This window comes from Mercenaria mercenaria, chromosome 6 (assembly GCF_021730395.1).
Source record: "Mercenaria mercenaria strain notata chromosome 6, MADL_Memer_1, whole genome shotgun sequence".
Taxonomy (NCBI): Eukaryota; Metazoa; Mollusca; class Bivalvia; order Venerida; family Veneridae; genus Mercenaria; species Mercenaria mercenaria.
In genome coordinates, this window is record NC_069366.1 from 5,142,934 (window position 1) to 5,629,744 (window position 486,811).

The 486,811-nt window shown below is 35.5% G+C and overlaps 9 protein-coding genes, 1 long non-coding RNA gene and 1 other non-coding gene across 29 annotated transcripts; 7 read left to right on the forward strand and 4 right to left on the reverse strand.

Moving 5' to 3' along the window:
* Positions 1 to 53,561: 53,561 nt before the first annotated feature.
* On the forward strand, positions 53,562 to 98,204 carry LOC123549768 (centrosomal protein of 89 kDa-like). 5 transcript variants are annotated; one of them, XM_053544983.1, is made up of 22 exons: positions 53,562 to 53,635; positions 55,179 to 55,399; positions 55,798 to 55,910; positions 56,273 to 56,460; positions 58,173 to 58,199; positions 61,380 to 61,455; positions 62,859 to 63,005; positions 64,544 to 64,711; positions 65,347 to 65,492; positions 65,821 to 65,868; positions 67,204 to 67,248; positions 72,373 to 72,456; positions 73,664 to 73,773; positions 75,918 to 76,033; positions 85,263 to 85,443; positions 86,136 to 86,303; positions 87,002 to 87,101; positions 87,804 to 87,845; positions 89,122 to 89,211; positions 89,876 to 89,922; positions 90,322 to 90,444; positions 93,567 to 98,204. In XM_053544983.1, exons 1-22 carry the CDS (start codon positions 53,612 to 53,614, stop codon positions 93,760 to 93,762), a joined length of 2,460 nt encoding a protein of 819 aa, XP_053400958.1. In that variant the 5' UTR covers positions 53,562 to 53,611; the 3' UTR covers positions 93,763 to 98,204. The 5 variants fall into 5 exon arrangements, with proteins under 5 accessions (XP_053400958.1, XP_053400960.1, XP_053400961.1 ...); XM_053544985.1 differs by lacking the exon at positions 67,204 to 67,248; XM_053544986.1 differs by lacking the exon at positions 62,859 to 63,005.
* A 6,793-nt stretch (positions 98,205 to 104,997) lies between these two features.
* On the reverse strand, positions 104,998 to 108,270 carry LOC123550337 (uncharacterized). The gene is made up of 3 exons (XR_006686235.2): positions 108,182 to 108,270; positions 105,761 to 105,912; positions 104,998 to 105,328 (listed from the first exon to the last, which is right to left on the reverse strand). It is a non-coding gene; the product is annotated as an uncharacterized LOC123550337 (long non-coding RNA).
* Positions 108,271 to 111,487: 3,217 nt separating this feature from the next.
* LOC123549769 (mitochondrial calcium uniporter regulator 1-like) lies at positions 111,488 to 136,236 on the reverse strand. Its single transcript, XM_045338125.2, has 8 exons — positions 135,966 to 136,236; positions 134,278 to 134,415; positions 132,945 to 133,048; positions 131,188 to 131,289; positions 126,386 to 126,499; positions 118,984 to 119,037; positions 115,768 to 115,882; positions 111,488 to 113,894 (listed from the first exon to the last, which is right to left on the reverse strand). Exons 1-8 carry the CDS (start codon positions 136,060 to 136,062, stop codon positions 113,839 to 113,841), a joined length of 780 nt encoding a protein of 259 aa, XP_045194060.1. The 5' UTR covers positions 136,063 to 136,236; the 3' UTR covers positions 111,488 to 113,838.
* Positions 136,237 to 137,930: 1,694 nt separating this feature from the next.
* On the forward strand, positions 137,931 to 152,603 carry LOC123549770 (zinc finger TRAF-type-containing protein 1-like). The gene is made up of 4 exons (XM_045338127.2): positions 137,931 to 138,182; positions 141,811 to 142,049; positions 144,653 to 144,864; positions 145,091 to 152,603. Exons 1-4 carry the CDS (start codon positions 137,970 to 137,972, stop codon positions 145,480 to 145,482), a joined length of 1,056 nt encoding a protein of 351 aa, XP_045194062.1. The 5' UTR covers positions 137,931 to 137,969; the 3' UTR covers positions 145,483 to 152,603.
* A 14,146-nt stretch (positions 152,604 to 166,749) lies between these two features.
* LOC123550338 (uncharacterized) lies at positions 166,750 to 177,292 on the reverse strand. The gene is made up of 2 exons (XM_045338768.2): positions 177,145 to 177,292; positions 166,750 to 174,027 (listed from the first exon to the last, which is right to left on the reverse strand). Exon 2 carries the CDS (start codon positions 174,016 to 174,018, stop codon positions 173,452 to 173,454), a length of 567 nt encoding a protein of 188 aa, XP_045194703.2. The 5' UTR covers positions 174,019 to 174,027; positions 177,145 to 177,292; the 3' UTR covers positions 166,750 to 173,451.
* A 574-nt stretch (positions 177,293 to 177,866) lies between these two features.
* Positions 177,867 to 178,029, forward strand: LOC123550725 (U1 spliceosomal RNA). The gene has a single exon (XR_006686252.1). It is a non-coding gene; the product is annotated as a U1 spliceosomal RNA (small nuclear RNA).
* Positions 178,030 to 184,446: 6,417 nt separating this feature from the next.
* On the forward strand, positions 184,447 to 343,243 carry LOC123549771 (piezo-type mechanosensitive ion channel component 2-like). 14 transcript variants are annotated; one of them, XM_053544995.1, is made up of 51 exons: positions 184,447 to 184,599; positions 196,620 to 196,749; positions 203,950 to 204,045; positions 213,838 to 213,969; positions 225,427 to 225,469; positions 226,762 to 227,199; positions 232,708 to 232,867; positions 234,862 to 234,978; positions 241,496 to 241,714; positions 242,113 to 242,376; positions 249,574 to 249,727; positions 251,036 to 251,086; positions 254,300 to 254,353; positions 259,526 to 259,665; positions 264,720 to 264,868; positions 265,489 to 265,635; positions 266,298 to 266,392; positions 266,764 to 266,915; positions 268,644 to 268,817; positions 271,519 to 271,614; positions 271,767 to 271,967; positions 276,501 to 276,702; positions 278,464 to 278,740; positions 281,202 to 281,225; positions 284,459 to 284,644; positions 284,885 to 284,942; positions 287,285 to 287,381; positions 287,706 to 287,859; positions 289,680 to 289,840; positions 291,271 to 291,398; positions 291,685 to 291,732; positions 292,410 to 292,524; positions 295,198 to 295,361; positions 297,308 to 297,390; positions 298,232 to 298,315; positions 299,128 to 299,238; positions 303,308 to 303,464; positions 304,545 to 304,721; positions 306,256 to 306,327; positions 307,290 to 307,562; positions 307,959 to 308,006; positions 308,820 to 308,986; positions 314,253 to 314,411; positions 314,770 to 314,917; positions 317,765 to 317,950; positions 318,817 to 318,909; positions 322,571 to 322,743; positions 323,436 to 323,549; positions 324,944 to 325,023; positions 327,451 to 327,628; positions 340,269 to 343,243. In XM_053544995.1, the coding sequence occupies exons 2-51, from the start codon at positions 196,677 to 196,679 to the stop codon at positions 340,519 to 340,521; spliced, it is 7,125 nt and encodes a 2,374-aa protein (XP_053400970.1). In that variant the 5' UTR covers positions 184,447 to 184,599; positions 196,620 to 196,676; the 3' UTR covers positions 340,522 to 343,243. The 14 variants fall into 14 exon arrangements, with proteins under 14 accessions (XP_053400970.1, XP_053400964.1, XP_053400971.1 ...); XM_053544989.1 differs by lacking the exon at positions 340,269 to 343,243 and adding an exon at positions 336,431 to 340,208; XM_053544996.1 differs by lacking the exon at positions 340,269 to 343,243 and adding an exon at positions 336,431 to 340,208 and having other exon boundaries at positions 234,862 to 234,945.
* Positions 343,244 to 346,852: 3,609 nt separating this feature from the next.
* LOC123549773 (mitochondrial ribosome-associated GTPase 2-like) lies at positions 346,853 to 366,059 on the reverse strand. Of its 2 annotated transcripts, XM_053545003.1 has the most exons (8): positions 365,983 to 366,059; positions 363,734 to 363,758; positions 361,192 to 361,351; positions 357,969 to 358,116; positions 354,583 to 354,698; positions 350,225 to 350,446; positions 349,809 to 349,947; positions 346,853 to 347,267 (listed from the first exon to the last, which is right to left on the reverse strand). In XM_053545003.1, exons 3-8 carry the CDS (start codon positions 361,303 to 361,305, stop codon positions 346,894 to 346,896), a joined length of 1,113 nt encoding a protein of 370 aa, XP_053400978.1. In that variant the 5' UTR covers positions 361,306 to 361,351; positions 363,734 to 363,758; positions 365,983 to 366,059; the 3' UTR covers positions 346,853 to 346,893. The 2 variants fall into 2 exon arrangements, with proteins under 2 accessions (XP_053400978.1, XP_045194088.2); XM_045338153.2 differs by lacking the exons at positions 363,734 to 363,758; positions 365,983 to 366,059 and adding an exon at positions 362,773 to 363,476.
* A 141-nt stretch (positions 366,060 to 366,200) lies between these two features.
* LOC123549774 (plasmanylethanolamine desaturase-like) lies at positions 366,201 to 376,744 on the forward strand. The gene is made up of 5 exons (XM_045338154.2): positions 366,201 to 366,417; positions 372,355 to 372,474; positions 373,493 to 373,581; positions 375,196 to 375,414; positions 375,972 to 376,744. Exons 1-5 carry the CDS (start codon positions 366,231 to 366,233, stop codon positions 376,227 to 376,229), a joined length of 873 nt encoding a protein of 290 aa, XP_045194089.2. The 5' UTR covers positions 366,201 to 366,230; the 3' UTR covers positions 376,230 to 376,744.
* A 13,423-nt stretch (positions 376,745 to 390,167) lies between these two features.
* On the forward strand, positions 390,168 to 414,245 carry LOC123549775 (N6-adenosine-methyltransferase catalytic subunit-like). The gene is made up of 15 exons (XM_045338155.2): positions 390,168 to 390,649; positions 395,603 to 395,864; positions 396,912 to 396,981; positions 397,641 to 397,687; positions 398,385 to 398,475; positions 400,744 to 400,870; positions 401,523 to 401,642; positions 402,994 to 403,049; positions 406,882 to 407,007; positions 407,511 to 407,698; positions 409,842 to 409,880; positions 410,428 to 410,536; positions 411,654 to 411,719; positions 412,410 to 412,522; positions 413,545 to 414,245. Exons 1-15 carry the CDS (start codon positions 390,481 to 390,483, stop codon positions 413,711 to 413,713), a joined length of 1,752 nt encoding a protein of 583 aa, XP_045194090.1. The 5' UTR covers positions 390,168 to 390,480; the 3' UTR covers positions 413,714 to 414,245.
* Positions 414,246 to 437,410: 23,165 nt separating this feature from the next.
* On the forward strand, positions 437,411 to 484,765 carry LOC123549776 (beta-hexosaminidase subunit alpha-like). The gene is made up of 14 exons (XM_045338156.2): positions 437,411 to 437,568; positions 461,756 to 462,244; positions 462,695 to 462,810; positions 466,153 to 466,263; positions 466,762 to 466,863; positions 467,599 to 467,704; positions 468,954 to 469,155; positions 469,996 to 470,112; positions 470,481 to 470,571; positions 472,919 to 473,090; positions 473,542 to 473,629; positions 478,829 to 478,933; positions 479,907 to 480,087; positions 482,835 to 484,765. Exons 1-14 carry the CDS (start codon positions 437,493 to 437,495, stop codon positions 482,949 to 482,951), a joined length of 2,073 nt encoding a protein of 690 aa, XP_045194091.2. The 5' UTR covers positions 437,411 to 437,492; the 3' UTR covers positions 482,952 to 484,765.
* Positions 484,766 to 486,811: the final 2,046 nt, after the last annotated feature.

The window sequence follows — 486,811 nt, forward strand, 5'->3', positions numbered from 1 at the left end:
TTGGAGGATGACCATAATCTCAGGTTCTGTACATGAAGTTGTGCGACCAGTGGTTTTCTAGTTTTCTGTTTTATTTTAAATGTAAAATCCGTCTTAGGTTCAAGAGATATAATTATAAAAGAACGTTGACGTGTCCTTTTGGCTTTCAGCAGACGATTTGACGCATTCTTAAAAGACTTGTTAACTTAAACTCGTTGAGATTATTTTCCACATTAATCTGATCATCAGACTTTGGTGAAAATAATTTGCAGAGCATATTTTGATGGCAGGTCATTTAAAAAAAATCTTATATAATTTTGAATTGAAATTGATGTCAGAAAACTTTTACACTAAATTAGACATGGTAAACTTTAGTCTATTTATGCCGGAAAACATTTTCTATGACATAAATAGACTAAAGTTTACCATGTCTAATTTAGTGTAAAAATTTTCTGAAAGACACCTCGTCGAATACGACACTTTGCCGAACTTGACACTTTGTCGAATCCGACACTTCGCCGAATACGACACATAGTCGAAATTACATACTCGTCGAATTTGGTCGAAAGTTGGTCGAAAAAGATCGGAAAAGGAGTACTTACAACATTGGAAATAATCTGAAAAGGAGTACTTACAATATTGAACGAGAAAAGAAAGCGGAAACACGTTTATTAAACTGTACTTGATTTATAACAAAATCGATCTGTAACAGGACTGTCAACACTTTAACAGATCAGTCAGTACTCAATTAAATCCTGTTATCTCCCAGGTTCTCTGTTATATATTACTGCATACTTAGGTAAAAGTACAAGAAAGGATCAACTGGGTTCAATCAGCTTTTATTCATTACAGTACCAAATCACTGCATTTTATCAAAAGTATAGACCTGATGTAACTAACAATACATGTATATGGCTAGCAAAATTTATAGTGTAAAAAACCCCAAGAGTAACATGGCCAAAAATAGTGTGGAAAGTTTTAGCTTTTTGAATTTAGAACACCAAGATCGAAAAATAAAATATCCCTTATTTATTTCTAGAAGTGGCTAAGCTCTTACAAAAGGTAGAAGTATTGAATGCGAACAGATGACAGATGACTTAGCTAAGCACATTCTGTTGTTCTGTCCATCTAACGACAATGCTAGAAACAATCTATGGGTGAAACTTTCAAAATCGCTTGGTGCTGATAATTTTAAAAGCCTTTGCATGCTGCCGACAGACTTGCAAGTCATTGAAATGTTTCGGGGTTTTGTTTCATTTCAACTGAACGACGAAGCAAGAGTGTCGGGCTTTAAGGCTTTTATATACAGTGTGCATGTAATGAGCTGGTTATAAGTACTGTAAAGGCAGAAATTTTCACGAGGGTTTAATTTTCGCTTTATTCGCGAGGCACTACATCTCGCGACGGTAAATCCTCGCGTAAATATTCATCATTAGTATATTTCTAATTCAAACAGAATATCATTTTTGCAGTTTCGTGAAAATTAAACCTCGCAATTATATTCAGGATTTCCAATTCGTGTGATTTTGACCCCGTGAGGATGTGTGCGTTTACAGTAGCAAATAGAAAATAATCCATCTTATGTATTGTAATTATATAGGAAGATTTCTCTCTCTGATACAGTTCGTATATAGATCGATATTCTACAGTCATACATATATTTTTGAATATCATATGTATATGGCTTCCCAAATATTTTTGCAATTTGATATTTGGAAAAGCTAGTTGATATTCTACAGTAATATATTATTGAACATGTGACATTCTATATTTCCTTAGCTTTTGTAAATGAGTTAAAAGTTAATACATTGCATGCATATTTGAATTGTTACTTTCGTACGGGTTATAGGCCTACTATTATAATTGTGTAAATACATGTATAGTATTTTATTTCATTTGTATGTTTATGAACATGTATGTAAAATGTGCTCTTCAGTTTGGAGGAAATAAAGATATATATACCTTGCGAGTGTCTGTGAACTAGCACAGAGACTGCCAAAATCAGGGCTTATATATGGAGTGTTCAATAAATTCATAAAAGTGAAATTATTACCTGTAGCATTAACAATACATAAAGAATGGTCAAGCTTATGTAAACTTTGTATCAACCCTTACATGACTGTATGCTAAAGTTACACCTGAGTGATTTCAATATCATAAGTATAGCAAGTACATGATAGTGTAGACCTATTACCAAAAATAAGGTTGTATACATATAAGTAGAACGAATACTGTAATTAGCAAAATGCACTTATATCTATAATAAAGCTATAAGCAAATAAACATTTGAAAGTGCACAAGTTTATTTAACTTAACAGTGTTTCAATAATATTAAGACTGTGACAAGGTTCAGAATACCGACTGGTAGCTATACAACAAACTTTAATTGTTATTTTAAACATTATATATTAGGATGCATTTATCAAATAAGGCTAGAAAAAGTCATTCCTGCCACACTCCACCTTCCCTAAAAGAACAAAATTACAAATTTTGAAACCAAATTTAAAATATCACTGGCAGGAATATAAATATTCAAATTTGGCATTAACAGATAAAAGTCAAGTACTGCTGAAAAAACAAAGTACAGTTCATAAACAAATATATATATCAACAGGAATTAAATCCCGTATTCAGCATTTCAAATGTATATGGTACTTAAATGAGACGTTCATTCTATGAAACATATATTCATCATATTATATGATTTAATACTAAGACATATATTAAACACATCTTTCAACACTAATAGGGTTCAAATACATGTATACGCTAACTGACAATTTGTATATGGCTGCAATATTGTAGAAAGCTTTCTAAATCTACCGTGTAATGCCAAGGCAGATATCACAAGAAAATTCAACATTTTGAAATAGAAATACCGCTTTATCACCTGGCAGACTGGCATAATCAAAATTTTCCAATTAAAATTCACTGAAATCCAAACAAAAATTAAATTGAATTACTATTGTCACTAATTTCTTAAATAAATTTCACTTTTGTTTTTCAAGAGAATTACACACTTCATAAATTGATTCACGTTTGTCTCTGCACGATTTCAAAATTAATTTTCACTGGATTGGTTGTCCATTTGAATGATTTGGGATGAAATCACTTATATCAAATTTTAATGTTTCTTTGACGGTTTGAATGTCTTTCCAACTGTGTTTCCATCTGCATCGAATTGGATTTCCTCATCACGGCAGTCGGCAGCAAGGGTGACCAGTGCTTCTCCGGGTTTTTCGATATTACATCGTTTGGCGGCGAGCCTCTCCCTGTGATTAGCCCGGTACGGCAGTTCTCCACCAGAATTTATGTAGTGGGTGTTTGTTTCTTCCTGGGTACTAAAGTGGTGTGGGGGACCCAATTTGTGTTTCTTGCTACAGTGTCTTGCTGCGTAATCCTTGCGCCAAAGTTTACGTGCGCAAACAGGACAAGTAAATGACGTCTTGGTGGGTTGATATCTGGTTCCAGTGGCGACAGAACCCAGAGAAGTTGGCATACTGATGTGGTCCACAGTCTGCGATCAAACATGGCGTTGGCTTATTAGGCCACAAAGGCCTTTCTTGCACCAGGAAGTCCCTGACTTCGTCGTCATCGGCGTTAATTTCAGTAAAATCAGACATACTTTACTTGACTGAAAGTAAGCTGTTAAATGGTTTAACAGAGAGATTGATTGATTGATTGATTGCTTGATTGATTGATTGAATGATTGATAGAAGGATAAAACATTAATTCAAACTGTCATTGTCAAATATCCTAGCCTGGACAATTTTAGTTTCCAGGATAACCCCCATCGCTTATGAACAGGAAAAATTGAATGAATAGCATGCTGATAAGTACATTTAGTCCTTTTCCAACACTACTTTCATTATTTTAAAAATTGTCCGTATTTTACAATGACATCAAGAAATAACATGTGTCTTCACTCTTTACAGTAAGTAAGGTTAAACAAAATGAATAAAAGAATGGCCTATATCAAGAAAACAGTTCAGTTATAACCAAACAATACATCCTGGCCCGGACAATACAAATTTTCCAGGATAAACCCCATCACAGAAATAAAATTTCTAGGAACTGAAATAAACATCACAAGTGCGAAACCGTAGAAACACGTCTGTTCCTTTGTGTAAGCACTGTATAAATGTTATCAATAATATTGTCCTTGTAAAGTTTACTTATAAAGAACGAAATTCAACGATATAAACATCCTTGTAAACTTATTTAACAGTTGCTACTGGAAGTATTTGCTTAATGCAATAAACTGTTGAAACAAAATTAAAATAGAGGGTTTATGCAAAGTTTTAAAATTATAATGTTCAGCTAGCCATTTCCACCAACTAAATTTTGGACAAATATTTATAAAAGTAAATATGCACAAAGCATAATACAACAGGTCTATTATGACCTTTTATGGCCAGATAAAGTAATTTTAGATGTTTAACTACATCTTGAACCCTTTTCGAGGGAAAATTTAATATTCATTTATTTTACAAATCAAAATAATATTCATTAGACTCGGGACATTTTTATGTAAATATATATTTATATATTACAAAATATTAATGAGTCAAATGCTTAGTTACATTACTCTTGTAATCATCTATTTTCAAATACATATCAATATAATTAACTTTTCATTGTCCAAGAAAGAAATACACTATATATGGTCTCCCTTTAAACAACATTATACTAGTAAGTTTAGCAGGAGAAACAATCTCCTTTCAATGTACGATTATAAGGACAAAATTGCATTCAGATTATTTACAAGATAATAAAGATTCAGTATGAATAACTCACTATACTAGGTCTAAGTTACTACACTGAACCCCTATAAACTCACTATACCTGGTATGAGTTTTAAGAAAGATTTACAACTGTTACTTAGCGCCTCAGTCTAATCAGTAACCAACTACAGACTGTCTAGGTTAATGAAAAGCATTAACTAGGTGAAAATATCACCTTTGGTTTCACTGTACGCCCCGGTCCTTGTTTTGTAAGACGGTATGTTAATGGTTTGCTCTGAAGTTGCAGTAATGCACTGATCATTTCCTTAATCCTCTACCCTTTCCGAAAAAGGAGTTTCAGTAACGGACTGGTCAGGACTCACTTCAGAGATTGATTCTTCTGAAAATAGGTCTTGTAATTAAGGAGCTGTATTGTCAGCCACAGAATTGTGATCTTGCCCTTCAGGTGAATATTGGGTATGACACACTTTCAAGTGATCTACATGGACTACTTGGTGTTCTGTTTGATAGGTTACACTTGTGACCTTTGAAGAACCTTGTATGGACCAACCCAACCTAAACCTAATTTGGTATTAGCTGTAGGAGGATATCATCTCCTAACTAAATCGTTCTGTAAAAATGATTGTGATTTTAAGCCCTTTGTATAGGCTAGAGACTGTAACATTTAGTTGAGTTGCCACCTCTCGATAAGATAATGGCATTGAATGCCTTAGTCATTCTACATATAATAAACTGGGTATTTCCATTTTGAATAAAAAAATATGCAAGAACAGAACATTAGAATAGCGCAACACCAAAACTTTGAAACAATTCAACAAAACATCCCAGCCCGGTTAAATAAAGTTTTCTGGGATAAACTCCATCGAAGGGATATACCCTAGGTTCATAATTGAAGAGTCAGGCCATATAATTGATATAAAATAAAGGTTTGCCAAAACCTAAAATTATCAAACAAGTGGTCTTCTTCAAATTGATTTAATTAACCGTATTTAGTCAAATTAATAACCAGTTAGGGTAAAACACCAAACATGCACTGTAAATTGCATAAAAATAAACCACCTTATTACAAGATAACTCTAAGATATTCATCAAGGCAATATGAAGTTATTAAAGAAGAGAAAAAAAATACAAGTTTTTGATGGTACTATTACAAAAAAATTCTTTCATAAAACATTATCATCTGCTTAATAATATACTCTAGCAAGATGTGCATTACATCTTTTGCTAGTTATGTTTTACAGGTATTGTGTAATAGATTTATTTTATATACAACATATTAAAACTTAATCAAGTTATTTACATTTATGCACGATTTCCCAAAATATTAGCAACTAATAGCTGGCTATATTATATACTAAGTACTATGTAGACTATACATAGTATATACATATATTCATAAAGGGGAGTACATTAATATACCTTAAATGCGTCAAGCATTTTGGTCAATAATGACTCACAAAAAGAAAAGGATAGACAAAAGAGAAATTAAAATGTGTATTTTTAGAACATTAATCTATTGTAAGACACCAATCGACAAGAAATTAATTAACACTATAGATAATTATTTTCATTAGGTACTGTGCTGGAATGAGGTGAACCTTTTTGCACTGCCCTGTACCTTGTAGAAATCTCTAAAAGTAAATGGCTGTCCTAGAGTTTTCGGGACACCCTGTAGTGTGTAATTGTTACATGTATTATCATTTATAGACATATAAATGTAATCACTCTGTGTAAGATCATAATTGTCAATATTTAGTTCAGATTAAAGGCATCCATTTTCTTTGTAATCTCAATAGAAAAACACCATGACTGTGGTGGGATAGCCATTCTCTTTTTTTTATGCAGCAGAATAATTTAACATCCCGGACGAGCCACTAAAATGTAACAGGACTGTCAACACTTTAACAGATCAGTCAGTATTCAATTAAATCCTGTTATCTCCCAGGTTCTCTGTTATATATTACTGCATACTTAGGTAAAAGTACAAGAAAGGATCAACTGGGTTCAATCAGCTTTTATTCATTACAGTACCAAATCACTGCATTTTATCAAAAGTATAGACCTGATGTAACTAACAATACATGTATATGGCTAGCAAAATTTATAGTGTAAAAAAACCTAAGAGTAACATGGCCAAAAATAGTGGGGAAAGTTTTAGCTTTTTGAATTTAGAACACCCAGATCGAAAAATAAAATATCCCTTATTTATTTCTAGAAGTGGCTAAGCTCTGACAAAAGGTAGAAGTTACCTTGCGAGTGTCTGTGAACTAGCACAGAGACTGCCAAAATCAGGGCTTATATACCCTCGCATTGGTAAAACGCATGAAAAACCCATGCAGAAAAATTGAACCGCTACAAAATGTAGCAGTTTTTACTACTATGCCCAGGTTACTCTGTTAGATTTTAAAATTCACTAAACTACAAGGAACACAAAAGCGATTTACCGGGTTCAAGATTCACATGGCTCGTTTTACATCATAGACAAAATACATCAGTAACAGTTTATACATTTTTAGTTCACAATGTTCAAAACAACTAAGCCATAATTACAACCTACAGAAATTAAAGTCCTATACCTAACGAAGCTAACGTAATTTTAAATAATTTTGTCTTTAAATTTAGATCCCGGTCCAAAAGGAAAAAATATACCTAAAGATAGTAAGGGGGAAATGGCTAGGCTCTGACTAAAGGTAGAAGTTACCTGTCGAGAGTCTGTGAACACTAGCACAGATACTGCCAAAATCAGGGCTTATATACCCTCGCATTGATAAAACGCATGAAAAACCCATGCAGCAAAATTGCAGTACACATGGAGTGTTCAATAAATTCATAAAAGTGAAATTATTACCTGTAGCATTAACAATACAAAAAGAATGGTCAAGCTTATGTAAACATTTGTATCAACCCTTACATGACTGTATGCTAAAGTTACACCTGAGTGATTTCAATATCATAAGTATAGCAAGTACATGATAGTGTTAACCTATTACCAAAAATAAGGTTGTATACATATAAGTAGAACGAATACTGTAATTAGCAAAATGCACTTATATCTATAATAAAGCTATAAGCAAATAAACATTTGAAAGTGTACACGTTTATTTAACTTAACAGTGTTTCAATAATATTAAGACTGTGACAAGGTTCAGAATACCGACTGGTAGCTATACAACAAACTTTAATTGTTATTTTAAACAGTATATATTAGGATGCATTTATCAAATAAGGCTAGAAAAAGTCATTCCTGCCACAGATCAGGTAGGTTAATCGAGTTACAGTCTCTTGATTCAGTATCTTATGTTATATGCGATTCCTCTCAGAAATTCTTCAGACGATCGTATTTTTTGCACCACGTAAACTAAGAAAATATTCAGGCTTTTCCTCCATTACTTGTTTGCTTTTACACTTTACAATAATATACCATAACAAATATACTGAAACTAAAATTATAATTATACTTACCCGTAGGCTTCTCCGGTCGAATTCAAAAGAACTTTGTTCACCAAATAACACGTTTCTAATCAATTATGGCTGTTTACGCATTGAGTAAACGGTAAAACAGTCAATTTTCATCATAAAGGCCTTTGTCAAAGGTAACAATTTCGACCAAGTGTCGTACTTTATATGAAAATTAGACCAAGTGTCGTATTCGGCTAAGTGTCGGATTCGACCATGTTTCATGTTCGGCGAAGTGTCATATTCGACCAAGTGTCTTTCGACGAAGTGTCGTGCACCGGTTTTCGACAGTTATAGTTTAAATACAGGGATTAACAATTCAAACTCCAGTAGATGTTAAAATTGCTGACGAATTAGCACAGCTTGTCTTGGAGGGTTTCTCAGAGTGACGGCTACTAAAAGATTAACATGCGATGTATCGTTTTAAACAAGTATATAATTATTTGAATTTTTGGTTGCAATATTTTCATTGTTAAAAAGGTACGAACTACATTATCATTGATTCGAAGAGCATCAATATAAGATGACGGCATTGTTTCTTTCTAAACTGCTACATTACTACCATATCCTTAAGACGTAGCTGAATTCGTAACAAGGGTTGGCTGATTTAGAATTTGCCACCAAATCATGTAGTCCATGTCAGAGGGTCATAAATGTTATTGATATGTACAGATAATTGGTTATTTCCTGCATTTTGCATTTTATATTGATTGAAATGCAGCTTTTTTTTAGAATATACACAAAATTATTTTAGTTGATATTGTACTAATTGTAATTGCTCAGTCATGTTGAGTAATGTCCTGACCAATTAAATTATAACTCTTACAGCAAAGCAATTCTCACCATTTTAGAAAACTCTCACCTTTATTTAATAAAAAAATGAAATTATTATTTAAAACTGAATAAGAGAAATGACAAGTATTTGTTTATTCAATTGGCTCTTACCGCCAATATGCAGACTGTATCATCCCCATAGGACACATACCACGCATACCAGAATCAGTGTCTTTAAGGGACATGTCAGAGTTATTACTGCGATAAAAGTAAAAAGTTTGCAAATTGAATGATTAGTCTAGCACTTGAGGCAATATGTTTCCCACTTAAGACAGCATGTTGCCACTATCAAGACATTTAATATTTTTCAAGAAGACAAGCTCAGGCCTACGCGTCTTATTATAATATCCCAAAGTGCATGTTGTTGACAACTTGAAGAGAAAATACAACATCCAAATTTTTTACGACAAAATAGAAACTTAAAGTCCTTATTTCGTCTGATTCTGACCTAAGTTATTAAGTCTAGGTGTCAGATGAAATTAGGTCTATGCTAAAAGCATAAAACTTTCCACAATACTTGACATATCAGAGGAAGTCTTTTAAATATTAAAAAGGTTAGGATACATAGATGCATATGTAAAAAACCTGAACTAGTTAACTGTCTTTCAATTAAGACTTTCTCGGCCTTAACGTCGTATTTGCAGAATCCGATTTCTAATAACAGATCGAGATCGAATTGTTCGAGAATTTGTACTAAGTATTAGAGATCCTACAAAACAAGTTATTTCTGTCAGTTTATGGATAATCATTTTGCTTATGAGAATAATGCATGTTGTCTGTGTTTTGGAAATTGAATACGAAAATTCTCTTTTCTTCAATGTCTACGTATATTCATAATCATCTTGGCATAAAGTTTTCTGTGAATCATAAACCTTTGAAATAAGGTTTTGCAACAGTTTCTTTGTATTAGAACTACGGTATTATATTTCTGAAAGATTTGATTTCATAAATGTATATCCTGTTGAAATTCATTAGAAATACAAGTCTGTAAAATTGTTGTTACCAAAAAAACTTTTACCAAAACTGATTGCTTTGAAGTGAATGAATTCGAAAACTACACAATGTTTAAAAACTTGTCTGTTGCTCTATCCCAATATCCATCATATTCAAATGTTAATCTAGAAATTTAATGAAATCAAAAGATTTTTGTTTTAGATTCGTGCAATATCCCAATATAATGCAAATGTAAATCTAGATATTCAATTGAAACCAAAAGAAATAGTTAAAATTTTTTACTACTTTCATATTAAAACGGAACAATAACAACATGTCATAAAAGTAATAATCATAATTTTTTTGTGTCTATTTCTTTTTTTCTTTTTTTCTTTTTTTTTTTGAGTCCCCTTTCGGGTAACCCCGTTTATTTTCTATATCCATTGTACATACATGTACATACAGGTACACATTTAACATTTCGCACATATAGTGTCATAACATTGACATTTACATTGTCTACATTTAAAATATATTGCATTCTTGTATTTCACAAAATATGATTATGCAAAGTAGATAAATGTTAAACAAAAGGGCAAAGCGCAACAGTGGCGGTCTAATTATTTTCTATAAAGAGAAATTCTCAGGATATATAGAGTTGGCTAGTCTAAACGATAAAGGTGTAATTTGGTTAAAACTTAAAAAAACGTTTTTTGGTACTTCAAATGACATATATCTTTGTAGCTGTTATATCCCACCTGAAGATTCTAGTGTTTACAAGAACAGAGATTCTCCGTTGTTTGAATTTGACTTTTATGAATTAATAGCCGATGACATACGACATTATAGTCAGTACGGCAATATTATATTAACAGGTGACCTGAACTCAAGAGTAGGTCAAAGGTCAGATATAGTTGAAGATATAAACCTTGATCGCTATATTGACATGCCTTACGATGATTACTTTTTTGAAAATTTACCGATACGATCATCATTTGATCAACACTTAAACAGTTATGGGAATAAACTTCTAACGCTGTGTAAACAGAATAGCTTGTGTATTTTGAATGGTCGATTAGAACCAGGTCATTTTACCTGTTATAATATGACACGAAATACTATGGCCGCGAGCGTGGTCGATTATGTTATTACAGATACTGATGTATTTTCTTTGATTGATTGTATGAATGTACATGAATTATCCGAATTTTCGGATCATTGTCCTGTCTCGTTTAATTTAAATTTTGTAAATATGAAAAATTGTGGTAAAGGATGTCAGTCATATGACAAAATAGTATGGGAAAATTGTGATATAAATCAATTGAATACAGTATTAAATGATAAAAAGTCATTGTTTGATGAAATTACAAATAAATTACTTTCGGATGAATCAAATATAAATGCATGTATTAATGATTTTTCCAATCTAGTTTATGATATCTCTTACCAACTGCAAGGCAAAACATGTTCATTGAAGCGTAAGAACAGACCAAATATTAAGCGATCACCATGGTTTGATGAATTGTGTAAATCAAGTAAAGCTGAGTTTTATAGGTGTAAAAGATTACTGAATGAAAACCCTACAGATGAAAATAAGGTGCTATTTTTAAATGCACGAAAAGATTATTGTAATACGAAGAGAAATTCTAAAAGAAAGTATATGATGAAAGAGAAACAAACATTGTCTAATCTCAGTAAAAGCAATTCTAGAAAATTTTGGAAATATATCAAAAAGTATAAGTGTAAATCTAATAGGACTAGTAGTGATGTTGATTTAAATGATTTTGTAGATTATTTTTGCAATGTGTCTAATATACAACATGAGAACACTTTCAATCAAAATGATTTTGTTAACAGGGACGAATCACTATTTATTGATAGCCTTGATCGTCCTTTCTCTGTAGAGGAAATACGCAAGACAATTTCAAATTTAAATAGACATAAGAGCTGTGATGTTGACAAAAATGTGGCGGATTTCTTTATTGACTCGAAAGAATTTATATCACCTTATCTTGTTCAGATTTTCAATATTATCTATGATAAAGGGGAATATCCGGAAGCATGGAGTAAGGGAGCAATAGTTCCTATTTATAAAAAAGGTGACCATAAAGATCCTTCTAATTATAGAGGATAACTCTTGTAAATGTTGTTGCTAAGATTTTTTCTCTTGCTCTACGTAATCGTATCAATATTTTTTGTGAAAATGAGAATGTGTTAAATGATGTACAATACGGGTTTAGAGATAAACGTAGTACCACAGATTGTATTTTTCTTCTACATGCAATTATTCAAAAGGTATTGTTAAACAAGGCCAAACTCTACTGTGTCTTCGTTGACTACGAAAAGGCCTTCGATACAATTATACATGACGCTCTATGGATAAAACTAGTGCAGTCTGGAATAAGTTGTAAAATGATCAAAATGATTAAAGCCATTTATCAAAATGTTAAATCCTGTATAAAAGACTTGCATACAATGTCATATTCACATTATTTTGACATATCACTCGGTTTGAAACAAGGGGAGCCACTCTCTCCTCTGCTCTTTATCCTCTTTGTGAATGATATAAATAGTATAGTTGATTTTTCACAACTTACAAATGACGACATAAACTTGTTATCTATGTATATGTTACTATTTGCCGATGATATTGCATTATTTACTACCAATCCTGATACTCTTCAACTCCAACTCAATAATGTTTTTGAATATTCACGCAAATGGGGATTGAAAATAAATGTTAATAAAACTAAAATTTGTATATTTGAAAAGAGAAAATCTAGAAATAATTATAGATGGTTTATAATGGAGAACATGTCGAAATTGTAGATTCTTTTTGCTATCTTGGAGTGAAATTTAATTACACAGGTACTATGTTAAATGCTGTTAAAACGCTAAATGACCAGGCTCTTAAAGCATATAATAACCTGTTGTCAGTATTTAATCGAATTAAGATGGACATTAAAACAAAATTGTCTTTGTTCGATTCTCTTGTAACTCCAATAATTCTGTATGGTTCAGAAGTATGGGGAATATATAACTACAAAGAAATCGACAAAATTCATCTCAGGTTCTGTAAAATCATTCTAGGAGTTCGTCCTCAGACTTCCAATGCGGCTGTTCTTGGTGAGCTTGGTCGTTTCCCTCTTTCTGTTATATGTAAAGAGCGATCTCTAAAGTATTGGTTAAATATAATGAAAACTCCCCAGTCACTTGTACACAAAATTTTTATAGAACAGTGTGATTTGTTAAATAACAATATTGAATCTACTTGGGCTTCAGCTGTTAAAAGACAACTGGATATCTTAGGATATAGTTATTTGTGGAATAATCAGAACTATGATATTAATTATATGCCAATGTTAAAACAAAGATTACGTGACCAGTATGTACAAGACTGGAATGATGTGATAAGTAACCAGTCCAAATTGTTTTATTATAGAAAGTTTAAAACGGTGTACAAATTTGAAAAATATTTAGATGTAGTAGGTAACGATTTACATAGAAAAGAAATGTCTCGTTTTAGGCTTTGTTCTCATAATCTTGAAATTGAAAGTGGAAGATTTTCTGGAGTTGAAAGAAACTTACGTGTTTGTAAACTTTGTACACAAAATGTAGAATCTGAATATCATTTTCTGTTATGCTGTCCAATTTATAGAAATCTTCGTCAAAAGTATGGTATTGTTCAGTCATTTCCATGTATAAATACATTTGCAAGGACATTATCTTCCAGTAATAATAAAAATATAAGAAATACAGCCAAATATGTATATTATGCTATGCAATTAAGAAAGGAAAAACTTACAGATATTGCTGCTTCTTAATGATTAATATATATATTTAGAACCTATAGTTGTTTTTTACTGTAATTTTGTGATATCTTGGCCATCCTTTTTTTTTTCTGTAAATGGCCAAAGGTATATTGTATATGCCGATATGCCAATAAATCTGAAACTGAAACTGAAACTGTTAAATGTATTGTGCACCTTTTAGTAAAACGGCTTCTTTTTCGTCTGAACCACGCATAAAAAGGAGGCAACAGTAACATACTGAGGAAATAATATCACTAAAATTGTGACTATTTCTATGGAATTGGTGTGATCGTTTACATTTCCAATTAAATGATTCTTACTATGTATTAATGTTTGTATTGTAACACTACATAATTTAATAATGCCAGAAAAAATAGAACTGTAAAAATGCGATTCATTTTAACCTTCGCTAAAATAACTGAGAAAATGTCACAGCTCAGTTTTATTCATGTAAAACCTAAATTTACTTATATAAGTATCAACTCAGTTGCAGCCAAAATGTATAGTAAATTATATATAGTACATTTTATATTTCTTTCAGTATATCTAAACAAGGAATACCCTTAAGTTCTGTTTAGTAGTTTGAGCCATTATAAACAGATTAGACCATACATTTCACATTTCCTTTTTACTTTTTGCTAAAGCAGCAATGTTTTTATCCAAAATTTGTGAAAAATATACAAATGAAAAAAAATACACACTTGTTGTATATCAGACCTTGTGAATATTTTGCAACTTCTTAAATTTATAATTAACCATGACATATGAAAAGAGTCATTATCTCATTAACATGAGATTAAAGATTAAATGGTAACAGAAATAACATTTGGACGATGGCATATTAGTACATTCAATTCGTCTAGAAAATGTTATAAAATGTTGCAAAATATGATTGGCCGCCTTTAAACAAAGAGTGGTAATTATCTGAGAGTTAAATCTTTTAAAAAAAGAAATAAGCTCACAGAATCACCTTATATATATTTTACATGATATTGGTATATCATTTATATGGTCTATTTTAAAGGTGGATAATCAGATTTTGGCCATGTAACGGATTTGTTCGAAACTTTAGCATCTGATCATTTACACTCATTTATGTTCACTTAACACTTAATACAAATTAGATTTTCACTGGAGGTATTTTTTAAAATTTCATTTTCCTATCCTGGTTGCCCAACCAAGATAGAGTTATTTTATCATAAGTATATTAAATTTGATAAACATACTTTGCCTAAGGAAATGTATAAATATTAGACATATTGTAATATATTTGTAAAATATTTGCATTAAAATTATGTATTTAGATGGAATTCATTAGAAACGCAAGTTTGAAAAATTATTATTACCTCCCTTTGCCTATCTTGGTTGCGCAACCAAGATAGATTGGAAATAAATGAATTCAGAAGCTACACACAGCTTTAAAACTTGCATTTTGGTTCTGATTGTTCAATAGTTGATATGTCTATCAAATGCAAATGTAAAACTAGACATTGTATCGAAATAAAAAGAAATACCCAGCTTTTAATATACTTTCATATTAAAGGGGAGTAATTACAAAATTTTATAAAAATAATAAAATATACATTTCAAATAGGAATCTAACTCTATGTAATCGGTCTTTTTGTTCCTTAAATAATTCTCTACCAGAATATACAAAAAGTAAAAAATGTCATTAAATGTTGATTAAATGTGATTGACCACCTTTAATATTACCTAGAATAGATAAATGCCCTTCTATTACATTTACTTTGCCATGCATTTCGCCCGTACTAATATTGCATTGCCAAGACATAAATGACAACATAGATATCAAACAGACAGCAATTATTTTTTGTATTTTATTAGACATAATTAAGTAAAAATAAACCTCATCGATAAAATTTATCAACAATATATATGTTATAATTTAAGAACACATCAATTTGCCATTATATTGACACATTTTTAACAAGGAAAATCATTAACCAATACTTTCTTTTATGAGTGACATTTAAATCTTTTTTGCTGAAAAGTCTAACAAGTGGACTAGGATAACATTAGATAACATTAGATATCTAAATATCATAATTGGTCTGTCTTGGTTTTATGTCTAAACTCATTATTACTTAAGTAACCTTGCAGTTGTCTTGCAGTTTTTAGATTTGAAACCCTTGTATTGTTATCAACGTCTGTACTGTAAATATGTATATTGATTCAAAAGTTTTCAGAACAGACATTAGAAATAATACAAGAGTTTCAAATCTAAAAACTGCAAGTCAACACTGCTATCTAAAAAGAATGGTACAATAATAAAAGGTATATTCCTGTTAAATAGATATTGTAAGACTTGGCTCTTACTGTAGAACTGAATAGAATAACACTTTGCACAAAAGCAAATATTGCACAAGTTTTTGACATTTTAGTTAATCGTGCACTGAAACAGTTTCAGTAAAATTCTCATTATATAGTACAACATAAAAATATTCACGTCTAGACTTGAATTTAAATTGATTAGATGTTTGATGCTTAGCCAAGAGGCTCTGGTGTCACATTCTATGTAGGTCAAGGATGCTGATTCAGTAGTAATTCGAAAGACAACAATTCCAGATACAAATGGGACACAAATAGGTCAACAATGAATAACTATAAACAGAATAGATGCAACAATAACACAAAACATCATGTAGTTATATTTATCGTGACTATTACAATGACCAGACAAACATAGCAAATGTAATACAGTCCATCTTCTGTTAGCGATCTCCTTTCATAAGCGGTCACCTGCCAGTAACGGTCACAAAAAATCCCCCGACAAATTTCTTCTTTTGAATGACTTTATAAAAAGTTCACCTGCTTTATGCGGTCAGTGGCAACCGTTTAGCATTCCCAAATGCGTCTTATGACCCCACTTAACAGTCAGGTTATATCTATTTTCTGTTAAGTTCTTGACTTGAGGTTAAGATTACGAACACATTCATGCATTTTTATTTTCGTTACTCTTTGCCAAGAGTATCTTCCATTCAGTAATGACAGAGACTTATTCATACTTTGACCACATTTTAGGATATGAATTTTTACTCTTCATAGACAAATGGCTGTACTTAACAGCTAAATTTGTATTTTCCTTTGACTGGCTGCTGAACACAGGTTTGACTGCATACAAATTGTAATAAAACCAGTTAAGTAAAGCTGTTCATCGGAAGAAAACTAAAAAAAAAAGAACTACGAGCCCAATTTTAAACGAATGCGTAAAATATTGAGACATTTGGCATGACCACCTGCTGTTTAAAAACTAATTTAGTGTCGCTGTCATTTTTGTTTGATTTACTTTTATGGGTCCTACAAGACTTATTACGTGTGTTAGAGATTCACCTGGCGGGGATTACTTTTATTTACACTGTCCCGTATCTTTGGAACATGGTGGAGGGGGGTATGAGTGAGGTTGGGTGCGCACCATAAACCGGTTTAAGCTCCACAGCGGTGTTTTTGCCACTGACCGTTCCAAGGCGGTGCCCCACTGTGTTCCTTTATTTGTTCGTTTCGTCCTCGTGTGGTTGCTTTGTATGCGAGTGCGTGTGTGTGTTTGTAGTGTGCACGTCTGCGTGCTGTGGGTTTCGTTTTGGGGAGGCTGCGTTTTTGGATCATGGCATTCCCTGTTTGATATTTTCTTTGTTTTCTATATAACTGAAAATCATTTTTTGTAAATCTTCCACAACATTTAAATTTTCTAGTTTGTATAAGACATATGTATTATGCCTTCATTAACAAAAACAGGAACAAAAATTATATCTTGAACATGATATTACAATAAAACAAGTATCTACGTCTTTCTTATATTTTTTAATGAAACTGCAGCGTGTAAGAAGCGAAACCTGTAAAAAAGGTTAATTACCGAAGATTACTTACAATGAAGTAAGAACTATAAATAGAACAGCATTTTTAAAATTATAATATTACTGCACAGTATAGGTCTATTAAAGAAATATGAATGAAAAAAATACAAAGGCAACTTTACGAAACTGAAAAACAAAAGTATCAAAGAGTATGGCTTACAATAGCTTTCAAGTTACATAGGAGGAGGTGGAAATTAAAAAGACTATATAATGGAAAGATGTAAATATAAAGACATAGATCATAAAATGAGCTTTTTATTTCCATGAATATAGTATTATTTATGTAAGCAATACATTAAGTTACCGATTACTGAAACAAAACGTTGTTCATATTTCCCTTGAAATAAACTTGGACACCGACATTTTAATGGGCGTCATTTGACCATTGCTACTTAGTAATAAAGAACACAGTATCACCACACACTACCTGAAAACTTCTTCTTGATAGAATCATAATGTTAAACAAAACTGAGAATCTTCTGCAATCTACAGTTTACATTTCAATACAGGCATTCAATGCTGCCATGAAGATGGTCTGAATGCGATCCTCTCCCGGCGGCTTGGCACCTCTGCATATGGTGGTACATACGGTTCGTTTTACATTTTACATTTTACTCAATTCATATGTTAATTATGCATTTCGACCAATATTGTTATTTATGTTTGATTCATCCTTAGTGCAACTGACTTTACTGGTTACTCTTAATGCATGTATAAGATATTTGTAAAAAGTTTGTCAGGGTGTCATATTGTACTGTATAACTTGTAAAATATGTACAACGTATGATATCGTGTCGTGCAGTTATAATATAACAATATCTGTTAAATGTGAACGTCTATTCTCCATTCACAAAATGTGATTACTATTTGCTATATGTTTCTTTTCTTTTTTCCTTTACTTGTTGTATTATACATATTTAATATTGTATGAGTTTATCACGTGACCATGAAATAATTATATAAAATTGTATGTATGTAACGAGATACTATATATGTATAAGTTACTGAAATAAAATTATGTTCTGTTCTGTTCTGTCATTCAATAAAACATGCATTATGCATTTCACCTAACATCAAGTGATGAAACTTGCAAGCATTTCAATTAATGTCTCGATATATATTTCTGCTTAAAATGTTGCAACTGTGCGGATATATGATTAGCCGTGGCTTGACCCAAATACCTCCTAAATACCTTTATGAAGACAATACTTCATTAACGAAGAAAGAAGTTATGACAGATTCTGATTCTGCTTGCAGGAAAACAAAAATAATTCAAAATAGATATACATTCATTTTGCAAAACTAATCTAAACTGTAGAACTCTTTTTCCTTTTCGGTACTTTATTGAGGAAACTTGCAGTGTTGGTAAAGAAAGAAGTGCTTCCTATGCATGTTTTTATTGTGAATACGTTCTAGGAAGACTAAAATGTATCACAAAAATACTATTTTGATTTTTGTCTTAATGCTAATTAAAACATATACAATTTTCATACGCGGTTCGGTTACTTTTACGTATTCAAAAAAATGTATATATACTAATTGTATTACCAATTCCAAAAAGATCATTGTGGTACTCATACTGGCTTTCAAGATAAATTCCTTGCACCTTATTGTCCATCACAGTGTCTGCAGTGGCGTAATGGGGTATATTTTCATTAGTATGTCTGCCCAGAGGAGCAATTTTCACAGTTCCATATTTTGCAGATATTTTTACAAGTCTGTTTAAACCAGGTAATAAATGAGTAATTATTATCTAGAGATTCTTAACATTTTCCGAAATCTGCTAGGCATCAATTTATTATTATTAATGTATTACTTTTTCTTTATTTTTTATTTAGCAGTCAACACATCTTAACATATCATATGATAATTTAGTCATTTGCATGACATAAATGCAACAGTTCAAGACTTTAATGGTAGAAATGTTTACGTCAAATGAATAAATAAAACAAGAAAACGAATGCAAAGGACGAAATGTGTTAAATATCCATTCACTGTTTCATTAGCAGAGATACTTTTGCTTTTGTTGAAAGAATGTAGTACATTTCACTATAATGAACTTGTTTTCAGAAAGGCAGTCTCAAGACAAAGATAAAAGTGTAATTCTTTTGATAAACCCATCTTATTGTCTTCTTCAATGTATATAATGTAGTTGATACAGTGTAAATTTTACACAAGAGACACGTTTATATTCGGTGATTATTGGGCTCTACAGAGATAAATGTGTTAAACCAGATTATATTCTTTAGGAAAAACAAAACGTTGGCACACATAATACACTAGATTGAAATGTACTGTTAACAGGAAAGGGTCATAAAGTATCTGCCAATTCAAGGTGAAATTTTAACAAAATCTAAATTTAAGATCTTTGCAAAAGTCGTTGCCATTCTTCGGTCATTGTCCCTTCAAACTGTAAATATCTGAATTATAAATAGAGTATAAATAAGAACATGCTATACAGTTACACATACAGTATGCAAAAGACACTTGTTTAAAAGTCATAAAATACACAAATATACAAAGGGCTATACTCATTTCATTTTTTAAAACTAAATCCTTAACATAAAAACTATTTTACTAGACGTATTCTTTATTGCATATTTACTTTTTATTCCTAAATTAAGGCATTTACACCCTTGATTCAAAATGAAGTTCGCAAGCGATTGATGTTTATTTTCCTAATTAGGAAATTTAACAGGACATTTCCATTCTAGAACATAATAGAAAAATGTCCCTAGAAATAAAAATAATTGACTAAATTTTGTTTAGAGGTAGGGAAATTTTCAAGCAATCAAATGCCTTGTTAAAAGGTATTCAATATATATATATATATATTTGTGAGAGATATTTGATAATTGTCTACACGGGCCATGCATTTCTTCAGTGTCAGGCTGTCTAGGCATATTGTACAATCTTTGTTTGAAAATAGCTTGGTCCTTATCATCTGGAATAAAAAGAAAAGCTGCTGTGAAACAACAGATATTCATCACTGATTGCAATTTGTTACATTTATATGACACTTCAATACAAATTCAGACATAGGTCACGCTGTCTGGAGATACAGGCTTAATATTTGTTTCGTTGTGTTTCATATCACATTGACATAATTTTAATTCATATTTCAATGTTTTAACAAACGATTTTTTGCACAAGTATCTAGGAAAAACCGCTGCCCTTCTTTAAAGATATCCGATGGTCATCTTTCACTAAAGTATTTAATCTTTAGATATTTACTTCAAATGTATAAAATTCTCATCAATGATTTTAACTTAACCAAATATATAAATTAAGTTTGTATCAAAAACTACATTCATAATTAAATGTCATGCAGTAACAGGTGATTGTTAGAACATTGTTAGAAAAAACAGCCAGTTTTTTTTTATTGGCAGTATGCATTTATACTGCGTTCATCTACACATGTTATTTTACTATTTTAAACCTAATTTATATTGCTGTTAATACACATACACATGTTAATTTTATGTTTACATAAAGTATATGAAGTGATTGTTTATGATTTTAAATATGAAAGTTGGATTTGATATACCTTTAGGTCAGCTGAAAAGCGTTCGCACATGAAAGAATTCTACACCGCAAGGACCAAACTCTGCTAAAATCAGTCAACCGGACCAGGGTAAATACTTGATCAGTACACCTTTCAATGCACATACGTACTTCAACTTGTTGGTGATATACAAAAGATCTGGTATTGATCCTTCGTATGACTTCATTAGGAAAAACATGTCCTGGTAAGAATCTGATTTTGCCATTAGAAATTGACGTCATTTTCTGATGTATTTCACAAATGGATTATGTGTTTGAACATAGGGAACCTCTGGAGATTTGGTGTGACAATCTACTGATGCTGTGCAATCATTGAGTATGACAGCCAAAGAAGCCGTGAGAAAATATAGCACAACCATAATTAGAAAACATTACACGCACTGGGTTAGGCTTTGAAAACAGAACGTGCTTTTTAATTTGAATGGACTGTAACGTATCTTTTCCTTTCAAAATGGCCAGGTTGATTTTTGACGCTGAGCTCTTTGCAAAATGAATGACTATAGTCTCAGAAACAACTTCCTTGCACATTTAACAAGATGGCAATAAAACAAATTGCAAAACCTGAGATTCGCCGATGACTATACACGAACTCTGTACTAGCGGGTTTTTTTCTGTAAGTGACGCCATACGATAACTTCCGCATCAGTTTGGTATTATACGCTGTCAGTTTGATTTTTTTTCTCAAAAGAATGTTTAATCCGTTGTTGCTGTTTTTATATTTAAAACTTGTACATAGATCAAAGAAGTTGCATAGACATGGTTGACTGCCTAAAGACTTCAACAGACTACAATCCAGAGATGAAGGGTCAGATATCTAATCTTGCCATAAAAAGATATTAAACAAGTAAATTGATACATTTTATTTAAAATGACAATTGTCCACATATCTAATTCATTGTTTTTAGAGATTACAAGCGAAATTTGAAAAAAAAGGCGAAAGTATTGTCCAACAAATAATTACAAGGGACAGTGGTTATGATCACAATTAAGAACTGTCGGAACCAAAAGTACTCTTATAGTCGTTTATGTACGCCTATGAATATATAAATCAATGATCTATTCAATTAATATGTAAGACATAACATTCTGGGCCTTTGGACATTATTTTAACTCTGTCAGAAAATACGTGAAATGATCAGTCCCTCCGTACTGGACTGATCGCATAGACTACTCATAGAACTGTTATTTTTGATGCTAAAAGCAGATTAATGTAATCAGAAGAGTGTATTTCATTGAAAACATTATTTATGCCAAGAAATGAATGGTTTATTTTAAAATATAGTCAGCTCCCAGCACTGGTACTGGTAGCTTTTCTGCTATTCACCATCATATTTTCAATTCTTGGGGTTTATCATTGCTGTCGAAACTATAAATTTGTAACAACAATATTGAAAATGTTGGCAACTATCGGACATGCACCAGTTAATAAAGAAAGCAAGCTGACAAATAGTCTGTCTTTAAAAGCTATTTAGTTTTGAATCTTAACTTGAATCTTATTAATACGAACTTGAAGAAAAATAATGAAACGAAGTATGAACAAAATTCACTCACAGCAACTAACTTTATGTATAATGATATTGTGGGCTCACGAACAGCAGATGAGGAAGAGACGACAGATAAATATAAAATATTGGCAATCTCATCCAAAGAATGCGAAAACAATCATAAGATTTGAAGAATAGACAACAGGTAATGTATTGCCATTTCTGCTTTCTCATACGCACTACTATAATTGATAACAAATTCGAGATTTTCATAAAGAATTTCTTCGGGATGCTCAATTTCACATTACAATGAACAAGGAGCTCGGATTAAGTCACAACGCAACACTGCTACGCCAGTGACTAACACTAAGATACTTGCCTCTAATATTGTAGCACCTATTGTTCTGCGAAAGCGTATTTTTGGCTGTAAGGAGTAATTAAACTATCACAAAAACTATGTCATAAACTAATCATATTGACTTCTGCTAGAATTTTCCCCCATTTTGTTAAAAGTTAGCTTGTCACTAAGTTCTTGCGACAGAACCGATTGTACGAAAAGATTTTAACTCTAGCTAAGAATGTTATCAACATAAGGAAATCTTCATAATAATAATACAGCAAGAACTGTAGTCATCAGCGGCCAAAGATTACCAGGGCTTAGTCATCCTGTGCAATCACTCAGTCATAATTAAGTCAGTCACTACGTTTTAATGGCTGAACCGATTGTGTAAAACGAAACGTTTAATTCTAGCTAAGACCAAGAAATTTTCATTACAACAGTATGGCAAGACTTTTGTCAACAATGACCAATCTTTAATTACTTACTAGGGCTTAGTAATCCAGTGCGGTATTCGAGAGGTGTATAGGCATTTCTTCTTTTTCGTACATACCACCACAACTGATTACATTTTGTCAAGATTTAGCCAGTCACTACGTTCTAACGGCTGAACAGGTGCTGTAAGAAAAAAAAGTTAAATTCTAGCTAATACATTTTCGTACATAGGGTAATCTTCAATACAATAGTACAGCCAAAAAAGTTCACAGCGACACAATATTACTAGGGCTTAGTGATCCTGTGGTGTATGCAATGGGTAATGTATAGGCGTTTCTACTTTCGCATATTTACTACTATAACTGAGAACATTTTGTAAAAAATTAGCAAGTCGATGTGTTCTAACGGCTGAACCGACTGAGTAAAAACAAACCTTAATTTCTATCTAAGACGGTTATATATATATATATATACATTACAACATTTCTATTTTCTCGCACATACCGGTACTACTATGATTGAGAATACTGTCTAAACTTTGCCAACGGCTGAAACAAATCGTTAATGCCTAGCTATGATGGTTACATACATGGTGATATTGTCTGTACTACTTGAAGCATGAAAATCATTGTGATGCTCCGGCCTATTGGTCAGATGTTTTTATTGAAATGTGGCTTTCGTTTGGTTAAAAAAATGTAGGGAAACCTGTAAAAGTCAATGAGATATAAGCTAATCGGATAAAAAGGTTATGTTTAAAATCATAAAATTTGTGTCAAAATCAAGCAACACAATGTTCTCTGTGGAATTTGAAATATTTTACAAGTGTCTGACTAAATGGAGGACGTTTTAATTGTCACTTTAGAGTAGTAGGTGTCAGTGGGCATTTGACCTCTATATACCATTCAAAGAAGGGGTTAGTTGTGTCTGAAGAGTATATTTTTAAAAATCGATTGGTTAATCCTATATGAAATTACTATTTTTGGTGTCTGGCATGTTACCATATTAAAAGAATCACATTAAATTGTCATCTCTCAATTTTTGGGTATGCGGCAGAGCCATTTCTCATAAGGAAGCCTTTGAAAAAATCGATAGCAATGCCTGATCTAATCAGGTATGTTTAATATGTACATCCAGATAACTGGTTGTCGATGACGAATATCAGTTATCAGCAAATTCATGCAAGAGTTAAGTGATAAAATAAAGTTCAGGCGATTTTCGTATTTCAAAACGCTTAGATATAAAACTTTTTCATAAATATAAACATTAAGGTAGTTCTGCACGTTTGATAAACCGGAAGTGATGGCGTAACGTCATTTATCCGGAAAACGTAGTATAAAGCCTGGATTCGGCGTACGGATATGAAAATAATTTTATGATTTAATCGAAACCTGTGAGTAAATTTATTACAACAGCACTGTTGCTATATTTCTAAAGTCAAAATATTATATTAAAACATATGACACGTTAAAAATTAAAAAAATATGTCCTAAAATTAGCGTGAAATATCCAGTTTACTTTAATCTTTGTCATATATCTCAAAAATAAGCACACGGACCTATACATTTTATTTCACCAAATTATAGGCCATATGTTTATTTACAACTGTGAGAAGTTTCATCAAAATCTACATTGTAGAAAAATTTCTATTTGCGAAAATGTTATGAAAGTTATAATTTTCCCATAGACTCCCATTATGAAATATTGTTTGAGGTCCAAATTTTTCAAATAAGTCTAGCAAAAAATCAAGCACACGACCCTATCTTTTTTATTTGCTGAATTTTCTTAGTATATATGGAAGATTTGAAAAATCAGTGCTTAATCAAATCCTACATTGTAGAAAAACTTTCGATCCAAACGTGCAGAACTACCTTAACATGGTGTTGTCGCATGACGATCAAAGCCAGAATACGTTTCTTTGAATTTTGAATTCCAAAATATATAGAGGGCATTTTTTTAGTCAGAGCACTTCATCAAAAGATTTGAGTGGCGAGATAAAATCTTGATAATATTTTTATAAACAAAAGCTAAATACTAGAAATGTCGGGCAATGTTGAAGAAAATGGCTGATGGTCAGTAATTTTGGACCTCAACAAATCATAGCAGTCACTCGCTGATGGTTTTGTATGCAATAAATGATAGCAAAAGGTCTACGTTCAAAGGCGACAAAGGCAATGCATTAAGCAGCACAAAAAAAGCTACTGTACTTACAAGAAAATATTGTCATACATGTTACAAGCATGAAAAATTTGCAACATATGAAAAAGTCATTTTAACAAACCCCAATCAAGACTGTTGATCCGGAGAGGTTCACTTTGAATATATGTCGTGAAATATGAAGAAAATTGCTGCCAATGTAACAGGTGTTTGCTGTTTAGAGGCATTGTGAACAGGATAATACAATGTACTTTACTAAAGCTTTCTATTTACAATGTACAAATCTCCCCGTACTTGAACTCAGGGATGTTATATTTTATCTTTTGGGAATAAGTATCTCCATTCTGTGCTCACGTATAAAGGAGATCCGTTCAAACCGGGGCTTGGGCGCGAGTGTTACGTTGCCAGTCAGGAACATACTCAATAAAACAAAGTCTGTATTATTTAGTTTGGTTGTATTCTATGCTTCCAAACGTTTTTCGTTTTGATTTATGACTGCAACTCAAACATAGATATTTGAAAATGTATTTTGCAAACGCTTTCAGTTTGTCATTGTACCTTTAAGTCTGAAGCTTGACAAGAATTTGCATAACTATAAAGTTAAGAATGACATACATGACAGTAATATGTTGATGCGACATAAAACTCTTTAGTAATAAAATAATGTGACAATAATATTGGCATCTGACGGTTGATTATAGTTAAGTACTTCATTAAGCAATACTTACAACTTTCCGAGAGACATTTATGTGCATTTTGTGGGAGAACTGAAAAGTGCGGTATCAACAACCTCAAATTAGAAAAGATTATTTCAGTAGAAATTGCAACATAATATTTCATTTACCCTTTAAGTGTCTAGTTCTTCATCAGCTTCACATATTAAAAGGAAATCAAACTAACATTTTCTCATAAACAGTGAGGGATCATCTGGTATCAAAACTTTAATTAATGTCTCTCTCAAGATTTGAGTGTACATTAAATATGTACCCGAGGTGTAAGGAAAAATTTGATCAGTGACAATTATCTTTAGTCGGAAATCTTTGAAATTTATCGAGTCGTTGCAGTCTGAAGTTAGAGTTTATTAAACATTAACATGACATTCTAACTGTAATTGAGAATAATTAAAGTATTTTGATGAGATAGTTATGGATGGATTTTCTATGCAAAATGCTGCTAATGATGCCATTTTAAGTCTTACGACAGCCCACTGCGTATTTCAAAGTAAGAGAAATAATACACAAACTATTTCACATAGAATCCTAAGTAAAAAGGGGCATAACTCATGACATATTGGTGACAGAGTTATAGATCAGGTCACATAAGATGCGAGTGATGAATTAATTGAAGTCTGATGGAACTCCTTTGGATAATTTCAAAGTTCTTTTTTTCATGTGTTTCTATTATTGTATTTAACCTGTTTCTGATGTACTTTATCTTATCATGAAAATACATCATAATGACATAACACAGTCTGGCATTGGACTATGATAACATATGTGCACTTGGCGTTGTGAAAAAAAAAATCTTCAAAAAGTACTTTACTCTTCATATTCTGTCACATCATTTTATGTTTTGACAGTATGACCGTTACTTATATAAATTTCAGATATCTCGGGATACTGCTTGTTATTGGTAAAGACATTTTTATACATCTTTTAACTGATTTCGTCACTATTATTAACGCGTATAGAATGAAACGTTACTATTTCTGGTACACTAAAATTTTAAATAATCAAATGCACGCTTTTAAAAATTATATTTGCATATGAAAGACTCGCCCATGTTTGCACTCTAATAATTGTTTATTTTGGGAGAACATACATCTCGCCCAGTGACCGAACTCACGACCCTGCGATCCGTAGATTTGCGCCTTCCTTACAGTGATGTAAGCGGGCGGACAAAAACAACACTGTTAATTTTCGTTAATTTGAAATTCCTCACAATTTATATTAGATGCCATTATATTGGCACGAGTTGGAAAAATGCATTAATCAATAATATTCAATTCTGAGTGTCATTCATATAGTTTTTGTAGGAAAATCAGACAAATATCTTATTAATGACCATAGATATCATTAGTTTTCCATGACAAACTGCCAGTCCAATTTTAATATACCTTGTAAGGCGATTGTTTCCTACACTGGCACTTAAAACCTCATGTGCCCATTATTTTCAGTGTAGGCGGACGGGACCAACCACTTTAGGCAAGCCAAATGACTGGCGTCCTTACATGGCAAAGATAAGTATCCATCAGGGAAAGTCACGTTCCAAAATAGCAGTCTCTCCAAACCGCAAGGTGAAACCAGAGGTACGAAAAGCGACCATTACCAACCAGCCAGGTGACCACAAACACCTCCACGGTAAAAACTCGCAATATTTGCAAAATATCGTTCTGACCAGAATCTTCATCCTTGGCAAAAAGTATGGAAAACGTAAAATAATATATGAGTAAGACCCTACTAAAACAACATGGCCAGAGTCGAACGATATGTTGACCCATCTACAGCTGCGTTTATTCATTCATATACTAGTACCTCAGTACTTGTTTCAAAATAAACTGCAGGCTACGACTATTTTTTTTAAACAAATAACATCACAATGAGATAAAGTAAACATTTTTAGATGACTTATTTCCAAACGAATGTATTTACCATCGCTTTGCTAATGAATAACATTCACCATTACATCCTTGGTGAAATGAATCAAGTTTTAAATTTATTACGAGAATTATAAATTCATATTTACATTTATGAATACAATAAACCAAACAAGTCTGTATTTTCCTCTTAAATAGGGAAATAGCACACAGTGCAAATAGGTGACTTGCAGGTAATGTACTTTCTTATTGTCTTACAAAAAAATTTCAATATGGATTGATTTCTCTATTGAAAGGAAAGGAAGATATTAAATTTAATAGCAAGAAATATTCGTGCCGTAAATATCAATAAAAAGTCTAGCCAGTAGAGCACAAAAAGTACATTGCTCTTAATGTTCAAGGGATTAATAAATTGTCTAAACTGTATGTAAAATAGTCTCTCACAAAAACCTCTGGAGACGACTTTGAGTTATGCTCATGACACTAATAGCTTTTATCCTTCAACATTGACATACAATGTCTTATATTAGCGCCTTGTTGCAAAGGTTTGTGCAATGTAATCTTAAAGTGCTTTAAGTAGTTTCTGGTTAAGTCATGTATTCTAAACAAATATTTAATTTTTTTTTCAAACCAGTAGAATTACACTCTGCACTTGACGGTGCTATAGAAGTAAAAAATAGAATTGAAACATATGGGACTAAAAAGGAGACAGATAAGGTGGGGTTGGGCAAACAATAATAATCATTTTTGAATTGTGTTATTGGAAATGACAAGTCAAGAAAGGACTGAGAAACAATATTAGCATATATAGATATGCATCACAATAGTTTGTCTATGAATATTGTTTTCTTAATATAAGTAATACATTAAATGTTTGAAAACATTTACCAGTTCTGCACGAATATCCTGTGAAAAGGCTTTTAGCACAACAGTGTTGATGAATGTCGTATGACATTTTTAAGTAACCCGAGAAGAATCTCATAACTGAGCACAGCGTGACAACAGGCAGTTTGCATCTCTCTATAGAACTGCAATTTATCCAGTTCACATTTCAGTACAGGTTCTCCGCGACACAAATAATATGCATCAAGTGTTGTATCTGGTAAGTAAGACGAATTTCTCTATTATAAGTTATACAATACGTTAGTGTGCTTAACATATTACAAGGACATTAGGGAATATTCACAGTACATATAGCCAGATAAAGCATTGCCTCAATGGTTATATAAGGACAGAAGTTACGACTCTCCCAGAATTGTTTAGCTGGTCATCACGAAGAACAAAATAGAGAAATATGACTAAAAATTGTAAGAGATAACGATTAAGTTAATCTAAACAGTATAATTCTTGTTACGGTAAAGTTTAGAAGTGTTGGAAAATAAAAAACACCTCTCCAATACACTTTAACAACTTGCCAGACGAAAATCCTATTATCTTTTATAAAACCTCACAATTCGTTCTATAAGCGCCCAACTGAAATATAATTGCATACATTTACATTCAAGCAGGCCGCCATTTTTCATGCGTCGGCTGAACTTGATTAAAAACCTCTACCTTACAGTTAAACTTTTATTTTTGGCAGCAGCAATTATGGACGGTCGGCGGGTAAAATGAAAATAAAAGTACTGAAAATGACTTTTATTTTAATTTTGTTTTGTCAAAAAATAGGTGCTCCCGTAAACCAGAAAATTAAAAAATGCTGGCCTAATGTTTTTCCATTTTGTCGTGCTGCAATGCTATACAGCTTTCGATTTGAAGTCTACTCCAAAGATATTTTAGAAAGAAATTGAAGCTTGGTGTACACTTTCTTACTTTTATATTTTTCAGACTTACTCTGCATGTTTTTCTATGATTGCCAGTCATCGAACTTTGGTAATCACTATATAAATGTATAGACAAAATTGAACATGTAATGCAGAAATTAAGTCCTGTCATTGAAAAATTTAAATTGAGAACACAGTTGTCAAGCTAAGACACGTTCAATTCTAAAATAAAAGTTTTAATGCCAAAATTGTTAACATCGGCTTGAAAGATAACACATGTCTAATGAAAGGGGTACAGAACAGAATGCAGTGGTGTGGGGTAGGGCGGGGAAAATGTATTAAATCTATTCACTATTTCATGAGGACAACCATATAATTACTACAGAAGAATTTAAATATAATACAGTCTTGTCTACAATTGTTTTGCAATACTTAAGTTTTGTTAACTTAAGTTGTTGTTCTTACTATGGTATTAAAAGAAATATTTGTCTCCAAGAACATACCATTCACTATCTTGAGATCCCTATTAATAATTGTGTAGTTGAATTTTAAGTCACGCCGACTATATGTATTGCAATTTTCAGTAGAAAAAAACGTTGTTTTTTGTACAGGCGGTACTTTGGGGTAGATCCACAGATACACTGATCCTTTTGTAGGCCAGCTAGATAGTTTTCTTACATGAAAGAATTCTACCTCTCAAACCCACGACAGTGAAGGGCAGATGATTCGAAATCAGCGACATTAACCACTTGGTGAAGACTTACTGTTTAAGGTTCAGCAGTATATCACTAAACAACGGAAATTATTAGTAAACGAACAACATCTTGACAAACAACTTATCTGTCCAAAACATGTTTTACTGTTCTGTCCCATAGAATTGGATACTTAAAATATACTAAAGGAGTTGTCCCCATTTAAAAAAGAATGCCATTTGTAAAGAAATAAATGTCAATTGTAAACAATTGTCAAAAACGATGTTTTACCTAGTTATAATAAGTTAAAACACTGGTACATTGTTGCAAATGCATCAAAACGAAGACATGTAACAGCTTTTTTGAAAATGGTGAGTTTTTAAAGGCACTGAACTGTCCAGAAGTGTGGCCCCTTCATGCAGTCCCTTTCCAGAATTCAATAATATATGAGTAAATTGACATTGGTTTTGTAGAATAATATACATATTTTATATGCTGTTTAATTTCCATGTAAAACAAAGCTTTCTTTCTCCGAAACATGGACCTAACTCTTAATGTACTTTCTTTTTGAACTTAGTGAAAAGTTTAGAATACCGTAAAATAAGGTAATTAAAGAAATATGCATCATAATAAAAGTGAAATCACATTTCCAATCAACCCTCAATAAAAGTAAAATAGATTCAGTCCAAAACCATAGGAGTTCATAACAACATAAAGCGTGAATGTATTTTTTTTTCATCAGCAACTGACAGAAGACATAGGACAACAAGACCAATGATAACAAACATAGCAACAGGAGTTCATGATAACTACACATTTGTTTCTGCAAATACTGTTCAGACTTGAAAATATACACCTTATTCGCTGCATCTGTAAATTTTAATACAGAATATCGAAATGCAAAATCAGAGAAAGAAAAAGAGTTTTTCATATCTGAGTTTCAGTGTATGTCCATTTGGACATAAACCTAAATGATAAATAGACCAAAATTAAAAATTGTAAGGGAAAATAAATTCCGCTGACCATAGAAGTTGCTCATTATACGTTACCTAAATATCAGTTCAATATCTGCATCCATAGCGGAAGTAAGTGCAAAAAAAGGAAAATTAACTAAATTAGCAAAAGAGCAAATGATCAACATAACACTGGGTACCATACGAGTTCAATTACAAATGTACATGTATTGTTAAACTGGCGTTAAACGATCAAGGCTATACCAAGGAACTGTTTGCTTGTAGGTCAACCAGACTGTCATTTTAACGCCTGTAAATTTACTTTCTAGCATTTTATCCTCTACGGTATTAGAACTTTGCATAATTACTAAGATTAACCAACCGCCTCGGTAGCCTAGTGGTAGAGCGCCCACTTCGAGTGCGGGAGGTCGTTGGTTCGATCCCTGGCCGCGTCATAACAAAGACGTAAAAATGGTACAAGAGCTTCCTCGCTTGGCGCTTAGTGCTAGCACTGGTCAACCCGGTATCATTATAATGCGACTGGGTGGGGTATAATGCCTCGTGTCTACGGCGCGATATTTCAGTGAGGCAGCACTAGGACGTTAGGCATTGTACTCACTGCTACAAGAAGACACCGTCGTTTATATGAAAATTATTTAAAAAGCTGCTAAACCCGAACCACATACACACAATCGAAAATTAATGATATGTGTGCGATATTTCATACAACCACCATGTCTTGCACGAAACTTTCGAGTAAATTCGTTTCATTGCACAAGACAATTTCTCAGTCTATATTATAATACATGTATACATCTTTTAACTACCAATTTTAAAATCTGTTTTAAAGCAATATTACTAGCTTACTGTGCGTGTTTCACTCAGAACACATACCAAAAAGAAACCATAGAAATGCTTCATAAATAACTCAAGACAATTAAGCATAAGCTCAATGTTTTTGACAAGAAATGCTTTAAAGATTGTAGCATATATTTTTTTTTTTGATATGCTTTATTACACTTTCTACGCATGTCACTAATAGAAGTGATATTTATTTATCTATTTATTTATTTATTTATTTATTCGACTTCCACTTCCACTTCCACTTCACTTCACTTCACTTCACTTACAAAAATCACAAATAAAATCTAAATCAGATTATTTTCTGTTTTTAATCAAAATTTGTTCAGATAAGTCTGTTGTATGTTATCATAACTCAGACAATTAATGCAACCATGTTGTACAAGAATTAAAGATTTAGCATCCTATTTTATTATTTGTAAGCTTTTCACTTTACGAGTCAAATAGATGATTTTATTATCATTTATTATTTATAATTATTCGACTTCATTCATTCACTTCATCATACTCACTACAAATCAAAAAAATCTAATCAGATTATTCTGTTTAATCAAAATTGTTCAGTATTTTGTTGTTATCTAACAGATCAATTTACTGCAACATGGTAATGATTGAGATTGATATTTGTTCCAAATGATTAGGTAAAGCTTTCCTGTCAAACAGAATTCAATTTGATAAAATTGCTTTAAATTCTAAACAACACAAGAAATTCAGGCACTTAGCAAGAAATTGCTTCATTACTGTTTTGAACTCATAAACACGAGAAAAAGGTTACCCGTTAAGAAAGGAAACAGAAGAGTGAAATTCAATCACCATAAAGGCCCTACTAATTGTCATGTTACCGTCTTATTGTAACACAGTAGAGTGGTTTCCTGAATAATAAAGGAAAAGTGTGTACTCTTAAAAGATATCGACAGCAGTTTGTTACTGGACCTCGTATTCACACATGTCTGCTGTTAAACAAAGACTTTTAGAACTAGAATCTGTGAAAATGTGTTAAAAATGTCATGTATTATTTTGACTATGGTGGTTGAGCCATTTCATTATTTCTTTCTGTCGCAGCGACACACGACAAACGTTTTGCGGGGTTGACGTTTGATGGGGCGACATTCGGCGGTGCAACGTTTGGTGGGGCGCCATTCGACAGGGCGCTGTTTGTTTGGGCGTCGATCAGTGGGGCGACGTTTGGCGGGGCACTATATCGGCGTTCGGCGGTTCAACAATGTTCGTTGGTGGGGGTGGGGGTGCAGAAGTACATAATGAAATGGTACCGAGTGTAAGAAGTTTTGACTATTGATTGCCAAACTATTTAAAAGAGTACATTAAACGAGGCAAAAATTTTCTTAGCAACTATCTATATTTCTGTTTGTGACTGAACCAGTGTGTCTTGATACTAAGCTTAAGTTCATATATATAAGAAGGCAGTCAACGAAGATATACTAGGGACAGCAAGAGACTTTTTAAGAACAATAATGACACGATTATTTCTTATGAAATTGTATATTATGATGGTAATTGAAGCTTTCCTTCAAATGTGTTTTAATCCGACAAAATACTTCCTTACTATAGACGAAAGAAACATTAGAAATTTTAATTACAGCAGTAACTTACTGTACAGAAGTATATTGAAAGGTCTCGCTAAGTTATAGTTTAAAAGCTATGGATTAACCCATTTCATGGCTGATTAGAACAGTACTGGTACACGAGGCAATACAATTACAAACTGGTCACGATGACATTCACAATTGATTTTTGCGACCTTCACAATGAATTATATGCACATTTTTGTCAATATGTCTGTTGTGAGATTTTGTCTTACAGTTAAACAAATCTATTGTATTTCCATATTTTTCCATAAATTTCATGTACTGTCTGTGAGAATTGCAAATGTTGGGTTATAAGGTAAAAATCGGTTTGCCAATGAATATCATCTTTTGTCCGAATTTTCATCTTTTGTCCGAAAATAATTTGACACCACAGTAACATGATAAATAAATTAAGATTTTCAAATTGAAGTACGTAGGTTATAAACGTTGTCACTATAGACTACAGTCTGTCCGGTTACTGTTTTGGCTATTACCTACCTAACGGAAATAACTAGATTGAGTTTGATCCGGTACACCTTTTGTTTGAAATATGAGAAAATATCGATAATGATACAAATTAACAAAGCTAAATGTTTGAAAAGTCTTGCAATTTTGAAGTAAATGAATGATGGTAATTTGTTATTGACTTCAACAAGTAATAGCAGCTGGATTATGTAAATGCATGCTGTTAAGTTTGCATGACATTGATTAACGAACTTAATGAGCACAATGTTACCAATGTCATGCTTTGCATAGCAAAATGTTACTTAAATGAATCAACAAAATATTGTCATAAAAGTTGCAAGAAAGACATATTTGCCATATATAAGCTAGGCGTTTGTAATAAATTCACACCCGTGAATAGAGGTGTTTGCTCTTGTGTGGTTGACTTCTTTTATAAGAAGAAAATATCTGTCTTTGCCAAAAGATGTTTGCCCCTGGGAGTTAAACTGTACCTCAAATTTAGAGATGTTATGATGCTCTTTACAAAAGCTTTAATTTTTGTTTAAATTCCATTGTACTTTCATGATTGTGGTTGCGAACGTTTACTCTAATGTTTTAAACAGATAGACGTTTACATGGACTTACATAAATATGAAAGAAGATTTTATATGTTCTAAAAATAACCTAAATTTCATTGGCCGAAGTCGCTCATCATCTTTCAAAATATATTTCATGTTTAATGGTTAGTGGGTTTTCCCCATTAAACATAACTTTCTAAAAATAGAATGGAAGTTGAACTGACATGTAGCTCTAGTTTACAATATGAACAGTGGGAAAAATCAGCTACAGGTGTTACTCCAGCTAATGATAACTGGCCAAAATGCTCGCGATAAGAAACTGCATACACAATGATTCCAGGAATTTTAAGTGTCTTCATTTAAACTTTAAAAAGTTTTCACACAGTTATTGTTATTTTCAAATATTAAATATGTTGCAACAAATATCTGTTACTTATTCATAAACCTGAACCCATATAATAAAACAGTTATTGACTCTTGAGCCATTGGATATGATGTGATATTCACCGGAAGAGGGCAATATTGACCTCGGCTACCGAGGCTATCGCCGAGGTCAATATTGCCCTCTTCCGGCTATCGCCAAGGTCAATATTGCCCTCTTCCGGCTATCGCCGAGGTCAATATTGCCCTCTTTCGGTGAATATCACATCATATCCAATGGCTCAAGAGTCAACAATTGTATAAAATACTGGGACCAAAACATAGGTAAATCATTAGGTAAATCAGTGTGATTTGCTTTGCTTTAGTATAGGTTAGTGTTTATAAGTAAGCATTGACCAATTTAATTTGATAAATGCTTACTAATAAACACTAATCTGTTTAGTGTTTGAAATTATTTTTTGTTTACAAATTTAAGCTCCGCCTGCAGTATGTGACTTACCGGATTAATAAACGACTGGAAGTAAATGTTGATTTACCAAAATAAATTCCCCGATAATTTGAAAAATACTGCAATGCCATTGGACAAAAAATAATTTCAAACACTAATTTAGATTAGAACCTTGTTGCGTGGCGGCTTGTCACATTGACGGCTGGGGTTCTATACTCCGACGACTCTGTTGTTTTTGTTTTTTTCAGCGAAACATTTTGAGACGTATTTATATTCATTTCACTATTTCAATGTTATTTTGTAATTATATTTTTCATTATTGTTGTCATGTACAATTACATTTCATTTTGATGCAAACTAACTTTCATACAGCTTATTTAGCGGTAAATATCGCTATCTGTGTCAATGAATTCCTAGAGTTAGAGACCACAGCACTTTTTTTCTAGCTAAGCACTAAAAAAATTATATAACTTATTTTATCACATGTTTGACGTCGCGGGAGTGTAATAAAGCCATTACATAAAAATGATAATACAATGTACTAGTGTTATAAAGCTTTGACGTTGACGTCGTTTATAGTATAGGAGACGTTGGTCAAACTGACTTGTTTATATAGTAAAAGAAAGTAGAATTTTTGATGTTTCGACAGGAAAAGTTAACATGTGATAAAAAGAATATTACATTTGTGGCTTTCCACATTGAATTTCTTAAACTCGTTGAATAAAACTAATAAAATACTTGGCAGAGCCTCGCATTTTATTATTTTATTTAACTCGTTTAATAAATTCAGTATGAAAAGACACTCATGTAATATCCTCTATTTATTTGCACATGTACACAACATATTGATTGGTTATTGTATCTGAAGGTCTAATAAGTATAATCGTTCCAGATTGTATAAAATTTTCTAAATTTATTGCAAAACAAAATATAACAATTCACAATACATTTCAATATTACTTCATCTGTATCTCTCATGAGGATAATTATACGGAGTCACATCATAACGCTGTATTAAAGTAGCGTGAAAATTTTAAATGCAAAAAATAAAAAAAGACAAATATTAGAGACGCTATCGGATATAGAACCCATAACACAATCTTTAATCACGGTTATGAAAGTAGTTCATTTTTGTGCTACTGAAATAAATCAGTATCTCACATATATATTGTATGGAATCATCACTGATTTACCTAAAATCAGACTGTTTCATTAGTAAAAGTACAAAGACATCGCTGACCTGAAAACCGAACTATAATAAAATAAGGCGACAAACATATTGGCATTTGACTGACGGTTGGTTCGTTAAACAATACTTATAGCTTTCTAAGAGGTATTTAAATACATTTTATGGGAAACTCCTGACAAATATGCGCTATTATGGACCACAAATAACACAAGTTTATATCAGTAAATAGCAAACTGTTCTTTCATTTACCCTTTTAGTGTCTTATTTTCTATAAGCGTTACAATTAAAAGGAAATTAAAGTAACGTTATCTCAGAATAAACAATGAGATTTTGTATCATTTAATAACGTTTGTGATATAAAAGCCCCGAAAGACAACTATATCCCACTAAAAGTTTTTACTCTACTCTGTTATTGGCATCAATCTTTAGTCTTCACACAGTTCCGTGTTTAGTCAATGTGTTGAAACAGTAACCGATATCCTAATTCACACCGTTCAACCAAGTCAGTGAAAACCGTTGATCTGCCGACGACAGTACAGTATATACATGTACCTGTTTTGGTAAAAGTAAGTATTGGCCTGATTTTTACATTTTCCCGCAATATCTTAACAGAAAGAATTATACAGATTGATTCCCTGTTTGAAAAGGACTCTACCGATGAAATCATGGCGTAAATATGATATTATTCAGCGAGAAATAGCAGAAAAAGTGTGCAAATTTTCGACAAAATGAGTCATTTGATGAATCGGCCGCAAATATTCTTTTTTATCGCAAACCTGAAATTTTGAAATATTCCTTGATAAAGTTCAATTGTTTCTCTGTAATTTTTCGAAACCACAACGATTCGCTTTATCTGCAAAGATATTTACTTCATAAGTTGGTACGCCTTGATGATTTAGGTAAAGACAACGGCCGTTAATATTGAAATATTGGTACAGATGAATGTAGTTCGATCAGTAGATTGGATAATGTGAACGGCAGTCAAGTGAAAAACTTATTTGTCTACTGAACATGCGCGGATCCAGAGTGGGGTCCGGGGGTCAGTACCCCCCTGGAAAATACAAGAGAAGAAGGAAAGAAAATGGTTTTTCGAAAAGGCAACATTAGGACCGCATTCAAAGTGTATGTGGCTACTGCTACATACGACCCCGACGTAATTCATATTTATGTTAATTATCTCAAAGAAACAAAGAATTTACCTTTAAGAAAACTTAATTTTATTATTTTTTCCCAAATTTAACAGGTGAACTCATAAAAAGGTGAAAGTAAGGGGTATATTGTGTATAAAATTGCAGTGGAAAAGGTGTTCTTAAATGCTCCTAAAATGCCCCAGAATGCAGGAAATGAAGCGCTGACTTTCAAAATTTTCCGGTTGGGTATGCCCCCGAATCCCCCTAGCCGATCGGCTACTTTTCTATTTCAGCCTTTTCAATAAAAACTTATTGACAACCCTCACTTGTAAACGGCCAACATCCACAAAAAAAACGATGTACGAATGAAAAGTCCTCCAAAGCACGACGTTTTCGTGGCCGAGAGGCAAAGTCCTAAATTAAACCAGACATTATCGGCAAACAATGACGGCAAAATCTAGTTTAAGTTGTTTCATGCCTTATTTAGATAAGGACTCATTTATAAGAATACACCGTCTAGATGCGCTAATTCGCAGTTCTATAAGGCCTAACTAAAGTAAAGGAACCAGCATGGGAGCCATCTGGTCTATCGCGTAATGGCTGCCAGGTATATGAACACTAATTTTTCACTTGGCATGGCAACAGAGGTCTAAATTTAAGCCAGTTTCTGTTTAAGGTCAGAGACCACCAATTCAAAAAAGTACAGGAAACTTACTGGGAATGAGGTAAGTGTATACCTGGTAATAAGGTAACGTCTGTGCGTTCTGATTGGTCAGTCATGTAAACACACCCAGGAAGTGATTATTTTTTCAAAATTGATATTTTTTCACTGCATTTACAGTATTTTATTATACATTTTGACAAAATTTTCTACATTTTATGTGTATTGAAAAAAAAGTTTTATCAAACGAATTTCTCCCGCCATGTCAATGATGTAAACAGGGGGTCATCTCATTCACACGAAAATTACTTAAAGAAAATATCCCTATTCATATGTTTTTCGTCCGGTATTTTGGTAGAACTAAGATAGTTCTTGAAAAGCTTGTAATTAGATATACATGTTTCGATGTATGGAAGGCCGTACACGCCATAATGTTACAATGTAAGTCTATGGGAAAACAATTGGTGGTCTCTAACCTTAAATTTCATTGTGGATGTATTTTTGACATTTTGGTAGGAAAAATTGGAGGGCAGGTTGTATTTGGTGAAGTGAAACTCAATTTTAGTATGAGTAGTACTTCCAGGTCACAGCAGTGTGATTTTGTTGTGATTTTACAGTAAGCAAATGTGACCAGAAAAATCTCTTTTAGAAGTTACATGACCCCTATTGTTCTCTTCATTTTATATCAGCTTTATCATAACTCTTTAAAATGAGGTAACTATTTACCTGTTTGTGACCTATAATTCATGCATGTCTCGTGTATTTAAAGCACTGACACAAGCGCCCCCTATAGCAAGCAACATTGTGGTGCCGTCTATAATTTCAGAGTACTGAGTACGAAGCATTCATACTTATACTATTAGATTCTTTCACTGGTTGTAGGTGCAGATGGGAATTTCCGGTCTCGAGGGTAACTGTTTAGGCGGTTACGAGGCTCCAGCCGAGTGACCGCGTAAACAGTTACCCGAGAGCCAGATATTCCCATCTGCACCTAAAGCCAGTGATACAAATTTTTTTTGCATACCATATTCAACAAAGAAGAGTAAAAAATAAATTCAAACAAATGATTTTCTTATAGCACTTTTTTCTTATAGTAGCGTATTAACAAAGCGCGGGAACTTTACGTCCGTAAACAGGAAGTACGTCATAAGGTTACAGAGACGAAAACAACATAAGAGTTCCGGTTTTGTTTTATCATCTACAATGAAACGTTATGTTATTTCCTTAAAATAACGTTTGTTGAATCGAGAAATATGTTATAAGGAACAAAGAGGAACTATCAAGATATTTAATTTTTATCCCGTTTTACGAAAAGCATTATTATTACTACACACATCTTCTGTACATGTGTAGTTCGTTATACGTCATTTACAGCACGAGAGTCATCTTACACCCCGGGGTGTAAGATGGAGTTTTCCAGCACCGGTGAAATCACCAGAAATCCCCGTCTGGTATGCAAAAATATGTACGATTACTCGAAGCGCCGGGACATCAACTACTGGTCTTGGTTGACTGCTGATTTAAACAACAAAACAATCTGACTAAAGTACATCTCCTATTACGCTACGCTTAGGATCTGAGAACGAGCTATTGATAGCCTCGTTCTGACGACCCTTTCGCTAGCCAATCAGAGCTTAACTTGCAACATTTTGCAAATCTATATTTAGCCTTGGTTTTTTTTATATTTACAAATCTTATATCGTAATGTGTCAGATAGCCGGTTAGCTCAGTCGGTAGGCCACTTGCTCTGTAAGCGAGGGGTCCCGGGTTCGAGCCCTGGAATGACTGCACATTTGTCTTACTCTTTGACATTCGAACAAGTCGTCTGATTGGTTCAAATTTTTCTTACACTTTGACATTCGAACAAGTCGTCTGATTGGTTCAAATAAAAATAGATTTGCGAAAATAAAAATAGCAATATTGGAAATCCAAAAAATACAGAAGACGAATGTGAATGGGTCATTCAGTAGATCAAGTACTTTAGTCAGATTGACAACAAAGGTAAGTAAGTATTAACTGAGAATGAAGTAATTGACGTTCATTTTCTTCACATTTGTAGCAAACGGAAAAAACATTTCATAGACGACTAAGTAAAAAATCATTGTCGTCACACCTGTATTAAAATAAACTATCGCTGGAGATGCGGCTAAGAAGTCAGAGTCGTATCTCTAGAACATGGGTCTGGAGATAAGGAGTCATATCCCTAGCCTTTAAAAAACATATAGGCCTAGATCTACTTGATTTTGAAACACAGTAAAGATCTTCCGTTGGCATTGCGTTTTCAATGCCACTGAATGTCAATAATAGCGAGCTCGAAGAGCAGGCCCGAAGGGCCTGCTCGAGAATCGAGCTTTACGGTAACGCAAGTATACTTCCACACTTGGTGATGGATTTGAAAAGTTTCGTCGGAAGTTCTTAAAAAGCGCACCCTAACGGATAGGTGCTCACAGGAAGTACTTCTTTCCGGAGTGAATACAGAACTTCATTCAATTGCTAAAAAATATTCAGCACTTAACAATAATGAAAGAATGCTTTCCAGTTGTTTGAAAAAAATATTATTTTCATTTAAAAGATCAAGCATCGGCCAGAAAATGGTAAAAATGTCATTAATAAGCAGAAAGAGGGAACGCGGTAATGACGTCACCGTGACATCGGCTTCCCATAATTTTTGCAACGTATGATATTCACTGTTACAGGTATGGTGACACTAAATGTAGACTTTTTCAAGTGAATGGGTTCTCCTGAATTATTGTGAGTAGGGAATAGTTTCTGTGTGACAAATAAATGATGCATAATATTTTTAGCTAAATCCGATTTCTTTGAGCTCGCTTTGAGGCTTTGCCTTATTTCATATTAGTTTTATGATTGCTATTTTAGATTAGACAAAATATACAACAAAATGTGCAAAGTGCACATTACTTGTAAATGACGTCACAATGGTACCAGTACTATGTGACGTCACCTTAGTGCACGCTATTTTAGACAAGGTTTTTCCCTAGGGAAATACAGGAATATCTATCCCCAGCGCGTGCTCGGATAAATGTTTACTTTCCCCGATAGGTAGGCAAGAATATAAGGATCTTACATGCCTGCCTGTGTAAGACGGGGTTTTCCCTACCCGAGGGACAGTGTGGAATGGAAAACCGAGCGTTAGCGAGGTTTTTTATCCATGCTGTCCCGAGGGTAGGGAAAACAGCTGTCTTACACAGGCAGGCATGTTAGATCATTTTTCTTGCCTATCATGTTCAAAATAGATCTGAAGACAAATAAGTTTGGGTATTTCCTGACATTATTTATAAAGTTTATGACGTCACAATGGTACCAGTACTATGTGACGTCACCGTGGTGCACGCTATATTAGACAAGGTTTTTCCCTAGGGAAAGACAGGAATATCTATCCTCGGCGCGTGCTCGGATAAATGTATACTTTCCCCGATAGGTAGGCAAGAATATAAGGATCTTACATGCCTGCCTGTGTAAGACGGGGTTTTCCCTACCCGAGGGACAGTGTGGAATGGAAAACCGAGCGTTAGCGAGGTTTTTTATCCATGCTGTCCCGAGGGTAGGGAAAACAGCTGTCTTACACAGGCAGACATGTTAGATCATTTTTCTTGCCTATCATGTTCAAAATAGATCGTTGAGAAAATTGGTTTTTGGTATTTCCTGATATATTATTTATAAAGTTTATGACGTCACAATGGTACCAGTACTATGTGACGTCACCTTAGTGCACGCTATTTTAGACAAGGTTTTCCCTAGGGAAAGACAGGAATATCTATCCCCGGCGCGTGCTTGGATAAATGTATACTTTCCCCGATAGGTAGGCAAGAAATAAATATCCTTCACTTGACTGCCGTTCACATTATCCATCCACTGATCGAACTGCATTCATTTATATCAACGGCCGTTGTCTTTACCTAAATCATCAAGGCGTACTAACTTATAAAGTAAATATCTTTGCAGATAAAGCGAATTGGAAGCTGTGGTTTCGAATAATTACAGAGAAATAACTTAACTTTATCATGGAATATTTCAAATATTTCAGGTTTGCGAATAAAATGAATATTTGCGGCCGATTCATCAAATGACTCATTTTGTCGAAAATTTGCACACTTTTTCTGCAATTTCTCGCTGAATAATATCCTGTTTTACGCCATGATTTTGTCATTCTAATATGACCAGGTATACATCTAGAAATAGCGCTTTCAAATTTGATCAAATATTTTACTTAATAGGATGTTTAAAACGAAATGTCACATTGAACAACTGTCTTAATTAATTTACACATACATTAAGTTGGTTATTCGCTTTGCAGAATAATTCGCCATCTTTTGCGCCCATCGTGTATAAATAGCGTTAAAGCATCGTTTTGCTATAACTTATTTCTTAAGTAGAGTCCTTTTCAAACAGGGAATCAATCTGTATAATTTTTTCTGCTAAGATATTGCGAGAAAATGTAAAAATCAGGCCAATACTTACTTTTACCAAAATAGGTGCATGTATATACTGTACTGTCGTCGGCAGATCAACGGCATTCACTAGACACGGTTGAACGGTGTGTAATTGTAAGGATAAATAGTTCATGTATTTTTGGTGTTGGTGTTGTAGACTTTGTTAAGTTCATAGTGCTAAGTAGTACATGTAATTGTAAGCTCGAGAGATTTTAAAGTGAAAAAAAAACCACAATTCTAAGTAAATGTGGGCATGATTCATGATATAGTGGTGTCAGAGACATATACAAGCTCACGTATGATGTGGGTAATGATGAGCAAAACATATTTTAAATATGAAGAAAATCGTGTGATTAATTTCAAAATAAGAAGGAATTGCGTTTAAATTTCAGTCTAAAATTCTACGTTATTTAAACTGGAATTTTTTTTAAAACTTCAGGGACAAAAAGACGTTATACGTATGAACTAAACAGAATTGTTTATAACAGATGGATCCACACAGGAAATGAATGAAAAGACTGATGATGTATATACAATATACAAAATGCAAATGTTGGAAACATGAATTTCAATTTTCTAGGCCTGGGACCATTAATGACAACAATGCAGGCTTTTTACCAAATTACAGAAGTTACTCAAAACTAAACTAGACACTGTCCAATAGTACTAGGACAAAATAATTGATTAATATTGAGTAGATGCACAAAAACAATTAGTAAAATGGACGAAATTACCCACCAAAGATACCTGCTGAAGGCTAAATATTAAATTAATTAAATAAATTCATCTGTCACTGTCAAGATTTAGTTTGACAGTATTACAGTGTTTTAACAAAAAATGGAAAACGGTAACTTGCAGATAATTTACCAGCTAATACTCTTACAAAATATTTCAGTACAAACAAATTTCTCATGGAAAAAGAAGACAGTCCATTTAATAGTAGGAATTACTCCTTCCCATAAATAAAAATCGAAGCAGCGTATACCACACGTAAATCGTTTTGTATGTGCAAGAAATTTACAAATTGTCCAAAAACTTTCACATCATATGTAATATTCTCAGAAAGACACTCCTGCAGACGAATTTAATGTACGGCTTTGACGCAAATATCTTTTATCCTTCAAGACTGACATGTCTTGTCTTAAATTAGTGTCTCAGTGAAAAGGATTGGTCCAAGTGATATTCAAGTACGTTAAATGGCAAGAAATGAAACTGTGCATACATATATATTTAAACTGCACCACAAGTGTGTGTCTGTTAATGTAAGTAATATATTAGTTCATCGATTATATCAAAATACTTCTTTGCAAATATCCTGCAAAAATGCTGCGATACCAATAGTGTTAATGAATGTCATAAGACGATTGTAGGCGATGCTGAAAGAACATACCAACAGAGCTTAGAATCACCACATCACAGAAAGTCTGCAGTCTTCTTTGTGGAAAGATATATTAATGTCTTGTTAAGTCCTAATTTCGATGATTGTTTTCTCTACTATTTGGTAAATGTTTGGATATTCATCAGATTATTAAAAGGTTTTTATTGAATCAAATGTTTTGATTACCTCCCTTTATGGCTCTATCTGTATAAGTTCGCGTTTAGTAATGAAAGTAGAGCTTTTCAACCCGTGTAATTAAACACAACATCTATTTGGACAGCTGTTTCATCTCCCTTATATCATAAGAATTAAAGCCCTGTGGAACTTTAACATGGAAGATCATAAAGTCTTTCTTTTAGATGACATTTTATCAAAACAGAAATATTTTATTTGTTTAACATTAATTAGAAACCTTAACTGAAACTGTCAATGTATGAATTATGATTATTACTGTATCAGCAAAATGCTATAAATGTGCAAGGGAGATATTCAAACATATTTTTTCTAAAATTAATGGTGTCGTCGCCTTTATTTCATTTTCATCAATAGCCGTTAAGATACACAGAATATCCATACTCAAATCTATTTTCTACAACTTAGAATGTAGTATTGCAAGACATGCTCTATTGCATGTTTAAGCTATTTTCATACAATTTTGCAAGGAACGGTTGTTTACTGCCTTATTTAGTAGAATTTATAGGATCATTTCAATATACCGAAAGATAGTTAGTTGACAAACATCTTAACAAGGCCCTTTACACCGGTTTATGGCCATAAAATGTTTAAAATGACATGGGTTTCAGATGGATTACGTAAATCATTAAAGTTGTTTACCACCGAAGATTGGTTTTATGATAGTGTTTGAAAATTCTAGGAATGGCTGCAATATATGCAATTCGTCTACTTTTGCTGTTGTTCATAGTTTAGCAAAACAAGAAATATTTACAAGTTTCTAGGAACCTGTTTTCTCTATGGAAAATGGTCTTATCATATTGCGCCTAAAATAAAATGAAAAAGGTTTAGTTTGTATTTATAGATAATGCCCCATTCTACTGTAAAAAAAAAACAAAAACAAAAAAAAAAAAAAAAAACAAATCCGTCACAACAGAAAATTAAGAACTTGACGAATATCTTTATACCTAAATTAATTATTGATTTTTACAGATTGTTCTTATTAAGAAAACAAAAGTTTTCTCAACCTTAGGGACAGTGGAGAATGGGGGACCGTGGTTTCTTATCTGCGTTGCCCCGATGGTCGAGAAAAATACCTGACATGTAAGATCATTTTTGCATTTGTTTTAAAGATACCGTAAATTATAAAATAGCGTATATAGTTTAGGACGTCAAAATGTGTGCTTGTAGCCTGCTCAGTATGCATTGTACTCATTTATCGAACTGCACGTTTTAGGTGAAAAATGCGCGATTGAAATGGGTCAGTGCATTTTCCCGTTCATGACCATGGTTCTTATAGTACACCTAGGGGTAGGGTATAACATGTACAATGGCATTTTCTTTCTGAACTGATTTCAGTGCGTTGCATTTAAACTTCGCAGAACTAAAACGTTTTCAAAGACACATTTAAAAACTGCCAAGGGAAAGGCGTTACTGTAGAATAACCCTATGTACAACATCGAGCTTCTAAAAAATTACACTTTGTAAAAAATACAGAAAATTAACAGTACAATCATGCTTGAATTTAAAAGTGAAAAATGGGTGTTCCAACGCCGAAAACATTGGAATTTTTTACATGATTTTATATTCTTACTACCATTTAAATCATTCTTTCACAATATTAAGCAGTTAAGACAGCTAAGAATAACATCATGTATCTCTTTATATATAAAATTAATACATGTATTGTCAAACGTCTAAAATGCGAAAAGTACCAACATGTGACATATTTTGTACAAAACAAATTGAGAAGAAATGTGTAATATTGACGATTTGTATTGATTATGTCGGAATTTTATCAGACCGACAATGTTTGGAAAACCGTGTAATATTCGAATATGTCACACATGTGTAAGTATTTTTATTCTTTTTTTTTTTTTTTTTTTTAATACTGTCATATAAATTGAATCTGTGACAATACTTTTTAACTTCTAGCATGTACGCTGTCGCCCTTTTTGTCATTAGCAATATGCAGCAACTATATGTTATTTTGTGTATCTCTGAACCATTTGCTACATTCACGACAAAAGCTCCCATTGCAAATAATGCAGTTCGTGTGTGACATTCGTGTTCTTTAAATATAGTAAATTTCAGCAAATCGGCAAAAGGTTGAAAATTTAAATCTAAGCTTTTCTCATAAGACAGAATATTAAAACACTTGGTTTTCTCTAATGTAAATATAGTTAAGCAGGCCGGGCACATCTTCCAGTCGAGGTGTATTACCTCGATCGAAGATGTGTTACAGGGGTATCTTATCCGAACCCTCGATCGGGGTAATATAAGAACAATAGAAAAGCATATACCAGCTTACATACAAAAACTCGACTAAAAACTGCTAAGACAAAAAAGGGCATAACTTTGTGAGAAAAAAAAAGCAAAATAGAGTTATGGAACCTGTGCAGTGTATGTCAGATCATCACAGTGAACATGTGTGTGAAGTTTCAATACATTCCCATTAGTATGTACTGTGATACCAGCTTCCAAATCGGGGCTCCGACACCAATGCCGACGCCGATGCATCACATCCAATCTTCTTTAACCCTTTATCTACTGTTCAAAGACGTAAAAAATGGTACTAGTAGCTTCCTCGCTTGGCGCTCAGCATTAAGAGGGTAGTGCTAGGACTGGTCAGCCCGGTGTCAGTATAATGTGACTGGGTGGGGTATCATGTCACGCGTCTACAGCGTGATAGTCCAGTGAGCCAGCACTATAAAGTTGGGCATTGTGCTCACTGCTACAAGTAGACACCGTCGTTTATATGACTGAAAAATTGTTGAAAAAGACGTGAAACCCGAACACACACACTGTTATTTGTTATTTCTATGAAAATTTAGTTGTTGCTGGGGTTTTTTTTGTCAAAAAGTTGTGTGTTGGGGGGGGGGGGGCAAAGGATATGTGTCATGTAGGTAACGGAATTCAATTAACTTTACTTTTATCTAACACTTTCATATAATATCAGTGTGACTATTTTGCTGTTAATGTTTGGAATTATATATTTTACACTGAATAAAAGTAGGGTTTATACCCAAGAATAATTCAAATTCGCACCTGAAAAAGTACAAATAAAATATTGTGCAAATTCAGCTCATCACCTCAAATGTTTTGAATAGTCGTATAAAAATATCAGACATTAAAATTATATTGCATGTGAAAAGCTTGTTATAACACTGAGATCATTTTTTCTTTTCAAATAAGAAAGTATTATGTCCAAGTGAAGATGAGATTATCCCGAATCATTAAGCTCAATTTGCTCTCTTCTGTTGCAATTAGTGAATAAATAATTACTTATATAACTTTATAAATGTGCCTTTGCGTAAAAAATATAAATTTAATATGGAAACCCACGTGAATATAAATACATGTACTTGCATAACATGTTAAATATACATGTGACTAGTCAAACTGCACGTGTAATTACTTGTATAACGTTGTGATATTCCGTGTTGTTAAAAAAACTCAGTAAATGCAGGAGACCGCCTAATAAAATTAATGTATACTTGCCTCAAGTCTATTATCCTACGGCGGCAGTTGAAGAATTGTGTAACTAGTATTGTCCCTGCTACATGATGTCTGGCCATAGAAGTGTGAGTCCTATGGGTAATTGAATGTAAAGTAGTATATGGTATATAGGTGTTTTTCTTAAAATGGTGTTACTTATGCCTTGTTCTCCTCTCCATCCCCATTTTAATGGTAGGGGCATAAAAATATAGCTTGTTCACGAAAGTACATAATCATCAATAGCCATGTCAGACAAAAAATTAACAAGTGACTGAGTATTGAGTGGCAATACAGAGTCACCTACCGGTGGAAAACTTAGTTCGTCCCTTGTGGTTGTTGGCAACAGTGTTAGTCTACCGCACGGGAATCGTATGCAGAGAAACTGGAGCATTTGTGGACGGACCTACAAAAATCTGCACTAAATGTGTACGACTTTCAAAGTCCACCACTGAGTCAAGTAGAGCAATAAACTAGATCAGTAGGTCATGTTTTAGAAAGGTATTGTTTGTGATGGAGGTTTAAAACTAGGATATGACAATAAAGTTGGACTCTGAGAATGCATGGCTAAACGGACGCGATTCAATATGGTCTAGGCCTTAAGCAACCAGAACTGCATGATGTGGTTGGCTACTTAGGACCTGCATTGTTTGTTGGTGGGTCTTGCATGATCATGCACAAAGAGCCTGTCAAATCCAAAGGCCAAACAGTGCATGTGCCGAGTAGGTCAGCATGTCAGCTTTAGGAGCTATAAGGCTGATTGGAAATATCCAAATGGTGTGATGCTTTTAAGGATCTAGATTTGCGGACGGACAGGTGGACGGATGAAAAGACGGATGAACGGAGGGCATTCCTATAGTCCCCTCCGGTGTTCCATCGGTAGGGGACTAAAAATGCTTCAAGGCATTTTACTTTAATTTCAATAGTGACCTTGACCTGCAAGCATAAAAGTTATGGAGCGGAAACAGTTTTACTTGACCTTTAACCGACAAACCATGGGTCATGTGCGCGACACATAGTCTAATCACGGAGAACATTTCAGTGTAGTAATAAAAAATCCTTCAATGCAATTAAAAGTTATGGAGCAGAAAGCAATATACTTGACCTTCAGTGGTAACTTTGACCTCTGATTGACAGGCATGGGTCATGCACACATCAGCTGGTTATAGGGAACATGTGTGTGAGTGTTTATAAAACTTCTCCAAGGAATTTAGAAGCTAAGGAATAAAAACTATTTTTTACCTTAATTTCAATACTGACCTTGACCTTTGACCACCGAGCATGGGTAATGTATGCGATATATTGTCAGGTCGCGTGGAACATTTGCTTATAGCGGTAAGAAAATCCTTAAATGCATATAAAAGTGGAAACAATTTTTTACTTGACCTTTAACAGACCTTCTAAAACCTTTAACCGACAAGCATAGATCATGTGTTGACACATTGTCTTTTCATGGAGAATATGTATGCGTCGCACTAATTTAAAGTAATCAATGCATATAAAAGTTATGGAGCGGAAACAATTTTTACTTGACCTTCATTAGTGGCCTTCACCTATGACCTCCACGCATAAGCCATGTACATGCATTATCTCCATACTGCCCTCTATTCACAAATCAAGTTTTATGAACCTAGCTTGAAATACTTTTTGAGTAATTGCAGGATCCATTTGCGGGAGGACAGACAGACAGACAGACGGACGGACAGGCGGAAGGAGGGCATTCCTACAGTCCCCTCCGGTGTTCCACCGGTAGGAAACAAGAAAGGTCAGATGAAACACACTGCATTTCATTTAAATGTCCTCTATGATTGAATGAAATGTCAGCTCAATCCTTTGAATACTGACAGCAACAATAAACCTCAAAAATTATATATTTTAACAATGGTAGAGAAAACTACTTTGTGGCTGATATTATTTAGTTGCCAAAAAATTGTTGTTTTTGTTGTTGTTGTTTTTGCTGTGTAAGTATAAAAACTTGATGCCAATGATAACATCATTCCCGCGCAAACATCATATCCTTACGAATCCGTATTATGAAAGAATGTGTTTGGACAAACAGTGCTAACAAAGGAGTAACGTTTTTTTGTGTGTGTTATCTATATATTTTACACACTAAATGTGTTTATTAACAATTACTAGTTATTGACTGTACTTTCAATATTCCGAAACGTTTGACATTTATATCGAGACATGTTCCTTTAATACAATTAAGACTTGATTCAAAAAGAGTTAATTTTGTGTGTAGCTTCTACCTTGCTTTCATAATATTTTCAGTTCTGTCAAAGCTTTTTGTGGTACGATATGGGCTTTTGAACTGTGTGTTTAGTCAAAATCACAGTCTAACAATGGCATATTTTAGTTTATTCAATCACTCAGAAATTATAGTATTGAAATATTTGAATTTAACGTATTTATAAGTTCTGATTGGCGTTAAACGTACTATAATTTAACTAAAACAAAGGAGAACTTTAAAACGAAAGCACGCTGGCAAAAACATGTTTCATATCTCTGTAAGGTCCCTGAAAACAAACGCATGTTTACATATTTATTTCACTATTCACATTTAGCGGGACACTTGTTCTTCATTTTTGAAGACCTGGACCTACCCTACAAGGCTTAGAATAGTTATAGTGTAATTTCTATTTATCTGCCTTCCTCACACCCACCCCCGTTCCCCTTTAGGAAATATAAGACAAACAAAATTCCCAAGGAAACCTACCTTAGTTTCAAACATCAATGTAGGAAAGAAACCAAATTAGCATATGAAGAGTACCTTGAAGACATCCTTAATGTGAACGTCGAAACTGATCAAATGCAAGCACAACATAACAGACCAAACACCAAGAAATTATACAGCCTTCTCAAGCACTCAAAACAAGATTCCACTGGCATCGACACACTCAAACATGACAACAAACTTCACACACAGGACCCTGACAAAGCCACAGTACTCAATAAGCAATTTCAGTCAGTTTTTACTTCAAAATCTCCTCTCCCTGAAATCTTTGGCTGATATGAAGGTCCAGGATATCGCAGATACAGGTAAAGATATCCCAGGAAAAGAAACGTACAGCCCACACAAACCTATGCCTGATATTGAAATTTCAACTCAAGGTATCGAAAAACTTCTTAGCAACCTTAATCCCCATAAAGCTGCAGGGCCCGACCGTACTTACGGTCGTACTTAAGAATATTAGCCAATTGATTTCCCCTATCCTTACAAAACTCTTCCAAAAATCCCTGCAGTCCAGTTCTCTGCCAGATATATGGAAAATGGCGAATGTCTCTCCCATCTTTAAGAAAGGCTCTAGGTCAGACCAAGCCAACTATCGCCCAATATCTCTTACCTGTATCTTGTGTAAAACCCTGGAACACATTGTATCCTCTAGCATAACAAAACACTTCACAAAGAGCAATATGTTCTATGAATTGCAGCATGGTTTCCGAGAAAAGAGGTCTTATCAAACACAGTTACTAATGTTAGTAGAAAATATCCTTCAATTCTTGAACCTGAAAAGTCAAGTTGACCTCATACTCCTTGACTTTTCAAAGGCGTTCGATATGGTCAACCATGAAAAACTACTCTACAAGCTGCATTTCTATGGTGTAAGGGGTCGTACTCTTAAATGGATTAAAGCTTTCCTTGATAACAGGTCACAGTCAGTGGTAGTTAACGGGTCCACATCAGGCACCATACCAGTCTCCTCAGGTGTTCCCCAGGGTTCGGTCCTCGGGCCTCTCTTATTTCTTATCTATATCAACGATCTACCTGACTTTGTTAAACACTCTAAAGTTCGACTCTTTGCCGATGACACGGCCATCTACCTTTCTCTGACTGTCTCTTCCCATTCAAGCCTACTACAGCAAGACTTACAGTAACTGGAATTCTGGGAAACAAAATGGGACATGAAATTCAATCCGTCTAAATGCCAAGTATTACAGATCACTAAGCGTAAAACACCTATACCAACACAGTACCTTTTACACAAAACCATCTTACAAACAATACCATCTGCAAAATACCTTGGCATAACTATATCACACAACCTTACATGGAATGACCACATTGACAACATCACCAAAAAAGCAAATCAAACATTGGGTTTCCTAAGACGTAACATCAAAGTGCACTTAGAAGGGTTAAAATCACAAGCATACAAAACACTTGTACGGCCCCAGCTGGAGTACAGTTCCAATGTGTGGTCCCCCCACTCTGAAACTCTTATTGATCAGCTTGAGTCTGTGCAGCGCAGGCCTGCACGCTGGGCCAAGCGCGATTACGGCCGTACATCCAGTGTAGACAACATGCTGACTTCCCTAAATTGGCGACGCCTTGCTCTCCGTCGCATTGACCAGCGCCTGGTTATGTTTTATAACATCTTGCATAACCAGGTCGCCATCCCACTACCGGACTACCTAACACCCAACACTAGATCTTCCAGAACCAGAACCACTCATTCCCAGGCATTCGTTCAAGTTTCACCCTCATCCAACTATCATAAATTTTCATTCTTCCCTAGAACAGTATATCGTTGGAATGCCTTGCCCTCAGATGTTGTCAACTCGTCTGGGCCAGTGTTCAGTCAGGCTGTAAGCCAGATTGAGCACATCTCACCTTAAATACACCTGCCCTATTTTTAACCTGTTTTTAACCATTCTCCTTCTTTCTTTTTACTACTACTTTTTTTACTCATTTTAACATTCTTGCTAGTTGACGCGCAAAGTCTAGGTCCCCAGCAGGGGTTTGACTATATGGAAGATAGATAGATAGATAGATAGATAGATACCTGCTCCAACACCTATGTAATGTCAGTAAATATATATAGCTAATATTCTCTGTTTATAAGTGGTAGATGTCAGTTTCTTATTGTGACCCGGGTATGTTTTTAAACAAAAAAGGCAGGTGTATTTTATACAGGAAAACCGAAAGTTTTCCGTCTATAGGTAATGTAAAAGGATATGTACTAAAAAAAAAAAAAAGTTTGCTATTATGCATGAAAACTGTCACGTCTTGATGTTGCGCCGACGTCACTGAAATTACATAAAAAGAAACTTTGCAGGCTCAGTTAGATCCCCCATCCCCGACAGTATATTGTTTTGTATTTATTATCATCTTACCTGCAAAGGAGATCAATTATTACAAACAAAAGGTTTTACGACCACCGCTGAAGTTTACGCATGCGCAGTGACTTTGTTGACAGTGGATGCAAGATTTGAACTGCCACTAAGATGGGAAAGAAAAGGAATGATTTAGTATGTTTAATGGAAATTTGCAAGAAAATGCAAATCGCCTTCATATACATTAACATTTTTCTTTTCATATGTCAATTTTTTTGTGAAAAAATATATCCTTAAAGTAAAGAAATAACTCCTATAAATATTGCCGGATTTGTAGCCCGTCAAGCTCTAGCATGTTCAATGAATGATGTTTATAAAATATTAATAGTATCCTGTATTGATTTTTGTAAGAAATCTACATGTCTTATGGTTATCAAATATTCAGAACTACCAGATGTTTGTTACTTCTTGCATGCTTGTATTTGTTTGTCAAACTCTCAGAAATTATTTTAATACAAGAAAATGTGAAATTGAATGTGTATATAGATTATATATAACTTATAAGCTTGACAGTTGTGGACACAAAGAATGTTTTGTTTAAGACGTAAATCTAAAGTTGGGGTAAGATGGATTTTACTTGACGTTACTGCACATCTAGAAGGTCAAGGTTATGCATTAGTCAAACTAATTTGACGTTAGATTGTTTTAAATTTGTGACTGGCAGTCTAACTCTAAATGTCAAAACTTTGAAGGACCAAAATAATGGAGGATGAATCACAGTTCACAGTCATGTAAAGTTATTGGTTTTATTGCTTGCGCATATTGGCATGTATACACGGTAAACGTTAACCGTGTACAGTACATACATAGGTTTAAATCACCAGAAAATTCATAATATTGAATATTATTTGATAATTTATAAATAAATCAATGAGGAATTGAATCCCCTTTTGATACATGCAAGTTTTATTTGAATTTATGGCCAATTCGTAAAATAATCGGCATTTAAACCTGTAGCATGTAAAGCATCGACAGCGATGAAAATTTCATCGGAAATTGTTTCAACCATTTTGGTGTTTCTAGTGTTTGACGCGAGTGGGGATATTGCCCATATGAAAAAATTATCTCAATATTTCCTAGGATTGCGTCAAATTAGTTGGACTAGGTTATGCATAATCTAGATTCAGCTTTGGAGTTAATTAAATAGCTACATGTACGTAACACCAATAAACACACACTGTTCGTTGTGTACGCAGTACTTTATCCTCTATGCACTGTTACATATATGTTATTTTCTATTTGTATGTATGTATCTATATAATGTCTCTCATTTTATTAAGTATTGCTAACAGAAGTGTGAATGTTGTTGATTTTGATATGGACTATTTGGGTTCTCACATCCATAAATTTGTCAAAATCAACTGTCAGTGGTTCAGTATTTATAATGTTAAGTTGCTATAAATAAATTCTTATAACTTCCTGATTCTGTCCGAGTTTGATATGAAGGTCAGATGGTGTGTCATTGGTTAGAATCTCAAGTGAGTTTGTGCTAGAGCTTCTTATAATTACAATTTTATACATCCAGATGTTTCTGTGGATCTTTTCTATATTACTGCTGAATTTGACTAAGGCTGCAACTCCATAGCCAATCACTAGTAACACGGAAGCCTAAACAGTGTATAACAGATCAGTTGTTCTGAGTGTTAAAAGTGAAAATAAATATTGTGTTTTCTTTTAGACAAACATAAATCCTGCTCTTGTCCCATCAGCGGCTTTCACTGTTGTCCCAAGAACACCAGCTCCGGAGCATGTACACACCACAGTACTTGGCGGTTCAGCAGAGGTCCTCAATTCATCGCTGCTGGGAAGACCAGCAGTACCACCCCCGGCACATGATGATGAGCCATTCAGTGACCCAGAAAGTAGTCTCTATGACTACCAGGTTATGGAGGATGCAGGGTACGTGTACATGAAACAGGCATTTATAACTGGTCATGTTTATTACACCATAGACCATGATGATGAAACTGGAATGTTGGCCTATTGATTATATTTTAACCTTTAAAAATATATTAAAAGAGTTTTTTTTTACAGTATATATGTTTTCATTGGTATGTCAATAAAGTTCTTGTTTCAAATTCTGTAATTTTCAGTGTTTGTGTAACCTGGGTTTATTGTTTTGATTTGTATAATGTTTTAGTATCAGTAATAAGTCTGTTTCTTTACCATGAATACTTTCGATTTTCTTAAACCTTTGTTTTATGTTGTTGTTTTTTATTCCATCTTACAGTATTTCTAATCTATTAACTGTTTGTATGGAGTGTGGTAGTTGTAGAATTTTGTTTTATTTGTGACAGGTATTCCTCAGTGGAGATGTTGGCAGTTTCAAGACAGAGGCGGAGCATAGGAGATCGGGAACCGGCCGGAATACCACCAGGACGGGAACATGACATAGACGAACACCAACAAGGTACTGTTGATGATTCATAATTCATTAACCAAGCATAGTGATACAGATTAAAGGTGAAATATTATTTTACGGAGTTATGTTGCAGAAATCTGAGAAATTAATAGATTTTTTTATCTATGACGTTTTTTTCTCAAATTCTTTGTTTGGAGGGAATGTCTTTGTCATTGTGTTGTATTAATTACCTTGTGTTGACTAAATTAAATTAAACATTTTGTTACTGAATTTTTACAAAAGAGACGTTTCATGGGGGAAAATGTGTTGAAAAGTGTGGATTGTTCCATCAAACATTTCTACTCCTGTGTTCATTAAAAAAAAAATTGGTTAACAAAAATAAAATTGAATACCATTATTTTATAATGTAGCCCATTTAGCCCAGGCCCTGGATTCACCCACTATACACCAGAACCCAGAGGCTCTGTATTCTATGCCACTGAAGCGGGGTCAGAGAGCGTCCTCATCAAACACGATGCAAACTACGCAGGATGTGCGAGAGGCCATGCAGCAGGTTCATGATCTGTCTTCAGATGAAGATGCAGGAGCATCAAACATGGTAGGTGAAAGGTCACTGTTGGCAAAAAAATTGTTTAATCCATTTGGAACTAAGGGATAATGCATTTTTTTTTTTTTTTTTTTCATAACATCTGTTGAATCCCAAAGGGTTGTAACAGTCTCCACACCAACATATTTTGAGGATATAAATAATTACATATGACTATTGAATAAACAAATTTTACTAAAACGCTTCTTGAAAATGACAGGAACAACAGTTTTATGCTAGAATGAATTTAACATTTTATATACGCCCATCTCTGAAAGAGCGGGGCATATTATGTGAACACCCTTGGCGGGCGGCGTTCGGCATCCAAAAGCATGTCGCTCATTAAGTCAAATAGTTTTCATCCAATCTTCACCAAACTTGGTGACGATGTTTTTGGGCATAATATCTTGGCCAAGCTCAATAACCACCCAAATCACCCCTGGCACTCGTGGATTATGGCCCTTGAAATACTTGAAAAATCTGCAAATTTAGCCTTGTCCGTCCTCTGTCGAACAGTTTTCATCGGATCTTCACCAAATTTGGTGACAATGTTTTTTAGCATAATATCTGATTCTCGGCCAAGTTCGATAACCACCCAAATCGCCCCAGGCACTCTTGGATTATGGCCCTTGAATTTACGTAACTGAATATTTAGACGGGCGTATTTTGTGACAGTCTGGCACTCTTGTTTATTTCATTATATACTCTTGTAATGTTTCTTTGTGAAAATTAGAGTTTTTAATAACTGGAGTATATATAAAAACTTTTATATCAGTGTTCAACAAGCATAAAAGAAAATCATAAAATGATTTAAGAAGTAAATTTCTGTATGGGGTTGGGTATATATAGCTGATAAAATGTTTCAAGAAAACTATAAAGTGCAGGCCAAAGAATTTGATGTAAGAGTAAAACACTTTAAACAAATTGTTTTCCAAACAAACCTGTTTTAAGGAACAAACAAGATACTTCTAAAAGTTCTCATTTTGTAAGGAAAACTATTTTTGGTTTTGAACACTTATAACACCTTTAAGAATTTTTTTTAAGTTTAAGAATTAGTGTATTTAAAAGTTTGGTACCAATATAACATAAAGTATCTAGTATGGAGTAAATCAAAACACAGATTCTGTATTGAAGTTTGTAAATTAACTGAGGAATGTATAATGCATTTGATCATGCCTTACAGACATCAATATAGGTTTCAGTCTATGCTTATTTATAATTCACTTTCAAGAGTGGCTGATAAGTGGGCTTCAAAACCTTTACGATGTGACAAGTGTCATTCTATAAACCCATGTTACCATTTAGTATTTAGCCAGATATCATTGTTCAAAATAACACCCAGTTTCAAATTTATGATAGATTAAGTTTCATGTACTCCATGTCCGATAGATTAAGTTTCATGTATTCCATGTCCGATAGATTTCTTTATTGCTGAATGTACATCAGCAGATTTGTGGGAGGGAGGGATTGTTAAAGCTTGTTAAAACTGCTAATAAAATTTTAGGAAGTCACATTGAGTTCTAGTGCACTTTTCTCATTTGGTTTTGGGGGACATGACAATTTGCAATATTTTAAAAATCCGTTCCTGGTGGTTTAGAAGTTAAGGATTGAGAGGGTACCTACATATAATGGATCTGTCCATGTTTATCTTGATAACATATAGTTCCTTACAGTTATATCACGCAAATCTATGTTATAAATGTTGTATTCACCTTCACTTATAGAGAAGACCATATCGACAAAGGAAAAGGGTAATCACCCCTGTGGCATGCACTTAATTTATGAAGTTTTCCATTACACTGTCAGTAACTTCACTGGTATTTGAAGCAATTAACACTTAAGCAGTGTGACTAATTAACTTTTTGTAGATGGGGTAATTTTTGCATCAATTTCATAATTTATGATTTGTATGCAGTTTACACTATAGGAGAAAAATTATAAGAGCTGTGAATCTGAATGTTGCTTAAGACTTTTTTCACAAGAGCTGTAAATTTGCAAATTGCTAAAGAATGTTCGTTCACAAGAGCTGTGTATCTGTGTGTTGCTTGAGACTGTTGTTCAAGACTGATCATTCCCAGGAGCTGCAAATCTGCATGTTGTAGAGCTGTGAATTTGCATGTTGCTGAAGACAGTTCATTCACCCAATCTGTGTTGCATGAGCCTGTTCATTGACAAGAGCTGTGAATCTGTGTGTTAAGTGAGACTGTTCACAAGAGCTGTTAATTTCTTTACAAGTTGCTTGAGACTGTTCATCCACAAGACCTGTGTATATGCTTGTTGTTTGAGACTGTTCATTCGCAAGACCTGTGAATATGCTTGTTGCTTGAGACTGTTCTTTCGCAAGACCTGTGAATATGCTTGTTGCTTGCGACTGTTCGTTCGCAAGACCTGTGAATATGCTTGTTGCTTGAGACTGTTCGTTCGCAAGACCTGTGTATATGCGTGTTGCTTGAGACTGTTCATTCACAAGACCTGTGAATATGCTTGTTGTTTGAGACTGTTCATTCACAAGACCTGTGAATATGCTTGTTGTTTGAGACTGTTCATTCACAAGACCTGTGAATATGCTTGTTGTTTGAGACTGTTCATTCACAAGACCTGTGAATATGCTTGTTGCTTGAGACTGTTCATTCACAAGACCTGTGAATATGCTTGTTGTTTGAGACTGTTCATTCACAAGACCTGTGAATATGCTTGTTGCTTGAGACTGTTCATTCACAAGACCTGTGAATATGCTTGTTGTTTGAGACTGTTCATTCACAAGACCTGTGAATATGCTTGTTGCTTGAGACTGTTCTTTCACAAGACCTGAGAATATGCTTGTTGCCTGAGACTGTTCATACACAAGACCTGAGTATATGCTTGTTGTTTGAGACTGTTCATTCACAAGACCTGAGAATATGCTTGTTGCCTGAGACTGTTCATTCACAAGACCTGTGAATATGCTTGTTGCCTGAGACGGTTCTTTCCCAGGAGCCATGAATGAGCATGTTGCTCGGGACTGTTCCTTCACAAGTCAATGTGTCAGTTTGTGTGTTGCTTGGCTGTTTATTCACAAGAACTGTGAATCTGTATATTTCTTGAGGCTGTTCATTCACAGGAGCCATGAATCTGCACTTTGCTCGGGACTGTTTGTTCACAAGAACTGTGGATCTGCATGTTGCTCAGGACTTTTAGTTAACAAGAGCTATTAATATGTGTGTTGCATGAAATTTGTTTGTTCACAAAAGCTGTGAATTTGCATGTTGCTCGGGACTGTTCCTTCACAAAAACTGTGAATGTGTGTGTTGTGTGAGACTGTTCATTCACAAGTACGGTGCATGAGACATGTTGCTTGAGACTATCCATGAATATTACAGAAAATGAAAACATTGTGAATATTAACCAGTCTGCAGTGAATTAGAAAGATATTTCAAGTAAATTCTAAAGTAATGTTGTATTTGATTTAGTAACAGCTCAACACTTCCTAGATACACTGTCTATTTTTTTACAGCAATAGAGTTTCAAGTCTAGGTAAAAAGAAACAGGACAGATTGCATTTTCTTCAATAAGGTTTAGCTTTAAACAGATACCACATTGATATTAATGTTCCAATGAAATCCAGTATTTTAACCCATTTCTTTCTTCCCATTGTATTTATTAGAATAAATACGGTATATCAAATCAGGTTGAGAAATTGAAAAGTGTACTTCTTACACAGCTGTGACAGTGAATTCAAGCAGCACTTGAGCTGTAATATTTTTATATTATATATGTTAAATAATGGTTACATATCTAGATATAAGTTTCATACTTACAATTGTTTAGCATTTAAGGAGTAACTTTTGACAATTTAAAAGAACTTCATGTCATGTTTGATTTAATGAAAGTATGGTTTTTTTTTGTGTTGATGTGAAGTACTGACAAACTTGTATTGTCCCTTAAATGCATGCTAACCATATATTTCCTTTCTTATGTTATGATAGACTCAACTATATTTTGTTAGTCAGTCTCTTTAAAGGTTTCTGTAGTCCTTTATGCTATATTATTTTACACCTTATTTTAAGATTTTTTTCCGCAATAACTTGAGCTTGCTTCAGCCATTACAAAAAACAAATAGGTAGTCATTTAACTTGCCTCTGTTTGAAATTCTGTATTTTTGCTATAATGGTGTTAAAAATTTAGTACTATAAATTGTATATATACATACATATATATATCATATCTGAACATAGGTGGGCTTGATTGTGTATCCTGTTTTCGCCTGATACACCAATTTTGTCCGATTTGTACTTCTTTCATTCGGGTTAGTTGTGCGCGCATCAATTTAGTACACATGCGGAATAGCCTGATAGGGATAGCCCATGTTGTATGTATCGAGCCCACCTATGGAGTGAGCTGTACACTAATCACATGTGTTTGCTATATCATTTATGTGCACCAGTTTTTGTAAAGGCTTTGAACAAGGTGTTTTTTATCACTTTGGAGTGTAGAATGACTTTAATACAGTTTAATATGTTAATAAAAAATTATTTGGGGAAAGTTGAGAGGTTTTTTTTCTTGGTTGCAGCTTACTGGTTTTATATCTTGATGATCCTTGCATCATTGAGGCTTGTTTTATTTGACGTTTAAATTTTGTTGAAATTAAATCATTAGATATTATATCAAGAAAGAGGTGGAAGCACAAGGTAGATCATACTGTCCGTCTGTATCCTTATGGCAAGACCTACAAACTGGTCTATATATAAATGACAAAGAAACCGGAAGGTTCTATGTTGATTTTATAGAAACAGTAAGATGCTATGTTCATAATTCTTTCATATCAGAAGAAATGTCTGGATATCAAGTGTTGACTCAATGAAACTATATTGCAAGGTAACTCAGAATATGTATTTACATAATTTAAAATTTTCATATTTATTTTGGTAAAATAATATTTGAATATTTTACAGTCGTCCAGAAAGCCAGAGAAGCAGCACAGTGCAAGAAGTTTACATTTCCCTGTGGAACATGAAACTCCAATAAAAGGTAGTTGTTCTTAAACCATTACCCTGCTGAATTTCTAAAATGAACTGGTCCATCATTCAGTTTGGGCAATACCACTTCAAAGGGGTGTTCACTGAAAATTTATTGACTGAATAGCAAACAGTTCAGACTAAGAACAGCTTGCACATGTGCAGGCTGATCTTGGTCTGCACTGGTCGCAAAGGCAGAATCACTTGCCGGCAGCAGGCTATAGGTTAATTCACTTGTCTTTGTTTTACGGTGGTGTCAGTATCTCATTAGTGGTGGTGAAAAAACAGAGTGATGAGAAATTTTATGGCAATATCAGATTGTTATTTTGTCTGTGTGGGTAATTATGAATTACTTTTATGACTGCACTTTAAAACAGGTGAAACTGAATAGGGAATTGTAATAATCTTGTTTGTCAACCTTTTCTAAAGTACATACTGTTGAGGTTTATTTTCTTTTGCTTGAAGGAGTGCAGTTCCTGAGCGCAAATTGTCTTCAGTCGCAACAAAATGGCTATTTTCTTTCGGACATGATTTCTTGGATTTGAAATTTTAAAGATAGGATTGCTTGGAACTATATTGCCGCTTTAGATTCTATAGGATAGTCTTTAACCATTGAATTTCCTCTTTCACTTACAATTAATATAGGGTTTTATGTGAATATATAAATGCAGAAAACGTTCATGCATTTTTATCATACACTTGTATCATTTGAGCTGGTACTGTATTAATCAGTTAAGTAAAAATATTATGAAACTTGACTTTGAAATGACAAAATGTATATAGGTGTCAGTTTGTATCACTTTATTTTACTACCGCTAATTAGCCAGCCTGCTTAGCTCAGTACAGAGAGTGTAGATCTATGGATAGATCCTCAGAGCTGGGCGTGTGTTCTCCATGATGATTTGATAAAAGACATTAATGTCTGAAATCATTTGTCATCCACCTCTGATTCATGTGGGGAAGTTGGCAGTTACTTGCAGAGAACAGGTTTGTACTGGTACAGAATCCAGGAACACTGGTTATATTAACTACTCACTGTTACATAACTGAATTACTGTTGAAAAATGGTGTTAAACCCAAAACAAAGAAACAAAACTACCTCTGTCATTAGATTCTGATGACACTTTAACTGAAGTTGTAAGAATAAAGATGTAACAGTTGTCAGATTTACTGCAAAGTTTCAGCAGGATCAGAAATTAGAACTAAAAATAAACAGAAAATGCAGTTTTTTGGAAACTTAGGTTCAAATCTATCGATGACATGGAATGTTGATAAGGATATACCCTTAATGTATTGCACTTACACATTATATTGCTTGCTGTTTTATCTAGTGCACATCATCCATTATCCATCAGAACTACTTTCATCATTCATTGTATAACATCATCATGGGCTCTTGATTTGTGTTTGCTCCAGAAAATATAGTGCACGCTTCTGTCAGCACACCAGTTCAGACACCAAAAACACCAAAAATCCATGCACATATGGTGGAAGATAGAATGGTTCAGGAAACTATAGAACCAGTCAGGGCAGGTAGCCATAGGAATCTCCATAGTAGTCCAGGTAAAGTTACTTCCCTTGAATCATCTTCTATCTGCTTTAAATCAGTCTGTTATATGCTTGCTTTTACCTGCAAACAGGGATTAAAATTATATAGTAGGCCTTTTATATATCTCTAATATATTTGTAGTAATATTTCATATATTTGCCCCTCTTTCAGAAAAGAGGGGGTCCGTTGTTTTCCTTACTGTTGTTCAGACAATTGACCATTTGGTCTTCTATCAGTAACTGGTGATAGCTTGGGGCAGGCATGCAGTGGTTGTACTACACAATGTGGTGGCCTATGTTAAGAAGATGATCCCTATTGTTTTTGGAATCAATAGGTCAAAGGTCTAGGCCAGAATGACATTGAGACTAGAAAAGGTTTCCACTCAGTAACTAAAGAACATTTTTCCAACAGTTACCACAGTTCATAGTGGTATTATCTTCTGTCTGTAGATGACTCCATATATTTAAGAGGTCAGTAGGTGAAAGGTCAAAGTGACAGTAACATTGAGACAGAAAATAGTTTCCAAAACTAAAGAACTCTTTAGCCCACAGGTTAGAGAACACAAATTGTTTTCCCATAGACTTCCATTGTAACATTTTGGCATGTATGGCCTTCTAAAAATTGAAACATGTATATCAAATCACATTTTTTTCAAGAACTATCTTAGTACCACCAAAATACTGGACTAAAAATATATGACTATTGATACTTCAAGTAATTTTCATGTGAATGAGATGGCCCCCCTGTATACATCGTGGTGATAAGTATGTGACCCATATTGTTTAGGGGTAAGTAGGACAAAGTCACAGTGACCTTGAGATTGAAATTGCTTTCACTTGATAACTCAGAAACTGACATTGAAATTTGATATTTGCCAGTGGTCAGTATATGACCCCTAGACTGAAAACAATTCCCACATAATAAAGTGCTTGTGTCTGCTGGTTTTTATCTGCATAGAATTATTTTACCTGCAGTTAGCAGATGACCTCCAATGTTTTGGGTCCATTAGGTCAAAGGTTAACATTGACCTTGTAACTGTCAAACTGAAAACAATGTCTGGAGGATTTTTGAGCTTATGACAATCCAAAATTTCATAGAATTATTGTCTGCGGCCAGATGTTCCTTGGGGTCAGTATCTCAAGGTCACAGTGACCTTGAGACAGAAAACAGTTTAAGGTCAATTACTGGAGAATGCTTACGCAGTACACCGAAGGTGAAGGTTACAGCATGCAAATTACATACCAAGTTGCCTCCACCAGGCCATCATCAGGAGCATATGTGTTTACAAACAGCTCATGATAATCTTGCACTTGTTCAGCTATTTGATGGCTGCTTTAGGAAGTTGGAACAAAAACATTGAAAGCCGTCCATTCATAGTACAAAAATTCAGTCAAGTTATTTTACAATATGCTGTTTCCATTTTGTTTGTCTGGTTTTCAGTATTGTTCATTGAAATGAGTTTACATGTAATTGTTTGTTCCATATTCTTTTCCTGGATCTTTTGAGGCTTTTTAACAACTGGTAAAATACACTGCAATACATTTTATTATAGACCCACTAAGTGCACGATCAAGACCACAGTCTGCACGCAGTGTTAGTATGGCAGAGGATCGTGTTCGAAAACTGGAGGCTGAAAGGGAGCACCTGTCAACACTGACACATCAGCTGGAGAATGAGGTACAGACTTACCGAGAAGTTGTGTCCACATACGAAAGTGGAGGTAGGTTTTATAACATTAAATTATTCCGGAAGTTGTTGATATGCTGCTAAATTAATTCGGAGGAAGGTTTTAAACCACTTAATTATTTTGGAGGTAGGCATTATAACACTATGTTATTTTGGAGGTAGGTGTTATACTACTAAATTATTGTGAAGATAGTTGTTATACCTCTAAATTATTGCAGAAGTAGGTGTAATTCTGCTAAATTATTTTAGAAGTAGGTGATATTCTATAATTTCATTTTTGGTGTTAAACCACTGTGATAAACTAGAGGATTATGATACAGCTTGGTATGAAATTAGAGGAATGAGTGACACTACATGTACTAGATTTAGATTAAAGTAGCTGTTGTAAAACTAGAAATGAAAATGAAGCTTGGAATAATAACACTTGATATGAAAATGTGTTATACTAGATTAGAAAAATCGGATTGTTTATGTCAGTACAAATTAAAATTCTAATCTTGTATATTTAGAGTTAACAACACTGAAAAGATAACTTGGAACCTACTTACATGAAATTAATTATAATTCATTATTTTTCAAGATTTATATGTAATAAGCCTTCAATTTTCTGGCTGCATGTTGAAATAAAACTTCCTGTAGTCTTTATGTTGGGCTATTTGCTATTTTCAGACAGTGAAACGGCACAGTCACTGCTAACAAAGAAACAGATAAATGACTTGAAGTTAGAGAATGAGTCATTGAAGAGCTCCATCCAGCGACTCCATGTTGAACTCAGTGCCTACCAGGCTAAATATAGACCTGTCAATGATGAACAGGTATGTTTTTTATTGCCTTTCATTTCTTTATAGCTAATATTTCCAAAACCTTAAGTTACAGAGTTAGTAACTGAGACCATTTTATAATATTTGTGGTGAGTTGAATTAGTTGTATTTCAGCGGTAGATCTGTTGTATCCGTCATGATAAGCAAGTGTTAAAATGGCTCTATGTCTGTCAGAATGGGGTCTTGCCCATCCTGCCGTTTTAACTACAATTGATTGTTGTTGTTTTCATTAGGTTTTCTTGTCAAAGATAGAAAAACACACAATACATAAAAAACAGTGTGTACAAACAATGCAAACTGTGTAAAAAAATCTTTCTTTCAGGGCAACATGATGGGATTGCCGTCTAAGGGACCTCCACCTTCTTGGCTGGTAGGTGTTACATATTTAGCTTTACAATTTTAAGAATAATGACAGATGTTGTACTGAGCCAGCCTTTGCTATCGCTGTTGCATTCACTTTAAAGTTTTATGACAAGCTTCTCAATTTTGCGATATCTTCTTAACAACTGCCCCCATGTCAAAAATCACATAATAGTTTGTCTTGGTAAGAGAGACATTTAATAGTGCAGGGTCAGGTATCCTATAAGTCCAGATCACATGGGTCAAATATGTAATAATGCTGGTTAAAGTGTATTGCAAGTTTCTCAGTTTTCACTTCTCAACTACAGCCCCAATAGTCATCAGACCTCACATAAGGATTGATCCTAGTTAGGGGCAGACTCTGTTTAGGTTCAGATGCCTCAAAGGTCTAGGTCACTGGGATTAGATTGTAGTAGTGTTGGTTAAAGTGTTTTGGCTTGCTTATCAATTTCATTTATATCACATAATGTTTCATAATACCTGTATCCAGCATACCCTTACTTATAATCCCCTAACCCCACTCCTGTTCACCGTCCTCACCCATTACATATTACACCCGCTTTCCACCCCCCACCCCCACCCCCCAAACACACACAAAAAAACAAAAGCCATAGTTTTCATCCAGTTCAAATGAAATGTGGTGTACATCATCAACATTAAGCAGACATGCACATATTTCAGACTTTCATGTCAGATTACTTTTTGCCTGATAGCCCTGTTCTTTTACTTAACTATATTAAAACTGCATCTGTACCTTGTGTACGCAGTGCCTCGTACATGTTCCATCCAGTTTAAATCGACATACAGGTAATATAGACATGCACCTATCAGTGGGAATTTCATGTTAGATTTATTTTTGGAATTAACTCCTTTTTTGACATCATATTTTTTTATTCTATCTAGCTGGGGGAGCGGGGTGCATATGTCATATAATTTTGACTTTATTCATGTTTTTACATTCCTTACACAAACTTATATCTCATATTGTTCCCTAGATTCCCTCATACCCCACCCCAAACCATGCTGTAGCCAGCTTAAAAAAAAAGATCTTTGGACTTGTAACATGAATTATGAACTGAAATTTTTTTTTATTTTAAAATGTTATGTTTCAACACTTAATGATAATGAGAATGAAAGCATTGAAATATTAATTAAAATTATTTATTAAAAATGTAGTTCAAAGTACTTTGGTGTAGCATAAACAGTTGAGGGACCAGACCCAAAAATAAAGGCAAATACAGGGGATTTTTATGTGTAATTAAAAAATATTTAAGTGATTAAAGAGTTCTTGTTATATTTTAAATATCAAATTGTATTAACTTGCACTGTAAATACAATATAACAGAGTGTGGACAAGGACCCACACCGGGATCACCCTATTATAAGTGAAGTAAGTATGTGTGGATGGTACAAAGCTATCTCTCAGTGTGGATAAGGTTTATTTTGGTGTGTGGAAGTTTGTATTTATTTTTGGACTTTCTAAATTAGTGTCTGGCATTTTCAGTATTTTGTTTGCTATTGAAGCATGGCTTTATGAGTTTGTTTCTAATCAATCAAGTTATTTTTAGAATACTTGCTGCTAGAGCTTAAGATTGTATGTCACTGCTAGGCCTAAAACCATCAAATTTCTCACTCAGTAAAACCAAATAATGCTGTGTTTTTTTCTTGCCATCTTTTTGAACAGCTGTAAAGGATTGTGTATATTTTTATCTATATATATATATGTAGACTTTACAACTGTCAGCATTCCTATACAGCATTGGAGAAGAATTTTTGTGTTATCAAAATGTGATAATGCAACATGTTTTGTTCTATTTTTCTATCTAAGCGCAATGTTTTTTCCATAGAATTTAGGATAATTCTGAAGCTAAGCTTTATTTGTTCTCTAGGCTTTCAAAGTAAGATTGCTAAATGTATATTTGTTATGTGATTGTATGTTTTTATCTGCCAAGCAAGTTCAAAGTGAATTGTTTTTTCTTGTTTTCTGTTTAGCCCGATTACTATCACAACAGAGAGGGAAAAGTAATTTTTGTAGATTTTTGCAATGGACTTGTTAACATGTACTGGTTTTTACTTACATGCACAGAATATCACTATGCTGTGTTGCCTTGGAAACATACAACTTTTTTTATTGGCTTTTGCCGATTTAGGCAATTTGTAATGGACAGTTTGATATAAAACAAACCTTTATTACTTATTTAGTTATTTAACATAATATTTTCATATACCAGAGAAAAAATACTGCCCATGTAGAATTTCTAGGAATATCTGAGAAATCCTTGGTAAATAGTCCTGGTATTTTCCCAGAAAATGCACGCTACTGCCAACCTGGCTGCTTCCAGGTCATTCTTAAAATAGAAAACAGGATGTGCTCTGTTATAAGTTAAATTCCAGTTCTTCCTGGTATTTTTATTGTAACACTAAATTCCTGGTATTTTCTTGGTAGAATCCTGGTCAGAATTTGCTTAAAAATCAGGATATCCTATCTTTTCTTGAATACCAGGATGTTCACTCAGGCAAGCAAGATTTTCCAGGAAATTCCTCTACCTTGGAATAATTTCTGAATGGGTTATTTTCTGTCATTATATATCTTAAAGCCATTTGGCCTCTCAATGCATTTTATTCCTAGAACAAGTAAAATGTTAAGGACATACATTTTCAAATTTTTCATTGCAAGTATGAGTGGTCAGTGTATTACCATTTATAAACTACGATCAGTGTTTTGCTATTTATAGACAAGTAAATTATAGTTAGACATTGAATTAAGTTTTCCTGTTTCATTTCAAAATTGTAATATAATTATATTCTTTCTGTCTGCTGATATTTTTCTCTTGCATTGAATTAGTTCCATTGAATCTTACACTAAAGTTTTGTTGGAAAAATTGTAAACATTTTGTAGATATTCGAAAAAAAAATTTTGCTAAAGAAATGATTGCTCGGTGCGTGTTCTAGATATCAACTTTTTGTAATTTATAGAAGTGAAGATTGGATACATCACAGCTTACCTACACATACCTGAAAATACTCTGATATAATGAACATACTTACTGCCTCAGAGATAAAATGTCTGTTATTATGGTTAAGCCCTTAAAGCTGCTTGCCCATATCTTGGATGAAATTTTTATACATGTTCATTCCCATCAAGTTTGGCATAGAATGTATATATGACACTGAAAAAATGATAAAGTGAGTTAAAATAAGTGTAACATTTTGGTAAAAAGGCATACAGAACATTGATTTTCTCCATTATTTCAAAAGTGTTGCAATGGCTTGCTTCCTTCTGCACAATATATTTTGTAAATATTAGGATATTTTGCAAAAGTTTCTTATAAGTAAGTTTGTACTACTGGTCACTTTAACACAACCCACAATTTATTAATTTTTGAGAAAGAAAAAAATTACACCTAAAATATATTTGATGTCTAGCATGGTATTAAACACATAACTGAAACATTGTGGTGTCTTACTTCTTCAGTCCGATGTTTATATGACTGAAAAACTTTTGAAAAAGACGTTAAACCCGAACACACACACACACATACTTCTTCAGTAAGGCTGAAAAGTAGCCTTATATAATTATGTGACCTAAACTGTTCTGGTTTAAAACATTTCTTTTAGGTCAGCAATTGGTATGAAATGTTAGCTATAGAAAACATTTATGAAAAGAAAACTGTTTTTAAAATTGTACCTTGTATGTCATGGTCATATATTTATCACTATTGCTGGTTAAGGTTTTTTTATGATACTTTATAATTTACACATATTTTTTGCAGTATCTCCACAGGATTACTGTTTTACTAATGTTTAATTGTTAATTATGTGTAATAATATGGAATTTAAATGCTTTTAAAAAATTTTGTTTGAAGGAATTGTCCTTTCTTTTTTATGTCTCCCATGCCACTGTGTTGTGGGAGACATATTGATTTACTCCTGTCTGTCTTTGTGTCCGTCTGTCACAAATCTTGTCCGCACTCTAAGTCGAACATTTCTCATCCGATCTTCACCAAACTTGAACAAAATGTGTTTGCCAATAAGTCCTCGGCCAAGTTTGATAACTAGCCAAATCGGCCCAGGCACTTCGGAATTATGGCCCTTGAAACATTGTTTTTGATAATCAAAGCACTGAAAGTGTGATTGGGTTGTATCAAAGCACTGAAAGTCTGATTGGGTTGTATCAAAGCACTGAAAGTCTGATTGGTTTGTTTTTGATAATCAAAGCACTGAAAGTCTGATTGGGAATTAAGAATATATAGGGAGTAGGGTTTACACTCGAACATTTCTCATCTGATCTTTTACTACTTTTCAGATGATTAGGCAGTTGAGGGAGACATGCGCTTTCCTCAAAAGTAGCTCTAGTATTACATGACATTAGAAATATTCATACCTTTTGTCTTTCAAGTTTTGATTTTAGCCTTACAAAATTTAGTGTTGAACTAAACACTAGCCCATACTACAAATTATGGACCGGTGTTTTACATAAGGACTCATGTAATAATATGCAATTATCGACTTTTTCATAGGTTGATATCAGGATTTATCAACCTGAAAAGATTTATATTCGGCTTGGTGAATATAACTTTTTGAGGGTTGATAAATCCTGATATCAACCTATGAAAAAGTCAATAATTGTTTTATTACATGAATAAATGTATAGTCAGTTTTGTTATTACAACTGTATCTTTAATAAAGAAATAAGGAAATAGATATAAATTTAGACCAAATCAGGTTGATATTGGTTTTCCAAGTACCTACTTCGATCTATTTTTATTAGCTCACCTGTCACAAAGTGACAAGGTGAGCTTTTGTGATCGTGCGGTGTCCGTCGTCCGTCCGTGCGTCCGTCCGTGCGTGCGTCCGTAAACTTTTGCTTGTGACCACTCTAGAGGTCACATTTTTCATGGGATCTTTATGAAAGTTGGTCAGAATGTTCATCTTGATGATATCTAGGTCAAGTTCGAAACTGGGTCATGTGCCATCAAAAACTAGGTCAGTAGGTCTAAAAATAGAAAAACCTTGTGACCTCTCTAGAGGCCATATATTTCACAAGATCTTCATGAAAATTGGTCAGAATGTTCACCTTGATGATATCTAGGTCAAGTTCGAAACTGGGTCACGTGCCATCAAAAACTAGGTCAGTAGGTCAAATAATAGAAAAACCTTGTGACCTCTCTATAGGCCATATTTTTCATTGGATCTGTATGAAAGTTGGTCTGAATGTTCATCTTGATAATATCTAGATCAAGTTCGAAACTGGGTCACGTGCGGTCAAAAACTAGGTCAGTAGGTCTAAAAATAGAAAAACCTTGTGACCTCTCTAGAGGCCATATTTTTCATGGGATCTGTATGAAAATTGGTCTGAATGTTCATCTTGATGATATCTAGGTCAAGTTTATAAGTGGGTCACGTGCCATCAAAAACTAGGTAAGTAGGTCAAATAATAGAAAAACCTTGTGACCTCTCTAGAGGCCATATTTTTCATGGGATCTATATGAAAATTGGTCTGAATGTTCATCTTGATGATATCTAGGTCAAGTTCGAAACAGGGTCATGTGCGGTCAAAAACTAGGTCAGTAGGTCTAAAAATAGAAAAACCTTGTGACCTCTCTAGAGGCCATACTTGTGAATGGATCTCCATAAAAATTGGTCCGAATGTTCACCTTGATGATATCTAGGTCAAGTTTGAAACTGGGTCACGTGCCATAAAAAACTAGGTCAGTAGGTCAAATAATAAAAAAACCTTGTGACCTCTCTAGAGGACATACTTTTCATGGGATCTGTATGAAAGTTGGTCTGAATGTTCATCTTGATGATATCTAGGTCAAGTTTGAAACTGGGTCAACTGCGGTCAAAAACTAGGTCAGTATGTCTAAAATTATTAAAATCTTTTGACCTCTCTAGAGGCCATATTTTTCAATGGATCTTCATGAAAATTGATCTGAATATTCACCTTGATGATATCTAGGTCAGTTTCGATACTGGGTCACGTGCGGTCAAAAACTAGGCCAGTAGGTATAAAAATAGAAAAACCTTGTGACCTCTCTAGAGGCCATGTTTTTCATGAGATCTTCATGAAAATTAGTGAGAATGTTCACCTTGATGATTTCTAGGTAAAGATCAAAACAGGGTCACGTACCTTCGAAAACTAGGTCAATAGGTCAAGTAATAGAAAAACCTTGTGACCTCTCTAGAGACCATATTTTTCAATGGATCTTCATGAAAATTGGTCAGAATTTTTATCTTGATAATATCTAGGTCAAGTTCAAAACTGGGTCACATGAGCTCAAAAATTAGGTCACTATGTCAAATAATAGAAAAAACGACGTCATACTCAAAACTGGGTCATGTGGGAAGAGGTGAGCGATTCAGGACCATCATGGTCCTCTTGTTTTCATACTATTCATAACCCAAGATAAGTTGATATGATATGTACTCATTAATTTTCGAACCGTTTTTAGCCAATCAGAGAAACAATAGAATACAGTCATGTAATAACAGTAATTATTATATATTTCAGTTTAATATACGCTACCTCAATCCACTATTTCTGGCATATGATGACAGGATAAAAGAAAGAGAAGATGTCATAAGGAAGTGTCAGGTATTGTCTCTCAGTACATACCGGTAGCTATGTAATTATTTGACAACACCATTGTTGGTACATTGTCTCACCTCAGATATGTTTTTTTTTCTTAACCTTTAGCCTGCTGGTGGCAAGTGATTCTGCCTTTGCAGACAGTGCAGACCAAGATCAGCCTGTACGTCCATGCAGGCTGATCATGGTCTGCACTGTTCACAGTTCAGTCAATAAATTTTCAGTGAAAACCCCTTTGAATAATAAGTGGTACTGCCCAAATTGAATGATGGACCAGTCCATTTTAGAAATTCAGCAGGGTAAAGGTTAAAGGCAGTTTTGGTTAATACTATATTTAAGAAATAATAAGTTCCCAAGTGTGGTTTATCGTAGAATAACCGGTGTTTTGAGTTCTTATGCATAAGAATATATCACGAAGGCCGTAGGCCTGAGTGATATATTGTTTCACATAAGAATGAAAAACTCTGGTTATTCTACGATAAATCACACTTTGGAACTTGTTATTTTGATTCTAACACGACATACTTGAAACAAGTGTCAGAAAAAATGGTCACTACTTTTTACCATAATACTGCGCACCTAGATTTGGCTGTTGAAATTTCCTCCATTTATTCTCCCCATTGCTTTAGGATTGCAGCAAATATTGTGTAACATGGCCATCAAACCTTTCATCAGTTATTACCCTCCAGTCCTCAAAACCACGGCGAATCTTGCAGATTGTTCTTGTACGCAACAGATTAGTTGTTTGTGCCATTTTGCAGCCGAACTTTGTTGTTGTTGTATGCGGATACCACGATTTTTATGCTAGTATTTACAAATGTCACGTGACTTTCATTCATAAAAAGAATTGCATGCTGGGGTTTGGTGGTATGCGGAACAGCCAAAACAATCCTTTGCACGCGCATGGGTTATCGCAAAATAACCGTGGATTGATTTTCTTCTATGTGTATGTAGGTTATTTGCTGGTCGTGCTAGAAAAGCAATGTATTTTGGTTCCTGGCTTGCTCAGTCCTTGTCAAGTTCCAAAACCAGCATTTCAAACACCAGTGCCGGTTTGGTTCCTGGCTTGCTTAGTCCCTGTTAAGTGTGAAAACCAGAATTTTCAAAAGAGTGTCTGAGAGATTTCTGAAATACCAGTTAATTATTTTGTGTCCTCTTTCTTCATCCTTTGTCATGGATTTGTACTTTCACAAAGAAATGTTCTGTTCTACAGTCAGAGTTAGAGTCATTACGTGCTAGAACAGAAACCATAGTAAAAGAGAATGAGAGATTACATGCAAGGCTTGAACAAGGAGGGACTGGTCCCATAGACCATTTAGAATGGTGAGTATATTGGTCTGTGATAACCCAGAAGGATGCTTTATTCTTAAGGCAAATTTTGAACTTAGGTTTGAGCAAACTTTTATTCAGTATAAATAACAAAAAAAAAACGTTGATTTAATTAGCTCCTCTGATTTTTGAAAAAAATCTACAAGGTATTGTTGTCACTTGATCGTCGGCATAGGCGTTTATCATCATTGGGGGACTATGTAGGCCAAGAATGATAACTTTGATTTGCATTTTGTCAGAATTATGGCCCTTTTTAGCTCACCTGTCACATAGTGACAAGGTGAGCTTTTGTGATCACCCTTCGTCCGTCGTCCGTGCGTCAACAATTTCTTGTCTGCACGATAGTGGTTTCATTTATGATTTTATTTTAACCAAACTTGCACACAACTTGTATCACCATAAGATCTCGGTTCCTTTCTTGAACTGGCCAGATCCCATTATGGGTTTCAGAGTTATGGCCCCTGAAAGGGCCAAAATTAGCTATTTTGACCTTGTCTGCACAATAACAGCTTTATTTATGATTTAATTTTTACCAAACTGGCACACAGCTTGTATCATCATAAGATCTTGGTTCCTTTCTTGAACTGGCCAGATTCCATTATGGGTTCCAGAGTTATGGCCCCTGAAAGGGCCAGAATTAGATTTTTTGTCCTTGTCTGCACAATAACAGCTTCATTTATGATTTGAATTTAATCAAACTTGCACAAAACTTGTGTCACCATAAGATCTCAGTTCCTTTCTTGAACCGGCTAGATCCCATAATGGGTTCCAGAGTTATGGCCCCTGAAAGGGCCAAAATTAGCTATTTTGACCTTGTCTGCACAATAGCAGCTTCATTTATGATTTGATTTTAACCAAACTTGCACACAACTTGTATCACCACAAGGTCTTGGTTCCTTTCTTGAACTGGCCGAATTCCATCATGGGTTCCAGAGTTATGGCCCCTTAAAGGTCCAAAATTGGCTATTTTGGCTTTTGCAGCCATATAGAGACTTCATTTATGGTTTTATTTGATACAAACTTCCAAAATATCTTCAACAACAATAAATCTTAGATTCCATGATAAATCAGATCCAATCTTAGGTTCCAGAGTTATTTTATATCTGATTACCTCCCCTGATTGTAATCAAAATGGATTTATATCAGTAAGTACTTATAGGACTTATTTGAAATTTCATTATTGTCATTAGTTGGACTGAGACAATCAGGGTAGATAACTATGGACTGATTTTATGTCAAATTACCTCCCTTTATTTCAAATTAAAATGGGTATATCTCCGTAACTAATGAAGATACTGATCTGAAATTTCATTTATGCCATCAGATTGACTTGGACAATCAATGAAGATACATATTTACTGAATTTATGACAAATTACCTTCCTTTATTTTGTATGTAAATGAATATATCTAGCAGCTTCTGAGATTGGTTTGAAACGTTATATTTCGATATATTAACGTTAAAATTGGCATATATGCAGGTGGCGATGAGACAATATTAAGAGTACATGAATTGCCTCCCTTTATTTCAAATTAAAATGGGTATATCTCCATAACTAATGAAGATACTGATCTGAAATTTCATTTATGTCAACAGATTTATTTGGCAGAGCCTTCTTTTGTTCACTTACAATATTTTTTTTTTTTTTTTATTACTTCCCTTTTATGTTACTATAAATAGCTTATTTTTAGTAACTTTTTTATTATTGGCCGTAGGGAAAAACCGAGACCACTTTTCTGTGGTACAACATGGATGGTACCTCCAATTTTTAGGTGCATTTTGACATATCTGTACCTTGTAAGAATTGTTTTTTCTTTTTGGTTAAATTTCTTCCCTTTGTTGTTCCTGTCCTTTGGACTTAAATATTTTTACTGAGGACCTTCTTGTCCTCAAATGCAATGATAACAGGTGAGCGATATAGGGCCATCATGGCCCTCTTGTTTAAAAAGTACTAAGAAAATCTGAACTATAACTGTTTTCTTACATATTGTCCAGCACTTGCAGACGAGCGATAGCACCTGTAGGCGGTGCTCTTGTTTCTAAAAGTCTTGCTGTTTTTGTTTCTTCTGTCTGAGTTTTTCCTGTCCTGTTTGAATGGGGTTTACCTCCTGTTTGTGAATGTTCTTTCTGGTTTCCAGGGAACAGATGAGAGAAAATGCTAGATTAGTGTTAGAAGAGAACCAGAATTTATTGGAACAGATCAGTGTAAAGGACCAAAAGACACATGATCTTCATCAGGCCCATCTAAGAGAAGGTAACTTAACTACTTCAGATGACACCATTTACTTTAATTTTGGTATTTTTGCAAACTTCCAGAAATGTTTCAGTATCTTCAATCAATTCTTTTGAGAAGTCGAGCATGCTGTCAACAGACAGCTCTTGTATTGACATATACCTTGGCGCCCAGAAAATGATTCCTGGAACAGGTCACACTTCTGGATAGTTCAGAGTTTCTGATATGAAATTACAGTTTTTGAACTATGTCAGGGGTTCCATTTGACCCGGGACCCCGGGGTCGGACCCGGGAGATTTTCAAAAGACGCTCAAAGGACCCGGCAGAATACTTGCCTGTGCGTCCTTCGGGACCCGGGGGCATTTTCCTTTGATAATCCTTTCTCTTATCATTAATTTCCTGCAGTAAAACTATTTCCACGATAGACACGTGTATTCAAAATAAACATGCACTCGCGGTCATGCCCTCCTGCCTTTGATCTCTGCTAAATCCCGCCCTTTCTCCTGTAGACATGCCTCGCTGATTTTTTTATCAGCAAGTTACGTCACGGCGAGTGCACATAGGTAACAAGAATCAATGAAGTGTTGAAATTATTTGATAAAGCGAATCCTGTGTACTGTCAAAAAAGGCGCCAATTATTAAATTATCGTAAGCAGCTGATTACCGAGCATGTGAAAAGTGCCCTGCAAGGTTTTTTCATGCCAACTTTAAATTAGACCATTGTTTAGTGATCATATCGTAATTTCAACAAGAAACTTCACAAATTTTGATGAATTTTGAAAGCAAAAATAAGTTTAGAATGTCCGTTCACGGGTCTAATTACCCCCGATGTCATATGCATATTTTCAAAATTCCTTTAAAAAACTGACTTTCAATGCAGTTTTTAATGATAAGTAGCATCATTATTTGAGGAACTATCGCTGATTTAGCTTAGTTTGCCAAGTAAACTGAGCAAAAACTACTTTCCGATGACATTCTGAAAGTGTACCAGTATCCGGATAGTACATTTTGGATACATTTTTATAGAGTGTAGTAGCACTGTTCTGTTATTAAAAATGAAATGAAATATTGAAGAAAAACCTAATCAAAATAACATGAATTTTGATGAATATTACTTTAGTTTACAATATGAGACTATATGACCTGAAACTGACATTTTTATTATGCTGTAACATGATCTTGGGTTTATTGTTTTCTTAGGTAAAGATCTATGTATTACTGAATAAAAAAATATAGTCAATTATATGGACGTGTTGGGACAGGACTCCTGTATTTTGGAAAAGGACCCTTCAAAATTTGGGCCCAAGGGTCCTGGGACTCCTGGGTTTTCGGGTCTAGTGGAACCCCTGTATGTACATTTTGTATGTATTTCTTGGGCTCAGCGCGAAAGTATTGTATCTTGTCCTTTCTCTGTATACAGTAACGATAGTTTCCTGCTCAGCCCTCAATGTTCAAACCCTAAATAGGTTTTCAAGCAAGTTTTTGGTTGATTTAACCATTCTTAGCTTGATTATTTAAAGAATAGATAGAGCTGCTGCACTCACCCATGCGTCTTGTCAGTGTCCAAATTTGATTAAGTTTTGTATGTTAGCTGGTAGTGTGCAGGTTCGATAAAATTTTTGCATTTTTACAAAGTTATACTCTAGTGTTATTTCTATAGTGACGCAGCAGGCGCCCCACCCTGCCCTTTTTAACTTCCACCATGCTGCCTTTGATCTTCTGCTAAATCCCTCCCTTTATCCTGTAGACATGCCTCACTGCTTTTTTGATCAGCAAATTACGTCACAGCGAGGGCACACAGGCAACGAGAACCAATGAAGTGTTAAATTAATTGATAAAGAATATTGATCCTGTTTACTGTCAAAATGGTGCCAATTGATAAATTATCCATAAGCGGCCGGCTGATTACCGAGCACATGAAAAGTGCCTTGTAAGATTTCTTCATGCAAGCCTTAAATTAGACCATTATTTGGTTAAATAATAAGTATATATCAATGCAGACTGATCCTACCATAATTATACCCCCACAAAACGAAGTTTGGGGTGTATGTAGGAGTGAGCTTGTCGGTCGGTCTGTCGGTCCGTTGGTTTTCAGTGTTTCCGGACGATAACTCATGAAAGGCTTGACCGATTAAAATAATTTTTGGTACAAGGATGTAACATCAGAAAATACAGGTCAGTTTTGACGTTGGGGTCAGTAGGTCAAAGGTCAAGGTCACAGTGACTCGGAACAGTTAAACGGTTTCCGGATGATAACTTGAGAACGCTTGGGTCTAGGATCATCATTTTTTGTACACCGGTGTAACCTGATAAAATACAGGTCAAGTTCGACTTTGGGGTCAGTAGGTCAAAGGTCAAGGTCACAGTGACCCTGAACAGTAAAACAGTTTCCGGATGATAACTTGAGAACGCTTGGGCCTAGGATCATAAAATTTTGTACACAGGTGTAACATCATGAAATACAGGTCAAGTTCGACTTTGAGGTCAGTAGGTCAAAGGTCAAGGTCACAGTGACTCGGAACAGTTATATGGTTTCTGGTTGATAACTTGAGAACTCTTGGGTCTAGGATCATAGTTTTTTGTACACAGATGTAACATGATAAAATACAAGTCAAGTTTGACTTTGAAGTTAGTAGGTCAAAGGTGAAGGTCACAATGACACGGAACAGTCAAACAGTTTCCGGATGATAACTTGAGAATGCTTGGGCCTAGCATCATGAAAATTGATAGGGAGTTTGGTTATGACCAGCTGATGACCCCTAATTATTTTGAGGTCAGTAGGTCACAGGTCAAGGTCACAGTGACCTGGAACATTTAACATGGTTTTCGGACAATAACTTCAGAATACTTCGACTAGGATCACAAAACTTCATAGTGAGGTTGGTCATGACCAGCAGATGATCCTTATTAATTTTGAGTTCCAAAGGTCAAAGGTCAGAGTGACCCAGAACATTTAAACCTTTTCCGGACAATAACTTGAGAACGCTTGGGCCGAGGATCATGAAACTTCATAGGGAGGTTGGTCATGACCAGCAGATGACTTGTATTGATTTTGAGATCAGTAGGTCAAAGGTCAAGCAGGTTCGGCTTTAAAATTGGCTTAGTTGTGTGACAAGGCTGTATTGTGGGGATATAATTTGTCACTCATGTGACAACTCTAGTTTCAACTGGAAAATGCACAAATTTTAAGGAATTTCGAAAGCAAAAATAAGTTTAGAATGTCTGTTCACAATTCTAATGACGTCTGATGTCATATGCAATTTTTCCATAATTCCTTACGACTATCAGCATAATTTTTTATGATTTTAAGTAACATCAAAATTTGAGGAACTATCTCTGGTTTACCCTAATGGATAAGGAAACTGAGTAAAAAACACTTCAGAGGACATTCTGAAGGTGTACATGTATCCGGATAGTACATTTTGGATATATTTTTTACAGACTTTTAAAGGACTTCTATTAATGAAATATTGACGAAAGACCTAATCAATATAACATGATTTTTGATAAATATTAATTTACAATGTGACTTGAAACAGACCTTTATATGCCCCCAAAGGTGGGCATATTAAAATTGCACTGTCCATCTGTCTGTGCATCTGTCTGTGCATGAGTCTGTGCGTCCGGTATATTCTTGTCCGGGCTGTAACTCTTCCATCCATAAAGGGATTTTGAAATAACTTGGCATAACTGTTCACCATAATGAGACAACGTGTCATGCGCAAGATCCAGACCGCCAGCTCCAAGGTCAAGGTCACACTTAGAGGTCAAAGGTTAACATGGTCTGTTTCGTGTCTGGTCCATAACTCTGCCATGCATGAAGGGATTTTGAAACAACTTGGCATAAATGTTTATTATAATGAGACGACTTGTCATGCGCAAGACCCAGACCCTAGCTCCAAGGTCAAGGTCACACTTACAAGTCAAAGGTTAACAGGGTATGTTTAGTGTCCGGTACATAACTCTGCTATTCATGAAGGAATTTTGAAATTACTTGGCATAAATGTTCCTCATAATGAGATGACATGCCATGAGCAAGACCCAGACCCTAGCTCCAAGGTCAAGGTCACACTTATAGATCAAAGGTTAACATGGTCTGTTTCTTGTCCGGTCCATAACTCTGCCGTTGATGAAGGGATTTTGAAATTACTTGGCATAGATGTTCCCTATAATGAGATGAGGTGTCTTGTGCAAGACCCAGACCCCTAGCTCCAAGGTCAAGGTCACACTTAGAAGTCAAAGGTATTTTTTGTCTGGTCCATAACTCTGCCATTTATCAAGGGATTTGAAAATAATTTGACACAAATGTTAACCATATTGAGATGTGTCACACTTATGACCTAGGCCTCTTAGGTCAAGGTCGCAAAATGATATGTGATTTTTTGCGCATACAACTGTGGCATTCTTGGGCCTACTCGGGGGCATTTGTCACCAATAGTGACAGCTCTTGTTATTATGTTGTAACATGATCTTGGTTCCAAGCTTAAACATTATACAGGCCCTCCACAATTTCATATTCATATGAATAAGTTAACATCTCGGTGACATTCTTTAAGAAAAAGGCTTGAATGTTTTGACCAGACATACAAAGCAATGTAAATACTCTTTGTAAACTCTGGTACTGGTTTTGGGAAGATATCATTTACCACTTTATTCTTTGATTAGTGCGCAATAAACATAAATGCAATGAATACATAGCTATAAACATCTAGAAACACAACTACGGTAACTTTCCCATTAAAAACAGCACTCTGCCCCCTTTGTGGCAGCAACCTGCCCCGTTTTGAGCTCTAGATATAACACTATACCCCTCTTCAAATTAGCAATTGTTTTGGTTAAGTTTGGTATGTAAGCTGATATCTCAGTACCCACTAATGGGAATTGAATGAAACTTCACACACTTGTTCATTGTGATAATCAGATTTAGACTGCTTAGGTTGATAACTCTGTTTTGCATTTCTACAAAGTTATGCCCCATTTTCAATTTAGGAAATAATTTGGTTAAATTTTTGGACACAGTTTTTTTCCTACTGCGTAAGACTAAGTTCCAGAGAAAAATATTTTTAGAAAAAAAATGTCTTCTCGTTGCAGTGTGAATTTGATGAAAGTTGCCATGCAAGTTCAAGTGTTACAGAAAAAAAATCACAACATGATTTCCCCTTATTGTGTTGTAATTGCATGATTTTCTTGTCCTAATAGGCCCTGTTACCATTGTCCTAGAAATACACAGTATGTAAGTCTTTCTTGACTGTAAAGGAAAGTTGTGACCCTTGATTGATTTAGAAACCGCAGTATGGACAACGCTGGTTCAATTTTATTGCCTTGGCATTATTATTAATAAGGGTTTTCCCTAGGAAATTTATTTTGAGGGACATCATGTCCCCCCAAATGTATTTTTCTGGAAAAAAGAGACTATTTTTAGGGACATGTTTGGATTTGCTTGAATACTTTGATACTCTTTTGGGCTTTTAATAGTTTAAATTGATTGAAATTAACTTTTAATTAATTTTAAAAATTGTTTTTTGGGGAAAACTCATGCCCCTCTTTGCTAAGAAAAGTGGGACATGGACCTCAAAAAGTGGTAAATTTACCACCTTTTTGGGGGCTAGGGAAAACCCTGATTAATGCAGTATTGACCAGAATGTTACAGTAACACTGAGTATGAGCTTGATGTTAGAAATAAATCACTGATTTGTTTTATTTTAACAGTCCAGTTTAGCATGACGTCAATTAGTTAGGCAGCTTGTATAATGTTGGCTGAATTCAAATTGTTTAAGCCCAGACATTAACGTCATTAAATAGGTGTTACTGCTTGTACTTGAGGGGCCTCTGTGGCCAAGTGGTTAAGGTCACTTAATTGGAATCACTTGCCCTTCACTGCTGTGGTTGGGGTGAAGACTTTTTTCATGTGAGTAAGCCATCCAGCTGGCTTACAGAATGTGGGTGACTCTATCCAGGACTACCTGGGATCTTCCTACACCATAAAAGACCTATAATTGTATTGGTGTGACATTAGAGCCAAGAAAAAAATCCCAAGCGCTAGAGACTGGAGCAGATTCTTCAGAAATCTGGCTGCAGTTGCTCCAACCTGGGGATGATGTTTGTAATGAAAATAAAACAAAATCTTTGCAGGTCACAATAAGTATCAAGAAGAACAGGTGTTATATGATAACAAAAATATGTTCTATACATATATGAGTCACTATCTATACAGAACAGTTTCTTATCAAAAATTTCACAAACTGAAAACATCTCCAATCAAGACTAACATTCCAGTTCCAAGCTCGCCCTGTATAAGGAATTTCTACTTGAATATTTATACACATTGTAACACCTATTTTTGAACATTTAGATTCACAAAGGATAAGCTTTGCATTAAGAAACTTAAGCCTAACACAAGGGCTTTAGTTAAATTTCGCACATGTAATAGTACTCATTTGAACATGGATCATCGTACCATACCCATGTTCCATCTTTCGGGTAGATATTAATACAGTTTGGAATAGCACTATTATCTGGGTTATTGCCATACCAATTTCTATAGGTGAACTTATTCAAGAATTCCCAATCTCCATTACTTGACTTCTTTATTCCATCAATCCAGACATCATCTACATTCATACATTCAAAAATTGCTCCTACAGTCTTAGATTTACTGTCAGAATGTATAGTAATCAGATGTCCACCATCTTCTGAACATGTTTTCTGTGCATCTTGCCAAGTTTTCTTCTGGTCAGCATACAGTTTGACACAGTAGCCATCCTCTGTCACTTTGTAGTCAGATGGACACTCAGGAGAGTATTCGCATAGTCTGATATCTTTTTCTATCCGGCTGGTCTCGCTGTTGCTTGTACACAGAGTGGAATTATATCCACATTTTCTTGTTCGAGCTTGAGAACCAAATGTTCCTTTTTTTTTGGCATCACAGAATGACCAATCACTCCATTCACTGCATGGATGTAAGAGGCATATTTCCTCAATTAGATTGTCTAATTTCTCTGCAAACTGGTCAGTCACATTTTTCTTCATTGTTTCAATTTTTTCGTCCACAACTGCAGTATCTTGTTTCGTTTCATCATCAACCATGGATAATTTTTCTTCCATATTTACAAATGTTTTTCCGAGAAGTTTAAGCAGAGGGCTTTCTAATTTTCTTCCCATTTTCATTAAATATTTGCCATCCATAAGAGTGTCCGTTGTACTGTTGTTATCCTTGGCTGGCAGGCACTGTCCATAATGACTTGTCATCAACACAACTAGACATGTCTTTAAAAGAATTTCTAAAACATCCATTGCTTCCCTGCCTATTCTCTGGTTAATAGATATTAAATAAAATATTTGTGGTAAATATACACTTTTTCTATGACTATGCAGTCTGAATGCCTGTCTAGGTTTGAGAGAGAAAGTATAAAGTGCCTGCCATCCAGAAAACATTATTTAGCCAAACCCACAGTGTGTTTAAATGTTGCCAGCTGGTACAGATTCAATTTGGAAACAGGATGTAGGAACATATGATGTATGTCAGTTAGTTAGTGTAGAAATGTAGACCTTCATAGTTTGTTTACCTGAATGTAGTAATATGTACCATACATGAAAAAGCTTTTCAGTACAGACTGACCAGATATTAAAAGTTTAGTTCAGTGCAAATTGTTTTTCCTGTACAGAAGCAATTTTTCAATAGAAGTTTCCAGTTTCTCATTCATATATCAGACTGAGCTTTTCATATTTTTGAAAAGTCTATGAGAGTTATAACTTTGAAACTTTGCACACTTGTTTATCATCATAGGTTGAGACAGTAAGCCAAGAAACATACGGTAATTCTCAATTGAAGTTTGTTTGAATTATGGCCTTTCCTGTACATAGAAAATTTTCTTGGATAAAATTTCTGTTTGGGTTCATTTTACTTCAGTACTGTAAGAGTTATTGGTTTGTAATTTTGTACACTTGTTTATTCTTATTATTAGAAGAGAATGTAAGCCAAGAACCATAAATTTGACATACTTTATGTCCCTTTATGTAATTGAAATGTTTTGGATTGTTTCCTTCGAAATTGGATGATGAAAACATTTTCATACACACTCATATTTTTTTTAACAACACAGAAAATGACATCAGACAGTACTGAATACAAAACAACAAAGACTAAACCTAAAAATGAGAGACACATTTTTATTGGTCAACATCCAGGGTTCATATGAAGGTGTCACCCTGTCTAAAAGTATGCGCACAGATTTTTATGCCCCCGGCATCTACTGATGCGGGAGGCATATAGTGATTGTCCTGTCCTTCCGTTCGTCCGTCCGTACGAGGTTAACCAAATGGGACCGTTTCATCTAGCATCAATACCCCTTACTAGAATGACTTGATACTACTGCAGATGTAACCTGTTACCATTCCTCATCTTCAAACATCACCTGACCACAGTTTGACCTTGACCTTGACCTCGTTTTGGACTTAGGTTGCTTTGTATCGTCAAGGATGCCACCGGGGGCATCAAGCGTTTATTGAACGCAGCTCCTTGTTGTTTTTTTTGTTGTGCTAATGAGATGTGTATTTTTAGCCTTTTCTAATGATTTAAAATGTCTAGAGTTTAGGCTTTTTATGTATGCAAATATTTCAACATGGAAAAAGCACAAATATCACACGGGTCCATAACTGAACAAGGGTATATGGAGAATTTTTTAACCTCCTTAAATTGTTCTTAAGGCCTTTTTATATGCCCATTTTGGATAAAGGCAGGTATTATATGATGGCAGGTTTGTCTGTCCATCTGTCTGTCTGTCCTTGTCCTTTAAGCATGACTTAATAACTATTCAGTATATTGCGATAAAATTGGCATATATGTAGGTGGCGATGAGACAATATTAAGAGCACATGAATTGGGTTGGTAGGTCAAAGGTCAAGGTCACAACAAGGTCAAATCTGTCTGTCTCATTTCCTGTACAGCGCATATCTTAATAATGATTCAAGATATTGACTTCAAACTTGGCATATAGGTGGTTGGAGATGTGAAGGTCACAAATTGAGTTAAATTGTTAAATCTGTCCTTTGTATTTTGTGTCAAGAGCAGAACTTCAAAACTATTCAAGGTATGGCCTGTGAACTTGGATTTTGAGACAATTTGCAGATTGCAAGAAGCCATATTAATAATTACTGCCCCTCCCACCCTCTCCCCATGGAATCTGCTGTATAACTGGTAGAGCTGACATGTTTATTTATTAATTTTCTTACTTTTCAATGTGTTTTTCAGTTTCAAAGTTATCTAAACAATTGGTGCTAGTCAAAGCTCAGAAGTCAGACATGGAGACAGAAGTTGAAGAATTGCGGCAATCTCATCGGGACCTTAAACAAAAATATGATAAAATGGTGCTAGATAGCCAAGGACTTGTCACACAAGAACAACATATCAAAGAAATAACAGATTTAAAACAGTATGAACACCCTTTTTTATGTAATCTGTGTTTGTGTGACGGGGCAGGGGCAGGAGCTACTTTTTCCTAATGATGATACAGATTTCTGTTTTCTGTTATCGTTTGATTTTGAAGGCTCTTGAATCATGAATGAATGAGGGTTTTGGCTGAAACCAAGAAATTTTGTGTTAGCATTATTAAATGGTCTTGAAGCAAACACAGTTTTGCTGAACAATGAATATTTTGAACACTGTATTTTGACCTTTTAATTTGAAGTTTTCAGTGTTGTTTAATGAACTGCTTTACAGAATTTATTTAAATACTGCTCTGATAGCCTAGGGGTCATGGGTTCAATCTCCTGCGGCATCATACCAAAGACGTAAAAAATGGTACCAGTAGCTCCCTTGCTTGGTGCTCAGCATTAAAAGGGAAACTGGCCTCTCTTTCATACCGTCATGGGGATAGATTCCATCAGGAATGAGATGTTTAGAGTGGTTAATATAAGTTGTAGATTTGCTTCACAATCGACCTAAAATAAATTAGTATAAACTAAAACAGAATTTATGTCTTCAGTATAATAATCAGAGCCTTTTTTTTTTTTTTCATTTATAAAATTTCCTTAAGGTTCTTCTTTAAAAGAAATGGCTTCAGTTTAAAAAGAATAAAGCATAAGAGTAAACTTATGAAATTATTGCATGTTTTATTTCCTGTAGGAAAATGTCCGACTTGGAGGAGCAGCAGAGACAGGAAGTAGATACTTTAAACAATAAGTTACACGCCTCTCAGGTGGAGAGAAAAACTCTTGGTGCTCAGGTCATAGAATTAACATCAGAAAGCAGACGGCATCAGATGGAGGCAAAACTTATGCATAAATCTGTCAGGTAAAGTCCATTCACAGTGTATGATCATTATATTCCCATAAAGGAAACTTAGGAGCGGGTATACTGGAGTCACCATGTTGATATGTCCATTCTTGTGTGTGTCCATCCATGCACCTGTGATAACTCTGGAAAGGATGAGTTTTGGCCCTTATGGATTTTCAGCAAAATGTCAATGTCCATTTGATAACTCTTGAAAGGATGAATGGATTGAATATTATTTCAGGTACACAGGTACATTATCATAAAATCTAGGCTTAGTTCTGGCTACAGTCCACCAATGTTTGGCAGAGTTATGGCCCCTTTTCAACATAAAATTTTGCAAAATACCTATGTCTGCTAGATAATTTGCAAGGATGAATGGAATGAATTCGTTTTCGACACAGATATATAGATGCAAGTTGAACACCCCTCGTAGGTGCATGCATATAAATATTAATATCTAGTACAGAGTTGCTTATTTTTTATCTGCATTTTTGTGATCTAAGAATGGTCAGTTGAGTGTTTCTGTAGGATTTTCCAGCAGTATTGACCAGTTAGGACAAGGACAGCCCCAACAGTCCCGCTAGTAATTGAGAACAATGGTACAAACCATAGTAATGAATGATTGAAAAGATACTCTTTAAAATAAAAACAGTTAATCTTGTTTGCAATGATCCTTTGGTAATACATATTAGAAGTGGAAAATATTTTATTTTCAGAAAAGCGCAGCAACGAATGTTATTCCTACAGCGAGCAATAGAACAGTCCGAGAATAAAGAAATGTCTGTACAAGAATACATGTCATCACTTATTAAAGTTGTAAGTATAACAGTAGTTCAAAAATGTATTTTTCTGCTCTCAAACTGTATAAAAAGACCTTAAGTATAAACTAATTGACACGATCATCACAAAGTGTTCAGTGAGTCCCTGTTGAAATGTTGAAACAAATTAATATTCTGCTAGGTTTCAGAAACTCTTGATACTAGTTTTCACTTCATTTGTTATTTCTTAATGCCTGATAAGCATTTTATATCAAATCTTGTGTAAATAAGAGATGTACAATTTTTTTCAGTCCATCTGTTAATGAGTATGTTTAACCTTTACCCTGCTAAATTTCTAAAATGGACTGGTCCATCATTCAATTGGGCAGTACCATTTATTATTTGAAGGGGTGTTTGCTGAAATTTTACTGACTGAATAGCAAACAGTGCAGACCATGATTAGCCTGCACGGATGTACAGGTTGATCTTGGTCTGCACTGGTCGCAAAGGCAGAAATATTCGCCACCAGCAGGCTTAAAGTTAATAAATTTGAATGTAGTTGCAAGAATTTTAAATGCATTGCTAAAATGCTTGAATAGTGGAACTCGATAATGAATTTGAACAGTTTAAACATACCTGTCAGAGGTTTTTGATTATATCTTTGACACATTATATGGTGGTCAGTTGGTATGCAGATGAAGGTTTTGTTTTGCATAGAAAATGTTGCATAAATCTATGTATCTATTTCCTGTATTTGTAGGCTGAGAAAAGTGCATTTGAAAGAGATACATATGAAAAAGTTGTAAGTATATTTCCAATTACAAAAATGTAGTATAAATCTTTTGGTGCAAAAATCTCTACATAGTAAAGGTAGTTCAGTCTGAGTTCAGGTGAAATATTTTGGTGATTAACTGCATTTCTACCCCTCCTGCATGTGCAAACTTAGACTTTGAAACAGAAAGTCTTCAGTTTACCATAACTTTGTTGGAGGCAAATTTATATTGATGAAATTTTGCTGAACTTTCTACATCTGCAGAATGTGGACTGCATAGTTTCATTATGTCTCCCACCACACAGTGGTGTGGGAGACATATTGATTTACTCCTGTCTGTGTGTCCGTCCATCTGTGTGTCTGACCGCCTCGGTAGCCTAGTGTAGAGCGTCCGCTTCGAGTGTGGGAGGTCGTGGGTTCGATCCCCAGCCGCGTCATACCAAAGATGTAAAAAATGGTACTAGCAGCTTCCTCGCTTGATGCTCAGCATTAAGGGGATAGTGCTAGGACTGGTCAGCCCGGTGTCAGTATAATGTGACTGGGTGGGGTATCATGTTACGTGTCTACGGCGTGATATTCCAGTGAGGCAGCACTATAAAGTTGGGCATTGTGCTCACTGCTACAAGTAGACACTGTCGTTTATATGACTGAAAAATTGTTGAAAAAGACGTTAAACCCGAACACACACACACACACACACATCTGTGTGTCTGTCACAAATCTTGTCCGCGCTTTAAGTCGAACACTTCTCATCTGATCTTCACCAAACTTGGACAAAATGTGTTTGACCATAAGTCCTCGGCCAAATTCGATAACTAGTCAAATAGGCTCAGGCACTTCGGAATTATGGCCCTTGAAACATTGTTTTTGATAATCAAAGCACTGAAAGTCTGATTGGGAATTGCAGTTGTGGGAGACATGCGCCTTTCTCAAAAGCAGTTCTATGCTAATTTAACCTTCACCCTACTAAATTTCTTAAATGGACTGGTCTGTCTTTCAGTTTGGGCAATGCCAGTCAGATTGGTGTTCACTGAAAATTTGCTGATTGAATAGCTGAATAATGGATGTGCAGGCTGATCTTGGTCTGCACTGGATGCAAAGGCACAATCACTTACCATCAGCAGGCTTAAGGTTAAGAATAACAGAGAAAAAAATGGAATTTAGTCTTAACTTTCAGACATAAAGTAGGTATTGATGAATACCGGCCATTGACTCCTTGTGTACACATTCACATTAGCATTATCAATGTGATTATGTAAGACACAGCTCGTATATTTATAAATGATTGTTTTGTTTTCATTTACAGGCCAAAGAACATGAAATAGAATCTAAGAAAGCAATGAAAAAGTTGTTACATGGCAATATAACTGTTGGTAAAATGGAGGAAAAATTGAAGGTATGTTTTGATGTTTTTTTTTCAATGTTATTGGCATGACCTTGTTTCATGTTTTCAAATGGAGCTGTCTAACTTCAGGGAAAGTTGTCAGTTACATGATTAAAATAGAGTAAGCAGTTCTAAGGCGGTGGTCTAGTGGTTAAGGTGTTGGCCGCTCAACCCAGGGGTCATGGGTTCGAGCCCCACTAGGGTCACGAGCGTGACCTCTCATATGACACCAGTACTGGTTTTTCCAGGAAGCGGGCTCAAGAGTGGTTCAAATAAGCTTCAGCTTTCATCACAATTGAGCTAGAATAAATTAGTATAAACTAAACTAAGGCCCTGAAAATATACTTTTAAATCGTTTGATTTTGTGGAAATTGTGGTTTTTGTGAAAATGCTATTTCGTGAGGATATGAATTGGTGGGTTTAAATTTCAAACAAAAATAGGAAGAGGAATTTTACTTCTTTGTTGGGATTTAATTTTGTGGATTGACTCGACCAAAACATTAGTCCCCCAACATAAATTAATGATTTCGCAGCAAAGCGAATAACAAAACATGCCATTATGTAATCTAGCATACTGTTACAACCTCAAAATTAAAAAGTCAGTAGCCAATTATTTTAACAGATCAGCAGTTATCAATTTTGTTTACTAAATATTATGGTTTAACTTTTTCTTTAGTTATACAAAATGAAGGCTGCAGCTAGAATAAGTACAGTAGCAGAAAGGTATGTAATGAATTACCTCCCCTCCCTGTGTGACTGTTTTGAATATGTAAAGAATGATAACCACACTGTTTGATATACAGACAAAGATCTTAAGAGTGTTATAAAGTTTAAAGTACAATTTTTTTACATTTATTATCTACTTCTACTTTAGTTCTGTTTTCTTTCACAACTTATGTGGGGTTTTTTTATTTATAAATGCATAAAATTATTTTCAGAAGCTGTTCACAATCACAGAAGCTGAATTCTTGTCTTGTTTAGTTTATGAAATTGGAGGATATGAGTGCACGATAATTTCTACTTTTTCTCGTTTTTTATTGAAAAAAGTAAAATTGGAACAAGTTCAAGAACATCTGGTAAAGAAAAATGTGTTTTACATAACTGTGCTCTTTGATTTTGAAGGTTGAAAGAGCAAGAGGAGATGTTTAACTCACAGAAGAAAGAGTATGAAAGGGAGATAAATCATCTTAGAATGTTGATTAAAGAAAAGGAAGAGTTTATCCAAGAAGTTGCGATTGAAAAAAGGTATTCATAAATATATATATAGATGGTATTTTGATATAGAGTAACACGCTTGTTAGGAGGTATTTAATGTATATATTGGTCACACGCTTATAAAATTTGTTACTTCATTGACATGTGAATTAAAATTGTTCATTTGTCATCACTGCTTCCTTCTGATCAGGTGCTTTCTCTATGCACATCTGTTCATGCAACATATATATTTACTTATTTCATAGTAGCGGATGTGTACACCATATCTTTGTGTGTTCCAGTGTGTCTGCTTTCTGAATCTACCCCACTTGGACATATTGGGAAGTTGTCATTTATTTCCTTTAGACACTTCCGTTGTCTTAGCAACACCAAACAGTTTTAGTTTCCTTCCTGCCTTCACAAAACCACATAAACAAAAATATTTTACCATAAAGTAAAGTTTTGATTAAATGCTGAAATCTGGTTAATAGCACTCTGGAGGAAACTTATTTACAATAGGGCGATTTCTGTACCTACATGCAGATGCCAGACAAGATTTTTTATTAACTTTTTCTTTTGATAGATATGAATCACAACTCTCACATTGACAAATGTAAGAAGCATAAGTTTGTTTCCTGTATATTTTTTACAAAAGTATTATTTCTTCTGTTAATTTTAAAGGTACCGCTGGTAAGATCACTGAGCTCTTGTTTCTCTTTCTGCACGCTGAGTTTCTTTCTGTCTTGATTTACTGTGAAAATGTGTGTTGATTATATCTTTTTCTCTTTCATCATTCCATCAAAGGAATCTTAAATTTGGTTTTTAGGAACCTAACATATAAAACATCACAAAAAAAACTGTCTTACTTTGATAAATTTCTAATGTAAGGAAGTCAATCAGCAATGCTAAATTCATTGAAAACTGTATAGTCCATTTGGTAAATGTTTTGATTTTGTGCAAATAAAATAGTTCTCTTTCCTAGCTTTCACAGAATCAAATTTAACAGTGTTATATAAGTAGAATAAAGTTCATGCGTTCACAGACTCGCTCAACTTTGTATGGTTTTCAGTTCAAAGATCACCAATAAATAATTATATTGATCTTTAAGCTGAAGTCGTCAAAGGCACCTCATTTCTATCAATATAGCCCTTCTGCTTAACTGAATAGGGAGAGCACAGGTTTACTGCTCACCGGGTTGCTAGTTCGATTCCGGAGCAAGGCATATGTTCTCCATGATGGTTTGAAAAAAGACATTGTGTCTGAAATCATTTCATCTTTCACCTCTGATTCGTGTGGAAGGGTTGGAGAACAGATTGGTACTGGTACAAAATCCAGGAACACTAGTTAGGTTAACTGCACGCAGTCAAGTAACTGAAATACTGTTGAAAATGGTGCTAAATGCATAACAAAACAAACTTCTCTATCTATATATTATGTATATATGTATTTCTTCTACGCATATTGTCCATTGAGTTTGCTGTGAAAAGATATACTGTAATATACACTTTTGCATTATCTTTTCACTATGGCAATGGTTTTAACTTGACTATATGAAATACTCTAAGCTTATTGGACATTGGTCTGCATTGCATTTGAATAGAATATACTGCGTGCAACAACTGTTATCGACACCTCTGATAGATATATACTTACCTGCAAAAATAAATCTGACTATAGAAAATTCTTAGTAGTTGACAACCAAATACATTTTAGCCTTTCTCATTGGTGTTTGCAGTAACTAGGTTGTGCCATGTAGTTAAGGAAGCTGCGACAGGTTGTATAGTGAACCATAAAATTGCTTGTACTTGTCCTCAAATGTTGTAAAGTTGTTGGATATCATATAAAGATGTAATAATCAGTAAACTTCACTTGATGTAGTTTTTATACGCCCAAAGGGACATATTATGTCATGACGCTGGTGTCCGTCTGTCCGTTAGCAATTTCGTGTCCGCTCTGTAACTCTTGAACCCCTTGAAGGATTTCAAGGAAACTTGGCACAAATGTTCACCACACAAAGACGACGTGCAGAGCGCATGTTTTGGATGTCTCGCTTCTAGGTCAGGGTCACACTTAGAAGTCAAAGGTCATATCAGTTTGTTTTGTGTCCACTCTGTAACTCTTAAACTGCTTGAAGGATTTCAAAGCAACTTGACATAAATGTTCACCACACTGAGACGACGTGCAAAGCGCATGTTCCAGATGACTTGCTTCAAGGTCAAGGTCACACTTAGGTGTCAAAGGTCATATATGACTTTGCTTTGTTTTTATTGCTCTGCATTGCAGTGCTCTTGTTTTTATTTGGCAGATCCCTCTTTTGTTCACATACAATAAATGTTTTTTGAATTACTTCCCTTTTACATTACTATAAATAGCTTATTTTGAAACTTTTTTATTATTGGCTATAGAGAAAAAGTGGGACCACTTTTCTGTGGTACAATATGGATGGTACATCCAATTTTTAGGTGTATTTTGACATACCTTTACCTTGTAAGGATTTTTTTTTTGTGGACTTAAAATTTTTTTGGAATTTCTTCCCTTTGTTGTTCCTGTCCTTTGGGCTTCACGCTTCTAGTCCTTTAAATTTTGCTCCCATCCTCTGATGTAACCCTTCGGGCGTATATTGCCCTGCTTGGCAGAGCTCTTGGTATTACAAAATTTAGTCTTAATATTATAATATAGCAACACCTGTACAAATCAAGTTTCTTTCCAAAAGATACACATATTTTACAACTTACAATTCTGAATGATATTTTTACCATGATGGAATACAGCATTAACGTTACTATGATTATATTAGGAAATGTTTTTTTACCATTAAAGCAACAGTATAAATTGGATTGCTGCTGTTGACAGCCTCATTAAAAGAAGTGATTGCTATGTTAGCTTATATTTTGATTAACAGGTTGCACTGTGTTGCAGACATAGGGTCAGAACCTGTGACATAGATTTCACAGATATGAATCCTGATTTCACAGATATAAATCCTGTTTCCACAAATCTGAATCCTAATTTCATGTATATGAATCCTGATTCCATGCATATGAATCCAGATTCCACAAATCTGAATCCTGATTTCAGTATAGTTTAGTTGTGAGAACAGTTGAAAAAATAAGAAAATTTAACAGACACATATTAATTACAATGTCTTATTTAAATTCTTGATTATCTTTCAGAGACCTTGAGGATCAGATGGAAGCTGTTTGGCAATCTGCCAATTCTGAAAATGTTAGAATTAAAGACGAACTCAAAAAGAATGTAACCCAGTTAAGAAAGCATACAGGACTGTCAGAAGCATTAGATGCCCAGGATAGATTAGAAACTGTTGATGTATTGTCTGATGATGAATGCATAAAAAGAGATATTTCGTGAACACATTTTCTCAGTCACTAATAGAATATTTATAAAAGAATATTTATTATATATTTTATGGTGCTTTTTGATCTGTTTTGGAATGGTGTATACAAAGTAAGCAGGATTTCAAAATATGAGATGGATTGCTCTCCTTTTGTTTTCATATTTCGTTATCTAAAGGGAGCTAACTATGAAGTAGTAGTTAATTTAGCCCTTACCCTGCTAAATTTCTATAATGAACTTGTCCATCTTTCAATTTGTACAGTACCATTAACTGTTGAAAGGGGAACATACTAAAAAGTTACTGACTGAATGGCGAACAGTGCAGATCTTGATCAGAGTGCACAGATGTGCAGGCTGATCATGATCTGCACTGGTCGCAAAGGCAGAATCAATTGTGTCCAGCAAGACATATTGTAACCTATAACTGCTAATTTCTTGCAGAAATTAAATGAGTCTAGAAACTCCTGCACACTTCTTATTTCTGGTAAAAACTGATAAAGTTACATTGGGAATTTTGTCTTTAATAGTGTCTAGGTTTTACAAGTTGTCTTGCAAGTTTTTTCCTTGAGTTGAGGTTGCTCTTGTTGAAGGCACTGTTATTACAGGAGATGTAAAGATGTCATCTTTTTAGGTTTGACATTGGGGGGAGTTTTTTTCAGACCAGTATAAAGAAAATGTTGCTCATTCAAGTTTTGCGGTATGTAGTGTATGTGCCATATGTCCATCAAAACAGAATACTGCCTTCCATCTTAAAAATGGAATAGGCTCATCTATACATACACATCAGATTGAATACATTAAGTTCTTTTTGGTTTTCATGTTCCATCTTGAACCATTTTACAAAACATTGTTTAAAGAGATCTCTTCACATATAAGTTAAAGACCAATAATTGAAACTGGAAATAAAACAAGGTGAAGTTATGAAATGCTTTGAACTGAAAAGTATTTCTGTAAATAAAATAACTTTGTATGCTACTTCCTATTGAAAAATACCTTTATTTTTAGCAGTTATAATTCCACATTGTTTATTCTTTTAATTAAAAATTAGAAGATTTCTTTTCCCTGTATATCTTGGGGACATAATCATAATGACATCTCTGTAGTTCTCTTGGTACTTAAAGCTTGCTTAGTTACATAGCTTCTTCTATATGCATCTCTGAGATTTCTGTGTAGTAATTTGTACATTTTCCAGTTTTTAGATTTAAAAAGATGTTTAGAAAAATTGTATGTAGGTGACTTCATAGTTTGTAGTTATGAAGAGAATTTAGAGGTATTAGATCAATTTAGCTACAGTTACTTTCCAAAGTCAAGTTCACACAACAATTTTTCTGATAGACTTGCATGTGTTTCCAATAATTCTGTAAACACTACTGAAAATTCTGTATCTGACATGCATTCATAAGTTTTACACATTATGAGGATACTAGTAATATATTAAAGAAATAATATATCTCATTTTGTGATTTGTCGCTGAATAAAATCATTGTTCAGATGCAAAAGAATCATATCCAGAGAGCGAAGCCCGAGTGATATAATAATATGCATCTGAACAACAAACAGTTATTTTATTCAAGAGAAATCACTAAATAAGATATATTATTTCGATTATAATGTGTTACCAAGGATTTTAAAGTACATCCTTGACAACATCCTTTAGATATTTGCCTGTTTTCTGCTGGTTTCTTTTCAAGTGGGCCACTATGCCATTTGATGCAATGACGTGATAATTGTTATGTCAGAAAAATGAATTGTTGTATAATTACACACAATTTTCAGCCTTCTTTGTTTAATAGGAAAATGAATACGGTTGTTAGAATTTCCTACAAATCTATATATTTTAGTTTCAATATTTGCTCAGAATAAAAGGCACAGTAGTAATTGTATTTTTGTAAAGAAGAAACAAATTCTGAAATATATGATATTCCATTTATGTCAGTTGCAAAGTGAAGGGAAAAAAGATGAAATAGATTTATTAAGTTTGTAAACTTATAGTGCTTTATTGCATAGTTGTATATATTTCAAGCTTATATTAGTTTGTAGCTCTATGTACTAGTAATAAACAGTATATAATTCCTGAAGTAGACTTTACAATGGTTTTAGTGATGACGGCTTTGTAAAATTTGAAAATGCATACAAGTCTATGGGAAAAAACTGTTGTTAACTTTGATTTGGTCCTTTTTATAGATTTTGCAATTGCCATTGATACTGAGTGTATATTTATGACAGCTATATACATTCTACAGTCAAATACATGTATATAAATGTAGTGACACAAACACATGTTTATGAACATTCTATATAAGAATTATTAGATATTTATATACATATTTCAGTAAAAATGTTATTGTTGGCATAGCGACAAGTATTTATATGACATATACAAAGAAAAGATGCTAATTTGTAGTTAGATGCTAGTTAGAACAAAATCTGTTCAAAGTATTGAGTTGAAAAAAGCATTAAAGTGCATTTAAGAATAATTTATTATCCCCCGCCGATGAAATCGGGAGGGGGGTATTGAAATGGCGTTGTCCGTCCGTCAGTCCGTCCGTCAGTCCGTCCGTCCGTCCGTCCGTCCGCAGCCATTTCTCAGTAACTACTTGGTAGAATTTCATGAAACTTGAAATAAACATGAACCAACATACTGCGATGATGCCCGTCAAGTTTTTTTTTTGATTGGTCAATTTCCCTCAGAGTTATTGCCCTTGATTTAATAAAAAATGTCCGTCTGCAGCCATTTCTCAGTAACTAACAAGTAGAATTTCATCAAATTTGAAATAGACATGAACCAAGATACTGTGCTGATGCCCGTCAAGTTTTTTTTTTGATAGGTCAATTTCCCTCGGAGTTATTGCCCTTGATTTAATGAAAAATGTCCGTCTGCAGCCATTTCTCAGTAACTAGCAGGTAGAATTTCATCAAACTTGAAATAGACATGAACCAAGATACTGCGATGATGCCCTTCAAGTTTTTTTTCGATTGGTCAATTTTCCATATGGTTATTGCCCTTTAATTGTTTAAAAATCCACAGATATGTACATAACAAAGCAACCAATTGGAAGAATTTCATTAAACTTCTTTCATTTTTTTCCATGAACGTTTATTATAAACATGTGATGTTATGTACCTACACCTGGTCACCATCTTACCTTGATCACCCCTCGCCCCCCCCCCCCCCCCCCCCCCCCAATTTTTTTTTTTTTTTTTTTTTTTTTTTCAGTTTTCGTTTTCTATCAATATTTATAATCAACATGTAAACTGTTGTATCCTCACCCCACCCCCCACCCAAACAAACCATTCATTTTCTTTTAATTTGATTTTGACTAATGAAATTATTTGCTTCTTGGTAACATTCTTAACTTTTTGCTGGATATATTTTTTTGCTGTTCCTCAACTCTGACCCTTTCGGCGGGGGATTCCAATTCATCGAATTTGCTTGTTATTATTTATTTTTCTAAAATGAAACCCTGCATTGATGCTGGTTTTGTAGGGCATTGATGCTGGTATTGTAGGACATATAATGACTGTTAGTGAAATCTTTGTTCACAGTATCCTCCGAAATAGTTAAGCCATCAACTTGCAATCATGCAATTATTTTCACCTCAGCAGTGCTTAAATATACAACTTTTGATCATTTGAAACATTGCCAGTGTTAGCAGCACTTATTATCTTACTTGATGTAAGTTTTATTTTATGTGCTTTCTTGATTTATTCGGGGTATGTACGATTTATCGCAAACATTTTAGGGCATTTAAGAATTGTCAGATTACAATATTGTAAGTAAACACTGCCATATCTATTCAATGCATGAATTGAAATATTGTGCCTAATTTTGAAAAAAAATTATCGCATGCTTTCATTTTAAGAATCTACATCAGGCAATTTGCATTTTCAGTTGCCTGATTTGGTTAAATTATAAAATGAATTGTAATTTTAAGTTTTTATTTAATATTTGCATCCACTGTATTTTGCTTTGTGGGTATTTTTCACCAAGCAACCACAAAAGGGTATAAGTTTCATGGTAATTTTTCTGTTATTTTTATCCAACTTCCCAGCTTCATTATGTTGATGAAAATAGCTGTCATTGTATTATATACTGGGATGCAGTCAGTAAATTTCCAGGCTTATTCAAAGTGGGAAACTGTTAGTTTGATGTTAGCTAGCAAAGTAAATGTTGTGGAAAGGCTAGTAAAACAAATCTCTTGAAATATGTCTATTCATGTTTTTTTCACAAGCTTGCTTAACGGCGCTAATTGTTCTGTTGCTTTTGTAAATATGTTACTAAACATTTATCTAAATTTCTATTTTTTTGTTCTGTTGCTGTTGATGATACCGTGCAATCATTTTGACGTACATTCAGCAAATTTCTAACCTGCCATGGAGGTTTTGAAAATGTTAAGTTTTCCGTTAAGAAGTTTGCTACATTGGTTGACTACTTTTCTCCATTTTTAGCTCGACTTTTCAAAGAATAGGTAGAGCTTTTAGACTCACCCCTGCATCAGCGTTGGCATCCCGATTTGGTTAAGTTTTTATATGTAAGCTGGTATCTCAGTAACCACTGGTGGGAATGGATTGAAACTTCACACACTTACTCACTGTGATAACTGACTTACATTGGATAGGTCCCATAACTCTATTTTGCATTTTTTTTTATTATGCACCTTTTTCGACTTTAATATTTATTCAATTTACAAGGCTGTTTAATAGTCAAGCGTTGCTGTTCTATGACAGCTCTTGTATTTATTTTTTTTTTATTTATTCTTGCTTCCATGACATTCTTATTGTATATTTATCTAGGCAGGGAGTATCAGCGTGACCATACATTCTCAATTATATTATTTATTAAATAATCACTGCATTTTTTTCTGTTGTAGCTGAAATGAAAAATATTTTCAAATTTTAATAGAATGTTTGGAAGTAGCAGGTTGTTTTAAAGGAATACAAATGTAGAATAGTGGATGAAATATTAAAATCCTTGTAATTATTGCAGAGTAGGTGTTTCTTGTATTTCACTGGCATGCTTTATTAATATAGATTGATTATTTATCCCCCCGCCAAAGGCGAAGGGGATATTAGAAATGCTCTCCGTCCGTGCGTGCGTGCGTGCGTGCGTCCGTCCGCAACGATCTTTGTCCGGAGCATAACTCCAAAAGTACTGGAGGGATTTTCTTCAAACTTCATACACTGATAGAACATATTGGGAGGAAGTGCAGTGTGCAAGAACAATAACTCTACCTTGCCTATTTTTTGAGTTATTCCCCTTTATCTTATTTTCTTAAAAAAATTTGTCCGGAGCATAACTCCAAAAGTACTGGAGGGATTTTCTTCAAACTTTATACACTGATAGAACACATTGGGAGGAAGTGCAATGTGCAAGAACAATAACTCTACCTTGCCTATTTTTTGAGTTATTCCCCTTTATCTTATTTTCTTAAAATTTTTTGTCCGGAGCATAACTCCAAAAGTACTGGAGGGATTTTCTTCAAACTTCATACACTGATAGAACATATTGGGAGGAAGTGCAGTGTGCAAGAACAATAACTCTACCTTGCCTATTTTTTGAGTTATTCCCCTTTATCTTATTTTCTTAAAAAATTTTGTCCGGAGCATAACTCCAAAAGTACTGGAGGGATTTTCTTCAAACTTTATACACTGATAGAACACATTGGGAGGAAGTGCAATTTGCAAGAACAATAACTCTACCTTGCCTATTTTTTGAGTTATTCCCCTTTATCTTATTTTCTTAAAAAATTTTGTCCGGAGCATAACTCCAAAAGTACTGGAGGGATTTTCTTCAAACTTCATACACTGATAGAACACATTGGGAGGAAGTGCAGTGTGCAAGAACAATAACTCTAACTTGCCTATTTTTTGAGTTATTCCCCTTTATCATATTTTCTTAAAAAAAAATTGTCCGGAGCATTTCTTCTTCATGCATAGAGGGATTTTGATATATCTTGGCACAAATGTTCACCACCACGAGACAGAATGTCATGCGCAAGATCCAGGTCCCTAGGTCTAAGGTCAAGGTCACACTTAGAGGCCAAAGGTCAGATACAAGAATGACGTTGTCCGAAGCATTTCTTCTTCATGCATGGAGGGATTTTGATGTAACTTGGCACAATTATACACCATCATGAGACGAAGTGTCAAGCACAGTTCCCTTCTTTAGAATTACCTCCCTTTGTTGTTACTTTAAATAGCTTTTATTGTAACTTTTTCATTACTAGTCGTAGGGGAAAATCGAGACCACTTTTCTGTAGTACATTATGCATGCTACATCTGATTTTGAGGTGTATTTTGACCAATCTCTACCTGGTAAAGATTTTTTTGTGGACTTACAATTTTTATTTTTTTTTTTTTTTTTTTTTTTTAAAGATTAACTTCCCTTAGTTGTTACTATAAATAACTTATATTGTAACATTTTATAATTGACCGTAGGGAAAAAACAAGACCACTTTTTGTGGTACAACATGGATGTTACTTTCCAATTTTAGGTGTATTTTAAGACATCTCTAACTGGTAAGGAGTTTTTGTGGACTTAGAAAAACAAAAGACTTACAATGATTACTAAACAACCACAAAATTAAAATTCCATTTGCAAATACAGCTGCTAGAGTAAAGAAATTTGCTGTGACGGGCATATATTGTGACATTTTGGCACTCGTGTTCCCTGTTACCTTTCCATTCCTTCTTTTTACAGTAGCCATATAGAAAAACATCATAGCTATACTGTTCATGAAAATTAATAAAATTTAGCAGTAAACCACCTCACCACTGACTTATTCTTTCTTCCACATCTTTAAAACCCCTGATGCGGACCACAACTAAATGGTTCTTCAAAGCTTTCCCCAAAATTAATACTTTCAGACACTAACTTGCCAGGAACTTTAGCCTTCAATTATAATATGCCCAGCGGGGGGATTGGCCATGTCTAACATGGCTCTTGTTTCTTATTTTGACGACAGAAGAGCAAAATTATTTTGCAAACCTGACCTACATATGCCAGGTTAGGAAAACGCATAAAAATTCCTATGCAATGTCATTTTACTTTTTTTTAAAGTGTGATTCATTTTTACTCCACAAAAGATAAAGAGTTTCATGTTCAGAATATTGATCTTACAATTTGTCACGTTGTCACAACTTCACATATAGTCATATAGCGACTATCATAGCAAGATTTACTTTTACAAAACAGCCTCTTTCTGCTTCCTTTCCTGGACTGAGTAATTTAGTATAGATAAATTGTAGATACACAACTTGAAGAAATACCCAACTATCCCTTTAACCACTTTCAAGGTTGTTTTTTGCTTTACTCATTTGTCTTTTCCCTACAGTTTCTTTAAATCTTCAGTAGAAAAATTATTCTAGAAAAATATGTAATATATTTCTGTTGCAGTTTAATTTCATTTTGCTTATATTTACTCAAGAATGTAGAATTTTTCTGTGATTAAGAATTTTTTAAAGATTTGTTTAATATATATATTAGCAACACATGCTGTGAGCTGAGCTCAGTTTTTAAGGATATAAAAAGTAAATTAGTTTAAAGATTAATATGTGATTCAGGATACTCGGTACACTTTCAAATGTTCTGAAAATTTGTGTATTCTGGTATTAATCTGTACGCCTATATGTTTAAGAATAGCCTATTTTAGTACTTATAATTTATAAGAATACCTGTAGCTTGACAATTAACTGTTCAGAAACAATGAACTGTTTATTGGCTTTCAGGCTAATAACATACACTTGCATTTTCCATTCATATTTTATTTATGACGAATAAATACATATCAATTTTGTTACTACTGTTAATGATATATAACAATAAAAGAATTAAGAAACAAATTACTTGGTTTTTAGTTGTTTATTATTTCTATGTGCAAAACCAAAATCTGATTTTCTTGTAGCCTCTAGAAAACTTAATTGCTCGTTACCCTGCTAAATTTCTATAATGGACTTGTCCGTCTTTTTTTCACTTTGGACAGTACCATTAACTGTTAAAAGGGGTGCTTACCAAAAACATACTGACTGAATGGCGAACAGTGCAGACCATGATCAGACTGCGCGGATGTGCAGGCTGATCTTTGTCTGCACTGGTCGCAAAGGCTGAATCACTTGCCGGCAGCAGGCTAAAGGTTAAAGTTCCATTAGGCTGTAATTTTATGTTAAAAACAGATGAAACAGCTGTCCAAATAGATGTTATGCATAATTAGATGGTTAGAGCATCTTTTACAAACTGCACACAAACTCTTGCAGTTAGAGTCACAAAGGGAGATAATAAAAAAACAATGGATTCAGTAAAACTTTGTACTGTGTAAATCACTATTCAAACCTTTGACAAAAAATAGAGAAACATTTACAGGAAATGGGAATTAACAAGAAATTAAAATAATTATTATATAACAAAAAATATGCAACAACTGTATAATTCAAGACGTTATAAGTTTTAATAAGAAACCAAGTGGCCTCCATGGCCGAGTGGTTAAGGTCGCTGACTTCAAATCACTTGCCCCTCATCGATGTGGGTTCGAGTCTCACTCAGGGCGTTGAATTCTTCATGCGAGGAAGCCATCCAGCTGGTTTACAGAAGGCCGGTGGTTCTACCCAGGAGTGCGCTCGTGATGAAATAATGCACGGAGGGGCACCTGGGGTCTTCCTGGAAAGTCGCCATATGACCAAAAATTGTCGGTGAGACGTCAAACCCCACAAAATAAATAAATAAGAAACAAATTATGAAGAACGCTGTTAGTAAATATCTGAATGAAATGTAGGATTGTACTTTGAAGTAGTTTCAGCTATCCTTGGTTTACAGCTGAGCTCCTATTTATTGTTTTGTAAAATTTAAATTGAATGAAGGAGAAATAGATCTAAAGAAAAAAGATTTTGATATAATTACTATTTCGTTTATCATCACCACTCTGTTTAATTTCTGTATATACAGCAGAGTGATTCAGTATTTTCAGTTCAGAGAGTCGACCGCTGATCAAATATTTCATGTATTCATACAGGAAACATTTGCAGTGATATATATCTCGTCTATATTATTAGGTCATACACACCATGGTGGAAATGCCAGAGCTTTAATGTTCTAACACTCATTATGACCCCCTTCAAAGAGTTTTGCTCGTTGTCGGTCTTTAAACCAGTCAGTCAACAGACCATTTGGCACCCGATCAATAACTAGAAAATGCTTGGTCTCACAAAGGTCAACCTTCATATGATAATTGTCGGTGGTCAGTAGATGACCGCTGCTAATTTGGGGGTCAGTATGTCAAAGGTCAAGGCCACAGTGACCTTAAGACTGAAAACGGTTTCCACTCGGTCATGAGGAATGCTTTGTTCTACAGCGTCAAATTTTATAGGGTGAGTGTCTGTAATTAGCAGATGACCCTTATTGTGTTAGGGGTCAGTAGGTCAAAAGTCAAGGTTACAGTGCCCTTGATACTGAAAACCGTTTCTGCTCAATAACTAAAGGATGCTTTGGCTAACAGTCGTCAAGCTTCATACGATGATTGCTTGTGGTCAGTACATGTCCTCTATTATCTTGGGGATCAGTAGGTCCAAAGGTCAAGGTCACAGTGACCTCTAGACTAAAAATGGTCCGCTAAATATGTAAAGAACGCTTTGGCCTGCAGCAGTCAAATTTCATAGGATAATTGCCTCTGGAAAGAAGATGGCCTCTATTGTTTTGGGGGTAAGTAGGTCAAAGGTCGTGGTCACATTGACATCAACAATAAATTAATTTTCCACTGAACAACTAAAGAACATTTGTGTCTAATGTTTTACGTCACAAAGTTACTGCCTGTGGTCAACAGATGTTGGAAACGTTGATGCATTTGATTTCTAACAGGAAACGTAGATACATTTGATGTCAGATTCTAACAGGAAACTTTGATACATTCAATGCTACAGGAAACTTTAATACTGTTGATGTTAGATTCTAACAGGAGCATTTGATACATTTTATGCCTGATTCTAACAGGAAAAAAATATATATTCCATGCCTGATTCTAATAGGAAACTTTAACACGTTCCATGCCAGATGCTAATAGAACATTTTCATTCATCCCATGCCAGATTCTTAATGGAAATTAGAAGCATTCCATGCCATTATCTAACAAGAAACTTTGATACATGTCATGCTAGACTGTAACAGGAATACGTGATACATTCCGGGCCAACTTGAGAAATTTATGTATTCAATGTCTGATTCTTACAGGAAACTTTACTACAGTCGAACGATCATTGATTTGATCATATTTCATGCTAGATTCGATCGGGGAACTTTGACAGATTTGATGCCAGATTCTAACTTCGAAAGTTGATACATTCTACGCATGGCTCTGGCAAAAAAAAAAAAAATCAATAACAGATTCTAATATGTGTTTTGATACATTTCGTGAACTATGATATATTCTATGCCAGATGCATACAGAACACTTGGATACTTTCCATGCCATATTCTAACGGAAAACTTTGATATAAAAAATATATGACATGCTAGATGCTAACAGGAAACTTTGATACATTATATGCGAGATTTAACCAAGAAACATCGATACATTCGATACCAAATTCTAACAGGAAACTAATGCCATCCATGCCAAATATCAAGTTCCATGTTAGATTCTAACAAGAAATTTTAATACATTGTACAGCAAAGGGTGACAAGAATGTCTAATTTTTAGTTCAAATTTTCACTTGCTGGAAAAAAAATTAACGTCAACTTTAGGCATCCCAAACCACTTAAAGAAAATTTTCATAAAATTTCTCGCGAAAATAAAGGTGGTTTGCTTGCTAGCTAAAATATCATGAAACCATTTAAAAGTTTTCATGAAAATTTTCGCGAAACCACACACATTTTCATGAAAAGTAAAAGATATGAAAAGTTTCTACTTCAATGAAAACTTAGTGACACCATGAAAACTTTCAGTGGTAAAGTGTAACAGTTTAAAGCACTAACTAGCAAATTTTTATGTTAAGATATTTAGGGTCTATCTTACATTTATTTTTAAAAATATCTGTTTTCATGATCATCCTTTTTTATTTTAGTTTTCATAAAAACCTTTATCATTTGCGCAAAAGTTTTCAAGAAACTAATACTAGTAGCTGATTGTTGACAATTTCATGCTACCATAGTAAAGCAATGGAATATATAAGAAAAATCAAAATATAAAAAGTAAACATCATTTGTATTTTAATGTTTGTAGTTAATAAATGACACACAAAAAGTTTCAGAAAATACGGTACACGTGTGTATATAAAACTCGTTTATTTTGTTTTACATCTTGATACATATATAGTAGTAATATCGAAATATAACGCGAACAGGAACTGTCTTTTTATTCAAACTGTTTCTTAATTTTAGATCTTCAACATTTGACCTTTGTTTGAATCAGTTGAGATAAGTTTCAAATGTATTTTGTCAGTGTCGCCAGCATTTATTTTTAATTTTACTTTATAAGCAATGTTCACATAAAACGATAATTCTAATTAAGTTTTATTTTCGCGCTCTTTTTATGTCGTCTGCTTCTCTAATCCCAGTATCCGCCGTTGAAGTCGTCATTTCCGCCGTCGTAAAAGTCTGAAAGATAGAAAGTGACATTGAACAAATCCTCCAAGTTATACATGCGCAAAGCCTACATATAGGCCTTTTTACGGCCTTACATTTGAAAAATTCTCTAAATCCCCCTCCCCTCGCTTCTCCCGGTGCTCTTACAAACTTACAGTTGCCGCCTTACGCACTGTATCTTACAAACTTACAATTGCCGCTTTACACACTGTATCTTACAAACTTACAGTTGCCGCCGTACGCACTATATCTTACAAACTTACAATTGCCGCCGTACACACTGTATCTTACAAACTTAGATAATTGCCGCCATACACACTGTATCGTACAAAAGTACAGTTTCCGTCACAGACATTGCATCATTCTGGCAAAATTACAGTTGCTTAAAACTGCACCATAAAATTAGAGTTGCCATAGATATTATATCGTACAAATTAAACTTACAGTTGCCGCCGCCATAGCCATGGTATCGTACATAAGGTCTGTAATGGTATCGTCTGTAGAAGTAGGGCGTGGCCTGTGTCAGTACCAGCAGGCATACAAGAGCGAACAGCAGGAGTAACAGTTTACCGAGCATTGTGAAGACAGGCTGTTCACTGAAAAAATAGATATCATAAAACTTGAAGACTTTCAGACCAAAATACAGCTAAATTAAATATGTAACTGAATAAATATTACGGACACCACAGTGCTTTCAAAGATAAGTGAAAACGGCTATAATCAAAACCTAAATTGGTCAACCGAATCGGAACCAACATACTGTTGAATGAACAATCAGACAAGGCAAACTATATTTATATATGTATACAATACATATAAATAGCCAAAAAGTAACCTTTGTTTATCTTTTTTTTGTACGCATGCACATATTTCAGCGTTGCATCAGATCGCAATAAAGGTATTCGAAAAATGGCGATAACGAACGAAACAAAAGTGTGCATGAATACTTATTTTCTTAGTTAGGTAATTTCGTATCATGATTTCATCAAAATTTTTGATGAAATGTTTTTGTTTTTGTTTATTTCGGACAGGAAACCCATTTAAACAACGAAAACTCGGCAAGGAGTTATCGAGGAATTAAAGTTAAAAATCATTAAATGATTGTTTCAACTGGCCAAATCTAGAAAGTTCTCTGTTGAAAGTCATATGTATAATTTGTCTTTCGGTCCGTATTATACCAAATCTGGACATCAAAGAGGATATTATCTGTCATGCCAGGATAATATCGGACGATATATTAGTCCATGTCTAATGTCACAGCTTAATTTACACGTGTTCAGAGAGTAATTATGTTCTGTGAAAGCGCATTTTCAGATGTCTTTCTAACATATCCTCATGTCAGATAAAGAAACGAGACTTTTTAAACAACTTGTCCGATATCCATCGTAAAAATGTTTCTTATATGTTTCCTATCCAAACTCTTTGAAAACCAAGCCAATTTACACTGTAAACGAATTTGCCAGAAATCTAGCATCTGTGGTTCCAAATCTAGTCTTCAACCGAGATTAAGGGTACAGGATCTGTAACAGGATGATGTTTTGTATCCGATAATATCCCATTTTGAGCATCTTTCGGTTATCAATACATACACCCAACACTGTTTAACAGATTTTCAAAACAAAATATAAACATATCCGAGAATTTACTTCTCAAATTCATCATCGTATTTGTCTATATCTTGCATTTATGTTTTGTTTAGTGTGACTTTCGTAACAATTTTGTTGTACTTTGTAAATAGGCGGGGGAAACTTTTGAAAGCACATAACTGGTGTATTTTACAGCTGCCATAAGACGATGTTTATTAGTTTGTCCGGTAATACCCGGATCGAATATTTATGCATGAACACCAGAAAAATAATTTATTTGGAAAGTAGTAATCCTTTTTTTCCTGTTTTCATTCCTTTTGCATAAATACAATTCAAATATCTAACAACACTTTGATTACTTTAGCCGAAACGTCGACAAACTGAAGCCCTTGATAATCATTTTTGCATTCGTACGTGTGTGTTCGTTACGAATGTCAGCGTTGCGTCAATGCTGAATCAGAGCAGTTATTTATTTATTTATTTATTTATTTATATTCGAAAAATGCCGATAACTTTCTTATTTCTGAATGAGCACTTAATTTCTTAGCTATATCTTACATGATGATCAGGGTTTCGCTTAAAGTTTTTGATCAAAACTTGTTTTCGAAATTTTGTTGCGGACAGAAAAATCATTATAAATTCTAATATGACTGGCAATGCTTAAATAAAATGATAAATTGGTGCGAAAACACGCTAACACGAAATTATAAGAATTAAATTTTCTTCTGGTGTCCATGCATGTCTTAACCCGTGAATTTAATATAATTATTGCTTTAAACACAGTTGTAATGTGTACTGCCACTAAAAAATGGAAGTTTTTTTTAACAAAAACCTGTAACTGTGTGCCGTTTAATTATATTATGAATTATGAATTTTGAATTGTGAACATAATGCAGAATTAGTGTTAACGTGCGGTGACGTCAAAGTTTTTGTTGCGACCAAGAAAGAGCGCTACTATATTTTATCTACTGTTTAAGATTAAAGGCATATTAGAATTGCGCCCTCGTGAAATTATTACGCCCGACGCCCATCGTGCATAAATAGTGTTAAAGCACTCTTCTGCTATAAATTATTTCTTAAATATAAAATATTTTAGTGAATGATGGACATTGGATATCTTTAAACACGTATATACCATGTAAAGTGATTTAAATACAAAATAAACCTAAACACGTATATACCATGTAAAGTGATTTAAATACAAAATAAACCAAACAAAACAGAAATACATAATAAATAATTAATAATTAATTCAGATATAATATTTGAAAGTACTTACAATTTAGAAGAAAGTGAAATGTCCAAGTCTTTTACAAATCAGTAACTAATATAGTTCATTGAAGTGATTCCTTATATATGGGTTCAAATGACAAGCGATTGTTAAATACATTTATTAGAAATCATTGTCTTGCGCAACCTGTCATCATTAACAGGTCATAAAAAGTCAAATAGTACAACATTTTTGACAAATTATTAATTAGGACATTTTTTGTCTGAATGTTGTTACATCGTAGTTGAGTTGTAGGCGCCGTGTATTTCAACGCGGAAAAAATCGAAATGTCTTCTTTGTAAGCAACGATATCCAATGCGGTTGGTCGAAAATAAACGATGAATATATGTTACTTTTGTATGGGCAGTAATATTTAGATTTTAGAGCACTTATTTTTATATTACTAAAATTAATACCAAACGTTACCTCACCCCGCACTATTTTGAACCGTTATTAAGTCAATACTGGATTAAATGCCGAAAGTTTGTTTCTTATTTTTACTTCTATTTTCACAATACAGTCGAACCTGGGCTAAACACCACCTTCGAATCAAGACCGCTACTATAAAACCTGCTTGTAAGGCCACATTTACTTTCTTTAAAGGGCTTCGTAAAAGTAAAGTAAAAGCAAAGTGTTTGTTTATTATAGTGTCACCCCTACTGAAAGTGCCAGCCAAGTTGGCTTATGAGACACCTACATACATTGAACAGCATTACTTCCCGATTCCTATTTTTTAATGTCAGGCTCCAGGCAGGTAGGCAATCGGTAACTATTATTTAACTAGCTGGCGGCTCACCAACCGGTCTCTCTTCAGTAACAAGACTCGCCTCTGACAGGGCTCGAACCTTCGACCTCCCGATTGCGGGGCAGGTGCCTCATCCACCCGTAGCTTCGTTATTCGATTACAGAATACCAGACAAGACTGCGACACTCTGTTTCAAACTTTCTTACCTCTTGGTACTGGGTAGCGTTTAAGTTTCTTTGGTTTATTTTTTATTCCTTATACTAGCTCTATGCATTACGTACCTTCAACCATGCTCTGTGCTTGGGAGCAGACAGTAGGGACGTAGCTAGGGCGTCTAGAAAGTGTACGAAAAACTTCTGAAGGGAGGTCAAAGGATATGCTCGCCGATGAATATTTTGTTAATGAGAACATTTGTGGTGCAATTCGCAATAAAATTAGAGTCAGTACTTAGTACCCACCATGACCTTGACGGTTACAATAACGTCATAAAAGTACTGCACACCCGTTTATTCCAGTTTTGTGGGGGTCATGTGTACGCAATTGTATTAAATGTGTTTAGGTGTTATGCATTTAGAATGTTGATGAAACGTTTTGCCAGTTTATACTTATTTACCATTATCATTCATATATATTATTTCTGCTAGGGAAACGACATAACTGCTTCATGAAAGATACCAGGCAATAGAAATACTTGTAAGATCAGGCACGTGGTATGAAAAAGTCACTAGACACGTTATAGTTTGGGCGACCCCTGTAAATGATTTTTTAGTTGCAAGATACAGAAAACAGTCCAATTCCAGAAACTTCATTGGTTTTTAGTTGCTAGTTGTAAAGCACACATAAAAGGAACTCTTTTTATCCGGCGAATAATAGTTATATTTTATTTGGAGAGGCGGGCTCTGTCTCACAAACCCTGTACTCGTAGTCAGTCGTAAAGAAGTAAATGGGCCTCCATAAACAGTTCACCATTTAGAAACCTTGTTAATTGCAATTTACAATAGTTATTGTTTACGTGCTTCAGCACATCAGTCAGTTCCCGGTCAATAAAATGTCAGGCTCGTGTAATGTGCGGTCATTTACACTCAAAATCGTGATAGTTCTCCATTTTCATAGCGCTAGATCAAACAACTTCATGTTTCTTTTTCAGTTTTTTCTCCGTATTTTTACATTTGCAGTGTACTTTACATTTTTATTGTACTTACTAGCACCAGCTGCAAAAAATGGACGGTTAAAAAAAAGATTCGAAGGACATTAATCTGGTTTATTGATATATTCAAGCACAAGTCATCTAAATCACATCTTTCGTCCGTTAATGTTCTGTCCAATACAGGAGGCTATGTTGTCGTTAGTTTTAAATATTACCCAAATTGCAGGACGTTTACTTCTGCTTAATTGCATCAATACATGATCACTGACACCAGTTTATTAATAATACATAGATAAACTATGTTTTAATATATCGAAACAATACAAAGAGGTTATATGTATATGTGGTATGATTTCACGAGGCCGTAGGCCAGAGTGAATTATACATGTAACGTACAATCGATTTGTTATCGAGTTGTTCTACTATATATCATTTCGATCATAAGTATTTTGTGTAACAATTTATTTATTTATTTGGGTTTTACGGCGCACCAACACAGTATAGGTTATATGGCGCCAAACAGGACTACAAATTTTGGTTTCACATCTCATTTACATCGAAATAAAAACATGAGGTATGGAATCAAGAAGATGAAATTGTGAAACACTATTTCATGGACCTTTGGTGCATGTATGCCGTCAAACATATATAGGAGACTGACGTGATGTAGACCACTAGATTCTGTGTGCCTAATAATAGATACAGTGTGTGCGAGTTAAAGGTATCCAATGGCTAACTTTCACTAAAAATACACTTAGATATTAACATCCTCAACAAATATATTTAACTCTCTATATATAAATTAAATTGGTTAATGCATAAAACTGTTAATACACAAAAACTTGTTAATTTCATGTTTACATAAACTATTTGTAGTATTTGTTCGTTTTCTGATTCAAATATGAAATCTGGGTGTAATAAATCTTTAAGTGTAATGCTGTTCTATTTTATCATTTCGATTGTAAAGTGTCTTTTCTTATATAAAATTTTATTTCAAATGTGGTAGCACTCTTTTTTGGTAGCTGTATGGTGATGTAAATATTGCCATGAAACTTGCATAGATTTTTAAAGGGACTAACCAACACATTTTAGGCGAAAAATAATTTTTAAAAAGTGAGTACTTTAAAGTGCAGAAAAATGACTTTCTTCTTGCATTTTTACCAATATCTAACTTTTATTTTCATCCACTTTATCATTTTTCAGTGTCATATATACATAAAGAATATATATACACACTACGGAAAACTTCATGAAAATAAACATGTTGAAAAAGTTCACTCAAACAGTGGGCAAGTAGCTTTAAATATGACTACAAGACAACATCAATGAAATACATCCAAATAGCATATTGTTCAACAAGGTTTCTTGGGAGAAATTATCTAACATATGATAACGGTTTTCTCTGAATTAAATACTAACAAACTTTTCTTTGAATTTTTTAATACATACATACGTTGGTGTAAACTACAATCACAACTGAACCAGATATTAAATACCTTGACAAAAAGCTCAGTTCACAACATTTCAAATGATAGTAATAATAATAATAATAATAATGAAAATAATAATATCATCTTGATACAGTATATCTGAACTTAATTAACCCTTAGCCTGCTAAATTTCTAAAATGAACTGGTCTTTCATTCAATTTGGGCAATACCATTTATCATTTGAAGGGGTGTTCACTGAAAATTTACTGACTGAATAGCGAACAGTGCAGACCATGATCAGACTGCACGGATGTGCAGGCTGATCTTGGTCTGCACTGGTCGCAAAGGCAGAATCACTTGCCGCCAGCAGGTTAAGGGTTAAGACAAGTGTATATAGTTTTCAAATATTTTTTAGTAACAACATTTCAAAAATGAGGTAATACACTTATGTATAAATAATGGCTGCATCTCTTTTGATTATCACGGAATTCAAAATGGTGCGCGTTTGTGTGATGCATGCATGCATGCTTGTCGGACGGGGCCTTTGCAAGCATACTAGTTCTATCATGAACCAAAACCAGTTCCATTACACAGTGTTTCTTTCTTATTGAGTAAGTACCAGTATAAATTATGTTTCATTCTAAAGGTCCCTATAGGTGGCAGTAATAACTTTTGGCTTATATTTTATGGCAAACTCCACTCTTGTGTATTTCTTTACCCATGAAATAAAAAGTATTTCAAATTAATATCAAAGTTTTCCTGAGATCTCTAGAAGAAAAACACAACCAATGGAGTGCTAATGCAGTGAGCAGAATGTTAGAATAAAAACAATATTGCATGCACAGTGAGTAATTATACATACATGTACCAATGATTGACAGGTCAGATAATTAGGCAGTGGTTTAACAATTATAGTATCTCCATTAGACTGACATTTACATATGTAACCTTGGTGACACTCTATGTGCGTGCCTGTCATATATGCCCACTGAAAACGGTGATTCATTTATCAACAAATTAAAAACATATTTTAACACTTAATATCATCACAATATATAACACAAAAAACAACATAAAAAATTGCATAATTATAAGCATTTCGCTTGCATTTGCCATAAATACAGATTTAGATATTGAAACTTGTGTCTTTATTCATGTCTTATATCTCAGACTGAAGAACTTACTCAAACAATTCTTCCTTTTATTTGCAAAAATCATTAATTATTTGTCTGCATCTGCACAGTAATGAAATATCTGTGTAAAAAGATTGAAGGAGAATACTGCATGTAGGACGAAAAACCTGCCAAAACGATCAATAATAACCCATGATTTTAAGCAGATAAATGTGATATATGTATGGACCCAAAGTGTTTGATGGATTGTGTATATATATGGGATGTTCCATGAGAAAACCAGTATTAGTGACATAATATAAATATTGCATGACAGTTTAAAATACTGAAAAATTGTAGTTTTTCTTATATGTTCATGCAAAAACTAGAAACAAGTATATTGTAATTACAGTTATCTAAGGAAAATTAAATTATATCATATTTTACAAACAAATGTCATTTGTGTTGTCATGGCAATGGAAATTCCGAAGCACCCATGTATTATGAAAATATAGAGGTGTGTACATAAAAGGCTGGTGATGAAACTAAAAATATTCGGTTAAGTTATTTCTTAGTAAAATCATTTTAAACTTTTCCTAAATATTCAAACGTATAATGTTTAGTAAGTGATGTGCAAAAGTTGTTGCTTTAATAACTTGAAAAAGGCATGCCATGCCTGGCGACGTGATACTGCTTTCATGACATTCTTAATGTCACGTCTCAAAATGTCTTCGGTGACTTACTTCAAATCATTGTAACTCTTGAAATAGTTCAGATTTGAAAGATAAAAGAATGTTCTTCATGAATATTTTGTTATCTCCATTTTGATTTTTTGTCACTAACACCGGTTTTGTCATCATGGAACAGCCTAAATAAATATACATACAGCAACTAGTTTGCAGCTGAAACAATACAACATCTATGTTTTTGCCATCTTTAAGATCCGGTACATGGTAATTAATACTACAAGTGTATTAATTATTGATTTATGTAAAAACAAGGCTACATACGTTATTTATTATTTTTTACCTCCGCTCTTGACCTTTTTCACTCTCAAGCCTCACAGTTGCTTTCTTTGTATATAAACACAATTGGACATACTCATTTACAATGTATATGAAAAATAACACAGAAACCAAACTTGTCAGAGACGTGGTTTATCTTGCAAAGATTCTTCAGTCATAAAAAGTCTACAATTTGGCACTGTAAGTACTGGAGAAAATGAGCAATCATCATGCAATCAGTCGAAGATATGCCAAGAATACTGTGGCCCCTGATAGAACTAACCCTGAAAAACAACAACAACAAGTAAATTAGCAATCATGACACAAGGTAACAGCATGAGTTTATTTCTGTCTTTTGCTATGGAACATGTGGCATTGTTATCATGAAGAAAAAGGTGCACTACCTAAATTAAGTCATATCCAATGCAACTGACTTTACATCTTTACATCACTCCCTTTCCATGCCCTCCACCCCAATCAGTTAGACAGAGATTTCATTTTTTGACTTTTCCTTAAGATAATTAAAATTAAAAAGATTAACTAGCTGCAAAATTTTGCATCTAATATTTTACATGAAAATGTACTACTATTAATGAAAACCAAAAGGAGGGATTTGGCAGTTTAAGCCATTTTGCCGGGGGAGATTTTATCCTACACTCTTCTGCACAATATGTCTTGAAAAGGCAGATCAATTCCCATTTTGCAAGCTAACAAGATGGCCTCTTCTGATTAAGTATTCAACATTACAAGGCTTGAACCACTGTGATACAAGGCTTTCCAGTATCCCGACTTACCCTAAATTTTTGGCCTGACAATGTTTGCCTTGGAGAAGTTTTTTAAAACTTTTTAATAAAAAGTTGCAAAACTGCACTTTTTATGCTTTATACATGGTCAGTGATGTTAGAAATCAACTTACTGATGCTCTAAAGGCATAACTCCCTTATTTGTATTCTTTTTTTGACACAAAAATAATTTCCGAAAAGTCCCACTTAATAAAAAAAATAAAAAATTTACTGACCTACCTACCCTAATTTTTATGAGCATGTTACCGGAAAAAAAAACAATTTTTAGCTCATCTGATTTTTTGAGAAAAAAAATGAGTTACTGTCATCACTTGATCAGTGTAGGCGTCGGCATTGCCTGGTTAAGTTTTATGTTTAGGTCAGCTTTTCTCCTAAACTATCAAAGCTATTGCTTTGAACTTGCAACACTTGTTTACCATCAATAGCTGACTCTGTACAGCCAGAAACATAACTCCATCCTGCTTTTTGCAAGAATTATGGCCCCTTTTGGACTTAGAAAATATCAGATTTCTTGGTTAAAACTTGTGTTTAGGTCAGCTTTTCTCCTAAACTATCAAAGCTAATGCTTTAAAACTTGTAACACTTGTTCATCATCACAAGCTGACCCCATACAGCAAGAAACATTACTCCATCCTGCTTTTTGTAAGAATTATGGCCCCTTTTGGACTTAGAAAATATCAGATTTCTTGGTTAAGTTTTATGTTTAGGTCAGCTTTTCTCCTAAACTATCAAAGCTAATGCTTTAAAACTTGCAACACTTGTTCATCATCACAAGCTGACCCCATACAGCAAGAAACATTACTCCATCCTGCTTTTTGTAAGAATTATGGCCCCTTTTGGACTTAGAAATTCAGTTTTCTTGGTTAAGTTTTATGTTTAGGTCAGCTTTTATCCTAAACTATCAAAGCTATTGCTTTAAAACTTGCAACACTTGTTCACCATCATAAGTTGACCCTGTACAGCAAGAAACATAACTCCATCCTGCTTTTTGTAAGAATTATGGCCCCTTTTGGACTTAGAAAATATCAGATTTCTTGGTTAAGTTTTATGTTTAGGTAAACTTTTCTTCTAAACTATCAAAGCTATTGCTTTGAAACTTGCATCAGTTGTTAACCATGATAAGCTGACTCTGTATATCAAGAAACAGAACTCCATCCTGCTTTTTGTAAGAATTATGGCCCTTTTTGGACTTAGAAAAGCATGGGTAGGTCAATATTTCTACTATACAGAGACAAAAATATCAGATGAGCGTCTGCACACGCAAGGCGGTGCTCTTGTTTTTATGCCCAATCACTTACTCCAATCAGGTTCATGTACTAAAAGATGACTTCAGAATTTTATACCTGCAACTTACCCATTAGATATTTTTGTACGTCATTTCTATTTTTCTCATTCTGTGTTCTAATGTTGGAGACTGATACTTCTATTTTGTTTTCTAATGCCTGTAAATTCTTTTCAGTTTTGGCATGCTGCAAATACATAGAGTACATTAGGTTACTCTTGTAAACAGTTTTATTTCATGCGACCCATCGCTGGAAAAGAACAAAAAAAAGATTTTCCTTAACTCCTATAAAATTTGAGATAGTAAACATAAATAAAACAGTTGAGGATGAAGACGAATATGACACGAGTATTTTCAACCTGAGCAAATGAATATCAAACAAGGTCAAGCTGAGGGTGATATTCAGCTTTGAGGGTTGACAATATTCATGCAATTCTCACATACATGTAATATTTATTTTATTACACTAACAAAAATATCTTACAGTAGAAAGTTAAAAACTGACATTTGTAACAAAACCAATACAATGATTAATAAGGTCATCATCTTCTCAAACTATTCAAGTTTTTTTTACACTGAAATCAACCTTTAGCCTGCTGGCGGCAAGTGATTTTGCCTTTGCAACCAGTTCAGACTATGATGAGATTGCACATCCATGCAGGTTCATCTTGGTCTGCACTGTTCGCTATTTGGTCAGTCAATTTTCAGTGAAGACCCCTTCAAACAAACAAGTGACACTGCCCAAAATGAATGATGGACCAATCCATTTTAGAAATTTAGCAGGGTAAAGGTTAACAAACTTAACAATTATTCTGTTATCTGATTTAATTATAACAATGACCAGCAGATGCTTGAAGAAATGGGGATTGCTGGATGGTTAAATGGGTAACACTGAAAATATTAGGGGCTGTCATAAGATATGTAACATTGGATTGTGTGGTCAATGACTAAAGTATGCATGAATGATGTTATGAAGGAATACCATATAGCATGTGATATACCAGTATAGTACCCACCACCAAACAAGAGGACCATGATGGTCCTGAATCGCTCACCTCTTCCCACATGACCCAGTTTTGGGTATGACGTTTTTTCTATTATTTGACATAGTGACCTAGTTTTTGAGCTCATGTGACCCAGTTTTGAACTTGACCTAGATGTTATCAAGATAAAAATTCTGACCAATTTTCATGAAGATCCATTGAAAAATATGGTCTCTACAGAGGTCACAAGGTTTTTCTATTATTTGACCTATTGACCTAGTTTTCGAAGGTACGTGACCCTGTTTTGAACATTACCTAGATATCATCAAGGTGAACATTCTCACTAATTTTCATGAAGATCTCATGAAAAATATGGCCTCTAGAGAGGTCACAAGGTTTTTCTATTTTTATATCTACTGGCTTAGTTTTTGACCGCACGTGACCCAGTTTCGAAACTGATCTAGATATCATCAAGGTGAACATTCAGATCAATTTTCATGAAGATCCATTGAAAAATATGGCCTCTAGAGAGGTCAAAAGATTTTAATCATTTTAGACCTACTGACCTAGTTTTTGACCGCAGTTGACCCAGTTTCAGACTTGACCTAGATATCATCAAGATGAACATTCAGACCAACTTTCATACAGATCCCATGAAAAGTATGGCCTCTAGAGAGGTCACAAGGTTTTTTAGTATTTGACCTACTCACCTAGTTTTTTAAGGCATGTGACCCAGTTTCAAACTTGACCTAGATATCATCAAGGAGAACATTCTGACCAATTTTTATGGAGATCCATTCACAAGTATGGACTCTAGAGAGGTCACAAGGTTTTTCTATTTTTAGACCTACTGACCTAGTTTTTGACCGCACATGACCCATTTTTGAACTTGACCTAGATATCATCAAGATGAACATTCAGACCAACTTTCATACAGATCCCATGAAAAATATGGCCTCTAGAGAGGTCACAAGGTTTTTCTATTTTTAGACCTACTGACCTAGTTTTTGACCCCACATGACCCATTTTCGAACTTGACCTAGATATCATCAAGATGAACATTCAGACCAACTTTCATACAGATCCCATGAAAAATATGGCCTTTAGAGAGGTCACAAGGTTTTTCTATTATTTGACCTACTGACCTAGTTTTTGATAGCACGTGACCCAGTTTCGAACTTGACCTACACATCATCAAGGTGAACGTTCTGACCAATTTTCATGAAGATCTTGTGAAATATATGGCCTCTAGAGAGGTCACAAGGTTTTTCTATTTTTAGACCTACTGACCTAGATTTTAAAGGCACGTGACCCAGTTTCGAACTTGATCTAGATATCATCAAGATAAACATTCTGACCAAATTTCATAAAGATCCCATGAAAAATGTGACCTCTGGAGTGGTCACAAGCAAAAGTTTACGGACGCACGCACGCACGGACGGACGGACGGACGACGGACACCGCGCGATCACAAAAGCTCACCTTGTCACTTTGTGACAGGTGAGCTAAAAATGAACAAAACACAAACAACTTGTTTTGCTGGGGTATAACAATGACTTTGCAATTTACAGCTAAATTTCCTGTGGGCCTAAGTAAGTCTCTCATTTGACCTTGACTATCTGACCTTGAATATACGTATGAGACACTGAATCTTGAATGGTTACAACTGTGTTTAGAATGAAAAACGTAAAATAGGTCAAGTGCCTCCATCTATATTAGAGAACCTTACAAGGATGTTTCAGACCAAGTTCAATACAGATCTGCCAAGTGGTTCAAGAGAGAAATCATTTAAAGACTTTTCCATTTTTAGCTCTAGTGGCCCCCTAGAGGTGAAAAATGCCCATAGTTAAAGACATTTGACAGAGGACTTAATAAAAATGCTACAGACCAGGATAGATGAAGATCCATCAAGCACTTCATGAGAAGAATTTTTTTAAAGGTATTTCTGTTTTAGCTTTAATGGCCCCTAAAAGGGGTCAAGTGCCCCCATTGGAACTAAACTGAGCGAGGACCTTATAATGATACTCAGACCAACTTTGATAAGGATGAAGCAGTTCACCAGAAGAAGTCAATGACAAGTTTTTTATATTTTTATTTCTAGTGGACCTTTTTTATATTTTTATCTCTAGTGGACCCTAAAAGGGGTCAAGAACATTTTCTAAAAATCATCCCTGCAGAGGTTTAACTTGGAATAATTAGGGGCACGTGACTCAGTTAGCAAATTTTTGAACCACACAGCCTGGAGACACTCCCATGTTAGAGAATAGTTATACAAATTTAGTGTAAACTCAAGTAAAATACATACATCTACATCCATTCTGTTTATCAAAGCCTGGAGCTGTTTCTCATTCAAAGCATGCTGAAACATAAAACAAGACAGCCAAGATGGCCCTAGGTCGCTCACCTGAGGAACACACCATAAAACAACATATTAAACAGTGTAAACATGTTTGACCTAGTGATTTTATGGAAAAATATATTCTGACCAATTATCATTAAAATTGGAGCAAAAATATTCAGTATAAATAAGTATTTTCTTTGATTTTATCTAGTGACCTAGTTTTTGACCCCAGATGACCCATATTCGAACTTGACCTAGATTTCATCAAGGCTATCAATCTGACCAAATTTCATGAAGATCAGTTGAAAAATATAGCCTCTATCGCATACACAAAGTTTTTCTTTGATTTGACCTAGTGACCTGCTTTTTGATCTTAGATGATCCATATTCGAAACTGACCTAGATTTCATCAAGATAATCATTCTGGCTTAATTTCAACAAGATCAGTTGGAAAATATAGCCTCTATCGCATATACAAGCTTTTCCTTTGATTTGACCTAGTGACCTACTCTTTGATCCCAGAAGCCCCATATTCAAAACTGACCTAGATTTTATCAAGACAATCATTCTGACCAAATTTCATGAAGACCAACTGAAAAATACAGCCTCTATCACATACACAAGGTTTTCTTTGATTTGACCTAGTGACCTAGTTTTTGACCCAAGACTACCCATATTGGAACGTGACCTAGATTTCATCAAGGCAACCACTCAGACAAAATTTCATGAAGATCAGTTGAAAATTTTTTGCCTTTATCGCATACACGAGGTTTTTCTTTGATTTGACCTAGTGACCTAGTTTTTGATCAGAGATGACCCATTTTCGAACTCGGCCTAGATTTCATCAAGGTTATCATTCTCACCAATATCCATGAAGATCAATTGAAAAATACAGCCTCTATCGCATACACAAGGTTTTTCACTGATTTTACCTAGTGACCTAGTTTTTGACCCGAGATGACCCATTTTCAAAACTGGCCTAGATTTCATCAAGGCAATCATTCTGACCAATATTCATGAAGATAAATTAAAAAATACAGCCTCTATCGCATACACAAGGTTTTTCTTTGATTTGACCTAGTGACCTACTTTTTGACCAGAGATGACCCATTTTCAAACTCGGCCTAGATTTGATCAAGGCAATCATTCTGACCAATAATCATGAAGATCAATTGAAAAATACAGCCTCTATCGCATACACAAGGTTTTTCATTGATTTGACCTAGTGACCTAGTTTTTGACCCGAGATGACCCATTTTCGAACTCAGCCTAGATTTCATCAAGGCAATCATTCTGACCAATATTCATCAAGATCAATTGAAAAATACAGCCTCTATCGCATACACAAGGTTTTTCTTTGATTTGACCTAGTGACCTAGTTTTTGACTCAAGATGACCCATTTTCAAACTTGGCCTAGATTCCATCAAGGCAATCATTCTGACCAATATTCATGAAGATCAATTGAAAAATACAGCCTCTATCACATACACAAGGTTTTTCTTTGATTTGACCTAGTGACCTAGTTTTTGACCCGAGATGACCCATTTTTGAACTCGTCCTAGATTTCATTAAGGCAATCATTCTGACCAATATTCATGACAATCAATTGAAAAATACAGCTTCTATCGCATACACAAGGTTTTTCTTTGATTTGACCTAGTGACCTAGTTTTTGACCCGAGATGACCCATTTTCAAACTCGGCCTAGATTTCATCAAGGCAATCATTCTGACCAATATTCATGAAGATCAATTGAAAAATACAGCCTCTATCGCATACACAAGGTTTTTCTTTGATTTGACCTAGTGACCTAGTTTTTGATCAGAGATGACCCATTTTCGAATTCGGCCTAGATTTCATCAAGGCAATCATTCTGACCAATATTCATCAAGATCAATTGAAAAATACAGCCTCTATCGCATACACAAGGTTTTTCTTTGATTTGACCTAGTGACCTAGTTTTTGACTCAAGATGACCCATTTTCGAACTCAGCCTAGATTCCATCAAGGCAATCATTCTGACCAATATTCATGAAGATCGATTGAAAAATACAACCTCTATCACATACACAAGGTTTTTCTTTGATTTGACCTAGTGATCTAGTTTTTGACCCGAGATGACCCATTTTTGAACTCGTCCTAGATTTCATTAAGGCAATCATTCTGACCAATATTCATGACAATCAATTGAAAAATACAGCCTCTATCGCATACACAAGGTTTTTCTTTGATTTGACCTAGTGACCTAGTTTTTGACCCGAGATGACCCATTTTCAAACTCGGCCTAGATTTCATCAAGGCAATCATTCTGACCAATATTCATGAAGATCAATTGAAAAATACAGCCTCTATCGCATACACAAGGTTTTTCTTTGATTTGACCTAGTGACCTAGTTTTTGATCCGAGATGACCCATTTTCGAATTCGGCCTAGATTTCATCAAGGCAATCATTCTGACCAATATTCATGAAGATCAATTGAAAAATACAGCCTCTATCGCATACACAAGGTTTTTCTTTGATTTGACCTAGTGACCTAGTTTTTGACCCCAGATGACCCATTTTCGAACTCGGCCTAGATTCATCAAGGTTATCATTCTGACCAAAATTCATGAAGATCAATTGAAAAATACAGCCTCTATCGCATACACAAGCTAAATGTTGACAGACGACAGACGACGGACGACAGATGCCGGACATTGAGCGATCAGAAAAACTCACCTAAGCATTGCTCAGGTGAGCTAACAAACAATAGAATATTGTTAAACACAATCCATCAAACACTTTGGGTCCATACAAATATCACATTTATGTGTTACATTCGTGGATTTATATATAAGATAATTCATATAGTTATGGTAAGTACAACTCTAGTCATTATAATTATAAAACATATTATGTGAAAATTGCACTTTTGATGATAATGTCGCAAACACAAAAAGTTCTGCGATACAGATTTTAATGAAACTTTTCATATGTTTAGATTAATCTATGTCTAATCCCTTTGGCAAAATACTGTAAGGCACATGCCCCATGAATATGCCTGACAGAATAAAATAAATAGTCAGAAAGGGGGCAAACTAAAATAAACAAGAGGGTCATGATGACCCTGGATCGCTCACCTGAGTAATATGAGCTACATGTTCCAAATGTCAAACTGATGCTAAAATATTAAGAACGTCAGTAGGTCACATTCATGGTCAATGAAATTCGGTTTTATGATCGGTGTGCAAAACTGTGTATGTCGTCCAAATTTAAAGGCTGTATCTTAAAAAACAAGAAAGAAGGTCAGCAGGTCAAGCTCACAGTCAAGTGACATCATATTACTTGGGATCATCAGGTAATTATAATTAAACAGTCTTGGAAATGGGATCAGATAATTATTTAAGTATTTTTTCCTATATAACTCATATAATAACTAAATGGCCCCAGGGCAGGGCCTCTTTCAATTCCAGGGGAATAATTTGAACAATTTTGGTAGAGGACTACTAGGCAATGCATTATACTAAATATCAAAAGCCTAGGTCATGTGGTTTTAGACAAGAAGATTTTTAAAGTTTTTTTTCCTATATAACCTATATAAGTCTCTATAATACTTGGGACCCCCAGGGCAGGGCCTCTTTTCACCCAAGGGGGTACATTTTGAACAATTTTGGTTGAGAACCATAAGACAATGCTACAAACCAAATATCAAAGGCTTAAGTCTTATGGTTTCAGACAAGAAGATTTTAAATTTTTTTTCCCCAATATAAATCTATGTAAAACTTGGGACCCCCGGGGCGGGGCCATATTTGACCCTAGGGGGATAATTTGAACAATCTTAGTAGAGGACCACTAGATGATGCTACATACTAAATATCAAAGCCCTAGGCTGTGTGGTTTTGTACATGAAGATTTTAAAAGTTTTCCCTTTATAAGTCTATATAAACCATGTGACCCCCGGGGCGGGGCCATTTTTGACCCTAGGGGGATAATTTGAACAATCTTGGTAGAGTACAACTAGATGATGCTACACACCAGATATCAAAGCCCTAGGCCCTGTGGTTTTGGACAAGAAGATTTTTAAAGTTTTTCCTTTCGGTTGCCATGGCAACCAGAGTTCTGCATGGAATTCAATTCTTTGAACAAGTTTGAAAGGGGGCCACCCAAGGATCATTCTTATGAAGTTTGGTGTAATTCTGCCCAGTGGTTTTCAAGAAGGATTTTTTTAGAAAATGTTGACGGACACACGACGGATGACACACGACGGATGACGGACACTGAGCAGTCACAAAAGCTCACCATGAGCCTTTGGCTCAGGTGAGCTAAAAAAGACATCTGACATGAAAGTCCAGACAATATGTGCATGTCTACTTCATGCTGATGGATGGAAACTGTAGGAGTACATATGCAACTGTAATATGGTTTTGTCCAAGAAAGGGGCATAACTCAAAACATAATAATCAGACATGGAAGTTCAAGTTATATGAGCATGTCCACTTAATGCTGATGAAGTGCACCACATTTTATTTAACCTGTTAAGTTGAGTACACAAGGTACAGACATAGCTGTGGTATGGCCATGTCTAAACAAGAGGGTCATGATGACCCTGAATCGCTCACCTGAGTATACTGAACCACATGTTTCAAATGGCAAACTGATGCTAAAATATTAGATCAGTAGGTCACATTTATGATCACTGAAAGACAGTTTAAAGATTGGAGTACAAAACTGTACATGTCATCCAAATTTCAAGGCTGGATCTTAAACTAGAGTGGTCACAAGCGAAACTTTACGCATGGACACGGACAACGTAGACCTACTGACCTAGTTTTTGTTCGCAGTTGACCCAGTTTCAAACTTGACCTAGATATCATCAAGATGAATATTCAGACCAACTTTCATACAGATCCCATGAAAAATATCGCCTCTAGAGAGGTCACAAGGTTTTTCTATTATATGACCTACTGACCTAGTTTTTGAGGGCACTTGACCCAGTTTCGAACTTGAACTAGATATCATCAGAGTGAACATTCTGATCAATTTTCATGAAGATCCATTGAAAAGTATGGACTCTAGAGGGGTCACAAGGTTTTTCTATTTTTAGACCTATTGACCTAGCTTTTGACCGCATGTGACCCAGTTTCGAACTTGATATAGATATCATCAAGGTGAACATTCTGACCAATTTTCATGAAGATCCATTGAAAAATATGGCCTCTAGGGAGGTCACAAGGTTTTTCTATTTTTAGACCTACTGACCTAGTTTTTGACTGCAGTTGACCCAGTTTCGAACTTAACCTAGATATCATCAAGATGAATATTCAGACCAACTTTCATACAGATCCCATGATAAATATCGCCTCTAGAGAGGTCACAAGGTTTTCCTATTATTTGACCTAATGACCTAGTTTTTGATGGCACGTAACCCAGTTTCGAACTTGACCTGGATATCATCAAGGTGAACATTCTGATCAATTTTCATGAAGATCCATTGAAAAATATGGCCTCTAGGGAGGTCACAAGGATTTTTTAGAGCTACTGACCTAGTTTTGGACCACACATGACCCAGTTTCGAACTTGACCTAGATATCATCAAGATGAACATTCTGACCAACTTTCATAAAGATCCCATGAAAAATGTGACCTCTAGAGTGGTCACAAGCAAAAGTTTATGCACGCACGCACAGACGACGGACGCTGCCCGATCACAAAAGCTCACCTTGTCACTTTGTGACAGGTGAGCTAAAAAGGGGAATAACTAAAATAAATAATATCTGGATATGAATATTGATGATATGTACCAAGTTCCATTCCAAATGATAGAAATTTCCTAAATATCAGGCATAAAATGTGGCCTTTGGAAAATAAACAGGATTTTAGTAAATTAACCTAGTGACCTAAATTAGGATTTTTAGTGAACTAACCTGGTGACCTAATTTTTGACCTTCAGGTAATCCAGTTTCAGGACAATCTTAGATTTCACTGAAACAAATATTCTAAGAAATATTTATGATGCTCGGATAGAACATGAGGCCTCTAGGATGTTAGCAAGGTTTTCCTATGATTCAACTTAGTGACCTAGTTTTTTACCTCAGATAACCAATTTTTGAAGTTAACCTGGATTATAAAGACAAACAACCTGATAAACTTTTATGAAGATCAAACAGAAAATATGGCCTCTAGAGTGTAAACAAATTCTTTTTTGTTATTTGACCTAGTGATCTAGTTTTTAACCCTTGACAACCCAGTTTCAAAAGCGTTCTAGATTTCACTGAAACAAATAATCTATCAAATATGGTAGAAAGTGTGGCCTCTAGAAATTTAACAAGGTTTTTCTATAATCTGACCTAGTAACCTAGTTTTTAACCTAAAAAAAATCCAGTTTTGAACCTGACCTATATATCATAGACACGAAATTCATGTTCGGACATTGAAGTCTATGTAATGTGTGCATGTCCACTTTATGCTGATGATGTATACAAAGTTTCATTTGAATTTGAAGAAAACTATAGCAGGAGTTGAGTACAAAAGGAAGTGTGATGAACAGAATTATGGATGGACAGACAATTGAAACAATATTTGCCACCCTGGTTTTCGGCACCAAAGGCATGAAATGAGTAACAAGAGCTGTCTCCATAGGATGACACATGCCCCCGATGGCACTTTGAATGAATAGTTATGGCCAATGTTAGAGTTTAGGACCTTTGACCTACGGACCTGGGTCTTGCGCGCGACACGTCGTCTTACTGTGGTACACATTCATGCCCAATAATTTTAAAATCCATGCATGAATGACAAAGATATGGACCGGACACGCCCATCAATGCACTATCATGAAAAATGACCTTTAACGTCTAAGTGTGACCTTGACCTTTGAGCTATGGACCTAGGTCTTGGCGCGACACATCGTCTTACTGTGGTACACATTCATGCCAAGTTATTTGAAAATCCATCCATGGATGACAAAGATATGGACCAGACACGAATGCACTATCATGAAAAATGACCTTTAACGTCTAAGTGTGACCTTGACCTTTGAGCTACGGACCTGGGTCTTGCGCGCGACACGTCGTCTTACTGTGGTACATATTCATGCCAAGTTATTTTAAAAATTAGCATTTCCAGACAAAACCCTGCATATATAGAACATTAATATTTTGAAATGTTGAACAAACAAAAGAGACTATCTTCTATCTCAGAACTTCATTATCTCCAGCTGCTAAGAATAATGTGACAATTCAATGTGGTTTTATAACTGAATCAGAATGCCAATGCTGAAACACAGAGAAAAAACCCATTTCATATCAAAAACCAGAAATTTCTCCAATCAGTTTTGTTCATAAACTAGATAAATGTATTCATAATTTTTACACATTATTACTTACAGCTTCAACAGCTCTGGATTTTTCTAAGTTGATGTCCAGTTTAACCTGACCTTCTAATTTCTTTATGCCGTCTTCTAACTGACCCTCTAAATGTTTAATCAGAATTCCTTGTTTCTGAAAAATATCCAGTAATTTTGTTACATATCATGAACATTCAAAAGAATTTTAAACCGAATTTAACCTTAATAAAGTAGGTCAGCACAACCCGAAAGTAATGACCTACAGTCATTTATCCAGAAAACATAGAATAAAGCCTGTACCCAGCACACAAACAAAATCATTCAAATAAGTACAACTAAGTTAAAGAAGACACTAGCCTGTAAAATGTTTTGAAAAAGCCCTTTACTCCATCAATGCTACCAGGCATCAATTGTAGTTGTGAGCTGATTTTTCCTCAAATATAGTCTAACCTGTTTATAACAGTCATTGAATGGACTGACTGAAAGTGACTGCTGTAGACAGGTGACCACTATATCCAGGTTTTCTATTCAGGGCATCAATATTTGTTTACAACGTAACAATGTTTATTATGTACATATGGTGTAATGTTTATTACAATGAACACTTCTTTGTATTATATAACATATGAAATCTTTTTTAATAACTGATATACTGTGATCTAATAGTACAATATAACAACACAAAATTAACACCAGTTTCTCTTTCCACAAATATGTGATTATTTACTCTTCTCTTTCTTCAAGAAAATACTGTCTTGTAAATGAAGGTAATGAAAGTCAGATTTAATTTTGACATCCTTTGATTACAGCTATAATATTAAATTGATTTTGCTTTGGAAATGTTATAACAATTGTCTTTATCCACAGTAACTTACGCATAAGATTTACTTAAACAAACAAAATTTGAGCCGCGCCATAAGAAAACCAACATTGTGGGTTTGCGACCAGCATGGATCCAGACCAGCCTGCGCATCCACACAGTCTGGTCAGGATCCATGCTATTCGCTAACGGTTTCTCTAATTGCAATAGGCTTTGAAGGCGAACAACATGGATCCTGACCAGACTGTGCGGATGTGCAGGCTGGTCTGGATCCATGCTGGTCGCAAACCCACTATGTTGGTTTTCCCATGGCACGGCTCAAATAAATTAAACAGTTATCTTGCAACTTTTACAATGTTTAGACTACCAAACTGCCTAGAACTTTGTTTACAATAGTACTGTGGGATAGACAGCACCTTTTTATCTTCCCAAATAAGAGATTTAATGACCATTCTAGTGCATCTTGCTGACTTGTACTGTCTGTCACCGCCTTGGACAGGGGCACACTATATAAAGGGTCACTGTATAGGGAATTCCAATGGTTGAACCAGATGAATGTTATATGCAGAGTCATGCTATATGCAGGTGACTGCTAATACAATAGACTGTATAATTAAAAGGCCTCGACACTAACAGTGTTCCGGGATCCCGAGGACCCCAAATTCTAGCGAGGGACACCCATTATTCAAATTAAATTAGGGACATAAAATACCGAGTTACATTCAAAGATTTCTTAATTCTAACAGAATACTTGACCAAAACAAGAGGACCATAATAGTCCTGAATCGCTCACCTGTTCCCACATGACCCAGTTTTGAACTGAGTATGACGTCGTTTTTTCTATTATTTGACAGTGACCTAGTTTTTGGGCTCATGTGACCCAGTTTTGAACCTGACCTAGATATCATCAAGATAAAAATTCTGACCAATTTTCATGAAGATCCATTGAAAAATATGGCCTTTAGAGAGGTCACAAGGTTTTTTTATTATTTGACCTACTGACCTAGTTATTGAAGGCACGTGACCCAGTTTCAAATCTGACCTAGATATCATCAAGGTGAACATTCTGACCAATTTTCATGAAAATCCATTCAAAAGTATGGCCTCTAGAGAGGTCACAAGGTTTTTCTATTTTTAGACCTACTGACCTAGTTTTTGACGGCAGTTGACCCAGTTTCAAACCAGACCTAAATATCGTCAAGATTCAGACCAACTTTCATACAGATCCCATGAAAAATATGGCCTCTAGAGAGGTCGCAAGTTTTTTTTTTATTATTTGACCTACTGACCTAGTTATTGAAGGCACGTAACCCAGTTTCGAACTTGCCCTAGATATCATCAAGCTGAACATTCTGACCAATTTTCATGAAGATCCATTCGAAAGTATGGCCTCTAGAGAGGTCACAAGGTTTTTCTATTTTTAGACCTACTGACCTAGTTTTTGACTGCAGTTGACCCAGTTTCAAATTTAACCTAGATATCATCAAGATAAATATTCAGACCAACTTTCATACAGATCCCATGAAAAATATGGCCTCTAGAGAGGTCACAAGGTTTTTTTATTATTTGACCTACGGACCTAGTTATTGATGGCACGTGACCCAGTTTCGAAATTGACCTACATATCATCAAGGTGAACATTCTGACTAAATTTCATGAAGATCCATTCAAAAGTATGGCCTCTAGAGAGGTCACAAGGTTTTTCTATTTTTAGACCTACTGACCTAGTTTTTTACCACAGTTGACCCAGTTTCGAACCTGACCTAGATATCATCAAGATAAACATTCAGACCAACTTTCATATAGATCCCATGAAAAATATGGCCTCTAGAGAGGTCACAAGGTTTTTCTTTTATTTGACCTACTGACCTAGTTTTTGATGGCACGTGATCCAGTTTCAAACTTGACCTAGATATCATCAAGGTGAACATTCTGACCAATTTTCATGAAGATCTTTTAAAAAATATGGCCTCTAGAGAGGTCACAAGGCTTTTCTATTTTTAGACCTACTGACCTAGTTTTTGACAGCAAGTGACCCAGTTTCAAACTTGACCTAGATATCATTAAGTTGAACATTCTGACCAATTTTCATAAATACCCCGTGAAAAAAGTGACCTCTAGAGTGGTCACAAGCAAAAGTTTACGCACGGACGGACGGACGGACGACGGACGCTGTGCGATCACAAAAGCTCACCTTGTCACTTTGTGACAGGTGAGCTAAAAATATGAAACCAGTGTTGCTTTCATCTCACGATAACTGCTAAATCTTAAATCGTATTTATTTTTTTCTTGCTTCAATTTAAATTCTGTAACTACATATATCAATTGTTACAAAATAAAGCATACAGACTGTTGCTGAATTTAATTCGAAACAAGAAAAGAAATAAATATGATGTAAGATTTAGCAGTTTTGATTGAGTACATTTTCATCCTTTCAAACTGGAGGGATCCCATGTATTGGTGAGAGACACCAAAGTCTACAGGTAGGGGGCCTTCTGGGACACCACTGAAAAAGGTTTGTGTCAAGGCCTGATTTTAATTTAACAGTTAAATGCATATTGTATTTTCAAGTATAATGTTTTACCTCTGTATTATTTCTTATAATTTATGCAGTATTTAAAGTGTATTATTTAACCTTTGTATCATTTCTTAAATACTGTATTTTCAAGTGTAATGTTTACCTCAGTATCATTTCTTATATACTGTATTTTCAAGTGCAGTGTTTACTTCTGTATCATTTCTTATATACTGTATTTTCAAGCATAGTGTTTTACCTCTGTTTCATTTCTTATATACTGTATTTTCAAATGTAGTGTTTTACCTCTGTATCATTTCTTATATACTGTATTTTCAAGTGTAGTGTTTACCTCTGTATCATTTCTTATATACTGTATTTTCAAGTGCAATGTTTACCTCTGTATCATTTCTAACATACTGTATTTTCAAGTGTAATGTTTTACCGCAGTATCATTTCTTACATACTGTATTTCTAGTGTAATATTTTACCTCTGTATCATTTCTTATATACTGTATTTTCAAGTGTAATGATTACCTCTGTATCATTTCTATATACTGTATTTTCCAGTGTAATGATTTACCTCTGTATCATTTCTTATATACTGTATTTTCAAGTGCATATCATTTCTTATATACTGTATTTTCAAGTGTAATGCTTTACCTCTGTATCATTTCTGATATACCGGTACTGTATTTTCAAGTGCATATGATTTCTTATATACTGTATTTTCAAATGTTGTGCTTTACCTCAGTATCATTTCTTATATACTGTATTTTCAAGTGTAATGTTGACCTCTGTATCATTTCTTACATACTGTATTTCAAGTGCAATGTTTTACCTCTGTATCAATTGTTTATACAGTATTTCAAGTGCAATGTTTACCTCTGTATCATTTCTTATATACAGTATTTCAAGTGCAATGTTTTGACTCAATATCATTTCTTATACACTGTTTTTTTCAAGTGTAATGTTTCACCTCTGTATCATTTCTTATCTACTGTATTTTCAAGTGTAATGTTTTACCTCAGTATCATTTCTTATATACACTATTTCATGTGCCATGTTTTACCTCTGTATCATTGCTTATATACTGTATTTTCAAGTGCAATGTTTACCTCAGTATCATTTCTTATATACAGTATTTTCAAGTGTAGTGTTTACCTCTGTATTATTTCTTATATACAGTATTTTCAAGTGCAATGTTTACCTTTGTATCATTTCTTATATACTGTATTTTCAAGTGCAATGTTTACCTCTGTATCATTTCTTATATACAGTATTTCAAGTGCAATGTTTTACCTCTGTATCATTTCTTATATACTGTTTTTTCAAGCGAAATGTTTACCTCTGTATCAATTGTTATATACACTATTTTATGTGCAATGTTTTTCCTCTGTATCATTTCTTATATACTGTATTTTCAAGTGCAATGTTTACCTCTGTATCAATTGTTATATACAGTTTTTCAAGTGTTATATACAGTATTTCAAGTGCAATGTTTTACCTCAGTATCATTTCTTATCATTGTGAATTCACTCTTCTCTAGTATAACCATGTCTTTCTTCACAGAAGCAATCTGCGCAAGTAACTGCTGGACCATTATCTCCTGGAAATCAAAACCAAAACAGAAATCGCATGAGTGATTCATGCACTACAGTACAAAAAGTATGTATTAATAAATTTTATAAAGTCACAGGTAAATTGTGTAGAAAAAGTAAACTGTTCCCTATTTTGAAAGGGCCAACCATGTTGTCTTGAAAAGGCTAGCCATGTTGATATGAAAGGGCCAGCCATTTTGTCTTGATAGGGGAAACCATTTTTTCTCGATAGGGCCAGCCATTTTCTCTTGATAGGGCCAGCCATTTTGCCTTGATAGGGCCAGCCATTTGTCTAAATAGGGCCAGCCATTTTGTCTTGGTAAGGCCAGCCATTTTGTCTTGTAAAGGCTAGCCATGTTGATTTGAAAGGGCCATCCATTTTGTCTTGATAGGGCAAGCCATTTGTCTTGATAGGGCCAGCAGTTTTGTCTTTATAAGGCCAGCCATTTTGTCTTGTGAGTGCCAGCCATTTTGCCTTGATAGGGACAGCCATTTGTCTTTATAGGGCCAGGAGTTTTGTCTTTATAAGGCCAGCCATTTTGTCTTGATAGGGCCAGCCATTTTGCCTTGATAGGGCCAGCCATTTGTCTTAATAGGGCCAGCCATTTTGTCTTGGTAAGGCCAGCCATTTTGTTTTAATAGCGCGACACCTTCGCAGTGTAAACACAATCCTTTCCTTTAATGCCAAGCACTAAATGAGGCTGCCTAAACCAATATGCCACAGTGTACAGTGCATAACAGTTACTAGCTTCAATTTAGTCAATTGTGTAATAAATGTAATAGTATAAAAATGATACTAATCACTGAACTGCGGAGAGATCTACTCTCAAATATTCTATTCTGTTAACAACACCTTTGTAAGGCAAAACCTCAGTTTTAAAGCTGATATTTTCTTTTTAAATAGATCAGTCCTCAGTAAATCAACTATCTCAGAACAACAAACAAATTTTATATTTTCAGTTGTGTTGTTCTACAGGACTTGCCATTTCTGAATTACTGAAATTCTTATACGGATCATTTCAAAAGCTGATAATATTCTATTGATTATTTCTATAGTCGGCATTCTTATTTTAACTATTTCAATAGCAGACATTCTTATATCAATTATTTCAAAAGTTTTAATTCTTATATTTATTATTTCAATAGTTGACATTCTTATTAGCTGACAAATATTTCTTATTTCAACAGTGGATATTCTTACATTAATTTTTTCAATAGCTGTATTCTTACATTAATTATTTCAATAGCTGACATTCTTATATTAATTATTCCAATAGCTAGCCTTCTGATATTAATTATTTCAAAGCCAACATTCTTACATTAATTATTTCAACAGCAGACACTCTAACATTAATTATTTCAATAGCCAACATTCTAATATTAACCATTTAAATAGCCAACATTCTGATAATCATGGAACAATTCAATAGCTGACAATCTGATATCAAACATCTCAATAGCTGACAATCTGATATTAAACATTTCAATAGCTGACATTCTGATGTGTAACATTTCAATAGCCAACATTCTTATATTACACATTACAATAGCTGACATTCTGATATTACACATTACAATAGCTGACATTCTGATATTATACACTTCAATAGCCAACATTCTTATATTAAACATTTTAAACATTTTTTTTTGTGTGCAAGTTTACCTGTTGTAGTTTTGTGACCATTATTTTTGTTTGATGATCTATCACAGTCCCAACAACATCCGATAAAACTTCTGTCATGGCTTCAGCCTCCTCTCTATTAAACCCTAAAGACATAGACAAAGCAATTCTTAGACTGATCAGATATCTGTCTTGCTGATAGTTAAACAGGTTTCAATTATGCTTACATAACAGAAATAGCAACAAACTTTTCCACTGTGTATTAGTAACAGCACAAAATCACCGAGTAAATCTTTGCATATAAGCTGGCATAAAATTAGTGTTCTAATTTTTTCTAATTTTTTTGGTGATTTTAAACTTCATGTCCATTTCAAACATGTTTTTAAAGCAGAAAACAGTCAACATTCTAATATTAAAATTTCAATTGCCAAAATTCTGGTACTACCAGTAAATATTTCAACAGCCGACATTCTGATATTAAACATTTCAATTACCAACATTCTGATACTACCAGTAAATATTTCAACAGCCAACATTCTGATATTAACATTTCAATTGCCAACATTCTGATACTACCAGTAAATATTTCAACAGCCAACATTTTGATATTAACATTTCAATTGCCAACATTCTGATACTACCAGTAAATATTTCAACAGCCAACATTCTGATATTTAACATTTCAATTGCCAACATTCTGATACTTTCAGTAAATATTTCAACAGCCAACATTCTGATATTAAACATTTCAATCGCCAACATTCTGATACTACATGTAAACATTTCAACAGCCGACATTCTGATATTAAACATTTCAATCGGCAACATTCTGATAGTACTAGCAAAGTATTTCAACAGGTGACATTCCGATATTAAACATTTCAATAACAAATTTCCATTAAGCTTTCACAATAGAAATAGTAACTAATTTTTCCTTTGTGGACTTAGTAATAGCAAGAAATCACTGACCAGATCTTTGCATATTGGCTGGCATAAAATTAATGTGTTCCAATAATTTTCTAAGTGTTATTTTCTTGGTGATTTTAAACTTATAAAACAGCATTTGCCTGATAACTTCAATTACCACACATGTATGTTTTGACTATTTATTATGTAAACTAACATATATACAGTTCCTGTAAAATAAATGTAAATAAAAATCAATCTATGCAAAAACTGTGAACTTCAAAAACTGCTTCTTTGTAAAAATTGTGTCAGACAGGATAAAGTTGTAATAATGTCATGCAACTTGATACTTCTGGAGGAATCAAAGCTAATCTTTTGCATGATTAAGTTAAAAACACTACCCTACATCAAGTTAAAGCCATTCTCACATATTTCTGCAGATGTATTATAATATTAATGATAAAGTTACCTCTTTCTAGCAATTTTTTTGAAACTGCAAGTGTATCTAGATAATATGTGACTCCACTTTGTCTGGTGGCTGCTGGATCTATACTTCTAGCCTCTCCGGATTTCTCCACAGATTGGCACATGTAGCGGCATCTCAAACCTGCAAGGGAGATAATCATGGTTGGTCATGTCACAGAGACATACAGTTAAACTTCATTCGCTTGAACTCAACCTGACTGTCAAAATTTGTTCGAGTTATCGGTAGTTCCAGCCATTAAAAATTATACATTATATAGGGATTTTGTCGGGACCTGACGATGACTTCAAGCAAAGTGTGGCGTTCGAATTATCAGAATTCGAGTGAACAAAGTTAGACTGTATTTCCACATTTAATTATGAGCTACATTTTTAAGCAGGGATGTGTCATACTGAAAGTTGTTTGGAACAAATGAGCCGCGCCATGAGAAAACCAACATTGTGGCTTTGCGACCTGCATGGATCCAGACAAGCCTGCGCATGTGCGCAGTCTGGTCAGGATCCATGCTGTTCGCTAATGGTTTCTCTAATTGCAATAGGCTTTAAAAGCAAACAGCATGGATCCTGACCAGACTGAGCAGGCTGGTCTGGATCCATGCTGGTCACAAACGCACTATGTTGGTTTTCTCATGGCACGGCTCAAATAACTGTCTATTCAGAGTGAAATGGCTTACCTTTTCAGGTATAAAATTGTCACATAATGATGCTGACACCCTGTCACTGTAAATAATTCATTTCTACATAGTTAAATTCCCTGTAATTGTCGGTTTAACAATCAGTAAACATTTGAGCCCCTGTGATGAATTTATTCATTAGGAACACTTTTGGAAGATGTCATACAGGAAGTTACATAATAAACCTACTTTTAAAGAGTAGAAAAGGTATTACCAGAAAGAAACACAAACAAAGAAAACAACATTTTACAAATTAGAGACCCTGACAGTCTTATAAAATGAATACAAGGAAACTGTTGAAAAGGCAAAAATAACAGGGTGAATGAAGTTTGCACCAAAATTGATGATTGTAGAAACACTATGGAAATTTGGCATCAATTAAAAAGATTACCATATCTTATAAACCAGAGTGGCGTACTTAGCCTGCTGGATAAAAAAGGCATGACTGCTTGATAAAGGAATATAAATATGCAATTCTAAGGATTTCTTTCCAGCAGAGATCATTTACCGGGTGCGCAGATTTAAAAATGGATCAAACCTGAACACAATTTGGATTCGACTTAAATTGGTTTGCTGTTTAAGAATGCCAAAGGAACTTGGACCCTAAAATTGCTAAATTGCTATTGATGAAGTGCAGATAAAACCATGTTTAGCCATACTCGGTCCACTAATAGGAATGGTGTATTTTATCAGCTGATATTTTATAGTTAAATGGCCATTCCACTAAGCCTTTGGGCCAGTCAAGTTACCATGCTGTCCCTAAACGTCATATTATTTGGACTATAAGCCTACCTCAGTCCATAACCTGGTAGTCTTATTCAAAATTCTAAACAATTATTATTATTTCACACGTTAGTAGGAAGAAAGCCTTCATTTTACAAATATCTTGCAGATTTGGTCGAATGAAAGAGTTACAAAAAAGTATTTTACTTCTTTGGTCGAATACTATCAATTCCGGATACTATTCTACTTCAGTGTATTAAATGTAGTTGATATTTACCAATAGTTTTACTTTCGCGAATTTCTTTGACTAGTTTTGACGGTTGACCGACGAACTGTTGTAAAAGATGCCTGTTTCCACAAAATAAACGTCTCATCTTGATATTTTCTCTGATGCAATTATGATGTCTACTTTCACTTTGACAAACTGCGAGCAGCGATTGTCTCCCCTAGCTTACTGCATCTGTAAAGGGAGGCCACTGCGTAGAAATGCTCATTTAATAAATACGGAATTTCGTTAGGGCCATCGCCTTTGAATGTGTTTATCTGAAACGCGAAACTCGATAGTGCGCATGATAATGAAAACGCTAAATCACGAAACTACGACAACGAAAACGCGACAACGCGATATTACGTTAACGAAAACACGAAAATACAGTAGTACGATGATGATAATGCGATACACTATCGCGTTTTCACCACCGTACTGTCGCGTTTTCACCGTACAATCGTATTATCGCGTTTTCGTTAACGTAGTATCGTGATTTCGAAATTTCATTATCGTACTATCGATCCCGTTATCACCAACGTACTGTCGCGTTATCACCATCGTACTGTCGCGTGCCCCATGTGGTTCTGGGACGATCTGTGTATGAAAAGAATTGGAACCACTGCCTTACCCTTACATGATCGTAAGAGGCTGTAATAGGGTCTTAACACTTGGTTATCATACATGCATTCCGACCTGCCTCATGGCAATAGCCTGCCTCATGGCATTAGCCATGGCATATACTTGGCGAATCTTCTAACATTTAACCAAACTGATAGTAAAGTGAACATTCTCAGAATTTCATAACATGATAAATATATGTAATGATAAATATGTGTACCCTCCACTAACATTTGCTTAATGTCTTCTTACTATTTTCATACATTTAAATATAGAATTCGAAGTGATTAAAAAAAAAAAGAATAGAAGTCGTCGATCCTTTATAACTGCGGTATTTAAGGTTTTTGTCATTGCATTATTGTATATTACCGTGTCTAACCTAAACCAGTATTGCTTTTAGGAGCGCATTTACATGCAAATTACAATTTCCTTGAATGAATATCACTTTTTTTTTTCAGTAAATCAAGAATTAACTTTAATAGACTTGTCGCTGATCCAAAATTACATGTTGCCACAATATGTTCATGTCATCGAAAAATGGGTGCTAAAACGAAACCATTAGAAAGCCTGAAAGTCGGAAATGATACTGAGGGAATATGGGGTTGAAAAACTATTGATTCAAAATTTCCGATAATTACGCCTTTTACAATAAAAATCCTTTAACCATGGAAAAGTATGTCAATTTTCACTCATTAGATATCTTAAACGCATTGTTCGTTATTTACGGGCTTTGGGATTTGGAACGGCAATAGTGTGTCCAATCCTCTTATCAATCCACAAGTTATAAATCGCTAAAATACAAGGACTTTTTTACCCATTCTAGGTGACGAAAACAAATGTTAGATGTCAGCACCAACGTGCCGGTATCAGGGTCCGCAGACCTTTCTCGAGTTTATTCAAATGGCCATGCATTAAGCGTTAAATAACATTTAATGAACTGCTAAATGTATGTTCACTAGACTTGGTCAGAACCATGGTCAAATGCTTAGGGTCTTCCTTTGAGTAGCGGCATTAAGAAAAGAAGATATTTTCCATTTTGATTTATGGCAATTAATTTCATTCAGAATTTGAATTTTGTACGAACTGTTATATCTTTTCATCGGGTAAATCAGACAGAAACAATTTTATCATTTAGTGATGTTGATATTGGGATCTGTCACCTCGACCTCGCATCACTGAAACCTCAGTTAACCTTAGTTAAGTTGTGGCACATTATGCTAAGTATACTGTAATCATTTTGACAGTTGTCACGTGGTATTGTTTACCTCCATCGGCGGAAAACCCCGAACATGGAGCACGTGATAAAACGAAGTAAATTGATTGGTCACCATTGACGTCATGCAAGATTTCAGCAGTTCGTAAATATTGCCCTGCCACGGTTTATTTACAAACAAGATGGCCGAGAGTGCAGAATCCGCCCTTCAACAAATTTTCACAGATAATATTAGTGAAAACAAAGAAAACGAAGATTGCTCCAGTTTTGAACCAGAGAAGAAAAAATCGAAATTGGACATTCCATCAACTGCTCCCGATTTCAAACTGGAGGAACGGTTGAGCGGAATTCTCTGCTGCGCAGTTTGTTTGGACTTGCCAAGAACATGTTTCCAGGTAAAATACAATCAATTCAAGTTCAATCTTTGATTAATTACATTAAATTAAAGTATATTCTTATATTTGCGATATGAACAATGCGTTAATTCAAGATATTTCTTTAACTGTGTGTATTTTTTTTGTTATTTTTGACCTTGCCGGGATGTGGTCGTTTTTGATTTTCAAAATGAGACGAGTTGATGCAAGATCGTGCATTTGTAGATTGTTTGCAAAAAGATGGACGTTACATATTCACTTATAATTGCGTGAATTTGCGGGGAAAAAAATGTTGACAGCTGGAATCTCTTCCGTGACCTCAAGCACCATATTTGTACCACGTGATAGACATTCTCATAATCAGCTGTTGGCTCATTGCTATATTTGGCAATGAGCCAACAACATGTATAGGCAGTGATGCAGTTAGGAATGTGTATCATCTGATGATCATCTTGTTATGCTTTATGGCCTGCTAATTAGATATTGTGCAAAAAAAAGAAGAAAAAAGAAATGTAATAGGAGCGGAAAAACGTGCAGCCCGATACAGGACTCGAACCTGCGACCTTCTGCTTGCAAGTCAGATGCTCTACCAACTGTGCTAATCGGACAATCGATATCATAGACTAATTATATACATTATATACACACTGCTACAGAAACATGAGACGCCCCACACCCAAACTCAAATTGACCAAATTGAAAGCATCCAAAGGAGAGCCGCCTGCTGGATCAAGACCGACTACGGCCGTACTTCCTGTGTAACAGACATGCTTCACTCCCTAAACCTTTGTCGACTGGATTTAAGGCATATATATTCTAGGTTATCACTCTTCTATAAGATTCATCATGAACTGGTTGCTATCCCAATCGTAAATTAACTGACCCCAATGACCCAATGTGTCCGCTATGGCCATTCCCTAAGTTATAGGTTACTTACTGCAACCACTGACTATTACAAGTTCTCTTATTTTCCGAGAACAGTGTACCATCGGAACCAACTTCGCCCCAGTGTCGCCCACCTCCCTACCCTAGAGCAGATCAGTGCTGCAGTTTGCAGTCTTGAACATGCCTCGCTCTAGTTATCCTGCAAACTCAAGTTTTAACCTTTTTATATCACCAAAGTTATTAGTTTCTTCCACTCAAAATCACTATATTCTTTCTCCTTTCGATTTTGACACGCATAACGTCTATGTTCCCGCAAGGAGTTTGACGTCAACGGAAGATAGATAGATAGAAGTTATTTTTGTAGTGTAGATAATCAGGCTGAACTGCACAAATATGCAGAATAAAGTTGATACAAGTGTAAGTAAAGATATTGTTAAATGTGCAGAGCTAAACAAATCCACTTATATCATAATAAATACCAGTTTGGCAAGTGAAAGTGTCCTAATCATCCTGCATGACAATGCTGTGATTTTGACGCAAAATATAATAAATTCAGTGTGTGGAAACTAGGGCATCTCAGCAGTTGAAATGTTATGCTACCCAATTATATTTAGTATAATTTACATTCGCCCTATTCTTTTCCATTGAAAATTATGGTGTTTATTTTGTATGAACAGCAAAATGAAAGATGTGAAAGTTGTGTCAACACTGCTTAGTCAAGTTAGTGATAACAGGCCACTGCTTTGACATCGTCCACTTATAGTCAGGTAGAACGTTCCTTAGATGATGTCGCAGTTGTTCCGTCTACCTGGAAGCAGATTTTTAATGTTAAATGCAACAAAATCTATGCGATTTATAATCATTATAATGTAATCTTGTTTACAAATCGAAAGGAAATATAATTAACCCTTAGCCTGCTGCAGGCGAATTTAACAGCCTTTGCAAACAGCTTGGAACCAGATCAGACGCCGATTAAATCGGCGTCTGATCAGGTTCCAAGCTGTTTGCTACTCTGACAATATTTCTTCCAATTTTGGAGCAAATTGAATGAACTTTACAATTTTAGCAGACGACATTTCCAGCAGACGACAATTTATCTAGCATGCTAAAGGTTAATCTATATATAAGAAATGAAACTTTTTTTGGTGTTCATGCAAATGAATGACAGAAACAGATCAGCAATATAAACATGAATTGCTAGCACGATTCATGGATTTGTTGATCCTATTCTGTTGTTCATTTCGCATGAACACCAAAAAAAAAATTCATTTCTTAAATAATCACATTAGTTTGATGCTTGACAGTCTGTGACAAGATTTCCGTACATGTATTATAGTGTAAAAAAAATTTCTGGTGTTCATGCATGTGTAAAATAGAAACCGCTGTCAGGTCGTCCAACATGATATACATGAAAGTGTTTGCAGGTTTAGTTCATGGATGGTAGACTTAGTGGAAATGCAAGTTACCATCCAAGTTGTAGCCCCAGTTGAGCAGAAGTCAACATTTACACATGCTAGAAATTACCAAGATAAAATTGCAGACATCCTTGGATGCGCATGTATTCTTATGGCGCTTTATATAGAACTTTCAACGATATGCAGGTGTGATTGCATGAAAAGCAGCGTATTGTTCCCAGCTGAAATAATGGAGTTGCCCGTAACAAGAAATCAATGGGCAGAGCTAAACAAAATGGTGAGGGGGTTTGAGGTTAAGGAGCAGAAACTGCCAAAAGACAAAACTAAAAAGCAGGGGTGACTATAAACACTACACAAAGCTATTAAAGGAATACTGAAGCCACTCGAGCTGAAATATTAAACAGAAGCTGACAACATAAATATCGTGCTGAATGGTTGGAACTGATCAAAATATAACTGCTTTGATCGCAAGTATGGGGAGCCTTTTTATGGCCACTGCAGCACATAAACAACACTGCTGTGAAAAACAAACCCTGTCTTTAATGCTCACATAGTCATTTAACATTAAGCCTGAATATAAAACAAAACAAAGTGTCTTAAATATTTTATTGATAAATGTTTGCATTCAAGGCAGGATATGCACATGCATAATACCAGAAAAAATAATTCCATCGAAATGTTAAGAAGGAAAATAGTTTTTACAATGTAAGTACTTTATTTAATCCAACTTGCATTTGGGTTATATATACATATCAAACTTCTATAAATGTTATACATGTATGATAGAAAAAAAGCAGGAAACGAAAATATAGCAGGAAAGAACAGCAATACTTACACTTTGTTTATAATCACAAAAAATAATGTACCAAAACAAAAAACATAAATTTATTACAACGGTTACATATGAATTAAATTAAAAACTGCCTTGGTAGCCTAGTTGTATGTGCGTTATATGAGAAACAGATGCTGAATATATACACACTCGCATACATATATATTAATAACTTCACCACGCTCTGTGCCTTCTGGGAATAGCACTGCTTATATTGCTTACTTTTAAGTTATGGAAAGGAACAATTTCAACAAACAGACCAAAAAAATTTAATTTCCTATTGATGCAACTTTCATTATAATAAATAGTGCCTTAAGCCAAAAAAAACCAGTCTCCTTGCTCAATTTCCCTTTTGATAGTGTTTCCAGCTGTTGGGGGTGAAAAGTCCGTCTTGAAAACCAGTTTTGTTTGTGAAGTCTGGTGCACTGCAGCTCTAACTGACATGACTATTCAGATAAGCTTATCCTGTAAATTCATCAAACCACTAAATTCACACTGAAGTTGTTTTCCTTTGCAGTGTACCAATGGACATCTGATGTGTTGCGGATGTTTCAACCATTTGTTAGCCGATGCGAGATTAAAGGATGAGACGGCAACATGTCCAAATTGCCGATGTGAGATTAGCAAGAACTCATGCACACGTAATCTTGCTGTGGAGAAAGCTGTGTCAGAGTTGCCATCACAGTGTGAGTTCTGCTCCCTACAGCTCCCTAGAAACGCCCTGGAGCATCACGAGAGGGAGATATGTCAAGAGAGGTGAGAGCATCTTGTTCCGGGTAAGTGACCTTATTATGTTAAGGTTAGCTGCCCTATTTTGTTGTTGAAGTGGCAGGTGAAGGAAGGATGCAGGTGTGTTGTGGGCTTAGACACACCTGCAATCTACCTGATACCCTATATGTCCACTGTTTGTTGATGATTGAAGAAATGCCATGTCTTTCTTCCATTTTTCTACCAGAGCAGGATGGATAGGTTTTAAGGGGTCGTGTGACATTGACTTTGAGGAAGAATAGCTACGATTGGTCAGTCGTTGTCATGGAGACTGATCATGTGACTGCCAGCAAAGGACGAATTGTGTGGCGAGATGTCAACTTCTTTATAAACAATCACTAAACCTGGCAAGTATTTTATGTTTTTGAGTCGTCCCATATAGCATGCTTTGTGCCTGTCTCGACCTTTTGCAAATAAAGCCTAGTTTTCTAGAAAATAATCAGGGGCTATTTGCAGAAGGAAAAATATGTGCTCACTCTTTTGAGTTATCACAAACCAGTTGCTTTCTTTTATTAAGTAACAGAAAGTAAGATCAATATAACGTTTTTTTCTCTTTTTAAATAGAAAATTAATCAGTCACACAAAACATAATTTTTCCTTTCCAGATTGTACATTACTATTTTTATTCCATATTTTGACAAAATTCCTTTGATTTAGAATAATTAAGGTGCTAAAGATGAGATGAAGTTTTGTGAATTCAACTTAAGGTTTTTTTTAGACATTATCTTGAAAGTGTGAGCACAAATGCATACCAGTTATTCATTTTCAAAGTGAGACAAGTGTGAATGATGTTTTCAGGGTGTATGCATTTCACTGTCCATCGCTGGTCACTCAGTCTGTAGAAGGAATTCGTGTAGGTTCTTCAAAGTTTTACATCTAGATATTGCAAAGGAATTTTATCCATGTAGAGTTGTCTAGTTTTTGATGGCATAGTTGCTTTTTGAGGTACATATACCTGATTATCATTTGGTCCGAGTCGGCACGAACATAAAATCTTAGACCAGGAACCTGACCAATACAATGGGTAAAGCACATGTCAAAAGAACTAGTTTTGGATACAAGCTAGGTATTTTTGTCTAATTAGGTAGCTGAGTTCTCTAGATGGTTGATAATGTAATTAGGTAATGATGGTAGTAGTATATGGTATATTTTTCTCGGGATAGAGTGGTAGTCATTGTTGTTTAGGTGGTTTTATCAAGGAAATCTTGTTGCCGTGTGTCGGTAGTCAAACTTCTCCAATGCTTTGTATTATTGACTTCGGGTGATGTATCTAAGCTTTTGTGAAGGCCTGGAGGGACAGTGAGTGGAAAAGGCAGCTACTGATAAAGAATAAAAAAAACAGACACTTCTATTTGGCAAACGTTTATGTATAATGATTTGAAAATTTGCTGATTTTGGTTATTTCATACATTTTTTATTTTTGACCAGACAGATTGTAAAAATAAAGGCCAAGGAAGCTTTTTATAGAATTTACTTAAAGGAGATTCCTGACAGCTTTTGGAAGACTTTCAAAAGAACTATTTTAACAATGTTTACTAAATGATAAATGTCTAAGGTTTCGATTGAAAACATGAATTTTATTGAATAAATGAAATGAAAATTGAAAATTACCACAACTGAATGCCAAAATCCATTGTATGTTTGTATTTAAGAGGAATGAATGTTGCATACATGTTTTTTTTATAAATCAGATTATGTTACAGAATTGTCTTAGAATATGAATTGTAGAATTATATTTTATGTTCTTCTTTAAAATCAACTTTGCTTTTCAGCATATGGACACACACTAGCTCCCTACATGGACACAAACTGCAGCAGTCTTTTTATTTTTCAGCAGGTGCCTAGTAGAAATGTGGCCATTGCAGTTCTACCAGATATCATTAAAACGTTTGTTTGTGGAAATGAATGAAAAAGAGTTTTCCTTTTTGTCTATTTTTTTTTTTAATCGTAGGTCATATTCTTATTTCAGGTCGCGTAGCGTTTGATGTTTTTGGTTATGTAAGCTGATAAAGAATTCATTTACAGTTTGGCAGAGTGCAAAATTTCACTTGATCCAAGATTATGTTCATATTAAGTTTTCCTGATATAAAATGTCAATATTATTACTACTACTGTTAATCCATGCATCAGTGGAAAAGTTTTTTCTTCAAATTTCTGTGGTATGGTTTTTGTGAAGCTTTGCTAAAGCATTGAAAGCTAAGCCTTTTCTTTGATGGGAGCTTTTTGATATTTCAATAGAAGATTACACAAGATATCTTTAATCAGTTATTTTAATGTCAGCAAGTTACAACATGATTAAGTCAATTAACCTATGTGGTAAGTATCATCAAATAGGAATCAATTCTGGTAAGTAGATTACTAAATCACAGTCAATAGGTCAGTAATGAGGAGAGGATATTGGGAGGAATTTCCTGTACGGTCTTGAATATGACGGGATTGTTTCGTGATTAAGACAACATTTGTCAAGTAAAGCTTCACAGCGATTAAGTAATACAATGTCTGCATTAACGGCTTACATGGCTAAATTCAGAGAACGATTTAGCTGTTTGTTTCTCTAAATTAACAATATCCTTTTTGTTTTCCCTATTTAGGCCGACTAAGTGCAAATATGCACGGATTGGTTGCCCCTGGCATGGGCCATTCCACGAGTCAGTAGGACATGAGGGATCATGTACGCACCCACAGAAGTCTGGCCTGGAAATAATGGAGTCTCTACACAAGATTGACGATGAGGAGGCAGAAGAACATAGACTCTACAAGGATATATTTGGTCTACTCTCCTTTGAAAAAGTTACATTTAGTGGTAATATACATAAATTTATCTTTTCAAACAGTATTGTTTTTAAATTAAGTTGATATGTATATTATAAGAGATGCAAGAAATGGTACTGATAATGTTGGTATATACACTTTAATTACTCAGCTTTTTTTATGGAAAATTTAATAATTGTGTTTAGGTAAAACTGTACACTATGATTTTTGAAAGATGATTTTCAGAATAGCTCTCATTGAATTTTGTACTGTTTCAGATCTCCAGTTGAAGCCCTACCGTACAGATGACTTTATCACAAAACTTTTCTATGAAACAAGTCGATTTTCCGCATTTAACAACCAGTGGGTAATAAGGGCAAAAGTCGTGCACGACCAAAAAGACCCCGCCCACTCTTCGCAAAGGTCATTGACCTACCAGCTTGTTCTAAAAAGTAAAATCAACCAGCCACTAAATCTTCACTACATGGTTCTCAAGGGTCCATACGGAGAGACGAAGGTTAAACCTGCCATATATAGACATGACTTCTCGAACGACAGCCAGGAAACAAGCCACCAGTTATTGCCAGTGATTGACTCTATCGAGTGTAACAAACTACTGGCATCAAAAACAATCAACATGAGAGTGTTAATGTTTCAAGTTCCATCATAGAATTTGTGGTGTAGGCATACCGGGTATATTTTGTGCATTTGTATAAATCGCCATTATAAATCGAGATGCATTTTTTACCTTAATATAAATATACCAAGAAGTCATTACTGTCCAAGAATAGAGAATTTCCTTCCATTGTTCCAAATAATTTGGCAGTTATAAAGTCAATGGGAAAAACAGATTTTATATACAAGTATTTTTAAGGTGTTTTCTAATAATTTTCTATACAGTACATTTTTTAGTCTTTCAGCATTTAGTTCTTCTGTCAGAATTTGTAGAAATTTCATATATTGATGGAAATTTCCACATTTAGACAGTTGCATCAACATTTGTGTCCATAATGTTTACATTTATTTACTAAATATTCATCCACAAGGGTTACTTAAAGATTATCTCATTCATCTAGAAAATACTGTTTTTCCCCCATAAAACTCATACCAAGGGCATTATTTTTTATCTTTCAAAGTAACTTTGTATTTATGTGTAGTAAAGACACTTTTACAAATTCTTAGATAGATTTAAAATTAACTTGTCAAATTAATGTTCCATATTGGAATTGAATTGATTATTTTGATGATGAAATTTGTGAAGTTACTGTAAAAGAAAACCGTCACCTTCAGTTTCTGTAACAACTGTCATGGTAGAAAAGTGATACTTATTTAAACAGTATGAACGGCATGGCAGTTATTAAGATTTCTTCAGTTTCAATCATTACAAAAGTCGTGATAGAAAACAATCCTAGCTTAACTAACTAAGTAATAGTCTTATACATTTTATTTTTTTTAATTTAGGATATCAAAATAGTTCCAAATGTTTCTTTATTAAAAATTATAACAGATTGATAACACAGATTACCACAAGTTTTTATCTCTTTTCGAGTACAGGTATGTGATTTTTAGCTTGACTTTTCGAAGAAAAAGTAGAGCTATTGCACTCGCCCTGGTGTCGGCATTGGTTAAGGGGACGCATACTTTGAAATTAGAAAAAAGTGGGTGGGGTATTATAAAATTTACCTGCAAAAAAGTACAAGGTTTTGGTAAATGAAATGAATACTGTTTCAACTGTTATAAGTACACAAAGGATTGCTCACTAAAATAAAAATGAGGAAAACTGAAATAAGAAAGTTATTGTTGAATTACATAAGACTTCTTGTGTACATTCAAAGTCAACAATTACGACTTTTTGGTGCGAAAATAATAGTGCTTCACTTTGTCCAAACATTTATCAATGTCCTACAGATTCTAATTTAAAGAAAGAATGTGAAATAAGTTCACTGTCTTGCTTTTCATTTCGCATATGTGAGCTAAAACTCATTATTTAGTTTGTTTACAAAGTAGTGCATAAGAAAAGATACGGTGGTCAAGGAATGCCACATTCTAAAACTATAAGAGTATATTCCCCTTAATACATTAAACATTTATCGTTACAGAAGTCTAGTGGCTTACAATAAAGGCCTAGAAATGTTGCCATTATTAATTTTTAACTTGGTATTCATGAACTACAATGCACTTAAATATCAAAACACATTCAACAAACTTTTGAAAATGTATTCTCTTAAAAATCCCTAAAATAAGGTATGAAATTTGGTTGAGAGGTCCAATCAATGTGTATATGTGGAAAAGCAACATTCTAATCTTGTTCACAAAAGTTACTAATACACAGCTGGAATGTCAATGATCAAAACTGGACGAATATACAGTTATCCTCACTTTAATGTCATTTATAATTTGTCCTTGAATTCTCCACCATACTTTTCATAACTCTGTTTGCACGAGTTGCACGAGAATGCTGTCATTCACGTAAAAAACGGGGTCAAATAAGTTGTAAATGCAATATCATCTAAACGTAATTAATGGATTATGCAGTTCAAGACAAACTTTATCTCATAACGTAACGAACATGTACAATGTTGTAACAACAACTTTACTTACACTGATTTAAGTAGCAGTCGGTTTATAAGTGACTTTATTGATTCATTTTGTGTTTTGTTATTGTTGTCAAAAGTATAACGGAAGTGCCTCACAACTGAAGCGGAAACCAGTTTGATGCGCAAAGTAGTCCACTGTAAGTAATATTTTTTGACAAATGTCCACAGAAATTAATAATTTTCTCATATTAAAGACGAATATCTGAATAGGATTCATTATTTGATAAGAAATTATAATCATCGACATGTTTTTTTAAAAATCGTACACGTGCTGACACCTAAGTTGTCTCCCGTTGTTTATTAGAGTTACCTTTCGTCAGGCGCAGTAATACATTTGCAGTGAATCGCCGAGAAGTCGTGGGAAAATTAAAAACCATGTAAACAAAGTAAAATTAATCACCTTTTCAAGATGAATTTCAAGTGATCGACATTATGCATTTAACCCGCCTGACCTGTGTAGCATCTTAGATATCTTTTCTAAGGTATTCATTGTGTAGAATGTCATGTTATGCCCTTGCAATGCTAATCCCACTCTGACTTTTTTGTTTACATTTTTTATCAATGAGAAATATGGCGTCCATCCCGAGATTAACAGACGTGGCGTTAAATTTTTACATGTTTAAGCAAACCTGGTGTGTTAGAAAGAAAATCTCATCCCTTCAACATTATTTGGAACACTGTTATTGTAAAAAACCTGTATTTTCCTTATACAAAAGCTTAATATTTTGTGTTGAATGTACTTTCACAAAGACCTCTGTTTTCCTATTACATTCATAGTACCACATCCTTATCCACAAAATACTGAATATTACAGGTGTCCATCAGTATTATATCAGTTTAGGAATATGTTTTTTATTTTCCCACCATCGATTTCTTGAATATGCACCCCTTCCGCATTGCTGTATGAACTGTGAATGTAGCAATATGCGTCCCCTTAAAGTTTTTGATAAAGTCAAATATCTCAGTTACTGTCATAGCTGTTGACTTGAAACTTAAAATAGGTATTTACTATCAAAGTCTACATCAGGAGAAACAATCCTCATAACTCTGGTTTGAATTTTGAAAGAGTTTTGCCCCTTTCTGACTTAGAATTTTTTGGTTAAAGTTTTTTCTTAAGTCAAATATCTCTGTTACTATCAAAGCTTTTGAATTGAAACTTAAAATAGTTATTTACTATCAAAGTCTACAATAGGAAAAACAATCCTCACAACTCTGGTTTGAATTTTGACAGAGTTATGCCCCTTTTTAACTTAGAATATTTTGGTTAAAGTTATATGAGGTTTTTACTGGCAAAACGCTAATTCAGAGTCAAGCACTGAGAAAAGTCGAGCACGCTGTCATCAGACAGCTCTTGTTTGTGTTAGATTTAAAATCAGACCTGGCTTAATTTTTATATTTATTAAAGTATAGGATGTATGTCTACCTCACAGTCAAAAGTAATTTTCTAGGTGAAAGAGATTAACTTTGAACAATTATTTTATTAACACTTAGAATATTTACTTTGAATTTCTAGATAACTTGTGAAAAATGAGTTCCAGTTGAATACTATTATGCACAGTTGGCCTCTTAGATATATTACTTGAAATAATTTTTGTCAGGACATTAATATTTCAGTCTGAATTTAACACACTTGACAGAAGTTATGTTGCCCATATTGTTGGTATTTTCTTGTTGCATGATTTTTTGTTTTGGTATATTTTGATAATCAATAAAAAATTTCCCAACTTATTACTGGTTAGGAATTGAAATGAGATGTTTTTGGTCTTAAAAAACAGCTTTTGCTATTTAAAATGCAGTCTTGGTATAATTAACAAAACTATCTTTGATAAAAAAAAAAACAAAAAAAAAACATTCAAGATGGGATAAAATGCAGTGTCAATAATATAAATTTTTGTAGAATGATATGACTTGGCATGCTTTTAAACAACCACCAAGTCAATTCTAAATGCATTCAAGAATGTGCTGTAGTATTTCACAGCTTCATCACTGCTGTACATTAAACATACGGATAACTTGATGCCAATTTTGAAAGTTACCTCCGTACACATAAAACAGGGAAATGTCATAAAAGCATTCAACCAATTTTCTAAACAGGTCACATTTTTATACACATCTGCAGTCTATTTATTGAAATATAATTTATTTCTGTTCATATGATTTAAAATTTTATTTGCATTATGATTCTTTTATTATAATTTAAGTGTTTTGTTTCACCATCTCTTATATAATTTTCTAGTGTTTGTCATTTAGTTTGCCGTTCATTGCATTTTACAGGATTTTTGTTTTATCTGTTGTTATATGATTATGTATATTTTAATATGTACCATAATTGATGGGGAACATTGTATTTATGTCAGAACTGATTAAAGAAGAATTAATTATTACAGAGAAAATGAATGTACTTGTTTTGTTTTCATTGTGTTAAACTTGTAAAAATTATTTAAGTGATTCTGCCTTTGTGACTAGTGCAGACCAAGATCAGCCTGCACATCTGTTCATAAAACATGTAGGAACATAGAAATTATTTTAAGCTCTAATGTAAATAGCTGTTTTAAATGAGTCTTTTGCTTATAGACTAAATATTTATAAATATAACATGCTTTCAAGAATGGTTGAAAAGTTTTTTAAGAATACCGGTAGTATGCTAAATTCACAAGTACCGTATCCGTACTGAATTATATAAGGTGTTCTACCATTTGCTTGCCTTAGCTGACTGATTGGCCGGTCTGTTTCTTGTTCTCAAACAGTATTTTGATGAGTTTATTTCAAATTTAACAATAGTGTTCTTCTTTGACCCTTTACCAGTGTATATGTAAATTTAAATGAAAGCTTGCAGAAAAAAACAAAAGAACATCCCCCTTATAAACTTGTTAGAAACAACAAGACAGGGTTTATAGAGTTGCCCATGTTTGGCCTTCTGTAAACCATTTTGGTTTCTGATAAATAACTGCATAATGCTAGAACCTTTAGCTGTCCATATTGATCGGATTTGTTCCATGTTCAGAAGCTGACCCAATGACTTCGATACTGCAATGCTCTCCAGTCTGAGGAAGGCTTTGACCTATAAGCTACATAGGATGGTTGTCAGTAGATGACCCTTATTGTATTTGGGGTTAGTATGTCAAAGGTCACAGTGAAAATTTGTTCTTATCAATACTTCGGTGAAATAGCCTTCAAACTTTGTACGATAGTTGCTTGTGTTTCCATACCCGTATTGTTTTGATGGGTCACCATTGTTCATTGTGACTGAAAATGGTCTTGGATCAATAACTAGAGAAGCTTTGGTCTATGGCCCTTCAAACTTAATAGAATGGTTGCCTATGTGTGTAGATGATCTCTGTTCATATTGATGTGGAGGTTAATGTCAAAGGTCAAGGTTACTGACTGAGACAAAAACAATTTCCAGTCAGAAACTTGTGAATGCTAGGGCCTACCACCATTACACTTAAGAATATGATTGCCCGAGGTCATATATGAACCCTAATTTTTAGTAGTCTGGGTCAGATCTCAAGAAAAAGTTACTGCAAGACTGAAAAACAGTTTCTTCTCAATAACTGGAGAAATCTTGGGCATACATGTAGCCAAACTTAATTGGATGGTTGCCTGAAGTCAATAGATGACTTGCAAGTTTTTGTGGTATTTAGGTTTAAGGTCAAGGTCACAGTATCTTCAGTTTGTTGTCACTATGGTCAGCAGATGACTCCTACTGTTTTTAAGGGACTGTACACCAAAGGTCAAGGTCAAAGTGGGCTAGAGACTTAAGAAAATTCAGTAACTTGAAATTGCTTGTATAAACAGCATTTGAACATCATAGAATGGTTTCCTGTTGTCAATAGATGACTGCCATTGTTTCTGCAGTATGTCAAAGGTCAAGTTCACTGAAATACTGAGACTAAAATAGACATCTACTGAATAGTTTGTTTCAAATCAGTTATTTCATTGGATGATTGCCTGTGTGGAAAAGATGACCTATGTTGTTTTCAGACTTATTAGTTCAAAGGTCAATGTCACTTCGTTCAATAATATCCAGGTCAATGTCATTTGATATTATCTTATGATAAGTAGATGACCACTAATGTTTTTGGGTCATTTTGCCAAAGGTCAAGGTGAGAGTATTCTTAAGACTGACAACAATAAGGAGAAGCAGTTTACATTTAAATTTTAAAATACAGCTTTGTAGAATAATCCAGAACAATATGGTATCAGTCAAAACACTGATGAGTTAGGTAGAACTACCCAGGTCCTCTTTCTGCATCTTTATTTTAGACAAAACTAAGAGAAATGCATGTGTAACATAATCGATATAATTTTGAATTAAATATGAAAAAATGCCAGTGAAAGTACTAATTACTTATTGTTTATTTTTTGTTCATTTTAGAAAAAAAAAATTGTTACTGCCATAGAATTGCCTATTGTATAACAAGTATGGGTTAATTGGTATAAATTAAGATTTTTTTCGGGCTTTCAGTGATCTCTATGATAAAATGTATGTATATATTATTGCTGCATTTTTATTGTGTTTGTTTATTATAGATTATTTAAAGGGGCATGCTTCAAAATTTGTCTTTTTTCAAAATAAAAGTTACATTAACATTGTTAGATAGTTAATAAATAATTCCAAGCAGTATTATTTAGAACAAAAGCTGTCGGAGGACAGCAACGCTCGAGTATTGAACAGCCTTGTCAATTGAATAAATGTAAGTCCAAAAATGGGGCATAATATTGTAAAAATGCAAAACAGAGTTATGGAACCTGTGCAGTGTAAGTCAGTTCTTCACAGTGAGTAAGTGTGTGAAGTTTCAGTTCATTCCCACAAGTGGTTACTGAGATACCGGCTTACATACAAATTGGGACGCTGACGCGTGTGTGAGTTCAATAGCTCTACCTATTCTTTAAATAGTTGAGCTAAAAATGTAGTCTATAGAATGAATAGAAAAGTTGATTATTTAGCTGTTCTTTAGATCACCCATAGAAGAACAACTTAAATAATTTTTAAAAAAATATGAAAGTCTGATGTAGATCTGAAGCCATGCCCCTTTATTGGTTAATCTTTTATCACTTCGAGCAGGTGAGTTGAAAACCAATTAAACTATGATATACATTTTTTAAGTATTTATTCAAAAGTAAAATGACTAAAAAAAAAGTTCCAGGAAATCTGTTGGGTCATTTTATTGTTTTTTTTTTTTTTTGGTTACTTCCATCATGAATTTCTGAGTGTTTGAAACAAGCTGAAGAATGGATTATTATGCTTTCCTGCTTGAAGCAAAAAAAGATCAATCATTTATGAATAATCCTTTTTAGCTCACCTGTCACAAAGTGACAAGGTGAGCTTTTGTGATCGCGCGGTGTCCGTCCGTGCGTCCGTAAACTTTTGCTTGTGACCACTCTAGAGGTCACATTTTTCATGGGATCTTTATGAAAGTTGGTCAGAATGTTCATCTTGATGATATCTAGGTCAGGTTCGAAACTGGGTCACGTGCCGTCAAAAACTAGGTCAGTAGGTCTAAAAATAGAAAAACCTTGTGACCTCTCTAGAGGCCATATATTTCATAAGATCTTCATGAAAATTGGTCAGAATGTTCACCTTGATGATATCTAGGTCAAGTTCGAAACTGGGTCACGTGCCGTCAAAAACTAGGTCAGTAGGTCTAAAAATAGAAAAACCTTGTGACCTCTCTAGAGACCATATTTTTCATGAGATCTTCATGAATATTGGTCAGAATGTTTACCTTGATGATATCTAGGTCAAGTTCGAAACTGGGTCACGTAGGGTCAAAAACTAGGTCATTAGCTCTAAAAATAGAAAAACCTTGTGACCTGTCTAGAGGCCATATTTCTCAATGGATCTTCATGAAAATTGGTCAGAATGTTCACCTTGATCATATCTAGGTCAAGTTCGAAACTGGGTCACGTGGGGTTAAAAACTAGGTCAGTAGATCTAAAAATAGAAAAACCTTGTGACCTCTCTAGAGGCCATATTTTTCATGAGATCTTCATGAATATTGGTCAGAATGTTCACCTTGATGATATCTAGGTCAAGTTCGAAACTGGGTCATGTGGGGTCAAAAACTAGGTCAGTAGATCTAAAAATAGAAAAACCTTGTGACCTCTCTAGAGGCCATATTTCTCAATGGATCTTCATGAAAATTGGTCAGAATGTTCACCTTGATGATATCTAGGTCAAGTTCGAAAATGGGTCATGTGCGGTCAAAAACTAGGTCAGTAGGTCTAAAAATAGGAAAACCTTGTGACCTCTCTAGAGGCCATATTTTTCAATGGATCTTCATGAAAATTGGTCAGAGTATTTACCTTGAAGATATCTAGGTCAAGTTCGAAACTGGGTCACGTGGGGTTTAAAACTAGGTCAGTAGATCTAAAAATAGAAGAACCTTGTGACCTCTCTAGAGGCCCCTTTTTTTTTTTTTATGAGATCTTCATGAATATTGGTCAGAATGTTCACCTTGATGATATCTAAGTCAAGTTCGAAATTGGGTCACGTGGGATCAAAAACTAGGTCAGTAGGTCTAAAAATAGAAAAAACCTTGTGACCTCTCTAGAGGCCATATTTCTCAACGGATCTTCATGAAAATTGGTGAGAATGTTCAGCTTGATGATATCTAGGTCAGATTCGTAACTGGGTCATGTGCGGTCAAAAACTAGGTCAGTAGGTTGAAAAATAGAAAAATCTTGTGACCTCTCTAGAGGCCATATTTTTCATGAGATCTTCATGAAAATTGGTGAGAATGTTCACCTTGATGATATCTAGATCAAGTTTAAAAGTGGGTCACGTGCCTTCAAAAACTAGGTCATTAGGTCAAATAATAGAAAAACCTTGTGACCTCTCTAGAGGCCATATTTTTCAATGGATCTTCATGAAAATTGGTCAGAATTTTTTATCTTGATGATATCTAGGTCACATGTGCTCAAAAACTAGGTCACTATGTCAAATAATAGAAATAACGACGTCATACTCAGTTCAACACTGGGTCATGTGGGGATAGGTGAGCGATTCAGGACCATTATGGTCCTCTTGTTTATGTGTGTATTCAAGCATATTTATATTCGCCACTGGTTACTCATATGGGCTAGTCCCTGAGAATACCGTTAGTAATTAAGAGCTTTTTAATTGATAGAGGAAATGTACCACTTGTTCCATTTCATTGTATAAAAGAGAACATGTGCTTCATCACATTAACGTTTTCTTCAGTTGTTACGCCCACATTGCTAAATACACTATGAATTTACAGTGACATTCAGGGAGTTTCTAATGTGAGAGAGAATTGTTTTAAATTTTTCTCACTTGTTACATGTTAAAGTTTAAACTATATTTATCTCGTATTAATGTTACATATTTCTTTGATTGATAAACGTCACCATATTGGGACTTGAAAATTGTTATAGACAGCAGTTGTTTCATTTTAGGAAATCTGTTAAAAACAAGTTTTTAAATGCCTTCATATCATTAAAAAAAATAGTTTTTTTTATGTCTTCAGAAAGAATATTTTACTTTTTATATATTCACCTTTTTCTGTCCCTTGCGAACACTGTGGTTGTGTATATTTTGAACAGCAAGATAGATGTAAGCTAGCTTTACACTTCGTTCCACTGTTAATAAACTTTATCAGCTTTTCTGTCAATTTCAGCATAATTTAGGAATATGTTTGGCTGTATTTACGAGTAACCATTTAGATATTGCTTTGCAAACGAATAGGCTTGTATGCTGATAGCTTTATGCCTACCCTGTAAGTGTTGATGTGCATGTTTGATACAGTGCTTTATTACATAACAAATCTGTATAGTATTTTGACATAGAACTGACAAAAACTGGTACCAAGAAATGTCATTTACAGACTTGTATATCTTGTTGTGGTTCCAGGTGTTTACAATTGTTACTGAATACTCACTCTCTCTAGGATAATGTAGAAGATAAAGTGCTGCACAGTACTTGTTGATGCACAAGATATAGTTCCATACAGTACTATAGGAAGTGGAAGATTTAGTACCATATGGTACTAGTACTTGACTGAAGCTAAACTGCATTCAGCATAAATGCATTTGATTTTCAGCATTATTTTTTGTTGAATTTATCCAATTTGATGAGATTGACATAAACACACAGTGAAATGCATAAGTGATCTCAGTGACATGTAACTGTTTCTTAAATGTTTGTAAAGATGTAAGAACTCATTAAAATCAAATATTTATATAGCTAATATATTCTCTTCTGTATACAGTTCAGGTATATTATATTTTACGAGTTTAATGGCAGTTTTGAATTTTCTGATATTCCACTGACTTAAGTGATAACACAAAGGGAAGACTGTTCTGTACTGATTTTGTAAGCTTACAGCATCTGAATGCAAAGGAGTGAAAATCTGTTTGTGTTATCTTGTTGCACCATTTTAGATATTAACAATATATATAATTTTGAGAAATACATACGGTATTTACAATTTTTAGCTCACCTGTCACAAAGTGACAAGGTGAGCTTTTGTGATCGCGCGGTGTCCGTCGTCCGTCCGTGCGTCCGTCCGTAAACTTTTGCTTGTGACCACTCTAGAGGTCACATTTTTCATGGGATCTTTATGAAAGTTGGTCAGAATGTTCATCTTGATGATATCTAGGTCAAGTTCGAAACTGGGTCACGTGCCATCAAAAACTAGGTCAGTAGGTCTAAAAATAGAAAAACCTTGTGACCTCTCTAGAGGCCATATATTTCACAAGATCTTCATGAAAATTGGTCAGAATGTTCACCTTGATGATATCTAAGTCAAGTTCGAAACTGGGTCACGTGGGGTCAAAAACTAGGTCAGTAGGTCTAAAAATAGAAAAACCTTGTGACCTCTCTAGAGGCCATATTTTTCATGAGATCTTCATGAATATTGGTCAGAATGTTTACCTTGATGATATCTAGGTCAAGTTCGAAACTGGGTCATGTAGGGTCAAAAACTAGGTCATTAGGTCTAAAAATAGAAAAACCTTGTGACCTCTCTAGAGGCCATATTTCTCAATGCATCTTCATGAAAATTGGTCAGAATGTTCATCTTGATGATATCTAGGTCAAGTTCGAAACTGGGTCACGTGGGTTTAAAAACTAGGTCAGTAGATCTAAAAATAGAAAAACCTTGTTACCTCTCTAGTGGCCATATTTCTCAATGGATCTTCATGAAAATTGGTCAGAATGTTCACCTTGATGATATCTAGGTCAAGTTCGAAACTGGGTCATGTGCGGTCAAAAACTAGGTCAGTAGGTCTAAAAATAGGAAAACCTTGTGACCTCTCTAGAGGCAATATTTTTCAATGGATCTTCATGAAAATTGGTCAGAATGTTTACCTTGATGATATCTAGGTCAAGTTCGAAACTGGGTCACATGGGGTTAAAAACTAGGTCAGTAGATCTAAAAATAGAAAAACCTTGTGACCTCTCTAGAGGCCATATTTTTCATGAGATCTTCATGAATATTGGTCAGAATGTTCATCTTGATGATATCTAAGTCAGATTCGAAACTGGGTCACGTGGGATCAAAAACTAGGTCAGTAGGTCTAAAAATAGAAAAAACCTTGTGACCTCTCTAGAGGCCATATTTCTCAATGGATCTTCATGAAAATTGGTGAGAATGTTCAGCTTGATGATATCTAGGTCAGGTTCGTAACTGGGTCATGTGCGATCAAAAACTAGGTCAGTAGGTCGAAAAATAGAAAAACCTTGTGACCTCTCTAGAGGCCATATTTTTCACGAGATCTTCATGAAAATTGGTCAGAATGTGCACCTTGATGATATCTAGGTCAAGTTTAAAAGCGGGTCACGTGGGATCAAAAACTAGGCCATTAGGTCAAATAATAGAAAAACCTTGTGACCTCTCTAGAGGCCATATTTTTCAATGGATCTTCATGAAAATTGGTCAGAATTTTTTATCTTGATGATATCTAGGTCACATGTGCTCAAAAACTAGGTCACTGTGTCAAATAATAGAAATAACGATGTCATACTCAGTTGAACACTGGGTCATGTGGAGATAGGTCAGCGATTCAGGACCATCATGGTCCTCTTGTTTAGAACTTTAATTTGGCATTTATCTATATAATAGATAACTTTTTTCACGAGTTGTTAGAACAAAATTCACAGTGCCTAGTTTTGCCTTTTCCTAATTGTAAGAAAGACATAATGTTAGTAATACTGTAATAATGCATTATTGAAATTAATTAACATGTTCTAAATTGTATTGGTAAATCCTTTACTTTATCATACATTATTTACCTAGGGCATTATGGAAGTCAAAATGAAACATTTTGGCATAATGAAAGACAAAATGAAGGATAGCTATATTTTTTTTAGAATTTTGCTAAATTTGTTTCACATTAGTAATAATTGTCACTTCGTAAGACACAGGCAAACAGTTACATAGTATGCTTAATTTTCATACCCAGTTCCTATCACATTATATCACAAGTCTTGTAAAAAAAAAAACATAAAAAGTACCAGGTTTTAATTTACATGGAAAATCTTCAGATACATAGTCCACTGGAACAAATTATTACATAAATGATGAGGGAACACTTTTCAGATCCAGAATGTGGTTTGCATTTTAACTTCAGTTTTCTTTCAGTTTCGTTTTCCTTCAATAGAATGTACTGCTGTGATTATTTCTAAATTGTTGCATTTCGGTAGTTTTTAAAGTTGTCAATTACAAGTCCGAATACATTGCAAATTTTTCCAGCATTTTAGTTTCTGTTTTCCAGTCTCTAACTGATCCCTTTCATGTGATATTGGTTCAGTAGTTACCTTCGACAGTTGCTTTTGATAGTAATTAAATACCTCAGCAGAATCCTGAATCCACTCTTTTAAAATCTATAAGTGGGCACATTCCATTTCTTTCAGTGTCATCTCCATCTTGGACCAACAAGGACAGTCACTGTCGAAACAGTTATTATTTCATAAGTATCATTATTTCTCCACATGCTTTGACCCTTTGTTCAAGAGAAGCCATTGGGGGGAAAAAACAAAACATAAAATATTAATTTGAAACTTATAAAAAATATGAAGAGCGCAATATAATATCTAAACCACTTGGATTTTAGATTAATTGAGATATTCACATACCGACGCTGGTGGGGTCATTTTATTTGAACCTTATGTTGCACAATATTGTACAAAAACACGATAAAATACAGCATAGAATACAAAAACCTTGGAAAAGAAAAACTTTGAAGACAAAAGAAAATGGCTGCATATTGCTACTGTAGCAGAATGTCATGGCCAGCTCTCTTTTCCCATGGAGCAGTCTGTGGGATGGAGCTAGGCTTTGATATGCCCTAGTACTTTTGTGAAGATAAAAATATAGACCACAGAAGTCATGGCAGAGTGCATATACACATGCTTAAAGGCAGTGTAAGGCATTTACGTATACTTAAAATATTCCTTGTCATATGTAACATGCAACTGATGTTACTGGAGAAGCGAAGAGAATATGTCATTAGTTTCCAGTTTGCGGGAGAGTAACATCTGATCCCTGGACATTGTTTTCACGTTTAAGAACAAACTTTTGCACTATTTCTTGAAACAAATTTTAAAAGATCCATTCCCATTTATATAACTCAGATTTGGGTCAAGACATGTGGACTCTTATATTTCAATTTTTAGTGTTTCACTAAGTAGTGCAAAACAAGAGCTGTCACGTCACTATTGGTGACAAATGCCCCCGAAGCATGCCTAAGAATGCTACAGTTGTCTGTGCAAAAAAAACACACATCATTTCTTGACCTTGACCCGGGTCATAAGCGTGACACACCTCAATATGGTTAATATTTGTGTCAAATTATTTTCAAATCCCTTGATAAATGGCAGTTATTGACCAGACAAGAAACACCTTTGACTTCTAAGTGTGACTTTGACGTTGGAGCTAGGGGTCTGGGTCTTGCGCTGACATGTCATCTCAATATAGGGAACATTTATGCCAAGTTATTTCAAAATCCCTTCATGGATGGCAGAGTTATGGACCGGACATGAAACAGACCCTGTTAACCTTTGACCTCTGTGACCTTGACCTTGGAGCTAGGGGTCTGGGTCTTGCGCATGACACGTCTTCTCATTATGGTAAACATTTATGCCAAGTTATTTCAAAATCCCTTCGTGGATGGCAGAATTATGGACCGGACACGAAACAGACCCTGTTTACCTTTGACCTCTAAGTGTGACCTTGACCTTGGAGCTAGGGGTCTGGGTCTTGCGCATGACACATCGTCTCATTATGATGAACATTTATGCCAAGTATGGATGGCAGAGTTACAGCCCGGACAAGAATTTACACGGATGCACAAAGACACACGCACGGAAGGATTGACGGACAGTGTGATTTTAATATGCCCACCTTCGGGGGCATAAAAAAGAAAATAACTTAATTTCAAAATTTATATAAATGTCACTCTGAAATAACATTATTACATTATAGAAAAATGAAGGTCATCATGTATTTTGAATTAAGATATATATTGTAAACTTTAGAAAAGATCGATTTCTTTCCATTGTGGATTCAGGATCCCTGTTTTGGGTATAGCATCATTTTTTCTACTTCATACAATTGGCCTTGAATTTGTGGCTTCCTACTGAAGAGAGCCTTATCAACCAATAACACGGAATATGCATACCGTATAAGCATTGATTTATTGAAACTGTAAATATTTCCAAAATTGATACGCAAATTATCATAACAGTACGTGACGTCTTTTGTGATGTCTGAATAAATACATTTTTGAATAATGTGTGTAGATAGCAATCTTTTTGTATGATATTAATTAAAAACCTTGTTAAGCTGAACTTAAACTGAATTTTTCAGTATTTTCCATATTGATATGCAATGGTTTAAGACAGGTATGTGACGTCATTTGTGATATCAGTGTTATGCTAGTCAAGTCAAAAGATAGCAATCTTTTTTTATGATATTAATTAAAAACCTTGTTAAGCTGTAAGTTTTATAATAGAGCTTAAAAAGGCTTTTTGATACAGTACTTGTAATATCGCGTACATTTGTATGTATTTAAGTGCTGTACTGTGCTATACACAAATGTTGAGGTAAAATCATGTATATATAATATCATACAATTTAAAAATGCCTGCCATATAGTACTGTCATAAGTAAGTGTTATAATAGAACTTAAAAAAAGTTTTTTTTATATAGTACTAGTAATATCACGTACATTTGTATGTAATTCAGTGCTGTAACATTATGCACAAGTTTTCAGGTAAATTCATATATAATATTATACAATTTAAAAAAAAAATGCCTGTCACATAGTAAATGTCATAATATTATGTAAGTTTTTAATAGAGCTTAAAAAGGTTTTTTTTTAAATAGTACTTGTAATATCGAATACTTTTGTATGTGTTTCAGTACTGTGACATTATACACAAATTTTCATGGTAAAATCATGTATATATAATAGTATATAATTTAAAAAATGCCTGTCATATATGATATAGTACTGTCATATGCAAGTTTTTTAATAGAACTTAAAAAGGTGTTTTTGATATAGTACTTGTAAAATCATGTATATATAATAGTATATAATTTAAAAAATGCCTGTCATATATGATATAGTACTGTCATATGCAAGTTTTTTAATAGAACTTAAAAAGGTGTTTTTGATATAGTACTTGTGATATCATGTGCATTTGTGGGTATTTCAGTGTTGTAACATTATGCACAAATTTTCAGCTCAACTTGTTGAAGAAAAAGCAGAGCTATTTGCACTCATTGTGGCATTGCCATTGTTAAAGTTTAGGATACAGTCAAATACATTTTTATCACTGCTGCTATCAAAGCTATTGACTGGAAATTAAGAATGGTTATCTGCAACCAAGTATACATCATAATAACTCTAATTGGATCTCTTACAGAGTTATACCCCTTTTTAATTGAGAATCTTTTGGAGTATGACAGAGATATGTCCCTTAAATCTCGGGAAGTTTTAATTTAAGCCTTTAACAAAGTCAAATATCTCTGTTACTATCGTAATTTGTTACTTGAAACTCAATATAGTGTTAAGCAACTATAGTCAAGGTCAAATAATTGAAACATATTTTGTTTTAATTTTAATTTTACATGCCTGATATGTTACCTAAATCTTTTTCAGTCATAAAAACGGATGTATTATAAAATTAGTAATATATATTACTTGAAAAAAGTTGTTTCTTAAGTATGCATGTAGTAATATTATGTAAACCGTTTTCAAATCTTAAAAACGAAGTCCTATCAAAACCTTTAGTTAAAACATATATACTTGTTCTCGTCATAAAATGAAAAATATCTTCGAATATGATATAATAAATTTTCTCTCTAAAAAAAATTATGTAATTTATAGGATATGTTACAGAAACAAAAGAAACAATTTTATTATATTCTTAAATGGTTTAAATGCTCAACTCACTTAGATAGTAGATATGGCATTGGCTCAACAGTGAACCTAATTTAAACCATGAAAAAACATTGTGGATGTATGATCGTTTCCAAACGTCTAATTATCAAAAAAAAAAAACCTACTAAGTTTCGAGACGGTTAGGATTTGCTCAATCAATGTAAGAGGATTAGGAAATTTTAGGAAAAGGCAACAAGTGTTTCAATATTTAGAATCTAAAAAATATTCTATCTGCTTATTACAAGAAACACATTCATCTACACTTATAGCTGAAAAATGGAAAAGGGAATGGAAGGGAAAATCTTTTTTTAGTGGGGACAAAAGCAATAGTGAAGGGGTAGCAATCCTTTTTAATCGTAACTTTACAGGAGATATTTTAACATATCATGAATTACTTGAAGGGCGATTGATTATTGTTAGCATGATTATAAACGAAAAACAAATTAATATTATGAATGTATATGGGCCGAATGAGGATAAAGCTGATATTTTTACGATTATTGAGAAAGAAATTAGTCAAAACTTAGAGGAAGATTTTATAATTGGTGGTGATTTTAACACCATATTGAATACAAATACTGACAAAAGAAATGGAAAGATTGATAGCCATAAAAACTGCAGACAGAAAATAAATGATATCATTAACATCGGAAACTTAATAGATATTTGGAGATTATGTAATCCATCAAAATTACAATATACATGGCATTCAAATACAATTCCAATCATCTCCAGTAGACTTGACTATTTTTATTATCTGAGTGTTTAACGCACTATGTCAAAAATTGCACTATACAACCAGGCTACCAAACAGACCATTCATTGGTTGAACTAGAATTGGATTTTATTAACACAAAAAAAGGCCCTGGTTATTTTAAATTAAACAACAGCATTTTACTGGAAAAAGAATATCAATCAATAATAAGAAATGCCATTCGAGAAACCGTAACAATTAATAAGGATGCAAACCCAAACATTCTATGGGAAGTCATTAAAGGCACTATAAGAAATCAAACAATAAAATATTCCACCCATAGAAAACGAGAAGAAAATAAAATTGAAAAAGAAATAAACAAAAATATAGAAGTATTGGAAGAAAAGATTTTAAGCGAAAATAATAATAGCATTAATATAAAAACTTTAAAGGAAGAACTTGACAAAAAACAGCAGGAATTAAATCAAATCATTGATAACAGAATTAATGGAATGTTGATCAGAGCAAAAGCAATAAGTATTGAAGGAAATGAAAAAAATACAAAATATTTTGCAGCCTTAGAAAAAAGAAACGCAGAAAAAAAAACAATATACAAATTGAAAATCAACGATAAAGAAATAACTTCTCAAAATGAAATTTTAAAGGCAGAAGCAGAATTCTATAAACAGCTATATAACAAAAAAGAATCCAAAACTTGTGATTATGATTTCTTTAGACCCAATTCGCGAACTTTAAATGAAAACGAAAAACAAAAATGTGAAGGGATATTAAACGAAAATGAATGTTTCGAAGCTCTTAAGGAGATGAAGAATCAAAAAAGTCCAGGTTCAGATGGCATGTCTGTTGAATTTTATAAGATATTTTGGACAGAGATTAAAACGTACTTTATTCAATCTATTAACTACTCTTACAACACCGGACATCTGACTAGTTTGCAGAAACAAGGTATTATTTCGCTTATGCCGAAACCAAATAAAGACACACAAATTTTGAGTAACTGGCGCCCTATAAGTCTATTAAATGTAGATTACAAAATTGCCGCCAAAACCATAGCAAACAGGATAAAAAAGATTATCAATTCTATCATAAGCAGTGCACAGACAGGATTCATAAAAGGCAGATATATAGGGGAAAATGTTAGGTTAATATATGAAATAATAGATTTCGCACAACAAAATAAAATACCAGGACTTTTACTGTTCGCAGATTTCGAAAAAGCTTTCGATACACTAGATCATAACTTTATGATAAGGTGTTTAAAACACTTCAATTTTGGTGATTCTCTTATACAGTGGGTAAAATTATTTTATAATGATATAACCAGTATGGTAATAAATAATGGCTATCTATCAAAACCCTTTTCAATACTACGTGGAGTGAGACAAGGCTGTCCTCTTTCCACTTCCTTATTTATTATTTGCATTGAAATCCTCTCAAATTATATCGAGACTGATGAGATCATAAAAGGCATAACAGTTAATAATGTTGAAATAAAACAATCCCTGTTTGCAGATGATGCAACCTTTATCAATAATGGTGCAAAACATTCATTTGAACAACTAATAGATGTTATATCGAACTTCGAGTGTATATCTGGATTGAAACTTAATATCAACAAAACTAACATACTAAGGATAGGATCATTAAAAGATACAAACCTCCAGTACTGTAAAGATAAAATGTTTAATTGGACATCCGAGTCAGCTCAAACATTAGGAATGATATTTACAAATGATAAAAAAGACAGCATAACGTTAAACCTGATACCCAAGATTCAAAATTTTACTAACTGTTTAAAACAATGGGAACATAGAAAACTAACACTACTTGGAAAAGTAACTGTTATAAAATCATTAGCTTTACCAAAACTAATTTACCCTCTTACAGTGTTACCAAACCCATCAAATGAAGTAATGAAAGAGATTAAAACACAATTGTTTAAATTCTTGTGGGATAATAAACCAGATAAAATTAATAGGGAGATTATTATACTGGACTACAAAATGGGCGGTATAAAAATGATAAATCTAGATTACTTCATAAATGCTATAAAAGCTTGTTGGATCAGAAGGATAATAGATAAAAGTAACCAAGGACAATGGAAGATCTTTTATAGTACATTATTATCTAATGTTGGAGGAGAACTTTTATTTGAATGTAATTATTCTCAGAAAGAAATTGAAACTATATGTAAATCCAACATTTTTATGAAAGATTTATTGACAGCTTGGGTAAATATAATACACAGGACAACAATAAGAGCATAAGTAAACAGGTAATATGGAATAACACAAGCATAAAACTTGAAAATAAAACATTTTTCTATAAAGACTGGTACGAAAAGGGAATAAAGCATTTGGAACATTTATTTGATTACAGAACAAAAGCTTTCTATACTTTTGACGAATTTAAATTTTTATATAATATAGAAAACAATCAATTCTTGAAGTACTACAATCTTATAGCAAGCACTCCACAAACTGTTAAACAGGTGCTTAAGCAAGAGAATATATCTTATGCACGAAATGAATTACTTATAGATAAATTAAGAAAGACAAAAGAACCAAATAAACTACTTTACGACACGCAAAGAAGAAACAGACCAAAACCAATAATTAAGTCGGAAATGAAATGGTCAGCGATTATATCAGAGAACCCCTCTTGTTGGTCAAACATATACATGCAAACACAGAAAGCAACAATAGATACAAAAATACGAAGTTTTCAATACAAACATCTGATGAGAATTCTCCCAACAAACAAATCATTATTTAAATACAAATTAACAGAATCAAATTTATGTTATTTCTGCAATATGCATGTCGAAACATTAGAACATATGTTTTGGGAATGTAACTGTGTACAACAACTATGGAACAAATTACATATGTACCTTGACAAGAAAAATCTCAAAACACAATTTAGCTTAGAGGTAGTCAGTTTTGGTATCGCTGAAAGGAACGTAAAACGAAAAAATGTGATAAACTTTATAATATTTCTAATGAAATCTTACATTTTTCAAATCAAAAATAGAAAACAAACACTCAGTTTTGACAGTTTCATATCATATCTTAAAATCAGGATAAAACTTGAAAAGAAATTGCATTATCAAATGACAAAATAAACCAACATAATATCAAATGGTCTGGTTTTGAGGTATGAATGTAGATGCTGTTGGCTATAATAATAATAAAAAAAAAAAGAAAATATCTTACATATTTTATTCTTCATCTATATAATAAAATGATACTTTCTAGACAGTGTGCCTACAAATTGATTTTTACATGATTGTAGCATAAATAACCATTACAATTTTTAGACAATTATATGAGTTTGGAGACGATCTAAACATCCAATAATATCTACTCTTTTTAACTTTTTTCTCTCTTAGATGTTTTGTTCTCTAATTTTTTTCATCTAAAAATATATATATAGAAAAAGTCTTCTTGTGACATCCATTACTACAAATGTTTGTTTAATTAGATGACCATAAAATACATGTTTTGTATCTATTGTTAAAAACATTTGTCCAAGTCATCATATTTTGTAAATGTATGAAGATTGAAAAATAAATTATAAAAAAAAAAAAAAGATTTCTGTCTCTACTTTGGTTCAGTATAAACACTGCAGTTTGCCTAACTGATCTTTTCTTCAAACCAGTTGCATTCTCTGCTGTAAACGGAAAACATTTTCAGATGCATTTTTTTTTACATTTAAAAGAACAAAGTATTAAACTGAGGACCCGGTGACACAGTAGTAGCAACACCCATTGTTTCAGGTGTCAGTAAAATCTGTGAGAAGATCCTTTGGAAGTATAGATTGCAACAAAGCCATATCTATATCTACGAAAACTGATAAAATTCAGGCCAAATGTAAATTTAACCTAGTTTAGAAAGCGAAATTTGACTGCTTTAGGCAACAAATCTACATTTTTATATATGCAGGATATGCAAATGGTAGTTTTGCTTCAGTCATGTACAATATAGATTATAGTAATCATCTTAACCTAGTCCCCTATGTATAGGTCAGATATGTGTACTCCACACTTTTATTGGTTATAAATGAATACCAGTTTGTAATCTTGCATTGAATATTTATCTAAATATAGTATTTATATACTTCATCCTTATTATGTATACACTACATTCTGTATTTACATTGAGTGATATATGGTGTATATATTTATGTTTATTAGTAATAGCCACAAAATAAATCTAACAACAATCCTGGTGTTATGTTATTCATTCTGTTGTATAATGTGTTAATAAAAACAACTGGTAAAGTGAACAAAATAATGGTCTGAAAGTAGTCATAGCCTCTACTCCGTCTAAACAGCTGACTGCATGTATTGACATGCTGCTGTTATAACTGAGGCCCGATAGGGGTAGCCGAATTCAGAGCTCTATGTATGAAAGGCACTCTTTGGCTAGTCATTAACGAGTTTTTTCAGGGAAGATCAGTGTTGATAGGTTGGTGTTAGCAGCTCATCACAGACGCCAAAGTTTTTTATTCCAATTTAGTGTAACAATACCTATGATATATCAGTGTCGGGCAATCTTTTTGTACAAGTGTTAACTAAGCACTCAACATGATAATAATTTCAACACCAGGTTAAAGTGATGTTTAAGTAGGACTAGGAATAGTGGAGGTAGTATCTGCTGAATCGTGAAAGGATTGAAACCAAAACTTTTACATGATTGTTAAAATTTAATAGTGAAATACATCTGGTACTCACATCAGTAAAATTTGGTTAAAACCACTGAAGGTGATAAAATGCTTATGATATTAAATAACACCCTTGAGAGATTAAGTAGTATAAAGTAAATAATTGTCTATCTGACCACTTTGTATCACAGTTTTTGACCTTTGACTAAAATCCTCATAGTTAAGAATACATGGTGAATGGGCTTTTTGGGCTTTTTGTATAAATGGTCAGTTACCATGATCTCTTACTTACTGACCTGGAACTTGATAGGGACAATGTCCAACTGGGGATCACAGGTCAAGCATTTTCAAGATAGTGAGCAGAAACATTTGTTTACTGTCACTGTGACATTGACCTTTAAACTATCTATACTGAAATCAATACGGTTTATCCACTGCCCATGAGCAATGTACCTACAAAGTCTGAGGATTGTAGGTAAAAGTATTTTAAGATATGCAGTGGAAATGGTTTTTGTACGAACAGTCACTGTGACCACGACCATTGACACACTGACATCAAAATCAGTATGGGTCATCCATGTACCTTCCAAACTGAGGAAAAAGATCAAGGATACTGAGTGGACTCAAAAGTTACTGAGACTGACCTTTGACCCAATCATCATAAAATCTCTAGGGTCACCAAATGTCTTTGAGCAATGCACCTGACAGGTTTGTAGAGTGTAGGTCAAGGGGGTTCTCAAAATATTTAGTGGAAACTAAACTGCTAACAAACAAACTAGATACCCACAGGCAACATGTCGAGCCCACCAGCTGTCTTAAATGACCTTTGACCCCCCAAGTGTGACCTTGACCTTTGAGAAAGGGACCCGAGGTTTGCACACGACACTGTCTCATAGAGGTGAACATTAACGCCAAGGAAAAAAAGAGATTGCTCCATACTTCTGAAAGTTATGGCCTTTAACCACTAACTGTGACCTTGACCTTTGAGATAGGAACCCAATGCTTGCACAGGACACTCTGTCTCATTGAGTTAAACATTCATGCCAAATATAAACAAGATTCCTCAATGCATGTCAATGTTATGGGCCAGACAAGATCTGACCTGACCTTTGAACTCCAACTGTGACCTTGACCTTGGAGACAGGAACCTGGGGTTAGCACAAGACACTCCGTCTCACTGAGGTTAACATTCATGCCAAATATAAGCAAGATTGCTCTATGCATGTCGAACTTATGGTCCGGACAAACAAGTCCAGACGAATGCAAGCACACACACTGAACAGCCATTTGGACAACGGTGTCTTCGCTTCCGCAAGCAGGCTCTACAACAAAAGCTGTCTGAGGACAGCAATGCTCGACTATTCAACAGCCCTGTCAAGCAAATGAATATTAAGGTCCAAATAGGGGCATAATTTTGTAAATTTGCAACACAGGGTTAAGGAACCTGTACAATCCATATCAGCTCATGACAATGGACAATTGTGTGAAGTTTCAATCCATTCCCATTAGTGGGTACTGAGATACCAGCTTACATACAAATCCTTAAACAAATATTCCTAAGTCGAAAAAGGGCCATAATTTTGTAAAAAAGCAAAAAAGTTATGGACCTGTGCACTGTAAGTCAGTTTATCACAGTGAATAAGTGTGTGAAGTTTCAATCCATTCCCACAAGTGGTTACTGAAATACCAGCTTACATACAAAAACTTAACCAAATCGGGACACCGACTCGGACGTGGACGCCAACACATGGGTGAGTCCAATAGCTCTACCTATTCTATGAATAGTCTAGCTAAAAAGGGACATAATTTTGTAACAAGAGCTGTCGGAGGACAGCAATGCTCGACTATTCAACAGCCTTGTCAATTGAATTAATACAATAGTCGAAAAAGGGGCATAATTTTGTAAAAATGGGAAACAGGGTTTTGGAATATGAACAGTGTTTATCAGCTCATGACAGTGGACAAGTGTGTGAAGTTTGAATCCATTCCCCTTAGTGGGTACTGAGAAACCAGCTTACATACAAAAATTTAACCAAAAACTGCCAAATTGAAAAGGGGGCATAATTTTGAAAAAAATGCAAAGTAGAGTTATGGGACCTGCACAGTGCATGTCAGATCATGACAGTGACCAAGTGTGTGAAGTTTCAACCCATTCCCATTAGTGGATACTGAGATACCAGCTTACATACAAAACCTTAACCAAAAACTGCTAAGTCGAAAAAGGGGCATAATTTTGAAAAAAAGCAAAGTAGACTTATGGGACCTGCACAGTACATGTCAGATCATGATAGTGAACAAATGTGTGAAGTTTCAATCCATTCCCATTGTGGGTACCGAGATACCAGCTTACATACAAAAACTTAACCAAAAACTGTTAAGTCGAAAAGGGGGCATGATTTTTAAACAAGAGGGCCATGATGGCCCTATATCGCTCACCTGTTATCATTGCACTTGAGGACAAAAAGGTCCTCAGAAAAAATGTCTAAATCCAAAGGACAGGAACAACAAAGGGAAGAAATTTAACCAAAAAAAAGAAAAAAAATTCTTACAAGGTATAGATATGTCAAAAAACACCTAAAAATTGGAGGTACCATCCATGTTGTATCACAGAAAAGTGGTCTCGGTTTTTCCCTATGGCCAATAATAAAAAAGTTACTAAAAATAAGCTATTTATAGTAATGTAAAAGGAAAGTAATTAAAAAAAAAAAAATCTAAGTGAACAAAAGAAGGATCTGCCAAATAAATATGTTGGCATAAATGAAATTTCAGATCAGTATCTTCATTAGTTACGGAGATATACCCATTTTAATTTGAAATAAAGGGGGGTAATTTGACATAAAATCAGTCCATAGTTATCTATCCTGATTGTCTCAGTACAACTAATAACAATAATGAAATTTCAAATTAGTACTTACTGATATAAATCCATTTTGATTACAATCAGGGGAGGTAATAAGATATAAAATAACTCTGGAACCTACGACTGGATCTGATTTGTCATGGAATCCAAGATTTATTGTTGTTGAAGATATCTTGGAAGTTTGTATCAAATAAAACCATAAATGAAGTCTCTATATGGCTGCAAAAGCCAAAATAGCCGCTTTTGGACCTTAAGGGGCCATAACTCTTGAACCCAAGATGGAATCTGGCCAGTTCAACAAAGGAAGCAAGATCTTGTGGTGATACAAGTTGTGTGCAAGTTTGGTTAAAATCAAATCATAAATGAAGCTGCTACTGTACAGACAAAGTCAAAATAGCTAATTTTGGCCCATGCAGGTGCCATAACTCTGGACCCCATTATGGGATCTGGCCGGTTCAAGAAAGGAACTGAGATCTTATGGTGACACAGGTTTTGTACAAGTTTGATTAAATTCAAATCATAAATGAAGCTGCTATTGTGCAGACAAGGTCAAAACAGCTAATTCTGGCCCTTTCAGGGCCCGTAACTCTGGAACCCATAATGGAATCTCGCCAGTTCAAGAAAGGAACCAAGATCTTATGGTGATACAAGTTGTGTGCAAGTTTGGTTAAAATAAAATCATAAATGAAGCTGCTATTGTGCAGACAAGGTCAAAATAGCTAATTCTGGCCCTTTCAGGGGCCATAACTCTGAAATCCATAATGGGATCTGGCTAGTTCAAGAAAGGAATCAAGATCTTATGGTGACACAAGTTGTGTGCAAGTTTGGTTAAAATCAAATCATAAATGAAGCTGCTATTGTGCAGACAAGGTCAAAATAGCTATTTTTGGCCCTTTCAGGGGCCATAACTCCGGAACCCATAATGGGATCTGGCCAGTTCAAGAAAGGAACCGACATCTTATGGTGATACAAGTTGTGTGCAAGTTTGGTTAAAATAAAATCAATAATGAAACCACTATCGTGCAGACAAGAAATAGTTGACGGATGCATGCACGCATGCATGCACAGACGACGGACGGAGGGTGATCACAAAAGCTCACCTTGTCACTATGTGACAGGTGAGCTAAAAATGCAAAGTAGAGTTATGGGACCTGCTTAGTGCATGTCAGATGATGGCAGTGAACAAGTGTGTGAAGTTTCAATACATTCCCATTAGTGGGTACTGAGATACCAGCTTACATACAAAACCTTAACCAAAAATTTCTATGTTGAAAAAGGGGCATAATTTTGTAAAAAAGCAAAAAAGTTATGGTACCTGGGCAACGTAAGTCAGTTTATCACAGTGAATAAGTGTGTGAAGTTTCAATCCATTTCCACAAGTGGTTACTGAGATACCAGCTTACATACAAAAACTTAACCAAATCCGGTCACCGACACGGACACAGACGCAGACCTGAGTCCAATAGCTCTCTTATTCTTTGAATAGTCAAGCTAACAAGAGCTGTCCGTAAGACAGCCAAGCTCGACTATTCGAAATATTGTCACAGAAGCAGGAAATTATTACCCAAAATGTTAAATATCAAAAGAGTTTTAAGTTCGAAAGGGGACATAATTTGACCAAAATACATATCAGAGTTATGGGACTTGATGTTATCAACTAGTTTTATAACCCCGAAGAAACATGTTAAGTTTCAATTCAATATCTGCATTAGTTTTGGGGATAGTAACTTGCATGTTAAACTTTAACCAGAATTTTCTAAGTCCAAAAGGGGGCATAATTTGCCCAAAATACATGTTAAGAGTTATGGAACTTGACCCAGTAAGGTTGGTAATTGACCTTGAAAAAGAATAAATAAGTTTCAAAGCTATATGCCTTTTGGTCATAGCTGTATGTACTTGCACGCAAAACTTTAACCAGGATTTTCTAAGTCCAAAAGGGGGCATAATTTGCCCATAATACATGTCAGAGTTATGGGACTTGGTGCTATCAACTAGTTTTATAACCCCGAAGACACATGTGAAGTTTCAATTTAATATCTGTAGTAGTTTTGGAGATAGTTACTTGCATATAAAACTTTAACCAGAATTTTCTAAGTCCAAAAGGGGGTCTAATTTGCCGAAAATACGTGTCAGAGTTATGGGACTTGACCCAGTGAGGTAGGTAATTGACCTAGAAAAAGAAAAAATAAGTTTAAAATCTATATGCCTTTTAGTAATAGCTGTATGTACTTGCACGCAAAACTTTAACCAGAATTTTCTAAGTCCAAAAGGGGGCATAATTTGGCCAAAATACATGTCAGAGTTATGGGGCTTGAACCAGTGAGGTAGGTAATTGATCTAGAAAAAGAAAAAATAAGTTTCAAATCTATATGCCTTTTAGTAATAGCTGTATGTACTTGCACGCAAAACTTTAACCAGAATTTTCTAAGTCCAAAAGGGGGCATAATTTTGCCAAAATGAAGGTCAGAGTTATGGGACTTGGTGCTATCAACTAGTTTTATAACCCCAAAGACACATGTGAAGTTTCAATTCAATATCTGCATTAGTTTTGGAGATAGTAACTTGCATGTAAAACTTTAACCAAAATTTTCTAAGTCCAAAAGGGGGCATAATTTGCTCAAAATACATGTCAGAGTTACGGGACTTGACCAAGAGAGGTTGGTAATTGGCCTAGAAAAAGAATAAATAAGTTTCAAAGCTATATGCCTTTAAATGATAGCTGTATGTACTTGCATGCAAAAACTTAACCAAGGTGTGACGCCGACGCCGACGCCGATGCCAGGGTGAGTAGAATAGCTAGACTATTCTTCGAATAGTCGAGCTAAAAAGTAACTCTATTACATAATACATCCTTTTGGGCACGCATTTAAGGTTAAAATATCTTTCACTGGTAAACAACATTTTCACTCCTGCGCAAAAAATCCTATTTCTACAATAATTATCCTTCTATTTATTCATCTTCCTATGGCACACTATATATTATGGCTGCTGTGATGACACATTGCAGATCTTTCTGTCAGATGGATTGTATGGTGATGGTCCCAACTGAACTTACATTATACACTATATGTCTAAAGGCATAAAGATTGTTTTCCTGTTATGATTACTATTTAAGTGGTCCCTATATTAAGTTCTCAACAGTGTGTTTTAAGTGATTTAGAAAGAAGATCGATACATTCTGATTTACATTGAAGATGATCGTTAGCATATTATATTTAACTGTATTTTCATTGTCCTGATCTTCCTTCCCTAACAGTTTTACAAGTAATCATTTTAGAGTACCTATACAAAATGCAAGTAACAAGTTAGCCGCAATTATTACACAATAAGATTAATCAAAATGTTTCATGTCTGATGGATAGATGTGTACTGTTTCACCTGGTAAAGATTTTAACTTAATGAAAACAGGAAGAAAATATTCCCTGCCACTAGACCATAATGCAACAAATCGACTCTCTGAAAGCCAAGCATAACTCCTTCACTACCGAATATAGCTCCAGACAGTATGTACGTCAGTGCTGCTGATATTCCATAAATATTCATTTGTAGCAGCGACAAAATCAAAACTGTTAACAATGCCAGTCCGCTACTGGCCTGAACAAACAACTGTTTGTTCTTGGCATCCATAAATTGTGAAGATATTGTAACCAGCCCAGAAAATGATATTATGACATAGCTCATCGTTAGCGCTCCATAATTTGTGCAGTACTGGTAAGCAATGAGTCCCATTCCAGCCGTGGCAGCTAGCCATGATAAAAGTTTGTGAGCACGGAACACTGGGGTAGATTCAGGACGTCTCATGGCAAACCTCGCCACACCAACGCTAGCTGCTGCTCCTTGGATAAGTAATCCTGTAGCAGCATATCTGTTGTTACCAATGAATAAATAGGAAGCAACATAAAAGACTGAGCACGCTAGAACAAAGTCCGAGACTGATGTACTGATCTGACGCGCCATTCCAAACACCTGAAACGAGGTAAAATATAACATTTAAGTATACAGCTATTCAACTGGTATTAAATACTAGAATCCCACGGGCAACATGTCGAGCCCGCCCTATGACCCCTAACTGTGACCTTGACCTTTGAGATAGAGTCTGTCTCATTAAGTTAAACATTCATGCCAAATATAAACAAGATTCCTCAATGCATGTCAGTTATGGGCCGGACAGAATCTGACATGACCTTTAACCTCCAACTGTGACCTTGACCTTTGAGATAGCAACCTGGGGTTTGTGCAAGACACTCATTTTCACTGAGGTTAACAATCGTGCCATAAAAAAAACAAGATTGCTCCATTCATGTCAAAGTTATGGCACGCACATACACTGAACAGCCATTTGGACAACTATGTCTTCACTTCAGCAAGCGGGCTCGACAAAAATTAGGAAAAGTCAAATTTACTGGTAAATACTAAATAGATAGGGTCAATAGTTCTAAATACTGTTCCTAATATCAACTGGTATAATTGAAGGGTACTAACTTGGACTGTTTCCAAATGAAATGGTAATGCAAAGTACATTTTGTGTAATGAATTTATTCTAAACTGTTTCATCATTTATTTATATGAGAACTTTACACTTAAAATGGCCTTGGCTTACCCCTTTTATGAACATAGACTGTTTTCAACAATCTGTTATATTTTTACATTACAGCTAGCAAAGATTCAGTATATGTCTATTGGTAAGCAACAGACTTCCAGAAAAACATATTATCAACTTTTCATTCTACCAATGATGTGACGTGTAAAGGTAATCCAAATCATGTAATAAGACATTTGGGAACAGCACTATAATTTTTGACTGCCCCTGTCCGATGGCAACTTTAAAATATGAGATCACAAAAGAAGCCATCCTGATTTGCTGAATGAGTAAGGCAAGTGGACAGGATGGTGTAAAAACAAAAATATCAAAAGGAAGTACAGTGTAAGTTTAGTTTTATTGCACAAAAACATTCAATATGAAAATATGTAGAGCACTTCTTCCATCACTATAGTTTAAAATCACTTGACTCAGTCTGAGTATTTTTGAAATTTAAATAAATCTAAATATTACCGAGGGATACTTTTACAGATTGTCTACATGATTACATGAATGATTTTCATATTTGCATGATGTTTATGCAAGTATTTATTCAAATGCTTGTTGTTCGATCTGTGATACTGTGTCCCAAAGTCTGACATGCATTTTCCAGGAGTAACTGAAATATTCTCATGAAAATCGATAGAACTTATAAAAATGAGTCATACAAATGATGTTTACAACCGTTTACTTGTGTCATCATTACAAACATGCACAAAAGTTGTTAATTTTCGTTGGTTTCATTTCGTCAAAGCCTACTGGTTGGGAACCATTTTCCGGACACATTTTCATATTTCGGCTCCATTAATTCTTAAAAAAATATTTGACATAAATGAATTCCACACTGCACAAACTTCAGCCCCTTCTGCATCCGATGTTGTAATCAGCATCGCGTTGTGACGTAAAATATGGGTTCCGTGGGGCCTCAAATGGGGTCACTAAAATAAGGTATTTTTCCCGTCAGGTAAACCAATTTCCGGACAAATATTTTGACGGTGTTTTGTTGTTAATTTGATACCAAAATAAGTAATTAAACTATTTCTACACATTTTTTTATCATTCATCTCTTCAAAATTGCACTTGAAACATAACCCGACGTTCAATAGCAGCTACGAAAGCAAACCAAGGTTGACTATAAAAAACTCGAATTTCGTCTAACACAAATCCTTGATAATTCCAATAGAAATAGAATAAAATTAGTGCAAAAATCGACAGCCCTGCATTTTACGTAACATTTAGCGTGAAATTAAAAGTAGAACAAGTTATCAGCAGACAATCATTATGTAGGTTGATTATTTCTTCCACACTTGATATCTCGGCATGTGTGAACTACTGCGCATGCGCAATGCTATCTTCATGCCCCGTTAAGACAGAAAGTTGTTTTGTAAACGCGGATGAGTTATAACAACGAAATAAAGCGGATATTGCATGTGTCCGGAAACTGGTCCTGTCCGGAAAATGGTTCCTAACCAGTAGCTACTAATTATGACCGGTTGTCATTATGGTATATGCCACCAATTTCATACCTAAATATATTTCATAATTTAAATTTCAAGGGGGAAACCAGCCTTACCCTCCTAAAATGATGGATGTACCCTTTCACTTACCTCTAAATTAGACAAGAGAAATGCACCATTCATAATTTTAACGTGTCCAAAACATTGTGGAATGATACTTATTTCACTTGGGTATTGATTACTTTTTACTCGGACTTTATCGTAGACTCCCTGTGTAAAATCTCGAACTTTTCACTAAAATAAAGGTATTAAATCGATATAATATTTCAGTGAAACTTCAAAGTTTTGTTGTCTGTAGCATCATCTTGGGCATGTGCAGTGAAAAACCTTAATCTGATTTCTAAAATAGTGTGATATTTATTTTTAAAGTCACTATATGTTCATTGTAAATATACTTCATTATACCCAAGTGGAAACTGGCAGGTACTCGAAAATGCAGCTCTCTGATTGGTCAGTTAGAACCCCTAATGTACTGTGATGTCATGATAAAGTTATGAATAGCAATGATAGGCCACCATTTCAATTTACCTATATTTCAGAATTTTTAAGGGGAAATCCAACCTTAACCCCTAAACGATGGATGCATCCCCTCCCATACCTCAAAATTAAACAAAAAAAATGCACCAGGGCATAGGCCACCATTTCATACCTATATTTAAAAAAAAAATTCAAGGTGGGACCCCCTGATCCCCCTCATACGATCGGAGCGACCATGCCCGTACTTTCACCCACTCGGCGCTAAACGCCTCACCGATAACGCCTTTGTTCTAAACTGGTGTCCTCTCCCCCATTAAATATTTCTGGACCCGGGCCTGTAACAGATTATTTTTTACTTATTTATTATATTTTTATTATTTTACCCAAAGAAGTATAAAATATTTTGTTTTTATAGCTCTTTGTTTTACCGGTTTAATCTTTATCAACTAGGTCTCCAAAAAGGGTGAAAAAATCAGGGGTACTGGTACAGTATTAACTGTGGGTCAGTACCTCTTATTTGGTTAGCAAGTAAACACCTTCCCCGTTATCAAAGAAAACACAAACAAGACCCTTATCAACAAATGGGGGAAATTAGTCGAAGGGAAGCAACCTTGTGACGGCAATTATCTTAGACTGGTCCCCTGCAAGCGTATTTAAGTTGTAGAATGCTAAGATAAGATAAGATAAATTTTATTTTGAGCCGGCAAGATAAATAACAATACAACATAAGCACTCCATGTGAATTGAACCGACTATCATGTTGTCTATCTAGATCTGTTAACAAAATATTAGAGATCTAACCTAAAAACATTTCTAGCATATAACAGAACATAAGATGACATGGAACAACAATTCTAAATGTAACAGAAATCTACTGTCTGATTTAGTATCTCGAAATTTCGAGTTAATAAATAAAACGCACCTGGCACTAATGCTCTTCCGTAGAAACAGTGTAGTACTACATAGAAGGGAAGTAACCATGTTCGGATAAGATATAAAAGGGTTATCAAAATTGTTAATAGAGAGTTTTAACAAAAATGTAAAGGGACATTTTTTAACAAAAACAATTTTATAAAAAACTGCTTTTGAATATACTTAAAAAATTGAAAACTACCTTGGTAATTTGAATTAATACACATGCTTTATATTAGGACATAGTGTATGCTATTTTAAAACCTTACCATGTAATATAACCTGGTTGATTTATATACCACTAGTTACTTTAAGTAAGCATACTTACCTGGTACAGGGAATACCGTGATCAGCAAGGCGGTTTCCCCAGGAAGAGGCCCTTCCATTGCACTTCGGTTGGGCTGACGCCTGCGATAGCCCCAAATGTGGGTTACTCGGGTACGCAATTTATTGGTGTGGGGACTGCGTTCGCGCTATCCCTAAATAACTCTCATGTCTTTGAATGGCAACCAAGTGTGAAAGATATATTGTGTTACAAGTTATGATGAACGTCGGAAGTAGTTCGCACATTCTTTAAAACGGTTTCATCTCACGTCATTTTACTCAGCATGAATTGAATCTCCACAGATTTCAACCTAGCGTTCAATGCTACACATTACCCCTTATCATACAGAAACAAAATTATCTCACAAATCAAATCCGATATTTTGCTCCGAATGGTGTCACCCGCCTCCCAGACAGTGCTTCCTGTTTTCAATTTGCAAAAGTATGCATCCAACTTAAATTGTACTTTTCTTTTCGTCAAATCATATAGGAAAATAAGGATCTTATATGACTGCCTGTGTTAGACAGGTTTTGCCCAAACCCGAGGGACAGAGCGGAATGGAACACCGAGCGCCAGCGAGTTTTGTTATCATCGCGGTCCCGAAGGGTTTGGAAAGGTTTTGCCTTTCTCAGACAGGCATGTTAACAATTGTCTTTCATCCCCTGTCCGTCGTCCTGAGGCATAGTTTTCACTTAATCATCTTTTAAATTGAAACTAAGGGTCATATAACAACAAACTTTAATCAGTAGCATCCTTACATGGGCATCTCTCAGTATTGTAAAACTAAGTTTCATTGTCTGCATTCCTTGGCCAACCGAGCTATCAAAATGAAAGAAAAAAACACCCCCTTTTAATAAAACTTTTGGTGCATCTTCATAAGGCAAATTGCGCCATCCCTAGTTTTTTACCGGGTTGTATAATTTTCACAACGGTTAAATTGACGGTATTTCCGACATTATTTCTTTCCATTCCACTATTATTCTCCATTTTACCCTTACATATCTTCAAACATTACCAACAGCGTCCTGTACTAATAAGCTTTGATAATGTGACAGTTGAGTCCAATAAGTCCAGGGATGTTCAAAGATAATCCGTCAAAGATCTATTGTAAAGCAATCGTTGGATTTACCTGTATTGCAAAATAAACAGTGTCGATTGTATTGGGGTCAACTGCCACATTATCAAAGTTTATTAGTAGATATATTTCTAAATATAACTTTAACCAATTGATATTATTTCACATCTATATACACTTAACAATTTTTCTAACGCTACCAGTAGCCTTTTCGCAATAACTTTAAAACTACAAAAAAAGAACTGAATACATTTTCAGGAAATTTAGAGCAATATATAAGCCATCGTTTGACATAAAATGAACAATAAAGTAAGTCTAAAAATAACAGATTTTATGACTAATCCGACGAAACTCCTGTTTTTTCAGTCGCAAATTTAGCCAGTAGTAACTAACACGAAAGTTACTGACGGTTTTCATTAGAAATATTCTTGCAAATTTATAATAAATTGAATTTCGGAGTTTTATTTATAATCGCTGTCATTATTATATCTTAATGTGAGTTTATATGCATGCTTCCAAAACCCGATAAATAACTGTTTAATTTCTCATGTAAGCATTGCTTTATTTTTCTATTTTTCACGGCCGAGAAATCGTTTTTAAATGAGGCACGTGCATGCAGATGAAACTTGTGCTGACTGGTAGGTAATACATTTATTATCTAAGATTAAAAATATAAACGGTTAAATTCATGGCTATGGCATGTCAAACGTTGCTAAATAATGTATGTATGTTATTATTATGTTTGTAATGTTATTCCATCATTGAATCGTGTCATTCAGATTCTAAAATTTGCTATTGTTATTGTATATGTCGTTATTCTTATTGTATGTTCGATATTCTAATTGTAAAAGACGTTATTGTTGTTGTATATTCATTATTGTTTTGTAAGCTTGATATTCTTATTGTATGTGCGATTTCTCGCGATATAAATAGCACAGCGACGCTATACAAATACAATCACATAACATAGAATAAGAATGACACGTTTTGTAAATAGAATCGTCAGATATTGAACAACAATGATGACTTTTACCATAAGAATATCGAACATACAACAAGAATAGCGACATATACAATAACAATGGTAATACTTAGAATATGAATGACACGAATATAACAATATCAAAGATACAATAAGAATAACGAAATATAGAATAACAATAATGACGTTTACCATAAGAATATCGAACATACAATAAGAATAACGACATATAGAATAACAATAATGACTTTTAGAATATGAATGACAAGACATTGAATAACAATAACAAACATACAATAATAATAACATGCATATATAATTTAGCAACGTTTTACATGTCATACATGGACATTTGAAGCAATTATTAGGAATGTTTCTTGATATTATAAAATTGCGAAAATGTCAATCCAGGAAAGAGCGAGAGCGCCGGTAATGATTATTTCGTGTTGGAATCTAAAATATAACGTAGGCCGTTTTCAGAAATTTGTATATTTTGTACTCTTTCAGGTTGCAAGATCGCTGAACGTTTACCACACCTCGGTAATACGTCTGTTGCGTAAATACAGAACGATAGGCTCTGTCCGTGACCCGCCATGCCAGTCCAGAGGACGTGTTACTACCAGAAACCGAAGGAAACATTCTGAATATACACCTTCAAGGCTGGTAACAGTTGGAACGCATGGTCGCCCTATCAGCGCTCAGGTAAATGGTGTGTGCTGCAGACGCCCATTTCATGGGATAATCTTAACTGATCAGCACAAACGAACCCGTTTACACTGGGCTCGTCGTCACTTACGGATGACCAGAGCGGACTGGGCGGCAGTATTATTTACTGACGAATCCCGCTTTAATTTATACGATAAGATGGTCGTGTACGAATTTACCGACTGAGAAATGAACGATTCAGTGATATCTGTGTAATCGGAAGCAACCATATGGTAGGGGTTCCATTACGATTTGGGGAGGGATATAAAGGAACAAAAAAAAAACTGTTGCAGGCAGAATTCGCGGTACCTAATTTAAATGCTGACGGGTACACAATTGAGATTTTTCTTCCCGTTTGTATTCCTCATCTACAGAATAATAAGGGCATGCGACTGATGCAGGATGGGGCACCTTGCCACACCGCACGTCGCACAGCGGCTGTTATAGCTGCAAACAGGGTAAATGTTCTGCCAATGCCATCCTGATCACCGGACCTAAATCCGATTGAGCATATCTGGGATGTAGTCAGTAAAGCTGTCAGAAGAAGAGCTCCACAGAATCTAAAGCAACTGCAACAGTTTGTCTTGGAGGAGTCGAAACGTGTTTCTCGGGTCATTTGTCGAAATTACGTCTTGTCCATGCGCAGCAGATGCAGGGCGGTCATCCAAGCAACTGATGGCCATACCAAGTATTATATTTGCGCTGTGATCTACTGTTTAATGCGAATGAGGTGTAAGACATTGTAATATTTTACCTCAAATCCGAGATGATCACTTCAAATTCTCAGTCTTTCGGTAGATGTCTTTGCTTATGAGAAAGATTCTGAATAAATGAAAATTATGAATTGTACAATTTCACGTGCAATTGTCAAATTGTCCTTGCTGGAAAAATAAGCCTACAAACATTTAAACTTATTAAGACTTTACCTCAGAAATGTTTGCCTTAAATAAATAGCCACATACTGTACCAGGTAGAGTGTTACATGCAAACGGAAATGGGACAATAATCCTGCATTTTTATTGACATGAGGCTTGCTATTCACGGTTTCTCACTATATCCTTCTGGTTCTTGGTAAAATTTCAAATTGTAGGGACTTTGAGAAAAGCCTGCAGTGAGCAATAATACAATCCTGAAAATAATATCATTGGACATTTCAAAGACATTTCATTGAGGTCGTTCGGTCGTACTTCAGTTTAGAACAGAGCAGCACAGAACAATATTTGGTTTTTAATAAAAGGGACTAAAGACCATCCACGTTAATACGAAGGAAAGTAATCCTTTAAAAACACAGGCATATCTATAATCCTGGCAGATTCTACAGGATTGATATAATGTATTTTCTGATATAATTTACTTTTTCATAGCCTATGTGATCTCTATGTATAATCTGATATTCAATTTGCCTATCATACTGAATGACTTTGGGCCAACAGCGGCCCGATATCGACCTTTTTACTCTATGTCATGTAAATTGTAATGACGCCGGGCCGACGTCGGGCCGACATCATATTACTGATAAGATATTATTGTTTAAGATATATCCAATATCTTTCACTAAAATATTACATATATTTAGATATATTTACTTCAAATATAGAAAATCCTCATCAAATATAGATCTACTTTATTTACTATACCTATATATAAATTAATTGTGTGCCGGTGTAATGAAGTATTTCGACCCCCATAGAATAATGACCCCCCGGTCATTATTCTATAGAAAAAGTGAACCCCCGGTCATAGTATTTTGACCTCCAGATCATAGTACTATGACTCCCCCACGTGAAGTAAACTGAACCTCACGAAGAATATTGACTCCCATAAAAAAACGAACCCGGTCATTTGGTCAAATTTGGTGGTAACTCATGTATCTAAGGCCTAATTGCTGCATTTTATGCCCCCACTCGGGGGAGGGGGCATATAGATTTTCCCTTGTCTGTCCGTCCGTCCGTCCTTCCGTTTGACCATTAGCCCCAGATACCATCACTTGACACAGAAATCAGAGCATTCCGCAACGGGAAAAGGGATTCTATTTCTAAACGCTGTATCTTGGTGTATACATTTTTTTCCAGGAAAATAACAATTCACAATACGTTCACAAAACACACCAGTGTCAATACTCCCTGCAAACTTCGGTATGAAGTAATTCTTCAGAAAAAAACTGAACAAGAAACTGCTAGCATAGAACTTAGTATTAATAGAAGTTGCAATACTTAGCAATGGCAGTAAAGTACGGTAGCGGCAACAATAGAAAGTAGTAGTAGTAGTAGTAGTGGCAGTTGCAGTAGCAGCAGCAGCAGAGAAATAAGTGACAGCAATAACAGCAGCAGGAGAAGAAGAGGTATATGTACAAGACGTATTAGTGGAAGCAGGTATAGTAGTATCAGTAGTAGCAGTTGTAGTAGTAGTAGTAGTAGTAGTAGAAGAAGAAGTACATGTAGTAATAGCAATAGAAGTAGCGGCACCAGTAGTAGTAGTACAATCAAAATGTTAACTATTGGCAAAGGAGGGAATTAGAGTTAGATCTAGTAAAATTGTCCGTTAGGTTTGGTGGGGATCACTTTTTAATATTATTTCAGCGCTTTTGAACGTTTTTTTTTGTAGATGAAAAGAGCGCTATAAAAATCTGGTAAATAATAATTATCGTCGAAAGTCTTTTTAGGAGCCGGTGTTTTACACGGAAAGAGTAACTTTTTTAAATAGAATAATGTCCGGGAATCGATATTGTATGAGAGTTCGAATGTAGTATATTCGGCAGTGAGTATTTTACATGGAAGGAGTCACTTTTTCTATAGAATAATAACCGGGGTCGTTATTCTATGAGATTCGAAGGGAGTCATCTTTAGGGGTCAGTATTTTACTTGGAGTTGTCAATTTTTCTATAGAATAATGACCGTGGGGTTGTTATTCTATAGAGATTTCAAAGGGAGTCAGTTTTTTTATAAGGGGAGTCAATATTTTACAGGAAAGGAGTCAGATTTTCTATCGAATAATGACCGGGGGTCGTTATTCTATGGGGGTCGAAATACTTCATTACACCGGCGGCCACATTCATAATTAGATGTCATGTAGTAACGGTCGATTTTTTTAAACAAAAAAGTGACTTCCAGTTTTTAGACATTGCATGTATTACATACATTTGCTTTACTAGCAATTTGACAAAGTTATGATATTGTACATTTAAACACTTTGAAACATTAGGTTCTGTCCACAGTACATGTATTAGTATTTGTGAAATTTCTTTGTGGGATGTTTGACCATATCCGGTGTTCCGGCAAGTTATTGTGTCAGTGGTGCAAGCTAGTTTTCCCGACTCATTTTGCAAAATTATGTAAGTTGATATCTGCTAAGTGTTATTGAATATGTTCTTTAATTTGCTCATGTCATTGTATATAGTGTAATACTCAGAGTGCTAAATATATTTATGTTATATTAATATCTTTGTAGCTAAAATTGTTGCATGCACTGTAGGTCCTACTGTAAATATTTCTTTATGTTAACTGTATGTATGGATATATTACATATCATGTACCCTTCCTGTGTGGACGTAATAAAGAATCACTCCGTCTGTCTGTTAATTTTCTGTTTACAGAAAGCAAAGAATATAAAATATATTTAACTTATTTTATAGCTCTTTGCAGAAACTAAATGTAGTAGCTCTATTTGTTCATGTTTTCAAATATAAAATTTGGGTCTAGTTTACCTTCTGGAATTATTTTCTACATTGAAAGTATAGATACACTGCATAGATGTAATTAACTGTGTGTTGCAAAATATATTAGATCTAGCATACTTAACAAATGCCGACATCTAGCTAGCGTTTCCGGATTACTCGATTAATATCATCATGTAATATCGAGTAAATGTGAAACGTGTGAATCAAGTGCGTCTGACAACTGGATCCAATTTCGTCGACAAATTCATTTCAGTGATATTTTAGGAGTTATTTCTTAATTGACAGCTACTGTGAGTATTAACATTTGTTGTTTCATGACAATTTTATTTATTATTTACTTCAAGCGCATACTTTCCTGTTTTCTGAAGTACAGTTGAAGTATTGAGGATGTATTACAGTACCCGGATAAGTCGACTCAAAGGTATTTAAATAGGGGTTTAAGTGAATGAAATTTCTTCTACTGGACGCTATTGCATGATAGTGTGTAGTTCTGGCTGCCATAACTTAACTGTCACTATTTTATATTTTGATGGTCGCGTCCAGAAATCCTAAACAGCATATAACATATGATCTCTGAATCTCCGAAGCTGAATTGTTTTAGCTATATTCAGGTCTAGGAAAGTGGAGTATTTACAGATTATCTGTAAATTTACAGATAATCTATAAATTTACAGATTTTTCAATCTGTAAATTTACAGATCAAGTGTTTGAAAACTGCTAAAATTATATTTAAACACAAAATCGCAGCTTGAAATTAATTGATTTACTTATGGTATGTATAAATAAAGGTCAATTGTAACTTTCAGTCATTTCTGTTGACTTTGATTTTTCTTAAAATGCCAAAAACTCAAAGTCAACAAAAATGGCTGAAACCCACAAATGACCTTAATTTATGCATGCTGTAAATAAACCAATTAATTCCAAGCTGCGGTTTTGAGGATAAATGTAATTTCATCAGTTTTCATACACACAATCTGTAAATTTACAGATTGAAAAATCTGTAAATTTATAGATTATCTGTAAATTTACAGATAATCTGTAAATACTCCACTTTCCTAGACCTGATATTATATAGACAGTGTGAATTCTTGTTTGAACTGTCTGAACAACAGAAAAAATGAATCTGCAAAGCAGATTGTAAATGACTCGATGAAACTGATCTACCAATTGCTAGGGCTGGGTACCGCCTTGAAAAAAATACCACGTTATACCACGGTTTTTTCCTAATTACCGCGGTATATACCACGGTATACCACCATATTTATCGTAAGACTTACAGCTATGGTAGTGGTCATAAAAATATTGAAAAACTCTCAGAAATACTTAATTTATAATGAGCAACAAAGAAGACTAGTTACTTGACTAGAATTAAAGAAAAAAATACACTGGAATATTAACTTGACTAATGACTAGTTAGATTAATGACCCTTAGTATTTTTTACTAGCGTGTATTCGTCGGAAGACGCCATATTGTCTCTAGGGAAGCACTGGGTCACATGTATATAGGCCGCGCTTGTTTGAAGTTCAATTCGTGCACCCGTTTGATAAACCAGTAACGTTTATGAAGGCTTCATCAGATCGTTTTCAAACAAAAAATAAAAAATTTCGACAACATTTTCCATAGTATTTATTTCTTTTTTAATACCTGCAAATACATACTGGGATATTTTAAACTATCATCATTTAAACAAGAAGTCGGGACTCGCCGAATTTACCAGACTCAAAGTAAAAACAAGTGCGCCCATGACGTCATCCATCTATACGGAATAATCTGGAGGTTTTCGAAGGTTTTGATTGGGGATCATGTGGTCGATCATACATGTTCGCATGTTCAATTGCACCATTGGGTGGTTATTTTTGGAAACTAATAATAGTAGCATGGGAATTCCAGAGAAATAAATCGGAAAATCATGCATGGTGTCAATTGCTGTTACGGAAGGCTACATAGACAATGTAAATTAAAAATAAACAAAGTAGGGATAATGTTGATAAAATACCGGTATTCCTCGATGGTACCGCAGTATCGTACCATGGGAAGATGGTACCACGGTTACCGGTATACCGGTAATACCGCGCACCTCTACCAATTGCAGTGGGATGAAGGTAGCAGTATTGACAGGAAATTTATTAAATTATTTTTAAAACAATATCAACAGTTCAGTGCTTTTGAATGATCGGGTCCTGCAGTATACCACTAAGGACCTCTAAGGACAACTAAGGAGGCACAAAGGACCACAAGTCTAAGGACCTCTAAGTGAGCACTAAGGGGTGACTTATGGTACAATAAAGACCCTTAAGAAAAATCTAAGTAGCAAACTGTGGATGATCAAATTTTCTTTTAGTCAGATCATGACCTGATAAGCATAATGGGATGTTAAGAGTTTTATAGCTTTAAAACTTTTGCGTAAAACTTTATCAGCCTTGCGTAAAGTTTTTTACTGCATAGCTGAAAAGATAAAAGTTCAAGGATTCAGGAAATAATTGCATTAGTCTCATTCAAAATGAGGATTTGGCACAGGAGGGCTTTGTAATATTTTATGATAACTGAAACAAGTTATGAAAGTATAAGCATTAACTCAAATGGGTTATAAACTGCGATAACTTGAAACAATTACACCCCTGACTGCTATATGTTAATCAATATTCAAACCGTTGATAACAGTGACTATAGACAGGATTTGATAAGAAAGGGATTTAACTAAAAATGTAGCAGCCACATTATAAACAGAGGCATGATGGCCCTTTAAAGTTAAAGCTTTAGTCTGCTAGCGGCAAGTAATTCTGCCTTTGCGACCAGTGCAGACCAAGTTCAGCCTGCACGAAATCATGGTCTGCACTGTTTGCTATTCAGTCAGTAAATTTTCAATGGACCCCCCCTTGAATAATAAATGGTATGGCCCAAATCAAAAATTGGACCAGTTCATTTTAGTAATTCAGCAGGTTAAAGGTTAAGCTAAATACACACTAATATGTGACTATGGATGCATTCTAGCAAAGGAAGGCTATGAGGAGTTTGAAGTCACCTTCTCATGCACATATGCCAAGCTTTGACAATGTCCCTGTATTGCGGATGAAGCTGTCTCATTTGTATAGTAGATAAACATGTGCTTGAGGTATTTTTAGCATCATGTTATTATTGCAGATTTGTACATATAAAATCTAACTGTTCCAGTAGAGCTTATACAGTAATGTAAAAATATGGACATTTTCTTCCCATATAAATGTTTTTATCAATTTTGAACTGATCAATTGTGTAAAAAGTATTGTGATTCCTCTGTCATCTGTTATCATTAACAATGTTACCGTTAACATTCTAGGGTCGTTGCTTTTTACCAGTCTAAGTGAAACTTGGTCGGAATGTTCCTATCAGTCAAATCTTGGAAAAAATTGAAACTGGGTCATCTAGTTTCAAAAACTAGGTCACCAGGTCAAACTATAGATAAACTTCCTTATCATCATAGAGGCAGATTTTCAACCTGATTTTCATAAAACTTTGTCAAAGTTTTTGTCTCTATCCTGGTTACCTGAGGTCAGTGGCTAGGTCACTAGGTCAAATCATAGAAAGACTTTGTTTACACTCTCAAGAGGCCACATTTTCTACTTGATTGTCATATATTTTTGTCAAAATGTTTGTCTCTATGAGAACTAGATCATATTCAAAACTGAATTACCTGCAGTCAAAAACAAGGTCACAAGGTCAAATCAAAGAGTCTGGAGAAACCTTCTCAACACTCTAGAGGCCCCTTTTTCTTCTTTATCACTAGGTCACTAGGCCATATCATAGTATAGCTTAGTTAATGGTCTATCTGATATAATAAAGCATTGGTATAATGTAATTTGTTTTAATGAAATCAAGGCAAAATTAAATACTAGGTCAAACATGGGTGATACAAGGCTGACAGAGCGTTCTTGTTTTTAAGATATATTTTCGAATGGAAAGTCATTATTTCTAAAGGTTGGATGGTGATAGGAAATGATGTCACTGTGATGATCAACATCACATAACTTTACAAGATTAAAGCTGATACTGCTCATGGTACTTGCATTGTACCTCAAGCTAGTTTTGAAGCATTACAGTTGTTCACATTATCTGATGGAAAGAAAAGATTTTTCATAGACTGAAAACAATACCGGAAGACACCATAAATTTTGAATCTGATTTGTGGTTATAAAACAATATTTTATATAATTTTCAGAAATTATTGTGGTATTACCAGTCCTAAATAACGTAACAGTTAATCTGGTACAAGTTTGTTTTTTGCATAAATCTTTTCACAGCGGCTACCATTTATTTATACAATATAGGTTTCTTTTTATGCTACATAATAAAATGACGAGCAACCAAATTTTAAATACCTACACAGTCCAGTGAATTTCTAAAATTTATCAAGTGCTCACTGAATACTATAAAGTCACAAAGGGTAATTGATTAGTAGTAAAAGTTTCATAGACTGAAATCCAGTTGACCAACTTTTAAGTCACACCAACATAGTTAACGCGGCAAGTGATCTGCCATTGCGAGCAGAGCAGACCAAGATCAGCCTGCACATTCGTACAGTCTGATCATGGTCTGCACTGTTCGCCATTCAGTCAGTATCTTTTTGGTAAAGCACCCCTTTTAACAGTGAATGGTACTGTCCAAATTGAAAGATGGACAAGTTCATTATAGAAATTTAGCAGGGTAAGCATTAAGATCAAAATGTCAGTTGAATAACAGAATAAGACCCAAGATGCCTTTCCAGGCACAAGCATGCACAAGCAGGCACCAGCCTTCCAGAAGAATTCTCACTTGTAAAAATTCTAAACCCAGTGCAAAGTTTTGAACTGCTGGCACTTGGTCTTGTTTTCAGTCTGTAATTAGAAACAGATCTGATTAATTTGGCCTTACTGTATACATAGATTTTTTTTAGTAAGAAAAACAACACAATACTTAAATCATAACAAGTGTGAAGGTGTCAATAAATGCAAGTGTTTACTTGCAATGAGGAGTGACATCTGTTACATTTCATCTTTTGTTGCTGTAACTGAAACACAACAAACAGAATTTGTGATCAATATTTTCTCACTTATTGATTAAATACCTTTCATCTTCAAAATCTTAATCACTGAACCATTCATGCAAAAGTTGTTTGGAGATAAAAAAAATGGCCTTGCTGCCTTTTGTGGTGAAAAATGATGTATTTTTGTGCTGATCGTAACTTGATCACTAAAATGACAGATTGTAGTGTAACACAAGGTTACTAGATGCTTTACTAATTCATAGCGGTAAGGGAGTCTGATTATTTCATGAATTAAATATTGAAAGTTGATTTCAGTTGGAATTAATTAATTTAATGGATGAGAGTTTTATTTCTCTGGAAAGTTTACATGTCCGAGATGAGCAGTTGATTATGCCCTTAATTGGGAGTGTACATTAAGTAAAATTAATGAATGTATAATTGATTACATTATTCTGCCAGTCAATGTGAAGTGTCAGGGTATGAAAGTGTTTAATCATGGAGATGTAAATTGAAGTGCAGTTTCTTGTGAAGGATTATTACAGTAGATTTGAGGTTTGAATTTTTTTCTTCAGTTTTGTATCTATTTTTAGCTCGACTATTCGAAGAATAGTCTAGCTTTCTCTCTCACACCTTGGTTAAAGTTTATTTTTTATTTTTCTGGGTCAATTACCAACTTCACTAGGTCAAGTTCCATAACTCTGACATGTATTTTGAGCAAATTATGCCCCCTTTTTGGACTTAGAAAATCCTGGTTAGTTTTACATGCAAGTTACTATCTTCAAAACTAATGCAGATATTGAATTGAAACTTCACTTGTGTCTTCGGGGTTATAAAACTAGTTGATAGCATCAAGTCCCATAACTCTGACCAGTATTTTGGCCAAATTATGCCCCCTTTTGGGCTAACATAATCCTGGTTAAAGTTTTACATGCAAGTTACTATCTCCAAAACTAATGTAGATATTGAATTGAAACTTCATATGCGTCTTCGGGGTCATAAAACTAGGTGATAGCATCAAGAGCCATAACTCTGACTTGCGTTTTGGCCAAATTATGCCCCCTTTTGGACTTAGAAAATTCTGGTTAATGTTTTGCGTGCTTGTACATATGGCTATCATTGAAAAGCATATAGCTTTGAAACTTATTTTTTCTTTTTCTAGGTCAATTACCAACCTTACTAGGTAAAGTCCTATAACTCTGACATGTATTTTGACCAAATTATGCCCCCTTTTGGACTTAGAAAATCCTGGTTAAAGTTTTGTATGCAAATACATATAGCTATTACTTAAAGGCATATAGCTCTGTAACTTATTTTTTTTCTTTTTTAGGTCAATTATCAACCTCACTGGGTCAAGTCCCATAACTCTGACAGATATTCAAACATTAGGGGTAATATTCCTGCTTCTGGAACAACAGTTCGAATAGTCTAGCATTTGCTGTCTTACGGACAGCTCTTGTTACCTGTGATGTTTTCTGCCCTATTTGTCAGTTTATGCAGTTGTGTGTCTGTCTGTTTGGCATTTCTTTGATACAACAGGGGAATGAACTATGAAGACATTTGAGCTGTTCTTTAACCCTTACTCTGCTAATTTCTATAATGAACTTTGTCTATTTTTCAATTTGGGCAGTACCATTTACTGTTAAAAGGGGTGCTTACCTAAAAGATACTGACTGAATAGCGAACAGTGCAGATCATGATCAGACTGCACAGATGTGCAGGCTGATCTTGGTCTGCACTGGTCTCAAAGGCAGAATCACATGCCGCCGGCAGGCTAAGGGTTAAAGGTATATAGAGAGCTATCCTACATGCCCCAGTGGTCACATCTTCGTCTGATCTTGGTTTAAAATTTTGATGCACTTTGACTTCATCTTTGTTATTACCACGCTTCAGACTTCATCTTCAATGTCATGTGACACAGGAGCCGTAACTCTGTACCAGTGTTACATGAATTATGCCTCCTTTTTACATAGAATTTCAAATAAAAGTTTTTATGCACTTTCACTGTATCTCTGTTATTATTGACAGCTTGTTGGCTTGTTGCACCTAGAATAAATTGAAAAATAACAAGTCAATATATAGTATTTAGAGGATTTTATATAATGGCCCATGCAACCAGCTTATGATTCTGAATCATAAAGTTGTGAAGTGTTTGTCTGGTACATATCAGAAGTGGTCATTTGATGTGATATAAAAAGAAACTTGTTTTATAACGTAAGACTTGTTTTTGAATTAATTTTTTTTTCTTGTTCTAACTTTTAATGACAATATCTGCTGGTTCAGGTATGGTTGTTTTTCGAACTATCTAATATTCGAGAGGAAAAAAATATATTTCTTCTTTTTTATTTGTGAAGTTTTACTATAGTTAGCTTAAGATTGTATGCAGATTTTTTTTTGGTTGGAGGCGTGAAGTGAACTGTGTGGTTTATTTTATGATTGTATTTTGCCTGAAACTATTAGTCATGCAAGAATGTTAATTTAGCTGTTCATTTTAAAATGTATTGCCTGTCTACCAGTATGATGAAGGTTAAGATATATAATGGGGATCTGATCAAAATTCTTACTATATAATGCAGAAAATAGGCAATGTCAGTTTTAATGCACATTATAAGATCTGTGAAAATCCTAAGTTTACGTGTGCATATTAAATTTATAAACGAGAAGTAAATAAAAGTGATGTATTTGTATTTTAATTCAGGTGAAGTCATGCGTGTATAAAAATCCTTTAAAAATATTAAGATAATCTTGAACTTTTACTGATAACTATTTCATAGGAATATATATTTTGTGGATTTTTACTTTTAAATATAGAATCAATGGAAATTTTACTGATTTGTTGGGACAGAGTTTTTCAGTTTACAACGAAAAAATCCCTCAGGTAAATTTAATTCATGATTTTCACAGTAATTTAATTATTACACAACAAACAATTACATATTGAATGATAAAACCAACAGGAAAGTAAACAATCTTTTTGACACATAAATGTCAAGAATATGCAGAACAATGAATGAATATATTGTGATATTAACATAATAATAACGTATATAATTATGTTTTAATAACAGATTATAAATGAACTGCATAAATTTATTATATGTTTATTTGTGCCATTTTACTTGTATATAAAATGATTGGTTTGAAAAATAATAGAATATAACTGAAAGGAAATATGTTTCAGATAGTGAACAGTTAGAAAAATACTTTTCCAGGAAATTAATTTTACTTGTAGGATTTCCAAGTGCTGCAGCCATATAAATGAATCATATCGATTTTAAGTTACAGTGATACCTGCAGAAATTATACAGCAAAAATATCATTTCCACTCTTGCTACATGTATCATATTAACAGTGTAGCAACAGATTTAATTAGTGAATAATGAGAGAGTTCTCTGTCAATGAAAACTTGCTGTAAGCTGTTACTGCCGATATGAATTAAAACGGAAACCTGTTATGCAGGTTGTTGCAGCGTTGGAGGGAAGGCTGTGATATAATGTAAGGATTAGTGTATTCATATCTGTTTGTTCAGGAAATACATATTGTGCCAGGGAATCTAAACATGCTTTTTCACTAAAGGTAATACTTTGAATACCTTGATGTTTTAGCTGTGTAGCATGTTATGTAATAACAAAGAAAAACATGAGCTTTGTCGTGCCCAGTGGTGCCCACAGCAGATGTTGATGCTGGTACATGTTCTGTGGAAATAATTAGCTTTAAACACCTCTCAAGGCTGTGAACTTTATTTTCTATTCAGAATTCTATACTATGAAAATGAATGGAATAAAATCATAATGTGAACTTTTTATCTTCTGTTGAGAATTCTGTACTGCAGTCAAATTGAATGGAATGAAATTTTTAATTTAATCACAAAAAGAAATTTCAAAAGAGCTCCACCTTTTGTGGTGTATATAAATTACGTTTTAAAAGTGAAATTAAGAAAAGGTTATTATAATTTTGATAAATTTCATTGTCATGATATTTTAAAAAAAAATGCATGAAGAGTCATGGATTTCTTTATGGTGTGGTAGCAGTAATTTGGTAAAAACATTCTGCCATGGTGTCCTAATAAATAGATCCTAAAGTTTTCATTTTTAGTGCATTTGTGTAGTTATTCATGTATATCTGCATAAGATAAGACACTAGTCTTGCCATTCTTAAATTCACATTTTTTTTTGGAGTAGCTCACTTAAAAATGAAAGGGTGTACGTTCTGGGGACTGGTTTCTGAAATGTGGCTATATGAGGGTACCTTGCATTTCACTGCATATAATTAAATATCCCTTGTTCTTTTCGTTTTTTTAAGCAAATGTATAGAATTGTCTTGGGGAAAACAGGTCTAAGACTGTGTGAAAATCTAGATGTATACCAAAATGGAACTGAAGTGACAAAATTTTATATGAATTTTACTTTATGTTGCTTGTATATGATACAGATGGAGGATACTCATGTGGTTGAGATTAATAAGTTACCATTTTCCCATAGTTTCCATATTATCATTGCCAACGTCACATTTTTTCTGCCTATGAATATTATAGTAAATTGTCAGTTCTTTGGTTTCCTTTGATGTTTTCATGATATGGTATTAATTACTTTGCAAGATAGTGTGTGAGCTGTTTTCGTGCTTGGGATCAGTAAATATAAACACTGTCTACAGAATAGTTTTTTCTGATTGTTAAGCTTTAATGGACAATTTGTGGTATTACTTAGATTACATAGCTAGGTCAGCAACACTTCTGCCAGAATAAACCCCTAGACATAGACCATGCAAAAGAATAGTCACATTGAGCAGGAAGCCAATTTTGAATTTGCCAGGGTTAGGAGTCAGAGGATTTTTTATGCATTAAACAGGGTAAGTTAGGTTATTATCTCCCAGCAATTAGAATGTCAATGTAGGTTTCCCTGTGGATCTGGCTGTGGATGAGCAAGCCAAACTGCTTTGTAGGTTTCCCAGTGGATCTGGCTGTGGATGAGCAAGCCAAACTGCTTTGTAGGTTTCCCTGTGGATCTGGCTGTGGATGAGCAAGCCAAACTGCTTTGAAGGTTTCCCTGTGGATCTGGCTGTGGATGAGCAAGCCAAACTGCTCTGTAGGTTTCCCTGTGGATCTGGCTGTGGATGAGCAAGCCAAACTGCTTTGTAGGTTTCCCTGTGGATCTGGCTGTGGATGAGCAAGCCAAACTGCTTTGAAGGTTTCCCTGTGGATCTGGGTGTGGATGGGCAAGCCAGACTGTTTTGTAGGTTTCCCAGTGGATCTGGGTGTGGATGGGAAAGCCAGACTGCTCTGTAGGTTTCTCTGTGGATGGGGAAGCCAGACTGTTTTGTAGGTTTCCCTGTGGATCTGGCTGTGGATGAGCAAGCAAAACTGCTTTGAAGGTTTCCCCGTGGATCTGGGTGTGGATGGGCAAGCCAGACTGTTTTGTAGGTTTCCCAGTGGATCTGGGTGTGGATGGGAAAGCCAGACTGCTCTGTAGGTTTCTCTGTGGATGGGGAAGCCAGACTGTTTTGTAGGTTTCCCTGTGGATCTGGCTGTGGATGAGCAAGCAAAACTGCTTTGAAGGTTTCCCCGTGGATCTGGGTGTGGATGGGCAAGCCAGACTGTTTTGTAGGTTTCCCAGTGGATCTGGGTGTGGATGGGAAAGCCAGACTGCTCTGTAGGTTTCTCTGTGGATGGGGAAGCCAGACTGTTTTGTAGGTTTCCCTGTGGATCTGGCTGTGGATGAGCAAGCAAAACTGCTTTGAAGGTTTCCCCGTGGATCTGGGTGTGGATGGGCAAGCCAGACTGCTCTGTAGGTTTCTCTGTGGATGGGGAAGCCAGACTGTTTTGTAGGTTTCCCAGTGGATCTGGGTGTGGATGGGAAAGCCAGACTGCTTTGTAGGTTTCCCTGTGGATCTGGCTGTGGATGGGAAAGCCAGACTGCTTTGTAGGTTTCCCTGTGGATGGGAAAGCCATACTGCTTTGTAGGTTTCCCTGCGGATGGGAAAGCCAGACTGCTTTGTAGGTTTCCCTGTGGATGGGAAAGCCAAACTGCTTTGAAGGTTTCCCAGTGGATCTGGGTGTGGATGGGAAAGCCAGACTGCTTTGTAGGTTTCCCTGTGGATCTGGCTGTGGATGGGAAAGCCAGACTGCTTTGTAGGTTTCCCTGTGGATCTGGCTGTTGATGGGCAAGTCAGACTGCTTTGTAGGTTTCTCTGTGGATGGGAAAGCCAAACTGCTTTGTAGGTTTCCCTGTGGATAGGAAAGCCATACTGCTTTGTAGGTTTCCCTGTGGATCTGGCTGTGGATGGGCAAGCCAGACTGTTTTGTAGGTTTCCCTGTGGATCTGGCTGTTGATGGGCAAGTCAGACTGCTTTGTAGGTTTCTCTGTGGATCTGGCTGTTGATGGGCAAGTCAGACTGCTCTGTAGGTTTCCCTGTGGATCTGGCTATGGATGGGAAAGCCAGACTGCTCTGTAGGTTGCCCAGCTTCATAGGTTGTCCTGTGGGATGGGCAATCCAACCTGCTTTGTAGGTTGCCCTGTAGATCTGGCTGTTGATGGGAAAGCCAAACTGCTTTGAAGGTTTCTCTTTAGTGTCTGGCTGTATATGACAGAGCTTTTAAACTTTTAACACAGCATATACAAAGTCAAGATGTCATAAAATACTGCTTAAATATAGGTAAACACCTTAAAGAAAAAATGTTAGTACAGAAACATTATTGTTAGTTCTACAGATAATCATTTAACAATTGTATTCTAGATATCTGAAAGAAAAATAATACTTTTAACTTCTTATTTTATATAACATTCATGGCTTGAAGTTAGATATTTGGCTAAATTTAGATTAGTATTTTGGATTCTGTATTAAGTTAGATTATAAAAAGCAGTAAAGTATTAAAGCAGAATGTATGAAATTTTGACTTGTAAACCATAGTATGGAATAGCTATTCATTGATTTTCATGTGTTCTTCTCAATAATAATTTTATAAGCAGTGCCAGATAATTAACAAGTGTTAAAAAAATCAAAAATCTTGTTTTGAATTTTCTCTCCTTCAAAACGTAATTACCCAGATCATTAAATGCTTGTTTTTCTCTTTAAGATGATGTACAAACTGTTTTTAGATGAAAAGATTTTTTGAAGTGCTTGATGGAGAAGTGGAATAAAGGTTCCTCAGACATTTAGAGTTAAATCAGGAAGTCCCTGAGAGAGGGGAAATTGGCCTTGTTCTTTTATTAGCCATTAGCATTGGGTTAAACTTCTGAAAAACAGTTGTCAAGGTGACTTAAACTACCATTATTCTGAAGTCTGTTTAAACTGAAGTGGGTCATTTTCTGTTACAGACTGAGTGTACAATGATACAGAGGATCTAACCAAGGTTCTGTTACGAGAGAGACAGGATGGCAGCGAAGGTGGCAAGGCTGGTCTGTTACCTGCTGTACAGGCTACTTTTCCCTGCAGTGTTACTTGTCTGTAAGTATTTCTAGAATATATACAAGAGATATGTTCTACAGTCCTCATGCAGTGTCGGTAAATTTGTTTATTGACTGTTCAAAATACACATGAAATAAGGTTATACTGTCTTTTAATGTCATTTTTGTTTTGATTATGATGAAACAAGTACAATTAATTAAAAGTGTAAGTTGCTTTCATTAATTATAATGTCAGTTTATCAACATTTGGGTCAAATTTATGGAATATCAATACAGTTAGAAATTAACAAAGTAATGTCAGAAAAATAACATTGATAATTTTGCTTGAAAATTTATGAAACTAGGAAGAAACGTCTGTTTACTGTTCCACATAAGCATGTACAATATTGCAGTTTTGTCTGTACCTTCAGTAACTTTTGATGTCAAAGAAGTTATATTTTATTTGAATGTTGCCCATTTTTTTGTCAAAAAGCCCCCAAACTATAACATAACACTGACTGGTCGAAGATGTAAGGGGATTTGGAAAATGCTCAAGTTATCTAGGGTTTCCAATGATCAGGACAGAAAGACTATAAGGAAAATAGCTGGGTACTACAGGAATTGCTTGAGTCCACCCTTGTACCTGAACCATAAATGCTTGAGTCCAACCTGGTACCTGAGCCATAAATGCTTAAGTCCACCCTTGTACCTGAGCCATAAATGCTTGAGTCCAACCTGGTACCTGAGCCATAAATGCTTAAGTCCACCCTGGTACCTGAGCCATAAATGCTTCAGTCCAACCTGGTACCTGAGCCATAAATGCTGAAGTCCACCCTGGTACCTGAGCCATAAATGCTTGAGTCCACCCTGGTACCTGAGCCATAAATGCTTGAGTCCACCCTGGTACCTGAGCCATAAATGCTTAAGTCCACCCTGGTACCTAAGCCATAAATGCTTGAGTCCACCCTGGTACCTGAGCCATAAATGCTTGAGTCCACCCTGGTACCTGAGCCACAAATGCTTAAGTCCACCCTGGTACCTGAGCCACAAATGCTTGAGTCCATCCTGGTACCTGAGCCATAAATGCTTGAGTCCACCCTGGTACCTGAGCCATAAATGCTTGAGTCCACCCTGGTACCTGAGCCATAAATGCTTGAGTCCACCCTGGTACCTGAGCCATAAATGCTTGAGTACACCCTGGTACCTGAGCCATAAATGCTTGAGTCCAACCTGGTACCTGAGCCATAAATGCTTGAGTCCACCCTGGTACCTGAGCCACAAATGCTTGAGTCCAACCTGGTACCTGAGCCACAAATGCTTGAGTCCAACCTGGTACCTGAGCCATAAATGATTGAGTCCACCCTGGTACCTGAGCCACAAATGCTTGAGTCCACCCTGGTACCTGAGCCATAAATGCTTGAGTCCATCCTGGTACCTGAGCCATAAATGCTTGAGTCCACCCTGGTACCTGAGCCACAAATGCTTGAGTCCAACCTGGTACCTGAGCCACAAATGCTTGAGTCCACCCTGGTACCTGAGCCACAAATGCTTGAGTCCAGCCTGGTACCTGAGCCACAAATGCTTGAGTCCAGCCTGGTACCTGAGCCACAAATGCTTGAGTCCAGCCTGGTACCTGAGCCATAAATGCTTGAGTCCACCCTGGTACCTGAGCCATAAATGCTGAAGTCCACCCTGGTACCTGAGCCACAAATGCTTGAGTCCACCCTGGTACCTGAGCCATAAATGCTGAAGTCCACCCTGGTACCTGAGCCACAAATGCTTGAGTTCAACCTGGTACCTGAGCCATAAATGCTGAAGTCCACCCTGGTACCTGAGCCACAAATGCTTGAGTCCACCCTGGTACCTAAGCCATAAATGCTGAAGTCCACCCTGGTACCTGAGCCATAAATGCTTGAGTTCAACCTGGTACCTGAGCCATAAATGCTGAAGTCCACCCTGGTACCTGAGCCACAAATGCTTGAGTCCACCCTGGTACCTGAGCCACAAATGCTTGAGTCCACCCTGGTACCTGAGTCATAAATGCTTGAGTCCAACCTGGTACTGAGCCACAAATGATTGAGTCCACCCTGGTACCTGAGCCACAAATGCTTGAGTCCACCCTGGTACCTGAGCCATAAATGCTTGAGTCCATCCTGGTACCTGAGCCATAAATGCTTGAGTCCACCCTGGTACCTGAGCCATAAATGCTTGAGTCCATCCTGGTACCTGAGCCATAAATGCTTGAGTCCATCCTGGAACCTGAGCCATAAATGCTTGGGTCCACCCTGGTACCTGAGCCATAAATGCTTGAGTCCACCCTTGTACCTGAGCCACAAATGCTTGAGTCCACCCTGGTACCTGAGCCATAAATTCTTTAGTCCATCCTGGTACCTGAGCCATAAATGCTTGAGTCCACCCTGGTACCTGAGCCATAAATGCTTGAGTCCACCCTGGTACCTGAGCCATAAATGCTTGAGTCCACCCTGGTACCTGAGCCATAAATGCTTGAGTCCACCCTGGTACCTGAGCCATAAATGCTTGAGTCCATCCTGGTACCTGAGCCACAAATGCTTGAGTCCACCCTGGTACCTGAGCCATAAATGCTTGAGTCCAACCTGGTACCTAAGCCACAAATGCTTGAGTCCACCCTGGTACCTGAGCCACAAATGCTTGAGTCCAACCTGGTACCTGAGCCACAAATGCTTGAGTCCACCCTGGTACCTGAGCCACAAATGCTTGAGTCCACCCTGGTACCTGAGCCGCAAATGCTCGAGTCCACCCTGGTACCTGAGCCGCAAATGCTCGAGTCCACCCTGGTACCTGAGCCGTAAATGCTCGAGTCCACCCTGGTACCTGAGCCACAAATGCTCGAGTCCACCCTGGTACCTGAGCCGCAAATGCTCGAGTCCACCCTGGTATCTGAGCCACAAATGCTTGAGTCCACCCTGGTACCTGAGCCACAAATGCTTGAGTCCACCCTGGTACCTGAGCCACAAATGCTTGAGTCCACCCTGGTACCTGAGCCACAAATGCTTGAGTCCACCCTGGTACCTGAGCCACAAATGCTTGAGTCCAGCCTGGTACCTGAGCCACAAATGCTTGAGTCCAGCCTGGTACCTGAGCCACAAATGCTTGAGTCCAGCCTGGTACCTGAGCCATAAATGCTTGAGTCCAGCCTGGTACCTGAGCCATAAATGCTTGAGTCCACCCTGGTACCTGAGCCATAAATGCTGAAGTCCACCCTGGTACCTGAGCCACAAATGCTTGAGTCCACCCTGGTACCTGAGCCATAAATGCTGAAGTCCACCCTGGTACCTGAGCCACAAATGCTTGAGTTCAACCTGGTACCTGAGCCATAAATGCTGAAGTCCACCCTGGTACCTGAGCCACAAATGCTTGAGTCCACCCTGGTACCTAAGCCATAAATGCTGAAGTCCACCCTGGTACCTGAGCCATAAATGCTTGAGTTCAACCTGGTACCTGAGCCATAAATGCTGAAGTCCACCCTGGTACCTGAGCCACAAATGCTTGAGTCCACCCTGGTACCTGAGCCACAAATGCTTGAGTCCACCCTGGTACCTGAGTCATAAATGCTTGAGTCCAACCTGGTACCTGAGCCACAAATGATTGAGTCCACCCTGGTACCTGAGCCACAAATGCTTGAGTCCACCCTGGTACCTGAGCCATAAATGCTTCAGTCCATCCTGGTACCTGAGCCATAAATGCTTGAGTCCAACCTGGTACCTGAGCCATAAATGCTTGAGTCCATCCTGGTACCTGAGCCATAAATGCTTGAGTCCATCCTGGAACCTGAGCCATAAATGCTTGGGTCCACCCTGGTACCTGAGCCATAAATGCTTGAGTCCACCCTTGTACCTGAGCCACAAATGCTTGAGTCCACCCTGGTACCTGAGCCATAAATTCTTTAGTCCATCCTGGTACCTGAGCCATAAATGCTTGAGTCCACCCTGGTACCTGAGCCATAAATGCTTGAGTCCACCCTGGTACCTGAGCCATAAATGCTTGAGTCCACCCTGGTACCTGAGCCATAAATGCTTGAGTCCACCCTGGTACCTGAGCCATAAATGCTTGAGTCCAACCTGGTACCTGAGCCACAAATGCTTGAGTCCAACCTGGTACCTGAGCCATAAATGATTGCGTCCACCCTGGTACCTGAGCCACAAATGCTTGAGTCCACCCTGGTACCTAAGCCATAAATGCTTGAGTCCATCCTGGTACCTGAGCCATAAATGCTTGAGTCCACCCTGGTACCTAAGCCATAATGCTTGAGTCCATCCTGGTACCTGAGCCATAAATGCTTGAGTCCAACCTGGTACCTGGTACCTGAGCCACAAATGCTTGAGTCCACCCTGGTACCTAAGCCATAAATGCTTGAGTCCAACCTGGTACCTGAGCCATAAATGCTTGAGTCCACCCTGGTACCTGAGCCATAAATGCTTGAGTCCACCCTGGTACCTGAGCCATAAATGCTTGAGTCCAACCTGGTACCTGAGCCACAAATGCTTGAGTCCAACCTGGTACCTGAGCCATAAATGATTGCGTCCACCCTGGTACCTGAGCCACAAATGCTTGAGTCCACCCTGGTACCTAAGCCATAAATGCTTGAGTCCATCCTGGTACCTGAGCCATAAATGCTTGAGTCCACCCTGGTACCTAAGCCATAAATGCTTGAGTCCATCCTGGTACCTGAGCCATAAATGCTTGAGTCCAACCTGGTACCTGGTACCTGAGCCACAAATGCTTGAGTCCACCCTGGTACCTAAGCCATAAATGCTTGAGTCCAACCTGGTACCTGAGCCATAAATGCTTGAGTCCACCCTGGTACCTGAGTCACAAATGCTTGAGTCCACCCTGGTACCTGACCTGGTACCTGAGCCACAAATGCTTGAGTCCAACCTGGTACCTGAGCCACAAATGCTTGAGTCCACCCTGGTACCTGAGCCATAAATGCTTGAGTCCACCCTGGTACCTGAGCCATAAATGCTTGAGTCCAACCTGGTACCTGAGCCATAAATGATTGAGTCCACCCTGGTACCTGAGCCATAAATGCTTGAGTCCACCCTGGTACCTGAGCCATAAATGCTTGAGTCCATCCTGGTACCTGAGCCATAAATGCTTGGGTCCACCCTGGTACCTGAGCCATAAATGCTTGAGTCCACCCTTGTACCTGAGCCACAAATGCTTGAGTCCACCCTGGTACCTGAGCCATAAATTCTTTAGTCCATCCTGGTACCTGAGCCATAAATGCTTGAGTCCACCCTGGTACCTGAGCCATAAATGCTTGAGTCCACCCTGGTACCTGAGCCATAAATGCTTGAGTCCAACCTGGTACCTGAGCCACAAATGCTTGAGTCCAACCTGGTACCTGAGCCATAAATGATTGAGTCCACCCTGGTACCTAAGCCATAAATGCTGAAGTCCACCCTGGTACCTGAGCTACAAATGCTTGAGTCCAACCTGGTACCTGAGCCATAAATGCTGAAGTCCACCCTGGTACCTGAGCCACAAATGCTTGAGTCCACCCTGGTACCTGAGCCATAAATGCTGAAGTCCATCCTGGTACCTGAGCCACAAATGCTTGAGTCCAACCTGGTACCTGAGCCATAAATGCTTGAGTCCACCCTGGTACCTGAGCCATAAATGTTTGAGTCCATCGTGGTACCTGAGCCATAAATGCTTGAGTCCAACCTAGTACCTGAGCCATAAATGCTTGAGTCCAACCTGGTACCTGAGCCACAAATGCTTGAGTCCACCCTGGTACCTAAGCCATAAATGCTGAAGTCCACCCTGGTACCTGAGCCACAAATGCTTGAGTCCAACCTGGTACCTGAGCCATAAATGCTGAAGTCCACCCTGGTACCTGAGCCACAAATGCTGAAGTCCACCCTGGTACCTAAGCCATAAATGCTGAAGTCCATCCTGGTACCTGAGCCACAAATGCTTGAGTCCACCCTGGTACCTGAGCCATAAATGCTTGAGTCCACCCTGGTACCTGAGCCATAAATGCTTGAGTCCACCCTGGTACCTGAGCCACAAATGCTTGAGTCCACCCTGGTACCTGAGCCACAAATGCTGAAGTCCACCCTTGTACCTGAGCCATAAATGCTTGAGTCCACCCTGGTACCTGAGCCATAAATGCTTGAGTCCACCCTGGTACCTGAGCCACAAATGCTTGAGTCCAACCTGGTACCTGAGCCATAAATGCTTGAGTCCACCCTGGTACCTGAGCCATAAATGCTGAAGTCCACCCTGGTACCTGAGCCACAAATGCTTGAGTCCACCCTGGTACCTGAGCCATAAATGCTTGAGTCCACCCTGGTACCTGAGCCATAAATGCTGAAGTCCACCCTGGTACCTGAGCCATAAATGCTTGAGTCCACCCTGGTACCTGAGCCATAAATGCTGAAGTCCACCCTGGTACCTGAGCCACAAATGCTCGAGTCCACCCTGGTACCTGAGCCATAAATGCTTGAGTCCACCCTGGTACCTGAGCCATAAATGCTGAAGTCCACCCTGGTACCTGAGCCACAAATGCTTGAGTCCACCCTGGTACCTGAGCCATAAATGCTTGAGTCCACCCTGGTACCTGAGCCATAAATGCTTGAGTCCAACCTGGTACCTGAGCCACAAATGCTTGAGTCCAACCTGGTACCTGAGCGACAAATGCTTGAGTCCACCCTGGTACCTGAGCCATAAATGCTTGTGTCCACCCTGGTACCTGAGCCATAAATGCTTGAGTCCAACCTGGTACCTGAGCCATAAATGCTGAAGTCCACCCTGGTACCTGAGCCATAAATGCTTGAGTTCAACCTGGTACCTGAGCCACAAATGCTTGAGTCCACCCTGGTACCTGAGCCATAAATGCTTGAGTCCAACCTGGTACCTGAGCCACAAATGCTTGAGTCCAACCTGGTACCTGAGCCATAAATGCTTGAGTCCATCCTGGTACCTGAGCCATAAATGCTTGAGTCCATCCTGGTACCTGAGCCATAAATGCTTGAGTCCATCCTGGTACCTAAGCCATAAATGCTTTAGTCCATCCTGGTACCTGAACCATAACTTTTGGATTTAAGCAGTCAGTTTTTCACTGTTTATAAATCTGTTATTGGTATTTGTTAATTTCTTTATCAGAATTAAATATTTAATCATTCACAGTCCTATTGTAACAAGTGTTATGAAAATTGAATATTTGATACAAAAATAACAGCTAATAATGAAAGAATTGTATTTTTTGTTACAGGTGCAGCAGTAAGGTTCAATGCTGTCTCGTTCCTGTATGCTGTGTTCCTGTTACTGTGTCCACTGCTCACCTCTCCAAATCCTTCTAGTATCAGAGGTAAGTTTGCACCTCCCTTGTTACCTATAGGTGCAGCATTAACGCTCAATGCCGTGTAAGCTGTGTGTCCACTGCTCACCTCTCCAAATCCTTCTAGTATTAGAGGTAAGTTTGCACCCCCATTGTTGCCTATAGGTGCAGCATTAACTTTAAATGCTTATCCATCTTTTGTGCCCCATTTCTAACTTTTCAAACTCATAGCTTTATGTGCTCTAGTTGTGTCACTGCTGGAGACAACAGTACCACAGGGTCAGTAAAAGTATTTTGAACAGTGCAAATATCAATCTTTTGGGGTAATAATCTGTCTGAATGTAATGACACAAAGGCTGTATCAACCTTTAGCCTGCTAGTAAAGGCCATTTATGAAAAAAGGGGAAAAAACTTGCAAAGAATTGATTTTGGTGAAAGCATTATACAATATGTATGTAACAGCATACTAAAAGTATAGAATGTTATTATGGTGCAAAATGCATTTTTTTGGGGTAAAAAGTTTAAAAATATAATTGAAACTGTGAATTTCTGGAATCGGCCCACAATGATGTCAATATCTTTATTAAGAAAGTGAGATTTTGCATGGTAGAAGAGAATTATAACACAAAAAATTAAGCTCATGACTATTTAAAAAAAATCCAAGATGGCTGCTAAAATCCAAGATGGCCACCATTAAATTCTCATTACACAGGAAAACTGTTTAAGTATTGCACAGAGTTCAAATAGTGTGAAGATGACCAGCATCATAGAAGATACACACATTTTATTTCAAAACATACAAACTTCAGTCTTAAGGAGGTAGGTTACCTTCATATTTGTATGTGCGCATGTCCAACCGGAAGCTAACGTGACGATTTACGACGACGTTTACGACAAACTAAATGTGTTTGCATATTCATTCTTCTGAAAACAAATCATGAACCTGTCTTCGATCTGATGCTTTATGGTTTAATAATGCAGAAATAATGAATAAATTGCCGCAGAAACGCTTCAAAACAATGTTGCCTTAAAATGACGTCATTGACGTCATGACGTTACGTGTCAGTTACCGCGCAAAATTAATAGCTTTTACCTTGAAAGTACGTAATTCTGTGCATTTTCTTTATTTTAACTATTTTCAAATAACCATTATTTGCTGAAATATTTTTATGAGTCTTTTGCTCTGAATAATAAGCAATATTTTGCTTCTTTTATGTAGTTATATTGAAATGTTATGCGGAATGTAAGAAAATGGATGATGAGAAGCAATGTTATTTGGAATATAGTTTGGTGAAAGGTTACTTGTTACGGCCATTTTCAAATAGAAAATATAGCAGTTTGATTTGTAATACCTATTTTTCAGGTTCCGTTGATAATTTGTTACTTATGTACTAAAACTAAGATCTAAAATTGTTCAAATTTCAGTAGAAAATTGTGGTTTCTTGAATTGAATTGATGTTACCATGGAAACGAAGCCCGTTACCTATGTATCTAAATGTAAAATTTAAAAGCGTTGACACTGGTCTATTTAAGAAACACAGCTTCGGCTTTTTATTTTCCTTTCAACAATATCCATGAGAATAATAGCAGCATGCTGAACGATTTTACCATGAAAAAATCCAGACGAGGGGTACTGCTGTAAGTATTATAAGTTGTGAAATTTGTTTGAATAAATGCAAATAACACGAAACTATAACTTACGTTAGAAATAATATGTTTTAAAGCTACATCAACTAGAAAGATAATCTTATTCAATACTTTTAATAAGAAATTACGACAAAAAGCAAGATATAAGCTATTTTAAACATCTCTGTTGCCATGGTTACTTTAAACTTTAAGAAAAATAGGGTACCATGTAAAGTGCTTGGTATTTTACTAATAATATTCCCCAAATATTCAATGTTGGTCATTAACAGAATGGCACTGAAGCCGTCGAAAACCCCTATTTTTATACATACTTGTTTAAAAATTAGAGAAAATGCGTTACCATGGAAACACGAGCCCCGCGACATATACATTTTAAGCTTATATTAGAAAGCTAACGTGCATATTAGTAAAATTATCAATTATGCAGACTTCTACGGATATCAATGAAATTAAAATACACTGAAAAGTGTTAAATATCCGTATTTTCCTTCTTCTTTCAATATGAAATACGTTTGGAGTGTCATGTTCTTCAAACCTGGATAAAAAATGAACTTGAAGGGACAGAGACAAACTAAACTGAGATTGTAGCAGTTAAAACTTCATATTACACGAAATACAAAAGAATGCTGCGGTTCAACTAATTTGAATTTACCCTTGTAACAAGGTAACCTACCTCCTTAAGCAAATTCAAGATGGCTTCTCAATTCCAAAATGGCCGCCACAATGTCATTTAGACAATACAGACCCCGAAAAAGAAAATGGCGCTAAAAATATTTTGACTGAAAATATTTTTCTTGCATCAAACATGACCCGCATTTTTTTCTGATTTTTATTCAGCACTGACAATATTCGTCAAGTGAATGTAAGATACAGACATTTAAAGTAGGTCCTGATGTGTACTGCAGCCATAGGAAATATAACAATTTTATATAGAATAACGAAGAACAGCTATTGAGTGTGCTGTAACAATTACAAGGGAACATTGGTAAAAATTGAAATCTGACCAGAAGAGGATGGGAAAGGTCTACTTTGACTGGAATTTGATAAAAGATGACAAATTTCTTGAAATTTTGCTTTAAATATTGATAAACACAAAAAGACCACATTTTCAATGTATTTGTGTGTATGCACAGTATTTTTTTCTCTCAAAACTGCATTTTGGTATCCTAACGATTGCTAATTTCTAGTAGTTAGAGGTGAGTTGAACATATTTTATAGTTTAAATGTGTAATTTGCCCTGACAGTGTAGCAGATCACAGTAGAAAATGACAAAACAGGGCAAAGGTAGGCTACAGTTATGTCAACTGATTGAAAATTATGTTGTGACAGCTATTTTTGCCAAAATATGACGAGTTCTCACACTACTGAAATTGCCATAAAACCTTAGAAATTGTTGGTATAAACTAAAACCTTGTATTTAGGTTGTTTGTACATTTCAAATGAAACTGGCACAATCTTAGAGAGAAAAAAATTTCTTATAGGCATACAGACACTTAGTAGGAAAATGGTCAAAAAATCGTAGTCACATAATGATGGATTCACATAGTCCTCATTTTTAGCTCATCTGATTTTTTGAAAAAAAATGATGAGTTATTGTCATCACTTGAGCGGTTGTCGGCGTCGGCGTCGGCGTCTGCGTCGGCGTTGCCTGGTTAAGTTTTATGTTTAGGTCAGCTTTTCTCCTAAACTATCAAAGCTATTGCTTTGAAACTTGGAATACTTGTTCACCATCATAAGCTGACCCTGTATAGCAAGACACATAACTCCATCTTGCTTTTTGCAAGATTTATGGCCCCTTTTGTACTTAGAAAATATCAGATTTTTTGGTTAAGTTTTATGTTTAGGTCAACTTTTCTCCTAAACTATCAAAACTATTGCTTTGAAACTTGGAATACTTGTTCACCATCATAAGCAGACCCTGTACATCAAGAAACATAACTCCATCTTGCTTTTTGCAAGAATTATTGCCCCTTTTGGACTTAGAAAATCAGTTTTCTTGGTTAAGTTTTATGTTTAGGTCAGCTTTTATCCTAAACTATCAAAGCTATTGCTTTAAAACTTGCAACACTTGTTCACCATCATAAGCTGACCCTGTACAGCAAGAAACATAACTTCATCCTGCTTTTTGCAAGATTTATGGCCCCTTTTGGACTTAGAAAATATCAAATTTCTTGGTTAAGTTTTATGTTTAGGTCAACTTTTTTTCTTAAACTATCAAAGCTATTGCTTTGAAACTTGCAACACTTGTTCACCATCATAAGCTGACCCTGTACAGCAAGCAACATAACTCCATCCTGCTTTTTGCAATAACTTTTGCCCCTTTTGGACTTAGAAAATCATTTTCTTGGTTGAGTATTATGTTTAAGGCAACTTTTCTCATAAACTATCAAAGCTATTGCTTTAAAACTTGCAACAGTTTTTCACCATCATAAGTGGACACTGTACATCAAAAAACATAACTCTATCCTGCTTTTTTGCAAGAATGATGGCCCTTTTTAGACTTAGAAAATCATGGGTAGGACAATATTTCTATTATACAAAAAAATCAGATGAGCGTCAGCACCCGCAAGGCGGTGCTCTTGTTTGCTCTTTAGAGCTATTTTCCTTATTTTCTTTGCAATATTTGCTGAAATCAAAATGATAGATCTATGCTTGACATGTAGGTAGCATTTTCATAATAAAATAATAACACTACAGAATGTGTCATGTTGACTAAGTCAGACTTAGATCATACACTACCACTTTAGTTCGGGATCTCATTGTTTAGCTAATTTTGCAGTTTGTGTGTCTGACTGAAACTATTTTTTCTGCATCAAGCATGACCCCTGCTTTCCTTTTTCATTTTGTTCAGTATTGACAATATTCTGCAGAAAATATAAGTTACAGACATTTAAAATAGGTCCTGATGTCATTGGGAATATGTGAATTTTATTAAGAATATAAAAAGAACAGCTATGAAGTGTGTCATAACCTTTAACAAAAACATTGATTGAATACATTTTACTAAAGTAAGATTCGCATTAACACAGAAATCTATATGGTAACAACACTTCCACATAGCATATGTAAATATCAGGATACGAATTATATGGCACAAGAAAATGCTTACGCCTTTTAGTATCTTGAACAATGTAATGGGTCCAATCGCTATAGGCTGCGAATACTGTGTTTGACCCCAATGCCTTGGCTGTACTTCGCCGATAACGTTGAACCTCATTCTCTTAATGACTCAGAAGATTACCAAACCAAACCTGTCTGTCTCAGATTTCCAGTGACCAGCCTGTATTTGCTATCTTCTATCCCGTATTAGGTTTAATTTCTATGCGCTCGCCTTAACGCTCGAAACCTAGTTACAATACTGCAACTCTTCTTTAGTCTCAAACATCTTTTTTATATAATTTATCTGCCCTGACAGTGTAGCTGTAACAGCTCTTTTTTCAAGGTACTGGGATAAATTATAAGTTTAATCCTTAATGTGTGTATATAGAATGACTTCAGTGTAATTCATCTATCAATCTGACTAAAGTACTTGATCTTCTAAATGAAGATCTGAGAACGACCTATTCACATTCGTCTTCTGTATATTTTGGATTTCCATTATTGCTATTTTTATGTTATCCAATCAGACGACTTGTTCGATTGTCAAAGGATAAGAAAAATATGCGGTTATTCCAGGACTCGAACCCGGGACCCCTCGCTTACAAAGCAAGTGGCCTACCGACTGAGCTAACCGGCTATCTGATACATTACGACATAAGAATTGTAAATATCAAAAGTCAGTGCTACATGTAGATTTGCAAGATGTTGTAAGCTAGGCTCTGATTGGCTAGCGAAAGAGCCGTCAGAACGAGGCAATGAATAGGTCGTTTTCAGATCCTATGCGTAGCGTAATATAGGAGATGTACTTTAGTCAGATTGATTCATCTATTATCTATACCCTAGCAGAGGTGTGCTTTGACTGGTGCTATGTATGGAACTTGTTTCTGATTGGTCCAAATTCGAACATATTTTACATTGAATACACGAGTACTTGATTTAACAAATAGTTGGTTCTCTTTTACTATACGATTGTATTTAACATAATGTGTGATGCTGAGATCCAGCTATGACTGTTATTAAACCAAGTCGTTCATAAGGTTATAACACACTAAATAGCCGTTTGTCTTTATACTATATAAAATTGACATATTTCCAATGGCTGCAGCACACATAAGGACCAGTTTAGAATGTCTGTAACTTAATCAAATTTTCTTGAAGAATATTATCAGTGCTGAATAAAAATCAAAAGAAAAGCGGGGGTTATGTTTGATACCAGAAAAATATTTTCAGTCAAACACACAAATTGCAAAATCAGCTAAAAATGAGACCCCAGGTTGTAGTGGTGGTGTATGATATAAGTTTCCATGACAAATTCTGTCATGTTATTATTTCATTGTGAAAATGCTACCTACATGTCAAGCATAGATCTTTAATCATGCCATTTCAGAAAAATAATTGCAAAATATAAGGAAAATAGCTCTACAGAGTAAAAGAAAAGGAAGAAAAAGGCTGAGGACTATTTGAATCTACCATATTTTTCGTGCCATTTTCCTATTTAATGCAAAAGAAAATTAACTGAAAAAAACCTTTTAATGTAATTTTGCCTCATGATTATCGTATGGGAAATGATCTTACTAAGAAAGAAAAGTACCCATACCCATATATTTTGTTTATAGATAAGGAAGTTATCGCTGCTTTACGACAATTCCTACTGCCGAATGACTCGGCAATTTTGTCTGTATACTTCACTATTGCCCCGTATTGTATCTGCTGGCAGTATGTTTTCCATCTTAGGTAAACTGCATACTGTTACTAACAATAACCAGCTTATTATATGTAAAACCAATGATACGAGACAATTTGACATAAAATCGACAACAATTCTGGTTTAAATTTTGTTTTTATGGTGGCCATATTGGATTTAGGACACCATTTTGTTTTCTTCTAAATTTCTTATTAGTTTACATTTTACACAATATAGTATTCTAATGTAGTGCTAATGTTGAACATCGTTAGATGCATAAATCTGTTGTTATGAGCCGATTCCAGAAATCCGCAGTTTCATTAATATTTTAAACATTTTAACCCCAAAAATAGACATTTTGCATCATGATACTTTTCTATACTTTTTATATGTTGTTGCATACATCTTGTATAATACTTACACAAAAAATCAATTCTTTGCGAGTTTTTTCCTTTATTTGGCATTTTGGCCATAAATGGCCTTTACTATGCTGGCAGCAAGTGCTTTTGCCTTGCGACAAGTGCAGACCAAGATCTGCACTTCAGTGCAGGCTGATTATGGCCTGCACTCTGTTCACTGTTCAGTCAGTAATTTTCAGTGAACATCCCTTCAAATAATAAATGGTACTTCCCAAGTTGAATGTTTAGAAATTTAGCAGGGTAAAGAAAACTAGGTGAGACAGTTTATATTTATTATTTAGAACCATTACTGATTATTGCCAATATACAGTTATAAACTTTTGAATGCTCAAGCATAGAGACTTTTGATGTAAAAACCTGTGTTATTTAATAGAAGTTTTATATCCCTGTCTGAGCACTTTGTTAATTGATAGCATGTAGCTCCTGCTTGTGCTGTATATTATACAGAATACAAATCAGCTTTGTGAAAAAAGCAATGTATTTCTGCTTCCTGCTGTTAAAAGCAAGTTTGGATTATATCAAGGTGATGTTCTGTTTCCAGTAAAAGTTCTATAACATGGTGGGATACTGGTACATTCAGTCAATATAGAGTATGACATGTAATAAATAGTAATAATAAAAACTTGTCTCCAGTTTTAATTAGATATATTTTTGTGTATGATTGTGTAATTTTCCAGATGTAACACATGGCACGGTAGGGCATTTGTGTTGATGTAAAATTTGCTGGTATAACTTAAAGGGCCAAGAGTCATGATTTATTCGAACATAAATACTGTAAAACCATCTAATTTGGTGTGGCTTAGACAGTAATGACTGTTTCTCATCCCACGGTTCCTTTTACATTGGATGGATGTTCAGCAGTTGAACACTGTCGTATAGCCTCCTATGTTCTATCAAGAGCCCAGGCAGCTTAGTATATGGACAAGAAATAAACGTTTTTTCCCTCAATGTTACGCATACCATTATTAGAATATTGGTGAGTTGTTACTAACAGATATTTTCACTGAAACTAACTACGCATGGGTAGACCATTGGCTGTTGAATTGTCACATCTGCGATAATTATACTGATGACAGCTGTATAGATAACTAACAAATACAGTTGTGTTACATGTATATCTCGTCAATGCGAATGTAGAAACTATGCCATTTAACCAGTATTTAGGTCTTTTTTTTGTCATTTGACTGAGTCCAGTTTTGGTGCTGTCCGGAACTTTTGTCCGACAGCCATTTGAGCCATGCCATGAGAAAACCAACATAGTGGCTTTGCGACCAGCATGGATCCAGACCAGCCTGCGCATCTGCGCAGTCTGGTCAGGATCCATGCTGTTGGCTTTCAAAGCCTATTGCAGTGAGAGAAATTATTAGCGAACAGCATGGATCCTGAACAGACTGCGTGGATGCGAGGCTGGTCTGGATCCATGCTGGTCGCAAACCCACTATGTTGGTTTTCTCATGGCGCGGCTCATTTATTTTTAAAATATGAATCTAAATATAACATTAATGAATTGTAATTGAATGTTAAGTAGTTCGACTAAATGCCAGAACATAATTCTGTTAAATTTGTGAATAGAGATAAACAGTTAAATCCTTAGTAAATATAAATAAACATTTACCATGTTGAACGAAGAATTTTGATTCATTGTATAGAATCAAAAGGTAATAATAATAAACAAAATGACCAAGTTACATAAAAAATGAAAATGTATGATTTGGAATGGTGCATTTGGCATGAAGAATTTTGAATTGATCATCTCGACACAGATAATGAAATAAGAATATAGAATTTAATATTAAGCATAATAAATTGACCATTTATCATTCATTTAGAATATGAAGCATTTAACATGAAGAATAATTTGATCTACTTGGCTGTCCATTGATGAAAAGTTCTTTAAATAGTACTTTTAAAGCCCTGCTCCACAGCTATTCAAATTCTATTGTGTGTATGCAACCCATGATTACAATAGGTAACAATTAACGGCCACGCGCCACATTTTAGCACTCAAAACCACAGGTACTTTATATAGAATTGTATATAAAATAGACTCTATTTTGACAGGCGTCACTGTTCATAGTCAGCATTTTCATGCTTTTTCAGTGACAATTTAAGGTTAAAAGGTAGAACTGGAGCAGGTCTTTAAAACTGGTACCACTTATATGTACATCATGTGAATATAACAAAGATATTATCAACATATATATATCCTTTGATGTTTTTGAATTAGGAAGTTTGTTCAAGTACTCTTATGGTGATATTAATACTACAGATGTCGGACTTTATTCATTATTACGTAAACAGCAATATAATACGTACAAATAAAGTTCTATTCTATTCTGTTCTGTATCCTTTTAAAAAAAAAAAGAATTCTGAAACTACTGTGTGTGAAATTGCCATTTCTTTTACATTGTAAGATACTGTAGTTTGATTTAGAAGACAGATTGGCTAGAAGTATTTTGTTGACTGAGATGCATGTAAAAACAATAGAAATGCAATAATTTTGTTTCATTCACAGACAAACTGAATTCAGGCCAAATGTTGTTGAAATAGGCAGACATACAATCATCTTCAGATATAGCTTGAAATATTACATAGTTTCAGTGGCTGAAATATGAACACCTTCGATGACTGTAAGGTCAAGTCAGACCTGTTCACATTGGCGATCAGGTGTGCAGCTTGTTCATGTGAATCTGGTGCATTTATGTCAAGCCTGATACTCACAGCAAAATGCTAGTAACTTAGCTTTAATAATGTGCATGAATGCATAATCATAATTTACAGGCAGTTAATGATGTAATTCTTCTTCACAATTAACTATTTAAAAAAAACCTGTGGACAACCTGAAAGATTAAGAAAGCTATAAAAACTCATTCTTCATTGAAATGTTCCTTTTTTGGCACTATGTGTTTGTGGTCTTATATGACATCATTTAATTTAACTATTGATCATTACTGTTTAATTTTGTATTTTCAGGATGTACTGGCATTTACTTGCGTGTGGTGTTTGTAGTTGGGTTGTTGGCGGTGCTAGCACATGCTGTGTTCCATATCACCTTGTCAGCTGTTGCCACTGATGCCAAGCCTTATGGATCTATGTTCCCCAACTGTAAGTTATCAAACTGTCAGCTATTTCCACTGATGCTAAGCCTTATGGATTTATGTTCCCCAACTGTAAGTTATCAAACTGTCAGCTATTGCCACTGACGCCAAGCCTTATGGATCTATGTTCCCCAACTGTAAGTTATCAAACTGTCAGCTCTTGCCACTGATGCTAAGCCTTATGGATTTATGTTCCCCAACTGTAAGTTATCAAACTGTCAGCTATTGCCACTGATGCCAAGCCTTATGGATCTATGTTCCCCAACTGTAAGTTATCAAACTGTCAGCTCTTGCCACTGATGCTAAGCCTTATGGATTTATGTTCCCCAACTGTAAGTTATCAAACTGTCAGCTATTGCAACTGATGCCAAGCCTTATGGATTTATGTTCCCCAACTGTAAGTTATCAAACTGTCAGCTATTGCCACTAATGCAAAGTCTTATGGATCTATGTTCCCCAACTGCAAGTTATCAAACTGTCAGCTATTGCCACTGATGCTAAGCCTTATGGATTTATGTTCCCCAACTGTAAGTTATCAAACTGTCAGCTATTGCCACTAATGCAAAGTCTTATGATATATGTTCCCCAGCTGTAAGTTATCAAACTGTCAGCTATTGCCACTAATGCCAAGCCTTATGGATCTATTCACCAACTGTAAGTTATCAAACTGTCAGCTATTGCCACTAATGCCAAGCCTTATGGATCTATTCACCAACTGTAAGTTATCAAACTGTTGATGCCAAGCCTAATAGATCTATGTTCCCCAATTGTAAGTTATTGCCCTATTAGATATTGCCACTGATGCCAAGCCTTATCATCAGAGTTAAATGGTTGAAAGTAATTTGTTATAGGTCAGTCTTAGAAATGCTTTGATGATGTGGCATAACTGATTTTGGTTTTGGAGTTAAATTAGTAAAATTGACAGTTAATGAGCTAAATGCATTTTGCTATGTGTTTATTTATTTTCCATGAAGGTGATGTCCAGTTGGAAATGGATGCTAGTGTTCTATTAGGTCAGATTAGCAAATTTGAAATACAATGCCTAGATTGAGTGGCAAACACCTTACCCACTGCCTTTAATCACAGCCCCTTTTTTGAAAAAAGAACTGATGACATGCATACTATAATTAAGGTCAACTAAATAAAAAATGCAAGGGAAGGCCATGCATTTAGATGAAAAATACATTAATTCCTGTAAAATGTTTGATATCTGCTACTGTGGCGCCATTATAAATATTGTTTTGCAAGCAACTAGGACAGTAGACTCATAAAAAAGGAATAAGTATTAGGGAAAAATGTTATAATCATGGTAATATATGTTACAGGAATGTGTTGTAATTGCAGTAATTTAGCACTAGGCTGTTTTATACATGGGACATAGATTGTTTCTTGGTTTTTGTTTTTGTTTTGTTGAGAGATAAAAAAGGTTTTTGTAATTTAAAAATTAATTGAAGATAAATGTCATTAAATGAAATCCTTCTGTATTGAGCATTGATGCTTTTCTTGTGAACACAGTGATATAATTTATTCTTTATATGCCCCATGCCAAAATATGTTCAGGTGTGCCAATAACTACTGCCATAAATGAGTTGTTTATTATGTATCTAAAGTGTGCATACTTTTAGAGGAATTAATTGTATGCACTGCATTATTTGCACAAGTTGCAGAAATTGTTACTACATGTATTTCCATACAAGAATAAAATAAATTGTTTTAAGGTTACTGTTTTAGTCATAAAATTTAGTATGTTATATACATTAAACTTTTCAAGCTGTGCAGTAGATCTAGTCAGAAAAAATATGGCACTGATATTTTGCCTCATTCAAATCCTCCTGGCATGTTTTTTTTTGCAATTATTAATCTGCATAAGAGCTGTTGGGACAGCCCTGTCTAAATGCTAATATTTACATACTGTCAGAATCTCATTCCCGCCCTGCTCCCCCATGTCACACAAATACCAACATGACAAAATATCTATGTCTCAAAACATGTAAAATATGTCATATAACATTAAAACCTGCAAAATATGCATTAACTGTACAGTAGATACATTCCTGTGTTGATGAAAGATTATTTACACCCACCTACTTGTATTTTATGTGTTGTTTACAAGGCCAAAACTATTATTCAAGTGTTTATAAGTACTACTCAGTGTTAACGTAAAATGTCATTTACTCAGTTAACAGTGCAAGGTTATTGTATGTAGTGGGCCGCTTCTTTGAAATTAGATTTAAATGGTATGGTCACTGCCTTTGCAAATGGAGTGGTTATGGTTGTTGACTGTGAAACATTGCTTAGGGAGAGAAAGATTCAGGCTTGTATAAGTCTACCTTTTCCCCTCAGAGGAAAACATCAAGATACGGAAAGTTGTAGAATCCCACAGATGCACACTTTGGGAAGATCTACGTTGTCAATGTTTGTGTGACTGTTACTCTACCATCAGTGTTTGTGTGACTGTTAACCCATCATCAATGTTTGTGTGACTATTTAACCGTCATCGTTGCATTTGTGACTACAGTCGAGACTGTTTTAAAAGACCGACTTTGGGAAGCAGCGAAAAAGGTCACATATGACAGGGAGTCTCTTAAAACAGTCTCACTTAACAGGATGACGCTGGTTTCATATATTTTTCCAATTAGTGTACATGAATATCGGATACTTATATATTGGCCTCTTTTAAGGTAGGAATGGAAAATGATTAAATACTATTTCTTTAATTGCATATTGATAAAATATCAATTTCAAATAATCTGCATCATTCGTATGATGTTGATAAAAAAAATTTAAGCTCATGATCTGGCAAGAAAATAAAAGGGAGCAGTAAAATATAAATGTTCCATTTGAACTATTTTATACACTGAGGTTTATGATATTTATATTTTTGTGTACTAATTGTTCATTGTCATTTATTCGATTATTGACAGCATCTTTAATCTGTGTTTACTTCGTCGTTTCCTGTTAAATACCGCCATATTTTTGTTTCACCAGGAATAAAGTTAATTTATGCACCAACTCCGAATTCTTCAGCGACTTTATACGCTGGTTTTCACTAATCGAGCAATTCAAGTGCCTTAACACGCTGTTCTAATGTCAAAACAGTTCTTTTTTATGTTTCAGCCATTTTTTGTAAACAAATAAGTTCACGTCTCAAACAACTTCACGCGAGATAAAGAACGGTAACTCTATCGTGTACAATCTTGCGAGGGAGCGTCTCAGAGTCGCTGAAAACGGTCTAAATATCGATTCGGGAGCCTGATTTCACAGTCGCTTGTCGCGTAAGGCAGGGAGTTGCTTAATTCAGACTCTTTTAATAGTAAATTGCGTTCGGAGCATAAAATAGGGTCGCATATGACAGGGAGTTGCTAAATTCAGGGGGTCGTTAAGGCAGTCTCGACTGTATTAATCCATCATCAATGTTTGATTAACTATTAATCCATAGTTAGTCACATCACCAGTGGTTTTATGATCCATTATCAATTTTTATGTGACTATTAACCCATCGTCAGTGTGTGACTATTAACCTATCATCAGTATTTGTGTGACTGTAAATGCATCATCAGTGTTTGTGTGACTGTAAACGCATCATCAATGTTGGTTTGACTATTAGCCCATTGTCAGTGTTTGTGTGATTATTAACCCATCATCATGTTTGTGTGACTATTAACCCATCATCAATGTTTGTGTCAATATTAACTCATCATCAATGTTTGCGTGAATATTAACTCATCATCAGTGTTTGTGTGACTGTAAACGCATCATCAATGTTGGTTTGACTATTAACTCAGCGTCAGTGTTTGTGTGACTATTTACCCATCATCAGTGTTTGTGTGACTATTAACCTATCGTCAGTGTTTGTGTGACTATTAACCCATGATCAATGTTTGCGTGAATATTAACTCATTGTCAGTGTTTGTGTGACTATAAACACGTCATCAGTGTTGGTTTGACATTAACCCATTGTCAGTGTTTGTGGGACTATTAACCCATTATCAATGTCATCATCAATGTTGGTTTGACTTTTAACCCATTGTCAATGTTTCTATAACCATAAACCAAAACTATAGTTTCCTTTCCCCATATAGATTATGTTGAACCAAAATCTGAATGACATAGTTCCAAATATCACTTTCCAGTCCCAGTTACAATCAGGCTAATTGAAACAGCTATTACCTTAGTTTTGCACCTGTTATTTTAAAAGGGTGGGTTGACAGTAATGTGTTATACAGACTTTGCCGTGAATGTATAAATGGATGCACAGTCATATTTGAGCCGTGCCATGGGAAAACCAACATAGTGGGTTTGCGACCAGCATGGATCCAGACCAGCCTGGGCATCCGTGCAGTCTGGTCAGGATCCATGCTGTTCGCTAACAGTTTCTCCAATTCCAGTAGGCTTTAAAAGCGAACAGCATGGAGCCTGACCAGACTGCGCGGATGCGCAGGCTGGTCTGGATCCATGCTGGTCGCACACCCACTATGTTGGTTTTCCCATGGCACGGCTCATATTTGATTAAGTGTTTTAACCTTGAATGCTGCATGTTTTGTTGCATAGTAAATACTTCAGGTAGCAACAGAGATATGATTAATCGTGCACAAGATATGATCAATCCAGCATACTTCCATACCTCTGTTCAACTTGGTAATGATTTTCTATAGTTCTTATTAATCCCAATTTGTATGCATACATTACTGTAAAACCAACTGTTTTATCAGAGCTTAAGGTTTATGTAACGAAATAGAGTTGACGTAATTTTGAAAAAAAGAAGATATTTTACAGTTTTGTTACTTTGGAAGTTGCCAAAACTTCATATTTTTGTATTCATTGACAGCAATGGCGCTGGGATAAATTTTCTTGTAGCCAAGCTTTTAGCCAAATGAAAAATCTTTTAGCCAAATCTTATTACCTTTAGCCAAAAATTGTAGCCAACATTGCAGATGGAGTAGCAAAAACATCAGAGACCTTACAAAAGACACTGCGGGAGCCATAGCTGCTTGGAATATATATATTTGAAATTAAATATTTATTTTAAACTATACATTATATTCAACACATCACATTGGATAGGTCATGCAACTATGGTTTGCAGAAATGAGAACTGTTATTAACAACTTTATTATTTTAAAACAATATTTTCTAAGACTAACAGCTTACACAAGTGCATACAAACATACGTGAACATGACTTCATATTGCAATCCAAAACTTATCCTATGTAATAATCTTATCCAAAACATACATTTTAGACCCAGAGTCATATTGAAGCCTGTGAATCAAATCATTCAACCACTGCCGTTTGAATGCACCTGGAGTAGCACTTTCAAATGTAGACTTTTTGGATGGTGGAGTGTCACACAAATCTAGATCTAAAAAGCGTTTTTGACCTTTATTAAACTTAATGACATGAAATTTCATTTTCAACTTCACGCACGTCCATGCACTTCAGAGAATTGGTCGCGTCAAAATAGGCACTTTAATTATTTTTGCCGGCTTTCAATCAATATCACAGCTAATTTGTTCGGTTTTCTTTAATCATCCATGCAATCATCTTTAAACAAACATATGATTGAATCACTCGTGTCAAACACAATAATTTACAAGTTGTATATTCAATTTTTTGCCTACGGAAATGCGCCTTGTCGTACCTCTGAAGAAGATTAGAAAACCATTGGCGAATTTGGTGAACAACAGTGCGAGCCCTGCATTGATGATAGAAAGTAAAAGAAATTTATCAGAAAGGAATCGAATTACAAAATAATCAAATAGCCAGAAATTCCTTCAAGTATTGGTAAATACTTGCATGACAAAACTTAATCAAGTTTGGGTGAAATGTACCTCCAGCATAAATTGTCTGTATTTGTTTATTTATACTGCTTATGTATTCTTTGATATTTATAAGTGTTTTGTCTCAGACAATTTGAAGTTGGGACAGTATTTTTAGAGGAACCTTAGTAGAGATGGATCGAAGTAACTGAAAATTAAAGTTTGATCTTGTACAAAGGTTATTAATTTAACTTAAATGATAGAAATGAGATATATATTTCTGCTCTTCAGAGATGATGTTGATTAAATAAAGGTAACAAAGTGATATGCATGTAAGAATAAGTGCCCATTTTTGCAAATTATAGTTCTTGCATATTTCTACCAACAACATTTGAGTTTTCAGAACAACAATTCTTTTAAAACTTGCTTTTTATACACAATGGCAGCTGAATCTTGAATGACTGTAGAGTTTTTGTAAAATATGCCAGTAGAAAAACTAGAATGTTGATGTCCGAAAGGCAACAATATCATGTCTGTCATTGACTCAAACATTTCATCCAATTAAAAATAAAAGCTCCATACAAAATGCAACACAAGCAAAATCTGTGGTGACAGTTGATCTCATAGTGTGACCTTGACCTTTGAGATAGAGACCTTTGTCATATGGCAATATTCTGTTTTCATTGAGGTAGTATCTCTACCAAGTAAAAAAAAATGTTCAAATTGTATATCAAAGTTATGACCTAAGCAGCATCTGATATGACTTGATCCCCATGTGTAACGTTCACCTTTGAGGTAAGGGCCTAGGGTTTGTACGTAAAACTCCATCTCTCTGCTTATCAAAGTGATTGTCTGGACAAAATTGGACAGACAGACATACACACACACACATACACCAGACAGCCATTTTAATGACTTTGTCGAGTTCATCCCAAGTTGGCTTGACAAAAATTAGAAAACTTGTTTTATTGTTTCACTGGGTATAGAGTCACACCAACACGATTTAGGTTATATGCAATTTCTGGCTTTATATGAAATGTAGTTATAACTGTAGTTTTGTTAAAGGTATACTAGACCAATATTTCATGTTTGAAATATGAACAATCACTATGTTTAGTTACATATAAAGTTAAAAAGTTTATGTGTATTAACAGCACCTTGTTTAAAATAGTTAACACTTATTACAAAATTAATACTACACCACAAACACTGGAAGTTTTTTTTAAGAAATGACTGTTACTGCATGACATTTAATTATAAATTGAGCTGTGTATACATAATAGATTTATATATTTAGAACATTTGTTGAGGATTTTATTCATTTGAAGTAAATATAAGATAAATTTTTTCAGTGAAGGATTGGCAATGGATATCTTTAATGACTGTCACAAATATACAGTTTACCTGTGTTTTACGCTAGGTGTAATATACAGAAATAGTAGGAAATGTTGATACTGATGCAGGCATGATTCATTAGAAGAGAAACATTGATTGTATGAGGCTTTTTATGATGTTCAAACAGATGATCATTGATTAATTAGGAACTCATCTATTGATAGATCGCATCCTGTTTTCTTCATAAGCCCAGGGGTAGTTATGGTAACAGATTGGTCACAAAAAATATATAAAAAATTGCTTGCAAATGTTCCCTGTAACAGAAACAAATAGGTTACTGTGCAATTATTTTGATTAGAAATGGAGTTTTCCAGGCTTGCAGTAGATAAAAAGAATGTACTGTGATAGATACTGGGACATTGGTGTTCTGTTAGAATCATTTCCTTAGCAGATCCTTGCAGGAGTGGTAGGGAAAATCATCAAGCAGTATTGTTCTTTAGGAAAAAAAGTTAAGTCTATCTTTCAAGGGAAGTTAGAATGCTTAAGTTATTTTATATGAAAGCTATTTTCCAGCGATCCATAACACTTGAATGAAAACCACTACAGAAAAATATATTGCAAAAATTGCTAACCATGGAGGTGGCCTTTTTAGTATATATTCACTTTGCTGAATTATAGTATATACCTTTTATACATAATCTGATTTATTTTTCTGGTGTCTTAAATGCACTTTTTATGTGTAGCATGATACCGTCTTTTGTTCCACTGGGAAAAAGTATAGGCATCTTTTTTCAGAATTTAGGAAACACATTTCATTAATATCCAAAGTATATTAAGTCCACTATTTTATTTTGTATTGTCATGGACAAAAAGGACACCATTTTTATCAGATATTTCTAGATGAAAACATTTAAGAATTCAGTGAAAGAAATTTTGTATATAGCAAAAGCTTTATTGCACAATGAAACTATGGATGTGTCACATGATAAAAACTATACAAAGTGAATTTCAAGTGATATCTCACAGTAACTTGCAATATCCATTAATAAAATTCCATAACGTGTCATACGCCAACTTAACAAATACAAACTATTGAAAGGTTTATAAACTTTATTGTCTGTCATTTACAAGGGAGCATGCTATATTAGATTATAATCATTTTTTTTTCTTCTACAAGACAGTTGAATTCCCAAAATACATTGTATGCCATGCAGTTAATTGGTATATCTGTCAAAAACTAATTGCTTATATCATCGTGACCTTTATAAGCTTCCTTTCGAGACAAGAGACTTAAATTATCTGCAAGTCCTAAAAGTAGTAGTCTGTCTGTAGTGCTATGGTACATCCAATATTTAAATCCAATTTAATGACAGTGTATTTGTTTCAGGTTCGACTTAACACCGTTTTTTGACAGTATTTCAGTTACGTAATGGCTGCCAGTTAACCTAACCTGTTACCAGTGTTCCTGGATTCTGTACCAGTACAAACCTGTTCACTGCAAGTAACTACCAACTTCCCCACATGACTCAGAGGTGGAGGACGAATGATTTCAGACACAATGTCTTTTATCGAATCATCAGGGAGAACATATGCCTGGCTCGGGGATCGAACTTACAACAGACCATTGGTCCTTTTCTAAAGATTTTTTTTTATAATAATGTTTTTATTCAATGATTAGTTTTCTGGCATCTGTAAAAAAAGGCGTTTTGTTTCTTTCTGGTGTCACAGAGTCCATTCAGTTTTACTGTAATAAAATTGTACGCCAGTCACAGTTGCGTAACGAAATGTGCAATTCTTGCATGGTTGCATTCTGTGCTTTTGCTTGGTTGCATTCTATGCTTCAAAAGGATCATTTTATAGATTTTATTATCAATAACATCAATACTGCTGTCTCCCGAGTTGCTTCCTCATGTTATCTCCATTATTAACCTGTTTAAGTTGAGAAACTAAGGTGATTAATTTCCTGTTGATACTGTTTACTTCTTTTAATGTCAGTGAACGGTGGTAGTAGTGTGTGGACTTCATTTTCCTGCCTATTCTTGAATGGTTGCGGGTGGGTGATATTACTATTACCAATACAAATTTGATTTCCATGGAAAACAGTAAGCTGATTGTAATGTTCTCCATGCCTTATGCTACAAGATACAGAGTATGGATTTCTTGTGTTTCCCTAAATTTTACCCATGTAGGCAAACCCTATCTGGCACCCTCCATGCCATATGACTCTGGTGCTGTTTATGACTTCTAACAATTTGTGTGTCTTGATTCAAAAGAAGTTATTTTGTCACTATGGAGTATGGATTGTACAGTCTGTCCAGGAGTTTCCTACCTTTGTTCATGTCTTCTGAAATATGGTGCAGAGTTTCATTAATTATTGAAGTAGAAAGTGAGTATATAGGGGATCAGGGTTCGCCTATACAGAATTATTTTTACTACAGGAAAAGTAGCCAGGGTTTCAGACCACTATAACAGGGGGAAATATCTGTCATTAAGGACTGTTGTTCCTAATGGTTTTCTAAGGTCTTGGGGTCATAGAGATTTGGTAGTCGGGTCTTGTGATACAGCAGTTTTGTTTCTAATTTCACCTTTTCCCCAGTATTCAATGTTGTTTAGAGCTTTAGGCTTTTGATGGAATTATATACAGTTTTTGCATATTCTTCACACTGTATACAGAATCATAGAGTCCCTGTATTGTACTAGGGGTCAATATAGCTGTTGTCTTAAGCTGATCTGCAACATAAGATTCAGTCATTTCTTCTTAATCCGGTGTTCCTTTACTTAAATGAAATTTAGCAGAACTTAACCTATTGTTTGTACTTTATTTGGAGACCAAATTCTGTTTTGTGCAAATTGTGCTTTTATGCATTTTTTTCAGCAGAGCTAAGACTATCCAGTTTTTGCAGACAAAATTTGAAATCTAAACTGAATTGAACTATTGCTTATTATGCCCCTGGCATCTACTGATGCGGGAGGCATATAGTGATTGTCCTGTCGGTCCGTACAAGGTTAACCAAATGGGACTGTTTCGTCTAGCATCAATACACCTTACAAGAATGACTTGATACTAATGCAGATGTAACCTGTGACCATTCCTCATCTTCAGACATCACCTGACCTCAGTTTGACCTTGACCTCATTTTGGACTTAGGTTGCTTTATATGGGCCATCTTTTGGTTAACCAAATGGGACTGTTTCGTCTAGCATCAATACCGCTTACAAGAATGAATTGATAGTTAACCAAATGGGACTGTTTCATCTAGCATCAATACCGCTTACAAGAATGAATTGATACTGATACAGATGTAACCTGTGACCATTCCTCATCTTCAAACATCACCTGACCTCAGTTTGACCTTGACCTCGTTTTGGACTTAGGTAGCTTTATATGGGCCATCTCTTGGTTAATCAAATGGGACTGTTTCGTCTAGCATCAATACCGCTTACAAGAATGAATTGATACTGATACAGATGTAACCTGTGACCATTCCTCATCTTCAAACATCACCTGACCTCAGTTTGACCTTGACCTCGTTTTGGACTTAGGTAGCTTTATATGGGCCATCTCTTGGTTAATCAAATGGGACTGTTTCGTCTAGCATCAATACCGCTTACAAGAATGAATTGATACTGATACAGATGTAACCTGTGACCATTCCTCATTTTCAAACATCACCTGACCTCCGTTTGACCTTGACCTCGTTTTTGGACTTAGGTTGCTTTGTATCGACAAGGATGCCACCGGGGGCATCGAGCGTTTATTGAACGCAGCTCCTTGTTTATCTTTAAAACACTTATCTTTTACATAAGGGATAACTTAGTGTGTAAAACTATTATTAAAATTTTCTTTCAGTGTTTTGCATTGTTTACTGCAATTTTATAATCATATTATTACAGTAATACCCACAGTAGTTGACACACATGTTTCTTGAGAAATAAATAAAAGCAAATGGCTTACAGTTATACTCATTACAATTTGTCTGACACAAGTGTTTTAAGGTAACAGTGATACCATAAATTGTATGTCGTTAGTTGACACAGTGTTTCTTGAGATATAAATAAAAGCAGATGACTTACAGTTATACTCATTACATTTTGTCTGACACAAGTGTTTTAAGGTAACAGTGATACCATAAATTTTATGTCATTAGTTGACACAGGTGTTTCCTGACCTTCAGATAAAAGCTTACCCAGGAGAAGGATGACAGTGTTTTCTGCAATCAGCTCACCAGATGATAAAATGATTTTAAATATGAAAGGGTTCAAGTTTTATCCCATGGTCATCTTATTCTAAATACAGATTTGAGTACTTTCGCCCTATATATGTTTTTTATTAGGGGGAAAATGTTACAGTTTTATTTTTCTATCAACAGGTTCTTCCAATGAGAAGCTTGCAAGACAGATACTGTTGGAAAGGTATGGTTCATGCTTCTACATGAAAAGATAAATTGATCATTTACTAACCAAACACGCATATTTTCTAGTACTTAACTCTAAGTATCAAGAAGATATAGTCACAGCCTTTTAGGGCGAAAACAATAATAAAGCAGTTTTTCTTAAATGTCAGAGTATTATGACATAATATGCTTGCAGCACAGCAGTCTTCCTTACAGTTTCATCCCAGTAAAAATAGTGAGCTGTTTGTCTGTTATTTATGTTTGCTCTATATCTTCTTAATGTTGGGAAGATTTTCATAAATTTTTTGTCCATTTTTAACCTCATCAAGACAAGTTCAGAGCACACAACCTAGGTTATTAGGTCCAATGACAAGGTCACACAATCCAGGTCACTAGGTCCAATGTCAAGGTCACATGGTGGTGAATGGTCAAATAACTTAACTTTTTGTCCGCTCCATATCTTTAAATAGCAAGGACGATTTTCATAAAACTAGCAGCAAATATTAACTTCATCAATACGATGTGCAGGATGCACAACCCACATCACTGTGTTCTAGGACAAGGTCACATAAGTGAAAGGTCAAATAGTTCAAGTTTGTTTCACCTAAATATCTTCTTAACCATTGGAAGGATTTTTATAAAACTAGCATTATATTATATATATATTATACCAGATTTATATTATCAATTATTAACCACATCAAAACAACATTCATAGTGCACAGTCCATTTACTAGGTTAAAGGTCAAGGTCACATATGACAGTTCTTTGCCTCTCTCTTTTGACATTTTAGCTTTGCAAAACTGCATGTTCTGTATGATGTTATTGTATTGTATCCATGCACAAACAGTAACGCAATGTCTTTCAAAATGGATAGCCAAAATATCCAAAAAGAACATTCAATTATAACACATTTTACCAATGGCAAAAATAAAAATGGAATTGACACAAATATGTGATTTTTTTACCCCAACAATATTTTAGGTCTAAAATCAGGAACTGTATTTTGAGGTTTGTAATATTCATGCTAAAAACTTTCAGCAAAAATGTGTGCTGACATGAGTCACCTTTTTTGTGCAAGTTTTTCTTTCTGTTTTTGTATGCTCTAAATTGGCAATACCCTAAAGTTTTATATTTTGTTATTCACAGTGTCAGATATACATATTTTATCAGCTTTTTTGCTGTTGGGGATATTCAGTTTTTAACTTGATCAGTGATTGAGTAGCTATAAAAATTGATTGAAGATTCCATTTTGTAGAACAAAAGGTCATTATATACATTCTGGTAATTTTATAAATATTTTATTTTCAGGTTGGATAACGTGGCAACAGTAGACATTATAAGACTGGTTCTCCCAGATGTTGTAGTATTTTTGACTGGTTTACTTATTTACATCATCTGTTACAAACTTTTACCAGCAGAAAAGAACCAGTCTCAAGAACTGCCAACTTCAGTGAAGTCTCAAAAACGGCGGACTGTGAACAGTGTTCTAGACTTCCTAGGAGAATCATTCCTTGTAATAGTGTTAGCCGCTAGTGGGATTATTGTACCGAGTGTAATATCAGCTCTATATTTCCTGTCATTTATATGCCTGGCCACTATATGGGCTCTATATGGACACCTTGGACGGAAGTTTAATGGGTTCCGAATCTTATTACTTTTATACTGCGCAGCTCATATTCTAGTGCTTCATTTATACCAGTTCCAGTTTTTCCAAGCCGAGCTAAATCCAGATAATTTCGTATCAAGGTAATGTAAATTTTAATATATGAAAACACATAATTATTTCGCACATATTTCATTTAGGGGATAAGAGTGTCTTGTTTCAAGATTTGCAGGCATACTAAAATATGAGTAGTTTATATATTGCATATTTATTACAAACTCATTTAAAAACTCCATTAAGTTTCAGTGGAACCTGAAACGTCAATATTTTTCCATATTGACGTTCAAATTTCATATCGGGTGCGTGACGTCATTTGTGCTGTCAGTTTCATGTATGCCATCGCATTTAAAAGTTCTTAAACGACGATATTTTCAATTTTACACAGGCTTAATAACAAATTTGCATCATTTATGTATTAATATTAAGTGTAGATGCGTATGTAATAAAAAGATTATTAGATTTGCATCAAGAAATATGCACTCGTTCTTCGCGGAATAATATTGTGCTCTTAAAAGTCGCGCAGTATTTCCACTGCAGAACTCGTGCATATTTCTTTATACAAATCTAATAACCTATAAATATAATTGACATGTGACATGTTAAGGAATTACACATTGCGTGTAAAATGAGTATTTGCCCAATTTTGACCCAATTGTATTGAAACAGTCAGAATGTTGCCCTCGATAAAATCTTTTAAATGAGTTTGTTGCTGGTTTGACTGAGGTCAGTAGCTAATTCAGCAGGTCAGTTAAGAAGAAAATCTTATAAACAGTCTAGAGGCCATATTTTCTCTTCATTTGTTTAAAACCTGTCTGAATGTCTGTGAATTCTAAGTCTAGTTTGAAACTTGGTTATTTGAGTAAAAAACTAATTCATTTGGTCAATTAATAGAAGACGCAGAGGCAGTATTTTCTAAGTGATCTTAGAAAACTTTGTCAGATTGTGTATTTCTCTGAAATCTAGATTAAACATGAAACTGGGTCAGCCGACCCCTAGCTACAAGATCAAGGTTACACTTAGAAGTCAAAAGTTAACAGGGTCTGTTTCTTGTCTGGTCAATAACTCTGCCATTCATCAAGGGATTTTAAAATTATTTGGCACATATGTTCCCTGTAATGAGTTGATGTGTCATGCGTAAGACCCAGACCTCTAGCTCAAAGGTCAAGGTCACCTTTTGAAACATTTTTTAGCTCCATTATTTGGAGAATAGGGGGGCTATTCTACTCGCCCCGGTGTTGGCGTCGGCGTGACCTTTCTTGGTTAAAGTTTTTCGGCAACCTTTGTTTTTATGCACCCGAAGGGAGGCATATTAGTTTTCAACTGTCCGTCTGTTCGTTCGTTCGTCACAACATTAACTTTTTGCATGAAGGCACTTTACTTGCGAACCACTGCACCCAGGACCTTCAAACTTCACATGCTGATAGTTCTTATTGAGTACACTACCTCTACTGACTTTGGGGTCACAAGGTCAAGGTCACAGGGGCCAACGTTAACTTTTTGCATGAAGGCACTTTACTCGTGAACCACTGCACCCAGGACCTTCAAACTTCACACCCTTATAGTACTTATTGAGTACACCACCCGTACTGACTTTGGGGTCATCAGGTCAAAGATCAAGGTCACAGGGGCCAACGTTAACTTTTCGCATGAAGGCACTTTACTCGTGAACTACTGCACCCAGGACCTTCAAACTTCGCTTGCTGAAAGTACTTATTGAGTACACCACCCTTACTGACTTTGGGGTCACCAGGTCAAAGTTCAAGGTCACGGGTGCCAAAGTTAACTTTTTGCATGAAGGCACTTTACTCGCGAACCACTGCACCCAGGACCTTCAAACCTAGTATGCTTATAGTACTTATTGAGTACACCACCCCTACTGACTTTGGGGTTACTAGGTCAAAGGTCAAGGTCACAGGGGCCAACGTTAACTTTTTGCATGAAGGCACTTTACTTGCGAACCACTGCACCCAGGACCTTCAAACTTCGCATGCTTATAGTACTTATTGAGTACACCACCCCTACTGACTTTGGGGTCACCAGGTCAAAGGTCAAGGTCACAGGGGCCAATGTTAACTTTTTGCATGAAGGCACTTTACTCGCGAACCACTTCACCCAGGACCTTCAAACTTCACATGCTGATAGTACTTACTGAGTACATAACCCCTACTGACTTTTGGGTCACCAGGTCAAAGGTCAAGGTGCTGTGGGGGCATTTGTCACCATTCGTGACAGCTCTTGTTCTGTCATATATTGTTACTATTGCTTATATCTTACTGTAACTTCACATAAACATTGTCCAGCATACAAACAAAGTATATGCAGGGGCTAGGCCCATTATAAGTAAGGTCAAGGTCAGCAAGGTGTTATACTTAGGTTATTTTTAGCTCGACTATTCGAAGAATAGGGGAGCTATCCTACTCGCCCTTTTCGACTTAGAATAAATGTTAAAGTTTGTGTACCATCCCAAATATTTTCAAAGTCCATTGAGATATTGCTTTCATATTTTGCATACTTGTTAACCATCATGATCCCAGTCTGTAAAAAGGAGGAGGCAACTCTATCAAGCATTTTGACTGAATTATGGCCCCTTTTCGACTTGGAATAAATGATAAAGTTTGTGTACCACCTCAAATATTTTCGAAGTCCATTGAGATATTGCTTTCATATTTTGCATACTTGTTAACCATCATGATCCCAGTCTGTAAAAAGGAGGAGGCAACTCTATCAAGCATTTTGACTGAATTATGGCCCCTTTTCGACTAAGAATAAATGTTAAAGTTTGCGTACCACCCCAAATGTTTTCAAAGTCCATTGAGATATTGCTTTCATATTTTTCATACTTGTTTACCATCATGACCCCTGTCTGTAAAAAAGAGGAGGCAACTCTATGAAGCATTTTGACTGAATTATGGCCCCTTTTCGACTAAGAAAATATGCTTATTATAAAGTTAAAGTTTTACTCATTGCTTATATTATACTATCAAGCACTGAGAATAGTTGAGCGCGCTGTCCGCTGACAGCTCTTGTTAAGGTTAAAAGTTTTCCGGCAACCTTTGTTTTTCTGTCATATCTTTGTTACTATTGCTTATATCTTACTGTAAGTTCACATAAACATTGCCCAGTATACAAACAAAGTATATGCAGGGGCTGGGCCCATTATACCCAAGGTCAAAGTCACAAAGTTTTTATACTTGGAATTATTTTCATGTTAGATTTTTTCAAAAGCTTCGTTTATAGACGTATCTTTGGTACTTTAAAAGATAATGACTTGAAATTAAAACTGTTTATTTATAATCATCATCTGCATGTGTGGTTACAATCCCCATAACTTTAATTGTATTTTTAGCTCACCAGAGCACAAAGTGCTCCAGTTGAGCTATTGTGACCGGTCATTGTCCAGCGTCCGGCAGCGTGCGGTGTGAGTCATGCGTCAACATTTGCCTTGTTAACACTCTAGAAGCCACATTTGTGACCCAATCTTTATGAAACTTGGTCAGAATGTTTGTCTTGATGAATTCTAGGTCAAATTCGAAACTGGGTCATGTGGGGTCAAAAATTAGGTCACTAGGCCAGATAAAAGGAAAATCTTGTTAACACTCTAGAGTCCACAATTTAAGTTTCAAACTGATGAGAATTGGACAGAATGTTTGTCTTGATGACCTCTAGGTCAAGTTGGAATCTTGGTCATGTGTGGTCAAAAAGTGGGGTCAAAAACTAGGTCACCCGGTAAAATCAAAGGAAAAGCTTGTTAACACTTTAGAGGCCACATTTGTGACCCAATCTTTATGAAACTTATTCAGAATGTTTGTCTTGATGATTACTAGGTCAAGTTTGAAACTGGGTCATGTGGGGTCAAAAATTAGGTCACTAGGCCAGATAATAGGAAAATCTAGTTAACACTCTAGAGGCCACAATTTAAGTTTGAAACTGATGAGAATTGGTCAGAATGTTTGTCTTGATGACCTCTAGGTCAAGTTCGAATCTGGGTCATGTGGGGTCAAAAACTAGGTCACATCAAAGGAAAAGCTTGTTAACACTCTAGAGGCCACATTTGTGACCCAATCTTTATAAAACTAGGTCAGAATGTTTGTCTTGATGATCTCTAGGTCAAGTTCGAAACTGGGTCATGTGGGGTCAAAAACTAGGTCACCCAGTAAAATCAAAGGAAAATCTTGTTAACACTCTAGAGGTAACATTTGTGACCCGATCTTTATGAAACTTGGTCAGAATATTTGTCTTGATGACCTCTAGGTCACGTTCAAATCTGGGTCATGTGGGTCAAAAATTAGGTCACACGGTCAAATCAAAGGAAAAGCTTGTTAACACTCTAGAGGCCACATTTGTGACCCAGTCTTTATGAAACTTGGTCAGAATGTTTGTCTTGATGATCTCTAGGTCAAGTTCGAATCTTGGTCATGTGGGATCAAAAACTAGGTCACCTAGTCAGATCAAAGGAAAAGCTTGTTAACACTCTAGAGGCCACATTTGTGACCCAATCTTTATGAAACTTGGTCAGAATGTTTGTCTTGATGATCTCTATGTCAAATTTGAAACTGAGTCATGGATAGGTCAAAAATTAGGTCACTAGGGCAAATCAAAGGAAAATCTTGTTAACACTTAAGAGTCCACAGTTAAAGTTTGAAACTCATGAGAATTGGTCAGAATGTTTGTCTTGATGACCTGTAGGTCAAGTTTGAATCTGGGTTATTTGGGTCAAAAACTAAGTCAGTAGGCCAGATCAACTCTGGTTCAGCGATATAGGGCCATCATGGCCCTCTTGTTTGACAAAATTATGCCCCTTTCATACTTAAAGTTTTTTGGAAATCTTCACTTTCTTGTTATAACTTTAGTACAATATAAGATAAAGACTTGAAACTTAAAATGTATCTTTATCATCATCATCTGCATGTGTGGTAACAATCCCTATAACTTTGATTTGTATTTTTGAAGAAATTATGCCCCTTTCATACTTAAATTTTTTGAAAAACTTCGTTTTCTTGACATAACTTTGGTACTATATAAGATAATGAATTGAAACTCAATATATATCTTTACCATCATCATCTGCATGTGTGGTAACAATCCCAGTAACTCTAATTGGTGTTTTTGACAGAGTTATGCCCCTTGGAGTATCTTCATTTTAAAGTAGAGGTCTCTTATTGAGACATATATTCATTTTACTGTCAAATCGCCAAATAGTGGAGCGCACTGTCTTACGGACAGCTCCTGTTTTTCCATCTGCTCACTAAATGATTCATACCTAAACTATTCTGGCATATTTTGCGCAGACAACTAGCATTCTTGGGCACGCTTCGGGGACATTTGTAACTAATAGTGACAGCTCTTGTTTAAATACCTTTTTGTTAAATTCATTGTCTGTAGTATTTCATTCTACATTCATTGAAAGTTTTAATTAGAAAAGAATAGTAAATTGTATTAACAGGTCAGTACTAAGAAGCCTTACATTCAGTAATGTAATGAAAGTTGTTAAATTTTAGAATTATGATGTATAGTCTATCTCAGTGTCATTTTACTTTTTGCCCAGTTGATTTTCTTATGTATTAAACTATAAATCATCTGTTCTTCTGTAGGTTGCTAGGTCTCACTGCTGTTGTTGTAACAGAATGTTCCAGTCCCTCACAAGTATTCTTCTACGACACCTCAAAATGGCCGAACTTCGTCAACCCAGCGATTTTGGTGCTCCTTTACTATACACTGGCATTTGAAGTGCGGCGATGTTGGCATGGAAGGGTATTTGATCCAATTTTACTCATTAGGAATTTTAAGCTTTTTTTAACAAATCCTCTAGGTGTATTAGACACCAGAATTGTTGTTGTTCCCTTTTTGCATCATTACGCTTCATAATCATATAGTCATTTTTTGCATTTATAAATGTTGTTTTCTTATGATGTAATCTCTGCACATGCAATGTATCTTCTCTAAATTTTTCTCTATTTTACTTTATTTTTACATGGGGAAAAAAAAACTTGCTACCAAGTTGAAAATTAATGAAAAAAGAATAGCAAAAGTTCATATTTAAAACAGTTCAATACTCTTAGTTGAGGAAACTTCGGCTTATTAGTCCTCTACCGCTGGACTAACGGAGGGGACTATAGGAATGCCCACTGTCCATCCAAATGTCCGTCTGCAAATCTGGATACTGCAATTGCTCAAAAAGTATTCAACCTAGGTACTTGGTATGTGAATACAGGGTTATATGTAGATACATGACTTATGCTTGTAGGTCATAGGTCAAGGTCACTATTGAAGGTCAAGTAAAAATTGTTCCCGCTCCATAACTTTTATATGCATTGATGGATTATATTGGGGCTACAAAGAAACATTGTCCTGCCCTACTTGACTCAGTGGTGGACTTTTAAAGCCGTACAGATTTAGTTCAGATTTGGTGATTTGGTAGGTCTGTCCACAAATGCTCCAGTTTACCTCCATATGATTCCAGTGTGGTTGACTAATACTGTTGCCAACAACCACATGGGACAAACACTAACAAAGTTTTCCACTGGTAGGGGACTTCTGTATTGCCACTGCAATTATTTACTGGTGTCTAGGAATAAAGGGGTTCTCATATATGCATTAACAACTGAATTGATATGTTTTGAGTGAGAAAGTTATGCTGTTGCTATTAACAAGTTGTCTTTGAAAGTTTTGCCTGATGTTTTTAGTGTTTGTGAAAAAAGTATTGTTCTCAATTGTGAATAAATTATCTTACCTTTAAAGATGGCTGTCTGCATGTTGTATGGAATACTGAAGCCTTAGTATCGTGACTTCAAAAAATAGACATTGAATATGCTAGATTCTCAAAAGATTATTTTAGGAAATAATAGTATGATGTCTAGAGATACTCGATAATCGACACCCAGATATACATAAGTAAAAGGGAGGTTTCAGGAAATTGTTACGCATCATGTCTAGATGCAATATTGAAAGCTACTTGTTGTAAAAATTAGTATTCCTCTGAAATGTGCGAGAAATTCAATAAGCATTTTTGTTAACTTCCATAATGAAGCTAGCTAATGCTCATTCAAACTGAGCATAATTGTGGGGACTCTATTTACGGGTAGTCTTCTAGCAATCTTATACATGCTTAAATATATTTTAAAAATATAATGAACTTCTCTTATTCCTTCCTACCTGAACTAAAAACTTTGTTTTCAAATTTCTCTAGTTAAAAAAAAATGTCAATTAAAATTAGTTGTAATTCACATGGGCTGGTAAAATTTCACCTGTAGGTGGATGGTTAAATGCTGTATGTGGTGTAAAGTAAAGTTATATGTTAAATAAGTGATATATGTAATATTTTATGATCTTTGAGTATATAATGCATATTTTATGTGATCGAGGGCTGCCAATAAATGGGAGGCAAGAGCACAAATATTTAACCTGCATATATAGACTGGGTACAGGAGTAAATTTGTTTCATCAAGCTTTTGTATTCTGTATTAATTGCAGACATATGTCTTCACTGAAAAACTGTTAACCGCAACAAAAATAAATTTTAACTGAGAAAGGTCAGCAAAGTTATTTGACTGTGTTTCATTTCTGTTGCAAAATTATACCATGTTGGACAGAACAATTGTTTTTATTTATTAATAAAACCTTGTGCAAAAATATGAAATAGAAATGGCCCAGTTTTCTGGTAATGTAAAGTATTACGTGTTTCAGTTAACAGTTTTGAGTTTTTTTGCAATGTTGAGCGCTGTTTTTACCCGCATGCTGTGTTCTAGGTAGTTGTATTGGATGATGTAGACGGTGAACAAACCGAGCGGAAGCATTTCCGACGCCGACACAAGAAGGGAACGGAGCGTCAGGTAGCAACCAGTCTGGACGAGAGCCAAAAAGAGGTTCGGTGGAATATATCGTGAAACTGTATCAATATTGTCCTGCACTTTTTAAAATTCTTAGTATTGAGTTATGGTACTAACTGTACTAACTTTGAAATACTCATAACATGCTTCTTGCAATATCGTATCAATCTGATAATTCATTTGAGCCGTGCCATGAGAAAACTAACATAGTGGGTTTGCAACCAGCATGGATTCAGACCAGCCTGCGCATCCGCGCAGTCTGGTCAGGATCCATGCTGTTCGCTGTCAAAGCCTATTGCAATAAGAGAAACTGTTAGCAAACTGCATGGATCCTGACCAGATTGCGCGGATGCATTTATGGCACGGCTCATTTATATTCTTTCAAATTTTGCAACAGTATTCTATGCTGAGAAAAACCTTTTTTTGCATTTAGTCTTTGCCTTAGGATTTTATGGCATAAGTAGGAATGTTGCATTGAATAAATGCATGTAAGAGGCATGTTACAGGAACACACAGGAGCATGCAAATCCAGGCAAAGTGTAATGATATATAGATTTTTACATAAAATGTATGCATGTTGTGCTTTTTCTGTTGTATATGTATTAATTAGTATTTATATTTATTGTATAGCCTAGGTAAATGTTTGCAATATTTGTCTGTTTGCATGAATTATTTGTATGCAGATAAAATTTATTTAGCAAACACTTATTTTAGTAGGAAGAGTACCTTCCATCCGTCTGTCTGTCCACACTTTTCTTCAAACTACAACTTCTCTGAAACTGTGTGGTTGACTAAAGTTGACTTAAATGTGCCTTAGGTAGTCTTCTTTCAAAATTATTCAAACGGTTCTGCTTGGTTGCCCAAAGGGGCCAGAGCTAAAAATAGAAAAATCTTCAAACAACATCTAAACAGCTTGTCCATTTTAAAATAATTTCATACATACGGTCCTTCGATGACCCTCTACCAAGATTGTTACAATTATACTGATTTGTCAAAAAACATGGTTCCAAGGGGGCATGGTCACTTTTCCCTATCGTATGTATATAGATGAAACTTTAAAAATATTCTTGTATAAAATTGCTGGCCGGATTTTAAAATACTTTCACAGAAATGGTTCTTGTGTGACGCTATACCAAGAGTGTTCCAATTATTCTGATTAAACAGCAGGCCTAATTTTAAAATGATTTTACTCAAATGTTCCTTTAACCGCCTCGGTAGCCTAGTGGTAGAGCGTCCGCTTCGAGTGCAGGAGGTCGTGGGTTCGATCCCCGGCCGCGCCATACCAAAGACGTAAAAAATGGTATTAGTAGCTTCCTTGCTTGGCGCTCAGCATTAGGGGATAGTGCTAGGACTGGTCAGCCCGGTGTCAGTATAATGTGACTGGGTGGGGTATCATGCCACATGTCTATGGCATGATATTCCAGTGAGGCAGCACTATAAAGTTGGGCATTCACTCAGTGCTCACTGCTACAAGTAGACATCGTCGTTTATATGACTGAAAAATTGTTGAAAAAGACGTTAAACCCGAACACACACACACACAAATGTTCCTTTGGTAACCCTTTACGGAGAACGTTTGAATTATTCTGATTTGTCTAAAAACATGGTTGCCAGGGGGCATATTGGTATATAGTGGAAACTTTAAAAATCTCCTTGTCAGAAATTTAAAAAATCTTCTTGTTTCATATTGTCTCAAGGTATCCTTCGTCATTATTCCCCCAAGCACTAACCCAACCTCCTTCCCACATCCGCGCCACCCCTTAACACACACATGCACTTATGCATGCATACACACTCGAGTCCCATCAGTATCTAGGTAGTAGAAACTTTTAAAATATTCTTTTTTAGAAAACGCTGGCACTGTTTCAAAATCATTTCAAAGATATTTTCCTTGTGTAAACATCAGCCAAAACTGTAACTCAGGTGAGCGATCTACAACTATTATGGCTCTCTTTTGTCTGTGTATGGTTACTTCCCTTGAGTACTTGAATATGAGTTTCTTTGAAAAAAATGTAACATGATATCTATATTTGGAATATGATTACTTTTCCTGTTTAAATACAATTTTGCATGTCAGCTGTCTGGTTATGCTTAAATTAGGATCAGTGTTGAGTTAGAAATAATCTTACTTGTGAGGCACATTGCATATTGGCAGTGAATGACCCCTATAGGGTTTGAGGTCAAAGGTCAAGGTCACAGGAAATTTTAATACAAAAAATGTTACCGCGCAAAGTAATGGAAACCCCTTGACTACTACTCACAAATACCAGACGCACTGCCAATGTGCAGTGACTGACCCCTTATGATGTTGAGGTCATAGCTGCAAAGGTCAAAGTCAAAGTGACAGCTAATACAAAATATTTTCCTTTCAATATTTTGAGAAAGACTTGCTACACACCCTTTAAGCTTATGCGCAGTACATGACCCTTGATAATTTTAAGGTCATAAGGTCAAAGGTCGAGGTTAAGTGAGAACAACTTGACCTACAACTACTGAACTTGGCAGGTAGATTGCTAGTGTGTGGGCAGCAAATGAAGTGTAATGATTTTGAGATCATTTGTCAAAGGTCAAATGACAATTAGTACAGGAAGAATATTTAGCATGGACCCATTTCATTTAGCATGGACCCATTTCATTTAGCATGGACTCATTTCATTTAGAGGTTCCCTATCCAAAGAGCATGATCACTGTCATGCTATATGTGAAGCTAGACATATTATGTCATGGTTCTGGTTATCCCATTGATTGTTTACCGTTTAGTTTAACTCATTGACTTCAGAATACTTTGACCTGTGATCCTCAAACTTCACTTCAGGAGAATTTTGCTCCACATAGTAGTGCTCTTGTTGCTTGTAAAATTTAGGTTTTTGAGATATTTTCAAAAATTCAAAGACATCATATTACTGCCCCTAGAGACCTATAGAATAATGTGTAACTGTATCTGGAGAAGAAGTTTAAAAAACCAAACTTCCAATGGGATTTACTGGATCAAACAGTATTTGATTTTGCTAACATTTTTTTTCTTATTTAGCTTAATTTGAAGTGTCATGGGAACATTATACATTTTGTTTTTTCCTTACCATATGTTAAACTTGCTTAAATTGGATTTGTGTGTTCCTTTTGTAATGTTTTTAAAGATTTTGCTGTAAGAGCTTATCAGTTGCTTTAAGAAAACAGACATTTATTTGACATGTCTGTCTAGCAATAGAATTTTCAGTTTGTTTTATTCCACCCAGCCTTATTTTTGACAAGCCTTAGTTTATTGTTGTGATTATTATTCTTTTGTGCTGCTGTCAAAACATCATAAACTGCCATTTATTACTGCATTTCGTGGAAATTATGCTATTTATTCTGTTTAAGAGTGATCACATGTCTGTGAAAAAAGACATAAAAATCATGAGACTATGAAAATAAGACCAGGGCTGCATCAAGCTTGAAAAAGTTGAAGTCCTTTTTGATCCAAGATGTGCTGCGATTGAAGTTTTGTTTTTTTGGGATGAGGTGTGGTGGATGGGCTTGGAATTGCTTGCCCATTACAACTGTTTCCTTGGATATTCACTATATGTTAGGTGAAAACAATTGTGGAGCACAGTATAAATTGCAGTTTATCAGCTTTTGACAAAATGTTTGTATTTTAGGAGTGCACTGCTTTATTTGCAAAGCTTGCTTACAAGAATGAATTTTAAATAGTTGCTTTTCAGTTGTACTGTTCGAAGAATAGTAGAGCTGTCCTGCTAACACGGGCATCACCCACAGCATCATTATGGGCATCATAACTTAGTACAGTTTTGTGCACTAGTTCATATCTCAGAAAACATTGCTTGTGTTTGTTTGAAACTTCAAACAAGGCTCTCTAGTCAGCAAACCTATTGAAGTAACCAAGTTAGATAACTCTTGGCTGAAAATTAGTTCAAATTATTGGCCTTTTTTTGTTCAAATTATTGGCCCTTTTTTCGCTTAGAAAATTAGGTAAAAGTTTTGTATGCAATTAAATATTGAGCTGTATCTCAGTGACAACTGTATGTATTGGACGGACACTTTACACAATGCTTCCCACTGATCAAACCTAATGAAGTAACCAAATCATATAACTATTGGTTGAATTCAATTCAAATAATAACCCCTTTTCTACTTTTGGAATTTTGTTAAAAGTTTTGCATTCAACAGTTTACCTGTATCTCTGTAACAGTTACATATATTGGATTGAAACTTCACACAAGACATCCTTCTTAACCAACATACTTACATCCTAAGTCAGAGAACTCTTGTTATTTAATTCAAATTTTTTCCCTTGTTTGACTTACAAAATTTGGTTGAAGTTTTGCATGTGATTGTTATCATTAATACCATAATGAATTTTAGATTTATAATAAAGTGTAATAGAATAACTGAGTTTCATAAGTCTTGCCAAGTTATGGCCTTTGTTCCACCTAAAATTTGTCAAATAGTCAAGCTGGACAGCTCTTGTTTCATAAAGTTATATTGATATTCATTGTGAAATAACATGCACTTCATAATTGTAGAAGTTTTTATTCTAGCAGGATTTATTGCTTTGTATAATGTATATGTAATCATGTTAGTGATTTATTAATTGGCCACTCTGCTTAATCTTTAATTACACTGATTAACAGGTGTAAACTCATGTATATAGGTAGCTGCAAATGGAAGTTTTAAGCATGGCGATCATTTCTTTGCATTTCAGAGGTCAGAAATTAAATAAATAAAGACTGTAAGTATAGAACTGGACCCTGCTTTATTTTCATGTCACATAACATGCCATAGAATGTGATTCTGTTCTTTGTGAAAACATTCATTATCTATTACTCACGTAATGAGCCATTTCTTATCATGTGACCAGTCTCTAATGAAAATTTCTACATTCATTATGGTATCTAACAAGACTTAGCAATATCATCCACAAATGCTCAGCTTATTTTCAACATTCATCGCACTGCTTTGGCACACACTTCATTTTCAGTTTAAGATTATGTCCATGATATGTCTTTGCTATTAGTTTCATCTTGTAATTCAAGTTGCCTGATTGCTCTGATTGGGATGTCATTACAAGTCTTTCAGATATACACTCATCCATAAGTGAAGATATAGATAATTCTGACCCCACCCTCCCCATACATGCATACAGTACAGGGGGTATGTTTGCCTATTTGTTGTTAGACCATTTCGTGGCCTAAACGCGAAACTAGTCTATCTGCTTCTATTTCTATATACACATAGACTAGTTTCGCGTTGAGGCGACGATTTGGTTTAAGATCACTAGAGAGAATGATTGGGCTGCAGCCATCAAACTTCATAGGGTGATTGCCTGTGTTCAGTAGATGACCCTTATAACTTTAGGGATCAGTATATCAAAGGTCAAGGTCACAGTGGCCTTGAGACTGAAAATGGGTTAAGAATGATGAGTAAAATTCACTGGCCTACATCAAATGTCCAGGTCACATTGAAAATGGTTTCCAGTTGTGACAGCAGAATGACTGAAAATGGTTTCTAATCAATAACTTCATTTAGGCTTTGGCCATCAGCTGTCAAACTTTATAGAATATTGCCTGTGGATAATCCCTATTATTTTGTGACTTAGTACTTCAAACTTGAAGGTCACAGAGACCTTGACACTGGGAATTATTTTCAATTTATACTAACTTTTAACTTAATTTTATGATGGCCTGTGGTCAGAAGATGACTCATTGTTTTGGGGATCAGTACATCAGAGTTTGGAGTAACTGTGGGCTACTGGTCTTCAATCATGATAGGACAAATCCCTGTAGTCAATAGACAACCCCTGTCATTTTGTGAGCCCACCCGATTAGCTCAGGAGGGAGAGCGTTGGTTTGCAGATCGCGGGGTCGCAAGTTCGATCCCCAGGTGGGGCGTATGTTCTCCATGACGATTTGATAAAAAACATTGTGTCTGAAATCATTCGTCCTCCACCTCTGATAATTCATCTGGGGAAGTTGGCAGTTACTTGTGGAGAACAAGTTTGTACTGGTACAGAATCCAGGAACACTGGTTAGGTTAACTGCCCGCCGTTACATGACTGAAATACTGTTGAAAAATCGCGTTAAACCCAAAACAAACAAAAAACCTGTCATTTTGTGGGTCAGTCTGTCAAAAGTCAAGGTCACAGGTTCCTTATGACTGAAAGCAGATTCAGTAATTGGAGAACCATATGATATCTACCTGTTTGCTGGCACTCCCACCTTTGAAAATGCTGTTCAGCAATAATCAAATTTAAAAATCAATCCTTTGTTAGGTTTACTTTAATTACATAGTGTAATAGTGGCACAATAGTGGACATGTAGACTTGTGGTTGAGTATCTGCTGTAATGCTTCAGAAGCTATATTTTTCATATATTCTGTGCTTATTCTGCCCATTTCGTACTGACTTAAAGGCAGAAAGTACCTACTGCTATCTGTTTTGTATGTAGGTACAATTATATTCATTTTTCTGGCTGCTTTTTGAAGCTTTTCCGCTGTGGGGGTGAAATTGTATGTTTTAGCCTCATTTTCAAGAAGACTGTGTACTGTATATTTACAGCATCTGGTAGATTCTGAAGTTAGAGATTACAGCAGTATCGAACCAGTCAATGCAGATCGATCAGGGTCACCTACAATGCTTGCAACAGATGATGAGGTTGAAGGGGGTGATGAGGTAGATAGACCAGAGAAGAAAACAAGTGAGAAGCGTTCACCGTGGGTCTCAGCTCTAGTATACGTCATGGGACAGAGTTATGTCTTATCTCTCATTGCAATGATGGTATGTGCTTTACTGTTTTAGTATTGATGAAGAGTCACATAAATGTTTTATCAAGTTCAAAGTTCTTTGTAAGAAATTGACCAAGAAACTTACCAGATGTTTGCCTTAAAAGTCTCTGGTACTTAAATCTGAACAATGACAAGAAAAAATATTTCAAAGTCAGCTTAATGGTTCTGTCCAATATTGACTTGCACAGTGCTCTCATATGTTATCATATTCTTCATGCGGGCAGTTCTGTTTCATTGTTAAAATGTTTTAACCATCTTTTATGAAGGATATATTTTCTACTTTCAGTCAAGGAAAGGAAAGCTAGTCTACTGATATTTCCATATTATTTATGTTCAATTTTATCAGCCAGTTTGCTTATCTGTATAATAAATGTTTGAATTTTGTCATAGGCTTGGAGTATAACATTCCACAGCTGGTTGACTTTCGTTCTTCTCCTGGCTGCTTGCTGTATCTGGATGTTACCAAACTCCCGTCGTGTCTGCTACATCCTATCTCCCATAATCCTCTTCTACGGCATTGGTCTCCTCACTATACAATATGTTTATGGAATGAACCTAACGGATACAGAATTACCAAAAGAGAAGAGTGGAGTCAACTTGGAAGAAATTGGATTAAAGAAGTTCAAGTATCCATGCTTACAACTGGCATTACAGGTATATTTAATCATATGCTCATTCTAATGTTAAATGCAACAAAACATTACATGTCTATGAAAAAGTGTTGTAAAGTAATGGAAAGAAAATAGAATGTAAATTTAAGAAATAAAATTTTTTTTGAGCTTGAAAAGTGAACTATGATCGGCAAATTAACCGTGCATTGAGGCACAAATAATTGATTTACTGATCATTTCTGTCATTCATTTCACATGAACTCAAAAAAGAGAATGCATTTCTAAATTACATGTGCCCTTTTTGGCACTTCAGCTTTATAGCAAACCTGTTTCAGATTGTCTGTTCCTTGATGTTCTGCTTGACATTGAGACAGAATCTTTTAAATTGTCAATACCATGATGTTTTGTCACTGGTTGACATTGAGACAGTATATTAGACATTGTCTTAACAGTGATATTCTGGTTGATATTTAGCCAGTATATTTCAGATTGTCTATAACGTGATGTTGTGGTTGACATTGAGCCAGTATATATATATTTATGTCTTTCCCCCACTGGGGGAGACATATTGTTTTTGCTTCGTCCGTCTGTCCGTTCATTCATCCGTCCATCACACTTCATTTCCGATCAATAACTGTTTGACCTAGAACCTTCAAACTTCATAGAATGGCAGGGCTTATGAAGTAGACGACCCTTAATGTTTTTGGGGTCACTACCTCAAAGTTCAAGGTCACAGGGGCTTGAACATGGAAAACCATTTCCGATCAATAACTTGAGAACCACTTGACACAGAATGTTGAAACTTCACAGGATGATTGGACATGCAGAGTAAATGAACTATATTGATTTTGGGGTCACTCTGTTTAAGTTCAAGGTCACAGGGGGCTGAACATGGAAAACCATTTGCGATCAATAACTTGAGAACCACTCAACCAAGAATGTTGAAATTTCTTAGGATGATTGGACATGCAGAGTAGATGACCCCTATTGATTTTGGGGTCACTCTGTTAAAGGTCAAGGTCACAGGGGCCTGAACATGGAAAACCATTTGCGTTCAATAACTTAAGAACCACTTGACCCAGAATGTTGAAACTTCATAGGATGATTGGTCATGCAGAGTAGATGACCCCTTTTGATTTTGGGGTCTCTCTGTTAAAGGTCAAGGTCACAGGGGCCTGAACATGGAAAACCATTTCTGATCAATAACTTGAGAACCACTTGACCCAGAATGTTGAAACTTCATAGGATGATTGGACATGCAGAGTAGATGAACCCTGTTGTTTTTGGGGTCACTCTATCAAAGGTCAGTTGACAGAACATGGAAATCCATTTCCAGTCAGTAACTTGGGAACCATTTGACCCAGAACCTTCAAACTCCATAGGGTGATAGGACTTACAGAGTAGATGACCCATATTGTTTTTGGGGGGTCACTCCATTGAAGGTCAAGGTCACAAGGGCCATATGTCCGTCACACTTCATTTTGGATCAATAACTGGGGAACCATTTGACCTACAGCCTTCAAACTTCATAGGGTGATATGGCTTACAGAGTAGATTACCTTTATTTGTGTGGTTACTAGATCAAAGGTCAAGGTCACAGGGGCCTGAACATGGAAAACCGTTTCTGATCAATAACTTCAGAACATCTTGAACCAGTATGTTGAAACTTCATAGGATGATTAATCATGTAGAGTAGATGGCTCCTATTGATTTTTGGGTCACTTGATCAAAAGTCAAGGTCACAGGGACCAGAACATGGAAAACAGTTTCCGATCAATAACTTGAGAACCATTTGACCCAGAACCTTCAAACTTTATAGGATGATAAGACTTAAAGAGTTGATGACCCTTATTGTGCAGACAAGGGCAAAATAGCTAATTCTGGTCCTTTCAGGGGCCATAACTCTGGAACCCATAATGGAATCTGGCCAGTTCAAGAAAGGAACCAAGATCTTATGGTGATACAAGTTGTGTGCCAGTTTGGTAAAAATCAAATCATAAATAAAGCTGCTATTGTGCAGACAAGGTCAGAATAGCTGATTTTGGCCCTTTCAGGGGCCATAACTCTGGAACCCATAATGGGATCTGGCCACTTCAAGAAAGGAACCGAGATCTTATGGTGATACAAGTTGTGTGCAAGTTTGCTTGAAATAAAATCATAAATGAAACCACTATCGTGCAGACAAGAAATTGTTGACGGACGACGGACGAAGGGTGATCACAAAAGCTCACCTTGTCACTATGTGACAGGTGAGCTAAAAATACTGGCTCAGTGTCAACCAGAACATCACGGCATAGACAATCTGAAATATACTGGCTCCATGTCAACCAGAACATCACGGTATAGACAATCTGAAATATACTGGCTCAATGCCAGCCAGAACATCACGGTATTGACAATCTGAAATATACTGGCTCAATGCCAACCAAAACAACACAGAATAGACAATCTGAAATATACTGGCTCAATGACAACCAGAACATCACGGAATAGACAATGTGAAATATACTGACTCAATGACAACCAGAACATCACGGTATAGACAATGTGAAATATACTGGCTCCATGTCAACCAGAACATCACGGTATAGACAATGTGAAAAATACTGGTTCAGTGTCAACCAGAACATCACGGTATAGACAATGTGAAAAATACTGGCTCAGTGTCAACCAGAACATCACGGTATAGACAATCTGAAAAATACTGGCTCAGTGTCAACCAGAACATCACGGTATAGACAATCTGAAAAATACTGGCTCCATGTCAGCCAGAACATCACGGTATAGACAATCTTGAAATATACTGGCTCCATGTCAACCAGAACATCACGGTATAGACAATCTGAAATATACTGGCTCAATGTCAACCAGAACATCACGGTATAGACAATCTGAAATATACTGGCTCAATGCCAACCAGAACATCACGGTATAGACAATCTGAAATATACTGGCTCAATGCCAACCAGAACATCACAGTACAGACAATCTGAAATATACTGGCTCAATGTCAACCAGAACATCATGGTATAGACAATCTGAACTAGAAGATGCTTTCGTAGAAAAGTGCATGTCTCCCCAATGCATAGTCATATAGGCAAAAAGTTAATAGGGGACAGGTGTGAAAGTCAAAGAGACACTGATGGTTGGCTGCAATAGGGATCATCTACTTGGCATGTCCTACCATCCCACTAAGTTTCAAGTGGTTCTCAAGTTACGAATTGGAAAGAGTTTTCCATGTTCTGGTCCCTGTGACCTTGACTTTTGATCAAGTGACCCAAAAACAATAGCAGCTTCATTTATGATTTGAATTTAATCAAACTTGCACAAAACTTGTGTTGCCATAAGATCTCAGTTCCTTTGTTGAACCGGCCAGATCCCCTAATGGGTTCTAGAGTTATGGCCCCTGAAAGGGCCAAAATCAGCTATTTTGACCTTGTCTGCACAATAGCAGCTTTATTTATGATTTGATTTTTACCAAACTGGCACACAACTTGTATCACCATAAGATCTTGGTTCCTTTCTTGAACTGGCCAGATTTCATTATGGGTTCCAGAGTTATGGTCCCTGAAAGGACCAGAATTAGCTATTTTGCCCTTGTCTGCACAATAGCAGCTTCATTTATAATTTGAATTTAATCAAACTTGCACAAAACTTGTGTGTGCCATAAGATCTCAGTTCCTTTGTTGAACCGGCCAGATGCCCTAATGGCTTCCAGAGTTATGGCCCCTGAAAGGGCCAAAATTAGCTATTTTGACCTTGTCTGCACAATAGCAGCTTCATTTATGATTTGAATTTAATCAAACTTGCACAAAACTTGTGTCATCAAAAGATCTTGGTTCCTTTTTTGGACCGGCCAGAGCCCTTAATGGGTTCCAAAGTTGTGGCCCCTGAAAGGGCCAAAATTGGCTATTTTGACCTTGTCTGCAAAATAGCAGCTTCATTTATGATTTGATTTTAACCAAACTTGCACACAACTTGTATCACCATAAGATCTCGATTCTTTTTTAGGGGACGTATTTTGTTATCGCCTCGGTGTCCGTCTGTCTGTCTGTCTGTCTGTCTGTCTTTGGATTTCGGAGAAACCTGACACAAATGTTCACTCATTGAAAGGATGCATATCTTCTACATGCATGGAGGGATTTTGATGAAACTTGGCACAGTTGTTCATTATCATGAGACGGAGTGTCGTGCACAAGAACCAGGCCCCTGGGTCTAAGGTCAAGGTCACACTTAGATGTCAAAGGTCAAATTCAAGAATGACTTTGTCCGGAGCATATCTTCTTCATGCATGGAGGGATTTTGATGAAAGTTGGCACAATTGTTCATCATCATGAGACGGAGTGTCATGCGCAAAAACCAGGTCCCTAGGTATAAGGTCAAGGTCACACTTAGAGGCCAAAGGATACAAGAATGAAAAATTCAAGAATGACTTTGTCTGGAGCATATCTTCTTCGTGCATGGAAGGATTTTGATGTAGCTTGGCACAGTTGTTCACCATAATAAGAGGGAGTGTCATGTGCAAGAACCAGGTCCCTAGGTCTAAGGTCAAGGTCACACTTAGAGGTCAAAGGATACAAGAATGAAAACTTTGTCCGGAGCATATCTTCTTCATGCATAAAAGGACTTTGATGTAGCTTGGCACAGTTGTTCACCATCATGAGACGGAGTGTCATGCACAAGAACCAGGTCCCTAGGGGTAAGGTCAAGGTCACACTTAGAGGTCAAGAATAGAAGAATGAAAACTTTGTCCGGAGCATTTCTTCTTCATGCATTGAGGGATTTTGAAACAGCTTGGCACAAATGTTCACAAGCAGGAGTTGAGAGTGTCATGCGCAAGAACCAGGTCCCTAGGTCTAAGGTCAAGGTCACACTTAGAGGCCAAAGGTCAGATACAAGAATGACTTTGTCCAGATCATTTCTTCACAATTGTACACCATCATGAGACGGAGTGTCATGCACTGGTCCCTTCTTTTGAATTACTTCCCTTTGCTGTTACTATAAATAGCTTATATTGTAACTTTTTCATTACAAGTCGTAGGGAAAAATCGAGACCACTTTTCTGTAGTACAACATGCATGTTACATCCAATTCTGAGGTGTATTTTGACCTATCTGTACCTGGTAAGGATTTTTGAATGGACTTGTAATTTTTTTATTTTGATGTTACTTTCAAATTTTGGGTGTATTTCAAGGTATCTCTACCTGGTAAGGATTTTTTTTTGTGGACTTAGAAAAATAAAAGAATTACAATGATTTCTAAAAAAAACAAACATTGTAAACAACTAGAAAATTAAAATTCCATTTGCAAATGCAGGTGCTAGTGTAAAGAAATTTGCTGTGACGGGCGTATATTGTGACATTCTGGCACTCTTGTTATTACTTCCCTTTTATGTTACTATATATAGCTTATTTAGTAACTTTTTTATTATTGACCGCAGGGAAAAACTGAGACCACTTTTCTGTGGTACAACATGGATGGTACCTCCAATTTTTAGGTGTATTTTGACATATCTGTACCTTGTAAGAATTTTATGTTTTAGGCGAAAGCAGTGGTACTCAGGTGAGCGATATAGGGCCATCATGGCCCTCTTGTTCAGATTGTCTATACCATGATATTCTGGTTGACACTGAGCCAGTATTTTTCAGATTGTCTATACCGTGATGTTCTGGTTGACATGGAGCCAGTATATTTCACATTGTCTATGCCGTGATGTTCTGGTTGTCATTAAGCCAGTATATTTCACATTGTCTATACTGTGATGTTCTGGTTGTCATTTAGACTGTATATTTCAGATTGTCTATACCGTGATGTTCTGGTTGACATTGAGCCAGTATATTTCGGATTGTCTATACCGTGATGTTCTGGCTGACATTGAGCCAGTATATTTCAGATTGTCTATACCGTGATGTTCTGGTTGTCATTGAGACTGTATATTTCGGATTGTCTATACCGTGATGTTCTGGTTGACATTGAGCCAGTATATTTCGGATTGTCTATACCGTGATGTTCTGGCTGACATTGAGCCAGTATATTTCAGATTGTCTATACCGTGATGTTCTGGCTGACATTGAGCCAGTATATTTCAGATTGTCTATACCGTGATGTTCTGGCTGTGATTGAGCCAGTATATTTCAGATTGTGTATACCGTGATGTTCTGGTTGACATTGAGCCAGTATATTTCAGATTGTGTATACCGTGATGTTCTGGTTGACATTGAGCCAGTATATTTCAGATTGTGTATACCGTGATGTTCTGGTTAACATTGTGATTGAGCCAGTATATTTCAGATTGTCTATACCGTGATGTTCTGGTTGACATTGAGCCAGTATATTTCAGATTGTCTATACCGTGATGTTCTGGTTGACATTGAGCCAGTATATTTCAGATTGTCTATACCATTATGTTGTGGTTGACATTGAGCCAGTATATTTCAGATTGTCTATGCCGTGATGTTCTGGTTGACATTATGATTGAGCCAGTATATTTGAGATTGTCTATACCTTGATGTTCTGGTTGACATTGAGCCAGTATACTTCAGATTGTCTATACCGTGATTTTCTGGTTGTGATTGAGCCAGTATATTTCAGATTGTCTATACCGTGATGTTCTGGTTGTCATTGAGACTGTATATTTCAGATTGTCTATACCGTGATGTTCTGGTTGACATTGAGCCAGTATATTTCGGATTGTCTATACCGTGATGTTCTGGCTGACATTGAGCCAGTATATTTCAGATTGTCTATACCGTGATGTTCTGGCTGACATTGAGCCAGTATATTTCAGATTGTCTATGCCGTGATGTTCTGGTTGACATTGTGATTGAGCCAGTATATTTGAGATTGTCTATACCTTGATGTTCTGGTTGACATTGAGCCAGTATACTTCAGATTGTCTTTACCGTGATTTTCTGGTTGTGATTGAGCCAGTATATTTCAGATTGTCTATACCGTGATGTTCTGGTTGACATTGAGACAGTATATTAGAGATTGTCTATACCGTGATGTTCTGGTTGACATTGAGACAGTATATTTCAGATTGTCTATACCGTGATGTTCTGGTTGACATTGAGACTGTATATTTCAGATTGTCTATACCGTGATGTTCTGGTTGACATTGTGATTGAGCCAGTATATTTCAGATTGTCTATACCATGATGTTCTGGTTGACATTGAGACAGTATATTAGAGATTGTCTATACCATGATGTTCTGGTTGACATTGAGACAGTATATTTCAGATTGTCTATACCATGATGTTCTGGTTGACATTGAGACAGTATATTAGAGAGAGACGACAGTCAGTTTTAGCTGATGATGAGAAATATCAACTGCAACCAGTGGCTAGTACAGCTGTGTCACCAAGCACACCAAAGTCGCTCTCTGAAATGCTCCGTATGTATTCCTTATGTTTTAAAAGTTAATTGTTCATTTTAAATAACATTAATTGTTTTAGGTGTTGTGAATTCTATTTTAAAAGCTTTTGATGGATGTTTTTGAGATAGGTTAACACTAACTGTAGTTTATAATCCTATAAACTTAGACATTTTCCAGATATTTCAGCATGGTATGCCCCAGTAATATATGGAATCTTTAGTAAATTGGCTCTTATTTCTGTGTTAATTTTAAAGATAAAAAGCAGAAAGACCTATCTCAAAGAAAGCTACTACTGGTGTTTAAAGGATTTTAAGTTGAATTTTTATGACCCCTGAGCGGAAGACCCAGAAGGGATGTAGTGTTTGAACTGCCTGTCATTCTCACCATCTGTCCCTTTGTCATACTCACTCATGTACTCCACTTCTCTTCTAGCTTTCACCCAATGCAGATGAAATGTGGTATTCATCATCAACATGAAGTTTACATGTGCATGTTGTTCAATTTTTTTTTTTGAATTTTTTTGCCCCTTTTTGACCTTAACAATAATACAATTTCATTTGAAACTTGTGTATTCAACTTTTCTGACAGTTTCCAGAGAAGTTAAGTGAAACCTGTTATATGTCATTAACATGAAGTGGACATGCTCATATTATTGGAACTTTCATGTTTGATTATTATTTATGAGTTATGCCCCTTTTTTTGGACTTAACCATATAGAACTACATCTGTACCTTTTGTGTGAACAACTCGTTCTACAATTTCTAACTAATTTAAATGTAAATGAATACGTGAACATAAAGGGGACATGCGCATATTGTCGGGAGGTTCAAATCTGATTATTATTTTTTGAGTTATGCCCCTTTCTTGGACACAGTGAAAAATATCAAATATATTTTTCATTGGTAAGAAACTTAAAGATAGTCACATTTTGTTAAAAACATGAAATAAAAAGAAAATGTGTTTGTCTGAGTATAAGATATAAATATATTTCACTCATGAACACAATTTACATTTTCACAAGTGGTGCAAAATATTGCATATGGTGTTCACTCAGTGAAAGACAGTTTGATTTTATACTTAAAGAAACAAATATCCTTAATATATATTATTCTGTCAAGCATTATCAGGGGGCATGTGTCATTAACATTTGTATCATTTTTGTTTAGGAATAGAAATAGTTTAAAATATTTTTGTGTTTTTCTTTAGTTTTTTTATCTTGTTTTTTTTTTTTTTTTTTGCTTAATATATTTGCTTAGCTAATAATAGCAGTATAATTTATGATTTATACTTAGTCAATTTTGAATACAAAATATATATATTTTTTAGCTGAAAATATAGCAATGAAACCCATTGGTGGGAATGTGGGAAAGAGTCTGGGTAATATATCTTGTCCAACCATTTTTCATCGCCATTTGATGCAGTCGCATATCCATGGTTATGGCTTTTGCATCTATGCAAAATACGGAGATTTTTTTTCTCATAGTCAACTGGCTGGGGCTATGAATTTGAACATTATATGCTTTTTTTTGCATTTGGCTTAATATAGAAATACTTCTCTTGTTCTTTTATTACATCTGTAGAGAACATACATTATTATGATGATTTCCTGGAATTCTGGTTATACATGTTCAGTAGTTTCTCTGGTTATACATGTTCATTAGTTTGAATATAGTAGTTAGTAAAGCCTGTATAGATATGTATTGATAATAATCCACTGGCATGTTTCGAGAATGACAGTTTACTCTGATGAATTCCTTTCAAATTTTTATATGGCAAATGTATGCTAAAAATATTAATGATAAGGTCAAGAAGAAGCTAAAAACACACCTGAATTTGTAGATTGACTTTAATTTTGTCCATTTGTATTAGATAAGCTTAACCTTTAGTCTGCTGGCAGCAAGTGATGCTGCCTTTGTGACCAGTGCGGAAAGTCTGTGCAGGTTGATCATGGTCTGCACTGATCGCTGTCCAGTCAGTAAATTTCAGTGAACACCCCATCGAATAATAAGCGGTACTGCCCAAATTCAATAATAGACCAGTCCATTTTAGAAATTTGGCAGTGTAAAGGTTAAGTGATAGGACCAATGCTGTATACCTAAACGATATTCCCAGTGGCTTCCAGTAAAAAACAAAGTCAGTTACAACCATGCTGTAGTGGAATTGAACCAGACCTAGTGATTGGTCTCATGCTGTGTGTTTTTGTTCAACTAAAACAGCACCCTAATTATTTCAGTAATGACATATTTTATTTAACTCACTTCCACATTTCTGTATCATATTGTCCAGTTACTTTTCATTACTAATTACATATTATTGAGTGCTTTATTGTTAGAGCTTTATTTGCTCGATGTAACAGTTTAAGGAAATCAGTTACGATACAACCATTCTTCATCCATTCATACGAAACCCGGCTGTTTGTTAAGCATGTGCTTTGTGCTTACTGTGGTTGTGTACTTGCTGATGCTTTCTGCTTTTTGTTGTTGTGAGTTTTATATGTTGTTAATGTTTCATTTTGCAGTTTTAAAATTTCAGGAGTTGTAATATACAGTAAATGTTTTAATAATTACACCGTTTTACCAAATAATTTTAATAATTTCTCTGTTTTATTGTTGTTTTTAGCTTTATTAGGTAATAGAGAAGTATACCTTGATAATACGTTTTTGTCACTAATCTTAAAACCATCATGAAATTTTGAGAGTGTTTTATCAGTGTAGTAAAAAATTCAAATTTTGTAGTAAATTCTGAAGACCAGCAGTAGAGCAGTGCTGAGTTCGGGCTTAGACCTGACTATACTGATCTTTCACTGCATCTCAGGACAGTAATCTTACATCTTTGTGCACCAGTAATGAGATCAGATTTCATTGAGAAATTGGCCTACTTGAAAAATACTGTTTTAAAGAAACAGCTCAGTCAAGTGGTAATTTAATCGTGCAGTAATTATTTGAACATTTCAGTAACAGTGTGAAATAGATAAGTCTCAAGATTTCATGATAAAAATATCCTTTTAACTGATTTGATACATTAATATGTGTGTGATATTACATAACTTGATTTTAAACCCTTATAGTTGTGTCATATAGGACAACTTAGTATCTTCAACTTTGGTCCATCTCCATTGGAGAGTTTCTGTGAACTCAGTTATACAAAATATATTATATACAATTTCCTCTCTTCTCATTGGATTGGAAATGATATTGATTAGAAATTAAATCCAGGAATCGGCAAATGATACTACACTGTATCTTGATTCGAGGATGAGATATAGAATTGACCATGTGAAGATACTAAGTTGTTGAAACCATAGAGAAGAAGCTGATAAAGCATTTGGTATTTAGTGAAGTTTACTCTCCAATAGTAGCCCTCCTGGTTTACTCATGTGAATGAGGCTTCCTAACAAGAGGTTATAGGTTTGAACTAATTGTCTGAGTCCCATTGTTCTCTTTGTCAGTGCATCAAAAGTCATTTATTTTCCATTACTGATTTATGTGGGTAAGTTGTGAGTTACTTGAAGAGATCAGGTTGATCCTGGGAAGGAATCCAGCAACACTGGTTTCATTATATGACAGTGAAAAAGAACTGTGATACTGTTCTAAACCCAATAAACACACTGTATAAATTGCTCTGTCAAGAAGTTATTTAGTTCCTGACATAAAAAATCAGGTATTATTAATAAATACAGTTGAATCTCCTTCAGTGGCCACCTGTATTAATCAGTCACTTGCCTTAAGCATTTAGTCACTTTAGTTCCTAAATGTACTTTTTGTTCTAATATCAACTTGTCTTAAGCAATTACCTGCTTTAAGCAACTAGATTTTGTCGTTCCCTTTAAGGGCTGTTTAATACAGGTTTGTCTGTACATGCTAAATTGATAGGCAGAAAATTGATGAAACAGACAGATGCTTTATGCCTTCTTTTTTTTCTAATTTAACTAATATGTTCTTAATATAATCATTGACTCTTTGTGTTCTTGTCAAATCTGTGGAAAACACATATGTCTATCAGTAGTTTTGGCTAATAGTATACTAATAGAAAAGCTACCAAAACACCAAACAACTATGTTTTTCCAATGAAATTATTTTATGAATCAAATTTAGGATATATTGTCACATGTTCACATAATGATAAAGAAATCTTTTCAGTCTTTATGAAAAAATCTTAATTAAAGGCTCCTAATGCCTTTGTTTAAAATGTGGCAGCCACATTTTCAGCTATGAACATAAATTTAAATATATTAATTTCTTGTTAAATCTTATTTCCGATAATTGTTTTTCTAATATTTGTCAAACATTTGAATATTGATGAACACAGAAGAAAGTTTTATTGAATTTACTGTCCCTTTATGGCTCTAATTGTAAAATTTCATGTGTAGTAGTAAAAGTAGTGCTTTTTGTACCCATGAAATTATGCATAACATCTGTTTGGGTAGCCGTAGCCGTTTCGTCTGTTTTTGACATAAACTTTAAAGCCTTATGGAACTTTAAATTTATAAAACAAGAAATATATGAATTGTACAGAGAGTCAGTGATTATAATCTCCTAGTCGTGTAAAACTTCTAACACTTACTGGTGTGCGTGTTTTGTTGTGACACAGATTTGCGGTTGGATTCACCGGATGGGTACGATAGCAATACTATGATCTGGTTAGGTACGAACCTTCACTTTCTTTCTTCTGTCCAAAATCACTTTCCTATCTTGATCTGTGTGGTGAGATTGCTTACATTAGTTTACCATTTAATTGTTCAGGTGGAAGTAAGCACTGAGTACTGATTTTTTAACATGGTGTTCCAGCTTCAGGGACAGGGGGGAATGTATTTGACAAAATAACATAGTAATCTTTCTATAAATTCTCTTAGGACCACTAATGATGAATCTAGCATGCAGAAACCAAATTTTTCTGTGGATACTTTATCTCTTGCATAGAATACATCAGACTAAATTTTCTAGCTTTAATTGCAGTTTCACTATTTGTTCTGCATTTTTTAGCTCACCTGTCACAAAGTGACAAGGTGAGCTTTTGTGATCATGCAGTGTCCGTCGTCCGTCCGTCCGTCAGTGCGTCCGTCCGTAAACTTTTGCTTGTGACCACTCTAGAGGTCACATTTTTCATGGGATCTTTATGAAAGTTGGTCAGAATGTTCATCTTGATGATATCTAGGTCAAGTTCGAAACTGGGACACGTGCCATCAAAAACTAGGTCAGTAGGTCTAAAAATAGAAAAACCTTGCGACCTCTCTAGAGGCCATATATTTCACAAGATCTTCATGAAAATTGGTCAGAATGTTCACCTTGATGATACCTAGATCAAGTTCGAAACTGGGTCACGTGCCTTCAAAAACTAGGTCAGTAGGTCTAAAAATAGAAAAACCTTGTGACCTCTCTATAGGCCATATATTTCACAAGATCTTCATGAAAATTGGTCAGAATGTTCACCTTGATGATATCTAGGTCAAGTTCTAAAATGGGTCACGTGCCATCAAAAACTAGGTCAGTAGGTCAAATAATAGAAAAACCTTGTGACCTCTCTAAAGGCCATATTTTTCATGGGATCTGTATGAAAATTGGTCTGAATGTTCGTCTTGGTGATATCTAGGTCAAGTTCGAAACTGGGTCACGTGTGGTCAAAAACTAGGTTAGTAGGTCTAAAAATAGAAAAACCTTGTGACCTCTCTAGAAGCCATATATTTCATGAGATCTTCATGAAAATTGGTCAGAATGTTCATCTTGATGATATCTAGGTCAAGTTTGAAAATGGGTCACATGCCATCAAAAACTAGGTCAGTAGGTCATATAATAGAAAAACCTTGTGACCTCTCTAGAGGCCATATTTTTTAAGGGATCTGTATGAAAGTTGGTCTGAATGTTCATCTTTATGATATCTAGGTCAAGTTCAAAAGTGGGTCATGTGCCTTCAAAAACTAGGTCAGTAGGTCAAATAATAGAAAAACCTTGTGACCTCTCTAAAGGCCATATTTTTCATGGGATCTGTATGAAAATTGGTCTGAATGTTCATTTTGATGATATCTAGGTCAGGTTCAAAACAGGGTCATGTGCGGTCAAAAACAAGGTCAGTAGGTCTAAAAATAGAAAAACCTTGTGACCTCTCTAGAGGCCATACTTGTGAATGGATCTCCATAAAAATTGGTCAGAATGTTCACCTTGATGATATCTAGGTCAAATTTGAAACTGGGTCACGTGCCTTAAAAAACTAGGTCAGTAGGTCAAATAATAAAAAAACCTTGTGACCTCTCTAGAGGCCATACTTTTCATGGGATCTGTATGAAAGTTGGTCTGAATGTTCATCTTGATGATATCTAGGTCAAGTTTGAAACTGGGTCAACTGCGGTCAAAAACTAGGACAGTAGGTCTAAAATTATTAAAATCTTTTGACTTCTCTAGAGGCCATATTTTTCAATGGATCTTCATGAAAATTGATCTGAATGTTCACCTTGATGATATCTAGGTCAGTTTCGAAACTGGGTCACGTGCGGTCAAAAACTAGGCCAGTAGGTATAAAAATAGAAAACCTTGTGACCTCTCTAGAGGCCATATTTTTCAGGAGATCTTCATGAAAATTAGTGAGAATGTTCACCTTGATGATATCTAGGTAAAGTTCAAAACAGGGTCACGTACCTTTGAAAACTAGGTCAATAGGTCAAATAATAGAAAAACCTTGTGACCTCTCTAGAGACCATATTTTTCAATGGATCTTCATGAAAATTGGTCAGAATTTTTATCTTGATAATATCTAGGTCAAGTTCAAAACTGGGTCACATGAGCTCAAAAACTAGGTCACTATGTCAAATAATAGAAAAAACGACGTCATACTCAAAACTGGGTCATGTGGGAAGAGGTGAGCGATTTAGGAGCATCATGGTCCTCTTGTTTGCTATTTCTGAAGCAGTGTTTCTAAGGCAGTTTTATAATTTCTAGTGCAATTTCACTATTTCTGTGGTAATGTCACTATTTCTATTGTAATTTCACTATATACTGTGAAATCATTTAAATTCACTGGCATGAAATTTCGCACAAACGTGAAAAAGGACTGTTTCCCGCGGGCTTTAATTCGCGCATTTTCAATTTTAGAAATGAAATAAAAAAGTAATAGCGCGGTCTTAAATTCGCGCATCAGTCCTAGCGCGAAATACGTGAAAATTCGTCCTATGCGAATAAAAATGATTTCACAGTAGCAGTTTCACTGTTTTCATTGCAAATTCACCATTTATATGGCAGTTACACCATTTCTTTGGCAGGTTTACTACTTCTGTTGCAATTTAAATATTTACATGGCAATTTCACTATTTCTTTTGTAATGTTTCTGTATGGCAATTCTTTTATTTCTCTTGCAACTTCACCATTTATATGGCAATTTCACTATTTCTGTTGCATTTACACTATAGGGTAATTCCACTACCCTATTTCTTTGGCAGTTTCACTATTTATTTAGCAATTTCATATTTTCATGATAGTTGCGCAATTTCACTATTTCTGTGGGAGATGTCCCATTATTACTTTTGTGCAATTATATTACATCCTATCCAAAATGCTAGTTTGGTAATGTCCCTTCCCAACCCATCCACCCTCCCACCCAAATTGTATATGCCCTTGTCTCTCCATCTGTCCTTCCAAATTTATGTTTTACATATCTCAAAAAGACTTTGACCTAGAGTCATGAAACCTCAAAGGATTGTTTTTTCGGGATGCGAACTTGTGTTCCAGAATTGGCATTTCACACACTCAGACCAGAAATGGCCCTTGACTGAGTCAAAAATATGCATACAGTGACAGGAGTGGGGGACACCCATGTCCTATGAACAGTTGTCCCATGGTGTTTTCTGTGCTTGAAAGCTTGGATACCATGTTTAGGTCTCATTTCACTGTGTGTACTCAAGATGTCATGATTTTTATCACTTGTACGTAGAGAATCTAGTTGTTGCAGTGTGAAAGGGTAGTTATTTAACTTGGGTGTGTGACTTATATCAATATATACATACATAATATAAATTAATTTAATCAGCTTACTTAGTAGCTACATATAGCACACATTTAGCTTAAATACAATAATGATAAATAAAAAAATGTGTATGCATGGTGTGATAGTGTTTGTGCAAAACTTCTTTTTTTTCATTTCATAGAATGTATATTTTAGTGAGCTTTGTTACTTATTACATGTATATGTATGTTCATGATATGTATAACACTTAAGTAAATATTGATAAATTAGTGCAGTTAGTAAGTAAGTATAATTTTGTATTTGTCTTAACCCTCAACTTACAGGAAGCTGATATATCAATATGTGGTATACATGTATATGTATGAACACTTCAATCTTTTCCAAATTTGCTTCAGTAAAAGAGTAAATGGGATACACTACATTTTCCCCACTTCTTATCTTTAATGGAAATGTGTAAAGTTTTTTTTTGACTAGGCTCGAGATAGAATATGCATTGGTCATTTTTTGACAACAGAATCAAGCAAATCTACTTGGTCGTTTTACATTGAAAATTTTGATAGTCAAGCGCTCGAAATGCATTCATAGGTCACTAAGCATGTATTTTATTAAAACCTTTCAAAAAATAGTCGAGAGATATTATAATTAAATCAGACACTAGTGAAAGTACTTGGTAGAAAATGTGCATGAGCAATCTAGCATGTTTGATATATTTGATAATGCAGCAATGGCTTCTGCTAAAACACTCCATGCCAGTAACATAATCAGACATTTTATGCCCCCGAAGGTGGGCATATTAAAATCGCACTGTCCGTTCGTGTGTGTGTCTGTACGTCTGTGTAAATTCTTGTCCAGGCTGTATTTCTTCCATCCAGAAAGGGATTTTGAAATAACTTGGCATAAATGTTCACCGTGATGAGAGGATGTGTCATGCACAAGACCCAGACCCCTAGCTCCAAGGTCAAGATCACACTTAGAGGTCAAAGATTAGCAGGGTCTGTTTTGTGCCATCCATGAAGGGATTTTGAAATAACTTGGCATAAATCCGTACCATAATGAGATGATGTGTCATGCGCAAGACCAAGACCCATGTCACACTTAGAAGTCAAAGGTTTATAGGGTCTGTTTCTTGTCCGGTCCATAACTCTGCCATCGATGAAGGAATTATAAAATTACTTGGCATAAATGTTCCCTATAATGGGATGACGTGTCATGCGCAAGACCCAGACCACTAGCTCCAAGGTCAAGGTCACACTTAGAAGTCAAAGGTTAACATGGTCTATTTCTTGTCTGGTCCATAACTCTGCCATTTATCAAGGGATTTGAAAATAATTTGACACAAATGTTAACCATATTGAGAAGGTGTGTCGCGCTTATGACCCGGGTCTCTCAGGTCAAGGCCAAGGTCACAAAATGATTCATACCTAAACTATTCTGGCATATTTTGCACAGACAACTGTAGCATTCTTGGGCATGCTTTGGGGTCATTTGTCACTAATAGTGACAGCTCTTTTTTTCTCTCTGTTAAACATATGAACCTCTTAATTACAGATGTGTATTTTCACAGTTGACTTTGTTTAGATTGATCTGTGCTTTCATCAAAATTGGAAATATTTTCAAAATTGATTAAATAGCAACTTGGTTTATTTTAACCTTATCATAATAAAAATTTATTATCAGTTTCATGCAATTAAGACTAGTTACTGAATTTAAGAAGACAATAAAGTTTCAATTTTAAGCAGAAATTGGCATGGCCATCAGCTCCTTCATCGTCTGTAAGATCATATGTTTATTATATAATAAGTAATGTGTACATGTGACAGTAATTTGTGTAATATTTCTCTATATATTTTATTGTATATTATATAGGTCAGTATGTATGGTGTCTGCTATGTAAGTACTGGATCCTACTGTGTGCAGCCATGTTGCTGGTGATCTCCCTGCAGGAAGTTGTCGTCTACAGGATTATCTATATGATACTCTTCCTCGCCTTTGTACTCACATTCCAGGTAATATGTTTATATGATACTGTAGATACCCATGTATAATGCGCACCCATGTATAATATACACCCCAGATTTTAGTCCAGATCCTTGGGGGGAGGGGGGTGGGGGGAGAATTTACTACTTGCTTTACTATCGATTTTTGTTTTTCTTGGAAATATAAGCAATGAAATATCATTATATGTGTTGTTTCTTCTTTCCATATAATTATTTTTAAGAATAAAGAGAATGGAATTGTTTTCAGTATCTCGGAATGGTATTTGCTTCTTGATTCACGATAATAGAAAGCAACTGTTGCTCACTGTTTGACCTCGGTTAAAGATACCATAATCGGCCGATTATAGGTCACACTCCTGTATAGGATGCAGTGAAAAAATATCAACAGAATTCTGGAAAAATGCTTATACCCACTTATCACTTATCCGAATTTATGTTTGTCGGAAATTGGCTATAGTTTCTGACACGAACTTGCCGGTTTTTGCTAAATCATTGTCGATGTTTTTGCATGTTGTGCAAGTATTTAAATTGAAAGCATAAACTCTGTGTAAGTACATGGTTCGCACAGGCCATGAAAAGTCCTTGAATTTGACGCCTACTCCTTGAAAACTACTTGAATTTTGTAACAGTCAGAAACTAATTGAAAACTACTTGAATTTAGGAAAAAACGTACAAAAGATGGCAAATAGTCCTTAAATTCGTCGGGTGCGAATTGAAAACGGACAAACATTATAAATGGACCAAAATAAACTAAAAAAACGACGAAAAAAAAACAACCGTTACCGCCATTAGGGCCTGCCACGGAGTCGGCGATAGTACGGTACGGTACTGTACTTTACGGGTTTTATGCTCTTTCAAGTAATTTTCACACTGTGTAATTTATCCGCGATGCGAGGCATTTTTCCAGGAAGAAAAACATGAGTTCTAAAAAGTACAATTGTGTCTTTTCGCAAAAGTGGCTTACTGATGACAATTATAAACATTGGCTACGGGAATTCAAAGGCGAAAAACGAAAATGCCTTTGTGTTTTTTTGTGACAAGATAATCGACATCGCTGCTATGGGAGAAAGTGCATTAAATTTTAAAATCACATTCCAAAAGCGAAAAACATAAAAACAGCTCTGCCATGAGAAGTTGACTGAAACAATTGATGCCTTCGCTCCTAAGCATGTAAGAGAGTCAACACAGGATATAAATAATGACTTGACAATACCGCCCCCGCCCCCACCTACTGTGAAAACTGTGCCAAAATCGTTTAATTTTGTCCTAAATTGGATTTAAATTGGTTATTTCATGTCTCAGCAACAGTGACATTGCGCCCATTTTAGTCCTTGAAAATGGAGGAAAACTACTTGAAAACTCCTTGAAAACTACTTGATTTTTTTTTGGGAAGGTCTGTATGAACCATGAAGTACTTAACTGCCGCATCCTCTGATCACTCCATGAATATTGCAGGGTTCGCACAGACTTGAAAACTCCTTGAATTTCAAGCTGCTAGATGAAAAGTGCTTGAATTTGCAAAAACCTCCTTAAAACTCCTTGAATTCGTTTCTTGCCTTGAAAACTGCTTGAAAAGTGCTTGATTTTACAGTAAAAGTCCTTGAATTTCCTTCTTCAGAAATTTTGGTCAGCTTAATAAAAATAGATCGTAAAAGACGCTTTGACGCATCGCCATGTTTTATGTCTACATAACCTATGTGTACCGTACGATACGGGTTTTAAACAGACTGGGACTAGGAAAATTACGACATGTAAAAATTACGGACACCATTTCCGTTAGGTGGCAGGGGAGCGGTTTCGTAGTTTGGCCCCGGTCGATTTTCTGTATAAACAGGACAGGGTAGAAATAAAGGCATATCTATCTTACTGGTTATTTATCATTATTAATTCTTTAATATATCTGGGGAATGAGGAACGGTTAATGATTCTACATGTCGGGTGTTTTAAAATTCCTAGCTCCGTACTTCCGGTTGAGGCTAAAACATAAACATCAGAACAAAAAGACGGCCAGACGCTCGGCTGTCATCCATCCACATTTTTTCAAGTGAAAATTAGGGAAATAAAGTGGTGGTTGGGAGACACATTCCACACCACCTGGGTATGCATCTATGTTCGCACTATACATATATGCTACGAAATTGGATTTAAAAATACAAAATGGATGAATGGCAGAGTTCAAAGTGAGGCCCGGTTAGGCTAATTTTGGTCTATAAAATTTGGGAGATTTGGCCAATTTTCACTACATCTGGCATGGAAAGCGACAGGTGCATAGGACCGGAGAGTCGTCTTTATGTAGTCTATAGTATCTGCAATAGTCCATAGTAGTTTCAAAGAAAAATAAGCAAAAACGAGATTTCTATGGATATTTCAACACTGGTACCCACACGTCAATGTGGAATTCGCAAATCTGCACTCCCCTGCCACCTTAAGGAAAATAGGCAAATTTTCAAACCACTCAAATATTGACTTTTTGCATGTATTTAAACCCATTACGGAATGAACTGTAACCTATAGTGGTTTTTATTCATTTCTGAGTATTAAATTCGGCCTAGCGAGTCCCAAAATGGCAGTAGGTGGCCATATAATAATGAAGCTAAGGATCCCCAGCCAGTAGGATTCGTATCATAAAACGGCCAAAAGAAGAAATTAGTGCCTAGATAATGACTATTCATGCCATTTTGTTTAAAAGCAACACCTGTGTCTATATCTAGCAATGCCATTAAGCTATATAATGGCTGGGGTGGCCCCAAATGATGGATGGCTGGCCTTTAAGGGGTGTCCTGATAGGATAAGTACGGTAATCTGCATTTGTATACCAAAATTATGTTAAAAGTACATGGTTTTAACATTTGAAAGGCTTTGAAATGTAAATATCGTGTGAAATTAACTTTAAAGGCAGTAAATAGTTTTTGGGGTTACTTTGATTCAGAATGCAAATTTTGGCTGATTTTTGCGTGGAGGGGTGGGCACTTTTGTTGGCTTATTCACCGGCTATCTTGCAAGGTACGGCAACACTTTTTGTTCAGTTGATATCACTATAAGTGTCTTAGGATTCAGGACAGGTTACATTTTATTTTATTTAAACATCTTAAAAACTTAAGGTGGCAGGGGAGCGGTTTCGTAGTTTGGCCCCGGTCGATTTTCTGTATAAACAGGACAGGGTAGAAATAAAGGCATATCTATCTTACTGGTTATTTATCATTATTAATTCTTTAATATATCTGGGGAATGAGGAACGGTTAATGATTCTACATGTCGGGTGTTTTAAAATTCCTAGCTCCGTACTTCCGGTTGAGGCTAAAAAATAAACATCAGAACAAAAAGTCGGCCAGACGCTCGGCTGTCATCCATCCACATTTTTTCAAGTGAAAATTAGGGAAATAAAGTGGTGGTTGGGAGACACATTCCACACCACCTGGGTATGCATCTATGTTCGCACTATACATATATGCTACGAAATTGGATTTAAAAATACAAAATGGATGAATGGCAGAGTTCAAAGTGAGGCCCGGTTAGGCTAATTTTGGTCTATAAAATTTGGGAGATTTGGCCAATTTTCACTACATCTGGCATGGAAAGCGACAGGTGCATAGGACCGGAGAGTCGTCTTTATGTAGTCTATAGTATCTGCAATAGTCCATAGTAGTTTCAAAGAAAAATAAGCAAAAACGAGATTTCTATGGATATTTCAACACTGGTACCCACACGTCAATGTGGAATTCGCAAATCTGCACTCCCCTGCCACCTTACCGATATTGAAGAAAATGTCGTGTATTTTCAACAAAAAGTGGCTTGTATCCTATCCATGGCTGGTCGAGCACGAAAACAAACGGAAAGCCATGTGCAGATATTGTAACAAAGTTATTGACATTAGTTCAATGGGTGAATCAGCGCTGAAATCGCACGTCAAGTCTGAGAAGCACAAGAAAAATGTACCTGATCGAGAGTCACCAACGGCCACTCTTGATGTGTTTACTGTTCCACCTTCGCCCCCAGCAGCCAGAGGCAACTATAACTTGATCTTATATGACATGATAAGTCGCTGTTGATGTAAGAAGTGTTGATCAATTGTTTGTCAGTCATTTTGTGTGTGATAAAGTGTTGATCAATTGCAAATTGGAACTCTATAGAAAAACTTATATCACGTGATAGTCATTTTGGGTGTAAGAAGTGTTCACCAATTGTAAGCCAGTCATTTCGTGTGTAATAAGTGCTTGTTCAATTTTTTGCATATCCTTGAAAACGTAATAAAAGTCCTTGAAAACTCCTTGAAAACCCCTTGAATTTTTTGTCAGTCTGGCTGTATGAACCCTGTATTGACGCCAGTGAAAGTGAAAGTACACTGGCACGTGGCGGTAAAATGACGTAATTTTATGACTGGTTTGCAAATTGTTTTGAACATTACGGATCAGCATGCACATGTTTACAATTGCCTCTGGGTATGATTAAACGGTTAATTGTTTGCAGATTGTGACAGTAGGTGTAAGATAAGTAACGCCTCGGGTGTGAATTTCTCGATGAACAAGAGGATTATAGACAACTATCAAAATTATGTTTGAAGACTACATAATGGGCTACCTATGGAGTTTCAAGTATTTTAATGCAAAATGTGTGAAAACATGCCTGGAATGTTTTACACAGGTTTTGTTAAAAACTTATGATCGGTTACAGAAATGCGTTGTAAGATATATTTTACTGAAAAACAGCATTTATTTATCTTAAGATTTTACGTGAGCTCTAAATTTTACATTTAATACAAAAGTAATTTAAGACGCCGGGTCCCAATACCGGCTATTAGCTATGCCCGAGTCATTGGTATTTACTCCCCTTGAATTCTCTTCAATATAAAGGTATGCGGTGTAAACAAAGATCTTAATTTCTGAGTCAGGGGGAAATGTTTGGTCTTTTTCTATCCCCATATATAGGACGCATTGGTCCTTTGAGACCAGAATCTCGGTAAAAAATGTGCGTCTTATATTTGTAGGATGACGGTAATACCTGATCTTTAATTAGCACTTATCAACTGTGGAAGAAGGCAATTTTTTGATATTTGGTAATTTCAGTATGCATATAGACTATGGAGGGCGACAATGTTCCTGTTCTGGTGGGTGATTATTGTCTACTCAATGGTTGTACTTATCATGCTGTACACATACCAGTTTGAAAATGTAGCTGCGCAGTGGAAAAATTCTACAAAATTATCAGATGAAACGTAAGTGTCCAGCTTTTTGTTTTTGGAGATAATTTTCCACTTTAAGCTAAACTGATCAACCAAACTGGTTTAATATCGCACACCATTTCTTCAAAAATTATATCACTAAATAACCAAAGGAATTTCGGTAAAATGTGATATTGTCCTTGAGTTGCTTAGTAATTGAAGCTGCTCAGTCTGCTATGGTTATATACTGTAAATGAAGTATAAAGCTGACATGTTGAATGGCTGGGGGTACTTCCCAGCTGCACAGTTGCCAAAGGGTATTCACCAATACAGCACGGCTGGAACGTTTCCATGTATAAGAGTACAGACAACAGAATGTAACTTCTATGAAGAAGATTCAGTATTAACATTTTCAGTAGATAGGAGCTGACTTTTGACAAAAAGTTTAAGTAGAAAGGACTGTTTATACATCAATAATTCAGGCTTACTGATATTGGTTTAGAGAAATTTAGATTTAGTTAAGCTAGACTGTTTATTCGTCAATATTTTATGCTCATAGACATTGGTTTAAAGAAATTTAGTGCTGCAGGACTGTTTATACATCTATGTTCTAGGCTTGCAGACATTGGTTTAGAGAAGTTTAGTATTGCGTAACTGTTAAATCTATATTTCAGGCTTAAAGACATTGGTTTAGAGAAGTTTAATACTGCAAAACTGTTTATTCAACTACTGACTCCTACAAGCTTCCTCATCTTTATCATCATACAAGTTCACTACTTCCACAAACCATTCCTCCTGCTCAGTGATCTCAATAGATTCAAGTAAGTAGAAATAGTACTATTATAAATGGTAATTTGTTGTATGGAGTTTACATTTCGCTATTACCACAAACCTTCCCTTCTGTGCAAGTAAATGGTTCTACATTCACTGTTAGGTGATACTGTATAACCATAGATAGATCTTTGTGATCTCCTGGTTTAAACTTAGTTGCCCAATTCTTTTGTTAGTTCTCGCTTTGTCAGGATCGGGTTTATTGTTTTCAAGCCATTGAGGCATCTGTGTATTGCTAATTATATAAAATAGTGCTGTGACTTGCGTATATTCTTTAAGCCTAAACAATATTCTACTTACACCTTTACTGTTGACATGGAGCAAGTGAAACAACATCCCTGTAGTGTTTAATACTGTATAAATGGAATAGTTTGTGACGTGGAAAGTTGGCAAAATTTGCGAATTCAAGAAATCCGTGAAATTAACAGCCAGCGTGAATTTTCATGTTGAACAAGACAATTCATTATAGTCAAGTAAAGATAAACTTAGCTTGAGCATTTCAGTTTTAATAAGTGCAGAGTATGAGAATGCTTTTAAGTAACATACAAGAAAATCTTGATATTCAGCTTGCTTATGTAATATTAAATTAAGAAGTTGTTTTAAAAAAAGTAAGTGTTGTTGATTTCTACATTTTGTTTTTATTTGGTTTTAGAAATGAAACCAGTGAAGCCCCAGCTACACCAGAGTTAGCCACATCTCCTGATACCACTGATGGTGAATGCAAGGAAGTTAAGCAGAAAAGTAAATGTATGTACTCCATGCACACAGATTATTTATTTGCCAAATAAATCTGTTGAAGTCACCCGATTTAGTATCTTGATAAGTGTTAAATCCTGAACTTTATGGACATGCAAAGTAGATTTTCATTTTAAATGATCCAGGATTGTATGGATGATCTAAAAGGCCTTAGATATTATAGAAATGTTTAAAGATTGAATAGTCAAGGAGGCAAAGTTGATAAGCATGAAGGGATTTGATAAAATGAGCATTTTCATGGAGTCTTCCTGCAGAACTTGTCTTTATGATTTGTTCAATGCTAATGTCAATAGATGTACAATCTTCACTAGTGTACATTGAAATTATGTCATGAAAGTACAAAGTTCTTTAAAATTTTGTAGCATTAGGGAAAAAGTTCAGTCAGCAGTTCCGAAAGTTTTGGCGATGTGTCAGTAATTTATGGGAGACATTGACATGGTTTCTATGGCGACTGGCAGAAATTCATATTTTCAAGGTGGTGGCCTTCGTCATTATCATGGTGACTACACATGAGGTATGTAATATTTGCAACTTTGGGTTTAATAAAGGGTAAGCATGTTTTTTTTTTAGCTCACCTGAGCACAAAGTGCTCAAGGTGAGCTTTTGTGATCGCCCTGTGTCCGTCTTCAACAATTTGACTGTTAACACGGGTCACAATTTTGGCCCAATCCTAATGAAACTTGGTCAGAATGTTACCCTGAATAAAATCTTGGACGAGTTCGATATTGGGTCATCTGGGGTCAAAAACTAGGTCACTAGGTCAAAAAATCAAAGGAAAAATTTGTTAACACTCTAGAGGCTACATTTATGACTGTATCTTCATGAATTTTGGTCAGAAAGTTAACCTTGATGATCTTTAGGTAAAGTTCGAATCTGGGTCATGTTGGATCAAAAACAAGGCCACCAGGTCGGATCAAAGGAAAAGCTAGTTAACACCCGTGAGGCCACATTTATGAGCGTATCTTAATGAAACTTGGTCAGAATGTTAATCTTAATGATCTAAAGGTCAAGTTCTAATCTGGGTCAGGTGGGGTCAAAACCTAGGTCACCAGGTCAAATCAAAGGAAAAGCTTGTTAACACTCTAGAAACCACATTTATGGCAATATCTCTATGAAACTTAATCAGAATGTTTGTCTTGATGACCTCTAGGTCAAGTTCGAATCTGGATCATGTGGGATCAAAATCCAGGTCACCAGGTCAAAAAATCAAAGGAAAAACTTGTTAACATTCTAGAGGTCACATTTATGACTGTATCTTCATGAATCTTGGCCAGAAGGTTAACCTTGATGATCTTTAGGTCAAATTCGAATCTGGATCATGTGGGGTCAAAACTAGGTCACCAGGTCAAATCAAAGGAAAAGCTAGTTAACTCTCTAGAGGCCACATTTATGGCCGTATCTTAATGAAACTTGGTCAGAATGTTAATCTTAATGATCTAAAGGTTAAGTTCCAATCTGGGTCAAGTGGGATCAAAAACTAGGTCACCAGGTCAAATCAAAGGTAAAGCTTGTTAACAATCTCGAGGCCCCATTTATGATTGTATCTTCATGAAATTTGGTCAGAATGTTAATCTTTATGGTCTTTAGGTCAAGTTCAAATCTGGGTCATGTGGGGTCAAAAACTAGGTCACTCGGTCAAATCAAAGGAAAAGCTAGTTAATATTTATGACCATATCTTAATGAAACTTGGTCAGAATGTTAATTTTGATGATCTGATCTTTAGGTCAATAGGTCAGGTGAGCGATACAAAGGCCCTCTTGTTTGACATTCAAAATTAAAAGCATTTTTGCTAGGCTTGCAAACAAAATAACAAATGGGGTGCACATGGACAAAAGTAGCGGATTATTGTATCCTAATAATTATGTATGGATATTATTATTATAATCTCATTTCTGTAAATATTGTTGCTATTTAACCAAATATCCTAGATCTGCACCTGATTTAGATTGTGTAGTTTTGGGGTTGGTAGGTCAAATGTCAAGGTCAAGAGTGGACAGTCATTCAAAAACAAGGACACTTGACTTTCTACATTCATTGAATAATTCCATATTCATTTTGCAAACAGTATTCGCCAAAAAGATTCTCTTTGCCAAATTTTGCTATGATGGAACTTTATTCTCTTGCTAAAAAATATCGTGTTCTTTATTAGATGAAACTATTTGACACAGCAGTAATATTGAAAACTATGAAAAAGGTTCCACCTTTTGTTAATGATAATTGCCGTCATTTCTCTTGTTGATAGGTGTCAGCTGTAAGTGCGGTGTATGTTATCCTGCTGAGCATATTTCTGCCACTGACAGGATGTCAATTCCTGTTGTCTCATATCGCCCAGTTCTGGACGGCTCTTGTACTGCTTGCCAAGATGATTTACCAACTGGGTCTGGTAGATAACAGCAGATGGCTGTCCAACTGTACAGTATGTATATCTAATTTTCTGGAAAATAACTGTGGAGATAATTACTCAACCAGGAATGATATAAACTTTAAAATAATACACAACATCGGCCGACACTCGAGATATTTCTGTATGGAACACAAATTTCTTTATGCCTTTGTAGCAATCATAAGTTTAAGATGTAGACATTCTGTAACTGTGAAGGAATAATGCTTTTGCTTAAACCTTGGTTGACTTTCAACTATAAATCCTCTAAAAAGTAATTTCAAAGTTATTTTTGCTAATTTTGTTTTTTTATACCCCCACCAAACATGTTTTGGAGGTGGGGGGGCTATATAGGAGTCAGTTTTGTCACGTCACGTCACATCCCATCATGTCCTGAAATCTATACCTCAGTAAATACTAAATGGATTTGATTCAAACTTAAAATAGATGTTCCACCTTATCACCCACATCATGTGAGACAAGGTGCATAACTCTTGACACCAATTTTTCGTGAATTATGCCCCCTTTTACTTAGAATTTAAGGTTAATTTTGATGCATTTTCACTATATCTCAGTTATTACAAAATGGATTTGATTCAAACTTATTATAGATGTTTCACCTTATCACCCACATCATGTGACACAAGGTGCATAACTTTGACACCAATTTTTCAAGAATTATGCCCCCTTTAACTTAGAATTTAAGGTTAATTTTGATGCATTTTCACTATATCTCAGTTATTACTAAATGGATTTGATTCAAACTTAAAATAGATGTTCCACCTTATCATCCACATCATGTGACACAAGTTGCATAACTCTAGCACCAATATTTCCTGAATAATGCCCCCTTTTTGCTTAGAATTATACTTAAATTTTGTTTTGATACACTTTATCTGTACCTCTCTTATCATTTGATATTTTTTAACACAGACTCAAGCTATTGTGTAATAATATTCATCAGGGCTTCGGAAATTTGCCGGTTTGTCGGTTTTGGACGGATATTTGACTTTTCAGACCGATTTGTGAAGTGAAAAAACGAAAAAAATCGGTCCTGTAAAAATCGAGAAAAGTATAAATTTCGGTCTGATATCTCAATACACGATCACCTGCTAAGCAGGAAATTGTTGGTCGCACCCTCAGATAATCAATAAACGTGTGAATCGGTCTGATTGTCTCTTTGATAATCGGTCCCACTTAGGCACATCCTTTAATGTTAGCAGACAGCAGACTGCCATTCTTGACTGGTTTCCAAATGTTTCTGACTGGATCCAAATCATTTCGATGGGGATCCACTTATTTTATTTAGAATCCGACGGATGGTTTATTTAAAAAGGTTGTTTGATCACGGGTAAAAAACAAATGGTCACTGCATTTAATCATGTACATTATAGGTCTTTGATTAAAAAAGACATCACACGGAAAACCGATAAAAATATTTTGTATAATTACTTGATTTGAAAAAATTACATGATTCATTTGTTGGGGCTCCAGTTGAAACAAGTGCAGAAAATCGTCTTTGAAACCCGACTGTACAAAAAAGAAAAAGAAAAAAATGGACCGACAAACATGAATGATAAAGAAAACCGAAGTGGCGCTGTTTATCAAATTGGTCTTTTAAAAAACGTTTCAGAATGAAATTTTGTTTACATCAGAAGAGAACATATAACTTTATATAATGTAGTTGCTTATTGAAGTACAACGTAAGTGAAATGAAATATGCGTGGCCAACCCGCGTGACCTTTTGGTACTATACTATGTAATATTGGGAATGCGGTGGGTGGGTAGCGCCGATGTCAAGATTTTCGTTACGGACCGATTGAGTTATCAAAATTTCCGGAGCCCTGATATTCATCCAGCATTGGAGTCCTTAAACACTCCAGTGACAGTTCTTGACAGATATAAATGTTTTTGGTACACAGGTGTAACATCATAAAATACAGGTAAAGTTCAACTTTGGCTACAAACCACCAATTTTATATGTAGTAATGGCCCCGTTCCAACTTAAGATTTATCAGACTCACAGTTGCCGGACAGTAACTCACAAAAGGCTTGACAGATTTAGATAAATTTTGTTACACGTACACAATGTATAACATCATAAAATACAGGTCAAGTTCGATTTAAATTGCACCTTCTTGTGGCCATGTCTTTCTTATGGTTACCATTCTTCTGTGACAAGACCGTATTGTGGGGGTATTCGTCACTTCTGTGACAGTTCTAGTTTTTTTGATATGCAGAGCAAGAAAATGTATTGTCTCAAAAATTGTCAACTTAATTTTTTTTTTCCAAAGATATTGCATCAAAGTAATCATTTGTTTGTTGATGATGTAAGAAGCGAAGTAAGAAATATAATTAAGAATGATTGTGTACAATAGTACATGACAAAATTTCTAACAAAGCACCATTCAGTGAAATAATTGACAGTGATTGTATGTTTGATTACAGGGCAATACAGATTGTATGTTTAATAACAGGACAGTGTATTCAACAAAGAAACATTGATTTAAGGTTTTGACAGTGATTGTATATTTAATAACAGGACAGTGTATTAAACAAAGAAACATTGATTTAAGTTATTGACAGTGATTGTATGTTTAATTACGGGACAGTGTATTAAACAAAGAAACATTGATTTAAGTTATTTACAGTGATTGTATGTTTAATTATGGGACAGTGTATTAAACAAAGAAACATTGATTTAAGTTATTGACAGCGATAGTATGTTTTATTTCAGGGCAATATCTCTAATGAAGCACCATTCAATGAAGTAATTGACAATGCACAATGGGTAGGGATGATGAAAACAGCTGATGTGTCGTATTATCTAAGGGTATGTTCTTATGTTTTTCCTTTGTATCTTTTTACCAGCTGAAAAAGTTTTAAAATAATTTTGCACAAATGTTTGCCATAATGGAACAACATGCAGAATGCAACTTTCAGTCATCGTACAAACTTCATTTCACAACCAAACTTTTTTTTCAGAACTACATAGGTGTGCTGTTGATTCTGGTATTTGAGCGTATAGTAGTGTACCACCAATGTCAGTACTATAATCGCCCAGATGTGCAGAAGCCCAAGACGGGTATTATCTTCTCGGACATCAAGAGACACGAAGCTGATGAGGGCATCATACCATGTGTTAAATACTTCCTGAACTACTTCTTCTACAAATTTGGTCTGGAGGTAAGATTGGTCCTCTTATGAACTCTTATGTAGCCCACATCAAATCTTTACTGAACTCCCACGTAGGCCACATCAAATCTTTACTGAACTCTCACATAGGCCACATCAAATCTTTACTGAACTCCCACGTAGGCCACATCAAATCTTTACTGAACTCTCACGTAGGCCACATCAAATCTTTACTGAACTGTTACGTAGGCCACATCAATTTTTTACTGAACTCTCACATAGGCCACATCAAATCTTTACTGAACTCCCACGTAGGCCACATCAAATCTTTACTGAACTCCCACGTAGGCCACATCAAATCTTTACTGAACTCTTACGTAGGCCACATCAATTCTTTACTGAACTCTTACATAGGTCACATAAAATCTTTACTGAACTCTCACATAGGCCACATCAAATCTTTACTGAACTCTCACGTAGGCCACATCAAATCTTTACTGAACTCCCACGTAGGCCACATCAAATCTTTACTGAACTCCCACGTAGGCCACATCAATTCTTTACTGAACTCTCACATAGGCCACATCAAATCTTTACTGAACTGTTACACAGGCCACATCAAATCTTTACTGAACTCCCACGTAGGCCACATCAAATCTTTACTGAACTCTCACATAGGCCACATCAAATCTTTACTGAACTCTCACATAGGCCACATCAAATCTTTACTTAATTCTCACGTAGGCCACATCAATTCTTTACTGAACTCTCACATAGGCACATCAAATCTGTACTGCCCTCTCACGTAGGCCACATCATATCTTTACTGAACTCTCACGTAGGCCACATCAAATCTTTACTGAACTCTTACGTAGCCCACATCAAATCTGTACTGCCCTCTCACGTAGGCCACATCATATCTTTACTGAACTCTCACGTAGGCCACATCAAATCTTTACTGAACTCTCACGTAGGCCACATCAATTCTTTACTGAACTCTCACGTAGCCCACATCAAATCTTTACTGAATTCTTATGTAGCCCACATCAAATCTTTACTGAACTCTCACGTAGGCCACATCAAATCTTTACTGAACTCTCACGTAGGCCACATCAATTTTTTACTGAACTCTCACATAGGCACATCAAATCTTTACTGAATTCTTATGTAGCCCACATCAAATCTTTACTGAACTCTCACGTAGGCCACATCAAATCTTTACTGAACTCTCACATAGGCCACATCAAATCTTTACTGAACTCTCACGTAGGCCACATCAAATCTTTACTGAACTCTCACGTAGCCCACATCAAATCTTTACTGAACTCCCATGTAGGCCACATCAAATCTTTACTTAACTCTCACATAGCCCACATCAAATCTTTACTGAACTCTTACTCAGGCCACATCAAATCTTTACTGAACTCTCTCATAGGCCACATCAAATCTTTACTGAACTCTCACATAGGCCACATCAAATCTTTACTGAACTCTTACTTAGGCCACATCAATTCTTTACTGAACTTTCACATAGCCCACATCAAATCTTTACTGAACTCTTATGTAGCCCACATCAAATCTTTACTGAACTTTACTGAACTCTCACATAGCCCACATCAAATCTTTACTGAACTCTCACATAGGCCACATCAAATCTTTACTGAACTCACACATAGGCCACTTCAAATCTTTACTGAACTCCCACTTAGGCCACATCAAATATTTACTGAACTCTCACATAGGCCACATCAAATCTTTACTGAACTCCCACGTAGGCCACATCAAATCTTTACTGAACTCCCACGTAGGCCACATCAAATCTTTACTGAACTCCCACGTAGGTCACATCAAATCTTTACTGAACTCTCACTTAGGCCACATCAAATCTTTACTGAACTCCCACATAGGCCACATCAAATCTTTACTGAACTCTCACATAGGCCACATCAAATCTTTACTGAACTCCCACTTAGGCCACATCAAATATTTACTGAACTCTCACATAGGCCACATCAAATCTTTACTGAACTCCCACGTAGGCCACATCAAATCTTTACTGAACTCCCACGTAGGCCACATCAAATCTTTACTGAACTCCCACGTAGGTCACATCAAATCTTTACTGAACTCTCACTTAGGCCACATCAAATCTTTACTGAACTCTCACTTAGGCCACATCAAATCTTTACTGAACTCCCACATAGGCCACATCAAATCTTTACTGAACTCTCACATAGGCCACATCAAATCTTTACTGAACTCCCACTTAGGCCACATCAAATATTTACTGAACTCTCACATAGGCCACATTCAATCTTTACTGAACTCCCACATAGGCCACATCAAATCTTTACTGAACTCCCACTTAGGCCACATCAAATCTTTACTGAACTCTCACTTAGGCCACATCAAATCTTTACTGAACTCCCACATAGGCCACATCAAATCTTTACTGAACTCTCACATAGGCCACATCAAATCTTTACTGAACTCCCACGTAGGCCACATCAAATCTTTACTGAACTCTCACGTAGGCCTCATCAAATCTTTACTGAACTCCCACGTAGGCCACATCAAATCTTTACTGAACTCTCACGTAGGCCTCATCAAATCTTTACTGAACTCCCACGTAGGCCACATCAAATCTTTACTGAACTGTTACGTAGGCCACATCAAATCTTTACTGAACTTCCACATAACCCACATGAAATCTTTACTGAACTCCAACGTAGGCCACATCAAATCTTTACTGAACTCCTACTCAGGCCACATCAAATCTTTACTGAACTCTTACATAGGCCACATCAATTCTTTACTGAACTCTCACGTAGGCCACATCAATTCTTTACTGAACTCTCGCATAGGCCACATCAAATCATTTCTGAACTCTCACGTAGGCCACATCAAATCTTTACTGAACTCTCACGTAGGCCACATCAAATCTTTACTGAACTGTTACGTAGGCCACATCAAATCTTTACTGAACTTCCACATAACCCACATGAAATCTTTACTGAACTCCCACGTAGGCCACATCAAATCTTTACTGAACTCCCACGTAGGCCACATTAAATCTTTACTGAACTCCTACTCAGGCCACATCAAATCTTTACTGAACTCTTACATAGGCCACATCAATTCTTTACTGAACTCTCACGTAGGCCACATCAATTCTTTACTGAACTCTCGCATAGGCCACATCAAATCATTTCTGAACTCTCACGTAGGCCACATCAAATCTTTACTGAACTTTCACGTAGGCCACATCAAATCTTTACTGAACTGTTACGTAGGCCACATCAAATCTTTACTGAACTTCCACATAACCCACATCAAATCTTTACTGAACTCCCACGTAGGCCACATCAAATCTTTACTGAACTCCCACGTAGGCCACATCAAATCTTTACTGAACTCCTACTCAGGCCACATCAAATCTTTACTGAACTCTTACATAGGCCACATCAATTCTTTACTGAACTCTCACGTAGGCCACATCAATTCTTTACTGAACTCTCGCATAGGCCACATCAAATCATTTCTGAACTCTCACGTAGGGCACATTAAATCTTTAAAATGACTTTTTGCCGGGAAAATGATAGTTTGGCCAATGTAGTAGTGCTTTTGTGGTCTTCATTGGAGGAAAACATCTAACTAGCTTGTGGAAGGTTGATGATTCTACCCAAGCGGCATGTGCCTGAAAGATTGCCTAGAGAGGCACCCAGGGTCTTCCTCCACAATGAAAGTATGAAAGTTGCCATATGACCTGAAAATTGTTAGTGTGTCATAAGATACAACCCACAAATCAAAAAATTAAATAAGCTATCAGTCCAGCAATGATAGAGGTACAGTCGACATTGTATTAAGAGACCACACAAGGGACTGCTAAGAAGTGGTTTCTTAATGGAATGGTCTCTTAATAAAGTTCAGTCAGATGAAAAAAAAGGTTATTTTTAACTGTTAATGTAACTGTATTTTTTATTAACATACATGTATGGTTTAAAATCTGTTTTAACATAGCGAACACTTTTCCAAGTCCACAAACCGTGAAATTTATGGCTAGATTGTTTGTCAGTTTGACTGATACAAAGGTTAATTGCATTCAGTCACGTGCAAAACGTACTCGCTAATTACACAGATGAAGAAATGCCCGGTAGAATTTTGGTACCTGGTCGCTTAATAGATACTTTTGTCGAATGATTTACCTGTCGGGACTACATTAATGTGGTCGCTAGTCGTTTAATAAAAAAGTCGTTTAATGGAATGAATTTATGTACTGAAAACGCTCGGGAGGGATTTTGACCGGTCGTTTAATACAAAAATCGCTTAATAGAGGTGGTCGCAAGTACGATGTCAACTGTATACCAAATGTTTTTGTTGCATTTAGTTATCATGATTGTGTCTTTATGTTTCATTGAGAAACAAAACAAAACAAATTGAATAAAGATTCTCAGTGTTTTACATGATCACTAATGAACAGTGATTGACTATTTTATAGCTTCCAATGACAATAATCACTCTCTTACATTAGTTTTAAGTTGAAAAGAATGAAAATATTGAAATGTAGAAGTATTTTATTTACAGCTATGTTACATCATGACGGCTATTACAATAAGCGTGCGGGTAGATGCATTCTCGTTTCTCTACGCCGTGTTACTGGGTATCCTGTTGCTTCTGAGCAGACGGGCAAATGCTCGAATCTGGCCACTGTACACTATCTTGTTAGTGATACTTCTACCTGTCCAGTTCCTGTCAGCGCTTGGTCTGCCGCTTGGCTTCTGCTACAGTAAGTTCACTGGAGAATCTAAAACATTCTTTGATTTTTCTAAACGTGCATTGATTTATCTAAACATGCATTGATTTTTATACGCCCGTCTGAAAGACGGGACATATTATGGGAAGGCCCTTGGTAGGCAGGCGGATGGGCGGGCAGGCATTATGCGTCCACAAACTTTGTCCAGATCATTTCTTCATCATAAATGGAGGGATTTTGATGTAACTTGGCACAAATGTTCACCATCATGAAACGGAGTGTCATGAGCAAGAACCAGGTCCCTAGGTCTAAGGTAAAGGTCACACTTAGAGGTCAAAGGTCAGATACAAGAATGACAACTTTGTCCAGAGCATTGCTTTGACCTACGATCTCAAGACTTGTTGTGTGGTACCTGGACTAGAGACCTACTAAGACTAAAATTCTTCGCTATACATCCACTGACAAATATGCAATTCAGGCAGCATCCATCGTTTTTAACGACAGCCCTTGTTTTCGTATATTTGAAGCTACTGTCATATTTTAATCATATGTGCAGTTCTGTCACAAAAACTTTTTTTCTAGCAAGCTTTCGACTGGAGTATTTGTGACTATGGCACCCTTGTTCTAAACATGCATTTTTTATGCCCCCGAAGGGAGGCATATTAGTTTTCAACTGTCCGTCCGTTAGTTTGTTCGTTCGTTATTCACAACGTTAACGGTCAAGGTCACAGGGGCCAGCGTTAACTTTTTGCATTAAGGCACTTTACTCGCGAACCACTGCACCCAGGACCTTCAAAACTTCACATGCTGATAGTACTTATTGAGTACACCACCCCTACTGACTTTGGGGTCACCAGGTCAAAGGTCAAGGTCACAGGGGCCAACGTTAACTTTTTACATGAAGGCACTTTACTCGCAAACCACTGTACCCAGGACCTTCAAACTTCACGTGCTGATAGTACTTATTGAGTACACCACCCCTACTGACTTTGGGGTCACCAGGTCAAAGGTCAAGGTCACAGGGGCCAACGTTAACTTTTTGCATGAAGGCACTTTACTCGCGAACCACTGCACCCAGGACCTTCGAACTTCACATGCTGATAGTACTTATTGAGTACCCACTCCCACTAACTTTGGGGTCACCAGGTCAAAGGTCAAGGTCACAGGGGCCAACGTTAATTTTTTGCATGAAGGCACTTTTCTTGTGAACCACTTCACCCAGGACCTTCAAACTTTGCATGCTGATAGTACTTTATGAGTACACCATTCCTACTGACTTTGGGGTCACCAGGTCAAAGGTCAAGGTCACAGGGGCCAACGTTAACTTTTTGCATGAAGGCGTTTTACATGCAAACCACTTCATTCAGGACCTTCAAACTTCACATGCTGATAGTACTTATTGAGTACACCACCTCTAATGACTTTGGGGTCATCAGGTCAAAGGTCAAGGTGCTGCGGGGGCATTTGTCACCATTAGTGACAGCTCTTGTTCTAAACATGGATTGATGCTTTGATTACTACAAATCTTTAAATTGATTTTAAAATGTCTGAGGTTGTATGGTATTTTATTTTTTGATTATGTTAAGTCTTTTGAACTTTGATTTAATATGAACTTTCATTTATCTATAAATCATGTATTATTATTTTACTGCAATTAACACAGTATTTAGTGTAAGTATTATACACTACATACACATTTTTCTAGCGGAATTGGACATTGTTCAGCACATATAATACAAACATCAAAGTGAAGTGGTCCAGGATAAGTTTGAAACAATGTCTTTGTTTTTGTAGGATATCCTTGGGATGGAAGAGTTTGGATGTTGAATGACAAACAGGGGGAGGAGTTGGAACGTTGGTTTTATCTGCCGGACTACATTACTCCACCAAACTCGTATAAACTGATTGCCGACTTCTTCCAGTTACTGTTTGTATGTCTGCAGTGGCGGGTGTTTAGGATTGAGCTGAGTTCCAAGGTTGACGAACCCGATGGTGGCAATAATGAAGATATTACCCCAGAAGTTGAAGCTAAAATGGAAATACCCGTTGATGATTTCACAACCAAAATATCGTAAGTGGTTTATGTAATGCTACACAGTTAAAATTTTCTTTTTTCACCATTGAAAATATCATGTAAGTCATACATAATTCGTTCCAGAGATTTTCAGCGTTTTGGCGAATAATCAATGAAAACCACAGGATACTATGAATTTTTTAATTTATCTGTTACTTAGAAACCTGCTTGGAACTTTATAAATTTGTAATATTTATGTCAGAATGTACTCGTTTAGAGACTGAAGGATTGATGTTCAAGATAAATAAGGAAGAAAAATAATGGCTATCTTTAAAAAGATAAATGTTTAGGAATTATGTAAAGATTCTACTACAAATAAATCTTTCTTCTATAATGTCTGTTTTACTCCTTACTGCCACCTCTCCTAGTAAAATGATTAGTAGTCTCAGGTAGTCCACATGTTGCTTTATACTTCTTTATAACTTTATAATTACAACTAAAAAAGTATTTACTTTAAATGTTTCTCAAAAAAAAGAAGCAAAAACGTCAAAAAGCTGTTTGGCTTAAAAAAATACACATGGCAAGTCATGCTTCAATATTTGGCTATAGAAAACCACATGACCAACTGGGTTGCGGAGGAATCAATACTTGTTTTATGAGTGGATGTTTACCAAACACACTTAACATGTAGACCCTTTTGGTGTCTACTAATTTGACATTACTGTCCTGGAATAACACTGACATGTAGACATTATTAGCATCAACAATTCCGACATTTCTCTCCTGAAATAATACTGACATATAGACATTATTGTCATCAACAAATCTGACAATACTATGCTGGAATAGCACTGACATACAGACATTATGTGGCATCAACAAATTTGACATTACTGTCTTGAAATCTGAAATAACACTGACATGTAGACATGATTGTCATCAGTGAATCTGATGTTACTGTCCTGGAATTACACTGATCTATAGAGCTATTGGCATCAATAAATCTGACATTACTATCCTTGATATGTAGACATTATTGGCATCAACAAATCTGACATTACTGCTTTGGAATACCACTGACTTGTAGATATTTTTAGCATCTACAGATCTGACATTTCCGCCTATGAATAACACTGACATGTAGATATTATTGTCATCAACAAATCTGACTGTCCTGAAATTGCACTGACATGAAGACATTATTGGCATCAACAGATCTGATATTACTATGTTGGAATAGCACTGACATACAGACATTATTGGCATCAATGACTTTGACAATACTGTCGTGAATTAACACTGACATGTAGACATTATTGTCATCAATGAACTTGACATTCCTGTCCTGAAATAACACTGACCTGTAAACATTATTTGCATCAACGAATCTGACATTACTATCCTTGAATTGCACTGATCTGTAGTGCTAATGACATCAACTAATCTGACATTACTATCCTTGAATTGCACTGATCTGTAGTGCTATTGGTATCAACAAATCTGACATTACTATCCTTGAATTGCACTGATATGTAGACATTATTGGCATCAACAAGTCTGACATTACTATCCTTAAATTGCACTGATCTGTAGTGCTATTGACATCAACTAATCTGACATTACTATCCTTGAATTGCACTGATCTGTAGTGCTATTGACATCAACTAATCTGACATTACTGTCCTTGAATTGCACTGATATGTATACATTATTGGCATCAGCAAATCTGATATTACTATCCTTGAATTGCACTGATATGTATACATTATTGGCATCAGCAAATCTGATATTACTATCCCTGAATTGCACTGATCTGTAGTGCTATTGACATCAACTAATCTGACATTACTATCCTTGAATTGCACTGATCTGTAGTGCTATTGACATCAACTAATCTGACATTACTATCCTTGAATTGCACTGATCTGTAGTGCTATTGACATCAACTAATCTGACATTACTATCCTTGAATTGCACTGATATGTAGACATTATTGGCATCAGCAAATCTGATATTACTGCCTTGGAATAACACTGACATGTAGAAATTTTGGCATCTACAAATCTGACATTTCTACCTAAAAATAATACTGACATGTAGGCATAATGTAGCAGGAACAAATCTAGTATTTCTACCATGGAGAAATTGCAGGTAGCTACCACATGTTAATTACTGTTTCTTGAATGTATCTTATATTCCAATGTAAAAGGGTATACAAATGTAAATACCAGTGAGTTCATTTAATAAAAGCTAGTTGTAATTATAAAATACTGGATGTTATATTCAGCCTTTGATTCGGGTTTATAATTGCAATGAAAACTTTACCAGTACTTGTAGAAGTCTTCCTGCCTGCTTTTATTTTCTGTAAACAGTTTTCAGTGCAAATTTAACCTGAATCAAAGACAGAATGAAACACATTCATTTCTTCTTCATGTCTTTTGTATTTGTTTAGCTTGTTTTCTTTCATTCATTTTATGTTTGTTTCTGTCTTATTTATGTTTCTATATTCACATGTTAGAAAGCATGGAACAATCTCACGAAGGTATAATTTTAGTTGCAATCTTGCCTCACACACAGTACTTGCTAGATAAGTCCCATTTCACTGTTATGCCAGATAAGAATTTTTTCCTAATAATTAGAATTTTTAAAAAACGGGATAACCCATTAATTTGCAGTGAATTAGACCAGACTTTCTGGCAGATTTACACTTCCTAATTCCATAATTTTCCTCAAAATTTCCTGTTTTTCCTTCTCTCTTGGTTTGGTATGATATATAGTTCTTGTAAGAGAAAGGAGATAATTCTAGTTTGGCTGCCATGGAAACCTCATATAAACAGAAATGTGATACCTACAACTTGAGCATCACTTTTGTACCCTGAAATTTTTTAGGATCTCTTAGATTTGCCTTTGTCCGTCTGTCCATAGATATTTGACCTACTTATTAAACATTAAAAGGATTGTTATTCAGTATATGAAGTTGTGTGCCTAGACAAGAGTTACAGTCCTTCGCATAGTCCAAAATATGCATAAAGTGTCCAAAAGTTGGTGTTGCACATATATAAAGAAGTATTTGATCCAATCATGAAATCATACAAGAATATTATTCAGGATGTGAATTTGTGCCTTTAGGGTTTTGTAAGCACACCGAAACTTTGTTCATGGTGAACTATTAATATATGCGGATGATCTGGTGTCTTTCATCTGTTATCCTAAACATCTCCTCTTCCGAAATTACAAATTAGAAATATTTCACCGAACTTGGTCTGTGGCATCCTGGCATGGATGTCTCAGAAATGTGTTCAAATGGTTCCATTTCAGATATTTTACAGCCCACTAGAGCTTAAAATAGAAAAATCTAAAAGCAATTTTTTCTCTTAAACCACTTAATGGATCCTCAATAAACTTGATCTGTAGCATTTTAGTATGGAGCTTAGTATAGAAAAAGCTTTAAACAGCTTCGCATATTCACTGCTTAAAAGGGTCTGTAGCATCCTTAGATGGACCACCAACCCCAACTTTGTTCGCTCAAACTCAGCGGGACTGGCAAAGTTTGTTCAGTTTATCAGTAGTTTGAGCCGTCGAACAGTATACTTTATACAGGGATTTGCCGGGACCTGACAATGAGCTTGAGCAAAGGGTGGTGTTCGAATTATCCAAGTTCGAGCAAACAAAGTTTGACTGTAATATGAAAGTTTACTAGGTCTTGCATTGCCAACAAATAGCATATAACCAGACAGTGTCAGGAAGTGGAGGCACCAGTCTAGACACACATCTAGATTTTCTAACATTTATCATTACACCATTTTACCCAATGCTTCTCATAACAAAGTGAAAGAGTATGTGTGAGGGAAAACAATAAAACGATACAAAATCCTCATTTCTAGTGCCTGTATATGTGAGAATATGAGATGTAGAAGTTTTTTATACAAAATGTTGTTATATAAACTTAGTTTGCTGCATACAATTGAAAACCTTGGTTGCAAAATTTTACATCGTTTTTAATGTTACCTTAATTTACCTCGTGTTAATTGTGGTACTATCATTGCTATTTTACCATTCCCCTAGCACTTTTCTTACCAGTACACTACATATGAGCCGCACCATGAGAAAACCAATACAGAGCATTTGCGACCAGCATTGATCCAGACCAGCCTGTGCATCTGCGTCTGGATCCATGCTGGTCGCAAATGCACTATGTTAGTTTTCTCATGGTGCGGCTCAATTATAACTAGCGCTAGCAGAGAAAACACACAGTACTTCCTTTACACATATACTTAAATATTAACATATTGCTAGTGCTAGGTAATATTTTTATTATCTGCATAAATAGTATGGCTAATATAATTTAAATTCTTTAAACTGTTTCAATATTGAATGGGAAACAAAAGATTGAAACACTTGGAGGATTCCATGTCATAATTTAGAAAATCCGGTGGTCATTAAATTAACAGGAACCTGCTTGTTTGGTGTTACGCAAACATTTGGTTTAAATTACAGTTAGTGTTTAAAGGGAATTCCTATAGTTTTTTATGCGCATCTTTCTGCGCAGCCGACACTTTCTATGGAAAACTGAACTGAAGTCAACATTTGTTGAAACATGTTACAGACAATCTTAAATATGAGGAATTTTGAATGAAATAACATTTTTGATAAGTTATATCAGTAATCAAATGTTGATACTGGTTTATGTTGTATTGACAAGTATCATGCCTGACAGGTATCTTGCTATTTTTGTGGTTGTGCTTTCACATTGCATTTTAGTACAAAGACAGTATTGTTTATATAATGTAAGATAATTGACTTAGTACTGATAAGACAATATCACCTTTCAGATTATTTAGTATTCAATTATAGAAAGAATTAAGAATTTTTAAAACTTTTTTTTTAACTTTTAGCAGACATACATGTAATCAATTTGGCCAGGTTCGCGCCATTTCCGTTCGAACAGGTGTTGTATTCTAGCGGTCTTAACATAAAATTTAGCCTGGTGACCCATACATTTTTAGCCATTTTTATGCTCACAATACAATTATCTATACACAAGAAGAAAAAGAAAAAATTCTATGAAAGAGTTTTTTCAAAATTTAAAAAAAAATATTCTTCACTATGGGTAATTTTCATTGAAAAAAGTTCACAAAAGTAAATATGAAACAATATTTTTTTCATTTGTACCCATTATTGTAAGGATATAGTATTACAAATATGACTATGATATCAAATAAGTATATAATAAAATCTGTAAAAAGAAAAAACCGTATTGTGCTTCCTAGATGTATATTTTGGTTGGCATTTATAAAAAAGCAGAAAATTATGAAAATGTTGAAAAATCGCTGGCAGTTTCAGCAACAGTGGGTGTGTTCAAAACAATTTTTCACAAAAACAAGCCTGGTGACCTATTGTTTTTATTTGTTCATTGTTTTCAGCACAAATTTTCCTATCATATATGTAAATTAAAAAAAATTCTATGAAAGGAAAAAAACTATAGGAATTCTCTTTAAAATATCATAAATCATTTTAGCTTGTTGTCCCATTGCTTATCACTGCTTTTACCATGCAAGTTAAATTTAAAAGAATAATGAAGATATTTTTGTACTAAAAATTTACGTGAAAGAGTCATTTTTATTGTCAGTAATAAATGATTTGTCACTAATTTACCATCTTGTTTGCATCTTAATCTAACTTTCATCTTAACATATTTGATTTAAATGTTCTCTTTTCAATGAAAATTTTAAACCTGCTATCTTTGTTCCCATAACAGGATTGTCATATTTGTAGGTCGTACTTGGACGTGATCAAGAACTTTGTGTTTGGGTACATGTTCTGGGTGACCTTAGCGATTGTATTTATCGCAGGCACAACACGCATCAACCTGTTCAGTATGGGCTACGTTATTGCTGTGTTCTGCTTCATGTGGTTCGGTCAGGAGTTTCTCATTAAACCATTGAGAAAACTTGTCAGGGCGTAAGTGCATTTTCTTACACATATAATTATGATTACTATGTATTCATGTTTTTGATCTAAGTCAACTAAAAGCTTAAACAACATGGTACATTGTATGAAAAAAATGTATGAAGTGATAGTGTTTGAAACAGGTTCAATGATTTTCTGTTCAGTATATATAAGTGGGTACAGATTTGTTTGTCTACATACAATTGTTATATAATATCATAATCTATATAATACCTTTACTATATGATACAGGTGGAACTTCCTTTTGGGATACTGCTTCTTTGTTTTGCTTCTGAAGGCAGCTTTACAGGTAATTTTTATGCCCCCCTTCGAAGAAGGAGGGGTATATTGTTTTGCAGATGTCGTTCGGTCGGCCGGTATGTAGACCAATCTGTTTCCGGATGATAACTCGAGAACGCTTGGGCCTAGGATCATGACAGTTTATAAGGAGGTTGGTCATGATCAGCAGATGACCCCTATTGATTTTGAGGTCAGTAGGTCAAAGATCAAGGTCACAGTGGCCCGGAACAGTTAAACGGTTTTTGGATGATAACTCAAGAATGCTTGGGCCTAGGATCATGAAAGTTGATAGGGAGGTTGGTCATGACCAGCAGATGACCCTATTGATTTTGAGATCAGTAGGTCAAAGGTCAAGATCGCAGTGACCAGGAACAGTTAAATGGTTTCCGGGAGATAACTCAAGAACTCTTGGGCCTAGGATCAGGAAAATTGATAGGGAGGTTGGTCATGACCAGCAGATGACCCCTATTGATTTTGAGGTCATTAGGTCAAAGGTCAAGGTCACAGTGGCCAGGAACAGTTAAATTGTTTCCGGATGATAACTCAAGAATGCTCGGGCCAAGGATCATGAAAGTTGATAAGGACAGTAATCACGACTAGCAGATTACCCCTATTGATATTGAGGCCAGTAGGTCAAAGGTCAAGGTCACATTGACTTGGAACAGTTAAACCCTTTCCGGACAATAACTTAAGAACACTTGGGCCTAGGATCACGTAACTTAATAGGGAGGTTGATCATGACTCCTTTTGATTTTGAGATCAATAGGTCAAAGGTCAAGGTCACATTGACCCAGAACAGTAGAACTTTTGTGTACAGTGACCAAATAATTTCTGTTCCTTGTGCAGTTACTGATGCATCAAGGGGGGCATTTCATGTTCTACAAGCTCTTGTTATGTTCTTCCTTAGTTATAAGAAAAAATATTGAAACTGAACAAGTTGCTTCCCTTGATGGTAGAAACAGGATCTTTTTCAGTTAAAATGAACACACTGTCATTGAGAAATCTATTTATGCAGAAGAAACACTATAAAGTGAGAAAAAAACTTGTCCCATTCAGAAGTTATTTAATATTTCTTGATTCTATAGGTGTAAGACAATAGTTTTCTTGAAGATGGTATATAGCCACAATGTATGTTTTGCTTACAAAGTCAGCCAAGGTTTTTAGCTCACCTGTCACAAAGTGACAAGGTGAGCTTTTGTGATCGCGCAGCGTCCGTCGTCCGTCCGTCAGTCCGTTCGTGCGTGCGTCCGTGCGTAAACTTCTGCTTGTGACCACTCTAGAGGTCACATTTTTCATGGGGTTTTTATGGAAATTGGTCAGAATGTTCACCTTGATGATATCTAGGTCAAGTTTGAAAATGGGTCACGTGCGGTCAAAAACTAGGTCAGTAGGTCTAAAAATAGACAAACCTTGTGACCTCTCTGGAAGCCATACTTGTGAATGGATCTTCATAAAAATTGGTCAGAATGTTCATCTTGATGATATCTAGGTCAAGTTCGAAAGTTGGTCACGTGTCTCAAAAAGTAGGTCAGTAGGTCAAATAATGAAAAATAATGAAAACACCTTGTGACCTCTCTAGAGGTCATATTTTTCATGGGATCTGTATGAAAGTTGGTCTGAATGTTTATCTTGATGATATATAGGTCAAGTTTGAAACTGGGTCGACTGCGATCAAAAACTAGGTCAGTAGGTCTTAAAATAGAAAAACCTTGTGACCTCTCTAGAGGCCATACCCTTGAATGGATCTTCATGAAAATTGGTCAGAATGTTCACCTTGATGATCTGTAGGTCAGATTTGAAACTGGGTCACGTGCCTTCAAAAACTAGGTCAGTAGGTCAAATAATAAAAAAATCTTGTGACCTCTCTAGAGGCCATATTTCTCATGGGATCTGTATGAAAGTTGGTCTGAATGTTCATCTTGATGATATCTAGGTCAAGTTTGAAACTGGGTCAACTGCGTCAAAAACTAGGTCAGTAGGTCTAAAATTAGAAATATCTTTTGACCTCTCTAGAGGTCATATTTTTCAATGGATCTTCATGAAAATTGGTCAGAATTTTTATCTTGATGATATCTAGGTCAAGATCAAAACTGGGTTACATGAGCTCAAAGACTAGGTCACTATGTCAAATAATAGAAAAAACGTCATACTCAAAACTGGGTCATGTGGGAACAGGTGAGCGATTCAGGACCATCATGGTCCTCTTGTTGGATAGGTTTACTCCTGAAAATACAACTGTTAGTGTGACAAAATAATTTGTCCCTGTATTTATTATTGATTGCTTTTAACATGAAAATAAACCTAACTTTAAAACTGCATTAATACTTTTCTTGTCACTCTGCTTGTCTGTAGCTGCCTGGATGTGTGTACAGCAGAACTATATCTGACAAAGCATGTTGGTTGGTACAACTATTGGGCATTACCTGCTTGAGACCAGGTTATATACCAGGTAAAAAAATTTACACTTCCATTTTGATTTTTTATTTATGTACTGTAACAATGGCTGGTTAAACTGTCTTCTGTCAGATTCTTTCAGATAACACTCCTGAAGTAACTTTCTTCATATGAGATAGAAGGAGTAGAAAATTGAGGCTGTTCAGTTGCATTACTGTTGAAAAAAAGAGTTACTGTTGAAAAATGGCATTAAACCAAAAACAAACATTCATTGCCAACCTTGAGCGATTGGTGTTTTGCTGTATTACCTTCTGTCTTGTACAGTAGACCAGTAAACTGTATCCTATAAGCTTGCTTTTTATTTATGTTTTGTTTGTAGGAGTATCAAGCTGTATAATAGAGAAAGACAATACTGGACTGGCCTGGGATGTTGTCTGTTTCACATTCTTGTTGTTGCAAAGGAGGATATATACAAGTCATTATTTCCGACATATTGTGTCCGACATTGAGGCTCAGAACAGACTCGCATCAAGGTTTTATTCTTTTTAGCTCGACTATTCGAAGAATAGTCTAGCTATTCTACTCACCCAGGCGTCGGCGTCGGCGTCACACCTTGGTTAAGTTTTTGCATGCAAGTACATACAGCCATCAATTAAAGACATATAGCTTTGAAACTTATTTTTTCTTTTTCTAGGTGAATTACCAACCTCTCTGGGTCAAGTCCCATAACTCTGACATGTATTTTGAGCAAATTATGCCCCCTTTTGGACTTAGAAAATTTTGGTTAAAGTTTTACATGCAAGTTACTATCTCCAAAACTAATGCAGATATTGATTTGAAACTTCACATGTGTCTTCGGGGTTACAAAACTAGTTGATAGCAACAAGTCCCATAACTCTGACCTTCATTTCAGCCAAATTATGCCCCCTTTTGGACTTAGAAAATTCTGGTTGAAGTTTTGCGTGCAAGTACATACAGCTATTTCTAAAAGGCATATAGATTTGAAACTTATTTTTTCTTTTTCTAGATTAATTACCAACCTCACTGGGTCAAGTCCCATAACTCTGACATGTATTTTGAGCAAATTATGCCCCCTTTTGGACTTAGAAAATTTTGGTTAAAGTTTTACATGCAAGTTACTATCTCCAAAACTAATGCAGATATTGATTTGAAACTTCACATGTGTCTTCGGGGTTATAAAACTAGTTGATAGTAGCAAGTCCCATAACTCTGACCTTCATTTTGGCCAAATTATGCCCCCTTTTGGACTTAGCAAATTCTGGTTAAAGTTTTGCGTGCAAGTACATACAGCTGTTACTAAAAGGCATATAGATTTGAAACTTATTTTTTCTTTTTCTAGATCAATTACAAACCTCACTGGATCAAGTCCCATAACTCTCACATGTTTTTTGAGCAAATTATTTCCCTTTTTGGACTTAGAAAATCCTGGTTAAAGTTTTGCGTGCAAGTACATACAGCAATTTCAAAAAGGCATATAGATTTGAAACTTTTTTTTTTCTAGATCAATAACAACCTCACTAGGTCAAGTCCCATAACTCTAGCATGTATTTTGGGCAAATTATGCCCCCTTTTGGACTTTGAAAATTCTGGTTAAAGTTTTACATGCGAGTTTCTATCTCCAAAACTAATGCAGATATTGATTTGAAACTTCACATGTGCCTTCGGGGTTATAAAACTAGTTGATAGCAGCAAGTAGCATAACTGATATGCATTTTGGTCAAATTATGCCTCGTTTTGAACTTAAAATTCTTTTGATATTTAACCTTTTTGGGTAATATTTTCCTGCTTCTGTGACAATATTTCGAATAGTCGAGCTTGGCTGTCTTACGGACAGCTCTTGTTTTTTACCTATTTAACTTTTTTTACTTACAAGTTCTATGTCAACATAATTAGTCTTATGATTTCATTACTTTTAAGAATGTATGTGCATGTAAGAGGCTGTCATTGATAATGTGGGAAGAATGTCAATATTTTTGGATAGAGATAAGAAATGGAAGTAACTGTTGCTGTCTTTTCCATTGTTATTTTGTCCATCTTTGAAATATATGAATAACACAACAGTTACATGGTAGATTACTACTTCGGCAAATTATAAGGAGACAACTGCATTTGTTTAGTTAACGCCACACTCCGAGGCCAGAATTTAAATGCCTGTATGTGTCTTTTCCACTCCTTACTTTAAACCAGAGAGGTCTCTAATAACTTGACTTTGCTTGTTAAACATTTACATTGTCTTATATTCTGTAAGTACTTTAAAGTTATTTTGTTTTAAACTGTTATAATTATGAGGTCAAGTGGTTTAGGACTTAAATTGTGCATTGTTTATATTCAGGGGTTGTCAGTTGATCAACCGTATCCTGATGAAAGAGGTGGCCAAACAGAAGGAGGAGGAGCAGACAATCCTGGAGAAGATCAAGAAAAAGATGAGCTCACTGAAAGAGAAACAGTCACAACTGAAGAAAAATTATGTTGAACCAGTGGATCACTTTCAAGGTATACTTGTATGGTCACAGGTGATAAGAAATACAGTTACACTTTGTTCACTTGAACTCAACGGGACAGTCAAAATTTGTTCAAGTTTGAGCCACCGAAACAATGTACAACAAAGGGATTTTGGCGGGACCTGACAGTGATGAGTTTGAATTTACAGAGTTGAGTAAATGCAGTTCGACTGTATGTTATTGATCAAGGTCTTGCTTTTTGCTTTATTTAAAGTTTTACATTCAGTCTAGCCATTCCATTAGCGGTCCAGAGGTTCAGGGTAAGCTGTAAGTATATATGGATGATCTGTCCTTGAATTTTACGGGGTCATCTGGGATCTGTAACTAGATCTAGATAGCTAGATCATAAAATAACCTTGTTAACTTTCGAGAGGCTAGATTTTCTGCCTGATTTTCATGAAACTTGGTTGGAATATTGGAATGTTTGTCTTTATTTAATTTTCAAATTGGTCAAAATTGAGAGAGGTTTATCTAGGGTCAAAAATTAGATCATTAGGTCAGATCAAGGACTGATCTGGTTAACACTGTAAAAGTCACATTTGCTACCAGATCTGCATGAAATCAGGTATGAAAGTTTGTATTTATGAAAAATAGGTAATGCTTGAAACTGGGTCATATGGGCCAATAACTAGATGAATAGGTCAAACAGAAAGAATTTATAAACACTCTTAAAGAACACATTTTTACCTGATCTTCAAGTTCCTGAAACCTTTTCAGAATGTCTGTCTTTGTAAAATCAGTGCCATGTTTGAAACTGGGCCATTTGAGGTGAAAAAAGCCAGGTCACTATATGGTCATTGAAAAACTTTGTTTACACTTCGAAGTCAGTTTTTTGCTTGATCTACGTGGAACCTGGTCTTAATGTTTGTCTTTAAAATTCTAGGTAAAGGCTGATATAGAAACATCTGAGGTCAAAATCTAGGTCATTAGTTCTGATCATACAAAAGCCCTTGTTAATGCTCCTCAAGCCAAAAATTGTTTACCTGGTTACATAAAAACCTTGTCAGAATGTTTCTTTTTGTATAATCTACCGGTATATCTATTTCTAAGATGGGTCATCAGGGGCCCAGAACTAAGTCATGAGCTCAAAAAGTATGAAAACCTCATATTCTAGAGAGCTCACAAGTAATTTGTTCTTAATGAAACAAGTTCATAATATTTGTTTTTATGATATCTAGGTGAAATTCAAAACTAAGGTCATTATTAGGTCAAAGGATAGTTAATCTTTGTTAATACATAGCAGCATTCTCTATCTGATCTGGATGAAACTTTGTTAGAATATTTATCTTTATGTTATCTTTGTCACGTTTGAATCTGGATTATCTAGGCTAATCATTCTATGTCATTACATTATTATGACTGTAGAGGCTACATTTTCGACAAGTTTTGCCTGATTTTAGACTGATATTTTCAACATTTTAGCGATTCGTTCCGGAGACTACTATTTATTTGAGGAGTCTGAGGATGAGGACGTGGAGGAGGAAGATGAACTTACGACCCTCACGTATGGGCAGGATAAAGACGCAGAGGGGGAGGCAGATCCTTTCAAGGTAAAAGCTTGTGAATTAACTTCAATGATGGGTGTACAGGTCTACTCGATTAACATAATAGGGAAAAGTTTTGAGCTTTACCAAAACTTTTCCTGGCTGCAAAAGACATATTATGGAGCTCCCATCCTCCACTATTGTGAATTAGAAATTCCATATATTGAAGGAATCTGATGGCAAAAGCATAACATAAAAGCTGCATATTTCATGAAAACTACCAGCTTTAGTGTATATTTGATTAATTTGTTTATAATGAATACTTTTAATAAAGAAATTTATCTGATTTCAGATGATATCAACAGCAATGACAGCAGGAACAGAGGAAGCTGTCAGACAGGTAGCGTTTCCTGAACCTTGTTGCTTTAGTTAGATGTATTATTGCATGATTTACTTTCTCACTAATCAGGGACCTCTGTAGCCAAGTGGTCTAGGTCACTGACTTTGAATCACTTGTCCATTAACTCTGTATGTTTGAGGCCTGCTTTCTTGTCTCGTGAGAAGCCTGCGGAAGGTCGATGATACTACTGAACTGGCCGCCTATGCCTGAAGAAATGCGCTGCGGGGCACATTGGAAATTTGTTTACCATCGGAAGCTGAAACATTGCTATCTGACTTGAATTGTGTCGGTACAAATTGAAAAGCCAAACAAACTTCCTTCAAAGCAAATGATACTCTGTCAGATCTAAAGTGCAATCATTGTTAAAATGTTATCTATGTAAGTTTGTAAAAAATCTTTATTGGAAAGGACTTTATTATTAAGTGTGTCTAGAATTTCTGAGATTAGTTTTTAGAATCAAGCAGAAAAATATTTAACATGTAATGGGAAAACAGGTTTAGGAAAGAAGTGAAAATACAATTCTGTATGATAATTGATAAAACCTGATATATAGATTATCAGTGTAACCTTACTGGATATTAAGTAGTAACCTAACCTTGAATGATCTGTGGTATTAACCTAATATTCAGTGGTCTATAAAAAAATTTATTACTGATATACATGATTATTGCATTCAGGAACAAGAGGGTGGTGGTAGCAAGCCTTCCAGTCCTAAATCAACTGAACCCCCAGGGGAGGGAGCTGGAGAGGGTGAAGATCAAGTATCGTTATGTGAAGAAAAGACAGAAAAAGGTATGTTCTTAAACCCTGTGTATTGTAAATGAATGTGTATGAGATGAAAATGTGTTAAGAGATGAAAATGTGTTGTTCTGAGAAATGTTGGCAGTAACAATGTAGACATATATCTGGCTAATTCAGTAGTTAACATTGTTAGCACTACTTGCCATATACCGGTACCATTGGGTCAAATTTACCAAACCTTTGAGTGATCAGTGTGAAGCGTAGTTGTGTATGTCTTCAGCATGTTCAGGTTTAATTATTGTCATCAGAGTTATGACCTTTGATTTTTCACATTCTATGATCTGTGCACTTCACCTATACCACTAGTTTGAACTCCGCCAAATTTCACAGGAATGATCAGTCCCAAGTTGTGTATATGTTTGGAATGTTCTTATTGTTCAGAGATTTTCCATGGAGTTACAGCCCTTTATTTGTGGCATTTCACAATGTCTGTCTGTTAAGTGGTAGGAGACATACACTTCTTTGTGGAAAATAATCTCTAGATTTCAGCTGAATTTTCAATATCTCGATATAAGTACCAAGTTTCAGCTGTGCATAGATTGTAGATAATTATGTCTCCCCCAGGAGACATATTGTTTTTGCCCTGTCCGTCCGTCTGTCCGTCCGTCCGTCCGTACGTCACACTTCATTTCCGAGCAATAACTGGAGAACCATTTGACCTAGAACCTTCAAACTTTATAGGGTTGTAGGGCTGCTGGAGTAGACGACCCCTATTGTTTTTGGGGTCACTCTGTCAAAGGTCAAGGTCACAGGGGCCTGAACATTGAAAACTATTTCCGATCAATAACTAGAGAACCACTTGACCCAGAATGTTGAAACTTCATAGGATGATTGGTCATGAAGAGTAGATGACCCCTATTGATTTTGGGGTCTTTCTGTCAAAGGTCAAGGTCACAGGGGCCTGAACATTGAAAATCATTTCCTATCAATAACTAGAGAACCACTTGACCCAGAATGTTGAAACTTCATAGGATGATTGGTCATGAAGAGTAGATGACTCCTATTGATTTTGGGGTCACTGCGTCAAAGGTCAAGGTCACAGGGGCCTGAACATTGAAAACCATTTCTGATCAATAACTAGAGAACCACTTGACCCAGAATGTTGAAACTTCATAGGGTGATTGGTCATGAAGAGTAGATGACCCCTATTGATTTTGGGGTCACTCTGTCAAAGGTCAAGGTCACAGAGGCTTGAACATTGAAAACCATTTCCGATCAATAACTAGAGAGCCACTTGACCCAGAATGTTGAAACTTTATAGGATGATTGATCACGAAGAATAGATGACCCCTATTGATTTTGGGGTCACTCTGTCAAAGGTCAAGGTCACAGGGGCCTGAACATTGAAAACCATTTCTGGTCAGTAACTAGTGAACCACTTGACCCAGATTGTTGAAACTTCATAGGATGATTGATCATGAAGAGTAGATGACCCCTTTTGATTTTGGGGTCACTCTGTCAAAGGTGAAGGTCACAGGGGCCTGAACATGGAAAACCATTTCCGATCAATAACTGGAGAACCACTTCACCCAGAATGTTGAAACTTCATAGGATGATTGTACATGCAGAGTAGATGACCCCTATCGATTTTGGGGTCACTCCATTAAAGGTCAAGGTCACAGGGGCCTGAACATTGAAAACCATTTCCGGTCAGTAACTTGAGAACCACTTGACCCAGAATGTTGAAACTTAATAGGATGATTGGTCATGCAGAGTAGATGATCCCTAACGATTTTGGGGTCACTCTGTGAAAGATCAAGGCCACAGGGGCCTGAACATGGAAAACCATTTCCGGTCAGTAACTTGAGAACCACTTTACCCAGAATGATGAAACTTCATAGGATGATTGGTCATGCAGAGAAGATGACCCCTAACGATTTTGGGGTCACTCTGTTAAAGGTCAAGGCCACAGGGGCCTGAACATTGAAAACCATTTCCAATCAATAACTTGAGAACCTCTCGACCCAGAATGTTGAAACTTCATAGGATGATTGTTCATACAGAGTAAATGACCCCTATTGTTTTTAGGGTCACTCCGTTAAAGGTCAAGGTCACAGGGGCCTGAACATTGATAACCAGTTCTGATCAATAACTTGAGAACCACTTGACCCAGAATGTTGAAACTTCATAGGATGATTGAACATGCAGAGTAGATGACCCCTATTGATTTTGGAGTCAGTCAATTAAAGGTCAAGGTCACAGTGGCCTGTTCATGTAAAATCATTTTTTGGAAATAACTTGACAACCACTTGACCTACAATGTTGAAACTTAATAGGATGATTGGACATGCAGAGTAGATGACCCCTAATTATTTTGAGGTCACTTGATCAAAGGTCAAGGTCACAGGAGCCTGAACAGTGACTTGAGAACCACTAGGCCAAGAGTGTTGAAATTTAGCGGGATGACTGGACATGCCAAGTAGATGATCCCTATTGCAGCCAACCATCAGTGTCTCTTTGACTTTCGCTCCTGACCCCTATTGACTTCTTGCCTATAGGACTTTGCATTTGGGGAGACATGTGCTTTTTTACAAAAGCATTTTCTAGTTTCATTTAAGTTTGATTGCTTCAGATTTAGGAAATGCAGATCAAATAAATTCTTTGCACGATAGCTAGATACACCGGTGTAAAGAGTTCCAGTAATGTTTTGTCAATGATTTGCAGGTGGTGTAGTAACAAAGATAAAGAATGTGTTTAGTTTCATTCTGGCGTTCCTTGCTAGTTGTGCAAACTGGTTCACAGCTTTATTCAACAGGATCTCGCGTAACTACAGACTGGTTGCTGCCAACATGAAAGATGATCACATTAAAGTCAAACAACAAATTCAGGTCAGTATTTAGACAGGGTTTCAGTCTGAATTTTTTTAGTCTAACTGTTTGAATTTTTTCAAATACAAATGTTGAACTTTTGTTGTCACCCTCTCTCTGGCATAGGTGTCAGTATCACGAAAGTTTTGCATGTAAGCAGATTTCTCTAAAACTACATGGTCTGATACTTTCAAACTTTGTGTATTTATTTGGTATCATGAGTTGAACTGGCAGGACAAGTTAGAATAACTCTTGGTTTTATTTTGTCAAAATTATGCCCTCTTTTAATATTGAATTTCAGGTTGCAGTTTTACCTGTAAGCAGGTTTCTCTAAAACTGCCAAGCCTTATGCTTTCAAACTTTACACCTTTTCAGCATCATGAGATGGCTGCACAAGACAAGTAACATGACTCTAGCTTCATTTTGTCAAAACTGTGGCCCTTTTTTGCTCCACTATTTGGAGAATAGGGTTGCTGTTCTACTCGCCTCGGCGTCGGCGCGTCCTTTCTTGGTTAAAGTTTTTTAGCAACCTTTGTTTTTCTGTCATATCTTTGTTACTATTGCTTATATCTTACTGTAAGTTCACATAAACATTGTCCAGCATACAAACAAAGTATGTGCAGGGGCTGGGCCCATTATACCTAAGGTCAAGGTCACCAAGTTGTTATACTTAGGTTATTTTTATGCCCCCAAAGGGAGGCATATTAGTTTTCAACTGTCCATCCGTTCGTTCGTTCGTTCATCACAACGTTTACTTTTTGCATGAAGGCACTTTACTCACAAACCACTGCACCCAGGACCTTCATACTTCACATGCTGATAGTACTTATTGAGTACACAACCGCTACTGACTTTGGGGTCACCAGGTCAAAGGTCAAGGTCACAGGGGCCAATGTTAACTTTTTGCATGAAGGCACTTTACTCGCAAACCACTGCACCCAGGACCTTCAAACTTCACATGCTGATAATACTTATTGAGTACACGACCCCTACTGACTTTGGGGTCACCAGGTCAAAGGTCAAGGCGCTGCGGGGGCATTTGTCACCATTAGTGACAGCTCTTGTTAAGGTTGAAGTTTTTCGTTTTTCGCCAACCTTTGTTTTTCTGTCATATCTTTGTTACTATTGCTTATATCTTACTGTAAGTTCACATAAACATTGTCCAGCATACAAACAAAATATGTGCAGGGGCTGGGCCCATTATACCTAAGGTCAAGGTCACCAAGGTGTTATACTTGGGTTATTTTTAAGGTTAAAGTTTTTTGGCAACCTTTGTTTTTCTGCCATATCTTTGTTACTATTGCTTATATTTTACTGTAACTTCACATAAACATTGTCAAGCATACAAACAAAGTATGTGCTGGGGCTGGGCCCATAATACCCAAGTTCAAGGTCACTAAGTTGTTATACTTGGAATTATTTGCCTGTTAAATTTTTTCGAAAGCTTTGTTTATAGACATATCTTTGGTACTTTAAAAGGTAATGACTTGAAATAAAAAATATTTCTTTATAATCATCATCTGCATATGTGGTTACAGTCCCCATAGCTTAAAGAACTTGATTATAATGTACTTCATACAATATCAAATACAATATTGCTGGTATGATATTTGACTGTTTAATGTTGGTGAAGCGTTATTTTGTTTTGTTTTTGCTCTCTGAAAATCTACACCTGCCGAAATTTGTAGCTTCTAACTATTTCTCTGTTGTTTATTATGAGAGTAAGAAGAAATCATACAGTGTTATGATACCAAAGCTTATATTAGAGTACTTGTAATTCATTCTCATAAAAATTAATGTAACTTTTGGAGTGAATTTTTATACAAAATGTCCTAAAGTATGCATAATACCATGTGTTCATATTCTGAGAAAGTTACATTTGGACATTTGAATAAAGTAGATGATTTTTTATAAAAGTCTGAATTGATAAAAATGATGGTGATTATAAGAATATATGATGTATTCAGAAGGAGCACAAACGGTTGATAGAAGATCCTGTGGAGATGAAGGAGACTAAACCAGGAGAAGCTGGAGCAGAAGGAGATAAAGGGTATTATATATTGTTCACTGTTCTTGTAGGTCCAGTTAGCTTGTCCTTGGGTCAGATCTTTTGAGAGAGGTGTATATTCTCAGAGTCTTGTGATAATGAATGAGGGCATTGAATCTAAGGTCATATATAGCCTTCATTACTAGCAGAGAGCAGGTTAGGTTAACTGGCTGCTATGAATAACCAGCATATTGACTCTTTAAAACCTTAATGACTATTATAAATTCTATGTTATTGTACCCCCAAACAACGAAGTTGTAGGTGGGGTATACTGGTTTAAGGTTGTCTGTCTGTCCGTCTGTCATCTGTCCGTAGACAGTCTTGTGCAAACCAACTCTCTTCATCCCCTTGACACAATTTAATGAAACTTCACACAAGTGATCAATAACAACAGTAGTTGTGCATGGTGCATGTTAGGATCTTTCAGAAATTTTTTTTTGCAGAGTTACGGGACATTGTTTTTGTTACTATCCTATATACATATGAGTCGCATATGCAATCTTGTGCATGCCTAATCTGCTGAACCCATGCACACAATTTAATGAAACTTCACACAAGTGATCAGTAGTAACCCTAGTTGTGCATATTAGGTTCTTTCAGAAAAAAATTCTGCAGAGTTATGGGACTTTGTTTTTTGTTACTATACTATATACATACAGTCCACATAATTATGCAATCTTTTGTGCCTCAAATTGCAATGTACTGTGTCAGTGCCTATGGGGGGTACATTCATCACCTTCAGTGATAGCTCTAGTTGAAACCTGTTTTGTGTTTCATGCAATGCCAAATCACTGTATGCAGTTTAATATGTCACAATTATAAAAACATAGTGCATGTTTTGCAGGGACACTACAGATGAAGAGATAGTGGTTGTCACTACAGAACCTACTGTGCCAGATACAATTGTTCCTCAGAAAAGTGAACTCAGGTAAAATGCTTCTCCATTGTGTTAGAAAATTCACTGAAGTTGAGTCTGATAGTTGCACTATCTCAGCTGCTCTAGCATCAGTATTGATAAGAGTGTCCAGGGGACAAAATTTTTCTGAGACAACTTAACATGCAGGATGAGTGACTTAAATTTTCATCCTACTCAGTACTGCAGTTTTCGGATGTTTGACATTTTTTACAGACGACGGTGTATTGAATACTGCAGATAACCGTTATGAAACCAATGCATCATCTGTTTTTTGTCATATCGGTCATAGCAACACATTGGCACCCGCTTCCTGTTTCATTTTGGATGAGTGTTACATGTGAAATCCGCAATAAATGGCCAACAAACTGTGTTATTACGGCAGCGTTATGTGATTATTTCTGCCAGGATGGTCTGATTAATTGGTACATTTGTTTGAATTCTACAGGAAAATAATTCCGCTTGTCCTTGTGCTGTTTTTACTGGTCTGTTTAAGCGAATGAGTGGAATTTTAGTCCCTGGCATCTGACAGGTATTGCCAGGCAAATGCCCTCTTTGACAGTAAATCACAAATACCGGTATCACTTGAAACCTTTGTTAAATGTAGGCATTTTCTTCTGGTATTGATTGTATGTATAGAATCCAATTAGAAAAAATAAATGAGAGATCTAGATTTGATTTGCAAATGAAAGAGAGAAGTAACCAGGCACCATAGTTATATTTATGAAATGTTGTTAATCGTTACACCTATCTTGTCAAATCTACTGTGCTTGATAATTTATTTTGCAGTTTTGCCCTCTTACTGGTAGATTTATTGTATATTACAGTTTATCGTCAGTTGACCTGGACAAGTTTGATGAAAGTGAGGAAGAGTTTGAGAAGAATCAGCCATGTTTATACAGACTCATTGTTGCAACATACTACGCAATTATAGCAAGGTTAGCAATACTTACTCCTGTGAGGAATTCTGTGGCTATCTCTCCATACTTTTTTTTGTCCAGTCTATGATATTGTGAAGTAACATGGTGATTTTAGTTTGCAGTGCCTAGGTTCCTAGTTCTGCAATCCAGGTTCTGCCTTCATTATTTTAAAAAATGAAAATACCTGACACAGTAACTATACTAAACTGTATTTTACATCCTTTTTTCTGAAAGATAAAACATAACTTACCGGCGAAAAAAAAACTGCAGAGAAAATTGAAAATAATCTTCAAATATCGCCTAAACTGCTGGTCAGATTTTAAGATAATTTCACACAGTCATATGGTCCTTATGTAACCTACCAAGATTATTGTACCCCCACTCAACAAAGTTGTAAGGGGGTGTATACTGGTTTCAGGTTGTCTGTCCGTCTGTCCGTCCATAGACACAATCTTATGCGCACCATCTCTCCTCATCCCCTTGACACAATTTAATGAAACTCCACACAAGTGATCATTACCAACAGTAGTTGTGCATGGGGCATGTTAGGTTCTTTCAGAAAAAAAATTGCAGAGTTACGGGACTTTGTTTTTTTGTTACTATACTATATACATAGACACAATCTTGTGTGCACCATCTCTTCTCATCCCCTTGACACAATTTAATGAAACTTCACACAAGTGATCAGTACCAACCCTAGTTGTGCATAATGCATGTTACGTTCTTTTAGATAAATATTCTGCAGAGTTATGGGACTTTGTTTCTTGTTAACATACTATGCACATACAGTCTGCATATGCAATCTTGTGTGCACCTAATCGTCCAAACCCTTGTACACAATTTAATGAAACTTCACACAAGTGACCAGTACCAACCCTAGTTGTGCATGGTGCATGTTACGTTCTTTTAGATAAATATTCTGCAGAGTTATGGGACTTTGTTTTTTGTTACTATACTGTATACATACAGTCTATATACATACAGTCCACATTATTATGCAATCTTGTGTGTGTTAACTTGCAATGTACTGTGTCAGTGCGTGTGGGGGGTACATTCATCACCTTTAGTGATAGCTCTAGTTCAAATTATTCCAATTCGTCAAAAAACATGGCCGCCAGGGGGTGTGGTCACTTTGCCCTACATGTATGTAGTGGAAACTTTTAAAATCTTCTTGTGTAAAACTGCTGGCCCAGTTTTAAAATCATTTCACTCAAATTGTCCTCATGTGACCTTCTACAAAGATTGTTCACATTATTCTGATTCGTCAGAAAAAAAAATGGCTGCCAGAGGATTTGGTCACTTTTTCCCTATGTATATAAAATAATAATTATAGTGTAAGAATATAAGATGAGTGTTTAGCCTCACATCAATGTCATGAACAGACTGGGTCAGTTTTAGTGTGTAGCAAATAAAACAAGCAAAGAAAAGCTTATACTAATTAGTTAAGCAAAGCAGGTTGTCAAAACACAAGCATGAAAATGATACAAAATGACACAGCAAACAGGGCCCACACTGGGCTGAAAAAAGTTTGAGCCACTTCTACATCGTCGGACGCGGGGAGGCGAAATTTTTTGTAGTTTCCATTATTAAATGGTGATATTTTACCTATAGTTTGGGTCTTTTTTAAATGACAATATGTGTACCTTTTAAGCGTGTAGTGTATTTTAAAAAGTAGTCTTGTGTTGGTTAATTAGATTACATTTCAAATTCACTCTCAACTTATAAATACATAAATAATGGAAGATCATTTCCTTTAGATTTTGCATGTTTATTAACAGCATCTTTTTTGAGAATAGCAGTTCCTGCTGTGAATGTGTTTGAATTTTGAATTCTTATACAAGGATCGTAGAACATCAATCCTGCTTCACTGTCAAATCGAAGCCAAGGATTTTTTACTTTCCAAGAATCATTGAAATATCTAACTGCTGATTCTTTAGCAATTTTAGCTTTTTAGCTCACCTGAGCCAAAGGCTCATGGTGAGCTTTTGTGACCGCTCAATGTCCGTCGTCTGTCCGTTAACATTTTCTTAAAAAAATCTTTTCCTAGAAAACCATTGGACAGAATTTCACCAAACTTAATAGGAATGATCCTTGGGTGGTCCCCTTTCAAAATTATTAAAACAATTGAATTCCATGCAGAACTCTGGTTGCCATGGCAACTGAAAGAAAAAACTTTAAAAAATTTCTTGTCCAAAACCTCAAGGCGTAGAGCCTTGATATTTGGCATGTGACATCATCTTATGGTCCTCTATCAAGATTATTCAAATTGTGCCCCTGGGTTGAAAAGAGGCCCCACCCCAGGGTCACAAGTTTTACATAGACTTATATAGGAAAAAACTTTAAAAATCTTCTTGTCTAAAATCACAAGACCTAGGCCTTTGATATTTTGTATTTAACATTGCCTTGTGGTCCTCTACCAAAGTTGTTCAAATTATGTCCCTTGGGTGAATAGAGGCCCTGCCCCGGGGGTGTCAAGTTTTACATAGACTTATATAGGAAAAAACTTTAAAAATCTTCTTGTCTGAAACGCAAGGCCTTTGCTTTTGATATTTGGTAATTTGCATTGCCTTGTGGTCCTCTACCAAAATTGTTCAAATTATGCCCCTGGGGTGAAAAGAAGCCCTGCCCTGTGGGGGGCGGGGGCTCAAGTTTTACATAGACTTACATAGGAAAAAAACTTTAAAAATCTTCTTGCCTGAAACTGCAAGGCCTAGACTTTTGATATTTGGTATGTTGCCTTTCCTAGTGTTTTTCTACCAAACTTGTTCAAATTATGTCCCTGGGGTGAAAAGAGGCCCTGCCCTGGGGGTACCAAATTTAACATAGACTTACATAGGAAAATTTTTTAAAGATCTTCTTGTCTGAAAGTTCAAGGCCTAGGCCTTTGATATTTGGTATGTATCATTGCCTAGTAGATCTCTAACAAGATTGTTCAAATTATGCCCCTGGGGTGAAAAGAGGCCCTGCCCTGGGGATCACTTGATATATGAGTTATATAGGAAAAAATACTTGAAAAATTATCAGATCATATTTCCTAGACTGTTTAATTATAATTACCTGATGATCTCAAGCGATTAGGGATCACTTGACTGTGACCTTGACCTACTGACCTACTTTCTTGTTTTTTAAGATATGGCCTTGAAATTTTTCTGACATGTACAGTTGAGCACACCAATCTTAAAACTGACTTTCAGTGACCATGAATGTAACCTACTGACCTACTTTCTTAATATTTTAGCATCAGTTTGACATTTGAAACATGTAGCTCATATTACTCAGGTGAGCGATCCAGGGTCATAATGACCCTCTTGTTTTGAAGTGGAGTTTGCCGGAAGTTTAGATCTAAAAGAAGCCATTGCAAAAGTTTGACAAGTGGCGATTTGGACTAGTTCCATGACAGTTTTATAGTCCAGGACACGGAAATCATATTTTTCACGCACTTTTCTTTTGGTCAGACTAAAGACTAAAGAGAAAAAAACTGAAATAAACAAACACTTGACTCATGTGTAATTAATATCTCTGATATTGCGACGGCGATTGCCAATTTTAACAATGTTTGAAAAATCATCAAACAGTTTTTTGTTTCGCCAATTCGTTTATTAAAGGATATTAAAATGTTTAATCAGTAGTAATTAAAACAAACTAGTTACCCGTGAATTTATCCGATAATTAATTGCAAACTGCAACCCATGTGTCAAGATGTTTATTACACGTGTTACTTCACACACTTGCATAAAACGCAGACTGCACATCGGTATCGATTTTTCGAAACACAAATTTGAAGACAAATTATCTGAACCAGTCAAAATTCTAGAAAGGTCATGATTCAGAACAAACAGATATGTAGAAATTTCCATTTTGGCCACTTGCGATTTTTCGGAGCCACTTTTATCACAAATTCGCCAATTGGCTCAAGTGGCAAATGACAGCATGGGCCCTGAGCAAAATCAGGATATATAAAGGAAAGTCAACAAAGTCAGCTTTTACATACATGACTTTGACATGAAATATGTAATAATTAAGCTCCAAATTATTAATTTTACATCAAAGTGTTTGAGGTGGTGAAAAACTATATTTGTATTTACAGATCTGAAGTTGTATGTTACTTCCTGATGATCTTGAACCACATTATGTCTGCCAGTCTGTTGTCACTGCCACTACCGATGTTTGTATTCCTGTGGGGCATGCTGTCAGTTCCAAGACCGACAAAGATGTTCTGGATCACGGTGATAACCTATACAGAGGTACGTTTCCGATATTGTCTGCCCACAAGCCTTCTTACTAATTTATAGGTGTCTCAGCAACTGGGAAGTATGACACCCTTTAAAGAAGTGAGGTATGCTTTGCACATGTCAGTCTCCTCAGCTTTTCATTCGATCCATCTGTCGGTAGAGCGAACAGTTTCATCTCAATAAGTTGAGAACCACTTTACCAAAAAACATTCAAACTTAAGAATCTGGTTGATAAAGAAACAGATATTATTTGAATACTTATTAAGAAACATAATTAAAGCAAAAGCCTGTTATCAATTTCTGATTTTGTATGTAATGATATTATCAGACAACCTGAAAAATTTATACCATTTATTACTGAAAAATGTAAAATCTTCAGTCGCTGTGATGCAAGAATCAGGTGCCCATCCATGCTAAAAGTGGCACCTCAGGCCTTCCTTAACATCAAAAGGTAGAAAAGGCCTAAATTGTGGCAATACTCTAAAACCAATGAAAACAAAAGTTGATGCAAGAGCAGTAAAATATGTTATAATTTTAGAAAATTTACTGATTGCTTTCTTTTCAATCTTAGATAAATCAAGTTCTGTGGTTAGTGAATATATCATAATTATAGTAAAATAGTTAAAAACCTCCTTTAATTTCAAATCTCACAAGATGTTAAAGCTGAGTTTTAACAGCTGCAAACAACAACATTAAAATTCCGCTCGCACCTTTCGTTTGTCGTAGCAAAATGGTGTGGTCTGTGTTGTAATATACTTGCCTGGATGGATATTTTGAAAATTTCATTCCTCCATGTTTGGGCAATTTCAGTTAAAACTGTAGTAGGTGATTGCATAGAGCAAGGGAGGGAGTTCAGCAAACTTTTTTTGAGGGAATAAAGTTAGACTGTACTTGTAAAAGTTGCCAAAGTCAGCATTGTTATCATTTTGTCTATATGCTTGCTTGAGAATACAAGTAAAACAACAAAATTATATATTCGGTTAAGAGTTTAAGTTTCTGTCATCATGTGGTGTAATAAAAAATGTAATTTCACATTTTACATAGGAAAAGAGTTTTGACTTACTATCTATCCTGATTATGATATATTTCCAGGCTGTGATAGTGGTGAAGTACCTGTTCCAATTTGGATTTTTCCCATGGAATACGAAGGTCCCTCCAGCAGACCCATTCTGGCCCCCTAATATTATTGGTGTACAACAGAAAGACAACTTTGCTGTGATGGATCTCATCTTGTTGCTGGCATTATTTATCCACAGAACTATTCTAAAGGTATTCTGAAAATATGGGTGTGTTTTTTTACAAATATTCTTAAAGTATGTATTTCACTTTAGAACTTTTGTGAAATTAAGGCAGAATATGGCACAAATTTATTATTGTGTCAAGATCTTGTGACAGTTTTAAGTTTGTATGCATATAAATTACTTATTGTGAGCCTTTAGGATTGATGCATGTCCATCGTTCTTCATTGTCCATAATTTCCATACAGAACATTTCCTACTCAACCATTACGCCAATTCCAATCAGACTTCACTGGAATGTTCATTTGGTGGTCTTCCAGTTTGTCAAAAACATGGCCATGAGGGGACACAGTTAGTTTTTCCAATATGTATATAGTGAAAACTTTAAAGGTCTTCTTGTTTTGAAACATTAGTCCAATTTTAAAATAATTTTACAGATATCATTTTATTATACGCCCGAAGGAACGTATTATGTTATGATGCCAGTGTCTGTCCATCTGTTAGCAATTTCGTGTCCGCTCTGTAACTATTGAACCCCTTGAAGGATTTCAAAGAAACTTTACACAAATGTTCACCACATCAGACGAACACATGTTCTAGATGGCTCACTTTAAGGTCAAGGTCACAGGGATCAAAGGTCATATGACTTTGTTTCGTGTATGGTCTGTAACTCTTGAACTGCTTGAAGGATTTTAAAGAAACTTGGCACAAATGTTCACCACATTAAGACGACATGCAGAACGCATGTTTCGGATGGCTTGCTTCAAAGTCAAGGTCACACATAGGGGTCAAAGGTTATACTTGAACCCTTTGAAGGATTTCAAAGAAACTTGACACAAATGTTTACCACAACGAGACAACGTGCAGAGCACATGTTCTGGATGGCTTGCGTCAAGGTCAGACTTAGGGGCCAAAGGTCATATGATTATGTTTCGTGTCTGCTCTGTAACTCTTGAACTGCCTGAAGGATTTTAGCGCAAATGTTCACAACATCGAGACGACATGCAGAGCGCATGTTTTGGATGGGTCGCTTCAAGGTCAGGGTCACACTTAGGGGTCAATGGTCATACCTTTGGGCGTATATTGCTCCACATTGCTGTGCTCTTGTTTTTTTACCCTCTGCCAAAACTGCTTAAGCAAGCTATGGAACTCTAGTGAGCGGTGTAGGATCATCATGGTCCTCTTGTTTAATAGCAGGAAGTTAGTTTAAAGCTTAGTTATGTCAGCAGAAGTACATTTTAACATGAAATCAGTGAAGAATTCTGGACTGTGTTATCAATTAAGTGAAACAGTGAAAATCAGTTCTATTCATCAAGGGACTTTCAAAATAAAGTGTTGCAAGATGGCATCCATTTTGAATCATTTCGGCCATTTTGATAATTTTTCAAAATTCTTTTCTGAATTTAAGACACCATATCCTCATTTTCTACCAAATGTGATGCTTTTTCCTGAAAAAGCTTGACTTTTTCTCAATATTACTGCACAAATAATATTTCTTAAATGTGTGTTGCCGAGTATTTTGGATGTATTTCATTGGTTAATTAATTACGTATGAATGTTTACAGAGATACGGGTTATGGAGAGATGAAGAAGAGGAATCTAAACCATCAAAGGCTTCATCCAAATCTTCCATTGAAGTAAGTATTAGTTCTGTGCATGTAGCTTTTTTGTAGCTCACTTAAGGCATGGCATGGAAACAATTAGACATTTAATTGGGAAAAACATGTAGATCACCACTTCAGTGTGTGACAATTTATATATTTAAAGAATAGTAGGATAGATAATAAATTATCTGACACTGTTTTTTGTAAGCATCCACCAGAAAAGTGTTCCTAGACAAATGCAGCTGTTTTTCATCACTTGTTTATTTTGGAAAAAATCCACATACCAGCCATATTTGTGCCGATCTTTCATTCATTCAATGTTAAAAAGATGAAATCCACAAAGTCGTATTTCCATGAAAAGCTGTTTGGCCAAAACCACAAAATTTTGTGCCTACAAAATTGGGTAACTGTTGAAAATTTGTGTTAAACACGTATGAAACAAATAATTATGTCTCCCAGCACACAGTGGTGTGGGAGACTAATGATTTACTCCTGTCTGTGTGTCTGTCACAAATCTTGTCTGCACTCCTAAGTCGAACATTTCTCATCTGATCTTCACCACTCATGAACAAAATGTGTTTGACCATAAGTCCTTGGCCAAGATCGATAACTAGCCAAATTGGCCCAGGCACTTTGGAATTATGGCCCTTGAATTAATGAAAACCGGCCTTTTTACTCTTGTCTGCGCTCTAAGTCAAACATTTCTCATCTGATCTTCACCAAACTTTAACAAAATGTCTTTGACCATAAGTTCTCGGCCAAGTTTGATAACTAGCCAAATCGCCCTAGGCACTTCAGAATTATGGCCCTTGAATTACCCAAAAGCCTTTTTACTCTTCAGTGGTATATTTCTAGTGAGTAAACAGTATATAAAGACTGACTTACTATTTAGATGATTAGGCAGTTGTGGGAGACATGCGTTTTTCTCAAAAGCAGCTCTAGTTTTGAAACTCCTCCTTTGCTTTTATATCAAATGACATCTGACTTGACTACAGGAAACAGCTGGAGATGATGATGGAGCAACAGAAAAGATCCTTCCAGAGACCAGTCAGACATCTATCAAAGAGGGGGAATCGCAGGAGGTTGAAGAATCTAAGAGCAAGAAGACGTCACTGCTAGGAGCAGTGTTCGGACCTTTCACCAGTTTCTACAAGCAGCTGACTTGCCCTGACTACAGTGCCACCACGGATGTTTATGCTCCGATGTTTGCCTGTGACTTTATTAACTTCCTTATAATTGTGTTCGGATACCAAGCCTTTGGACCTTCTGTAAGTAATTATGCTAATGATAACAGTACTTACAAGTTCATTTATTGAGAAAATGCAGTTGCCTCTATATGTACCTTCTTCACTGATCTGAATATGAACCATCATACATAGAAACATGTAGCTGGGGCCTTTTAGAATGCGGAAATATTTGAATAGACTGTTATTAGGCAATTGTTTTACATATTTCTCATTTCTTCCAGTTCAAAACTTACTCAAGCTGCAGCATGATTTTGTAAGGTCTTGCCATTTATATGCAGGTCTCTTTTTGTGATATTCAGATCTAGTTTTACGGAATGGAATTTGGGTAAAAATTATTTATAACATGAAAAATATGTAAGCCTGCTAAAATTTCAAGAATTTTATTTGAGATATTTGCTGTAATTTTGTATTTTTCAGCAAACAGCTGGAGGTGGTGATGTCACATCCTATATATCTGAAGACCGGGTAAAATGTTTATAGTATTAAATGAAGGTTTAATGATGTACTCACTGATATAGTGTATAAGCTGTTGAAAAAATAACAGATTTATGACATATTTAGTTATAAACCTTATTTTAACCCACCAGATTTGTATGACATCAGTTTAGACTCTTAACTTCTTGAAAATTAGTTCTGCCTACATTTCAGTTTTATTTCAAGTTTAGTGCTATACATGTATAAAGTAAGGAATTCAGTTTTTATAACCTCCAAAGTGGCAGCATATAGTAATCATGCCATTGGTTATCCCCCGAGATTCTAATCGATAACTGAAGAACACTTACATGCAGGAACATCAAACTGGGTAGGCAGGTAAGGTGATACTGATTGATTTTGAGATGAGTTGCTCAGAGGTCGAGGTCACTGTGATGTTGTGGAATATCCTATTCCTATCTATAACTGTAAAATACTTAGGTCTACAGCACTCATCAGAATTCATAGGATGGTGGCCTGTGGTCAGTAAAGGACCTTTATTATGTTGGAGGTCAAAGGGCAAGTCATAGTGATCTTGGGAACTGGAAGTGGGACATCTTTGCAGGCATTATGTGTTTTACAAACAGCTCTTGTTCAGTACCAAAGTATTTGAAATTACAGTGTTTCTCTTGTATAAAATACCAGAGCGCTTACTGAGCAAACATAAATATGGTGATTGGCCACCAGAGTTGTTTAAATATTGACTCTTCTTACATAACTGAATCTTTATGTAAAACATAATATTTAGTCAGATGAGGGTTAAAAACTACAATTAATTTTATGTCTAAATGAATTATAAATTTTCAGATACCTGTACCGTTCCTGATAATGTTGCTGGCACAATTCATCCTCATCATTATTGACAGAGCCCTATACTTGAGGAAAAATGTTCTCGGAAAGTTCATCTTCCAGATACTGCTGGTTGTCCTGCTACATATCTGGATGTTTTTCATACTACCCTACTCTACAAATAAGTAAGAACTTAATTTTTGCCGGTCTGTTTGTAGATTTTACATGTTCTAGTGATACAGCACTATGATACAGGTACAGCACAGATGATTTTCCTTTCGAAATTTTTATAATCTATTAAAATATAGAGTTTATCTGAAGTCTGAAAAGATTTAGATGTCCTGAAATGTCTTGAATAGTGATAGCCTGCACAATTGCCTGAGTAGAGCAAATACTGTTTGATCCACCTTCTGTAACGTGGGTTTTCACTGATTTATTTTAAATATATAACAATACCATTGATATTGTTCATCATTCTAAAGAACTCTGAGGATGGTTTTAGAATTTTTTTTAGTTTTCAAAATATCTTGATTAGTTTGGAAATTTTTAATCAAAAAACATTTTTGGTTGAGTGTTTTCCATTGTAAGTTTCAGCTGTTTTTGAGACCAAATTCTTTTCAAAATTCAATTTTGACTATGAATGAATTGTGATACAATATCCTATATAGTGTGTTTCAATACAGACATTTCTAAATTGTGATTTTCCCAAATGTTTACAGTGAGAAAAATACATTTTTGACCATAAAATTGATGTCGTTGAATATAGTTTGTCTCAAATGTCTGAAATGAAGCACTCACTACTACCACTGAAAGACAAACAGGTGACCCTGCTTTTACTGTTGTTGGCTGATGACAACTCTCTTTCTTATTTAAGAAATAATAAATATGTGCCTATATTTTATCAGTTAATAAAATATGGGCAGGAGTTCGGATGCGTAATAATTAAATCACGGGTGCATAGCACGAGTGATTTAATATTCGCATCCGAACGACTGCCCATATATTATTAACTGATAAAATTATTGGAACATATTTATTATTTCGATTCTAACCACGCAAATTCTTTGCATTTTACAGCACTACATTTTAGCGCGATATGTCATTCGGCTGGCCAGATGCTATTATAAAAACCTCCCCACGAATGGAAAGCGTTGCATCAAACGGAATTTTCCGACATTCAGTAAATTTTAATTAAAGTATTAAGTAGTTATTGCCGTGAAAATTTTAATTTTCAATAGCATCTAAGGTCGGATATAGAAATCAGAGGTAAATAAGGTTATATATGCAGTACACGTCACCTACATGATAGCACTGAAACATACACGCCAGAACATTGCGGCGGCATATAAACAGGTAAACACTTGAGTTGGAACATGAATTATGATTTATTTACTGTCAAAGTAGAATATAGTTGACATTTGTGGTGCCTACAATGCAGAAATTGTAAACTACACACACGACCAGACATAGATGCACTGTTGTTGAAGTTGAAACTTATCTGGCTGAAACATTTTCTTACGGTAAAAATAAAAACAAATAAATTCATCTGACAGTTAGAAATTGTTTTGTTTCAGAAAATTTGATGTACTTTTTAGCTCACATGTCACAAAGTGACAATGTGAGCTTTTGTGATTACGCAGCGTCCGTTGTCCGTCCGTGCGTACGTGCGTCCGTGCGTCCATGCGTGCGTAAACTTTTGCTTGTGACCACTCTAGAGGTCACATTTTTCATGGGATCTTTATGAATGTTGGTCAGAATGTTTATCTTGATGATATCTAGGTCAAGTTCGAAACTGGATCAACTGTGATCAAAAACTAGGTCAGTAGGTCTAAAAATAGAAAAACCTTGTGACCTCTCTAGAGGCCATACTTTTCAATGGATCTTCATGAAAGTTATTCAGAATGTTCACCTTGATGATATCTAGGTCAAGTTTGAAACTGGGTCACGTGCCATCAAAAACTAGGTCAGTAGGTCAAATAATAAAAAAGCCTTGTGACCTCTCTAGAGGCCATATTTTTCATGGGATCTGTATGAAAGTTGGTCTGAATGTTCATCTTGATGATATCTAAGTCAAGTTCGAAACTGGGTCAACTGCGGTCAAAACCTAGGTCAGTAGGTCTAAAAATAGAAAAACCTTGTGACCTCTCTAGAGGCCATACTTGTGAATGGATCTTCATGAAAATTGGTCAGAATGTTCACCTTGATGATATCTAGGTCATGTTCGAAACTGGGTCACATGCCATCAATAACTAAGTCAGTAGGTCAAATAACAATAAAACCTTGTGACCTCTCTAGAGGCCATATTTTTTATGGAATCTGTATGAAAATTGGTCAGAATTTTTATCTTGATGATATCTAGGTCAAGTTCGAAACTGGTTCAACTGCGGTCAAAAACTAGGTCAGTAGGTCTAAAAATAGAAAAACCTTGTGACCTCTCTAGAGGCCATACTTTTCAATGGATCTTCATGAAAATAAGTCAGAATGTTCACCTTGATGATATCTAGGTCTTGTTCGAAACTTGGTCACGTGTTTTTAATAACTAGGTCAGTAGGTCAAATAACAAAAAAGCCTTGTGACCTCTTTAGAGGCCATATTTTTCATGGGATCTATATGAAAATTGGTCTGAATGTTCATCTTGATGATGTCTAGGTCAGGTTTGAAACTGGGTCAACTGCAGTCAAAAACTAGGTCAGTAGGTCTAAAAATAGAAAAACCTTGTGACCTCTCTAGAGGCCATACTTTTGAATGGATCTTCATGAAAATTGGTCAGAATGTTCACCTTGATGATATCTAGGTCAGTTTCGAAACTGGGTCACATGCTGTCAATAACTAAGTCAGTAGGTCAAATAATAAAAAATCTTGTGACCTCTCTAGAGGCCATATTTTTCAGTGGATCTTCATGAAAATTGGTTAGAATTTTTATCTTGATGATATCTAGGTCAGATTCAACACTGGGTCACATGAGCTCAAAAACTAGATCACAATGTCAAATAATAGAAAAAATCATACTCTGTTTAAAACTGGGTCATGTGGGGACAGGTGAGCAATTCAGGACCATCATGGTCCTCTTATTGTTACTACTAGCACTAAAAAGTCGAATATTTAATCGGTATTATACTGTATATAACGGAAGCAGAGTAGAATCTCACAGTCATGTTACAATGATCGTAGGGCAGAATGGAAGAGCTGTATTTTATCGTAGAATCATGTTTATAGAGGATATTACATGAGTGCCTTTTCATATTGAATTTATTAAATGAGTTGAATAAAATGATAAAATGCGAGGCTCTGCCGAGCATTTTATCAATTTTATTCAACGAATTTAATAAGTTCAATCTTGAAAGTCACAAATGTAATATTCCTTTTTATCACGTTATCCTTTCCTGTCGAAACATCAACAAATCTACTTCCTTTTACTATATAAACAAGTCAGTTTGACCAACGTCTTCTATACTGTAAATGACGTCGACGTCAAAGCTTTATTACACTAGTGTATTATCATTTTTATTTAATGGCTTTATTACACTCCCGCGACATCAAACATGTGATAAAGACGATTTCGCTATATGTTTATATAGCAACTGCTGCCGATCGTGTTAGAATAATTATTAACAGGTGGAAGCACTTTCTCATTTTCAATTAATTAATTTGACATATCTCTTGAGTGAAGCTCCTGTATCTTTTTAGTGTTCCTAAACTTCTTGTTGCTTGATGGAAGAATGCACACATCTGTTCCATAAGAAGGAGTCAAAAATTAAAGACAAAAATTTGTTAACAGTTAATATTTGCAAAGTAAAATAGCTTGAAATTGAACTTTCCTGTTACTAAAAAGAAGTAGTTTTATATAAATGTTATTATTGAAGAATTGCTTAGGCTTTCTAAAAGTAACTGTTGTTAATATTTCAGAGATTAACCTTTAGCTAGCTAAATTTCAATTTGACCACTACCACTTGTTATTAGAAGGGGTGTTCACAGAAAATTTACTGGCTGAATAGCAAACAGTGCAGACCATGATCAGCCTGCAAGGACGTGCAGGCTGATCTTGGTCTGCACTGGTCGCAGGCAGAATCACTAGCAGGCTAAAGGTTAACACAGTTCTCAGTTGTAGATGTCTGTTTGTAACAAATGATGTACTTACATGCTCAGGAAGATATATTTGACTGTCTGGTAATTTTATAGAAAATATAACTTTTTATAACCATAGTTCACCATAGTTATACATTTGTACCATGTTTGAAGTAGGCTGTGTTTGGGAACGGTGTTGTCTGTAGTCATAGATTTGTTAACTTTTTTCTCCCCATATAAATACTTTATATATAAGATGCTGTTTTTGTGATTGCCTTGGAAAATATGTAATTTTTACCTTCTATTTTTGAAAAAAAAAATGCAAAATTTCATTGGGAAAGTAACATCAAAATAGATGTTAACCTTGATTTGTAGCTCATTGCTTTTGTTTGCAGTATTGCCGTTATTTATACTGACCACTAGATTCGTCCATCTTTGGCTACCGGTATTTGTTATGCCCGCACACATTTATGTGGGCTGTATATAGCGTTGCTGCTGTTTGTACATCCCAAAATCTTGTGTCTCCAACTCCTCCTACACTATCAGCCTGATTTGCTTCAAACTTTCATACAGGTAGATGAACAACCTTGATGTGCAGATGACCATAAAGGAAGGAATTTTTTTATGACTAGTTTTTCCGCAGTAATGGCCCTTTGATAGTTTTGCTATATAGAATATAGAGAAAAATCTTGTGTGTCCAACTCCTCCCGCATTTTTAGCCATATTTGCTTTAAACTTTCATAGATGAAGGATCTTCATGTGAAAATGACTAAGTAATGGGCTTTTTTCTGTGGTTATTTTTTTTTAGAATTATGGCCCTTTCTTGATGAAAACTTTGGTGCAGTATGTGTGAGTATCCATGTCCTATGGACACAGTTCTAGTTTTGTATTCAAAGACTTCCAGAAAGTGCAAGTTATGTTACAATCTGTAAACTGACAATGACAATGACAGTTTTGTATTTTGAATGAAATTTTTGTAGATTTTAGTTCATATATATTTTTGCCCCCCCCCCCCCCCCCCCACCCCCCCACCTACCCAACCTTGAAGGTTTGAAATTTGACATAGTGGAAAAAATAGCACTTGTTTAAAGTAACTTTGCGTTTTTTTTCCCTTTGTACCTGAACCTTATCTTAGTTTTACCTGATGAGTTATCTCTCCTGTGTACAAAGCAAAAGAAAGAAAAAAATAATTTTAATATGCGAGTACAGTTATACACCTAAATTTATATGTAAATCAGTTTTTATAGTGCTTACAAATTTTGATATCTGTCTTCTAGCCTAACCTGACAAAAGTTTTAGAGATGACGAACTGTTAGATATCAGATAGTTCTTGCAGCATTTTCTTTTGAACTTGTGAAGATAGTAACATGTTGATGTTTATTTCAGGCCATTCTTCAGCAACAAGCCAGCACAGCTGTGGTACTTCATCAAGTGTGTGTACTTTGCCCTGTCAGCATACCAGATCAGGTCTGCCTACCCCACTAGAATATTGGGCAACTTCCTCACCAAGAAATACAACTATGTCAACCTCTTCCTCTTTAAAGGGTTAGTCTCAAGTCAAACTGTAACATAACAGTGTTTTAAAATTTCAAGATAATAGACGAGCTATTTCGTCTGCTTCAGTTTTGCTAAAAGAGATGGATTTGATTTAGTGATAATCATTTTAAGTAATATCAGGTGGTAAGTATGTATTTCATCAATTGAACAGATAATCTTTTCTATCTTGCTGTCAAACATTTGAAGCAAAAAACAATTTTGTAAAAAAAAATCTTGATTAGTTTTATATTATCCTAGAAAATGATATTTGAAAGTTAAAAAATTTCAGATGTCTGTTAATTCAGTACATGTTCTGAAGTATTATTTTGCTTATATTTTGAAATCTTTTTTACTTTAAAATCTCAAGCTTTCTGGCAATACCATTCCTGCTGGAGTTGCGTACCTTGATGGACTGGATGTGGACAAACACGACAATGGCCGTTGGAAGCTGGTTACAGATGGAGGATATATATGCAAACATCTATATTCTCAAGTGCTACAGGGTCATAGAAAAGGTTATAGAATACTATAATTCACCTTTTTGCTGGATAAGTTATAGTGTTTTGTTTTATTATGTTTCCCCCATACATGGGGGAGACATATTGTTTTTGCCATCGCCATCTGTCCATCAGTCCGCATTAAGCTTGTCCGGCTTCCACAGGTCAAACTGCTGGCTGGTTTTTGACGAAACTTCACAGGAGTGATCAGTACCAAGCCTAGTTGTGCATTTTGCCGGCATGTTTTGCTTTGTTGCACAAAATGGCCGCCTGAGCTAAAAATAGAAAAATCTTGTCCGGCTTTCACAGGTCAAACTGCTGGCTGGATTTCAACAAAATTACACAGGAGTGATCAGTACCAAGCCTTGTTGTGCATATCGCAGACACATTTGGCTTCATTGCACAAAATGACCGCCGGAGCTAAAAATAGAAAAATCTTGTCCGGCTTTCACAGGTCAAACTGCTGGCTGGATTTCGACGAAACATCTCAGGAGTGATCAGTACCAAGCCTTGTTATGCATATCGCCGGCATGTTCCGCTTCGCTGCACAAAATGGCCACCAGAGCTAAAACTAGAAAAATATTTTCCGGCTTTCACAGGTCAAACTGCTGGCTGGATTTCGACAAAACTTCACGGGAGTGATCAATACCAACCCTAGTTGGGCATGTCGCTGGCACATTCCGCTTTGCTGAACAAAATGGCCACCAGAGCTAAAAATAGAAAAATCTTGTCCGGCTTTCACAGGTCAAACTGCTGGCTGGATTTCGACGAAACATCACAGGAGTGATCAGTACCAAGCCTTGTTATGCATATCGCCGGCACGTTCCGCTTCGCTGCACAAAATGGCCACCAGAGCTAAAACTAGAAAAATCTTTTCCAGCTTTCACAGGTCAAACTGCTGGCTGGATTTCGACGAAACTTCACAGGAGTGATCAGTATCAACCCTAGTTGGGCATGTCGCTGGCACATTCCACTTTGCTGAACAAAATGGCCACCAGAGCTAAAAATAGAAAAATCTTGTCCGGCTTTCACAGGTCAAACTGCTGGCTGGATTTCGACGAAACATCACAGGAGTGATCAGTACCAAGCCTTGTTATGCATATCGCCGGCACGTTCCGCTTCGCTGCACAAAATGGCCACCAGAGCTAAAACTAGAAAAATCTTTTCCGGCTTTCACAGGTCAAACTGCTGGCTGGATTTCGAGGAAACTTCACAGGAGTGATCAGTACCAACCCTAGTTGGGCATATCACTGGCACATTCCACTTTGCTGAACAAAATGGCCACCAGAGCTAGAAATAGAAAAATCTTGTCCGGCTTTCACAGGTCAAACTGCTGGACAGATTTCGATGAAACTTCACAGGAGTGATCAGTACCAAGCCTACTTGTGCATATCGCCGACACATTCCCCTTCGCTGCACAAAATGGCAGCCTTCTAGTTTACTTTGTTTTCCAAGGCATAAATGTGGAAGGGCACTATAGCCAGTTTTTTGTCTGTCCATCTATAGCCCACCAGTTAGTCCAATTGGTAAATCAGAGGACTTCAAAGTTTGAATTTTAAACCAATAGTCATTGATGATGACAAATGGAAGACATTATTTCTTAGGTCATTCATCTTCTATGTGCGAATAATGTTGGTTAGTTGTCATTTACTTGCTGAGGAAAGGTCAATACTTGTAAGGAAGCGAGGAATTCTATTTAGGTTAACTGACAACCATATTTTTGTGAAATACTGGTGAAAATGTTGTTTAACTTGCCATCTGGCTTGTTGTGTCCATGTAGTGGATGTATCCAGTTATCGACAGCAGCTCTGTTTAAAATTTTCTGGTGTCAAATAAAATGATTTTGTATACTCTGACTGAAATTTTTTTGTCGTCTGTTCCAGTTGATGTAGATACACATAAAGTAAGAACAAGTTTGGAAAACCTTTACTAATCCCCCACCATGAGTGGTGGGGGGTTATAGGAATGGTCTCTGTCCGTCTGTCCTTCCGTCTGTCCGTCTGTAACATTTTGTGTCCACTCTGTATCTCCTAAACCCCTTGAAGGATTTTGATGAAACTTGGGTCAAATGATCACCTCATCAAGACAATGTGCAGAACTTATGAGTCAGCCATGTTGGCTCAAGATCAAGGTCACAGCTCAAGGTCAAAGGTTTGAGCCTTCAGTTTTGTGTTTGCTCCATATCTCCTAAACCCATTGAAGGATAATCATGAAACTTGGGTCATATGATCACCTTATCAAGACAACGTGCAGAACTTATGAGTAAGCCATGTCGGCTTAAGGTCAAGGTCTTAAGTCAAGGTCAAATATTTGAGCCTTCCATTTTGTGTCCGCTCTGATTCTCCTAAACCCCTTAAAGGATTTTCATGAAACTTGGGCCAAATGATCACCTCATCAAGACGATGTGCAGAACCAATGAGTCAGCCATGTCGGCTCAAGGTCCAGGTCACAACTCAAGGTCAAATGTTCGAGCCTTCCATCTCCTAAACCCCTTGAAGGATAATCATGAAACTTGGGTCAGATGATTACCTCATCAAGACGATGTGCAGAACTTATGAGTCAGCCATGTTGGCTCAAGGTCAAGGTCACAACTCTGGATCAAAGGTTTGAGCCTTCCATTTTGTGTCCGCTCTGTATTCCCCTTATCAAGACAATGTGCAGAGTTCAAAATTCACCCCTGCCAGCTTAAGGTCAAGGTCACAACTCAATTATTTAGTGGTTCTATCCAATACCATAAACCCTTTCACTATCCATAACAATGGCGGGGGATATAGTTGTCTTTCAGATTGCCTTGTTTTATATAACTATAAATTTGACATAAATGTTACTATATATAGACTTGCAAGTATTTGTATATATTTACAGACCTACCCAACACCTCGCGCCATACCAAAGCGAGCGTTGATCAAATATGGTGTAGGTGGACTGTTGCTGTTCATCATCATCTTCATTATCTGGTTCCCACTTGTCATCTTTTCCTTTGCTAACACTGTCTACGTGGCAAACCCTCCGAAGGAGTGCACAGTGAGTGTAACACTGGCAGGATATCAGGTAAGATTGGTTTTTATCATCTCAAAAGGTTTGTCTTCACCAGCATTAGGGTACTGTAAAATCAGTTGATTTTGTCAGCTCAAAATTTCTTTTTTGGGGCCAAAACAGCTATTTCATAGGGATATGTGGATTTCAAATTTTGAATATAAAATAAATGGGAATTTTATTTGTTCTTGTGGATTTAATTTTGTGGATACAGTCCACCTCAAAATCCACAAAAATTAGTTCCCCTGGAATATTAATGATTTCATAGTATTGTGTGTTGCAGATTACCCTGTTTTCTATCATATGGTCAAATGTCAGTTATATTTTCCAATGATCAAAGAGAGTCAGGTATTTGAAGCTGAATTTATGACATTATTTGGAATTATTTCACCTGAAAGCATTTCTCTTATTACAATTTGGAAAGATAATAACTTGGATAGATTCATCATGAATCACGGTAGTTGCTATTTATTCAGAGATGTATAACATTCTTTATGCTAGACCAGGTTTATCATATACTATATAGATAAATGAAGCTAAGTTGGGACTTCCTGTGTGATAAATATATAGAACTAACTTGATAAAGATTGTACATATGCTGTAAGTCACCAGTGACTTGAGTGACTTGAGGTCACAAGGGAATGAGAAAATCTAGGATTCTAAGCTATCTAAATATAGAAAATATAAGGAATATGGCCTTAGAACACCTGAATTGCTCAACTGTACAAATTGTAACTAAGAACACTTGACTTTTAAGAACGATATCTTTCTAGTTTACACAGGATGTGTTAATTCAGTTTTAAATCCTTTAACTAACGCTGTTTGTTGAAAAAGATTGTTCTTAAACTTTTTAAACATTGCTCACTTATTTCGTGTTTCAGCCACTCTTTACTATATCTGGTCAGCAGCAGAATATAGTCCGGTATAGTGAAGGGGAGTTCAAAGACCTCAAGGGACAATTTGATACTAATGTGGTATGTAGTTATTTCCCTTGAGTACTTTTTCAAGTTCAAACTCCTTTAATGGTTATTCTTATTAGGGATATATTTTACAGTCACTGTATTGACTACATTAACCAAATTTTTACACTGATGTGGAATTGCTTTCAATTAAAAACAGGAAGAAAAAGCAAGGGACTGACTGTTAATAACAAAACTTTCCACAATAATTTCCATGTCTGCTTTTCTTCCAAACATGGAAGTCTTTCTTAGTTGCACCACTCACCTGTACAGGTTTGGATTAAGATTTTTTTTATATCTACTAAAATTTGTGTATGTGTTTTATGTCCTCCAGACCGATGGCATCCGTATGTATAGTAATGCAATATAGTCTAATAGCTACACCTCTTTAGGAAACAGAAGTTCCATTTTGATTCCAGACTATAGGTGTAATGGTCACTATAAAGTGTTTGCTAAACAAGTTAGAAGAGAGCCACTCAGGCAAAACATTGTTTCTTTAACATGGTTAAAGATTTGAAAAATCTTTGTTATTATTAAATTATATGTCATTTTATGACGCCCCCAACAGATTTTCCTCTATTTTATCACTTTATTCAGCAGCCACCTGCCGTCCGTGGCCAGCAGCCACTGCAATTGCCTCCCAACTGCCGTATTTGACCCCTTTCAGTGGCCATTTTTCTTCCAAAACCAATTATTTTTAGGCGATAACCGCCGAAGATACCCAATTTTTGAGAAGCACATGATTGCTAAGTTTTGCGTGACTTCACCACAAGAACGACAGAATGACATGAGCTTCTCAATTCAAACTGATAACCAAAGGTGTAAACCCCGTTTTGTTATGATCAAATGGCCAGTAATTATCGGCAATTAGCATGTCACCTCGTGTCAATTTTGTTGTTCACAGTTTGATCTCGGTAAAAGAAAATACTCGATAACTAATTGCACTCGAAACCTGTTATAACGCTACTCGATATACCGCAGTATTCGTTATAACGCTGTATGGTCTTGGCTCCCAAATTTTAGAGGGTAAAAAAATAATAAAATCCGCGGATGTTATTTAATTTGATCATAACCAACGTTAAAACTACATGTACCTGTGTACATTAACACCTTTCCATGACAGCTGTGACAAAAATCAATAATCGTCTGCTAGCTTACTTGTTTGCATATTGCCTTTGTTAAAATTTCAATACATGTAGACCTGTGACAATAAAAGCACTCAGTACCGTGTCAAAATTAAATTGTTTGCATTAACAAGCGTGTAACATCGGTCAGTCAACTATCAAACCGTGTAAGTTTGCACCAGTTAAGCGGATGACATTAACACTCGAGTGAATAAAAATCGAACAACAGGCCCAGTTTTGTAATAAAATGCAGCCGTTTTTCATAATCATCATTCTCAGTTCGTCGGAATTTGCGAAGGTTCGACGCACTGAAAGCCATATTGAGAATGTTCTCCCTTTTTAAATCATATATAAACGACGGCGATTTAACAATTTTCTATCTTATTTATCGATTTTCTTCATATATTCAAATTTTTATGCCCCCACTTTTGGGGGGGGGGATATAGATTTGCTCTTGTCCATCCGTCCTTCCGTCCGTCCGTCCGTCCTTCCGAAAATGTTGTGTCGCGCGTAGCTCTGAAAGTATTTGACGTAGAGTCACAAAACTTTACAAGAATGTTGGTCAGCATGTGTAGTTGTGCACCTGGGGTTTCGCGTCCGGATCCATTCAGTCATGTAGAAGTTATGGCCCCTGACTTTGTAAAAATTGGTCATTTTAATGTTGTGTCGTGCCTAGCTCCAAAAGTATATGACCTAGAGTCACAAAACTTTACAGGCATGTTGGTCAGCATGTGCAGTTGTGCACCTGGGGTTTCGCGTCTGGATTCATCCAGACATATAGGAGTTATGGCCCCTGACTTAGTAAAAAATTGGTCATTTTAATGTTGTGTCACGCATAGCTCCAAAAGTATTTGACCTAGAATCACCAAAGTTTACAGGAATGTTGGTCAGCATGTGTAGTTGTGCACCTGGGGTTTCGCGTCCGGATTCATTCAGTCATGTAGAAGTTATGGCCCCTGACTTTGTAAAAATTGGTCATTTTAATGTTGTGTCGAGCCTAGCTCCAAAAGTATATGACCTAGAGTCACAAAACTTTACAGGCATGTTGGTCAGCATGTGTAGTTGTGCACCTGGGGTTTCGCGTCTGGATTCATCCAGTCATGTAGGAGTTATGGCCCCTGACTTCGTAAAATATTGGTCATTTTAATGTTGTGTCGTGCATAGCCCCAAAAGTATTTGACCTAGAATCACCAAAGTTTACAGGAATGTTGGTCAGCATGTGTAGTTGTGCACCTGGGGTTTCGCATCCGGATTCATTCAGTATTGTAGGAGTTCTGGCCCCTGACTAATGTCATGTAGTGGGGGCATCTGTGTCCCATGGACACATTTCTAGTTTTTTTTAAGACTGTCCGTGTTTTTTCTCTTTTAGTTACATAAACCCCCTGTGCATTTGCATTGCGTATGTAATTCTCATGACGGCGCACTCCTCACACAGCGTTATACATGTTTACTTCCGGGATAAACAATTTCAACTTTCTTTTAGAATCACGACAAAATGAGAAGATGACACAGCATTATAATTCTTTTAATGTATTTTTCAGTAGCATTTAAGGTAAATAAATGTCCCGTTTATACGATTCTTATTTCTTATTTACATAAAACAGCTTCCAAAATACGTCTAATACATTACCGATGGGTGGGGTATTGCATATACTGCTGATACGATCAACCCGCGTTATAAATTTAACCCCGCTAGATCCGCGGGTCTTGAACCTTGGACCCCGATGACAGCGTTATAACGGGGTCCCAGTGTAGTAGCATAATATTTGTGATTTTTTTATACTTCTGTCATCAAAATACTATTCAATTTATATGAAATTAATTGTGTTTGAAAAAAATATAAACCACTCTGTCTTTTACGGAATGTAACAGCAATCTTAGATTTTAGCGTAGACAATAAGCGCGGAGAGTAGCTTCCCTTACCAAAATGGCGAAAATTGTAAACAAACTTATTTTGAAGTTGGAAAATTGTAACAATTTTTGTTGTAAAAAAAACACACCGGAGTTTTAGATTGCTAAGAAGACCATTCGTATTGTGAAGGCAAATGCACGTCATTGTATCCTGGTAAAATAATGATAGAAAACTGAAAAAGAAATGGGCCTAAAGGCTAAACTGGTCAGAAGTCTGAAAAATACATATACTGGCTGCAAAGTGGCCAAATTGTCTGCTTCCCTTGGCTGGCTGCTTAGGACAGGTTAGACTGTATAGAGGATATTACATGAGTGTCTTTTCATATTGAATTTATTAAACGAGTTGAATAATAAAATGCGAGGCTCTGCCGAGCATTTTATCAATTTTATTCAATGAGTTTAATAAATTCAATGTGGAAAGTCACAAATGTAATATTCTTTTTATCACATGTTAGCCTTTCTTGTCGAAACATCAAAAAATCAACTTTCTTTTACCGTATAAACAAGACAATTTGGCCGACGTCCCCGAAACTATAAATGACGTCGACGTCGAAGCTTTTTTACACTAGTGTGTTATTATTTTTATTTAATGGCTTTATTACACTCCCGCGATGTCAAAATGTGATAAATATATAATACAGGCAGCAACAGCATTCTTAAGCAACTATGAGGCCGAGGATGTGACAAAGATTAAGCTGGATGGAAAATCCACGTCAGTATGGACGATAAGTCCCCCCAGTCAGAAAAGTCTTCTAGATGATTTGAACAATCCAGCAGTTGATGTAAACCTTGACTTTCATGTCACATTTGTCAGGTATGACACATACATACTTGACAGCCTAGGTAACATTCAACAGTTAATTACTCTATAAAGTATTTACACTGAAACATGTATACAATATATTTTCATCCATATAACCTCTTCTTTTAAATAATAATGTTACACAGCAGCTATATTTACCCAAGTATCTGAAAAAAAAAATAGGTACTGTAAAATCATTTAATTTTGTGGGCATGAAATTTCGTGGTTTTGGTTAGAATGGCAATTTCATGGGGATATGAATATGTGGATTTCAACTTTTGAACATAAAATGAATGGGAATTTTACTTGTTTGTTGGGATTAAATTTCATGGATTGACTCAACCACGAAATCCACAAAAATTAGTCCCCTACATATATTAATGATTTCACAGTATTAAGGATTTTATCTAAGTACCAGGATGTTGTGGTAACAAGATGCAAACATATATACAAATTCTGTTTAACTGGGTACCCAAACAAGCTTTCAGTATTCATTGTTATTTGATGAGCTGTTTGTGTTATGTAACCTTAGGCAGAGCACTTTTACAATTTAGGATGTCACATATTTCCTTGCTGTTGTTCACCAAATTAAGAAGAAATAAGTTTTGCAAAAATTTGTAAACATGAAGTAAAATGTCAGTATTACAATTTAGGTTGCTGACTAATAAACTCTAGCCTTCATTGCACTTTTTTTCTGCTTTTAGAGAGCCCAATGCTCAGGCAGGGGAAACTTTGACTGTACAATACAGGAAAAAACTTACCAAAGATGAAAAGAACCATACAGCAGAAATGATTGTCAAGAACACCACTGAACATGTGTATGTATTTTATCTTGCATTTAATTTTCTCCCCAGTTGGTTGGTTGTTTGGTCTCAGTTTGTACGTAACAAACAGTTTGTAGAGCGAACTACTTTTCCAGTTTTAAAGGGATTCTAGCAAAGCTTTATACAGGTGATTACTGTGAACTGTACCTGTAGTTTTGTGTGACATGCTTTTTTCTTGGTTTGACAAATTTTTAAAGTGGGTTACACCCTTACCCCTCAAGTTTGCAAAAGTTCAAAGATTTAGCTTGCCAGTATGAAAAAACAGTTCTGCCAGAACTGGTTTCGTTAGAAGGTGCTGTTGTGGTCTTGGCTGCCATGAACTGATTACTTCCAGTTGGAACATCCAACAGTCCTTTTCCACTTGACCATCCATCTCATGGTGAGCTTTTGTGACCACTCATTGTCCGTCGTGGACCGTGCATTGTGCGTCCATCAACAATTTCTAAAAAAATCTTCTTCTTGAAAACCACTGGGCAGAATTACACCAAACTTCACAGGAATGATCCTTGGGTGGCCCCCTTTCAAAATTATTCAAAGAATTGAATTCCATGCAGAACTCTGGTTGCCATGGCAACCGAAAGGAAAAACTTTAAAAAATTTCTTGTCCAAAACCGCAAGGCGTAGAGCCTTGATATTTGGCATGTTACATCATCTAATGGTCCTCTATGAAGATTGTTCAAATTGTGCCCCTGGGGTGAAAAGAGGCCCCGCCCCATGGGTCCCAAGTTTTACATAGAATTATATAGGAAAAAACTTTAAAAATCTTCTTGTCTAAAACCACAAGACCTAGGCCTTTGATATTTTGTATGTAGCAGTGCTTTGTGGTCCTCTACCAAAATTGTTCAAATTATAACCCTGGGGTGAAAAGAGGCCCTGCCCTGGGGGTCCCAAATTTAACATAGACTCATATAGGGAGAAAAAAAATCTTCTTGTCTGAAAGTTCAAGGCCTAGGCCTTTGATATTTGATATGTAGCATTGCCTAGTGGATTTCTTACAAGATTGTTCAAATTATGCCCCTGGGGTGAAAAGAGGCCCCGCCCTGAGGGTCACTTGTTATATGAGATATATAGGAATAAATACTTAAAAAAATTATCAGATCATATTTCCTAGACTGTTTAATTATAATTACCTGATGACCACAAGCGATTAGGGGTCACCTTACTGTGACCTTGACCTACTGACCTACTTTCTTGTCTATAAAGATACAGCCTTGAAATTTGGATGACATCTACAGTTTTGCACATTGATCTTAAAACTGACTTTCAGTGACCATGAATGTGACTTCTTAATATTTTAGCATCAGTTTGCCATTTGAAACATGTGACTCATATTACTCAGGTGAGCGATTCAGGGTCATCATGACCCTCTTGTTTTCTGTTTATTTCAGTAAGATAGCCAATGTGTTTCCGAAGTATATCAGATTGGCTAACAAAGCAGCCACCCAAATAAAACCACTTCTTGGCACACGTACGTAGAACATACATTTCATTTTAAGCATTTGAGATAAGAAAATGTCGAAAAAACTTAGTTTTGCAACTCATTTCATTAGTATGTTTTTTCTTGAAGCACATGTAACAGACATGTTAAAGATAGATTCAAAGATGGAGTTGAGATTTCACATAATGATGTAATTGCTACAAAAAATGTGTTCTTAATTTAGCAATATGGCATAAAAAAAGTGTAAATTCTTTTAATATGATCATTCCCTAATTATTCTTGTATAGTGTGAACCTAATACATGTATGAAAAGTTTGAATTTAAATAAAGCAGCCGCCTGCTTAGCTCAGTAGGTAGAGCGTTGGTCTACGGTTCACAGGGTCGTGAGTTCGATCCTCGGGTGGGGCATATGTTCTTCGTGATTATTTGATAAACAACATTGTGTCTGAAATCATTAGTCCTCCACCTCTTATTCATGTGGGGAAGTTGGCAGTTACTTGCGGAGAACAGGTTTGTACTGGTACAGAATCCAGGAAAACTGGTTAGGTAAACTGCCCGCTGTTACATGACTGAAATACTGTTGAAAAAATGGCGTTAAACCCAAAACAAACAGACAAACAAATATAGCAGTCAACCTTCTTTTGCTTGAACTTGGGTAATTGGGAAGCCACCCTTTGCTTGAAGTTATTGCCAGGTCCCGGCAAAATCCCTTTATAATATTTATTATTCGATACCTCAAACTACCGATAATTCGAATAAATTTTCCCGGTCTCCTCGTGTTTGAGATAACAAAGTTTGACAGTACTGACAAAAGAAGCATTACTTTTGTACAAGGGAAGTAATTCATGTCATAAGATAATGAAATATCACAACTCTCAACTACCCCTTCATTAATTATTTTAAATCAAACTGGTAATTCATAAAATATTAAAGATACACATCCCACAATTGCAGCTACCCCTGAATAAGGGCTATATGCTGAACGTAAGCTGGAGACATGACTTGAAGTTTAACTTGTTTTTTTATGCCCCCGAAGGGAGGCATATTAGTTTTCAACTGTCCGTTCATTAGTTCGTTCGTTCGTTAGTCACAACGTTAACTTTTTGCATGAAGGCACTTTACTCACGAACCACTGCACCCAGGACCTTCAAACTGCACATGCTGATAGTACTTATTGAGTACACTACCCCTACTGACTTTGGGGTCACCAGGTCAAAGGTCAAGGTCACAGGGGCCAACGTTAACTTTTGCATGAAGGCACTTTACTCGCGAACCACTGCACCCAGGACCTTCAAACTTCACATGCTGATAGTACTTATTGAGTACACTACCCCTACTGACTTTGGGGTCACCAGATCAAAGGTCAAGGTCACAGGGGCCAACGTTAACTTTTTGCATGAAGGCACTTTACTCACGAACCACTGCACCCAGGATCTTCAAACTTCACATGCTGATAGTACTTATTGAATACACTACCGCTACTGACTTTGGGGTCACCAGATCAAAGGTCAAGGTCACAGGGGCCAACGTTAACTTTTTGCATGAAGGCACTTTACTCGCGAACCACTGCACCCAGGACCTTCAAACTTGACATGCTGATAGTACTTACTGAGTACACTACCCCTACTGACTTTGTGGTCACCAGATCAAAGGTCAAGGTCACAGGGGCCAATGTTAACTTTTTGCATGAAGGCACTTTACTCGCGAACCACTGCACCCAGAACCTTCAAACTTCATATGCTGATAGTACTAATTGAGTACACCACCCCTACTGACTTTGGGATCACCAGGTCAAAGGTCAAGGTCACAGGGGCCAACCTTAACTTTTTGCATGAAGGCACTTTACTCACGAACCACTGTACCCAGGACCTTCAAACTTTACGTGCTGATAGTACTTATTGAGTACACCACTCCTACTAACTTTGGGGTCACCAGGTCAAAGGTCAAGGTCACAGGGGCCAACGTTAATTTTTTGCATGAAGGCACTTTTCTTGCGAACAAATTCACCCAGGACCTTCAAACTTTACATGCTGATAGTACTTTATGAGTTCACCAACCCTACTGACTTTGGGGTCACCAGGTCAAAGTTCAAGGTCACGGGCCAACGTTAACTTTTTGCATGAAGGCATTTTACATGAAAACCACTTCATTCAGGACCTTCAAACTTTACATGCTGATAGTACTTATTGAGTACACCACCCCTACTGACTTTGGGGTCACCAGGTCAAAGGTCAAGGTCACAGGGGCCAACGTTAACTTTTTGCATGAAGGCACTTTTCTTGCGAACAAATTCACCCAGGACCTTCAAACTTTACATGCTGATAGTACTTATTGAGTACACCACCCCTACTGACTTTGGGGTCACCAGGTCAAAGGTTAAGGTGCTGCAGGGGCATTTGTCACCATTAGTGACAGCTGTTGTTTTTATCTCAATTTTATATGAATGATATTTTTTAGCTCCGGAGAAAAGTTTTACTACTATCAGTATCTTTCTGGACTCAACAAGTGCCAATGCGAGTGAAGAGGCATCATGGTGGGACATTGAGGATGAGGGTGCAGTTGATCGCATGCTCACTTTTATAACAGTCAATGAGAGGGTGGCACCAGCCGGAATATCTGCTATCACAGGATATGGGTAAATATATCTGAAAGATTTTGGTTTATTACATGAACCTTTGAACTGTATTATAAAAATAAGGATAAGAATTGGCGGCTGTAAAAAGTCTGTCCTGTACTTGGACTGAGACTTATCCAACCAAGTCTGCTGCTATTTCTATAAATTTGATTACATGATTTGAAATACAAAAAGTTTAAATGGTCAAAGAAAAAAATATCTTACCGTGATGGACATTGTTGGGCCCTGTTCTATATGAGATCAGGGAACAAGGTGTTGTTGCATTGTTTATTATGCCCCCGGCATCTACTGATGCGGGAGGCATATAGTGATCGTCCTGTCCGTCTGTCCGTCCGTACGAGGTTAACCAAATGGGACCGTTTCGTCTAGCATCAATACCCCTTACTAGAATGACTTGATACTAATGCAGATGTAACCTGTGACCATTCCTCATGTTCAGATATCACTTGACCTCAGTTTGATCTTGACCTTGACCTCATTTTGGACTTAGGTTGCTTTATATGGGCCATCTCTTGGTTAACCAGATGGGACCGTTTCGTCTAGCATCAATACCGCTTACAAGAATGAATTGATACTAATGCAGATGTAACCTGTGACCATTCCTCATCTTCAGACATCACATGACCTCAGTTTGACCTTGACCTTGACCTCATTTTGGACTTAGGTTGCTTTATATGGGCCATCTCTTGGTTAACCAAATGGGACCGTTTCGTCTAGCATTAATACCGCTTACAAGAACGAATTGATACTAATACAGATGTAACCTGTGAACATTCCTCATCTTCAAACATCACCTGACCTCAGTTTGACCTTGACCTCGTTTTGGACTTAGGTTGCTTTGTATCGACAAGGATGGCACCGGGGGCATCAAGCGTTTATTGAATGCAGCTCCTTGTTTTTAGCTCACCTGTCACATAGTGACAAGGTGAGCTTTTGTGATCACCCTTCGTCCGTCGTCCGTCCGTCCGTCAACAATTTCTTGTCTGCACGATAGAGGTTTCATTTATGATTTTATTTTAACCAAACTTGCACACAACTTGTATCACCATAAGATCTCGGTTCCTTTCTTGAACTGGCCAGATCCCATTATGGGTTCCAGAGTTATGGCCCCTGAAAGGGCCAAAATCAGCTATTTTGACCTTGTCTGCACAATAGCAGCTTTATTTATGATTTGATTTTTACCAAACTGGCACACAACTTGTACCGTAGATACCCATGTATAATGCGCAGTTTTTTGACCCTCGGGACCACCCCCGAATCGTGGGTGCGCATAATACACAGGTATAGACAATTTTCCAACTTAAAAACAAGTTTGTTACCGATGTTCGCCATTTTGGTAAAGGGAAACTACTCCCCGCGCTTACTGTCTCCGCTAAAATCTAAGATTGCCGTTACGTTCCGTAAAAGATCGAATTGTTTATTTTTCTTTCAAACAAAATTAATTTCATATAAATTTAAAAGTATTTTGACGAAAGAAATGTTTACAAATCACAAAAATTATAATACTAATTAAAGATCGAGAATTATCTTTAACCGAGATCAAACTGTGAACAACATAATTGACACGAGGTGACACGTTAATTGCCGGTAAGTACTGGCTTTATGATCGTGACAAAAAGACTATCACACCTTTTGTTATCAGTTTGAATTGAGAAGCTCATGTCATTTTGAAAGATACCATTCCGAAATATTGAATCAGCTGCTATTTATTTATTCAAAATAGTGAATTAAAAAAGGTAAAACAACAAATATAACAATAATTTACTGGTTTTATTTTCGAGAAAACAAAAATCGATAGTACCGTGAGACCGATGCTGCTCTCCGCCGCGGAGATAAAATTTATTACCGGTGTCGATGTAAACCCTACTTTCGTTTTCCATCCACCTCAAAATTGACCAAAATTTTTTTTTTTTTTTTTTTTTTTTTTTTTTTTTTTTTTTTTTTTCCCAGGATTTTGGACTAAGATCGTGGGTGCGCATTATACACGGGTGCGCATTATACACGGGTATCTACGGTATCACCATAAGATCTTGGTTCCTTTCTTGAACTGGCCAGATTCCATTATGGGTTCCAGAGTTATGGCCCCTGAAAGGGCCAGAATTAGCTATTTTGACCTTGTCTGCACAATAGCAACTTCATTTATGATTTGATTTTAACCAGACTTGCACACAACTTGTATCACCACAAGATCTTGGTTCCTTTCTTGAACTGGCCAGATTCCGTCATGGGTTCCAGAGTTATGGCCCCTGAAATGTCCAAAATTGGCTATTTTGGCTTTTGCAGCCATATAGAGACTTCATTTATGGGTTTTTTTTATACAAACTTCCAAAATATCTTCAACAACAATAAATCTTGGATTCCATGACAAATCAGATCCAATCGTAGGTTTTTTTTATATCTGATTACCTCCCCTGATTGTAGTCAAAATGGATTTATATCAGTAAGTACTTATAGGACTTATTTGAAATTTCATTATTGTCATTAGTTGGACTGAGCCAATCAGGGTAGATAACTATGGACTGATTTTATGTCAAATTACCTCCCTTTATTTCAAATTAAAATGGGTATATCTCCGTAACTAATGAAGATACTGATCTGAAATTTCATTTATGTCAACAGATTTATTTGGCAGATCCTTCTTTTGTTCACTTACATCAGTTTTCTTTTTAATTACTTCCCTTTTACGTTACTATAAATAGCTTATTTTTAGTAACTTTTTTATTATTGGCTGTAGGGAAAAACCGAGACCACTTCTGTGGTACAACATGGATGGTACCTCCAATTTTTAGGTGTATTTTGACATATCTGTACCTTGTAAGATTTTTTTTTTCTTTTTGGTTAAATTTCTTTCCTTTGTTGTTCCTGTCCTTTGGACTTAGATATTTTTTTCTGAGGACCTTCTTGTCCTCAAGTGCAATGATAACAGGTGAGCGATATAGGGCCATCATGGCCCTCTTGTTCTTTCTAGCATTTTATTTTACATGTTTTATGATTTTCTTTTTTATTGCTTTATTGTTTCATACATTTGAGATAGACAATGTGTATTTTATAATTTAAAAATAAAAACATCAGAAGCATGAATAAAATGTATCAGTTGTGGCATTTATGACATTAATTGTAGGATTGTAGCCTATATGCTCACTTGTATAGTGTATTTCTTGCATGGTGTACAGCATTTTATATCCCACACAATATTATTTAGCTTTTATAAACCGTGTGCTGTGGTAAATTTGTATTATGTTTTAGAACAGCATGATAGGAAATTGTTCCTGTATTTAATGTTAGAACCATATTTTGTTGAAATTAACAGTGTTTCTAGTCATTTACACGCCCGACCCCAGTTCATATTCATCCATGTTTTAAGTCTGAAACTTGGATTTAGACTTTGAAAATGCTAAGTATTCTTTTTGTTTTATCATTCTTAAGATATCACAGATTTAATGGAATCATTCCATGAAAGCATCTAGCTCAGGAAAAATTTATTAGTGTTTATTTGCTGTAATTGAAGTTGCATCAGATGGAATTCTGTGGAAGCATCAGTATTCATGGCGGACTAATATTCGTGAATTTCGTGGATGAATGAATTCATTAAAATTAATCCCAATGAACAAGGAAAATTCCATTTCATGTTAATGATAAAAATTATGATAAAAAATTTAAATCCACAAAATTTAAATTCATATTCCCACGAAATGCCGATTTTGGCCCAAACCACAAAATTTCATGCCAATGATATTGATTCCACAGTACTTGGCACAAGGATGTATAAGTGTTAATTTCAGGCTTAAAACTTTGGACGAATACAGGTGTAGTTTTCCTTTCTTACTGTTTAGTACAGCATTAAACAATTTAGTTCCCGTGTGAAGTTTTATATTAAGCATTGTCTTTATAACTTAGAATGCATTAAAATTACTGACCTTTTAATTTCTGGATAGGCCTTTAGTACATCAGTGAAGAGAAAAGACTCTTACTAGCTTTTGCTAAATGTACAGGAGTTTAGCTTTGCCAATTTTCTGGCTAAAATAATTCAGTAATAAAGCTTGAACATTGATGATATTTGGGACATGTCATTTCCTGTTACTGAGAGTAGTGACCAGTGCATAAGGAATGTACAGTTGAACTTCAATGGCTCGAACTCGGATCTTTCGAACACCCGGGATCGCTCGAACTCTTTGCCCGGTCCCGAATTTATTCCTTCTTTATTCTATATAGTTCTACCTCGGATCGCTCGAACTTCAATAATTCGAACTCTCGAACTCATTTGGTGGTCCCCTCGGCTTAATTACAGTGATAATTAGACCTATTCAGTTGAACAGACAATTTTTGCCGGGATGGCTTGTGTTTACAAAGTTTTTAACACTTCTGCCTGACATTCGCCAAACTTCCCCTTTAACCGGCGCGTGCGTATTTTCAAACGCTTACGTAATTAGCGTCGGTATACGACAGACAAATTAAACAAAGTGACTTTCGTTCACTGCAATGCTTTAATGGGCTTTGATTTATACGAATAAAATTATTTAAAATAATTGAGCAATGTACATACTACGTCTGTCTTTATTTTTTCTGCATAAAAACGGGAGATCCGACGTCAACTTTCATACTGCTTTAGCATGGCTGAACAACTTAGTAAAGGACCCGGATACGGGGGGATAGCTAAGTCGGCTACTGGAAAGCAATATATTTGATAATATTTGTACTGGACTATGATTCAAAAAGGTTTGTTATTCATGTCTTCCTATTTGATGCTGTCTTAACCAAATTCTTATAATTATATTAGTGTTTTATCTGTGTTTTTTTCGTATCTATGTCATGTTTGAAAATAAATAATAAAGCATATTTCAGCGTTCATTGTTTATTTATCATCGTATCATACACACATTAAGGTACAATATGAAAATATAATATTACGATGTAAGGTTTGTAACACATCATGCCCTCGAATTCCCAAATTCAAAATGGCCGCCATTTGGATGGCTCGAACAACGGAAAACTCAACTAATTTCCACGGGACCCTCGAGTTCGAGCCATCGAAGTTCGACTGTATTGTGATACAGTGTTAGCGCTGTTTGCAACATCTCTATAGAACAAACACCTCTCACTCTCTACAAACACACATATGTTTGTTCATATTAGATAGAAGCCTCCAAAGAGCAGCTACCTATATACAACAAATGCATTTAAGTTTCCTGCTGGCTGTAGGGAGGTTTACCCTGTATTACTGGTGCTGTTTGATTCATCTTTTTACTTGATTTCTCTTTCAAGACAGAACAATTCCTATAATATCTCATTCTAAACAACTCCAATGGTGGTAATTAAAAACTTTTTATATTTTCATTATAATTTGATTAATCTTGAATTTATCGTCAAGACTTACAAAGAAGAAAAGATATGTATAACTTTTTTTCTGGATCTTGTTACATCAAAGATAGATCAAACAGTTGGTAGCAGGTCCGAACAGAACAGAGAAGTTGAGATTTCATACATGTACCAGTATTGGTATTCCTATTTGTAGAACTTTATCATCCATTGCAGAATGTGCAGATTTAGATATAAACAAAAAAAAAAAAAAGATTTATTGTAGATTTTTAGCCGATACTTTCTGTCTGTACATGAAGGACTTACTGCAACTGTTTGTACTGGAATCTCCTACTACATGAAAGTAATTGCTATGTGCGGTATCATGGTTAATTTGCTATATTCAATGTCATAGCTAATTGCTGTGAACGGTGTCATGGTTAATTGCTATGTATGGTATTATGGCTAAGTATTATAGTGATAATGGTACACCAATATAGGTAAATCAGCAATACATTGATAATGCACATAATTGTATGTTGTATACAAACTAACTGTCGCTTAGTTTATTAACCTGACTAGAGTTTTAAAACATTGTAATTTTTTTCCATCAGATTGTGGTATGGTATTTCAAAGTTTGCAATTTGTTTATAAAGATACATTGTCTTTTGTGAAATTTATTTGAACTCTTCTAAAACTTTTAAGCGCTTTACATTAGAAATACTGTTTTCAAATTACAGTTATTATCTTGTGTTTTGTTCTGCCATTTTATACTTCAAAACTAAGGTGAAATAATTGTAAAGTGGATGAATGAAACACAGGTTTTAACTTTTTATCACCTGATAAAGTAATAAATTTGGAAGGCAGATATTTAAAAGACAGACAGTTTACAGATAAATGTTCAGTTGGTCTTAAAAAATATTTATGTTTTATTCTAATTGATTGAAAAAAAATTACATTGTTATTCAGGTTAGTAATACAATACACTTGCAGGTTGTTTTGTGGCCCCCAAAGAATTACATGATGTAAATGGCTTTAGTTCTAGCTATTGCATGATTGTTGTAAGCTTATTGTACCAGGTCATAAATTGCTGCTTCCTGTATATGATGGTAATATGCCAATAGTTATGGTTGCTTTAAGCAATTGATTATAATTTGCATATATGTAATGTTCCCATTATGTTTAGTTATAAGTTGCATAGCATATTATTTTAGCTTTTGCACAGCTTTTGTTAGCTTCCATATGCGTGGTTATTGTGAGTTTTTGTTAACCCTTACCTTGCTAAATTTCTATAATGAACTTGTCCATCTTGCAATTTGGACAGTACCATTAACTGTTATAAGGGTTGTTTACCAAAAAGAATGGCAAACTGCAGATCTTGATCAGACTGCATGGATGTGCAGGCTGATCAAGATCTACACTGGTCCCAAAAGCATGATAAGGGTTAAACCTCACATGGCTAAATATAGAATCAAGGCAATAGATTTTTGAAGAAAAGTGTACATTTTTTTACCATGTAGATATCAATTGATAAGATCTAGTGTTGTTATTCAAGTTCTTAGTTAAAAGACTAACAAAAATGACAGGAAAAAAACATATTTGAATTTTTCAGCTATATCTGAAGGGTTACTTTGGTACTATTTTAATAAACTTGCATAAGTATTTCACTCCCACAAAGATGTTGGCACTGTTTGGCATAGATATATTGACTTAACATTTGTTGTACCTACATTCCCATTTTCCTGATGACTGTTTTCTAAAGTTGTAATCAGTATTTGGAAGCAGAAGTAAAGAAGTATAGAGATGGCTGTCAAATTTTGTCAACCCAGAGGAATCCAACTTTCAGTTATAGAGATGGCTGTCAAATTTTGTCATCCCAGAGAATCCAACTTTCAGTTATAGAGATGGCTGTCAAATTTTGTCATCCCAGAGAATCCAACTTTTAGTTATAGAGATGGCTGTCAAATATTTTCATCCCAGAGAATCCAGCTTTTAGTTGTAGAGATGGCTGTCAAATTTTGTCATCCCAGAGAATCCAACTTTCAGTTATAGAGATGGCTGTCAAATTTTGTCATCCCAGAGTATCCAACTTTCAGTTAGACTTATAGAGATGGCTGTCAAATTTTGTCATCCCAGAGAATCCAACTTTCAGTTATACTTACAGAGATGGCTGACAAATTTTGTCATCCCAGAGAATCCAACTGTCAGTTAGACTTATAGAGATGGCTGTCAGATTTTGTCATCCCAGAGAATCCAACTCAGTTATAGAGATGACTGTCAAATTTGTAATCCCAGAGAATCCAACTTTCAGTTATAGAGATGGCTGTCAAATTTTGTCATCCCAGAGAATCCAACTTTCAGTTATAGAGATGGCTGTCAAATTCTGTCCTCCCAGAGAATCCAACTTAAGGTTATAGAGGTGGCTGTCAAATTCTGTCCTCCCAGAGAATCCAACTTTTAGTTATAGAGATGGCTGTCAAATTTTGTCATCCCAGAGAATTCAACTTTCAGTTATAGAGATGGCTGTCAAAATTTTGTCCTCCCAGAGAATCCAACTTCAGGTTATAGAGATGGCTGTCAAATTCTGTCCTCCAAGAGAATCCAACTTCAGGTTATAGAGATGGCTGTCAAATTCTGTCCTCCCAGAGAATCCAACTTTAGGTTATAGAGATGGCTGTCAAATTGTGTCCTCTCAAGAGATTCCAACTTTCAGTTATAGAGATGGCTGTCAAATTCTGTCTTCACAGATATTCCAACTTGTGATCTCCAGGCTAAAAGTCGGATTTTATACCCACACAAACACTTCCTAGAACCTACTGAAATACTAGTGGATGTGCATCTGTTGATTAGCCTAACTTTCACCTAGTATGTTGTTTCAAGTTCAAGGTCAAGTTATCAAAAGCAAGTGCATATTCAATCAACAAACAGAACACTATTTGTTGAACATATTGATAGAAAGTAGATAGTGTGCGAGAACAGGTTATCCAAAAGTTTGTTAGAAAATCTGTTGTTCAAAGCATAAGAAAGGAAGATGTCTTGAATATTGTTAGCATGTTGCCAGATAGCAAATTGCCCAAAATACATATGCCATAAAATAAAAAACAGGTTGCCCAATGCATCATTAGAAAGCAGGTTGTCTTAGATTTTTAGGTGGTGGGGGGGGGGGGGGGGGGTTAACATCGCATCGACACAATTATAGGTCATATGGCAACTTTCCTGCTTTGATGGTGGTGCCCCTTCTTGCACTCTTTCATCAGAGGCAGGCTCTTTGTAGAAACACCAACCTTCTGTAAGTCAGCTGGATGGCTTCCTCACATGAATTCAACTCCCCAAATGAGGCTTGAACCCACATCAATGAGGGGCAAGTGATTTGAAGTCAGTGACCTTAACCACTCGGCCACGGAGGCCCCTCCTAAATATTGCAAACCACTAAATTATCCCCATTATAACTTCATAGATTTTTAATTTACAGGTATGCAATATTTTCTTGATATGTGATAATTTCAGGATCATTGGCCTGTATGTTACCTTCATATTATTGATTGGAAGAATGTTACGGTTGAGCACTACAGGCATGGCAGCAACCATATCATTCCGGGAATTACCCAACGTGGACAACATCATTCGACTCTGCCTGGACCTGTACCTGGTGCGTGAGATGCAGGAATTCCGTCTGGAGGAAGACCTCTACGCGAAACTCATCTTTGTTTACAGATCTGCAGAAACACGCATCAAGTGGACACGACTACATAGAGCAGATATTGAAGAGGCAAAAAAGAATTTGTAGAATACAAAAAATATTATTAACATCGTAATTACCATGATTGCTGTTGTGTGAAAGGCGTGAAAAAAGGCATATGGTGTAGGATGTACAAGAAATTATGTTTAAGTATATTTATCATCTAGATGTAAGCATGCAAGCATTTATTTTTAGATAGTAAACTAGTAACTTGGTTTGGAAATGATGTAGGGAATTTCCTCAGGATGTTTCAAGATATCACATATAGAAGTATATCACTTTACCAGTTAGCACTCTTAGAGTTGTATTGATATACAAATGTATTGCACTTAAACCTTCATCTGTCACACTTAGAACTCATACTTTGTGACTCGGTTATATTTTTAGCTCACCAGTCACAAAGTGACAAGGTGAGTTTTTGTGATCGCGCAGCGTCCGTCGTCCGTCCGTCCGTGCGTAAACTTTTGCTTGTGACCACTCTAGAGGTCACATTTTTCATGGAATCTTTATGAAAGTTGGTCAGAATGTTTATCTTAATGATATCTAGGTCAAGTTCAAAAGTGGGTCATGTGCGGTCAAAAACTAGGTCAGTAGGTCTAAAAATAGAAAAACCTTGTGACCTCCCTAGAGGCCATTTTTTTCAATGGAACTTCATGAAAATTAGAATGTTCACCTTGATGATATCTAGGTCAAATTTGAAAATGGGTCAGGTACGGTCAAAAACTAGGTAAGTAGGTCAAATAATAGAAAAACCCTGTGACCTCTCTAGAGGCCACATTTTTCATGGGATCTGTATGAAAGTTGATCTGAATATTCATCTTGATGATATCTAGATCAGTTTTGAAACTGGGTCAGGTGCGGTAAAAAACAAGGTCAGGAGGTCAAATAATAGAAAAACCTTGTGACCTCTCTAGAGGCCATATTTTTCATGAGATCTTCATGAAAATTGGTCTGAATGTTCACCTTGATGATATCAAGGTCAAGTTCAAAACTGGGTCATGTGCCTCCAAAAACTAGGTCATTAGGTCAAATAATAGAAAAACCTTGTGACCTCTCTAGAGGCCATACTTTTCAATGGATCATCATGAAAATTGTCAGAATGTTCATCTTGATGATATCAAGGTCAAGTTCAAAATTGGGTCATGTGCCTTCAAAATCTAGGTCATTAGGTCAAATAATAGAAAAACCTTGTGACCTCTCTAGAGGCCATATTTTTCAATGGATCATCATGAAAATTGTCAGAATTTTTATCTTGATGATATCTAGGTTCAAAACTGGGTCACATGAGCTCAAAAACTAGGTCACTATGTCAAATAATAGAGAAAACAACGTTATACTCAAAACTGGGTCATGTGTGGACAGGTGAGCGATTCAGGACCATCATGGTCCTCTTGTTTGAGAAATTCATTTTGTCTTTCAAAAGACTTAAAGAACATATCTTTTTGTTTCAGATTTAGTATTTTATTTTTTATTGTTTTTTATAGGTACATTGTACCTTAACTTATTAGATACAAATTGCAAAAACTAAGCTAGAAATTCAAATTCCATACATTCAATTTTGAAGAGGGTTTTTTATGAATTTTTGCTTTTTTTTGTCTGACCTTAAAAGCATATAAAGTTTTGAAAGGTAATTTGTTTAAATGTGAAAGATAGTCTTCAAAATCTAAGCACAACCAACACATAGTCTTTTGGACTGGTGTTTTTGTCTGTGGTTTAAACATGTATATTTTGTATATTTGGTCTGAAAATAATACTCAAGCAGAAATGCATTTGGGGTTTGATTATTTTAAAGCCATTTCATGTTAAGTTATTTTATTAACTGATATATGTTTATTTTACAGCTAATTTATGTTAGGTTATTATGTCTCCCACACCATTGTGGTGGGAGACATACTGATTTACTCCCGTCTGTGTCAGTGAGTCAGTCTGTCACAGATCTTGTCCACACTCTAAGTTGAACATTTCTCATCTGATCTTCACCAAACTTGAACAAAATGTGTTTGCCAATAAGTCCTTGGCCAAGTTCGATAACTAGTCAAATCGGCCCAGGCACTTTGGAATTATGGCCCTTGAATTACCAAAAATCGCTAAAAATCACTGCCAGTATCTGCACTTTAAGTCTAAGTCATTGGTGCATGGTTGATGCCAGTATCTGTACTCTAAGTCATTGGTGCATGGTTGACTCAGATACATAACTATTCAGATGATTAGGCAGTTGTGGGAGACATGTGCTTTTCTCAAAAGCAGCTCTAGTTCTCATAATTGATATGTATATTTGAAAGCCAATTTATGTCAGATTTTTTAAAGCCCCTTCATGTTAGGTTATTTTCATAACTGATATGTTTATTTTAAAGGTAATTTATGTCAGACTGTTTTGTTAACCTGATATATGTTTATTTTAAAGCCTATTTATGTCAGGTTATTTTCATAACTGATATATACTTAGTTTAAAGCTCCAATTTGTCAGGTTAATTTCGTAACTGATATATTTAGTTTAAAGACCCTTCATGTTACATTATTTTTATAACTGATAAATATTGGTATTCAAAGCCAAACTTGCCTTTACATTTACCTCAATAAATAACCATGACTTTTTGTTTTAACATTTTCAACAAACACAATATTAATTTACTTAAAAAAATTTTTTTTTCAAAATGTGATTGGTTTAAACCTGAAATTTCCAAATTTTTAAATGACATTTTATTGTTGGTTTATTTAGAGGTTTAGTTTGTGTGACCACGGCCTGAATATGTGAAGGAATGGTCAGTTATTTGCCTTTTTAATATTGTTTAAAAAATACAAATCTTTGAATTGCTTTTAGATTGCTGTTATGTACATACATAAGGATATAATATATGTTATATGTATTATATAATGTAGCACGTTTTTGCAACTGTGTGCCTTGCCATTTGTATTTAAATTTATCATTAGGGCAATTCTTTGTTCTTTATTGCTAGATTTTTATCTTATTTTAGAAATATTAAGAGTTTTAAATGCCTTTTTATGGTAACTTTGTTCTGTGAGATCTTCAGTATCCACTAATGGCTGAAATCAGTGTGCCTGTTAAATATACAGGCATTAGTCAAATCTTTTTTTGTAAATTAATTAAAAATTAATTGAAAATTAATGTCATTGAATTATATTAGGGCTGCAAACCGTTTTAAAACTTAGCATCATTTTTAGCATGCTAGTTACAAAGTTCAGTGCACATTTTTTTGGCTGTTCTTTATACAAATTCTGCTCCTTTTGTCTATAATGGGCATCCCATTTACATATTATGCTCAATTTATTCCATATATTATGAAATATGTTCTAAGAACATGATGTGTTCTTTTTTTTTTGCCTGTTCATTACAGTACTAAAAAATCATAACTGTTGCATTTGTCAAATTTTATGATAATTGGACTTTATTTTTTTGTTGGGAAAATAAAGAGATTTACTATTGGGGAAATTATTCAAAATTTATGATATAACAAATATTTATGATTTTATAGTATTTTAGTGTTTTAAATATATTGAGTGTTGTTTATATATACTATGCATGTTGTGTTTATTTTTTTTACATTTATATATACATTATGCTTTTTGCTTTTATTTTATTTGCAGCATAATTGGCTTATATATTTCGCTGGTTCTGGTGATTGGCCGCTTAGTACGAGTATTCTTCACAGACGGCTCCACGCGAATCATGTTTGAGGAACTGCCAGACGTTGATCGCATATTGCACTTGTGTTTGAATCTCTATTTAGCAAGGGAGTGTGGGGAGTATTATCTGGAAGAGCACCTTTTCTCGAAATTACTGTTTTTGTATAGGTCTACTGAAATGATGATACGTTTTACTAAATGGAAACAGGACTAGTGGTATACTATTGGCTTTGGTCCAGTTTCAGTAACATGTGGGTAGATTATAGTGTGATTGTAATGGGTTTACAGCTGTTTAGATGGTAAAGTTTTTCTGCTGATGTAATGGTTATGCGGCATTTTGACTCGGCAGTGCAAAGAGGTCACCTGCTTCTACATGTCAACGCAGTTAATCATTTTTTGCGGTGATCTGTGATTTTAATCATGCTGGGCATGTTACATCACTGAAATTAGACAGTATATTTAAAATTAATAAAATGATGGTAAGATAAAGCGATTGGTGCAAGATTTACTGTGATATATATGTGTGTATGTTTTGCTCACCTTTCACCTCCATGTTTGAGATACATACAGAATGTGTGTGTTAAGGGTACATCTTCTGAAATTATAATGGGTAAAATTAGATAATAGTCACTTGTAAGTAGTGGCCACATCCAGAGGGTCTTGTGTCAGAACTTACAAGACAAAAGTACCTGTAAAGGAGTCAAGAAAAGAACATGTGTTTAGCTCATTAGCGCACATAGATTTTGGTTATTCAACCACTGTCTAGTGTTCTTTCTGGAGAGAACAGAGACACTCAGTGCAAATGAGTTCCACGGTAGAACTACTTACTGCCCTTGAGTTACCATTTATATGTATCACATCGTACCCTCGATTACTGATGTGCAAATGATATTGGAAGTAGACATGAAAATTGGCTTGCAGCTAAGCTGTCCATTATTTGTATCTCCTTTTACCATTCTTCTCTCACTCCAACAGTTACCGCTTTAATTTTTGAATTTCAGGTTTCTTTTAATATTATATAGATATCATTTAGTACTTGTATGACTGTTAAGATTTATAGGGTTATATAAGTTATATTGGGGTAAATACTTGGCTAACAGCTGTATTTTTTCATGCTTAAATCAGGACATGATGCTTTACTGGTGCTAAATGTCGGGACAATCCAGAGATTTTCTTTAGCTCTATAGTATGATAAAATGTACACTTGTTTGGGATAGTAACTTTCTATAGCTTATACTCGCTCTCAAAACTGAAGTCTTTAATTTCTGAATATTGTAGGCTGTCATATTGTGTCTTTATATTTAGTAACACATTTGGTGTTTCATCTGGTATATAGAAAACCAAACTGCTATCTAACACTGAGAAGTTTTGAAGGCAATATTCTTTGTATTGTATACAATCTTTATTTCCCAGTATTTGTTGAATTAATGACCAATATTAACAGATTTTTGCCTTTATTTTATATCTTCTGTCATAGTAATGCTTTTTGAATACAACATTATGCTACCCATACTTTCATTTAGTCTGTAATGTGTCTGACTTCATATAGTCTATACCGTGTCCAACATTATTTAGTCTACTGTGTCTGACTGTATTTAGTCTATACCGTGTCCAACATTAATTAATCTACTGTGTCTGACTATTTAGTCTATACCTTGTCCAACATTAATTAATCTACTGTGTCTGACTATTTAGTCTATACCGTGTCCAACATTATTTAGTCTACTGTGTCTGACTGTATTTAGTCTATACCGCGTCAGACTTTATTTAGTCTATACCATGTCCGACATTATTTTATAAGTCTGTACCGCCTCAGACTTTTATGTAGTCTGTACATTATGTGTATAATTTTATTTAGTATATAATGCCCATGTTTATGTTATTGTGAGTTATGTTGTTCCATATATATTTTAATGCTTATGACTAAATTTAGTGCAATATTTTATTTCTATATGGATTTACTACAGTGTACCAGTCTTCCTGTACCATATTGTCATATACTCGCAAACATTAACTAGTCCCTGTATTTATATTCAACTGTTACCCACTATACTGTTAACTATGTTTAGGTTTTACCAAAAATTTATGAATAATTTCATTTTGATTTTCATGGTTATAGCTAAAAAGTTTATTAAGAGGCATTTAGCACCTTTTTGGAGTGATTAAGTCATAAAGAAAAGAATTCTATTTTTGCATGTTACAGAACTGATCATGATTCCACAACAGCAACATATGTCCAATGTTAAGGCGGCATGAAGTCGATTCTTAGGTCTCTAAATTTTTAACAGATATTAAGAAATATTCAGTGTGTATGTTATAATGATATGCATGCCACTTCGGTTTCCAAGGTAACAATTTGTCTCAGTAATTTGCCAAGATTTTGAAGTTATTTTTGTCTGTATTGGAATTCCATTTTGCCCACACAAAATCATATCCAGTCTATGGTTTTGTTTGATCTAAAAAATTTTAAACCATCCACTTTGTCTCAATATTTAGTTATACAGTGCACTTGTAAGTGGCAATGTACCTCGATTCTGTCTAACTAATTTTTAAAACTGTTGGTGGTTAAGGGGTAACTTTTATGTTAATGGTGGCATTTTTCTGTCTTTGTTGCAGTAGTTATATTGTGGCCTATGTTAACATGGAGTGACGAGTTATTCAAAATATTTCAGTTTTTAAGAGGGTTCTATATGTTGTTTTAAAATAGTTTTTGTTTCTGTGAATATTGTTTCAGAAATAATGAATTAACGTGAATAAAATACCGAATGGATAATAAAATAGAATGAATAACATTTGGCTACATTGACCCGTTTGTAAACCAAATTTGCCCAGATGAGATACATGAAATGTATAGAATTATTCTGGCCTTATGTTGTAGATTTTTTTGTAGACTATAGTTATGTTTGTAATGGAATAAATATTGTGCTTCAATTTAATTTGTCTTGATTTTTACTTTTGATTAAGGTCGTGGACTTATGGCAATTGGCAATTTTTGTCAGTTACATAAGCTCCATATATGTTTTTCGGTATTCTCTGGTTGTTAATAAAAGTCATTTTATGTTATGGTTGAAAGATGCAATCACATTGAGACAATGCGTAATCATACAAAAATTGCTGATTTTCATAAATCACCCTGTTACCTTAATTCTCAGTCCATGGTATGATATGCTGACTGCCTGTCAACAATTTTTGACCTAACTAGCCAGTTCTTCTCAGTCTATACCTCATGAATTGTAAACTTTGTCTTGAATTTACTTTAGCGTGAAATTTTAGTCCCTTTTATGGCTCTTTAGATCTACCAGGTCTGTTTTTAGTTGACAGCCAGAATCTAGAACAACTGTGAATAAAATCAGTGCTATCATTTGTCTCCTCCAATTGGTTCATTTCAATCTCGCATTACGTCCAACTCGGTCACATCTGAAAACTTGCTTAATCATTAGTGATTCCAAGTTGAACATCTATTGTAAGCAAGCTCATAAATATAAGAATAGGTAAACCCTTTTAATTTGCTGCAGGAAATACAGTTTTTGTGAATAGGGCTTTTACATATAATATCTGTGCAGAAATTAAGTATATGCAAGAGCATATGGCATTTAGCACAGAGGCTCTGAGTGAAGCCTCGTGCATTGTGACATAGCACATTTAACCATCATTAACTCAAGTATTCCATACAGATTAACTTAGAGTAATAAATAAGATATCATATTGACTTTCTTTTAAGGTTTAGGAGTATATCACCAAAACACAGAAATATTTTATAAATGAATAACATCGTTACCAATATTTTACTTAAGCATTACATGTTCTGCCGTACTGTCCCATACTGAAAATATTCTGAAAAAGTTGTCCACCTTTGAAAATGAATGCCATTTGTAAAGAAATAAAAATAAACAATTGCTGAAAACTGTGTTCCACTTAATTATGTGAAATTTCAACACTCACATGCTATTGCAAATGAATCAAAACTAACATGTGTAACAGTTCTTTGAAAATGGTGAGTTTTTGAAGGCGTTTGACTGCCCGGAAGTGGGTCCCATTTAGGCAGTCCTTTTTTCGGAATTCAATGTTTATATTAGTATACTGACACTTGTTTTGTTGTTTTTGTAATGATAGCGTGTATATTACTTATATTACTCTACAAAACAAGTGTCAGTATACTGATATAAGCATTGAATTCCGAAAAAAGAACTGTTTAAACAGGCCCCACTTCAAGACAGTCAAGCGCTTTTAAAAACTCACCATTTTTAAGGAACTGTTACACATGTTTGTTTTGATGCATTTGTAATAGCGTGCGAGTGTTGAAATTTCACATAACTAGGTGGAACACAGTTTTCAACGATTGTTTATTTTTATTTCTTTACAAATGGCATTCATTTTCAAAGGGGGACAATTTTTTCAGAATATTTTCAGTACGGGACAGTACGGCAGAACATGTTATGGTCAGATAAAATATTGGTAACGATGTTGTTAGTTTATAAAATATTTCTGTGTTTTGGTGATATACTCCTAAACCTTAAATTCGAATTTAATCCATGCTCGTAAAGTCTTGTGTTTTCAGCATTGAGACCTTGTCTAGTCTTGCCCTTGCAGCGCAAGAGTCACAATTTTGACCTTAAACTCATGCTCTCTCACCTAGGCTTACTCGTGCTAGCCATAGCTTTATCAGATCAGATGGTTTGAACGTTCAGAGTGGTTAATTTTATGCAGAACAAGTGGAAGAAATGACGTATTTCCGGTCTTGTAATTATGAAGCTTCTGATTGCGAAGCTTCATTCTCATCAGACCAAAGGCCTGCACCTAAACATGAGCGCTGCTTCCAGTCTGTTAGCTCCAGAAATATAAATGGTTACAGCATGAAAATGATCGTATGTTCTGTGATATTTGCATTTCCGCTAAGAATTCCTACTACCACTTTTGGTATTCTTTAGACTGATGCAGAATATATATACAGCCGAATCTCGATATCTCAAACTCCAAGGGATCAAGCATTTTACTTGAGATGACCAAGAATCGACTTCAATTTTGTCCATGTGTTTTCAGGACAGGACTTGAAAATGTCTCCAAGATATTTGGAATTTTGAGATTTGCAAGTTCGAGTTTCAACTACTGTGAAATCATTAATATTTGTGGGGGACAAATGTTCGTGGTCGAGTCAATCCACGAAATTTAATCCCAACGAACAAATAAGATTCCCGTTCAGTTTATGTTAGAAGGTTGAAATCCACTTATTCATATTCCCACGAAATTGCCGTTTTGACCAAAACCACGAAATTTCATGCCCACGAAATTTAATGATTTTACTACGAAAGACCCGTGGTGACATTTCAACTTCATTATTTCACCATTTCTGCTTCCTGATTTCACGATTTCCACTTCATGAATTCACGATTTCCACTTAATGAATTCACGATTTCACGAAAAAACTTCACGATTTCTTGATTTCATGATTTCTTGATTTCACAATTTCCACTTCATGATTTCACGATTTCTGCTTCCTGAATTCACGATTTCCACTTCTTGAATTCACGATTTCCACTTCATGAATTCACGATTTCCACTTCACGATTCCACCATTTCTACTTCACGAATTCACGATTTCCACTTCACGAATTCACGATTTCCACTTCACGAATTCACGATTTCTACTTCACGATTTCAACTTCATGAATTCACGATTTCCACTTCACGAATTCACGATTTCTACTTCACGAATTCACGATTTCTACTTCACGAATTCACGATTTCTACTTCACGAATTCACGATTTCCACTTTACGAATTCACAATTTCACCTTCACGAATTCAGGATTTCCACTTCACGAATTCAAGATCTCACGATTTTCACTTCATGAATTCACGATTTCAACTTCACGAAGTCAAGATTTCCACTTCACGAATTCACGATTTCCACTTCACGAATTCAAGATTTCACAATTTTCACTTCATGAATTCACGAATTCATGATTTCCACTTCACGAATTCACGATTTCCACTTCACGGATTCACGATTTCCACTTCACGAATTCACGATTTCAACTTCATGAATTCACGATTTCACCATCGTGAAATCGTGAAGTGGAAATCGAGAATTCGTGAAGTAAAAATCGTGAATTCATGAAGTGGAAATCGTGAATTCATGAAGTGGAAATCGTGAAATCATGAAGCAGAAATCGTGAAATAATGAAGTTGAAATGTCACCACGGGTCTTTCGTATTATACAGTATACTATTGTCTGATATTCAAGGGTAAGCCTTGTTATGGGAAAGGTGGATTGAAAGTAATCTTGTGATGTCAATCTGTATAATTATCTGATTTTTGTGAAAGTTGTTACATTACACTGCAAACTGGCAAGCATGATTAAAGATTGACTCTTAATTCTCAAACACTGAACATACACAGGCACTGAATGAACACTATAAATCTATGTTAAACCTAACCCTTGTCTTTAGTCAGTGTGTGTGTGTGTACATCCAGTAGGTGAGAATTAATGTTTGCGAATGATTATCAGCCTTTAACCAAGAAAAAGCACATTTGGAATGCTCTGAAGACAATTACTGTATATATCTTTATTAACAAACGTACTTATTTCACCCATAGTCGCCCTCAACATTGTTAATATCATACATTTTTCTTAAATGCATTAACAAAGGCTTCAAGTTGAGTCTTTTTTCAGCTGATACTGGAAATAGAGGCATGTCCGTCCGCTTTTGTAACTCGATAAAATTTTTCTTGGAGATTTCTAAATCCATTTTATTACCTATCACAGCATGTGGCCGTTCTGATAATCCCGCTTTATACTGTTCTAGCTCAAACTTTAGGTGATCTAACTGCATCCATGGCTCGTCAACAGACAGGTCTATCACAAACAGCAGGCACACACAGCGCTCAATATGACGTAGAAATGAAATTCCGAGACCACGATTTTTGTGAGCATCTGGTATAAGCCCTGGTATATCAGCAACTAAAATTTTGGAGAAAAAAAAAGTGCAATCAAAAGTAATTCTATCCAAAGCACTGGAAACAAATACAAAATGTGGCTTAAATTGAGATTTGTAATAGCTCACAGAGGTATTTTATATATATAAAAAAGTTATCTACCACTTATTAAACAGAAACATACACATTCCATTATCATATCAAAACATAGGATAGTGTTTGGGTTTTTTTCTCCGCCTACTTTTTAGAACCATTTTATGTCCATAATGGACAGCAAGAGTTTTTCTTTCCGCATATTTAAACAAGAGGGTCATGACTCAAGGTCACAGTCAAGTGACTCCTAATTGCTTAGGGTCCTCAGGTAATCATAATTAAACAGTCTAGGAAATATAATCTGATAATTTTTGAAGTATTTATTCCTACATAACTCATATAACAAAATTTAATGAACCCCAGGGCAGGGCCTCTTCGCCCCAGGGTCATAATTTGAACACTCTTGTTAGAGAACCACTAGGCAATGCTACATACCAAATATCAAAGGCCTAGGTCTTGAACTTTCAGACAAGAAGATTTTTAAATTTTTTCATATATAAGTCTATGTAAAACTTGGGACCCCCATGGCGGGGCCTCTTTTCACCCCAGGGGCATAATTTTAACAATCTTGGTAGAGGACCACAAGGCAATGCTTCATACCAAATATCAAAGGCCTAGGTATTGCAGTTTCAGACAAGATTTTCAAAGCTTTTTCCTATACAAGTCTATGTAAAACTTGGGACTCCCCGGGGCGGGGGCCTCTATTCACCCCAGGGGCACAATTTGAAAAAATTTCATAGAGGACCATTAGATAATGTCACACACCAAATATCAAGCCTCTACGCCTTAAAGTTTCAGGCAAGATTTTTAAAGTTTTTCCTTTTGGTTGCCATGGCAACCAGAGTTCTGCATGGAATTCAATTCTTTGAACAATTTTGAAATGGGACCACCCAAGGACCATTCCTGTGAAGTTTGGTATAATTCTGCATAGTGGTTTTCAAGAAGATATTTTTAGAAATGTTGACGGACACACCGCACGTTGCACGACATATATTGAGCAGTCACAAAAGCTCAACATGAGCCTTTGGCTCAGGTGAGCTAAAAAGGCATTTTTTTTTCAATACAACATTTCTCTGCAAGTGCACAACAACTTCTTTCAGTCCAGGTACATGATCACCTATTACAAGGGAGTCAGTGGCGCAGTGGTTAAAAAACTGGACTAAACCATCACTGCTCCAGGTTCAATTCCTAGTTGCTACTGATATCTAGACCAGTGTCCAGTGCTGGGTATTTTCTATAACTGGCACTGTTTCCAGGAAGCTGGGAAGTAATTACGGCACTTGTCGCTGGCTCAACTGGAAAGCATTTGTTCCATCCGTTCCTAGTGGGGACTTTTATAGATATTATATCCATGTTAAATAAGAATCATTTACATTCTTGATTTCAAGTACATGTATAATACTGGCTTTTCAAAACAACCAAATACAGGAGTTATGAAATTTCATAAGCTTCAAGCCTTTAGAGCAAAGAGAATTCAATGATGAATTAGAGCTGTCACTCAAGAATAATTTTATTAGATGATCCATTTCCTTGTTAAAAGCTTGTTTGAAACTGGGTCATTGATTAACCAAGAGCTGCCAAGAGGACAGCAAAGCTCAACTATTCAAAAGTCACTAATGAAGTAAAATGTATGAAAATGAAAAAGGGGCATAACTTAATGAAAAAGCAAACTAGAGTTATGGAACATGTGCACTGCATGTTTAAATCATGACAGTTAACATATGTGTGAAGTTTTGATCCATTCCTACAAGCGGTAGATCAGCTCACATACAAAAACTTAACAAAAAACTGAAAAAGGGGCATAACTTAATGAAAAAGCGAACTAGAGTTATGGAACCTTTGTAATGCATGTCAGATCATCAACATAAACAAGTTAGTGAAGTTTCAATCCATTTCTGTTGAATAATTAAGGAAACTGAAAGGATTTGAGTGAACCATGGATACTAAGTTTTATATACTATGTATACTAAGTTTTACTTGAACTGGATGGAAACTGCAGGAGTTGAGTCCACAAGGTAAAGATGTAGTTGTAATACAGAGAAGTCCACAAAATGGACATAACTAAAAAAATAATAGCTAGACAAGAAAGTCCTGACAATATGCACATGTCCACTTCATGTTGATGATATATGGGATGAAGACTGTAGGAGGAGATGAGTCCATTAGAAATGGTAGCAGACTGGCAGAATGATAGACGGACAGACAGTTCAAACACTATATATCTCACTGATCTTGAGCACTTGGGGTAAAAAAAAATCAACTTAGCACTATGGTTAAATAGTCATAGTTTTGCCATTTGTTATTTCATTTTATTCACTAATACTATTTCTGAAGAAGAAATGTTGAAAGCTCAGGAATGTATTTGTTTTCGTTTTCTTTTCAATGTTACTCAAAAAGCTTGTTTTGTGGGAGTATACTGAGCAAATACTAACTGCCTGAAAGAAAGTGTTGTCAAGGTTTTAGTAATACCTACCTGCCACTTGTTCAAAGTCATCATATTCTACAATACCAACATGAGGATGAAGGGTCGTAAAGGGGTAAGGGGCCACTTTAGGTCGTGCTCTAGATATTGCTCTCAGTAATGTGGATTTTCCTGCATTTGGGAAACCAATCTGTAACATATTAAATGCCAGACACTGTTAGAACTTAATGAAGGCATTCCGTACAAAAATCAATCTTCGTTTTGTTCTAGTTATCTTTCAACATCAAAGTACAATGCTTTGTTTATATACCAAATATCTGAAGAAGTTTTAACTTCTGAATAAGCACTACAAATATTTAACATCCTCTACAAAATTATACAATATTCATATCGTACTCTTCAAGTATATTAAAAACATTCAAAATTTCTTGGGTTTTTATCACCAACTTCATAAAATTTGTACATACCAGTCCAGCATGAGCCATGGTTTTCAGTTCGAGGTATAGGACCCTGTCTTCTCCTGGTGCTCCCTCTTCAGCATACCGTGGGGTTGTGTCCTCACTAGAAGCAAAATTTTTGTTCCCCTTACCCCCTGCACCACCTCGTGCAGCTATGTAGTATTCTCGTTCACAATCTAAACTGGAGAGCTCCTTACCCTCTTCATCTCTAACCACTGTTCCAATTGGTACCTGGGAATGATCCAATACTACACAGCTATTTTCTTCATTAAATTAATTCATACCGTAGTATATTGTTCTCCCTTGGAGACAAAAAAATCATTATTATTGGTTAGGGACTAATTTTCATGATTTTATTGTTGGGTCAATCCATGAAATTAAATCACAAGGAACACTGTCGAGTAAAATTCCCATTCATTTAATCCTTATTATGCTGGACACAATTGATTCTGCCTTTGCAACCAGTGTAGATCAAGATCAGCCTGAATATCTGTGCAGTCTCATCAAGATCTGCACTGTTTTTGGTAAGCACCCCTTTTGATAGTTAATGTTACTGTCCAAATTGAAAGATGGACAAGTTCACATAGAAATTTAGCAGGGTAAGGGTTAATGTTGAAAAGTTGAAATCCATGAAGTCATATCCCTAAGACATAACCTTTTTAGTCAAAACCATGGATTTCATATCTATAAAATTAAATGAGTTCATATATTTTCTTCCATATACTGTAAAGTTTAACTGTAGGCATAACATTTTAAGGTTTCATCTGAAGCTTCTATTTAATAGGGACATAAATTCATGGGTTTCCAATTTTAAAGATGAACTTAATGGTGATTTGAATTGTTTGCAGAGAATTAATTTCATATACATGTATTTACATTTGCCCTATTCTTTTCCACTGTAAATTATGATGCTGTTTTGACTACGCCCACGTATAGTCAGGGAGAATGTTCCTTAGATGACGTCGTAGCTGTTCTGTCTGGTAACCGTTAATAGAATGGCCGGGAAGCTGCTTTTAATGTTAAATGCAACAAAATGTGTGCAATTTATAATATAACCTTGTTTACAAATGGAAAGGAATTATAATGTAAATATAAGAAATGAGTTAATAAGAGTTTATTCGAAATAAATGACAGAATAGAATTGGCAAATTAAACCAAATTTGCCAATCCTACTCTGCCATTCCTTTTGCATGAACTCGAAACAGAATGTTTCATTTCTTACGGCTTTACTATCACAAAATCCATGAAAATAACTCTCAAAGGATTTTTTTTTTTTTGTTTTGCTTTGGGTTTAACGCCGTTTTTCAACAGTATTTCAGTCATATAACGGCGGGCAGTTAACCTAACCAGTGTTCCTGGATTCTGTACCAGCACAAACCTGTTCTCCGCAAGTAACTGCCAACTTCCCCACATGAATCAGAAGTGGAGGACTAATGATTTCAGACACAATGTCGTTTATCAAATAGTCAAGGAGAACATACGCCCCGCCCGAGGATCGAACTCATGACCCCACGATCCGTAGACCGACGCTCTACCTACTGAGCTAAGCGGGCGGGCAACTCTCAAAGGAATGCCTTGGAATGATTCAAAACTACAATTTTCTTTACAATATCAAATAAATTCATACTAAGTTTGCTGTTGTTAATACAGCATTCTCAAATACCACATGTTATAGATAAACAACTCTAGAAATATTGAGGAAATGTGCAAGAAGTTCAAACAGTAACCAGACTTCTGGTTAGCAAGAATGTTGATATACTGTAAAAGCACATATTTTCGCTGGCTCCAAATTTCGTGAATCTGAAATTTTGAGTATGTCTGCGAGGTTTAATATTCACGTTATTGTAAAAATGGTATCATACTTGAATTTGAATTATACTAATTGCGAATATTTATGTGAGGATTAATTTTCGTGAGATGTAGGGCCTTGCGAATATAGTGAAAATTAAACCTCGCGAAAATTTCTGCTTTTCTAGTAGAACAAGAGCTGTCTGTAAGACAGCGCGCTCCATTATTCAGCGATCTGACAATAAAATGAATATATGTCTCAACAAGAGCTGTCTGATGACAGCGCGCTCGACTATTCGAAGAATTGATTGAAGAATGGGGTCAAAATATTTCCACGGATATTCAGACAAAAGAAATAAATAGATTAGACAAACAATGTTCCTGTATTACTTTGATTTCGATAAGTCTTGCACTAAATGGCAATATATGAGCCAATTTCAAAGTCCAAAAAGGGCCATAATTCAGTCAAAATAGTTATGTACTCTTGCCTACAGATGGAAATCATAATGATAAACAAGTGTTCAAAGTTTAAAAGCCATATGTCAAATAGTTTTGACAAAACATGGACTTGTATGAAAACAGAACCAATTTCAAAGTCCAAAAAGGGCCATAATTCAGCCAAAATAGATGACAGAGTTATGTTCTCTTTCCTACAGATAGAGACTATTATACTAAACAAGTGATAAAAGTTTCAAAACCATATGTCAAACACTTTACAAAAAATTTGAACTGGTACGAAAAACTTAACCAAGATTTCTAAGTCAAAAGGGGCCATAATTCAGCCAAAATCCTTGATGGAGTTATGTACTCTTGCCTATAACTGGACATGGTGATGGTGAACAGGTGTTGAAAGTTTCAAAGCTTTATCTCAAAAGACTTTTTCAAAATATGAACTGGTACGAAATATTAACCCAGATTTCTAAGTCAAAAAGGGCCATAATTCAGCCAAAATCCTTGATGGAGTTATGTGCTCTTGCCTATAACTGGACATGGTGATGGTAAACAAGTGTTGAAAGTTTCAAAGCTTTATCTTAAAAGACTTTGTCAAAATATGAACTGGTACGAAAAACTTAACCATGATTTCTAAGTCAAAAGGGGCCATAATTCAGCCAAAATCCATGATGGAGTTATGTGCTCTTGCCTATAACTGGCCATGATGATGGTAAACAAGTGTTGAAAGTTTCAAAGCTTTATCTCAAAAGACTTTGTCAAAATGTGGACTGGTACGAAAAACTTAACCCAAGGTGTGACGCCGACGCCGACGCCGTGGAGAGTAGGATAGCTCTACTTATTCTTCGAATAGTCGAGCTAAAAAGAGACCTCTACTTTAAAAGGAAGATATACCAAGGGGCATAATTCTGTCAAGAACACAAACTATAGTTACTTGGATTGTTACGATACATGCAGATGATGATGGTAAAAATATATTTTGAGTCTCAAGTCAAGTATCAAAGTTATGTCCAGAAAACGAAGATTGTCAAAAAATCTAAGTATGAAAGGGGCATAATTTGGTCAAAAATACAAATCAGAGTTATGGGGATTGTTATCACTCATGCAGATGATGATGATAAAGATACCTACATTTCAAGTTTCAAGTCTTTATCTTATATTGTACTAAAGTAACATCAAGAAAGTGAAGATTGCCAAAACAATTTAAGTATGAAAGGGGCATAATTCTGTCAACAATACAATTAGAGTTATGGGGATTGTAACACACATCATAAAGAAATATTTTCAATTTCTAGTCATTATCTTTGAAAGAACCAAAGATATGTCTATAAACAAAGCTTTCAAAAATATTTAACATGAAAATAATTCCAAGTATAACAACTTTGTGACCTTGACCTTGGGTATAATGGGCCCAGCCCCTGCACATACTTTGTTTGTATGCTGGACAATGTTTATGTGAACTTACAGTAAGATGTAAGCAATAGTAACAAAGATATGACAGAAAAACAAAGGTTGCCGAAAAACTTTAACCTTAAAAATAACCCAAGTATAACACCTTGGTGACCTTGACCTTGGGTACAATGGGCCCAGCCCCTGCATATACTTTGTTTGTATGCTGGACAATGTTTATGTTAAGTTACAGTAAGATATAAGCAATAGTAACAAAGATATGACAGAAAAACAAAGGTTGCCGAAAAACTTTAACCAAGAAAACTCACATCGACGCCAACGCCAACGCCAACGCCAGGGCGAGTAGAATAGCCCCCCTATTCTCTGAATAGTGGAGCTAAAAACTTGTCAGTGACAAAAACATTTTATTGGATTCAACAGTCAAAATGAGAAAAGTGTGTCCTCTATTTCTGTTTTCTATTGTAAAACACAATAGTTTACTTGTACATACAGGACATTACACGAGTGTACATAATGAATTTAACATACGAGTGTACATAATGAATATAACATACAAGTGTACATAAGAATGATACATGAATGTATATACAGAACATTACACAGAAATACACAGTGAATATTACACAAGTGTACATAGAGAAATGTTACAAGTGTACATAGAGAATATTAACTGAGTGTACATGGGAAAATTGTATGAATACATAATTTGTATATCTTACCTCATTGTAAAAATGTTCAGCATTTTTTCCATGTCTGTCAGAATTTCTTCCATTTATACCAGATTCTGCTTTAATAACTGATTTCAAATGACCCAGTGAGTTCTTATTACGAGTACCTGAAAAGTTGAAACAGAACATCCCCATATGAAACTCAAGTGGCTGAAAATGACAAATTTTGTTTAAAGAGAAAAAGTTCCTTTTTGAGATCCTGCTTTAGTTTGTAAGTGCAATTTCAGGCTAAGTCAAGTGATGATAAAAGTAGGTAAGTTTTTTTTGCTTCTCAACACAGCAAGTAATGGACTTGACCACTAATGGTTATGAGTGTACCTCAATAATAAGAGCACCGCCTTGCGGGTGCTGATGCTCATCTGATGTTTTTTGTATAATAGAAATATTGTCCTACCCATGATTTTCTAAGTCTAAAAAGGGCCATCATTCTTGCAAAAAGCAGGATAGAGTTATGTTTCTTGATGTACAGTGTCCACTTATGATGGTGAAAAACTGTTGCAAGTTTTAAAGCAATAGCTTTGACAGTCTATGAGAAAAGTTGACTTAAACATAATATTCAACCAAGAAAATTATTTTTCTAAGTCCAAAAGGGGCAATAATTACTGCAAAAAGCAGGATGGAGTTATGTTTCTTGCTGTACAGGGTCAGCTTATGATGGTGAACAAGAGTTGCAAGTTTTAAAGCAATAGCTTTGATAGTTTAAGAGAACAAGAGCTGTCTCCATAGGATGACATATGCCCCCAATGGCCGATGTTAGAGTTTAGGACCTTTGACCTACGGAGCTGGGTCTTGCGCGCGACACGTCGTCTTACTGTGTCACACATTCATGCGTAGTTATTTAAAAATCCATGCATGAATGACAAAGATATGGACCGGACACGCCCATCAATGCACTATCATGAAAAATGACCTTTAACGTCTAAGTGTGACCTTGACCTTTGAGCTACGGACCTGGGTCTTGCGCACGACACGTCGTCTTACTGTGGTACACATTCATGCCAAGTTATTTGAAAATCCATCCATGGATGACATAGATATGAACCGGACATGCCCATCAATGCACTATCCTTTAACGTCTAAATGTGACCTTGACCTTTGAGCTACCGACCTGGGTCTTGCGCGCGACACGTCGTCTTACTGTGGTACACATTCATGCCAAGTTATTTGAAAATCCATCCATGGTTGACAAAGATATGGACCGGACACACCCATCAATGCACTATCCTTTAATGTCTAAGTGTGACCTTGACCTTTGAGCTATGGACCTGGGTCTTGCGCACGACACGTCGTCTTACTGTGGTACACATTCATGCCAAGTTATTTGAAAATCCATCCATCGATGACAAAGATATGGACCGGACACGCCCATCAATGCACTATCCTTTAATGTCTAAGTGTGACCTTGACCTTTGAGCTACGGACCTGGGTCTTGCGCGCGACACGTCGTCTTACTGTGGTACACATTCATGCCAAGTTATTTGAAAATCCATCCATCGATGACAAAGATATGGACCGGACAAGAAAATTGCGGACAGACTGACAGACCGACAGACCGACAGACGGTTCAAAAACTATATGCCTCCCTTCGGGGGCATAAAAAGTTGAACTAAACATAAAACTTAACCAAGAAATCTGATATTTTCTAAGTCCAAAAAGGGCCATAAATCTTGCAAAAAGCAGGATGGAGTTATGTTTCTTGCTGTACTGGGTCAGCTTATGATGGTGAACAAGTGTTGCAAGTTTTAAAGGAATAGCTTTAATAGTTAGGATAAAAGCTGACCTAAACATAAAACTTAACCAAGAAAACTGATTTTCTAAGTCCAAAAGGGGCAATAATTCTTGCAAAAAGCAAGATGGAGTTAATGTTCCTTGATGTACAGGGTCTGCTTAAGATGGTGAACAAGTATTCCAAGTTTCAAAGCAATAGCTTTGATAGTTTAGGAGAAAAGTTGACCTAAACATAAAACTTAACCAAGAAATCTGATATTTTCTAAGTACAAAAGGGGCCATAAATCTTGCAAAAAGCAAGATGGAGTTATGTTTCTTGCTATACAGGGTCAGCTTATGATGGTGAACAAGTATTCCAAGTTTCAAAGCAATAGCTTTGATAGTTTAGGAGAAAAGCTGACCTAAACATAGAACTTAACCAGGCAACGCCGACGCAAACGCAGACGCCGACCCCGACAACCGCTCAAGTGATGACAATAACTCATCATTTTTTTTCAAAAAATCAGATGAGCTAAAAACCTCTAGACCAATTTGTTCAAAACATTATACTTACTGGTTAAGCTGTCTGCTCAATAAATTTAGAAAATGAAAATCTGATGCAAAGAAGCACATTATCTTCTGTTTGTACTTACAATTTTGCATATTTCTATCATTTAATGATCAAAGTTATCTGGTACATAGATCATCCATTGGATAAAATTTTTCACAGATGTTTTTCTTTCCAGAAAGTTGCTTGTTTTCATGTATTTTAAGACACACCGATATAATCAAGGCCATATGACTACTTTCCAGCTTTTAATGAGAAAGCTCCAGGTGCCCCTCAAGGCATTATTATAGGCATAGAACCACAGACATTCCTTGTGAAGGGACCTATGCAACATTCAAACCAACTGTGTTGATTTGAAATTAACAACCTTAACCATTCTGTGACAGTGCCCACCCAATACCCCTTTCCATTCTTCTGGGAAATGGACCCAGAGGTGACTTAAGAAGTTGTCCTAAGACTGACTCCCAAAGGAAGTGGACCTATCAGTGACTACCTAGGAAGTGTATCCAAGAGTGACCTCCCTCCCCAGGAATTTGGCCTAAGAGTGACTTCTCCAGGAAGTGGAGATAAAAGTGACTTCCCCAGGAAGTCAACCTAAGAATGACTCCCCGAGAAAATGTACCAAAAGTGACTCCCCCCTGGAAGTCGACCCAAGAGTGACTACACCAGGAACTGGAACCGAAAGTGACTCCCCAGGAAGTACACCCAAAAGTGGTTCCCCGGAAAATGTACCAAAGAGTGACTCGCACCCCCCTACCCCACCCCCACCTGGAAATGGACCCAACAGTGACTTCCCAAGGAAGGAGACCTAAGAGCAACTCCCCAAGGAAATGAACCCAAGAGTTTGACTTTCCAGAAAGTGGACCCAAGAGTGACTCCACAGGAAGTGTACCCAGTGGTGACTCCCTTAGGAAATGGACCCCAAAGAATGTCTCCCCCAGAACGTGGACCCAAGTGACTCCCCAAGGACATAGAAGTGATTCCCCTGAAAGTGGACTACTTCACTGAAACTCAACATTTTGAACTTAACAAATACAACTTTCAATGCAGACATGTTAATTTTAACAAACATAAAAGGATGGAACGAAAGTTTTGAACATACATGTGATTATAACATGTCCACCGTGACCACCATTCCCACCATCAGGTCCACCAAACTCTTTTCTAGGCTCACTGTGGAATGAGATACAGCCATTACCACCCCTTCCACCAAGTACCTGTACTTTCTTGAAATCCACAAAATGTTCAGTCTGTTTAAAAAAAGTCACATGTAATAAATATACAGCAACTTCAACCTACTATAAAATACTTAAACAAACAATATATTGATAAACATCAGTAAATCTTCACACAAAACATGGCCCTCAAAGTGAATACTTTACCTCTATAGTGAATCTTCAAAGGGATAAGAAATAACCTCTCTAGAGAATCTCCAGTTTAAAAGACAACTCTATCAACCATTCCCACTAAGAATAACCTCCACAGCTAATATTTCTAGGCATAGTAAAAACCTCTGTGTAAATCATCGCAGCTTTAAGAATATCCACCCATTTACTCCCATGCAGTAAATTTCCATTAGTGAATCTTCACAGAAATAAAAACAACTCTCCTACCCTATACATGAATACAAAAATATATCTACAGTGATTGTTCCCAAGTACTTGAATCAACTCACAAGCTTACTTACCTAATGTAGCCTGGGTAGCAGAACTAACTAAAAAGCTTACTTACCTGTTGTAGCCTGGGTAGTGGAACTAACTCACAAGCTTATTTACCTGTGGTAGCCTGGGCAGTAGAACTAACTCACAAGCTTACTTACCTGTTGTAGCCTGGGTAGTAGAACTAACTCACAAGCTTATTTACCTAATGTTGCCTGGGTAGTAGAACTAACTCACAAGCTTATTCACCTTATGTTGCCTGGGTAGTGGAACTAACTCACAAGCTTATTTACCTGTTGTAGCCTGGGTAGTGGAACTAACTCACAAGCTTATTTACCTGTTGTAGCCTGGGTAGTGGAACTAACTCACAAGCTTATTTACCTGTTGTAGCCTGGGTAGTAGAACTAACTCACAAGCTTATTTACCTGATGTTGCCTGGGTAGTAGAACTAACTCACAAGCTTATTTACCCGTTGTAGCCTTTGTAGTGGAACTAACTCACAAGCTTATTTACCTGTTGTAGCCTGGGTAGTGGAACTAACTCACAAGCTTATTTACCTGTTGTAGCCTGGGTAGTAGAACTAACTCACAAGCTTATTTACCTTTTGTAGCCTGGGTAGTAGAACTAACTCACAAGCTTATTTACCTGATGTTGCCTGGGTAGTAGAACTAACTCACAAGCTTATTTACCCATTGTAGCCTTTGTAGTGGAACTAACTCACAAGCTTATTTACCTGTTGTAGCCTTTGTAGTGGAACTAACTCACAAGCTTATTTACCTGTTGTAGCCTGGGTAGTGGAACTAACTCACAAGCTTATTTACCTGCTGTAGCCTGGGTAGTAGAACTAACTCACAAGCTTATTTACCTTTTGTAGCCTGGGTAGTAGAACTAACTCACAAGCTTATTTACCTCTTGTAGCCTGGGTAGTGGAATTAAATCACAAGCTTATTTACCTAATGTTGCCTGGGTAGTAGAACTAACTCACAAGCTTATTTACCTCTTATAGCCTGGGTAGTGGAACTAACTCACAAGCTTATTTACCTCTTGTAGCCTGGGTAGTGGTACTAACTCACAAGCTTATTTACCTCTTGTAGCCTGGGTAGTGGAACTAACTCACAAGCTTATTTACCTCTTGTAGCCTGGGTAGTGGAACTAACTCACAAGCTTATTTACCTGTTGTAGCCTGGGTAGTAGAACTAACTCACAAGCTTATTTACCTTTTGTAGCCTGGGTAGTAGAACTAACTCACAAGCTTATTTACCTCTTGTAGCCTGGGTAGTGGAATTAAATCACAAGCTTATTCACCTAATGTTGCCTGGGTAGTAGTACTTACTCACAAGCTTATTTACCTCTTGTAGCCTGGGTAGTGGAATTAAATCACAAGCTTATTCACCTAATGTTGCCTGGGTAGTGGAACTAACTCACAAGCTTATTCACCTAATGTTGCCTGGGTAGTGGTACTAACTCACAAGCTTATTTACCTCTTATAGCCTGGGTAGTGGAACTAACTCACAAGCTTATTTACCTCTTGTAGCCTTGGTAGTAGAACTAACTCATAAGCTTATTTACCTCTTGCAGCCTGGGTAGTGGAACTAAATCACAAGCTTATTCACCTGATGTTGCCTGGGTAGTGGAACTAACTCACAAGCTTATTCACCTAATGTTGCCTGGGTAGTAGAACTAACTCAAAGCTTATTTAAATAATGTAGCCTGGGTGGTTGAACTAACTCACAAGCTTATTTGCCTGTGGTAGCCTGGGTAGTGGAACTAACTCACAAGCTTATTTACCTGTTGTAGCCCGGGTAGCGTAACTAACTCACAAGCTTATTTACCTGTAGTAGCCGGGGTAGTAGAACTAACTCACAAGCTTATTTACCTGTTGTAGTCTTGGTAGTGTAACTAACTCACAAGCTTATTTACCTGTTGTAGCCTGGGTAGTAGAACTAACTCACAGGCTTATTTACCTGTTGTAGCCTGGGTAGTAGAACTTAACTCACAAGCTTATTTACCTGTTGTAGCCTGGGTAGTAGAACTAACTCACAAGCTTATTTACCTGTTGTAGCCTGGGTAGTAGAACTAACTCACAAGCTTATTTACCTGTTATAGCCTGGGTAGTGTAACTAACTCACAAGCTTATTTACCTGTTGTAGCCTGGGTAGTAGAACTAACTCACAAGCTTATTTACCTCTTGTAGCCTGGGTAGTAGAACAAACTCACAAGCTTATTTACCTCTTGTAGCCTGGGTAGTAGAACTCACAAGCTTATTCACCTAATGCAGCCTGGGTAGTGGAACTAAATCACAAGCTTATTCACCTAATGTTGCCTGGGTAGTAGAACTAACTCAAAGCTTATTTAAATAATGTAGCCTGGGCAGTTGAACTAACTCACAAACTTATTTGCCTGTTGTAGCCTGGGTAGTGTAACTAACTCACAAGCTTATTTACCTGTTGTAGCCTGGATAGTATAACTAACTCACAAGCTTATTTACCTGTGATAGATTGTATAACTAACTCACAAGCTTATTTACCTTATGTAGCATGAGAACTACAATTAGCTATTAAATGTAACACAGGTACTACTAGAATCAACTCACAAGCTTGCATGTCTAATCCCCCCTTGCATGAATACACAGGTAACATGCATCCATCCGTTTGTCACAATACTTACAGTGGATCCTTCAGCCTTTGCCTTTCTTGGTTTGATTGGCCGGGCTGTGTACCTTCTTAGAAAGTTTATCCACACAGACTTCCCACAGACAAAACTTGACTTTAACAGAACCATCTTGCCATTACTGTTTTATGCTTATTGTTTTCAAGTCACATGCAACCTGCAGAAAACAGAAAAATTTTCATTTCTCTTTCTTTTCAAAAGGTTAAATATTCCCTAGTCAACTCAATATATTTAAGTTCTTTGTCTGTTTTATGGCTATTGTAAACAAAACATTTTCAAAAAGTAGTCCAAAAGCTTTAACATGAAACAAGCCGAAGGCCGCATAGCATTTAACATACTGTGAAGTCTTTTTTTTGTTGTTCTTTGGCATACATTTTGACTGAAGGTTCAGTTTTATGGAAAGCTAAATCATTTTATGACACAATTTCAGTTCATGACCTGTTTGCTTCTTAAGTAGAAACATAAGTAAGTTGTGAAGTGAAAAACAGGCAAGCAGACATAATAAATGAATTATGCAGCACACTGTATCTATTTGATGACAGCATGTAGTCCAGTATAATTGCTTCATATGCAACAATTACTTATTTCATATTGAAGTTGTACACAATATTTTTGGTCCTTCCTTTTGTTTCAAAATGCCAATATAAATGTTAAAACATAATTTATTATGTAACCATTATGCTGGACACAACTGATTCTGCCCTTGTGACCAGCGTAGATCATGATCAGCCTGCACATCCATGCAGTCTGATCAAGATCTGCACTGTTTGCCATTCAGTCAGTATCTTTTTGGTAAACACCCCTTTTAACAGTTAATGGTACTGTCCAAATTGAAAGCTGGACAAGTTTTTTTTCAATACACACAAATCATAGGTAGATTACTAAATTAGTCTTATGCAATGATGACTTTCACAAGTGAAAGACAGCATATCCTCAGAAATCTGACTTTTCGCGGATGATTGTGTCTTATATCATCCAATCATAACAATGAAGATCATCATTCACTGCAAGACGACCTGAACCATTTGGTACAGTGGAGCAACTCATGGCAAATGGAGTTTAACCTGAAAATATCATGAACTTTTCTAACTCTCTTAATAAGAAAACATTAATAAATTATACTATAAATCATGAAAAACTTGAAAATGTAGAACATCATCCATATCTGGGGGTAGAATTGAGCGATAACCTCAAGTATAACACACACATAGATCAAGTAACAGGTAAAGCATCACAAACGCTCGGATTCATCAAGAGGAACCTCAAAACATGCCCACCAGTCATCAAAGAAAGAAAATTAAATATATTATCATACCCTCGTACGACCGAAACTGGAATATTCATCTCCTATATATAAAATCCCCAACACAAACTCAAATAAACAGATTGAACAAGTACAACGTAACGCAGCGAGATTTGTCGCCAACAAGTCATTTATTCCCCTGAAACCAGATAGTGTGTCTTCAATCATCACAAACCTTCATTGGACATCATTACAACAATGCTGCCAGCGCTCTGACGTCATCCTTCTATACCGTGTGGTCCATGAACTTATTGCAGTGCCTGCTTCATATTTACCTATTAAAGCAATTATTCGAACCACCAGACAAACTGATGACCACAAGTTCTTGCAGCCTCACTGCCGTGTGAATGTATAACAACATTCAATTTTCCCATGCACCATACCAGTTTAGAATGCTCTACCCACCGCTGCTGTATATGAGCCGAAACTGTATGCGTTAAGTCTTCCGTCCAGTCACTCCCCGGACTCTCTGCTTAGGTGAAGAATAGAATGTACAGTGTATATATAAGTTTGGCATAAGTCATTTTAACAACACACACATGGAAGATGCCCATCTCACTCTGCCTTGAGCAGTTTTTAACCCTCTCCAGTCGCGATGTCCACAGAGGCTTTGGAGAGTACATCGTCAAGTCGAAGACACACTGTTCAATGGTTCAACTAGTCTATTGCTGCACTTATTGAAAATGTGACTGCATGCAAAAGATCATGGTTTTGTGTTATTGTCTTTCATCTTATAAGGTAAAGGTAAAGGTAAATTTTATTTACCGTCGCTTTTTGGAACAATTAACATAGGCTCTGCAGAGCTTTGGAGCGACCCTATTTTAAGAACAGTTAAAACAATTTATACCTTACCCCCAGCAATTTGCTGGTACCCATTTACAGCTGGGTCGACTGAGGCAAATGTGATAAAGTGCCTTGCCCAAGGACACACCGCAATGTGAGTAGCCAGGATTCAAACCAGGGGCCTTCACCTCCGTAGGAGAGCGTCTTAGCCCTCTCGACCAATGCGTCCACTATGACCAATTATGACCATTTTGTATTTAATTTTGACATATTTTGCATTACTGTTACTGGTTTTATAGCTACTGTACTTCTAGCTAATTTGTGACTTTCTGGGATCTGGATAATGCAAGGTACACAACATAGACTTGTATTATAACAACACATAACTTCTCAGGTTTCACTATATACATATTGACCATATTTCGTTCTTATCTACTTGTGGCCATTAAATACCTTGAGGATTGCTATTATGGAGATTAGCTCCACGAATTACAGTGGTTTCGTCAAATCACCGGTTCGTCATACTTAATTTATATAGTAAGTGAGAAGTGGTTTCGTCATAAAGACTTTATATAGTTAATAGCATAATAGGTCAATACAATGGAAGATGATCGCACCTATGTAATGGCAGTTAATCTCGATGATTGCGTTAAAGTAATTCGCACATACTTAATCGATAATGTTACTCAAATTGCAAATGAGTTATTAAAAATTATTGTGTATTAAAAACGAGTTCTTGATAAATATTACGTTTCTGAAATAGACGGCTCGATCTATACTTCATTTCATGAAAAAAAAATGAATGATTAGCGAACAATATAAAGCTGATCTTGATCTGCACTGGTCGCGAATGCAGGTACATACTTGCGATTAAGATGTTGATAATTAAAGGATGCTGTAAGAAAAATGTACAACTTTGGTAATATGAATTATCGGACTTGTATTAAATTACATTAAAAATTTGGCAAACAGATATATTTACATATCTAAAATATAAATGTTATAAATGTACCAATGGAAATAAATTGTGTCTATCTTCACATTTCCTCTTATAATTTTGTATTTGTAGAGTAAGTATTTGTTTGCCATAATACTTATTTTACACAACTTCAATTACGGCCTTTAATTAACGCAAACTATACGTTGTTTTTAGCTTATGAACATCGTTAGCTTGTATGTTTAATTATCCCCGCGTAAGTTTGTGAACAATTCGTTAGCTTGTATGTGTAATTATCCCCGCTTATTAGCTTGTATTTGGTTATGGTTAAATTATTTATTACGAATTTTAACTAAGTTTAAAGAAACCGGTATGAATTAAAATACGAAGGATGTTACCTAACAAATGTGCATATTTTTTTTGTTGGACTAAACGTCGCACCAACACATAGAAGGTCATATGGCGATTTTTCAGCGTTAATTTGCATAATAATAATGATAACAATAATAATGATAATAATAATAGTTATAATAAATGTTGCAAATATATTCCACAGGTCCTTCGATGTCAGCGGCAGATCCTTCAGTCAACCGGCACCACATCTGGACGAATCCTTAAGAGATCGCTCCCTTGACGATTTCAGGGTTGACATGACATGTGTATTATAATGTATATAATTATATTGTATTGATATTGAATGTGATATTTTATAATGTATAAAATTATATTGTATTAATATTGAATGTGCTATTGTTTCTTTTTCCTTCAGGGTTGTCATGATATGTATAAAAATGCATTGTGTATTGACTGTGATATTAATTGCTTCTTTTTCTTTTTCAGAGTTTACATGGCATATGTATTATAATGTATAAAATTGTAATGTTTATTGAATGTGCTATTGATTGCTTTTTTTTTCTTTTTCAGAGTTGACATGTGTATTATAATGTATAAAATTGTATTGTGTATTAAATGTGCTTCTTATTTTCATTGTTGAATGTGTGTCTTTTGTGATGATGTAAATAAATGTAAAAATATAAAACGCTTTGTTTTTCTTCTGCAAATACATTTTGATGATAAATTAATTTCTAATTAGAAACATCTATGAAATGTCGGGAATTTAATGAGCAGAATGTGCCACAATTAGCACCTCACTGACATTCTAGAAATGCAAGGAATTTAGCACATTTTAAGTATAATAATCATCGATCATCAGTTAAGCTTTGGGGACAGTTACGCTAACTTCTTAAGATAAGAATTTTAATTCTTTTACTATAAATATACATTTTGTATATCTAAATTTTACTTTGTATAGTATTTGTTTTGTTTTTTTCTTTTCAAATTCATATTTTCAAAATAAATTTAAAATGTTTTAATTCTCAAAAGAAATTCTTAATTTTTTATTAATTCAAATTTAACATTTTGAAAAATAAATTGTCTTGCGTAGAACTTAACATTTGTAACCAGTAATAAATACATAAGATTCGTCCATAAGAATTAGTTTAACAAAAACTAAATCTCTATATATCTTAAATATCGATCGGCAATTATATCATTTATTTTTCTTTTCATTTTCTGTATAAATAATTAGCTTTGAAATTATCTTTTCAAAATTAACAACTTGTTTGCCACACAAAGTACATCAACAATAAAACGACCAACAAACAATCATTATTACACTATAACAATAAGTATGACGAAACCACTTCTCACTTACTATATAAATTAAGTATGACGAACCGGTGGTTTGACGAAACCACTACCATCCAGCTCCACCACCACCTGTGATCTACTTTCATTTTCAATCAGAAAGGTGAAGGTTATTTGATATGAGAATAATAAAGAACATAGCAAAGTGGTAATATTGCATTTTAAGATCAGTAAAAAAATCATAAAAATATCTGTATTTTGAAGGTAAATTATTTTACCTCCATATCTTACCCTAACTTTATTTTGACTGATAATAAGTCTGAAATAATTCACCGCGTAAAAATAGCTGCGCCGGAGTGAAAGTTCATGACCTCGCATTTGGAAAATTATTTAATCATGGCAAACGATTTAGGGCTCAGTGAGGCTGTTTTGCGCAACTCTATGTCAGAACATGAGTTAAATGGTAATAACGATTTCAATCAGGAAGAGGTTAAACCAAGATGGGGCCCGCAACACGCAGGAGCGAAGGAATTGGCTAGCCAATATACATCAGGTACAGTATACTGTACATGAGAACTGTCATGTTCTGTTATTGTTGTCACCAATGGTATCAAATGTTGTTTCATAATCAGTTGTATTTTTTGCACCCCCCCCCTCATCCACCACATGTAAAAGATTCGTTAGGCTTAGTGTTTGTATGGTTCTGGATGCTGTAACTAACTGATCAATGATTTTGGTTCCTTAGACAGTGAACTTATTCATCCAGAACCAGTTCTCTAGCCAAAGTATGTGCATAGGCTATAGGGAACCGAAGTTTTATTTCTATGCATAAAGCTGTGGAAAAAAAGCACGGTACTTGGCATGAGAACTGATTCCAGATGAATAAGTTCACTGTCTAGGGAACCGATTCCAGTTCTCTAGCCACTGCCTTTTTTTTTATTAATCCCCCGCCGTGGCGGAGGGATTATAGGAATGGTCTGCGTCCATCCTTCCGTCTGTCCTTCCTTCCATCCGTAACAAAATCGTGTCCGGTCCATATCTCCTAAACCCCTTGAAGGATTTTCATGAAACTTGGGTCAAATGATCACCTCATCAAGACAATGTGCAGAACCCATGAGTCAGCCTTGTCAGTTCAAGGTCAAGGTCACAACTCAAGGTCAAAGGTTTGAGCCTGCCATTTTGTGTCCGCTCTATATCTCCTAAACCCCTAGAAGGAATTTTATAAAACTTGGGTCAAATGATCACTTCATCAAGACGATGTGCAGAACCCATGAGTCAGCCATGCCAGCTCAAGGTCAAGGTCACAACTCAAGGACAAAGGTTTGAGCCTTCCATTATGTGTCCGCTCTATATCTCTTAAACCCTTTGAAGGAATTTTATAAAACTTGGGTCAAATGATCACCTCATCAAGACGATGTGCAGAACCCATGAGTCAGTCATGCCGGCTCAAGGTCAAGGTCACAACTTAGGGTCAAAGATTTGAACCTTCCATTTTGTGTCCGCTCTATGTCTCCTAAACCCCTTGAAGAATTTTCATCAAACTCGGGTCAAACGATCACCTCATCAAGCCGATGTGCAGAACTTATAAGTCAGCCATGTTGGCTCAAGGTCAAGGTCACAACTGAAGGTCAAAGGTTTGAGCCTTCCATTTTGTGTCCGCTCTATATCTCCTAAACCCCTTGAAGGAATTTTATAAAACTTGGGTCAAATGATTACCTCATCAGAATGATGTGCAGAAATTATGAGTCAACCATGCCAGCTCAAGGTCAAGGGTCGAAGGTTTGAGCCTTCCTTTTGGTGTCCACTCTGTATCTCCTTAACCCCTTGAAGGATTTTCATCAAACTTGGGTCAAATGATCACCTCATCAAGAACTCATGAGTCAGCCATGTCAACTCAAGGTCAAGGTCACAACTGAAGGTCAAAGGTTTCAGCTCTGTATCTCCTAAACCCCTTGAAGGATTTTCATGAAACTTTGGTCAAATGATCACCTCATCAAGACGTTGTGCAGAATTCATGAGTCAGCCATGTCAGTTCAAGGTCAAGGTCACAGCTAAAATCAAAGGATTTACCCTTTCACTATCCATAGCAGTGGCGGGGGATTTAGCTGTCTTTCAGACTGCCTTGTTAAATTAGATCTACATGGTGGTTTAGTCTAAATAATGAGACCTCGGGTAGACTGATTTTACATTTTGATATTTTACGTTGTCTACCTAGAGGTCTCAACCAGAAACAATCAAAAGGGTGGTGGAAACTCTGGTCGATTGAAATTATGATTTTTCAGTAGTCACGATTTTTTTTAGCCCTAACAGCTTACCTGTTGTTTTAAATCATAAATAGTAAATAAAAAACATAAGAACAGGACATATTTATCAAGAATTTCTGTTGTAAAACATTTAAACCTCTTACGTTGCAATCGTCTTCATGTAATGGTGGTCGGATGCGTGACCAATGAAAACGCTTCGTGTAGTTATGTGTTTACCTGTATTGGCCATTTTACAATATGTAGTACAACCTCTAAAAAATTTTAACTGCCATAGTTCGAAAGTTTTTTAAGGAATCTAGATAATATATACATCATTCGAAAGGAAAAATTACAGGTTTTCTATGTATGTATTTCCTTTTTTGATCCGTCGCTTTATTATAACATAATTCCCGCCCAACGGATTCCGTTGGGTGTTATTTACGTAAAGAAGGGGACAGTGCTATCACATTCGTTTCCTTTTCTGGTTTGTACTCGGAGGCGGATATCGACAAGTCAAAAAAATATTAATTAAATTCAACTCTCGAGTACAATTATTTGGACTACACGGTGGTTGTCAGCACACTCTCATGATTCGGTGACTGACAGCTTCATGCGGAATTGTGAAAATAAGGAAATTGCGATTTGCCCAAAATGAAATAATGCTTTTGGACAAATTTCAACTTTAGATTGGATTTTCTTATCTGTTACTATTGTAATAGGAGTGGAAAAATGTGCAGCCCGATACAGGACTCAAACCTGCTACCTTCTGCTTGCAAGTCAGATGCTTTACCAACTGAGCTAATCGGACACTAATTATATACATTATATATACACTGCTACATTCCTCTCTCCTTTTTTTCAAAGACAAACTCAGATTCTTTTTTACTAACCCAGCCATTGCTTCACCCTAGCTCTAGGATTCCAAGGCTAGTCATCAAACTCACGGCACCAATGTAATAGGAGCGGAAAAATGTGCAGCCCGATACAGGACTCGAACCTGCGACATTCTGCTTGGAAGTCAGATGCTTTACCAACTGAGTTAATTGGACAATCAGTATCCAAGACTAATTATGTCTCCCACCACACAGTGGTGTGGGAGACATATTGATTTACTCCAGTCTGTGTGTGTGTGTGTGTGTGTCTGTCTGTCACAAAGCTTGTTCGCACTCTAAGTCAAACATTTCTCATCCGATTTTCACCAAACTTGAACAAAATGTGTTTGACCATGAGACCTCGGCCAAGTTCGATAACTAGCCAAATCGGTCCAGGCGTCTTGGAGTTATGGCCCTTGAATTACCAAAAATCGGCCTTTTTACTCTTGTCCGCACTCTAATTCAAACATTTCTCATCCAATCCTCACCAAACTTGAACAAAATGTGTTTGACCATGAGACCTTGGCCAAGTTCGATAACTAGCCAAATCGGTCCAGGCATTTTGGAGTTACAGCCCTTGAATTATTGAAAAATCGGCCTTTTTACTCTTGTCCGCATTCTAAGTCGAACATTTCTCATCCGATCTTCACCAAACTTAAACAAAATGTGTTTGACCATGAGACCTCGGCCAAGTTTGATATCTAGCCAAATCGGTCCAGGCATTTTGGAGTTACGGCCCTTGAATTACTGAAAAATCTGCCTTTTTACTCTTGTCCGCTCTCTTAAGTCAAACATTTCTCATCCGAACTTCACCAAACTTGAACGAAATGCGTTTGGCCATAAGACCTTAGCCAAGTTCGATAACTAGCCAAATCCGCCCAAGCTTTTTTGATTTATGGCCCTTGAATTACTGATTGGATCCACTCGTCCAGACCATCTAATTGGATCCACTCATCTAAGCCATCTAGAGACACTAGACATTTTTCATATTGGCAGTTGTGTGAGACATGCGCTTTTCTCAAAAGCATCTCTAGTTATATACATTATATACACACTGCTACACTATTACAGATGTGGTCCTGTCATGGAGAATGGTTTATCTCATGCACTTTTAAACTGGCATTCATGTGCATCTGAAGTTAAGAAGCAAAACAATTTACCTGACTTAAGTCTTTATGTATGAAATCAAATGCCTCAAAATCACATCTTATTGCCCTGAATTTATATATTTAAAAATCATACTCTCCTAAACCATGTCAGTTTCAACCAAACCTACGTTCCTTGAGTGGTTCCCTTTTGGATTCCCTGAAATTAAGGTAATCCATGCGGAATTTTGGTTTCCTTGGAAACCAGAAGGAAAAACTTTAAAAAATCTTCTTTTCAGAAACATCTGGCAAGATTTTGAAATAATCTCAGCATAATGTTCTTTTGGTGAGTTTCTGCCAAATCTCTCCTATGAAATGGCTGGCTTGATTTGTAAGTAATTTCACAGAGGTCATCCTTTGGTGACACTCTAACTTACTGAGTTCCTTCAAATTCTTCTGTTTTGTTAAAAGAAAAACTTTGTTGCCAGGGGGTGGGGATAATGTTCCCAGTATAGCTATTGGAAAATTTCCTTTGGTGATGCTCTGCTAGGTTCCTTCATATCCTTCTTTTTCAATGGACAGAAATGGCCACCAGAGGATGGGCTAGTGTTCCTTATATGGCTATTGAAAACTTTTAAAGATCTTCTTTTTTTTTGAAAATGCTGGTCCGGCCGGCCAATTTGAAACTAATTTCACAGCAGTGTACCTTACCTCTACTAAATTTCTTCAAATTATTCTTATTCGTTTCAAAAACATGTCTGCAAGCAGTGATTTTTTGTGTGCAGATTTGACTCCGAAATTCGGCGTCTTCCCAACTGACAAAAATGGTCAAAATTCCCAAAAAATGCTTAAAAATTCCCCAAAACGAGATAATTTTCCCAATTAGATTGATTTCTTGTGAAAGCTGAGCTAAAACAATGCAAATAATCATAAAAATTCTGACTCTAATTATGGTTTATTCGCAGAATTTTGTTGCCAATTCGAAGCGCGTTGTTTACATAAAACGGGTCACGGCATAGTACGGCATTTAGTATGACTTCATCACGGTCGCTAAACGCTTTTTCATGCATCAAAATGAGTCGGAAAAATAATTGTTAGAAAATTAACTATTATCGAAAAGTGTCGCATAATTTCAAATATTATAATAAGAAAATAAAACTTTAACACGCCATCGGTACTCGGGACATTTGAACATCTTTTGGTAAGGTTAAAGAGAAATCAAATTCAAATCAAATGTCAGAAAAACCAAAGTGAGCTGTCCAAGAAATCTGAGTCCCCACAAAATGACCCTCAGAAATCAACAGAAGCTCATGGTGACCCTAAGCTATCTGAGCCATCAGATCCTGTGACATCAGAAAATAACCTGTCTGTTCAACCTCAGTGCATATTTGAATGAAATAAATTTACCTTAAAATAAAACTTTTCAAAATGATTTCTTTATTAAGTTTTGCTAATTATTCCCAATTTTGAAGTTTATCGCACTAAAAATTCCCAGTTTAAAAGGCATGGGCTGTTACCAAAAAAAGTAAAAAAATCACTGGCAAGGGGGCAGACTAGTTTTCCTCATATATCTGTATGGACAATTTTTGAAAATAGACATTTTTTCTTTATAGATTGATTACATTTCACATTTTTTATTATTGTTTGTACACTGCAAACTCAAGTACTGCAATGTGAAGGGAAACAAATAACTTCTAAATATATTGCAACATACATTTACTATTAAATCTGCAATTGGCCTACCCCATAACATTTAGTGAAAAATGATATTTTCTACAAAAAATGTATGAAATTACTATGAATAAGGGCAACTTTTAACCTAATCTCATACAATCGATGAAACTTACTTGTAGTATAACCCATAACATGATCATAGGTAGTCTTTCATTGAACAGTATTGACCCTTCCTATTGTCTGTTACATCCCTCTAAAATAATATAGCTGTTTGTTTAAATGAAACAAACTTTCTTTACACCCTTTAGTAATCATTATAACAAGAATGGTGGTAAGGGTTGGCTAATAGGGATGTCCAACATTTATTGATAGATGACCAGTTTAGCTTCTGTGAATACGGATTGTTTTGGTCAAGGAAAATTGGAATTTGGTCAGGAAAAGGTCAGGAAATTTTATTTCTCTACTTTGTCATGTTTGTGGGAACACTGTAAATGACAGATTCAACATTTTATCACAAAACTGAAGAAGAATGTTTTCCTTGATGATGATCCCACCCTTTGATATGGCTACTTACTATTAATTGATTATTTATGAGTTGATGCTTGTGTGATTTCAGGCAAGAGACTGCAGGAAACCGTTTGTTTCATAGTCACTATAGCTGCCATGGCCTTCAACTTCGTGCAGTTGATGATACATTTTACAAGTGAAAATTGGATCATAATTGTTGGTGCTGCCTGTGAGTAAAAATTAAACTATACTTTTTCATTCATGAATGATCTATGCTAAAAAATTTTTTGTAAGACTTCATATATATAGCATTGTTTTGTGTGTTGTACCAGTAAAAGTCCAGGACATTGAATGCCACTCTGTAGAGTACTTGCTTGGATAAAGGGACTAACCAGTCCTTTATGGTTGTACCACGAATCAAGATTGAGAAACCAGTTGCCTCAAGCCCTCAACTATCTGTTGCAGACTGTGTTTCCACCACTGTTGCAGTTTCCACCAGCTTACTGAAACTCGCATTAAGGTAGTTTTGCATGTTTGATAAACTGGAAGTTCTGGCATAACATCATATATCCGGATATCCAGTAATGTACAATAAAGCTGGGACTCTGCATGCGGAAATAAAATTCATTTTATGAATTAATGATGACCTGTTAGTAAATGTATTCAAACGGAAAGGTTATTATTTTTCTAGAGATGAAATATGATATTGAAATAAAAGTTCGGCATTTAATTTTAAAATTCCAAAAATGTCGTAAAAATCTGATAGCTTGTCAAGCCTTGGAATTTTTCATGGATCTTAAAAACAAGCACCAACCTACATTTTTTGTCACCATATTATACAGCATTATGTTAGTTAATGATTTTGAGAAAATCCATTAAAGTTTACATTGCAGAAAAATTTCTTTTCGGGAAAATGTTTTCAGAATTGTGATTTTCCCATAGACTCCCGTTATGAAAACTTGTGTGGGGTCCAAATTTTATAAATCAGTCAAACAGAAAGTCAAGCAGAAAATAAAATCTCACCAGACAAAAAAAGTTCGAATTAATTTAGATTCCATGAAATAATTGTTTTTGCTTAAACCATGAAATTTCATGACAAAATTAAATGATTTTACAGTATAGACAGGACAGTTTACCACAAATGCTCTTAAATATATGTAGAATTGAAATTAAACTCAACCAGACCAGAATTTCACATATTTGCTTCATTGTTTTGTGACAGTAATATGTTAAAGAATATATTTCAGTGTTGGGAATATTGTCGGCAGACTTTCTTAGTGGACTGGTACATTGGGGAGCAGATTCGTATGGCTCTGTTGAAAGTCTCTTTGGAAAGGTGAAGACAGTTTAAACAGCTTCAAGACTAAACATATTTCTTGACTTTATTCAATTATTGTCCTGAAAGGGAGACATACTGTAATTACACTGTCTCTTTGTTTGTTAGGTTGTACAGTTGACAGTTTCGAACAAATCAGCTTTAATTTTTCTGTCATCTGTTTATTTAAGATATCTACCAGGTATTGTTGTCACTTCATGTAAAGGTTCATAAAGATTTTTCTTTAGGTCAACTACCTTGAGTACTGCATGAGCTTTGAAATTTGACCACTTTTTATCATCATTGGATGAATAAGTAGTCTCCAAAAATTCTTAACTATGGCCATATTAACACCTTAGAAAATTGGTATTTCTTGTTTACTGGTTTTATTCATGTCTTCCATAAGAGTATAAGGTTTTTGTAGATATTTGCAAGAAAATGAAAAACTAGACAAAACTAGAGAAAAAAGAAGTTTTCTAGAATTCCAACCAAAGCCTGACTAGACAGGCAGTTTATGAACACTGTATGTCATATACAGTGGTATAGGCAGTTTATGAACACTGTATGTTATATATATGTGGTATAGGCGGTTTATGAACACTGTATGTCATATATATGTGGTATAGGCAGTTTATGAACACTGTATGTCATATATATGTGGTATAGGCAGTTTATGAACACTGTATGTCATATACAATGGTATAGGCAGTTTATGAACACTGTATGTCATATACAGTGGTATAGGCAGTTTATGAACTCTATATGTCATATACAGTGGCATCTTTGACAAATTGTTTTGGGAGTAGGCAGGTCAAAAGTCATGGACACGGGGACCTTCAGACTGAAAACAGTTTCCCACTAAGTAAGTGTAGGTTATTGATCATTTATTGCCCTTCTAAATGAAATTAGATTTTACAGTATCAGAGCACAGCAAAATGAAAGCAATCATTTAATTTATTTGATTTATTAGGTAAATAACTGAATGATAAATCATTTAAATTCTGTCATGAAAAACTGTAGGTAACCATTGGCAACCACCATTTTTGCCAAATAAACAATCTACAGATTCAGTATTAAGTACCTGGTATAATAAACTAGTGAGTCAAAAATTAGAGGGAAAAAAAACTGGTTGCTGATATAATATTAAATCCAGTTTAACTATAAAATTCTAATAAATAAGTCCATGGCATACAGTCATGAAATTTATTAGAATGATTGCCTATGGTCAGCAGTCATTTTGGAGTTTAATATCAGGGTCATGGTGACTTTCAGTCTGAAAATGGTTTAGAGAATTCTGAAAATGGTTTCCACTAAAAAAGCTAGAGAATTCTTTGAACTACTGTTGTCAAACTTTATAGGGTGATTGCCTGTGGTCGGTAAATGACCCTCATTGTTTTAGGGGTCAAAGTTCAAGGCTCAACATTCAAAATAAACTACCCAACTGCCTCTGACAGACTTCTGTGGGAGATGTAAGTGTTTTGCAAACAGCTCTTATACTTTGAGTGGGACATACTTATTCAGACTTACCATCACTATTTACTTCTAAGAATGTGTGAAATGTATCATTACTGTCTGTTATTGTTCCAAGAACATAATTATGTAACTTATTATCTTCTCTAATACTTGACATTGCAGTCATTTATACGACCATTCCGGGAGCATCACATAGATCCCACATCCATTACGAGGCATGACTTTATTGAGACAAATGGTGACAATTTTGCGGTGGTAATGATTCCATTACTGGCCATGGCATACAAATTCTGCACACTCAGCAATGTGGAAATACAACAGACGTACAATTGGCAGATGTATATATTTTTATTGGCAATTTTTGTCAGCCTTACAAATCAGGTAAGAGAAAAAGCCCTTATAGAGAGCATGACTAAATGAAAGAAGTTACAGCTCATCTCCTGGATCCTGTTTCGTTTGATTATATTCTGCTCCACTCGTGCACAAAGGTTTAAATTACCGGTAGTGATTAAAATTGGACAGTGGTAAATATAAAGTATAAATGAAGTGAAATTGAAGATTCGTATACATTTAAAATAATGTTAAAATGTGAATTTGTGATAGCTACTGATCTGCTTCCTCATTACTAAATGAAATGTTATCAGCCCACTTAGCCCAGTAGGCAGAGCACGGATCGCAGGGTTATGAGTTTGATCCCTGGGCGAGGCATATGTTTGCCATGAGGATTTGTTAAAAGACATTGTGCCTGAAATCATTTGTCCTCCACCTCTGATTCATGTGGGGAAGTTGGCAGTTACTTGCGGAGAACAGGTTTGTACTGGTATAGAATCCAGGAACACTGGTTAGGTTAACTGCCCGCTGTTACATAACTGAAATACTGTTGAAAAAACAAACAAACATACAAAATGAAATGTTATCATGTTTTCATCATATTTCAGTTTCACAAGTGGTCTCATACATATTTTGGCCTTCCGAAGTGGATTACCACATTACAGGATCTTCACATCATTTTGCCACGCAAGCACCATCGTATCCATCATGTTGCTCCCCATGATACATACTTCTGTATCACAACAGGCTGGCTCAATTATCCACTAGAAAAGATCGGTTTTTGGACCAAAGTTGAGGCCTTGATAGAAATATGCAGCGGACATAAACCCAGAGTTGACGATCTAAAATGGGCAAAGAAGCTATAGTTTCTATGTCAGTCTGTCTGTCTGTCTGTGTTACTGTCTATAGGATTTTAAAAAAAAAATTCAAATCTGTGAGCCATATGATCAAATTTGTCTGTCTGTCTTTCTGTCTGTGAGATTTTAACAAATTCTTCAAATATGTCAGTCATGGGAGCGAATTAATTGTACCGTTAATTACGGTATAACTTTGATATAGTTAACCAGTCAGGATGTAAGTACTCGAATCCCTCTGGGGTTGTACCAATCTGGCCAGATTGTTGAGCCTCCGGCTGGTTAACCCTTTACTCCATACAGATACAATAGTATTGATTATTGATACCCAATACACTCAGTAGCATTATCTGTACACTATCTCCATACAGGTTATTGGAGAAAAATGCAAAATTTATACCTGTGTTACTCAGATCAAAATTAGTCTATGAATACTTGTTTTAACCATTTAGTGTCCAACATAATTTATTTTCAGAATTAAATTTCCTTTCTGATGGTATATTTTTCATAATTTTGTGATAAATATTTTTCACAATAGAAAGCTACAAACCTAAGACCTTAGAATATTATTATAATTTAGCTGTTTTATGCATGTGATACAATGGAAAAGAAATATTTTTACTGTTCCAAATGCACAATTTTATTAATTGAAGGTAAATGAAAGACTACAAAGGTCTATATTAAGTGATTTTCAAAATAAGCAAACCCATTTAATTAATCATTAAAATCTACACCCCTACCAAACTTGCAGAACTTCATAGATCATAAAATTAATTAATTACATAATGTTTTGATAAGAAGCACTGATCAAAGACACTTTCTATAAAATTTGTTGATCCACATCATAAATAATGATGCAAACAACACCCTAATTGCCTTGTTTTGACAGCTGTGCACAATAAACACACTTCCAAGGGGTCCAGGTCAATTAGCATAAATTCCATAATGTTGACAAGTGATCTATGGATTTTAATGGTTGTTATGGTAACCACACCTTTTATTACACCAATCTTATGTCTCACTTTTACATAATTTGCCATAGTTGAATGATAGAATGCAAATAATAACTTGTTTTTGGGTCACCTATGTACTTTTCCATCCACCAATAACTGTCCTAATATATATAAAGTCAGTGTGATTTTCAGAAAATGCCACCTGAATTAAAAGTGATAATTATCAATAAATTACAATTATAACCACAAGTTTTTCTGAAACTGATCTTTTATTAACAGTTTAAACTTCACAAATATGCTTTTGTGGGCTTCATTGCCAATATATTTTATTGGTATTTTGCATTTAAACTATCAGTGTAGTAGAATGCGATAAAAGGAGTATCTATGGAGTAATGCATAGATGCGTTAAAAGGAGTATCTATGGAGTAATGCATAGATGCGTTAAAAGGAGTATCTATGGAGTAAAGGGTTAAGGAATGATGACTAATTGCTTTCCTGCTTGATACTTGGCATTGAAGGAAAAGATTTTGTAGGAAAAGTGTACTTGGCAAAGGTGTCTTGTAAGTCAAAATGACCAACTCCTTAGATAGAGATGACACTGTAAAACAAACACTTTCCCCCCTTAGAAAATAATGTTTTTTGATGTTTTCACTTGGTTTATGTGGATTTTTTAAATTAGTTCTTTTAAGACTTCTGTGGCATTTGATAAAAAAATACTAGTCTTTGTTGGAAAAAGTACTTCCTGATGTAAAATGTACGTGGTCTCAGTAAATTGTATTTAATATTTGAAGTTGCTGTTTATGTTATTAAGTTAGAAAAATCCTGTGGTATGGTACTTTTATTTGAAGTCATGACAACATCTTGTACAATTTATCAGTTCTTATAAACAATATTATCTTTTATATAAAAGCCGTTCATGTGTTATCATTTCAAAGAAATCACAGAGTACAACAGGTGCCTTCACATTTTTACTGTCTGTATTGTAATGCAAAACACATTTTTAATTCCTTTTTTCTGGCTAAAGAAATACAGTATATTATGCATGAATGAACTTAAATTTTCAGGGGGGGGGGGATCAAAATCTGATTTTGATTTACTTGTCCAATTTTGCCAAGAGCTATTCTCTACTTGTCCATATAATGGTTGTATAGTAAAGTATAGTGGAATTCTACATGTCCGACTCTGAAACAAGCTATGCAAATAGGGCATTTAATGATTTTTTTTGCCGCCCCAATATTTGAAAATTTAAACTTGAGAAAATAAACGAAAATAACTGAGGTTAAGTTGATTAGAAAATTTAAGAAAAGAATTGATAAATGACAGTAGAAGAATTGATTTGACATGAAGGTTTTGTATTAAATCTTGGCCTATGTCTTACCCTTGAAGTGTGTGTATACATGTATTTGTATTTTATATTAAATTTCTGGTATTATACTGCATAGCATGAAATCCAGTGAGGATGCAGCTTTTAAATTATTGTGTATATGATACAGCACCAGTAGTTTATTCTGCCAGTGCTTGCACAATCCCCGCAGCTTAAAAGATTTAAAAGGACCTGGTATTAAGTAGATTACTGTTAACAGATAGAAAAATATGGTATAAGGTGTGCAGATTTTTTTTTGTGCATTGAGCTTGCTGGGTAAAAACTGTAGTCGTGCAGAAAATTTCTTAACTGAAGAAAAGAACTTGTGAATTTTTAGCTCGACTATTCGAAGAATAGGGAAGGTATCCTATTCGCCCCGGCGTCGGCGTGAGCGTGAGTATGAACGTCACACAAATGTTAAAGTTTGCGTACCACCCCAAATATTTTCAAAGTCCATTGAGATATTGCTTTGATATTTTGTGTACTTGTTTACCATCATGACCGCAGTCTGTAAAAAGGAGGAGGCAACTCTATCAAGCATTTTGACTGAATTATGGCCCTTTTCGACATAGAATATGCTTATTGTGAATGTTAACGTTTGCGTACCACCCCAAATATTTTCAAAGTCCATTGAGATATTGCTTTCATATTTTGCATACTTGTTTACCATCATGACCCCAGTCTGTAAAAAGGAGGAGGCAACTATATCGAGCATTTTGACTGAATTATGGCCCCTTTTCGACTTAGAATATGCTTATTGTAATGTTAAAGTTTTACTCATAGCTTATATTATACTATCAAGCACTGAGAATAGTTGAGCGCGCTGTCCACTGACAGCTCTTGTTTAATGTTCAGGGTAGTTCAGAAGTTTATAAGTTACCATAATAAACATATTGCTGTTAAATTATAAAGATCTGGACAGGTGTAAGCGTTAATTTTCTCAATATTTCACAGCATGCTGACAAAGCCAGACAGTTATTTTTTTTATATACACCTTATTTCCACTCATAAATTTTGCTTCAACATCACTAATTGAATAGAATGGTGCTTTGGATATTTGAAGAACAAAACTCTTTCATGTACTGATGTAGTATTTTATATTACATATGATTGTATTTTTATATATTATGTGCAAAAACCAACATTAGGACTTTGTGACGAGCAAGGACCCAGATCGTTGCATGTCCATACTGCTTGTTTATCAATTGCAGTGCTTATATGCAGGTGATAAGTGAACAATGTGGATCCAGATCAGGCTGCACTGGTCGCAATGCCCTAACTTTGGTTTCCGCACAGCAGCGCTCATAGAATTTATGTTCAAATTTTCTATTGTAACAGTTATTGTAGTTTTTGTTATATTTTTTGGACATTGTGATATTTTGATGTTGCTTTACTATGTAATCATGTAATGATCCATTATAACATTGTTTCATTGCTAAAAAAAGGATGGAAAAGTGTATTTGTTATCATGATTTATATGTTTAACCATCATGTTTAACACTTAATAGTTGGTCAGTTGATTTTAGCTTGTCAGAAACCTTAAAATTAGAAACTGTTATAGTAAAATAAATGTTTAAAAGTACATTTGGGGCAGTAAAACAGCATATGCTGGAAATAAGACCCTAAGAAAGTTATTTCCATCTCATTGCAAGCTCTAAGGAAGAAAAAGAAGGCTAATTGAGCATGGTCAAGTTCCTTACTTTGAGGATAAAGCTTTACATTTTCAAGGTTTATTTATCATTCTGTGTGGAATGAAAAACTGTGATTTTTTTCTGGCCTAATCTTAAGTTATTGTTGAATTTAGTACAGTAAAGCTATTACTGGTATAAGAGAAGTGGTATGGGTATGTGTACCTCATTCATTCTTAGTTGTTGTAATTTACAAGCATTGTAAAATTTACTGCACCCACAGTTTAGTATATAGTTCCAGAACCCAAATCTGAAGTTTGAATATTTAGATTTCGTAGAAAGAAACTCCATCACACAATTTTCCAATGTAAAATACTTCAAGTGTTTCCAACACATAACTGTTAAAAATCCCAACTTCTAGTTACATGAAAGGTTTTTCAGAAGTTTTTATTTGTTTTCAAGACACTTTTCTATTAGAAGCGAAAGAATGAGAAATATTTCGTAAGAGATTTAAATTGGATGAGTCTAGCTTTTATGCCAATTGTTTACAATATTTTTGGATTTATACTTTCAAAGAAAATGATGTAGTTAGACCTTATAAATGTCAAAAAAAAATCCTTTTTCCTTCTGGACATATTTTCAAAAAGATCATGCGATACCAAGATTCAGTTGATTATACAGGTACTGTTGTGTTTTTTAGCTCACCTGTCACAAAGTGACAAGGTGAGCTTTTGTGATCGTGCGGCGTCCGTCGTCCGTCCGTCCGTGCGTCCGTAAACTTTTGCTTGTGACCACTCTAGAGGTCACATTTTTCATGGGATCTTTATGAAAGTTGGTCAGAATGTTCACCTTGATGATATCTAGGTCAAGTTCGAAACTGGGTCACGTGCCGTCAAAAACTAGGTCAGTAGGTCTAAAAATAGAAAAACCTTGTGACCTCTCTAGAGGCCATATATTTCACAAGAGCTTCATGAAAATTGGTCAGAACGTTCACCTTGATGATATCTAGGTCAAGTTCGAAACTGGGTAACGTGCCTTCAAAAACTAGGTCAGTAGGTCAAATAATAGAAAAACCTTGTGACCTCTCTAGAGGCCATATTTTTCATGGGATCTTTATGAAAGTTGGTCTGAATGTTCATCTTGATGATATCTAGGTCAAGTTCGAAACTGGGTCACGTGCGGTCAAAAACTAGGTCAGTAGGTCTAAAAATAGAAAAACCTTGTGACCTCTCTAGAGGCCATATATTTCAAGAGATCTTCATGAAAATGGGTCAGAATGTTCACCTTGATGATATCTAGGTCAGGTTCGAAAGTGGGTCACGTGCCTTCAAAAACTAGGTCAGTAGGTCTAAAAATAGAAAAACCTTGTGACCTTTCTAGAGGCCATATATTTCACAAGATCTTCATGAAAATTAATCAGAACGTTCACCTTGATGATATCTAGGTCAAGTTCGAAACTGGGTCACGTGCCATCAAAAACTAGGTCAGTAGGTCAAATAATAGAAAAACCTTGTGACCTCTCTAAAGGCCATATTTTTCATGGGATCTGTATGAAAGTTGGTCTGAATGTTCATCTTGATGATATCTAGGTCAAGTTCGAAACTGGGTCACGTTCGGTCAAAAGCTAGGTCAGTAGGTCTAAAAATAGAAAAACCTTGTGACCTCTCTAGAGGCCATATATTTCATGAAATCTTCATGAAAATTGGTCAGAATGTTCACCTTGATGATATCTAAATCAAGTTCGAAAGTGGGTCACGTGCCATCAAAAGCTAGGTCAGTAGGTCAAATAATAGAAAAACCTTGTGACCTCTCTAGAGGCCATATTTTCCATGGGATCTGTATGAAAGTTGGTCTGAATGTTCATCTTGATGATATCTAGGTCAAGTTCAAAAGTGGGTCACGTGCCGTCAAAAACTAGGTCAGTAGGTCAAATAATAGAAAAACCTTGTGACCTCTCTAAAGGCCATATTTTTCAATGGATCTTCATGAAGGTTGGTTTGAATGTTCATCTTGATGATATCTAGGTCAAGTTCGAAACAGGGTCATGTGCGGTCAAAAACTAGGTCAGTAGGTCTAAAAATAGAAAAACCTTGAGACCTCTCTAGAGGCCATACTTGTGAATGGATCTCCATAAAAATTGGTCAGAATGTTCATCTTGATGATATTTAGGTCAAGTTCGAAAGTGGGTCACGTGCCATCAAAAAGTAGGTCAGTAGGTCAAATAATGAAAAAACGTTATGACCTCTCTAGAGGCCATATTTTTCATGGGATCTGTATGAAAGTTGGTCTGAATGTTTATCTTGATGATATCTAGGTCAAGTTTGAAACTGGGTCAACTGTGATCAAAAACTAGGTCAGTAGGTCTTGAAATAGAAAAACCTTGTGACCTCTCTAGAGGCCATACCCTTGAATGGATCTTCATGAAAATTGGTCAGAATGTTCACCTTGATGATATCTAGGTCAAGTTCGAAACTGGGTCACGTGCCTTAAAAAACTAGGTCAATAGGTCAAATAATAGAAAAACCTTGTGACCTCTCTAGAGACCATATTTTTAGCTCATCTGATTTTTTGAAAAAAAATGATGAGTTATTGTCATCACTTGAGCGGTTGTCGGCGTCGGCGTCTGCGTCGGCGTTGCCTGGTTAAGTTTTATGTTTAGGTCAGCTTTTCTCCTAAACTATCAAAGCTATTGCTTTGAAACTTGGAATACTTGTTCACCATCATAAGCTGACCCTGTATAGCAAGAAACATAACTCCATCTTGCTTTTTGCAAGATTTATGGCCCCTTTTGTACTTAGAAAATATCAGATTTCTTGGTTAAGTTTTATGTTTAGGTCAACTTTTCTCCTAAACTATCAAAGCTATTGCTTTTAAACTTGGAATACTTGTTCACCATCATAAGCTGACCCTGTACATCAAGAAACATAACTCCATCTTGCTTTTTGCAAGAATTATTGCCCCTTTTGGACTTAGAAAATCAGTTTTCTTGGTTAAGTTTTATGTTTAGGTCAGCTTTTATCCTAAACTATCAAAGCTATTCCTTTAAAACTTGCAACACTTGTTCACCATCATAAGCTGACCCTGTACAGCAAGAAACATAACTCCATCCTGCTTTTTGCAAGATTTATGGCCCCTTTTGGACTTAGAAAATATCAGATTTCTTGGTTAAGTTTTATGTTTAGGTCAACTTTTTCTCTTAAACTATCGAAGCTATTGCTTTAAAACTTGCAACTCTTGTTCACCATCATAAGCTGACCCTGTACAGCAAGCAACATAACTCCATCCTGCTTTTTGCAATAATTATTGCCCTTTTTGGACTTAGAAAAATCATTTTCTTGGTTGAATATTATGTTTAAGTCAACTTTTCTCATAAACTATCAAAGCTATTGCTTTAAAACTTGCAACAGTTTTTCACCATCATAAGTGGACACTGTACATCAAGAAACATAACTCTATCCTGCTTTTTGCAAGAATTATGGCCCTTTTTAGACTTAGAAAATCATGGGTAGGACAATATTTCTATTATACAAAAAAAATCAGATGAGCGTCAGCACCCGCAAGGCGGTGCTCTTGTTCAATGGATCTTCATGAAAATTGGTTAGAATTTTTATCTTGATAATATCTAGGTCAAGTTCAAAACTGGGTCACATGAGCTCAAAAACTAGGTCACTATGTCAAATAATAGAAAAAACGACGTCATACTCAAAACTGGATCATGTGGGAAGAGGTGAGCGATTCAGGACCATCATGGTCCTCTTGTTTTTTTTAGCCTTGGCCCTGATTTTGCAAACTTTGTTAGTAATATAGTAAATTTGTTTATATTACATTTGTATAAGCTGTGGCGTTACTATATACAGATAATTCCCTCCTTTAATGTTGTACTGTCTATATAGTTAAGCTATTTTCATACCAATGAATTTTACATGCATATGTTTATTGTAAAGTTCTGTGACTGTCTGAAAAATTAGGTTTGAATGAAAATAAATTCAGGAAAATATATGTCTTACATGAATATGGTGAATCCAGTCAATGCATGGGTAGGGTTAGGTCAAGACAATGCCACACATAAATTACACAACAGGAAGATCCTTGTGTCTTTAAGTCTGATCCCTGTAGTGGGTAAACATTTTCTGTGATGATTTTACCAAAGACAAGTTCAGATGGCCATGTAAATTTGTATCTTTGAGAAGATGAAGTATTGTTGTGTTTAGTTTTGGCTTTGGTTCTTAGAGTATTTTTCTTGTTGTCATTGTTGTAAAAGTAAGAAAATAAATGTACATTTTTTTTACAAGATAGTTTTATTATACGCCTAGTATTGTTTTTTTAAAAAACAACAGTAAGGTTGAAATTTTATATTTGTATATGTGCTAGTGTATGTAGGGTTTGCTGTATTTATCTGAAATACAAAACATGAGAAAGTAAAATGAAATATCAGAAATTAGAATAGTGCTAGAATATATTTTTGATCAAGGCAATATGGAAATACGGAGTGATGTAAATGTATAATGTTATTCCCAAAAAACATTTTATACAAACATTTAGTACAACATTCAGATGATTTATCAGAATTTTTTAACAGAAGTTTATTTCTCTATATTGGATAGCAATTCAATTCTACACACTGACATTTCATTTAGGCAAATGAAATTCTAACCTGTTTTGCACAACATTTTAAATAGATAAAGTACAGAGGTATTTCAGTTTGTTAAATGATTTTGAAAGATTTTTTTTGTCAAATTGGTTCCTCCCTAGTGTTAGAGTGTGTAAGAGCCTCAGATCTGTATTAAAGAGATTGATTTTCCGTTGACCATCATTTGAAGATTGGACCAATTACAGTAGTGACAGTACTAAATTTATAGTGTGTCAAGTAAAATGATCTGATAGGAGCCTCTTTGTTTTATTCAAGCTCAAAATATTCACTACTGAAACTATACAAATTAATGCTGATGACATACTTGTAAGGTTGGAAAAAAAGCAACAGACGTTGATTCAGATATATTAATGTTATGTCTGGAAATGGAATATACTTGACTTGTTCTCAATGAATTGATGTAACTTTCTTTCGCTGATTGCACATGCAAATATAATTGTCTTAGTTTTAGACAGAGAAATATGCCATGAGGCCTGAGTACCCATTATTGGCAAATATGATATCAATGCTATTAAAATATACATTTGTTATAGATCATTTTAAATGTAAAAATTGAATTTTAGCCATAACATGAAATGTTCTTTGTTAGGTCGACCGTTTTGAACAATAGTGAGAGCTATTCTACTTGCTTTGCATAACTGATGTAGATAACTCTGTTGAATTTGAATTAAATTATGTCCCCTTTTCAGTTGAGATAATTTGGTTAAATTTTTACATGAATCTATCAAGCTATATCTCAGTCAAAACAATATGAATTGCCGGGAGTAGAAACTTCACACAAGGCATTCATCTGTGTAACCAAGTAAGATAACTCTTTGTTCAAATCAGTTGGTATTGAGGCCTTTTTTGACTCAGAAAATTTGGTTAAAAATTTACATGCAATTAATTGTTAAGACTATCTCAGTAACAATTACATATATTTGATTGAAACTTCATAAAAGATGTCCTCCTGATCATGCATATTTATATAAAAAAGTTAGAGAACTCTTGTTTGAAGTCAGTTCAGATTATGGCCCTTATTTAATGAAGAAATCTTTGTTGAATTATTATCATTACCGTTGTACAATTTTATTTTGTAACAGATTAAAATAATTTAGTAACTAAGTCATGCCAAGTTATAGCCCTTGTTTGACTTAGAAATTGTGAAATAGTCGAGCGTGCTGACTTATGGACAACTCTTGTTATTGTCATTATTTTATTATTGTTATTATAGATTGTTACACTTTTGTATTTTTAGATATAATGAATTTCACTTTATTTGTACAGCTTTGATTTTATTTGCATAAAAGGTGTTATTTGTAAGCATATTGTAATAAACTATATGAGTGATAGATTAACGTATTATGTAAATTATTTGCAAGGATTAAAACACTTTAGATTTCACTTTATTTTATTTCATTAACCTTGAATGCCAACATGTAGAATATATCATTTTGATAAAGGCCATAAGAATGAAGCATTAATAAAATAAAATAAGGTGAAATCTAGTCTATGAACATTTGATATTTCCTTGGATAGAAATAGAACAAAAGTAAATATGATAAAATGGAAGATAAGATTGGTTGCATATGCACACAACACCAGTGTGAAGAAAATGTGGTTTAAATGAGCAAAGAGTTTTGCTTAAAGTTAGCTGTATCACAGCCAGGGCATTTGTAAGAGGTCAGTGGAGGATAAACATTGGCACTTGTTAAAACGTCAGTGTAACATTCTATTTTTGTAAATGTTAAATTTGTTTGAAATTTATTTCCAAGTGCTATAAGCTTGTTAGCTCTGCATTGTGCTTGTTAATGCTATTGTGAATATGTTGTTGCAAATTGTTAAAGGATCTTTTTGCTTGATGTTATGGAGTTTATATGCATAATGTATTTTTGTGAAGTATTTATTATATTACTTTTAGTAAAAAATGCCTTTTTGCAATTGAAAGTTGATTTTAGCTGATTTTACAGACATTAAACAGTTTCATGTAATACCAAGCAGTTAGTACATTTTTCCATCTTCGCTATCTTATAATTATGACGGGTATTGAAATGATTAAATTCTGGGATTTTCATTTACAATCATTCACACACAAAAAAATCCAAGTACTAAGTTAATGGCAGAAGTAAAAATATATGAGTCGCGCCATGAGAAAACCAACATAGTGGCTTTGCAACCAAAATGGATCCAGACCAGACTGCGCGGATACGCAGGCTGGTCTGGATCCATGCTGGTCGCAAACCCACTGTGTTGGTTTTCTCATGGCGTGGCTCATAATATTATTGTGATTGAATTATTACTTTCTCATTAATAAAATTTCACAGTGATAAGAACTAGATTTGACTGCTTGGTAATGATAAATAAAGATATTTTACATATACCTGCCAGTAATGAAATTTCTTTACAAGTTCCCAGTGGTTCATGGACGACTGTCTTACCCTTGCATGATTATAAAAGGTGATCAGCAGGGATTTGGTGTATCTGTGTATTTCCAGCTGGTATAAAAGTTTTGATGACATACCCCATATTTTTATTTCAATGTTAATCAAATATGAAGACAAAAACTTTTATCCAGTTTGGTGCCATATAAACTGTATTGTGTTGGTGCCGTGTAATTTCCAAATCAAATCAAAATAATAAAAAAAATTCTTTACAAAACAGTAATTATTACTGTTAGAAGTGACTGCTGATATTTTGAATTTCACTGATTAACAAGAATAACATTTGAAGCAGGTATTGAAAGTACTTTACAAAAGAGAGCTACGTTTACAAGTAATTATCAGTATTCTTTTTATTAAAGTATTTTTACAATTTTGAAAGAAAATGGTACATACTTGAGCCCTGTATAAGTAAATGTTGGGAGTCAATTATGATTTGAGGAAAAAAATGATTACTACAAAAAAAAAAAAGAATGATTATTTTCCATTTTATTTATTATCAAGGTGTAAGAGGTAAAAAAAAACAATTGAAATTGTATATTTTTGCCTGAAAGTCAAGATGATCATTATCAGCTATATCATTATAACCGAAAAGATATATCTTAAGGTAGCAAACCTGTAATGACATTCGGTAATGTCTGTTCAGATACATTTTCTCCATATGTGATTTCAGGATTCTCCGGGTTTTTTTAAGGGAAACTATTCCTTGTGTGAGCTACCTTAAATTCTAAAATTGCAGACATGAATACAAATTGCATGGAAATTGCCAATTGCCAATATGGGTGCACTACCTAAATAATTACAGTTAAGACATATTCTTATATATATAACTGCTATATAATTCATATATTGGGTACAGACATGCAAAAATATACATGAGATCCTGTGAAGATTGGTGCTTACAGAGTTTTATTACAAAACACCAGTCTGTTACAAAATCAAGATATGTCTGTAAAATAGTTTTTAGTCAGTAGATGATTGTACCATGATGTGTAGATTTTAGCTTTATAATTTATCTTTCAAATAATAAACTGTCCCAAAAAATGACATTGTGAAATTCTGCTAATAAAATATTGTAATTTCTTTATCTTCATGTGTTGCTTTTGCTCTTAGTCCTATGTTTGCTGGTAAAACAAAAATACTGTATAGTGTTTCTTAGAAACTGACAAACAGAACTGATAAATGGGTGTCTTTGAAAAATATTTTAATTGGAAATATTCCATGGAATATGAATTGCCTGTTAGATAAGTAATAAGTGCAAAAACCCATGTTCAGTATTGTTTAATTTCCAGCTGCCAACCAAGCTTCACTGTCAGAAGCCACATACCATGAATTGCTGTACCTATTCTGGATATTCTGTATTGAACTTCTCAGGGGGCCTCCGTGGCCGAGTGGTTAGAGTCGTTGACTTCAAACCATTTGCCCCTCATCGATGTGGGTTCGAAACCTCATTTGGGGCGTAGAATTCTTCACGTGAGGAAGCCATCCAGCTGGCTTACGGAAGGTCGGTGGTTCTACCCAGGTGCCCGCTCGTGATGAAATAGTGCACGGAGGGGCACCTGGGGTCTTCCTCCACCATTAAAGCTGGAAAGTCGCCATATGACCTAAAATTGTGTCGGTGCGACGTTAAACCCAACAAAATAAATAAATAAATGAACTTCTCATTCTATATGGTTTTAGGCAGATCAGTTTAGCAGTGAGAGCTGATGAATCAAAGAAATTCATGTTTATGAGGTGTGTTATGTGATATTTGTCAACAGATAATTCAGTAGTCTGTTAGTCAGTAGAATGGGAAGATTTGCCAACAGTTCTCCTGATCAAAAATGCAAAGCATTGCCAAGTAAAACTGAAATTATCAACTTAGACTTCATAATCTGTTACATGCCCAAAAGTTGTAGATCTGAAATGGAGCCGATGCTAGATAAGTTTAAGATACTGATCATACTTGTATACGCGTAATACCTCATCAATGTCGAGTGAAATTTTATGGTCTAATGGAACAGCACGTCTTTTTCTCGTGAAGATAGCTCAAGGATGTCCAAGAGGTATCTTTATGGCTGAGTGGTTGCTGAACTTAAATCATACTCTTGTAGAAGTATGGTGGTCTACCTAGGCTGGCACTGGTGATTGAAGTAATACCTGGAGACTATATGACCTGAACTATGTTAATGTGACTCTTTGAATTGAATGCTGTCAGGTTCTTTGTTGTTGCCTATAATGTGTTTGATGGTACGATGCAATGCTTGATTTTGCAGTACTTTATGGTAAGATACCAAGCCTAACATTTTGATTTGGCAGTACAACACAATGCAATTATTGTGAAATGTCCATTTGACATACCATACTGTCACATACCCTCTCACATTGTGAATAGTCGCACATTACGTCTGTCAACAACCCTGTCCATAGCCTTTATAGTCAGCTTTCGATTTAAATGCTTCTTTAAAATATTCAGAATTCGCCTATGGTACTTAAGAATGACAAGGTAGCTCTCCTGCCATTTTTTCAACCTACAGAAGTGGATTGAGCCCGGCTTGGTAGTGAAAATGCGCCAAGAATCTCGTTCTTTTTACCTATCCTGACGGATTTTATCGTTTTCATTGCAAAGCCAGGTTCAATCTACTTTGGTTGGTTGAAAAAATGGTGTGAGAGCTACCTTGTCATTTTTTAATATCATTGGCAAATTTTGAATATTTTAAAATAGAGTTTAAATCGAAAGTTGTAGGTTATTTGGTGACTATATATAAAGAATTTCAAATAGGAGGAATGACGTCAAATCACAGCGGCTTTATGTCCAGCTGCATGGTATGTACCTGTGGCCCTGTCAGGTTTACGTATCTTTGTATATGATCCCATCTCGAATATATATATTGTACAATGGTGAGAGTGTAGACTTCAAAAGTATTAATAACACTGTACATGGTCAGGGTCTCCTTGATAGCTGCACAACAGGCTGGGAGGCTATGTATAGAGATAAATTGGTCCCTGGTTCAGATGTGTAAGGCACAGGTAACTGGACATGTTTTCTCTCGCAAATGTGAAGCTGGTTATTTAATTGAGATAAAGTGTTCAGTAATACGAGGGACATAAGTAGATACGTACATAGTATACGCTGATGACAACGTTATGATTTAATGTTCGTTAAATAATTAGTATTCAAGATGGCGGCGCCCATGAAATGAAATTTGTTCGGCACTGATATTTTACAATATTTTAGCCTTACTTAGCGATTTTGAAACTATTCAACAAATATGACGGATGCATGGAATGAAATACAGGCGTTAAAGTCGAAACAGAGCAGCTTGAGGGCAAAATTAGCCGCTAGAAAAAAGGAACGAGAAGGTCTTGTAGCGGAAATATCAAAATCGTCGACATCTCCTAGTGTCCCAGTCAATAAGCCTTCATCAAGTGGTGTTGAAAGTAAGTCATCCATGACAGAATTTCTTAATTATCAAAAGTATACCTTGGGAGAGAAAATGCAAAGGTCCCTACTGGGGCTCCCCAGTCCTCGTAATCCATAGGCTTTACCATGTCTCTAAACCAAACAGCAGGGCTGTTGGAAGTGGCCTATAAACAACTATCACTACAATTAGGCCTATCCCCATTTACTTTTCAGCGCTCTCCAGAATGACCCTTCATGCTCACTGCACGAGTCCGTCAAACATCCTCGTCACAAATACAGGCTGACTCGGACCATGGCTGATTCGGACCAAATTTACTTGGCTTATTCGGCCCAAATTGTCTAAGTTTTCCTGACACTGATGTCATGAGTAAAAATAAAATTTATGAGTATTAAGTTTAATGTCTGATGCAAAGAATAATTAAAGTCCTTATTTAAATGCATAAATGATGCATTTTAGTTTGTCAAAACTTCTTGTACGGTGTATATTTTATGTCCTTTCTTCAAGTTAAACCTCAATATAAGCTATAATCAACATTATTTTCTGAAAATTGCTGAACCATCCTAAATTCATGGTCATTATTGACAATTAAAAGTTTGAGGTCTGAATCAGCCAAAATATATGGTCATTATCTACTTTTATTCAAAGTATGTGGTCCGAATCAGCCAAAAAATTTGGTCCGAATCAGCCACGGTCCGAATCAGCCTGTTTCCCCTTGTCACCATTAAAGTTAAAACCCTTGGAGAGAAAATACCAAGGTCCCTACTGGGGCTTGAACCCTGGACCTCCTGATCCGTAGGTGGACACTGTAACCCTGTCGCTACAGGGTTAACACAACAACAGCAAGGCTGTTGGAAGTTGCCTATAACCCTACTATCACTACAAATCTGAATATATGATTTTCTTACTTCTGTTTATTTACCATTTACAATTTCCTGAAAGTGTGATTACACTCTTCTAAGTTCTAGAGTGAGGCGATTACGGAAGATGATGATGAATGCTACAAGACGAGTCCCTTGCCAGGACTTAGTGTTTTATTAAGTTTGGGATGGAACATCCAAGGGGCATGCTGATGGTAATTAGTTCTACCTTGTGGAGTTACGGCTCACCAATATCTTTTCTGCCTTTAAAACTGAATCTGTAGTTACTGTTACGACCAGTCAGAGAATTTCTAAAATGAAAGTAATCTAATTGGTAGAGTGACGAAATTAGCATGCCTTTGAACTGCTCTTGTCAAGTCTTGATATTCTAGCAGAATCTTAAACAAATAAGTAATTTTTTGCTTGAATAGTTCCTTGTATTAAATGCTTTTTTAAATCTTTCAAAACAACATTTTATTAAATTCCTTCGTACCAAACAGCGATTTCTGGTGTTTTTGCTGAAGCTGGAACACTCCAGCTTATGAGGACTCTCGTGCTTTAGATGATGTATAACCAACTACATTTTATGGTGTAGATTTGTGCAGTAATTTTTATGCAAAACCAGATCTATGAAATTGATTGCATTGATAGTTCCTCTTGCTTTGTTTCTTCTAGTATATTTTTCAATTAAAAAATGATATTTTGCTAAAAGAAGCAAGGGAAATTAAATTTTATTGCTGCTTGTACTGCAGACATTCATTATTGGTGTTAGTAGTGCATGTATTCATTATTTCTCTTGGTAGTACAGACATCCACTATTCTTGTTAGTAGAGCACACACTCATTGTTGCTGTAAGCAGTGAAATTCATTATTGGTGTCAGTAGTGCACACAGTCATTATTATTTTTATAAATGCACACATTTATTATTGCTGTTAATAGTGAAACATTCATTATTGCTGTTAACAGTGCATACATCCATTATTGCTGTTAGTAATGAATGCATTCATTATTGCTGTTAACAGTGCATACATTCAATATTGCTGTTAGTAATGAATGCGTTCGTTATTGCTGTTAACAGTGCATACATTCAATATTGCTGTTGGTAATGAATGCTTTCGTTATTGCTGTTATAAGTGCATACATTCATTATTGCTCTTAGTAATGAATGCATTCATTATTGCTGTTAACAGTGCATACATTCAATATTGCTGTTAGTAATGAATGCATTCATTATTAGCTCATCTGATTTTTTGAAAAAAAATGATGAGTTATTGTCATCACTTGAGCGGTTGTCGGTGTCGGCGTCGGCGTTGCCTGGTTAAGTTTTATGTTTAGGTCAGCTTTTCTCCTAAGCTATCAAAGCTATTGCTTTGAAACTTGGAATACTTGTTCACCATCATAAGCTGACCCTGTATAGCAAGAAACAAAACTCCATCTTGCTTTTTTTTCAAGATTTATGGCCCCTTTTGTACTTAGAAAATATCAGATTTCTTGGTTAAGTTTTATGTTTAGGTCAACTTTTCTCCTAAACTATCAAAGCTATTGCTTTGAAACTTGGAATACTTGTTTACCATCATAAGCAGACCCTGTACATCAAGAAACATAACTCCATCTTGCTTTTTATAAGAATTATTGCCCCTTTTGGACTTAGAAAATCAGTTTTCTTGGTTAAGTTTTATGTTTAGGTCAGCTTTAATCCTAAACTATCAAAGCTATTGCTTTAAAACTTGCAACACTTGTTCACCATCATAAGCTGACCCTGTACAGCAAGAAACATAACTCCATCCTGCTTTTTGCAAGATTTATGGCCCCTTTTGGACTTAGAAAATATCAGATTTCTTGGTTAAGTTTTATGTTTAGGTGAACTTTTTCTCTTAAACTATCAAAGCTATTGCTTTGAAACTTGCAACACTTGTTCACCATCATAAGCTGACCCTGTACAGCAAGCAACATAACTCCATCCTGCTTTTTGCAATAATTATTGCCCCTTTTGGACTTAGAAAATCATTTTCTTGGTTGAGTATTATGTTTAAGTATACTTTTCTCATAAACTATCAAAGCTATTGCTTTAAAACTTGCAACAGTTTTTCACCATCATAAGTGGACACTGTACATCAAGAAACATAACTCTATCCTGCTTTTTGCAAGAATGATGGCCCTTTTTATACTTAGAAAATCATGGGTAGGACAATAGTTCTATTATACAAAAAAAATCAGATGAGCATCAGCACCCGCACGGCGGTGCTCTTGTTGCTCTTAGTAATGAATGAATTCATTATTGCTGTTAACAGTGCATACATTCAATATTGCTGTTAGTAATGAATGCATTCATTATTGCTGTTAACAGTGCATACATTCAATATTGCTGTTAATAGTGCAAACATTCATTATTGCTGTTAGTAGTGAACAATGTGTCATATTATTATTGTTGTTAATAGCGCAAACATTCATTATTGCTGTTAACAGTGCATACATCCATTATTGCTGTTAGTAATGAATGCATTCATTATTGCTGTTAACAGTGCATACATTCAATATTGCTGTTAGTAATGAATGCCTTCGTTATTGCTGTTAACAGTGCATACATTCAATATTGCTGTTGGTAATGAATGCTTTCGTTATTGCTGTTATAAGTGCATACATTCATTATTGCTCTTAGTAATGAATGCATTCATTATTGCTGTTAACAGTGCATACATTCAATATTGCTTTTAGTAATGAATGCATTCATTATTGCTGTTAACAGTGCATACATTCAATATTGCTGTTAACAGTGCATACATTCAATATTGCTGTTAGTAATGAATGCTTCATTATTGCTGTTAACAGTGCATACATTCAATATTGCTGTTAGTAATGAATGCATTCATTATTGCTGTTAACAGTGCATACATTCAATATTGCTGTTGGTAATGAATGCATTCATTATTGCTGTTATAAGTGCTTGTAAACATATATTATTGCTGTTAGTAGTGACTAGTGAACACATTCATTATTGCTGTTAGTAGTGCATACATTCATTGCTGTTAGTAGTGAACACATTCATTATTTCTGTTTGTAGTGCATACATTCATTGCTGTTAGTAGTGAACACATTCATTATTTCTGTTTGTAGTGCATACATTCATTGCTGTTAGTAGTGAACACATTCATTATTTCTGTTTGTAGTGCATACATTCATTGCTGTTAGTAGTGAACACTTTCATTATTTCTGTTTGTAGTGCATACATTCATTGCTGTTTAAGTAGTGAACACTTTCATTATTTCTGTTTGTAGTGCATACATTCATTGCTGTTAGTAGTGAACACTTTCATTATTATTGTTACAAGTGCACACATTTCTTATTGCTGTTAATAGTGCAAACATTCATTGCTGTTAGTAGTGAACACTTTCATTATTTCTGTTTGTAGTGCATACATTCATTGCTGTTAGTAGTGAACACTTTCATTATTTCTGTTTGTAGTGCATACATTCATTGCTGTTAGTAGTGAACACATTCATTATTATTGTTACAAGTGCACACATTTCTTATTGCTGTTAATAGTGCAAACATTCATTGCTGTTAGTAGTGAACACTTTCATTATTTCTGTTTGTAGTGCATACATTCATTGCTGTTAGTAGTGAACACATTCATTATTATTGTTACAAGTGCACACATTTCTTATTGCTGTTAATAGTGCATACATTCATTGCTGTTAGTAGTGAACACTTTCATTATTTCTGTTTTTAGTGCATACATTCATTACTGTTAGTAGTGAACACTTTCATTATTTCTGTTTGTAGTGCATACACTCATTGCTGTTTAAGTAGTGAACACTTTCATTATTTCTGTTTGTAGTGCATACATTCATTGCTGTTAGTAGTGAACACTTTCATTATTTTTTTTTGTAGTGCATACACTCATTGCTGTTTAAGTAGTGAACACTTTCATTATTTCTGTTTGAAGTGCATACATTCGTTGCTGTTAGTAGTGAACACATTCATTATTATTGTTACAAGTGCACACATTTCTTATTGCTGTTAATAGTGCAAACATTCATTATTGCTGTCATAGCGAATAGATTAGATGATGTTGCCATTCATGTGTAATAGTTTGTGTGTTGATATTCAGGAGCAAAGTCAGAAACGCCAAAGAATCTGAGTCCTGGTCAGTCACCAAAAAAATTACCACCAGCTGTTGTAAAGTCAGAGCCAATCAAACATGATCCAGAGGTGGAGAAGCAGTTGTTGATTGTGTTGTGTGACCTAGGAGTGGAGACACCATGTAGCTCTGATAATGTATGTGAGAAGACATCGAAAGCTATGGGTAGAACAGCCCACATAGATCTAGTGGAGAATCTCTTACAGAAGTTTGCTGCTCAGCAAATGATAGTGTAAGTAGTTTAAACTGAAACTGTGCACTTTTTATTGTTTACAATACAGTTTATCCTACAAAGTCTTGCTAATCTTATATAAGATCAGAGCTGTGACTGTTTTAAGGATCAGGCCCAAAGGAAAGAGTCAACTTATGCCACGCCTGCCCGCTTAGCTCAGTAGGTAAGAGCGTTGGTCTACGGATCTCTGGGTCGCGAGTTCGATCCTCGGGTGGGGCGTATGTTCTCCGTGACTATTTGATAAACGACATTGTGTCTGAAATCATTAGTCCTCCACCTCTGATTCATGTGGAGAAGTTGGCAGTTACTTGCGGAGAACAGGTTTGTACTGGTACAGAATCCAGGAATACTGGTTAGGTTAACTGCCCGCTGTTACATGACTGAAATACTGTTGAAAAACGGCGTTAAACCCAAAGCAAACAAACAAACAAACAACTTATGCCCCAGACGAGATTTGAGTGAAGTACCACTAAACAAAAATATCTTTTGAACCTGTTTGATTAATATTTGGAAACTATTTTGATCAAATTGGTAACAGTGTTTTCCATGGATTGTGGCAATATTTTGCAAGGTCCAGATATGTCATTATACTAAAGGTTTCCAGAGGTGGCAATGAGATCTTTTTGAAGTTTCTAGGTATCTTAAATTTATTTAATATGACAGTTTTATGGCTAAAATATTTTTTTCCTGCTGAATGAAAAAAAAAAATGAAAATGAGGTGTTTAGAAAATTAATTACATGAACTGTTGCTTAATGCTGATTAATAAAGACATCTTGAAAGTCATTACATTCCATCCATGTATAAAATCAAAATTGAAATTTTAAAACTGTTTGGTGTCTGAATTCAAATCTAAACAAGATATTTTGAAAAGTTCCTTTTGTCATCTGTCAAGTTCTTTAGAATTATGCATAATATGAGCATTACCAATGATATTATTCTATACAATGTATTTAAAGAGAAATAACGGAGAACCCTTGTTACTGAAAAGGTGGATAAAACAGTAGTCCTTATTATTTTTACATGAAATTTTTTATTATTTATGACAGAGTAGCAAAGGATGATGGCAAAGCATCAAGAAAGGGTCATCTCACTGTGCAGTCTGTGGATTTGTCAAAGGTAGTACCAAACATTTTCCACATCTGTTTTTAAATATAACTACACCTGTTACACTTTTGCTGCTGTTAACTTTGTATTTGTATTGTGAGATTAGGTCTATGTTTTGTTGTCGGGTCAGGCTCTTTCCACAACAGTCAGTGAAATCATTTACAATGTTGATTTGACAACTCACAAAATGGTTAACATAAGCCAGAGTCATTCTTCACATTTCATAAAATCAAATTACATTTCTCTTTACATTGGTTAAATCAGTAAAATAACACAGTTTTATGTTCTTAGAACCTTGTAGTGAATGTCTTGTTAGTTCCCTGTTGGTTGAAAACTCCTGGATTTCACTTTTCCCTCATTCTGTCATTAAGTCAGTCATTCTATCCGTCTAACTGCTTTCCATCAAGGGATTATAATATTACTGGGCACATATTTCCTATAATTAGACAATATGTTAAGTGAACACCCTGACCCTTATATCAGATCATAAGGTAATACTGCAGTTGAGATAATTAATCGCCTTCCAGTAGGGGGCACTGTGTTGCATGCCAGTACTTGATACACTTGTTTGTAATATTAGTTAAACATATATTGCAGATACCTCAACCATTTTATTTTTATGAAATATTTTATCTGATATGTTATTATAACAAATATTTTATATACCTCAGCTATCAGCAGTTGCAGACCAGACAGGAAAGAAAAGGAAGCGAGATGAGTATGTTACTGTCTGTTTATTTTTACATGTTTCAGACTAGATAAATATTCTTCCATAAATAATTAATAAGATGTTTGTCATGCATTATGCCATATTTTGTCTATTTTTTCAGTCCTCAGAACCAAAAGTTCAGGTTGAGCTATTAGTATAGGCAGAAGAATCGGTGTCTGTCGTAACATTTTAGTTTAAATATTTTTTCACCAGCTTGGCCTGTAGCATTGTTGCAAGTCCTCTTGTGCTAAAAATAAAAAAAAAGACAACAATTACTTCTCATGAACCGCATGATGAATCTTCATCAAACTCAGTCTGTTGCAACCTTGTAATGTCGGCTCTCAAGTTTCTTCAAATAGGGGTACTTATCAGCTTTTTTGCAGCTAAAAATCATAAACCTTAAACAACTTCTTATGAAGCAATTGATGAATCTTCACCTAAATTTGTCTATAGCTTCCTTGGTTTAATATTTCTCAAGTTTTTTCAAATTGTTCTCATAGAGACCACCAAGGCTAAAATCTTTTAATGTCTTCTCTTCATTAACTCTCTACTTCAGCTGAAACAGTTAGGTAATTGATCAAAACTCCATGTATTGTAATTACTGATAGAGGATCTAATGAAAATTGATATAATTTCAAAATTCAAAGCAAATATTGTTCATGTATAATGTTAGCTATAAATAGATTGTACATGTATGTTGTTGTAGAGTGGAAGAGGATGATGACACTCAGACGGCAACCAAACAAACTAAACAGGCTAAACAGACGTCAAAGCCAGATTCAAACATCAGTGTTGAGGTGAGCACCAAACTTGCCACCTTATCAATGATAGGTGTTTTTATATGCTATTTGTAAACGACACATGTCTAGAAACTACCGAGACTTTCTAAACTTGTAGTTTAATTTATCAGATCCAATTTTGTATTATTTTTCCAACTTTTATTTTGGAAAAATGTTCTTTATCAACACAAGGGTTGCAAATATCTTCTGAAAATTAAAGATCTCATAATCATCTTCTCTTCTTGTTGTACATGTGATTGAGGTATCAATGCTCAACCCAACCGTAGTAATTTCAGAAAATAGAAAGAAAATGGCCAGGACAAAATAAATTGCTTGAGTGAGTTTTAATATGCAGGCCATTGATGCTGGAGTGAGCAGTGTGTCACTGTATGTGAAAAATTCTGAGGTCAAGGTCAATGGGAAACTGCTTATACCTATTGTATGTGTTGTGAAAGCTCCATAAATGGTGAATTTGTTCATACAGTGAAACACCGCTCGCTCGAGCATCGATGACTCGAGCACCCGGGCTCGCTCGAGCAATTCATGTGATCCCGGCCGATTTCCTTCTATTTTCTATGTGAAATTACCATGGCTGGGTCGAGCATCGATAACTCGATCGCTCGAGCATGACACCTGGTCCCTGTGTACTAATTTACTCTTTGTTGCTTCTGGCTAACTCGAGCATAGGTGTCAAAATGTTTTGCAGCTTCGGCGATCAGAATGCATCGGTTAATTGAAAATTTTCGCACGCCATGAAAACTGCGTTGTCTATTTCCCGACTATCTTAAATGTTTGTTTATCGGTATATTTGATTGATTTTTGATGAAAGGTTAAAGAAAAGTTTTATTGATATTGATCAATTACTGTTTGCTTTAGATTAAAGTAAGTATGTTATTACTTATTACATCATAGATAACTTTTGTGATACGTTTTTTAAATGTCACGGGTTTGTTAATATTATGCATCTCTGGTCCCGATGACATCTGATACAATAAAACTTCAATTTTTCTTCATATGTTGGTCAACGTTTGGGTCGCTCGAAACCATGGATAACTCGAGCATTTTGCTCATCCCCTTGCGACCTCGAGCGAGCGGTGTTTCACTGTATATTCATGAGAAATCATTTGTTGTATTTGCCTTGTGAAAGTCAAAAGATACAGGAAAAGTGTGTATTGCTATGATATACAGTACAATCGCGATCCTACGAAAAGCCATGGGACCGGCCGTTTTTTTCGTAATATCGCATTTTTGTTCGAGCGTAGTATAGGAAATTTCGCTATACAGCACCTTAATATCTACACGTCGTAACCCGTGGTATTTAAACATGTGATTTTCGTATCGGGGCGCATGTATACCAATTTCATATGTACATCTGGGTTTACTACAAATCTTATTCGAACCTGAATCAGATGGTATGTAGAATGTAAAACGGGTTGTTGTTTTTTTCATCACTTTTTATTCACTGTACATAAAACATACGCAGGGAACATTGTTGCACGAGAGAAAAAAACGCAGTTGCCTATTCCAATACCCTCAGCCACCCTTTACTGAAGTGTTTGGTATAATAAAATGGCAATATACAGACAATCAGGACTTAAATATTGTTTTACTTTCTTTATGCAGAAGTTGTTTGAGACCTATAGATATCGAAACAAGTGTGGCTTGTATGCCATCCGATCGGATAGTTATAGGAGAAAAATTAACCACTATCTTGTGTCATAGTGTACAGCGTATGTGTTTCGAATTTAATTACTAAGTTTTCACACTTTAATCACTGTTTACGCCCAGCTAAATGATAGTGACACTTTCCACTCTAAAATATTTTCACGCCGTTATGGAAGGTGTGAATACATTCGTAAAATCGCAACTGAAACAAGTTGAAAACAGGCATTAAAGGCATAACAATACATTCGTAGGAGCGCATTTTTCGTAAAATTGCATTTTCGTAAAACCGCGACCTTGTTACATAGAAATAAGAAGGAAAGCAGCCGGGACCACAACACCTTTTCGTATTATACCGGTATTTCGTTAAATTGCGATTCGTAGCATCGCAAATGCACTGTATTTGATATTCAAAGTCTAAATTTCAGTAAAATGTAAGGCTGTGTGAAGGAAGCACCACAGGAAGTCTAGATTTATGGGTTGCAAAAAAAGCTGTAGTACTGAAGAAGTTAAGGAATGCTTTTTTTGTAAGGGAGGAAATGGTCTTCACTCTACTGTTTTATAGCACATTTTATGCTAGATTTGTTTTCTTCATAGAACTAAATAAAAAAAGTTGTGTTTTAGAGTTTATTGTCAACCCAGACGGCAAAAGAGCGGGAAAGTAAGAAAATGACTGATGAAATAATGCAGTTACTGAGTGCTCCAACATCTAAAGAGAAAAGTCTGATGGAGAGATTTAAATCACAGGGAGGTATGTCAATGCTGGTTTAAACTAACACATAATTACCAGCAATTTTAACAGACCAACTTTCGTGTTATTTTTCAATTTTTTTTATCCATATCCAAATTTGATCTATCGTATATCATCAACTTGACCAGTAAGTTGTTAACTCATCCAATCCACAATTTACAATAACAGCACTAAATGTTTTGAAAACCTTAAATATAGTGGGTGGCATTCCATACCAATGAAATTTACTCAGAGAACCTTTAATGGTTGCCAGAAGTATTTGCTTAAAATTCGTTATCTTTGAAGTTCTTCAGACAGATGAAATTTAACTGAAATTTTTATAAAACATGCTATTAAAATTAGAACACAGAATTTGATGATGGCTTTATTATTTTTATTTAACTTAAATCAGAGATAGCTTATTTCAAACTTCTTTGTTTCAACTATATTTACAAACATTTACTGTACTTGAAGGGGTTTACCTTTATGTGATATTCTCCTGAATGGTTTCTGCCTATTCAATTTTTGTCGTGATTTATAATTTGTGTTGTTCACTTAAGGCAATTCTTTAAACATGATGAAAAAGATAAAATCACTTTGCCAATTGCACAAGTTCATCATGCATGAAAAGAAATCCTATTTACAGTATTTAATGTATTTTACTTTCTTTCAGGAGCACAGCTACAAGAATTCTGTCAGTTTGGAACAAAAGAGGAATGTTTGAAAATTAACCAAGCATCACAACCCTGTACAAAACTTCATTTCAAGAAAATCATTCATAAACATACAGATGGTATTTTACATACGTTTTTCATATTATTTCAAAACAGTTGCAATTAATATGAGTTTTGCCACTGACCATTCCAAGGCGGTGCCCCACTGTGTTCCTTTGTTTGTTCGTTTTGTCCTAATGTGTCGGCTTTTTGTGTGTGAGTGCGTGTATGTGTATGTGTGTTTGTGGTGTGCGCGTCTGCGTACTGTGGGTTTCGTTTTGGGGAGGCTGCGTTTTTGGTACGTGGCATTCCCTGTTTGATATTTGTCTCTGTTTTTTTAGAAGTTTTTTTTTTGAATGACAAAAAGATTTGTTTAAAAGAAAGTTTTTTAATCATTTATTTACCTGAAGTGGCATTTTCATTTCATTGTTTTTAGGAAGTAGAAATAATATATACTTCTTGCTATTAAATATGCATGGGGCTTCAGTGGCAGAGTGGTTCAGGTCATGAACTTTTGATGACTACCCCCTCACTGCTGTGGATTTAAGCCCTGCTCAAGCCTTTGTCTGAGTTCAGGAAGTTCTTGGTTCTATTCAGGTGTCTGCCTGTGCCAGAAATAGGCCTAAAGGGGTTTCTTGTATCTTCCTCCACAATAAACAATGAAAAGTTAACATATGACCTGAATGATGTCAATGTGATTTAAAATCCACAAACCATTAAATACACGTTTTACTTGTATTGATATATTGAATGTTGGAGAGATGTTACAAAAACTGTGATCTCTTTGTATCATGTTGGCCAGATCCACCATTGATGTTGTCTTTCGTTTGGAAAATTTGTTTAATTTTTTTGTGTGGAGCTATCAAGCTGTAACTCAGTAACAGTTATATTTATTGGATTGAAGTTTCATGTAAAGCTGCCCAGTCATTAAACCTACTGAAATAATCGAGACAGATAACTCTTGGTTGAATTTAATATAAATTGTGGCTCTTTTTCAACTTAATTTTTTTTTTAACAATTTTGTGTGCGATTTACTATAAAGCTGTATGTATTGGATTGAAATTTCATACTCAGCATTTTGATCTCTTCTTTTTAACTCACATAACCAAGTTAGGTAACCCTTGGTTGCATTTGATTGAAATAATGGCCCTTATCTGAAACAGAAAATTTGGTTGAAGCTGTAAATAGTGCATTCATAAAATTTAAAATAAAATTACTAGGTTGTGTAAATATTGCTAACTTATGGCTCTTGCTCTGCTTAGAAATTGTCCAGAAGTAAAACACACTGTCTTATGGACAGCTCGTGGTTGTGTTTAGTGTGTTATTCCTTAATAATTTGAAAGTGGTGAATTTTATAGACAAAATAAAAAGTTTTTAAAGAGATTGTATGACAATGTCATGTGTTTTGATATGTTACATTTTTGCTTTCAGAATCTCTTGGAGATTGCTCATTTCTCAACACATGTTTTCATATGGATACTTGTAAGGTGAGATAGTTATAGTTCTTAGTTTAGTTTCATTGAACTTGATCATACAGAATAAATGATAAAATCTCTGAAAAGATCCTTTGGAAGCATAGAACACAAACAAGCAACATAATTTCAGAAACAGTTTGTCTGTTCATGAAAGATAATGAACTGTGCAACATCCCTCACACTCCACAAGCACCAGCTTAAGCGGAATTTGGTTATAATAAAAATGAATGCACTCCTTGACCCCAAAGGACCAGAAAGTATAACAGTACTTTGAGTCCAAGTTCATGGAGACTATTTACAGCTGCCACATAGCTCCTAAACTAAAGACTTTTTTACGCAAGGAATAGCCTAAAGTACGGTATCACAAATATACAATGTACTTATTTAGATTTCAATCAGCAGGACGGTAATTATGTCTCCCCCAGGAGACATATTGTTTTTGCCCTGTCCGTCCGTCCGTCCGTCTGTCCGTCCGTCCGTCCGTCCGTCCGTCCGTCCGTCCGTAAGTCACACTTCATTTCCGAGCAATAACTGGAGAACCATTTGACCTAGAACCTTCAAACTTCATAGGGTTGTAGGGCTGCTGGAGTAGACGACCCCTATTGTTTTTGGGGTCACTCCGTCAAAGGTCAAGGTCACAGGGGCCTGAACATTGAAAACCATTTCCGATCAATAACTAGAGAACCATTTGACCCAGAATGTTGAAACTTCATAGGATGATTGGTCATGAAAAGTAGATGAACCCTATTGATTTTGGGGTCACTCCGTCAAAGGTCAAGGTCACAGGGGCCTGAACATTGAAAACCATTTCCAATCAATAACTAGAGAACCACTTGACCCCGAATGTTGAAACTTCATAGGATGATTGGTCATAAAGAGTAATTGACCCCTATTGATTTTGGGGTCACTCCATCAAAGGTCAAGGTCACAGGGGCCTGAACATGGAAAACCATTTCCGATCAATAACTAGAGAACCACTTGACCCAGAATGTTGAAACTTCATAGGATGATTGTACATGCAAAGTAGATGACCCCTATCAATTTTGGGGTCACTCCATTAAAGGTCAAGGTCACAGGGGCCTGAACATTGAAAACCATTTCCGGTCAATAACTTTGAGAACCACTTGACCCAGAATGTTGAAACTTAATAGGATGAATGGTCATGCAGAGTAGATGACCCCTAACGATTTTGGGGTCACTCTGTAAAAGGTCAAGGTCACAGGGGCCCGAACATTGAAAACCATTTCCGGTCAGTAACTTGAGAACCACTTGACCCAGAATGATGAAACTTCATAGGATGATTGGTCATGCAGAGTAGATGACCCCTAATGATCTTAGGGTCACTCTGTTAAAGGTCAAGGCCACAGGAGCCTGAACATGGAAAACCATTTCCAATCAATAACTTGAGAACCTCTCGACCCAGAATGTTGAAACTTCATAGGATGATTGTTCATGCAGAGTAAATGACCCCTGTTGTGTTTGGGGCCACTCCGTTAAAGGTCAAGGTCACAGGGGCCTGAACATTGATAACCAGTTCTGATCAATAACTTGAGAACCACTTGACCTAGAATGTTGAAACTTCATAGGATGATTGAACATGCAGAGTAGATGACCTCTATTGATTTTGGGGTCAGTCTGTTAAAGGTCAAGGTCACAGTGGCCTGTTCATGTAAAATCATTTTTTGGAAATAACTTGAGAACCACTTGACCTACAGGCCTCGACCTTAGCGGTGGACCGTTGGACCGACGCAACCAAAATATTGGCAGGTCCACTAACTATCAAAAGTTGGGTAGACCGACGGTCAGCCAATTTTCAGTCACGGTCTGCAAGTAAAATAAAACCCTTAAAAGTGAAAAATAAAGAGGAAAAAATCGTACCCATATCGGCGAATTCACAAAACGAAAGTTGATTTTGCCTTAAGTACGGCATTCTACAGTTATAAGCATTGGCGAGTTAAAGTCAGGATAGCACGAATGGACTACTCCGCCGATCGGGCGAGTGGTTTTTACGTGTTAACTTTACCAAATTGAGAAATTACATCAGGCAAAATTACCTGGGTTGACTGGAATTTACCCGCGAATCGTAAAAATATCAAGACGTCATACTGGTAATTTTCCATTCCACAAGCACGTGCGCCCTATCGTAATATCTAATTTACATCGCGGTTACTTTTGACACAAAAAACGCGCGTAGTGCATTCATTTTTTAATATAATCGCTTCAAATTTTCAACACCGCTTGAGAACTAATACAGTTTTAATTCTATAACAATTTTAATAAGATATCGACAGGAATGTAGGCAAAATTCTTTAAAAACGATCAAATTTTCATATAATGTTTTGTAAAATTTCAAACAGCGCGATCTTGATTATTTATTTCTTTCTTAAAGTAAATAAACGGTACATACTATGGTAATAAAATTCAGACTTTTGACCAGAAAGTACAAAAAACACAATTAAAAAATCTTAAATAATGAGAAAGCGGCAGCAATTTAAATACATGGAGTAAAACGATTTTTGGCAAACAGATTTCTGTTTGCGCGGCAGAATAGGTTACGTGACCTCATGAACGTAACTTTTTAAAATAAAGCAGTATGATGTCGTTGCGGTTTTTAGTAAGTTTTAAATGATTCTTTGTACATGTATTTTTTGACACAACACTTTGTTAGATATTCTTCTCAAACAATAATGTAAATTCCTTGAGGGCAAATAGGTCACAGAGGTAGGATATCCACTATTATCGTTCACGGCTTAACACATTTACATGTCAGTTTATTCGGGATATTGCACATTCGCTTTTAAAAAATTAAAGAAAAAAAAAACTTTTTTTATTTATTTCTTCTCAACAATTTAAGGAATCGAGAAAGTACGATCAGACAGTGATGTGTCACATGGCGCGAAAACATGACGTAATGCCATGACAATCTCGGGTAACTATACCGCTTTGATCTCGTCTTCAGATGCCATAATATTCAAACCGACACACTTCATTTAGCTCTTTGAGGAGGTGTTAATTGATAATGAAAATAAGGCCAATTACTTAGTTTATCAACAGAATAATTACCGACAATTGTTAATGGGTTTTTTTGTTGTTTTTTTTTTCATTTTCAACACAGGTCGGGTGGATGATGATTATTGTGTTCATATTTTGGGACACTTTTCAAAATAATTATTTTCGGGATAGCAGATTGCTACAGTCTTCATTTTTAATTATTTTAGAAATAAGTCCTGTTTCTTTGAGTCATATGAAGTTATGACGTCTACAACATCACATTTTTTGTGATAGAATTGGAGGTCCACTAAAGTCTGAGCAGGTCTACTAGATTTTAGCAGTTGGTGGACCTGCTGGCAACTGCTGAAAAAAGTTAAGGTCGAGGCCTGACCTACAATGTTGAAACTTAATAGGATGATTGGACATGCAGAGTAGATGACCCCTATTTATTTTGAGGTCACTTGATCAAAGGTCAAGGTCACAGGAGCCTGAACAGTGACTTGAGAACCACTAGGCCAAGAGTGTTGAAATTTAGCGGGATGACTGGACATGCCAAGTAGATGATCCCTATTGCAGCCAACCATCAGTGTCTCTTTGATTTTTGCTCCTGACCCCTATTGACTTCTTGCTTATAGGACTTTGCATTGGGGGAGACATGCGCTTTTTTACAAAAACATTTTCTAGTTCTCCTTGATGTTTTGATATGTGGAAAATATTAAAATATTATCTTTGGTAGTAAACATTGCCGATTTAACTGAGGGAACTCTATCCTTTAAGATCTTGTAGCTTACATGTAGAGTACAGAAAATTGTCTTTTAAACTAAAAATCATGTTATGACTTCTTTTTTTTCAGTATGTTCATTACAAAGTGGACTTTCCTGAAGATTCCCAGAAGTCACAGAGCTTAAGAAAAGAGGCAAATATGGCGTTAGCAATGTCTTCTGACTCCAATGAACAAGTGAACATGTTTCCACCACAGGTATGTAAAGGGTTTGAGATTTCAGTGTACATACATTTATTTATATACGGGGGAAATCTATATGAGTTGTGATAAGCACCGAAAAAGTGATTCCAAGTAAGTTAACTGTCTCACTGAAATTTTTAGCTAGAGAAATAGGTTTAACAAATTATCTTTCAAGGTTATATTGAAATTTACTGAGAATTTATTTGCAAAACCAATAAAAATACTTTCTTTGATATCAGATAAAACCTTCTTCTGGACTCCTTAAAAATTTCTTCTGTCTTTTTAGCTCGACTATTTGAAGAACAGATAGAGCTATTGCACTCCCCCATTCATTGGCATCCATGTCCGCTCCGTTTTTGTATGTAAGCTGGTATCTCAGTATCCACTAATAGGAATGCAGTAGCTTAGAATCCGTGAACACTGTTTTTAGGTAGCCCCTGTACGTAACTATAACTACCAGATATACTGAATACCCGGGTCCCATGAAAAATGAACTGAATATTTTGTTAAATTTTCAGTGGATACAGTGTGACATAAGATACCTGGATATGCAAGTGTTGGGTAAATGTGCTGTAATCATGGCTGACCCTCCGTGGGATATCCACATGGAACTTCCATATGGCACCATGCAGGACGATGAGATGAGAAAAATGCCGGTACCACTGATGCAAGATGATGGTTATATATTCCTCTGGGTCACTGGAAGGTATGAATTTCTGTACCCTTTTGTCATAGTGGAACCTACAGCTTTTATCAGCTTTGTCTTGAAAAGTATTAAAGCCTTCTTTTGTTTCGATGAGCTGTAAAATGGCTTTCACTGTTTATCACAAGAGTTTATTTTTATGCTTGTAGAACAGTTATCATTGTCACTTCTGTATTAACATTTTTTGTGGGTAATGGTAATTAGTGCTGTCTTGATGCATGTATTAAATTTATAGTTTAAATCTTCTGCCCAAATTTCATATTTGAACAATTATTAAAAAGTACCTGCATACAAATAGAAACAACATGTTTGGGTTTAAGATATGTACTACACACATATGAATAAACACAGTATGAATATGTAATGCCACTTAAAACCTGAAAGTAATTTTAGCTCACATAAGCACATTGTGATTGGCCTTTATCTGTTGTTGGTCTTCATCAACAGTTTGACTGTTTCCACTCTAGAGATAATAATTTTGGCTCGGTCTTAATGAAACTTGATGAGAATGTTTCCCCCTAAATAAAATCTCACACAAGAATATTACTAGGTCATCTGGGGTTTAAAAAATTGTTAACTAGGTCAAAAATTTCAGAAAAAATTATTGCATAAAGCATGAAAATACAATGTATGGAGCAAATAGAAAAAATATATAATACAAAAAACCTTGTGAAAAAATAGAGGTCATACTTAATACCTAATCTTAAAAAAAATTTGTCAGAAAGTTTATTGTAATCCGATGTCCCAAGTCAGTTTGAAACTGGGTTATCTGAGGCATAAAACTAAGTCTCAAGGTCAAGTCATAGACAAAAATTGAAGGCCACATTTTCTACCTGATGTTCATAGAACTTTGTCAGAATATTTGTCTGTATGAAATCTATGTTAAGTTTGAAACTTGGTTATCTGAGGTCAAAAACAATGTCACTAGGTCAAATCACAGAAGAACTTTGTCATCGGGTTGTACCAGATATATATATACAACATGGTCAGAATGAGTATCTTATTGAAATTCAAGTCAAATTGGATGGTAGGTCATGTGAGATATGTGCTAGGTCATGTGAGTGATAAGGGGATTGAATTTATGCTTCTTTTGTTTGACAAAAGTTAATAGAAAATATTTCTTTCCGATTGCAACTCACCTGTTATTGTATATATTTAGTCAAGTTAGATATATCTGATGATTATTTTCTAGATTAAAATCAATTTCTAATGATAATATATTTTCGGAAGAAGATGTGCAGCCTGTGAAATTTCATTTCCATAACATAAAATTTGGTGGTTAGGTCAAACGGCTATTTCATGATGGTATGAATTAAAGGATTTCAAATTTTATAACTACAGAATTTCATTTTTTCATTGGAGTTAAATATTGTTTGACACAACCACAAAAATCCATGAAAATTATACCTCCACAAATATTTTTTTTTTTTTTAGTCCCCAGCTGGTGGAACACCGAATGGGACTATACGAGTGTCCTCCGTCCGTCTGTCTGTCTGCAAATCTGTATCCTTCAATTACTTAAAAAGTATTCAAGCTAGCTTCATGAAACTTGGTGTGTAAATAGAAGGCAGTATGTAGATTATACATATACATAATACTTGTAGGTCAAAGGTCAAGGTCTCTATTGAAGGTCAGGTAAAAATTGTTTCCGCTCCATAACTTTTATATGCATTGATGGATTATCTTAATACTACACACAAATGTTCCCCATGATGAGACAATATGTCAGCACATGATCTATACTTGTTGGTGGTCAAGATCACTATTTAAGATCAAGTAAAAATTCGTTTCCACTCAATAAGTATTAATTGCATTGAAGGATTTTTTATGACTACACAGAAATGTTCCCCATGGCCATGATTAGACTATGTTTCATGCACAAGACCCATAGCTGTCAGTCAAAGGTCAAGGTCACTATTGAAAGTTTTCCACCTGTAGGGGACTTCTGTATTGCCACTGCAATACTCGGTCACTTGTTTTGGTAGAAATTGAAGAGTTTTACACTATTGTCAGTTGTTTTTCCTATAAAATTATATATTCTTGGATGTCTGTGTACTTCTGTGTGAAATTATTGTATATATGTTCATGTATATAAAACTTCTGCGATGAAATGCTTTCATGAATTATTTGTATATTCATTTTATAGGGCTATGGAACTAGGGAGAGAATGTCTAGAGTTATGGGGGTAAGTAACTATTGTCCAAAGTTTTGTACCTTTGCTTTCATTGGGTTTAATCCTGTTTTTCAAGAGTATTTTAGTTCTGTAACAGTGGTCAGTTAACCGAACCAATTTTATTGTATTATGCTCTAGTCCATGTAACTTTGTTAGCATGCTGGACATGATTCTACCTTTGTGACCATGCAGTCTGATCATGATCTGCACTGTTTGCTATTCAGCCAGTATCTTTTTGGTTAAAGCAACCCTTTTAGTTAATGGTATTGTCCAAATTGAAAGATGGATAAGTTCATTATAGAAATTTAGCAAGTTAAGGGTTAAACTGTAAGATTTGTTAAACAAAAATCAAATTTCTGGGTTAGTTTTCATAACTATATATTTAGCCATATTTATACAGTCATAGATATAAAGATACTGATTTAACTTTGTCTATGTAATTGCTTTTCACTTAGTTACTTACTGTTTGAAATCTTCATTCTTGTCAGTTTTACATACAGTTTTACATACAAAGATTTTATTCCAAAGTAGATTGGTTAATAAGTAATTATTCTTTTAGGTACAAAAGAATAGATGAAATTATCTGGGTGAAGACAAATCAATTACAGAGAATTATACGCACAGGACGAACAGGGCACTGGCTTAATCATGGGAAGGAACACTGTCTTGTGAGTAACGTGTGTTGTTTACAGTAGCCATATCTTATGTTTATATTTTAAGGCATTGGCATTGTTTATAGCTTGATTTGATTTAACTATGAAGGTGTTAGCCCAAGTGGTTAAATATCCAAGCATCTGAATAATGTAAGTGAGACACAAGGTCATGATTGTTATACACCCAAACGGATGTATTATGTTATACCCACGGTGTCTGTCCATCTGTCTGTCCTTCCGTTAGCAATTTCATGTCCGCTCTATAACTCTTGAACCCCTTGAAGGATTTTGAAGAAACTTGACACAAATGTTCACCATACCGAGACGACGTGCGGAGTGCATGTTCTGTATGGCTCGCTTTAGGGTCAGGTTCACACTTAAGTCAAAGGTCATATTGTGTCCGCTCTGTAACTCTTGAAATGCTTGAAGGATTTCAGAGAAACTTGGCACAAATGTTCAACACATCAAGTCGTGCGGAGCACATGTTCTGTATGGCTCGCTTTAGGGTCAAGTTCACACTTAAGTCAAAGGTCATATTGTGTCTGCTCTGTAACTCTTGAAATGCTTGAAGGATTTCAGAGAAACTTGGCACAAATGTTCAACACATCAAGACGACGTGCAGAGCACATATTCTGGATGGTTTGCTTTAAGGTAATGGTCACACTTAGGGCTCAAAGCTCATATGTCTTCGTTTTGTGTGTGCTCTGCATTGCAGTGCTCTTGTTTTTATTTGGCAGATCCCTTTTTTGTTCACTTACAATAATTTTTTTTCAATTACTTCCCTTTTATGTTACTGTAAATAGCTTATTTTGTAATGATCAAAACACAGAAAATATAAGGAAAAACAGCAAAGGACCACATTAATTACTCAAGTGAACCCAGGTGGTTATGCTACTGGTGCTCAAGTGTGCCATGCCAGTTGAGCCACTGGACCAGGTGTTGGTGTTCAAGTGAGCCAAGGTGGTTGAGCCACTGGTGCTTGATGGAGTGATGTTTTACTCTAATTAAAGTAGCATGTACCACCTTTTATTTTATTGCATCACAAGATTTAAAATAGAACACCAACAAGATTTATCCAGCTAAGTTTATAAAGACATGTATATATAAATATATATATATAATATATTTGTAGGTTGGAGTGAAGGGAAATCCAAAAGGAGTAAACAAAGGGCTTGACTGTGATGTTATAGTTGCCGAAGTAAGTGAAGCAAATTTTATTTATACTTAAGTGAAGCAGAGGCAGTGGCTACCATCATACCTATGTGTTTAATTACATTTTGCATGATAAGCCTTGCTAGTAAAGGGCAGTTTTGCATAATGTAATTTTTGGTAATGAAGGACAGATATGAGATCATGCTTATTAATTAAGCTTTTGTAGTTAAGGAAAGCTGTAAGATTGTGATTAGCATTAAGACTTTGTAGTAATGGATTCATATTAAAGTCTTATGTAAGATTATGTACATCAAGTGTTTGTAATAAACGAAAGAAACAAGATTATGTGCTGTAAGTATTGGTAGTAAAAATTAAGATTACACACAGTTTACCTTGATTGTAAAGGACAGATGTAAGATTTTGCTGATTAAGTATTTAAGAATACAATGTATACATGGTAGGCATTGATGTAAGATTTTTCATGATAATACACTGGCATTAAAGAATGGGTGGTAAGCCTTAGTTATAAAGAAAAGATGTAGGATTATGCAAGGTAAGCCTTGGTATTAAAGGAAAATGTATTTATTGTCACTGCAGTATGGTAAATTGTTAGTTTCTTTTCTTTTGAGATGCATGTTATTTCCTTTCAAAGAAATTGCCTACTGCCTAAAAATGGAACACAAAGGTAATCAAAAGTGGAATTCTGCTATAGTAATGTTGTGCTGTTATTTTTAAGGTGCGAGCAACAAGTCACAAACCAGATGAAATATATGGTATAATAGAACGATTGTCACCTGGTACAAGAAAAGTAGAGCTCTTTGGAAGACCTCATAATGTTCAGCCAAACTGGTGAGCTTCTTTATCGTATGAAATGATACATTGGCATTTTAGATATGTACACATTAAATCATGCTAGGAATTCTTCTTTTATTTTGGTAGGTTTTTGAAAAAAGTAAATTTTACTCTAATTTACATTGAATTTTACGTTACTTCTAGCATGAAGTTTTGTAAAAAAAAAATTAGAAGTCAATATTGATAGATTAGCTCAAGGTGAGATATTAGATTGAATTTTTGTACTATCAGCATGCTTATTGTATACTGTGAAGTGAAATCAATATTATTCGTGGGGGACTAATTTTCGTGGATTTCGTGGTTGAGTTAATCCACAAAATTTAATCCCAACAAACAAGTAAAATTCACATTAATTTTTTGTTCAAAAATTGTAATACATAAATTCATATCCGCATGAAAGTGCCGTTTTGACCAAAACCACGAAATTTCATGCCCACGCCATTAAATGATTTCACAGTAGTCAAACTTGTCTATAAAGACCACCCTTTGGAAATTAATAAAGTGGTCTTTGTTGACAGGTAGTCTGTTTACACAGGTACATGTATATTTACATGTTATACTATGTTTCAACATGAAGAGAAAGTAGTGGCCATTATATACAGGTTTTATAAGGTGGTCTTTTGCAAAGGTTTGACTGTACATACATACTGCATGTCATTGCTGTTCTTGTATTGGAATTTCTTAACACTTAAATGGCTATTGTAATAATCTAAATAAAGGGGCGTGTATTTAGTTGTGACACTTTTTGAAGACTTTATTATTATTAACTTATTATTATCATTAAAAGCTATTGTATAAGGAGAGAAAATAAATTTTAGTAGTGATAAAATGAAAATATTGAACTCTGAGCCACATGTTGTCCCTGGTTTGAAATATTAATTCTACAACTAATTCAAGTGACCCATCTTCTAAGGCAATAGTCACTGACCAATAATTGAAACTAGCAAGAAAAAGGTTTAGGTAAATGATTTACTTTCCTTTGAAGACAATTTTGACAGGAACTTTCTTCTTGATTTCAGGATAACACTTGGCAATCAGTTGGAAGGGGTACGGCTTGTTGATCCAGAAATTGTGAAACGTTTTAAGGAAAAATACCCAGATGGGAATTGTATGGGGCCACCGAAAGAAAATCCCAGAGACAGTGATAGGGACCCGAGAGATAGGGATATGAGGGATTCCAAAAGATAGGGGATGGCTGCAGACTAATTATTATTGTTTTAGTCAGTGCTCAGCCCTGATGCCTGATGTAGCATCTGTTTTGCCAGGTGCATGATTGTCAAAAAATCTCGGTATTATTGCCTAAAAATAGACAAATTTATGGCATTTCCGTGCATTGATACTGGTAAAAGTTACCATATGATGTACTGATGAAAGTACTGTTTATGGTGATTTGTTAATGACTTATAAAGGTAGGTACTGTTACTCCAGGTGGAATTCGTGAAATTTTGAAGTTATCAATTCAAATGAAAATTGGTCTGAAAGTTGCAGAACAGAACATGTTCTACAGTAGCTCACTATAAAACATGATAGCATGGCAATATTTCTCTGCATGTATTTCAGACAAGTTATGAAAAACTAAATGAAATAGTTGTACTTCTGTTAGGAAATATTATTGATTTATGATCCTTATTTTTGTTACCTGAATGGTGTAAAACGTTGTTATAAAATCTGAAACATATTTAAGATCATGTGACTTACAAATAAAGAAATGTATGATACATGTGGTGCCTTGTTATATATATGTACATGTATTACATATACTAAAATCTGTCACATACTACATTACAACAGTAGCTAGATCTGGGATTTTGTATTCGGCTCTCGTGGATTTTGCAAGGACGGATCACACTTGGCGCATGCGCGCCTCGTGAGATCCGATCTGGCTAATCCTCTAGAGCAACACAGCAAAAATGAATTGACTATATCTAAGAAACAGTTTTGTATTCATCAAAAGCAACACCCCTCAAACACCAAGCACTGGCCAAATTAGAACTAGTATTGTAGGTGGATGAATAGATTCCATTGTCCTTAAGGACTAGAAATTAAGCCATATTTGTTCATTGCAGTGTTAATGACCTGGTGTAAAAAAAATTTGAGAGTAGAGTTCTACACTCAGCCATTGGCACTTGACACTACAGTCTGTAGGTATCTAGTTTTACTCCCCAATCTTCGTTCAAATCTCAACCACTAACACTTCAATCTTTGGGTGTGTATAGTCCTTATCCCCAAACCTTGACCATTGACTGCAATCTATAGGTGTGTATAGTCCTTATCCCAAGACAATTGTTTACATTCAACAACTGACACCGCAATCTACAGATGTGTATAGTCCTTATCCCCATATCTTGTTTTATACTCAACAATTGACACCTCAATCTATAGGTGTGTATAGTCATCCCTAAACCTTGTTCTACACTCAACCATTTAGTCCTTATCCCAAACCTTGTTTTATACTCAACAATTGACACTGCAATCTGTATGTGTGTATAGTCCTTATCCCCAAACCTGGTTCTACACTCAACCACTGACACTGCAATCTATATGTGTGTATAGTCCTTATCCCCAAACCTGGTTCTACACTCAACCATTGACTTCAATGTATAGGTGTGTATAGTCCTTATCCCCAAACCTTGTTGTACACACAACCATTGAAACTGCAATCTAGAGGTTTGTTTAGTCTTTATTTCCAAACATTGTTCTACACTCAACCATTGACACTGCAGTCTGTAGGTGTATATAGTCTTTATCCCCAAACCTTGTTCTACAGTCTGTTGACACTGCAATCTCCAAACCTTGACCATTGACACAGCAATTTATAGGTGTGTATAGTCCTTGTCCCAAAACATTGTTCTACACTCAACAATTGACGCTGCAATCTATAGGTTTGTATAGTCCTTATCCCCAAACCTTGTTTTACACTCAGCAGATGACACTGCAGTCTATAGGTGTGTATAGTCCTTATCCCACAACTTTGTTCTACACTCAACGATTGACATTGCGGCCTTTTGGTTGTATCTAGCTTTATTCCCCAATCTTTATTCTACACTCGAGTATTGACACTGCAGTCTCCATGTGCATCTAGTTTTACTACCCAGACTATTCTAAACTCGAGTATTGACACTGCAGTCTCCATGTGCATCTAGTTTTACTACCCAGACTATTCTACACTCGAGTATTGACACTGCAGTCTCCATGTGCATCTAGTTTTACTACCCAGACTATTCTAAACTCGAGTATTGACACTGCAGTCTCCATGTGCATCTAGTTTTACTACCCAGACTATTCTACACTCGAGTATTGACACTGCAGTTCCATGTGCATCTAGTTTTACTACCCAGACTATTCTAAACTCGAGTATTGACACTGCAGTCTCCATGTGCATCTAGTTTTACTACCCAGACTATTCTACACTCGAGTATTGACACTGCAGTCTCCATGTGCATCTAGTTTTACTACCCAGACTATTCTAAACTCGAGTATTGACACTGCAGTCTCCATGTGCATCTAGTTTTACTACCCAGACTATTCTAAACTCGAGTATTGACACTGCAGTCTCCATGTGCATCTAGTTTACTACCCAGACTATTCTAAACTCGAGTATTGACACTGCAGTCTCCATGTGCATCTAGTTTTACTACCCAGACTATTCTACACTCGAGTATTGACACTGCAGTCTCCATGTGCATCTAGTTTTACTACCCAGACTATTCTACACTCGAGTATTGACACTGCAGTCTCCATGTGCATCTAGTTTGTTCTATACTAAAGTATTTACACTGCAGTCTCCATGTGCATCTAGTTTTACTCCCAAAACTGTTCTACACGCAACCATTGACACTGCAGTCTATAAGTGTATCTAGGTCTACTCCCTAAATCTTGTTCTACACCGTGCTCTCAACCATTAACTCGGCAGTAAATGTACTACAACCCTATAAATGTTTGAGAGAACAAAGCAACATTGATTTAAAGCCTGCCAATCCCATTTAAACAACATTTTATGACATTTCCATTTTTCGTATATTCTTTGAAGTTTGGTCAGTTACAGATATGCCATTGTTGAACAACTGTGATAAATTAACTACTAACCCCAAGTACATTCCTCCAAACAAGAATTAGTTCCCTTTAATTTTGAAACGCTTCCCGTGCTTTCGTGGTTAGTTACAAAACAAACACAAGATAACATAATTTAAACTCAACATCTTAGAAACCAACACCTCCCTGTCATTGGAACTGTAGGTAATGTAATCACTTCATAGACTGCGGGTACGTTGGACTCTGTCCCAACGTCCTTTTTAATATTGCTTGCACCTGAAGGCCCAGACAGGCACGTGCATATTTAGGTCTGGTTTGCCAGACAGGAGAATCATGTGTTTACTCTCGGATGAGTTCTAGCTAGTTACGCTGGTTAACCATGAAATGCTGACAAATGAAAGCTGATTAATCATTGGTAACAGATGGCATTTTGCGTCCTGTTTTGTTCAGATTTGGCTTGTAATTTTCCAACAACAAAACAACAACAACAAAAAACGGTTCCCATCTTAAGCAAAAATTGTTAATACATAAGACATAGGTCCCAGAAATCTTGCTTTCGTTTAGATGATTTTGCCCCCTTTTTGTGCTGAGCCATATGTTTCCTTTTCCCAACAATATTTTTGTAAGTGTCTGTGAGTTAGTATCTTGTTAACTATACACAACAACTTAATGAATAATATTAGCATATGTGTATGGTCCGGCGTCTATATTCCGTCATCCGTCGTCTACAATTTACATAAACATCTCTGAAAGTAATGGCCTGTAGCATCCAGGCAAGGTTATCAAATGTTTTCCAATGGTTTTGCTCGATCCCTTTGAGGGGTTGCTAGAGCTTAAAACAGAAAACACCATTTAAACGACTTTTTTCATGAGCTGCTGAATGGATCCTCATCGAGGTCTTCTTCCTAATTTGTTCAAATGGGTGCACTTTATCCCTTTCAGGAGTCACTAGAGCTAACAATAGAAATACTTCAAACAACTTGTTCTCATGAGCCGCTTGATGGATTTTCATCAGTCTTAGTCTGTAGCATCATTATGAAGCCCTCTCCCAAGATTGTTCCAATGGAAACAGTAAAATAGAAATACATTTAAACGACTTTTTCTCACGAACCATTTGATGAATCTTCATCAAACTTGGTCTATAGCATCATTATCAGGTCTTCTCGCATACTTGTTGACATTGGGGTACTTGGCTCTTTTAGAGACCACAAGAGCTTAATTAAAATAGAAATACCTTTAAGCGATCTTCTCGTGAACTGCATGATGGATCTTCATAAAACTTGGTCTGTAGGATTATTACAAGGTCTTCTCCCGAATCTGAGTGTGCTTGACCACTAAAAGGGGCATCTAGAGCTAAAAATAGAAAATCCTTCAAATGAGTTCTGCTCAAAACCACTAGATGGATCACCGTAAAACTTGGTATGTAGCATAATTGTAAAGTCTCCACTTTTAATTTGTTCAAATTTGGGCACTTGGCGCATTTTAGCTCTACAGTTTTATTTATCGCTTTTTCAAATAATAGAGCTTTTGTTATTCCCCATTCGTCGGCGTCGGCATCCATGTCTACGTCAAGGTATTGCATGTAAGCAGGATTCTCTAAATCTACTTGGCCAAATGCTTTCAGACTTCACTTATGGCTTCGGCATCTTGAGATGACTTCAAATGGCAGGTTACATAACCCCAGCTTTAATTTTCTTAAAATTTTGTTTCTTTTTAACTTTTGGTGAGAAAAGGTAAGGTAAGATTTCCCGGAAGCACACAGCAAAACAAATGGACAGGTAGGACTAGGACCGATGAGAGCTCCAGCCAGTATATGGTGGGTATCAAACCTCACTCATAGAAGAAGGAGAGGGGGACGTAAAAGTGAGGGACGGGGTATAAGTAAAGTAACACCACAATCGTACAAGACAATAAACATGACATGAGATACGGAACGTACAAATAGTAAGCTGAAAATAAGTGCATTGCCTTGGAAAGGTCAGTAGCCTATATAAAGGAAACTGGGGGTTTAAACGAGATCTGGGCATGTCAACCTTGCCCTATTTTCAAAAGTTAGACAAGGCAGTATGAATAAAATAACTCCCCGCCAAGAAAGACTCTAACATTAGTGAATAAAACCTGACCGTATAAAGAAAAACATAAAATAGGGTCAATCTGAGGTATAAGTAAACTAACATTCACAATTTTAACATGTCCAAAACATTGCAGAATGATACTTATTTCACTCGGGTATTTATTACATTTTACTCAGACTTTATCATAGACTCCCTGTGTAAAGTCTCAAACTTTTAACTAAAATAAAGGTATTAAATCTATAAAATAATAATTCGATGAAACTTCGAAGTTTTGTTTTTTTGTAGCATCATCTGGAGCATGTGCAGTGAAAAATCTTTGATTTCTTAAATAGTGTGATATTTATTTCTAAAGTCACTATATGTTCATTGTAAATATAAGTGGAAACTGGCAGGTACTCGAAAATGCAGCTCTCTGATTGGTCAATTAGAACCCCTAATGTACTGTGATGTCATGATAAAGTTACGAACACTTAGCAACTTGTCTGAAGTCTACACCTTTAGGCCTAAAAAATTCTTTGTTTCCGGTAACATGCTCACAAAAAATAGGGTAGGTACGTCGGGGAAAAATATGTTTTTTGGATTTTTTTTTATTAAGTGAGACTTTCTGGAAAATATTTTTGTGCCAAAAATGAATAAAAGTAAAGGGGTTAGGCCTTTAGAGCATCAATAAGTTGATTTCTAACATCACTGATCATGTTTAAAGCATAAAAAGTACAGTTTTGCGAATATTCTCTAAGGCATTAGGGTCGGGCCAAAAATTTAGGGTAGGTCGGGATACCGGAAACAAACAATTTTTACGCCTTACTAGTAAGGACAGACTAAGCAAGTTGCGAGACAAAATTCCATTTCCTCCATTCAGTTTTGTAGGATTTAGGAAAACACCATCACAGTCTTACACTTTTGATTATTAGTCACCGAACCATTAGTTCCTTGTTAGCAGGTTTCTAAGGAATTATTGTAATCAGTACTTTTAAACTCTCCACAAGTTTTCGGCTTCGTGAAATAACCATTCTGAACTAGGTTCAATATCTCTGAAAGTCCTCAACATAATGCTCCCTTTTCAAAATTTTGTGTATAAGCTAGTATTAGATGGAAGGTCAGTTCTAATAGTCGAGTGCGCTGTCATTAGACAGCTCTTGGGCAAAAGCATTCTTCTTTCAGAAATAAGTACAGTTTCAACCCAAACGCTCCTGTAAATCAGTACTAACAATCTGTTCAAAATCCATGTTGATTGTTCTAGATAACAAACACTGCAGTGATATGCATCTATCTTCAACATCTTCACCATGTACGGATACCTGTTCAGCAAAAATTCTATTACTCATTTTAAAACCAGGATGACTGTTGAGAAAACACAGTCTGTTAAACATGATTGATATGGATTTTTACAGAATATAATATGAAACATATTTGTGATATTTTTGAGGATATCATCTGATGATGAAAATATTTTATGGCAAACTATTCATCAAATGCCCATCCTGTCAATGTACATGGTTTCATGACTCTAATTGGAATGTTTTTAATGTATATGCACAATAAACTTTCATGCATTTTATGTTATGTATTTTTACTGTGTCAAGGATCATAAGTCTGATGGCCACATTCACAACTTCACAACCTATATAACAATCCTCTAATGGTATATGACTCTCGGACTCTCGGTCAAATACTTCTTGAGGTACAGGGGACACAAACTGGTATGCGCTTAATGTATAATTTTGACTAAATGAACGGCAATATATCTGGTCTTGCAGAGTGAAATGCAAAACAAAGCTCAAGAACACGCATTCACATGCTGAAAAATATTCCTACAAGGTGTCATAACTTTAGGTCATCGTGGGCTTTGAATGGTTAAACTGTATTTTGGTAAAAAGATATATGCAACGCAAACTTTTATTCACTTAATTTATAGTTTTCACTATATCAAAGACCATAACTCTGGCCTGACCGACAGGAATCCCCTCCCCACCCCACCCAAAAAAAACCCCTCAAGGTGCACAACTTCGTAATGCTGATGAAATGTTGCATACTTCTTTGTCAACTACATTTTAAGATACTGTAAACCTAGTACATGTATTGTTTTTGCGCTTTAAATTAGCCCCTTTCGCGGGTAGTATATTTCCGTGAAATTAAAAAGCCGCGAAAAACTCTGATCTAACAAAACGCAAAACATTTTAATTCAGCTTAAATAGATGGCTATAGAATGGTTCTGTGCTTGCACATATCTGGATATTAATAATTCATATTCTAGTACCATAACTGTATTACATGAGTGCACAAATCCATTTTATTTAAATTGATTGACAAGTTACTTATTTATGAAGCAATAGCATTTTCAATATCGGTCCGTCAGGCAAACAGGGGATAAAAACAAAAACAATATGCATCTATCGAACGACATATACACGTAATTTACAGCCGGTGTAATGAAGTATTTCGACCCCATAGAATAATGACCCCCGGTCATTATTCTATAGAAAAAGTGACCCCCCGGTCATAGTATTATGACCTCCAGATCATAGTACTATGACTCCCCCACGTGAAGTAAACTGAACCTCACGAAGAATATTGACTCCCATAAAAAACGACCCCCGGTCATTTGGTCAAATTTAGTGATAACTCATGTATCTAAGGCCTAATTGCTGCATTTTATGCCCCCACTCGGGGGAGGGGGGGGGGACATATAGATTTGCCCTTGTCTGTCCATCCGTCCGTCCTTCCGTTTGACCATTAGCCCCAGATACCATCACTTGACACAGAAATTTAGCCCCAGATACCATCACTTGACACAGAAATCAGAGCATTCCGCAACGGGAAAAGGGATTCTATTTCTAGACGCTGTATCTTGGTGTATACATTTTTTCAGGAAAATAACAATTCACAATACGTTCACAAAACACACCAGTGTCAATAATCCCTGCAAACTTCGGTATGAAGTAATTCTTCAGAAGAAAACTGCACAAGAAACTGTTAGCATAGAACTTAGTATTAATAGAAGTTGCAATACTTAGCAGTGGCAGTAAAGTACGGTAGCGGCAACAATAGTAACAAAAGTAGTAGTAGTAGTAGTAGAAGAAGAAGAAGTACATGTAGTAATAGCAATAGAAGTAGCGGCACCAGTAGAAGTAGTACAATCAAAACGTTAACTATTGGCAATGGAGGGTATTAGAGTAGTAGATCTAGTAAAATTGTCCGTTAGGTTTGGTGGGGATCACTTTTTAATAGATATTATCGTCGAAAGTCTTTTTAGGAGCCGGTGTTTTACACGGAAAGAGTAGCTTTTTTAAATAGAATAATGTCCGGGAATCGATATTGTATGAGAGTTCGAATGTAGTAATTTCGGCAGTGAGTATTTTACATGGAAGGAGTCACTTTTTCTACAGAATAATAACCGGGGTCGTTATTCTATGAGATTCGAAGGGAGTCATCTTTAGGGAGTCAGTATTTTACTTGGAGGGGTCAGTTTTTCTATAGAATAATGACCGGGGGGTCGTTATTCTATAGAGTTTTCAAAGGGAGTCAGTTTTTTATAAGGGGAGTCAATATTTTACAGGAAAGGAGTCACATTTTCTATAGAATAATGACCGGGGGGTCGTTATTCTATGGGGGTCGAAATACTTCATTACACCGGCAGCCAATACGATTTATTTGAAAGTAAAATATTGTGTCTATTTCTGCTAAGTGTGGATTAATCGTCTATTTAAATGGCAAACAAGTGACAATGTAATAACAGCAATTTACTGACTGAATGGATGAAAAGGATTAGAGTGCATTTATAATTGAAAGGTACAATAAAACTGAACGTTTTCAAGAATACTATAAATGCAGCTATGCAGTGATACTTACCTTATTATGCTAAATATGTTCACTTGCGACTTCATTTTCGCGGGATTCGCGACGGATATGATTCCGCGAAGATTTGTATCTGCGAAAATGTCCACGTTTTGAAAAACACGAAATATAGCATCCGCGAACATTTTTAGGTTTACAGTACGTGCAACACAAACAGTTAGGCTCTTTTTTGCTTATTTTTGACTAAGTAAAGGGCCATAACTCTTGTTTGGCTAAGCGAAATTCCAATAAAAACACTAGGTGCACAAGTTTACATGCTGAATGACAGTCCTTTGATGTTTCATGACTCTAGGTCAAATATTCAAGAGATATGCACGACATAAAACAACTTAGCAAAAATATTTGAGCAGTTTAGAAACATAAAAACATTTTTAGCGATATTGTCTTGTCACAGAAATCTCTGTAGATTACGTTACCATTTTGAGCTGAACATTTAAAAATCAAGGCGTATATAGATATGTACTACGTTACTATCAATTTAGCAAAATGTCTGATATTTAATCCTAGGACTAATTTCTTGGAGAGAAATACACATGGGCACTGACTACACTTCACGGTGTTCTGTGTAAACAAGGATGCTGCGTCCCATGTGTGATTTCATCAAATAAAAGTAAAACAAACAATCAGTTTTTAACCAGTCGTCGTTTAGTAACAGATCAAGTAAGTTAACCAAATGATATATATTAATTTTCTACATTTTCTGGAGGTATTATGATGACTTTGTGGTGTGTTACTGCTACCTTAAATGGAAACACAGGTATAATACACGGAGATCATGCTCGAGATGGTAACGTAGTTCACAAAATGGTAACGTAGTTCACATAAATTTATTTATGATCAGAATTGTTTTATCATTTCAGAAAATTGTGTTGCATTGTTGTTTCATAGAGTTAAACATTATGTCACATGTTTAACTTGTATTAGTATCATAAGCAAGGATATAGTTCTTACAAATAAGCATTTTTGTGTACTACGTTACCAAATACATGTACTAGTCGGCATAAGCTTTTTGTCCCTTTCGTTCCTTGTTCTTTTAATCGAGTTACATCTATAGAGTATAGTTCACATTTCTTTACGGTAACTATGGCTGCTTTTATTTGTAATATTAAGCGTAAAGCAGCACTTAGCGCACAGTTGATCAAAACACTCTCAACTGAAATCCTTATATATAAATGTTGGTTACACTTCTTACTAGTTACATAGTCAGCATTAGCTATGCCCGCATACATTCCTGTTTTTATTGTGATCCCTAGTCAATATTCGTTAGCTGTGGTGACTATATGTCTATTTTGAATAAATATATATAAATTTTGTGAAAATATAAGATGTATAAAATTAAACAAGAGCTGTCTCCATAGGATGACACATGCCCCCGATGGCACTTTAAATGAATAGTTATGGCCGATGTTAGAGTTTAGTGCCTTTGACCTACGGAGCTGGGTCTTGCGCGCGACACGTCGTCTTACTGTGTCACACATTCATGCGTAGTTATTTTAAAATCCATGCATGAATGACAAAGATATGGACCGGACACGCCCATCAATGCACTATCATGAAAAATGACCTTTAACGTCTAAGTGTGACCTTGACCTTTGAGGTACGGACCTGGGTCTTGCGCGCGACACGTCGTCTTACTGTGGTACACATTCATGCCAAGTTATTTGAAAATCCATCCATCGATGACAAAGATATGGACCGGACACGCCCATCAATGCACTATCCCTTAATGTCTAAGTGTGACCTTGACCTTTGAGGTACGGACCTGGGTCTTGCGCGCGACACGTCGTCTTACTGTGGCACACATTCATGCCAAGTTATTTGAAAATCCATCCATCGATGACAAAGATATGGACCGGACACGCCCATCAATGCACTATCCCCTAATGTCTAAGTGTGACCTTGACCTTTGAGCTACGGACCTGGGTCTTGCGCGCGACACGTCGTCTTACTGTGGTACACATTCATGCCAAGTTATTTGAAAATCCATTCATCGATGACAAAGATATGGACCGGACACGAAAAATGCGGTCAGACCGACAGACCGACAGACAGACGGTTCAAAAACAATATGCCTCCCTTCGGGGGCATAATTACTGTATTGCAATATAAAATTAACTAGGCTTTGGTTATGAAAAATTTTGTAACATAAATTAACAGAACAGAACAGAAATTTTATTAACAACTTGACTTGAACATAGAAGTTCATCGTCACATAAACTGTACATGCATGCGTGTATACGAGGGAGTATAACAATATATATATATGAAATAAAATAAACTAAATACATGCTGAAATTGTTCAAATTGCACTTCTTAATTTTTAACGTGCTACCAAATTAGTACCAATTAATTTATTAATTTTTTGACTTCATTGATAAATTTAGCAAAGTGTTTATATATGGTATAATGACATTTTGTACATATCAGTGAATGAGTTCAAATTTCACAATTAAACTAACAACATAATCAATTACTTGTGTTAGGTGTATCAAAGTCAAGAAGAGAAGGAAACTATACTTTACTTTGTTAATACCAATAAATTAACCATGAGCATAAATTAACGGCAGCGTCACATTTATAGTCTGCAAACTATAGAATGGTGAACTACGTTACAAAACACCATTTGTTTCTGTCCCAACGTGTATTGCAGATTTTGCTTCTTCTGAATTCCAATCTTGGATTATTCATAAAGTGAAGTCATAATACCTGTAATTAAATGTATTGTTCGTCCTGTATTGAAACATTATTTTGCCATCCACGGTTAAAATTCAAAATAAGATATTTAGAAAATGGTGTAAAACAGAGATTTTTGTCTATGGTAGCTCTGTTAAAGTTTTTTTATGGTTTCTGTAAAATGTTAGAAATAAGAATCGTGTTTTTAATGTTATTCTAGTTGTCATACAGGTATAATGAATGTATCCATTCACTATGTAACGTAGTTCACATAACGAAATTGGTATGCATAATGTTGTTTCGAAAAAATAAAAAATTGCCAGACTTTGCAATCTTTTTAAATGTTGAAATGGGTAGCCACAAGGATTAATTGGCGAAATTAAACGCAAAAATAACTCATTTATGAAAGAAAATTGTCCACATTTCTGTTTTTTACGTGAAAAAATAATGGATCTTTTTGCGTTTTAAGTAACAGATGGAAAAATTTAGATTAATAAATTGGTAACATCTGTCTTATAAATTATTACTACCAGGTGTTTTCGAATAATAAGTTATTAGTATATGTATTTGTACTACAAATGGTGATCAATGTTCTTAGAGAATAGGGATATATTCTTAGTAATTTGGTAGGTTAAAAATTTAATATTGGTTTAATTTAAGTCTGGATATGCATGAAGCATTTTATAAGACAGTTAATTGCTTTAGTTCCAAACCCAGAAATGTTGACTTGAAACTATTAAGAGCTCTTGAAAATCAAATAGATGTTCACCGCTGAATCAGAATTTCTAAATGACAATTTTAGCAATTAAAGTCTGATAACTGAGATGTTGACATTCTTAAATCGCTGTAAGGTTAACACATTTAGAAATGCACTCTGCTATGACATTATTTTTGATAACTTATTTCTATTTCTTACCGGCCTTCTCCGGGTAAATATATGTACTTTCCTCAGAAAATAGGGTTTCATTAAACTTAATGTCAGTTTTGCTAGATGTTTATGTTACTATATTAGTATGTGTCATTGAAATATTATATTTGTTTTGTACACTGTCCGCTATTGTATTTGTGTCAAATGTATGTCATCATGGGTTTTTAGCCTATTTGATTTGAAATAAAAATGTCTGTCTGTCTGTCTGTTAAACTTTTGTAGTATACTTTATCACAAGTTATATAGACCATTATCATAGGTTCTACCTAAGAGTTAAATGGGTTTTTTTGTGCGTTTATACGGGTATATTTATTAAACTCTTTGAATAAAATGCTCCTCAGAGCCTCGAATTATTTACTTCAACCTTTTCAGTAAATTCAATATGAAAAGACACTCATGTAATCCTACTCGATTTATACGGTACGCCACACATGTCTTAAGATAGCGTTGTGTTGCGAACGTGTTTTATATATGGTCAACTTTAATTAATTAATACATGATGCCGTACATGCGTTATATGGTCAGACTCGAAGCCTTCTGACAAGAGATTCTGTAGAATCTCTTTTGGAATATCGGACTGTGGTGGACCACATCTCGACTTGTCCAGTACCAAATTAGACACTAATTTCTTAGACCAGTCATGTCCTCCATCATCAATATTCCTAATTTTTCAAAACCTACTCTTTTTGTCAGTAACTTTTTTTCTGAAACTTTTTAACAAGATCATCTAAATTAAGTTTTTTATTGACTACATCTTCCATTGTCGTGACAACCATGGCATTCCCGTATCGACGATTAGTTTTCAAATATGAATATAGCCTATTACTTAAGACTCTGAAAACCATTCCTGTTTAAATGTAACTATAACTCTACATTTAAATACTTGCACAAAAACATGAATGTTTATATTATGTACATCGTCAATTATATCTACAAAACCATAATCACCGAATACATAGTTTTCTAACATTAATAACCCATTTTCAATATCCTTTACTACTATCTTTTAGTGCTTGCATATATGCAACTTTTAACATTCTAACAGCTCGATTTGACTTAGAAGGAAATCAAGCTCTGTATATTCTGCGATAAACAAAGGATGACGCGCGGACCGGTAAGAGAGCATTATGAGGTCAATTGTGACGTCAAATTGCCGCATGACGTCCGGTACATTACTTCTAGGGTAAATGAAGTCCAGTATAATGTCTACTAAAATTGTCAATGAGCATGTCAGAATGAAAACAATCAAGGCCTTCTTGTGATTTATCTTCATATTTACCATTTATCGTTCAGATGCTTTAGTATTTAACCACTCGGGCGGACGACCTCGTGGTTCAATTCCTACGCATCTGAACTCTGAACTTTGGTAAATTAGACGATAAACCACTCGAAAGCCTTGATTATTTGTTAAATATATTATTTGTTTTTGATAACTTCAACCAGTACTTAATGATCCGTACATACTAATATTATAATTACGGTGGCACAGAGGTGACATCCGCAACACTTTATTTATATTGTGGCCACAACTTAGTAACTTGTGGCCACAACTTATTAAATTGTGGCCACAACTTATTAAATTGTGGCCACAACTTAGTAAATCGTGGCCTCAATTTAGTAACTTGTGGCCACAACTTATTAAATTGTGGCCACAATTTAGTAAATCGTGGCCTCAATTTAGTAAATTGTTGCCACAATTTGATAAGTTGTGGCCACAATGTAATAACTCGTGACCATGACTTATATCAGCCAATCGAAACTATAAATAGATGGATAGACAAACGGACAGATGAATAGATTGGATGATACCTACGTACCTACCTACTTATTTATTTGTCAGCACTTCCGGTCGTCTATCTATCTTCCATTCCTGTCTTACCCTTTGCAGTGACGTAGACATTTTATGCGTTCATTTCGTATGGTTGCTGATTTCTTCCATTTTGCGTTATCTCCCTGCGACTCTTTTTGAGCGAAAACACGAGATTTAACGATTTAAATGCGGGGACACAGGCTGATAACTCTCTAATGAGTGGGGAAGCGGAGCGAAAGCACGATAATTACCGGGGCCACGGGGTAAGAATTAGTAGCTGGTATGTCAGGGGTGGGGAGCGAAAACACGACATGGTATTTCCGAACCGCGCCCCGACATCCAGTTACCAAATTTCACCCCGCGATCTTGTTAAACATCATGTTTCTGCTACTTGCCCCCACTAAATAGCGAGTTATCACGCCGGACACCCACCATTTTAACTTATAAATTTCACGTGTTTTCGCTGTGCGCGGTCACCAGGCGAAAACTCGTTATTAAACGTTTAAGCAGTGCTAATTATCGTATTTTGCACCGCGCCCCAGACATACCAGTTACTAAATCGCCCTTGTGGGGTTTCGGCCTGCGTTCTCGAAATTTTAACTTGCTAATTCTCGTGTTTTCGCTCGACGGGCCCGCGGGCTGAAAATATAATTTAATTGGGCTAAAACGCGAATTGGCAGAATTTAGCATCCTTACAAAATAGACGTGAATAAATGTGTCTACGTCCCTGCAACGGGTTAGACAGGAATGGAAGATAGACAGACGGACAGAAAGACAAATAAATAGGTAGATAGGTAGGTACCATCCAATCCATCCGTCCGTCAATCCATCCGTCCATCGGTCTGTCCCTCCGTCGATCCATCCATGTATCTACCTTTTATTCCTGTTTAACATTTGCTGGTACATAGACACTTTTGTACGCTCCTATTTTGCACTCCTATACAGCAGCGAAGAAAAAACATGCGTTTCGATTGGCTAATTCTGTCATTCCGCGTTTTAGCCCTATTAAATTAAATTTTCGTCTCGCGGCCACGTCGAGAGAAAACACGAGAATAAACAAGTTCAAATGTCGAGAAAGCAGGTCGAAACCCCGCCAGGGAGATTTAGTAACTGGTATGTCTGGGGCGCGGGGCGAAAACACGATAATTAGCGCTGCTTAAACTTTTAATAGCGATTTATCGCCTGGTGACCCCGCCGGGCGAAAACACTTGAAATTTACAACTAATAATGGCAGGGGCTCGGGGTGATAACTCGCTTTATAGCGGGGGCGAGGAGCGGAAACATGATAATTATCAAGATCGCGGGGTGAGATTTAGTAACTGGAATGTCGGGGCGCGGTTCGAGAACACTATGTTTAAGCAGCGCTAATCATCGTGTTTTCGCTCCCCATCCCCGGCATACCAGTTACTTATTCTCACCCAGCGATCCCTGTAATTATCGTGTTTTCGCTCCGCGTCCCTGCTAAAATAAAGTTTTCAACCTGCGTCCCCGCATTTTAACTTGTTAAATCTCGTGTTTTCGCTCGTCAGGTTTGCGGGGAGATAACGCAAAATGGCAGAAATCAGAAACCATACGAAATGAACGCACAAAAATGTCTACGTCACTGCAAAGTGTGATACAGGAAGGGAAGATAGACGGAAAGAAGTACAAACAAATAAATTAGTAGGTAGGTACGTAGGTACCATCCAATCTATTCATCCGCCCGTCCGTCTATCCATCTTTTTATCGTTTCGATTGGCTAATAAGTCGTGGTCACTAAGTTGTGGCCACAATTTAATAAGTTGAGGCCACGATTTACTAAGTTGTGGCCACAATTTACTAACTTGTGGCCACAATTTACTAAGTTGAGGCCACAAGTTACTAAGTTGTGGCCACAATTTAGTAACCTGTGGCCACAATGTACTAAGTTGTGGCCACAAGTTACTAAATTGTGGCCACGATTTACTAAGTTGTGGCCACAATTTAAATACAGTGTTGCGGATGTCACCTCTGTGCTACCGTATATAATGGATATCTACCGAGTTCCCCATATACAAAAGCTGAACATATGTTACTATTAATTTTAACTTGTAATAGGCCTAATCGTCTGCAAAATTTCAGATGTATTCGTTCTATTTTGATTGATTTGTTATAGCCCCATACTTCACATAAGTAACATAATATGAAACCTACAAAGGCATCAGATAACTGGCACATAATATTTGGTTTTAAATCATATTCTTTTTTAAGGAGGTAGTATATCTTGTTACCAGGGTAAATTCAAATTAGTTTAACCGTAGCAAGTTGTATTTTGTGTACCTTAATGCCATAGCGGCTACAATATCAAGTTATTATTATTATACCCAACTTATATAGCACTCTTTTCATACAAAATATGTACGTTCAAAAGTGCTTTACAAAATCATAAAGAACACATACATACATGAAAATATATTGGTAAAAGATTAAAACGAATAGTAATTAAAAAAAGATCATCCATAAATTATGTTCAACGTTAAATTACATTACGAGACCAATCCCTTTCTAAATTCATGGTTTTTGGTTTAACGTCATTTTCAACAACATTTCAGATTTTGTTTATTTATTTATAACATATGTGGATGTGATTTGGTTTAACGCCATTTTCAACAGTATTTCAGATTTTGTTATTTATTTATAACATATGTGAAAGAGATGCGTTTTCAAAGATTTTTTAAATGCGGACAGTGAGCTTGAATCTCTGATGCTTGCTGGGAGGGCATTCCAAAGCTTTGGAGCTGCATGCTTGAAACTTCTGTCACCATACTTTACTGTTCGACTCCTCGGTACAACCAAAGACACCGGGCCATTTGCCGACCTTAAGTCTCTACGAGGCTTGAACATGTCCAGCATATCGACAATGTACTTAGGAGATTCATTGTGCATGGCTTTGTATGTAAGTGTCAAAATTTTGAACTCAATGCGATGCTGAACCGGAAGCCAATGCAACTCCTTCAAGACCGGCGTGATGTGTTCGTATCTTGGAGTCCTGGTTATGATGCGGGCTGCTGTGTTTTGTACACATTGAAGTTTTTGCAGTGAGTCTCTGGAAATTCCATACAGCAGTTCGTTTTTCTCTCTCCTTTCAAGTGCAGTACTTACCCAGAACCCTTTAAAAGTATAGTTTATATTGAAAGAAGGAAAATACGGATTTTCAACACTTTTCGGTGTATGCCGGTTTCACTGTTATCCGTATAAACCTGTGTAGTTGCTAATTTTATAAGTACTGATATAATGTCAAAATGTATGTGTCGCGGGGCTCGTGTTTCCATGATAACGCATTTTCTCTCATTTTTAAACAATTATGTATGATAACGGTTTGTTTCTCGGCTTCAGTGTCATTACACGAAATATTAGAGTAATTTTATTAGCAGAATACTAAACACTTTACATGGTGCCCTATTTGTCTTAAGATTTAAAGTAACATTGGCAACAGAGATGTTTAAAATATCTTATATCTTGTTTTTTATAGTAATTTGTCTGAAAAATATTACATTAAGTTATCTTTCTCGTTCATCGTAGCTTCGAAACAGTTTATTTCTAAAGCGGGTAATATGTTTGTGTTATTTGCATTTATTTAAACAAATTTCAAAGCTTGAAATACTTACAGCAGTACTCCTCGTCTCACATTTTTATGGAAACCCATTGTGCTTGCAGTTATTGTTCTCATGGAAAGTGTTGAAATACAGATAAAAAGCTGAAGCTGTGCTCTTTAAATAGACCAATGTCAACTCCTTTTGAGTTTTTACAATTAGATACATGTATACAGGTTACGGGATTCGTTTCCATGGTAGCATTAATTTAATTTTCTACTTAAGAGCATAGATTTAGTATATAACTACCAAATTGTCAATGGGAATGGAAAAATAGGTATTACAAATCAAACTGCCGAATTTTCATTTGAAAATGAATAAGTAACCTTTCATACATTCCGCATAACATTTCAATATCACTACATAAACGCCGCAAAATATTGATAATTATTCAGAGCGAAAGACTCGTAAGAATATTTCGGCAAATAATGGTTGTTTTTAAGATAAAATGCTCAGAAACCATGTTTTGTAGCGTTTCTGCGTTAATTTATTAATAATTTCAGCATTATTAAACCATTGAGCAGGTTAATGTGACTTTTACATCATAGAACAGACCAACTTATCTAATGTACAAACTGACAGGGTTTCTGCTGTCCCTTTGTTTGTTTTAGTCATATAATATCGAAGTCAGGTTCGCATTGGGGTGGGGGCGGGGGAGTATTCCCCAACACACTGCACATGCTGCAACCATTTGTCATTTTTTTTAGGTATTTTTTAATCATGTTTTAGCATATTTAAGTATATTCCAAGCTGTAGTTTCTCTTCAGTTGTTATAATAACAATAACTGAAATGAGTTGATTCCTTGTCGTCCTCTTGGCACTAGAACAAGGAGTTTAAGGTCTCTTAATATATTTGATTGGCCCTGTGATAGTTTTCAGAGGAAAATGAAGTTTTTGTCTTTCATTTTTTGTAACATTTCTTTCTGCTTGTCCGTTGTTAGTGATTTGTACTCCTTTTCTCCGTTTATCTTTCAATCATCAAGATAAAGATTACTAAAAATAAGACCATGGATGTGGCGTATGGCGTTAACAGGCTTTTCTTTTGATTTGACCTGGTGACCTAATTTTTGACCCCACATAACAAAGTTTCGAACTTGACCTAGAGATTATTAAGATAAAAATTCCATGCACAGTGTGTATAATCACGTGATCGCGCTACGTCATTTTGAGCTCGAAAGTGAAAGTAGAAAGGTAAACAAAAATTGAAAATCAGGGCGTATTTTTTTAATCTATATATTGTGTTTATATCGTGCATATGATTCGAAACCTATTTGAAAGTGCTATCCCGCGAGTTCCCCACCAAAAGCTTTTCGTTTTAATGCTATTCCTGTTCAATTGACTTGCACATTGAGTGCATACTGTCGAAAGTGGTTGAACAGGAATAAAAACGAGAAAGTTTAGGCGGGATGATTGTAGTAACGGGGCTAGCACTTTCAAATAGGTTTCGGACGATGTACATGATATTAACACAATATATTGAATAATAAACTTACGCCCTGATTTATATTTTTTGTTTACGTTTCCACTTTCACTTTCGAGCTCAGATTTAAATGACATAGCGCGATCATGTGATTGGGCACACATACGCAAGTTTGTATCAAATCCAAGCATAAATGAAACCTTATATGGCTGAGAGGGCCAGAACAGATTTTCCCCTTTCAGGGGTAGTATCTCTTGCAATCTGACTAAAGTATTGTACTATTTTATTGAACTGTCAAATGCATATTGATTACATGGGAGGTGCACAGAATATTTTAATCTTCGGTTCATACTCGGTACATTCCGTATAGTATACGGAAAGAAAGAACGACGAGTACGTGTTTCACTTACAATACTAATGATGAAATGTGGACACCTAACCAAAATTTCTTTCTGTAAAACATACGGATAGCACCGAAGGTGGGCCGAATATTATAATATCGAATGCACAGAGCGTGTTATGTATGCACATCTGACAGGTTAAAAAATAGCACAATACATATCCTATTACGCTACGCTTAGGATCTGAACACGAGCTATTGATAACCTTGTTCTGACGACCCTTCCGCTAGCCAATCAAAAGCTAACTTACAACATTCTGCACGCTTAAAAAGCCTTGGCTTTTGATATCTACAATTCTTATGTCGTAAGCGGTCAGATAGCCAGTTAGCTCAGTCAGTAGGGCAGTTGCTCTGTTAGCGAGGGGTCCCGGGTTCGACCCTTGGACTAACTGTAAATTTTTCTTACTCTTTGACATTCGAACAAGTCGTCTGATTGGTTCAAATAAAAATAGATTTGCGAAAATAAAAAAGGCAATATTGGAAATCCAAAATATACAGAAGACAAATGTGAATAGGTCGATCTCAGATCTTCGTTTACAAGATCAGTTACTTTAGTCAGATTGTATCTCTTGAACATATGATGGAATCGGGCTTTTTAAATAGGAACCGAGATCTTATTGTGACTTAATTTGTGTGTAAATGTAGTTAAAGTCGAAAGTAAAATATCACTGCTATCATGTTCATAAGGTGAACATTTTGGCTCTTTCGGGGATTAAAATCTGTTGAAAATGAGGTCTATATCTTGTTCAAAAGAAATTGTGGACGGACGACGGACGGAAAGACGACTGACGGACGACGGACGAAGGGCAATCAAATAATCTCATCTTGTCACTAGGATTCTGTGGTAAACGTCTAAAAATAAAAGGATATTATTGCCACCTTGTTAAAAGTCCTAACTCCTCCAGTAACACAGCTGTTCAATGGCATTTTGTTAAGGTATGCTACCTATTAGTAATAGTAATGTACTTTAGTCAAGTTAGTTTATCATACGATGCAAAAGTCTCATGTGATCAAATCAGTAAATTAATATCGTCACTTGATATTATGTATTTACGGATGTGCAAATCAATGTCATATTTATTCTATACAGTTTCTGTTGCTATCTAATGTCAAAGTGATTTCATGGCCCTACCAAAATTCTGGGAAAATGCTGTTTATTCCAATTTAAAGTCAATAGCGAACATTAAAGAAACAAGATCCACCGTAATGCGTTGCAACTGTATCCACCGCACATTGCGTTGGGATGATTTTTGGTTGATTATTTTGTATGCTTGCAATGAAAAATCTCCAATTACGGAGAAAAAGTTTTTGCTTGACAGTGTCAGACTTACATTTTGATGCAAACGTGGTAAGGGGTCGTTTTGTACAAGATTTTACCATTTCTAATAGAAATTCTACAAAAACGGCAGTCCCTCGTCAAACTGTACAGAAGTGTTTACATTAATGACAAAGAATTGCATTAAACAAGTGTTTGTGGCCAGAAGAATACACATGTGGGCTCCTGTCTCACTGGTTGTTTTCAGTCAAACGTGAAATACTCGTTAGAAAATGCACCGATGAGAGCGTAAATATAGTCAGTCGGCCATATTTCTCCACCGCTTCTGCGACGAATCCTCCACCGCCGCCGCGTTGGAACCACCGCTACTGCGAAAGCTATAGCCAGTGTGATAGGCCTAATTTGGACATGTCGGAAACATGTTTGCACAAAAACAGATCACCCGCCTGACTGTGCTGTACATTCTACTGTTTTAGCAAGATATTCACATGCAAATTTTAGATTAGCACAGCATAAATCCTTAAATATATGTTTAGTATTAAATACATTAATTAGTTAAAGTGTAACACTGTTGTATTTTTACAGATTACTTATTATATTTTTTATTGTTACTTTTCTCTTGTACTACTTGTAACCGCCATTTTAGTTTGTGGCGGTGGGCATTGTATAAAGTTTATGCCTTAATAAATTAATCTTGAAACATGAAGCTATTGAAGTTCCAAAACATTGGTAAATTAAGCACGCAATGGGAGAACAAGATTATAGTCATCAGATGCCTCGAGTAAGAAAAAAGGTTACGATAAATATATAACACTCTTCGCGCGATACCGATTACTACAACGGTGGCATGGACTGGTGGAAATAGTTGATGTACTTTGCTAATTTCAAATTTAGTTATAGAGTGGAATTATATGTTAAAACAAGTCTATCAAAGTCACAACACAGTGCAACCGCTTACTATTTGGTAGATATGAATGTTTGTCACAATGTACTGTTTTGGAAGTTAGATACATGTCCTTTATAAATATCTACAAACTTTTCTTCAAGGCGGTGCCATACGGTGTTCCTTCTTCATGTATATTTGTTGTGTATTTTTGTCACTTCTTTGTTATTAATGTGTTGGCTTGTGTTGATGTGTGATGTGCTCGGTTGCTGTATTGCAGATACTAGTACACATATTTCCATATGGAGTGTTCACGGTATGGGCGACTGCGTTCTTTGAATGTGGCTGTTCTTGTTGGACTTTTGTCCTTGTTGTTTTTTTCTTGGGTTTATAAAGATATTATAAATTTTGGCACAGATAAATCACGGTATGGGCGACTGCGTTCTTTGAATGTGGCTGTTCTTGTTGGACTTTTGTCCTTATTGTTTTTTCTTTGTTTATAAAGATATTATAAATTTTGGCATAGATAAAAATGAATATGCTTTAGTGATTAATTAGGTAGAAAACTTTTACAGATATTATATCTCCCTGCACTTATTTGGAAAATCTTAATGACTGTCAAACATTTGAGGTTTTTATATCAGTACTTACAGTTTTGATAGTATATGATGTAAACAAAGTTAATAAGTAATCTTACAGTTAATTATGTCTCCCCCATAGTTGGGGAGACATGTTATTTTTGCCATGCCGTCCGTCCGTCTGTCACACTTCATTTTCGATTAATAATAGGAGAAACATTTGACCTAGAGCCTTCAAACTTCATAGGATGATAGGGCTTATAAAGTAGATGACCTCTATTGTTTTGGGGTCACTCGATCTAATGTCAAGGTCACAAAGGCCTGAACAGGGAAAACCATTTCGGATCAATAACTTGAGAACCATTTTGCCCAGAATGTTGAAACTTCATAGGATGATTAGACATGCAGAGTAAATGACCCGTATTGATTTTGGGGTCAGTTATTCAAAGGTCAGGGTAACAGGGGCCAGAACATGAAAACCCGTTTCCAATCAATAAATTGAGAACCATTTGATCCAGAACCTTCAAATTTCTTAGGTTTATAGGACTTACAGAATAGATGACTGTTATTCTTTTTGAGGTTACTCTATCAAAGATCAAGGTCACAGGGGCCAAAATATGAAAAACCGTTTCCGAGGGACCAGCACATGGAAAACCGTTACCGATCAAAAACTTGAGAACCACTTGACCCAGAACGTTCAAACCAGTTCATGGGATGATTGGACATGCCGAGCTGATGATCCTTGTTGCATTTCAGTTACTAAGGCAACCATCAGTGTCTCCTGTCCCCTACTGACTTCTCGCCTATTACTGCTATGCTTTGGGGGAGACATGTGCTTTTCTACAAAAGCATCTTCTAGTTTACATGTGGTTTTTAGTGCAATAATAGGGTAAGCACTCATGTGTAACTTTTTCATGATTAACTCCCATCCCAATGTATGAATACAGTTGTCAATATGGTTTGTTAGTTATTGTTTACGTGTCGCAAGCAACTCATTTTATGAACGATTTGTTAAACTTGTAAAATATACATGCACATTTCCTGTGCATATCTGGTGACAAATAAAGCTGATGAAAACACGAAAAAAAAATCAAATTGATAAATTCTAAAACTATTTACAGTTATATGTTATTATTTCAATCAAAACTGGTATTAATGTCAAAAATGAATTTTGAAAAAAGTATTTTATATCTCCCATCTTAGCATGCATGTCAATTGTTTTCGTGTATGTTGAATTACTGCATTTCCATATTATTTTTCACCTTGACGTTGAATTTCACTGTTGGATAGATATACCCTGAATGGTTAAGTAAACGTATGCAGCTGAATGATTATGTTGCGCTTCACTAAATGGAAAGTATTATTACGTTTTGAACATGACAGCAGTGAATAACTGTGTTAAGAAAATATTTTAAATTTTCAGAGTATGCAATTCACAGCCATATCTGTACATATCTGCCTTATCGGACTTTTCATAAAAACTATTAGAATACACACAGCAGGTAAGTGTTCGCATTAAATCATGTTAATTTGTTTTATGTTTTAGCTCACTTGAATTTTGTTTATAATGAGCTGATTATACTTGGTCTTAGATGTTATATATAAGCAACTAATTAAGGTACTATCTCTAGGTAAATATATGCAAGTAGTTTGCTTGTGACCAGGCATCCTGTCTCTAATGGAATTTAATTGATTAGTCAACATTATTATTTTAACAACGATTCTTTTTATTTCAAGTGTACAAATTGTTTTTTTAAGTATCTCATTACTTCTAATGATCAAATACATGTGATTATCATTCTGTTTTATCCCTGGCACTGAGTAATGTTACTTTCGAAATTCATTTTGTAGAGACAACAGCAAGCACAATCGACAATTAATAAGCAGAAAAATCATAGCGTACTTTGCAAAAACCATTAACTGCAAATAATATCGACATGTAGATCTAATCATAGATAAAGAAAAAAAAGAAGACAAATAAACACCACATCTTCATTCCTTTCAGTATATGCTTCTTTTGAGTATTTACTCTTTGAAAAGAAAAGCTGTTATAACGGCAAATATTCTATAGCAATGACAAAAGGATTAAAAACCTTTTTTCTTCTGTCGGTGGGTTTCGTCAATACCAGGCTCAATTTCAATGGATGGTAGTGCGATTCATTTATTTACATCAGAATCAGACCTTTTATACAGCGAAGTAATGCGATATTTTTATTTGTAAAGTATTGATTTAACAGTAATATATCGGGAGAACCTGGAGCATTAAATGCCTTAGTGGAAACCGAGCTGAACAGGTCCATCACGCCGGTATTAGAAATAATTGTAGTAACTTACATGCAGACTTATTCAATAATCATCTAAAAGACACTCCAAAATGTAACTGTGGTCATAATTTCGAAAATGCTGAACATTATTTTTTCCGATGCCGCTTTTTTGCTGACCAAAGAATAATATTATTTTGTAATACACGACTGTTTCATCCGATAAATACTAACAAATTATTATTTGGAATAAGTAGTCGTACTGACGAAGAAAATGTTAGACTATTTGCAAAGTTCAAAAATTTATAAAGAATACAAAACGTTTTTACTAATATTTTACTACTGCAGCCCCTATGTTATTTCCGATGTAGATGATGGGCCCACGGGGTGGTTGGGTTGGTGCGGGTGCCGGCTGTCGAACAATTCAGAGGAATCGTCCCTCCTTTTTCTCTTACTGGATTTCTGATTATTTTTCAATCATTAAAATATTTTTTTTTTTGTGAAACAATGATGTGTAGATCTATCTAATCTCAGTCCAAAGTTAATTTTTTCATCTTCTTTACAGTCATTTTCTCCTCCGTTTTCTCACTTCTTTGATCAGAAATTAATAAGTTTTAAAGCATATTCTTTTTTTTTCATCCATAGTTAAAAAGTTGTCATAGACATATAATCTGTCACTTTGTTTACAGAGCTGTTAATTTGACTTCATGTGGAACGGGCCGTTTGCTGATGTTGATATAACTCGTGGCCCAATCCATTTGTATATGTTACTTTTGTGTTCATACTATTGTACATATGCCTAATAACAAATACAATAAAATATTATTAAACTATTTTCGTCAGAAAAGAACAAAACAATTCCAGTCTATTTCCACACATCATACAAATATAAAACTTGTTCCTTACATTTAAAAATGTCATATTTTCTTTCATTTTATCTATTTTTTTCCCCTACTTCAAATAATTGTTGTATATATTTTTCTCCGACTTGAATGACATGTACATACTTAGGGGTCGCGGCTCCATGTCACTGAAGTTGCTGGATATACCGGAAATTATTACGTAACTATTATGCAAATGACATAATAAAACATTTTTTCCTTTGTCTTGCGGTGGATATTTACTATAAAACAAACTAATTATTGAACCAATAGATTGAAATGCAAAATAACTCTAACGTAATTTATATTGTGCGGTCATGTCTTTTTTTGCACTACGTAGAGTGCGCATGCGCGAAAACTGTCTCCCGTTGCTAAGGAAATAGCTCTCTGTAAAAAGGTCTTACAATGTAGAACCAAAAGGGTATATATGGAATTTTTACATCACTGAAACGTTTCCACTTGATTATGACAACAATTGTTTCTGGCACATTTTTTACAGGACATTTTCATTTGGAGATAGCGCAATCTCTGTCGTAGCTTTCGCATGTTGGTCTAACACTGGATCTGCACGATCCTTACAAATGTAAACCTCTATAACAAAATAGTACAATTATAGCATATCGAGGGTTCAACGCAATAAGGGCGTATCTACATATGATTATTATATGTAGATATGCCCTTATTGCGTTGAACCCTCAATATGTGATATATTGTTATTCCTACGAGTGTTTATGTATTATATATATCAAAATTAACAACAACAAAATTAACGCTGCTCGGTAAAACGCAGGAATTTAGTAATTTAAGATACCAGTTAAAAGTGGGTAATTACCATTAAACAATATACTTAAAATACCAGTTTACCTTAACTAACATATAAACGCCCCATCTGCTGATAGCTTTTTATGGTTTTGGAAATTGTCTATAGTCTTGAACCAAAAATAATATTACTCCTACGGCAATAGAAGCTATACGGCACAGTTTTGTGATTACAGCTTTTATGTCACGTGGTCTAAGCCGGATAGACAAACTCGTGACCGTGTCTATTCGATATAGACCTCGCTGCGCTCGGGTCTATATCGAATAGACACGGTCTCTCGTTGTCTGTCCTATACATAACATGAAATGAATTCTTGTTATGAAGTTGCATGTGTGTATATTTACGGGTGTATGTTTAGGACATGCATTTATTTTTTTAAGATTAAATTACCTCGTGCGCACGACATCTTATATCGAGGACACTCTTATCTCCCCGAGCGCTCGACATCTTTTCTCGTGCGCAAGACATCTTATCTCGAGAGCTCGACATCTTTTCTCATGCGTGCGACATCTTATCTCGATTGCTCGACATTTTTTTTTTCGTGCGCACGACATCTTATTTCGAGCGCTCGACATCTTATCTCGAACGCACGACATCTCACCTCGAGCGCTCGACATTTATTTTTAGCGCACGACATCTTATCTCGTGCGCACATTTTATCTTTATATACATTATGTATTCAGATCAGTAAAACATACGACTTCCACCGTTTTCGCTTTTGTTTCGTTTATACTTATAGCCGTTTCATGGGTTAGTAATTTAAAAACACATACTGATAAAAAAGGCAGCAAAAATTCAGTGATTACGCAAAAGGAATAAATTAAAGTACCTGACAAAATAAAGATTTAGTATGTAGGCTTTGCACATATATCAAAGAATTTCACCATGCATGCGATTTTATAACTTTTCTGATAATGTGCGAATTGATACTATCAGTCGAATTGTGATTTGGTGCTATTCTAACATGCAGTAAGCATCATTAATTATGTTCGTTTAATTTTGAAGATAGGACGAACCAATTATGTGCACTGCTCTGATAAACTTGTACTTGAGGGAAGTTTAAATAACATCTGAATAGGCAGGACACTAATTATCTACTTGTCCGTATGTTTTTATTGATGACTAAACACACACAAAGGGCCCTAATATATATAGATAAGATGTTTGCGCTCGAGATAAGATACCGTGCACTCGAGATATATATATATATTCTTTATTAAAGTCTCATTCTTGCATACATTATACAATCATAAAAAAACATAGTTTATACACTTTAAAAAAATTTGCAAGACCATTCTTCAGCAGAATTATAAGAGACTATCAATATTTACATAATTAGTAAAACTATGATATACAATTGCTCTAGTAATTAAGTTTAAAAACTTGAGCTGATGGTGCTAATCCTGACTTAACTATCTAACCCGAGCAAGCCTAAAAACTGCCATAAGAAATTTACATAAAAAGTGATAAGCAAAATTGGCACAAAAATGCACAGCTTAAAGAATGGATGTAAAATATCAATTATTACCCCTGATCAAATCAGGCATAAACTGATTAGCACCATCCTCTCAAACTATATACACTTAAATTACCAAATATGACTACATTATTTGCAATACTGTAGATATATTACAGAGTGAGGTTACCAACAAAAAGAAAAAAGGAGAACCTGTAGAACAGAATGCTCAACTTTCGTTAGTATAAATTATGACTGAGGCAAGGGAAGTAACTTTCATAATTCAAATGAAGAAGTTACAGGTGATTTACTTCCCCTGATAACAACAAAAAAAAGTATGATCAAGTTAACTTTTCAGTAATAGATAACCACACTGCAGCTCCATGAATATCTAAAATAAAACTTTTAAAGCCCCTGTATTTGGGGCAAGTACAATAGCTCTACATTCTTGAACAGTCAATCTTAATATATCACCGGCTGTCCAGAGACATCACAACTTGAATATTTGAAACACTTGAATTAAATAATACCAAAATGTTTCATACATTCAAGCTTGAAGAGAGAGAGAAAGGAGGAACAGTCTCTATATACACAATTAGCTTTGAAACAATAATGTTTCATATCAAGTAGAAGCTAATATAGTCTATACTTGTGTACTTACAATAAACAGAAAACGCCCCATAAAAAAAAACAACAAAAAAAAAAAACCTTTAAAAGAAGAGACAACCCCGACTAACTTTTGCTCATTCGATATTTTTAAGGTACCGATTATACTGTATATACATATTCAGCACGTTTTTAAGAATAAGAAAGCAGGATTTTGCTGTCAATTTTATCATATCTGGGCTAGACAGAATGAAACTCAACTTATTATCATCTGATAGGTTCTGAAACTGACCTTTAATAGATACTGCTTTTTCAAATAAATCTTTTCTTATAGATTCATAATGATTGCAAATTAACAAGACATGCTTTTCATCTTCCACTCCTAACCTAAACACTGGACATATTCTCTGGTTAACTTCAAGCCTTTCATATCTGCCAGTTTCAAGCCTGATCGGGGCAACCCCACACCTAAATTTTGATAATGCAGACCTATGTTTGTGTGGTATATTTAATTTAACATACAACTCTGTTTCAAAACTGAATTTAAAAGTACGATATGTTCTTAATTTGTTACATCCACTGTTATTATTACTGTTTATGACATGCAGAGACTCGATCCATTGGTCTAAATATTCATTCATTGCCTTTTCAGTTAACTTATTACACATATATCTTTTACTATGACGTTCACCGTTCAAAAAATCTACACAGTTATACCGAATAAACAGTTCTTTTACTCTGTGATGCCAATTTTTACAGCAACCTCCTGCATGTCGTAAACCATAATTAAAAACAATTTTATTCCAACGAGACGTATGCATCTCTGAAAATCTACACCATGTAATAGCAATACATCTTAGTTGTCTTATAAAAGCTGGTGTCCAACCCATGTCACCTGCTACTGCCTTATTAGGAGTATACCTTCCAGTCCACATGAAAAAACGCATAGCACGGTTCTGAATAGCTTCAATGCAAGAAAAATTTCTTGTTCCCCAAATAGCTGCCCCATAAGCAATAACTGGCCACACAAGGCTGTCATACAATTTAGTAAAAACTTCAAAAGGCTTTCCACCTAAAGCTTTAAATTTTGCTATCAACAACCCTAAAGCTCTGCCCGCTGCCTGTGACACAAATTTAGCTGTTACATTATAATCTAAGTGTTCTTCTAACACTAGACCTAGATAAACATATTTATCTGTTACATCAATACATTCTTGACCACATTTAAAAACAAACTGAGACCTAGGGACTGAATTACGTCTAAAGTGTATAATATTACTTTTCTTGGCATTAATTTTCATATCATTAATAATACACCATTCACTCAAGGTATTAAGCATTGTTTGAAGATCTTTTTCATTATTAGCAAGAAGCACAATGTCATCTGCATACAATAAAATTGAAAGCATTTCACCATTGTCAAGTTCTAAACCAAGGCCTTATGCCTTGATTTTAATTCCTAGTTCATTAATAAAACAATTAAACAGAACAGGTGATAAAATACAGCCTTGTCTTAAACCTATATTTACGTCAAACCAGTCTGATGAAAATCCGTTTAACCTGATACAAGAGCTAACATTGGCGTAAAGTGACTTTACTGCTTGTAACATTTTACAATTAATACCCAACTTAACTAATTTATCCCAGAGAATTGACCGATCTATGCAGTCGTACGCTTTTTTAAAGTCAACAAATGCTGCGAAGGTTCTTCTTTAACCGTGTTTCTACAATAGAAGTAAGGCTAGACAAATGATCACCAGTACTACGTTTTTTCCTAAAACCGTTCTGTTTCTCAATAAGTTTATCATTTCTTTCAAGCCAGACTGATAACCTTTCATTTAAAATAGAGCAATACAACTTGTACATGGTTGGAGCAAGTGTTATGCCCCTGTAATTCATTGGGTCTCTAGGGTCTGTATTACCAGTTTTCGGGATAGGGTTAATAATACCTTTTCCCCATTGTAATGGTATTTTACCTGTTACAAAACATACATTAAAAAAGACATGTAAAAATCTCAAAGCTGTATTATTTTTAAATACCTCATAAGGGAGGTTGTCAAAACCAGTAGCTTTACCAAATTTAGCCTTCAAAACAGCTCTTTCTACTTCAAGGAGCGAAATATTACCATCAATTTCAGGAATGAAATTTTCCTCAAAGATCTGTTCCAAATTATAATTTAAGTTCTCACTTCGGTCACCATTCAATACTTTCTCAAAACTGATTTTCCAGAACTTTAAAACTTCTGAAGGATTAGTAACCAAATTACCATCATTATCAATCATTTCCATTGGAATCTTTTGTTGCTTAGTCTTATTTATACCAGTTTTACCAATTGTTTTCCAAAACCTATTCTGATCTGTCTGAACCTGACTTAACAACTCTTCCTGTAAATAAAACCAGTATTGCCTTTTACTTTTTTGCACTTGTTTGTCGAATACTTTACGATTATTTTTGTATACATTGTTTAATTGCTTTTTAATCCCAGGTGATTTACATTTCAGCCAATCTCTTTCTGATGTGCAAACTTTATTCCATAATTCAGCTAAAGTATCATTTCACCAAGGCTTCCCAACCCTTTTCTTTTTATTTATATAAGTGATATCCAAAAAAGAACGCTTACGTGGTAATTTATCCCACATATCTTTTTTAATTACCGAACAAAGTGTTTTATAAGTATTATCTATATCATCTTGCGTTCGATACCCTTGTTCCAAACTATTGATAGTATGAAAAATTTCATCAATAATACCACCATCTTTAAGAAAGAACTCCGGGATGTTATTAATCTGAAACTTTGTTTCTGTTTCAATATTTCTACTATCTACAAGTATATTATCACTATCAAAAACATATGAAATATTCCATTTAAGAAAAGAGTGATCAGGTATACCAACTGGCTGTAAAATATTTGCAGATGTTACAAGATCCGTTGAAAGAATAACTGTAAAATCTGTAAAAAGGTGTAAATCATCATAGCTTACAAGACAGTAATCCACTACTGAGCAACCTTGAGGTCTCACACAAGTAAAATCATTATTGATAAAATTTCTACCATTTAGCATACAGAAGTTTGAGCTTATTAAAAATTCTATAAAAACATCACAATATTCATTACTTGTAAAATCTATAATATTTCTAGGAGGAACAACATCAACCCCTTCTATAAAATCAGACTCATCTCCACAGCGGCTATTAAAGTCTCCGCAGATAAATATTGTTCCCTCATTTTGGAACTGGTAAATACCACTTAATAGTTTGTCAAAAAAAGACGATACATCAATTTGTCTCGAAGAATTTTTAGGCGGCAGATAGCAGACACAAGGAAACAGACATTTACTGGTTACTTTATCTTTTAAACATAACCAAAGAATTCCTTCGTAACTATCATCAACAATAGATACATGAAATACATCGAAAAGTTCATTTCTCACTAAAAAACCCACACCCCCAGAACCTGTCCAAGCATTTATATGCACTCTTTTCCGATTGTTACCAACCCATTTAAAATTATCTAACGACAAAATATCATTATTTCTTAGATGTGTTTCAGCAATACCTATCAAGTCAAGATGTAAAGAATTAATACAGTCATTTCTAATTTGAAAGTTTGTAGAACTACTGTCATGACTCCAGCCATTCACATTCCAAAATCCCGCAGATAACTAGCGACGCCTTTGACCTCCATAATGTTGCCTTCTTTCATGTCCTTTACCACGAGCATCTTGAAATCCTCTTCTGTTGTCATACCTCCTGTCAGATGATGACTCATTGTCTCTGATAGACCCATTAAAACGATTCCTTTCCTCTCGTTGACCATTTCTTGTACTGCCTATGTTTGAATTATCTATGTTTGAAGGTCCAGCACAAACAACACGTGTGCCCTGAATTTTTAAAGCTTGATTTCCTTCATTTATAGCTTTCACTAAGGTACGCATATTTGAAGCTAATTTACGATCTTCTTTTGACTGATCACTATGAATAAACACGTCACGAAACCTGCCACTATCTTTCGGTTTCGATTTAGCTTTTAAAATTTTCTGCTTTTCCTCATTATCTTTACATTGGGCAATAACCACACCTGGTTTACCGTCGCCAAACTGATCCTTCCTCACCACATTGGTGCAACGGATATCACTAAGCTGTAGCCCCTCTCGAACAAGATTATCAACTTTTCCTTGAATATTTTCAGTGACACTATATGGTACATTTCTAATGACTATGTTGTTTTCAATGCTAGTCCCATTGCTAACCATATGTTGGCTCTTTGCTAAGTCTTCAAATTTATCTGACAACTGTAACATATCATTTGTAAGCTCACTTCTCATGTCACTCAGTTTATTGTCTAACTCGTTACGAATCTTTGCCGTCTCAGAACTAATGCGCTTGTCAAATATTTTTGTCATTTTATCTGTCACCTTATCAGTTATACGCTTCTCATGTTAGCAATCTGCTCCTGCATAGCATCCAACCGAAGATTCATTTTCTCATAGATCATACGAACGTCTTTTGATAACTGAACCAATAGCGAGTGACTATTATCACTATTACCATTATGTGAGCACAAACTCGGTTCCATGATCTCATTCTCATTACTGTTTTTATTAACTAATTTACTGTCACCTTCATTTTTGCGTTTTTTCAATGATTCCGTGTGATCTACCGAAGCATGCCTCCTTTTCCGGGTTTGTACAGGGGAGGTAACTGGGTTCACCGGTTGAGATGACATAACTGCCTCAACATAATTGTCAGCATCACACTCAATATCTACCACATTATCACTGTTAAAGCTCATTTTGTATGTTGAACAGCTACTCTCAGCACAAAATGTCTTTTTAGCAAAGTTCGAATCCAAAATACCTGGAGAGATTTCTACGTCGACACCGGCTAGATGAAAACGTCGAATTTCTCACTTAAAATGCTATTGCAAGAAAGATTACTACGACTCTGTCTTAGTTCATCTAACGCCCTGTCAATCACAATCAATAGCTGCACCATAAAGTCTTTTAAACTCGAAAAATTTGCAATTTTTTCCTGTTTTGTGCCACGAGGAAAAAGACGTCGAGCGCTCGAGATAAGATGTTGTGCGCTCGGGATAATATGTCGAGCGCTCGATATAAGATACCGTGCACTCGAGATAAGATGTCGAGCGCTCGAGATAAGATGTCGTGCGCAGGAGATAAGATGTCGTGTACTCGAGATAAGATATCATGAGCTCGAGATAATTTAATCTTTAAAAAAAATGCATGTCCTAAACATACCACCGTAATATATTAGGCTTACATTTTACGGCATTTTCATAAATTTTCACAGTGGGAAAGAAATTTCATTTTCAAGTGTTCCGAATTTTAGGTATTCTTTGTTTTATATGAAATAAAACGCTTATAACAAACATGTTTATAACTAATAATGAGATATAAGGAATATTTTTTCTTGTCCCAATAAAAGAAATCTGTTATAGCGAAGCCCATGATCGGAATTTTTTAACTGTCATATTCTGTTGAGATCCATATTGCAAACTTGCAGCCATGGTATTATTCATAATTCTAATATGCTTGTCTCTGTTAAAACACTCTTACGCTAGAATGACGTCACGTTAACGTGCGATGACGTCAAAGTTTTTGTTGCGATCAAGAAAGAGCGCTTCTATATTTTATCTACTGTTTTAGATTAAGGGCATAATATTATTAGAATCGAAATAATTTATAGCGTAACCGTGTTTTAACACTATTTATACACTCGGGTGGTAATTCGTCGTACAAATAATTTCACTCGGGCTGCGCCCTCGTGAAATTATTACGCCCGACGTATAACCACCCATCGTGCATAAATAGTGTTAAAGCACTCCTTTTGCTATAAATTATTTCTTAGTTTTAAACACAAGTGTAGACCGCGTTTTGATAAATTCAATTCGTTAATTGTCTAAATTCATGAAAACATGACATAATGAGTAAATTACTTACAATACAATACTTAACTTTAATGAGGCTTATGCATTGACAGAACAGCAGGTATGATATTAGCATTAAGTTCTAAAACATGTATCAAACTCATAATTATGATATGTTTGGAAGGACAGTCACAATTTTGCAACAGTACACAATAAAGATATAACTTTATTGAATTGATATGTCCGCAAATTCTAACCAAATTTGTAGCACGAAACAACATAAATATAACTTTTCCATAAGACAGAAAGATGACAACAGTTTTCAAATAGTTCGTATAATTATTACCAGCACAATCTACTTAAACCTCTGGATGATATTTTTAATTTTATACTCTACAGTGTTGCAATTTAAACTGATACATTCACGTAATCAGTTATGGTAAATTAAACATAATTATGCACGACAAATTATACCTGCAAGCAAACCGCATATTACATAAGTTGTACATTTTAAAGGTGGTTAAGTAATGGATTTGTTTAAACCTATCTGGTTCACCGAGTGCTCAATGCATGGTATTTTCAAATTTGAGCTTCCCTATCCCAGTTGCCCTAATAATACTCTCAGAGATAGTAACGTAAGCCAGCTGTGTGACTCACTCGGATGACATTTCTAGATACAGTAAAGTCGTTGAAAAGAGACAAATTTTGTGGGAATGACTGTTTATTAAATCAGGAAGTTCTAATACGTATCAGTTGTTTCAGATTAAATGAATATTTCATAGAATCCATTGACATTTTGGTTAGACATTTAGGCGATATTTTTAATGATATTCTTGGTAGCGTTTTCCCCCTGAAACTTGGACCGAGGGTGTAATTGTACCTTTTAAAACATAAAAAGGAGGTACGGGTAATGTAGAAATTTATAGGGGGATAAATAAGTTGCATGTCGAAATTATTCACAACTATTTTTTAAAAAAATCCGTGACTAATTTTTGTGAGCAATATAATACTATATCGGACGCACAATTTGGCTTCCTGAAAGGAAGATCAACGATTGATGCTAATTTTATTTTGTTAAATCTTGTACAGAAATACCTAAATGGTAATAAAAGACTCTATTGCTGTTTCATAGATCTGAAAATGGCATACGGCTATGGCACGCCAATTGTCAAAAATTAATTGAACCCAAGTTCACGGCAGAAAAACTATGATTAACAATCGATAAACTAGGTTTTTCGAACGTAAAACTAGGTTTTTCGAATACAAACCAATATTTTCCAGCGAAAACATAAGATAACGGGCGTAAACTATAGTTTACGCTCGTGAACCTAGGTTTACGTTCGATAAACTAGGTTTCTCGATTGAACTATGAATTTCGGTGGTTATCCTAAGTTCACGACTTGGGTTTACGACCGTGAACATGGGTCTACGACTGTTAACATAGGTTCACGCGCGTGAACATACGATAACGACCAAAAATCATAGTTCTGTTCAAGAAACCTAGTTTATCGAATCATGGTCAGCTTTTAACGAGAATTTGCAAGAATTCTCTCCCTTAATTATTGACTGTGTTAAAGCAATTCCCTTCAAACTGGATTTCCTCCCTTACATTAGCTCAAGTCGTGTCATTCATTACCTAAGTCAATAATTCTTTGTCATGGATTTTGCATTGATCTAATACATGTATTTTGCTTTAGGTAATACACGGAAATAAGGCTCGCATGTTACTCCATAGAAAGCAACAAAACATGTAGCCAGTTTTTTTTTTTATATAAATCATGTTGTTTTATAGATTCATATAGAAGTATTATTCATGTAAAGATATAAAACATTTCTGTAAAAAAACACTATGTTACCTTATGATATTGCTAAATTCGTGTTGTCATGTAACAGAAAATGAAAACATTTAAATAAATTTCTTTTGTTTTGAAACTTTGAATCCTGCGAAACATTGAAATCCGAAAATTAGTTCATAAACGAGCTTTCCCACAAACACATGTATACATAAAAGTTTTCCTCGAGAAAAACGAAACTTGTGTGAAGATACATGTATTCCATTTTGACTGATTGTTCTTGTCCATATAACGGTACTTCTGTTTAACTTTCATGTCTAGAAGTTTGCCTTTTAAAACATGGTATTACAATAAAATAAAGTAATAAACTAAACAATACTGTATTTGACAGGCAATGGCAAAGAAAAACCCGAGCAATTTAACAAACTTAAAAAACATACATGTTACTAAAACACGCGCACACATGTTTTATTAACTGGTCTTGATCCAAGGTTTTCCATAGAAATCAAAGAAAGAAAGAATCTATTGAATTATGAATCAAGTTTCTGATTTTTTTCTGATCAGCATTGGTGTACGTGTATCATAGAGATCCTAACTCATTTTTTTAAACAATTAGCTCTGATTCATCCTGTCTACTTATTTATAGTGTCTAAGTTACTTGATTATACATAAATCAAATATGCCATTCAGATATGTGTTTTTACATACTATACAATTCAATCATGAAATCAAATTTATCGTGTAAACTGAAGTCTTTAGCTGTAAAGGTGACTGTTTTTCATGTTTTCCACGAACAAAACCGTGGCAAAAAAATGTAGGTCTTTCTAAAGAGATAATCCTACCGTGCAAACTCATGGAAAGCATGCAATTTTTTTTTTCAAGCTTGGATTTCATTTCTAAAGTAGACATGCGTCTGTTAATTTCATCCTGTCTTTGCACATCGTGGAAATCATGCTGTGTCTTTTGTTTAAATAAATGTACACATTCTCTCCCCCCTCTCTCCAGCTTTCAGTGAGCGCCTAACTTGCAAATTACACTATTTCATTAGAAAAGTATTCTTCGAAGTAGTTTTTCTCCTGTCGTCGAATGTTTCAATATTCCAAAGATATTTAGCTTTCAGTCGGAAATTATGTAATTTATGTTGATTCGTATTGTTTCCATAAAAAGTTTGGTGAAAAATCAAAGCTCTGCCTGTTCTATTCAGTTCTTTTCATTCTTTTCTATTTTTTTTTTATTAATTAGACAATTATGAACGTCTATACTGAATCGTACATCAGTTGTTGGTATATGCAGTTCCGTAAATTAACACGGTTTAAGTTACATCAGAACTTTAAGAAATCCACACGTTTTTTTTATTTCTGGGTACACTTTGAAGTAAAATGGAAGCAAGAAGCCTTTACCCTATTACACTTAAAATTATATTATTGTGTTGTTTATAAAGTCAAAAATACCTACATATGTGATAATAAATTGTCATGCTTTGGAAAATATGATTTATTTGCCTCTAAAGTAGAAGAAATTGAAAAGTTTACTGTTTTTCACTATATGTTCAATATAAGCGACGGTGATACTTTTAAAACAAAAGTGGAAGAAAGAAGATGTTCAGTTAGAATAAATATTTTCACATTAAATTGAAGAGAAGAAATTGAAGTTTTCTGTCATATCTGGTAAAATATTCACAAACCAAAAGACATATTAGAAATTAATCATTACAAATAAATTTCCTATATAATCTATTGCTCAAAGTAATGTCAATAGGGAAACCAATATTGCGTATCGGATAATTTTCAAGGGGGACAACCTACTATAATAAGCCAGTCAAATATAATAAAAGCTGGGGATGGTAATGTAAACCTAGGTTCACGTTCGAAAACTATGGTTCACGCTCGTAAACTTAAGTTCACGGTCATAAACATAGGTTCACGTACGTAAATTATGGTTCACGGCCTACGGCACGCCAGTTGTCCAATTATTACGTGAACCCAGGTTCACAGTCGAAAAACTAGGATTAAGATCGATACACTAAGATTTTTTTCGAATACTAACCTATATTTTCGAGCGAAAACATAAGATAACGGCGTAAACCATAGTTTACGCTCGTGAACCCAGGTTTATGTTCGATAAATTAGTTTTCTCGATTGAACTATGAATTTCGATCGTTATCCTAAGTTCACGAGCTTGAACCTATGATCGAGAGCGTGAACCTATGTTCACGGGCGTAATCCAGGGTTCACGAGCGTAATCCAGGGTTCACGAGCGTAAACCATAGTTTACGAACGTGAACCTATGTTAACGACCGTGAACTTGGGTTTACGACCGTAAACATAGGTTCACAATCGTGAACATACGATAACGACCAAAAATCATAGTTTTGTTCGAGAAACCTAGTTTATCGGACGTAAACCTAGGTTCACGTTCGTAAACTATGATTCACGCTCGTAAGCCCAAGTTCACGGTCGTAAACATAGGTTCACGTCCGTAAACTATGGTTCATGGCATGCCAATTATCCAATAATTACGTTCTTGGTCGAAAAACTAGGATTAACGAATACTAATCTATATTTTCGAGGGAAAACATAGGATAACGGGCGTAAACCATAGTTTATGCTCTTGAACCCATGTTCACGTTCGATAAACTAGGTTTCTCGATTGAACTACGAATTTCGATCGATGTTTACGGTCGTTATTCTATGTTCACACTCGTGAACCCCGGTTCACGCTCGTAAACCTTAGTTTACGAACGTGAACCTATGTTTACAACCGTGAACTTGAGTTAACAAGCGTGAACTTACGTTTACGAGCGTGAACTATGGTTAACGGCGTTATCCTATGTTTTCGCTCAAAAATATAGGTTTGTATTTGAAAAACCTGGGTTTACATTAAAAAAACAGGTTTATCGACCGTTAATCCTAGTTTTTCGACCGTGAACCTAGGTTCACGTAATAATTGGACAACTGACGTGCCATATACGACGATAAAGCCAATTATCCAGTTATTACGTTCTTGGTCAAAAAACTAGGATTATCGAATACTAACCTATATTTTCAAACAAAAACATAGGATAACAGGCGTAAACCATAGTTTACGCTCTTGAACCCATGTTTACGTTCGATAAACTAGGTTTCTCAATTGAACTATACATTTTGGCTGTTATCCTTAGTTTACGAGCGCGAATCTATGTTTACGAACGTGAACCTGAGTTCACCAGCGTGAACCATAGTTTACGAACGTGAACCTATGTTAACGACTGAAAATCACAGTTTTGTTTGAGAAACGTAGTTTATCGAAAATAAACCTAGGTTCACGCTCGTATATCCAAGTTTCGAAATTGATTTGATAATCCTAGTATTTCAATTGTAAACCATTGTTTACATTCGATAAACTAGGGTTCTCGATTGAACTATGAATTTCGGGCGTTATCTTATGTTTACAAGTGTGAACCAGAGTTCACGGGCGTGAACCGGGGTTCACGAGCGTGAACCATAGTCTACGAATGTCAACCTATGTTTACGACCGTAAACTTGGGTTTACGAACGTGAACCTACGCTTACAAGCGTGAACTATGGTTTACGACGTTATCCTATGTTTTCGCTCGAAAGAATAGGTAAACATGCTTTCACGTCCGAAAAACCTAGTTTATCGATCGTTGATCCTGGGTTCACGTAATTATTGGACAATTGCCATACATGTCACGCCCGTAAACTACGATTCACGGTCATAAACCTAGGCTCATGGTCGTAAACATGGGTTCATGTCCGTAAACGTAGGTTCACGCTCGTAAACATAGGTTCACGGCCGTAAACCCATGTTCACGACCGAAATTCATAATTGATTTTATAATCCTAATATATCGACCGTAAAGCATGGTTTACGTTTGATAAACTAAGTTTCTCGATTGAACTACGGATTTCGGTCGTTATCCTATGTTTACGCTCGTGAACCCCGGTTCACGCTCGTAAACCGTAGTTTACGAAAATGAACCTATGACCGTGAACTTGGGTTTACAAGCGTGAACCTATGATTACGAGCCTGAACTATGGTTTTACGGCGTTATCCTATGTTTTCGCTCTAAAATATACGTTTGTATTTGAAAAACCAGGTTTATCGATCGTTAATCCTAGTTTTGCGACCGTGAACCTGGGTTCACGTAATTATTGGGCAATTGGCGTGCCATATACGGCGCTTTTGACAGAAACGCATTGTGGTTAAAATTATTCAAACTTGGAATAGACGGTAAAATATTAAGAGTTATAAAAGATATGTACGAAAAGGTTAAATCTTGTGTGCGATCATGTTATTGTTTTTCTGATTTCTTTGAATATTCAGTAGGATTGCGACAAAGGGAGATAATTTTGTTTATTGAAGACTTTGTATTGTTTCTCCAAAATGATATAAACTCTGGACTAACTGTTGACGATATTATAATCATTTTACTTTTATTTACTGACGCTGTCATAGTTATTCTTGGTAAGTCTCCAGAGGAATTAAATACATCTCTTGCGTTGTTGAACGGTTACTGCAAGAAATGGAGTTTAGATGTTAACACTCAAAAGACTGAAGGAGTTGTTTTTCGAAAACAAACAGTTTTCAACTATACAGACAGTTTTGTATTAAATCAGCAACAATAATCGAGTAAAGCATTAAAAGCATTAAATGTTCTATTAACAAATTATAAAAAATATAAAATGAAACCAAAGGTACTATGTCAGTTATTTGACTCATTCGTTGGATCTATACTTAGTTATTCGTCCGAAATATGGGGATTTGGTAAGTCAAAGGAAATTGAGAGAATTCACCTTAAATTTTTGAAGAAAATACTAAATGTAAAATTAGATACAGCAAATGCTACAGTATATAGAGAATTAAGCCGATATCCACTGTATATACAAAGGTATATTCGTATAGTGAAATATTGGTTCGAAATTATAAAAAGAGATAATATTATTCTGAAAACCGTATACAATATGTCTCATAAAGATTGTATAAATGGAAAGAAAAACGGGATTCTAGTGTAAAAAATGTTATGTGACTATGGATTTAACTATGTGTTTGAACCCACATTGGTGAGGGGCAAGTGATTCGAAGTCAACAGCCTTAACCACTCCGACACGTAGTTCAAATCTTGCTTAAAACGATGAGTAAGTGGTTTATAAAAAATAAAAAAGCATAAGTCATGTTATATACCAGAATGTTCGTTAGAGTCCCATGCTTTTAAATCCATTTGATGTCCCCATGTATTCACAGGGTGAGAGAGGTTGGGGACATTTGCTAATTAATATTGATGCATACTTTAATGTCAACTTATATTTCTTTCTCAGCTTTTCAAAAAATATTTTAACACAAAACTCATTCATTTTTTTTTTTTCAGATAAGAGTCGCATCTTGTTTTTGCACTTGCGCTATTGCGCCGTCGCATCGTATTTTCGCGTCACCGCGTGGTTTTATTGCACTGCCGCCCTTACAGAGCGAAGGGTAAAAATACTATAGCTATAATTGAATATCATAGGGGAGAAATTTCCTAAGTCTTCGAGCAGTGCACCAAAGCTCCGGTTGCCATACGATTTTAGTATTTGATCTCTTGATCACTTAGGTCACTAACATCCTGCTTGTACCCTTATTACCATATCTCTAGTATCGTCTGGGTGCTGATCATGTAGAACTTTTAAAATGCAGGTCATATTTATATTACTATAATCTGTATCTTACGGTTAGCCAATAGGACTGATTCATGTCACTGAGTTACATGTTTTTCATTCGCATCTCTGTCCCTATAAACATATTCTAGCATAAAACTGCTCTTTTTCTCACTTTTCAGGGGTGTTTTAACAAGGGAAAAAAACCTGTGTTAACAGAGATTCTTGCGCTCACGTGCTGTTATAACACCTTTTTTATATATTTCAATTCAGTTAAAATTATTCAAATATTTTATTAAAGTCTCATTCACATTACATGTGCATTACAATTTACAAATAAACATGTATGTGACCAATCATAAATAACTTACCTGAGACTATACATATGGCAATTTGTACACTAAAACGATAAAACAATACTATACCATAAAAACCCTTATCATCACTAAAACAATACTACACTATAAAATCACATCTTAAAATGTTTTTATGTTGTTCTTTGAAATAACACTCTTGTCTAACAAGAGCCGTCCGTAAGACAGCACGCTCGACTTTACTCAGTGTTTGACTCTGAATTAGAGCTTTAACAAACAAAAATCCAAGTGAAAAAGGGGCATAATCTATCAAAATTCATATCAGAGTTATGGGGATTGTTTCTCCTGGCATAGACTGTGATACTAAACAACTGTTTCAAGTTTCAAGTCAAAAGCTTTGATAGTAACAGAGATATTTGACTTTATCAAAAACTTTAACCAAAAAAAAAATAATTCTAAGTGAAAAAGGGGCATAAATCTGTCAAAATTCAAATCAGAGTTATGGGGATTGTTCTCCTGGTGTAGACTTTAATAGCAAATAACTATTAAGCTTCAAGTCAATAGCATTGATAGTAACAGAGATATTTGACTTTATCAAAAACTTTAACCAAAAAAAAATAATTTTAAGTGAAAAAGGGGCATAAATCTGTCAAAATTCAAATCAGAGTTATGGGGATTGTTCTCCTGGTGTAGACTTTAATAGCAAATAACTATTAAGTTTCAAGTCAATAGCTTTGATAGTAACAGAGATATTTGACTTTATCAAAAACTTTAACCAAAAAAAAAATAATTCTAAGTGAAAAAGGGGCATAAATCTGTCAAAATTCAAATCAGAGTTATGGGGATTGTTCTCCTGGTGTAGACTTTAATAGCAAATAACTATTAAGTTTCAAGTCAATAGCTCTGATAGTAACAGAGATATTCGACCTTATCAAACACTTTAAAATAGAGAAAAGTGGAAATTTCACAGGTCGCTAACATGACAGAAACGAAAATGTTGCAGGCCCGGTTTGATTGAGCCTGTTCATGGACGGTAGTGGAAATGCATGCTACCATCCACGCCCTCTAGCCCCGGGTTGAGCAGAACTCCATATTTACACATGCTAAAAGTACAAAAAGCAATTTAGAGACATCCGCAGATGTATCAAACGGCGGTGAACATGGAACCTTCAATGATACACGTGTTGAGGCGTGTAATTCCATGAAGTGCGGCGTTTGGTCCTCAGATAAAGTAAAGGGTTTTCCCCAAACGAGAAAACAATAGGCAGAACTAAACAAACTGGAATTTAGGAAGGGGATCTGAGGTTATGGAGCCTGCGTATCACAGGAACTGTCAAAAGACAAAATTAAAAAGCAGGCACCATATCCAAGGGGTGATTATACAATACCAAAGGCTATGAAACCTGGAGTATTGGAACCACCCAGGCCGAAATGGTCATGTTGAGAAACTAAACAGTACCAATAACACGACATAAAAGCCGTGCTGAACGATCTGAGAAGATCGAAATATAACAGCCCTGATTAACCAACGGCAACGCCGACGCCGGGTCGCATGCAATAGCTCTATATTTTCTTCGAAAAGTCGAGCTAAAAATACTAATTACTGTACACAATTTTGCTAAAATGGTAAGAAGCCTTATTCATATACAAGATGCGTTCAAATGTACTATTCTAGAAGTAACTTTATTACATTTGTCACATAAAACAGTGACTGAGAATTCAAAATATATATCTACAAAAGTACATTTATGACCTAGAATATTAAAGTTTTCTACGTTCGGATAAAATTTTATAGCAGGTTTTGGCAGCAATATATGCATTCTTAGCATGTTAAAATGTTGCAAGTAGTTTTTCATTATCTGACAAGTTTTCATAGTTAACATTTGGCATACTATTTATTGCAGAAATCAGTTCAGTTCTACATTCATTGTACAAAGGGCAGTTATATAATACATGTTTCTCATCTTCTAAAACGCCCTGACAATTAAAACAGCATCTTCTCCTTAATTCTAAGTTTTCATATCTTCCGGTCTCCACTCGTAATTGTGCTAGACCACATCTAAATTTTGTAAAAGCTGATCGATAATGAAAAGGCCAGTTGGATCTTAGATATTTCTCTGAACAAAAATCTGACTTGAAAATTCTATACGTTCTCAGCTTATTACTACCATTTCCTCTTATAGAGGTATTTCTATCTAACAATGCTTTCCATTTCACTTTTTCAACATTAAACATTTTTTCTTCAATTAGGTTGATTACAGGTTTATAATTTCCACCAACATGATTGATCCTAAAATAAACACAGTTAATATTCTGAAGACAGTTTTTCATTCTGAAATAACTATTCCTAATATTTTCATTTTTTGACCATGAAAAAATAACTTTATTCCTTTTTGAATTTGACATATTCATAACTCTAAAGTACTGTCTGAATACTGAACCCCAGAGTCTAACATTTGGTGGTTTCCAACCCATCTCCCCAATCAAAGCTGCATTTGGAGTATATTTCTCTACCCCAAAATAGTACCGTATGGCCCTATTGTGGCCATTTTGCTCATCACATATAACATTTTCATGTGTACACCAATCTGTTAATCTGGTATTCAAAAGACTACAGTAAATCTTATACATACAAGGTGCTATTGTGATACCCCTATAAGAAAGAGGATCCCTAGTGTCAGAAGTAGATGACTTTGGAATAGGTGTTATAATACCTTTAGATCACTCTGATGGTACAGTTCCACTGGTGTAACACCTATTAAAGAGACTGTGCAGCATTGCCAAGGCCAGGTCGTTTTTCAACAATTCACTCGGTATTTCATCATGACCCGGTGCCTTTCCACACTTGTCCTGTAATATGCATTTTCGGACTTCCTCGATAGTGAATAAATTGTTGAAATCTAACCCGTCCATCGCACCAGGGACAGTCACATCAAAAGGTGGTACATACTCGGAATTGCTCGTAGCATCCTGAGGGTTAAGAAGTTTTTTCAAAATCAGAACCCCATTTTTGGAGAACAAAACCAGGAACAGAACAAATGGGCCCATCAGGTTGTGTAACTTCAAATGGAATCTTTTTTTAATCTTTCATTACCAACCCCAATTTTGATTATACTTTTCCAAAACATTTCTAGAATCCCTGGACACAGCAGCTTCTAGCTCTGCTTGTGCTTGATAAACATATTGCCTCTTAGCTCCCTGGACGTTACGATCAAACTCTTTACGTTGTGTTTAAGCAAACGCCTATTACCATTTGTACATTTTAGCCAATTCTTTTCAGCTTAACACGTACATGTTTTTCCATAAAACAGTTAAATGCTCAGACCACCAAGGTTTGTAGACTTTATGCTTCTTAGTTGCTCTTTTACTAGAACTAATGATTACTGACTTATGTGATAGTTTGTTTGACATCTCATTGTGCATAATTCCAACAAATGTATTGTATTCCTCATCACGACCCACCTGTGACATAGCCGCACTTTCTAGCTGATCTATGGTCTGAAAAACGCTTCTTTGACAATCAGGGCCAGACATAAAATCATCACTTATTGACTTCGTATTATAGATAGTTCGAGTACAATGTATGTCAGAGTTGGGTCTCGCCTGAGTCATACTGCAATCAGGGTGTTGAAAAACAACATTCCATCTCAGAATTGAATGGTCGGGTGTAACAGAAGTACAAAGCTGACTAAATCTATCTAAACTATCTAAAATGTTGGACATAGCCATTACTTCAAATTCATCAAATCTATGTAAAGCTTCATAGGGGATTAGACAAAAATCGTCCACAGAGGCACCCTGTGGCCCAGTAAAGGTAAAATCATTATGTTTAGCATTCCGACCATTTAAAATTGCAAAACTGACATCAACTAAACATCATATCAAAAGTGATATATATTAACGCCATTATCTATGACATTTCTCTCCGGCAGTTCATCAATGCCTTGTATAAAATCCAAATTATCTGAACATGTACTATTAAAATCGCCGCACAAAAACATTACAGCATTTTTCTCATGATATTTACTCATTTGGCAAAGACGATTTTCATAAAACTCATTACCATCAACCTATCTTGAAGAATTGTCTAGGGGTAAATAACAAACACATGCAATCAAAGTATCATATGCACCATATTTACAGGTAAATTTTAGCCATAATATCCCCTCAATATCCTGATCAAGTACTGAAACATTAAAATAATTTAAAAATTCATATTTAATTAAAAAAGCAACTCCACCTGACCCTTTTTTAGCATTAATATGTAAATCAGTTATGTTATGACCAATAAAAGTGTAACCATCAATACAAATTTCTTCATTTTTCCTTAGATGAGTTTCTGCAATGCCTAAAATATCAACATTACAATTATTTACACATTGTTCTCTAAAATTATGATTCTCTGAAGGATTATCACAGTTCCAGTTCTGAACGTTAGAAAATCCGCATATGGCTTAATTTCGCCGGGTATGATACGAGTTATCTTTTCTCCTATATCTTCGTTGGCTGTCTCTAGCCCGATCTTGATCAGGTCCATAGTCTCTAGCCCGATCATGATTGTGTCTTCTCCTACCTCTAGGTGAAAGCCTAGAGTCATGTCTGTCATTGTGCCGCCTCGAGCCGTCTCTGCGACTCGCTCCATCTCTATCTACTGAATTAATCCTCATTGAATTATCACTTTTTGACACTACATGTGCACCACGCACATATATATGCGCGTTCCGTGGCAAAGCGTAAACGTAATTACGGCCCAAAACGGATGATTCAAATGGAAATGAGGTAAAGGTGAAAAAAAAAAACACTCAGATATTCTCGCGCATTTCATGGAACTTTAATGACGTTGAGGGAGAATGTATTCATTTATTAGTTGGGATTTATTTTCCGCTTTATGCTAGAATAGCGTTAGCGCATGTTCATTTCGTGTTATTCTATCTTCAGAATCCCTCGGGATACGTTGGTACCCTACCTACGGGCTCGGGCACCAACCAATCCCTCGGGATTCTGCTGATAGAATAATACGAAAAAAAAAAAACATGCGTTGTCCCTACAATCAAACTAAAACATATTTTGAAAGGGGACATCATATATCTGATGCTATTTTATATCTAGTTCATGTTTAAGCACACATTTACAAACCGTTTATATAATAATTACTAGTAAATGATCAAATATTCTAATATGCTTGTCTCTGTTAAAACACACTTACGCTAGAATGACGTCACGTTAACGTGCGGTGTCGTCAAAATTTTGTTGCGACCAAGAAAGAGCGCTTCCATATTTTATCTACTGTTTTAGATTAAGAGCATATTAGAATCAAAATAATTTTTGCTCGGGTGGTAATACGTCGTTCAAATAATTTTACTCGGGTGGTAATACGTCGTTCAAATAATTATTACGCCCGACTTATAACCACCCATCGTGCATAAATAGTGTTAAAGCACTCTTTTGCTATAAATTATTTCTTAAATAAAGTATTACGAATAACTAATCTAATTTTGCCATTCGAACAAAACACAACAAAATGCAACAAATATTTCCAGTTTAATATATTTTCGGCAAACATATTGGCGGCAATCTTGAATTTGAGAATTATGCCCCCTGGTTAGCTAATCTGAAAGATAAAGATTCTAAGTTCTGCTTTTTCATAGACTACCTCAGCCCGTCTAAGATTTACAGGTGTGATGACTGCATGGTATATGTAAATGTAAAATAAGCTGATACTAGGCTCTTGTAATTCATCAATTTAATGCAAATGTACTGTATTTAATGCATTTATCCATGTTACATTTTGCATGTTAAAATTTGCTGAACATGTACGTTGACTGACACTATGTATTTCACACACGAACTTGGTAAAAAAAAAATTATGCCCTGTAATTATATTATCAGTTCGCTGGAAGGCGTGATATAACAAAGCAATAATAAAAAATGAGATGTCCATGTTGTTTTGTTTTTGTTTTTTGTTTTTGTTTTTTGTTTTTGTTTTGTTCTTTTTTTTTGTAAAAAAAAGATAAATGTTTTATTTCTGTATATCTAGATTGCATCAGCGTCGAAGATAAAAAGACAAAAGACCCAAAAGAACCCATGCGCAATAACTTTGTGAAACCCAACGTAATCTTGACGTCGCATGATTCCTTTGATCTTAATATTGATAGTCGTTACCTCTTTAGACCAGGATTTGCGGAGGCGCCATTTTCTACAGTCGGAGAACCTTGGCCTTTACCGAAGTACTACAAAACCGAAAAAGAAATACTTCTACAGTTGAAATCGACATTTCACTTCAATATATTGAACAAAAACCAATGTGATATTTTAACAGAAGCTGTCAATCGATATAAAAATATTATAGAAAATCATATCACTGAGGAACATTATAATTTTCCATTCAATTTTAACGAGCAGACGTTTAGAGATAATCAGAAAGAAATGGAAAAGAAATACTCAACCGTCACAACAATGTCTGATCTGGATATATTTGTGACAAATACTCGCTGTGGATATCCGCATTTAAACATGAACGAATCGTGTAAGTATCTATAATTTATATTAATCATGACCTTTATTTAGAAATTTAGACTTTGACATTTTGTTTTTCATTGGTCCAGTATCAAAGATATATCTGAAAATTAGAATTAAAATTGTTCAACCTCAGATTTATGCAAATTTCTTGCCAGTAAGGTACCTCATCTGCGAAACAATTCTGCATTTTAGCTAACGTGGGGATCATTGATGCATGATAGCATAAAACATCATAAAACTCACAGGTAAAGTTGTAGTTTCCATTGTTGTTCTTTCTCATGAAAACGTGGACGTGGAGTACGTTTCTTAGTACGAATATACTGGAAATTTGAAGTTTGACCATTAATGCTGGTATGACTGACAAACGCAAAACAAACAAAACACTAAGATAAAATTGTGTATATATTTTGTAAAAATCTTCCTTATACAAGAACAGGATGGCTTATTCCTTTTTCAGATCAACTCGAACTCCGTCCAAATATTGCCAAGCTTACTGCTGAAGAAGTTTGGGGCGCTCTGCGTGGTCTCGAGACATTCAGTCAGCTGTTGTTTAGGAAACAAGACACCAATGACGTATGACATACAAAAGGGGACGGGGGCAGGGGACGGGGTGGGGGACTTTCATTTACGTTCATGGTGATGTAAGGGTCATGACGTTAATATTACATTTACGTTATGTTTCTCGTTACAAGTTTTCAATGCGTAAGAATTACAAAATACATGTACAAAACAAGTAGAATGTCATCATAAGGTTTAAATTGATTCCTCGTTTCAAAGCTTGCGAAAAAAAAATCGCGCATGGTGTTCATGTTGCCCAGTCTTACAAGCTTGGCGTAAACGAAATAACTCAGATATACTGCCAACGTCACATCCCTTGCAACACCTCGTTACACACGTGTAATGTAAATAGCTATTTTTGTAAAATGGTCGTTTTTTCGTAAGAAAATCTCTTTTCCTATGTAAACTAGAAATACATCAAATAAAATAATACATCACCTGAAATCAATAAATTGTTATCGCCACAATATCTCAACTTTTTGAACCCTAATTTACATAAATGACGTTACTTACGTTACATCGGGTACGTTTTTCAATTTCTGACACCCTCTGTGAGTATTGTTGAAGAAATGATATATCCCAAACAGTGACTTGTTGTTGAATAAAATCATTGTTTGGAGTTCAGATGCGAAGGAATTATTTTAAGAGAGCACAACCGGTCCCGGTCCATATGACACATAAATTAAACTGGACGTGTAGCAATGTTTCTTCAAAATGTATTGAAGTTTTTAGCTCACCTGTCACATAGTGACAAGGTGAGCTTTTGTGATCACGCAGCGTCCGTCCGTCCGTCCGTGCGTCCGTCCGTAAACTTTTGCTTGTGACCACTCTAGAGGTCACATTTTTTGTGGGATCTATATGAAAGTTGGTCAGAATGTTCATCTTGATGCTATCTAGGTCAAGTTCGAAACTGGGTCACGTGCCGTCAAAAACTAGGTCAGTAGGTTTAAAAATAGAAAAACCTTGTGACCTCTCTAGAGGCCATATATTTCACAAGATCTTCATGAAAATTGGTCAGAATGTTTACCTTAATGATATCTAGGTCAGGTTCGAAACTGGGTTACGTGCCTTTAAAAACTAGGTCAGTAGGTCTAAAAATAGAAAAACCTTGTGACCTCTCTAGAGGCCATATATATCATAAGATTTTCATGAAAATTGGTCAGACCATTCATCTTGATGATATCTAGGTCAGATTTGAAACTGGGTCACGTGCCCTCAAAAACTAAGTCAGTAGGTCAAATAATAGAAAAACCCCTCTAAAGGCCATATTTTTTATGGGATCTGTATGAAAGTTGGTCTGAATGTTCATCTTGATGATATCTAGGTCAAGTTCGAAACTGGGTCACGTGCGGTCAAAAACTAGGTCAGTAGGTCTAAAAATAGAAAAACCTTGTGACCTCTCTAGAGGCCATAATATTTCATGAGATCTTCATGAAAATTTGTCAGAATGTTCACCTTGATGATATCTAGGTCAGTTTTGAAAGTGGGTCACGTGCCTCAAAAACTAGGTCAGTAGGTCAAATAATAGAAAAACCTTGTGACCTCTCTAGAGGTCATATTTTTCATGGGATCTGTATGAAAGTTGGTCTGAATGTTCATCTTGATGATATCTAGGTCAAGTTCGAAAGTGGGTCACGTGCCATCAAAAACTAGGTCAGTAGGTCAAATAATAGCAAAACCTTGTGACCTCTCTAGAGGCCATACTTGTGAATGGATCTCCATAAAAATTGGTCAGAATGTTCATCTTGATGATATCTAGGTCAAGTTTGAAAGTGGGTCACGTGCTGTCAAAAAGTAGGTCAGTAGGTCAAATAATGAAAAAGCGTTGTGACCTCTCAAGAGGCCATATTTTTCACAAGATCTTCATGAAAATTGGTCAGAATGTTTACCTTAATGATATCTAGGTCAGGTTCGAAACTGGGTTACGTGCCTTTAAAAACTAGGTCAGTAGGTCTAAAAATAGAAAAACCTTGTGACCTCTCTAGAGGCCATATATATCATAAGATTTTCATGAAAATTGGTCAGACCATTCATCTTGATGATATCTAGGTCAAATTTGAAACTGGGTCACGTGCCCTCAAAAACTAAGTCAGTAGGTCAAATAATAGAAAAACCCCTCTAAAGGCCATATTTTTTATGGGATCTGTATGAAAGTTGGTCTGAATGTTCATCTTGATGGTATCTAGGTCAAGTTCGAAACTGGGTCACGTGCGGTCAAAAACTAGGTCAGTAGGTCTAAAAATAGAAAAACCTTGTGACCTCTCTAGAGGCCATAATATTTCATGAGATCTTCATGAAAATTTGTCAGAATGTTCACCTTGATGATTAATCAATAGGTCAGGTTTTGAAAGTGATCTCGAGGTCAAACAACTAAGGTCGATGTCAATAATAGAAACTTGTGATCTCTAGGTTTTTCATGCTAAAGTTAATTTCGAAACTGTATTGAAGTGGTCACGTGCCATCAAAAACTAGGTCAGTAGGTCAAATAATAGCAAAACCTTGTGACCTCTCTAGAGGCCATACTTGTGAATGGATCTCCATAAAAATTGGTCAGAATGTTCATCTTGATGATATCTAGGTCAAGTTTGAAAGTGGGTCACGTGCTGTCAAAAAGTAGGTCAGTAGGTCAAATAATGAAAAAACGTTGTGACCTCTCAAGAGGCCATATTTTTCAATGGATCTTCATGAAGATTGATCTGAATGTTCACCTTGATGATATCTAGGTCAGTTTCGAAACAGGGTCATGTGCGGTGTCAAAAACTAGGCCAGTAGGTATAAAAATAGAAAAACCTTGTGACCTCTCTAGAGGCCATATTTTTCATGAGATCTTCATGAAAATTAGTGAGAATGTTCACTTTGATGATATCTAGGTAAAGTTCAAAACAGGGTCACGTACCTTCGAAAACTAGGTCAATATGTCAAATAATAGAAAAAACGATGTCATACTCAAAACTGGGTCATGTGGGAAGAGGTGAGTGATTCAGGACCATCATGGTCCTCTTGTTATCTTTTAAGGTCTGGTCGTTGTTGAATCTGTTTGAATGTTGAGGCAAGCTTTTTTGTTGCTGTTTTTAGCAGAATCATATGTAAAAGCCTAATTGGCTGTTAGACTGGCATCAGTTGTTAGAGTCCTTTGAAATAAATATCTCTGCCATACAATCCTCTTAAAAAGTACTTTCTGAAGAAAAAAACAACAAACAATATATCTTATCTCTGACTCTGTTGAGATGGGCCTAGAGAGAAAATGGTTTTCTGAGAAAGTATCAGAAAGAAATAAACTTTATTACAGGTTACTTGATCTTAACAGTCTTTGTAAGTCTAATCGACTGTTTGATATTAGTTTTGCATTACAAACAGGTGTATACTAAAATGACAGAGATCAAAGACGGACCTCGGTTTCCACATAGAGGTATAATGCTCGACACTGCAAGACATTTTATCTACAAAAACACCATCAAAGATGTTTTGGTAATTTGCTTTAACGTACTGATTCATTTTCTTTAACTGCTGTACTGCACCAATAAATTCACTGTATAGGAAATATCGCACGATGTAATGTCATTAAGCTTTGTTCAAGCCTACACCAGGGAGGGAAAGGAATTCATATTCACTTTAATGTGTCTTTCGTTCAGGTCCATATACGAATGTATATATATATATATATTAGTTTTTAAAAGAGAAGGAAACAGCATTATAATGTGATAAAGCGCAGATATTGTGTGAAATAAGATGTATATTTTTTTTTGCCTTCGTTAGGGGCTAATTATGTCTGTTAGACGTCATACCACTTTCCCCTCCAACTGCAGGCTCGGACATTTGTTCATGTAAAGAAAGGACCCAACCGAAAGTCAGTGTTCATACTAGCCCGTTTATGCCGAAATACGTTTCTTATAAAAAGAGATTTGGGTGACAAAGGTGAAGAGAAATGTGTGCAGTATTACAAGTTTAGCTTTCTTTTTTCCCCAGGATGGCATGGCATATAACAAACTTAACGTTCTACACTGGCATATAGTCGACGACAACTCATTTCCTTACCAGAGTGAAGTATTTCCGAAACTCAGTGAAAAGGTTCTCTTATGAATTTCTCTATTTCATTTATTATATGCATACATGTAAAGATACAGCCTTTATTTCTCAATTAAGTACGATACTGACAGAATGCACTTGGCGGAAAGCCGATTAGTCTTAACTTCTTTCATTAAATTCTTAATTATTCATGGACTTTTTTTTTGGTGTGTGTGTGTGGGGGGGGGGGGGGGGGGGGGGGTGCAAAATAAAAACCAAAACAATACAGAGGAATAAAAGGGCTTTTATGATAGTATCTTTATAATAACAGTATTGTAATCGCTGCCTTTACTTCCTTTCCAAAACCTTATATTTCAAATACAAGATGAAAGTTTATCAAATGTCCAGTTATTTTTTAAAATTCGTTTTAATATGTCCTGTTTACAGTATCTTCTAGTTTTACATAAATGTTATATTACTGGATGTTAGCTGGTTACACCCATGTCTGTGCATACTACATGTTCGACGGAAGTACTTTTTAGTTTAATGTAATCGCCAAACACAAAACTTTTTTTTTAATCTGCATTGCATAAAAAGGTAGGAAGCTAAGAGTTTTTTTTTTTTTGGTCACTTTTCTAAATGACTTGCATCGAATTATATATACAGGTTGCCATAATCAAGATTACATTGTATCTTTTTTTTTTTTTTTTTTTTTTTTTTTTTGTTATCGAAGATTTATAAATCAGTGTTTTTATGTGATTAACGACCTTTATATATTGCACTAGTGTCAAATTTTAGGCTGCCTTTCATCCAAGCCTTGTCTATTCACTGAAAGATATCAAAGAAATCGTGGAATACGCAAGATACAGGGGTATCAGAGTTATACCTGAATTTGATACACCAGGTAGGTGACTGGACAATTTGGTCCAGATCTGTCTTGTTTACACGGATCTAAGATAAACTGAATCATATATGACAATCATGGTTAAATTATGTCCTAGGATTTAAACATGTGATATATAGACTGTGTCCATTTTTTAACAGAGTGAATGAGATAAATTTAACCACTTAGATTCTTTAATTTATATGATTACATTTAACTGTGCTACCAGGTAATAAAAATCAAAACTATTGGACACATTTTCGTTCTTGCTAAATGCCAGTATAAGCTATAGAGCATTAGTATTTTCCTGAAGTATTCTGTTAAAATAATAATTATATATGTAGATATACGTCCCATTTAAAGCGTATACCCTATAAATTGAATATGTATGTTGGTGTCACAATCTGATATTATTTCGTGTACCCCACGCACATACACACTCAGGGAGTAATTCTAAAACAGCGGTCGTCCTGTTTATTTTGATCTTCACTACCAAATAGATTTCATTTCGCTGACAGTGTAACATATTTGAGCCATGCCATGGAAAAACCAACATAGAGGGTATGCGACCAGCATGGATCCAGACCAGCCTGCGCATCCGCGCAGTCTGGTCAGGATCCATGCTGTTCGCTAACAGTTTCTCCAATTCCAGTAGACTTTAAAATCGAACAGCATGGATCCTGACCAGACTGCGCGGATGCGCAGGCTGGTCTGGATCCATGCTGGTCGCATACCCACTATGTTGGTTTTCCCATGGCACGGCTCATTTAGTCTTAACAGGTGATTTCAAAGACTCGTAAGCTTGATGTCGTCTATATGTATAGTTTTTGAGATACTTTTGCGCCCATTTCAAAAGTGAAACTCTCACAGTCGAATGAAGATTTCTTGAAAGCTTCAAGCTTGTATCATTGTTTCAAAAGAAACCTTATTTTGCGCCTCAGCTAAATCTTTAGATATTTCAATACACTTATTAGCATAAAGTAACTAAATTTTTCGTTTTATATTTAGAAATGTGTTTCTAAGAACTATTATTGTCTGACTCCTTACATATAGCTGCGGTCCACAGTTTATGCTAATGACCTGTTTATAGGATAACAAAAGTTAAAACCTGAGGAAAAAAATCCGATGACATGTAATAAAACTCTTATTGAATGGCTTACTGGTCCGGCAACCAATTCAATAAGTGTATAATATGGTAACTGGGTTATACAGTTACGTATAACTGTACTATTACAATGAGTTTTAAACATATGAGTTTTGACATATTCAGGACATTCGTTTTCATGGTTTGGGTACCCAGATATAGTAAGCACGTGCTATCAAGGGATGGACTTTGTCGGACCGCTAGGACCAATAAACCCAGCGCAGAATGAAACTTACACATTCATGGCGAAATTATTCAGTGAGATATACAGTGTTTTCCCTGATACATTTGTGCATCTTGGCGGAGACGAGCTCGTAAGCACGTGCTGGTATGATATTGTTATCTAGATACATGTATCTTTCTCTATATCTGTAGACTTCATTCTCTATATCATATCATTCTGTATATTCCACCATCTAAATACATGCAGATATCAGATTCCTTGTGGAAGCATTCTTTATATTATATCAATCTCATGATAGACAGCTCTAGATACGTTTCTGCATATATCAATCTCCAGGTGGTATCATTGTTTAGGTACCATTCTCTAGATATCATCGATCACTATGTATCTTTTACTATGTGGTTTATACTGTGTATCCCCTATATGTAATTCTCCATGTATCATTTGTTTGGTGGTATCATTCTGTATGTATTACATTTATCGTTCTATGGATGAATTTATTCTCAAGTTATCATTGTCAACAAGATGTCATTTCCACATATCATTCTCTGTTTGGTAACATTTTCTATACATCACTTAGTTTAGAGATGTCATTATCTAGGTGTTGTCATTCTCTAGGCATAATTTTGTATATGTCATTCTGTTGGTACTGTTCAAATATCATTCTGTTGGTACTGTTCTCTAGGTGTCGTTTTCTGGACATTATTTTGTAAATAAGTTTCTTCATGTTTCATTTCCTAGGTATAATTAGCACAAAAAAGCATTTTCAAAGTAGCATCACTCTAGGTGACTGTCTTTCTGTAGATACCATTGGCTTTTAAAACTAGCATCATTATGGAGCAAACAATTACGGCTGAGGGGTTATATATTTATCACCATGACATTACTGATGTAGTCGTCTATGGTACACACATAAACGAATAACCATTTTCTGTCTATTGTATAAAATATTTAAAAAACTAATTAAGTAAATATCATTTTCAGGGCGACAAATCCTCAAATTACATCATATTTACAGACGAACGGTGGGATCCCTGCCGCTGAGGCCAGGTCTAATCCTTCCAGATACATCAGTAAAGTCGTAGGGTACTATTTCAATAGGTATTCTAATATGTTTTTCTCCGTTAAAACACGCTTACGCTAGAATGATGTCACGTTAACGTGCGGTGACGTAAAAGTTTTTGTTGCGACCAAGAAAGAGCACTACTATATTTCATCTACTGTTTTAGATTAAAGGCATATTAGAATTGAAATAATTTATGGCATTGTTAATTGTTTTGCTGCAGGGCTAAAGAAATTGATCATTAAATTTTTTATTTAGTGTATAACAATTTTTAACAGATATATATTTTCCGCTGTGATGCCATTAAGCCTATGTTGTTACATATTGACACCTAATTGCGAAAATACCTTAAAGCAGAAATGCTTCTTTTGAGTAAACAATTATTTTTCTAAATTTATTTTCTAAGATTAATTCAAAGTCTTCAAGCAACAGCAAGGGAAAAGAAGGAAAATAAAGCATTCATTATGTGGAACGATGTTCTCAAAAACACCGACGACGTAATATATTTTTCTTTAATAAAACACTTCATTATTTTCAACAACTCCAAAAGTTAAAGAATCACATAATAGATCATTTGCCTTGGTCATCTTCCATTTCACGATCGACATATCTTTTAAGTGAAGCAAACTTGTTTTTAATTTCATTAATAATTAAACTAGTGGCGATTGGATATCTAGCTGTTACAAAAAAATCTGATACAATAGTTCTTATATATCATGACTTGAGTAAATTTATTTAAACAGAAATATACTTATGCTTAATACCCCTCGCTTTGTTGGGCATCCAGGATAGTGAAAATCTTACATGAATGAAGCCATCGGCGAACATAAGTCAGATGATAACGTTTCAAACGAATGTATTACTTTACCAAAACTTTGGTAAACATCTTTAACACATATAATTTACCGTTGATGCCAAGTCTGGAATACGTCGAACGTGTAGTAACTGATTCACATCCAAATTAACGGCGATTAAATTTAATAAAAAAAAAGGCACGTTTCGATTTGAACTGGTAATTATGGTGGCTGATTTCTGGAATGTCGTGTAGGCATGGCGAAAACACAACAGCACGAAAACTCGACAAACAACTTATACCGGTATGTCGAGTTTTCATGACTTTGTGTTTTCGTGTTTACGGGGCGGTAAAACGAAAACACTAAACATTCAACGAGAAAACCGAATGTTTAGAGTGCGTGACACAAGTTTTTTTTGTTGTGTTGAACGGCCTGTGGAGTTTCCACTTTTTCTATTTTATTATCACAGCAGCGTTGTTTGTGCCGTGTGGCGGCCGTAAAAAGTCTCCCGTACATTCAATCAGGGCTGTTATATTTCGATCTTCTCAGATCGTTCAGCACGACCTTTATGTCGTGTTATTGGTACTGTTTAGTTTCTCAGCATGACCATTTCGGCCTGGGTGGTTCCAATACTCCCGCTTTCATAGCCTTGGGTATTGTATAATCCATACAACCAGGCTCCATAACCTCAGATCCTCTTTCTAAATTCCAGTTTGTTTAGTTCTGCCCATTGTTTTCTCGTTTGGAGCAAACCTATTATTTTATCTGGGGACCATACGCCGCTTTTCATGGATTACACGCCACAACACGTGTATCATTGAAGGTTCTATGTGCACCGCCATATGAATACAACTGCGGATGTCTCTAAATTGCTTTTTGTACTTCTAGCATGTGTAAATGTTGAGTTATGCCCAACCCGGGGCTAGAGGGCGTGGACGGTAGCATGTATTTCCACTACCATCCATGAACGGGCACAATCAAACCGAGCCTGCAACATTTTTGTTCTTGTTGTGTTGAACGACCTGTGGAGTTTCCACTTTTTCTATTTTATTATCACAGCAGCGTTGTTTGTGCCGTGTGGCGGCCGTAAAAAGTCTCCCGTACATTCAATCAGGGCTGTTATATTTCGATCTTCTCAGATCGTTCAGCACGACCTTTATGTCGTGTTATTGGTACTGTTTAGTTTCTCAGCATGACCATTTCGGCCTGGGTGGTTCCAATACTCCCGCTTTCATAGCCTTGGGTATTGTATAATCCATACAACCAGGCTCCATAACCTCAGATCCTCTTTCTAAATTCCAGTTTGTTTAGTTCTGCCCATTGTTTTCTCGTTTGGAGCAAACCTATTATTTTATCTGGGGACCATACGCCGCTTTTCATGGAATTACACGCCACAACACGTGTATCATTGAAGGTTCTATGTGCACCGCCATATGAATACAACTGCGGATGTCTCTAAATTGCTTTTTGTACTTCTAGCATGTGTAAATGTTGAGTTATGCCCAACCCGGGGCTAGAGGGCGTGGACGGTAGCATGTATTTCCACTACCATCCATGAACGGGCACAATCAAACCGAGCCTGCAACATTTTCGTTCTTGTTGTGTTGAACGACCTGTGGAGTTTCCACTTTTTCTATTTTATATACTTCATAAGATATTTGTCTTATTTTCGTGTCAGGAGGGCGGAGTCAAGAAACATGACAGCACGACAAATAAAGGACGCCAACACGACATATTCAAACTCGCATACACGAAAACTCGACAAATAAATGTGTTGTTTTCGGCGCCCTCTAAACGTCGTGTTTCCGTGTAAAATGTGACAAGTTTTCGTGTTGTCGTTTTTTATTTTGCTTCGCAAACACGCCAACACGACATGGCTGAAATCAGCCACCATAGATAACAGTACTGAATATGATGTACTTTCTCCAAGTATTCAACAAACCAAATAACAGAGCGAGGTCAGTATATCATTTACAGTGTGATTACCATACTAGTATGCAGTATTATGACGAGTTGCGTAATTGTGTTAAAACATCTATATCTCATCCAGATACCTCCTAACTCGATAATACAAATATGGATAGGAAAAAGAGAGACAGTCAAGTTAGTGAATGAACGTGGTTATCGTGCAATATATTCCTCGTGTTGGTATCTAGACAAGTACAAGGCAAAATCTAGTTGGTTTGACTTCTACACTTGTGAACCCTCCCCTTACGAATCAGGTACTTTTTTTTGCCTGGTTTCACTACAAAAAAATGAGCCTAGGTGATTTAAATATTTCAGGTTTTCACTATAAATAAATTTGAACAAAATACAAAAATGGTTACTTTTCTAGTTTCGACACTTTTTCATTCACTTAACTTAAGTTCTAGGGAGCTTGAGAAGTGTTGCACATTTCATTACCTCGCATGAACAGACTCAATCAAACCGAGTCTGTTATTGTTATTCTTAGTTGCAATCTTTGCTTCCAAAGGATCTTTTTACAGATTTTATTATTTGTACTTATTTCAACAGTTTCACGACTTTTCGTCCTTTTTGTCTCGGCTGTGTACAATCTAATTAATCATGAGCAGAATATAATTAGCTGAATGAAAGAACAAAGTAGATTTAAACAAAGAAAAATCTGTTAACGCATTGTTATTTTTGTTTTTATGTTCTCTCCTTTTTCGCTAGAAGATGAAGAGAATGGCAAATTACTTGGAGGGGAGGCTTGTATGTGGACAGAATATGTCACGACCGACTCATTGATGACTTTTATGTGGTTAGTGTTTTCATATTTGTTTTTTTTTATTTTAGGGTTTTATTTTAGGTGTGTTACTTCTACGACAGTTTGCTACCATCACAAGCCAGTCATGACATATTCGAAACAATTAACTATGTCAATAATTTGTAGAACATAGGAATCAAAGTCCCTGTAAATCAATAACAACCTATCATATCCATCCCTAAACATGAAAATAAACAAACAAGAGGGCCATGAAGGCCCTGTATCGCTCACCTGACCTATTGACCTAAAGATCATCAAGATTAACATTCTGACCAAGTTTCATTAAGATATGGTCATAAATGTGGCCTCTTAAGTGTTAAATAGCTTTTCCTTTGATTTGACTCGGAGCCCTAGTTTTTGACCCTACATGACCCAGATTCTAACTTGACCTAAAGATCATCAAGATTAACATTCTGACTAAGTTTCATGAAGATACAGTCATAAATGTGGCATCTAGAGTGTTAACAAGCTTTTCCTTTGATTTGACCTAGTGACCTAGTTTTTGACCCCACGTGACACAGATTTGAACTTGACCTATAGATAATCAAGATTAACATACAGACCAAGCTTCATTAAAATATGGTCATAAATGTGCCCTCTACAGTGTAAACTAGCTTTTCCTTTGATTTGACCTGGTGACCTAGTTTCTAATTCTACATGACCCAGATTCAAACTGGACCTTGAGATCATTAAGATTAACTTTCTAAGTTCCATGAAGATACAGTCATAAATGTGGCCTCTAGAGTGTTAACAAGTTTTTCCTTTGATTTGACGAAGTGACCTATTTTTTGATTCCACCTGACCCAGATTTAAACTTGACCTATAGATCATCAAGATTAACATTCTGACCAAGTTTCATGAAGATACAGTCATAAATCTGGCCTCTACAATGTTAACAAGCTTTTCCTTTGATTTGACCTGGTGACCTAGTTTTTAACTCCAGTTGACCCAATATCAAACTCGTCCAAGACTTTATTGAGGGTAACATTCTGACCAAGTTTCATTAAGACTGGGCTCAAATTGTGATCTCTAGAGTGTTATCAAGCTTTTCCTTTGATTTAACCTAGTGACCTAGTTTTTGACCCCACCTAATACAGATTTAAACTTGACCTATAGATAATCAAGATTAACATACAGACCAAGTTTCATTAAGATATGGTCATAAATGTGGCCTTTACATTGTAAACTATCTTTTCCTTTGATTTAACCTGGTGACCTAGTTTTTAATTCTACATGACTCAGATTCAAACTGAATATTGTATATATTAAGATAACATTCTGACCAAGTTTCATGAAGATACAGTCATAAATGTGGCCTCTAGAGTGTTAACTAGCTTTTCCTTTGATTTGACCTAGTGACCTAGTTTTTGACCCCAACTAACTCAGATTTAAACTTAACCTATAGATTATCAAGATTAACATTCTGCCCAAGTTTCATGAAGTTACAGTCATAAATCTGGCCTCTACAGTGTTAATAAGCTTTTCCTTTGATTTGATCTGGTGACCTAGCTTTTGACCCCAGATAATCCAATATCAAACTCGTCCAAGATTTTATTGAGGGTAACATTCTGACCAAGTTTTATTAAGATTGGGCCAAAATTGTGACCTCAAGAGTGTTAACAAGCTTTTCCTTTGATTTGACCTGGTGACCTAGTTTTTAATCCCAGATGACCCAATACCAAATACCTCTAGGATTTTATTGAGGGTAACACTCTGACCAAGTTTCATTAAGATTGGGCCAAAACTGTGACCTCTAGGGTGTTAAAAAGCTTTTCCTTTGATTTGACCTGCTGACCTAGTTTTTGACCCCAGATAACCCAGTATCAATCTCGTCCAAGATTTTATTGAGGGTAATATTCTGACCAAGTTTCAATTAGTTTGGGCCAAAATTGTGACCTCTAGAGTGTTAACAGTCAAACTGTTGACGACGGACGACTGATGACGGACGACGGACACAGGGCGATCACAAAAACTCACCTTCACTTTGTGCTCAGGTGAGCTAAAAACTAACAAAACGTCCTACAAAACAGACACAGAAGATTGCTAAACCGCCTTCTCATAAATTGCATTGCAGGTTCATTGCAAGTTAAACGTTTGAATAAAGAAACATTATTTTGTCATAAAAGCATACATTGTTATTGGCACAGTCCTGGTACAAGTCAAAACATTCTGACAGGGGAATTTTCGACCCAGATTTAGGCTATGTACAATTTTGACGTGATAAGCAGAAGCAAACAGGAAGAGGTGCAGTCATTGCTATTAAAAACTATTATAACGCAAGAAGCTAATAACTCTGACATCTGGGTAAAACTGTCAGTGGCAATATGTAGTTATTTCAAGCTAAGGAAGATTGACCAAGACAGTTTTGTAGAATTTAAACGAATTTGTGAGCTAGCTAACGCAGTTCTGTGGAATGGCAGAGATCAATATGATAAAATGGAACAGCCGCAGACTGCAAATCATCCTCGTTTTACAAGGATTTCCTAGATAAATTGAATGACAATATTATCCAAGTTGTCCAGGAAGAAACTCGCGACCAAAAGTTAACAGTTCGTAATCATCAGTATAGAATCAGATACTATCCCCGTCACCTTCGGTGTAGTCCAGGGTTCTCTACTCGGACCATAACCACCTTTTCTTTTACATATAAATGACCTTCCTGAGTATGCTACTACCGCAAAATCCGTCTCTTTGGAGATGATGCTGTAGTTTGGTTTTTACAGTAGGCATACATTCCGAATACTTTCAGACGACCTAAACCAGCTAAAAATGTGGTGTCATGGGACACGAATTTCAACAACCAAATTTCAAGTCATCAATATCACAAAAAGAAAAACAACTGAAGTAGACAGTGGATATACACTTCACAACACAACATTACAATAGTTTCATCAAATATCATGGTGTTACAGCCTCATATGACTTAACCACTGGATAATATCAGTACAAAGTAAGTGAAACAGTAGGTATTTTTCAGACATTATATTAAAATTACACTCAGCCAAACTACAATCTACAGCATACACAACACTTGTGAGACCCCAGCTAGAGTACTGCTCCTGTGTTTGATCACCACACAGCAGTGTTTGCATCGGACAAATTGAGTGTGTGCAGAGACAAGTCACCCGATGAGTAATGCGCTATGGGAGTAGTCCAGTGATACCGACATGTAGACCACCTTTAACTGTAAACGACTTTTGGGGTTTGACTTATTGGAAGGTAGACAGATATATTACAAGAACAGCAACGCTCCGGAGCAATGTGCCTATCAAGTTTGGGACTCATAGGTCAAAACAAGCTGAATGAAATTATTGAGAGAAAACTAAATTGAAAACATAGGGATGACCAGCACCTTCACATAATACCACCATCTGATCAGTCCGCATGGTAGTGACTATGACTGTGATCACTGTGATCGTAACCTTTGACCCACTGACCTCAAAATTATTAGGGGTCACTCACTGTCAATGAACAATATATTTGGAAAGTTTGGGGGTCGGGGATCACATCGTTCTCAAAATAATGAGCGGAAATGATATTTTTACTTATTGTCGATGTCACGACCTTCGACCAGTTGACATTACCCACGAGCAATGTGCGTATCAAAATTGAGGATCAAAGAACAAAGTATTCTTAAGTTATTGACTGGAAACTAAATCGCTAAGAGACAGTCTGGCAGACGGACAGATGGAAAGAGAGACGACTCGCACCCTATTGTCCTACATCCCTTTGGACGTATAGAAAAGAAATCGGGAAAATGCATTAGATACACTTTACCGACTGTAAATACATTTTATATAGCTATAGATGATTGATTTTATTGACCCGAAATAAAGTACCATTGAAAATAACATACGGATACTGACAACATAAATACTTTCAGTCTACATTATACATAGTGAGAGAGTATGACATGCTCATTGTCTAATTTATACGTAAGAGTAGGGTATGTTCATGCTCATGATCTACATTATACATAGGAGTAGGCTATAACATGCTGATTGTCTAATTTATACGTAAGAGTAGGGTATGTCATGCTCATGATTTACATTATACATAGGAGTAGGCTATGACATACTCATGGTCCACTTAATTCATAGGAGTGGAATATGACATGCTCATTGTGTACTTTTGGCATAGTAGTAGGCTATTACATGTTCATGGTCTACTATATAAATAGTGGTAGGGTATGACATGCTCATTGTCTACTTTGTACATATGAGTAGGCTATGACATGGTCGTTGTCTACCTTATACATAAGATTAGGGTATGACATGCTTATGGTCTACATTATCAAAGGGGTAGGGTATGGTATGATATGGAGCGGACGGATAGCTCAGTGGTTTGCACACTGGCCTTCCAATCCTGAGGTTGGGGGTTCGATCCCCGGCAGCTACTCGGGAATTTTCAGAAACGCTTTTCAGTGTTTCCCACCCAACTAGAGGTGTACTGGTCAGGAACCCAGGCAATCCTCGCGTGTATCAGTGCTATACACTGGTCACGTTAAAGAACCAGGCTGTCTATTCGCAACGAGCTAGGCTAAGTTAGCCGGACAAGCCTGTATCTGATTTCTGATCTCTCTGTCGTGGGGGCTTTGTCTTGCTCTGTCCCTCTGGTCAGATTGCTCTGTGTCTGTACTAGTAGAGGATGAATTATGCGCCCTGTGTGGTCGCATTTGAACTATGTAAAGCGCCTTTGAACGTGAAATTGATCATGGAAAGGGCGCTATATAAATCTGGTATAATAATAATAATAATGATATGCTCGTGGTCTACGTCATAACTAAGGGAATGCTATGGCATGCTCGTTGTCTTGTCAACATTATATTTGTTGTTTATGCCAGACTGCCAGAGGGAAGTGATCATCCGATATGAGTTTTGTTGTTTCGTCAAAAACAGCGAAAAAAGCAAATTAGAAACTGAAAGTGCAAAGTAAGATCGGTAAGATACAATCGTTACACGGGTTGCTTGTAACTTGGTATCGAGACAAATCCACTTCCTGGACAGTGTATACTCCTGTATCCGGTTGATTACAAACCATGATGTAACTAGTAGTAATTATTACTCAGGTTTGAGTTTCCTGTTGCCTTTCTTAAACTTTACTCATATAGACCTACTGAAGTAATATGGTTTCAGAGTTTTACAACATTTGATTGACTCGATAACATTACCAAACGGTTGTGTATAATTCCAGGCCACGTGCATCTTTGCCCGCTGAGCGTTTATGGAGTCCCAAAAAGACCACTGACATTACCAGTGCTCAGAGACGCCTACAAGAACAAAGATGCCGCATGGTTTAGTAAGTAAATTAAAGAATGATAAATTCAGTTAAGTTAAAGGTACCTCTTCAACAGCATGCGTAAGGAAGATTATGTGCTTTTGTCCTTTTTGAATTAATTTAATATAAATAAATTTATAGATCTTTGGAAAAAGTTGGAATCGTTATCTCCAAGTCATATGATAAATCTTGTTGATATTTCAATAATCACCTACAGAAGGTATTGAGACATACGTAATATTATATGCAATAGAACCCCGCTTTAAGACAGCCCCTGAATTAAATCCAACACTCTAAAAGGACAGCTAAAAGAATTTCTTTCTCTATATTTCAATTGTCACCAAATAATTTAGAAAGACAACCCTGAAACTCGCTTACTTAGACCTTTTTCAGTCCCATGTTTATGATACCAAAATTCGCTAAATACTTTTCGACGTTCATAATTTACGAAAAAATTTTCTGTCAAATGTTTGGGCGAAGAGAGGGATTAGATCCTGTGTTTTGATTAATGGTGTCATAATTGTGATAGAACAGAACAGAACATACACTTTATCCGACTTATAGAGAGTACATCATCAGTATATTAACAAAAAATGTTTCACATGGCTAATATAGTAATCACGTGATACATTACATCTGACATGTGATTTAGTTATTTTTATCATGTACAGCATAATTAAGAAAATTACCAATAGAGGATACACAAGATCTATGTAAACAAATATATAATCCGCGCAGTCTGGTCAGGATCCATGCTGTAAGTCTGGTCAGGATCCATGCTGTAAGTCTGGTCAGGATCCATGCTGTTCGCTTTCAAAGCCTATTGCAATTAGAGAAACCGTTAGCGAACAGCATTGATCTTGATCAGATGATCAGACTGTGCGGATGCGCAGGCTGGTCTGGGTCAATGCTGGTCGCAAATGCACTGTATTGGTTTTCTCATGGTGCGTCTCATATTTAGGTACTTACATACTTACATACTGTCTATTTTCAGTCGCGGACTCGCCACTGGGCATATATCTGGTCCCGACTATTGTCTGCGGCCTAAAAACAGTCTTCTGGGCAGAAGTAGTGACTCATCACACGAAGAGGAAGTCTACTTTGTTAGGTCAAAGAGAATGGACGAACCTGTTGGAAGAAAAAATACATTATTTATACATTTATCTAATTATAGTGTAAGTTTCCAGTATATCTCAGTGTGTTTTGTGTCTATGTAAAATACGCAAACGTACTATGATATGGACTCTGAATCTGTTAGGATGGAAATTTTAATGCAGTCGCCACAAACTAGAACTTGAAAAAATTGATCAGGAAAACACTAAATGTTCTTATTATTTTAATTGTTTAAAACGGATACCAGCTTATACATAATATTTTATGAATCTCTTTAATCACCCCTCCACCTTCACAACTGGGCCCTGTTGCGAAAAAAACCATCAGTCATACATTTCAGCTGGGATATCAATTTCTATTACATACTCATTTCTTTTTCCCGTTAAGTTACACAGGTACCGGGCACGTCAATATTTTTCCATATACTGACGCCTGAATTTCATATCGGGTGCATGACGTAATTCAGTGTGTGTTGTTGCACTATTTTTTTCGATTTGTCAATCCTATTCAGGCTATTCGACAAATTTATGATATCTACATAATATTTATACGTGCAGATGCGTATGTAATAAAAAGGTTATTATCTTTGCATCGGGAAATATGCACTCGTTCTTCAGCGGAAGAATATTGCGCTCCTAAAGTCGCGCAATATTTCCGCTGAAGAACTCGTGCATATTTCCCGATACAAAGCTAATAACCTATAAATATGAATACTTTCTTCTTTTGAATATTTCAAATTACATAAATTTGATTTTATAATCAATTATTATATATAATAATAGGCTAACAAAAATACATTGTAGACCTATATACAAATTGAATAAGGGAATACATGTACTTACCGTCTGAGGTAAACAGTGTCACCAAAGTCCAGTCCATATTTTTTTATCTTGATGACGTCAATGTTTTTGTTGCAACCAAGAAAGAGCGCTACTATATTTTATCTACTGTTTTGGATTAAGGGCATATTAGAATCGAAATAATTTATACCAAAACTGTATTTTAACAGTATTTATACACTCGGGCGGTAAAACGTCGTACAAATAATTTCAAATTCAATTATTACGCCCGACGTATAACCGCCCACCGTGCATAAATGAGTGTAAAATATACTCTTTTGCAATAAATTGCAATAAACTATTTCTTAATCAATTTAGTGAAGGCCTGAATTGTCCACCTGTTTTCTGGTAGTTATCTCAGTGTTCTTATATTTTCTGGTCCTTCGGGATTATTGATTTCAACTCATTTAGATTTGAAGATTGAATACTGCTTAAGCCGGTGCTAAGGGGCGTGGCCAGTGTTGCATTTTCCATTACTGCTCATGAACAGACTCAATCAAACCGAGTCTGCAATTTTCAAAGTTTGCCTTGTTCTCGGTGCTTCCGAGGGACCTACTTTCCAGATTTTATTAAAAACCCACCACAACCTAGTGACCACTTTTTTTCCGCCCACATAAACTTCATGCAAATCATTCTGATAGTGTTGGTATAATGCAGCTATTCTACAAGATGACAGGCGGACAATTTAGGCCCTTCCTGGGGTAATATGTTTTCATAACGTCAACTGCAAACTTATTAAGGACGTATGCTAGAATTTGGTGCGAAAATTTTCCCAATAACAGAATTTTTTCAAACTTTGGATATTGAAGTACAATCATCTAAGAAACAAAAAAATGTAATAAAAATCATAGGTCACCGGTATCGAAAAAGAGTTATCTGCCCTTGAAAACGTCATTTCCCCCAAAAATGACGTTTTCAAGGGCAGATAACTCTTTTTCGAATCCGGTGACCTATGATTTTTATTGCATTTTTTTGTTTCTTAGATGATTGTCCTTCAATATCCAAAGTTTAAAGAAATTCTGTTATTGGGAAAATTTTCGCCCATCTCATATACAGGGAATTCTAGCGTACGCCTTTAAGTCAATCTCTTTGCAGCATAGTTTTAAAAACATAGAAAAATCTTACACTGTAGAAACAAGGAAAGTGTGGTCTAAACTCACCTTAACATACCAAGTACATTACATACTGCCACATTTATTTAAGAAATAATATATCTCATTTAGTGATTTGTCGCTGAATAAATCATTGTTTGGAGTTCAGGTGCGAAGGAATAATATAACGAGGGCGCAGCCCGAGTGATATAATAATACGCGTCTGAACGATAAACAATGATTTTATTCAAGAGCAAATCACTACATATGATACATTATTTCGATTCTAATCCGATACCAAGGATTTTAAAGTCCTTGACGGCATTCTTTAAATTGGTTTAGTTTCCAGCGCGCCACTATGCCGTTTGACGCTAATATTAACATGACATATTAATTGTGACATCAGAAAAATGAATCGTATAATAATTCACTGTTTTCAGCCTTCTTTGTTTAACAGGAAAATGAATCTGATCGTGTCAGAATTTATAATATATTTAATAATTAGCCCTATACATGTCCCTGTCAGTTTGTAACTAGGTACTCGTATTTCTCCATTCTTTTTATGCAAATCATGTATAATTACCATCATGGAAATACAGAAGAATACAGTTATTTTGTAGCGCGTCTTTAATATACCAGTCTTATCAAAATGATTTTCACGAACTTCATGTGGGTGGAAAAGGGTCTTTAGCTTTATTATAGTTTATAACAAGATCATGAATTATTTCCAAATTTTCAGTTTTCACTCCAAGAAAGGTTATTACCAGATCTAGCCCCGACTGATTTCCCCTTAACTAAATATTTCTAAATTTGGTATGTTTTCATGTGTAACATAGACAGTGAACTATTGTATTCAAGCCGTTTTTGCTGTTCTTTCAGGATTTGTGTGCGGTTTCTGTGATTATGTGCTTGGTTGGCATGTATCTATTGACAAAAGTTCCCAACGTGAGGAGAGATATTTCCAGAATCAGAACTTTTATGCCTACATGGCAATAGTGCCAAATAAGGAAAAGGACTATTGAGAACAGAAAAGAACGGTACAAATGATCTGATTACAGCTTCACCGCTTACTTTTTTTATTTATTCACAGATGTTCGACGTTTCTGTTATAAAGATATTTTTAGGATACAGGGTGCATTTCAAGGCATACGTATGCTTTTGACCATACAGGCTAAGCTTGGAAACCAAAGTCGCATTTATATTGGTCTACATCCAGCGTTCAAGCGCAGGCGCCAGTATGCGCGTGATTCATTTTCTTTGAGTGGGGAGTATATTGTTAGCTCTTTCTTACAATCTGGAGATATCTGGGGTGGAGCTCAACATATCAGCCTTTGATCTATGAAATAGTTTGTGTTCGCTGAAAAAAACAACAACACAAATTCCATTGGGGTCCATAACGGAACACGGGTAATGAAGAGTTTTCGAACCTTGTCGAATCGCTTTACAGCGACCCTCTGAACAACACTTCCCTCCTTGCAACAACACTTGCTACTGACTCCAAAATATGCTTATTGTTCTTTATTTTACCTCTCTACAACAACTCCCTCCAAACAACAAATAAATTTTCTGTCTGCCAAAGTGTGTTGTTCTAGAGTCGGAGCACTGTATTATGGCCCTTTTTGTTGTCAACATATGTCTTAGGTGCCAGATGTTTCTGTCATTGAGAGCTGCTAACTTAGTCATTTCAGTCATATTCCTATAATAAATTCAGCGGACGGATAAAATGGCTAACTGACTGTAACGTTCTTTAACGTGACAGGTGCGGAACTATTTTAGGGAAAAGAGACCACGCCATCGGGGAGCCATGTTTTTCATGAAGCAGTATTTGAATAATCCTGATGTAGTGTCACCTAAGGACTTTTTAAAACCATTTTAACAGTTTCTAACAAAAATATTTAGTATCTACCATATACATGCAAGGGAAATGACCACATCCCCTGGTGACCATGTTTATTGACGAATCATTAATTTAAGAATCTTGGTAGAGGGTCACCCAGGAAACATTTCTATGAATATTTTTCGAAATCGGATAAAACATTTGGGAGGAGATGTCGTTTGAATAGTTTTCTATTTTTAACAGGTGGTCATGTTTCGTGGGTAAAGAGTGTGTGGACATTTATTCACAAGTAGTATCTTAAAAAAAAAGATAGTCGGCGCTTTTAGATCATTCTATTAAGCACGAAGGTGTGTGTATACTTCCATGATAGAAAATAAAAAAACATATTGAGAAAACATCGTTATTTGCAGGAATATGAGAGATACGTTCATCTAATGAACACGTTCTCAAAACTCAGTGTGTATCACCCCCTCATTCTTCTTCCTGAGGTCAAACTATTCAACCAAATAAGCGATATTAAAATTGCATATTTGACACTGTCATGTAATATCCAATCATGTGTATTTTTTAATTTGGCACTGCAGACAAATTCAAAGTAAATCGTTTTCAATCGCAGAATTATATTTCATTATGTAATAAACTTTACTTTCAACAATATATTTATAATTATTATTTTATCTCATTTCATTATGTCTCCCCCAGGAGACATATTGTTTTTGCCCTGTCCGTCCGTCCGTCCGTCCGTCCGTCCGTCCGTACGTCACACTTCATTTCTGAGCAATAACTGGAGAACTATTTGACCTAGAACCTTCAAACTTTATAGGGTTGTAGGGCTGCTGGAGTAGACGACCCCTATTGTTTTTGGGGTCACTCTGTCAAAGGTCAAGGTCACAGGGGCCTGAACATTGAAAACCATTTCCGATCAATAACTAGAGAACCACTTGACCCAGAATGTTGAAACTTCATAGGATGATTGGTCATGAAAAGTAAATGACCCCTATCGATTTTGGGGTCATTCCATTAAAGGTCAAGGTCACAGGAGCCTGAACATTGTAAACCATTTCCGGTCAGTAACTTGAGAACCACTTGACCCAGATGGTTGAAACTTAATAGGATGATTGGTCATGCAGAGTAGATGACCCCTAACAATTTTGGGGTCACTCTTTGAAAGGTCAAGGTCACAGGGGTCTGAACATTGAAAACCATTTCCGGTCGGTAACTTGAGAACCACTTGACCCAGAATGATGAAACTTGATAGGATGATTAGTTATGCAGAGTAGATGACCCCTAACGATTTTGGGGTCACTCTGTTAAAGGTCAAGGCCACAGGGCCTGAACATGGAAAACCATTTTCAATCAATAACTTGAGAACCGCTCGACCCAGAATGTTGAAACTTTATAGGATGATTGTTCGTACAGAGTAAATGACCCCTATTGTTTTTGGGGTCACTCCGTTAAAGGTCAAGGTCAGAGGGGCCTGAACATTGATAACCATTTCCGATCAATAACTTGAGAACCACTTGACCCATAATGTTGAAACTTCATAGGATGATTGAACATGCAGAGTAGATGACCCCTATTGATTTTGGAGTCAGTCAATTAAAGGTCAAGGTCACAGTGGCCTGTTCATGTAAAATCATTTTTTGGAAATAACTTGAGAACCACTTGACCTACAATGTTGAAACTTAATAGGATGATTGGACATGCAGAGTAGATGACCCCTATTTATTTTGATGTCACTTGATCAAAGGTCAACGTCACAGGAGCCTGAACAGTGACTTGAGAACCACTAGGCCAAGAGTGTTGAAATTTAGCGGGATGACTGGACATGCCATGTAGATGATCCCTATTGCAGCCAACCATCAGTATCTCTTTGACTTTCGCTCCTGACCCCTATTGACTTCTTGCCTATAGGACTTTGCATTTGGGGAGACATGCGCTTTTTTACAAAAGCATTTTCTAGTTTCACTCTGAATATGAAAAAGATAATATATTCTGACAAATACAGTAGTGCCGCTTTCAGTCAGGCAAATTAAATCAATGATGGTGTTCAAAGTAATAAAAAAGTAACAATGTTTCATCGATAGAAAATACACACTGATGATACTAGAAACAATTGTTGATTGCTGTTTGTATAAAATAAAAGCAGCACTTTTATTTAAAGCCTGAAAAAAAACATCAAAAATTGGCGTTTTTCATGCGAGTTCATCCAATCAAAAGGTGCCTTATAAAGCTAGTTTCGCAGTTAAAAATTACTTGTCATTCAAACAATATTTGGGACACTTCCAGTTTAGCGGTCCCCGGTCGGAAATACGTCATGAAGGCACGTTACTTTGGGGGCTGCCGCTCCCACACCCCTGCTTTTTCCATTAATGCCACTGGCCCCATACCAACGCTATGCTATTTTAACAAGAATTTAAACACAACCCTCTTAAAATAAATAGTCAAAGTCAGAGGGGACCGCTAAAATGGAAACTACCCTTTTATTGGCTGTCGAGAGCTTGTCGACTTCTGGGCAAAAGCGAACTTAATACGGCTGCGCCGAAATATGAGGACCACCGGTTTTGACAAGAAGACTTTAAAGTATCTGTATATATGTGATAGTGACAACGCTCTGTGGAGGATATATTTTTGACAAATCAGAATAATTTCAATAATCATCTAAAGATCATTCCTGTGAAACAGTTTTAAAATCAGGCCAGCAGTGTTTTATAGATTTCACTTTACTGTATACACATTAGTATACTAGTGACCGCGCCTTCTGGTGGCCATGTTTTGACAAGTCTAAATTATGATTTGAACATTTTCTGAAAAGGGTGACAGTTATTTAGGACATCAGTCTCTAACAAGATATTTTTCCACTGTATATATACAGTCATCTTGTGACCATCAATTTAGGAATCGTAATATTATAACAATCTTGGCAGAGGGTCACATTGGCGGCCCATGTGTACAACAAAGTTGAAACGTTTAGATAAATTTGAAAGAGTACTATTCGATATCCAAACAACGATTTCAG

Bases quoted from the DNA above. Each gene is read 5' to 3' on its own strand.
- LOC123549768 (XM_053544983.1), top strand. From the start codon at position 53,612: ATGGGAAAGAAAAGGAATGATTTA. The intron at 58,200-61,379 runs GTAATCACCCCT...AATATTTTACAG, and splicing joins CATATCGACAAAGGAAAAGG to TCGTCCAGAAAGCCAGAGAA. The intron at 87,846-89,121 runs GTAAGTATATTT...TTTCATTTACAG, and splicing joins GAGATACATATGAAAAAGTT to GCCAAAGAACATGAAATAGA.
- LOC123549769 (XM_045338125.2), bottom strand. From the start codon at position 136,062: ATGAGACGTTTATTTTGTGGAAACAGGCATCTTTTACAACAGTTCGTC. The intron at 133,049-134,277 runs GTAACTTTATCA...CTATGTCTTTAG, and splicing joins AAAAAAATTGCTAGAAAGAG to GGTTTAATAGAGAGGAGGCT. The intron at 115,883-118,983 runs GTATGTATTTTA...ATGTATTTGCAG, and splicing joins TAAACAGAATGGATGTAGAT to CATGCCAAAACTGAAAAGAA.
- LOC123549770 (XM_045338127.2), top strand. From the start codon at position 137,970: ATGGCCGAGAGTGCAGAATCCGCCCTTCAACAAATTTTCACAGATAAT. The intron at 142,050-144,652 runs GTGAGAGCATCT...TTCCCTATTTAG, and splicing joins AGGGAGATATGTCAAGAGAG to GCCGACTAAGTGCAAATATG. The intron at 144,865-145,090 runs GTAATATACATA...GTACTGTTTCAG, and splicing joins TGAAAAAGTTACATTTAGTG to ATCTCCAGTTGAAGCCCTAC.
- LOC123550338 (XM_045338768.2), bottom strand. From the start codon at position 174,018: ATGGCGCGTCAGATCAGTACATCAGTCTCGGACTTTGTTCTAGCGTGC.
- LOC123549771 (XM_053544989.1), top strand. From the start codon at position 196,677: ATGGCAGCGAAGGTGGCAAGGCTGGTCTGTTACCTGCTGTACAGGCTA. The intron at 291,733-292,409 runs GTAGCGTTTCCT...TATTGCATTCAG, and splicing joins CAGAGGAAGCTGTCAGACAG to GAACAAGAGGGTGGTGGTAG. The intron at 303,465-304,544 runs GTACGTTTCCGA...ATATATTTCCAG, and splicing joins CGGTGATAACCTATACAGAG to GCTGTGATAGTGGTGAAGTA.
- LOC123549773 (XM_053545003.1), bottom strand. From the start codon at position 361,305: ATGGTTCTGTTAAAGTCAAGTTTTGTCTGTGGGAAGTCTGTGTGGATA. The intron at 358,117-361,191 runs GTAAGTATTGTG...TTTTTTAAACAG, and splicing joins CAAAGGCTGAAGGATCCACT to ACTGAACATTTTGTGGATTT. The intron at 347,268-349,808 runs GTAGGTATTACT...CCAAAATTTTAG, and splicing joins TGACTTTGAACAAGTGGCAG to TTGCTGATATACCAGGGCTT.
- LOC123549774 (XM_045338154.2), top strand. From the start codon at position 366,231: ATGACCTCGCATTTGGAAAATTATTTAATCATGGCAAACGATTTAGGG. The intron at 373,582-375,195 runs GTGAAGACAGTT...TTGACATTGCAG, and splicing joins TTGAAAGTCTCTTTGGAAAG to TCATTTATACGACCATTCCG. The intron at 375,415-375,971 runs GTAAGAGAAAAA...ATCATATTTCAG, and splicing joins TTGTCAGCCTTACAAATCAG to TTTCACAAGTGGTCTCATAC.
- LOC123549775 (XM_045338155.2), top strand. From the start codon at position 390,481: ATGACGGATGCATGGAATGAAATACAGGCGTTAAAGTCGAAACAGAGC. The intron at 403,050-406,881 runs GTGAGATAGTTA...CTTTTTTTTCAG, and splicing joins TTCATATGGATACTTGTAAG to TATGTTCATTACAAAGTGGA. The intron at 411,720-412,409 runs GTAAGTGAAGCA...GTTATTTTTAAG, and splicing joins GTGATGTTATAGTTGCCGAA to GTGCGAGCAACAAGTCACAA.
- LOC123549776 (XM_045338156.2), top strand. From the start codon at position 437,493: ATGCAATTCACAGCCATATCTGTACATATCTGCCTTATCGGACTTTTC. The intron at 462,245-462,694 runs GTAAGTATCTAT...TTCCTTTTTCAG, and splicing joins TTTAAACATGAACGAATCGT to ATCAACTCGAACTCCGTCCA. The intron at 466,264-466,761 runs GTAATTTGCTTT...TTTTTTCCCCAG, and splicing joins ACACCATCAAAGATGTTTTG to GATGGCATGGCATATAACAA.